The sequence below is a fragment of the Dysidea avara genome, chromosome 4, assembly GCF_963678975.1.
Source record: "Dysidea avara chromosome 4, odDysAvar1.4, whole genome shotgun sequence".
NCBI classification, from domain to species: Eukaryota; Metazoa; Porifera; class Demospongiae; order Dictyoceratida; family Dysideidae; genus Dysidea; species Dysidea avara.
In genome coordinates this window covers 3,528,012-3,996,526 of record NC_089275.1, presented here as the reverse complement: position 1 = coordinate 3,996,526, position 468,515 = coordinate 3,528,012, and the positions used below count along the sequence as shown (strand labels likewise).

At 37.6% G+C, this 468,515-nt stretch overlaps 30 protein-coding genes and 5 long non-coding RNA genes across 41 annotated transcripts; 12 read left to right on the top strand and 23 right to left on the bottom strand.

Moving 5' to 3' along the window:
* Nucleotides 1–6,932: 6,932 nt before the first annotated feature.
* LOC136253221 (uncharacterized) lies at nucleotides 6,933–26,954 on the bottom strand. 2 transcript variants are annotated; one of them, XM_066045846.1, is made up of 6 exons: nucleotides 26,836–26,954; nucleotides 21,770–21,874; nucleotides 12,399–12,480; nucleotides 9,862–10,081; nucleotides 9,578–9,651; nucleotides 6,933–9,033 (listed from the first exon to the last, which is right to left on the bottom strand). In XM_066045846.1, the coding sequence occupies exons 2-6, from the start codon at nucleotides 21,872–21,874 to the stop codon at nucleotides 7,151–7,153; spliced, it is 2,364 nt and encodes a 787-aa protein (XP_065901918.1). In that variant the 5' UTR covers nucleotides 26,836–26,954; the 3' UTR covers nucleotides 6,933–7,150. The 2 variants fall into 2 exon arrangements, with proteins under 2 accessions (XP_065901918.1, XP_065901919.1); XM_066045847.1 differs by lacking the exons at nucleotides 12,399–12,480; nucleotides 26,836–26,954.
* Nucleotides 26,955–41,127: 14,173 nt separating this feature from the next.
* LOC136253220 (uncharacterized) lies at nucleotides 41,128–60,476 on the bottom strand. Its single transcript, XR_010700009.1, has 4 exons — nucleotides 60,375–60,476; nucleotides 43,471–43,527; nucleotides 42,160–42,261; nucleotides 41,128–41,352 (listed from the first exon to the last, which is right to left on the bottom strand). It is a non-coding gene; the product is annotated as an uncharacterized lncRNA (long non-coding RNA).
* Nucleotides 60,477–63,221: 2,745 nt separating this feature from the next.
* LOC136252752 (uncharacterized) lies at nucleotides 63,222–295,846 on the top strand. The gene is made up of 3 exons (XR_010699780.1): nucleotides 63,222–63,269; nucleotides 294,644–294,887; nucleotides 295,742–295,846. It is a non-coding gene; the product is annotated as an uncharacterized lncRNA (long non-coding RNA).
* LOC136254724 (putative autophagy-related protein 11) lies at nucleotides 75,579–77,644 on the bottom strand. Its single transcript, XM_066047457.1, has 11 exons — nucleotides 77,574–77,644; nucleotides 77,466–77,526; nucleotides 77,048–77,191; nucleotides 76,907–76,985; nucleotides 76,534–76,637; nucleotides 76,416–76,478; nucleotides 76,259–76,348; nucleotides 76,166–76,207; nucleotides 76,050–76,117; nucleotides 75,788–75,878; nucleotides 75,579–75,731 (listed from the first exon to the last, which is right to left on the bottom strand). Exons 1-11 carry the CDS (start codon nucleotides 77,636–77,638, stop codon nucleotides 75,621–75,623), a joined length of 918 nt encoding a protein of 305 aa, XP_065903529.1. The 5' UTR covers nucleotides 77,639–77,644; the 3' UTR covers nucleotides 75,579–75,620.
* Nucleotides 90,212–96,477, top strand: LOC136254209 (trans-L-3-hydroxyproline dehydratase-like). Its single transcript, XM_066046880.1, has 4 exons — nucleotides 90,212–90,572; nucleotides 93,863–94,081; nucleotides 94,908–95,173; nucleotides 96,057–96,477. Exons 1-4 carry the CDS (start codon nucleotides 90,299–90,301, stop codon nucleotides 96,315–96,317), a joined length of 1,020 nt encoding a protein of 339 aa, XP_065902952.1. The 5' UTR covers nucleotides 90,212–90,298; the 3' UTR covers nucleotides 96,318–96,477.
* LOC136252892 (histone H2B-like) lies at nucleotides 106,160–106,829 on the bottom strand. The gene has a single exon (XM_066045475.1). It carries the CDS (start codon nucleotides 106,758–106,760, stop codon nucleotides 106,383–106,385), a length of 378 nt encoding a protein of 125 aa, XP_065901547.1. The 5' UTR covers nucleotides 106,761–106,829; the 3' UTR covers nucleotides 106,160–106,382.
* Nucleotides 106,975–107,557, top strand: LOC136253325 (histone H2A-like). Its single transcript, XM_066045970.1, has one exon. It carries the CDS (start codon nucleotides 107,058–107,060, stop codon nucleotides 107,463–107,465), a length of 408 nt encoding a protein of 135 aa, XP_065902042.1. The 5' UTR covers nucleotides 106,975–107,057; the 3' UTR covers nucleotides 107,466–107,557.
* On the bottom strand, nucleotides 137,430–182,991 carry LOC136253082 (uncharacterized). The gene is made up of 5 exons (XM_066045684.1): nucleotides 182,784–182,991; nucleotides 162,652–162,699; nucleotides 162,320–162,595; nucleotides 162,108–162,155; nucleotides 137,430–144,948 (listed from the first exon to the last, which is right to left on the bottom strand). Exons 1-5 carry the CDS (start codon nucleotides 182,800–182,802, stop codon nucleotides 138,704–138,706), a joined length of 6,636 nt encoding a protein of 2,211 aa, XP_065901756.1. The 5' UTR covers nucleotides 182,803–182,991; the 3' UTR covers nucleotides 137,430–138,703.
* Nucleotides 185,378–193,426, bottom strand: LOC136254058 (opioid growth factor receptor-like protein 1). The gene is made up of 7 exons (XM_066046720.1): nucleotides 193,355–193,426; nucleotides 192,166–192,905; nucleotides 191,666–191,749; nucleotides 191,537–191,609; nucleotides 190,008–190,153; nucleotides 185,936–186,247; nucleotides 185,378–185,600 (listed from the first exon to the last, which is right to left on the bottom strand). The coding sequence occupies exons 2-7, from the start codon at nucleotides 192,877–192,879 to the stop codon at nucleotides 185,388–185,390; spliced, it is 1,542 nt and encodes a 513-aa protein (XP_065902792.1). The 5' UTR covers nucleotides 192,880–192,905; nucleotides 193,355–193,426; the 3' UTR covers nucleotides 185,378–185,387.
* On the bottom strand, nucleotides 196,064–201,598 carry LOC136254057 (uncharacterized). The gene is made up of 4 exons (XM_066046719.1): nucleotides 201,493–201,598; nucleotides 199,194–199,241; nucleotides 198,379–198,480; nucleotides 196,064–196,375 (listed from the first exon to the last, which is right to left on the bottom strand). The coding sequence occupies exons 1-4, from the start codon at nucleotides 201,542–201,544 to the stop codon at nucleotides 196,170–196,172; spliced, it is 408 nt and encodes a 135-aa protein (XP_065902791.1). The 5' UTR covers nucleotides 201,545–201,598; the 3' UTR covers nucleotides 196,064–196,169.
* Nucleotides 207,286–209,211, bottom strand: LOC136254011 (TNF receptor-associated factor 4-like). Its single transcript, XM_066046651.1, has 2 exons — nucleotides 209,128–209,211; nucleotides 207,286–209,069 (listed from the first exon to the last, which is right to left on the bottom strand). The coding sequence occupies exon 2, from the start codon at nucleotides 209,000–209,002 to the stop codon at nucleotides 207,380–207,382; it is 1,623 nt and encodes a 540-aa protein (XP_065902723.1). The 5' UTR covers nucleotides 209,003–209,069; nucleotides 209,128–209,211; the 3' UTR covers nucleotides 207,286–207,379.
* Nucleotides 209,794–211,029, top strand: LOC136253324 (uncharacterized). Of its 3 annotated transcripts, XR_010700078.1 has the most exons (6): nucleotides 209,794–210,111; nucleotides 210,262–210,305; nucleotides 210,356–210,533; nucleotides 210,583–210,639; nucleotides 210,693–210,855; nucleotides 210,906–211,029. It is a non-coding gene; the product is annotated as an uncharacterized lncRNA (long non-coding RNA). The 3 variants fall into 3 exon arrangements; XR_010700079.1 differs by lacking the exon at nucleotides 209,794–210,111 and having other exon boundaries at nucleotides 210,130–210,305; nucleotides 210,895–210,936; XR_010700077.1 differs by lacking the exon at nucleotides 209,794–210,111 and having other exon boundaries at nucleotides 210,131–210,305.
* Nucleotides 211,068–211,427, top strand: LOC136253323 (uncharacterized). Its single transcript, XR_010700076.1, has 3 exons — nucleotides 211,068–211,166; nucleotides 211,218–211,305; nucleotides 211,359–211,427. It is a non-coding gene; the product is annotated as an uncharacterized lncRNA (long non-coding RNA).
* Nucleotides 216,447–218,175, bottom strand: LOC136253991 (TNF receptor-associated factor 4-like). The gene is made up of 2 exons (XM_066046635.1): nucleotides 218,076–218,175; nucleotides 216,447–218,024 (listed from the first exon to the last, which is right to left on the bottom strand). The coding sequence occupies exon 2, from the start codon at nucleotides 217,962–217,964 to the stop codon at nucleotides 216,621–216,623; it is 1,344 nt and encodes a 447-aa protein (XP_065902707.1). The 5' UTR covers nucleotides 217,965–218,024; nucleotides 218,076–218,175; the 3' UTR covers nucleotides 216,447–216,620.
* Nucleotides 226,664–228,465, bottom strand: LOC136253984 (TNF receptor-associated factor 4-like). Its single transcript, XM_066046630.1, has 2 exons — nucleotides 228,375–228,465; nucleotides 226,664–228,229 (listed from the first exon to the last, which is right to left on the bottom strand). The coding sequence occupies exon 2, from the start codon at nucleotides 228,226–228,228 to the stop codon at nucleotides 226,759–226,761; it is 1,470 nt and encodes a 489-aa protein (XP_065902702.1). The 5' UTR covers nucleotide 228,229; nucleotides 228,375–228,465; the 3' UTR covers nucleotides 226,664–226,758.
* On the bottom strand, nucleotides 234,586–236,256 carry LOC136253216 (TNF receptor-associated factor 4-like). The gene is made up of 2 exons (XM_066045842.1): nucleotides 236,142–236,256; nucleotides 234,586–236,062 (listed from the first exon to the last, which is right to left on the bottom strand). Exon 2 carries the CDS (start codon nucleotides 236,030–236,032, stop codon nucleotides 234,695–234,697), a length of 1,338 nt encoding a protein of 445 aa, XP_065901914.1. The 5' UTR covers nucleotides 236,033–236,062; nucleotides 236,142–236,256; the 3' UTR covers nucleotides 234,586–234,694.
* LOC136252823 (TNF receptor-associated factor 4-like) lies at nucleotides 240,244–242,049 on the bottom strand. The gene is made up of 2 exons (XM_066045399.1): nucleotides 241,920–242,049; nucleotides 240,244–241,870 (listed from the first exon to the last, which is right to left on the bottom strand). Exon 2 carries the CDS (start codon nucleotides 241,837–241,839, stop codon nucleotides 240,466–240,468), a length of 1,374 nt encoding a protein of 457 aa, XP_065901471.1. The 5' UTR covers nucleotides 241,840–241,870; nucleotides 241,920–242,049; the 3' UTR covers nucleotides 240,244–240,465.
* LOC136253232 (TNF receptor-associated factor 4-like) lies at nucleotides 246,245–247,964 on the bottom strand. The gene is made up of 2 exons (XM_066045860.1): nucleotides 247,863–247,964; nucleotides 246,245–247,806 (listed from the first exon to the last, which is right to left on the bottom strand). The coding sequence occupies exon 2, from the start codon at nucleotides 247,741–247,743 to the stop codon at nucleotides 246,418–246,420; it is 1,326 nt and encodes a 441-aa protein (XP_065901932.1). The 5' UTR covers nucleotides 247,744–247,806; nucleotides 247,863–247,964; the 3' UTR covers nucleotides 246,245–246,417.
* Nucleotides 259,053–277,581, bottom strand: LOC136252750 (uncharacterized). Its single transcript, XM_066045315.1, has 3 exons — nucleotides 277,389–277,581; nucleotides 259,997–263,355; nucleotides 259,053–259,281 (listed from the first exon to the last, which is right to left on the bottom strand). The coding sequence occupies exon 2, from the start codon at nucleotides 263,352–263,354 to the stop codon at nucleotides 259,998–260,000; it is 3,357 nt and encodes a 1,118-aa protein (XP_065901387.1). The 5' UTR covers nucleotide 263,355; nucleotides 277,389–277,581; the 3' UTR covers nucleotides 259,053–259,281; nucleotide 259,997.
* LOC136252693 (uncharacterized) lies at nucleotides 281,895–284,336 on the top strand. The gene has a single exon (XM_066045263.1). The coding sequence runs from the start codon at nucleotides 281,895–281,897 to the stop codon at nucleotides 283,830–283,832; it is 1,938 nt and encodes a 645-aa protein (XP_065901335.1). The 3' UTR covers nucleotides 283,833–284,336.
* Nucleotides 295,847–308,520: 12,674 nt separating the features above from the next.
* LOC136252751 (uncharacterized) lies at nucleotides 308,521–329,983 on the bottom strand. Its single transcript, XM_066045316.1, has 3 exons — nucleotides 329,719–329,983; nucleotides 309,886–313,199; nucleotides 308,521–308,765 (listed from the first exon to the last, which is right to left on the bottom strand). Exon 2 carries the CDS (start codon nucleotides 313,196–313,198, stop codon nucleotides 309,887–309,889), a length of 3,312 nt encoding a protein of 1,103 aa, XP_065901388.1. The 5' UTR covers nucleotide 313,199; nucleotides 329,719–329,983; the 3' UTR covers nucleotides 308,521–308,765; nucleotide 309,886.
* An 11,165-nt stretch (nucleotides 329,984–341,148) lies between these two features.
* On the top strand, nucleotides 341,149–343,155 carry LOC136254356 (TNF receptor-associated factor 4-like). Its single transcript, XM_066047036.1, has 2 exons — nucleotides 341,149–341,278; nucleotides 341,341–343,155. Exon 2 carries the CDS (start codon nucleotides 341,376–341,378, stop codon nucleotides 343,044–343,046), a length of 1,671 nt encoding a protein of 556 aa, XP_065903108.1. The 5' UTR covers nucleotides 341,149–341,278; nucleotides 341,341–341,375; the 3' UTR covers nucleotides 343,047–343,155.
* A 10,654-nt stretch (nucleotides 343,156–353,809) lies between these two features.
* LOC136254774 (uncharacterized) lies at nucleotides 353,810–395,206 on the bottom strand. Of its 2 annotated transcripts, none has more exons than XM_066047519.1 (3): nucleotides 394,924–395,206; nucleotides 354,791–358,143; nucleotides 353,810–354,050 (listed from the first exon to the last, which is right to left on the bottom strand). In XM_066047519.1, exon 2 carries the CDS (start codon nucleotides 358,140–358,142, stop codon nucleotides 354,792–354,794), a length of 3,351 nt encoding a protein of 1,116 aa, XP_065903591.1. In that variant the 5' UTR covers nucleotide 358,143; nucleotides 394,924–395,206; the 3' UTR covers nucleotides 353,810–354,050; nucleotide 354,791. The 2 variants fall into 2 exon arrangements, with proteins under 2 accessions (XP_065903591.1, XP_065903590.1); XM_066047518.1 differs by lacking the exon at nucleotides 394,924–395,206 and adding an exon at nucleotides 364,232–365,420.
* LOC136254775 (uncharacterized) lies at nucleotides 365,559–371,013 on the bottom strand. Its single transcript, XM_066047520.1, has 6 exons — nucleotides 370,543–371,013; nucleotides 368,994–370,484; nucleotides 367,946–368,146; nucleotides 367,674–367,862; nucleotides 367,523–367,624; nucleotides 365,559–367,464 (listed from the first exon to the last, which is right to left on the bottom strand). Exons 2-6 carry the CDS (start codon nucleotides 369,603–369,605, stop codon nucleotides 366,754–366,756), a joined length of 1,815 nt encoding a protein of 604 aa, XP_065903592.1. The 5' UTR covers nucleotides 369,606–370,484; nucleotides 370,543–371,013; the 3' UTR covers nucleotides 365,559–366,753.
* LOC136254776 (uncharacterized) lies at nucleotides 365,689–370,455 on the top strand. Its single transcript, XR_010700741.1, has 13 exons — nucleotides 365,689–365,914; nucleotides 366,765–366,931; nucleotides 366,978–367,279; nucleotides 367,340–367,455; nucleotides 367,511–367,639; nucleotides 367,724–367,873; nucleotides 367,920–368,845; nucleotides 369,007–369,122; nucleotides 369,176–369,252; nucleotides 369,305–369,498; nucleotides 369,608–369,754; nucleotides 369,819–370,096; nucleotides 370,148–370,455. It is a non-coding gene; the product is annotated as an uncharacterized lncRNA (long non-coding RNA).
* Nucleotides 395,207–406,351: 11,145 nt separating the features above from the next.
* Nucleotides 406,352–408,358, top strand: LOC136254348 (TNF receptor-associated factor 4-like). Its single transcript, XM_066047028.1, has 2 exons — nucleotides 406,352–406,481; nucleotides 406,544–408,358. The coding sequence occupies exon 2, from the start codon at nucleotides 406,579–406,581 to the stop codon at nucleotides 408,247–408,249; it is 1,671 nt and encodes a 556-aa protein (XP_065903100.1). The 5' UTR covers nucleotides 406,352–406,481; nucleotides 406,544–406,578; the 3' UTR covers nucleotides 408,250–408,358.
* Nucleotides 408,359–410,956: 2,598 nt separating this feature from the next.
* On the bottom strand, nucleotides 410,957–411,724 carry LOC136252811 (TNF receptor-associated factor 2-like). Its single transcript, XM_066045384.1, has one exon. The coding sequence runs from the start codon at nucleotides 411,722–411,724 to the stop codon at nucleotides 410,957–410,959; it is 768 nt and encodes a 255-aa protein (XP_065901456.1).
* Nucleotides 411,725–420,475: 8,751 nt separating this feature from the next.
* LOC136254244 (TNF receptor-associated factor 4-like) lies at nucleotides 420,476–422,216 on the bottom strand. Of its 2 annotated transcripts, none has more exons than XM_066046908.1 (2): nucleotides 422,122–422,216; nucleotides 420,476–422,067 (listed from the first exon to the last, which is right to left on the bottom strand). In XM_066046908.1, the coding sequence occupies exon 2, from the start codon at nucleotides 421,971–421,973 to the stop codon at nucleotides 420,621–420,623; it is 1,353 nt and encodes a 450-aa protein (XP_065902980.1). In that variant the 5' UTR covers nucleotides 421,974–422,067; nucleotides 422,122–422,216; the 3' UTR covers nucleotides 420,476–420,620. The 2 variants fall into 2 exon arrangements, with proteins under 2 accessions (XP_065902980.1, XP_065902979.1); XM_066046907.1 differs by having other exon boundaries at nucleotides 420,476–422,070; nucleotides 422,122–422,207.
* LOC136254245 (TNF receptor-associated factor 4-like) lies at nucleotides 422,188–424,565 on the top strand. The gene is made up of 3 exons (XM_066046909.1): nucleotides 422,188–422,307; nucleotides 422,371–422,917; nucleotides 422,970–424,565. The coding sequence occupies exon 3, from the start codon at nucleotides 423,188–423,190 to the stop codon at nucleotides 424,493–424,495; it is 1,308 nt and encodes a 435-aa protein (XP_065902981.1). The 5' UTR covers nucleotides 422,188–422,307; nucleotides 422,371–422,917; nucleotides 422,970–423,187; the 3' UTR covers nucleotides 424,496–424,565.
* A 3,833-nt stretch (nucleotides 424,566–428,398) lies between these two features.
* Nucleotides 428,399–430,121, bottom strand: LOC136253039 (TNF receptor-associated factor 4-like). Its single transcript, XM_066045622.1, has 2 exons — nucleotides 430,033–430,121; nucleotides 428,399–429,969 (listed from the first exon to the last, which is right to left on the bottom strand). The coding sequence occupies exon 2, from the start codon at nucleotides 429,886–429,888 to the stop codon at nucleotides 428,545–428,547; it is 1,344 nt and encodes a 447-aa protein (XP_065901694.1). The 5' UTR covers nucleotides 429,889–429,969; nucleotides 430,033–430,121; the 3' UTR covers nucleotides 428,399–428,544.
* Nucleotides 430,122–438,735: 8,614 nt separating this feature from the next.
* Nucleotides 438,736–440,031, bottom strand: LOC136252810 (TNF receptor-associated factor 4-like). The gene has a single exon (XM_066045382.1). It carries the CDS (start codon nucleotides 440,029–440,031, stop codon nucleotides 438,736–438,738), a length of 1,296 nt encoding a protein of 431 aa, XP_065901454.1.
* A 4,346-nt stretch (nucleotides 440,032–444,377) lies between these two features.
* LOC136252808 (uncharacterized) lies at nucleotides 444,378–449,706 on the bottom strand. Its single transcript, XM_066045380.1, has 3 exons — nucleotides 449,671–449,706; nucleotides 445,284–445,551; nucleotides 444,378–445,045 (listed from the first exon to the last, which is right to left on the bottom strand). Exons 1-3 carry the CDS (start codon nucleotides 449,704–449,706, stop codon nucleotides 444,378–444,380), a joined length of 972 nt encoding a protein of 323 aa, XP_065901452.1.
* An 876-nt stretch (nucleotides 449,707–450,582) lies between these two features.
* LOC136254162 (TNF receptor-associated factor 4-like) lies at nucleotides 450,583–451,757 on the top strand. The gene has a single exon (XM_066046838.1). The coding sequence runs from the start codon at nucleotides 450,812–450,814 to the stop codon at nucleotides 451,637–451,639; it is 828 nt and encodes a 275-aa protein (XP_065902910.1). The 5' UTR covers nucleotides 450,583–450,811; the 3' UTR covers nucleotides 451,640–451,757.
* An 8,725-nt stretch (nucleotides 451,758–460,482) lies between these two features.
* LOC136253390 (TNF receptor-associated factor 4-like) lies at nucleotides 460,483–462,430 on the bottom strand. Of its 2 annotated transcripts, none has more exons than XM_066046042.1 (2): nucleotides 462,273–462,430; nucleotides 460,483–462,220 (listed from the first exon to the last, which is right to left on the bottom strand). In XM_066046042.1, exon 2 carries the CDS (start codon nucleotides 462,167–462,169, stop codon nucleotides 460,559–460,561), a length of 1,611 nt encoding a protein of 536 aa, XP_065902114.1. In that variant the 5' UTR covers nucleotides 462,170–462,220; nucleotides 462,273–462,430; the 3' UTR covers nucleotides 460,483–460,558. The 2 variants fall into 2 exon arrangements, with proteins under 2 accessions (XP_065902114.1, XP_065902115.1); XM_066046043.1 differs by having other exon boundaries at nucleotides 462,280–462,403.
* A 3,832-nt stretch (nucleotides 462,431–466,262) lies between these two features.
* Nucleotides 466,263–467,502, top strand: LOC136252804 (TNF receptor-associated factor 4-like). Its single transcript, XM_066045377.1, has one exon. It carries the CDS (start codon nucleotides 466,279–466,281, stop codon nucleotides 467,317–467,319), a length of 1,041 nt encoding a protein of 346 aa, XP_065901449.1. The 5' UTR covers nucleotides 466,263–466,278; the 3' UTR covers nucleotides 467,320–467,502.
* The last annotated feature ends 1,013 nt before the right edge of the window (nucleotides 467,503–468,515 follow it).

Genomic DNA, 468,515 nt, shown 5'->3' with positions numbered 1-468,515 from the left:
TCGGTTATCGGCTTCTTTTGGTTGCATCTATATCGGTATACCTCTACCAGATTGTGTCATGCAATGAATTGCTTCCAAACCATACCAAAATTCCCCCATCAAGCTCTCCAAATCCTTCTTTACACTTGATCCAGTTCTTGTATACTAATTTTGTCCTTTGATTCTATCAAGTGAATTAAGGATGATGGGATAAATTAATAGTAGCACGACACAAGTCTTTGTGTTCATCCAAAAGATAATAAATCTGCTTCCAAGAATAACTTTGTGCAGTTGTGCTGGGAGTACAATGATGATAAGACATTTCCCTTGGTAATGTTCTGTAGCACACTGAAATTAATCTATTATGATAGAAGTTTAATTATCCCTAGTAAAATCTAAAGATTATGCATGCATACCTGGTAGCTATGTACAGGTAAGACATGCAGTGCCAGTGGATAAACAACCCTGAAGGAATGATGTAATAATCACTGAGGCAGAGCTGAGATGATTATTATAGCATTCCTGAATGGTATCTAACCACTGAAGAATCCTGTTAATACATGTCTTAATTAGTTACTGGTATATAGACAATGGCCCCCTCCCTGTAACTAGTAACCCACAAAGCATGCAGCTTGTTTGTCAAAATTTTGTGGCTATCTATAGGTGTCTTACCCAGAATAAAAAAAATATAAAGCTTTCTCCAAAAGCCATTGTCTAGTAATTTTAGTATGTTAATAATTTGTTGTATATAGTAATGAATGAAGTGTGTGTCAGTCTCTTAGCAAAATATTTGAATTTTTTTACTAAAGTATAGCTTATATACAAGTGAGTTATTCACTGTCTATTAAGGTTTTTTTAATATAAAGCCCTAGTTAGTGTACTCATAGATATGGCAAACAGTTTCTGTCATCAGGAAGGATTTCAGTTTTAAGAATGATCTCAGCCACATATACATATATATTTAAAAGAAGAAAATTACTGCTGAGTCTGCAGCAATGGCATAACTATAGTACTATTTTCCAAATAATAACAACACGTGCATGGCAGTGATTGATAGTTATGGCATTGGTGGCAGTGATAGGAACTTCACTAAAGTGCCTCCTTTTGGATATTGTTGTTATGTAAACTCTAAACATTGCTGCTGTAGTATAACATGTACATATATGTCTAAACTATAGCTTTGCTGTAGTTCAAATATACCTTTATCATCTAGGCTTACACCTTGTATTGAGAAGGGCCATGCCATCTAACTAATGGTTACTTGTTGGCAGAATGTAAAGGCATCATTTTGGGGCATAGCATAAAACTTTTAACTGATCATGAGGGGTCTAAACAAGGTGGTTACTGGTTCATAGAATCAAATTTGTACAGTGTGCAAAAGTAATACTCAACATGTAAAGCATATTGCATCTAGGTCGTCGGTTATCCTTCCACAGGAAATGTCTTTGAAGTTATCTTTATCAAACTAAGTAATTATAAGGCAACTTTTGGCTGAGTTATATTTAAAATTGCATCAGAATGCCTTATTTGAGTGAATGACAGTTTTATTGAGTAGCTGACTGATCTAGATCTATTAGAGAGTCTTCATCTTGCAAAGTGGAGTGGTTCAACTTCCTTTGAACCCCTGTTGCTACACCTCACCTATAGGAAACATTCAGGTACTAATGGGATTAAGATAACAAGAGATGTCTACATGAACATTGAAGACCTGACTTCTGGAAAATTTAATTGCCACTACAAGAATGGGACTGTAATTTCAGTCCAGGTTATAGTTTGTACTGTAAGTGTGTACCAATGTATAGCTAACTGTGTGGAGAGGATATTTTATAGAGTATAGGTATATACATGCTTATGTTGACAAATATTTATTCTGAATGAAAGAAAATACCTTAATACATGCACTCCTGCATTCATAATTACATACTATGTAACCATCACAGACAAGTGCAGATTTTTAACCGATGGTATACCTATGGCAATGCTTTTGGTTAACATTTCATGGGGTGCTAACCATAGAATATATTTTATGTGCACATATTAACTTTGTGGACTGTGGTAGACCTCACATCAGTGGTAATGTGATCAGGCCTGTGAGAATAGGGCAAGTGGGCATGTCTACTGTATCATATTTTCATGTCTCATAACTTTAGTAAGTATTGGCCACACGATTTGCAGTGTTTACTACTAAACATTAAATAGCAAGTTACAGAATACAAATAGTCTCTCCCAGTATGATTGCAAAATGATGGGTGCAGTTTGTGCACATGCTCCTTTTCAAGGCCTGGTCAAACATTATGTACATTTGTGATTGTGATGACTGTACTTCATTTATTCTAATGTTAGCTATCTGATTCTTTGATGTGCTTTTGATCTTGATTGCAAAGGATGTTTAATCATCAAGTGCACTTAAGAAGTGGCTTTTGATCATACAAATTTCTGTAAATTACATGTTTTATTTGTTCTCATGTGTTATTTATAACTAGAACTAAGCAACAAAAACATTCTTACTGGGTAATAAGGTTTTGACACTATAATGTAGTTTAGTTCAACATTGGTCCACCATATAAAATAAATGGGTTACTGTTTTCTTACTTCATTCTATGAAAGAGATTGTGGTTGCTTTTAACTTGGCTGATTGGATTTGTATGCTCCAAAGAGGACTCGTTCTAACTCCTTATGAAACAGTCATCTACACTCCAGCTCAGCTCCATCTACAAGTCAAGCTGGAAGAACACAACTGACCACCACCAAGCCACACTACAAGTAGTAAGTCACTGAATTTATTATGTAATTAGTGTCAATTGATATGTTTACATATGCAGGGTTATGTATCCATTAAGAAAATGAGGTCAGCGTTGTATAATTTTTATATAATGTGACCTGATTTGCGAAAAAGAGTCTTCCACACACATCCAGTTTATCAACTTTGACAACTCATAACTTCAGATTGCAAATACCACTATATTGATTTGAAATTTGATCAGTATCGTAAACCAACATAGCTTAGTAGTTAAAAAAAGTTCAGGTTAATATTTTTCTTGAATTCTGAGTTATGGTCTTCTGAGTTCATAGAATTGGATGTGTGTGGAAGACCGCTTTTCACAAATCCGGTCACATATATATATATATATATATATATATATATATATAATTTGCATAGGAAGTATGGTATTGAATATGAGTGTAATGCTTCTCCTAATGCTGAGGTAAGCTAAGCTTTATACTTAGCTATCTGCACAAATACTGTATATAAAGTGTCGAATTAAATGTATGCATATATATACGTATGTATGCATTTGTGTATGTATGAAACAGTACACTGTGAATGGATGAGGATATACACTTTCACAAGACACAACAACACGTTTACAGTGGAAATCAACTCTGATGTTTTCTTTGATGACAAACTAATGCCACTAAAAGTTTTTCCTAATCGTGGTGTGGAAATGAAGATGGCAAAATCACTACCCATCACAGAGAATCGTCAAAAGCAAAGGTCAGACTTGATGTCACCATCTCTTTATATGCACAATTGATATAAACTTTTATAGGTTTCACCTGTGTTTTACAGTACACAAGTACAAGAAAAGAAAAGTTACATCCGTCTTTGAGTGAGGCAATTGTCAAGTTGGAAGAGCAAAAGCAAAAGCATGAACAACAGGCAGAAGAGAAGAAGGTACACATTATGTAATGCTATACATGAAAACCTATCTTGCGTACCATAGATACTAGAACTACACAAAGCAAATATTAAAGAATTGTTAAAAGTTCATGAAAAAGACAAGAAGTGAGGCACACACAACAAACTTAAGTGATCATAATTGACCATTTCTGTATAGAGAGTTAACTGCATTGCATAAAGAGAAAATTGCTGAACTTGTAACTCACGACAGTATGCTAGTAATGTAATGACTTGCTGAATATTAACTGCTTTTACTGTAATGTACTGTAGCCATACTTGCTGTCAGACCTTCAGTGCTCTTGGTTATACTGATAGCAAATTATCAGTAACTTAAAGTATATGGAACATATTGTTTTACTAAGTTTTAAACTCTCAACATCAGTGAATGAGGGTTGCTGAAAAGCTACTAAAATAACAAACAATTAACTGTTCCATATACTGGTGATATACCACTTTAGTAAACTAAGAAACTTTAAGCATTGTGAAAATGTTTCATAATCACGTATAACACTCTATTATTATAACCATACTGTTATACATACCCATTGCAAATATATACTTAGGTGCTACAATTTAATCTGATCTTATTACAAGCAATGTCAACAACTCTAGGCTTGTGTCAATTATGGCAGCATACTTTTTGGCATAATAGGGGATGGAAACTTGAGCATACAGCATAATGCTAGCATAATGGAGCATAATCAGGAGCATAACAGGCAAATTTCCCACACCACCATAAGTATAACTTCTGCTGTAACAATCACAAAGTCAAGGGCTAACCTGTTTTGAATGGTGAAACGATTCCTGACAGCGAGTAGTAAATGCACTAGCTACAGTCTTCTCACTGACAAGCGTACACTAGATGGAACCAGTTAGTGCTTTTCATTGTGGGTTTGAGTTTTGTAGGACACATGCAGTTAGGGACCCGCCGATTATGCTGGCATAATTATGAGCATAATAGGTGCCTGAAAGCATTGAGCATAATGCTAGCATAATAGGTAGAATATTTGTGAATTCTAGCTTATTAAAATAGTTATCACAGAAAGATCGATATACTCTAATAGAACAATCAGTAACTCTAATAGAACAATCACATAGCTGACTGTTCTATTAGAGTATATCGATCTTTTCTGTGATATGCATTTTGACAAGTAAGTTAGTGCTTCAGCCACTTATCATTTATCCATAAACTGGAAATTATTAGCAGAGCATGAGAACTGAGGCATAGCATAATTTGAGCATAATAGGTAAGTATTGAGCATAACTTTGAGCATAATAGGTAAATTTTTGAGCAGTGCAGCATAGCATAATAGGTAAAATTGTGAGCATAATCGGCGGGTCCCTACATGCAGTCATGTGTCAATTAGTACCAAGGCATGGCAAAGCAGTTTATAGCTATATCTAATGTGTCTCATCGTCTGATTTTAAATAAAATGTGATATGATGATTATGATTATTGAAAGTTCGATTGGAAGACAATAGCTACAAGAGAAGCTCCGATAATAATAAGGTTAGTGATGAGTCAGTATAGCTAGTGAATGTCTGGAAATTGAAAATAGTCAAGAATCTGCAGGTCTGCAGTGAGGCAGAGGTTCATATCAAACCAGGAAAATATTTCAAAAAAATCGAGATTCTAAAATAGAGCAGTCAAAGCATGCAACAGAGAGAATGAGAACCATTATTTTAGTGTTTACTCCAGGAGGCTAATAAGTTCTTGGCATGGTGGTGCAAATGCAAGTTGCATAATATTATACTGAGCAGTTGCTGTCCTTTGAATACCAATTGCTAAAGCTCAGAATATCTATCATAATATTATTTTTATCAATAATTATTTGCATAAAAATTACAAAGATATTAGACAATAAAAATTAATGTCTACAGTTTCTAAGGGACTATAGATTTGCCCTCAGATCCCTTGCTCTAAAATGCTTACAAACTCTGGAGCACATCCCAATTTCAAGCTATTGCTAATTTTTGTATGTTGAAGTTGAAGTGACACTTTTCATTCATGTTCTATCATATGAAGAACTTCTCTTATTTAGAAAAAAACACAAATAAAAGCATTATGCATTTCTGAAAAGCATAAAAACAAGCATAATAGGCAGAAAATTGGAGAAATGACAAACAACATAATAGGCAAATTTTGAAGCATAATAGACTCAAGCCTAAACAACTCTATATGTTACAATGAAGTGTTATATTAAACTTAAGACTAACATAAGGATAAGGTCACAGCTTGAGTGTGTGGCTATTAGGTTTGTGCCAATTATGCCGGCATGCTTTTGAGCATAATAGGCTAGCACAAACATCAAGCATTATGTCAGCATAATAGGACAATTTTCAAGACGTTTAATTAAAATACACAATGTGTGTGCCAAAAATACTGCACAACATGAACACACTGCACATTCATACCAGAAACCTTGCAGTGTTATTATTTTACCATTTCTTGACTGATTATTTACACTTTATGGAAATAAGATCGAGATACTCTAATAGAACAGTCACTTACTCTATTACGGCAGTAGGAAATACACTGTAATAAAACAGTCAGCTCTTGAGCATAATCTTAATTTTGAGAACATAATTTTGAGCATAATAGGCTGGATTTTTGAGCACTGCTCAAAAGCATAATAGGCAATTTTCAAAGCATAATTGACTCAAGCCTAGTGGCTATGGTCTGGTCACCAATCACCATGCAGTGCTACTGACTTCACTGTTGGTGGTTTGCTAATACCTTAGTAGTAGGCATGAACCAGTGCACGGTGTATTGAATCTGTTGATGGCTGATTCAGCCTAGTGATTGTATTGTTTCCCATTCAGAGCATAGCTAGGTGTTTCACATATTCATTCCTGAGTAATACAGCGATAAAAATCTTATATAGTCTTTAGCTTAATGCATATCATGCAGGTTCAGCTATTGTACTGCTTCCTATTTAAACTTTGAGCATTCATTACTGAGTAATATAGCACTGTAGGAGTCTTGGGAGTATAAAGTACTATTATTGATAGATTGCAATTGTACGTATTATTGTGGCATGGTGTATGGTTTCTATGTAATCCATGGCCAGACTGTGTGGCCTAAGGTGGTGCTCAGTAAGGGTACAACCATTGTTATGTCGGTACAATTATATGTACAGTTGGTTTGTATCATTGCCGGTGGCAGCCTTTGATCTGCCCACATAACAAACGCACAACAGAAGATGGTTGAACAGTAATGAACACTAACCCTAACAAAACTGGAATTATTGTACAACTTGTAAGTCCAGGACTTCACTTCTTTTATCGCTTGCATTGTATATCCACCAGTTTAGGTGATTACAAGATGTCATGACACCTTTTAGGTGCAAACAATCCCATAACAAACACCTACAATTAAACCATAAACCAAAAAAAGATCAAAAAACTACTCAGTACAAACAATATCGAACTTTTTAACTTGCTAGAAATCAAATAAACTAAACCAGTTAGCTAAACAAGTTGTTCAGTTCAGATAGTAATGGTATTCAGTGTATCAATCACTTTTGTCATAGTTGGTCTCCTTGATGGCTCATTGGTAGTACACTGTCTTATCAGTGAAACATAACTCGACCACTTTGGTTGGATAGTAGCAATCAGGTCCTCAACATCACCAATAGGCATCTTCCTTATGAGGACCTCTATTAATAACACACCATAACTGTAGACATCCATCTTTGTGGTCTGATTACGAGCAGAACTTTCATGACGAACTTCAGGAGCAGCATACACCACACATCCAGGGGCAAGGGTCTGTGCAATGTTAGCGAACTGTGCTGAGCCAAGATCAGACAACTTGGCTACCCACCCTGAATCACTAGACTTCAGCAGAACATTGGGGGCACTGACATCACGATGGATTAGGGGGTGGGGCTGAATGCCATGCAGATATGATAGTGCCTGAGCTATGTCCATGCAGATGGGATAAACATGACTTGGAGTGGCTCTTCCATTAGTCAATGCTTCTCTGAGGTTGGTATCCATCAGCTCTGTGACTATGATAGCTGGGTGATCAGGAACAGCTCCAATAAACTGTAACAGATTGCGATGTCTGCAACGAGCAAAGATCTTCATCTCTTTAACAAACAGTTGCTGGTTATGTGAAGATGTGATGGCTGTATGAAGACATTTAGCTGCCACTTTTCTTCCTCTGTAATTAGCTTCAGTGACATATCCCCATCCTCCTGTGCCAATAATCTTGTTAGTGAAGCTGAGCTCATCCTTTGAAATTGACCACAATCGTTCAACTGTATCCTCTACTTCTTTGAGCCTCTCCTCATGATTCTGATACCTTGTCTGGGACTTCTGCTGTTCAGTGGCCAAATTAGATTCCAAAGTTTGACATCTTCTCTCTAGTGACTGCAACTTTTCCTGTTCAGCAGCTGAAGTAGATCCAGGCAACTCGCAACTCTTCTGCAGTGACTGTGACTTTTCCTGTTCGGCACCTAAAGTAGATTCAAGCAATTCGCATCTCTTCTGCAGTGACTGTAAATTTTCCTGCTCAGCAGCTGAAGTAGATTCAAGCAACTCACATCTCTTCCGCAGTGACTGTGACTTTTTCTGTTCAGCTGCTGAAGTAAACTCAAGCAACTCGCATCTATTTCGTAGTGACTGTGACTTTTCCTGTTCAGCAGCTGAAGTAGACTCAAGCAACTCACATCTCTTCCGCAGTGACTGTGACTTTTCCTGTTCAGCAGCTAAAGTAGACTCAAGCAACTCATATCTCTTCTGCAGTGACCGTGACTTTTCCTGTTCAGCAGCTGAAGTAGATTCAAGCAACTTGCATCTCTTTCGTAGTGACTGTGACTTTTCCTGTTCAGCAACTGAAGTAGATTCAAGCAACTCGCATCTCTTCTGCAGTGACTGTGACTTTCCCTGTTCAGCAGCTGAAGTAGATTCAAGCAACTCACATCTTTTTCGCAGTGATTCTAACTTTTCCTGTTCAGCAGCTGAAGCAGATTCAAGCAATTCAGATCTCTTCTGTAGTGACTGTGACTTTTCCTGTTCAGCAGCTGAAGTAGATTCAAGCAACTCGCATCTCTTCCACAGTGACTGTGACTTTTCTTGTTCCGTTATGATGGTGGCTTGCACTTGCTGTAACTGTTTCATTAAATTTTTTATCTGTTGTTGGGTTTGATTTATTTGGTGTTGTCCTTGTGGTTGATTCTGCGGAAGTTGGCTCCCTTGCTGTGGTTCTTGCTGCTGGTTATTTAGGTGACGGTGTAGTTGCTGGCTCCTTCGCTGTTGTACTAGATTCTGGTCTTGTGGTTCATGTTGAAACTGGCTCTTGTGCTGTCGAATGATATCCACCACTTTAGACTGATGAACACCAGCCATCACATTTTGTGGTGTGGCTATATGGTACAAATAATACAATTGTTTCCAAAATTAAACATTAATGTGTGTTGTTGATATAATATGTATCCAAGCTGTGAAAAAGGGTATGGCTTTCCAAAACAGACAGGGTGAACAAGATATGTATCCAACTGCAAAGTGATGGCCAAGAAATGGTTTCGATTGTAAGGTAACACTTAACAGCAAAAAATATTTAAGAACAACAATTCATTTAAAATTTGGTGCCAACTCTTCTACATATATAGTGAAAGTTGAAGGAGAAAACACACATGCAGTACATTAGAATCGTCATAATTAAACTTTTTATCATTAGCTCACTATGACAGCTGTTTCTTGGCTGCCGTTTTTCTTAATTCTGGCTTTTCAGGAGACCTCACCCTTTTATCACAGCTTCCCTGTTTTTGTAGATAATGCGTTATACATTTAAAATGTTAGCTGTATCTTCAGTTAACCAAAAAGCTTTTACCTTTAGAGAAGGCCATAAATAATGGATAATGGTATGTATCGTGAAATGTAGTTTCTGGAATTGTATTATGTACTTACATGATGCTGGGGTTCTCACAGAAGCTTCAGCAAAGTTACTTTGCCCTGCACAGTTCACAGCAGCAAGTTGAATCCTAAATAATGCAAACACCAGATAACATCAGTACAGACATTCTCACTGTGGCTTAAGTCAATATTGGAAGATCATGAAAATAAGCATCACGCATATACTGTACTAAAATGCAAGAAACAATCACAATGGTGCGTGATAGCAAAAAAAGTATAAACTATGTAAGTCAAGCTAGTGTTCATTAGCCATTAATTTTATCATCTAACAGACTCACCGATAATTAGTGTTACTCTTAAGACCATCAATTGTATTTTCCATTTGATTTCCTTGAAGCTGTCTATCATTATTAGCCAGTGCTCCAGTATCCATTTCAGTAACTTTCAACTCAAAGTTGCTCACATCAGCACCACCACTGTCAGCAACTGATCTCCATGCGATCTTGATCTGATCATGTGACAGTGCCTTTGCAATCAGGTCAGTAGGTGCAGATGGAACTGTAGAATAAGAATGACATCACTTTGCACATCTACTGCATATGTTCCAAGACAAATATTATAGTACACTATTTTATAAGAGAAGTCTTTACTAGGTAGGCAGTCTACATGCCAAATGGGATAATTCAATATTTGTGACCTGGTCTGCGAAAAGGGCTCTTATCGCCTTTTCAATTATGTAAACATGGTAACCAATAACTTAGCTTGTGAATAAGATACAAGCCTACAATTTGGTCACTGTACACTCCTAACATAGCACTAGCTGAGGGTGTAATTACAAGATGATAGATTTAGCTGATCAGGAGTTATGATTTGCCAAACTTGGACAATTGGAAAGGCTATAAGAGCCCTTTTCGCAGACCGGGTCACATTTTATGAATTAGTATAATTTTTCATTAGTAATTGTTCTGAATTTGTATTCTATATGCAGTGTAGATCTAGAGTCTCTTAATAATAGCTTGAAGTTAGATTATTGGTGACTTCAGTAGCTGTTAATGCATGCTTGCTTGTTCTTAGATAAACTCGATTGCTTATTATAGTATCTATGTGACTGCTCCATTACAGTATTAATGATATTCCAAACAGCTGCCCACATATATATAGCTACCTGTGCACTAAGCTTAATACCTTTCTCCATCACCTACATGCATCATTTTCCAGCCTGCTACAAGAATTTTCCAGTAAGCTTTCATAATTATCACTGCTAACCCTAATGGTAGAGCAGCTAAGCAACACATTTTGATTTGTTTACTTTGTGATAAATAGGGACCCATCAATTATGCTCATTATTATAACTATTATGCTATGCTGCACTGCACAAAATTTTGCCTATTATGCTTAAATTAATGCTCAATATTTACCTATTACGCTCAATATTTATACCTAAGTTCCTATGTTTTCTAGTAAAATTTGCTCTTTATGGGAAAACAGTAAGTTGCAGAAGCACAAACTCTAAATCTTTGCTTGTCAAAATGCATGTTACAGAAAAGATCGGTATACTCTAATAGAACAGTCAGCTGTCTGATTATTCTGACTGTTCTATTAGAGTATATCAATGTTTCTCTGTGATATGTATTTTGATAAGCAAGAATTTATGGTAATGCACAGGTGTTCTGCCTATTATTCTAGCATTATGCTCAATGCTTTCAGGCACCTATATTATGCTCATTATTATTCCAGCATAATCGGCGGGTCCCTAGTGATAAAAGCACCAATTTTCTGTGGAAGCTGAGTAAGGCATACTAAATAATTTGAAATATGGTGCCACATCAAAATCATTGTCTAAGGGAATTTTTGGAAGCTATTTTAAAACTAGGTTATAAGCCCATATTTTCTAGCTCGTCAGGAAATCATACATTTTGCTTAAATAGCATGAATGTATTTCAAATTTACAAGTGCAATTAGGTCTGTTTTTAAAGACTTCTAATGGAGCCAATAATATTATTTCAGTGCAAAAGCACAGGGACAACCCAATAGAAATAATATATCACATATATATGGCTTCATATACATTGAACCTCCATGCCTTTCAAAATTGCTGTTAATGACCTGGATTCACACCTCCCTTGATCAGTTTCTGGATATGACCACCCCTTGCTTGTCTATGCAGATGCAAAGTTTATTATGCAACCAGGCCTGCGAAAATAGGTCATGTGTGCACAAACTACACCCCATCTCATAATGAATCATATATCAATACTATTGGTAACTTGTACTATAATGCCAATTAAATATGAAATAAGTGATGGAAATTGAATGGTTATAACATACCAACTTGCAAAGTTATGAATCAGTAAAGTTTGAAAAAGTTAGCTAATGTTATGTACCCACATGCCTTATTTTCACAGGCCTGGTTACATAATTATTTACTGTTGAGCATTTTATGGCTTCCCAAATACATTTTCTGTTGGTTTTGATCGTCAGGTTCTTTGAGTGTGACACAATTGGTAATTCTAATGGCACCATCACAATATGAAATAGCATGAATCTAACAAAATTTGTACTAATATAAGTTTGGTGCTTTTATCAAAAAGTGAACAATTTTCTTAGCCACTACTATAAGGTTCTTCATTCATTTGCATCCATAACAATACACCAAATCATTGGGTAACTATATCATAACCTAACCGGTTCCTACTAATAGTTCATTGTTGCTGTTTTCTGTTGATAATGCTTTGCAACACTATTAATTTGAACAATAATAACAGTTTTATGTAGCTCAGCCCTTTTCAATGTGCTATAACTACGTAGATGAACAAATGTAATGAAATATGCAAACAGATTGGATATTCAAACTTGATCACATAATATAATATACCTTTTGATGAAGACACCAATTTTGGATTAGAACTTTCATAATCTTGAATCATAGTTGTAATCTTTGATTGGTAATGGTAACCCTAGATGACAAGAAAACATTGTAATGGTGGTAGAGCATACTTACGTAGCTACCTATATATAAACACAAATTTAAGTTATCTACATTAATAGGAGCTATATACCACATAGCGGGAAGGTTTGGGGGGAATAAAGTTTGGCGAATCTCTCCATCAAATGTAAATGGCGAAAAAAAAGTTTGGTGAATTATTGAACCAATTGGCGCCGCTTCACTAATTTATTTCATTTCTTGAACTGCATATCAGCATTCTTCATTATAGTGACACCACTACATGCATGGACTTGCATGCTGTGAGGATGAGCTATGTTGTACAGATGACGTGATCCGTGGATTCCATATATACAAGGCAATTATTGCTCTTGGTGAAGAGTTGGGCACTGAGAGAGCTAGAAACTGGAAACGGACATGACCCACTAGCAGTAACTGTAGCCAAATCCCTCCATGGAGAAAGAAAATATGGCAGACACTTGCAGCACTGACCTTTTCATTGAACTTTTCATTTACCTCAGCAATGGTGGGTGACGGTAACTATCACCTTACATAATGGTCCATTAATTTGGGATCCAGTATCTCTTGATGGAGTTGACTGCTCGGTTTTCTTAACAACTCGAAAATACTTCAAGATTCCCAAGATGTGTGTGTATTCCAATTCACATGATATTAAAAGTGGACAAGTCGGAAAGTTTGGTTGGTTTTAGTTTGGCAAATGGCTGGTCATTCGCCAAATTTGCCAAACTTTATCCCTGCCAAACTTTCCTGCTATACAGTAAATGTATAGACTGCATATTTATAACCACTCAAAAACAGCCAAGCTGTAAAAAAAGAGTGCGGCCCTCAAAAGCCTGGGTGAAAAAAGTTGTGAAATCAAAGGTGGCAGCCAAGAAATGGCTGCAATGATGTTAAAGCTAATAAATTTTAACAATGCACACAGCCATTATTAAAAATTTTTAGCACTAACATCATTGCAGCCATTTCTTGGCTGCCACCTTTGATTTCACAACTTTTTTCACCCAGGATTTTGAGGGCTGCACTCTTTTTTTTTACAGCTTGGTTGTTTTTGAGTGGATTTCACTTCTTTTTGTATTTTCAAAACCAAGGAAGGTTTTGACGTTTGTTATTTCTCTTTATCTATGGATCATAGCTAACTGCTACAGGAACAATGATAACCATACAAGTGATACAGAAAATTATAAATTACCTACTTATCCAAGACAGTTACCAACACAGCGAGAAAACCATTACTGATGAAAAACAAACAATTTAGACACAGGTGTCCTTGGACACATGGTACCACAAACATTGTTGCTAGTTCATGCATGCATGATGGCTATACTTGAATATAAAGTTGTATTAGGTCTATATGTATTCATTTCCACTACAGTGATTTTTATGAAGTGAATTGGTATGCATGATCGTAGGATATTCATATTGAAAACTTTTGCATGTTTTTGAAACAATTAAAGTTTCCCTAAAATGAGCTGAGTGCATGTTCCTGTAATTTATGTGGACTCCGCTTGTATATATTGTGTGTTATCACAGGTGATGAAACGAGGATCATCCAAAGTAGAATAGCCTGTTGTAACAAAGAACTGTAGATAACCAAGCAATGCTTCGCTCCTATATTTCTAGAAGAAGCCAAAGGATGCTACTTTAAGCCATAGCATTGACTAGAGCAAGTGGATTTCTACCTGGCTCACCTCCAGAGCACAAAGAGTATTAGTTGAAGGTTACACATCTAGTACAAAGAAAGTATTGTTTGGTGTCCCCCAGGGCACCCCTAATGTTCTTACTATACATTAATGACATAGACCTTAGAGACCATCCGAGATTGGAACAAATTACCCCACTGAATTATTGAATCTGATTCACTCAATGAATTTTCTGATTATTTTCACTGACACCCAAAGCTGGACCTAGCTACTTATTATTTTATGTATATTAATTATAATTGTCTTATTTGTGTAGTTACCTATTTAGTTACTGTACATTGTTGTGCTGGAGCTGTGATGTTCCAGCTCCCTGGGATACTATCAGGAAACAAGCTGCCTATCCCAGTCACAGATAAATCAATCAGAGCATTCAATCATAGTTTTGCAGTGACTGTTCTATTAGAGTATCACGATTTTTCATGCAAACATGAAAAGATGCAGTTGCTCAACTTTAAACAAAGCAAATCCTGTACCTTTTTACATGGATATGATTTCCAGGCTGTTGTATCACAAGTTTTGCTAGCATAGCACTTATTGTGATGATTATGATGATTGGCGCGAGTCGGTCATACTAGTCTGCTCGCAGACTGCCTGGGGGCGAAACTAAGGTAATACTACAAATATACCACTGATCGATATGAAAATGGCTCTGATTTGATGAAATAGCTACTAGACTGATCCTCAAAGTGTTGCAACAATAGTATGGTGCTAATGCTCTAATAGAGCGCACGTTTTTGCTTTTGCTGAAATCATCTAATAGAACACACATAGAATGTTCTAGGCCAATCTAGATTTTCTATTGGTAGATCAGTTTTACTTAATAAGCTAGAATGTTCATTTATAAGGTAGAAAGTAAGTGAAGTGATCAGTGATAACAGTGGTAAGGATGCAGGTATTAGGTATGGAGGTCCTTGGTTCGAACTCTGGTCATGATCAGTTGATTTTTTTATGCACCTTCCCCCCAGTGACTGCTCTATTAGAGTATCTCGATCCCGTAATTTTACACTTGCTTGGTTTTTGCTTTATAACTTTGTAGCTGTAAGTCTGTTGCTGTTCTAACCACCAAAAGGCACTCCTACGATGATCAGCATATGTACGCACGAAGTTTCAAGGTATTCCTCTACTCGGTTTACCCTGTAGCCGTGACAAAGTTTCATATTTTTACGTGAATAAACGCTTATAACTCCTTGGATATATCTATCAGATTAATAGCAAACTTGGTAAGCGAATGCACCTTTATACGCTCTTTATTTGTGCCAAGTATCGATACAATGGAGTCAAACGTTTGTGTTTTATAGCAAGTTTTGCAAAGTGTGCAGAAAGAAATTGAAACCCCTGTAGCCCCCCTATGGCAAAGAAAAAAAACAAAGAAATTAAAACAAAATTTTGGCCACTCATATCTCAGAAGAAATGGCTGGGGCGATTTCCTTCACATTTGGTATGTGGCGTGGCCTACTTGGTGGGCACCTCTGTAGTGAAAGTAATTCGAATCGGATAAGGGATCATGGAGCTACATAGGTGTGAAAATCGCATTTTCTTTCTTCTTTTAAATATACCCACAGTGTGGCATGCCGGCTTCTTGGGCCGCACGACACACTACTGTGTGTCTTGATAATTATATGACTGTTTATAATCTAAAATTTTGTAATTAGTGCAACTTTAATATGTTTAGCCCTTGATAGGGCTTGCACCAATTATGCTGGCATAATTTCAAACATATTAGGCTGGCAAAAGCATCAAACACTACACCATCATAATCTTCAAATTTTATTTAAATGCTCAATGTGTGTGCCAAAAATATGGCAAAACATGCACACACTACACAGTATTACTGCATTAAAAACATGATATTATTTTTACTGTTCGCTGGCTGTCTGCACACACTTTGTTTAGTAAGATTGAGATACTCTTTCATTTTAAAGCATCATTTGAGCATAATAGGCTTAATTTTGGAGCACTGTTCAAAAGTATAATAGGCTATTTTCAAAATATAATTGGCTGAAGCCTACTCTTAAGGTTGTGGTATACCGGAAACATGGAATTCAATTCATATGACTTAAAAACCTAAGATTGCATCATGCATTATTTAGTCAAAGGTAATCAATGGGTAGTGATTGCATGAAAAGTGCACTACTTTTCAGCCCATTCATTTGGTTCTCTATTTGGTAACTTCCTGTGAAGGATCAGGTTATGAACAAAGGTGACAGATGGAAAACCAGTGGTAAACTGTTTCTCTAAGGTGTGTGTTAGTAAGAGAAGATTAAAAAAGGGAAGAATAAGGTTTGTTATATGTATGTAAAGCACGGTGTTTTAAGTAAGCTGTGTTTTAAACAATTGTCATTCAACTATGCTGGTGTAGGTAGCTATAAAAGGTACATTAATTTTACAATGTTACGTATGTGTTTAAGAAGTTCTACAATCAGTTGTTATGGCTCCTTTGTACATACATGCTTGATACTGCATACGTCTGGGGGATAAAGTCATCGCTTGGGTATACATAGGATTTTTTCTGTATTCAACAAGATTATGTGTAGTTTCTAACTCAGCATTTATGCACCTATCAATGTCATGCTCCACTTACCTCAAGTCAGACAGAGGTAAAGATTGGTGGTGTTTGCAAACAATAGATCACAAATTTCCACCCCTGAGGACAACTTTGAGTTACAAATCCCACTAGTTCATGCTATTTATCTTGGAATTCATTGATAATGGCTATAAATTGAAAATTCATCTACCCTCACAGTTACAATTCCACTACAACTTCCCACCCACTACCCAACCTGGGTTATGTGGAGCATGACATTATGGGACAATAGTAGAACAGTTATTTTAATTTACTTAAGACTTAACAGCACAAGTGCTGAAGGTTTGTAGGACTCCTAGTCCTACAGCCTGTTTAAAGCTGTTACAGAAAGTATGTTTGAAAAGGTGCAGAAAGAAGAAAAATCCATCATTGGACTTGGGCAGCCTTGAACCTGCAGCCATTCGATTAATGCTTAAACATTTACAACAGTCTGCCAGGCGGTCAGGATGTCTTCTTGTTAATTTAAAGTATATGTATCCTAGGAATCTAATAATAGTATACATACAATAATATAGTAAATATACTAGTTCCTGTCCAATTGTAAATATGTTTCTGTCCATTCATCTGTTAACCACTGGTCTGGTTCACGTATTACACCCAGCTCAGGTGCCAACTTCATCAAAATTGATGTGAAGTAGAATTCAGGTAGCTTAGGAAAAAATTTTTCACAAACGTTTAAGTCAAAATAAATCCTTTCTATCATTATGTAGATCCATAGTCATTACAACCAGATCATGGTTTGTACAAAACATTGCACATTGTATTTGTTAGTAGCTAGTAATCATGGTTAGGTTTTAAAATAAGTTTGCCTTTTTTATCAATTTGAAGACAAAAGGTCTTAGAGCTTGCTGCTTGTACTAATGTATTGTCCTTAGCAGAGTAACAATTTTTGAATTCAACTAAGTTCTCTGGTGAGTTGTTTGTGGAATCATAAACAAAACCATCTGGTCTAGCTGCAAGCCAGGGATGTTTACTAATTCACACTGTACAGCTGAGTAGTCAGCTGAAGTAGTCAGCTTTGGCTCCTTGTACTTTTCTCTGCATTCAGTTTTGCAGTAATCATTTGTGATGACTGTCAAAGCAGTGTAATGTAGTTCAAATGTGTGGCAGTGGTTGCATAATCACTTTTCTTTTCTGCTACATCTTTGCTCTTCATTATGATTGCACATCTAGCTGATGAAGCCAGTCATTTTCGCATGCCTTTCATAAGCTTGTGTCTACCCTTGTAATGAGGGATTGGTTTTCACTAAATGTGACCGGATTTCACATAACAAGGCTTCCACACACACAAAATCAAACTTACGATTTTACCAGAAATGGATTGCTGGTCTAATACACTATCATATTTCACACTGTACTTCCTTCAGCACTGACAAGTCTGGTTTCTGTAGCAGCTTTCTTCCGACCCTGTCAAAGCCACGAGTGTGAGATTGGCACCATTAAATGGCCATGGGGTTGTGATAATGGTGTGTAGTGAGCTGTGACTTCACAGAGAGCTCGCCAATAGTGTTCTCAGTCAATTTGGAGTAATTTGAGGGCCATGGAGAGCCCAAACTTGGCCTCTGGATTCCAATCGTCTTCTTACTCCATTTTATACCCGTATATTAAGACCACCGTCCACCCCCACCCTCCCACCCTATTACTACCATCTGTGATATTATTACCCGCTCGAAAAAAGCTGCTCAAAACAGGGCAAATTTTGGGTATCAGAAATGTATACACCCACTCAGTGATAGCTAGTGAACAGATGAACAATTGGGTCAAATTTTGTTTGCACAGTTGTAGGCACTGGGAAGTTATTACACAATGATTCCTTAAAATCGCCATATCTCCTAACAAAGCTTTGTGCGTCGAAGCCTTGTTTTGTCAAATTCAGTCACATATGAATACATTATAGCCCATATAAAGTGTAACTTACCAATTGACGCTTGAAAACAGGGCCACACTTTAATACCAACCCATGGAACACAGGGAATAGCAAGAGGCAGCCAAACAAGCAATCTGTATTGTTGTTAGATCACGTGATCTCACATGATGCCTCTCATAATATTAAATGTGACCGGATTTCACATAACAAGGCTTCCACACACACAAAATCAAACTTACGATTTTACCAGAAATGGATTGCTGGTCTAATACACTATCATATTTCACACTGTTGGGTATCAGAAATGTATACACCCACTCAGTGATAGCTAGTGAACAGATGAACAATTGGTGCAAATTTTGTTTGCACAGCTGTAGGCACTGGGAAGTTATTACACAATGATTCCTTAAAATCGCCATATCTCCTAACAAAGCTTTGTGCGTCGAAGCCTTGTTTTGTCAAATTCAGTCACAAATTCTCTAAGGAAGAACTGAAATACTTTACAGCATGGTTTACACATTCTTGCTTGGTCAAGTCACGTCCCCATTCATGGACATTGTCTCTAAATGTGGACTGGACTGAACTGTCTCCATCACCAATGAAGTTGGTGTAGTGTAAACCATGCTGTTTTTCAGCCATGCGAAACCCTTCCAATATAATGTCTGACTCCATGGAGGATGATGATTCAGTTAAAGTATTCATGTTCCTTGACACCACCCTTAGCACATACTGCACAAAACTTGTTTTCGTACACCAACATACAAAAGCTTCTTTGCCAAAAATGACACCAACTCCAGACAAAGCATTGTATGAATGTTTGTGTGTGCATTTGCACCATCCCTCATCAACGATGGCTGTTATAGCTGTTTTTTTTTGTTTTGTATTGCAACTTGCAATTGTTCTGTGTGGATGAATGTGATTTCATCATTACAGGAACACCAAGAACATTCATTGATTCTTCCAATGAATTGAAGCCACCACCTATTGCCATTTGTCCCCAAACAGTTGCTAAGTTATTGGTCCAGTGTGCTCTGCCAGTTATACCAGTTGTTTTGGTTGATGTTAAAAAAAGTGATCTGCTGACCACAGCCATTAAATTTGTAGCTCATGACCGAAGCTAGTCTATCGAGGTCTTTCTCTTCAGTGATGGTAACTACATCAATGGAGTCTGCCATCCCCTGGCAAGGTAAAATTGTAGTGCAACTAGGCGGCAGTATTGCAGCATACTCATTGCTTTGCTATAAACTTGGATTTATAATAAGAGTAACTATTGTACAGTACAGTGACTATCATGTTTTAATACATTGGTCAATTATAAGTTGATTAGTTCTGGTATACTGTAACCTTAATACCGATATGTTTAGTTAAAAACTTTATTGCAAACACTTTATAATTGGACTCATTTACAATAATATTTGAAATTGAGCATGTAATTAATTCATTATAATCACAGAGAAATTAGTTGGCTTAATCTTTCACACATCAGAATCATATTCATAATGTCAATAAAACATAACAAAGGGTTATTTCACATTGCACAAACTTTTTACTAATTGTGAGAAAGCATGAAGAAACATATAATCAAACGTGTGGGAGAGTAAGGAAAGAGCTACTAGGTGTTTGTGAATTTGAATATGTATGTAACTCTCTCTATAAAATCAGTCTTACAGTTGAAATCAATGCATTAACTTTTGAACAATGGTAGTTTGGTAAGACCAAATTCACAGAGAAAACTAACAATATGAGAAAAACTGAAAATAATCGATTATGCTTGATTAGGTATTTACTTGAATCTCCATCAGTAGAGAAGTTTGAGTTAACTGACCGTTTCAAGGTATGTAATATTTGCGGAATAACAGATTTCAGGAATTTCATGCATATGGTTGTATTTTCTAGGACTAGTAACTTTTTGCTCAGGTTACCTGTCACATAGCATATAGGGCCAGGATTAAAATTTTGTGGATAGCTAAGTGATAGCTCTAACAAAATTAAAAGATTGATCCCTAGATACATCATCTTAATTCAAGCTTGGCTAAAGTTATAAAGGAACAATGAGTAGTCACACAGAAATATTACGCACATGCTACAAATATTCAAGATGATTTGTTTATAACTGAACTCTCTGAAAAATGACTTTTTGTAGCTGAGGATGACTTATTTGTCATTGAACTCTGTACAGGGCAAGGATTATTATTGTATAAGTATAATAGGATGGGTGGCTGTGGTATTCAGGATTAATAGTGCAAGTATTATAAGCAGGAAGGAGTAAAATAGTGCAAGGCGAAGTTGAGCGCTATTTCCTTCCTGTTTACAATGTGAGAACTATTAATCCCAAATACCACAGCCATCCGTCCTATTGCAAATTAATCTAACAACCATAGCAATCGCTACTTGGCAGCAGAATTCCAAAAATAACCACTACAAAAGAACAATCACACTTAGTAACTGTTGCCTAGCAACTATTGCTATGGTCTCTAAATGATGTTTACTTTAGCTACGGTTACTCAGCAACTGCTGCTAAGCAACCATATTGTTGCTATGCCATAGGCATCTATCACTATGGTAACACTAGTTGTCAAGTCGGACATTTACTTATAATAGAAACACACCACACTATTTTAGCCAATCAAAGTAGTTTTAATACTAATTATTGGCTAATCGTTTGACTAATATCATACCTGTTTCACTGCCCATACAAAAGTCTCAATAGTAGCAGTGAAATTTATCCCATATTTCACTGACAGCAGTGAAAAAGTCGTAATTGTAATTTCATTGGCTAGAATTTATGTTAACAGTGTAGCGCCAATTAGTGTCGACGCATGTTTAGTACATAGTGACAAATTGTGTACATAGCAACGCTAATACACAGCATGCGTATATGCAGCAAGTATGGTATTAACTGGGAATAGCATGGGTAGCAGTGAAATTTGGGATAAATACCACTCTTGTTGTATTGGAAATGGGGATAAATTTCACTCGGCTTCGCATGTTGTGCCTTAGCGTTGCTATGTACGCAATTTGTCACTATATTACTAGTACGTAATTATTTCAAATAATAATTATGTCAAGGTGCCTATTGAGAGTATTATTGTAACACATTTTTTCACTTGTTGGATTATAATAATAATACCTGATCAACATCTTTATTGAATTCTTTGATCATACAATACACGATGTCCAACTTGTTGTCATCAGCTGCTCTTTGCAGTGGTGTCTTTCTACTACCATCAGACATCTACATACAATAGTATATAGAATGAAACAGACACTACTATAATTATGGAGCAATCACATTACAATTAAAGATGTATATTACAGATGAAGACACATAATAATTGTTTTTTATTTTGTGGTCAAAGTTGTAATAAATGAACATGTCATTAACTGTAACAATAAGTATTCATTTCACTACTACAAGTCATGTACTGTTAAATAGTACCTTTAAAGAATAATTTTACTTGGGTCAACTAAGTATGCTTTGGGGTGAAATAAAGGTTAACCATTTTGCATAGCTTTTATCACACAAAACTGGTTATTTGGCATTTGAACATGGTGTATTTCAAAAAAACTAGTACTGCCACGATATATCCGATATAATTATTGACAGCAGGGGTGGAGGAAGTAGTTGATAGGAGGGGAACTGGGCTGACCCAGACTTAGTCTCTGGTTTGGTATGGTGAGACCAAAAAAAAAAAAAAAAGTCACAACCAGCTGACAATAGCTGCCCACCTCACCAGCTACGCATTCATAGCTGATAAACTACATAAAAACCCTTACATATATAGCTTGCTACACACTGTTCTAATACTGTGACTGCTTTATTAGAGTGACTGCTCTATTAGAGTATCTCAATCTTTATTGCAGTTTTCAGCCCCACTCCAAGAAGGATAACTTCGGCGTGGTATGCCCCCCCCTTTCCGCTGCCTATGATTGATAGTATTGATATAACAAGGTAGTGGTATAGCCAATCAGTTATATCGATGTATCATGATGTGTGACTGGATTTGACAAAATCTGGCTTTGACGCACAAAGCTTCGTTAGGAGATATGGCAATTTTAAATACTCATTGTGCAGTAACTTCCCAGTGCCTACAGCTGTGCAAACAAAATTTGCACAAATTATTCATCTATTTACTAGCTAACACTGTGTGGGTGTATAAGTTTCTGATACACAAAATATTCCGTTTTGGGAACCTTTCTCCGAGCAGGTAGTAATATCACAGGTGGTAGTAATAGGGGCGGTGGGTGGTGGTTGTGGGTGGGATTAATATAGGAGTATAAAATGGAGCAAGAAGATAAATGGAACCCAGAGGCCAGGCTTGGGCCCTCCATGGCACTCAAATCACTCCAGATTGATTGGCGAGTTCTCTGTGAAGTCCGAACTCACTACACACCATTACAACAAAGCCATGGCCATTTAATAGTGCCAATCTTCCACTTGTAGCTTTGACAGGGTCAGAAGAAAGCTGCTGCAGAAACCAGACTTGCCAGACCTGAAGGAAATACAGAGTGGAATATAATAGTGTATTAGACCAGCAATCCATTTCTGGTAAAATGTAAGTTTGATTTTGTGTGCGTGTGTGAAGCCAGGTTATATGAAATTTGGTCACATTATAATGATGTTGGGGAGGCCAAACATATGGTATTTGGCATTTATGTGTTGATGGTTTAGTGATGGACATATGCCAACAATAAAGTAAACTGTGAGGTTTTAAGGTTTGAATGACATGTCAGCCACTTGTCTCAATAGTATATAGTAAATGTATTTATTACCTTGTAAACATGAGTAGCTTTTACTTGTGGTATACGTCCACCTTAAATTTTAACTTACAATGAGCAGTACATTGCCTTGCAAATGTTACAGTTAGTTCAATCTGTATCATGATATACGGTCATGTGACATAAATCTTGGCGACATATGATTATAGAGTTTTTCTATATTGTGGCAACACTATAAAGAACTTTATCAAGAAGAATATCTACAGACATGGCAGGCTGTTAAGGTCCAGTTTCAAAAAAATATACTATCATTGGTCATTGAGTGAAGTCACTGAAGTGCTCATACATGGCTAATCCTCACAAATGGTTAAAAACTAGCAATCTGCAGCTGTGGCGGAGGAAGTAGTTGATATGAGGGTGACCTACGGAGTATAGAGTCTCTGGCAGCAGGAGGTCTGCGGGGCTGTGCCCCCAGAAGCTGTAGCCATTTTAGCTTTCACAATGACTCATCAAAGTTCATGAAAATTAATTTATAGCAATTTTATAGGTATACAATTTAAAGCATTTTAATTAAAACACCAACTTTAGTCAGAACTATATATTTAAAACAGGCAGTTTGTCAGTTAGAAACTTTTTTAGCAAAGCATTTAGCTGTTGACTACAGGGTTAATGAACATAATAGCATTTATTAGCAGTACAAAATAGCCTATATTGACCTGGAAACACTTGATACAGTGGTAATACACCAACTCTTAAAATAAAAAGTACCTGGTTCGATTCCCACTGTAGGCAAAATTTTAATTTTTTAAAAAGCTACGTTTAGGAACACATTTTTATGAAGGCCTTGACTGCTCTATTAGGGTATTTGAGCATTCTATTAGAGTACATTGATCTATATCATGGTTTGCAGCATAAAGGGCAAATTTACTAGAAAAACATGGGAACTGAGGTATAAATACTGGAGTAAGTATTATACGTTTGTGCCTTTGTTCATAGGCAAATCTATCCCTAGTTAGTGCATGTCTCTAGGCCTCATAGTTTTTGAGAATATTAATTATTATTATTTATTCATTATTATTTATTTATAACATAAATTTAACTGCATTTCTTATTATTCTTAGTATTTGGTTGTATAATTATTAAGCTTTACTTATTTAGGGAACATACATTATTTTTGGGATCGCTACTATACAGTACTACCATTCTACTTTTGTAGCACAAACCACTGCTTGTGTACTTTGTATTAATTACCAGCTAGCTACAGTTTGTGTGTAATTTGTATAATTATGTGACCATCTCAGCGAAAACCCATCTAGTTTGCACTACCTCCAATTTTTCTTTTAATTTCTCAAAATTATCTATATTGTCCGAGGAATGGTTCACCAAACTTTCAGTCAATTATGGTGAGTAGGTATGGAATTATAGCTGCTCTACAAAGTAGGTAGAACAAGAAAATCAATTTGTACAGTGACTATACTAAAAATAAACCACAGGTGCTTACATTTGCAGCCATAAGTTCTGTTTGGATTAGTCTAGAATGTTAGAATTTGGCTTATAATATTCACCATGGATTGGCAGATCAACCAAGGTATAGTTTTAGCCCTGCAGTCACTTGTGTATAGGCGTATGAAGGTAGTTTTGTTGAAGAAACAGCAACGATTTGTTTACATCTACCGCATCATAAACAAACTCATTTGAGATGCAAACCATTGTGGTTACAGAAATGAAACAAAGATATTCGAACTCCCCATGAGTAGGCGAATAAGATGGTGTATAGGTTTAATTGATTGAAGACTTTCTTTCCTGAGTAATGGCTTGATTAAACCTAGCATATTTTTTATATAACATTCGTAATTTCACCATTTTTAATTTTGTTTTACTCAAAATGCATGCTTGAGCAAACTAGACGGGTTTAACTGAGACAGTCACATATTGCATATGGGTGAAAATCACACTACACAATATTACCGTAAATTCCCTAAAAATTCGGCAGAAATAAATTAATTCTGTTCGTGTCTGGCCGAACAATTAGGAAAAAAATGTACCAACCCGGTGCTATTGTCGAATTTTTAGGGATCTATTCCTAATACAGTCAGCTCGCTTCATGGCTATGTTATTTGCGATCCGTTTACTGCTTACTTTCTGGATTTATTTCTACAGGTACCAACAGGAACGCCTTGAGGCGGAGATGACGATACCACTACACTCACTTTGCCGCAGCGCTATATACTATTATTGTCTACATTATCCGGGAGGATGGTCAATTCATTACATCACTTTTGAATACAATCACCCAGGCATAATATTAAGGATTTCAACAAGTAATAAAAAATAGAAACCACAATCAATAGCTAATATTATGAACTATCTCGTGACAAATCTCGCTACCAGATGCTGCATGAAGTGTTTCATGGCTTAACAAAGCGTTATCTGAGGGTGTATCATGTTACAAGGAGATGTGAGGCCAGGAGAGTTATGAAACGAAGATCGTTTTGTGGTACTAAGCCCCGCCGTGATGTCACATGATGATATTGTTGGGTACGTTCCCTGAACAATTTCACACTTGGTGCTTCATCCAGCATCGAGGTAGCATATTGTGTGAGATCACTGGGAATCCTCAGGACTCAAGAGACCTTCGTCAACTAGTAATCCGAGTGCTGAAAAATGAGCGCGCTTATAATCAGAAATTTTCCTGTGCTTGCCGAAATTTAGAGCACATTGCGTTCAAAGCACGGGAAGTGCCGAATATTTAGAGATGCCAAAATTTTAGGGAATCTACGGTACGTAGTTAGCATTTTTCTAGATAGAACTTTTCTGTTGTTGCTAATTTGTAGGGCTGTAGCTCCAATAGGCTATTGTCATATAAGGCGGAAACTTTTACCAGAGCATGCACATGGCTAAGTATATTATTAAAAAAATTTTATGATTGTGTCAGGTTTTCAGAGATCCAGTCACATATAACCACAATAGTCATGACGTACAACATGTCGTGATATAAAGCTCCATGATATGTTAATAATTATGACATAGCCTTCTTTGTGTAGTAATATAAATACCTCCTAATAAAGCACACTTTTCTATTCATTTTGATCAAATTTGATGCAATAAATAAGTATGAGCAATGTTGGTTGTTGCTGTCATGGTTACTGTTGTTGATGTCATGGTTACTGTTGCTGATGTTTAAGTTGACATTTTTGCATGTTTGAATCAAAATAGCTATACAGTTTCATAAGTAACAGCTTCAGTTGCGAAATTTTAAAAATTGTTTATGCCGTGACACACAACATTAATTTTCATGACATAAACCTCTATGACATGTGACATAAAATTTTCTATGTCGTAGCATCCCTAAAACACAATAATAATTATAATAAAGTTTGTATTAGCCAATACCAGAGTGGTACATATAAGGCTCTTGAATATGTACATAAAAGTTTAGTGTATTCAGTAACATTTAAATTTACAACAGTTACTCACTCGATCCTTTATAGTAATATCAGCTCCTAGGTTCAAATATAACCTGACACAGTTAATCTTGTTCTGCTGCACTGAATAGTGCAGCCCAGTATACTCCTATATACATAACATGAGATAGAGAATGACTCAATACCACCATTTATTGACTATAAAAGACAAATTCTTATCAATTTATCTAATTGTTGCTGTTTGTTTATATTTCATAGCAAGATACTTGCCATTTTGGAACACACAAGCAGTTAGGGGTTGACAATTTAGCATAAAAGTAGCCATTTATGTACTTAAAACTGTTGTTTTACAGCTAGGTGTATAGAAATCCAATAACTTTATACCTAATTATAGGTAGTAGTAATCAGTGTTAATTTTCGTCAGCTTGTTTATAGGGACAGCCTATGTTTTTGCCAATATCCTAATAGAACACTCACAGAAAGCTTCCCCAACCACTAAAGAAGCTTTAGAAGTTAATTTGGGAGATGTTGGATTACTAGTATAATATGGAGTGAAAAGGAACTTATAAAGGTGCTTTATTAAAGGACTGAAATATGTCAGTCTGTTTTATTTTTTCATACACTGATCTGTAGACAAATCTATTCACTTTTTGAAAATCTGTTAAATTTTTGGGGATAAAAACTGTATGGCCTTCCTTTCTATGTAGTTCTTCAGGCACACACACTTGGAACAATTTTCTGGCCTATGCGGGTTTAAGGGTTAAACTGTTCCGGGAAAATAATTTTCAAATTGCAAAATATTTCTATGAACATTTTTAAGATGACATTTTTGTGGAAAGAATCCCTCCTATACACGACTCAATTACATTTCAAAGTGGTACAAAGAACATGTCACATGTAACCATCATCAATACACATGTCATGTACATACAATAACAACATTATTAAATGAATTTGGAATTACTACATTATGATAACTTACTCCCTATGCAATTACCAAGTTTGATGAATCAACATGAAATGAAATCAACATGAAATAATAATCAGCATGAAATAAATAGTTATGTGAATGTCTCAGCAAAACCCTGCCTAGTAAGCACAGCTTCTGAATTTCTTTTTATTTACTCAGCATTTTCTACTGTGTACAAAGAATAGATCACCTAAGTTTCAGCTTTTTTTGGTAAATCGTCTTGAAATTACGTATGGTGCTAGAAAGTAGGAAGAGCAGGGAAATCGATTTGTACAGCAATTATGATGAAAACAAACTACAGGTACTCACATTCAAGACTGCCAGATCCGTTTGCATTATAGTGTACAGTATTTGGATTTAGCTTAAAATGTTCACCATGCATGGATAAGCAAATCAACCAAGTTTTAGCCCTGTAGATAGACAACAATCTTGCTTACGTCCACCATAACATATCATTGGGCTACAGAAACAAAAAAAAACATTTTTACACTCTCTGTGAGCAGGCAAATAAGATGATGTATTGGTTTAATTGATTTGAGACTGACTTACTTGAGTAACGGATTGATTAAAACTTCCACAATTATTTTTTCATTGTAGTATGCGCAATTTCACTATTTTTTAAATTTCGTTTTCCTCAAAATGCATGCTTGTGTGAACTAGGTGGGTGTTTGCTGAGATTGTCACATATAATTCTGACTGGATTTGCAAAAACCCCACATGTTAATACATTTTTGGATTAACCAAAGTATCAAAGTTTCAGCTATAGAATCCTTGAACTTTCGACTAAACTTTCGACTATAAATTGGCAACAACAGAAAAATTGATTTGTACAATGACAATGCAGAAATAAACTGCAGGCACTTAATGAAACAGCCATAACTTACAAATGCTATGCTCTCCTGAGATGCAACTTATACCATCGGATTTTCCATGACAAGGCAAATCCATTGCTGGGAATATTTTGTCTTCCAGACCCATCGTATGACCAGGGCAAAGGCAAAAACATGAGAAATAATTGATAGTGAACTGCTTGTCTAATGCAAGGCAGACTAATGCTTATATCTTCCATCGCTCATATCTTCCATCTCGTTGGGAGTACTGATATAAAACAACAATTTCCAAATTCCTCTTGCTTTTGGGATCACGATGCTACCAAGGTGTTTGCTGTTATCACCTTTCCTCACTGTGAAACAAGTGCTCAAACATTTAGGGAATCTTTTCGATTTCACACATTGCATTGCATTCTACTGTAAAATTAGGCTTGCGCTAACACATGGGATTCTTGCAGATCTGGTTACAATAATAGATCAAACATTTGAAAGTAGCAAAACAAACACATCACATCTGTGACCCGCCGAGCAAAAACTGTTTATTTTTGCACATTCATTGAATTTCATTTTATCACTTCTCTGTAACAAAGAAGCAGATAGCCTAAGTTTCAGCCTTTTGCGATGAATAGTCTTGGTGTTATAGTGCTAGACAGTTGGAACAGGAATAAATTCAATTTGTTCAGCAACAATATGGCAAAAAATTACAAATGTTTATTTAATCGATCATAACTCATGACTGAAACAAGCTACAAAGATGGGGTTTGACACAGTCTGTTCACCATGAACTGGCAAGGTATGCTGTTTTCCCTGTACATTTCTGTGTAACAAAGAAGAAGGCCATCGCATTAATGAAATGGCGACAGTAAACTTTATTTCTACCACATCGTAAATAAGCAACAATAACTTACGTACATGCCATACGTTGTACAAACACAAAACATAGACTTTCGTGAACAGGCAAATCTGATGGTGTGCAGGTTTTATTGATTTGAGCTTTGTTTCAGTACAAACCAAAGCAATTAAAACATGCATATTTTATGTAACTAGCACAAGTATTTCCCCCCAATTTATTTCAATAGGTTTTTATTGCAAAAACGGCTGGTTTTTGCTCAGCAGATAACATTTAGTCATCATCAATGTACATTATGACAACTTACATACTATGGAATCCATAAGATTTGATGAAACCAACATGAAATAAGAAATACAAATACATGTCATAATTATATTAAAGTACATGCATACAGCATCAACGTGCATACACATGACATGTACATACATTAACAATGTCTATGTCATCACCATGACAAAAATAACGTTCATGCAGTTTCTGATACCAACCTGACACGAAGTACAAATTTAATACTAATTAAGTGATAGTATACATATATACGTGTTTCTCAAAGTATTAATAAGACTTAATTGTTAATGCGCAATAATTGCTATGATTATAACAATGGGATAATATGACACAAGGTAAAGGAATACTAGTACAGAGTGTAAGGTAAGAGTGTAATATAATGTGGGAAAGTGGTCTTACAGTTTTTTAGCAGGTATAAAGAAAGATGGTTTAACCCTTAAACCTGCAGCTGTTTTATAAAATGTAAGCACTGAAAATGCATAATCCAGTAAACTAGATCTCCTGTGGAGCTCTCCATAAAGTGTCTTGTTTGTATGAACTCTCCTACGGGTGACTTATAATGTATGCAGCTGAACGCTTTACAGGGAGACTAGTATGTGGCTAAACACTCTACAAGGATACTTGCATTGTAACTTGACTCTCCCTATCGGATGACATGTAATGTGGCTGAACTCTGAACTCTCTATACACGGTGACTTGTTATAATTATAGCTGAACTCTCTGATACAATAAGATAACTTTATACATAGGGTGACTGTATTATTAGAGTATATCGATTGTGCACTGATTACACATGGTTGGATTTTGCATTATAGCTCAGTAGTTTTTGATCTGATTTCTTATTTACTACTAAAAGGGTCTTCTACTGTGATGAATCCACTTACATTCAAATTTTCAACTCATTCCCTTCAGTTGTTTGTCTGGTAGGAGTGACAACAAAATTGTTTTTCTTTTATCCAAACTAGATCAAACTGTGATCAGATTTCACAAAACCAATACAAATTGCACATTAGGCAAATCAAACTACCAACTGATACAATTGAAATTGCAGATACTGATCTATTTATGACTAAACTCCAATCATATTATTGTACCTAATGTATTGTGCTTATGTGATTCCTGAGCTCACCAGCAGGGCTGATTGCTCAGTAAACAATAATTATACAACCAAGTAGTAAAGATAATACGAAATGCGGTTAAAATTACATCATAAATAAATAAATAAATAATAATTAATAAATAATGTTCTCGAAAACTACGAGGTCTAAAGACATGAACTAACCGGGGATAGATTCGCCTGTGAATGAAGGCACAAATGTATAATCGTAGCTCTTGTTCATGCTGATGACTTGAGCATACATCTAATTCTATATAACGCCCAGTACCACACCCTTGCTCAATTATTTACAGATTGCGCGAAGGAGAAGATCAGCGATGCCCGTGCAGGAGAGCCAGAGGCCACTTTACGTGTAAAGAAGAAGATTACAAGTAAGTTTTTATGTTTGTAACACCTCAAGTCTCCATGCCAGCTGCCAGTGGATTCATTCACGTAAATAAACAATACAAGAAAACATTAAAACATAGGCCACGCTCTTTACAATACAGATACATATAATATACAAGTAAACATTTTGTCTTGTGCAGCTGGCATGGCTGGCATGGCGAACTTCCTTTGTGTTGGTGTCAGGCAATTCAATACGTGCTTAATCTTTTTTGCCTTCAACTGGCGTAGCTACTAGGCTCTGGATGGCTTGGCTGGCTTCCTTTATCTGGTTCATATGGCTTGCATACTCCTACAGTATTGTGTAGCTATCTCCTGCAAGTTGTGTATGCATAATTGTGACCCAGTCTGACAAAACCGGGCTTATCACCTATTTAAAAGTATTGAGAAATGCCGGTTTTAAGTATTTAGTGTGTTGTAGCTCGCCAATGGTTGAAGCTATGTATACCAAATTTTCACACATTTTACACCAATTCCTTACTTTCCAGAGCACCCACTGTGCAAGTAGCCAACAACTAAGTTTCCTGCCATTTTAGATAGTTTTTAAACCGAGGTTGACTGTATCAGGCAAGCTGCAAATTGGGTGGGAGGTGGGGGCCTGGAAGGCGGGAAAGATGGTGTTCAAAAATTGAAAAGGAAGGCCAAGGGATGAATTAGGCCAAGTTTTGAGCCATTGAGGTCTCAAAACTGGCTAAAATGAAAGGAAATTCACAGCAGAGGTACTTATTCAATACCACAGAGCTGTACAGCCACATACTGTCATTCCCAGGCTGACCAGAGCTCCATTAAGGCCCCACACCACACGTATGGATCGCCACTGGGCTTGGGAAAATCAGCCAGCAAAACCAGACCACTCAAGTCTAGCTGATTTTAAATGTGGAATTAGATAGTTTATTCATGTAGCTTTGTGTCCTGGGTGAAAAATCGAATCTGCTGACATGGGCGATAAGACCGGTTCTCTCAGACTGGGTCACAATTATAGTATGTCACCCATCACTGTGCCATTGCTACACCACTGATGAACCCTATGTAGCTCTAGTTGATGTTGATATACTGTGCTGTATATTGGCTAATAATTTTTATCTGGTGATGTTGCCTATAATGTATTGCTGCATACAATACTGCAATAATGTATAGTTCTCTCCTGTATATGCATATACCTTGTACACGAGAAGATGAGAAAAAGTCAAACACACAGCACCAATAGTTGTGGTGTTTGAATAGAAGTTTGAAGAAAATTTTTAGAGACTTGCCGACGGAGGAAAAACATCTACACTGTGGGTGCAATACCACTACATGGTTGATATCATCAAAATCTTCATCAGAACTGAAAGGCTTGTAGACTACAATGGGCACATTCCCTACATTGTTACCAAGATGCTGGACATCTTTTCAGCTGCAGGCCAACACCAGTATGCCAAGGGTGCACAACTGTATTGCCAGCTGATGAAGCAACTTGAAATTTCACCTAAATACAAGGAAATCTTTGAAAGTTTTACAGCCCATGAGAACCATGTTGTCTGTTACTCTTATCATGAATGGTCCAGTACCTGGTGTGACATCTGTATTGAGCAGAGACTGATGAAGACAGCAAAATCAGAAGGTGGGTTGAGCAGAGGGAGGATGAGGAATTGTGATTCTGGCCACAAGTGTTGGATACAAACCCTCAACCACTTTTGCTATATCAATGACTGCATGAAAGAGGGTATCAAGAAACATGGTCCACTCCACAAAGACCTTGCAAAAACATGGATGAAGCAAGACACTGAAGCAATTGGACTTGTCCTCAAATGGCTAGAGGAAAAAAAACCTTTGACCTTGATTGTGACAAACAGTTGCTTGTATACTTCTCAACAGGATTCACAAGCACTGTAGATGATGTGGTCAATGCTGAGAGAGCAGCTGAAGTAGGGAGGAAGATGCAGATAAACTTTGATGAAAAGTCAGTGCATCTATCATGCAGGTAAAGTTCAAGGTACAGGCCTTTTCATCGCTCAGAAAGATCTCCAAGGTCACTGAAAAGAAGCTTCACATAAACTCACTTAAGTTGTTCAACCGACCGATAATTATTTCTCAAAGGGATATGACAGTCGAGAAAAGCTTAGAGTATGGGCTGACTCCCTTCCCATTGTCCTTGTCTAGCAACAAAGACCAGAAAGTGAACAAAGCAAACAAGGCCGGCTTTTCCAACACTAGCCTGAAGGGGTTGACTGATCCACTTAACCTCACTGACCAACTCTGCTCCAGCCTGGTGGTTGATGGTGGATGGCTGCTTCATATGGTGAAGTGGGAGCAAGGTCAGACTTGGCAGGAGATTGCTGACAGCTACTTCAGCTATGTTCGGTATCTTGGTAGACACTCTCAAAAGACGACTGTTGTTTTCGATGGCTATAGCACCTCACCAAAAGATCACAACCACATCCGACGTACCAAGAACTCCTGCTATAATCTACAGATTGTACCAAATATAGACACCAATGGAAAAGTTCATGGACAACACTCACAACAAAAGTGAGCTCATCTATCTCCTCTCTTTAACATCCCGGAAATATCAGATCACCGTGGTGCAGTGTGACAATGATGCTGACACTTCAATTGTGATAGTAGCATCGACTGATGCTACAGATGACTCTGAAGAGGTCAGTACATCTTTTTACTTGCACCTTTTTGCACGGATGTTGATTTTACAGGTGTGGGCAGAAGATGCAGATTTGCTGATAATGCTGGTGCTGCTCAAATACCAACCATCCACATTTTTTCACCACGTCTAAGGGCTCTTACAATGTGAAGATGATCTGAGAAGCACTCTCTGAAAGACAGAGGCGCTACTTGCTCTTTTGCCATGCATTCGCTGGTTGTGATACCGTTTCTTCAATTGCAGGCCAAGGGAAAAGTACCTTATTTGACAAATTTCATGCAGGGGATATTGATGAGCACATGGACATCTTCCTTGACATACAGAGTACTAAAGACACAGTGATTAGGGGTGGTATTGCCATTTTCAAGTACATTTACAATTCACCAGGTACTACTTTTGGAGAAATTCAATACAACATGTTTGCCCATAAGGCAGCAGCTGGACTGATCAAGCCAGATACTCTACCTCCAACAGAAGGGGCAGCTGCACAGCATTCTCTTCATGCCTATCTCAAAACCCAGGACTGGATGCAGTTGCGAAGCATGTCTTTGAACCCCAATGAGTATGGATGGACTGTAGGGGTTCATGGTTATGAAGCCAGTTCCCCCATGACTCCTGAGGAGCTACTCCGGTTCACAAGCTGTAATTGTCATGGGGATTGCAGCACCCAACAGTGCAGTTACAAGAAGAACGGCGTCCAGTGTATCTCCACATGTGGAATTTGCAAAGGCATTACATGCAAGAATACATCAATGATGGCATAGAGGTTAGAGAAGACTCAGACATTTAGGTGTTTGACAATCGGAGCCATGTTAAATTGAAGTGTCTATTCAAACAAATACATATACTTACAGTAGTAAAGGGGAGGGGGAGGGTTGTAAATAGCGGAAAGTAGGTGCGTTCTTTTTCCACCAAGGAGTGGTTTTGGTACAAAACAAATGCTTTTATTTAATTCAGAATCATGACAAACCTCTATTTTGACTCCACGCAAGGCAAAATTAAACTTTTTAATTTTCATGATACAGTTTCGGGTACCTAACATTCCAGCAGCTGTCACGGGCTCCCCCACAGGAGTTGAGTGTAAATTTTTTGAAATATGTCAACAGGCACCTTTACAAATACATTGGTGAAAAAATTTCTTGGTAAGCAATTTATTCCCATTTTAACAATATTCTCTGACTAAGTGTTGCGCCAACAGATACAGTTGGCCAAATATTTTCCTTGTTGATTCTTCTACATATCAGGAACTAAGGAGCTGATACATCTCTGAAATCTCATGTATGAACTTCAATTGTGGTCCTCCAATTTGAAGTATATCTCTCCCCTACACCAAGCACTTGTGATATTGTAGTCAGGTTTTCTAACATGGTTGACAAAAAACTGCACATGCAGCAATCCAAGCCATTATATCTTTTGCACAAGTATGAAATTTGTTATACATTTAAGAATATTCCAAAATTTTGTAGCTTCCCCATTTATCTCAAAAACTACGGATGTGCTAGATGGATTGATTTTCCAAAATCCAGTCACAAGTATAAGTCTTTAATATAAAATAGTAGTGCCAGAAATAAGAATTCACCATTGACTGGTCAAATGTCCTATATAGCAAGATTAAATTTGGTAGGCCATTTCCAGATTTGATTGGTCATCTTGTCTCCTGGGAACAGCAAGTGATATGTAACTGATGTGCTTCAGAGGACAGGATCACAGGATATATACTATTGGACACCATGAGCAATCCTTTACAGGTCACCAGCACATGGAACACCTAGAAACACTTCTGACTCCACCACATACATTTTAGGAGCCCATTTTCATATAGACTCCTATTAAATTTTGCTAATCAAAAATGTGTGCATTAACCAACCACTCTAATGTGTATGAATAGCTACCTTACAGCATGATGACTATGATAAAGCACGTGAGCTACGAATATTTACCAGGTTAAATGCCACAGCTTTGGTAATAGCCACACCTCATCTAAGAAACTTGCTCCAGTACATAGATTAAACATACTAACCACCAACAGCAACAACCACTACCATCCTTTAAGTTATTCATGTCGAGCCAGTTTACCAGTTATCGTGTGATATTGCTAGTTTCCACTGTTTTACTGGTTTCCACTGTTTTAATTCGAGAATAATCGCTAAGTTCTTTTACTTCAAGATTAATCATTAAGTATATTCATGTCAGTAACACCAAAGGCGCATCACTCGAGGCATCACTCCTGGCCAATCTGCATCAACTGGATCCCGCCAAAATCTAAACACAAGTCATCATTTGCTCAGTAGACTCGAATATCCTGAAATGTAGATAGTCTAAAATCCTTCTACTCTTCCAAAGTCTTCACAAAACAACTTAAGTTTAAATCCACCAATGTGTGCACCAAACTATTAGAATAAGTCTCCTGTCATCTGTAATCACGTGGTAACATCCTATGAGTCGCATCATCGCTGGGACATTGAGCAGTTGTGAGGTACCCTATAAACTTGATGTGACATCCCCTGGTGCATGACATCCGCTTTAGCTTGATTGATTTTTAATTGAGTGAGGTTTTACCGACTGTGTCTTGCTGCTTGTCAGACGTTTGACCGAACAAACCTCCAAATATTCAGTCAAAACGTGATATTGATCGGAAAATGGCTGATGGCCATTTGTTATTTCTGGCACTGAAATAGATTCTATATAAACTCTAAAACAACCCAAAAGTATAATGACTGATAATAGTTATCACAGTGAAATTTTGTAAAACTTACATGTGTTCAATCACAATATTATCAATTGAAATTGAGATTACTACACTACATTATAACTCACCGGCTATTCATCAATCAGAATTGATCAAATCAACATAAAATAAAAAGAACAGAACACATTTCAAAGTATACCTAGTACAAATAACACATCACGTGTAGCCATCATAATACATGTATCATGTAAATATTCCAGTGACATTTTTGTGAGAATGCATACTTTTGTTGGGATCACGATCAAGCTTGACTCACACATAATTGAACTTGGTGAATTTTATCATAACACATGCAAAGGAACTAGACATACATACGAATGTACGAGTAAGACTCATTAATAAGTTCTGTAGAAGATGCATAATATACTCCCTATGAATACGCAATTAACCATATGTACACATATGTTTCCACAGAGGGCAGCTGAGTTATTCAACTGAAAATTATATTGGTACATCTGCAAGGATGCTTTAATGCAAGACTTGGCACAAGTATACTTGTACTCTTACATAAAACTATGGTATATAATTCTAATGGATAAAATGCTTCTATGAAGATTATTAAACCAAGCGCATGCCCATAGCCAGTTGAAGGCTGGTGCTATGAAGGTTGGCACTATGAAGGCTGGCACTATGAAGGCTGGTGCTATGAAGGCTGGCACTATGAAGGCTGGCGCTATGAAGGCTGGCTGTGGGCTGTGGGCACACACCTCGTTTACTGAAATTGTTTTCCATTGTCTTTCTGCACCCATGAGAGCAAAACTTTGTACAATAAAAGCAGCCTGTATGTGAGAAATGAAGGCATAGAGCCTGTATTAAACTTCCAGGAATGTGGGTAAGCTTTGGTTTAGAGCTGTCAAGTCTTGCCAGTTTAAAATACCAATGAAACGAGTTTATAAGGACATTGTGAAAGCTTTTCTCAATGGGTTGTATGGGCACCAAACATCCAAAAATAATGTAGTTGGCCTCCTAAGCTACCAGATATAATGAAATTAGGCTTGAGTATATTGCAAAGCCATTTCGAGAAATGTTTACACTCTTTTAAAAGAAAAGGCTAAGCAGATAGCAAGGTAGCTTGGGTATACTGATGGGGTCATTTAGTGTGTCAAATGGTTGACTGGAGTCCTGGAAGAAAAGACACAACACTAAGCAAGATGTTGTTAGTGGAGAGTCAGGTGATGTGAGTGGTGAGATTGTTTCCTCCTGGAAAGAAGGGCTCCCAGAAATTTTAGTTGGATATCAAGCAAAAGATGTGTAATGATACTGTGTTGAATGATGTAATAATAAGGGAGCAGACAGAAAACAGCTGTTCTGTGCAGGAGCTGATCTCTGGTGAAGATAATATCCTGGTGTGTAGAGAGCTGGAAAACGATGAATGGGTTTTCATCATCAATATAATCCACAAAAAAGATCAAACTGTATAAAAGGGTGTGGCCTTTCAAAAAGCCTGGATGCAAAAGGTTGTGAAATCAAATGTGGCAGCCATAAAATGGATGCAATGACGTTGATGATAATAAAAGTTATTATAATTCATATCATTGCAGCCATTTCATTGCCACCACCTTTGAATTCACAACTTTTTTTACACAGTTTTTTGAAGGCTGCACCTTTTATACAACTTACGTGGATTGCGTGGATTTCACTTATTTTTGTATTTTAAATAGTATATACCCCAAAGCCAACCATAAAGTTTGCCTTTATACAAATTACTGTTCTTCTTATCCACAAATGCAATGAAGATTATATAAGACAAGCTAGCTGCTTTACCAATTCAGAACAAAATACACCGATATGATACCAAAGCTTGTGCTGATACATAATTATTTTTGTGCTTGCTTATATAAAGTTGTAGTGCCTGCATTTAGTGTTTTGTAACAAAGTAAACAAGTTGTAACGTAGGTACACATGATTACATGATTGTGCTATTTGTCAATTAAGATTTTGCAGAGACTGTTCTATTAGAGTATCCTTTATACAAAGTAAATCCAGCACTTTTTTATGCTAGACTACAATTTACAGCCTATTGTCGCAAGTTATAATAGCATACATAGCACTTATTATGATGATTATGGTAATGACAATTGGCGTGAGTAGGTCTCAATAAATCCTTTTGTTACCTAAATTATAAGACAACAAAAACCGCAAAAGACAAAACAATAATGGCTTGTGGGAACTTTGTGTGAAACGTGTGAGGGCCATCTTTTAATTAACACTAAACAAAAAGTACCATTTAAAACACTTCTTTTACCCTATTTATACCTATAAAAAGTTTCTAAGTAACAAACAGAACTCATGCGCTGTGAAGCAAAAGGAGTAGGCTGTTTCTTCTTTGTCATGTGAAAATAAAAATTGCACCACCATCTTGTAAAGTGTGATGAAATTATACTGTACCAATCAAATCACCATCACATGAGAAATTGTTTAATCTATATTAAAATAGTATACCACTACCAAGACAAAAGTTATGGCCCATTTTTCACAGGTATGTAAACATCATGTATTTTTATACTTCTTGTGTGTATTCTAAGTGATGTTTGTTTCCCTGGCTGGTTTTCTTAACTTCACATGATACTCCGTTTCAAACACTTGGCCCCCTGAATAAAATGACAATAGTTTTAGCCCTGTAGCCCATGGCCCTGCATGCATTCACATTTTCAGTAACAATAGTTAATAGTAGTCTACCTCACCAATCTGTACCAAAATGGCTATAATATCAGATTTGATTTGATGGATCACTAGAGAAGTTGCAATAGTATTGTATTGCAGAGTTTATTTGATTACTTTTGTAATGTCATAATAGAACACACATTTTTTTGATGATTTCTAATAGAACAAACATATTATTATGTTTTTTCAACATTTTATGTACCTTTTAATCCCACAGAAACTGTTCTATTAGAATATTTCAACCCCACGATTTACAGTTGATTGGTTCTTGCCTTGTAGCTCTGTATGTTATGTCAATGCAATTGCTTTTTAACCAGAAAGGGCTACGTATGTATGAAAATTGTATTTTGTTTCTTCCTGTGAATATACCCACGGTGTGGCATGCCAGCATTCTTGGCTGCATGACACACTACCATGTGTCTGGTTATCATCAACAATAAAAATTTACAATAGCTGTAAAAACAAAATATTTTGTCAATTGCTGCTATATAAATAAAACCTGGAAAATTGGTACACCTCTATAATCAGGACAACTACGTATAGTTGATCCCAATGTGTCCATACTGTAAAGGTTCTGCTGTACATGTGACTGGATCTACAAGAATCCCACATGTTAGCACAAGCCTAATTTTACAGCAGAATGCAATAAACGAAATGGGTGAATATTTATGAAATCAAAGAAAATTCTGTAAAAAATTTTAGCGCTTGTTGAAGTAGAGTGATAACAGCAAAACCCTTGGTAGCATTGTGTTCCCAAAAGCAAGAGGAGTTGGAACATCTTTGCTTCGTGTCAGTACTTTCAAGGGGACAGAAGATATGAGCGTTAGTCTGCTTCACACTGGATGAGCAATTCACTATAATTTTTTCTTCTCACATTTTCACCTTCACCGTGGTCATAGAAAGGGCCTGGAAGACAAAACTTACTGGGTAATGGATGTGCCAGTACATGGAGAAGCCAACGGTGTAAATTGCATCACAGTGGGGCACTGCACTTGTAAATTATGACCATTTAATTAAATACTTGTAGTACATTTTCCATATTGTCACCATACAAATCAATTTTTCTGCTGTTGCCACTTTGTAGCACTGTATCTTTGAAAGTTTAAAGGCTTCTAGAGCTGAAACTTTGGTTGGCCATTCCTTTAGATAAAGAAAATTAAATGCACTAGCATGTGGGATTCTTGCAGATCTCATATTGTATGGTATGTATAATATTATGTGCAACTAATACGATTACAAGTCACACATTTTAAAGAACACAGCACATTTAAGGTTACGGAATAGTTTAAAATGCATGGGCGGAACAAATTACAAAACCTGCTTTAAACTAAGCAGGGATAAATAATTTCAACAACTGTATTGTGTTAGCAATACAACCAATTGTGCTTGTTTGTTTTTACTGTAGAACAACGACTGTTCTTGGGTGTGTGGTCCACAATAGAGCGATGTTTTATAAAAACGCGCCGCCAGAAACCAGACTAACAGATTACTAAATCCTTATAATTTCAACACAAGTGACTAAACAACTAAAATATCTAGGTCCTGTGGAAGCGTTTTTTAAAGTTACTGGTTGTATAGACGTTTTATTGAACTTTTAGTAGTTTTTTCGAGTGAAACAAGCTCTTTGAAGGCTTGTATCTGAGTCACTGGGAAGAAACACGCCAAAAACGCTTCCACAAGACCTAATAAATTTAATATACAGTATCACTATGCCCCAGAAATGCCAGTAGAGCCAACAGCTTTTGCTGTATTTGGCGGCGGAAAAACATGGTAGTGACAGCTGGAGCTGAGCGATGTGCGGACTGGCTTACCTGTGTTACTACAACAAACTGTAGTGTTACACCTGCCTCAAACTACACTGTAGCTACATAAAAACATTAAATATGAAGGGCTTCACCTTCATTTAAAACTTTTCACGCTGCTAGACTGGTTTTATGGGCTTCTCAAAAAGTATCGATAGGCATTCAAAATTTTGAATGATTGCCCGTGACTATACTGTAACCTTAACTATTATCAATGCGTACACATGTTATGTACACACAGTAACAACTGAATTCTCTACGTTATAATAACTTACTTGCTATGCATCCATCAGATTTGATGAAATCAACATGAAATAAAGAAAGTCAATTTCAAGTCACACATTTGAAAGTAGTACAAAGAACACATCACATAGAGCCATCATCAAAGTGTCCATATTATGTTATGCACATACAGTAACAATACATGTATACGTCTCCCCTTGTATGTTAACACAATGAAATAACATTCATATGAGCAAAGAATCAACTCTGTAGGCCATTGTATCAGTACATTATGATGGTTTATGTAAGTAATTGCCTGTAGATTATTTTCCAATGGCTTTTGAGTTATTTGCTTGTCCGTCTGTCAAATGCTGTATTTCCCACAGTGCTTAACTTATGAAGCTGAAACTTAGCCAGTCCATTCCTCTGTCCTTAAAGACAACAAAGAACCAACACAAAGCAGGTTTTAAAAATGTTCAGATATCAATGGTTTTCTAAAATTAGGTCACATATGTAACACTGCTGTACCATAAGCAGTATGTGAAATGAAGGTTGGATAATTACCAGACAATTGCATTATTTGTCTGTTCATAAGTATCTGGAATGTAGCAGAGTCTAATCCCGGAAAAGCACTAGCCAATTTCAATTGTTGCAGGGTTCTCAGGAATCAAAGGACTTTATGAAAAGTTGTGAAAGAGGGTAAAGATTCTTTCCATACTCAAGGGAGCTCTGGTTCTTTGAACAATCAGGTCCATTGGTGACCATGTTAGGATGGGTATTGCCTAAGTGACGAGATTTTAACTGCAACCATTATATCACATTGACTGTAATTGTGAATGTTAACCAGAACTAGACTTACATGCATCCAAGAATTAACAGTAATGCATCCCTCCTCTATTATGGTCTTGATAGTGTTCACATCATCATTACGTATAGCTTGTTCAAGTCTCCCCCGCTGCTCCTAATGTATGACATGTTATTTATGCAACACCTAATACACACATTAACCATAACAAAATCATTAATGCCACAACACAATATGGCCATTACTAGACTACTAGTCCTCAAGTGGATATCACAGTCTATACACTGCATTTTATACATATGTACAATTTGAAATAATTGCGTTTATGTTTATTTTATATACTGTACAAACACTGCATGGAATTTCATCAAAATGAAATGTACAGATATCAGTTGGGTTAAAATGTTGGGTTGAAGTGATTCCATAAGTTATTGATGTACGATGCCAAAATACGGAACACAGTGAGCATGCTACACATTATTACTGCATTAAATATAATTAATGATCGAGATACTCTAATAGAGTAGTCACTTACTCCAATACAACAGTCAGTAAAACTACTACCAAATATACTGTAATAAAACAGTCAGCTCTCACGCATAATGGTGATTTTGGAAGCATACTTTTGCATAATAGGCGTACTGCTCAAAAGCATAATAGGCTATTTACAAAGCACATTTATTTATGTATAATTGTTACTGTGTAAAACTCTATACAGAGTATATGGCACACAGATATAATATATGGCATTCACTAGATTCGCAGTCTAAAATAAGCATAACTGACTTGACACAGCCAGTCATGTTTTTCCATGCCATTTAGTTCCCTTATTCTCTGCTAGCTTCCCACCCACTGTAGCAAACCAAAATTCCAATATCTCACAAAGTACATACCTATAAAAACTCATCAATCAGCACTGTGAGCAGAATAAGGCTTGTTAATACAAACCTTAAATCCACTAATATTTAAATCAGGAATAGGGAATCATTTATTTCACCTATTTTTCTTTCTAGCGACTCTTATTTTCCACCTATCGTGCTCCATATTTTGCTCAAAAGTTATCCATTTTGCTCAGCATTAATCTTTTTTTAATCGGAAATTTTAACTGTGTAGCAATAACATGCATGATCTGTTCTATTACAGTGTCTCGATTGCTACTTGCTTACATAATAGTTAGCTATGTATTTCTAATATGTTATCTCGTGTGACTGTTTTACTAGCGAATTAACCTTTTGTGTGAATTTTATGTAAGTGTTTGTCTTCATTTTAATACAGCATTTGATGTTTGTAAGTGGCACATGCAACAAGACATCACAAATACACGATGCAATATACAATTCAGGTATAATATCAGTGTATACTCACTAAAAATGATAACTTCACTAAAGGTGGAATCTTCTTCTTTCCAGACATATCACTATCCTTTGTGCACAACATACATGATTACTATATCATTACAATTAAACTACCTTAGTTAACTATTGTGACATCACAGCAACACCAGAATTGGATTTCAAAAACTAGTAGGGATCACTAAAAAAAGCATTACAATGAATTCACACAACGAAGCTATTTACACAGGCCTAATGTATTTTGTGGACTGGATTCACATACTAGACTCACAGACTGGACCCGTAGACTGGACTGACAGAAACAGCTTCTTAACAATAATCAGGGCATTTTCTATCTCTTGTAACAATGAAGACACCATTATCAAGCTTAAAATGCTGGTACTGCTCTTCCTTACAAGTCAAAAAGGTTTCATGTGCTGTCAGGAAATAATTATTTAGACCCCAAATTATTAAGGTCCAGATTTCACTGACATACTTGAAATATTTTCTCACCCTTATAGCCATTGCTGCATAGGGCTATAATGAAAACGGCTAAAATATATTATTTTTTATCACTACACTTAATACCTTCTTTGCTCTGTATACAGCAAGTTCGCTGCAATACAAGCACATTGGGTGTACACTGGCTTCACTAACAATTCACTTGTTTCTGGTGTACTTGTCGGGTCACAAGAATTACACTGGAAGAATACTAAAATTTCCTGGATCAGGAAATATGCAGTACAGGACAGAATTTCCTATAGACTTTCCTGGTTTTTCAGGAAATTCTATAGGAAATTCTGCCCTGTACTGCATGTTTCCTGATCCCAGGAAATTTTAGTATTCTTCCAGTGTTAGTAGTCACATTGCTGAGATTTTATCCAATGTACAGCATCCGTAGGGAACTAAAGGCAATCATTGGAGCAGCAGAATTTGGACGCATAACAGAAGTCCTACTTTATTCATCTATGCCCCTTTGTGTATAAATATACACAGTGACACTTTGTCCATGGATACTTTACCACTTCTTTTGTAGGGTTAGTATCATAGGATAATTTTACTTCAAAAATGTTTATTAAATGGCAAGGCATTACTTTTCATCATTTCTTATTGGTGTAAAACAACGGTAATTGAAATATTAATAGCCTTGTTTTCATCACACAGCACTTTCGCCATGGATATCAAGCCACTGGCATTCAAAATGAACAAACCACACAACATAATTATGAGATTGAATTTTGGAAAATAAAATCCCAATCGCACATTAGAAGTTTCAAGATAAATGGTTGTAAAGAATTCAAGTCAGCATAACTTGCCAAGGATAGCAAGCACGTGTATGAAATTTACACAAAAGATGCATCAATCTATATTACCTTTTAGATCACTTCCAGTACTTGTAGCTGCTTGCAGAATTTCCCACCAAATAAGATAGAAAATCTGAACAGTTTGATGAGCGAAGTAGTATCACGAGTGCTCACAAAGGGGTGGAGGCTGGGGGGTGGCGGGGAGGGCAAAAGATAGACTTCAAAATGGAGGCAGACTATGATTGGAGTCCAGACACAAGATTACAGGGCTGTACTGGCTCCGTAGTGGCTGATATGTAGCAAAATGAACAGAAAATATGTCTGGCCAACATTATCAGGCCATCCATCAGTGTACCACTGATTCTTGCCAAGCCAGACCCTTCTCACAAGACCAGATGCTGCCATTTGAGATCTCTACACCACCCAGAAAAGACATCTGTTAAAACCAGCCTCAAGCAGTTTGAGTAGCACTGAGTGTCAATATAATAGTGTGGTTATCCATGCACTGGTGGTGTTAGCTAGTTTGATTTTTCCTGATGTGCGATTTGGATTGGTTTTGTAAAATCTGGTCACATACTGTTTACAACGTGTACATGGAAGAAACTCACTGAAATGATGACACAGCCATTTGGGAGTCTTTAAAGTGGCAAGCAATAAGGGTCTCGCTTCACTACACAATGCCATGTAGAATATTTTATTGTGGGATTAGAACTCAAATCATGTGCGCATCGTGTTCTAGGTGAATCATGCTTCCCAAGCTCAATCCAACAAATGATAGGTATTAGCGAATGTTTGATACATTAGCTTTTCAGAGGGCAGCTAGCTGATTTACCCACAGAAAAACAACCAAAAAAAAACAAAAACAGGAGAACTGCAATAAACGTACACTGCATTGTATAACAGCCCACATATATTATTGGTGCAACCATGCATAGCAACATGTCCAAACCACTGGGAAAAAAGGCCTGTCATGGTGACTGCCTTTGATCCAATTAAATTCTATAGGCACTATCCCACTAAAATCAGTATGTGTGATCTAATTATTATCGTTATATGTGACCGGATTTCACATAACAAGGCTTCCACACACACAAAATCAAACTTATGATTTTACCAGAAATGGATTGCTGGTCTAATACACCATCATATTTCACACTGTACTTCCTTCAGCACTGACAAGTCTGGCTTCTGTAGCAGCTTTCTTCCGACCCTGTCAAAGCCACGAGTGTGAGATTGGCACCATTAAATGGCCATGGCTTTGTGATAATGGTGGGAAGTGAGCTGGAACTTCACAGAGAGCTCGCCAATAGTGTTCTCAGTCAATTTGGAGTAATTTGAGGGCCATGGAGGGCCATGGAGAGCCCAAACTTGGCCTCTGGATTCCAATCGTCTTCTTACCTCATTTTATACCCGTATATTAAGACCACCGTCCACCCCCACCCTCCCACCCTATTACTACCACCGTCCACCCCCACCCTCCCACCCTATTACTACCACCGTCCACCCCCACCCTCCCACCCTATTACTACCACCGTCCACCCCCACCCTCCCACCCTATTACTACCACCGTCCACCCCCACCCTCCCACCCTATTACTACCACCGTCCACCCCCACCCTCCCACCCTATTACTACCACCGTCCACCCCCACCCTCCCACCCTATTACTACCACCGTCCACCCCCACCCTCCCACCCTATTACTACCACCGTCCACCCCCACCCTCCCACCCTATTACTACCACCTGTGATATTATTACCCGCTCGAAAAAAGCTGCTCAAAACAGGGCAAATTTTGGGTATCAGAAATGTATACACCCACTCAGTGATAGCTAGTGAACAGATGAACAATTGGTGCAAATTTTGTTTGCACAGCTGTAGGCACTGGGAAGTTATTACACAATGATTCCTTAAAATCGCCATATCTCCTAACAAAGCTTTGTGCGTCGAAGCCTTGTTTTGTCAAATTCAGTCACATATGCACAAAGATGCTTTGTGGCAGCTCAAAGGTCAGTGTGTTGCTATTTTTACACAACATACAGATCACATGACCAGGATAGAGTCTCTGCCCACAAACTAGATTAAACACTTACCACTTCAGTTCAAATACAACATATTGTATAAAAAACAACAACATGAATCCTGATGAATCAGTCTCTTAAACGTCTTTAGAACATCGTATTCTCCAGAACAACTTAGGCAAAAATAAATCGCATTCTTACTACTGTTGTTGAATAAAGTAGAATGCGCTTACAAAAGCACATGTATTTATGACCACACTTACACATGCACAAACACTACACAAGCCACTCACGCATACACACACATACTACTCACTAACTCACTCACTCATTCACTCACTAACCATACTCAGTCAATGAGTCACTGACTCACACACATGTATATACACATGCACACACGCATGCACACACACATGCACACACACATGCACACACACACACACGCACACACACACAACACCATTCAACCAGTACATTCCACAGGTATGAAGCCAATAAAAGAGACCACTAAAAATAATTTAACATTACAAATCTATCAGGGAAAGCTGCCGTAACATTGGTGAACTGCTGAGAAATTGGTGATATACTTGTCAACATTATGAATAAAATATAAAGAGGTTGACTGTTATATTAGAGATGCATGCAAGTTCTTGGATGTGGCTTTGGTGCATGCTTTCAGACACCGCGATGTGTCACATTTGCTGCAAATTTTCCATGAAGGAGAAGTCAGGATCATAGCGGTCTAGAACTCCCAGCTGGGGATGATGGACTTCTTGTTGTAGTGACAAAACGGGAGAATATTCATTATGCTCATGGCCTTTCTCAAGGTGCCGGTGCCAGAGTGGGCCTGCTTCAACACCTTAGCTAAATGGAGTAGCTCTCTTCCTCCTCTTTGGCATTGCTGCTAGTATTCTTGGCTTATCCACCAGCTTTCGTCTCTCCTTTCTTGCTTGCAACTTGCTTTCCAGGCATGATGTTGGGGGCCTTCCTCCTAAAATCTCAGACATATATCCCTAAAATTGTGAGTGACAACTACACAGTGTATACTGATTGAAAAATGGAGCAAAAAATTCATAAAAATGCCCTCAGGCTCAGGTGTAATGCGTAAAATCTAGGCTAAAATTACAAAAATGCACATGCAGCATTAAGGTGTTCTCAGGATGATCTAATTTTAAAATTTATCATATCTAGGGTACATATACTGTACGACTATCAAAAAAATCCTACATAGTGATGGTCATTCAATATTGCAAGAGCCTAAGATTACCCACTTTCGTAGAATAAATTGAATTTGGGGCCCAAATATTTCAGTACAGCTATTAGCTAACTAGCTATGTATAGGTATCTCTGTATAAAATATCAGTTTCCCTCATGGTTTAGAAGGAGACCAAATATTTCTGACTCTGAAAGAGCTAAAAGAAGAATGAATGAATCCAAACATAATTTCAGAAAAAATTGACTGGTAGTCCAAATATTTCAATATAGCTACTGTAATTCTCTGAAGTATCAGTCATCTATGTCAGGGGTCCAAATAGTTCAGTATAGCCAATCCTCTGAAACATATATCAGTTACCCCTCAGTTCCTCCATAATTCAGAAGGGGTCCAAGATAATTTATCTGCTGTTCCAAATACTGAAATAGTTGGAATAGGGGGAACATAAAAGGCAGTCCAGTTTTTGCATGACAGTGCACTAAATTTTTCAAAACTGTACAGCAGTACTTGATCTATATAATCTTGCAGGGTGGCATGGCTATTCCTACACATGGTTTAGCCATAATACACACCTGCAGATTGGCATAAAACCTATTATTTGATATTGAGTAGGAAGACAGCGTAAGAGTGTGTAGCCATCCAACTACTGGCTCATCACTAGCTAAGTGCTAAATACTGGAGCAGCAAAATACATAATAAATCTGTGCTACAACAATAGCCTCTATCGCTGCTACTACTATGCACAAGTACACACAAGATTACATAAGTTTTGTAAATATTCTAATAAATTAGTGCATGCGTGACCTTAGTGACTTGTAAGGAAGAGCAGTACCAGCAGTTGATGCTCAATAATGGCATTTTCAGCATTAAAGGGGATAGATATTGCGTAAAGAAGCGGTTTCCAGCTCAGTTCATGAGTCAACTCTGTGAGTCCAGTCCATGAGTCTAGTCATAGATAGTATACTACGGTACATAGTATACTATCTATGATCTAGTTCCCCAAATACTACATTAGGCCTTTTACAAGCTTCTGTATAAGTAATTATAAAATAATGCTGGCATGATAGATGCAATCTTGAACACTAAGAATTTTGTATACTTTCGTGAAAGTGGTTGAAGAATAACTACTACTCTAATAGAGCCATCACTAATTTGTGAAATATACATATTACTACCATACTTTAATTGGAAGATTTGGGGTACTTAAATATTATGTATTTATGTAACAATCTTAATAACACTCACAACAAAGGAACACTACAGTCAAGTAGCATGTGTACAATCTAGAATGTTCATACATATATTTTTCTAATTATTAGGCCTGCACTGATTAAATTGGGGCATAATGGGTAGCCAAAGCATTGAGCATAGTGCCAGCATAACAAATGCAATTTTTGTACTTTGGTTATCACAGAATCTGAAACTCTGCTTATTTTGCATAATGCAGTATTGGATAGTGTGCAAACACAGTAGAAAAGTTACATACTCGTGAAAGAAAGATTAGTTAAAGAACAGTCACCGCATGTGGAAATATCCTAATAGAACATTCACAGATGCATTAGATACTCTAATAGAGCAGTCATGACACAATTTCGTATGAGCATATTTGGAGCATAATGGGACACTATTGGGCATAATTGGAGCATAATAGGGGACATTTTGGAGCATAGTTCAAAAGCATAATAGGCTCAGGCCTACTAATTATCAGTACGAACTATTACATCTATTTGAGAAGTGTATGCATGTAGTCAGTTCTACTTATGTCTCTCCCTTAATAGAAGCTTGTTCTCAAGCTTTACTTAAGTTGACTCTTCCATGTACCATTACCGTTCCTTACAGGATACCTCTAGAGACTGATTCTGGATAATTTTCTGTGTAGTGGTCTACTTCAGGAGGGTTCCAGGCAGTGCTGGGAGGTGTACCAGTATTTAATATACTGCGGTATGCTTATTAAACCAGAGCAAACTTTGATCATACCGGTACACCAGATATGGCAGGATATGCCCGGATAGTAAGTTAGCTTGTTAATCCAGTTTAAAAAGGTAAAATAGCGTGGCATGTAGAAATGTCTATTATCTTGGTAAAAGAAAGCCTTTCTAAATAACTAAGGTGGTGAAAGTTTTGTTGTTCATGTGGAGGTTCGTGGTTGCTTATGGTGTGGCTTCCAGGTGTGCCTTCTTTTGACATGCATACCAGGTGGCAAAAGCCTTAAAACAGCAGCTGTCAACACAATGGCTTCATCACCATTACTCTCTGACACAATGTCTCAACCAGTACAGTTACAACTGGTGTCAAAGCCAAGCAAGTTATAACTGGTGTCAAAACCAAGCAAGTTACAACTGGTGTCGAAGCCAAATACCACCTCACCTGTGTGGAAATATTTTGCACCTGAGTGTGATGAGCAAGGACATTGTAAGAGCCATTATACTGTCATTTGTCGGCTGTGTAGTAATGAAGTGATAGCAAAAGGAAGCAATACAGGTAACTTGAAATCTCGCCTTTGTATGCATCACCCATTACGTTATGCTGAACTACAAAAGAGGATTCAAGATGAAAAGGCTAAGAAAGACAAGGCTAGCAAACTTACTGATAAAGGGTAACCAACTATAACAAGAAACTCAAGAAATTATGATCATTCATCAAAGAAGTGGAAACAACTAACTGACTTGGTAACATACTGTCTTGCAAAAGATATGCTTCCCATGTATATAATTGAAAAGAAAGGTTTTCAAAACCTCTGACATTTGATTCCCAATACCAATTACCAAATAAAAACTATTTTTCCAACACTGCTATACCTGCTCTTTATGTTTCAACTAGAGAGAAAGTGTCTGATAGTATATCAGTTACTAAGCACTATGCTGCCACTACAGATCTGCATGTGGTCCAGTGTAATATCTGCCCCTTACATGTCATATATTGTGCATTTCATAGATCAGGAATGAAATCTTCAGGGTGTCTGTAAACCCTTTTTGTTCCATAGGATCATGATGCTAACAACCTTGCTGATGTTATGGTGGAAACCCTTGACAATTGGAGCATTGATCCATGTAATCAAGTGTGCTTAACAACAGACAATGAAAGTAACATAGTTTTGCTACTTCAGAACATCTTAATTGGAATCGTTTAAGTTGTTTTGGGCATAATCTGCACTTGGCAGTGACCAACTTGATGAAGATGACAGACAAGTAGCAAGAGTTTGTCACAAATTAGTGGAGCTGTTTGCCCATTGTTGGAAGAAACCTGAATTGTGTGAAGCACAGATACAGTTGAAGTTTCCAAATCACTCATTGGTGTCTGACTGTGCTACTCGGTGGGTGTCTAAAGAAAAAATGGTTGCAAGAGGTTTAGAGCAAGAAAAGGCTATTTGACAAGTAGTAGGTACAGATCACAAAACATCTCATTTCACACCTAACATGGATGTGTTGTAGTCTGTACATTCTGCAATTAAAGATTTGGCTGAATTTACTGACACATTATCAGGAGAGGATCGGACCACTTTGTCTGCTCTTAATTCAGTACTTCACATCCTTAAAAATCAAGTCCTCATTGAATCTTCCACAGATACTACACTAACCAAAGATATCAAAAAGCAAATACTTACCTACTTAGAAGCAAAGTTTTCTAAAAGTGGAACACTTGAGTTTCTTTGATCCACGGTTTATCGCTGATTACATATATGAAGATTCAGAATTGCCTGGTGTACTAGATAGGCTGATAGATGAAAGTGGTGATGCTGAAGACCAAAAAAACAGTATTGAAAGCACAGACACCACAGAGTTTACAGGAAACAATGATACAGTAAATACAAATACTTCCGAACTTACTACTTCTGGTACCTCCAATAAACAAAGGAAGTTATCAAGCTGGTTTAAGTCTACTAAACAAGCAAGTTTACCTAAAGCAGGAAGTTTTACAGAAAAGGTGAAGAAAAATTGAAAAATTTCAAAGATTACCTCGTTTAGATGAAAAAGCTAATCCGCTGAAGTGGTGGTCTGTGCATGCGTCATCTTACTCAATGTTGGCAGCACTAGCTAAGAAATATTTGTGTATTCCAGCATCTAGTTCTGCTTCTGAAAGTGTGTTTAGTACCTCAGGTAACATTGTTTCAAAAATGAGAAGTTGTCTAAAGCCTCTCAAAGTTGATGAATTAGTGTTCTTGGCACACAATCTATAGTGTACTTACACTACTGTTCTAAAAGTACTATTGTTGTGATTACAACAAACATTTGTAATAACTCTTTATTTTACCTTTTATGCAATATAAATTTAGAAGTTTACAATGGCTACTAAATTTACTATGCGCATGACATTAATTTGATGTTTAATGTGAACTGTTAATGATATTGAAGAATGCACTATATACCGCCACACCGTGGTATTATCCATATACCGGATACCGTCTGTAAACTTTTAATACCGCCTAGCACTAGTCCCAGGTTCTAGGTTAATCATCATGCAGTACTGCACACCAAAGCTATAGCAGTATAAGGTCATGCTCAGTTTTGTATTTAATGATAGAATGTCTGAATTCCTTAACATATATATGGATATGGAGATTCACATGCATGTTCTATTAGAGTATACCTGACTGCTCTATTAGCACTAGTAATAGCATGGGTAGCAGTGAAATTTGGGATAAATACCACGAGTGTTGTATTGGAAATGGGAATAAATTTCATGAGGCGAAGCCGAGTGAAATTTACCATTTCCAATACAACAAGAGTGGTATTTATCCCAAATTTCACTGTAATACCCATGCTATTCCCAGTTAATACCATACTCGCTGCATATACGCATGCTGTGCATTAGCGTTGCTATGTACGCAATTTGTCACTATGTACTAAACACATGTCAACACTAATTGGTGCTACATAGTTAACATAAATTCTAGCCAATGAAATTGCAATTACAACTTTTTCACTGCTACCAGTGAAATACGGGATAAATTTCACTGCTACTATTGAGACTTTTGTATGGGCAGTGAAACAGGTATGGTATTAGAGTATATACCAGACTGCTCTATTAGAGTATATTGATCTTTTTAACAAGTTTTGAAGAGGACTCATGTTACCTCTCCTTCCCTGAGAGATGAATGCAAGCTTTATCAATTATTGTGCTGTGCCATACACTATATTACTCACTCATTTTGTCCTGCCACACTAAATGGTGTGTTAGGGTCCTGCTGTAAGTTCAGAAGTCTAAATTTTCAGAGGGGTCCTGAATCCCTTGGAACCCCCCTCCCTAAGCCCCTGGCATGTTTTAATTGCTTTGGTGTGCCATGTCCTAAGTCAATTAGGAACCGTGCCCTTAGTTCTTCATAATTTTAGAACTTTTTGCTTCACCTTGGATTCAAAAACCATGAAGAATCTTGGGCTAGTATACTAAGGTAAAAAAGATAAGTGATTTTGTATGCATAATACTCAGTAAAGTGGTTGTGATATACAGTAAACCCGATTAAAATTGGTGACATATAATTCTCAAAATTATGGTGGGATAATAAGCGCAAGCATAAAGAAATAATTATTTTAAGGAAGGTTTGAATCTTTCAAGTCACATGCAACTATTAATAAATGAAAATCACACCATATAAAGCATAACATTGTTTACCGATATGTGTGAAGCAATAGGAACTGCAGACACATAACATCATAACAAGTGATCAATGAGCTATTATTGTCACAATGACTATTCATACTTGTCCAAGTAGCCCAATAAACCAAGTTTCTATTGACTATGGCTTCAGTTAATAACAATAGACAAGCTTGTCTAAGCTGAGAGTTAATAAACCATTCTTTAAGCATGCATTACTTGTAGTAATCATGCATTTTACATACTTTAAAAGGGCTAATGCATAAGCCTATGCTATTATAGGGGTTAAGGGGAGTGGTAAGTTATTGGCTACCACTGTGCAGGTGAAATATGCCATTTGAAAGAACATTCCTCATCTGGGTGTAGTAATATTACAGGTTAAATAATAATAGGTGTGGTGAATTGGGGAATTGGGTTCTTATAGAGTATAAAATTGAGTAGAAGGGCATGTATAATACAGAGGTCCAATTTGGGCTTTACATGGGCCCTCCCTGCTCTAAAATCACTCCCAAGTACAGAAGAATGCTGGCCAGTCAGTCAGTCAGTCCTGCTCAATGATTGACTGATGGGCTTACTGATGGACTCATTCCTCAGACAAGCGTAACTCAATAATGGCTACGGGCTTGATATTTTCACTGTTAGAGCTCAACAGATGTAAAAATGGTGACAAGTATCCGAGCCCTGACATTCAGAATGAATTGATTCAACTGATGTCATCAAGTATGTTAGAGTCAATTGCTTCAGATATACAGAGTGCCAAGAACTTTTCAATCATGGCAGACAGATGTGTTGATGTGTCAAATTGCGAGCAGCTTACTATCTGTCTTTGCTAGGTCGATGATTCTTTGGAAGTCCATGAGGATTCCTTGTGTTTGTATAAAATACCAGACACAACAGCAGATACCATAACAACCGGCATTAAAGATGTGTTGAGTGATATGAAGTTTCAAATTCAGAGGTATAGGGTACAGTGCTGTGATGGTGCTTCTAGCACGGCTGGTTCTAGACAGGGAGTTGCTCATCAAATTTTAGATGAGGAAAGCAGAGCATTATTTACACATTACTATGGACACTCTCTGAATTTGGCTATGTGTGATACATTGAAAAACTGTAAATTAGCTCATGATGCATTAGACACAACCAATGAGATTAGCAAGCTGATTAAGTTTTCACCCAAATGCAACCACATATTTGAACACAGCTTACTCCTGAGACTCCAGGATTTCATGTGTAGGGGCCCGTAGATTTTGCCGGCAAAATGTTTGGCATAATGGGTGGGTAAAAGCAATGAGCAAAATGCTGGCATAATAGGTGCAATTTTTGTGAAGTGGATAAAAATTGCACAAAAGATCGAGATACTCTAATAGAACAGTCAGACACGCTAAAATATCGACAATGCATAGCTAATTGTTACAGGAACAACAAGTGACAATCGAGATACCCTAATAAAACAGTCATACATGTTCAGCAATATTAGCTAGCTTCTTGCTTTACATTATAGAAGTAATTGCTGTTCGAAATACTCTAATAGAACAGTCACTTTAGGCGAAACTATAGCTTTGCACTTGGAAATATTCAATTAACAAAGATCAGTTCTGAGCAAAATTTATAGTTCTTGAGCAAAATATGGAGCATAATAGGTGAAAAATAAAAGAATTGCTGGAAAGAAAAATAGGTGGAAAAAAAAGCAAAAATAGACTGGTCTCTATTCATGTGTTGTGTCCCACCAGGTGGACAGTAAGAGCAGCGAGTTTAAAGAGTATACTGATGCAGGAGCTTTGGGATGCTGCACTGGAAACTGGGTTGGATGCAGAGGTGAGATCACGTATTACTGGTGTGAAAGCTCAGATGGAAAATTTCAATTTCTTTTTTGAAGTTTACATTGGAGAGCTTGTGCTTAGCCATGGTGATAATCTGTCCAAGACACTTCAGAGCAAGACTATATCGGCAGCTGAGGCACAGAAGGTAGCCAAGTTGACTGTTACCACTCTAAATAGAATCTGAAGCTCTGAACAATTCAAATTATTTTGGAAGCTTGTTGTCCAGAGGTCTTCAACTTTTGATGTTTCTGAACCAACTTTGCCAAGGAAAAGAAGTGCTCCTAGCAGATATGAAACTAGCACAGGGGATTCCTATTTTCCAAGTGAAGTTGAGGACCACTTCCATCTGATGTATTTTGAAATCTTGGACTTGGCAATTAGCTGTATACAAGCAAGGTTTGGTTTCAGAACATACCAAATGACAGAAAGCCTACTAATGAAAGCTGTACAGGGTGAGAGTTACAGTGAAGACCTTGCATCTGTTACCTCATTACGGTGATGACTTTTCACCATCCACACTTCAAGTTCAACTGCAGATATTGACAACACAGATTGAAGGTAAAGGTTCTGTCACATTACCAGACATTATGACGCATCTCAAATCGTTCACTGGAGCTGAACTATCTATTATTCCGAAGTTGTATCACTGCTTAAGTTGATCTTGGTCAACCCAGCAACTAATTCTACAAGTGTAAGGGCCTTTTCTGCTTGAGGAGGATAAAGACGTATTTGCATTCCATAATGGTACAAGCTCGATTAATGGTGTTACATGTTCACAAGAAGAAAACTGCTCAAATTTTTTTATTGAAAATAGCACACGCTTTTGTAAATAGTGAATATAGAAAATCAGTGTTTGGGACATTTTCCACTGCTGACATGTAGCTAGGCATTTTGTTAGCCGTAAAGGTTTGAACTGCATTTGTATAGTAAATCATTGTTGGCTTCAGAACAATTAATGAAGGTTGATTTATATGATCTCTGCATGCGCAGTCTTGCATGCATTGGGTTATATTGCCGTAAAAAGTAGCTATGATGCAGATATATATCAATGAAATTAATACAAATTGTCCAAAAATACTCTAATTTTGCTATTTGGCAACGAAAAAATGTTTAAATTTTTCTAACCCCCTGATTTATGGGGGGCTGTATCCCCAAGATCTCCTCTGTCTAGGTCAGTAATCTGACCAGTTCAAATCTTACTGCTACACCCCTGATCAAAGCCACATAACACCTGATAACAACTCGTTTCTTTTGGCCCAGAATGAATTCAGACATACAAAATTGGACCCATTACTGTATCCAGTGCCAAAAAGCCAAGATTCATCACCACACTGTCACACCACTTGCTACCTTTAACACCCCAGATGTCCGCTTGACCAAGTACATATTGATCTAGTAGGACCACTACCAACATCACAGGGATTCACTTATTTACTTACTTGTGTAGACCGATTTACCAGATGGCCAGAAGCAGTACCAATTACAGATATCTCAGCTGAAACAGTAGCGCAAGCCTTTGTCAGTAGCTGGATTGCTAGATTTGGTGTACCTTCCACTATTACTACTGACAGAGGGTCTCAATTTGAATCATTCTTATGGACACAGTTGATGAGACCCCTAGGCACACAAGGAATACGAACTACATTATACCACCCAATGGTTTAGTAGAATGATTCTATCGCCAGTTGAAGAGTGTACTGAAGTGTTTAACTGACACCATTCATTGGACTAGAGCACTACCACTTGTGCTTTTGGGCATCCGTACCACCCTTAAGCAAGACTTGAAGTGTACCCCTGCTGAATTAGTTTATGGAACTACCCTACGTCTTCCAGGTGAATTCCTCACAAGTGATACTTCCAATGACATTTTAGTTCCTACATCTTATGCTACACACCTCAAATCTTCATGCAACAGATCCAACCAAGTCTCGTGCGACAACAAAAAAATTATATGTAAGTACAGATTTGTCTACATATCCATGTTTTTGTGAGGTATGATGGAGTAAAAAGATCACTACAAGTTCCTTACGATGGACCATTCCGGGTTTTGAAGAGACATCACAAACACTACACCCTGGACATTTCTGGATAGTCTAAAGATATTTCATTTGACAGACTTAAACCAGCCTATATAAATGACAACAGTTGTTCTGATACAGCTATTGACTCTAACATTTCATCTTCACCAATCATTCTTACCACCCTACAGTCATCAAGGCCTGCTACTCAGTGGCGAAGCCAGATCTTTTTGCCATGAAGCCCTTCCAACCATGCAACACATATACACATGCCCATTTTCATATGGACATCAATACAGCATTAAAAAAATATGTATACATCTATACTTTACCTACACTACTGCATGCATGACTAACGTACTTTAATTTTGAACGTTAGCTAGCTATTGGCCTTATTCCATATACACATCTGTGTCTTAATACTAGACTAGGATGAAATCTTAATTAAAGCACGAGGCACTTTCAGTGTTGTATCACATGATGACTATGCTCTGCCAGTGCCACAGCCTAGAAATAACAAAAAGAAAACAATTGCTGACTGAATAAGCATTCCATACCGTTTGAACTATCACTTAGTAGTATCTACGTGGCTAGGCGGGTGCTAATGCCTCAAACATCTCGCCTCTATGCTCTGATTCGAGTTTTGACTGCACCGATAGTCAATAGCACAAGTTAATCCAATTGTTAACTGTCCATCCTACTATCATCCCGCTATACTGGAAGAGCTAATAGTAATCCTTGTCCTTCACTCCTTGTCACAATGCTGCGCATTTCTTTTTTGTAATCACATGATCTCGCTTCTATTTATTGCCTCCTATTATTTGTACACAAGTTGCTCATAGGGAAAATCCCTTGGATAATCCCATCTCTGGCCATCTACTGGTCGGAAAGAAAGAGGTTAGTATTGTGTAAGTTATACTATCTACTGGCATTCTTGTACAATAATAGAGTAGCTAGCTAACTCCCACGTCTTTAATTGCTCTGGGTGGCTAATGGTGGTGCAAAATAGTCTGATGCCAGGGCAATGCCCTGGCTTGCCCGGGTTTGGCTACGCTACTGCTGCTACTCCCCTATCATCCCAGTCAACATCACAACAAACATTCAGAACTCGATATGGTCGCCATGTACATTGGCCTAAACCGTGACGGTTGGCAGACTACAGACTGCTCGCATAGCAGTTCACTGGAACGGAGGAGAGTATTGTAGCAGTTGCATTGAAGCCATCTGACTGCAAACTCTATTGCACAAACAAGTGACTTCATCACGCACACACTCAGTTTTAATTATCATGTATCTATTGTTAGTAGTTAACCTTTACGTTTTGTAATTCATTTAGCTCATTGTATTCATGTACTTGTAATTGCCTTGTAACCATATTCTTTTTACTGGTCTTTTGTTCTTTTGTATTTCTTGTGTATATGTGTATTGTACTTCCTTATTATGATGAGTGTTGTTATCAATCTACTTGCGAGTTGGAGCAAAGTATCTTAGCTTTAGTTTGGCGACCTTACATCTTGTTCTGCTAGCTAGTGTGAACATTTTAACATGTCAGACAGAATCCCTTTCACTTACTCAGAATTATTTGTAGAGACCCTATACTACTAAGTATGGAATTAAAGAATCCCAACCAAACAGTTCACGAGCCACTAGACTAAAACATGACATGGAAGCCATGCAAAATGTGCTTACTAATATTGATCCTGCTCTCTCTAAGTCATCTATTAGGGATTTCCATCGACTAGGAAAATACAATACCTCCAATCCAAAACCCAGACCTATATTAATTAAATTTCTTCACACTTTTGATGCAACATCTGTCTTATCTAAAAGATCCTCAGTACCAAGACCATGCAATTCTAATCAAACCTGTCATGACCAGAGAAGAAAGAGCAATCGAAGCAGTCTATCTGAGAACAAGGTGGCAATTAGCTCAGAATGGCACTGACAAGAATTTTGTCAAGCTAAGAGGAAACAACATTTATGTCAACAAGAGTCTCTTTGGGACAATTGAAAGGTCCAGCAGCACCGAATCATATGTAATGACTCCTATTACTACCAATGATCATTAAGTTATTAACTTTGACGATAAGAGCAACTGTACATGTCACTTAACTTCTTTCTCAAGAATTTATCAGTTACAGCCACCCACCTTCAATCTAAACTCTCCTTAGCAACTGTACGTATGTATGTATGTATGTAAATAAATATGTAAATAAGTAACATAGGGTAATGTACAAGGCTGTTGGTGCATGTTACCTTCAGGCCTTTGGTGTGTTTACACCAAAAAGTTTTAAATTAAATAAATAAATAATAAAATAAGTCATAGATTATTATATATATATATATATATATATATATATATATATATATATATATATATATTTGTTAATGTACAAACTCAATCATGAGTATATTCGTACATATGTAGTTAGCTACTTATTTACAAATTTATATAATTGTTAAATAAATCAAGAGATGGAGCTTGGATAATATGATAATCTAGTTGGTTCCATAATTTTATTGTAAAAGGAAAGAAGGAGTTCATATAAGCATCTACCCTTGTTGTCAACTGCAGAAATCTTTGATGGTGACCTCTAGTTGTGGTGTTGCTTGGTCTAAACTGTTGGTGCACATTTATATCTACCATGTCATTAATTATTTTATACATTAGTGAGGCTCTCAAATTATTTCTTCGCTTCTCCAATTAGTAATCGAAGACTAAGCATACCACTCACCCGTTTATCTTGTGAATGATCAAGATAATCACCCGTTTATCTTGTGATTAAGATTATGATTTTGTGAATGATCAAGATAATCACCCGTTTATCTTGTGATTAGCTATGATTATGATTCTGTGAATGATCAACGGGTGATTTTATTTCTATAGAAGCCGCTCCGTTTGAAAGCCAACACGAACCGTATTATTGTTCGGTTATTGCCTACACACAATACATATAAAACAGTTACACGCACCTCCTAGACGATTGTCCTAGATGATTAGCCCAATTTCACTAACGGCGGGGACATCCTCTGTCAAGGGAAAATTACGATATTGTTCTAGACAATTTATAATATGTGACCCGGTCTGCGAAAAGGGCTCTTATAGCCTTTCCAATTATCCATGTTTGGCTAATCATAACTCCTAATCTACTAAAGCTATCACCATGTAATTACACCCACAGCTACTGCCAGGTTAGGGTTGTTGAGTGACCAAATTGTAGACTTGTACCATATTCACCAGTCAAGTTATGGGTTACCATATATATGCAATTGGAAAGGCTATAAGAGCCCTTTTCGCAGACCGGGTCACATATGTCGTACTGCAGCCCGTGATCTAGACAATAGACAACCGGAAGGCAAGGGGGTGTCACGCCGGCACACGCTGCAGGTCAGGGAATTTCTATTTTACGGACCGGACCGGACAGTCGGACCGGAAGTTCCTGTTTGGCAAGCTAAGTGTTTAATACATTCAAGTCTATTTTACGGACCAGACTAGAAATAGTCTGTGTGCCAGCCAACGAGCATTTTGCCAGCTCTGTCGTGTCCGGATGACTGTAGCTTCGCATTGGTCTGATCACTCCAGGGGCGGATCTAGGATTTATAAAAGGGGGGGCTAACTCTAGGTACTAATCTGTTGGGTAGAGGTGTGCAAATCACACTTCCCAGCATGCGAAGCATGCTGTAACTAGGGGGGTCTGGGGGCATGCCCCCCAGGAAATTTTTGAAAAATAGATGCTAAAATACTGCAATTTGGAACATTTCCACATAAAATTCATAATATTTTCTGCCTGTAGATATTTCATATACTGCCTTTAGATTATAGGTATGGCTTTCTAAAGCATTTTGCTAAATCAAAATGTTTGGGTACAGACAACCAAGTACACGATGCACCTCTCTCACAATTGCACAACACCGAATACGTGCATGTTAGAATAATATAATGTTGAACGTGGAAAATTAGATTGAATCTGAAAGCATTTTCAATGAAAATTGTGTAGCTACCTGAATTAAGTATTGCCATATATATTAACTACACAAGTGGATGAATGAAGCCCTTTAAACAAACCAATGCACTTCATTGTATATATTATGTATAGGTGCAGGCAGATTTGGAAAAATTCCATAACAGAACCAACTACATGTTTCCAGTGAATGTTCTATTAGAGTAGTTAGCTGACTGCTCTATTAGAGTATCTCGATCTTGTACACCTCCAATGCTGATCCGGGTCCTTGTTACATAAACTTTAGCATAAATCCACTGATAATACCTTGGAAAGATGTTTATAAGGTGGTTTTATGAGTATTTGTATTATTAGTGATCATATAATTATGCTAAGACAAAATTTCATTATAATACTCAGCATATTGATCAAGTAAAGCCTAAATATGAAGGGGGGCCCCCAAAGCCCCCCCCCCCCCCCCCTCCCCCGTATCCGCCCCTGCACTCTCGTGCTGGGCGTACGTATCTACTAGCTAGCTACGTAGCTATAACCATAGATCCTGTAAGGATCTATGCTATAACCCTGCAAAATCCATTTTAACTACAGTAACTGTAGCTTACAGTGCAACCTCGAAAGCAACTGTTCACGGGTGAAGCTTGCTCGTTCATATCAGAGACGACAATTATCTTAGCAATCTTGTTAGCTAATACCCTTAGCTACCTGGCAGCATAGATAATGTATGAGTTCCTACTGGATTAGAAACGCCAGTTAAATTATTTTCCTATCCTAGTTACGGTGCGCCAATACATTGGGAAACTTGTTGAGTGACTGTTTGGCTTTCTCTGGCTTGTTTGAAGGCCGGTTCGTAGGCGTGGACATTCCTTTTACATTGTTTATTGCGTTGCGTTGTGTACTGAACAAGAACACAGCGTGTCTGTGGATACTGGGAGAAATATTGTTTGCGACAGGTGACAATGGCAGGTACGCACTAGCTAATAATTCAACAGCAGTACTATTTGCCAACTTCTCGTCACCGCATTTACACAACCAAAGAAATGTATGATACATTGAAATAAATTTTAAGCTACAGTACTGCTCAGCTTGAGCTAAACAATAGCACAAAGTAGTGCCTGTTTTCTGAAGTTTTATCGAAGTAGTGGAAATATACAGCGAAGCAGTGAATATCTAGCTAGCCTATTACACTCTGCCTGCTACAAGTGGTGTAAACAGCAACAAAGAAACAATGCTACACTTTCTGTTTCTTCAAGAAATTTGCACAATTGTTTTGAAACCCCATATTTCACCTTTGAACCTGAATTTTCTTACGCTATTGTTTACTGCTCTCCAGCGTCCCTACCCAGTCCAGCCTCCAATTAGTGTAGGTGGTAACTAACCCAGCTGTAAACAACAAACACTAATTTGCTGGTTACAGGTACAACTCCTGTCGAGGCCATAAAGTTTACGTGCAGCGAAACAAGGATAGCCCATGACGTCACTATGTAAATAATACGGGCGTTTCCAATCCATGTAACATACATTATCTATGCTGGCAGCAGTAAACGTTTAGCTAGTATAGTGTCGAGCATACTGTTCAGGTGATAGAACAAATCAAATGATTGCAAAAAAATGGCTACTCAACAACATATCAGTCTGTACATGTAGCAGCTTGAAAGCTCCAAATAATCATTGTCAAGCATGTGTAAAGATAATGATTTGAAGCACAGCCTGAATTTGTAAGCAATACTGACCAAGGTACATATCTGTTCCAAGCATCTTTATTGCCATAGTAGCTACCACCGAGGCCCAAGGGTACCACTTTTCATCAGACCACTGATATCTGGTTGCCTTGGAATGTACTGTTTTGCTGTCAGACTTTATGATTATGATTATGATTACTGAAAACACAGTTACAAACTGATATGTTCAGGTAAGGAAAACATTACAAATCACATAGATAAGAGTCAGTTATAATTTATCTAAAAATATATGCCCTCTTCTTATAGAAGTTTCCTTTACTAGCTATATAGCTAGGAAACATTGAAAATTATAGTGATGTTTTTGAAGACATTTCAATAAATTTCCACAGCTGGTCATAAAGTAAAGATCTAGGTTGTCAACCAAGTCACAAAGCAATGGAATAAGTATATATTGCTAATAATTTATATGTCACAGTCATCAAGATTCTCGTGTATGGTTGTATGTCTGCAAAATTTAGAATATGCATAGACTCTCTATCTGTAGCAAACAAGCCATTTGAGCTGAAACATGAGAGCTAGCTACATACTTTTATAACATAAACACATGTAATTCCTGATCAGGTTACTGACAGTTAGCCAGTGATGTCTGTCACCATCATGTAGCATTAAATATTTGGATATAACTAGCACTGACTGTTGAGTACGTATAGTTCATTGTGAGTCCATTAAAAACATCTTGGCTGATTGCACAGGGTAAACTGGCTGGCATTGATAGTACTGCAGCTCCTGTGGTGATCACTGCATGCTTTATCAGAAACCCTGAGTATAGTGACTTGTATAATAATGCACGCACTCTATTATTATTAATTGTAATTACACCCAATCATGAGTGGCCCATTGTCAATTAAAGTTTGCTTGTTAGATGGGGACCTGATATGGAGGAGACATCAAGACCATTTAAGATGACATCAAGAAGCCACTGTCACTGAGCCATTTGGATTACCTGAGGAAGACCCAATATCAGAGACTGTTCCCTCCCTTCTACCACTCCATAACCCAAGACGTAATTGTACTAAACCTATAAAAGGTATCTACTATTTAATTATAATTGCTCCGTCAATTAAAGGAGGAAGAGATGTAGCTAATGACTTGTAATAATTCATGCATACTATTAATTTTAATTACACCAAATCACATGCACCTTGATGTAATACAACTTAGTTTCAGTTATGTAAGAATTGCTGCAGTTTCATGCTGCTGTGTCCCATTCGAAGTGGGGATGTACCTGAGTGTGTTTTTTGTAACCATTGCGTGATTTGAAATTTTTCGAGTGAGTGCATGCATGGGCATGGTCAAATTTCCAGTCCTCTGTTGTATAATTATACGAACCAATATCACATGAAAATGTTACAGTATAGCTTACTGTGCAGTTTTTAGTCTAGCATGCTATAGTTATGTACATAAAACACGATTGTAAGTATTATAAAAAGGCCATAAGCCATAGCAATTATTTTTTACTGGCCATTTTCCTTGATCTGTATCAAAAGAAAGTGTTAGTTAATTTGATCAGTCTGCCGTTGGTTACACACTGAAACAATGTTTTGGCTCCAGCATGCAGCAATAGCTAACTATCCTTCCAAAAAATTTCTTGCTCAGATTAGCAGCTCAGTGACACCTAGCAACAACTGGCAACAGACTAGCAACAAATACTGTAGCTACAGTGTCAGTTTACTTTCGTGGAGGCTATATTCTTATAGGCTTAAAAATAGCCGGCCTCCCCAGAGAAGTCACACATGGCCTTGCACATGGCTCATCAGGTGTTCTTTTGAAGGCATGCGCACTGCCACCTTTTCACAGCAATCTGCTACACATTTTATTTCATCTTGCAGTGTATCCAAGACACCTTGTGACCATTTTTCATTTTTTGACATATCGGCCCATCTTATACTTAAAAATGTAACTCAGCGGATGAGTCAGATAATGGTTGTGTATGACATATAGTGGAAATACTCGGCTTCTTTTGTCTCAGGTATCACTGTGGTCTGCCCTTGGCAACTCCTGCCTATCCATCATCCTCATTTAAACAACTGGTATCACATGAGGAGGACACAAATTGTGTACAGATACATAAATTAATATCCCAGACTTAATTAAGTGTTTGTTGGTCAGTATGAATTCTGAGGGCCTGCTATATATAATTATATTAGAGTGCATGTAACTGTTGTCTTGATTACCCAATCTGATTATAATTGCATTTATGTGCCAATCAGTTCCTCTAAAATTGCATCTTTCCCACCCACCCACCCACCACCCACACACCCACACACAAACACACACACACACGCACACACACACACACACACACGCACACACACGCACACACACACATACACACACACGAACTGTTAACCTGACAACAAATTCAAAACTGGTTAACTGGTAACCACTAACTGGCAGTTAACTGGTTAACTGGTTTTTGTGTAATACAGGGGTATTGGCAGACATAATGGTACTTGACATGCCTGCTGGGAGTTTTAGGGTGGTACCAAAGTGACCATCAACATCCTGTCTTAATTACAATAATAGTTATTACAATCACATAATACACATTCTTTGAGGTTATGTTATGATGTTAACACTTGTATTTATGGTTTACCAGGTGGGTGGGCAAAACCCGTTTAAAGGTTTCTTAACCAGTTACTGACCAACCTAGTACAATACCAGTTGTTAACCAATTTTTGTCAAACTGGTTCACAACACTAACAGTCTAACACACACACACACACAAACACACACACTGTAATATTCATGCACTGCCTTATTATCGGTAGGTTGTCCTGTGGTGGTTGTATGTGCCCCGGGCCTAATCATACAGGTAAAAAAGGCAAATGCCTGTGAGTCCTGCTCTTTACACAAAATTACCTAATTACAATAAAAGTCATACAATACTAATAATAAACAAATAATAGTTATTAATTATTGTAGTCAAGTGATTGGGGGTAGTATAGTGATTATCTATGTTCTTGAAATCATTAACAGAAGGTGAGTTGACAGCAGCCCAGGGTAAATTGTTCCAGTACTAGTGATTTACTACTCTGATGGCAAAAAAGTGATTTCTGATGTTCCTAGCAGTATGAAATTTGGGATTTTATAGTTGTGTCCATGTGTAGAACTAGATGTACAAAGTTGGAATAAATTGCTGGGATTAATGTCAAGGTTATGGCACAGGATGTTATAAGTCATGATCATATCATGGTCTATGGTACGCTAATGCTGGGAGATTTAAACGCTGAAGACTTGTATGGTATGATAACTTAGTCCTGGAATCCATCTAGTTGCTTTCCTTCGCACAGATTCCACATTAACATAACTAGGTATTAAACAGGAAGTAGCCATCTATTCATATGAAAATTAATGGATAGGAAACTGAAAAATTCCCTATGGAGTAGTTACTATGGTATCTCTATGAAAACAATTACCACTGTGAATAACATTTTATAGCATAATTTTATTTTTCTGAAATTTATTTTTCATCAGTTACCACTGTGAATAACAATTTTATAGCATATTAATTTTTCTTAAATTAATTTTTCATAGCCATATTACAGAAGTATACCATATGTAGGTATTTATGGGTGGTAGTGGGCCATGCATGAATGAATTTTAGTGATTATGTATTTTTTATTTTCTGTATGGAACTGATCCTCACTTGCCAACTACATTGGAGTGAGGAGTCATCATTATGAAGAAATTGATGTGGGCAGCTACAAGAAGGAGATGTCAACCAAACAAAGGGACTGGCTAAGAATACTACCAAGAGGACACAGAATAATCAGAGAGCTATTACGCAGATCATCAAACAAAACTATGTGTCATAATAAGCTAAGGGATAGCATTTGCCATGCAGTTGCCAAGGCATGTAAGTTTTCTGATATGTGAACAATTTGCCAGCCCATTACAGTGTCATCCTTATCAAATTATAAAACAGAATGAAATTGGGAGTAGCTGCACAAACCCCACTAGTTGCATTATGATTAATTGATGGAAGGATTGTCTGCAAGTGACCAAGGCAGGAAGGGACTGGAGAGTCGGGAAATGTAATTATACAAAACTGTTAATTAAGTTAACCTGTAATATCAACCTATTGCGCTATCCCATTAACCTTTATGATTGCTAGTATAAACAAGCAGATATGTTGTACCCTTTTTTTTCTTACTCTGTGTTATGATACCGACAGCAGATTTTGATTGAGTAGAGTATCACATAGTTACCAAATTTAAGCTGTGAGATATAGATGGCAGTGTGCATGAGAAAGGATTGCCACAGTGAATCAAAAGTGATTTTAACAATAGCTTTATGTGGCCTTCGGTTTTCATATGTGACTCAGACTGAGAAAACTTCAAAGTATCGAGAAATGCTGGTTTTACAGGGGATTTATTACTTCTTGAAGGAAAATTTCAAAAAGTGTAGAACATCACATGGCTTCTTTAATTCTAGAGCCATATTAGGAATAGTAACAGTGTAAACAGGGAGTGTGCATGCTTGTGGCTAGTTAACATGTAAGAAGCCATGCATACCAAGCTCCATGCTTTCCAATGTTGCAAGAAATAGTAAATTCCCTGTAAGTATTTGCCAATGGTTGAAGCTAACTATTGTAAGTGTACCAAACTTTCACATGTTTTACACAACTATTTCTGACCAGTGCATCCACTGTACAACTAGCCATCGCTTAGCTAAGTTTCCCAGCATTTCAGATAGTTTTTAAAACGAAGTTAACTAATATCAGGAGTATAATTATAGTCTCGCATAGCCAGACCAATACCTATTCTTCCCACCTACACACAAAAGAAAACGTAGTGGTCTGGCTATGTGAGATGTGAGACTATATCAGATGAGCTCCAAAAGGGGTGAGAGGGAGGGAGTCCGGAGGAGGGCAAGAAACTGTTTAAAATTCTTAAAGACTGAAAGTGTAAGGATGAATTAAGCCAATAGTTATGGTATCAAAACTGGCAAAAATGAAAGCACTTTTAGGTCTTTTTTCTGTACAGCCACATACTATACAATACAGTCATCCTCAGGCTGGCCAGAGTGCCATTAGGGTCCCTGACCACTCACACAGGTCGCCACTGACTGTAGTTGGGAAAAGCACCCAGCAAAAGCAGACCACTCAAGTCTAGCTGATTTTGACTGCTAATAAAATATGATAGATCCATGAATAGCTTTATGGTTTTTGCTCCTGACTGTGGGCTTGCTATTATATGCGAAATACAGTAGTTGTACATACATAGCTACTATGTATTATTTTAATTCTGTAACATATCAAAAGAAAAAAATGTTCTGTTTGAAGTCAAAGCTACAGTTACATGATGTCAAACAGAACTATGTAAAGAACTATTGGTGCATGTTCAGTTGGGCTTAGCTACTTTAATCAAATGTCAGGGTCGTATGCAGGAATTTTGAAAAGAGATTTATAGTAATTCCATTACAGCTAAGCGACTGTTATATTAGAGTACCTGACTTTATTAGAGTATCTCGATCTGTTCATCAACATCATTATTGGTCAGAACACTGCTACAAGTGTTGCTATCATGTGAGAAACTATTACTTAAAGTTAAGGTTTAAAATGTGTCCTGTTTCATGATACAATACAGATTATGGAAAATTGAAGTTTCAGTTTCTCAGTTGTTCGGTAGATTAGATTAGATTACTAATTTATATCAAAACTCAAAAGACAAGGGTTACACAAAAGGCAAAGCCTGGCAAATGCATGTGCTTACCTTACAGAGACATACATGCAGGTACAAGTAGATAAACAATTCAACAACCACAAATAAACTTACAACAGAAACATGATGTAGTGTGTGTAAACTCCAAAGGGTTTCCTGAACACCCCTGAAGTCGCTGAATCCGATGATAAGGGTTTCTTTCATTGTGAATATTTCTGTGGGACACAAATAATAACCATACTATATTTGATGTATCACTTACCCCACAGGATTCCAGGGACTGATTTAGAGGGGGTGGATGGGTAGCTAGTTACCCACCACGCATGCATGGTCTATAGTGGGCAGCCACTCAGACATCCAATATTTACTAAAATGATACTACAATCATAATGCTAATCATGAACACGTTTTGGTAATTTATTTTTACATGTCAATATGAACTATTGCAAATCAGATTCCAATGCTACCCGGTCTATCACCTTATAGTGGATGGTAGTAGTATGCATTAATGAATTTATCTAAGATAATGGGCAGTATTAGCTACCACCAGACATAGGAGTTCTTGAAGGAAAGTATGGGGTCTGTCTTAGGGCTGAGTCAATTTTACTTTGATATAATATATATATATATATATTTGCCAACACGTCACCTAGGCTAGGGCTATGGCATAATGTGACTGCACTAAAATTTTAAATTAACTAAATGGCTAAGTATAGTGAAAAACATACATGCAGGGAATATTATAGCTATAACCTTTAAGGTAATGTTTATTTCTGTGGGGACATGTGATTATATGCCCAGGAGATGATAGTTCACATTTACTTATTCAACGACAAACCTAAGCTGTCATCTCCTACGTATCATACACAACAGAGAGGAATGTGTAGTAAGTGCACAGGTGTTACAAGTGTAGTATATACTTGTGATTTATTTGACTGGTGATAACTCATGTACTGGGATTGCAAAATACATGATATGTGCACAAGAGCTTAATTGCTACTGTGTGCTTCACTGTACAAGCTAAATGATAACATTGTCAGCTCTTTCCCATATATATACTTACCAAGACATTCAAGACTCTCAACTTAAAATCTGGGCCAGCCATGGCCACCCACTATGGTTTATTATGGATCAGTTCCTGGATCCTGATTATCACATTCCTCATTGATGGTACATATTAATGCCTCCTAAACTGAATGCATAGCCTTCTTCACACTAGGCCTGCGTCAAATATTTCAGCATAATAGGCTGGAGTGCTATGCCAACATGATAGCATATTACTAGGTGAATATTTGAAGCTATGGAGCTTAATTCCATGAAAATAAATCGATACTCTCTAATAGAGCAGGCAGTGGAAACTACAAACTGCAATAGAGCACTCAAATTCATTGTACAATGTACTTAGGCGTTCGAGCGTTAATCGGATGGCTGCGGGTTCGGTCCAGTCATGGATTTTTTCTTCTTTCTCTAACTTTTCAAACATACTTAGTGCAGGTAATATAAACATCTTAGGCCTTTATAAGGCCTTCTGGTATACAGGCTCTGCCTTTACCAGGTACTTTAATCATAACAAATCATAGGCTCCTTAGATCGATACTCTCTAATAGAACAGTCACTTTGTAGTGAAATACTCTTCACTGATCAAGATAACTGTAAGAAATATTGCTAACCTAGGATAACCTAGGAGCGTATTGCAAGCATAATGGGAACACCTGAAGAGCATAATAGGTGAAAATTTTAGGAGATTCTTGAAAGCATTTTGGGCAAAATTGTTAGCTTATTTGACTCAGGCCTACTTCGCACTACCAGCAATAAGTAGCATGATTAACAGGATGATAATCAGGACTACTACCACTGAAGTTGCAGTTGATTGCATGAGTACATGTTAGGAGATGAGTACATGTCCAAAATAATCATGTCACATGTATACTGTCAATGTTTGGATAAACGGAGTTCCTTAGTTTTATCATGCAATTTCAATAGTTACATCATCTCCATCTAACGGGCCCATTCAATGAACACACAGAAAAGTTAGTATATTATAGGGCACTTGGATATTCACTCAGCAGTGTTAGTATTGGTATTCAAATACAAAGAAAGCAAACTTTTAGCAGTAATTACAGTGTAATTACGTACAGTTGTAAGTAAGTATATTTCCATATATATTTCATTTTAACTGCCACCATGGAAATTTAAAAATAATAGAAAATTACAAGTCAAATTACATAAATTCAAGCAAAAATAATATCATATTATTTGAACAATTCAAATTATTTGCTCATTGTACTATTCTACTATCCAAATGCTAAAAAATAGTTTTATGTTCATTCCAGCTCTAGTTTGGAAGTGCTCAAACATTTGTTAAAACAATTATGGCTGCTATAATGATCAAGCTGGCATCACTGCTTTGATTCAGAAGTGTTGGTAACTCATCAGTATTACTATGATATTACTGTCTTATTGCTAGCAGTATCTGTTACAGTATAGGACTAATTGTCTCTAGTGTAGCGGGAGTCAGTGGGAAGGGGGGGTTCCAGAAACTCCTCTGAAATTTTAACTTGTGAGCTTGCAGCAGAAACACCAAATTATCTAATTTGGCAGCACAAATGTACAGAGGTTACAGGCAGATCAAGATACTCTCACAGAGCAGTCAGATGTGCCATAATAATTATGACTACCTAGTCTAATAGAACATTCATCAGAAAATACATTTAAATTGGTATTAAAGAGTGATTTCACCAACTTTTCAAACACATCTTCTGTAGCTAAAGTCTTTGAGCAGGCTGTAGGACCAGGTGTCCTACAGGCCTTCAGCACTTGTGCTGTAAAGCATTAATAAATTTAAAAAATAATAGATTGGTTTAAAAGTTAATATTGAATAAGTTAGATGAAGTTTTTTATTTAAATTGGTATGTACACATGGGACACTACAATATAATTGACATTTATGACTTAAAGGGAACAAAACATGAATTGAAAATAGGTTATACTACCCATGAAAGTAAATTTTGAAGCATGTTCAAATATCTGTTGTGTCACCATCCAGCAAGATGCATAGTTTACAAAATATGTAGTTGATTTTATATTTTTTTGCTGGCTGGTTACCTCTTGTGAAATAATCACCAGTGTATTAAATTTAATCACCAGTGCTACCCACCTTGTAATTGCAGTATAAGTAAGAAGAGGAGCCATCTTCTTTTGTAAAATCCACTCTCATCTCTCATTGGCCAGATTGTACAGTTGCGTTAAGCAATGATTGCCTTCTAACCATACCAAAAATCCCTCCAAATCCTTCTACATTCTTGATCCAGCTCTTGTTGAAGTCTACAGCGCTATCCTTCCTGTTTGTTTATATCATGCACAGTCCATCCTCCTTATAGCACACCAGAAAGTGCTTTATTGTCACAGCAACTATCGACAGTAATCATCTTTAATTTGGACTACTGATGTTGTGAGGTTAACAGTATTGATCAGCATTGCAGATATCATATTCTGTAAAGCAAGTTGAGTGATGACACTCATAGTTGCTAGCTACCGTATACTATGAACCAGTGAATGAGCCAAGATGATCAAACACTTGAGACTATAATAAGATTGCTGATTTTCTTAACTCTTTTGCTAATGCCTGGGTAGTATGTACATACCATTGTTTTTCCCATGCTCTCTATTAATTGTATGACATGCACAGGAAACACTAGGGGAAGATATGCACACATAAACACATGCACTGATGCACAGCTGTCTGGTAGGTATATTATAATGATGAGCCAATATTGGTAATCTTGTGTTTTCTTGTGTCCCTTAACCGAGGAGTTGAGGTGTGGTATTATACAGTCACTGTATATATCTTAGAACATGCATGGCTGTCTGCTTGCAAAATTATTATACTGAGAATATATTGTATAAACAACATAGAACTCAGTGTTTTCTTGTGTCCCTTAACTGAGGAGCTGAGGTGTGGTATTATATAGTCACTGTATATATCTTAGAACATGGCTGTCTGCTTGCGAAATTATTATGCTGAGAATATTAATTAATTGAGGCAGTGAATGGACAATCCTTGGCTTATCCATATATGATACAGCAGCTACTGTATTTGTAGTCTACATAGTGTAAAGAAAATTATCAATTTTGTATAACTGCCTTTGGGTTCAGAAAAGTTTAGATTTCTGCAAACTCTTTCTTTCTCTGTCTCTCTCTTTCTCCACACGCACGCACGCACGCACGCACGCACGCACGCACGCACGCACGCACGCACGCACGCACGCACGCACGCACGCACGCACACACAAACACACACATACATACACGCAAGCATGCTTGCACACATGCACACACGCACAAGCGCATTAAGTGATACATATTTTAGTACATACTGCAAATGCAAGGCCTGATTTTGAGGAATCTATTTGAAGTGACAGAAGTGTATATTTCATGAGGCCACACAATGCTTACATGTGTACACATAGAATGAGCAAAATGCTTCACTACATTGGCACTATCATCTCTGCATTTCAGAGGGATAGCCATGATCATCGTGTTCATATCTGAACTCATTGTATTCACCACTAAACTATAACTACATCATGAGCAGTAATGGAGAATGTTTACAACTTTTAAGTTAATACAGCCATATTATTGTAAGCTCTTACACTGAGAAGCCCTTTAATCTTAGCAACTGTGCCATAAACTTTCACTTCACTTGGCATGTCTCAAACACATCAAAACAGCTAGATGTACATGCATGTACTTCATGTGCACATGCGCATTGATAGGTGACCTCATTAATATCATGGTATGGACATTATTCTTCTGACCTCATTCATCTTCGTCTTTATGAACATGACTTGGCAAGCTTATATTATAGTGTGTTGTTTAATAAAAGAAAAATTGTATGTAGCATATATAGCTACATAGCTACACAACCAATTATGTATGTAATAAACCAATACCATTTTTTCAGGGTTCATGCAACTCTTTCTCTAAGAGCATAAACTCTTAAACAAACAAAAGCTAGACAGCAGACATACAGAACTTCATACATATGCATTTTCAAGTATGTTTTCACAAGAAAGGGAATCATGGCAATTGTTTATGAGTGACAATGTTGCTAATAGAGGATTAATAATTATATGTATAGAAACTACGTAAATTCCACTGCATACATGCAACAGTTACTCTCAAAGTATAGACAAAATTAATGAGTTTGAATTGTGTGCAATTCTTACATGAAAATGTACACCTTGAAATTGACTTTACTTGCAATATGTTTCAAGTCTTTACATAAGCCATCTCCATTCTTGTATCCTGCTCACACGACTAGGGACCCGCCGATTATGCTGGCATAATAATGAGTATAATAGGTGCTTGAAAGCATTGAGCATAATGCTAGCATAATAGGCAAAACATTTGTTTATCTAAATACATATCACCGAAAAAATCGATATACTCTAATAGAACAGTCAGAATATAATCAGATAGCTGACTGTTCTATTAGAGTATATCGATTTTTCTGTGACATGCATTTTGACAAGCAAGGATGAGTCTGTGCTTCAGTAACTTACTGTTTTCCCATAAATTGCAAATTTATTAGAAAAGTATGGGAACTGAGATATAATAATGAGCATAATTTAAGCATAATAGGCAAAATTTTGAGCAGTGCAGCATAGCATAATAGGTAAAATAATGAGCATAATCGGCGGGTCCCTACACACGACTCACATATTATGTTTGAGATCAAAGTATTGTGAGTATTAGCTGTTTCCTGCAAAGTTACATATGTGACTGAATTTGACAAAACCAGGCTTCTACACACATCTGATTCTTTGATTTTGACCAACTGTAACATGACCTTCCAGTATGAAATTTTCACAAAATACTTTCATGACATCACAAAAGTACAGGTCAAAATGTGAAGCTGATGGCATACTCCTATACTGAGTTATCATCTCTCAAAGTTATAATGTGTGTGGAAGCCTGGTTTTGTCAAATTCGGTCACATATGATAAAATGTACACTATACAGTGTGTCTGAGACTACATAAAACCACCCTCTGGACATTCATCAGCATTGGGAAAATTGGGATATTAACTCAGTCAAATCAGATAAATTGAAATGCTAACCCATTCTTTCCAAATTTCTTCAAACTTTGACACAAAGATGGTCTATGATAGACAATACATACATCTTATTTCATTTGACTCCTCCATTACACTGTGTTGTATACAGTATACTTTTTCTGTATTTGCTACTGATTCTGCATAAACCAGTCTTATAAGCCTTTTCTGTCCAGTTGATTACTCTATAACATTACAGCATAACTTTGCATTACTTTTTATATGCAATGTGTTATGTTATATGTTTAACCTAGCCAAGTATCAGTTAAATAGACTGCAGAAACATGAGCTGTAAAAAAAACCAACTTTGAAAGACTAAACTCTGTTTTTTTGCAGAGCCAGTTATATTTGTGATTGCACAATAATTTTGCCAACTATAGCAACTGACATTGCATTATATGCAAAAACATCATATAGTAATTAGTTGTGAAGCACACGTATTTGCAAAACATCTGCTGCAGCAGTAGCAGCAGCAAAGCAGCAACAGCAACATGCAGGCAGCAACATGCAGTTACAGCAACATGCAGTTACAGCAACAGCAGTGATGAGAGCTTGCAAATGAAGGAAGTTTGTAACTATATTTCATGAATAATGATTATAATTATGTACATACATGCAAGACATCCACAATTGATAAGAATTAATCATTTTACAGATATGTCCATGAATGAAAAATGATTGTTATCATGACCTCATAATCAAGTTACAGTAGCTGGCTTTTATTTGGATCATCTACTTGTTATTTATTATCTTCATTAAATGAAGCACTTTCTTGACTTATTTTCTGCTTCACTTTTGACTGAGATCGTTGACAGCAGGATCCAGTGCTGAAACGAGCTTGAAGAATGGACTGAATATGTATCACAAAGTTAACTTCCTTTTAAGCATTTGAAAACCTGTATATACCTTCTGAACTCTAAATAAGCTTTCTCTTGACTTTATTTCTTCTTTGGTTTTCATTTCAGTTATTTCATCTGCTTTTCTACTTATTATTTGCCTACAAATGAAGATGTAGCTTGCCAATTATATACACAGATTAACTTAAAAGCCCAAGCACAATAATGCAGTGTCTGGTCTTCGTAACAAACAAAAGGTTGTCTTTTTATAACTGGTAGTGACAAAGCAGCGTATAGCTATCATATACATGTACTGTATGTTCTTCACGTACTTCAGTTGGGTGGCTTCAATGTTAAGTTCACTTATTGTACTGCAATACCTTCTCCTGACTTTGTCAACCTAGTCCAGGAAACAGTGTAGCATGGAATGCAACACAAAAATTACCACCTCAGTTTGAAGCTTCTTTATGTAATCATTCAGTTCATCTGTCTGGAAAGAAATTTGATTGTCATGGAAGTCAGACGGGTTCACCTTACATACCACTTCCCATGTAGTTATTTTGAATTTTTCTTGCTGGTTTGTTATATTTGATTTTTCAAGTTTCAGTTGTTCAGTGTCCATCTCTGCATCCTAATACAATATGCGTTACATTGAATACATGTATACATACTTAATACATTTTGATACAGGTATGTACCTTCAGTAATTGTGTGATTTTTGCAAGTTCCTTTTCTTTTATTGAGCTATTTTCAAGTAATTTCTATTAAGTACTTGACATGTTAGTTCTTGATCACAAATCTGAATATATACAGTACCTCAAATTCCTGTTGACGTTTAACTCCCTTGTCAGCCAATATACATTCGTACTTCTTCTCAGTTTCCCTCATGTGTGTTAACTGCCTCTGATTACTTTTGTTAGCTATTCAGCAGCAATAAGAGTAAAGCAGTGCTAGAACTACACACACACATGCACACTCTCTCTCTCTCTCACACACACACACACACACACACACACTCACACACACACACACACACACACACACACACACACACACACACACACACACACACACACACACACACACACACACACACACACACACACACACACACACACACACACACACTGTAATCATACATACACACATAATGCAAACATGCACACACATTACACACACATGCACACACCACAAAACACACTACTAGACTCATTCTGTTCCATTATTTGGTGATCAAGAGCTGTCTCACGGAGTAAGTTTAGTTCTCCCTATAACAGTAATGACAACTGTCAGTGAATGGTAATTCAGTGACATGTGCCACTAAGTTTACCTCATTCTTTATCAAATGCTTTATTGTATTAAGGTTTGCTTTTTCATTGTTTTCTTTTACAATCCTTTTTCTTTGTGCTATTTCATCTTTCAGCAGGAATTTCCCTTGAACTGCTTCGGTTTTGTAATCAAACCCAGATGACACCTAATAATACGCAACTGAAGGATCACAGATTATAAATATTGTGTTCATGTAGGATTGATGCTAACTATACCTTTATGCCTAATTGCACACGCACACACACACACACACACAGAGTATACATGCATAAATAATTAAATGTAGCTGTTATTAGTTGGTGTAGGAAGGTTATTCTCCTGTACTCATAGGCTCTGAGTATTACACAGTTTAAGGCTTTGAACTGGCTGATTATGTAGATATATAAAGCAATCTCTTAATTAAACTAGGTTCACTATACCTTAGCAGTATGTTGAGTGTTGGGTTTCATTATTTCTTCATTGTAAGCTGTTCTCAGTTCTCTAAAGAATTAACTCAGAACTATACATATCTAGAATTTCTCTTATACTTTATTCTCTCTTGTTTCTGCTTTTCTATCATTTCTTTAATTTTATAGTTATGTTGTTCAATCATCTGCACTTGTACATACATAGTTGAATGATGTAATCACTTAATTGCATGATGTAATCACATAGTTGCATGATGTAATCACATAGTTGCATGGTGTAATCACTTAATTGCTATACAAAGAAAACATACTTTCATCTCCTGAATTTGTTGTTTATACTTTTCCTCCTCCAATTTCACTGTTACCCTGATCAAATCATGATGCATTGTTTCTTGTAATTGTATGCTGTTGACAAGTATTAATCTTCCTAAACCATCACAAGGTGCTTTTGTTACCTTTCTTCAAGCCTATGTTGGAGTGCAGCATGCGAAAGTCCCCTGCTGAAGAATTAAGTAATACTTGCACAGTTCGCTATTGAAAGAGAGTACAGAAACAGTGATAAGAATTCTTACTATTGTTCTTTAGGTTTCTTAATTGGAGGCAGCTGAGCTTGTCTCTTTTTTGCACCACGGTTAGGAAAAACTTGAATGATTGGTAGTGGTTTATCATCCAAGAAGACATCAGTTTCGATATTTGTTGCAACGTTGTTGTTGTTGTGCCTTGTTAAGTTGTATCCTTGTCCAGTCACTATGTACTGAAATGAGCTAGTTACTATTGGCAACACAGAATTAGTTTTGCTAACAGTACCTCAGGATTAGGAGCCACATTGCAATCACTTCCCCTAGTCTTCCTATGGAACACATCATCATCATACACACTCTAAATAGTTGTACACTTTCTGCTCTCCAGTGGGTATATGATCCTGCACTACTATAATATTAACTTACGTAAATTGTAGCTTACTTGCAGTTATAATTAGACTTATCTTGCTGTTTGGTAGGCAATGGTCTCCTTCCAACTAAAGGACTTGAAGTAGATCTATGGTTCAAAGGAATATTCGGTAATGAAAAATGGTGAATTTTGATTTGCTTTCTTGTCCTATCCATCTTGCATCGCAGTGGTTATCTTCAAAATATAAGAAACACGGTTTATACTGGACTGAGTGTAAAGCACATAGCCATCTATTCTCTCTCCATTACAGGTGTTATTTATGCAGTCAATTGTATTGCTTCAATCCATACAGCTTCATCTACGGTGTGACTCACACAGATGTGTACACTTGCAGATATACAGTAAGTAATGTATCTTTTAAGTGATTGCACAAATACAAGAGGTAATTTTGAGGAATTTATTTCAACACTGCTTAAAGTTTCTTAGTTCACTAGAGTGGTATGTTCCTAGTATATGGAACAGTTAATAATTTACTCTTTTAGTATAGCTTTTCAGTAAAGCCGCATTCATTGATGTTTTACTGAGAGTTTAAAACTTAGCAAAACAACATGTTTCATATACTAAGAGTTATTGATATCACTATCAGTATAACTGGGTACAACTACAGTAAAGCAGCTTAACAAATTAGTAATCTAAGAACCTTTAAACAGTGCAAGTATTCAATGAAGGCCACTTTCTACAATGACCTATTGTACTTGTGCTTCCTACTGTATCTTCCTGTATATATTTCACTTATATAATGTGAGCAAATCATGTGAGCACATCAGTTGTGTTACATTATACATGAATGCCTGTGTATAATGCTCATGTGTATGTATGTATGTATGTATGTATGTATGTACGTATGTATGTATGTATGTATGTATGTATGTATGTATAGATGCTTTTATGTTCTGAGATAGTTTAATAGTGCCGTCAGAAGTCATGCTACCATATCTTCTAATAGAGCAGTCACAAGTGCCTAATCGTTTAAGATTACTTCCTGTATACACAATAATAATAATTACCAACAACTGATTATGTTTACTGTGATAAATAAAATATGTACACATATACATACAGTACACAAGGGTTCGCTGGAAGTGGTACTACACTGTAAATTCAGAAGTGAGAAGTTCATACTGATGGTATGACTCCTGTGGTCGCTTAGTGTGATCATCAGACTTCAGAAGTATCAGCATCACTTTAAAGTATGATCATCATAATAAGTGACTGCAGGAGTCATATACCATTAATTTACAGTATATGCTTGCATTTGTACTCTTTTCCTAATCATTTCTGAGGGGAAATGTTTTAATACACAACACAAGTACTATTTAACTGAACCATGATCACATTAGCTAACTACTGTACATATGTTCACTTGTACTCATTAGCATATAACTAAAAAGTGGTGGTGGAACTGTTCTGCTTGAGTAGCGGTTGTTTTTTTTATTCTGTTTCGATTTTCTTATTCCAATAGTTGCTGTTGCTGGTTGTTTCTTTCAACTGTGATTGATAAAGCACCTGCAACTTGTCTTTCTTCTGACTTCAAGAGTATGGGGTTTTATTGGAGGTTTAAAGCGTTAAGGAAGCATCATCTGAACAAGTAGCATAATTGCAAGTTGATAAATACAGACCATCAATTTTTATTAATACCTTTTGAAGACTCTTTCTTTGTCTCCTTTCTTCTTCAATTTTCATGTTGTGTCTGTAAGTTGTTGTGTTTTCTTCATTAACATTTTTCTTTGAAAGCGATAATTACAATTGCAATAATTTGAAATTTAGGATACACTCACCTCAAGTCAGTGACTTCAATTGTCAATTGATTTATTCTATTACCATGCTGATCTGTGACCTCATCAACCTGTTGTACAAACCCACAATACTTACAAAGAAACCAAATTATCAGTCACAAGACTACTTTAGCTTGGAACCTTCTTTTGTATTGACTCAGCTCTTCATCCTATATTGGGAGACACTCACAGATACTGTACCAATAATAAACTATATTGCCAAATCTTTTCAATAATTAATTATTCAGCTATACACCATGTGAGGAACATTAAAACTCAACTTACATACCTTCCCCTGTAATTCTATTTGACAACCTTTGAGTTCTTTAATTAAATCTTCCTTCTCAGCTTTATGCTCTTCAATCTCAATCTCTGCATTCTAAGTGTTTAAATTTAAACAATCACAATACTGCATAGCCAGATACCTTTACCTGCAATAGCTTGTTTGATTTCGTTACATCTTCTTCTATTTGTGCACTATCTTGAAATCTTGAGAATAAGCCGTGCAGTGAGTTTATAATTATCACCTGTACATACTATTAAAAAACACATCAATTTCGTTTTGGTATTTAGTTGCCTTGTCTAAAATAATTCATACTCCCTCTCAATTGCTCTGATACACGCTAACTGCTGTAGCTTCATATCATTGACTGCATGAATAAGCACATAATGTTAATATACATGTACAGTGGATGGTCAATGTACATACACAACTCACTTAATTCTGTTGTCAATGTGTCAACAGCTTTCTCATGCAGTTCATTTAATTCTTGCTATTATGTATTATGAGTTTACAATTTGTCATCGCATTGGTCTCACCTCATTTGCTTCACAGCATTGATGATATATATTTTATACTTTTGTTTATTTTGATTTATTGTCTTTTCTTTCTGTAAAAGCTACTCTTTCAGTAACGTCTCCTTATTATTAACAGTGGCCAGGTGATCCGCTAGCTGTGCATGTATATACACACATACAGTATGTATACGTACATACGTAGGCATACAGTACATTACAGTAAAACATCTAATTTTTCATCAATTCATTACCTCACAAGTATACTGAGTTTCAAGTTCAGCAATGTTCTCTTTATGCAATGCAATTAACTCTCTATACAGAATATGATCAGTTAATATTTGTTGTGTTTGCCTCACTTCTTCTCTTTTTCATGAACTTTTAAACTTTTGCTTCGTGTAGTTTACGTATCTATGGTACACAAAATAGGTTTTCATTTATAGCATTACATTATGTGTACCTTCTTTTCTTGTGCCTGTTGTTCATGCTTTTGCTCTTCCAATTTGACAGTTGCCTCAATCAAGGACTGATGTAATTTTTCTTGTACTTGTGTACTGTTTAGTAGTCTTAAAGTGCTTAGATGATATATACCTATACAAAATACCCACATTTCTTCTAGCTTTCTTTTGCAGTTCTGCGTATGAAATTTTTACACTAAACGTTTATATCAGTTGTGCGTACAAAGGAATGGTGACATAAAGTCTGACCTCTGCTTTTGATGATTCTCTGTGATGGGTAGTAATTCTTCCATCCTCATTTCAACACCACAATTAGGATAAGCTTTTAGTGGCACTGGTTTGTTATCAAAGAAAACATCAGAGTTGATTTTCACTGTAAACTTATTGTTGTGTCTTGTGAAGTGTATCTTCTTCCATTCACAGTGTACTGTTTCATACATACATACACAAATACTAACACATTCAGTTCAATGATTTACTATACAGTATTTGAATGTGCAGATAAGTATCACTACTAAAGTTTAACATATGTACCTCAGCATTAGGGGAAACAATGCAGTCATCTCCAATACCATACTTCCAATGCAAATTATACATATATAAAAGATTTACAATGCTGACCTCATTTACGTTTTGTCTCTTAAAGTATACATAACCCTGCATATCTAAACATTAGCAATTGACACTAATTACATAATAATTTCAGCGACTTATTACGTGTAGTATGGCTTGCTGATGGTCTGTTGTGTTCTTCCAGCTTGACTTGTAGATGGAGCTGAGATGGAGTGTAGATGAATGTTTGGTAAGGAGTTAGAACGAGTCCTCTTTGGAGCATACATATCCAATCAGCCAAGTTAAACACAACCACAATCTCTTTCAGAGAATGAGGTAAGAAAACAGCTAGTAAGCTATTCACTTTGTATGATGGACCAATGTGAACTAAACTACATTAGCGTCAAAACCTTATTACCCGGTAAGAATGTCTTTGTTGCTTTAGTTCTAGTTATAAATAACACATGAGAACAAATAAAACATGTAATTTACAGAAATTTGTATGATCAAATTCCACTTCTTAAATGCACTTGATGATAAACATTGTTTGCAATCAAGATCAAAAGCACATCAAAGAGTCAGATAGCTACCATTAGATTAAATGAAGTACAGTCATCACAATCACAAATGTGCATAATTTTTGACCAGGTCTTGAAAATGGAGCGTGCGCACAAACTGCACCCATCATATAACAATCATATATTAATACTGGGAGAGACTATTTGCATTCTGTAACTTGCTATTTAATACTTAGCAAGTGCTGCAAATTGTGTGGCCAATATATACTTACTAAATTAAAGTTATGAGACATGAAAATATGATACAGTAGGCATGCCCACATGCCCTATTTTCACAGGCCTGATCACATTACCACTGATGTGAAGTCTACCACAGTCCACAAAGTTAACATGTGCACATAAAAATACATTCTATGGTTAACACCCCACAAAATGTTAACCCAAAGCATTGCCATAGGTATACCATCGGTTAAAAATTTGCACTCATCCATGATGGTTACATAGATTGGAACTATGAATGTAAGAATTTCTATACGATGTATTAATGTATTTTCTTTCATTCAGAACAAATATTTGTCAACATAAGCATATACATATCTATACTCTATAAATATCCTATCCACAGTTAGCTATATACTGACTGGTACATACTTACAAACTATAGCCTACGTTGAAATTACTGTCCCATCCTTGTAGTGGCAATTAAATTTTCCAACAGTCAGGTCTTCAATGTTCATGTAGACATCTCTTGTTATCTTAATCCCATTAGTACCTGAATGTTTCCTATAGGTGAGGTGTAGCAACAGGGAGTCTTTCATTCGACAGGAAGTTGAACCCCTCTACTTTGTAAGATCAAGACTCTCTAATAAAGCAGTCAGCTACTCTAATAAAGTTGTCATGCACTCAAATAAGGCATTCAGATGCAATTATAAATAAAACTCAGCCAAAAGTTACCTACCTTATAGTTACAGAAAGATAACTTTGAAAAACTTTCCTTGGAACGATTACCCTAGACCTTCTAATGCAACATGCTTTACATGTTGAGTATAACTTTTGCACACTGTGTAAATTTGATTCTATGAACCAGTAACCACCTTGCTTAGACCCCTCATGATCAGTTAAAAGTTTGTTGCTATGCCCCAGAATGATGCCTTTACATCCTGCCAACAGGTAACCATTAATTAGATGGTGTGGCCTTTCTCAATACAAGGCGTATGCCTAGATGATAAAGGGTTAATTGAACTACAGCAAAGCTACAGTTTAGACATACATGTACATGTAATATATTATTCTTGTTCTACAGCAGCAATGTTTAGAGTTTCCGTAACAACAGTAACCACAAGGAGGCACTTTAGTGAAGTTCCTGTCACTGCCACCAATGCCATAACCATTTATTACTGCCACATGTTGTTACTATTTGGACAATGGTACTACAGGTATTCCAGTGCTACAGACTCAGCAGTAATTTCTACTTATGTGGCTGAGATCATTCTTAAAACTGAAATCATTCCTGATGACAGAAACTATTTGCCATATCTATGAGTACACTAACAAGGGTTTTACACCACTAACCCTTGATGTGTAGGTGTTTTGGCTGGACTGTAACTGCAGTGCCAAATTAAAACTAAGTATACATTTCAGGTCAACAACCACTCTATGTTGGTTTCCACACATCCTATTTTTTGAATAAAATTTAGTTTTGCTAAATTAAGGTTGCAAAGTAACAATTAGTGATAGCTATACATGTAAGCATGACAAATTACACTACACCTGTACATGTCCAATCTTCATAATGTAAGAATCATTTCAGTAGTATTATGCATATTTCTAAGGAGATAGCTATATACTGCTATGAAATAATATAGTTACTGTATGCCACCTAAATAACTATGGAGTGCACCATTATGGTCAGCAATGTAAGAAAGCTACTAGGGTTAGCAAGAAAAAAAAGTGACTGATCCCATGCAACTGAGCTCTTGAGAATCTACCAGCAGCCTATCAAATATGATCCATCAACTAGGGTGGTAAGAACTAGAAACCCGCAAACGTAGCTCTGGTTTATGTTTCCTCTTTAAGATTATTCATAACTTGACATGTGTCTCACTTAGTGGTATAACACCATCCAATACCACAGCAACAGTATCCACCAACATGACAAGATCCCATGTAACCAATTTACCAGTCCATTTGCAAAACCATGCAGTACTCTTTTGGACCAAACACCTGTAACACTACCACACCAAATCAAAGAAATTACTTCCTATAAGAACCAACTTAATTAACATTCAAAATTGTACTGATTTTCCCCCCTCCCCCTGTGTAAAGCCTGCTTGTGAAGTTGACACAGTAATAATAAGGAATAGATAAGCTGGATATCCCCTCTATGCATGGTTATTCATTAATTGTGTCCTTATTATGTACAGCCTCATCACTCTGGAACTACTCCACATTGGTAAGCATACACTGCTGCATATATACCCCATCATGTGACTTCTTATCTTGACACTGCATTTGCAAATTAGTTAGCTACTTCAACACTTTTAAGCTGTGTTTATTGACGTCTAGCAGGTTCATATACGTACATGATTCACCCATCCTTAATTGAGTACTGCAATATTGTATGATAACCATACAATGTATAATATTAATAAACTTGGCCAGGTTTGTTTTCAGTGATTTCACATTTTCAGTATAGTCCAACAGCAATTCTACACACATGAAAGTAGTCATCCCTAGAGCAGAAACAACAAATTTCCATCAATCACTCATAATTTGATTCAGATTATTGATGCTGGAATATTTATACTTAACTTGACACTTATAGGGGGAACCAAGACCTGTGGAATTAACTTATTGCCACATATTATCAATGAGGAACAAAATTAAACATTATAGTCAAATGCTTGCATATGTATAATTCACAATCTTGTGCATCGTACCTTGTAGAGGTTTGCAAAAATTATATTAAAAAGCCAGACATTGCAGGCGCTGTCAGCTAATTAAATTATTAGAATGCTGTATATGAATCTTTTCATCTTTAACAGATAGCTAAATCACAAATTACGTAAAGTGATTGAGCGATTTTTTGTTTAACTTCACAGTAGTTGGCAAAAAGCCATTCTTCCCTACCAGAGCACACACACACACGCACAACAATAAACACAATACAAAAAAAAACAGCCACTACACAACCATGCTACACATACATGTACAAAATAGCTGTACTTCACTAGTTTATTGAAGTGAACCCTAGTCCTAGCTTAACAGAAGATATAAATTCATTACAAGGAACACATTTGGCAACAGTGAGAGAATTTCACCAAGAAGTTGAAGATAAATGGCTGTGGAAGAACTTTTTGGTAGATGAGAGATGATAAGTTTGCATGCAGGTTATATAGGCAAAGCTGTTCTTGCAACAAGTGTGATAACTATGTTGTGGATTGGGGAATTGAGAACCATGCTAGCATGGCTTACTGTTATTGTTAAATGTTTATTTTGTCTATAGTCTGGCTGAGTATCCAGTCTACTATAATCTCTGCTGGCTGGTAATATTGACCTATAACTATGATGAACATTGATCAATTGGAGTACTGCATGTAGTGCGGAACGACTGCCAGAGTGACTGAGGGTATTTTAGTGCTGAGTGATTGCTTTATTAGGGTATTTTCAAGCGGAGTGCATGACTGTTCTATTAGAGTATACCTTAGTGTGAATGCTTTATTAGAGTGTTTCGATCGTTTTAGGGGAAGGGATCTGAGTAATGCTGCAAAGATGCAAGATGACTTTTGCCAGTTGGTCGTTTCCGTTCAGGGCCCTAGATTTCGTACTTACCCTGTTTGTAATTGTATTATCGTCTGAAAAATTACGTAATTTTCTGTACTGCGGTTTTCTTTAAAAAAATTAAAAAACCTTTTGAGATCACGTGATGAAACGATATCACGCCCAACACTAATAAAACGACCGCCCAGAAAATACTCTCGAAAATACCCTCGTAGAAGACCAGATGATTCGCTTTCTTGCTAACGTTTCAAGGTGTCAAAGAAACATCCTAATTCCATGGAAGTCATTGGAAGTAACTGGTGGATATTCCGCTAGTAGTGTTCGTGTGAAGTCAACGACACAGTCTGAGACGCCTGGGCCGGTCTGCCTCGTACCAGAATCGTTGATTCCGTTTGGTCAAGATGATTACTTCAAGATTGTACGATGTGCCAATGAACAGTTGAGCAAAGCTTTGGGTAGTCCAACCAGGTTTCAATCAATTGACGAAAGGGAAGACCGTACAGATATACAGAACCCTTCAACATCAGTCGTGAATGAGTCCTATGGAAAATACATATCAAAATACCGTGGCGCTTTTTTGATGAAGAACCCCTATGATCTGACCATCTACTGCCAGCTATTTCATCACGTACAACCTAAGACAGTAATTGAAATTGGCTCATACACTGGAGCTTCAGCAGTGTGGTTTTCTGACACAGCTAAATCACTAGGGTATGACTGCTTCGTTTATTCCATCGACTTTGAACACTGCTTGTTAGATGAACAGATTAAGCAGATAAAACCAGACACAGTAAAATTTATTCAAGGTGATGCTACCAAGCTTGAACATGTATTACAGCCATCAGCACTAAAGTCCCTTCCTCATCCGTGGCTGGTTATAGAGGACTGTCATGGGAGTACAGCTACAACAATATCATACTTAAATCAATTTATGATAACAGGTGACTACCTGGTCATGGAGGATACTAGCCCGTACATGTTGAGAACTGGAGGGTCAGACGTTTGGACTAGAGATAAACTAAATTTTGTAAAGGAATTCTTAAGAGGGTCGGATGGTAAGCAATACAAAATTGACTCTTTCTTTACTGATTATTTTGGCTACAACTGTACATGGCATTGGCATGGGTTTTTACGAAAATGTGATGAATGAATAACATCAACTAGCAACTGCTAGCTATAGCTACTGTTAGATATTACATCATAATGTATTCCTATGATGTAGTTTTGTATTTTGGTGTATGTATGTGCAGTATCTGCACCAATATTTCTGACAAAAAATCGAAATAGCATTTTTTACATGAAATACTGTGGCATTCAGCTATCACCTAATTTTAAAAAGTTGAGATGGCAACTATACAAATTCAAGCACTGCTGGAAGCTTGACAATGATGTTTAAGCCCTATTTCAAAATTGATTGTGAAATGCAGCTACTATTGAAGGTGCGGCATTTACACTAATGATTTCTACTGTTATTCTTCTGCCACTCATCTAGGTCTGCTTTCTGTGTTTGTATTCCTGGAGCCCTGTATAATCTGCAAGCGATAATCTGAGACTCTAATATCAGTATGATTTTGTTTGAACAGCTTGTATGGAATCAGCCAGACAGCAGCAGTAGCTAAATGCTTTGTTTTCATAAACTAGGTCACATGCACACAAATAATTATGCTCTTATGTGTATAGCTAGGTACAGCAAGTAAATATCTCACATGCAACAAAATTTTGATTGTAGAAATTTAATACCTTTGCCTCTAGCAATATAATCATTACAGGCAACCTACAGCAGACTGATGCACGTGCAAGTTTTAAATGTGCTTATTGCAAGGTGGAATATGTACATGGCTACCATAAACTAAAGTTCAGAAACATTTCTTCAATATAGTGTGGGCTGTATTATTTTTTCTGGAGCACTGTAAATGTGGGTATTATGAGACATATTCGGCCAGGGTAGCTATTATGCTTGTATACATTGGCTAGATTATGACAAAAGTTAGGGTAGTAAGGACACTAGACACTGCGACCTAGCTGTATTACCTATACTGCTGATTTATAATATAGTACAACTAAGAGCTTTATTTGGTTCAGCTAGGTATATAATTATGAATAGTTAGTTTAGGTACGTAGCTCCTGTAATTTCTCTGGAGGAACTCTGCCTCATTCAAAATTCCTGCAGCTTGCTAGAAGAGGAGATTGTGCCCCGGCACTTTGTCATAGAGAAGGTTCTGAGGGGAACATCATGCACCACATAACTTGTAACATCACAAGGACTGTCACAGGACAGCCTGTTATCTTTAATAGTTGTGGTTTGAAGTCTTAAAAGAGCTCCATACTGTGCGTTGTACAAACAATTATAATGTAGATCTGGTTGTATTAGGGTCCCCGTATGTATGGCTGGAGTTCCTTGTCCCTGGAGCTTGCTACCATAGGGTTGTGAGTAAGAATCCATTATATGGTCTACAGTATATAACAGTTATTTTGCATAGCATGGATCAAAACATTGTGGTATTATACACCAGTAACATCCCCGGTACCATTATTTGTGGTTATGATTACCATGTAGAGATCAATGAGCTGATTGCTACAATAACTGCAATTGGTTACTAGGAAATAAGAGTTAGCTAACCATAAAGAATAAATACACTGTGGGTAGTTATGAACATACTCTAAGAGGCTGTGAATATGCCATAGGAATTTCCCTTACTTTATACAATTCTCAGTTGTTTACAATGCAATACTTGACAATCATCCTGCCAGGAAAATAAAAGCTTCATAGTATGCTGACATTTTCAGACCTTCAGTGCTGGCCACTGTACAGTGGCCAGCACTGAAGGTCTGATCTGATTGTTGCAACTCTTACCTTACCTATCCTAACAATAGTGTTTACGACTGCTGGTACTGCATGTGGTATGTAAGACATATTGGAAGCTCTTCAACAAATTACTCAAAATTTGTTGACAGCGCAGTGTGTTATTAGCAATATCTTATATCCATTAAGTGGCAACAGCAGAACGTTAATTGTTGTGTCACAAAGGCTTGGAAAAGGGCACAGGAAAATATTGTATCAGTCTCAACGTTTGTGCTAAAATTATTGCCATGCATGCAAGCACCACTATTACTATAACCACACAGAACTATAAAGCTGTATAGCTGCAACAGTTTGTTACTGTGACAAATCAACTCAGCTTAACTCAAAGAACATTTTGGCATGCAAATTGTGGTAGCATGTACTGAGTGTGTTTGTGCGTGCGTGTGTGTCGTGCATGCGTGGATGTGTGGTTGTACAAATGTTTACAGCAGTACAAATGTTTACAGCATCGGACTGCTAATCAAAAAGTTCCAAGCTTGATGCTCAGTTGCTGTTGTTGGTTCTCAAAACTCCTGTCTACTAGTGTCTAGTGAGCTGTTAAGTAGGGACATGGTATCAACTGCGGATCAGAAGCAACCCACCCAGCTGTATTGAACACCAATGGGTATGCATGGTATTAACTCGGGTGTGTGTTGTATTATGTTGTGTCTGTGTGTGTGCACAGGCCCAAAGTTGATAGGAATGCATGCAAGTACATGATCTTGGGACAATCTAATCATGTAGCTGCAGGCAGCTGCATCATGCAAATCCCAAATCAGTTTTGTGATCATGAGAAACAAGTACTAGTTAGCTACTTAGCTACCTTGTCTTGTAGTGTAACCGTTGATTGCTCCATTGAATCCCTACATGTGACGTATCGACATACCGTATGCGTCTTTTCGGGTTGTCCTTGCGGCAAACCAAAGGTCAAGCCTATGATCATGGACACGCCCCCTTCACCAACCGTTATAAAAAGTTGAAACATGTCGGTCTAATTGCATGTTCGCGTGATTTATCGTTTCATCAGCACCAATGCATGTCAGTAGCTAGTCTTAGTCTCACTGGTGTCACGGACTAGGCACGCGACTAATTTCTTAGCGCTTAGCAATAAGCGCTCATAATACAATTCTAGGGCAATACATCTACAAGGGTCTGGTTGGCGAGACTAGCTAATATGAGTCGACAAACTGAGTTCACAAAGTCTATAAATGTCGTGACCACAGAGATGCATACAGCTGGGGATCCGGTACGTATTGCTGTCTCAGGATATCCTGATATTATCGGGGACACAATACTTGACAAAAGACGATATGTCAGAGAGCACCTTGACCACTTACGAAGGCTATTAATACAGGAGCCTCGTGGTCACAAGGACATGTATGGTGTTATACCAGTAAAGAGTGATATCAAAGAAGCTGACATGGCTGTACTATTCATGGATAGTGAAGGTGAATGTTACGGCTTCAGTGTAAACTGCATAAACACATAGTAACACTTATAATAATAACATTGGCCTTTGCTTGCTAGAAGTTACAAGTTCTTGACCCCAGCTGTTGTGGCTCTTTAGCTCATGTATGCATGTTGGTAACAGCCCCGTCTGGAATAGACCATAATTCAGTATGCACGATCAGCCTCGTCTTTTTTTCCACTTCATTTTATCCACCCAAGCAAACACTGCAGCATATTGAAACGGCTACTTCCCAACAACTATCATTGAGTGGAGCTCATTATCGACCTCATTAATTGAAATGACTGATAAGAAATTATTTCTAGGAAACATTTGTAGCTACAGTAACCAATCATTTGTAAATAGCTATTATATGTTCCCCTCCTCCTCCCCCTTGTAAATCTCCCTCCCCTCCCATTGTATTTTCCCCCTGGGCATAATCAGTAAACACTGCCTGCCCATACAGTAATAATAATTAAATAAATAAATAATACAGGCAGAGGAATCTATCAGTTTAGAAGGAGTACTCATAGCTGGTCTATTTCCTGAGAGTCATTGCATGCAATTTGATTTTTTGTATGTATGGCACAAGGTATTCACTCACCGTCATGTTGTGTTAAACTGTCATATGTTATTGGAATATTTTCTGCAGTGCTTTTTGTCCAGATCGACTTTTAAAACTACATGTATTCAAGACTCAAGGGTTCTCTTACAAATAGCCTTTCATCAGGTCTATTTCCATTGGGATTCTGTAAAACTGATGTTATGTATAATTATAACACATTACATCTAGAGTAAACTATCAATTATTAGACCATTATCAAAACTTTTGTCAAATTTTACAAGGCACAAGAAACTGAAAATATTACCATCTTCTGAACAAGTTGCCATAACATCCTAATACTTTGGTTTACGGAAATAGGGTTGAATTTATTAGAATCCTTGATGACGAGCGATTCTAGTCATACATAAAACTTTAATTGCTCTGTGCCTATGGGAAAGGTTAGAAAGAGTGCTGAAAGGTTAAATTACGTACATGTTCAGGTATGTAATACTGTATTATGAAGTAAAAAAACAAGTTTTTTGGATGTTTTAAAAATATCTCTGTAAAATAGCCATTTAGGCTTTCAGTTTGCACAGGTTCTTAAGCAGCAAGCTTCAACACATGTAATGACACTATACATTTAGCGAATTTAGTTGAGGAGAACAGGTTGTACTTTTATGGTTTGTATGGCAAGGCGTTAAATTCTCCCATAGAGTTTTGTATGGAGCTTGTATTATGTTGTAATCAACTGTGAATAAGTGTTAGTATGGTAATGTTACAACAAACGTTCAGGTGGGATTATATAGAGCAGTTCAAGGGCTTTTTTTGTTGTATAGTATGCTGTAGAGATTATGGGTGCCAGTGCCTGTACTTTTGAATTTTTCGATATAGTGTAAAATACATGTATTTTGCATTGGGAAGAAAACAATGGCCACAAATGTGGCTTTTCAACTAACTGGCTCAACCCAGCTAAAGCTATGAATAGGACATAAAGTACATTTTAGGTTATTGTAATGTATAATTTCTAAGAACTAATGGTAAAAATCAGTGTTTTGTGAAATTTTATTTTTAAGGTTTCATTTGACAAATCTCAATAGCAAGTTTTGATATGCATTATGATTTTCAGACATCTGCCACTCACTTCCTGGAAACCCAACAACTTGCAAAAAAGACTACACGGAGCAGCAATTGTCCTCCAATAATCAACTAATACGTAGCATGAGAGTTGCAGCTAATAGTATATTTGGTCTGACCTATGTTTGGAAATCGGTTTTCAGACATTGATTCTTGCTACTAATACCTATTTTATTAACATATAATGTTGCAATCTCGACAGCATTTACCCTTGTTCTAGTCTTTCATAGTTATCTACTCTTCTTATCTGTTGCCAACATATTATATTTAACCTCTTATTCTTCTTTCTCTACTTCTGCAAAACACTACCTGCCTTTTATACTGCCCTATGTTTACAAACATTTTTCTAGAAGTTCCTACCAAGCAAATAACTATTGTTACTATATATTGTTCTGCAGAGTCACTGCTGACATGTGCAAGGCATGTTATGGTGACTGTTGGACCTGATTATTCTTGCTGGTTTGGCATGATCTTTTGTGCATATTCATGACATGCAATAATATATCCGTAAAAGATAGAGAATAAACATTTAGTTTGGGTGGTCAGGAGGTAACGTTGTTTCTTATTAGTTCATTTTTTCACCACCACCTGCATTTTCATGTAGGGCCTAATATGGTGTGCCAACAGAAATATCAACTTTAACGCAGATGCACAGTTCTTGAGTACACATTGAAAGCATTTGTTTACCAGTTTTAGCACTGGTGTGTTTGTTTCAAAACCATAAAATTTATAGGTATGGATGAACTCTCTACTGAGTGACTTGCAGTGTAGCTGAAATCTGGAATTTTAATGTAACTAAACTGTAATGTGACTGAACTCCCTACAAGGTGACCTGAACACTATACAGGGTGATATGTTTGTAGCTAAACTACATATCTTCAGGGTGGCTTAAACATATGTGAGGTGACTTGAAACGTAGTTTAACTGTCTACAAGATGACTGACAGTAAATTGCTTCTTGTTCATGAAAATAGGTAGCGCACCTAATACATATGGTTAATGGTTATTCTCCCTGTATAGCTATGACAAAAATTGCTTTTCAATTTTAAAAATTGTGCAGTTATTTACTGTATTTGATCTGTACAAAAATTGAACTGTAAATGTTCTTTATACTGTAAGTTACATGCATAAAACACTTTTACTTCTCTCCAAATTTGAAGTAAATGGACTGAAGGAAGTGCGAGTTCTAGCAATTTTTCTAAATGTTGTAAAAAAGAGAAATATATGAAGAAAATAAGTTGAATTTTGAAGGCACATTTCTCAGATTCACCTCAAATTTGGAATAGAAGGTGACCCACCCCGAGAAATTTTCCACAAATTTCAATAGCAAATATCAAGTGTGAATACGGCATTTTGTTGGTATGTCTGTCGCGTGGTGCTACTTGGCCACACGACACAATATCATATGTATCTCAATTACTATAAGTTATGGTCTCCTAAGTTCATAGAATTGGATGTGTATGGAAGCTCCTTTTTCACAAATATGATATTTTGTTAATATAGCAATATGTGTGAAGACTGCTGAGTGCAGTTTATACGTTGATTTATTTTGCAAATTGACATGACATTAGGGCCATACAGCTAGGAATTATTCCAAATTATGTTCTCATTCAGATTATGCTTTTATGTGTGGACACTGCACTATTGCTCTGGGCAAATATGCTGTGGATCATGGCATTGTGAAGGGAGTGTCACCAGAGACTACTGTGAAGATACAGTGTCCATGTGGTCTGGTTACTGCACATGTGGAGTATCAGGATGGGAAGAGTGGAACTGTTAGATTTGAGAGTGTTCCCTGCTTTTCGTTTGCTGCAGATTTGATTGTTAATCTAGGTATGGGTGTATGTCTGTGTTGTGTACACACAACATGAGTTATCCCATTTTCTTAAAAGTTGTAACAGTAGTTTATTATTTTGAGGTGAATTGTGATAATAAGGTTTAGGGTGAAATAGCACAGCTTCCTGATATCTATAACAATGGTCAGGTAGGTGGGTACGGACACAGACTATTTTGAAATACACTTTTACATATATACAACAGTTATTTTTTATACCTAACGTTGTACTATACAGTAGTCTTCGCTTCCAGACACATGCAGAGATCGGCTTCAAGTAGCGCTTATATATTTATAAGCGCATGTGTGGACGATAGGCTAGCATGCAACAGAATACCATATATTTTACTGTTGTACACATGTTATAGAAATCTAATGCATACTCACAGAGATTCGGCTGAGATGTCCCAAGCAAGCTAGCCAGGACCTTAGTATGTATAAGCACCTAGAGCAGTGCATCATCTATTTTATATAATACTAGCATGCTAGCACGCTTATAACTGAATAAGCTCTATGTGAAGACCATGTCTGGGCTTAGAAGCGAAGACTGCTGTACAGAACAATATATATATATTAGGTATGAAAATTAGCTGTTGTATAGATGTCATAGTGTATTTTGAAAACTTCCGTGTCTGTGTCTGTATCCAAGTCCGCCCATATCTGCCTTTTCCAACTACCCACAGTGGTCAGCCTGTTTTGCTTCCACTAACCACACAGCCCCGAAAATTGCTTGAATAATATGAAGGGCACCACAGTCTTAGCTACTGTTCCTGATACACATCTTGCCAGCATGCCGATAGCTGTTCTTACATGCTTTCATTTCAGAGGGATATGGAGACATACATTATGACATAAGCTTCGGTGGCTGCTTCTATGCGTACACAGATATAACACAATTTGGATTGGACATTAAATCATCCCCTATTGCTGATATTATTACAGCAGCCATGAAGTTGAAGAGAGCCATAACTGAGACCGTCACTTTAGCACATCCTGAGAACAATGAATTAGCCTTCCTGTTTGGAGTAATGTTCTACTCTGGATCTTTAGGCAACTGTAGTGAGGAAGTGTGTGTCTATGCTGATGGACAGGTATGTATGGTGCTGTAGTGAAGGTCTGGATTATATTAGTGACACTGTAACCACTGACGTTTATATAATTTGACACATCATTAAACAACATGGAATGCATGTAGGTCACTGGGTTGGTGTATGTGCCCTTGCAATTTTATTGTTGCATAAAAATAGGGTGAATTTTTTGGTTTCAAGAACTTTGTGTTTCAAGGTCAACTAGACCTATGTAGCTACCGGGGGGTGATAAATTATGTAACATAATTTGTGTACATGTAAATACAAGTATAAGTGTGCAATAGGAATAATGCTTTTTGTATTTTTGGCCATACCAAAATGAAGGTCTCCAGTTCCCCATAAAGCTATTTTGTAGAAACTCTCTGTATACTTACAGAGCTATCATGTATATACACACACATGCTACACACATACACTACACACACACATGCTACACACACACATACGCACACACATGCTACACACACACATACGCACACACATGCTACACACACACATACGCACACACATGCTACACGCACACATATGCACACACACACACACACACACACACACACACCCACACACGCGCGCGCGCACACACACACACACACACAACACACACACACACACAGGCACACACACAAAAAATACTTGTATGAGTACACACAGAGTAAGATTGTTTCAACTAATGGCTAATGGATGAGAGATGTGTTTATTATACAACTTTAAATTTACATTTAGCAACTGAAGAGTAGAATAATCACTTTTATAGCTTTTCCAAGAGTATTATGTATATATAGCATTAAATTAATATTCTACTTGGGTATTGGCTAAAATATAGAGACAATTTTTTGAATATAATGAAAGCAGCCTTAATATTGCTATGCTGTGTTTTATACTGTAGGTCTGTCGTAATCCTTGTGGATCAGGTTGTTGTGGCCTACTAGCTGTTCTCTACCACAAAGGGCTCATCAAAGAGGGAGAAGTGAAGACTTTTGTTAACAGCAAGACCCAGTCTTCCTTCAATGGGAAGATAGTGAAGCAGATAAAACTAAAGAATACTCTAGCTGTGATCGCAGAGATATCAGGAAAAGCCTACTATACTGGAGAGTGTACATTCTTCTGTGAACAAGATGACCCTCAACCTTCTTTTCTAGTTCAGTGAACAATGTGTAAATGAACATTTCATTGTATTGTATTTTATAGCTACTTATTTATTATTGGAATGCAGTACTGATAACATACCAGCAGCCATAGAGTTCAATAATGTATTATACTTGCATAAATTGTGCATGCATTCTATAATTTTCTAGTAATGGCTAACAGTGGAACAAGTTAAAAATGGGGAATGGCCCACATTACACTGTTAAACTATAAATGCCATTCTTGGGAACTGAGAAAAATAAAAAATGTAACTGTTTTATTAGAGTGGTTGGCTGCTCTATTATAGAGCATACAAGGATTGACTGATAAAAGTAGGGGGATTATGTCCCCTCATTTCCACTGCCTATGATTCTAATTTTTAGGGGTAAGAAAGATTTTAATAATTATGACACCTACAGAATGTGACCGAATTTGACAAAACCAGGCTTCCACACAGATCCAATTTCCTTGCTTAACTTGACCTCTAGCTAGGAGCGCTATTGACCCAATCTTTCATCCAGCTCTTACACAGTATAATAAAACTGCTGGTCAAACTTTGTAATGAAATATTCTTCTGTTGAGTTATGGTCCTTCAAAGTATTTGTACTGGGTGCATGTGGAAGCTTGGTTTTGTCAAATTCGGTCACAAATATATACATTGTACACATGCAGGGTGTATATGTTATACTTTAAAACTAAGCATACACTATGTGTCATGTACAGAGATATTAATTTTCTGCATTGTTGCATAATTACATTCAAGTGGAAAGTTCTATAGTTTAATATGTGGTACAATAAGGTGTCCACTATCATGACATGTCGAGTGGAAAGATTAAGAGGGATGCTCATGAACATAATGACAAGGTGGAATATAGTGTGAGTTTGTTTGTAGTGCATCCAATCGACCATGATACCTTTGCAAGATTCATATAATGCACTTTCAGATAAGCATTACTTTGTGGGCTACTAGTTACAGGGGGCATTGTCTACGTATATACGTGTACCTGTTACTTAGACGTCTATTGCTAGGATTCTTCAGTGGATAAATACCACTCAGGAATGATGTAATAATCATCTCAGCTACTCTAGTTACATCATTTCTTCATGGTTGCATCATTATTGTACTCCCAACACAACTACACAAAGTTATTCTTGGAAACATATATTAGCTATCTGTATAAAGGCTGTGAAAATGTCATCTTTTATTGTACTGTCAGTTTATCCCATCATCCTTAGCTCACTGGATAGAATGAAAGGACATAATTAGCTAGTATAATTATGCATGTAGCTTGTATGTATAACTTATTACTCACTCACCAACTTAACTCACTCACTTGATATTGCTTAAGACCAAAAAAATTAACACCTATAGCCTTTCATATCTACGTATCAGCATCTGGTGATGAACAAAAGTTACACAACACAATTGCAACATGCTATAAAACTGCAGCTGTGTGTTGCAATGTGCATAGTTTGAGTACAGTTTGTGATGAGCACAGTTTGAGCAAAAACATCCTATGAGCACAGTTTCAGTTGAGCATTGCTGAATGCTGATTGGATTAAAATTTACTGCGAGCGATATTAGTTACTGTACAAGCTGCTTTTGCTCTGATTCCTGCAAGTTTAGTGTGGCAGTGAGGTGACAGTATGAAGAAGGCATGTGCAGTTACTCAACTGGTTATACTGAAATTGTTTCTGACACTAGTCAATGCTGATCAATACTGTGATAATCTCCTCAAACAGTACAATAACTTCAAGACCCAATGCAGTCCAGACTTGATAACCATGAATGCTTGCTGTGATCTCACTAGCTTAACACTCAACAAAGCACCTTCTGGTGTCTACCAGATGATGACAAATCATACTTGCCTCCTTTCAATAAAGTAACTGTCAATGTCTACTGTGACATGAACACTACTGATAGAGGATGGACTGTGATAGTATACACCCTGCATACACTGGAGTTATACTGGTGTAAATATTATAGAGAAACAGGAAGGATAGTGTGCGCTGTAGACTTCAACAAGAACTGGATAAAGTATGAAGAAACCTTAATGGGAATTTTGGTACGATTCGGAAGCAATTCATTGCATGACACAATTTGGCCAATGGGAGATGAGAGTAGACTTAACAAAAGAAGATGGCTCCTCTTCATGTGTCCACTACGATCAGTTCAAGGTGGGAAGTGCCAGTTAAGAGTATAAATAATACAGTTGGAGGATACACTGGACTGGAGTAGATGGTGATTAATTTACAGGAGGTAGCCAGCCAGCAAACAATTTAAACTTTACAACTTTAGATAATGATAATGATTTACAAGCTTCTTTAAACTGTGCAACTGTGTATGGAGGTGGATGCAATGCTATGACATCAATCCCAACTTGCAATTGCAACCACTGAAGTATATGATCACCCATACAATGCACTCCAAATTGAGATGATGATACGTCCTAAGGACTGTATTGTAGCACATGCAGCTATATATGGCATTTCCAATTGTATGTACTGTACATAATACATACAAGAGTGGATGTAGGATTTCCCGAGGGGGGTGCTAATTACAAGCTATAGTGCAGGCTAAAAATGTGGCAACTGGTTTATACAACTATAGTAGTGTAGTGTGAGAGGTACACTTAGCATGAGGAGCATGCTTTATCTAGCTAGGGGTCCGGGAACATGCTCTCACAGGAAAATTTGCAAACTTAGCTTTCTGATATTGAATAAGTGTTGTACCTAAGCCACTGTAACCAAGAGTAAAGAACCAAGTGCCATTATTTTCTAGCAGTGGTAACCAGTTTTCATAAAAGGGCACAGCATAATTTCAGAAGTAGCTATGGTTTGAGTTCAGAGTTGAAGTTCAAGGCATCTAGAAGTTGGTCTTGTTCTTTTCAATTTAAAGAATTTTAATGATGAATGCATGCTCTATTAGAGTAGTTGACTGTTCTATTAGACTATTGTGATGTTTGGCAGCTTTATTAGCAGTTTACCCCTACAATAAAAATTTGATCCCCTCTTGTTGATTCCTAGAAGAGCTCTTCTCTTCTCACTCCTTCCATGTTTGCATTGCCCACGTGTGCTTTAGATACAATTTGCACCTGTACTGTAGCTTCTGCTATCTGTAGCTGAAATTTTGGAGGTCACCCTAATCCGCCCTTGCCATTTACCTATTTTTTTGTATTACATATTATATGAAGCTGACCATGGCCATTGGGATAATCACACCAAGTTGTCATAATCTCAGTATACACTATGTAGTACGTATATAGATAGGATACAGATTTCATGTCCAGTGAAGTGGTGTACAAAACACAATGGAATGGAGATGCCTAGAAAGTTCCTGCCTACAGTGCAATACAATTATAATTTTACTCCCATTAAAACTCCCATTAAAAGTATGCAAGGTTTAATGAACTACATAATTATAGATATTAATTTTCTTTGTGCAATTCTCGGTGCTTGATAGATGTATTAGCTAGGTTGGCAAAACTGTCTTTACAGTGTGTGTTGTGGACCAAATATGATGGGTGGATTAAAAAATAAATCATATGTTGAAGACACCACACTAGGATTACAGTTCAAAGGTGTTGATCACTGTATTTATCTTTTAGTACAGAGAATTTGTGGAAGGTGTTCATGACTCCTCATTTCTTTACTGTTATCAGCCATTTATTGACTTTAGCATTAGTGTGCAGTGCAGGCACTGATCTGGGAGGAGGTGAGGGTGGATGGAGTAGCTAACCACCAACCATGTATGGCCTGGCATGCAGCCAGTTATACATGCAATATTCACTAAATTAATGTTTTTAATCTTGATTATTATCATTTTTCACTACTATATATTATTTTTTATATTTTATTAATAATGAACTATGCAAACCCCTGCATTGCATGCTAATCAGATTCTAATTCTAGCTACCCAGCAGTCTATCACCTTGTAACAGCTGGTAGCACTAACGAATTTAACGAAGATAATGGGCAGTACTACCACCAAACAGGCAGAGGAGTGCTTGAATGAAAATATGCATGGAATCTGCTTTAGGGTAAAATCAATTTTTATATATCATTATTCTTTTGTAATTACCAGCAAATCACCTTAGGGCTACATGTGGCATAATGCGACTGCATAAAAATAAACTTTTATTTAAGTTGGCTTTTTAAATAGCAAGTAGTGAAAAACAAGCTCTTTAAGGTCATGTTTCTTACTGTGGTTAGTAGGAAATGATAGATCACATTTACTTGTTCAATAGAGCAAACCTATAACACCACTTACTGTTAATTAACTTTTATGTTTCAGATCATCCTAAACTAATGTGGGCGGGCAGTTCATTATTTATAATCTTACATTCACCTGACTGTTTTATTATAGAGTGCTCTATTATATAATATTTTTTTAATTGTACCATCCTGCTGATCTTAGAAGTGAAGGGTTAAAACCTCTTCCCCTAACATTAGGGTTAGTCTTCAGCCCAACTAGTCTCCCTTCTTCTATGCCTAGTGATGTAAGCAAGTTAGTTTATACCTCATAGGCTCTGTATCATAATAATGACCAAATTACATAACAATGTGATCTGAAACATATAATATACAATTAACAATATAAGTTACCTAAGCTATCATCTCCTACACATCATGCACATTCAACAGCAGAGAAATGTGCAGTATGTGCACATGCAGGTGCACATGTGATTTGTTTTAGCCCACTCATGATCAGAGTTACTAAATATATACATGGTATGTTCCATAATAGCTATATCATGCTGCTGTGAGCTTCACTGTATGAGCTAAACAATAATTACCATTGTCAGCTCTTTCCCTGATGTAAACACTAGGACTGTCAACTTAAAAATCTGGGCCAGCCACCCATCTTGATTTATTTCTGGATCATGTGCATGACTGCAGTGGCAACCAGTACAGTTAGCGTAAAACTGTGTCACATTTTATCAATCATCTCATAAACAGCACAATAATATAGAATTGATATTGTGTTACCGCGTGACAAATATTTATGGTTTATTTATTAATTATCCGCTATATATCCCACTATATGATACATATCATAGTAAAAGATAGAAGTGCCGTAGATAGTCAGTCTGATGCTGAAAGAATGCAAGATAACATGAACACTATCCAGTTTGTATTTCTTTGTGTTTTTAGAAGTAATTTACTGAAGGAAAACATTGGGAGCATGTGCATGCATTCACTTTTGGAGTAATAGCTCCTTCAGTACTATTAATAGCTCCTTAAGTGCTATTAATTGCTCCTTCAGTACTATTAATAGCTCCTTCAGTACTATTATAGTCTACACATAACTAGTATACAGTATGATATAGCGGGCCAGCAGTGAAACAAACAATTAATTAAAATTGTGCACTTGTTTCATAAAACCATAAACTTTCCTACCTTGTAATTATGGTACTCCTCTTGTGACATGCATTATTATAGAGTGCCATCACAGATTTGACCTTTTGTGACCTTAATAGCCATGTTTGCAAAGAAAATTGATTATATATCTCTTTAACTCCCTGAGACACTAAGTTTCTAATTATTATACAATTATTTAATTACCTGTGCACAGGTAAATTGGCACCTCCCCTTCCAAAATTTTATCTTGTGCTAGCTAGAAGACTAGTATAGAAATTATACTGTTTACACAACTAGTAGAAGTTACATGCTGTACAGGTGCAATTGCATGTTCTTAAGTACACATGGGAAATGAAAGATAGAAAGGTGTCTTCTATAGGAATCAGCAAGAGGGCAAAATTTAAAACTGCATGCTAAAATTTGAAATACTCTAATAAAACAGTCAACTATACTAGGACATCCATCATTTAAAATAATTAACTATAAGGAACAAAGACTGTGAATGCTAAATCGAAATTGAACCTCTTCTTCTTCACCTGAAAATGAGTGCATGTTTTGTCGCTAAAAGTGTTTGAAATCAGTATTTCTTTGAATGATAGGCTGCATGAATATGGCTTACTGGGTTTAAAAGAATGCTGGGTTTAATAAAAAACTTGCGAGTAGCTCATCAAGTAATTCAAGGCTTTACTTATGGAACGCTTTGTACCCCTGCTCACGGTCCACCCCTGCAAAAGTAGTATAAGGATCGATCGCCATGCATCACCTTAAATTCTAGCTTTTCAAAAGGGAAGAGGATTACTCCAACATGATGGTGCAACAACAGCTGATGCATGATAGCTATATATCATTGAAGTGTCTTACTGCCATTCTTCTATATCTCAGTGAAACCTCTGTATTCCTAAAGTGTCCTGATTGCCAAGGTGTTTCCAGGTCAGTTTACATGCTAAGGGATACTTTGGGACTATTATCAAGTGTCCAGATTATACAGGTACATGTCCTCATTTTCAGGTGTCCTGATTAGCATTTTCCACTCCGCCTCGGACTTGTGTAATAACAATGATATCACCCTTGTAAAGGGATATAACTATAACGTACATCCTACAGGATAAACTTACAGTGGAAAATGCTAATCAGGACACCTGAAAATGAGGACATGTACCTGCATAATCTGGACACTTGATAATAGTCCCAAAGTATCTCATTCAAGTAGAGTCAAGACTCCCATTAAGCAGTAACTCTTATTGCATTTTTTTTCTCTCCTTTCTTTGTATGTTTAATTTGTTTCTAGGATATGTCCGTTTATCATATGTATAAGATATCAGTGACCAAAAACAAAAAGGGACTATTATTATATACCAGTGCGCGGGGGTGCGCAGAAGTTTACGGATAGTAAATTTAAGTTCCAGTTCGAGTTCGAGTTCCAGTCACTGTGCTCAAGATTTCGTCCGAATTGTGTGGAGATTCTACTTCGTAGCTACAAGAGAGACCTTACATACTACCTACAAACTGTAGCGAAGACGAAGCAGCGGTTCCAGGTACGATTCGCCTTCGTTAGAAGTTGGTATCATGGTGGTGTCGCGTGGTGTGCAAGAGAAAAATAAAGACCAACAAGTGGCTACCGTAGTCCGAGATAGAACTGACGATGAAGCTAGAGGAAGCGAGCTAGAGGGAAAATTGTCACGGACTATTCTTGACACTGATTTGTTAAACTGTAGTGTTACTGTGTAAAGGATTAACAGTTTTCTTGTAAGATTTAGTGTTGTATTGGTGTGTTTTGTATCAATATTTCCTTATTTGGCTCTTTGTTCCATTTGTAAACAATGCCATTCGCGGTTTATTATGATGTCACGAACGAGACTGAGTGGCTCCGCAACAGGGTGATAATTGTTCCTCATGTCCCATTCAAGTGAGGTCTATAATAATGATTGAAGACAATGGTGAAACGCTATGTAATAGCTACAGAGCCTCTCAACAGCGGTGTGCCTCCAAGTAGGATCGCAGTACTAGTCAGTCATGCGTTAATTATGGCATGATTACATACAGCCACATTATTGGCTTATAAATAATGTTGTGGTGTCTCGGATCTCTATCTCCTGTAACAGATACTGGTAGCAGCAGTAAGGCTATAAATGTAGTTTAGTTACTGATGAGTTAACAACACTTCCGAATCAAAGAAGTGACCTGAATACTTGAGCATCTCCAAACAGTTGAGTGCCCTAGAATACTATTTTCTCTGTGTGTAATTCGTTCACAACAGCTGCAGATTCACTGTTCATTATGACTTTGATCAGGGATAGAACACATCTTAGCACTGTACCTCACTGAAAATGCAAAATGGGCCCCCAGATTAAGGGGGCAAGCAACTATATGTCCTATGGCTTCCATGAATAAAATTGTGCATGTGTTTTATATGAAGCTGTAAAACCAACAGATACTGTTCTCCACCCAATGAATAAAACATGATTTAGTTGAGACATTGAACTTCTGTTTAGTGCAAATCTGAGTGAAGTCCTCTGAAGTATGTACAAATTATAGCACAGTTACAAAACACTGTAATTTTAGCACTAAAATTGATTCTCCTCCTACAGCTAATTGTGAAATTCCCCAAAAATTCTTGTAGTTGCTTGTAGTAACATTATCTTTAAAAGTATGTATGTAAACAAATTTTTAGAAATGACTTCTATGGCTTCAAAAGAAGAGATTACTATTTTTCATAGAAAATTTAGAGAGTTCAATAGCTCATTTGATAAAATACTTCAAAAAATTACTTCCATCCTTTTGTTACAAACATATACTTAGGTAGCAGATGACAAAGTTTAAGAAGCATAGAACTAAAACTGTGAGACTAGATCCAAAATTTATAGAATTTTCATTCTTCAGGTAGGCATTCCAGTATCTGAGATTTTTTAATTTAAAAATTCTCCGTATATTCCCCAATAGAACCCTGGCACAAAATAACAACTTGTGTTTAACTTGGGATTGCTCTGTCGTCCGAGCTCCAATGAGGATGAAAACCGCTGTGGAGTTTGTCCACACGCTGATCATCATGAAAATCTCAAGTTTTATCGTGCGCGTTTCATATAATTAAGTTTTGTGTTGTTTTGTAATCTTTTCAAGCCTTGTAATGTATGTAGAATACTTTAAAAACATACTGTCGGGTGGAAGGTAGTCACTGGTGCTTACTTTAAAGTACGTAGTTACTTCGCTCTGGTTAACGATTTTCAGCTCCAGAGCAATTTTCTGATGGCTGTGTCATCAGCTCAAAAGTATAAACCACTTCAAAGTCGACATAACAATGCCATAATTGAAACCACAACTCCACCTTAGGTATTGTTGCATCATTGTGGCACCTCCACTTTAGTTGTTTACCTTTATAAGTTGTTAACTTGATGTTTTTGCTTACTTGACATAGCCTCTTGCCTATAGGCATACACCATTGTATTGAGAAGTGTGCAGTAGGTGAAACATATTTGTTCACCACAAAGCATACAAAAATCGCTGAGATCTTATACAATCTGAAGTTACTCTCATTACATGTACAAACTTGCAGCTAGAAGCAACTGCAGTTTCAAGATAGTCCAGATTGCTAGATGGCTTCCTGATTCAATTGTGCCATTTTTCCCTTTAAAATGTATGGGGAGCCCCGGAGAAAAAATGTACCTTTTTCAATTTTTAAGCACTGTGCATGCCAAAGTAGCTAATTCCAGCCCAACACAAACTATATATTTCTGAGATCGGCAATCATTACTCTATATCTATTGAGCATATAAAAAGCCCATTTTTCCAAAATTTAAAAATTGGGCTGGAATGCCTACTTTAGGTCTAAAATACTAAATTTAGTCTTAAAGTCAGTACTTCTAACCAGAGGTGGTGATTTTTAATTACCACAAACACGTCTGATGCAAAGGGGGATAGAAAGCAAGCACAGATCAATGAAAACCAAAGATTTTGTATGTGAAGCCATAGGAATTAGTAGCATGCCCCCTTAACATGCATGCAGACACTTATTAGCCATTATCTGTCAAGAAGTACAGGTGTAGAGTCTCACTTGATTTTTGTTATTTGTACATTTACAATAGGACATTAATGTTGATGGATAATACTCTTGGTTTCCAACCTTTATACAACAGCACAAACGGCAGATGAAAACGTTTTGTAAGCATTTATTGAAAGTGACGAGAGAACAAAACATGCATGCCATTCATATTATTTTTCCCGGGCCAGATGAACTGCCCTTGCCACCACCCCCAGTATACTAGGTGTTAAAGTGCTGGACAGCTGGAAATACCAGCAATCATACAGGGCCGCCAGACTCGAGTAGGCCAGATCAATATTAGTGGTTGATAGACAGCCAACTGAAGAGTGATGACCCCTCAAACACATCACTGCAGATCTTAACCCAACATTGAAGCAAACTTCCTGAAAACTGTTGTAGCAGTGGGCCATGCCACCAGCATCTGCAAACACAAACGGTGAAAAGCAAGCTCTCTAACATGCTCATCATATGCCCGTCTTTTCTCACGTTCATGAATGCCATTCAGATTAAGTTTACAGTGACCAGGAGATAAATGAATGTGGTTGGTCATGAACATTTAATAAGGAGAATCTACTGCTACTGTAGATGTTACTAGCTTATAACACTAGCTATTGTAGTCTTTGTGAGAATAATTTTTTTAAAAGTGGTGGCTTTTATAAAAGCCGTTTGGGTGTACACCACACTAGCAATTTACTTGCTGCTGGTGTACTTGGTGACAGCCTTGGTGCCCTCAGACACGGCGTGCTTGGCGAGTTCTCCAGGAAGGAGAAGTCTCACAGCTGTCTGGATCTCGCGACTGGTGATGGTGGACTTCTTGTTGTAGTGAGCAAGGCGGGAAGATTCAACGGCAATCCTCTCGAAGATGTCATTGACGAAAGAATTCATGATGCTCATGGCCTTGCTAGAGATACCAGTATCAGGGTGGACCTGTTTCAACACCTTGTAGATGTAGATGGAGTAGGTCTCCTTCCTGGTCTTCCTCCTTTTCTTGGTATCGCTGCTGGCCATCTTGGCCTTTCCCCCAGCTTTCTTCTCTCCTTTCTTGCTTGCAACTTGCTTTCCAGGCATGACTCTTGCTTCGCACTCTGTCGAAATAAGTGCTGTTCAATTGCAACTCTATTTATACCAAACTGGGTAGGATCATTGAGAACGGCTCAATGATTTGGCGCGCGTAAAATTTCGGATGATGTAGTACACAACTCTAAAAAATCCGTACATCTGATTGGCTAGTTTTGGGAATTCGATTGATCCGTTGAAACCTTACAATGGGAGTATAAATCATCAAGAGCTGTCACTTCCAACACTTCATTTCATACCTAATTTTCATTGAATCGCTGATAGAATTTGAAATCGACGCATACAATCATGTCTGGACGTGGAAAAGGAGGAAAGGCCCGTAGCAAGGCTAAGAGCCGTTCCAGCCGTGCTGGACTTCAGTTTCCTGTTGGCAGAATTCATCGTTTGCTGAAGGGAGGCAACTACGCTGAGAGAATTGGTGCTGGTGCTCCTGTCTACCTCGCCGCAGTCATGGAATACCTTGCTGCTGAGATCCTCGAACTGGCCGGGAACGCTGCCCGTGATAATAAGAAGCAGAGGATCAATCCTCGTCACCTTCAGTTGGCTATAAGGAATGATGAAGAACTGAACAAACTTTTAGCTGGAGTCACCATCGCTCAAGGAGGTGTTCTTCCTAACATCCAAGCAACACTCCTTCCCAAGAAAGCTACTACTCCCGCTGGTGGCAAGAAGAGCTCCCAAAGCCAGGAGTACTAGATTACTTCTATCCTCAAAGACTTTTGTACAAGTCACTAAAAAATGTCACCTTGTATATATTTTTAATGCATCAAATAAATTTTCTAAATAAATGCTGCAATCGAGTATGATGTGTCTGGTACATGCATGGCAAAGGTCATACAGGGATTAGCTAGTGTGCATGTATGGTATTTGGATTAGCATTATCATGCATACCCCTTTCCAAGTTGTACACACTTCTAGAGTAGACAGCATTGTACATAAATTACAGCTGTTTTTAGAGCATTACATTATGTCATTGTTTAATTAATATGCAGTCTGATAAGTTTTAGAACATTCTTCTCATCTTCCTCCCCTTTTCTGACAGTCTTTTGCTTTCTCAGTTTAGTTTTACTATGTCCTAGCCACACATGATCAGTTGGAATGCTTTCTTTATACATCTGGAAACCTGTAGGGTGACACATCTTGCTTCGCTGTCTGGTTCAGTCACTGGTTTAACTTTGACAATGGTATCAGTTACTTTATATACTCGATATGGTCTATGGTAGTAGCTTGAACTTAGGTTGCTCATTGATTAATACAGTATTACCAACCTGAATTGTTACGGGATGAGTAGACTTATACTATTTTTTCTGAGATAATTGAGCCTGTTGAATATTATTCCTAGCAATTTCATGAATACACTTTAATTCCTTAAAGAGAACTGTGCCATATAGTCTGAGTAAATAACAGGAGTCTTTGGACAGGGGGAATGGAAATCCGATGGTGACGGTAGCTTAGCATCTCTACCATTATAGTATAGGAAAAAAGGCGTTTCTCCTGTGGAGGAATGTTGTTTGATAAGCAAACAACAATGGACAAATGTCCCAGTCACGCCCTTTGTTAGTTACTACCTTTGTTAGCATAGCTTTCAGCATGCAGTTGAAACATTCAATTAAGCCATCACACTGTGGGTGCCACTGGGTGGGATGGTGGGGAACTGCTTGATACCCATGGCAGAATAAAAACTGTATCTTGCAAAACATTGATATCTGCAAGGAATTCTGGAGCACAATCATGAATCAAACAGGTATGTCTGTAGATTAAATCTGTTAGGCTGCCACAGCATATACCTCTGGCCATTTTGTAATTAAGTATAGCCAGTGTTGAGCAAGTTACTTTGTAAAAGTAACTAGTTACATATTACATATTGCTTACAACTGAACTATTTAGTTACAGTTACAAAATGCTCATAAAATAAAGTAACTATAATAATATTACATATTATATTACTTTGTGTCCACAGCCTTAAGCTGTCACGTGTGAAACTACCACTTTATCACGTGACATGATTGCGTTGTTGGACAATGTGCAAATCTTGGTTATAAGTAAGAAGCTGGTGAATAAGCTTCATTTAGTAGGCTTCATTGTGGATAGGCGTTACTCAGAGGATAGCTAACGAGATTAGTAACTTCGTTACTTGTAGTAATAATATTATGTAATATTAGACTCGTTACAGTAACTATATTACTTAGATAATGCATTACATTTGTAAGTAAAGTAACTTGAGTTATATTACCCGTTTTTATAGTGTAATTCATTATATTAATTAGTTACCACAAAAGTAATAATATTATGTAACGCGTTATTTATGTAACACGTTACTCCCAACACTGAGTATAACTACTTGAAAGACTAAAGCATAGCAAATTTCTTTAAAGTCCATGTCAACAACGACAAAAGGTTCACCTACTGGGATGTTATGCAATGCAGGGTTCTGTTGTCCTCCTGGCACTGTTGCACAGGTAACATGACTCACACTTCTTAAAAACTGAAGAACTCATATATACCGGGCCAATAAAAATACAATTTCAATTTCTGTAGGGTCTTCTTTACTGAAAAGCATCCAACAAGTAACTCATCATGGTGTTCTGCTACTATACTTGATCTCTGAGCATCTCTGGAACTACAAGACGTCGTCTCCGCCCTGGCACATCACTGCTTTTCATAATACAGCACACCATCTAAAACAAAGTACCCTTTCTTTGCTACACTTAAAATTCTTTGTGCCACTTTCTGGTCTTCTGGTAACTTCTTTTTTCCTAAATAATTAATGATATCAACTATCTTCTGATCCTTTGACTGCTGGTCACGAATTTGTTGAATTAACTGCTCTTCAGCGCTAAATGAAACTATCAGTACTCTACCATCAAGGTGCTCTTCATTCAGCATTGGCATGCAGTCTCATTTAACTACCCTGGCTTATGTTCAAGCATGAGGTCCAGTAGGAATTGAGCAATTTTCAGGTACCATCTTGACAATAATCCTTTTGATTGACCTTTTAGATAGGGATATACAAGGGCTTGGTGGTCTGTATAAACTGTTATTTTATGTCCAAGTAAATATACTTCAAAGTGATTCAAAGCAAACACAATTGCTGCCATCTCTAACTCTGTAGAAGGATATTTCTTCTCAGGGTTGTACTAGTAAAAGCTACTGGATGTCACTCATTGTCATCACCAGCTTGTTCTAATACAGCTCCAAAACCATTCTCACAAGCATCAACCCAAAGAAAAAACTCCTTGTCAAGATCTGGTGACATGCATTAAAACTGGTGCAGATACTTACTTTATACTCAGTACTTGCATGCTTTATAGTCTGGAAGACTTCCTCACAATGCTCGTTCCATTCAAACGGTACAGGTTGACCAATGACCAGATTGTTTGTCAAAACTGTTGAAGATTTACTGATCATTCTCATGTTTCTGACATGTCTCCGGTGTAGAAATTGGCTAACCCTAGAAATCATTTGACTTCCTTTACCGTGACTGGTCTAGAAAAAGTTTGATGGCATCAATATTCAACCTTGTCCTCAGCAATAGCACACTTTGAGGGCTTTACTTTGAATCCTGCTTGCTGAAGCCTCTGCATTACTTTCTTCAAATTAGTGATGTGTTCAGAAAAGGTTTTAGATAAATAAATGAATTCAAAATCTCACCCAGCAAGCAATTTATCCATAATCTTTGAACCTATCCATTAATCTTTGAAACATTGCTGGTGCATTTGTAAGGCCAAATGGCATTCTACAGTATTGAAATAAGCCACGATGACAAATGAATTCTGTCTTTGCCTTAAACCTATCTTCCATTTTGACCTAGTGGTACCCATGCATTAGATCAAGGGTTGAAAAATACTTTGCCTTCTGGTTCCCAGTCTGTATGTAGACTTCACAGCAAGTCGTGAATGTGCTGGCACAAGCTCAGTACACTCTTCAGGCATTGTAGCCTTATCTGTATACAGAAGACCTTGTACTCTGAGGTCACAGCCACTTGTTTCTATGATATTGGCCTTCCACATCTATCCACACAGTGTGTCCAGGCATTAATTGCACAGTATATTTTAAAACCATTGAAAGAACTTTGTAGATCTGTTTGCCTGCTGTGTTTAGTTACTAACTCGAAGAAGCCACTGGTTAAGCTAAAGACTCTGTTGTGTCACCTGTAAATGGTAAATTAAAGGTGAGGATGGTACTTCTGATAATGAAACAGGCAAGATGACTGACTCTTGACTAACTAACGATTCAGTTGTAGGTACTTCAGACAACTTTTGTGATTCCAGCAACATTCCTGCCTGAGTTAATTGCTGTAGCAAACTTTCCCTAATCACCTGGATTCCATTAGAATGAGTTAATTCTTCTAAAATCAAAGCCAACAAGGGCATTTGTACCCATAATCTTTCCACAGTTCCAAACTTCTCCTTGCCAAATAGGCTTGGAAGAATCCATCATATAGCAGGGAATTTGTATGCTTAACCCTGTGATTTCAATGACAACATGTAACTTTACCAAAGCCTTGAGTGGGGACTCCTCTGCTCCAATGGGCGGAGTATCAAAAGCTACATGTTGGGCCAAACAAGACACTCAATTTTGTGTTTCTTTAATGTAGGGAAGCTATTGTTTCCTGACAATACAGACTTGTGAGCCTGAATCTATAAAATAATGCTCTTGTTGGAATGGCTCCAACTGTTACATCAATCTTGTAAGCTGAACCAACCACATTAGTATTACAGCATGTAGTTGATTTACTGTACTTTACTTACAGATAACATACGTATCCATACCTCTGACACTGCATGACTGGCTTTCACTGTTTTCAACAGCTGGTTGATTCACAATCTGGTTGAATGTTTGCTCACTGTCAGTTGACTGGTCACGTGATTGTTGACTGCTCTGCTGTTTAATATCAGCTGCATGACTCATCGTGTAACAGTTTACTGTTACGATGAACTGACTGACCTTCTGTTACAAGTTTAACTACACAACATGACCTTGCAAGATGACCCTTTTCACCACACTTAAAACACTTAACTGTTGACATACTGGTACTGGCAGACTCTTGGCGAGACTGTGGGTAATTTGTTTTTCCATCATAACTGTAATTTTTAGCTGTGCTACTACTGAGACCTCTTAAACTTGCTTTGAAACTCTCTCCCTCCTGAACCTTTGTAATTAAATTTTCTCGCTCTCTCTCTAACTGTTTCTTCAGCCTTCAACAACTTTTGAAACAATTCTCGCAAGGAACCTTCACTCATCTGGCCAATTTCTTTCTGTAGCATAACAGGAACCTTGTTCCACAACATGCCACATTAATTTTTGTATAATAGGTATAGCTATATATATGTAGTATTATTGTTCACAAACGTCAGCTTATGGATGCTGGTTGACTTACTGTATACTACAGTATAAGAAACTCAGTCACTACATACTTATTTATGTGACCGGATTTGCGAAAAGGGGTCTTCCACACACACATATGCATCCAATTTAAATTGACGTTAAAGATTGGGAAAAGCTATTGACTTGAGATTTGGTCAGTATAGTGAGTACGTACTAACATAGCAGTAAATTAAAAAAATTATGTTAGCTGAAAGACTCCTTTTTGCAAATTAATCCAGTCACATGATATATGCAGTGAGAGTATTAATTTTGATGTTCTATCACTTACTGCAGACCTAGCTATAGGTGCATAGAAACCACTGAAAATAGTAGCTAAACACTCTAATATTTAGAGCAGTTACCACACACTGTCAACACTTCCACAAATGGTTAATGTTGCAACATTAGGAATAAACAAATGCCTTAAGGAGTAAGTGGGTGCTTTTGGAGTATACCCTCCAATCATCAATGAATAACATTGCTCGGCAGTTACCACTTTAAACATTGTAGTGGAGAAAAACTTTCTCTTAAAGTCTGGGGAATATACATAGTTACACTTGTAGTTCAGAAGCAAACATAAAACACTTGGGTAAAGTGCACAAGCACATCTTAAGCACTTGCAAAAGGGCATTAAGTACAAGCATTAGCACAAATGCTTCAATTATAGTATCAATGCTTCAATTACACTATAAAGTGCTTGATATCAGCAGAACCATGAGCTTGTATTTATTAATAAAGAACAAACATTAATATCAAATGCTTCATCTACACCCTTGAACCTGAAGTGAAGACTATAAACAATCCTGTTGAGCGAAGATTTCTGCATCATCACTCCTGTAGAGCGAAGATTTCTGCATCATCGCTCTACAGGAGCTGATGATGCAGAAATCTTACTAACAATTATACATAGGCTTTACTTAGGATTTTTACTTAGATTTTTGCTTCAATATTCTTTGACTAATGAACAAGTTTTCTTTTTTTTTCCCCATAAGTCTGATGTGGTAACTATACTGCGCAGCTGTTTCTCAGTGTTGATTGTTTGTTTCTGCAGTTCTGGTTGATCTAGATACCTATTATCATTTGGGGCAGTGTTTACATGTGACCTTTAAAAAGCAATCCACACAATAAGGAAGATAAAATTGACTTATGTAGTACAGAAGGTGACATTTTCTTTGCCTTTATATCTCTGTCTTCAGCACAATTGAAAATAGTTCTTAGTGAAATGATTCCAACTTGTATAATGCAAGAAGCCAGAACATCAAAAGAAATAAAAATGATTTGTCTGCTATAGCACATTTTGGATGTCAACTGTTTAATCAGCTTTTTTGCTTAAATTTTAAAAGAAAGTTTTTAATAAAGTGCTTAACAAGTACTGGTATAGGCACAAATGCTTCAAAACAGCAAATACTTGGAGCAGTCTCAAGAGTTTTAAAATAAGTGCTTGACCTATATGTCTGGCTTCAGCAACTGCATGTCTATACTTATTATTTTACTGTTACCAGCTATGAGCATCTTACATCTTGTCATACTGACATTGCCACTTGCACCGGTCAATGTTTACACCATGCACCAAGTGTTATCATTGTGCCAATATAATATTATCAAAAACTGCTGTAATCTTAAGATGTTCCCTCACCAGCTGGCAGCGGCGGAGGAAGTAGTTGATATGAGGGGGGGCTGGGCTGACCCAGACGTATTTCTATAGTTTGGTAAGGTGAGACCAAAAAAAAAAAAAAGAAAAGAAAAAAAAAAAAAGGTCGCAACCAACTGACAAGAGCTTTCCACCTCACCAGCTACCATTTCTAGCTGATAAACTACATAAAAATCCTTTTATAGCTCGCTACACACTGACTACTTTATTAGAGTGACTGCTCTATTAGAGTATCTCGATCTTTATCACGGTTTTCAGCCCCACTCCAAGAAAGATAATTTCGGTGTGATATCATTCTGAGGGGGGGGGGGGGGGGGGGGGGGGGGCCAAGCCCCCCCTCAACAGACCGAGGGGGGGCTTTAGCCCCCTAGCCCCCCCCCCCTTTCCGCCGCCTATGCCAGCTGGAGTGTACTCAATAAAATTTGAACAAGACCATGCAGAGTTTCAATATGAATGGGATAGTTGTGGGTGCAGTGAGACACCTAATTTTAATCCTACTGAGAAGCTCATCTCATTTTCAGACTCTATATTTAAAGTTCTACTAGTGCCTATAGCCTCAGGGGGTGCAGAGGGAATGTGTGCATCTCTTCAAGCCAGAAACTACTAAACTATAGCTGAGGTACTCTTTCCTCCACCCAGTAATTCTTTTGATATAGTGTATCTGTATGGTAGATTGCCACCATTGTTTCATCACCTGTACTGCTTTTGTCATCACTCCAATAGAGCAGTCAACAAATGCCTCTGATTCACTTTACAGGAACAAACTGCAAACACTGTAAACAATAAAGTGTGCCTGACAGACCAAAAAATGTCACAATAGACCATGGTGTGCATATTGCAACATTTTTGATGTGTCAGACACTTTATTTTTTACTGTGAAAGGCTAAAATGTGGGTGGAATAATGAACCTTACAAATGTACTTCATACAAAGAAAGGTAATGTGGGTGCTAAATGCAGGGGAGTCCATCTCACAAACTGTATAATACATAATATACTCTCACAGTTGTCACCTAACATAGAAAACACAGCATTTCATCCAGCTTGTGACCGGGCTTGTGAAAATAGGGGACGTGGGCACATAAAATTTATCTACTTTTACAAAGTTTCATGACTTATAATATTTTATGTGATTGCATCATGGAATTACTTATTAAACCTTCAAGTTACAGTATGCAAATATTCTATTCCAGCATTGAGACATGAGCTGTAATGGGGTGTAGTTTTTGCCCACATGTCCTATTTTGGAGGTCCAGTCACATAGAGTCTTGCAGTACAATAAAAACTGGATGGATTTAACCTACCTATAGCAGTTAAGGCATTATTTACTACCTAAATTTTTGAAATGATTTGCAATTCTTGCATAATTGAAGTGTAAAGAAGTCAACATGAAGAAAGCAGTAGGACTAAAGTTAGTAGTAAATACTCTACAATTGGATGCACAAATCAACGACCAGATTTATCTCATTGTGAATTAGCTGTTGTGCCATCAGTACATTTCCCGCCCTTCAAATTTCCATTCCCACTGGTAGGCTCCAGCCTATCATGCCCAAAATTTTACCTATTATGCTTTTGAGCATTGCTAAAAAATTAAGCCTATTATGCTCAAAATTATGCTTTCAAAATCAAGATTATGCTCTAGAACTGACTGTTTTATTAGAGTATATCAACCTTTCCTGACTGCTGTATTAGAGTATCTCAATCTTATTCCTGCAAAGTGTGAATAACCAACAAAGAAATGGTTTAATAAGTTATATTACATGTTTTTATATATGAAATACACTAATAATACTATTGGCAGTGAATATTTGCTTTCTTTCTGGCGCACCTATTGCGCATTATTAAATTTTTGAATATCGTCCTAACATGCTGGCGTTATGCTTGATGCTTTTGGTCACCTATTATGCTTTAAATTATGCCGGCATAATCGGGCGGTGCCTACCCACTGGCAATGACAAAGATTAAATAACCATACATGGCACCAGATACTAACAACAACACTTAGAGTAGTTTAGTTTGCCAACATGCATGCACTATACAAAAGAGTGATATAGTGACCATTAATATGAATCAAACATCTTCAAACAGATGAGGCTAGCACTGTGCATAGATAATTTTTGGCTTTTCTACACTGTAATTCAGAAGTGTGTATATATACATTATCATTCACAAAGGCTGCAGACTGACTGTTCACATTATGGGCCAATCAATGCGGGCAATACGGCTAGAACAGTGTCAGGGATGGGGTTTTTCAGAAGCTGGTCAATTATATTCAGTTAATTAGAATCCACACAAAAACAGCCAAGCTGTGAAAAAATGGTGCGGCCTTAAAAAGCCTGGGTGAAAAAAGTTGTGAAATTAAAGGTGGCGGCCAAGAAATGGCTGCAATGATGTTAATGCTAATAAATTTTAACAATGCACACAGCCATTATTAAAATTTTTAGCATTAACATCATTGCAGTCATTTCTTGGCCGCCACCTTTGATTTCACAACTTTTTTCACCCAGGCTTTTTAAGGCCGCACCATTTTTTCACAGCTTGGCTGTTTTTGTGTGGATTTCACTCCTTTTTGTACTTTACAAGGCCCCAAAACCAGCCTATGGCTGACTTTGAGGTTTGTTTTTACTCACATTTCTTCTTTTCTATGTAGATACAATGATGATTATTGAAGACAGACTTATAAATGTATTTCATTGCATGATTTAATTCAATATTTGATAATATTATTGTAATACTCTAATAGAGTGCACATTTTTTTTGAGGACTTCTAATAGAACATACATAGAATGTTCTAGAACAGTCTAGAACTTCTATTGGTAGATCTATGAAATTACAAACGTTTGACTATAATATAAGCAGATTTCTACTAGAAATTTCATTTATAAAGCAGAAATTAAGTAAGGTGATCAGTCAAGGTAGCAGTGGTTCAGTGGTTAAGGATGCAGGTGTTAGGTATGGAGGTCCCTGGTTCGAACTATGGTAAGTTTTTTTTTTCGACATTTTTTGCACACCTTTTTTACCCCGTGGTGACTGCTCTATTAGAGTATCTCGATCCCGCGATTTTACACTTGCTTAGTTTTTGCTTTATAACTTTGTCGCTGTAACTCTATTGCTATTCAAACTATTAAAAGGCACTGCTACGATGATCAGCCTATCTACACACCAATTTTCAAGTTATTTCTATACTTGGTTTACCCTGTAGCCGTGACAGAAGTTTGATCTGTTTTTACGTGAATAAACGTCCATAACTCCTTGAATACTACTCAGACTTACAACAAACTTGGTACGTGAATCCACCGTTACACGTTCTTAAATTGTGCCAAAGATCGAGGCAATCGAGTTACACGTTTGCATTTTATAGCAATTTTTGCAAAGTGTGCGAAAAGAAATCGAAGCCCCCGTACGGCATAAAAAGAAGAAAAAAACGAAGAAATTAAAACGAAATTTTGGACGCCCATATCTCGCAAATGGCTGTTGCGAATTTAATCTAATTTGCTGTGTGGCGTACCCTACCTGGGGGACAGCTATAATGCAAAAATAGTGTGCTTTGGAGAAGGGGCCATGGAGCTATGCATGCGTGAAAAAGCTGTTTTCTTTCTTCCTGTAAATATAACTCACGGTGTGGTCGCCGGCTTTCTTGGCCGCACGACACACTACCGTGTGTCTTGATTAAACTTAATGGAGACTGAAGAGACTTCATAAATGTGTAAATTGAGGTGTTGATAACGTGTTATGATATGCCTTCTATCCCACACTTTGAAGCATTAATTTATTTCATAAGAACTACAATGAGGCTAACGAAGTTGTGTATGGTTTCAATCTTGCAGATTTATGGCTTCATGCTAAAATGCATGCTACCAAAATAATCTTGTGTATGGTTTAACAGTAAACAGCACAATTGATATAGCTAACTGGTAGTTATTATATTAGGGAAAGTAAGAGTGTCTTTGTTTATTTCTGTGCTATCAAGCATATGTTAAGCTTGAACAGCCTTCTTGCTTGTAAGCATGGTTGAAAACGGGGAAGTTTTATGGAGTGAAAATTTTTTGTGTAGCCACAGTAAAACTTTAACAATGAAGTTTAAAATTGTGAACAACACATTGATGGATTTGTCAGTTCATGGTGAACATATTAAGCCAAGTCACAACTATACTGTTGCACTCATAAATATTATAATTGGTTAAGTACTGTATGTACTTGATATAGTCACCACATGCAGTTTTCCTGTTCCTACTCTCTACTCCAAGTGTTTCAACAGGTAAGGCTGAAACTTTAATAACCCACTGGTTTTCCCCTAAGCAACAAGAAAGTTTTTAAAAGGAAACTCGTTGGGTTTTTGCTCAGATCAGCTGGTCATTATAAGTATCACACATTAAAGCAGTAAACACTAAACCAAGTCAGTGCAGTTATAAGTAATGGAATTGAATCAGTACTTACTAAATTGGCCAAAACCGAACAGCAAAGTAAACAGCAACAAATCTAGCCTGCTATATAAGTAGGCCTGCTATGTAATAATCATATCTACATGCATTTTGAATTTTATTGCAGGATATAAGATGATTGAACCTTGAAGCTCCTCTTCTCACATCTTACTCCTCAGGAAATTATCTTCAAATTCATGGTGGAACAAAGTTGTGAGTTCACCCATGCTGGGCTCTAAATATCGGTCTCTACTAACGGGAATGATTTACATAGGTCAGGTGGCTCTTTACCAACTCAGCTAGACCAACTATTACATGTGTATACATAATCAGTGTATGCATTAAATTACTGTACATTGCCATATATCCCCTGTTTGTAATATACAATATTATAGGTGAAGCAAAGCTTTTCATCAGTTCTATCAAGTAACGATAACTGGTTTGGTGTACTAGTAAATAAGTAAAACTGCATGGTTATTAGTTGCATTACTCTGTACTGCTGTGCTTGCTGTCAACTTTATTGCATGAGTTCTGATAGCAATTAATAATATCATTAGGTAATGCTTGGATGAATAAAGGAAATGAATGGACTGTAGTATATCCTGTAGTGACTATGGCCTGTAGCCCTTGGTTATCATGTTTCCAAAGCAGTTTCAAAAATCATGGGTACGTCATTACTTTGATATTGCATAGTATACAGTTTGTACAAACACCAACACTTTTGTAGCATTACGAATATATCCACTTTTTGATTTGAACACTTAATGGGATTAAAAATTGGAAGTCAAGTTATCGCGTGATAATGTGTGCATGTGCATAACATTGAGGAAGGTACAAAGCACTAACTTTAATTCACAAAGTCTTTTGTTGCACTGTTATCATGCATGCGAATATTTAGTGATGGTGAAACAGATCCTTCATGAATATTATGTATATACGTGTACAATTCAAGTACACTGAATGCTGAGGATATGACTTGGTTCATAATCACCTCTTAGTACTGTTTTAACAGCTAGAATGTCTTAGTACTGTATAGCCTAAATATTTCGAGGGGGGGGGGGGGGGGGGGGGATTTTTTCTGATTTCGTGGCTTTGGGGTTTATCAGCAAAAATTTATCCTTGAAATATTTAGACCTCCATATAGTCTATTACATTTTGGGAGTGTTTGCAAATCCGCGAAATTTTTATTTTTAGCAACATTGCTCAACCTCGAAATATTTGCCCCTCAAAATCTTTAGGCTATACAGTACCAGCAACATGATAATTATTTTAGAAGTGCTTAGTACGCATGAAGGTGGTGGGTTGACAGCTGCTTTGACTTTTGTTTTAGGTGAATATGGGAGTATTATATGCATATTTTTATAAGTTGTATAATTGATTATGGCCTGACAAGGTTTATTATTTCAATCAAAAAGAAGTATGGCTCCTCCACAGGGGATAGGCATTAGCTTCAAATGTCCCACCTGGATCCGCCATTGGTAATGCATGGAGTGCACATACAAATTTTGCTCCGACAACTTTATACCATGTCAGAATGCTTGAAACAGTTTTATATCAAATTGTCACGTAATGGGCTATAGATGGCACCGGTTTCTGTCATGACATTGGAGAGCTATGGATAGATTTGTGTACTTCTCTAGAATTTTATGATTGACTGTCCATTTATTGAAAGTATTAACATGGAATGTTTTATTAGAAGTGTACGCATGTGTAGCACAACTGTTGTGCTTCTAGAAAATTAAAATATGTACAAAATTTCATGTTGCACCTTAAGCTTGATAAAAAATGCATCATCAAAATATGTACAAAACGCATTATTTACATGAACACACAGAATCCAAAGCTGGCTAAAATCACCATACTCTTAAACCCCAGAATGGCATGTATACCATCAGTTAACCTGCATACTTCAAGAAGCCACTGTGTTTGTTAAATTGTCACTGCATGTACATACTTGCAACCTCTGCTGTAACTGTAAAGTAGGGGTGGAGTGATGCCTGGTTCTCAATACTCACTGTGAGAACTTTAAATAGATTAGCAAAGATTGCTAAACCAAGTGGTTGAAAATAATGCATGCCAAGCAGTGCTTTTATACCCAATAGTAGAGTTTTCAAATGTTTTGGCTGCCTTTCAGATACACTGAGTAGCTAAAAATGCAAGTATCATTCCCCACCTAGAGTACAATAGTATCAGGACACCATACGCCCACAACCTCAGTAATATAAAGTAAGTCAACTCACTATTCGATACTGAGAGCCAGGTGGGTGGCGTGAGACTATGTGGCTTTCAAGAATATAGTACCTACCGGCCCATCATGAAGACTCTTATATTCACACAAACATTTGGGCACAGCCACACCAGTCTACTGCTACCACCAACAAATATTGGGTGAGATGATCTGTTATAGAAGTGGAATGGGGAACATACTAGTGTTGTAGAAGCTTTTCAACATCATGTACTAATTAAAAGAAGCCTTCAGTATAACCCTTAGCGTGTGCAGTATGAATGTGCACATGACAACTGAAGAGAAGTATTCTTCACTATATCGAAGTAGGTTGGAAAATGGAAGTTTTGGTGAATTTATTATTGAGCTAATATAAAATGGCTAATTGACGAATAAAGTTTGGTGAATTTCTTTACTTATCCAGCCAAAATTCAGCTATCACACTGAATTTTCTTCATTAACCTGGGTGGTATGTTATGCTCTAATGTTCACATGAAAGGTCAGGCGTTGCCAGACTATTAGTGCAGCAAAACCTATCATCCATACTCTCCCTTACCATGCAGTGTTGAATACCCTTAGGACAATCCTTACCCACATGTCAGTAGAACGAACTCATGCCAAAGTAATAAACTATCATTAAACGTGGACACATTTCTACAGGTACATACCTCTAGATACAGAAATTCAATGTCAATCACCTTAAATGAACATACAAACACAACATGTGCACACCAATCCAAGTACCATACTCACTATACATTTCAAAGTACACAAAACACTTAGCTACATTTTGTTGGGCAGGGCTGGTAGCTACCAGTTGTTGCTTGGCTCTTCACTATGTCCCGAAGATATGAACATCACCTATTTAGATAAATATTGTGGCGACCACAAGAGTACGGTGACTCATCAGTTGGTGCAATATCTGGAACAAGAGGATATACCCATCTGTGCATGACATCACCACTACAGGGGTGTATATCCGTCACACTAGTCTTAAACAACTCAGTTTTCCATGAACAGGAATACTTTACAAGGCACATATTTCAACTTTTCTTTACAAGTCTTGGTGTTGTCTACTCCTGCAGTCTCTCATGTAGCTGTACACCGCATTTTATGCAAGCCTGACTTTACTGATCAATGGCCAGCCTTCTTGGCTAGTGAAGTCTCAACTTTCATACTAGTTTTCAACTTTGTAATCCGTTACCATCCGTGGTTCCACCATTCTTCAACATAAAATTGTAGACGGATTTCCTGAAGAGTACTACTGCACGGGTGGAGAACCTCACAAGTCATGTATCCCACAATTAAATCCACGGAGCTTTAAAGTACGTGGCTCACGTGATCATTAAAGCAGACTAAATTCATGTAATCGACCATTCTAATGTTTAGTTTGTTGTTTGGAATTAGTTGTAGTCCATAAAAGTCCATTTCGTACGTGTCACGTGACGTGACAGCAGTTTCAGCACGTGATCAACATACGTAAACCTTACCGAGACGCCATTTTGGTGCACCACCTGCGAATGTAGAGATTGTCAAGCTAGACTGAAGGCCTTCTTGACGAAACAAAGAGCGATACAAGAGTAAATTATGAACTACAGGTGGGATCGACCAGTTTCTCAACGATTTGCGAATTTAGCTGACGGTTTTTCCGAACTTTCCTCAGTCCTGCCTGTCCTGTGGAATCCATTGATACCGTTTGTACCCGGTTTGTTACTTTGTTTTAAGGACTAGTTTTGTCACGTACAGCTGAGCAGCTTATAGCGTAGAAAGCCTTGAAGCCTACAACCAGTTTGTATGTTAGTGGTTGGGGAAGGATGTTTATATCGTACTGAACTGAAAAGTCACTGGCTGGGTAGCTAAGAATGCAGCTAAGTGAATGTTGATAAGAAGTCAGAATGTGATGGTTCTGGAACTGTGCAGGATCAGCTTACTGATTGTCAGACAGTTATTCATGGATTAACTGAGCAAGCAACTGAACCTCTATACCTAGTTATTATTGTATCCTTATTCCAATAGGCAAAGCAATGTAATTTTATTAAACGATCAACACTGATTAATTTATATTGGTATATATATATTACTATTGACTGGATTATCACAGCACTAGTATATATATGGTTCCAAAACCATTATGTGGGAATAATGCACAGTTATGCACTGCAGTATATAAAGTAAAAAAAGCAACAATTTATTTAGAAGTGATGGTGACTTATAAAACTACTTTGGGTATACTGGTGTACCATGTATTATACTTAGTCACAGCCTTGGTGTGGCATGCATGACTAGCTCTCCACTGAGAAGAAGCTTCATAGAGGTCCAGATCTTCCTATATAGCCATGCAAAGAAGGCTACTGAAAGACGGTGGACTTCTTGTTGTATATAGTGAATGAGGTGGGAAGCTTCAACAAGGAACAAACACACTCAGACCACTATTGTTCTTCATATAATATTACATGCCATCACAAAGTAAACATGGCAAATTATTATGCTGTGGACACTGCCTTGATTTTGTACTGGTGCTGTCTATTCTGAAGTTAATGCATAGACTCCTTGCAATTATCATTGTCATAATATAGTTCATTTTGTTGAACTGCATAAACAAGTAGCTATCAGGGGCAAATCCAGGATTTTTTGATTTTTTAGGGACACAGGTAGAAGTCACTCCCTTTGCATCCTCTGAAAAATGCAAAGCATGATCTTTCTAGGGGATCTGGGGGCGTGTCCCCCTCCTCCCCAGAAAAGTTCAAAAATTTAACATACTGAGATTGAATTTGGTGGCAATTTTGACTGAAATTTGTTGATAGTTCAGTACTGGAAATATGAATGCTAACAGTATAGCTAGTATGTACTGAGCTAGAAAGAATTAGCTAGTGTAGTATTAGGTTTCCACAATGAAATTTTGAAAAATCAACTCTCTGATATAGAATTTGGTGGCAATTTTGACTAAAATTTGTAAATGTTTATGAAGATTCAATGCTGGAAGCATGAATGCTACTGAGCTGGTAGTCACTATAAAGTATTTAAGGAAATTTTGAAAAAAATGACTTTGAGAATGATTTTGGTATAATCAGCTTTTTGCATTATTATACTGCAGATACTGGGTGGATCCAGGGAGAAGGGGGGCCAGTGCCCCTCTTTCAGAATTTTTTTGTAGTGTTGCTCTTTAACATAGCTAGGAACCTTAGACATAATTCAAACATTTTTGATACAGTTTATGACTGTGCATAATTATAAATCTATCTATAGCAAATTGTTACCGTTATATTTGAGCTGTTGACTGCTCTATTAGTGTACCTCAATCTTTAACACAAAAAATATTTGTATTTCTAAATCTTAATAATTACCAATGTAGTAGGTAAAGTGGCATGCCAGTGGGTGATGGGAAACAAGGAATTCATAAATGTTGGCCTTACTGTGATACTCTACCATTTGATCTAAAGTTGGGGAGTAAAATTGCATTCTGTGTAGTGATATATAACAGATAACAATGACCAAATATTGAAGGTATAGATCTCTAAAGACTATAAAATATCACACTTAAAATCAAGAGACCAACACAATATTTACACTTTTATACCATATGAGCACATCAACAAATGGGCTTGTTTTTAAAGGGTAATGTGTAAAGTCATACAAAATTATACTGCATTGATAACTTATAAGATAAGACATAAGAGATTGTCAGCCATAATGAGTGATAACCACCCATCTGCATCATTTCAGAAACTAATCAACTTGATGATGCACATAGCTATAACAGTGTAGATGACTCAATTTGATAAAACCAGGTTTCCACACACATCCAGTTTTATACCAGTCGGAGCTCTGAAGCCATAATATGCAATGTAGAAGCATTCCATTAGTTTCAAATGTTGACCTATCATTTCATATTACCATAAAAGGATTGTGTGAAAATTCTAAGGTAATAGGAAATTGCAATCAAGTTCAACTTGGCTTGGCCTTATGCTACTTAAAACCTAATTCTGAAAAAATGTGCTAATATAGTCAGAGACAAATATAACGGTCAGTCACTGGACATTTGCAGTCCAAATATTCTGCATGTCTGACCATAAATTAATCAGTTTGCCCAAACATAATGTCCTAGCTATGGGATGGAGCCTAAGGAATACAGTTTATCTGTTTGGTTTATGGCTTGTACTGCTAATCATAACTACCACTTGCACAGCATAATTCATACACAAATACTAACTGTATTATTTTATTCCGTCTATGTTTAGGTGTTGGAACTAATGGTCCAAATATTCTACCTTGGCTCAAACAAAAACAGACCACAGCCCCCAATAGTGAATAACATTAGAGTCATTTATAGATTTGAGGTTCGTTTTGCCTCATTATAGGGAGTTTTTAAAAAATAGTTGTTCCAATATTGAATAAAGTCGGGGTTAGAATAGGTAGTATTGGAACACTATTTTTGCTGTGTTGGTTGCTAGGAGACATTACATTCTTACAACCCAAGGGATGTACTAGGCCTACTCCCTTTCAATTAGCAACAGGTGCTAGCTAACCCACACCAATGCTGTGTACAGTTTATACAAGCGTTAATGACTAGTTACTTGTACATTCGGACTCTAATTGATTGAAATGTCCTACCTTGTCCTACCATGACCGATCAAGCCTGCACATGATAGGAAATTATGGTGGGTTTATTGCCAAACATTATATTTGTCTCTGATTATAGTAATATCTACATACAGTGGAACCTTATGCAGTTGTCAGAAACCTTATGCAATTATCAGAAATCACTAGAACCTTGCACCTGGTGCATGCTTAGATATATATATATATATATATATATAATATTATTACTGAAAAGTCCATAATTATGAAATTGTGTGCAGAATTGTCTTAGAACAGTGCATGAAAATTTCGATTATTCTTATAGAACATTTGCTACACTTAGTAGGACCATCATTTTTGGTGTTTGGTTAACTGAAAATCAGATAACTGATGTTCCACTGTATAGCTACGTCTGTACTTGTAATACTAAGTAAGTATTCAACAATTATGAGAAACGGCTTCATCAATTTTGCATGTGGCTTTAGAGTTTAAATTCCTAGACTAATTTAATATATTTAATTAACTTTTTTGTCAGTTTTTTCCCCAAATCATAATTTAAAGTTTGTTAAGGTATGGCACTAAGCCTTGGGTGCTTTTTGACATGATGCCAGCCACACAGTTAATGATATTATAATGTTTCTAATTCTGCCAACTCACCAAAAGGGTACATCTAATAAATATAGTGACATTGTGGACTATACACAGTAAAAAAATAAAAATAAAGTAGTGAATACTTTGGCAAATAGTGAACGTCACTGGAAATTCTTAGTGATGGTCACTAAAATGTACAGTGATGCTCACTATTTGTCACAGTATTCACTACTTATTTTTTACTGTGTACCCCTTCTATATATGCATTATAAACAAAGTTGATGTGGTATCTTGACATATATAAATATGTATCACTCTGCGTGGGCAGTTCAAAGGCACCGCCAGTGCCATAATTTGTTTATTGCACTGCTGCAGACCGCAGCGACTGCATTATAACTTATAACGCACTGGTTGCGGTTTTTTAGACCACAACGAGTGCATTATACGTTATAATGCACCAACCTCAGTGCAATATACAGATATTGCACTGGCTGCGGTTTTGTGCAGCATAGCACAAGTGCCGGTGGCGAAGACCACTACGACACCTCACCTAATAGGTGGAAAGACACTTCGAAGCTATGAATAAAGTTTTTTATAGTATATATATTTGGTAAAGGACAGCTATTATTGCTGTGACTGTTTTTTTGCTCTTTAACTTTGGCAAAGTGCACCCTTGTTTCCAAACTCTGGATCCACCCCTGATCCATACCATTTTTTAATGAACCGATATCATATACACAACTGATACTTCAAAGTCGAACTGATAGCTATGCATTACAACATAAAAGAGTATGTAGCATGATCACTGTGGCCATGTTAAAGTATACTACAATTCACTTACTTTTTCAACTATGTAATCCCTTTAGTTGTTGGTACTTATGTCTGTTCACAAAAGGCTTTTATCAAAACTTGTCTGTTTTTGCCAATGCAGTGCAAATCACAGAACACAAAACTAACCATTAAAAAAAGTGATGCAAAAAACCCCTCAGAAAACAAAACTTGACCAACTTCGGACTCGAACTCACACCAACTCACCTTGGTCAGTGAGGTGCTTTCCATTGTACTTATACTACTTTTAATAGTGCATATAGTATATATAACTGGAGTGAAATATCTGTATTGTATAGACTTGCAATTGACCAATACCAATACTTGTAATATCGGTATCGATACCAATATAATATCGGTATCGGTACTGCCCTACTAACTTCTGATCCCCCTCCTCTTAATGTCTCACTATGAAAACAATTTGTTGACACCAAACTAATATTATAAAAACAGTAGAACAGTTAATACTTCTCTCCAGTGAGGCACACTGGTGATAAACGTCTAGTATTTATCAGCCGGGTTTTCATAGCATAGTACTAAAACTTGTCCAAATTGTGTGGTTTGGCATTACTTTTTCCCTTGTAACTCCACTATTATCATCCTAGGCTTGCGTGCACAGACTAAAGTAATAACGTCACAGACTGAAACCCTCTTAACATCATTATAATGTTAAGCATACCAAAATCAGTTTGAAGACACCCCTCATCTCAGAGCACTCAAGTGTACATACAGTAATGTATTGTGTGATGAATAAAATGGTTTCTGTAATCATAGAAGTTATGAGTCTCAGCTAATCAACACAGTTCATGACTTTGTAAGCTTCCTTAATGATGGAGGGGGATAATGTGATGTCCTCTTCCTGGACTTCAAGAAAGCATTTGATAAGATGCCTCACTCACAGTTACTCAAAAGCTCCATCATTATGGTATTAGAGGTATCCACAAGGCATTGTTTTGGCACTTTTACTGTTTTTATTTTATGTGAATGATCTCCCTGACTGACAGAATAAAATTACATGGTGGTGATGTCTAATTGTATTCAGCTATCCATTCCATAGCAGACTGTGTTCATCTACAAAAGGATCTAAATCTATTTCACCAATGGTCTGTCGCATGACTTATTGACTTTAACCTTGTCAAGTGTAAATTTTATGTTTCACAAATAAGAAGAATCCTATTTACTACCACTACTACATTGGAAACTCTATCAATAAGCAAGTAACTCACAGTAAGCAGCAAGAATGACTATTGATGAAAGGCTGACATGGAATGAACGTATCCCTGCCATTACTAACAAAGCTAGACAAGTTAATGCCTTCTAACATTGAAACTTAAGGTAAATCATGATGGAACTGCTGGTAATGAAGGTCCTTGATGATTGAATGAAAGTAGATGGCATAGCATTCCACTAATGGGAAGCTCTAGCATGGAAGTATTTTTGAGAGAAAGTGAGGTGATATCTTTCAGGGTTAGCAAAATAACCTTTTACTCTGATGTCATTATTGAGAATGACAATGACCAAATTTAATAATGGGGAGGTGACAATGGAATGCATTTAGAGTGGTGATATTGAAGATGTATTAAGCAAGTAGCCTGAACTTGAATAAGCTTCTTAAACGGCAACAAAGTTCAGAAAAATACTGTGACACGTGATCAAACTTTGGTTTTTTGCGTATACATACAGCCCTGTTATGCATACATTCCAGCCATTATAATGATTGCTGAGATAGTGGAGGTCTCCAGGCATATTGCACATGGAAAAGATCTAAGTTTAACAGTAGGTTTAAATGATGCAATTTCTACCATAATACATAAAAGATATTTCTGACAGTTGAATGATATTTTTCTGCAATTAAATGACATGTATCATTGTCTCAAGACTTAGTTTAACCGTTACATGCAGCACCTGAACAAATCAGTTAATTGATGTCCCACACGTTGTGATATTACTACATGGTCTGATGAAGTCATCCATATGTCCTAGCTAAAAAAGCTATTGGTAGTTTTATAGTTGCTTTAAATGACCCAAATGTGTAAATTATTGATTTTAAAAATTGTTTAAGAATAGGGTCTATACTACATGTACACATTCACCAATCCTTTACCTTTACGGTCCAGGTGTATAATAAGATATGTAACACTTTCACACCTCAGATAAAAGGAACTGCCTAGGCTACATTTTGTATGTAGCCCAGCTAGCCGGGCTACATATGAAATGTAGCAGGGCTACAACTAGGCTGTTTTTACAGCTAGACTATTTTGACATAAATTAATATGGAAGATCAGGGGTGAATGTGGTAATTACAATTATTATGCAATACTATGAAGAAGTTGTATTTAAAGCCTTAAAAATATTAAATCAATCAGTTTAAAGCCTTTGAAGTTACTTCATGTATTTGAGTACTTTTGATGTACTTGAAAGTGCTTTTGATGTGGTTTGGTATAGTTTCAAAAAAGTTTCAACTATAGCACTAGCACTTACTATATGAAGTTTTCAAAATGTGTAAGAAACCTATATCACCAAGAGATAGTTTTATTGTTGGATTCAATTGAGAGCCACAGTAGACTCAATTGTAAGCCACGTGAAACCCACAATGTAGAGTGCATCTTGTCTATATAGGTTTTATATACATTTAAGTAGTTTTTAAAAGAAACACTTAACAACACAAATAGGAAGATCAAAGGAATTATTCCTTTGATCTGCCCAGATCAAAGGTATTATTTCTTTGATCTACCCATGCAAAGTGTTACATATTAGCTGTAACACAGGGCATTTGGGCTTTGTCTGATATGTATGCCCTCTTCCCTCGGGCCTGCGGCCCTCGGGCAGTTGGGCATATATATCAGGCAAAGCCCTCATGCCCGTGTTACAACTATTACATAAACTTTAGTAGTGAATCATGAATGACATACAGCATGGGGTATGATGATGGCATCCAAAAGACCACATGCCTCAATCTGAGTTTGAATCTGTCATACTTACCAATTATATATTGAGTCAAGCCATGCTACAGATGAGCCAAATTTTGTCACTGGGGACAGTAAATGTGGTTATAAGACCACACATGTCAGGTGATTATTACTTACCACACTCACAGCATTCATAGGTTTGACCTTCCCGAATGTATTATATAGTGTATGACAATTTTATATATGAATAATCATTTCTGCTGTTTTGTTTTAATTGTACATCTTATATTTATTAAATAATTTGTGACTGGTCAAATTTGTGAATGAATGTGTATTAAATTATATGCCTATAGCTGTATACTAAATTATGAAAATCCATTCAAAAAGAGTTACACAGTTTACAATCAAATAGTGTCCGATAAAAGTTGCTTAGGCCAGGCAATTCTTTTGACGAATCTTCATCTCAGTAATCATAACGTTATCTCCAATATATGGTGGCAAACTGTTAATGTTCAGATAGTTTGTTGGACAGTTGAAAGCATACCACCAACCACTATTGTATCTAATAGCACAGTTTCCTGCACTATTGTCATTGTCATTATCTTTAGTTGAAAACTTTACGCCACTGTGTAAAATAAGATGATCCTCTCCTGTCCCTACTTCAACAGTCACTGTATATTCACTGCTAGCATTACCCACACTGAAGTGGTTGTAGTACATAAAGGAGTAAGTATTGGAGCTAGTTTGGTAGTCAATTCTCATTTCCCATTGGCCACTTTGTGTCAAACAATGTAACTTGCTTAGACCATACCAGAATTCTGTGTCCAAGTCTCCAAATCCTTCTTCATAATCTGTCCAGTTCCTATCAAACTCTACTCCTCTATCTTTTCTATTTCTTTGTACAACAATCCATCCTCCACCAGTAGTGTTCATGTCACAGTAGACATCGGTAGTAACTGAGGTGAAAGGTGCTGATGCTCCACAACCCGCAGCACATTTCCTCATATGGTAGACAGCAGAAGGTGCTTGGAATCCAGTCATGTCACAGCAAGTGTTGACAGTGGTAGATGTTGGACTGCATCTCTCCTTGAACAAGTTACATTGTTTGAGATAATTATCACATTGTTTATCTGCACTGATCAGTAGCAGTGACAGAGCTAAGATGAATAGCTGAACTATAACTTCCATTGCTAGCCACTAGTATAGCTCTATTGGTGCTTGCTCTCAGTTTCAAGCTAGCTATTTATAGTAGATGATAGCACTTATAAGTTTTGTCTGTTGTGTATATGCCAGGATTCCAGGAAATGATATGGATCAAGTTGTACTGTCATTTATGAGCTCATAAGCTTTGTCAAAATGTCTTTCTTGTTGTTCAGGAACACTGCATGTATGAATATGTATAACTTTATTACGTACGTATGTTATTATTTATGTTTGTTTGTTTGTTAAATGTGTAAAGAATGTAACAATACACGCAATTTATTTCAAATTATTTTTTTACGGTACAAGTGCTGAAGGCCTGTAGGACATCTTGTCTTACAGCCTGTTTAAAGATGTTATGTTAAGTATGTCTAATTCGAAAAGCTGCAGAAAGGAGAACAATCCATGACTGGACTAAGCAGCCTTGGTCCTGCAGCCTTCCGATTTATGCTCTAACACTTACAGAAGTTTGCTAGGCAGTCGGGATGGTTCCTCTGTGTTAATTTCATTAGTTTCTACCCTTAGGAACCCTACAGAGTGACTCATTATTTCAATACTCCATATTGAAATTAATGAAATGTAACACAGTAATATTATTTTGTTCTCCACTGCTGTCTATGCACATCATACAGGCATAGTCAACTGATTGTATAACTATCCACTTGGTCAGCAAAATGTTCAGTACTATGATAATTATACAGCTAAGCTTTGACACTAGCACTTTTCACTTTGTCAAAACTCATGTAGTTTTATTTCACATGTTCCAAAGTCCATCATACAAATTTATCATACACAGGCTACTGCTCATGATGGTATACATACAAGTAGATTGCTGTAAAAGTTGCCTAATATCTGATTTGGTGTGCATGGTATAATATTTCAGTGAAGAATTTCAATTTGTGAAGCTGTGCAATATACACTTCCGGCTCTGACTCTTGACTGTCTGAGCAATACCGAGGCTTTCAAACGATGGCTTCTATGTAAATGCACATGTTCCCAAATAATAATTATTGATGTTTCCACACACATTACATGATTTCAGTTTAATTTCCTTCCAAATGAGTCTATGCACTACTAACAGCACTTTTAACTTTTCAGTCACTCTGCTGCTGTGAAGCAAAGTAAAAAACCTACTTGTTAAATTGTATAGTATTGCTGACTGCATGCATTTTTAGTAATAACTACTTGATGATTATTATCTACTGTAGCTATGTCTGTATATGCTCTCTACAATATACAACCAATATATTAATACTTAAAACATGCACAGGGGTGGATCCAGGACCTGGCAAAGGGAGGGGCACAAACAGGCAAGTTGTATAGGTGGTTAGGGAGAGCCAGATCCTGTTGTTAGTTGCTGCATTTTTGAAGCAGCAAATAATACACCTCTTAGTAGTATCTCACTGTTGATTTTTACCATTTTGGTCTTTGCAGATAGTTGTGAAGTCTTTGAAGCTTTTTAAAAGCTCCGAATATCTTAAACAGCAACACGATAATTATTTTTAGAGGCGCTTAATACGCACGAAGATGATGGGTGATAATGTCATAGTAGTTTGTCTTTGGTTTGAGCTGAATTCGTAATAACTGCTAGTAAAATGTGCATGCATATTTTCGTGAGTGTTTTATAAGCTGATCTTGGCCTGGCATAAAGTTTGTAAATAATTTTAATCAGAAGTATGGCTCCTCCACAGTTGGGGGGGGGGGGGGGGGGGGGGCATTTGCCCCAAATGCCCCATCCTGGATCCGCCATTGATGCATAACTTATAGAATTCATTCTACTGGGAAAGTTGCCATACTGCACTTGGTATAGTAGTGTACTAGATTATATACACATTACATGTTCAGTCAGTCCATATAGCTAATTATAGATATGCTCAAAAAAGGTAAAATTTCAAACAGGTGGCTACAAGTTATACATTTAGCTGGTAAATTTGCACTGTATTCTGAAGTTGGCTACATGGTTCAGTGACCTTGTAGTATACTGTATGCTGTCTTCCTATAAATACTGGTGCAAACATGTGGCTATACAGGTAATGAACTTTTGAAGAGCAAATGATTCAGCAATAATTTGGAGTGTACACAAGCATCAGTTGCTATACCTTTTATAATGAGAAGAGAAACCAGCAGCCTCTGCACTGTAGCAATACACAGCTTTCTACCCAACTGAGATTTTGAGGTCTTCATGGTATCAAGGATAATGACATCACTGGACATCTCATCAGATTGTACACCTGACACTGGGTGGGAAGAAAACATGATTATGGGTTAAAATTCATGTTTGTAGCTGTAGTATAATCAGGGTTTTTGATACGTATTTTGACACTGAGCCAAACTAGCCCAACCCAGATATCTACTGCTCCACCAGTAGTACGTATAACACTGAGCCAATTAGCTTAAGTGTGAAGTGCATTATCCACAAAGCTGAGGTAAATGGAGCAGAAGCTATGGGATGTGTGGGTCATTTTGTGTTCACACTGAGCCAATGGAGCACCATATTGCCTAAGGGTATAATGCACAGATTGCTAAATGAAACTATATAAATGTAAAAGTTACTTATCTGATTTCGTGTGGTATATATATTTCATTGATGGGTTTCAATTTTATGCAGCCATGCAATGTATACCTTCTCTGACCCTCAACTGTCTGAGCAATACCACATGACAGAGGTATCCAAAAGATGGCTTCTATACATATGCCCAAATTGATGTACGTATATTCACACATCACATGATGTCAGTTCTATTTCCTTCCAATTATGACAGTACTTTAAATGTTTCAGTGACTCTGTCACTATTCATGATAACAGACACACACGGTACTTTTAATAATCAATACATATGGTACATAATGGAATCTCAATCATTTTCTACTACATGTCTGACTGATGCTCATTGCAATTATGCAGTCAATATAGTACTATTATTAATAGTAGTGTACTAAATTATAGTATGTTCAAACAGTCCAAAAATTGATATGCTCATGAAACTTCTCTATTCTGGTCATCCTTTGTTTTATTTTTTAAACATGTGGCTACATTTGGCTAGTCACTTTGTATTATGCATGCTTCAGATATTCTACAATTCTGAAGCTATAACTGGTTAAACTGGATATAATGCAGTCACCTTATAGTATACCGTATGGTGTCTTTCTATTAATAGTAGTGAGCAAGTATGTGGCTATACATAAGCAGCGAACTTTGAGAGCCATCAATTCAAAACAGTAAAATGATTTCTGTAGATAGGGGTAGCAGTTGCTACCTTGATAACTCCTCCTGTATAACATCCTTAAAGAGCACAAGCATGCATAGTTATCTTCTGCAATGTACTTGCCAGTGATATGGTTTATTCTCAGAAAATGTGTTGTTTCAGTTGTATAATTTGGTTACTAGCAACCAATTCTATAGAATAGTGTATTATGGACATCTGCAATTTCACAACTTCAAATGAACATTTATCATGCATGTACTATAAAAGATACCATGTGTTCTACAAAGTTGATGGATTGTCAGTACACACACAATGTATTTGAATTATGCATTGCTCAACTTGGAGCAAAGTATTAATCAATCTATCAATCACTACCCCCACATTACTTACAGACAGTAATACAAGGAAGCTGAGGTCAGTCTATGCAGGATATGTCATTGTAGGAGTAGTGCATACAGAAGTCATATGATATAACTGCATCACATGACAACCCACACAATAATAATTCTGCAAGAGGAAACGTGTATAGGATATTAACTTCCTATTCAATGATTACTAAAAAATATAGTTTGATTTAAGGCAATGCCATGTTGCTGTATATGACTGTACAATGCAAGCAGTGTATAGATTGTGCATTATATTATAGTATGGCAATAATGACTGTTCTATTACACATGCACGCAAAGTTCAACTATCAGTTACATAGCACAAATAAATACACGCAAACATTTCCTATGAGAATAATGTTTCCTTTGTGTATTTTGTAAAGTGATCATAAGATACACTATGAGTATATGATAGCTACTGTACATGATAAGCACATGTGATAGTAACATCCAAAGAACTTATAATTACTAATCAGAAATGTTACAGTTACGTTACTACTAGTATAGATTATCAAACGTACTATAAGTATGTTGTTACATTTTTAGTTTATACATATGTGAGTGACTGTCTTTACAAGCCCCAGTAATTTTGATGCTGTCTAAAAATATTTGTTAATGCATCAAGCTTCTACCCACTAAATTGGAAGCTAAATTACAATTACAATTTGATCTCAGTATTGCAGTACTAATGATGCTGTTTCAAATGATAAGTCAAATTGAAGTATTGACAAATGGTTGTTCAAACTTAAGATCATAAAGAGACTGAAAGACCAGCTTCACAGACTGATGGTACCATTGTTGAGTTACAGTACATTTGTTAAAGGACTGGGATTTTGAAAACAGGACACATGTGGGCACAAACTATAATAGTATACTTCATCACATAATAGCTAGGTATATCTCAGTACCAGAACTAAATCTGTGGGCAAATTTATGCTTTCAAATGGTTTTCATGTCCCAGCACATTATTATATTAGGTATGTGTACTGCAATAAATGGTCAGCAACATCAATTGTTAAGAAAATGTTTATACACATGAAAATTCAGTACAATACATAACATGGCCTAGGAAAGTATGTATACTGGTATCACTACAATCAATATTGTGTATGCAGTTCCTGGGATGGATCATTTCAACAGCAAGTACAAGTTTAGAATTATCATACTCTGGTGGTTGTTTGTTGATGTTAACATCATGACAGGCACAATACCACCATCCTCAATTGTAAAAGACAGCACAATTTCTACTCCACTAAGTCCACTTATCATTATCCTTGTCTTTACTCTTTAGTGGAGAACGTCATGTTGCCAGATGGCTGATCACCTGCCAGGTAAAAATTTCCAGCTATTCCAGGGTATCCTCCAATAGTAAGTGGATATCCCTTACTGGCACTTCCCACACTAAAGTTGTGATAATGAATGAAAGTCCAGCAAGAAGATGTTTGGTAGTCAACTCTCATCCCCCAATGGCCTTGCTCTGTTAAACAATGCAACTGCTTTAAGCCATACCAGAATTCTGTTGTAAGGTCACCAAATCAGAGTCCCTCTTCAAAATCTATCCAGCTTCTGTCACAGTTCACTTCACTATATCTCTTGTTCCTCTGTACCACCGACCATCCTCCATCACTAGTGTTCATGTCACAGTAGACCTTCACACTGTCAAATGCTCCCTTCTTCAGCTTGTATATACACAGTGCAGATGGTGAAGGAAATATCATGAGGTCACAACAATAATAATATTATTGTTAATAGGTAGTTGTGTTCAAAAAGGACATTTTGAATTGAAGTTCAAGCATTGGCCAGTAGTGGCGATAGTGTCAGCATGATTGCATGAAAAGTTGAGTAATGATGTTCATATAGCTGCTGCTATAGGTGATATATCTGCTAAAGTCACTGGCTATAGAGAATAAATCACTGATATTTCAGTAGGCACTAGAGTACTTAGCAAAATACAGAGGTGTAAGGGACATATTTACATATTATAGGTGTCTGGTTAACAAATTACATCATGAACTTTATCACTGTTGTGAGAGCTATCAGTCTGCAATTAGTTTACTTGTAAGTTACAGGTATGGTAAGTTACGTCTGTCTATGCGATTTCACATAGCACATAATCATGCCTTACAGGGAAAATTTCAGATATAAAGTGTAGGTGTCATTATAATTATATTTAATATCTCTCTTGATAGCTAGGCTTTTCTTGTCACATTTTGTATTCATCAATAGTGAAACTAAATATATTCAGCACACCACATCAAGTGTAGCACATACTATCATTAATTGTATAACTTTAATAGTCATGGCAATGCCTGCGATTATGCAATGTTCAGTCTTCAAACAATTAATTGGCTTATTTCATCCTAGTACTGAGATATGACTTGTTTTGTGGTTTGTGTTCACATGATCGCTTTTTGCTGACCATGCAGGTCACAGATTGATAGTGATGAATTACCTCCTTATGCATGGACAGACTGTAGTAGGGTATTCCAATTATACACTGTATATGCGTTGTAAAGCTTGTAATGTAAAATTCTTTCTTGTTATCCACTGTTAGTTAAGTGATGCAAGTAATGATAGTTACTTATTAGACAAAGTGTAATAATATTTCACTAATATGGCAGCTATAGGATGACATGATGTGAACAGTTGTACTAGAATATTTCACAGGTGAACTAATTAAATTTTATGACTAAATTTTGGAAAACTACCCATATTGCCACGCATGAATAATTAGAATTTTAAGGTTTACGGTGATACTGTTTAAGGCAGGATCCAGTTTTAAGAAAATTAATTTTTCTTGTAATTCAAGGAATTGAGAATTGATTGAAACCATTAAAAAGTGAATTTATACCAAGAAGCTTATTACTCAATTGTTAAATATTTTACTTGTCAAATGCATCCACATGGGTGATTTTCCAAAATTTGCTCATATTTCATGTCTACACTTTATGATTGTAAGGGTGGAGATCAAAGTAGAGATGGAGTTTTGCACGTATTTGGTTATGTACAGTAAGATGGATAATGTAGGTCGTGCTCTTGCATATCCATCATTGCATGCATAGTATACACACCTTTGTGTGTCATAGCCATGCACCTATACAAGCTTAGCAATATCATAGTATGCTCAAATTAAGATCAGAATTGTTACCAAACTCTTGCAAAATAGATAGAACAATGCAGTTGAAAAGGAGCAGCTGCAGGTTAGCTTATCATGAACATATATATGTACATATTGTATAGTATAATATAATATATTTATTTAAATACTTAAGTGTAAAAGCAGTTACAAACAAAAGATTGTACAATGAAATATGCTAGCTATATTTATGTAAAAATTACACTGATGGAATACTGGCATCCTGTACCAGTATCCAAAAACTACATTACTTGTAATTACTTTACCTAAAAAGTAAAAATTATGACTACTTAACTTGAAAGTTACAGTAATATAATAACATAACTTACAATAAATTATATAGAATAGTTAAGAAATAAATTAATGTGATAAGTTGATGAATTGTGATCGGGACAGGACTAGATATGATCGAAGCTCATGGAAAAGTGGACTACATGGACAGAGGTAGTGGAATTTATGAGAGTCAGTCAGATTGAAATTAGCAATACAATGTTTCCAGAAGAATGATTTAATTAGATTTTTGATGGTAACTGTAGATAAGTCCATGTTGATAATTGGTAGAAAATTCCAAAGTCTATATATTTGGTTAAAATAGAAGTGATGTTGTTTGTTATTGAAAGATGGATTATGGCTCAGCTTTAGTCTGTTAGATCTGGTGCAACTGTTAGAGAATGAGACATATGAGTTGATGTTAATACTTGAGGTAGGGTTCTTAGTGCTGGTAATGAAAAACATAATATTTTCAGATAATTCCAGAATATACAATAAAGGAAGGAGTTGAAGTATAGGCGTGTTTTGCAGTTGGATGTATAGTCATTCAGGATGTATTTGGTGGATTTCTAGATCTGTTACACTGCCGAGTCCATTACAACGGAGTACTTGTAGTTACTGCACTGAATAACTGCACATGACATGGGCACATGACAGATACTGTATCTGCCATAAGCATGTTAATGACTGTGCGTACAATTATCATAAAATTATAAACTTTCTTTGCAGTGTGTTGGCTACAATATTATATCAGCAACATGTACAGCAACAACTATGAACATCATTACACTGTTACACCATGACAGAACCCATCACTGTACAATACTGACTCTTCCATGATACATTATAGTTGGAATCATTACAATATTAAAAAAAGTATGTCTCGGTTGTTGCTGTATTATAATTACGTATTATTATAACTGTGTTCTGGTGGGGAAATCAAACCTACTATCCTGGGTGCATGGCTTTCCCACAAAGAATGTATATCAACTACATATATTACCTAATAATTATAGTAAATTCTTGATGAATACTGAAATACTTAATACAATATTATGCATGCAAATGTATGTGAACTATGTTTAATACAATAAAAATTAATGAATATGGACTATGTAAACTGTAGACGTTTCCTCACATCTTAATAGTGACTATATTCTAACTCTTATTTACACTGAACTGTAATTGAATTTGTCAATTTGAAGCCTCTTTAGTGATGAATTTAAGTTAACAGCATGAAAAACAGTATATATTGCGTTTTGGCTGATATCATTACCCAACATGTAAAGCTCCTCCAGTGTGTTGTTATTAGTGAGACAACAAATAATAGCTAGCACACCATCTTCGCTAATGTTATTGTAGGAAATGTTAAGCTGTTTTACACATGTGTTGTAGTGTAAGAGATTTGATGCTATTAGTACTCCAGTATTGCCAATATTCTTATTGGATAAGTCCCAAAATTGATCTGTTGTATTAACAGTAACTTCATCATTTTTCCAAGATATTATGAGTTCTTGTAGTGTTGTGTTGTGTTTATAAGACTCACTGATGACTACTGCTCCATCATCAGGAATGCCACAATAAGAAACATCAAATTTTCGCAGTGTCATATTAGACTGAATGACTTCAGCAATCTTGTAAGCTCCCTCAACACTAATCTTGTTATGTGAAATATTAATTTCTAGTAAAATAGTATTGTTCATTAAACAGTTAGTGATGGCAATTGTCCCATCATCCATTACTTGATTGCCTGACACATCAAGCTTTACAACATTAGTATTGCTGTATAACAATGCTGATACAATCTGTGCTCCACTGTCTCCCATGTTTTTATTAGCCATGTTACATGTTGGACCCTCTCCATTGATTTTAATGACATCTTTATTTTCTGGTAAAGATACTGTCAGTGTTAGTAGTGAGGTATTACTTTTAATAGAATCACAGAGTGATAATATTCCAGATTTAGAAACACAGTTTTGTGAAATGTCCAGTATTCGTAGTGTTGTATTAACTTCTATGCTCTTTGCAATGTATAGTATACCTGCATCTGTAATTGTGTTATGCGACAACATTAGTTCACACAAAGAGCAATTAACATTATCAATAATAGCAACTGCTCCACTAGCAGATATTTTGTTTAGTGAAAAATTTAGTTTCTTTAGTGAACAATTTGCTTGAATGGCCTTTGCAATTGCTATAGCTCCTATATCACCAATACTATTTCTGAAAAGGTACAGTTCTTCTAATGTGTTGTTATTCTGCAGACTGCAACTGATAGCTATAGCTCCAACATCAGTTATGTTATTCCATGAAATGTTAAGTTTTATTATATTGATATTTTTATATAACATTGTTGACAGTAGTACTGCTCCAGCATCACCAATCGTTTTACCAGACAGATCACACAATGTGTCTTCTCTGGAGAGTGCAGTTATGTAATCTATTGTTTTTTGAGATAACGAATGGTACAGATACAAATATTTGCTCTTACTCTCGAGATAATCACACATGCCTTCAACCTCCTTATCAGATATATTATAGCAAGAAATGTCATTTTTCATCGCTGTGAAATAATTGCATAAACCAAATACCATTAATGATAGGGCATCACAACTGATAAACTTGCTAAATGTTTTGTATGCATGCTCATCATATATTATGTTAATGTCTTTTAACCTATCACTGTTGCTCAATATTGCTTTACAGTGTACTGCAACTGGTGGTGTTGTGCTATATGCAAAAATATTCTTGTTGTTATTTATTTCTTCATTACTGATTTTTGTCCATAACAGGTTCACTTCACCCAAAGTTGAGTTGCTTACTAAAATGTCTTGAATTATGCATAAATCAGTTCTTCTAATACGACACAAAGATAGTGAAACAAGTTTCCAATTTGCTTCTAGACATTCTGTTATCTCCTTAACATATTTTTCCATTCCACGATCTCCACAAAGTGTTAAACTATAAACACGACAATGTCTAATGATAGCACAATACACACTCCATGGGGATGAGGCATTTCCACTGAGATCAATAAAATTCAGTGATCTTACATTATTGACAGAGTATAGCAGATGCTTCATTCCACTACCAGTTATCTTATTATTTGACAAATCAATTACCATCAGTGTGTTATTTCTTGTCAAACAATCACAAATTACCACAGCGTCATCATCAGATATGTTATTATATGAAAGGTCAAGCTTCCACACCATTGTGTTATGGTACAAACCAAGTGCTACAAATGGAAGCATACTACGAGTAGTAGCAATATTTTTGGATAATTCTATTTCTTTAGGTATAGATTCATAATAATAATCATCATCCAATATTTTGATATCCACCATGCTGCTATTGTCATTCGCTGCAAGTTCTGCTGTTTTATTAAATGTGTTTGTTGGACATTTTGTATGTAACAAAATATTTCTTTGATTATCTTTTCCTTCATTTCTGTATTTCTTTTGAGACAAACTCACTTCCCTTATTGTTGTGTTCTTAACCAAAACATTCTTAATTGTGTCTATTCCAGTCCTTCCAATACTATGCAAAGTTAATGTATCCAGTCCTCTATTAGCTTCTAGACTATGAGTTATCTCCGTAACATACTGTTCCATTCCATGATCTCCACAAAGTGTTAAACCATTAACACGACAATGTCTAATGATAGCACAATACACACTCCATGGGGATGAGGTATTTCCACTGAGATCAATATAATTCAGTGATGTTACATTTATGACAGAGTATAGCAGATGCTTCATTCCACTACCAGTTATCTTATTATTTGACAAATCAATCACCATCAATGTGTTATTTCTTTTCAAACAATCACTAATTACCACAGCACCATCATCAGATATGTCATTATATGAAAGATCAAGTTTCCACACCATTGTGTTATGGTACAAACCAAGTGCTACAAATAAAATCATACTATTACCAGTAGTAGCAATATTTTTGGATAATTCTATTTCTGGTATAGGTCCATAATAATAATCATCATCCAATATTTTGATATCCACCATGCTGCTATTGTCATTCGCCGCAAGTTCTGCTGTTTTATTAAATGTGTTTGTTGGACATTTTGTATGTAACAAAATATTTCTTTGATTATCTTTTCCTTCATTTCTGTATTTCTTTTGAGACAAACTCACTTCCCTTATTGTTGTGTTCTTAACCAAAACATTCTTAATTGTGTCTATTCCAGTCCTTCCAATACTATGCAAAGTTAATGTATCCAGTCCTCTATTAGCTTCTAGACTATGAGTTATCTCCGTAACATACTGTTCCATTCCATGATCTCCACAAAGTGTTAAACCATTAACACGACAATGTCTAATGATAGCACAATACACACTCCATGGAGATGAGTGATTTCCACTGAGATCAACATATTCCAGATTTAACATGTTGTTCTTAACAACTTCTGTCAAAAGTTTCATTCCAAAACTAGTTATCTTATTATGTGACACATCAAATATTTTGACTGTATTACTTCTCTCAACAACAGTTTCTTTTTGGGGATCACACACTGCAGTATGTGAGATACCTAATTTATAAACGTTTGTGTTATTAGACAAACCAAATGCTAGTAAAGCTATTTCATTATCACTAATACCTTTGTCAGAAAGCTTAATTGTATCAGGTGGACATTGGTATTCATCATATAGTATATTTATATCCACTATTCGATCTTTTATTGGGAGCACAGGGCCTAGGCCTGCTCTAATTTTTGTTTGAAATAAAATGTATTTGTTCTTTATTTGCTTCCATGAAAAGTTGATTGTATTTAATGTTTCATTGTCAACCAAAACTCTTTTAATTGATTCTAATCCAATTTTTCCAATACTATACAATGTCAGTGATTCAAGTCCTTTGTTTGCATTTAAGCTTCCTGTTATTTCCTCAACATGTTTTTCCATTCCATCATCTCCACAAAGTGTTAAACTATTAACACGACAATGTCTAATGATAGCACAATACACACTCCATGGGGATGAGTGATTTCCACTGAGATCAACATATTCCAGAGTTAACATGTTGTTCTTAACAACTTCTGTCAAAAGTTTCATTCCAATACTAGTTATCTTATTATGTGACACATTAAATATTTTGACTGTATTACTTCTCTCAACAACAGTTTCTTTTATGGGATCACACACTGCAGCAAGTGAGACACCAAATTTATAAACTTTTGTATTATCAGATGAACCAAATGCTAATACTGCTATTGCATCATCACTAATATCTTTATTAGACAGCTCAATTGTATCAGGTGAACATTTGTGGTCATCACATAATATGTTGATATCCACTATTCGATTATTCATTGGGAGCACAGGACATGCCATTTTTCTATTAAGTAAAATGTATTTGTTCTTTACTTTCTTCCATGACAAGTTGATCATATTTAATGTTTTATTGCCAACTAAAACTTTTCCAATTGATTGTACTCCAATTTTTCCAATACTATTCAATGACAGTGATACAATTCCTTTGTTTGCATTTAAGTTACTTGTTATTTCCTCAATATAATTTTCCATTCCATCATCTCCACAAAGTGTTAAACTATTAACACAACAATGTCTAACGATAGCACAATACACACTCCATGGGGATGAATGATTTCCACTGAGGTCAACATATTCTAATGTTGACATGTTCTTTTCATTCTTGATAACATTGTCCAATACTGCATTCATCCCAATGCTTCTAAGGTTACAGTCTCCTAAATCTAGAATTCTCCATTGTTGGTTAGAAGCAGACATAAAAAATGACAGTGATGAAATATTAGGTGGAAGCAATGTTACACCACTGAGCTTGATATCACCACTACTAAAGATAGAGGAAATTTCTACTGGTATTTGATCACTTTTGGCTTCCATGTAGCATTGGAACAAATGCAAACACTTTCTTTTGTCACTTTGAATATCACGAGAAAGACTGTATAGTTGATTATTTGCACCCTTGCTTGTTTGTAGTGCTTCATTTGAAATATCAGGTGATAGAGCAATTTTTACATGCTTCGGATATGTCGACAGAAAGTGCACTAATACATTTGACTTTGTTCCAACAATACCTACATACATCATCCACATAAAATTATACTGACCTTCCCAAAATGATAACTTCATTGCCAGCAACTGTCCTTCAATAGGAAGATTAGACACATGTAGGGCAGCAAGGTATTCTTGCATTGTGAAATGAAGGAAGTTAAAAGAGGTAGTTTTTCCAGCTCCCCTCTGAACATAATGTTGTACAGCTTGTAACAAACCAAATCCATTAATGGTTCCTGGAGTGTCATCAATCTCAGGACACATTTTCTTGATTTTATCATATGAAAACACTAGTTGATTCCTTTTTAATCCTTTATAGGCTAGTTTGGCCAATTTAAGAACAAAAACATATATATCTTCAGGTAAATCTGACAATTTTGTAACTACACGTTGATCAAATGGAGCTGTTTTCCTTAAATATCGATATAACGTGTGAACAATAAAAAATTCATTCATTTCAGTCAATGTTTCAGGTGAGCTATCCATGTGGAAAAGAAATAGAAGAATTGCTAAATGAAGAGGAATAAAACAAAGTCCATTTATAACAGGGTGTAGTTTCAGGTACTTCTCCAGTTCCTGCCTTTCATTGGGTGAATCTTTGAGTGATAGTGATATATATTTATCACGTTCTTCCTTTGCAAATCCAAGAATTTCAATTCTCCTGTCAACTACACCATGTAGAAATAATGAAGCAGTCGGTCGTGAAGTAATTACTACAACAGACCGATGCAATAATTTCCCATCTCTAATACCTTTAATAATACTTGTAATTAATGAGTCTCGCTGTAGATGTGCAGGATATTCATCAAACCCATCAAATACAAATGCTACATTTTCCCCTCTAGATTGAGTTATGAATTTTTCCAACTCTTGAGGTGATTCTTCAACAGTAAACAAACTCAACAAATCACTTATTGTTCTTACTTCATGTACCCTTGGATCTCTAAGGTATACCAAGAAAACTAATTTACATTTTTTTAATAATTCTCCTTTTGACCATTGAAATACAATTTCTTTAGCTAGGACAGTCTTCCCTATTCCCGGAGCACCTTCTATTAGAATACATTTTGGCTGTTCATTACTAATTATTGCTTGGTCAGTAGGATCTGCTGCAAAGATTCTGCAGATGTCTTTAGTGACTCGGGAATGTGATGATGCTAATTTGTCCACAGCAGGGGCACCTTCTTTAAATCGATTAGATATTTCAATCAGCTCTTGTTGTGTTCGCCTGCTGCTACTATAATGTATTAGTGCAACACTAACAATTGATGTAGGTTGATCTGGAGGCCATTCTTCTTCTGGAAGTTTTCGCCTAGCTGTTCTATAGTCTGCATGAAGATCATTAGCCAGTCTGTTAACTACAATAAAAAGAGTATTTCCAAAACATTAAAAAATAGCAACACTCCACAAGATAATAGTCCACATACACTGTGCAATACTGTAAATAAGGAATATCAAAAAGATCAAATTACAGTAACTAATTGCTACCGTCACCCATGAGGAGATTTGGTTAGTGCATGATGTTATGGTATTAATAAAAATAGGAATTCGCAACAGTGACATTACAGAAAATCCTTGTTGTGGGTAGTGGTTACTAGGGTATATATGTAGTAGTTGTAACATGGGCATGAGTGATTTTCCTGAAATATACGTACAAGCACGAGGGCGCAGCCCAAGTGCGGGTGCATATATTTCAGGCAAATCACAAGTGCCTATGTTACAACTAATATATTCCACTTGAGTGATTCACCTGCAAGTGTGGGGAAACTGCAGGAATGCTTTGCGAGTGTATTTATATGGGACCATATGAATTTCGATTGTGGATAATGTCGTAAGAGCAACAACAAGGTGCTGCTGAGAGGCCCAACGTAAGTGTATCGACATGAGCATGCAGATCGCTTCGGTTGTGGATACGCAATTAAACACAGGAAATCCAAATGCGAGCTGAGCAGCTAATAATAAAGCTATAAAGTACTTACTATACTAGCCATGAATAAATGAAAGAAGTGAATATGTTTACAGCGCTATAAAGCCAATTAAGCGCCACGCCCAGTTACTACGCGCATGTGACATCACGCCAGGTGTCAAAACAGCAATATAAAGATGATGCAAGTGCACTAAAGTACTTACTTTACTAGTCATGAATAAACTAAACTAGTGAATACTATTAACACTAATGGCCAAATCAATTAAGCGCTATGCCTATCTTCTGGACATCGCCACGTGACATTAAAGGTACAATTTCTGGATGCAATATATGTTGGCGTAAGCAACCAATGTACAATGACGTCACAAGCACAAGATAACCACATTATTGGAGGACTAATGTACAGGTGCCCATGGAAAAATTGTTTTGATTGATCATATTTCAGCCAGGGAAGGAGATATCTAGCTCTAAGAAACAGGTACAGTTACATACAAGACAACACAAAAAATGAATTGTATCACAAGCTGGATAATTTTCAAGATAACGCTTGTTCACAATGGTTTTTGTCACTTTTTACCCATAACTGTTCGCTACTGGTCGATATCTTGTTTCATGTGACCATCTTTTACTTATGACATCATTGCAGATAAAGTCCATTGAAGGATGTCTTGCCATCAAAGGTAAGCCAAAGTGAACATATAAGTAAAGGAGCTTCTGTGGCGATTCACCATTCGCCAAGGAAGAAGAGGAAGCAATACACACCTCAGCAGATGGAGAAGGCACTAGAGGCTGTGGCATCTGGGTGGAGTAGTGTTCGTGATGCAACACTGTTGCATGATGGCCCTGTTTCCACACTTCATAACAGAGCTAGTGGTCGTGTTATTTGTGGTGTGAAGACAGGGCCAGTGAAAAAATGGCTCTTAGAACACTTTTAAAGGAATGTTCCTCAGTGTCTTATGGGAAGACCAGGTAGCAGGTATTGGCCATTGCTGAGAGAGTTGCTTGTGATAAGGAAGTGTTAAGGAAAGACAAAATCAGTAAAGATTGGTGAAGAGAATTTTTGGAAAGACAGAATGATCTCACACTGAGAAAAGGACAGATGCTGCGAACTCAGAAACAATGGGAAATTATTTCAGGTTGCTCAAGGAGACCCTGACCAAGAATGACTTGTTGAATTCACCACATCAAATTTACAACATTGATGAAAGCAGTTACCACTTGATCCGAAGGTACTAAATGCGGTGACTGCAAGGGGCAGTAAGAAGGTGAATACAAGATCGACAGGGAGGAAGGACAGGTGTCGACAGCCTGTGGTAGTTAATGGTGCTGGCCAAGTCATTTCACCTACAGATTATAACTATTCTTCATTGATATTGCATGTGCAAAGCAGCAGCAGCATGCGTCAGCATGCCAAGCTAGGGAGATCTGGGCAGAAACGTTCGGATTTTATATGGTTGGAGATTGCAAATGATGAGTATATTGACACCCAAAACTCCTTCATCAGCCATGCACTGCATCATTGTTAAGCCACATATACAACTATAATAATAAATTATGATAAATTATGATATTATCCGACGCAATGTTTTGTGCTGCCCAGTTTCAGTCATGGATTTTTTTCCTCTCTCCACCTTTTCAAACACACTTTATGTAACAACTTTAAACAGGTTGTAGGACCAGGTGTTCTACAGACCTTCAGCACTTGTGCTGTAAAGCCTTAATAAATAAATATGTTGATTCCCAATCTATAGCAATTATCAAACGGTATGGTAGTACCGTTTAAGTAGGGATCAGGCCGAAACTTTTGCGTTCCACCCAAAATTCCACCTTTGAAAACCACCCTAGAAACATCTTACACGATGAAAATCACCTTTACAGAATAGTACTAGTTCATATGATATATATAATACAGCATCAAATATAACAAAACGCTAACAGGTGGCTGGATATTGAATTTTTTTTAAATCGCCAAAACTTAAATTTTAGACTCACTGCCTGACTGCCTGATCACAGTCACAAGGCTATAGGCCAAACGAAGCAGCGCATGGTCACCATTTTACGCCACAATAACAAACTCACCAGTGTGATGTGCCTTTTGGGGCTCCGAGGAGTGTAGGCCCTCTGCACCTTGTCTTTTCTTTTACCTTCAATCAGGCTGCCTGTCTTCTTCTTCATCCAATGAAACCATATCAAAGCATTAATTTTCTGTATCAACACTTTCTTTTAGTAGCACATTTAGACGGCACAGAATTATTTCATAGTTGGATTTTTGAGCACTTCAGTCCTGGTGCTACTATCAAGAGGTACACAAGCTAGATATCTGCAACTTCACTATTGGGATATGCGCCATGCAAAAGAGTGGGTGCCGCCAGACTAATCCGCGATAGGTTTGCAACTACACCCATCTAGGTTGACTAATAGTGATAGAGTACGGAGACCACACCTCTTCACAACCTACCTAATTGCTAAACAGAAAACAAAGACCTTATTGGTGTAGCTAGCTGTACACCACCTGTCTGAATCAAGATACTCTAATACAACAGTCACGCACTCATGCATTTATGATATCCTAATAGAACAGTCCCTGAGCTACAACAAAAAATTAGTATTTTTTTAAATTGTCAATTTTAAAAATGAAGTAGGGAACTATGCAGTATAAAGTAATGATCAGGAGATGAATGATGGTATTACATCATAACTTGGTGGGAAAGTCCCTACTTTGGCACAAAATAAAATAATTGTCCCTACTTTGGCACTGAATAAAATAATTGTTACAGCTAATGTGCCAAAGTAGGGACTGGGTTATACTGTAATCCCATCATTCATCTCTTGTTTCATTACTTTTTATTGCATAGATCCCTACTTCATTTTAAATTGACAATTTTTTAAATACTAGTGATCATATAGACTACTACAGAACATTTAAAATCTCTTAGAAGCCACTGAAATGGTGTGTGAATAAGTGGTAGAATTTTGCAGATTACACTACGTTAAAGATGCAAGTTCGATTCCCTAAGTCAGATGACTTTTTTAAACCAGGCGCGTGCCCACAGCTGACCAAAGACCAGTTGTGGGCACATGCCTGGTTTACTATAATTGTTTTCGTAAAAGTGTGTGTGTGTACATATCTACCTACCTATCTACCTATGTTTGTCCGTACGTACCCACGTGAGCAAAATCATTAAATGGAAAAGCAGCTTTTGCATAAGAAGTAAAAGTTAAATGATGTCTGTATGAAACTTCCGCACAGGTAAACTTTGCTCTGAAGTGGTTTCTTTTCGGCGGTCTGAAAAACGGGTGTGGCAACTCTCCTCAGACTTTGTAAATTATCTTCCCTTCAAGTATACAGACATTTAACAACTGAAAAACAACTGTGCAGGCCTCGTAGACTACCAGGAATAGCCTATCCCTTCAAGTTGGAAAGGGGGTATATCCCTACATACGCAAAAGAAAATGAAGAGTAGCTTTAAGGCTTTGTCGAGAGAATTTGTGGAAAAAACATGATAGTCAAACTATAAAACAGTTTAGAAGATATTTCTACATGTAATGTGTTGATAAAAGTGTTGATAAAAGTGGCTTGCTTAACAAGCTTCCTTAACAGTGCATAGCAACGAGCTACAAAAATTTCATGAATTGTGAAATATGAGAATTACAATAAATTAATTATGTATTATTTCACAACCAAAAACATATATTATACATAGAGTTGGTTAATTTCAGATGAGTTAGCTAGCTGCATGGCGCCTGGTTTTTAGAAGTAGCACACCATCAACTTGTTTCTCATTATTTTTAGAACTTTTAGGTACACATTAATTTTTTAGAACTTTTAGGATAGCTGACTGCTCTATTAGACTATATCAATCTTTATAGTGGAAAGTGGGTAGCCATCCTTGACTGATTCAGTAGGTAATTAGGTGGTCTTCAAGCTAATTGGTCAGTAAATGTCCAATGGCCAACCATTATAATCTGCTCTGCCAATGGTAATATTTGATGCAAAGATGTTGTACCATTCATGGACAAGAGGTAAAGTCCCTGGAACCAGTTATGGACTCAGTGACAAGATGTGGATTACAACAGAGCCAGTTGACAGAGCATTTTTGGAACAGCATGTCCTTTGCTTCTTTCGGGCATAGTACTCACTACAACCATCAGCTTGTTCAAATTGCTTGTGAGAAGGGTGTCATACATTAATGCTGTGCACTGGTGTGCATGCAAATAACCGGTTATTAACTGGTATTGTATAGGTCAGTCAATAACTGGTTAAGAAACCTTTAAACCGGTTTATTTCCCACCCACTTGGTAAACCATAAATTACCCCTGCTGACAAGTGCTAACATCATTACATAACCTCAAAGCATGTGTAAATACAGTGTATGTGATTGTAATAACTTATTGCAAGACAAGATGTTGATGGTCACTTTGGTACCACCCTAAACCTTCCAGCAGGCTTGTTGAGTACATATTATGTCTGCCAATATCACTTTACTGCACACAACCAATTAACCAGTTATTGCCAAATATTGGTAGGCAATTAACCGGTGACAAACATTTTGTAGGTATATAGCACTAGTCATAGTGCCATGCCTTCCCCCTCATACCACCCATCACACCCAACCCCCTTGATTGTTGTGTTTTTCTCCAGTGAATTTGCAGTGGAGGATTGTTTGCCATAACTTTATCCAGGATCAGTAATAACCAAATTAAATTTCAACAGTCTTGCATGGCTCAATGCTATGTCGCCAATTAGACAAGTGACAGTTTTGTTTGGCTCAATTAGAGAAAAAGAAGATGGAGAAAAGGCAAACAGCTGAGGAGAAGGAAAGGAAAAAAGAGCTAGAGAAGAGAATTCACAACTTAAGCAGTTAGAACAGAAGAAAAAAACAAAGAGAAGAAACTTAGAAGAGGGAGACTGAAGAAAAGCAGAGGAAAGCAGAAGAAAGGCTAAAAAAAGCTTGGGGATTGTGTAACTATGGTAAGGGATGACCACCACTAGCTTAGGAGCTATATACCTTTAGCAAACGTGCCACTGTAACAGATGAACCATCAGTCAGCAATGAGAAGGACATGAGTAAAGTTGACAGGAGAACATGTTCATCAAAACAAACCAGATTGTGATGAAGGGGATATAACGCAAGTGGATAATGGAAGATTAATTAATGACTATGAAGAAATTGACCCAAACACTTGCTGCATGTGTTTTGTTTCCTTTGAAGAAGACCTATTGGATGGGTGTGGAGCTGAATGGATATCTTGTCCATGTCGTAGGTGGCTACATGAGGACTATGCTGAAGGCTATGTAGTAGACAAGAATAGAAAGGAGCACTACTGTCTAATTGTATTGATATTTTATCAGCACATATACGAATTTTGGTTATAACTACTGATTACATGCTGGCATCATTAAAATACAAGTACAAGGAAAAAATAATTAGGAATTTTAAATTCGATTAGGGATCATAGTAAAAGAAAGTAGGGAAACAAGGGAGGTCGCCCACAAATGCAAATATACTAGTGAACATTTAATCCTTAATTTTGTCTTTACCCATGACCGAATTAGGTGTAAATGTTCACTATTATATACTATGCAGGTGTAGGCAACCTCCCTTGTTTCCCTAACTTATTTTTTCTATGATCCCAAATAGAAATTAAAATTTCTAAATTTTCCTTATGCTTGTTTGTTTGCCTTTTTATAACATTATTATGACTGTTGAACCCACAAATACTGCATCAAAGAAAAGTTTGGCACAAGAGTGAATGTTTTCAAATGAAGGCATGCCCCAGCTATGACTCAAAAGTGAAGTGGTCATTATGCTTCACTTTCAGCTATGTTCAACCCATTACACAGTACTACAAATGAAGAACAGCAGGAAAAGCACCTCTGCAATCAATCCAGTCACTACGAAAAATACAGATGATTCATGTGCACCAACTATCATTAATTACTGACTTGAAAGTGAAGTGTCCAATATGCTTCACTTTCACCTATTCCAGCCCGTTACGCAGCATTACAGACAAAGAACAGTATCAGAAGTGCCTCTGCAATCAATCCAGTCACCACGGAAAATACGGACGATTCCCATTTACAAATGTAGGGAAGCCATGCGTCACACTACTGCCAATCAACACCTGGGGTTGTCAGCAACAATAAATGGGACACAAAGGAGGACACAGGTAAGTCCATGATGCAGTATGCCAAAAGGCACATCTCAGGATGAAGCGATGTTGAATAATGAAAAACCAAGCCTGTAGCCTTAGCCATTATCCACACTTGCCTGAAGGCACCAGGCAGGCAAGCAAGCAGTTAGTCAGTATAGAAAATTCCACTGAATAATTTTTTTAAATTCCTTAACAATCTATTGGAAGCATTTAGAGCTGTACTGAAGGCTGGTTATACCTAACCAATACTGTCAAGGCACCAGGATGTCATCATGAAGCTGGTTTTTGGGTGATTTGTTTGGCCAAAACATCCAAGCTTCTGTGATCCCTAACACCGTACTGTATGTTCCAAATCAGTAGTCGACGGGTAGAAATCCTTTCACGATCGGATACGAATGGCGATAATAACTAGCTATATATAGCCCGGCCAATTATCGCTCCAACTACGACTAACTCTCTTCAAAAGTGTCAATCTATTGTTCTACTTTACACACATGATATTACATCATTATTACTACAAAAAAGAAAGTTAACATCACAGAAAACATACAACTACAATATAAGAATACATAAAAGTACAATAAGTTCAAAATTATGTCACACTCCCCGTGGTTGATTCACCAAGGGTGATCAAACAATGTTAGTGTTCACTTCATTCTTCATATAACTTCTCCCAGCACAGCTGCTTGACATCGTGGATGACCTCTTGTATTCAACTCATTAGTCTCTGGGATTGGCGATGAACTTTTATTTGTGTTGGGCGCTTGAATCAATTCAGTCTTCACTTCAATAGGAAATAAGTGTTTAATACTTCTACATGAGAGTTGTGGTCTACCATCTGAACTAGCCACCTTAACAATAGCTGCTCTGACCTTCCCATCATTGCCTAAAAGAATTTCCTCAACAGTAGCAAGTTTCCATAAATTTCTTTTAGTGAAGTCATTTTTAAGCACTACAACATCTCCTACTGCAATTGGACAGGAAGTACTCTGTGATCGGATTCTAGCATGCGACTCTCTCAATCCAAGCAAATAATCTTTCCTCCACTGGTTGGTAAACTGACTTAGTAGATGTTTGTGATTCTTTGCCCTTCTAATCAATGTCTTGTAGGTGCTGGACACTTCAAAACACATGTCATTAGGCATGCTAGTAATACGTCAACCGTAAATCAAATGAGAAGGCAAAAGAGTGTATGTTGCTCCATCCAAATCATCTTGTACCTATGTCAAGGGACGGGCATTTAAGATGGCTTCTATCTCCACCAATAGAGTGCTGAGCTGATCCAAGTTAAGATTACTGTGTCCAATAGTTCTCCTCAAACATCGCTTTACTCCTTGAACCATCCGCTCCCAAAAGCCACCCCACCATGGAGCCCTTTCCACAATAAATCTCCAAGTAATTCGGTTATTTGTCAAATACTTGTTTACTTCAAACGATCTGCTTATTTGCCTCACTTCCTTGGAGGAAGAACGAAATGTCTTTGCATTGTCAGACATGAAAGTAACAGGTAGGCCTCGTCTACTAGTAAATCGCCTCACAGCCAATACAAATGTATCAACTCCCATGTCACGAACTAACTCCAAGTGTACAGCTCGAGTAGATGCACAAGTGAAAAGGCAGATATAAAACTTGTCTAAGATATCATCCTTGTTAGAGGTGAACAAGGGACCCACAAAATCTACTCCGGTGTGAGCGAATGGTGGATCTTCAGAGACTCTAGCAGGTGGGAGATCAGGGGAAGGCACAGTAGGGTAACACGCTCTCCTTGCAACCTTTTGCAGGTAACACATGACTTACATACTTTCCTTACAGTTTGCCTTCCCTTCAATATCCAATACCGTTCCCTAAGTAACACTAGAGTATCATTGACCCGACTATGTTGTGCCTTGCTGTGAGATTGTAAAATTAGGAGTTCTGTAAACCTGTGGCTTGAAGGGAGAAGGATAGGATTTCTGCTCTGCAATGATGAGGTGGAATTGTTTATTCTCCCCTTGCACTTCATAATGCCATCATCCACATATAAGCCGAATTGCTCCACACGCAATGGTGGGGAAGATGTACTCTCCTTAAGGTAACGAAATTCAATGTAAAATGATTTATGTTGCACAGCCTTAATCCACAACGCTTCCACCTCATTCATTTCTGTGGTTGTCACTACCAAAGTGGGAGGAGTGTTACCCCGTGATCTACACAGATTGATTAAACGTACTACATAGGAAGTTACTCTTAACAAGCGGTTTAAATTGCTGTATCGATTGATATCAATTATTTCTTCAATACTCAGCTGGGAATTTCCTGATGTGTTCACAAGTGATGATGTAATCTGGAGTTGATTTTTACCAACTCAGTCTGCACCTCGTCGTTCATTTCCTGTACAGGATTCATTGGCCATTGGGTATCTAAAGATTGGAGAAACGGTGGGCCTTTCCACCACAAAGATTGTACTAACAGCTCTTGTGCATCAACTCCCCTGGATGGCAAATCTGCTGGATTAATTGAACCTGGACAATGTCTCCAACTCTCACGACATGTAAGTTGGCGGATTTCTTCAACTCGGTGTTGTACGTATTGCTTCCAAATCTTGTTGTTGCGAACCCAATACAAAACAGTCGTAGAGTCTACCCACAAATAAAGTTCCTTTGGATTAGGGAGATGCAGTAGCACCATATTGCTGAGTCTGGCTAATGTCAGTGCACCAAGTAGCTCTAGTCGACGTATAGATTACTTCTTCAAGGGAGTTACCTTGGTCTTGGCTGCAATGACTCTCACTTCCACACTTCCAATCATCATAAATTGACCTCATGTACAGAACAGCAGCATATGCTAGATCAGAGGAATCACTGAATCCATGAATTTGAACCTTAACAAGCTTTAGCTTGGCCTTGAAAAGACATCTAGGCATCATAACTTGTTTAAGATGCTCAAGCTCCCCGAGTATGGATTTCCATTTGTGTAACAATTTACCTTGACGATTATCATCCCACTGTAGTTGGTCTTGACAAAGTTGCTGAAATAACATCTTTAACTTTATGATAAAGGGTGCCAAGAGCCCTAAGGGATCAAAAATACTGGCAGTAATGCGTAAAACAGATCGTTTTGTCACAGGAAAACATGTAGCATACTGTACTAGCTCACTTAAGCAGAACCTGAGCGCATCACTGTGGGTATTCCAAGCCACCCCGAGTATCTTAGATTCAGGTTCAGTACCTGTTGGTAATGTTGGTGCCGTTGGGGAATCTCTTTCATTACCTTGTTCAAACTGACTAATCTTCTCCATTAATTGAGGTGAGTTTGAATGCCATTTTCGAAGGTTAAAGCTGCCTTCAGCCATCAGTCCTTTAACTGCATGATATATAGACAAACCAGATTCTACAGTATCAGCACCTGTAACCAGGTCATCCACGTACAATGATTGATTCAAAGAGTGAACGAGCTTAGGATATCGAGCATGATATTTCTGAACATGGTTTGCAATTACAGTCCCCAATATGGCTGGTGAGGGCCGTAATCCAAATACCAGACGAATGAATCTATAATGAATAATCACACTATCTACGTTGAAGGGATCTGTAAACCAAAGAAATCAGAGAGAATCACGGTCATGCTCAGATATTCTGACCATCAAAAAGGCCTTCTCTATATCAGCTGTCACAGCTATGGAATAGCTCCACCAGTACATTGAACAGTTTTGGAATGAGATTTGGCCCAGTCTGCAAACAATCATTTAATGAAAAACCACCATCTTTAGACTTGGCTGAACCATCATAGTCTATTTGTACCTTAGTTGTAGCTCGATCTTGTCTGATGATGGATGATGAGGCATGTAATGGACAGAATCATGTTGGTTAGGATGGCTTAAGGTGTCACTCGGATTACAAACTTCTCTAATACCCTTTTCCAACTGGCCATCAATCACCTGTTGATATTCTTTCATCACTTCAGGTTTCTTCAATAGTTTTCGTTGTAGCTGCTTCAAACGGTCCTTACATAACAAAAAATGATTGGGTACATCACGAGGTTCTCTTGTCCATGGCACGATTACTTCGTAATGATCCTCCTTAAATGCAAGATTCTGCAAGAAGGGCGCACTACTGTCATGATCACTAATCTTAGCCTGTTCACATGTTCCTACTGACTCTACCTCCCAAAACCTCTTAACTGCAGTGAGTAACCTGTCCTCTTCAGGTTCGGAGAAAGGGGAATCAATGTTCTGAACAATCGACAATTGAGTATGAGTGATGGCATCCTTGACAGTATGATCTGACGGTCCAGAGAGTAGCCAACCCAATTTACTGCTGATGGCAACTGGTCCATTGTACGTTTTTATGATTTCTCCTGTAACGAGGGCCCAATAAACGTCAGAACCCACGAGAACATCAATGGTGTTGAGGGACGGTTCCCTGGAATAGTCGGCCAGATCAAGTTCACTTAAACATGGATATGGCTCAAATCAACTTTATTTGATATCGGTGTGCAAAGAGTAGGAAAGCTTAGCACGTCTCTACACACAGATTCTGAACTTCCAGACCTTTGCAAATAAACCTTAATGACGTCACATCTCTGTGATTTAAACCCACTGTTCCCAAATGTGTTCAGATTAAGTTTTTCCTGTTTCAGTGGCTTGAGATTCAGTTTAGTCCTAGTTATGTAGGACCTCTGGCTACCGTTATCAAAGAGAAGTCGAACCTTCTCTGATTTGGTTCCTGTTTCATCAGTAGCAATGGCTCTGGCAGTCTGCAAAAGAACAATCCTTTTAGTTGTATCAGCATTAGCAACAGTTGTGGTTGTAACTGGAGATGAGGTATCAGTTGTAGTGGTCACAACATTGGACACAGTCATGTTTGCAGAAGTTGTGTCATTGTTAGTAGTATACTGTTTCGCATCGGCAGTTCACACAGTGATTGATGATGCCTTCGATTGCAGTGGCGACGATTGCGTGCACGATCACAGTCTTTGGCTCGGTGATTATGCTTGAGACAATTAAAACAGCGGCCTGATCGAGTCAACAATTCCTTTCGTTTATTAATACTCCTCACAGCAGTGCAGGAAGCAGAGTAATGGCTGCCACGGCAATATACACACTGTACTGCTTGAGCTCCAGCCACCAAAGAACTAGCGGTTGAATGTGAATTGGGAGTACTCTGGTAAGAAGGTGGTTTTGAAGAAGTCACCTTAGTGGATTCACTGGCTTCTCGAGCTTCCATTTCTGCTAATAAGGTTGTCATGAGTTTGTCCAGGTCCTCAGACTCCTCCCCGATTTTCACGAGCCATTCTTAATCTAATGTCATTAGGAACCTTGGACATAATGACCGGTAAAAGAAGACTGCCATATTGTTTGGAGTCAATCCCCAATGCACGTAAACCTCGAACATGAGCAGTAATTTTATCATAAATAAGCCTTAATGACGAAGCCTTATCACCTACGCAGTTAGGCAATTTCAGTAATTCGTCCATGTGTGTGGTGATAATTTGCTGTGGATTCCCAAATCTCGTTTGTAACAATTCAACAGCGGAGTCATAGTTAGCTTCCGTTAAGCTCAAACCTTGTATGGTACAACTGGCTGGTCCCTTCAACAGTGAATTCAAGTAGTTAAACTTATCAATTTTTTTGAGATCTTATTATTTTCGTGCACAGCTGAATTAAATGACTCCCAGAACGACGTCCAGTTCGTAACGTTGCCTTGAAACGTGGAGAGAGTAATCTTGGGTAAACCAGCCTTGGTGCTTGAGGTTGAAGCCAATGGCGTCGGTTCGACAATCATTATGGTATGGCTTCGTCTTGACATGACTACTGATAGGGCTTCTTCAACCTTTCTCTTGTAATCTAAAACCTTTGCGGTCATTATCTCACTCTCCTCCATCTCACGCTCGATCTCTTTGAGCTTGCATACAGTTATAATATCGTGATCAATGTCTTGTAACTTATCAAATTTATTATTCAATTGTTGCAGCAACACATTAAGTTTAGAAATGCACTCACCCACCAGTTCGACAGCCAGCAACTCATCTATTTGTTTGGTCAAGCAAGTGACAACTCCCCGGTGTCCACCACGTATAGCTCTTAGTCGTTCCACTCCAATTCCTTGAGGCGTAGTACGCTCGTCGGGATCGGTCATCGTCGATGAGTCAGGGATGCACTTGGTAGCTATTCACCTATCAGAGCAAACAGCCCGAAACAATGCCTAGTAGTACGATATTCACCTTTACAGGTGCCGTTAATGCCCGGCACCAAGGATTCTGAGTTTGTGGTTAAGAATCAGGTATGATCAGATCTAGCTTCATGCCCCACGTTGGGCACCACTTGTTCCAAATCAGTAGTCGATGGGTAGAAATCCTTCACGATCGGATACGAATGGCAATAATAACTAGCTATAACCTGGCCAATTATCGCTCCAACTACGACTAACTCTCTTCAAAAGTGTTAATCTATTGTTCTACTTTACACACATGATATTACATCATTATTACTACAAAAAAGGAAGTTAACTTCACAGAAAACATACAACTACAATATAAGAATACATAAAAGTACAATAAGTTCAAAATTATGTCACACTGTAGGGTATATTAATACATTTAAAATTTTTAAAATGAAGTGGGGATCCAAGCAATAAAAAGTAGTGAAAAAAGGAGCTGAGATAAATGATGGTATTACTGTGGGAAAATCACTACATTGGCATGCTACAACAATTGTTTTGTTCAATGCCAAAGTAGTCCCACAGAGCTATGTATGTCATTCATCTCTTGTTTCACTAATTTTTATCGCTTGGATCCCTACTTCATTTTTACTTTTTAATGTACTCTAGTTTGCTTAGTTTTTATGTTATAGCTACAGCTATGATATGCACATGTTACTGTTGTATTAGAATATTGAACACAATTATTATTGTTGTATTAGAGTGACTGCTTTATTAGAGTATCTTGAGTGGGCCTCAGCCAACTGGGCTATAAGCAATATTTAAGGGGCATGGTCATGACATTCCTTATTTTTTACCATGATACAAATAAAAAGTGTGCATTTAATAGTCAATCACTATAAGTACAACTAGATCATTAAGAGGAGTGTCACTCAATTGTTATTGGTCCAGCCAGTTTGTAAAAGGTCCTATTGTGGAGGCACAGTGTCTAGTAACTGTCTACTGGTAATGCATCAGCGTGAGTGCTTTAAATAACTTTGTGGTGTCTAAGTGTTTATACGAAAAATTAATGCCTCAATATGATTTCTTAGCATGAAGAAGACTACAAGCAGATTTAAGATATAGTAAAAGGAAACACAAGGCGCAGAGAGCAAACACTCGTTGGAACCCCAAAAGGCACATTCCAGTGGTGAGTTTGCTATTGTGACAAAAAAATAGTGGTTATATAATGCACCATTTAGCCTCTAGCCTTGCAACCATAGCCAGGCTGGAACAGGCAGACCAAAAAAACCGAATTTGGGTGGAATTCAACATTAGAGTAAATATATGTGACCGGATCTGTGAAAACCCGACGAAATGGTGCAAGCTTAAATTTTCAGTATAGGCTATTGATTGCAATGCATAAAATATTTGTGTAAATGAAAAAAAAAATTGTAAACTTTTTTAACACTTTGTTCTTTATGAATAAAAGGTGCAATGATAACAACATGGACACCATCTTATTCGCTTACTCAAGAGGAGTTCCAAAATCTTTGTTTCGTAGTAGTAGCCTAAAGGATACGTGAGTTGTGAGCGTTTGTTTACATCATGTCGAGCAGTCGTATGCGATTGATTTTTCTTCATTGATTTCATCTCTGTATGTAGTGAAGAAGGGTGGTAGGAAAAAACTCACCATGTCATGGACTTTCCTATTCATGGCAAACACGATGGTACAAGTTGCAACTCTGTACTGCATTGCGTTTGTAAGTTACAGTTGTTTTTGTAAGATCTTTCTGTTGCTTCTACGTTATAGAGCTGTAACTCCAAAAGTAGTTGGCATACAAGGCAGAAACTTGGCCTTCGGCTAAGTAGATTATAAATATTCAATAATAAAGAATTTGAAAATGTGCGATTATGTCAGGTTTTTGCAGATCCGGTCACATATGATTTTTTGTAGGTTTAATGCTTTATTCAAATTTAGATACAATATATAGCTCTTCCATAAAGGTACTTTTCCCTCAAGATGTTTCTATATAAGGTGGTTTTCATTTTGGCAGGCACTGCTCAATATTGGAGCAGTCCCTACTTAAACAGTATATAGTGTTGCACCGATAATTGGTTGAACTATTAGTAACAGTTGATATTAGCTAATTTTACAAGTATCAGTATCGGTTATGAAGCAGAAATAATTTGCTGATTAACTGAAACCCACAATCAATCATTAATGATGGCAAAGAACAGACAAAAGTAAAGAAAGCGGTGAATGCAGCAGTAAGAGGTACAACATCTATTTGCTGTAACTGTTTTATAACTGTTTAGGCTTGGTTGCAAGGCTATAGCAGGCTGTTTATATTTATCGACTGCCCATGCAATTAGATGATCATTCTTCACAAAAGTTTGGAATCCCAATAAAATCACTGTTTGATAAGCTAACTTAACTATTTGGTTTCTTTTCCCATGAAAGGGGTTGGTGAAAAACTTTAGCAAACATTGTTAAAATTGGCTGCCCACACAATTGATTACATTATCATTACAATTTCAATTAGACTTTAGATGATTTTCTGCTCTTCCTCCCCTGTTCTGAAAAATTGAAGCATATCGGTTATATCAGCATATCAGTTACAGGTAGGCTTGCACCAATTATGCTGGCATAATTTCGAGCATAATAGCTAGCAAAAGCATCAAGCATTATACCAGCATAATAGGACGATTTTTGAGAATTTTAATTAAAATGCGTAATGCGTGTACCAAAATTACTGCACAACATGAACACACTGCACATTATTACTGCATTCATATCAAAAAACCTTGATGTGCTATTAATTTTACTATCTCTTGACTGATTATTCACACTTATGGTAATAAGATCAACATACTCTAACAGAGCAGTCACTTACTCTAATACAGCAGTCAGGAAATGCAGATATACTCTAATAAAACAGTCAAATAACTCTCGAGGATAATCTTGATTTTGAAAGCATAATTTTGAGCATAATAGGCTGGATTTTTTAGCACTGTCCAACAGCATAATAGGCTATTTTCAAAGCATAATTGGCTCAAGCCTAGATACAGGAATTGACAAATAATCGGTATCAATAAATGTGAAAAAATGCATATCGGTGCAACACTATTAAGCAGTACTAACGTACAGCTTGGTTTGAACTGTGGTATTTTGATAATTCAATTATTACATGGGTTAAATTTGATTGTTGTAAAGATTGCGCTGTGAGTGCTCCACTAGAAGTAGGGTTGCTGTTCGATAATTAGCGAACTGAAAATGTATACATGTTCAATAATACATATCGGTGTTCGATAATTGATTGTTTATCACATTCAAGTTTGTCACACGAAAGCAAACCAGGATCTGTAGCACAATTTTTCATGACTACGTGTTGTGAAAATTCAACGTCACTGTGACATTCGTAGCAAGATAACAGGTTTAAAAACCCTTTCGATAATTGGTCTATTACACTATATGTGACCTAATTTTAGAAAACCGTCGATATCCGCACAATTTTCAAAATGTATTTTATTTGTTCTTTGTTTTCTACAGGGACAGAGGAATGGACTAGCCAAGTTTCAACTTCATAAATTAAGCAGCGTTGGAAATACAGCACTAAACAGCCGGACAAGCAAATAAATTGATATGTACAAAAGCTATTGAGAAAAGAATCTACCGGCGCTTACATAAACCATCATAACTTACTGATACAATGGAGTACGGATTTGAATATTCACTCATTGTGTTCGCCATGAATTTGTGCATCCACCAGGGTATAGTTTTTTCCCCAGGCATGCTTGTGTGTTCGAGAAGGAAGGCAAATTCACTCAAAAACGATTGTCGGTAAATTCTTTCATCACTGCAACATAAACAAACGTCTGTAACTTTGATATTCTTTCGTGTATGGAGATGAAACAAAGAGTTTTATACTCCCTATGAACAGGCGAACACGATGATGCCTACGATTTATCCATTGGAGGCTTAATTCGCCCACTAGTGCGGCAATAAAAACTTGCGTAAATTTTTTTCTGGAGCTTGCGTTTTTTACCCATAATTTTTAAATGCGTTTTATTACAAAAGTACTATTGTGAGTATATCGACGGTTTTCCAAAATTCGGTCACATATACATGAAATTACATGTTACTGTGTCATGTAATGCATTACATTATTACTCGTTACTGCAAAACAATATTATTACATAACACACTACACCCAACTCTGTAAGTGAGCAATAAAGTTATCTAACATTACTATAATTGCAATTCTATCATGTATATACAAACTTGGAATAACACCACACTACTGCATTCACTCACATGGAAAGTGGCCACTGGAGACACTGTCATCACTGATCACTGCTGAAACTATAGAAGGAAAAAGAACATGTACATGAGTCACCTGGTGCAATTGAGGAAATGTGAGATTCTTTCATATGCAGTAACAATTGGATATTGTGTAGCTTCACATAATCATATACAGTACAGCACTATATTCTTCTGAAAATCACATCATTAAAACAATTCCTTACCATATAAATCATCAACTGGATTAAGACCAAGTTGTTGTCTTCTGACATTTGTAAGAGCAACCTCCAATGCTTTCCATGTAGCCCCAGTAGGAGTTAACTTCAACCACTTGTTTAGTACTTCTTGAAAACAATCTTCAACTTGCTGAGGATGATTCTTTTTAATAATGTTAAGTACATCAAGTTCTAATCCCAACTCAAGGCCAATATCCTTCCAGTCAGCAGCGTATTTCTTAGTAACATGTCTGTTAAGATCTTTCATTGTTGGAATGTTATCCTCTACAGGTCACACATGATACAAGTAATGGTAATAATAAACAATACAAGTCACTTACTATTTTTAATCTGGTCGATGACCACTGCACCATCCACTATTGTTAGATCTGTACAACATAGTTAAATGTCAGTTACTACACTGCACATTATGTAATTGCCTCAGGGGTAAGAACCAGTCTATCATGCCTCAAATTTTCCTAATTCAGTCAAAGCATTTTCGTTTATTTCTGCTAGCAAATTTGTTTTAATGATTATTCTTTATAAAGATATTATTGCCCACATGAACAAAAAATGTAATTTTAAAGCAATGTGTGATCGGATCTGTGAAAACCTGGTATAATGACGCATTTTTAAAAATTCTCGATTATTTATCAAGACACACGGTAGTGTGTTGTGTGGCCAAGAAAGCCGGTGCGCTACACTGTGAGTATATTAACAGGAAAAAAGAAAACAGCTTTTTCATGCCTGCATAGCTCCATGGCCCCTTCTCCAAAGCACACCTTTTTGCATTATAGCTGTCCGCCAGGTAGGGTACACCACACAGCAAATTTGATTAAATGCACACCAGCCATTTGGGAGATATGGGTATTCAATGTTTCACTTTAATTTCTTCATTATTTTCTTCTTCTTAAGGTTACGGAATAGTTTAAAATGCGTGGGCGGAACAAATTACAAAACCTGCTTTAAACCAAGCAGGGATAAATAATTTCAACAACTGTGTTGTGTTAGCAATACAACTAATTGTGCTTGTTTGTTTTTACTACAGAACAACGACTGTTCTTGGGTGTGTGGTCTACAATAGAGCGATGTTTTATAAAAACGCGCCGCCAAAAACCAGACTAACAGATTACTGAATCCTTATAATTTCAACACAAGTGGCTAAACAACTAAAATATCTAGGTCCTGTGGAAGCGATTTTTTAAGTTACTGGTAGTATAGACGTTTTATTGAACTTTTAGTAGTCTTTTCGGGTGAAACAAGCTCTTTGAAGGCTTGTATCCGAGTCACTTGGGAGAAACACGCCAAAAACGCTTCCACAGGACCTAACAAATTTAATATACAGTATCACTATGCCCCAGAAAAGCCAATAGAGCCTACAGCTTTTGCTGTATTTGGCGGCGGAAAAACATGGTAGTGACAGCTGGAGCTGAGCGATGTACGGGCTGGCTTACTTGTGTTACTACAACAAATTGTAGTGATCCACCTGCCTCAAACTACACTGTAGCTACATAAAAACATTAAATATGAAGGGCTTCATCTTCATTTAAAACTTTTCACGCTACTAGACTGGTTTTATGGGCTTCTCAAAAAGTATCGATAGGCATTCAAAATTTTGAATGATTGCCCGTGACTATACCGTAACCTTAAGTAGTGGGGGTTCAATTTATTTTTGCACACTTTGCAATAATTGCTATAAAATGCAAACGTTTAACTCAATTGCCTCAATCTTTGGCACAAATCAAGATTGTATAAAGGTGAATTCACGTACCAAGTTTGCTGTGCATCTGATGAATATTCAAGGTGACATGAGTGTTTATTCACGTAAAACTTCTGTCATGGCTACAGGGTAAACCGAATATGGGAATAACTTGAAAATTGGTGTGTACATAGGTTGATCATCATAGCAGTACCTTTTGATAGTTTGAATAGCAATAAAATTACAGCTAAAAGGTTATAAAGCAAAAACCAAACAATTGTAAAATGGCAGGATTGAGATACTCTAATAGAGCAGTCAGAATGGGACAAAAAAGGTGCACAAAAATGCCAAAAAAAACTTACCATGCATAGTTTGAAACAGGGACCTCCATTCCTAACACCCACATCCTTAACCATTGAACCACTGCTATCTTGGCTGATCACTTCACTTATTTTCTGCATTACAAATGAAAAATCTGTTTACAGTAATTTTCATAGATCTACCAATTGAAGTACTAGATTTTTCTATGTATGTTCTTTTAGAAATCCTCAAAAATGTTCACTCTATTAGAGTAGTACAATAATGTGATCTACCAATACTAGATTGTTCTATGCATTAGAAGTCCTTAAAAGATGTGCACTCTATACTAGAGCATTACAATAATATTACCAAATATTGAAGTAAAGTATGCAATAGATCTACCAAAAGAAGTTCTAGGTTGTTCTAGAACAAGAGCACGCATAACAGCTACAATGATTGCAACCAATCTCTTATCCCTTGCACCTCCCACACTCGCCATCATCGACTCTGCTATCAGCTCCCTTACTCAAGAATTAACACTCACTTCTATTCCTTTTTCCCGTCAGCCATCAGATTGTGGAACAGCTTTAGCCAGCAAACCATTAACTCTCCAACTCTAGATCACTTCAAAAGAACACTTATAATAACATGACTGTATGTACGAACTGTTTTGTAATATGTCACACCCCCCTTCCCCACAACTCACCCACTTGTAATGTTGTGCCACACACTCTTTTTGAGGTTCTGCACATTATAATATATAATAATAATAATAACATTCTATATAATTATGTTCTTTTAGAAGTCCTCAAAAAATGTGCACTCTATTAGAGTATAATATTGCTAAAATGTTGAACTAAAGCATGCATGCATTTGTAAGTCTGTCTTCAGTAATCATCATTGTGTCTGTATAGGTAAGAAGAAAATGTGAGTAAAAATAAACCCTAAAGTCAGCCATAGGCTGATTTTGGGACCTTATATGTACAACAAAAAAAAAGCACAAAACAGCCAAGCTATGAAAAAATGGTGCGGCCTTAAAAAGCCTTGGTGAAAAAAGTTGAGAAATCAGAAGAAATGGCTGCAATGATGTTAATGCTAATAAATTTTAATAATGCACACACTTTTAAGGTTGCACTATTTTTTCACAGCTTGGCTGTTTTGTGTGGATAGTCTACTTAGCCAAGTGTTCGTTAGCTTTGACCACATTTCAGCCTTGCATGCCAACAACTTTTGAAGTTACAGCCCTACAAAGTAGCAACAACAGAAAGATTGATATGTACAAGTATTGGAAAATAAAGTACAGGCTCTTACAAAAACGGTTGTAACTTATGAACACAATCAAGTACAGACTTGCAACTTGCATCATCATGTTTGCAATGGTTATAGGGAGTCCATTATTGGGTATGTTTTCCTTTCACCACCTTTCTTCACTACAAACAGAGACGAAATCAATGAAGAAAGATTGATTGCATACGATCGCTTTGATGTGACATATGTGACCGTCTCAGCAAATACCCGACTTGTTCGCACAAGCATGCATATTGAGAAAAACGAAATTTAAAAATAATTCATAAAATTACGCATGCTACAAAGAAACATATGCCAGTTTTTATCTGGCCAGTATTTGAAGAAGGAAGACTCAAATCGATTAAAACTATATACCATCTTATTCGCCTGCTCATGGAGAGTTCGAAAATCTTTGTTTCGTTTCTGTAGCTTCAACGGTATGTATGTCACGTGCGTTTGTTTATGATGCGGTAAACTTAAACAAGATCGGCATCGTTTCTTCTACTAAACCGCTTTCATATCCATATGCGCAAGTGTCTACAGGGCTAACACTATACCTTGGCTGATGTGCTGCAGGGGTGTAGCCAGACGTTTGGTGATGCCAGGGCCCTAGCCAAACCTACTGACAATATCTCCAAAAGCGTAACCAGGATTTTCTTGAAGGGGTTTCGGATTTCAAGTGGAATGTTCTTGGGGGAAGGCCTGGGTGCTTCCCCCTAGACCACGTCTGAACGAAATGATGCAAACACAAAATGTGCCCTTAGGCTGTAACATTAAAAGGTGCTGTTTGTGCATCTAGCTAGCTAAAACCTACACACTGCTGTTTAAGCAGCTTATAGAAACTAATTCAAATTATAAATCTATTGTAGCAAATATTTCACTTCCAGACAGCCACCTTCAAATTTTCTAGCACACGGGAACCCTCCACACTCGAGTCCCTTAGTTGGCAATACTTCCTTCCGGGTATACATTGTTCTCGGTCGGTCCTCCTGTTGATGGTCAGTAACTTTAGACTTGCTTGTGCTCCAATGTATTTGAGACATCACGTGCCCGCAACATGTGACAAATAAACAAACCATTCATCAGATAAATATACATCAACTATTCACAGTTTGTGCTCACCTGACACATGAATAACACGACCACTCAAGTTTATCGCAGCTGCTGCCTGGTAATATGTGTGCCTCAACACTTTCGCCATTTCCACCATGCATCACATGCACTACTGATCACGTGATGCAATGATCTCGATGATGTGCAGTAGTTCGCCCTTGATCTCCCCTCCACCAACTACACGACCTCCTTATTTATAACTACACACGTAGCTTGCTACACTGCTTCTCTGAATACTGAGACCGATTTATCTCGATTTGACTGTCTATTAGAGTATCTCGAATTATTGATTCCCGGGCCTGGGCCCGGGTGGCCCGGGTTCTGGCTACGCCCCTGATGTGCTGATCCATGGTGAACATTTTAAGCCAAATTGCAACGTTGTAGACTAATCCAAACAGAAGTTATGACTGCGAATGTAAGCGCCTGTAGTTTATTTTCAGTATAGTCGCTGTACAAATCGATCATCTTACTCTTCCTACTGTCTAGTGCTATAATTTCAAAACTACACTCCACAGAAAGCTGAAACTTTGGTGATCCATTCCTTGGACACTGCCAATAATGCTGAGTGAATAAAAAAAATTTAATTGTGCGAACAAGTCGGATTTTTGCTGAGACGGTCACATATACAAATACCCATAACTCACAAACCCTTTAGTCTACTGCAACAAAACAAAGAGTATAGAACTCCTCTTGAGTAGGTGAATACGATGATATCTAGGTTTTTATCATTATACCCTATCTCCACAAAGAACAAAGCGTTTAAAAATTTTACAGATTTTTTATAATTACCAAATGTTTTACCCATTGCAATCAATGGCTTATACTGAAAATTTAGGCTTGCACCATTATGCACAGATCCAGTCACATATATGCACTAATAATGCAGTTATGTTAAACTGGCTGCTTCATTAGTTAGCATTGGTTTTGCTAGATACTCCAGGCTCCCTATTATGCTCAAAAGTATGCCGGTCTGATTGGTGGGGAGTACCCATGGATATAGATATGCTCAGCTCTGACTCAACAAAACTCTAATGCAACAGTTACATAGATGCGGTTTGTAAAACTGACGCTAATAATTTTATTTAAAATGGTTAATGAAATCAATCCTATCCATTCATTGAGTACTTTGTTAGTGCAGCTTTGTGCTATGCATTCGTACCATGATAGTGTACATGTGGTGTTAGTAATAAAGTAGCAATGCACAGATGTAACAACATCGCAACACAGCAACACTGAAACAATGCAACAACTCAACAACGCATTAAAACTACAGTGCTACACTAGTATACACTTGCAGTATTGTGCTGTTGTATTGTTGCGGTGTTACATTGTTGCGGTGTTGCGGTATTGCATTGCTGCGGTGTTGCATTGTTGTGTTGTTGCATTGTTAACATGCTGATTGGGCAGTGTGCACTCGGCATATTCGAGCACTGCACACCTACGGGATGCCATAACCACTTACCATGTATTTAATATATGTGCATACAAATACTCACGACTATATAGTACTTTCCTAGCTATATGCATCACCCTTCCACCGCATCTAGATCTATTACCTACTTTTGTTGTAATTCCAACCACAATAACATTTTCCACAAAGCCATAAAGTGTATGCGACAACACCAAACAAGTAAACACTCATGCAAATATGTACCACATAACATTGTACAATTGCCATAAAGTGTACATAACAGCTCAAAACACAAATAAACATTCATACAGATATTTATACACAAGTACTTTGGGGAAAGGGTAACTGAGAAAATTGTTGGAGCAGGGTATAATAACTTTCGCACAAGCCATGCAGATAAGCATTGTGGATATGGCATAATACGTAACTGGATTTACAGTTGACCAAGAGGCAAATATGTCTTCCAATTAATATAAGATTGCAGCAACGCACCATATATGCATAGCAACACAACATGATAGCAGCAACCACTGAATAATCACATCAGTTAATTTTAGAGTAATTCATTTGGTTTGGCTATGCGTAGATAATTAGCACTTCATCCGCCCAAATTCTCCCCAAACTTCCTCAGTTCCCTATCACCCCATTTAGCCGCAGTACCATATTAGTTGGTATAGCACACACACGGAAAGGGGAAAATGTGTATATCCAATGGGTAAATACCTGTAAATTTTAACCTTAACAACCAAAAGGAGGGTACATGTATGTAGAGCTGGGAAATATACCGGTATTGTTAGTAATCTGTGATATTTAAGTCATGGCCAGCAACTGTGTTTCTGGGTTAGACGGACAAGTTGACTTTCGTTGCTGATTAGCTACTGCTATTTGTGGCCTTTGCAATACACTATTTACTAGTGCTGGGAAAAAATAGCAAACGGTATACCTTCCATAAAAAGTATCACGGTATTACTAAATACCATTGGTATTAAAGTAACTGACATTTACCTCACCAAATACCCATGGTAGCTCAGCAAAACTTCACGTACAAATTACCACAAATTACCACAAACAAACTTGTTTACATAGTTTGGTTAGCTGACTACATCAGCACCTGCCTACAAACATGTCTGGTTACATTCTAAATATGGGATGAAATAAACCCACAGGGAGGCCATAGTGCCCAGATGGTATGGTGGTATTATAAAAAACAGGTGGTATCAAAACCAGTATATCCATGCAATACATAGGTAGATGGAAATATATTCATATGTGAGCACAAACTGCAGCGAATGTATCGCTATTGAAACAATTGACAAAATACCATGAGACTACATTGCATGGTAGGATGTAGCAAAATACGAGTAAACAGCTGGATATCCCTGCAAGCAGGATCAAATATTAATGTCCTAATAATGTAATTCGTAGTATGTATGTGTGCAAGTGAACAGATCACACTCATACTGCTAAAAGCAGAACATCACACATGGCAACACAAATGCAACAACTGCCATGCCAACACAAGTGCAACAGCACACATGCAACAATACGCATGCAATACATGCATGCTTTTCTGTCTGCAAATACACCATGCATTATGGCATGATCTTGTGAACTTAAACCTGTCAAGCCAGTTTAATATACAATGAATCATCATGTTTCATGTATCCTACAAGATTGGTTCACACTTTAACTTGAAACAAGTGTATTGATTTCAGTTCATGATGCTAGCACTGGGCTACTTTGCTAATGTACAATCCTCTAATGGACCTTGCAATCATCTCACAGAGTCTGTGTTGCTGAATTTAATTTAAATTACCCAAAAGGCTAGTTTATCACTAAAGGATGTTGGCTTCATTTACTGTGGTATGGTACGTAGGTTTGCACTGTATTTATTCTACGCCCACACCAAGGCATGTTAACTTCAATTTATTGCATTGCAATAAATTACATTTGCAGCGTTGTGTTGTTGCATTCTTGTGGTGTTGCATTATTGCGGTGTTGCATTATTGCGGTGTTGCATTATTGCGGTGTTGCAGAGTTGCGGTGTTACATTGTTGCAGTGTTATGGTGTTGTGTTGTTGCATTGTTGCTGTGTTGCGGTGTTGTATTGTTGCATTGTTGCCATGTTGCGGCGTTGTATTGTTGTGTTGTTGCATTGTTGCCATGTTGCATTGTTGCGGTGTTGTGGTGCAGTGTTGTGCTGTTGCATTGTTGTGATGTTGCGGTGTTCATTAAAAGCCACTGTGCAGAGACTGTAGAGAATTCAGCTACAATCAAGTCACCCTTTAGAGAATTTAGTTACATTACAAATCATGAAGACAGTTCATCTACAATTAAGTCACCCAGTAGAGAGTTCAGTTACAATCAAGTCACTCTGTAGAAAGTTCAGCTACAATCAAGTCGCTCTTTAGAGAGTTCACTTACATTACAAAGCATGAAGACGGTTCAGTTTTACAAACAAGTCACCCTGTAGAGAGTTCATCTACAATCAAAACCCTGTAGAGAGTTCAGTTACATTACAAATCATGAAGACAGTTCAGCTACCCTGTTGAGAGTTCAGCTACAATCAAGTCACTCTTAGAAAGCCATTCTGTATGATGAATGATCACTAATCACTTGGGTGATATGTGAATGAATGTTTCTATGCCATCACGTGTTAGCGATTGAGCAGACCACGGAACAAGATTGCTACATGTTTTTAAACTGAAAATAGATTAGTAACTTAATAGTCCTAAGTACTTTAAACTTATCAAACAGCACGGTAGTACCGTTTAAGTAGGCCCACTGCCTAAAATGCTACCTTCAAAAATCACCCTAGATACATCTTACGCAATAATTGAAATTCAAATTTTCGTCTGCCTGACTGCCTGCCTTGCCTGCCTAACCACAGTTGCAAGGCTGGAAGCCAAACAAAGCAGTGCACAGCTACCATTTTATGCTACAATAACAAACTTACCAGTGGGATTAGCCTTTTAGGTTTCCAACAAATGTGTGTCCTCTACATCCTTTCTTTCCTTTATCTTCAATCAGGCTTGTCTTCATCCTTCTTCATGCAATGAAACCATATTGAGGTATTAATTTCCCCTATCAACACTTTCCTTGAGCAGCATATTTAGACACCAGAAACTTATTTAAATGCCCAACTTATTTAACATGTCTCTTGTGAGAAACATTCCCATCCAGGTGATGTGTACGACCATGATTTATTTGATTCACTACTTCACAGCATTACCCAGCTCTGTCACATTTCTTACTCTTCTAGTGCTAAGGTTGTTGCTACAGCTGGGGAGTTAGCTAAAGATCGGAGACATCAAGATGCTGTAGAGAAGGCAGGGTGTGAATTTATCCCTCTTGTAGTAGAAACCTTTGGTGTTTGGTCCATATCATCGCTGATCGCACGACTGGCAGAAGTGGTGCTTCAACTAAACAAGCCCGGAAAAATTTGTTGCAACAACTTTCAGTTTTTTAATGGACAAATAATGCACATATGATACTAAGATACTGAGCTTTTCAAAGTGAAGACACTGACTTCCCATTCTTCAAGCCCTCCCCCCCCCCAGTAATTACACTTGTAATTAAGTTGTATTAGGGTAATTTTTATTTTATTTGTAGTTATGTTATATTTGTTCTAGCTAATTATATATATTGGTGCTAGTTTTGTTTTACTCTCATTAAAAATATAAGCACTTACACTTGGTAGATACCTGTAACTTCATGATAGGTTCAATACCATGCCTATTAATAGTCTCATGCCCAGCCAGGTTCGTGCCAATGTCTGGTGACAATGCTCAAACTTCTTGAGCCTGGAAGTGCGATCCAGCCAAAATATTGGCTGGCCAATCAGAATCGAGGAGTTGCATAAACGTTTAAACAGTAAAAAACCATTTGAAAATGGCTAGGAATATAGTAAAACTCAGAATAGGGTGTTTACTCTTCTATTACTAGGGCATTTCATTTCTGGTGAAACATCGAGTCATGATTCTTCAGTCTTAACACTGTTTATTGATACAACGGCATACAGAATAGAATTTTGGCTCATTGGGCTCATCATGAATTTGTGAATCCACCAAGGTATAGTTTTTTTCCCAAGGTATGCTTTGTGTGTTTGAGAAGGCAGGAAAATCCACTGAAGAAAGATCATTGGTAAATTCTTTCATCACTACAATATAAACAAACGTCTGTAACACAGAAACCCTCTCGTGTATGGAGATAAAACAAGGATTTTTAAAATGCCTAAGAACAGGTGGACACATTTATTCCCAGCTAGGATACATCCATTGGAGTGTTACGTAATTTGCAAACCAGTGAGGCAATAAACACTTACATAAGTTTTTTTCTGGAACTTAATTGTATGTTTTACGCATTGTTTTTAAATATATTTTATTACAAAAGTACTATTGTGTGTAGATCTATGATTTTAGACGCCAAGGATGGCATCCATATCAGTTATATGCATCAAGCTTCACACAGCTCCACTTCCTAACTCATTAGTCTGCTCCTGACATGTCAACACCCACGTACACTGCATCAAAAGAAAGAAATGACGCTGCGCACCCCAGCTATATCAATTATCATCTGAAAAGTTAAGTATCCATTACGCTTCGTTGTCAGGTATGTTCAACCTGTTACACAGCATTATGAATCAAAAAAACTGTTCAAAAGCACCTCTGCAATCCACGCATACTGCATCAAAAGAAAGAAATGGCACCACGCGCCCTAGCTATCAATTATCATCTGAAAAGTGAAGTATCCATTAGGCTTTGTTGTCAGCTATGTTCAACCCGTTACACAGCAGTATGAATCAAGAACTGTTCGAATAGCACTTCTGCCATAAACATAGCCACTATCAAAAATACAGACAATTTCCATTACGAAGGGAAGCCATCATGCGCTACAGCCAAATCAACACCTTTCGCTGTCAGCAAAGATAAATGGGACACAAAGGAGGACACTGGTAAGTCCATGAAGAATGAATGCATTGTATGTACTGCGGTATGTCAAAAGACACGTGTCCGGCTGAAGCAACATCAAACAGTGAAAAAATCAAGTCTACAGCCTTAGCCATTATCGAGTTACGCTTGTCTGAAAGCATCAGTCAGTCAGTTAGTCACTAGAAAACTCTGTTAAATATAATTCCGTAGCAACCTGTTGAAAGCATTTTGGAAGGCTTGTTTGGGCTTAGTTTTACCTAACCAATACTGCCTCATCGTCGTCTTGGAAAAGTGAGACTAGGTTCTGAGTGATGTTTTTCATGGGACACGCCCATACCCTACTATATAGTACTACTGTACTGTATGATAACTTAAAACAATAGTGTGTAGTGCTACTATACTGTTCAAGAGAATAAAACACACATGATACCAGCTGAGCAAAAACCTGCATTTTCCTCAAACTTCATTTTATGACTTTTTTGTTTTTGTTGTGTACAGGGAAAAACCAATGGGCTCCTAAACAGGTAAGAGCTTTCAGAATTATATCAAAGGACAACAATTAGAAAACAATCAATTTGCACAGTACCTATACGGAAAAAATACAGGCAGTCATTTAATTGATCATAAGTCTCAAGTGCAATGGACTACAGAATTGAGACTTGTGTCATTCTATTCACCATGAACTGGGATATTTATCAACGTAAACAAACCCATGTACAGAAATAAAACAAAACTATCTATCCATGAAGAGGTGAATCCATTGGCATATTATGTACAGGTGTAGTTCAATTGATTAAAAATATATAATGTAGGACGCATTTTTTACCAAATGTATTTCAATGACATTTATTTCAAAAACAGAATTATGCAAAACAAGTCGGGTTTTCGCTCAGCAAGTCATATGTAACAATATTCTTATTATACTTGGTATGAAACTGACTGTTATATTAAGGTAAATTAGAGTATATCGGGTTTGCAAGCTGGACAAACAGAGCATAGCTTTAGTAAACAGTATAGGACTAATATTAGAATGGAGAACCAGACTATTATCAGCAATTAAGTGTGTGTGTTCTATTACACAGTTAAGTGACTGCTCCATCAGAGTATCTCGATTGCACAGTACTAAACATAGTACAACAGCCTTACTTCCACCCTTCTTTTAACATTATCTAGCTAATGCCCTCTCTCGAACCCTTGACAAGCAGGCGAAACACTGGTTGTATTAAGGGTTGGTCAACTGCCAAACAAATAGCTCTGAAGCACATATCAGTGAAACTAATAACACTAAATTTTTCATGGAAGACAGTTCATCACTTCAACTCTCTAGATTATAACACCTGTTCCAAAAATGCCTCAGGAATGGAATGTTACTCACGTGCTATGCTGGTTTGATTAGCATTTATTAGAATCATTATATATTTCAATCACTAGTACAAAAGCTCCCGATAATTACTTTCATGCCTTTGTTTGAATAATGTACGATCATATAGGCCTTGCACTTTTCTCAAAGTTACTATACAGCAGGAAAGTTTAGCAGGAGGAAGGTTTAGTGAATTAAGTGAGTGAGCGGTATTTCGCCAAACTAAAATCTGCCAAATCATTTGCCCAATACAAATCTCTATGAAATTTGCCAACCTTTTTCACACCAAAATCTTATCGTGGCAAATTCACCACCAAAGTCCAAACTTTCTTGCTATATGGTACTTTGTTATTAACTATTTTATTTACAACGTAATCTTGACCACATTACTTATTGTTCTTAGTACTTTGTTGTATTAATTGCTGTACAGCAATCAGTACAGATTATAATGCACAGGTGTATTACATTAATTGTATGTAGCTATTCAAATTATTACTAAAGTGATCAAGGGATGGGGATCGGAGTTAAGGAGTAAAGTGTTCCAGATTGATTTTAATTACAGTGGGAACATTTGTAGTGGGGTATGACAATATAGCCGACGTACCTGTCACAGCACCAAAAATGTGTTGGTAGAATTGTAGTACGCCGAGGTTCCACTAACGATTGGCGGAATAGGGGAGGATTCAAGACTGGTCATGAAGCCAAGCACCTCGTGTTAATGCCACAATCGAACCTGATTCTTATCACGTGAACCGCATACGTGCGACATACTAATAGTGTTACATAATAGGTGTATGATGTTCTACAGTTCCTCCTCCACGACATCCTCCGGGGGGGCAGAAAGAAGTCTGACCCATTCCTTCACTTGATCTGTGGCCTTCCTTGCAGAAGCTCGCTGTGGGCGACTGTGCTCACTCCCAGAGTTGTCTGGATCAGGAGTCATGTTATCTGAATTGGTAGTAGCAGTAAGACTCTTCTCCACCCCTAGTTCCTTCTCTTCTGTTGCATTGAGTTCTAATGGGTACAGCTTAGTTATTGGTCTGGTCGTGTTCCCATTAGCAGTGCGTATTACAGCAGCTCGTATCAGCCCATCTCTTCCAGCAATCAAATCCGTCACTACAGCCATTCTCCAAGTTGCTCGAGGGGTGTCATCATGAACAACGACTACATCACCTTCTCTTATACTCTGTTTGTTGTTCCCAGATGCCCTGTGGTACTCCCTTAATGCTGTTAAGTACTCATGACACCACCTCTTGCGAAAATCTCTCAGTATGGCTGCCTGGACCTTGGCTTTCTTCTGAAGTTGACTAGTCTCTCTGTAGCTTGGGTCTATAAGTTCATCCATCTCCACCAACTGATGTGGTAGGCAAGTGATTCTGCGGCCGTGTAGAAGGTGAGCAGGTGTCAAGGGTTCTGGATCACCTAATTCAGAAGAGACGAACGTGAGTGGCCTGTCATTGAGTGTAGCCTCTACTTCTACAGTAATAGTCTCTAAGGTTAGCAGTGAGACGTGCCTCCTTCCTAGAACCTTCTTTATTGCAGACTTGGATAGGCCAATCAATCGTTCCCAGAACCCCCCAAACCAGGGGGCCCTCTTCGGTATGAATCACCATGAAACACTTCTTCTACCAAGTTCCTCCTTGACTGTTGGTGACTCCATTAGGGAACGTAGCTCTGATGCCGCTGATAGGTAGGTTGAACCATTGTCTGACATCATGATTGTTGGTAGTGATCTTCTTCCTGCAAACTTACGAAAAGCCATCAAGAACGTATCAGCTGTCAAGTCCTGGACTATCTTCAGGTGGACGGCACGTGTAGTGGCACAAGTGAAGAGACATAGATATACCTTGACCTCCTCCTTGCCTTGTTGTACATACAGGGCCCCAGTGAAATCCACTCCTGTAAATGTGAATGGGTGGACGTCCTGTGTTCTCAGTTGAGGCAAAGGAGGAGGGTCAGGTGCAGCATATGGTCTTCCATTCACCTTGTGGCATGTGACACAGTGATGTAGGATGGACTTGACATACTGGCGTGCAGCAGGAATCCAGAAGGATTGACGTAAACCAGTTAGGGTTGCATTGGTGCCTGAGTGACATAGCTTGATGTGTATGTCTAGGATGATCAGCCTTGACAATGGATGTTTCGGGGGTAACAGGAAAGGAAACTTGGCAGTCTCACTAACGGGAGCATTGTGGATGCGTCCACCACAGCGTAGCAGTCCATCTGAGTCTAGGAACAGCCGTAGTTGTCAAACAAGTGACAGTCTAGCTGTTTTAGGCTGCTTTGTTGTCATCTGGAGGTTGTTGATCTCCTTCCAGTAGATGGACTGTTGTGCATCCTTAATCCACCTGAGGCTCACCCGTTGAAGTTCCTCTGCATTGACTGGTCCACTCAACCTCTGCTGCGGTTGTGTTCTGAGATTATCGATAAAACGGTACACATACGCAGTGACTGACAGTAACTTGGTAAGAGAACTATGGCAATCAATAGAGATGGCACAGTGTAGCCCAAGATCTGGTGGTGCCTGCTTCATGGGCACAAACTCTGTTGCCACTGCTGCTGCCAAAACCATTGGTGGCAAATGTGGTGGTTGAAGAGATGGCCAATAGTCTGGTGTTGTGAGCCACTTGGGGCCATGTTGCCATAGGTGTGATGACATAAGCAGTTTGGTAGTGGTACCCCTTGAGAGAAGATCAGCCGGGTTATCGGCAGTAGGGCAGTAATTCCAATTGGCACTTGGTAATAAGGAATTAATTTCTGTGGTACGGTTCCGTATGAACACCGGAAGAGGCTTCTGGCTCTTGATCCAGTGGAGCACAATCTGACTATCGGACCACATAAAAACTAATGAATTAGAGACAGGAATTGCCTCAATCACAAAGTGTGTCAGACGAGTGCCAACCAGAGCTGCCATGAGCTCTAAGCGTGGGATGGTGAGTGTTTTCAAGGGTGCCACACGGGTCTTTGCTGCTACAAATGACACTTCATTGCCCTGGGTGAGGAATACTACTGCACCATATGCATGTTTGCTTGCATCAACAAAACAGTGCACAACTGGACATGTCATGCGTGCAATAAAGTAACATCTACTTACTGAGAAAGCTGTTGCAGTCTTAAGATCACCAGCAACGTCCTTCCATTGGGCTTGGATGTTCTCTTGTAGTGGCTCATCCCATGTGACCTTAAGTTGCCACAGTGTCTGCATCAGCATCTTGGCACGAATTACTACTGGTGCCACAAATCCCAAGGGGTAGAATACTTTAGAGAGATCTTGTAAAACTTCCCGCTTGGTCACAAGGTGGTCATTAGTCAGAATGGATGGTTTAGCAGCCAGGTGGAGCTTGTCTGACCCAGGGATCCAACGAAGTCCCAAGATATTAACTGATACGGCTTTCTCGACAGTGTTATCCTTGGTGGCTATTGTGGTCAGTGCAACACTATTGGAGGACCAGCTGCGGAGATTCAGTCTGGCATCACACATGATGGCTCTTGCTTCTCGGTAATAGTTCACTACATCTTGCTCCACATCACAGCCAGTAATGATGTTGTCGACGTAAAGGTTGGAGCACATATCAAGTGATACAGGTGTGCTGTATTGTCTGAGGTGATACTGAAGCACTGCATTGAGCATGAATGGCGAGCTGGTGGCTCCAAAGGGCACTACCTTGAAACGGTACACACAAAATTGACTTGAGGGATCTGTTGGATCAGATAACCAAAAAAAGCGGGTATAGTTCCTATCATCAGGATGTAGCCGTATGTGAAGGAAGGCCTTCTCAATATCAGTAGATATTCCGAAACAATGTGATCTAAAACGAATCAGAATTGCACATAAATCATTATCACATGTTGAACCTATTATCAGACAATCATTAAGACAGGGGCTGTTGGCAGATTCACGGCAACTGCAGTCAAAGACAATTCGTATCGGTGTTGTTGTAGAATCCTTTTCTACATCATGGTGTGGGATGTAGTGTACTCCAGAGTGTGATGTGGAGTGGTTGTCCACACGTTCAATGAAGCCCCTAGTCTCCTGCTCACTTATGATTTGGTGATACGTCATCAGTAGATCAGGATTTTTGGATAGACGCTTGACTAGCTGGCGGGTTCTCTGCTTGGCTACAGTTACATTGGTTGGAAGTGCAGGGTGGTCTGGTTTCCAGGGGAATCTGGCAACATATGCTCCGCCCTGATCTCGTTGAACACACGAAGTTAAATAGTGGTTCAGCACATTGTCTCCTAGACTGTCATCAGTGGGGATTACTCCCACAGATTCTAGATCCCAAAACCGCTCCAAGTTGAACTCACTTGGGGGGGTGGTCAACATCATGACGCTGTTGATACTGGTGAAAAATTGTCCGGTTGTTAATGGAGCCGGTCCAGATAGCAGGTAACCCAGCTTTGATTCAACTGCAGTTGGTCCATCACCTCTTATAACACGGTCTCCGACAATGTCCCAGTAGTGGTCAGCCCCTACTAAAATAGAGATGTCAAATTCCTTGTCAGTGGTCAGTGGGTGGGCCAGAGGGAGATTCCGGAGGTGTGGAAGTCGAGTAACACTGGAGGTCACTGTGTTCTGTATAGGTGTTGCAATACGAGGTACTACAAGTACAGTGAGTGGTATGGCTTGGCCGGACATGGTAAGCAAACTGATAACAGCAACATTCACCTCACGATTCACATGACACTGTGCGCCAAATGACGAAACTGTGATGTCTTCTTTACAGAATGGTTGTAGAGCAAGGGTCTTAGCTAGCTCTTGAGTGATGAATGACCGCTGAGAACCTTCATCAAACAGCAGGTTAGCCTTGGTCAGGTTGCTTCCATTTGTGACAGTTGCCACAGCTGTTTTCAGAAGGCATACACTGTTTTGTGGTGATGGGATAGTCATTGACAGGGAGGCAGTGTCCGTTGAGTGTGTAATGGTAGCAACGGCAGACTGACTAGGTAGGGTGGTGTTCTGCTGTGCGGTGCTTGTAGAGTGGCCAGATTGGTCTGCAGGGTTGTCTTGCCTAGAAGTACATAGGCTGGTATGATGTTTACGCTGGCAGTTGTGGCAGCGATGTCTAGAGTTACACTGAGACACCCTATGGTGTCCTAGGCAATTAAAACAAAGTTTGTTCTGTCGTACTATATCGCAGCATTGCTTTGGATCCTTGAATGACACACAAAGTGAAGGAATGTGTGACCCTGCACAGAATGGGCACCGCGGTTTGCCTTTAGTAGTTGTGGACTTCTTAGTACCTGCAAGAAATGAAGCAGTAGGTGGGGGTGGGGAACTGCGTGGTTCTGCTGATCCCATCTCAAGAATGTACAGTTCATTGAGAATAGCTGCTTGTAATTCTGTAATGGACCACTCCTTCCTGCCATGTGATCTGATTAAATTCTTCTTGGTTTGGGACGGCAGTTTTCCCAAGAGAATAGGTATGAGTAAAGTACCATACGAGTCCTCTGGTTTCCCAAGTGTTGCCAGGCTACGGATGTGTGCCTCAGTAGAATCATAGAATTCTCGCAAGCTGGAGATTGTGTTGCTTGGGGTAGGAGTGTCAATCAAAGCTTGCATGTGGGCGTCAACTTGTGTGTAGGTCTGACCAAACCGTTCCTTCAACAAGGTAACTGAATCAGTGTAGCTATCGTTTGTCAACTGGAAGCCAGCGATGACACGGGCAGCATCTCCACGAAGCTGTGCGCGAAGGTAACTAAGTTTCTGCACCCCGGTCAAGGAAGTGTTGTTGTGGATTGCCGCCTCGAAGCAGTCCCAGAAGGAGTGCCAATGAAGGGGGTTGCCAGCAAACTGTGGTAGCTCTAATTTGGGTAATCGAGTTACTTGTGGTACCGCAGCAGGAGGAGGTGATGTATGGTCAGGGGATGTGTGCCCTTCTGTAGTTGTGGATACTGACCTAAGGCGTTCAGTGATTTTCACCTTAGCTGAGGATATGGAGGAATTTACTTCTTCAGTCTGTAGTACTTCTGCTTCTATCTCCTCATCGTTTGTGGTGGCTTCCAGTATCTTGGCGTCTAGCCCTGAAATCAATTCTTGTTTCCGCTGGAGTTGTTTGTGGAGGTCCTTCAAACTGGCGATGTTATCCTCAGTGAGCGGTTGTGACGCATTAGTTAGAGTCTCAGTCAAACTCTGTAGCAACTTCGTAAGATGCGCTCGGAATCCTCGTCTAGACGAGATCAGTCTCTTTAATTCCGCCATTGGTTACCACAGCACCATAAATGTAGCAGGGTATGACAATATAGCCGACGTACCTGTCACAGCACCATAAATGTAGCGGGGTATGACAATATAGCCGACGTACCTGTCACAGCACCAAAAATGTGTTGGTAGAATTGTAGTACGCCGAGGTTCCACTAACGATTGGCGGAATAGGGGAGGATTCAAGACTGGTCGTGAAGCCAAGCACCTCGTGTTAATGCCACAATCGAACCTGATTCTTATCACGTGAACCACATACGTGCGACATACTAATAGTGTTACATAATAGGTGTATGTAAATGTTCTACAGTTCCTCCTCCACGACAAACTTAAAGCGTGGTAGTTGGATAAAATATCTTCTCCATGAATGGCAGTTGGGTATGAAGTAGGTAACAAGTGGCTTCGTTGTTTCTGTGAATGGTTTGTAAGGCAAATTACAACGTAGGCGCATTTTTGTGTTTATGGTATAAATACATGTATTTTCCATAGGACTAGAAATAATACAGCTTTCTAACAACTGTCAAGATTTTTTTAATGACTAAGCTACAGTACATAAAACTACAAAATTGGACATTGATCGAGCTTTTAATGTATACTTCATAACAGTTGTTGTTACAATTCACTGCTGTGTATAGACAATTTCAAATAGACTTGTACATTACACCTGTTAAAGTGCATGGTGAATTTGGTGATGGATATAGAGCGGTAACACACAACATCACAGGAGTTACATAATCATTTCCATGTGGCAGAAAATGTTAGCATGCTACTAGAGCACGAGTTTACTTCACCTCAAGTCTTGAAAATGTCTTTCTAATATGCCCATGTCATCAAGAGCAAGGAACAGAGTAGTATAACAGATACTTAGGCCACACAAAGTCAATTATATGTTTCTGGTCCCCGTGCGGGTCATTTTTAAACCAGTTGCGCGCCCAGCCGGCTGTGTGCGCGCGCCTGTTTACTGAATTTGTTTTTTGTAAAAACGTGTGTCTGTACCTAGGCAACTCTTCTTAAGCGGTTTTCCCTTTCTGTTTATAGATATTTACCACCTTTAAAAACAACGGTGAAGGCCTCATAAGCTTCCAGAGATAGCGTCTCCTTCGAGGAAAGAGGGGGGCATTGCCCTCTCTCTTACGTGAACAAAAATGCAGGGCGTCCTCGAGGCTTTCTCTAAGAAGTTTGTGTAAAATAATACGATAGAAAGGCTATAAAACAGTTAAGAAGATAGCTCTGTACGTTATTTGTGGTTCAAAGCGTTTTTTTTTCTGGTTAGGCTTTCCAAGATGCTTCCTTAGCATAACGCGATCGATCGGTTGTAAATGGGCGTGTTTGCTGCTATATCCTTAGTTTATTTTTTCATAGAGTTTATCAGCTTGTACCTTCTTTTGTGATTCCTGAAATTTAAACTTTTTACATCATTAATACTAAACATTACAGTGCAGTTGGTAGCTATGTATGCATTAATCATTTGTAAAAAAAAAATTTAAAAAAAAAAAGCCTGGTCACCTGGTCAATTTTTGCATCTGAGCTGGACCAAAAACATATAATTAACTTTGTGTGGCCTTAAGTAGTGCAGGTTAGTTTGATCTGTGCCAGGTGAGTTACGACTAATAATTGGAAAATTAATGCATGGGCACAAGGATTTTGATACTCAGTTGAAAAGTACAATAGAAGAGTCCCACAACATTTATATCGACAAATTAAAGTACAATAGTTTATTATTAATCTTTTTGCTCTTACTGAAGTGATTATTGCTCTTTCTTGACTCGAGTTGAGCCCAACAGTTGTTTTATCCCCGTAACCTGGGTAAAATCAACCTGATGTTTAAGTAATGTTTTTCATTGTCTTTCCCAACTTCTGTTGTAAGTTTCATACAGAATGAATCACCAGAAGCTGAGTTGCAGCCTCTTAATTAAAAGAGTCCCGCTATTGAATTTGCCTCACTTCTTGCACCGCGGAAGTTGCGGTTGCAATTACGTGTTTTAATGTAATTTTATGACGTAAAAGTTATTTATTAATGAAACCACAGAGTTCACATAAAAAAGGAATCCACAAAATTATAGATGGGCGCCGAGGGTCCCAATCTACGCCACTATCACCTAACTGGTAAAGCAACAACCACACGCCTCGAGGCCACACCCTCAAACACGAATACAGTTTTAATACTTACCTCGACGCTTATTAGCCATGCAGATCAACCGCTCGCCAAAATAGTGTCACTTCTTCCTCACCGAGACGCTGTATAGCAAACCGTAACTTTAGTTGTAATTTAACCACCAACTTCTACTCAGAAGTTTCTTCCGACTCAGTTTCTTCGCTTTTGGGTTGGCTATTTTTACTCAGAAGTTCAGAAATTTCTTTACAGAGGGCGTTCACCAATCACGTGCGAATAACATTTAGTCTGGCGCCGCCCGCCCATTCGCAAAACTAATTTTTAATACCAAATACAGTGGCTACTTGACATATTGCTTGCTAAAGTCATGTTGAATAATCATTAAATACTATCACACAAGTACAGTTGAGCCAAGTCGAACACTGCATGGCATTTACAATGTCCAGCCAGCTTTTCTACTAGAACATCTGTACCATCATTATATGTGACTGGGCCTGCAAAAATAGGGCATGTGGGCACATGATTTTTGCCTACTTTTTCAAACTTTCATCATTCATAACATTTTGTACCATTATGCTATGGAAATGCAATTTTCAGTGCTCAGAAGGCATTTAATTGGCTTTATGATGCAAGTTACAGAATGCAAATATTCTGTTCCATGCAGTAGTGAGATATGACCTGTAGAGTGATGGGATGTAGTTTGTGCCCACGTGCCCTGTTTTTGCAGGCCCGGTCACATTATATCTATTCTAGTCATTGCATCTGTACTTTACCATATAATTTGGTACAAACTTGGCAGCTACAGGTAAAGTGTTTCAAACAGGAGTCCACACATTTTGTTCTCATCAAGATACCCCAACTTTCTGAAGAGGTTCATTTTGTTCACTGATGCAAAACATTTCAGCTTAGTGTATATAACTCATTTCTTATGTTCCTGTACTGAGTACAACTTTGTTTACACACTGAAACACACTTCTTATTATTATAGTAAAGCGTTCATGAAGTGGGGAATTTCAAAATCTCTGTTAGAACCAAAGGATGAAGAGCCATGTAAATGCTATATTAGTAGTAGCTACGTATATCACTATAGCAGTCCTATGCAGATTTTGCACTCTCCCCAAAAGAATTCAACTCAAAATCACAGCCTATATAAAGCAATAAACCTCTCTTTACCAAGCTCTTGAATGGAATTGATGTTATAAAGCATAAAGCATTAATTTTGTCTCCATCAGGTGCTGGCCAAGCAGTCTTGGCACAGGGATACCAAGTGGGGAAACCCACAGATTAAAATTATTGTGTCTGAGCATATCATCTGTGTCAAAAGTAGATCAATAGTAAAGAGTTCTATTCAATAGTTCTAGTCAACCTTGTTCTGGTAAGATGTGAAAATCCAAAGAAATTGACTGATGTAAACAAACTTCAGAACAAAGTTAAGGGTTCATGAGGACATGTGTGTACAGTTAAACTGAACATCATAATCAAACCTGAATTTTACTTTATCACTTAATGTATGGTGTTGCCCACATTTGGGTCTATTCTATTAGTTTTGTTGCTAAATTGGACATACCCATTTTCGCAAATCAAAACCACATTTGTCAATCTAGATACTTTCTTGTTAGAGTTGGTGACTTTGATTATCTGTTAGAGTATCTAAAATTGCATCTAAATGCTGGAACAATTATCAATTCTTTTATCCCCTCATTATCCTCAAAATTATTCAGGCAAAAATTCATACATACAGTTCTTGAAACCATTATCTGTGATATTTTGCTTCACACAAGTGAGATCCCCACGGCCAGTCATTATCATAAACAAAAAGATACCCCAGCCCAGCAATAATAGTAGTCACCACAATGTGTGTTGAGCTGCTACATCAACTCTGTAAACACATCGTCCTTTTCTCGATAGGTCTTATGATAATTATCTCGATAATTGGATACACCTGCACAGTTCCAATTAAGACCTCTCATGATCAGGTGCAAAAATATAACAAAATCTTATCACTGTACATCACACACTACCTCTCTGATGATTGATCAACCACTGTAAGTGTGTACTTTCCCTCATAAGCTACTGGGTATTCCCATAACACTATCAACTTAATGTGATATGCTCAAAGTGCTCTGTGTCTACAATTCAGTTTGAGGTAAGGATTTAATAAATTTTGGAACAGATGATTCTTGTTATACCTTCCACATTTATTGCATTCCACAATTAAATTCCAGGTACTGAGCAGCTATAATAGAAGCTGCTCTGTTACAGTATTGCTGACTGTTCTATTAGAGTAATGACATCTTTATAAAGTGACCTAGCTAATTTCCTGTAGCAATGCTTGCACATACTCTACTATGTGCGTGCCACTTCTATCACAGAAGTATTCAGATAAGCATACTTGTTTTGTTCAGACAAATAAATTTATACCAAAAAGCTCCATTCAATGAAAAACTCTAATAGAACAATCTTTTCCACCAACTAAATAATCAAGGCTTTGGTTAATCGAAATTCAGGTCCTACTTTGAATAGTTGTATATATTATGGCATCCTCTGACTAAATATATGTTTGTATATTTTATGTACATACGGCACATTATACAACATAATAATAATTAGGTTGCTTACATTCTAGCAAACAATATATTATATTCTCTGCATTCATGTATACTATTTTTTCTTTGTCTTTTTAGTCTGTGTCTGTTTACTAGCTCCTGCTTGTGTAGACCTTGTTGTTTTCTTAGGTTGCGTGTCTTTTCCTGGTTGTGTCTCCTTTCCTGGTTGCGTCTCTTTCTTGGACTCCTTTTTCTCAGGTTGTGTTGTTTTAGCTAACTCCTCTGCAAGTTCTAAAAGCCTTTTTCTTTCATCATCATCCCTGATTACCTAATATAAAGCATAGAGTAGTATACACACTACATATATAAGTGCATGCATATCATTTAAAATACTATGTCTGTGTACTGTTTGAATAACTGAAATGCATTAGAAATGCTGCCCTACATGGGATCCATAACAGAACGTTGAAGTGGTAAAAGGTTAAGTTCATAGTAGATAGGAAACAGTAAAAAAGAAGCCAATATCATTGTGTGCACAACACACACACACAGACACACACACAGACACACACAGACAGACACACACACACACACACAGACACCACACATGTACACGCATGCACCTGTACGCACAACACACATACTACATACTCACACACATACCGGTAGCCAGTAATTGATACAACTTTGAAGACAATTGTACAGTGTTTGCTCAACAATAATCTCATTCAGCACAAATTGTATAAAAGGAGACTTCAAGTGCTCATACTCCATCTCACCAAGACATTTTAGTATCCTTGTAATACGTAAGTAGTTGTGCATGGAGTGATTTAAATGACTATAACGTTCCTTATAATTATCAGCTCTTTCTATTTCACCAGTCTTAACATCCTTTAACCTCATCCCATAGAAATCCAACATCATCTCGTAGGACTTTAGTATCCTACCATGAGCAACTTTGTCTTTGCAGATTTCCTGAAAGTGACACAGGGAGATATCTCTATCATACAATGTTGTAGTTATTGGAAGGATAACACATAAGACATTTGATGACATACTTACAACTTTTGATAATATTAGAAATAAATTTTAAAATTGAATAATTGGATATACACCATGAAGCCACCCAACTCTTCAAAGGCAAATTTCAGAGTACATATCTTATAAACAGGCGTTACTATTCAGAGGACTGGACTACTGGACTGGAACACTGGGCTAACATACTTTTGGTTTTTGCGCATTCTATGGTTGGATTTGTGGAGTCTTGCTAGTAAACACCCTTAGGGCACCTGCAGCCCACTTTTAAATGCTGAAGACAAACAGTGGAATATGCGAAAACTGTCTCTTAATAATTTTGCTACTGTTCATGCCACTATACAACATTTATTCCTTACCCTGGTGAGTAGTGACAGCATAAGTTAACCAGTGATCAACTAGCAAGTAGACAGTATCCTTCGAGTTATATCCTTACAGCAAACTTGAGGAGCAAGCAAGCTAGTTTTGCTGCCAGACTTTTGTTTCAGCGCAGGCCGGGCTTATCAGTGCTTATTAATTATTAAAGATTATAAGCGCCCATACTGAAAAACCTCTAATTGGTAAGCCCCTGCACTGAACTAGAGGTCTGGCCATGCTGGCGAGACTAGCTTGCTCTTCAAGCTTTCTCTAAGGATATCTCGATAGATATTGTCTACAGGCTAGTTGATCACTGGTTAACTAATGCTGTCACTACACACCAGGGTAAGGAATAAGTACTGTATAGTGGCATGAACAGTAGCGAAATTATTAAGAGACAGTTTTTGCATATTCCACTGCTCGTCTTCAGCATTTAGAAGTGGGCTGCAGGTGCCCTAAGGGTGTTTACTAGCAAGACTCCACAAATCCAACCATAGAATGTGCAAAAACCAACAGTCCAATAGTCAAGTCCAGTTTTCCAGTCCAGTAGTCCAGTCCACTGAATAGTAACGCCCTCTTATAAACCCTGGCTGGCCATGTTAAACCATGGCTGGCTATAGTACACTTTACATGTACCATAGCCTTAGCAATACTGACAATTTCTTTTCATAATAACTTAAGTCTGTGGGAATTTATTACTGGTCATGTGATGAAAGCCATGCGTCTGTAAAACAATGGGGTAGCTTTAAAATACTTGTAAAACTGCTTAATGGAACTTTTCATGTTACCCTTAGGAATTTTCCATTCATGTTAACGTAGTCACATCAGTTGCTGCTGACTAGTGCTGGGCGGTATTGAAAAATAACAAACGGTATACCTTCCATAAAAAGTGTCACGGTATTACTAAATATCACAGTATTAATATAAAAGCCATTCAAAGTAACTGCCATTTACCTCAACAAAAGCACATGGTAGCTCAGCAAGGGGTAGGTATAAACAGTGGACCCAGGAATCAGGGGATCCGGGGACCCGTGGAAATCCAACTCTTCTTGGAATTTTATACACTTCACAGTATTCTATACTTGTACTAGGTACCTCTGCAAGTAGTTTTGTATGGCCAATCCACGTTTTCCCCCCTTGTGGAGTCTCGCATGATGTTTACACCAATTAGAAATTATGAGCACCTCTGAAAAAGTGTCTGAAGCTGACTGCATTAATTATAGGTCACTCACTCTTTTCCCAGAATATTTGTTTGCACAATGTTTCTAATCTTTAGTAGCTAGGTGACATAATAGACTAGCATGCTCATTGTGCAGCAGGCGAGCAATTACTAGCCAAGCTAAGCAAGTTCCAGTAGCTCTTCATACATCATGGTGCATTTGCACAATGTTCCTAAACTACTCTAGTGGCTAGGCAGCATAATAGACTAGTATGCTTAATGTGCAGCAGGCAGTGGCCTATAAATGCAGCTTCAGACACTTTTTCAGAGGTGTTTATAATTTCTAATTGGTATAAACATCGTGCGAGACGCCACAAGGAGGAAAAAAGTGGATTGGCCATACAAGACTACTTGCAGAGGTACCTAGTACAAGTATAGAATATTGTGAAGTGTAGAAAATTCCAAGCAGATTTGAATTTCAGTGGGTCCTCTGGTCCCAGGTCCTTGGTCCCCGGGTCCACTGTTTTTACTTACCCCTCAGCAAGCCTCAGGTACAAATTACCACAAACAAACTTGTTTACATAGTTGTTAGCTGACCACATCAGCACCTGCCATGTATATAAATCAGCTAGATAATTAGAATTGTAAATACTGTAATTTAGCGTATTTCATAATTCATGAATTATTTTGCTTAATTTAGATAAATAGAATTGTAAATACTGTAATTTAGCATATTTCGTAATTCATGAATTATTTTTCAATTAAATACGTTGCTATACACTACTAAGGAAGTGTAACTATAACAAACCATTTTTAACCACAAATTACGCACAGAAGTATCTTTTCAACTGTTTTATAGTGTGTCTATCGTGTTTTTTCATGCGAATTGTATAGAGAAAGCAATGAGGCTGCCCTTCATTTTCATATGTACGGGTAACGCCCCCCTTTCAACCCGAAGGATACGCTACCTCTGGTAGCCTAAGAGGCCTTCAGTGTTGTTTTATTAAAGTTGTTAAACATCTATAAAACCTAAAGGGAATACTGCTCAAGAAGTATATGAAAAGTCACCATACCCGTATTTCAGACCACCAAGTAGAACCACCTCAGAGCAAAGTTTGTGAGTGGAAGTTTAATATAGACTTAATTTAGTTTTCAATTCTTACATGCTGGCTGCTTTTTATCATTTTTAACGTTTTTGCTCACGTGGGTGCGTACGGACAAACAAACATGAGTAGGTAGGTACACACACAAACGTTTTTACGAAAACAATTTCAGTAAACCAGGCGCACACCCACAGCCAGCCGAAATGTGGGCACGCCTAGTTAAAAAACAGGCGGTATCAAAAAAACAGGTGGCATCAAAACCAGTATGACTTAAATATCACAGATTACTAACAATACTGGTATATCGCCCAGCTCTAATGCTGACCCATTATCTAATTTTACAAGTCGGTCTACATAATAAATTTAGTGGTTGGTCTCATATTGACTTGGGTGATTAATCAAACACAGGCTATTAGCCTGCAATTGGCATGTACACTTCAGGTAAATCACTCGCCAATAATACAACTACTGCTACCCAAAATAATTACACGCAGGATGCATTGTTAAACATAAATTGTATTTCATAGAACAAAGCTTGCTAGACTGTAGTCACAACCTAAACCATAAACTGAATTATTACTGAACACAGCTATGAACTCAAGCAATCATGACACTCATATGGAAACATGACTGTTCAATTAGAGTATATGTCACCAAGTGTGTGTGTTCTATTACAGTAGTGTATGTTGTATTAGAGAATGGGCAGACTACAACTGAATTGTAGAATTATAATAATGTCCAGCCAGAAATAGTCTGGACAAATGCAAGTGGGACCATAATGAAATCTGTCAGACACAGTATCCCATCAGACCACATGGAAGGGCTGAGCTGGCAAGACGTCTATCAGTACTATCAATAATAACTGCCACACTTGGTTACTATTAAGGTAACATGTTCTTGCAACCAAAGGGAGTGACCACAAAGATGTGTTTGAAGCGACTAGGCCTTCAAATATTTGAACATTGTTTAGCAGGTTTAAAGTTATTATTACAGCTACACAATTATCAGTCTATCATAACTCTCTGGGTTCTAAGTTTCAATGACCCTACCAAGAATCAAACGAAGCATTTCTCCTACTCACCTTAGCCTCATGGAGTTGCAACTCTTGAGCGTGCATGTTTAATCCTCTCTCTCTGATGGGGAACAACCACTGAATGTAACTGTGGTTCCACTCCAAATGATTGTAGTCACCCCACCACACATCATGTATGTTATCAATGAAATCACCTGTTGAAACAGTCACATCACCTGACATGTACAATGATACCACAATGTGCACTACCCACGTTCACCTTAGCAAAAGTTTCTCCTTAACAATTTTCATTAACCAGGGCATCTAATAAAATATTGTGACCAGGCCTGCAAAAACAGGGCATGTGGGCACAAACTACACTCTGTCATACTACAGGTCACATCTCAGTATTGAAACAGAATATTTACCTGTAGCTTGCATCATAAGACCAATTAGATGCTTACTTACTAAGAGCTGAAAATATTGTGCCATAACATAACATAATGGTATACAAGTTATGAGTGATGAAGTTTGAAAAAGTAGGCAAAAATCATGCGCCCACATGCCCTATTTTTGTAGGCCCAGTCACATTTACAGTGCAGGGGCAGGGTGTTTGTATAATTGTAAAGTGGGCACAGTCAAAAGATCCATTCATTGATATACAGAACATTGGGTCCAATAAAGCAAACACTTATTGACAAAAAAAATCTAACGAAACAGTTGTTCAATGTTCAAACATTCCATTTGGATAACTGACTTGATTCTACCGTACATGCGTACTAGTTCTGTGAAGTATTTGAAAGTGAAGTAACATTTGAATATAATACCTGACCAAAATTAAAGAAAACCAATGCATCTACGCAATTTTTGAAATTCATTTTATAATTCTTTCATTTATAGCTGGGAAAGAGGAATAGACTGGCATAGTCTCAACCTCAATAGTTGAGTGGTGTGGGAGATACAGTACTGGATAACCAGTCAAGCAAATAAATCAATTTGTTATTGAGAAATAACCTAAATAAAAATTATAAATTGCTGATGCAACATCGATACCAACGATTTATTGATTGGCGTGATAATTCACTGGCTAGTAAGGCAATAAAAGTTTGCATAAGTTTTTTTGTGGAACTTAATTACATATTGTTTTAAAACACAAAAGTACTATTGTATGTACAACAATGGTTTTCCAAAATATGGTCACATATTACACATTAGCCAGAACAAGTGAATTTTGACACCATAAAATATTTCATACTTTTAATAGCATGTTCGCATGCATGTATACACCACACACACACACACACACACACACACACACACACACACACACACACACACACACACACACACACACACACACACAACACACACAACACACACAAACTGCACTGCACACAAACTACACTGCACAACACACATATGCTACGCTACACACACTATACTACATTAATCACACACACGCACACACAAACTGCACTGCACAACACACATATGCTACACTACATATACTACACACACTACACTACATTAACCACACACACACGCACGCATGTACACTCACACAGAAGAACACAATTGTGATCAGTTAAACTACTTACCCTGTGGAACTGATGAAATTTTGTTTTGATAAAACTTCAAATTATCTTTCAGTCGTGGATTGTCTTTCTTTCCCTACCAGCGGAAGAACCCAGTAATACCATAGCAACAACACACACATGTACTCTTACAGGATAACCTCTCCTATATGCCACTGTATCTTGCGCACTCCAAACTGATGGCCTCCGAGGGATTGTGATCTTCCTTTTCTTCCCCTACAAATGAATACAAAATAAACCAATTCATGTACACAGCAAATACATATGTCAGTTATACATAGTGAACAACTGAGATAAAGGTTTGCAAAAACATAGCCACAATTTCAGACCTCAACTTTAGTATTGTATTAGAGTAATCCAACAAGGCACACAATGTGTGCACCAAAATCTGGCAGCTAGACTGAAATTTTATAACATTACTAAGCATGATAGCATCAATAGTAGTGTCCTAACACACATACATATTATGTCCCACAACCACAGTCACAGTTGTTTTGAGGCTTTGCAATGAGTTACAATATTTAACACAGTAGACAATGAAGTAACAAATCTGTAGTGTAACACTATACTGTATATAACATGTAACACCATTATCAGTTAGCATTCAGAACACTTAGCCATAGGACACACACCGGTTCATCAGATTGCCAAAATTGGTACCATGGTCTAGGAACACTCCTCTCGTCATCATCACTGTCCATGTCTTTGTCACTATCATTATCACTGACTATGTCAGTATCTGCTGATTGATATTCTTCACTGTCCGCTGTAGCACCATCAGCCACTTCTGTATCTTGACTGTCTAATATCTCTGTAGCTTGACTATCAGTATTAACTTGACTGTCAGTAGTACCTTGACTGTCTCCTGTGGCTTGACTATCAGCTGTGGCATTAGTGTTTCCTTCTTGAGGACTGTCTTGTTTATTGCCTGATGATGGACTGTTGACTTGATCTTGATCTGTTGATGATGGGACTGGTTTCTCTGAGGGGACATCTGCATCAACCTGATTTGCAGTTGAAGAAGCTCCTTGATCACTTTGATTCGATGGTTTACTTTCCTGACCACCTGATCTACATTGGTCAACTTGGCCTCCTTGATTCAACATTTCATTTCCTTGATTTAGTGATGTACCTAATGTGGTTCCATTATCTTGATTCGAGTTTTCACTTTGAGCACTACTTGGGTTGACTATATTTGGTGGTGGTTGTTTTTCATCTTGTGACATATCCTGATCACCATCGGTTTGATTTCCTTCCTGTTGATTTTCTTTCTTATTCGTGTCATCCTGATTATTAGTAATTTCATCACTTACAGGTGGCTCAGATGACTTCTCATCAGTTTCCATTTTCTGCTCTGACTGCTCATCACTCCCTAGGCATTTAATAAACAGCAAAAGACTTGATGTACTTTGCAATGAAAAGATATTACAATGAGAACCTTGAGTAGCATACTTTAGACCTACTTGACATGGTCACTATATAACGAGGTCACGAAGTATACCTTAGGTACATTTGGGGCCTATGGTTACTATAATGAGGTGGTCTTACTAATGAGGTCATGAAGTACAACATCATGCATACGTACTTCTCACTTCTCGTAAACACGACAAAACGACAATGCCAAATCCGAACACCATCAGTAACATGCAGCAATACATCATATTGCTATAGTGAGTGACCAATCTATGGACCTAGTATAATCAGGTGGTCTTATTACAAAGGTACCAGTTAAGCAAATTTTTACTATCTATAAGTACAGTACTACTACTGAGTATTTGAATAAATACAACATCGTTGGAGTCTTACACATCACATACTTACCAGAGGCACCTCCCTTGTTTTGTGTATTAACATCTGTCACAGTGGCACTGTTTGCTGGCGTCTCAGTTGTAGTCTCAGGGGATGTCCCACTATTACCTAATAGTTGGTATGCAAATAAGCATTAAAGAATATCACCTCCCACAGTCTATCCTTACACTCACTAAATGTAGTTACCACACAATATGCACATCTGGACTTACATGCCACCACTGAACAGTTATAGTACCTATTATTGATCATTCATCCAACTGCCACAGCAGCAAAACAATATGTGACCAGATTTCATATAACAAGGCTTCCACACACACAAAATCAAACTTACGTTTTTACCAGAAATGGATTGCTGGTCTAATACACTATCATATTCCACAATGTACTTCCTTCAGGACTGGCAAGTCTGGTTTCTGTAGCAGCTTTCTTCTGACCCTGTCAAAGCCACGAGTGGGAGATTGGCACCATTAAATGGCCATGGCTTTGTAATAATGGTGTGTAGTGAGCTGGGACTTCACAGAGAGCTCGCCAATAGTGTTCTCAGTCAATTTGGTGTGATTTAAGGGCCATGGAGGGCTATGGAGAGCCCAAACTTGGCCTCTGGATTCTAACCGTCTTCTTACTTCATTTTATACCCCTATATTAAGCCCACCCACCACCCCCCAACCCTATTACTGCCACCTGTGATATTATTACCCACTCAAAAAAAGCTGCCCAAAACAGGGCTAATTTTGGGTATCAGAAATGTATACACCCACTCAGTGATAGCTAGTAAATAAATGAATAATTGCCATTAATTGGTGCAAATTTTGTTTGCAGAGCTGTAGGCACTGGGAAGTTATTACACAATGATTCCTTAAAATCGCCATATCTCCTAACGAGGCTTTGTGCGTCAAAGCCTTGTTTTGTCAAATTCAGTCACATATATACAACTACACACCATACAACTACACACCATACAACTACACACCATACACCTTCACCTGTAAGATGACGGACAAAGCGCTGTAACTGTCAAAGTGCCTGTCCTATGCCCTGTCCTATGGCTATGCAATTTGTATCATTCTACTCGTGATAAACAAAGATTAAAATGATACCAAGGGTTTTACCCTAATGCTAAATGGTGAGGCCGAAACTAGCTTATTGGTAGGGAAATCGCAAACCCTTTAAAACCCTTTACATACCTTTATAAAATTATCCATAACTTGATGGTGGCTGCTTCTACCACCTTGCAACAAGTTCTGTTCAATTTTCAGGTTATATACCTGTAAAGATGTATGACAGTGCTTGTGTTGCAGTGCACTAGTGCTTTATAACAAAGTAATTCCTTCCAAGTTAGGTATACATGATTGTACTATTAGGATATTTTGACTACTCTATTGTAGACAATGACTGTTTATTTATTAGAGTATTTCAAATTTTTCATGCAAATTTGACAAGTTGCAGTTGCTCACTTTAACAAATGCATCTTTTATGCTAGAATACTATTTTAGCTTGTTGTATAACAAGTTTTGCTAGCATAGCATTTACTATGATGATTATGATGACGACAATTGGCACAAGTGAGTCTTAATCATAGTGTACTACAGTACCAATACCCATTGATACCAAAATGGCTATATTGGCTCCAATGGTGGAATACTAGAAGTCACAATACTGTACTGCAAAGTTAGAGTTTTCATTTATCATGAACCACGATAGTGGTATATTGAAAAGCGTACTTGGCCTCCTAGGGTGTTGAAATACCTTTCTATTGATCAATTGATGAAATATTGACAAGTACATGGCATTGGCACAGTAAGCCCCGTCTCTCGCCCAGCAGACTTATAAATTGTACCTCATACACAGAATATACTACTTTTGTCAAAGTCAATAGTCAATCCTATTTTGGGAGCAAAGGACTGGCATTTGTTTATGAGGATGGTAGACATATTTTGTCAACATGTGGAAAGTATTGACTAAGAGTATTATAGGCTGTCAAAGCCTTTCAAATCCCCTCTTTTGGGCAACCTGTACAAGAAACTAGTAGTTACCCTCAACCAGTGGGTAAAGACCCCTCATTTCAAAATGAGATCTGCTGAAGCAGGTAGTGAAGACAGACCTGAAGGATGCTTACATCATGGTCCTGGTACATTCAGACCATCAATGCATGGAGTAAGATTACCAGTTCACCTGTGGGCTAGCACATTCCCCATGGCCTTCTTCATCAAGACTGGCAACCTTGCATACGTCATGCGGGACCAAAATAATCATTTACATCCATGACATCTTAATCATGTCAGAGTCTGCAGTCCTAGAGCACATCACCTACAATCCTCCAATGCCTGGGGTTCATCAACAATATCAAGAATTACCCTAACTCAAGAGATAGAATTCCTACTGTAAGCATGATGGTGTTCCAATACTCTGTCAGTCCCCCAGCAGACAAGGTGAAGCAGATTCGGGCAGAGGCAGTCAACATGACCTTCTTGTCAGCCTGTCTCTTGTCTTGTTTTCTGGGGACAGGTCAGACTGGCCACAAATCTCCCAAGCCATGAAGGAACTATTTGTTTCACTGGATGTGGAGCCGTTTGCCTCCAGACTGAAATACCAGTTACCTCGCTGGAGACCAGACCTTCTGATGGATGTAGTAGATGCATTCCAACAGGACTATGACCCACTGAAGTAATTTGCCAACCCACCATGTTGCTTAGTAAGGTACTGAGCCAAGTATGTCACCAGCAAGCTCAGTTGGTGCTAATGGCACCAGGCTACCCAGTACTTTTGGCCTCTGTTTTGGGACCTACACCCCTGAAACTGACATGGACACTACAATAAAGTGGTCTTATTCATGAGGTACAATACCTGTTAAGCAATGTTTACTATTGTCTAAATACATGTACATTAACAAATACAATATCATTGTACTTTTACAGGTCACATACTTACCAGTGGCACCTCCCTTGATGTAGTCTTTTTTCTTAACATCCTTCACTTCAGCACTGTCTGCTGAGGTGCTAGTTGTAGCCTCAGGGAGTGTCCCATTATTATCTAATAGTTGGTATGAAAGGTACAGTAACATACGGCTAACAAATATATACATAATTCACTCATGAAGAGATATAACAATTCTCACAACCTTCCCTTACACTCACTGTACGCAGTTACCACACAACACATCTGGGTTCATGTACTATGTACTACCACTGAAAAGCTAACCAATTGTCACAGCAGTAGAAAAACAGTACACTTTGCCGTACCACCAGCTACCCAGAATAATTAAAGATGTGAGCTAAATTCCCTTCACGTTGTACAAGAGTAAGTACACTAGCACAACTTAACCATTTCATTTTTGCCAATGCTCTAGTCAATGGATGGAGACATACAAATAACTCTCAAAACAACTCAATTGTGGTGCAAGGCAATAAATAGAAGTAATATCATGTGGCTACAAAAATGCATGGCACAGGACAATAGATTGGCATTACTGAAACTATTCCAGTAGTGGGGTGGGCAGTTATGTATCAGTGTGGTGAAAACCTGGATCAGAGAATAGAGGTAAGGCAGCCTACAGTAGAAGCATTGGAGACACAGCACCCATCTAGCCATGTGGTACTGCTTAGCAATAATTCAACAGTATAGAGTAGTTGTTTAGCCAGCAATTGATTTCTTTTGCAGGCTAACAAGTGCACAGTCATTCTTGTGGTCCAACCAGAGGCCTGACCACCTTTTGTGGTCTAGGAAGAGAATTCCTGAAGTGTCTCTCGTGTGCGAAAATTAACTGCAGGTACATGTGAGGTCAAAAGTACATATACACTACAGAATGTTCAGGATTATTTGCCTGGCATTTAACAATTGCGTATTTATCCATCGTGTGATAAAGTACTACAAGTATCTTGTGCTTTAAGTCAAGTTTCTTCATAGTCAGGATAGATGGAGTAAGACTACCACTTCACCTGCAGGCTAGCATGATTCCCGTGGCCCTTCTTCACCAAGATACTGAAGGAAGTAGCGCCCTATAATCATATATCTCAATAATCATGTCAGAGTCTGCACACACTTGGATGTCTTGACTCATATCCTCCAATGTTCAAGGTACATCATCAATATCAAGAATGACCCAAACTCAGGAGGCAGAATTCCTAATAGAGTTGCAATGATACAGTGTGTAGACGTATCGATATATTGCCTCTGGTGTATCACGATACAGCGATATATTGTGCGATACAAAGTGGAGTCCAAGCGATGGTCTATGTTGTTTTTTGGTTTTTACAAGAAATAAGTGAGGTAATTTTTCTTTGAGAAGCATTACATACTACTCAGTTTAACCACAATGTACAATAATTTGATTGTCAGCCATGTTAACAAGCCACGATATGTTGATATATTACGATATGCGATATATCAATACGGTTTGACTTTGTATCGATACAGCGATATTGTCTTAATATGATACGATACGTGATATATCAATATATTGTTGCATCTCTAATTCCTAAGCGTGATGGTGTTCCAATAGTCTACTAAGCAGACAAGGTGAAGCAGGTTCAGGCAGAGCTCAGGCAGTCACAATATCCAACATGAGCTCCCTGTCAGCCTGTCTTTTGTCTCGTTTTCTGGGGACAGATCAGACTGGATGCTCAGATCACACATCTTTCAAGCCAACAAGGAAGCATTTTGTCCACTAGATGAGGACCTATCTAACATACCAGCTACGTAGCTCGCTGGAGATCAGACCATCTGGAGGAGGCAGTAGATGTATTCCAGCAGGACTGGGACCCAATAAAATGATTCGCCAACCCATATGGTGCTTAGTCAGGAAGGTACTGAGCCAAGCATGCCGCCAGCAAGCTTAGTTGGTGCTAATGACACCAGTGTGGAAGAGCTACCCATTACTTCTGTCCTCTGTTTTGGGACTTACACCCCTGTACCTGACATGGGCACTACAATCAGGTGGTCTTATTAATGAGGTACAATACCAGTTAACCAATGTTTACAATCACTGAACATTTAAGCAAACACAATAATTATAATTTTACAGGTCAAATACTTACCAGTGACTCCTTCCTTGATGTAGTCTTGTTTCCTAACATTCTGTATTTCAGTACTGTCTGCTGAGGTGCCAGTTGTAGCCTCAGGGAGTGTCTCACTATTATCTAATAGTTGGTATAAAAGTTACAGTAATAAACGGCTAACAAATATATGCACATAATTCACTCATGAAGAGATATAACAACTCCCACAACCTTCCCTTACACTCACTGTACGCAGTTACCACACAACACATCTGGCTTCATGTGCTACCAATGAAAAGCTAACCAATTGTCACAGCAGTAGTAAAACAGTACATATAACTACATGCAGTACACCTACATAAGCTGTATAGACATTATAGTGAACTCTCTTGTTAAAGGTTCAACTATAAAATCAATTATGTAGATTCTCATGTGACAGGGGCCAGTGTATCTAGCACACAAAAGTTAATACATACGTGTGTACATAAACAAGTTAGATACCAACCAACTTCTAATTTGTGAGATCTAGTACATGGAACATCCCTGTACTATTTACATAGCAGAGCAAAATGTGCAAGCTTCTTACTAGCCACAAACATTCATAGTTCACTCCAGTATGGAAGTTGTTTATTAATATGGTCAATCAATGAAGCCATATGATGCTTTACAGTTTTTTGGTTTTTGCCTTCTGTCCTGCAAAGTAGTAAAACCCTGTAATCTTCACCCGTAGTTTTTAGTGTAGCAAATGAAATAAAATAATGAGTGGGCACAAGGCTTTGTTATAATAACTACATGAGTGTGTTGTAGTTGTTCAAATACTACTTGTACATACAGTATGGCACATATTATTTTACCTGCTTCCCCATCTCCCTTTGGATTCAGGTGGTCTCCAGTTTGCTCAACTAGATCAAGTAAAATAAATGAGACAAGCCACAATGCAACAAGTGTAAGCCAATGGTCAAGCTATGGAGTGCCAAATATATATATTGAGTCATTTCAAAGTTGTCTTACATGTTTACAATCTACTACGGTAAACATTAACAACACAAAAAAAATGTACCAGTAAGGTGTTGGCAAAGTAGATAAGCTTAAATAGAGTATACATACCTTTCATTACTATATACAAGACTATTACAAGTACAATGACTACATTCACTGTTGGTAAACAATTTGTCCAATCCTATGAACAAGTTAAAACAAGGAATATCAATAACTGTCCTGATTTTTATGACTGACTTGTTTCCAACAACAACTAGATACTTAACAGTACTTCTCAAGTAGAACTTATAGTACTTGAGTAAACATAAGTACAAGTGCTCATGTACTTGGCCCAATGCCTACAACCAATAGTAAACAGGTACCACTAACTGCATGTAAAACAAGAACCAATTAATCAGCCTATTACTCATCCCAGGGATATTTACGCTGCTTCTCGACAGCTATGCTGCTTTTCCACATACAAATAATCTGTTGCTCCGAAATAAACACTTGTAAATGTATGCAATTTTTACTTCCAGCATAGGATACAATACTTAAAATTCACTCACATCATGACATGTCAAAGCATCACGGGTTTGTTAGAATACGGGGTGTGGGTGTCACACAGGCGTTTGCTATAGGTAGATCTGCGAGCACAGTCAAACTAAAAGTCAATGGTCAAGGACACAAAAACTGGGTCAAGATAAGATGAAGAGTTCAAAACCCACACTCAAAATCTAGACATATTTAAAGGCAAGTTTATGGAACTCACTAGACGTAAGAATTTCCAACAAGGTGTTACAAAGTTCCAGCAGACATTTCGTTGTAATTGTAAAGATGTTTCTTCCACAGTTGTTGGTAGCACACACCAAGAAATTGTTATACTGAGTTACAAGTGTAAGTGTGCATTGGAATAATAAAACAGCGGTCAAAACAAACACACTAAATATTGATAATAGTTCAAGTCACAGGATAAAGTGACATTTTGGCCAATCAAGACTTTGACCGTAGTCGCAGGTCATCCTACAACATGAGCCTAGGTGACACTTCCACGTATTTGGTCATATAATATATCGTACATACTAGATTTCATAGACGGTAAGATATTGTTACTTGATATTGCAGTGTAACCATATTATCAGTATGCCTTGTCTTGTGTCATATTATAATGCGGTGTAACCATATTATCAGTATGCCTATGCCTTGTATGTCATATTATCAGTATATTATCAGTATATTATCAGTATCACTAAACCTCTACTTAACTAGACCCAGATATAAAAGTAGTTTCTCAAAGTTTTACTGAAGACAAAAATTGTATGGACAACATCTGCAATGACATTTTCTGACATTACAAAACAAAATGGCCGTGCTAGTGTGAGAACTTGAGGTATTGGGCAAGATAGTGTTTCCCTATGACAGTGTTTATATAAATTTGAAAAAGGCAAAGGTGAGGCATATAATGAATACAAACAAGTCTATTTCTAAAAATTTCAGTCTGCTTTCCTTGTTGGAGTGCATTTTGCATCATCACAGTATGTGTATCACTTCTTACCTTATCATCTCCTAGTTCCATGTGTAAAAAACTACAGATAATAATCATTTCAAATACTGTGTGCCAAAGTTTCTGAAGCCCCCCGAAATAACATGGCCATTTTGAAAATCATGACAGCAAATTCATCACTGTGGATATTATCTCGGACATCATCCATTGGCAAGCTATTCACAGTATATTATTGTACACCAGTCCATATCCTTTCATACCTACACTTTTGAAATCAAAACCAATACCACGGTTAAACTAAATTATCCGTATATTGCTCAGCACTAGTACAAGAAGGTAGCACCTTGAAGAATAAGTAATTTCAGTTGGGATTTAAGGGACCATGGAAGAACGATAAGAGCACCCTGCAATTAGTAGTAAGTAGTTCACAGCGAAAGGGACACTCTTCAAGAACTACAAATCATACTGAAGTGTTAAAAAAAAAGAAGCAACCGAGGCGCAGTCAACCATCTCTTTTACAATCGCCTTTTATCTTGCACTACGTGCGTTCAAAACCTCGTTCAAAACACTCTTTCCTAGTCTGCGAGTAATATTGCCCACGTGCGCATTGTACAGCCACAGTTACAACACGAGTATGTAAAGAACATAAAAGAAAATGTTACAATATGTACCTTCCATTGGCTCGGTCTGGTCGGGTTGTTGCTCTTCCTGGAAATGCGCCATCACCGCGTGGAAAGTCCCTCAGGAAAACAATGACGTAGACTTTTAAGATTGCTCTATATAAAGCGCACCCCAAACTTTTTTTTTTCCGTAGATATGTAAATCAGATGACACTACAAAAACGGTGGCAGTGTGTAGCTAGAAATTAGTGCAGAACTATTATCATGAACCATATATAGTCTACCAGCTAGCTACAGCGGCTAGCAGCTACACACTAGGCACTCAGTAGCTTAACATGTTCAACAATTACAAACAAGACAATAAATTAACAATCAGTACATAATAATCAATAGAGAGAGGCAGTTGGAATGGCATCTGGTAATAGACTAATAGTATCATGGAGAGAGGCTGGTGTTACTGATGCTGGCGCCAGACTGTACGGCTAGGCGGACTTGACTCAAAGTACCTAGTAGCCAGTTGCTGTGCTGTCAGTAGTAGACTGGATTATCACATGCATCAAGAGTTCATAATGTTACGTAGTAGTTATAAGAGAGAAAAGAGAGTCCATTGAAAGTACTGAGTCAAGTCAGTACTGTAAATATCTCCAGTTCAGTGCTGGCTGAACTACAATGAATTGACCACCTATAATCCCTATAATTGCTTGAGATAACAGTGCTGAGCCACTACCAGCTTTCTACAACCTAGAATCTACTTAATTTATAAAATTTTGTATATCCCAAGTTGAAGTCTTCCATCAAGAAATGTCTAGACGATGCTGCCTCTGCCAGTATATTGGCTTCTAGAAAGATTTTAAGATTTTTCTGGCAAAGGATTGTAAGGAATGGAACACCAATTAGGTTAAGTAGTTACTTATATTACATAGTATCATAATTATTTTATTTTTGTATTTCCTTACCTTGCCATGCCCACATTGGTTCCATTCATGGTCTATTTGTGGTCACATGTTGTCCGAGGACTCACATGCTTACATTATTTTATTGTTGTTGTTTTGTTATATTGTACATATTTTTATCATTCATGATGGCTTTTCTCTCTGGAATATTTGACGAAAGGAAAATTTGAAAAATCCATAGTACTAGTATTGCTGAATTAAATATTGATGAAAATCATTAAATAATTATAATATTATCATGTACTTTGGGGAGAGGCTTATGGACATTTGATAGATTAAAATATGACAAATTTAACTGATTTGAGCTGAGCCATAACACTGGTACCTGAGCTGTGGTCTGTTTAAAGAATAAAAGCTATGTATATACCTAGCCTATTTAGCACCACACAATCAACACCAATTTATTACAGTCCTCTGCAGTAGTGCATGTAGTGAAGGTAGAGCTTTGATCAAAGAGGAAGTTGACTCAGTGTGTTTGTTCAGGCCAGCAGCACACACTCTCTCACTTCTATTATAATGAACTCTTGCATGCAAGGGGTGGATCCAGATTGTTTAAAGGAGGGGGGTTCCACTCTGAAACTAGTCTAACTATAACTACTTATAGAAATGGTATTATTATTTCATATAGAAAATAATACTCTCCAGCATCTTATCACCATTAAGCCTTTAGAAATGTGACTAATTAATCTTTAAAAGCCGTAAACACAATAGTGAGATTAATAGAGGGGCATATATTGTGTATGAAGCAGATTAGTTTTGCAGTAAAGAGATGGACATAAGGACATATAAATTAGCGTATAAGTGTTTGCAAGCATGTGGCTGATAAACTGGCTCATCATTGAGGCCCTTCCAAATGGGTGTGGTGGGGTAGGTTCAATGGAACCCTTTGACACCCTGATCAACGATGCTCCCATGAGCTACCAGCCATGCACTTCAGCGAAGACCCAGGTGTGCACTCAGGCAGTACATGTGGTCAGGGAGAAAATATTAGTGTTCTCTATGCAATGGCTTCTAAAAAACTATTTTTGTATGACTAGCCAAACCTGACACCAGGGGGAAGGGTATTTAGTTACGCATGATCATATGTAACCAAAATTTGCATTTATGTTCAAGTGCATAAGTGTATACTTGCATGTGCTCCATATTGTAATGTTGTCCAAACAGTTGAAGTGAAGAAAAGACTTGTGCAGCAAAAGGTCAGTGAATGGGAAGACTGAAGAGTTGATCAGGTGGTCTGGGAGCATACACTTCCACAGGAAATTTTTTGATATAATTATAGCTGTGACTGTGAGAGTGAAGAATTGACTGATTGCTCTATTTGAGTAATCAGTACAATAATGTTTTGTATAGCACTATGTAAACATAGCACCTAAATTGCTTCACTTTACAGTGGAGGGGAGTCATGTACCTTCCCTAAATGTCCTATATGCAATGACCTTACATGGTGTGCAGCCCTACACACATGTACAATGGTGGATGATCAGCAGCTGCAGGTAGTGTACATATGTGACTGAATTTGACAAAATCTGGCTTCCACACACATCCAGTTTTACCACTTTGAGAGATGATAACTCAGTGTAGGAGTACGTCATCAGCTTCAAATTTTGACCTGTAATTTTGTAATGGTAAGAAGCATTGTGTGAAAATTTCAGGTCAATAGCGTCATGTAACAGTTGGTCAAAGTCAGAGAATTGGATGTGTGTGGAAGCCTGGTTTTTAGCTAGCTAAAAAACCATATCAGTTCAGAAAGATTTTTAAAGTAAAAGATATAGTACACCCTGTTAATTGCACCATGCTCCAGTGCATGAAATGGAAATACATTCCCTTGGCCTTGTAATATTTGTGAGGGACTGTGTACTCATTACTCGGTGGGTTCAATGATGAGAAAATTCAGTTGTGATGATATAGCAGTTGCTACCTATTGCCAGCTATCATAGATATAAGACTCCTATCACTATTTAACACCAGCATGATCAGTATCTCTTGGCTGGAAGAAACCTTAAAAATACACAGGCTATGCAATAATTATAGCAGCAGTGCAGGTTCCTGATAAGTTGAACATGTTATCAATGGATACATCTTCAATATTTGCATTGTAACTGTCACATACAGCTACCAATTGAGTTTCTGTGCCTTTTTCTGACCAGCAATGACATTGTGGAACATTTTACAATCGTGACTATATTGGCTACATAATAATATGCCAAATATATAGTAAAAGCAGGAGTTCATAAGCATCGCAAGGCACAAGGGGCACTTACGGGCTCCTGGTAAAAGCTATATACATTGCAGAAGCAATCATTGTTACATAGTACAATTATTCCATGAAAAATGTAGGATAATTGCTTTAAATCATTAACATACAATGAACTTCAATGGTCCGTCTATTTCTGGCCATCAATTAACCGAGAATTCTGTTATCCAAGCAGTATACAGGAATGACTGTTCTATTAGAGTACTTGGTCTATGATATAATAGTGCTGTATGTAGTTGAGATGCACAATAACAGATTTAGACATATCTCAATAATTTTTAAATTAATTATCTAGATAATTGAAATATGTTAAACCAGTGGCGTAGCCAGGAAAATTTTTTTACTGAGGTAAAGTTTATACATTGACCTAATTAAGAGGGTCTGCCTCAACTGATTCACAAATATTTTCAAGTTTGGCATTTGCAGGTTGACTGGTTGGATGAAAGAAACTGTTTCAGAAGACTCTGAGCGTTTTCTACATGTCATAAGTAATGCTCCAGCTTAGTTAATGCTACAGTATACCATGCTTCAATTATTAGACTAGTTCATTTTCACTCAGCACAAAAAGCTGACTTACTCCGGAGATATTTAGAGGTCAGGCCATCCATGGACTGCAACAGAGGTCATATATAGTCATGCACACTAAATTTTTTATTGATCTGATGTGATATTTAAGCTAGGGATTATCTGATATTCAGCTGCATGTCAAGCTAGGAGTATGAGGGCATGCTTCCTCAAGGAAAATTTTGAAAATATATGCTTTGAAATTGCATGTGGAAGCTATTTTTTGACTGTAACTGATAATGCATGATGTGATCAATTCAGTAGCTCAATGCACTGCCATGCAGTTGACTCTTTAAAAGAAATTTAAAGACAATTAACACAAAAAGTAAATGATTTAGACCAAGCAGTGTAATTAGAACAGTGGATATAATCTGTACTGAATGCTCTATTAGAGTACATTATGATGACTGCTCTATTAGAGTATCTCGATTTTTTTTGATACAAGCTGAAAAGTGATCCAGCCAATGCCGGACTTTGACCATGGGCTCCGGCCCTGCTTAGTACTACAGCCATATAGATTCTATTATATGTGTGGTACAGTAATGCTGTCTTAGTAGTAAACGTTTGAGTAGAAAATTAGGGGTGCCACTGAAAACTCAGGCTGCTCAGCCTGAATTGTTGAGCATTTTTTTTGCCGAGGCAGCTGCCTGGTTGCCCCAATGGTAGCTACGCCACTGTAAACTGTTAGTTAACTGCCACAAAAACATGAAAATTGTTTGTTTTAATACTGTACCCAAGAATTGGAGGTGTCTACACCATTATATATATTTTTGGCAAAGTAGACCCTTAGTTATCTGAACCCCAATGTGTCTCAGGTAATGAAAAATGTTCAGATAAGTGAAGCCCGTACATTTATATACAGAGCTCTGTTGAAATAATTTATTCTAATAGAACATACACTTGTACTCATCATACATTGTACTCATCATACACTAATAGAACAGTCATTTCCAATTTTGAATAAACAAGGTCAGATAACTGAGGGTCTACTGTGTACTTTTCTACATAAATAAACCAACTATAGTGGAACCTCAGAGTCAGTTATCTGAACTCCCGGTGGTCCATAAGTTTGAAAAGTTTGTATCTCTGAAACTGTGCATAAATAACCATAAAGACCATTAAAAATTTTCAGTATTATCAGCTGCCCTAATAGAACAGTTACTACTCTAATAGAGCAGTCATTTCTGTAGTTTGGTTAATTGAGAATCCGGAGAAGTGGGGTCAGGATAAATGAGGTTCCACTGTATCCTTATCTCAATAAGTGATAATCCTGTGCCCAATTTGCAACCTTGGTTTTTGGCTTAGTTTGTATTTGGACTAGTAGATGTAGTACCAATACCGATGTAGTACCAATACCGATGTAAATGCACATAGTAATGTATTCTACAGTGAAACCTCACTGGCCACCTCATTAATAAAGCCACCTCGTTATATAGTGGCGGGTCCAGTAAGTCTAAATGTCTATTACATTGATTTAATTTTCATTAATAAGGCCTGTGGCTACATACTGCTGGACCAAACTGGTGAAACTAACACAATATTACCTCACTAAAGAGGCCAGCTGAATAGGAAGTTAGATGAAAACCAAGGTATCACTGCTACAGTTGAGTGCTTAATTTGGCTACCAATAGCTAGATCTATTATTCTGGCAATATACAGCTTTTACCAGCTATTATTGTTACCAATAAATAGCTGTTGCAGTAACTATCCTGTTGTTGGTTTGTTGCAACCTTGATAATAAGGCCACTTTGTTTTATGGTCGCATTAATGAGGTTTTCAGTAAAAGGGCCACTTCACTAATAGGACCACTCATAGTGGGTCCCATAGGTGACCCTATTAATGAGGTTTCACTGTAGAAACATGTCATGCTATGCAATTGGTCTGCACTCTGGCTGCTTAGCTATTTCTGAATGATAAATCTGTGCAAAAAACACCAGTCATGCATGGCTAGAGTTGTTGTAATCACACACAGCCTATCCCAATGTGTCAACCCAATGATAACCACAGTTGAAGAAATATGCAGCTATAGCTAGCCCAACACTGTTGACATCACATGTAGCTATATATACTGCATACATAAATATGCATGCTGCTGCATCTGTTCAACACATATAGCTTGCTATAGACTAAGTAGATAGGAGTTTAGTTTAAAACGTACTAGAACTGCCTACAGTTTGCTAATTTGGAGGAAGATACAATCATCTTTGAGATATTGACATGTGGGAGTGACCTTGTGGAGGTCTTTATTTGAAATGAACTTCACACTTCCATAACCAAATGCAGCTCTGCTTCCAACAGTAACTCTACTAGCAGAATTATCTGGCATGTGAATACCATAAAACAGCAAATGTGAATGATGCTCACAGTCACTTATCTGGTTCAACAACTTGAACTCATATAATCCCCTCAGAGGCCATGTTAGGTCATCATCATGTGGACCCTTCATGAGGAACAGGAGCACAGACAAGTGAGTACCTTTACCATCGCTAACACCAGCTGGAAATACATTTAAGGAAAATTTGTACCCTTTGTTGTGAGACAAAAATGGTTCACCCTGCCAGCAAAATTCCTGTTCCAATCTCTCTCTAAAATTTGAGATCTTCACTACAACAGGACATATTTTAATTACTCCAGTAATCTTTTTAGCCATGGTGGTTAAATGGATAGGCCAATCTATTAGCATATTAGAAGGTTCAGTGCTGCTGATCAAATGATGCAGCATCACTTCAACATTACGAAGTCTAGTTTCTGTAAAGGCTAGTTTAGATTCATTGGATGCGAGTTTGTCTTCAGTTTTTATAAGCCTGCCTTCATTTTCAGCTAATTTCAGTTTAGTCATCAATAAGTGATCCTCCATTTTCTCCTCCTCGTGATCCTTCCTCCTCTTACGCATCATCCTCTCCTCACACCCCATATTGTGATACTCACACTGGACCATCTCAAGAGGACACTCCTTCCTGTGTGCTTCCATGTCTTCACGAGCAATCTTCTTTCCCCTACATTTGTTTGGACAGAAGATAGGAAGCCTGGAACATTGCTTTTTGTGTTCTCCCTCAATAAATTGATTCTCTCCTGTAATATGGCAGTACTGACAGTCAACCTTACGACGTGGACATTTAGTCTCAACATGACTGGTAAAGTAACGACGTTGTACACTCTTTCCACATTGATTGGCGCAATGCATTGTCTCAAGAGGACACTCCTTCCTGTGTGCTTCAATGTTGTTGCGAGGGACACTCCCTACTTGACACTTGTTGGGACAGGGTAGGGGGAGCTTTGGACACTGTTCCTTATGTACTCCCTCAATAAACTGACGTTCACCTGTAATGTAGCAGTATAAACAGTCAACCTTACGACATGGACATTCAGTCTCAACATGACTGGTCAAATATTGTCGTTGTAACATCTTCCCACAATCGTTGGAACACTTCACATCCTCAAACTGACAACCATCACTGTTTCCAAGGTGATTGTTGATGTTATTCAGTTCACCCTGCCACTCACAACCTTTCTCCTTGTTAGTACACATCACGTGAAGACTCATAATCTCTCGATCAGCTTGTTTGTTAGGTAATGTAGTAAACTCTTCATTGTGACAAAATGGACAAGTGGTAGAATACCTTTTAGCCTCGCTTTGAGCATTGCCACGAAGACAAGACTTACAAAAGTTGTGACCACAACATCCACTCAGGTAAGCATGTTGGCAGGGATGGAGGCATATTTTACAGATGTATCGCTCGTGCAGCGTCTCCACAAACTGTTGCTCATACCGTCCAATTTCAATTGACATCCCTATTGAATTTGGAAGTTTGGCGGGTGTCAGTCACGGTCTGCGGCTGCGTATATGAATCCGGTGACTGTCAATTGAATGGCATACTGAATTATATCTGCAGCTATATTTTATTAATCCCATACCTGTTTTTACACAGATCTCGGGTGAGATTGAACACAGAAATGCGGATCACTTCAATTACATGAGTTACGACGTGTTGGATCACGTGAACTCATGAGAATTCCTCTGACGTGGCATGACACTTTTTCAGTCTGGCTCCGTCCGCCCCTTCGCAAAAGTAATGGGGGGCGGCGCCATATTAATCTTGGGGGTTCTGATCATGAGGCACTATGAAAAAAGAAGAATATAAAATGGTATATCTAATGGCTTAAACTATACAAATAATCTCAGTATAGTCTTGCATTATACTAACTATCTTATACTTTAGTATCAACCCCATCTTATATTATGGGAAACAGATTATACTTTAGTTTAATACACATTCTTTGTATGGCTTTGTTTACTTAACTAAATGTGACAACTTTTTAGAATCACCATCAGATCTCATTATTGTCTCATTTTTAGCTTCACCATCTCATGTACATGTGACTTAAGATTTTTTCTACTGTACCAAACAAAAAGTCATGATGATTTTACAATAAGTAGCTACACTTCTGTTAATCACAATAGCTACCTAACTAGCTTCAGTTTGTTGTGATAATTTCATACGCACACATTTTCATACGGTAATGCATATAATACCAGAAAAAAAAATTATTCAATTTAAGAGTCATACAAATCTAGATTTTCTTGCACAGTTAGCACACCTGCAAAAGTTCGTAGTAATGCTTGTTTAAAATTGAAGGGGTCAGTGGTGTGCGCATGCGTATTAGATGCAATTAAGTCGCCATCTTTGTCGCTATTGTTGTACAGCAGTTGTAAATGTGAGTGATATGACGGTGTTATCTCGCGGAAAGAGTGTGCGCGATCGGCGCCATCGTCCAATGAGCCACGATGATAGTTATGGACCACAATTGTACATCCCTGCTGGCTGTAGTGGTGAAGTGGCGCGGCCAAGTGGCCCGACAATTCCTTCGATGGCAGCAATCAAAAACAGCTCTAGATGAGTAAGTATTAGACTAAAATGATAGCTTGTACGATAGGTTTAGCCGTATTAAATTGTTTATTGTGTATTGTATGACAATGGCTTGCAAATGCCGGATTCAACTTTGGTGTTGCTGTGTACGTATTACATGTTTTATATCCTGTTATCTCAGCTTATGGCGGATGACGAGTGGACACAGTTCATCAGCCATCAATGGTAAGAGTATGCATGCTCCGCTGTTATGATTTTGTATATTATCTCTTCAGAGGTACAGTTTCTTGTCGAACCTCTTAGTTCTACAGGATGTCAGTGTACAACATCTGCAGTGTTAGTTTCCTTCAATGGCAGCTGCTTCCTTTAAAGAATCTGGTAGCGACCATATGTGGACAGTTTTGTTCTTTTTTCATGGAGTTGTTCAACGTCATCTTCTAATTACTTACAGCTGTAAGTGCATTAAGCCTGATTGTGTTTTTATTCATTTTCTTTTCAATAGGGTAGGAATTATAGACTTTGTCTCAGTTCTAGGAGATTCTTCTTATTGCTAACATCTGTAAGTAAGTACACTGAGAGTGTCCAGTATACAATTTATATTTACCCGTTTAGGTTTGTGGAAACCGGTCTCATTTCTTCATGTTTTTCACTACTTTTTATCAACAGCTGACGGCTACTACCTTGTCTGGCACTGTAAATGAGTTGAGTGCTTTCAAGAACCTGTTCCGTCTTGTTTGTCCTTATTTCACTGACCATGCTCGTATTGCAAACAAAAGTAAGTTCACTGAGAGTATGCAAATTATATTATATTTAGTCTTGTTTCAGTTGTACTTAGTGATTACAAGATTCTTGGACTTGGCTATCAGTGTATCAGATGTTTCTTGTAAGCTTACGTAACACGTTAGCCCAACAAGTCACATACTAAGTGGCTGTTTTATGTCTGGTTAGACTCACTGATAACACGTGTAAGTACACCAAATAATCCCCATTTAGGGTTGTGAGACCTGGTCTTATCAGACTTGTCTTAGTTGTACATGGATTGTCGGTCTCAGACTCGGTTTCAGTTTTAAAAGATTGTTACAAACTGTAAGTACAATGATTGTTCAGTATACGCATTATATTTACCATCTTTAATAGAGTTGTGGGACCTAGCCGCCGTTCTACGTGGTAATACTAGGTTTCCAGGCAAGGTCTCGGTTTTATGAGATTCATATTGTTACAAACTGTAAGTCCAACGATTGTCCAGAATACACATTATATTTACCATCTTTGTATTAGAGCTGTGGGACAGTTCTACCAGACGACTAACAGATTGTCACAGAGTTCTACATGGTGATGATAATACAGGTAATTTGTAATGGAACTTGTGAATTGTATTTACTGTCTTACCTGCTGCAGTTGGATAAAGACTGATAATGATAAATGACGAAATTGATTTGATACTGTCATGGCCAAGGAGACATTGATTTACTAGCTGTACCTATTGTGGTTTTAACATATTTACAGAATTAAATTCATTACAAATATAATTATAGAAAATATTTAATTAAGGTTATGGAAAGTAAAAAAGTACAGTAGTGTAGTAGCCAATATATGGTTGAAATAGGCTTAGTATAGTCTGATAATACACCGCACTACACTAGTGATTTAATCTCTAATATATGACTGTTTTAAATGTATTCAATAAGCTTGTTATAGTAAAGTCCTAATCTATTAATATATGCTGTACTATTTCATTCCAGTACTAACATAATAAGACTGTTATAGACCTTATTATTCTGAGCTTTTTTCACAGTGAGGTTTCCAGAAACTGGTCAAGTATATTCAGACAATTAAAGTTAGCTACATGATTTGCCAACAGTATCTGGCAAAAACACAGCTCAAAATGCTTAAACAGAGCTAGAAGTCAACAAGTTGATTATTATTTGTTTACGCATTATCAACTTACCAGTTGAGCATGATTTATCCCAAATGATGAACAGCCTGGATGGTATTATGTACCATGTTATGTAAGGTGATATAGAATATTAAATGAGGGACCTGTGAGAAGGCTATAAAGCCTGTGAATACAGGGAGTCAGAAACATGTAACTAAAACGTTGAAGAATGCAGAAAAAAAAATATCCCAGACCCAGTGGTGACTTGATCCCCAGCAATATTTTGGTGATGGCTCCTGTACAGTTCCACTTGACTCCACAGTAACAGAAGTTAATCGCCTCTCAGATGTAAAATGAGTTCCGTGTTATCAGCAGTCTGTTATACAAATTCAGACCAATTCTACTTGTCAACTTGGTAATTCTGTTTGAACAATGTGCACATGTTTTGAATGACTGCATGTCCCATTGCAGTTCAGCAAGCCTACCAGCATGACAAAGTCTTGTTTTGTTTACTGATGGATATCCAGAAATACTGTGCATGGTGATACTATACTGATATCAATGGTTACAGAGTAAGTGATGCACCTTTAGCAACCATTCCACCATCTATCTTGATGTACTTCATATCACCCTAATATTGTAATTGTTTAGTGATCAAAGGCATGTAACTAACATGTCCATTTAATTCTGTAGAAAACCTCAAGTTCAGCAAGATTGAATACCAATTACTATCAATCTCAGAGTTAGATCGCTTATCGGCTATATCTCTCACTATTGAAATCGGTTGTTTGGATCATTATCTCTCAGACTCCATAAGACCCTACAATGCAGTAATTCAACAGTCTGCGGATACTTATATGCTGCTCATAAAGTAATCAGTTATTCTCAACAAACCTTTTTGGCATGTAATTGTGCTGACTGAGACATTTAATTTGTGTTTTTCTTATTTGTTTGTTTGTTTGTGTATTGTACTGTAACTTCATTTTATTTTTATAGCTTGCTTACTTGCCATGTGACTATATACTGTGCTTTTTGCATATCAGTATATAGTCACATGTGTCCAAGGCATATGTAATTTTAATTGTATGTTTTTTACATCTTACTGATGGTTTACTGTCTCTCACAGTAGTTGGCAGAGCTGCAAGCAGAATTTTTCTTCCTACTCGAGCCACACATAATTAATTTTACAACAACAAAAACAATACAGTACAAAAATATAGCTACATAACTAACCATACAACAGCACACAAAAACAACTGAAAATAGATATAGCTAATTAACAAAGTTATACAGTAATGACTTAAAAGAGGATACAAAAGAATTATAGTTGCAAATTACAATTAACTAAAACAGTAATCACCCTAATAGAGCACTCACATTTTGCATTCTTTAAACTTTTATTATGTACTGTATAGTTTACCAACAGACTAAAATCATACCTCATGCAGAGTGTATAGACTTTAAGTCCTCCTGGGGGAATGCCTCCAGACCTCCACAATGGCATCTGTGTCCTTATCTCCACCTCTTTACTCTTTGTCCTACTCCTGATGTATACTGTGACAGCAGAAGCAAGCACAAGCAATAAATTACTAACATGCTATGTTTAAATATGCTTAATTTGAAGGTTTTGTGGTGAAAATTGTTACAGATCAGTTTATTTCAAAATAATTCTGGGGGAGCATGTCCCCAGACTCCACTAGATTTCAGTATGCATGCAAAATTCCCAGAACTGTCCTAACTTGGTCTAGTCTGTTGTCATTTCCCGAACACTCCAAATGACTTTAAGTATCATTCTATTCTATAGCAGGGGTGGTCCAAAGGGTTCCATGAACCCCCCTTTTGAAAGAGTCTTACTCGAGATACTCTAATAAAGCAGTTACAGTATTCTTAAGAGGAGCAGTGTAGCAGGCTATGTGTGGAGTTATAAATAAGGAAATATAGTTGGTGATGGTATCTATGGTGAGGGGCAGCTATTGTCTTTTTTTTTTGGTCTTCGACTTACAGCTAGGCTGAAGTTACAATTCCAGAGTGGAACCCCCCCCCCCCCCCTTTAAAAAAGTCTGCATGGATCCGCCCCTGTATAGAATTGTTTGATTCACAACTTTGCACCCAAAATCTCTCGCCCTATAGTGACTGACCTCATTCCTATCAGCTCATCCATGCACAGTTTGTGCCATCTCATCCCTACTTTACTTTTCCATGCTAATCTGGCTTGCGTGGGAGTTCACACAAAGTGGAGAAGCAGATCTAGAATGGCTATATGGATGACGGAGTCCAACTTTGCACTAAGCATATGCCTTTAGGCTCTTTTCTGTAAGTGTATTTGTTTAACTTGGGGTAGTTTTTCAGAGATGTGAGGGAGGTAGTGCATTTATATTCAGTAAAGTAGACTAGCTAGTTGCATTATATATCTAAAATATAGCATAAATATTGATTATATATTCTGGTTTTTCAGGATTGCACAGTGCGCAATGTATACACCTTTTTGTTGTAATTTTCTGTATAACTTTAGATTTTGTTTTGTACAGAATTAAGCACCACTTTCACTGGTCTACCTTGTGACCAAAAGAATCATGCAGTCTATGTTTTGTTTCTTTTATTAGCATGCACGGTGACCATGTACTATTCAATGCTACTCGAATATCAAACTAGCAGTGATTTTGTTGCCAGTCACCATAATTGAATCATTGATAAAATACTCACAACAGCAACTCCTGTAGTGTAGAGTATGTATAGTTTTAGCTATGCAGTTCAGGGTGTTAGCCACACAATAACACTTTTAGAGCTTTTGCGTCTATATAATTGTACTAGCAAATTATGCTTTACGAGTGCCGTTTTCCAGTAAGACCCTAAATTATTTGTATAATAGAGGTATAAAGGCAGCCAATGATGTTCAGGATAAAAACTTGCTTTTGCAGTATCATGTCATGGGCACACTAAGCCATGGCATTCTAGGGAAGTTTTGCAAATGGAGGATTTCCCTGTGATGACTGTTCTATTAGAGTATTTTAATCTTGCTATGACTTGCTGCCATGTATTGCAAGTGACTGTAACAGTAAATACAATTATTACAGTATAGCAGCGTTGCCCTCAAAATTAGCCAAATCATGCACTATTTCATAAAATCATGAATACTTTCCACATAAATAGTATTCCTCTGGACATGTATTTAGTGCCTTCGTAGATTTGACTTTTGGTGACATTTGTGGCCACTTTTGCACAGAAATTTGACCTTTTCTGTCTTTATTTCCCTGAGGCATTAATTGACATGTTAAACCATGGTACCAAAGTAAAGGTTTTGTTGAACGAAACTTGGTATATATTTGAAGTTAATAGGTAATTCCGTTTTGAAGTTACGATCGCTTTTTATTAGCTGCAAAATTCTTTGGGTTTACCTGCCCTTGGGATGTAAATTACCCATGGGGAGGTAAACATCTCAGGTAATAACCAAATTGTTTCGTTCAACAAGATCTTTATTTTGGTACCATGTTTTAACAAGTTAATTAATGCCTCAGGGAGATAAAGGGAATGATCAAATTTCTGGGCAAAAATGGCCATAAAGGTCACATCTGTATTTACATTCTCATAAAGAATGCTATCAATCTGATTGAGTGTCATTGATGAAGTCACAAAATAGAGCACAGCCTATTAATTTTTGTAGAAGATCAAAGTCCCGAAGTGTACTCTTTTTTCCATACTGTACCAATTAGTTACCTAACTGTACTGTACAAGTCATACAGTACGAGTCATACAGTACAAGTCATACAGTACAAGTCATACAGTACAAGTCATACTGTACAAGTCATACAGTACAAGTCATACAGTACAAGTCATACAGTACAAGTCATACTGTACAAGTCATACAGTACAAGTCATACAGTACAAGTCATACAGTACAAGTCATACTGTACAAGTCATACAGTACAAGTCATACAGTACAAGTCATACTGTACAAGTCATACTGTACAAGTCATACTGTACAAGTCATACAGTACAAGTCATACTGTACAAGTCATACAGTACAAGTCATACAGTACAAGTCATACTGTACAAGTCACACAGTACAGTTATGTAAGGAACGTTACAAACAACTAGACTAATAAATAGATTACTTTAATACTAATCACCAAAACTTGAAGTGGTTTTTCAAGGTGAAAGCTCCGAGCAAGACATCCAATTAAGAAGTACTTAAAACACCATCTATGCTTCTGTGTGTGAAAAATATAGCACTTCGGTGGGGGGAAGGAGGAGGAGGAGGGCTGGAGGGTCGGTGTACTCCTTTAATTTTAGTGCACAAAATGGGCAGTCAGTCATATTCCTTAGGGACCAAGTCACAGTTGAACACATATTTTGTATATAAGAGCCATCTCCTTCTTTTTCTTTGTATGTGCAAGTACATACCCTCAATATGTCTGGGCCCAATTTGGGTGGCTTTATGTATTAATACAACCTAGGCCCTAGCACAGGTGTTGTCTCATTTGAAATGCATATATAGCTAATATTATAATGATCTTTCAGAAATAATCACAGAATATTATATATGCCTACTCACAACTGTGTCAACTAGGTATCTATGCTCTAACCACATTTTGCAAAATTACATGAGATACACACAGTAACACTAAATTGCTTGCAATCCTTTGCCTAAAATAGAACAACTATATCTATAATTTGCTAACTTGAATAAAGATACAATCATCTTTGAGATACTGGCATGTGGGAGTAATCTTGTGAAGGTCTTGATTAAAAATGAATTTTGCCCTTCCCCAACCTTCACCTCTATCATCATCAGTCACTTTGCCAGCATATTTATCAGGAGTGTGATTACCATAAGTTACTGTTACTGAATAATGTTCATAGTCACTGATCTGGTTCAACAGTGTCACTTCAAACTTTCCCCTCAGTGGCCAAGTTAGCTCATCATCATGTGGACCCTTCATGAGGTACAGGAACAATGATAGGTGAGTACCTTTACCAGCACCATCACCATTAACATCAATTCGCAAATTCAACTTATGTCCTCTGTTGTGGGAGTAAAATGGTTCACTATACCAGGCAACATCCCGCTGTTTGCACTCAGCAAACTCTGGCATCTTCATTACCACTGGGCACGTCTGAGTGATTGCTGCTACATCTGTTGTCAAGTTAGTCAAATAGCTGGACCACTGTTCTGATTCGATGAATCTACTTGACGACCCAGTTGTGTGAATCAGTTGATGCATCATTACTTCAAGCCTACTAAGTCTAGTTTCTGTGGAAGTTAGTTTGGCTTCAGCGTAAGTTAGTTTGTCTTCTGTTTTAGCTAGTTTAAATTTAGTCATCAGTAAATGTTCCTCCATTTTCTCCTCCTCATGATTTCTCTTCCTCTTACGCAACATCCTCTCCTCACACCCCATACTGTGGTACTCACACTGGACCATCTCAAGAGGACACTCCTTCCTGTGTGCTTCCATGTCTTCGCGAGTAATCCCCATTGCTTTACACTTGTTTGGACAGGAGATAGTAAGCTTGGGGCACTCCTCTTCATGTTCTCCTTCAATAAATTTGCGTGGCCCTGTTATGTAACACAAATGACACAATACAAAACGACCAGGGCACTCAGTTTCAACATGACTGGTCAGATATCGCCGTTGTAATGTCTTCCCACAGCCATTAGAACATAACACATCCTCAAACAGACAACCATCACTGTTTTCAAGATGATAGTTAATGTCATTCAGTTCACCCTGCCATTCACAACCACTCTCCTTATTAGTACACATCACAGAAAAGCTTCTAATCTCTCTATCAGCTTGAACATTGGGAAAGGTGGAGAACGTTTTACCTTGGCAAAACGGACAAGTGGTAGTTCTCTTGGTGTTGTCCAAACAAGACTTACAAAAGTTGTGACCGCAACATCCACTCAGGTAAGCATCTTGGCAAGGATGAATACAAATTTTACAGATATACCGCTCGTGAGGTGTTTCTACAAACTGGTACTCATATCCACCAGGTGAACTAACCGACATCAGTTCCGCGCAGGGTAGCACGAACTACTGTACTGTGACGATCAGGCGTGGCCGGCCGGCCTGAAACCATAATCAATTTTAGAATACTTCCTATAGCTGATACAAACTTACTTGTACAGTTCAAAAGGCAGAAGCTTAGGGAGTAGACTACTTTCTGTTCGCTTCACCAGTCCCAGCGTTTTAGCGCAGGCGCTTATAATCTTTAAGCGCTTACAATCTTTTTTTTTTCCCCAAGAAATGTGCCGCCTAAGTTTGAGGATTAACGCACATATGAACATGCATACAAAATGTTTTACAATATGATTGATTATGGGATTACTGATTGGTAGGGGAAAGTAATAATAATTTCAGTTGGTACTTAAAAATTTGTCACAGTAATGATTGTTGTTTGATTAGGTCAGGCGCATGGGAGTGAATTCCACAGTCTTATTGATCTAAGGAAGAATGAATTACTGTACTGATTGGTCCTTGCATAGATATAGATGTGATGAAATCTTTGGTCATGTCCTCTGGTGTTGTCGGAAGTGACAGGGATTAAATCAACAGGAGATAATTATATCAATGAGATTATGAACAATTTTGTAGAGGAGGGTGATACTGGATACTTGTCTGCAGTGTTCTAACTGGGAATGTTAAGATCAATGGGCATGTTGGATATGCTGCTGAAACGTGAGAAGTCAGCCATAATGAATCTGGCAGATTGCCTCTGTACTCGTTCAAGCTTATCAATATCTCCTCTGATGTGAGGGGACCAGACAGGATTGGCGTATTCTAAAATTGGTCTTATCATGGCATTATAACATTTCAATTTAATTTGTGCTGGGCAGGACTTAAGATTTCTCTGTAGGAATGCTTTGACTGATAGAGCTTAGGATGTGATGTGTGGACCAAGACAAGTCATTGGTGATTGTAACTCCTAAATATTTGGTAGATGAAACTTCTTTGATAGAGATGTCATTAATGGTGTAGTTGTAGGTGATTGGATTGCAATCTACCGGTACTCTACTCCTGTATGGACACTTGATCCTGACTGCATGTTTTAGTAACAAAACATAAGATGTAGCAGCATTTCCAAATTTGCAGCTTTTAAATTCATCTAAATTGAAACTGAGGGGTATAGCTAGTATCAACTGAGGGGTATAGCTAGTATCAACCGAGGGGTATAGCTAGTATCAACTGAGGGATATAGCTAGTATCAACTGAGGGGTATAGCTAGTATCAACTGAGGGATATAGCTAGTATCAACGGAGGGGTATAGCTAGTATCAACCGAGGGGTATAGCTAGTATCAACTGAGGGATATAGCTAGTATCAACGGAGGGGTATAGCTAGTATCAACCGAGGGGTATAGCTAGTATCAACTGAGGGGTATAGCTAGTATCAACTGAGGGGTATAGCTAGTATCAACTGAGGGATATAGCTAGTATCAACTGAGGGGTATAGCTAGTATCAACTGAGGGGTATAGCTAGTATCAACTGAGGGGTATAGCTAGTATCAACTGAGGGATATAGCTAGTATCAACTGAGGGGTATAGCTAGTATCAACTGAGGGGTATAGCTAGTATCAACTGAGGGATATAGCTAGTATCAACTGAGGGGTATAGCTAGTATCAACTGAGGGGTATAGCTAGTATCAACTGAGGGGTATAGCTTGTATCAACTGAGGGGTATAGCTAGTATCAACTGAGGGATATAGCTTGTATCAACTGAGGGGTATAGCTAGTATCAACTGAGGGATATAGCTAGTATCAACTGAGGGGTATAGCTAGTATCAACTGAGGGGTATAGCTAGTATCAACTGAGGGGTATAGCTAGTATCAACTGAGGGGTATAGCTAGCTAGTATCAACTGAGGGGTATAGCTAGCTAGTATCAACTGAGGGGTATAGCTAGTATCAACTGAGGGGTATAGCTAGTATCAACTGAGGGGTATAGCTAGTATCAACTGAGGGATATAGCTAGTATCAACTGAGGGGTATAGCTAGTATCAACTGAGGGGTATAGCTAGTATCAACTGAGGGATATAGCTAGTATCAACTGAGGGGTATAGCTTGTATCAACTGAGGGGTATAGCTAGTATCAACTGAGGGATATAGCTAGTATCAACTGAGGGGTATAGCTAGTATCAACTGAGGGGTATAGCTAGTATCAACTGAGGGGTATAGCTAGTATCAACTGAGGGGTATAGCTAGTATCAACTGAGGGGTATAGCTAGTATCAACTGAGGGGTATAGCTAGTATCAACTGAGGGGTATAGCTAGTATCAACTGAGGGGTATAGCTAGTATCAACTGAGGGGTATAGCTAGTATCAACGGAGGGGTATAGCTAGTATCAACTGAGGGGTATAGCTAGTATCAACTGAGGGGTATAGCTAGTATCAACTGAGGGGTATAGCTAGTATCAACTGAGGGGTATAGCTAGTATCAACTGAGGGGTATAGCTAGTATCAACTGAGGGGTATAGCTAGCTAGTATCAACTGAGGGGTATAGCTAGTATCAACTGAGGGGTATAGCTAGTATCAACTGAGGGGTATAGCTAGTATCAACTGAGGGATATAGCTAGTATCAACTGAGGGATATAGCTAGTATCAACTGAGGGGTATAGCTAGTATCAACTGAGGGGTATAGCTAGTATCAACTGAGGGATATAGCTAGTATCAACTGAGGGGTATAGCTAGTATCAACTGAGGGGTATAGCTAGTATCAACTGAGGGGTATAGCTTGTATCAAAAGGTTACGGCCGGCCTTGCTTCCCCAAAATACTACATAAGGCACAATACTAACTTACAAACAAAAAGTTTAAAAAGTACACACCACACATACAAAACGATAATAACAGAGAGGTTACACAGTACCAAGAAAGTAACAGGAAAGCCGGCATACCGTTGAGCTATGATTTTGTAAATTGAATCTTTCCAATATAGCTATATATACAAAATTTAATGCTGTATTTATTAATTGCTGAATATTAACAGCACCTAATACAAAATGCTTAAGATAAACTAGCAGGACTAAATCAAAATTAGTGTTTACTATGCAGGTTTTTATATTTCACATGAGGTTTTACACAGTAATAAATATAACAATAACATATAATGAGATAGAGATGCCGCCAACATATTATAGCTAGCCACCCATGCATGTTACACCATCTACTTTTCATCCTCTCAACAAGGACCTCCATTGCCAGCAATTCCATCATGGGTTATTCTTCATAATTTTACCTACATGATTTTTGTATTCAATTGTTTACAGTTTTGCATACCTGTCACTGGTTTTGTGTTTTTGTGGCTTTTGTATTTTGTGACTGTTTGTGTCCACTCGAATGACTTAGTGGATATTGTGCAGTTGATTTGATTTTTACTAATTTGTGGAAATTCATAGGGGAGGGTAGAAGGCTTAAGGTGCCTATTAAAACACCCCAATTAAAACAATAAATCTTTATACCATATCAGTGTCATGCGCACGACATAGTTATGTAGCTGTAGCTGTAGCTAACAAACTCTTATTTTATGTTTCAACAAGTATATATATATATTAGTGCTGAAACAAACAGCAATTTTTACTATTCAAAGCGTTGTGAACAAAACGATCAATTATTCAATTCATGAATAAAGTACTGATATCATTGTTGGGTAGTAGACCCTGAGAGCTATTTCTAAAATGAAAAGTTTTAGTACTTTTTTCACAATCTCTAGCTTCTAGGTTGGCTTTATAAATTCATCTGATCACAGCGTACTACTTTGCTAAAGAATATTTGAATAGCATGTGAACGAATGGAATGTCATGCTGGCCAAATAGTCGAATATCCAAATAATCGTTTCGGCATTAAATTATACTGTATGAAATAATGCAATAATGCATATATGGCTTGCTTTGATTTTACATGTAGCACACTTGGTGTTTCTTACCAAAGTATAAACTTTTTTGTCTCTTATGTTCAATTTTAGACCATGCTAGCTGGAGTATAATTCATATGCAATACAATTTCTACATACATAATGTCTCAACTCTGTGTCGTATATACACTGTACGTTACTGCACTGACTATATAACAATATCACTTGAGTTTCACATCACAGCATGTCATAATTCAGTATCATCATACAACATCATTAAGAAGAAAACTACTATACTGCTGCACCGACCACATAAGCAGTTTTGCATCTGAAAAACCTCTTGCATGCCTTCTTGGACAAGAGTGGTTGTAAGTTGTAGCTACGATACGTGCCATATGCAATTTGGGCAAGGACACAAATGGCAGTCATATGACTGCACATAAAGAATATCAGAAGAGCTAGCTACTACATTGAGGTGGCATGTGCTCTGTGAATTGAGTGGTAGGATATAGTGGAGCAATATAAATGCAAATATGGCAACAATGCATGGTACATGGTAACAGGCTACGTAACACTTTAATAGTAAATGAAGGCCAGTTATAAACCCACTGACTAGCACTAACAATAAAGACTACATCATTGGCAGAATAAAATAACCTGTTGATTACTGGTAACCAAGTCATAACAAGGTACGTCATTTTGTTGTTTTGCAATCACTTCAGAAGTTCAGCCATTTGTTGGGTTAGTAACAAACAATGAGACTATCTGTAGTGTAGACAATGTCCAGTTTCTCTCCAGTATCGATTATCATGATGGTGCAGTCATCAACCAGGCAGTATTGTAGGGTGGAGACTTGTTGGAGGTCATCATCACCACTAGCTGGTAGTTGTTGATCTGAACATAGCAGTGAAGCCACCTTACTGACAGTAAGGATAAACAGTAAACAGAAGAGCAACTTAAGCATCATGATCAAATCCTCCTGTTCACCAGACTGTATAATATTACAAATAGCTGTGATTGTAAAAATTAATATTCATATGGTACAGAGCATAGGACCAAATAGTTAAAATGCACCAGTGAAATGCTCACATGTCACATGCATTTACAATCACAACTATTTGTAATGTTATGTACAGTCTGAAAAAATCAGGGACAACCTCTGGTTCATGATGTTAACTACAGTAAGTGTATATAGTGTTTGATAGTTAGTACTGTACACACATGTACAGTAGCTACTAACTATCAAACACTATATTATATTTTGTAGCTAACATCATGAACCATGGTAGTAGTTCATAATAGAGGTTGCCCCTGTTTTTTCTTTCCAAAATCCTAATAGAACACTCAAATAAACACCACCTTAGTAATCTTTTCTAACCTGAAAAGAAGTCTAGAAGTTAATGAAGATGTTTAGGTCCACTGGCAAAGGTGAATTCTAATTTTTAAATGAACTAAAATCTACATTTTCTTTCTTTTTTTTTTTTTCCACTGGACTAGAGCAAAACATGAGTACTTTTTGGCTATATCCCTTTAGGGACTTGCGAGGAGACTAACAGTAAGCCTGTGAAGCAGGGAGTCAGAAACCTGTAGCTGAAAACTATCAGAAAAATATCCCAGGCTAGGTGGTGACTCGATCCACAGACAGATTGCAGTCCTGGAAAATGCCTGAGGAGCCACACAGCCTGGGATCTGGGATTCCCTTTGCATTCAGCCAGTACTTAATCAGGCATCATAAATAAACTACATAACACCTTCCTATGTTTTTCTTCGTGTCCTAAATGCATATTTCAATGCTAACATCTACTTTCAAGCAAATTTGTTTCTTGCAGGTTAATTTTGCCATTGATCTTCTGACTTAGTCTCTGTCCGATGCATTAATAAGTATCCAGTCTATTCGCATTAGCATGTTCATTCTTATTTCATTACCCACAGTATATCAAGTTCATACCAGAGCAGCAATTTTGTTGCATGTGTACCGCTGGGTACTTGACTTATTGTGATCACTTAGTTGAAGCCGTACTACTGTTGACCACAGTGTGCTATACGTTGTCTATTGGGCAGACTTACAGAAAGAATATTTTACAAAAACTACTTCACTACCACTTAAAAAGTAAACAAACTAGCATAAAAGTAATTTTAAGAAATTAAAACATGGCAATTAGAGGTCACTGAAAAAAAGTAAAGAAACAAGAGCCAAACAAGCTAGCAAGTTAAGCACACAGAGATCTCTATTTGGACTCAATGGATATGGTAGCTAGAGAATAAGGGAAAATCAGTAGTTAGGGGAAGATAAGTACTGAGAATACTCTTATATAAATGTTTATTTGAGTCCAAATAGATATCTCTGTGTTTAACATGCTGGCTTGTTTGATTACTTTTTCAGTGACGTCTATTCCCATGTTTTAATTACATTTTTAAAAAGAAATTTTGAATTGATACAAAACTTTTAACATAATTTGCAATTAACCATGAAGCATTCAAACTTAGGATACCTGAGAGTAGGCTATAGGTCTGTCACAGTACTGCATAATGTTAGACATAATCATGTATGCATTGTGCTTGCATATTGAAGCATAATGTCCAGCAAACAGAACACTTTTATGTGTAATTTAGCTATAACAAAAATGCATTAGCCTAAATGGAAGGAATTACAAACTTGAGCCAATTATGAGACTCTGTAACTTGCTCTTACAGCTGTGGTATCAAAATGCAGCCACATACTGTAATTATGCTCATGGATAATTTCAGGCAATTATATACAATGATAAAAAAGTTATGAAGGTTCAAAGTTCAGTAATTTTGGGTGTGAAAAAGGTATACCTTTTGCAAATCTGGTCACATAGATGTGAATGTGTAATTATTGCATAGCCAGCCAAACAGGGGCAGTTCTAAAAGTTTTGCAAACTAAATATTTTGCAAACTATATATGTAATTTCCAGTTCTAAGCAGAGGACCAGTTTTGCTGCACCAGAAGTATAGCTAGCATCATATGTGATGACAGGTTCAGAAAGTGCTTCAAGGGTGCCATGTTCCATGTTGCTGCATGTAGCAGCATGTAGCAGCAGAAAATATTAAATCAAATTGCAATTGCGGAATGTGGAAGGAGGATGATTAAGCATAGAAAGAATAAAATTGAGCATTATAGAGATTTTGAAAGAATAAAATAATGAAGAGCATTATTCCCACACTGAAGCCTTCGCATGCAAATAACAGTTATTCTCTTCCTTGCTAGCCATCCCCAAATGGTTGATTATTCCATCATTATTCCATCAACAACCTTGATGTGGATTTTAGCACAGCTGCACAGCATGCATGCAGTCACAGTAGTCGTGCATCACAGCACATGCAGCAATAATGTTCATACATCAAAATAAAAACTACAACCCACTGAACCCAGCTGTCTTCCATATTCTCGGCTGATGTCTGTACATGTGGCATTATTATAAACAGACAATACTAACTAGTACTGAAACTGCTGTTATTCAAAAACGATAATGGTTATATGTGACCTGATCTTGGAAAACCTACCTTTTTGGCACATTGGTCAATTTTCTGTTTTATAGCTTAAATGAAGTACTGGGTACTCATCTATCTTGTGTTAAAATTTCAGCTTAATATCTTCAAGCATTCCTGAGATATTGTCAATTTTCTGTCCTGTACATTACAAACTAACTTTTATGGTAATGTATTGAGTTCTGTGAGTGATTAAGGGTGACAAATGGTGACAAATCATTTTGTTTACTAATAATTCCATTCTTACCATCTAAAATACTTTAAAAGACATTTCTGATAGTTTAATGAAGTATTCTTAGAACTTTTCTGCAATTAAATGGCAAGTATCATTGTCTAAGACTAAGTTTTAGCCATTCCAGCAGCTGAACAAATCACCCAATTTGTAAGTTAATTGTTATCCCACACATGTGAAATTACTACATGGTCTTATATAATCATCCATATCTCCTAGGAAAAAGAAGCTATGGGTGTGAAACTTCACAAAAAGAAGGTTTAATAGTTGCTTTATCCAAATGTGCAAAAAACATTAATTTAAAAAAAAACTGTTGAAATTTTCATTTGAGTTTTCCCAAAAAGTTTGCTTGTGCCGAAAAGGTAGGTTTTCCAATATCCGGTCACATATTCATGGCATCTCAATACTTAGAAAGAACAAGCAAACTTTCTGACACAGTACAACTATCTGTGAACAGAGCATACCCAGTGATGGGCAAGTTACTTTTTAAAGTAACTAGTTACATATTACATATTACTTGTAACAGAACTATTTAGTTACAGTTACATATTATACCCAAAAAATAAAGTAACATGTGAAACAACCACTTTATCATGTGACATGGTTGCATTGTTGGGCAATGTGCAAATCTTGGTTACAAGTAAGAAGCTGGTAAATAAGCTTCATTCAGTAGGCTTCATAACTTTGCTGTGGCTATAGGCATTACTCTGTGGATTACTATTGAGACTAGTAACTTCATTACTTGTAACAATAATATTATGTAATATTAGATTTGTTACAGTAACTATATTACTTAGGTAACGCGTTACATTTGTAAGTAAAGTAACTTGAGTTATATTACCTGTTTTTATAGCATACTTTGTAGTTATCTCAAAAGTAATAATTATTACGTAACGCGTTATCCCCAACACTGCCTCTCTTATAGTATTATTTTAGTGAGTACAAAAGCCATAAACTGAGTTTGAAATTCTCAGACTATTAGAAGTAAAAGTGTCTTATTACAAGAGTTTTTAAAATTAGCCCTGGTCATTTTCCTCAAGAACATTATAAGGAAAATTGTTGAGTCTGCAAAACAAACTTAACAAATCACATTTTAAACACACAAAAAGCCATAACTTTCTTTTTTTAAAACAAGATTTCAGTATTATTGCGTACACAATGCAGTCCTATTCATTTTACAATCATACACAGTGTAATATTATCCACATAGTCTATGGTAGTTTGCTAATTTGGAGGAAGACACAATCATCTTTGAGATACTGACATGTGGAAGTTACTTTTTGGAGGGCTTCATTTGAGATGAACTTTGGCTTTCCCCAACCTACACCATTGTCACCATCAATGACTCTACTAGCAGCAATATGTGGAATACCATCACTGAAGAGCACTATCCCAGAATAATGCTCACAGTCACTGATTTGGTTCAGCAGCTTGACCTCAAACTTTCCCCACAGTGGCCATGTCAGTCCACCATCGTATGCATGGTCCTTCATGAGGCACAGGTACACTGACATGTGAGTACCTTTCCCATCACCATTACCAGCAGGTAACACACTTAGAGACATTTTGTATCCACCATTCGGCTGAGAAAAAAACGGCTCACCCTGCCAACAGACTTCCTCTTCCTTTATTGATGCAACATTTGCCATTTTCATTATTACTGGACACATCTTAACAACTCCAGTATTATTAGTTGCCATGGTGGTTAAATAGATAGGCCATTGTGGTGGGTAAATTACCATCCTGGAATGTCCAGAACTTTTGATCAAATGGTGCAGCATTACCTCGGTGTTACAATGTGGATTTGTGAGAGATAATTTAGCTTCAGCTGATGCTAATGTAGCCTCGGCTAATGCTAGTTTAGCTTCTGTGGATGCTAGTTTAGCTTCATAGACTTCTTTATACCACTTAAGTTTCATCATCAATAGATGCTCCTTCATCTTGTCCCGTTCGTGCTTCTTCTTCCTCTTACGCATCATCCTCTCCTCACACCCCATATTGTGATACCCACACTGGACTATCTCAAGAGGACACTCCTTCCTGTGTGCTTGCATGATCTCACGAGTAATCTTCCTAACTTTACACTTGTTGGGACAGGGTAATGGATGTTTGGGACACTGCTCCTTGTGCTCTCCCTCAATATACTGATGTTCTCCTATAATGTGGCAGTACCGACAGTCAACCTTACGATGTAGACACTCAGTCTCAACATGACTGATCAGATGTTGTCGTTGTAACATTTTTCCACACTCATTGGAACACTTCACTTCCTCAAACTGACAGCCATTACTGTTTTCAAGGTGGTTAGTGATATCAGTCAGTTCACCTTGCCATTCACAACCAACCTCCTTGTTAATACACATTGCATAAAAGCCCTCAATCTCTTGGTCAGCTTGAGCATTAGGGAAAGTGGTGAGCTCTTCATTTTGACATACTGGACATGTGGAAGAGGCATTATTCAAACAAGACTTGCAAAAGTTGTGACCACAGCAACCACATATGTAAGCATCTTGGCAGGGATGGATGCATATTTTACAGATATACCACAGTGAGTCATGCGGTGTGTCCATAAATTGCTGCTCGTATCCACCAATTTCACTGCGGGACCTGAGGGTTACTACACGAACAGTTGTAGTGCGTCGGCGAAAGACTATCATGCCAGTTCTTGGATGACTCTGCATGCTGTCAATTCAAACATGAAAAATAAATTGTAATTGTAATATTTTAACAGGGGTCCACTCAGTAATTTTCAATGGAACCCTGTGCACAAACAACACATACAACACAAGAGCAAAATACAGGATAAATTTACACCAACTCGTCTCACCTGTACCCAAATACCAGTATGGCTACGCTAGAGGCAACTGGTAACACCACGTGGACTATCACGTGCGCAGTGCACGGCTGTCTAAGGTAGCTAAATGGGTAACCAGGGATCGGTGGAATCAAGAATGAGTTGCTGACTTTACTATATACTTCCCTTCTGTTAGGCCACCGCCACTCCAGACTGCAGTGTCTCCATGATGTTTTAGCTGAAGATTTCAAGTGCTATAGGACGATCAATTTGCAATCCCAATGAGCTGGAACCCCCTGATCCACGGATCTAGTGGAAGTGACAGCCCTAGATGTGATCTAGCTCCTCTCAAGCACGCTACTCTACTGCAGTATTTCAATCTGAGAGGACTGTCATGAATTATATAGCTAGTCCCCTTATGAACCATGCTGCAGGCGGGCATGCAGTGTGAGCAGGGCCGCCCAGAGAAAGTAAGGGGCCCAGGGCAAAGAGTTAAAGTGGGGCCCCAGGGGCAGGGAGGTTTCCATTCTGAATCACAACTTCACCCAAGCTGTAAGTTGAAGACCAAAAAAAATAAAAAAATAAGGGTCATGACCTGCTAACAATGACAATAACCACGCCTCACCAACCATATCAAGACACACGGTAGTGTGTCGTGCGGCCCAAGAAGCCGGCGCGTAACACCCGTGAGTATATTGACAGAAAGAAAGAAAACGCAATTTTCGCACCTCCGTAGCTCTGTGCTTCCTTGATGAAACAAGACGATTTTTGCTGTGGACATGCCCCCCAACTGCAGCACTCTACATTCCAAATTTGAGCGAAATCGCTTCGCGCGTTCCCGAGATATGCGACTTCAAAAATTGGCTGAGTTTCTTCGTTTTTTTTTTTCTTCTTATTTTTCTTTTTCTTGTCGCACACTTACAAAAACTGCTATAAAACTCGAACGCGTTATCCGATTGCCTTGAAATTTGGCACACAGAAGGGGGGTATAAAGGCGCATCTCGGTACCAACTTTGGCTGGAATACCATAAACAGACAAAGAGTTATGAGCGATTATGCACGAAAAATAACACCAATAATTTATGTTGTCACGCCTACAGGGTAAACCGCGTATGGGAAGAAGCTGAAAATCGGTGGGTGAATAGGTTAACTATTGAACCTCAAACCTTTTGTGGTTTGAAAGAAATCGAGCTAAAAACCAGGAAGATACAGCGAAAAAATCAACAGTGTGTAACAATTACGCAATCGAGATTAGCTAATTTTTAATATTTTTATTTTATTATTATAATAATTATTATTATTATGCTTGCCACGCCTACCAGGTAAACCGCTTGGGGTAATGCTTTCAAAATCGCTGTACAGATGGAGTTATCATCTTAGAAAGGCTCTTCAATGGTGTAGAAGAATCAGACTTAAATCCACGGAGTTATAACACGAAATCCAACTTGGTGTAGCAAGTGCGAGATCGAGATACTCTAATAGAGCAGTCATCCTAATAGAGCAGTCACCCTGAACAGAATTAAAGAGATCAGTTAGAAATAAGTAACCTGTATAGAGATCAGCTACAAACAAATCACCCTGTAGAGAGTTCAGCTACAAACAATTCACCCTGTTAAAACATCAGTTAGAAGAAGATTTCTTGTAGAGAGTTCAGATACAAACAAATCACCCTGTTGAAAGATCAGCTAGAAGATGTCACCTTGTAGATAGTTCAGTTACAAAGAAACCACCATGTAGAGAATTCAGCTACAAACTAGTGACCCTGTAGATACATCAGCTAGAAGAAGTTACCTTGTAGAGAGTTCAGCTACAAAGAAACCATTCTGTAAAGAGCTCAGCTGCAAACAAATCACCTATACAGAATTCAGCTACAAACAAATCACCCTGTAGAGAGATCAGCTAGAAGAAGTTACCTTGTAGATAGTTCAGCTACAAACAAATCATCAAGGTATTCAAGGGGGCCTCATGGGGCCCCTTTCAGGCTGGGGCCCGGGGCAAAATGCCCCAGCTGCCCCCCCCCCCCCCCCCTCCCCCCCGTGGGCGGCCCTGAGTGTGAGCTACAACATGTAATTCCCAACTATCTCCCCAGCATAATAACTATGGGGGAATTATATATTTAACACACCTGAATGAGTAAAAATGTCAAATGTCTCATAATAGGGCATGTCAAATCCCCACCATAAACCTCATGCAGGTCTAGGCCAATACAGGGATTTGATGTACGTATGCATGTCCATGGAAGAAACATAGCTACTTGGGTGCTTGTCAAATACCATGGTGGGCAACAGTTAATTACCCCTGTAAAGCCCCATCTATGCCTGAGAGTGGGGTAACTAGTGAAGAAATATATCGATAGAAGCATCACATGTACAATATAGATCTGAGTATAATAAGTGCTGAAAGTAAATTCCTTCAATGTGCACGTGGCAGCACAGGAAGTGTTTTGTTCAAGAATAATGATCATGACCATGTGGGTATTCAGCTGGCATGACATGCGTGGAGAGATCAGCCTCAGGGGTGATGGAGCAGGCAAATGGAGGAAATGTCACAGTGCCAAGGGTCAATGGGGGTGCATGGGGAGTGAAGCACCCCCTTCAAACTGTTACATGTGCATGCTAGTAAGCTATACTAATAGATGTAGTAAAGGTGTAGTTTCATTGCAATGAAAGCATGGAAAAAGTGAGAAAAGAAGAGCTAATTTCTTAGAGGATTAAATGGTAAACCTGCTAAACATTGAAATACCCTAATAGAACAGCCAACTCCATCATTAAAATTCAAACTATAAAGAACAAAAAGATTAGCTCCTAGATCATACTGCAGCATTTATGCAGTATCCTTTATATGAAAGCTAGTTATTATCAGTGGCAGATCTGGGGGGCACAGGGGACACATGCCCCTCCCCCTTCCTTTAAAAAAAATTGCATACAAGATCGAGATGCTCTAGTAAAACAGTCATGATCAATCATTCTAATAAAGCAGTCACAGTGTTCATGAGGCAGTGTAGCTTAACTATGAAACTATGAATAAGAATCTGAATACTATACATATATACATTTGGTAAAGGACAACCATTGTTGCTGTGACTTTTTTTTTTTTTTGCTGTTCAACTATTCAGCAAAGTACTCCCCCTTCCAAACTCTGGATTCGCCCTTGACCATCACTAGACAATAATAACTATTTCACTGGCTCACCATTCGTTTTAATCCAACAAGTGAATGTGTTGCAATATAATACTCTCAATAGCAGCTTGACATTACGTGACCAAATTTAACAAAACCAGGCTTCCACACACATCCAATTCTTTAACTTTAGCTGCCTGTAACTTGCTCAATCAGCATGCTATTGATCTACAATTTTCAGGCTAATTTCTCAATGTATTGTGTAATAACAGGTCAAAATTTGAAAGTGATAGCCTATTCCTACATTGAGTTATGGCCCTTTAAAATCGCAAACCTGGATGTGTGTGGAAGCCTGGTTTTGTCAAATCCAGTTATATATTATAATGAAATGTGTCAAGCGATTAGCCAATAGCTATAGTATTACACTTGTTTGTCAAGATCCCTTGACAAAAATCTATAATACTAATTTGATTGGCTAAAATAATGTGGTATGTTGTAAATGTCTGACTTGGCACTAATGTTACCATAGTGATGGATGCCCCACGGCATAGCAACAATATGGTTGTTAGCAATGGTTGCTAGGTAACTATTATTAAGATAAACATTATTTTGAGACTATGGCAATGGTTGCTAGTTGATTGGTCTTTTTCAGTGGTTATTTTTGAATTTCTGTTGTCTAGCAACAGTTACTATGGTTGTCAGATTAATTTGCAATAGGACGGATGGCTGTGGTATTCGGGATTAATAGTTCTTTCAGGAAGGATATAGTGCTCAGCTTCGCCTCGTACTATTTTACTTCCTGTTTACAACGCTCGCACTATTAATCTCGAATACCACAGTCATCCATCATATTACATAATTATATATCCATCCTATTACATATACAAATCATTGCCAAATTCAATCTCAGAAAGCTCAGTAAATTTGCACAATTTTCCTGTGAGGGCATGACCCCAGATCTGCTAGATAAAGCTGAGTGTGCTTCTCACACTGCACTACTATAGTTGTACAATCAGTTACCACATTTTTAGCCCCCACACTATATAGATAACCTATGGTTTAGCATCCCTCCCACCTTGGGAAACTCTAGATCGGTTCCTGCTGTGTAAAATACGATCATTCAAGATGTATAAGATTTTTGGGCATAGTATGAAGTGAAGGCCAGTTGGGATCTTGCAAACAAGAGAAGAATCCATCTTCTACTTAAATACGTATGCTGCCAATCAGCTTTAAGCAGAAGTCATACAAGGCAATCGAAAGCAGTAGCCTTAATTACTAAAGTATTAGTACTATGGTTATTTTTGTTACCAAAGCATGTGTCTCAACATATTATGTGTGTGCATGTGTGTTTCAATAAACAAGCATGTGGATACTCTAATAGAGCAGTCAGTAGTCACAGTATTCAGAGCAGCAAGTTATGTAGCCATAAAATTAGTATAAATTATAGTTATAGGTGTAGTATGCATGGAGAGAAGTTAGGCTATTTTCAGCAGGCAGCTACCTTGTATTTTTTATTTTTTTTGGTCTTCACTAAAAATCTAGCTATGCTCTTGATCAGAAACCAGTCACCAAAAATCCTGGAGGCACCTATTGGTTCTATATACCCCAAAATTCATGTTTCCACAAATACCTGACATGGTATACCTCCCCAGTGTACTGTGTACTCTAATAATGCAACATAGATGCTATGAATATAGATGCAAAAACTGCATGGTCTCTCTAAAAACATTTTAAAAGCTTACTAATGCAGTTGGCATAGCTTCTAGAAATTCAGTATGTGTCAGCTATCAGAATGAATTATGACGCAGTTGATTATGGAAGTTCACTTGTAGAGTTGCAATCAAGTGAAGCTAAACTATAATAAGTATAATAATTGTATTATTTGTGAAGAACTATCCAGGAGGACATCTCAAGAATCTATTTTGTGTAGGCTTCAAAAACCAATGGCAGTTTTACTTAGGGATGTCAAATGGGAAAATGTACAAGAAGAAGGATTGTAAATATAGCTACAGCTCTTGGAAGTCTGCAAAATAGTATTCACATGCAGTTTTGTAAATTATGACACTGCATGCTGCTCTGTTAGAGTGTTTGGCTGTTCTATTAGACTATATAAAACCATACAAAGTATGTAAGACCATTGCAGTGTGGGGTAAGTGGTGGCAATCAAAGATTTGAAGTAAAACTCAACATATCAGTATGATTCACATGTCCCAGCAAATACTGTAGTATCCAAACTTACGACATTTCTAATAAAGAGTATCTGCCTAGTCAGCAACCAGTTGAAGATATGTCCAATTGCAATATGCACCGCCATACTTAACACTTTGGCTCAAACTGCCTGCCTGTAATGCTTGTACTGAAATTTAAGGTTGCATTATAAGTTGTACTACTGACAATGTCTGGTTGAAAATATGGTAGTAAGTTATCCAACCATCATTTTATTTGGGGTTGAAAAAGTTGGCCTGAATTAGAGCATTTTGAGTGTGGTTTGCTCTTTTGCATGGAATAGGCATATGTTCTATTAAACAAGTGTTCTGTAGCTACATGACTATCAATTCATATACAGTCTGTGGATTTTCCCCTTGCATGCAAGCATGTAAACATGCAAATCGCAGTCATTATTGATTATGAGTTATATACTTGACTGCTCTAATAGAGTATCTTGATCTTGGAAGGTGCAAAGACTAAGCTCCTTGTTGAACAAGTACTAGTCAAGTGAAGGGACTTTAACCTACTTTTCTGCAGCATTTACCTTAACACTTGGTCACAATGGTCATTCTGTGCCTTGTTCTATAATGAAACAGTGCAATCTATCATCAAATAATTTGCAATCGGTGCAGGTACCTAAATCTCATACCTAATATCAAGAGTTAATAATAGCCTCCCTACTATTATTAACTCTTGCTAATATCAATCGCTTGTTCACATGTAATGATTTTGGTCCCAACAGGTCTAACTGGTCCCAACGGATCAAACTGTTGATGCAAGTGGTGATGGGAAACAAGGAATAAAATAATGATGGCCTAATAAACAGAATTGATGCAAGCAGTGACAGGAAACAAAGAAAGAATAATGATGGCCTTATAGTGAAGTAAGATAGATCTGACTACTTGCTGCTTTTTGGATATAAACTGATTGGTCAAAATAATATTTGGTATACACTACACAGCTCTATATGTTAGACTCAGTTACGTTATCACATACTGCACCAAAATGTGCTACTATTAATTTTGTCTACAGTTTGCTAACGCGAAGAAAGATACAGTCATCACTAAGATACTGGCATGTGGAAGTAACCTTGTTCAAGTCTTCGTTGGAAATGAACTTCGCTTTTCCCCAACCTTTGCCACTGCCATCATCAATGACTCTACCAATAGTACTCCTATCATTACAATTACTATAGGGTATTATCCCTGTGAAATGCTCTTGGTCGCTGATTTGATTCAACAGTGTAACTCCAAATGTTTCCTTTAGTGGCCATGTTAGCTCATCATCATGTGGACCCTTCATGAGGTACAGGGCCATTGACAGGTGAGTACCTTTACCAACATCATTCCCAGCAGCATATACTATCAGGTACATTTTGTATCCCCTGATGTGAGAGAAGAATGGCTCACTCTGCCAGCAGACCTTTTCTTCCTTATGCGAAGTAAACTTTGTCATCTTTATTACCACTGGACATGTTTTAGCTACTCCTGTAACCTTTGTTGTCATGGTTGTCAAACGAATAGGCCAGTGTGTTGAGTCAATTAGTGTCCTAGAGTGTCCAGAATTTTTGATCAAATGGTGTAGCATAACCTCAGCATTGCAAAGTCTAGTTTCTGTAGAGGCTAGTTTATTATCTGCTTTGTGTAGCTGAAATTTAGTCATCAATAAGTGATCTTCCATTCTGTTCCACTCGTGTTTCCTTTTCTTTGCACGAATCATTGTCTCCTCACACCCCACATTGTGATACTCGCACTGGACCACCTCAAGAGAACACTCCTTCCTGTGTGCTTCCATGTCTTCACGAGCAATTTTTGTAGCCCTACACTTGTTGGGGCAGGGTAGGGGGAGTTTTGGACATTGCTCTTTGTGCACTCCCTTGATAAACTGATGTTCTCCTGTAATGTGGCAGTACTGACAGTCAACAATACGACATGGACATCCAGTCACAATATGACTGGTCAGGTACTGTCGTTGCAACATCTTCCCACACTCATTAAAACACTTCACATCCTCAAACTGACAACCACTGCTGTTTCCAAGGTGACTGTTGAGGTCATTCAGTTTCCCCTGCCACTCACAACCTCTCTCCTCGTTAGTACACATCACACCGAAGCCTATAATCTCTCGATCTGCTTGAATGTTCGGAAAGCTGGCAAGCTCTTTATTTTGGCACAGAGGACAGGAGTTATTGATCTTCTTAGCATTATCCAAACAAGACTTGCAAAAGTTGTGACCACAACATCCACTCAGGTATGGATCTTTGCAGGGATACAGGCATATTTTACAAATATACCGCTCGTGAAGTGTGTTCACAAATCTGCACTCATGTCCACTGGTTTCACTAGGAGCGGACACGGTTGACATGGCTAGCTAGTTTACTTGCTGTCGCGACACCTGTGGTTACACGTGTCAAGTAAAACATGAATGTACTAGGATAGTGTCAACGACACTATAATATCACAGCTATTCTTACCCGTATAAGAGATATAGTAATGCAACAATCGGGGCAACTACAACGATGGGCTACGCTGACGACTCAAAACCAAGCTCAAAACACCGGGCGTAAAACCGGCGTACGACACCTGTTGATCACGTGAGTACAAACAATTTAGTCTCACATGGCATGATAAGCTGTTTAGTGAAGAGAAAATTGCAGATGGATAGAAACATTGAGCAAAGATCGCAGAGAGATAATTATTCTAATAGAGCAGTCACACAAAACTATTGTTTTATAAGTTTGCCCGGCATTTATTAAAACTATGAAATCTGCAGGGGCGGTTCCAGGCAAGGGGAGGGGCACAAACAGACTAGTATTAGTATTATTAATTACCGGTAAAGCCACTGCCTGTATACCGGGTCAACACAAAATTTGTACAATCATAAGATGGCTATACAAAAATAAATCTAGAATTAGCTAAGTGAGAATCTAACAATGATTTAAAACAATTAATTGAACTAGCATTTACAACATAATCAGGTAAGCCATTCCAGTCATTGAGAATCCTATTAAAAAAAATAATCAGATCTACATTTCAATCTTGAAAATGATTTAAATAACTTAAATTGATGTCCCCTTGTGATGGTATTAGTGTAAGTAAAGAAGTTGTGAAAGTCTGAACTAAAATAATTGTTTAGAATTTTGTACAACAAAATAAAATCACCTCTTAGTCGTCTATGAGCTAAGGATGGCAATTGTAGTAAAGATAATCTTTCAGAGTAGGATTTATCAGCCAATGTTGGTATCAAACGGGTAGCTCTTCATTGGACTTTTTCACTCTTTCTCTGATCCAAAGTAAAAGGTGGCCCCCATACAGAGTTACTATATTCCAGTGTGGGCCGTACTATTGACACAAACAGTTTCACCAACATATCTGGCTCCAAATATTCAAAGGACTTCCTAATAATCCCCAAGAGACGATTAGCTTTAGCAGTAACCTCAATTGTATGATCATGGAACTTTAGGTGGTTATCGAATACAATACCAAGATCCTTATGAGATGTCACACTGTCGACCAGAGTACCATTAAGGTAAAAAGAACCATAACTGCGTGCTGTTCCAAAGTGAAGGTGTTTACACTTAGCGACATTAAAATTCAACTGCCACTGAAGTGACCATTCGTGTAGTAAGTTTAAATCCTTATGGAGAGCTAAGTGGTCTTCCTCATTTTGTATAACTCGAAATATCTTAGTGTCATCAGCAAACATAAATGTAGGGCTTGATACTATTGAGGGCAGGTCATTAATAAATATTGAGAACAGCAAGGGCCCCAAAACTGATCCCTGAGGGACACCACTAGTAACTGGTACAGTGCTGGATTTTCTCCCATTCAGTACTACCTGTTGTGTCCTGTTGGTGAGGAAACTCTTTATCCACTTGAGTATATTTCCCTGTAGGTCAATTGATGACAATTTATGTATTAAACGTTGATGTGGCACCAAGTCAAATGCTTTCCTAAAATCAAGGTAAATCATTTCAATTGAGTAACCATTATCTAAGTGTTTTGTAAGATAATCTAATATGTGTAGTAATTGGGTAGTACATGATCTACCTGGTGTAAAACCAAATTGATAAGGTGAGATTAGATTATACCTGGTTAAAATTGATAAGGTGAGATTAGATTATACTAAGTTGTAGGTGGTTGGGGAGAGCAGATTCTTTTGTTAGTTGTTGTATTTTTGAAGCTGCAAATGTTCACCTCTCAGTAGTGTTCCACTGTTGATTTTGACTTTGCAGAGTCTTACAAAGCTGTTTAAATGGCTCTGAATGTCTTAAACCACAGCAACACTATAATAATTTTTAGAGGCGCTTAGTACTCAAGAAGGTGCTGGATGACAATTTCACAACTAGTGATTCGCTTTGAACTCAGGTAAATTTGTAATACATGTTAGTAAAGTGCATATTCTAATGAGTTTTATAAAGCACTGATCTTGGCCTGACATAAAGTTTAGTATTTGAATCAGAAGTATAGCTGGCTCCTCCTGATCCTCCACAAGGTGAGGGGCCCCAAATACCCCATCCTGGATCTGCCATTATATTGATCTGCTGATTGTTTCCAACTTTCCTGAGTTTAGCTATTCGGTGGTATATTTTCTCATGCTCATTGAAATCATGAGTGACACCAACACTGTACTAATTAGCTAACTTGACGATTTTATTATAAGCACTAATAAAAGCATCAGAACAGGTGATGGAAGAGAGTCAACAAAATAATGAGTATAACACCACTTCTATCTTAATTCAATCTCAGAAGGTTTAATTTTATTAAATTTTAGTGCTAAAAGGCCGGCCTTGTTCGCCTTAATTAGGTATAACTGGATTTACAGCTCCCATGCAGGATTACAGCTATAACCCGAATATTCTAACACTTGGAGGCAAGAATCATGCATTTCATAATTATAATATATGTGACTGGGCCTGCGGCATGTGGGTACATAATTTTTGACTACTTTTTCACAATTTCATCACTCATACCTTTTTGCACCATTATGCTATGGTATTGCGATTTTCAGCTATTAATAAGCATTTAATTGGCATCATGATGCAAGTTACAGAATGGAAATATACTTTTCCAGTACTGAGATATGACCTGTAGAGTGATGGGATATAGTTTGTGCCCACATGCCCTGTTTTCGCAGGCCCGGTCACATATGTCATGATGAAAAGCGTTATGCAGTATTATACATGTCTCCTTATAACTCTCTACTGCTCACGATCAGATCATGCAGTTGCTGCTTTGCTATGCAACATCCTGGGAAGTATTTTAGTGTGTGCAGCTTATGTATAATTATCAGCATAATGACAGCATGTACATGCTGAGCAACAATTGTTTTTTATTGTAATATTCCTTGCCAGCTGTGCTGCTACTAATAAATAACCTTAATGTGGTGCTTAGTATATAAGCATGCAGGGCATGATATGTGCCTAACTCGCCTGTCACACCAATAGCAAACCTATACCAAATCAAAACTCCAATACTGGCCAGTTGTGGCCTTCCTAGTTCTACCTCAAATTTATACAGAACAACAAGGCTTAAAAATTCTCAAGAGAAGCCAATTAAAAACATTTTTGACATCTCACAAGTGATTGTTCTGTTAAGTAGTTAATTGTTTATAAAAATTAACTATGCATACAGCTACCACAATCTGTTATTAGCTGCCTGAGTCATCATAGCATGCTCAAAATTTTGCCCAAAATACTTTCAGGAATCTCCCAAAATGTTTGCCTATCATGCTCTTCAGTGCATGCCCCTAGGTTAGCCAACGATTAGAACATTTTAATCGGTGAATGTTCTATTAGATTATTTTCAGTATAAAGTGACCGTTCTATTAGGCCACTCTCCAAGAAAATTCATTATTTCCCATTTCCCACCCACATGCAGATTCTCTTCCTGCATGGTCATTCACCGTCAACTGAACATTTTATGCATTATTTATCCTGTGATTGCATAGCAGTAACTAGTAGTTTAGCATTCAGAAAACCAATTCAGCTAGCTTTTCACTGTTCAGGTTCTTAGTTTAATTATTTCTACTGTATTCTTACCTGTATGAATAATAGTGGAAATATCTATAATGAATGATGAATAATGGACCGCCCGCATGTATTTTTGAGGTCAATAAAATGGTATTTTCTTGGAGTGGCTATCGATCTAAGGAGTTATGTGCAATGCACTTTATTGACTACTCTATTGGGAAGTATCAAACTATTTTCATGGAATTAAGCTCCATAATTTGAAATATCCACCTAATATCCTATTATTTGCTAGCATAGCACTCTAGCCTAATTTTTATGTTGGCATAAATTTTGACGCAGGCCTATGTACCTAAAGTACAGTTTAATTTGCTCTGGGGATGGCATCTTAAAGCCCTGGAAATTATGGGTGGCTCTCTGTAGAACTATGCCAACTGAAGACATGCAAGTTTGACATGAAAATGTGTTCTCTTAATCCTTAAAAACATACAGTGCATATGCATGCTCACTATTTGGTTTGGGATTTCCCCTCTAGGTTATAATTAGTGCTATATAATGTTTATGACTCCCTGCTTGCCCCCTTCCCCAATAAATTTCATGGCTAGATGATATGTGATCAATGGAAAATAGTAAAATGACATACATAAATAGAGTTGTACATCTTTACTATACTACCACAATGTGATCAGTTCTGTGAACCAATTGTTAAATTAAATGCATCTTAGTCTTACAGTACGATAATTGATCATCAAAAATCCAAACCAAAAATAATTGAGTTGCAAACACACTTGTACAGTATAGCACGGCAAAAGTAACTATGTGAATAAGTCTATAGAAGCTTGCTAACTTGGAGGAAGATACAATCATCTTTGAGATACTGACATGTGGGAGTGACCTTGTGGAGGTTTTCACTGGAAATGAACTTTGATTTTTCCCTTCTTAAAGCTTTACCACTATCAATGACTTTACCAGCAGCACCGCATGGGATATTACTACAAAAGTTAACAGTTACACAATGATGCTCACAGTCACTGATCTGGTTCAACAATCTGACCTCAAACTTTCCCCTCATTGGCCATGTTAACTCATCATCATGTGGACCCTTCATGAGGTTCAGATACACTGACATATGAGTACCTTTACCATCACCAACACCTGGAGGCAACACACTTAAGGACATCTTGTATCCTATGTTGTGAGAGAAGAATGGCTCACTATCCCAATAAACTTTCTCTGCAAAACTCGACATCTTCATTATCACTGGACATATCTTAGTTACTGTTGTTGCCGTGGAGGGTAAATGGAAAGGCCATTGTGTCGAATCAGTTTGCACCGCAGAATATCCTGGACCATTGATCAAACGATGCAGAATGACCTCAACGTTACAAAGTCTAGTTTCTGTGGCAGCTAATTTAGCTTCGCTGGATGCTAGTTTAACTCTGGAAAATTCTGCTTCTTCAGCTAGCTTATGTTTTGTCATCAATAAATGTTCCTCCATTTTCTCCTTCTCATGTTCTCTCTTCCTCTTACGCGTCACTTTCTCCTCACACCCCACATTGTGATACTCGCACTGGACCACCTCAAGAGGACACTCCTTCCTGTGTGCTTCCATCTCGTCACGAGCAATCTTCCTTGCCTGACATTTGTTTGGGCAAAGGATGGGAAGCTTGAGGCAATCTTTCTTATGCTCTCCCTCCACAAACCGGCGCCCTCCTACATTGTCGCAAAACCGACATTTAACAGTACGATGCGGACACCCAGTCTCAACATGATTGGTCAGATATCGTCGTTGTAACACCTTCCCACACTCATTGGAACACTTCACATTTTCAAAGTGACAACCATCACTGTTTCCAAGGTGACTGTTGATGTCATTTAGTTCACCCTGCCACTCACAACCTCTCCCCTTGTTAGTACACATCACGTGAAGACTTCTAAACTCTCGATCAGCTTGTTTGTTGGCAAAAGCAGTGAAGTTTTCATTTTGACAAACCGGGCAAGTGGTGGAAGTCTTCTTGACATCATCCAAACAAGATTTACAAAAGTTGTGGCCACAACATCCACTTAGGTAAGGGTCTTGACAAGGATGGATACATACTTTACAAATATACCGCTCGTGCGGCGCGTCTACAAACTGGTATCCGCGAGGGGATGACACAATAACATCCTTGCGAAGGGTGGGGCGACCCCGGCACTTGGACATGTCAGTCACGACGAAGGATGTCTTTGCAGTACTATTAATTGAAACATATTCAACAGTCAACACCAACTCTTCTGTCTTACCTGTACAACGAATACTGGTGTAGTTACACAAGACCGTACAGTACAAGCCGAGGTACAAGCGGAAAGAAGACATGCACAACGTGTTTGATCACGTGGGGTCAATCGTTCAATCCGTAATTGAACGTTTACGGGTGCGTGGAATCATGAGGGGAGGGTGTAGTTTCATACAGATTACAATTCACTTGATTGATTGATTGATTATTTGTACTTGGCAGTCGTTCTTCCATGCTGGAGTTAGCTACATCTAGTAGCTAACACTCCAGCATGCATGGAAAAACGTTGTATAGCTAGCTGCGTAGCTACCTATGTGTTACTGATGAGTTAATGGTAATGAATTGTGTAATTGTAATGTTTCAACAGGGATTCCACTCAGTGAGACACTGATTTTCAGTGGAGCCCTGCATACAAGCAACAAATACATACATAGCTACTTACAGATAAAAAGGGTACAATCAAAATACATTACACACATTATCACAGTACAATTTCCTAAATGACAAAAGATTGGTTGCCTCAGTCACAGCTGACTGATCATGAACTACATTTAAAAAGTAATTTCCCGTACACTGCTCATAATTATGCTCAATTTAATTTTTTTGTCATATATATACAACATACGCAACTATAACAATGACTACATGTACATACACACAATGTAATTCATGATTAATTCATGATACAAGAGAAGAAACAATGCAATAATGAATTAGCAAAAAACATGTCACAGTCTGCAAGGAAGAAACTATACAAAAATTATTAATCAGTAATCAAAAAAAAACAAACTGTTCATATTATTTATTCATAAAAGGTAAGGTAAGTGCAGAAGCAGGAGCATATCCAGGCTGTTTTTTCCCTCGGTTTTTCCAAGGGGTTTTTAAACATGTTTGATAGGTATGCAAGTGTATCGGAAATGACTAGCATACTTGGATAGCCCACTTTAGAAAGTAGACGCAACACCCTGAGAACTCTTATGATGTATAAAATTATGAACAACTTGGTAGATATGCCTACTGATACAATTCTGTTACCATCAACGTTACAGCTGAGAGGACATACTGGCTGAGAAACTTCAACAGCTACACCTGAATGCATACGCCTATTCCTTTTTTCCACAAGTGATCAAATAATGGAATACTTTAACCCAGTACCTGATAAGTTCACTGGATTTACAAACTTTCAAAGAGAGATTATACACTGATTATACTACTTACTTATCACACTTACATATTCATGGACGACAATACTCATATCTGAGTTTGTACATTAATGGAAATAAATAAATATTATTAAGCATTTTATTTATTAATTTATTGCTATAAATTATCCTCTTCAAACATTTATGTTCATTGGTTGTAGTAACAAAACAGCTTACTGTAATATTAGATTGTTTGACTGCTTCACCAGCGTATCACTATGGCCTATCACATAATTATAGTGAATAATGCATCTATTGTGGAACTCAAATAACTGATTTTCCCCAAATTATTATGCAGTGGCATATCCAGGCAGGAGGAACGTCGATACCCCCCTCTCCCCGCAAAGAAAAGCTAACACAGTAGAGGTACTCCAATAGAACAGTCAGTCGAATACTCTATAATAGAACAGTCACTGTATATGTAACACATTGTTGAGTATAATTATAATTATGAAAACTGGTATCTGCAGCACTGGACCAGCAAATAGACATTATTTAGTGGCCTAGTCCTTTGTATGTCATTCTACTGCATGACTATTGGCTCATAACTGAGCTATACTCATGACTGATAGAAAATAATATATAATTATTGTATAATTATGTTTGTGCATGATCTTCATCAACAAATTCAGTTCTGAATCATATAAGTACCTTTCAGACCCCTGCTCCATAACATCCTGGTGCGCCCCTTTTCCTCCTCCCCCCATATGCACACCACTAATTGTGACTATAGCTATCACAATTAAAAGCTTCACATTACTGTACACATTGTGAAGGGCAATTGGAAACAGTGGAAATGGAAAGTGGAAATGGTCAAATCATCACATAAATGTACCGAGTGAAACCCTTGTTTAATGGCCACCTTTTAAAGACCACCTTCTTACAAAGACCACATTGTAGCAGGACTAATTGGATTTCAAAGATGGCTAAGGCATACTGACCTTACTTCATGGTCACCTTTTATAAAGACCACTCTCTTTACAAAGACCGCCTTTTCACATTGTAACAATAGCTAGGTTTCAAACATCTATATATTATTTCATGACTTTATCAAACAACTAGGCCAGCTAAAATAAGCTATATAGGCTCTTAAGGTCATCATCTCCTTATGAGACCTCTTTTTTCGTTGATACAGTAGGTTGTAGCGATATTTCCACATTTTACTTGCATGGACTATTTTTGTTGTTACACATTCTGGAACAAACTAAGCGATGATGGTAGATCACTTGAGTGAAGTGTGGACCAAAAATCATGGGTGACCCCTTTCTATGAGTCACAAATACATGTTTGAATATTACCATGTAAAGAGGTGGTCTTTATAAAAGGTGACCATGAAGTAGTCTAATCAAGTAGATATCAAAAATATATGCCTTAACTATCTTTAAACCTAATTACAATGTGGTCTTTGTACAGAGGTGGTCTTTAAGAGGTGGCCACTAAATGAAAAGATTTACTCTAGAATACACATAAATAATGATTTGACCATTTCCGTTTTCCATTTCCACTGTTTCCAATTGCGTCATTGTGAATTCATTCACAAACTATTAGACAAGTGACTCCACAATCTAAAGTATTGTGCAGAAGAGATATCTTTTGCAAATTATCAAATACTTTATATTATAACTGCCAATGTATTGTCCAATTCACAAAGAAGGAACTCCATGTCTCTAACTACCCACCAATTTCTATAACCTCAGGTAATTGAACGCAAATATATGATATATCTTACCATATATAGAACATCTTAATGCTAATAACACACTGATAATCTATATATATATATATATATATATATATATATACCAGCATTATTGTGTAATGGCCCATGCCAGTTAATTGCCTTGAATTGATGAAGACCTCTATTTTGGACCACCAGAAACAAATTACTAGACTTCTTTAAAGAATTTGACAGTGTGCCACATCAAAGATGTCTTAAGAAACTTCAATATTATGGGGAAAATTACGGAGAAAAAACATTTATAATTGGATAGAAACATGGTTTACTCGAAGATCTCAATGTGTGGTCTTACATGATTTTTCTTCCAGTTCATTCCGGTATCCCCCAGGTGGCCCTTTACTGTTCCTCTTCCCCTTGTATGTACGTGATGTTGTTTCCAAGAATATCAATTCATTGTTATGTCTTTTTGCTGATAAATGTCTTCTATACAGCCCAGGTTATAAATACCAAACAAGATACCATTCTGTTATCTGTATGGACAGAAATTATATGGCAATTCAGTGAAATTGAGGTTCACTAGGTCTGCATCACCACCCACATTCAATTATCAGGTCAATTAACCAAACTCTATCCACTTCAGGCCAACATTTGTATCTTGGTGTGGAGAAGAAATTACCATGGTCATCACATATTTCCCATACTACAGGTAAAGCCACACAAGCATTAAGCCTTCTAGTTAAAAATGTAATCACAGATTCGTGAAGTAAAAGCTGCAGCATACCTTATGCATCCTTCTATGGAATATGCAGCAGCTGTCTGGGATCATCACAAAGTCGGGTATCTATATAGAAAAATATTAATGCAGAGTTGCAAGATGGGCAATAATTATTATGGGAGATCTAATTCTGTTATATCTACTACTAGTAGCTATGTTAGGCTAGGGCACTTAGATTGGAATACTCTTCAAAGAGACATACACTAACAAGACTATATACAAGAACTACTAAAAATCCTATGCACTTGACATCCCATATTACAATCTCCCCTCAACAAGAAATATCATCCTTTATTATACTTAACATTGTTTACCTGTTGCACTAGGGCACATCCTTTGGTGCCTTTAATTTAATATCTATAATTATGTTAACCACCACTGTCTGCCAGCTTATGAAATTCATTGTGCTGCAAAAATACTATGTCTTCTGCACAAAGACAAAAGGTTGTGTTTAAACCAAAGTGTGGTTAAGATACCAACTACAACATGGGGTAAAATTTTTAACATCTTCTGTGTTTATCACAAGTGTTCAGATACCTCTTCAGTTTTCCAACATACACCACAGTATCAGTATGCATCCATGCAGCCTATAGCAAACAGCTACTATATAGCTATTACATGAGATTGACTGTCCCGTCAGTAGGGCTGTATATGCAAAAGAAACTTATAACCTTGTTTACATACTTCATGCGTAACTCTTAATTTCTATTTAGCTATTGTGTACAAACAGCATCTATCATTGTCCTTTCGACATACTATGAATACTGTAGTACAATAATGTGATGGCATACACACATACACATTAAATGTACTCCTGGATACTAACTAACATAACTAAATATGACCATGTCTACAGTTTGCTAACTTGGAGGAAGATACAATCATCTTTGAGATACTGACATGTCGAAGTGACACTATGAAGGTCTTCATTGGAAATGAACTGTGGACACCCCCAACCTTTGCCTCTGTCACCATCAGTGACTCTATCAGTAAGCTTACCACCGTCAGTATTCTCATCATACATCCATGCCACTGAATAATGCTCACAGTCACTGATTTGGTTCAATAGCTTCACTTCAAATTTTCCCCTCAATGGCCATGTGAGTTCATCATCATGTGGACACTTCATTACACATATGAATACTGACAAGTGATCACCTTTACCAACACCACTCCCATCAGCGTTAACATCTAAGGACAACTTGTAGCCATTGTTGTCAGAAAAGAATGGCTCTCCCTGCCAACAAACTCCTTCTTCCTTATGTGCTTGAAAATTTGCCATCTTAAATATGACTGGACACATCTTTGTCATTCCAGTAATCCTTGTGGCCATGGTGGTTAAATGAATACACCACGGTATCGAGTCAACTAACACATCAGAACATCCAGAACTATTAATCAAGCGGTGCAGCATCACCTCAACATTACTAAGTCTACTTTCTGTGGATACTAGTTTGTCTTCCGTTTTAGCAAGCTGAAACTTGGTCATTAGTAAATGATCCTCCATTTTTTGCCACTCGTGTTTCTTTCTCTTTTTACGCATCATCCTCTCCTCACACCCATAGCCTTGGTACTCACATGGGACAATCTCATGAGGACACTCTGTCCTGTGTGCTTCCATGTCTTCACGAGCAATCCCTTTTACCTTACACTTGTTTAGACAAGGGACAGGAAGCCTAACACACTCCTCCTTGTGTCCTCCCTCAACAAACTGACATTCCCCTGTAATGTAGCAGTACCGGCAGTCAACATTCCGACGTGGGCATTCAGTCTCAACATGACTGGTCAGGTATTGTCGTTGTAACATTTTCCCACACTCATTGGAACACTTCACATCCTCAAACTGACAACCATCACTGTTTCCAAGGTGATTGTTGATGTCATTCAGTTCACCCTGCCACTCACAACCTCTCTCCTTGTTAGTACACATCACATGAAGACACTTAATCTCTCGATCAGCCTGTTTGTTGATGACAGTAAAGAACTCTTCATTGTGGCAACATGGGCAGGTGTTGCCTGCTTTCTTGAGATCATCTAGACAAGACTTACAAAAGTTGTAACCGCAGCACACACTCAGGTGAGCATCTTGGCAGGGATGCACGCATATTTTACAGATGTAACGCTCGTGTAGAGTATCCACAAACTGGTATTCAAATTTTCGCTGGAATGTCGACATGTCAGCCAGCTCCGCGACACTTTGATGACCACAGAGACAGTGGCTCCGCCTCTCAGTGCAGTGCTGTTAATTGAAACACATTATGCTGACAATCAACTCTAACACTTAGCTAATCGTACCTGGATAACCGGTGTTTAGACTAAATCGTGCAAACAACATAACCTAACACTACTTCACCGACGCGCAGTGACAACTTGGTTTATCACGTGCGCACGGCTTCAAATAGCCGGAATGGAACGGAACCAATGTAGTTAAGGTAGCTAGTTTTGTAGTTAAAGTACTTAGTTTGGTAGTTAAGCTAGTTAGAATTTTGAACCAATGGAATGACCAAACCTTTTTTCAATCGGTCCCTACAGCGTTTCGGTCCTTCAGCAGTTACTATCATTTGTGCAAGTTTGAAGATAGAATTTGTAGAAGGCAGTCAGTTGCAGCCTCTGGACTGCATTCTCCAGTCTTTATTTCTCCTATCTCAGGGGTGGTGGAAGAGGCCAAAGAGTGAGGGGTCCAGGCCAGCTATAGGCCACTCCAAATAAATTCTCTGTTTCCCCTCCACCGCCCGCATCTGGTTACTGTCAGCTCTAAAACTTCCATTATTCCGTATTCTTCCATTATTTTCCGGTTATTCTTGCATACTGACAGGCTCAGTAAAGCCATCTCGAAACGGTGTCAGCAGTAGCCCACACTTCACGCTTGTGTTAGTTTTGCAACTTTAAAAGGAAGGATCAAGCTTAAGCATGCTTTTATGCAGCTTTTTATGGTTGTGCCAGGAAAATAATGGCTTGAAAAGCTGCCATTCTTATAATGGAAATGGACCCCCCGCCGCCCGCATGCAAATATGCTTGAGTCCAGGACGGGAAACAGAGAATTTATTTGGAGTGGCCATAAGTTGAAGACCAAAAAAAAAAAAAAGGTCACAACTTGCTGACAATAGCTGCTCTCCACCAATTACATCTCCTTATTTATAACTACATATACGTAGCTATAAAGTAATTTGCTACACTGCTTCTCTGAATACTGTGACTGCTCTATTAGAGTATCCAGATCCAGATCCTGACTGTTCTATTAGAGTATCTCGATCTTTTCTTGCAAACATTATCCCAAAAAAGTGGGGAGTGGGGGGGGGGGGGGGGGGGGGGGGGGGGCATGGCCCCTGGCCCCCTCGTCTCCACCGCCTATGTCCTATCTAGCTATATGTTCACACACCTAAAACTTATTAGTTGTGAAGAATACTTGGGTTGGTGTTCTTTGGTATATCTAGCCATAGCTACTGTGTGAACACTGCAGTGTAACGAAGACTGTTATTTTAAAATCAATTTTGCAAATGTCTTTTGTATCTACAGTGTTGTACTCATAATACCAAACAAAAGTGCCAAGCAAACATCTGGTATATTTTCTCCAGATGATTACTGTGGCGGGCCAAGGGAGGGGGAAACTTTAAATAAGATCGAATTGACTCAATTGAGAAATACTCTAATACAACAGTCACCGCATGTAACCCCATCATTTTAAAAATAATTATTTTCAAAAATGTGCAGCCTAAGTTTGAGGATTAACACACATGTGTAACATACACATGATATGATTTACAATATGATTGATTATGGGGTTACTGATTGGTAGGGAAAAGTACTAATAGTTTCAGTTGGTGCTTAAAAGATTGTAATAATTGTTGTTGGATTAGGTGGGGTTAGAGTGAATTCCACAATCTTATTAATGATCAGGGAAATAATTACTGTCCTTGCATAGATAATATGATAATATCTTTGGTCGTGGCCTCTGGTGTTAGACGTGACAGGGATTGAGTCAACAGGAGATATATCAATGAGATTATGAACAATTTTGTAGAGGAGAGTGACACTGGATACTTGTCTGTGGTGCTCTAGACTATAATATTAAGGTCATTGAGCATCGAGCTGAGCATGTTGGTGAAATGCGAGAAGTCAGCCAATACTAGTAACAATATTAACAGTGGAGTTGTGAGCTCTGGCAGTACATTTTTAGGTATTCCTTGCATGCTTTTCTCTTACTATATAATTATGTCCAACAAAGCTGGAAACATCACAGCCTGAATTTTAATAGCTGGGCAATGGATAATGCACGCTACAGTGTTCATGTCTTCTCTTAATATTAGACCTTCAAAGTATCATGTTTACTAAGGTAGCAGAGGCTCGTAAACAGGATTTATAGTAGGACCTTTTTCTGTTCAGAGGTATCTGAAACACATTTTGCATGCTTCCCTTGGGGGTGTGGAAACATGCTCTCTAGCAAAATGTTGCTCTTGAATGGCCAAATACTTTAATTTGGTGATATTTCAGCACGGTTTAATTAAGTTGATAGTAACTAACTATTATATCAAATATTTGATTGCTGTTATAGTCAAAGGCAGATTTAGGGGGGTGCTTGGTGTGTTGAAGTCCCCCCCACCAAAATTTTAGTATTTGTAAGCTAGGAAGCTTCTAGAAGTTGCAGTACAGATGCAATTGCATCTTATATGTACATATGGGCAATGAAAAGATGGAAAGAGAAAGGTGAATGGCCAATAATTACTAAGATGGATTCAAATTATACTTTTGGTGTAAGACTTACCCTAAAAGCTGTTAAAAATCGAAATACACTAATAAAACAGTCAATTACTCTAATAGAATATCCATCATGATTTTTTTCAAGAAGTTACCAGTATGTCACAGTAGTCATACACTGCTAACTTCTTGAAAAACACTGTTGACCTGTACACACTGCTATCTTACCTATGCTCCAAGCATCCTGCCATATACTAATCACTTTCTGAGAGCAACTGTCAAATGTCATAGTGGGTATTTTCAGTTATTGCTACAAACCTGATAATTCGGATGACAAATATACGTGCTTAACTTTAAGTAAAACATTAGTATATGTATACAGTTAACTAGGATGTAGCATCTGAGAACTGTTTGTCTTTGCTTTATCAGTACCAAAGCTCTATGCTGCATTTATCTGAATCTCCCTATTTTAGCATCAATTGAAGCTAATAAAACTTAATACCATACAGAGTTTACACTCCCAAACCCCTTGATGCTTAACTTGATAAACTCAAATGATGCTGCAGCATTTATGCTGTCAGTGTGCCACTGCAGCAGCTGGAGCATATCTCTCAATTCTCACGAATTGGTCGTGAGACACACAATTTCAGCCTTATGCTTTACTTGTATAGTTACTGCATGTTGTGCTTTTATATTGCTTTGTTTTGTACTTTTATGTGTATACTCTGGAATGGAAGAGCAGCCTTGGCTGAATTCCAGAGTTTAAACCTTGATATCACAACCACTTGCTGATCTCACGATTTCTCATGATTTTCTTCCTAAGGCACGCTAATTTAAAATCTCCTTGATTTAAGCCCCAAAAAAGTCTTTGTAGTGTATATACTAAAGAGGATATATCCTCAGTACCTTCATTTCATTTGGATCACATAGTACCAGCTTTTAATGATGTCGATATAACACGATCGATTGTACTTGACAGGTTAAAGAAGATCAATATGAACAAATCATCAGGACCTGACAGTTGGCCTCTACTCTCATTAAAGGAAACTGCTTTACAACTTAGTGTTCCATTGTGTACACTGTTTAAAAAGTCACTTAGTAGTAGCTGTCTCCCTAGTAGCTAGTTGGAAACATGTCATGTCACACTGATTCACAAGAAGGGAAATCGTTCTGCTGCTGATAACTACCATCCAATAAATCAACATCGCGCATAGTACAAATTTTGAAGTCAATCATCAAAGACCATTCTCACACACCACATGCTCACTAACAATTTATTTTCTCCAAGCCAACATGGTTTTATTGCTGGCAGGTCGTACAAAAACAACTTCTTACAGCAATAGACTACTGGACTCAATTGCTCAATGATGGCTATCCAGTTGACATTATATATTTAGATTTCCGAAAGGCGTTTGATTCTGGCCCTCAAAAGCATATGGCATAAGCGGGTCTCTACTAAGTTGGGTACAGAATTTTCCTTCTGGTAAAAGACAACGAGTTGTCCTTAAAAATGAACACTCTAGTTGGTCCAATCTCTAGCGGGGTTCCCCAAGGTTCAGTCCTTAGCCCCCTGCTCTTTTTGTTATATTATGTTAATGATATTCCGTTATCTGTGGACAGCCAAATTTAACTATTTGCTGATGATGCCAAGATCTTTCGATCAATTAGATGTGAAACCGATTACTTACAATTTCAACGGGATATTGATATATTGTTTGAATGGTCGAAAACCTGGTTGCTTAATTTTAATATTAGCAAGTATTATGTTTTGCATTTAGCCACTCCTATGGAAATTATTGTATTGATGGTAATGTTATAACATCTACTGAATATATCAAAGATTTGTAAATCGTCATTGACTCTTCAAGTTTCATAATCATACTGCTATAGTAACTGCAAGAGCTAATCGTATACTAGTTGTGCATGATTAATAAATCCTTTGAGTATTTGAACACCAACGCATTACTCCAACTGTACAAATCTTTTGTCCGTCCCATATTAGAATATGGAATGGGGTACACAGTTCATACGTGATCAACAGTCAATTTTAAAAAATTCAAAGAAGAGCTACCAAGTTAGTGAGTGAAACTAAAGACTTACAGTGTGTTGACAGATTAAACCACCTAAACTTACTATCTCTGAGATATTGACGTCGTAGAGGGGACTTAATTTACACATACAGACTATTTCATAACATGCTGGACATGGATAGCTCATCTTTATTTACCCTTCGATCATCCTCTATAACAAGAGGTCATAATTAAAGATCTACAAACCACATGTTACCTGCTTGCCTCTCCATCACTTTTTTTCAGTAAAAATTATAAATGATTAGAATGGACTCGCATGATCAGTTAATGTTAATTCAACCAATTTGTTAGCACACACCTAGATAGATTTTATTATGATTATCAATATAATTATTTTTTGTAGTAGTTTGATTATGTTTAGATCAGGTTTTTACAGGCATTGCCTTCTTACCTGTACCCCAATAATTGTAGTAGGTATCATGTGATCAGTTAATTAGTATAGTGGGGTGCCTCCTGTGTTTTGAACAAATTTTGGCAGTTTCCCGTATTTTTGACTGTGTCACGAGTCAATATGCTGTCAAACTCAATGGATTGAGTATTATATAATTTACAGAATTGTGGTACACATACAGAAAAACTTTGGCTTGCAAGGGACATACAATTCTGAGGGTCTACCAGGCACCAGCTCTCGTAGCCTATGTAGTTAACTAATTTATCTAATTACAACTACGTATCTATTAAGTTACAAGTAACTATAATTTCTTAGTAGAGGAGTCTTGGAGGATCGAGAACAAGGGCACAGGTAATGAAATCTACATGGAGTGTTGTCAAAGTTGGCTAGAAAATGATTCCATAGAAATTTCTTCAGCTTTACTTTGATTAATTCTAAAGATTGAGACAAGTCAATGATTGGTAGGTAATTCCACAATCTGGGTAGGCGATAAAAATGCAAATTCATAATAGAGTTGGTGTGGGCTGTCTACGGGCAGAGCTTGGTGCCAGCAGATCTTGTAGTACCAGTAGTAAAATTAACATAATTTAGTATGTCGATTTTATCAGATGGACGTTGATGGATTTGATAAAGAATAAGATGTCAGCAATCGCATAAGTGTACATTAACAGCACTATACTACACTGGATTAACCTAGATGTGTAGTCTGAATGCCAGATAATTGGATAAAATAAATTTGATGACTCTTCGCTGTATTTTTTCAAGTGATTCGATATCCTTTAAATTAGATATGGTCTTCACAGTGTTGAACATTACAATAATTTTAATCTAACTAGATTGATGTACAATGATTTACGGGCATGGATACATTCAATTCGGAGTCATTATTTGAAGGTGAAATCCTAGAAAAGACTAGCTCAACACACATGGAAGGTGAAGATTAAGGTGAAATCCTACCAGTTGTGTTATTACAAAATTAATGTTTATTACTTAATTTCAGTTGTTGTGAGGTGTACTTGTGTGGAAAATCTGTGCTGAACACTGAATCCACTGCTGGATAATGATTACTCAAGAAATGAGAGGTGATTTTGACAATACAGCAACTGAGTTGAAAGACTGATATCATGTGATTCGATGATGGAGCAAAGATAGGTTCTTGCCATGTAGTAGGTTACACTGTAGCATAGAGATATTATAAGCTGCGGTAAACAGCAGTATTGCACCCACATAGCTATATAGCTAGTTGTGCCTTTGAACATTTTTTTTTGTTAAAACCTAGTTGTATATGTATGTAAGTGACTTTGGCCTCTAGTTGTAAAATATGGTGATGGGGCCCAGGGGCGGATCTAGGGGGGGTTTCTGAGGTTTCAGGAAACTGGTCAAGTGTATTCAGGTAATCAAAATTATATTTTACAGTGATTTGCAATGGTACAAAGTTTAGATCAAAATACTCTAATAGAGCAGTCAACCACTCTAATAGAACAGCCACATTTTGTGTTTCTCTTAAGAACTGTAAGTAGGGACCCGCCGATTATGCTGGCATAATTTTGAGCATAATAGGTACCTAAAAGCATTGAGCATAATGCTAGCATAATAGGTTAAATATTTGTACGATAGTATAAATTCTTGCTGGAAAAATGACAATTGCAAAATAAGATCGATATACTCTAATAGAGCAGTCAGTAACTCTAATAGAACAATCATCAAACTATTAGAGTATATCGATCTTTTCTCTTACATGCAGCAAGAATTTATTATTTGTGTTCCAGCCACTCATTTTTTCTTTCTATACAGTGTTAAACTAGTACTAGTAGTAGCAAAGCATATGAACTAAGGCATGAACATTGAGCATAATCAAGCATAATAGGTAAATATTGAGCATTAATTTAGGCATAATAGGTGAATTTTTGAGCAGTGCAGCATAGCATAATAGGTAAAATTATGAGCATAATTGGCGGGTCCCTAACTGTAAGTAGCTAGCTAGCTACTTTATTTACCTGTACCAACACAGTAAAAAATAGTCCAAAATCTTATAACAGAGTGTTAAAATCTGAAAATCTTCCTGGGGGCATACCCCAAGACTCCCAAAACAACATCTATGTCTGTTGTTTGTTTCAAATGTCAAATTTGCTCTGTCCATTAACTCTTTAGTCTGCACCTGATACTGTACTAGAAGCAAGCACAATTACATTATACTTAACATAATTATATTTTTAAAACTGTCAATACTGCTACCAGGTGTAGGGAGGGGGGTTCCCAGGGGTTCAGCACCCCTCTGTTTGGACTTCTGAGTTTACAGCAAGACCCTAACACATCATTTAGTGTGGCAGGACCAAATGAGTGAGTAATAGTGTATGGCACAGCACAACCATTGATAAAGCTTGCATTCATCTCTCAGGAAAGGATTTGCAGAGATAACATGAGCCCTCTAGAAAGCTTGTAAAAAATCGATATACTCTAATAGAGCAGTCAGGTAAATACTCTAATAGAGCAGTCACGTATACTCTAATAGAACATGCATGTAAATATCCATTATGTTAAGGAACTTCATTGGTGGATTTCTTCAGACATTCTAACATTTAATAAATGCAAAACTGAGCATGACCTTATACTGCTATAGCTTTGGTATGCAGTGTTTAAAGACATAGAATGCCAGTACTTTATCACTTGGGCATGCAGAATGAATCCATGCTATGCATATTTTGTAGTTATAATGTTTTGATTTTAAGTCGTTCCAATTGTACAGTGGATTCGTGGTCCCTATACCAGTGAGATAACTATCACTTACAGATGTCTATAATTGTCTCTAGGTGTTATGCTGTCTGTTTCCAATAGGTATATAGTGTATGAGTACAAGCTTCATCTCAGGGGCACTTATATAGCTATGCATTATAATTAATGTAGTATTTTTTGCATAAAATATGGAGTTTTGATTCATTAAAATATTGAAAGTCTCTCGGCAGCTGGGGGCTGTGCCCCCAGACCCCTGCTTCTGGTAACTCAGTACTGCTGTTGGAACTGATCTCCCTTCAAAAAATCCTGGCTATGCCTGAGATTGCACAATTTTCTGGACAATCTTGCTCCCATACCCCCCCTAGATTTAAATTTGCATATAGTAAAAGTTTGGAAACCAGTCACCAAAATTCCTGGGGCCGCCCTTGGGGCCATAGATGTAAAAAGTTAAATTGAAATAGCAACAGAACAGTCTGCTATAATACAAAGTTGAAGTTATTTTTGTCTACCATAAAACAGGAAAATTTTAGTGTAGAAAATTTTCATCTACTAAAATTTGATACAACATTTTCATCACTAGCATAATCAATGAAATATGTATGTGCACGTTATTTGTATAGGTAAAAATACTTTGTTGTTTAAATTTTTGTTTATATTATAGTGATGAAAAAATTTTTGACAGCAAATTTTTCCTGATTTAAGGTATATTTTAAATCTCTACATGTTACCAAGAGTACATAATATATATATTTAGGTATATATTATGAACTCTTGATGTTACTAAAATTAATGACCTCAATTGTCTTTAACAATACACTATTATGTATTGCCTTATAATCCAATAACATTAATTTTAAAAGTGTAGTTCTGTTTTTCAACTGAAATTGTTTACAACTGAACTCATCCATCTTGTACCCATAATCTTTCAGTACAATATAGTATTTGGTTAAAAATAGCTTCCAGATTCAATCTTGTGATAGCTATATTCCAAAAATTTCCAGAGGGAGTATCACCACAGACCCCTTTGCTGTAAAATTCTATATGTTGTGTACTCTACACTCTGGTGAGTCTATACTTGCCCTCTCATTACTGCTATTGTTTGGACATTACAGTTTTAGCCATGAGACTGTAAAGCACACTAGCTTACCTTTTAGACCTCAGTCAAATATGCTCAAAAAAAATTGCCCAAAATAGTTTTGGGAATTTCCTAAATTTTCACCCATTATGCTTTTTCTCAGTGTTCCTATTATGCTTGTGTTATGCTCCTAAGTTAGCAACATTTGTGACAATTATCATGGAACATTTTAATCATTGAATGCTCTATTAGAGTATTTCACTACAAAGTGACTGTTCTATTAGAGAGTATCGATCTAAGGAGCTATGTGCAATGCATTTGAGTACTCTATTACAGTTTCCACTGACTTTTCTATTAGGAAGTATCGATATATTTTCATGGAATTAATCTCCATAGTTTGAAATATTCACTACTATAATGCTGGCATAGCACTCCAGCCTATTATACTTTTTTCATGCTGGCATATTTGACGGAGGCCTATTACCTTATAATTAAGCTGAGCAATACACTAAATTTAGCAATCTTGTATATTGATGAATTTAGCAATTTTTAAAATTCGTGTAATCGATTAGCAAAAAATTAAACCAAAACTCTAAAATTGATAAATTTAATCAAGAGTACATAATCATATAATATTTATATGAACATATCAATACTAACCTAACCCCGACCCCCACATAAATATAATGTACTCTTGATTTAATGTACTGCTAAATTAAAGTATTTCAAGCACAAAATTAATGGTCATGTAGTCATACCCATTTGACATGTTTTATACTGACTTTAAGCAGTTTACAGCTTTTTCAAATTAATAACAATAATGATGTATTAAAGTACGGATGTCAGTATTCCAGCAAGAAATTACAGTGTGCCAATAAAGCTCCATTGCTTTCATTGTGTCACTCCCTGATGGAAATACATCATGTGAGCTGGGTCATGTGATCTTAATGAGCACTTGAGTACCAATTTTACTATCCGAGTACCAAAATTCTAAATGTGTACTCAAGTATTTTTGCAGTATTTGTTTCAGTTCTATTTTTCATGCAATGTAAGTATATTGGACCAGGAAAACTAATAAAACTGTTGCACATAAAATTAATGATGCCTGAATCACGAGTATTAACAATGAAACTTAAAAGCCAATTTTAGGAAATCTAATTCTAAAAAGTGGTATAATTCTCATAGTATTTGAATTTCTGGAATTATCAATGAATTGAAACTCTAGGAAAAACCTTTTTGTACAGTGAAATGAGATCATGTATCAGTAGCTAGCTATAGTACTGGAGTGAGAGATGAGGATGATAAGTTGCAATGGTTATACATACTGATGATATGGTATACATATATATAGTATGAAGCCAGTTTTGACTTATGCTCTAAGTCTGTATTGCTGTATGGCCATGATTGTAGAAACATTATTATCTTGTTACTGTATTGTAGAGTGACTAAGCAAAAAAAATCATTCACTCTTTGATAAAAGCGCCAAACTTGTGCACAATTCATGCTAGATATGGTGCTATTAAAATTATCAATAATATTGCACTCAAAGAACCTGACAAGTAAAATCAATAGAGAATGTATTAGGGTAGCCATTAAAGTATTCTATTATTATATGAAACTCTGCATGTGCAGACAAGCAACGGATTGTCATATCCAAAAGCTGATCAAGGGAGGGTTCATCAGGTCATTAACTTGCCAAGTTAAAAAGCATGGAGAGCCATGGTATGTGAAGCCATAGATGCACAATTTTTCAATTGGATTTTACCTGAACTTTTACCACTGAAATGTTGCTTATGTCACTCCATTAGAGTGTTTAAAATGCATTTCGATTTTTTGATTGTACTTGTAAAAGTGAAACTTTCATACAATTTAAGCAAAACACAAAGATCCTTAATGCACTTGTATGGTTTCCTGACCACCTAGAAATGGGTTTATAAGCCAGTTTAAGTTTCCAAACATGCCCCAAGACTATGATTTTGATGTGGCACCATATCTCAAATGATTTAGTCAACTTCCACAGAAGTTGGTGCTTTTATCACAAAGTGAACAATTTTATCAAACTTTGTTGATAAGGCACTCTACTACTACCATTCTTATATTCATGGTACAACCATCAAGTTTACACTATGATCTACATCACACCTTTAAAAGTAAAGTTTTACAGGTTAAACCAATCCAAACTCTGACAATTTGAAGAAAACATTTGTATATGAAAATCCAAGCCAGCTAACAGTTGATAAAATTATTCTCTGGATCAAGATTTGTGTCTCTTCCATAATAATTAAATTTTATATTTCTGCATACCTCTCATGCTGATTTCTGTGTATATCATTATACATACTGTGTGTAGTTATTGACCTACCAACTTTATACGTGAGTTCTCTACAATACGATGTCATGTCTAGCTAACTGTGGCAAACCACTAAAACAGTTTCACTACTGTATAAGGTAAGGATAACTTCTTATGTATCATAGATCGTACATTGTAGTTTTACGATATGGATGATTCAAAGAGTTAACATAGCAAATAATACAATCTTATACAACAAAAAGAACTACATTATAGCTACTATGGGGTAACAATTAGCATAAATCACATTACACACAAAACCTACAGAGTTTCAAACTACAGTATGGCTAGCATATATGTATCAAAAAAAGAAGAAAGCAGTATAGTTGTATGTGTTTACAAAACAGGCAGATCCAGGTTAACAATACATGACTGCAGATCTGTAATCAAGTACAAAATATGAATTATGACAGTCTTGTGTAATACATATATACACCCCACACAGTATATACAAATTTAGAATTCTGCATCTAGGAAAATATTATAACATTAATATACATCAGTAGAGCACTTTTACGTTTTAATGGTAAATTATTCAGTTATTAGCATACTGAAACTCATACACTTAAGATTATATTAATACATTTTCATCGTGAGCTGACACTGATATCAGTGGGTCTGATGTTCAAACATTACTTATTTTTCCATTCAGGACCTAACAGACATAAAGGTGATTGGTAAAAAATGCTTGTCACAATGTGAAGGTCAGAGATGGACACATAGACTTTCCATTACTCAAATCACTACCAACTAATACTGTAATTTTACAAGCACATGTATCCATCTTGATCATTGGCATTGTTGAGTTCTTGAGTGCATGGCAGCCAGGCATTTTAAATGTAGTCACAAATATCGTAACAGTGTATTTACAGTTCCACAATATAAAAACTTGCAATAATATTGCAAATTCCACAATGTATTAGATTCTATAAACATGAGTGCATTAGTTAGCACTACAATAGCGATTTGTGCTCTTAAATGTATAGCATAAAATCAGCAACATGGAACATTGTTTGCTATTATGTCTACTAATTAGTTATTATATATATATAATACCCTCCCAAACCATGCTACATATCACACATCACACACTACCTTATGGTTCATCTGAATTGTCATTTTCGCGGTCTTCATTGATATCAAAGAGTTGTTCATCAATCATGACATATTTTACTTTTCTTTCTCTTATCTTCACACAGATACATTTCAGCACAAATATTATATAAGCTAAAAATATAATGCTATTTAAGATAAACAAGAAGAATTTAAAAAAACTGTCAATTATAAAGAATAATAATACTATCATACCACCACAACTGAAGGGTATCAAGATGTACTTCAATTTACTGGAGAGTGCCAAGTAATTGACAAGACAAATTATTGGAAGAATTGAAAACGTCATCACAATTCCTGTACAGAGTCCACTTCTAAAAAATCCACTGAATGCAACAAGAATTAATATCAACAAAATGATAGAATCAAAAAAGTTTAAACTTCTTCTTTTGTATGGCTGGAACCAGAGGTGAATTGCAAACATTAAAATACATACCATGAGGATAGTGACGGATGGATTTACAGATAAAAACTGAGTTACAATATCGGTACCATAAATCACTTGTCGACATATCAAATAGTATGCAACAAACCAGCGATACTCTTCTTTGTAACATCCTTGTAGTTGATCTATTACTGGCTTGATGCTTATTAACTTGAGGTTAAAATAACGAATCAAATAACGTTGCATTAGTATAACAAGAGGTAGACCAATTCCAATAATCAGTTCACATAATATTGCTATGATACCATACAATATGTGACGACCATGAAAATATTTTACACCTGGAGATAAATATGTTTGCCATGCAAAAGCAGTATTAGCAAAGAAAACATCATCATTCAAACCATAATAGACTGCTAATGGTTTCAGTAGCTGTATTGATGTATAACATACAGAGCTATACGACAACAGCAGTAACAAACAGATGGATTTACTATTAACATATCTGCCAATGTATCGAGCCACTGTAACATACCTTCTTGCTGTAACAAAAACTAAAGTAATTAGAGTAGTAACAATCAAAGAATGAAGGTAAGTTAAGTATACATGATCTATTATCTCAGTTTTATGTAAACACAACCCTAAGTATCTGAGAAATGGTGGCTTTAGATTTCCTATATTTGAAAAAAATGATAAGGCTTGCACAGTACCATCAATGTTGAAAGGATCAACCCAACAATAATCAGAATGTGAATAAGTATAAAACATGTTAGCAAGTGCTTCCAGTATGCTGTAGTAGAAGATGACACTATAAGCATATCCGGCAGTGACATCAAACTGGAAGTGTAACAGGACAAATACAAATAATATTACCACACACCAGTAGAACAAAGAAACACACAAAAGCAGTAAAAAATTGGATGCAAAATCGCATTTATTCAAGTGGACACAGTGTTTTGTATCATACAGGATGGAGTAAATAGAACTGTCACATTCTCCACATGCTAAGCCTGTCCAATAGTGATTACATTGAGAGTTGCTGTCTGGGAGTATTTTCTGATGTTCAATCACATAACTTAAATCAAAATTATGGTAACACAAACCAGCAGGACAACCATACACATATATTGTAAAGCCATTATCATACCAGTAACCTGGTGAAATATGGTAAGCATCTGGATCATACACACTATGTACTGAGCAGTCCAATCCTACTGGTACCTTATGAAAATAGCGGAGGAGAGCACATGACAGAGCCAGACAACCATGACCTGGAGAAGCAACATGTGCAATATCATTACTACAGTCTCCCAAATGCTTGTTCCAATGTGCTGCTACCTTCATTAGATATGATCCACTATGGCCATCATCATCACTAACATTGAATGCAATATTTATGGTATCCCAAATATCAAGAGAGCACTTGACAATACTAGTGTCATCAGTGGCAATCATAAAATTGCCTTTACTATCAATAAAGCAATAATAATAAGATGATGATGAACAATTCATTGAGCAATTATAATTAGTGGGAGAAATTTCACTACCAAAATAATCAACAAAATCAATTTCAATATGAACATCACTTGACTGAAATTCAACTTGGCACTTACTCTTTCCTTCGTCAATAGTGCAAGTAAAGTTTGAGCTATCCACAGTTACATTTGACTGGGAGTTGGGATTCATGAAGCACACTGATGATGAAAATGTGTTTTCATTGAAATAAGCATATTTGTAGCACTTTGTACCTTCCATGTTAAAATAAGCATTACTTTCTATCCTGTTAGCACTATTACCTACAAAATCATTTGGAGCATTTAACAATGGCAAATAATACTTATCAATAGTGTTGAATGCTTCTTCCTCTCCTGTAGATACATCAACATATAGTGCTCCTCCATTTGAAGTGGCAGTGTTATTTCTAAACTGTAGTATTGCTGTGGCAGCATAAAAGTTAGACTCTCTACCAACGTATACAGCTCCCCCATTACTCGCACTGTTATTATAAAATATAACAATTCCTTCAGTTGTAGTGATATTAGAATATAAAAAATAAACAGCTCCTCCATTATTACCAGCTTTGTTGTTACAAAACATTACTGTTCCATTGACACATACTGTACTATTATACACCCTAATAGCTGCACCATCCTCACTAAGTTTACCACTTGTATCAACAACAACATTATTGTAGAATGTTACATTGTGTAGCAAGGTAATATCAGTATTATCACCAACCACACTAGAGTTGGTGTTGTTAGTAAAGTTGCAAGAACTGATTAGTAAATTTGGAGTAAACCTATTTCCGACAATATTCACACCATAACCAGAATTGTTAGTAAAACTACAATCAATGATAGTGAGGTTTACATTAGTTGTGGTGTTAACATACAATGCTTCATACTTGATGGTATCATTAAAATTTGAATTGTACACAATAATAGATGGTGCTAAAGCATCAACACCACCGTTGTTGTGGGAGAAGCTAGTTCCATTAATGTGTATTGAACCAAACCCATTAAGTGTAAGAGCAAAGTTGGTGGAACATTGAAAACCACAATCAGTTATATAAGTATCTGTAAAGCCATACATTATAATTCCATTACACTTGTCCCATGTAATGTTCTGAATTGTAATTTGTTTGATATAATTACCCACCAAACCAACTTGATGATCACACATAATAGTGGGATTATTGTAACCTATGATGATGACAGATGAGATATTTCCAAACTCTACATCATGATGTAATGGTATATCAGATGTTATTCTGATCTCAGTGTTATCTTGTATGTGGGTAAGAGCTAGGGAAAGGTTAGAACAGGAGCAGTTTCCATCAACACAACACTCTAGTATATTAGAACCACTCTGATCAATGGTTATCACATTTTCAGTAGCTAGAACATTGTGTGTGAGCAACATGACCCAGAATGTGAATATCATTTTGGATAACATTCTAAAGTGTACAAACATATGTATCAGAAGAAGTTATATGTATGAATAATTAATGTGACAATAGATGAACTAAGACTCTTCAGTAGCTGTGCTGGAGAACTTTTGTTACGTAAGATATTTCTATAATGATTACAAAAAGAACATTTTTAGGAATTTTGGAGGCATCAACATCTTTGGTCCTACTATATACAGTACATATAGAAGGAAATTTCTAAAAGGTTAAATTATTGAAAAAATCAAAAAAATAACAATATTAATTATTGCGTAGAAATAGCTCTAGCTACTAGCTTCAAGGACAAAATTATTACATCTTAGAAGTATAACAAAGTTTGAGTGTTTGTTTTCTACTAATATCAGTTAGCTAGCTATAACTAGACTAGGCTTGTGTCAATTATGCCGGCATAATTTTTGGCACAATAGGGGATGAAAAGCATAATGCTGGCATAATGGAGCATAATTAGGAGCATAATGGGCAAGTCTCCACCACAATAAGTATAACAACAGTCACAAATGTACTAACCTGTTTTGGATGATGAAATGATTCCTAACAATAAGTAGAAAGATGCTTACTACAGGTTTACATTCAATGGAATAGATGCTTTACATTGTGGGTTTGAGTTTTATAGGACATATGTAGTCACATTCCAACTAGCACCAAGCCATGGAGAAGTAGTTTAGCTGAGCTCGAATTTGGTATTACATAATGTGTCTCATTGTCTGATTTTGAATAAAATGTGATATGATGATTTGGATTATTGGAAGCTCAATAAAAGCTCTGGTGATAATAAAGTTAGTGTTGAGTCAGTATAGCTAGGACATCAAAACTATAGTGAAGTCTCTGCGGGTCTACTGGGGTTAATATCAAACCAGGAAGATATGTCAAAAAGATCGAAACTCTCTAATAAAACAGTCAAACATTCTAATAGAACAGTCATTGCATGCAACAACCAGAGAGAATGAGAACCATTTAGCTAAGTGTTTATCCCCAATGCAGGAGGCTAATATGTTCTTTGCAAATGCAGTCACATATTATACTGAGCAGTTGCTGTCCTTTGAATACCAATTGCTAGAACTCAGAAGATCAATCAGAAACCATGCATAATATTTTATCCACTCAAAAACAGCCAAGCTGTAAAAAAGAGTGTGGCCCTCAAAAGCCTGGGTGAAAAAAGTTGTGAAATCAAAGGTGGCAGCCAAGAAATGGCTGCAATGATGTTAATGCTTATAAATTTTAACAATGCACACAGCCATTATTAAAATTTTTTAGCATTGCAGCCATTTCTTGGCTGCCACCTTTGATTTTGCAACTTTTTTCACCCAGGCTTTTGAGGGCTGCACTCTTTTTTTACAGCTTGGCTGTTTTTGAGTTCTTTTTGTATTTTCAAAAACCAAATCCTGCACCTTTTTTACTGGGATATGATTTCCAGGCTGTTGTATCACAAGTTTAGCTAGCATAATATCACTTATTATGATGATTATGATGATGATGATGATTGACGCGAGTCGGTCATATTAGTCTGCTCGCAGACCACCTGGGGGCAAAACTAAGTCAATACTGCAAACATATATACCCCTGATTGATACGAAAATGGCTCTGATTTGATGAAATAACTACTAAGTTGAGCCTCAAAGTGTTGCAACAATAGTATGGTACTAATGTTCTAATAGAGCACACATTTTTTTGCTTTCGCTGAAATCATCTAATAGAACACACATAGAATGTTCTAGAACAATCTAGAGATTTTCTATTGGTAGATCAGTTTTACTTATTAAGCTAGAATTTTCATTTATAAGGTAGAAACTAAGTGAAGCGATCAGCCGAGATAGCAGTGGTTCAGTGGTTAAGGATGCAGGAATTAGGTATGGAGGTCCTTGGTTCAAACTCTGGTCATTATGAGTTCATTTTTTTCCGACATTTTTTATGCACCTTTTTTTGCCCCAGTGACTGCTCTATTAGAGTATCTCGATCTCGCAATTTTACACTTGCTTGGTTTTTGCTTTATAACTTTGTAGCTGTAAGTCTGTTGCTGTTCTAACCACCAAAAGGCACTCCTACAATGATCAGCCTATGTACACACGAATTTTCAAGTTATTCCTCTACTCTGTTTACCCTGTAGCCGTGACAAAAGTTTCATCTTTTTTTATGTATATAAATAAATGCTCATAGCTCCTTGGATATTTATCAGATTCATAGCAAACTTGGTACGCGAATGTACCTTTATACGCTCTTTACTTGTGCTGAACATCGATACAATGGAGTTACAAGTTTGTGTGTTTATAGCAATTTTTGCAAAGTGTGCGAAAAGAAATCAAAGCCCCTGTAGCCCCCCTACGGCGAAGAAAAAAAACAAAGAAATTAAAACAAACTTTGGCCACTCATATCTCAGAACAGCTAACAAGATTCCCTTCAGACTTGGTATGTGGTGTGGCCTACCTGGCAGGCACCTCTGTAGTGAAACTAGTTTCAATCGGATAAGGGACCATGGAGCTACAAAGGTGTGAAAATCACATTTTCTTTCTTCCTGTAAATATACACACAGTGTGGCGCGCCGGCTTCCTGGGCCGCCGACACACTACCGTGTGTCTTGATACAAAATTATTTGCACACAAAACTATACAAAGATAATACTAGACAATAAAATGTCATGTCTATAGCTTCTGACAGGCTACCTCCTGCTCTAATATGCCTAACTATGGAGCACATCCCCTTTTCAAGCTAGAGTCATAGCTGAGCCCATTTTATCCACGCTGAAATCTCTGGAAAATCTTCACATACACAAGCAAAAAGAGCAGGATGACTGCATTCATTGAAAGCATTCTTCATGTCTACCTTTAGCAGTACTAGGGAATCATCGGCACCATGAAGAGATAGAAAACAATGAGTAACATTCTAGACCTGCAGGAATACAACTGTCCATAGAGTAGGAAAGTATCAGGGAGGGAAGGGCAAATGATAAGACAGCAATGGCGACTAGCTAACTGACACAAAACCTCTCCAACAGCAATTAGGTGAACACCACCACCTTTCTTAAGCAGCACAGTAAAAGGAGCACCACACAACCAAGGAGCTAAACAGGAGGGACCTTTAACAGACAGAAGATGGTTCATAAAGAAAGTAAGAGAGCATATAAACACCCGACAGCAGCTGGGGCAGTGCTACCCAAAACTGTGTCAAATATATGTTTGGCACAAAGTTTGGAGGCCCCAGGACTTGTGCCCTTTGGAAATTGCCGCAAACAGGACAGAACCACAGAATCATCCACCGTAACAGATGGAGAAGAGTAATCATTATTCAGGATGTGGAGAAGTAGGGTGACGCTTAAGCAGATCCTGATAGGAATAATCATCATCATATCCTGTGACTCCAGTAGAGGTAAAAGCTTCAAGAGCATTGCTATATCTACTCTCATGTGCCTAATACAAAGCATGAGCTTTACTGAAATCATTGCAGGTGGTACTTTGGCAATTTTTAGTGCCTTTGAGATCATCTCACATGGATGACCGTAGAGTTCCCATCAGAGAGAGACCAAGTGTGCACTAGAAGAATGGAACTAAGAACATTGCACTGGCGGTGATGACTCACTGGAATTTTCAGAACAGCTTTAGCAAACATTAGCAATCTAACAAAGCACCAAGTTGACGAACAAGCCCTTCTAAGTTCCACACTTAGGACATGAGCCAAGAGGGGACGAACACTGCGAGGGATGTGAGATACCGTACAAACCATTACATGATCAAGTAACACATTAATCACTTCAGATTCCATAGCAGGAGGTCCTTGGAAAGAGCCAGCAGAAGCAGAAAGCAGTTTGTTCACCGGCGAGTCGAACCCCGGTTAGTGCAAGTTCACAGGCCTTGTAGTTTTCCCAAATATTAATTATTTATTTCATTCATTGTTATTATTTATGACGTAATTTTAACCGCATTTCGTATTATTCTTAGTACTTGGTTGTATAATTATTAGCACTTTACAGTAACCAGCACTGAAGGTCTGACAGCAACATGTGCTGCAGCCTTAGGATTACCTAACCTAACTTAAAGGACTTAGACCTAATGACTTGACTTAGTGGCTGATAAGGTGTAACAGAAAAGGGGCCAAAGTAAGGAAAAAAACCCTCCAACCCCAGGATTCGAACAGCAGGTCACCCAATATCTGGTCGGGGCCACACTCAATCTTCCTCCAGGAGGGATGGATTTTCTTCCTTAAATCTAAAGTATTTATTAGGCCAGGCCAAGTTAATTCACAGTTTATCGTCACCTCCCACATGGGTTTTTACGAATAGAGCAATAATTTCATAATTCATTATTTCTCACGTGATAATCATTGCATACGCTTCTGGACTCGTTTTTGTATATTAAAACATGGTGTGTGCAACAAACATGATGATTATCCCCAGTCTGAGACTTGTTAGAACCTTCAATAATGGATTTCTAAAGAGAGATTGCATAAACGAGTAGCTAAGTATTAACAGTGACGTAACCACATAAGCTTGCAATTATTGTAAAGTAGCTAGTAACTGTGTGAAGCTAATTTTTAAATGTTTTTCCATGTTAAAAAATTATGAAATATGAAAAATGACCTCCCACCCACATGACTTTTTCAAATATCCCGGACGATAAACTGTGAATCAACTTGGCCTGGCCTTATTAGCACCTTTCAGTGACCAGCACTGAAGGTCTGACAGCAACATGTACTGCAGCCTTAGGATTACCTAACCTAATTTAGACCTAATGACTTGAATTAGTGACTGATAAGGTGTAACAGAAAAGGGGCCAAAGTATGGAAAAAAAATCCCTCCAACCCCAGGATTCGAACTGCAGGTCACCCAATGTCTAATCAGGGCCACACTCAGTCTTCCTCCAGAAGGGATGGATTTTCTTCCTTAAACCTAAAGTATTTATTATTTAGGTGCCTTTATCAAGACACACGATAGTGTATCGTGTGGCCCAAGAAGCTGGTGCACCATACCATGGGTATATTGACAGGAAGAAAACGTCATTTTCACACCTTTGTATCTCGGTGATACCTTATCCGATTGAAACCAAATTTGCTACAGAGTTGCCCACTAGCCAGGGGAGTCTACATACCGACGTTGAAGGAAATGGCTCCAGCCATTTCCGAGATACGAGCTGCCAAAGTTTCGATGTTTTTTCTTTTTTCTTCTTCTTCGTGTTTTCGCACACTTAGCAAAAATTGCTATAAAGCGCAAACTTGTACTCCACTTGCCTTGAAATGTAGCACACAGAAAGGGAGTCCAAAGGCAAATCCTAGCATCAAATTTGGTGTAAATCCAATGAATGGTTCAGGAGTTATGACCGATTATTCACGTAAAACAAGATCGATTTGTTGTCACGCCTACAGGTTAAACCGCTTCATGGAATGAGTTGAAAATTGCTATGGGGATGGAGTAACCATTGTAGGAGTGCCTTTTGGTGGTTTGAAAGGAATCAAGATAAAGACCATGGAGATATGACACAAAACCCAACCTGTGTCACAATTACGCGATCGATTTTTATGAATAAAAATGTATTAGTTTTTACGCCTACTAGGTAGGGTCCGCAATGCGAAAAATCGACATCCTCCAATCGACTACCTAACTATTGTCTTGTGTTAGGCTAAGTGTAACTTGAATAACACCAGTGTGGCAGCCAAGTTTGTCACTTTCTTCCGGTAGAAAACGATACAAATGTCTTGAAATCACGTGATTTTTCGTTGCAGCGGTTTGTAGGGTTCTTTATATGTCACGATATTCACTCTCAACATTGTTCAAGCAGTCTATCACCAACTCAAAGTATTGGGGGTTTGATTTCATTGGTCAGTTTCTGGTGGCAGCACGATCTGTGCGCCTTTTTGGCAACAAACAAAATGTTTCTTCCTCTGGAGCACAGAACAAGCAGAGCAGCAACTATGCCGTGGGTCAGCAATGATCAGCACTAGGTAAAGTACCTGCATGCGGAGTATGGTTATAATTGAAGCTTATTAGCCATCTGGCTGAGCCATCTATATCTTGAAATTCGGCCAAAACGATGCAATTTTTGCAAACAAATACCAGAATTGTTGATAAAGCGGTGTAACAGTACAAACTTGGCTGCCACGCTGACGTTATTCAAGTTACACTTAGTCTAACACATGACAATAGTTAGGTAGTTGATTGGAGGATATAGATTTGTCGCGTTGCTAGGCAAACCGCTTAGAGCAATGAGCTGAAAATCAGTGTATAGCTGGAATAATCTTCATAGAAAGTCCTTGCAGTAGTACAGAAGAATCGGATTACAAACCACTGAGTTATGATTCGAAAGCCAAATCCGTGTAGCAAATGCAAGATCGAGATACGCTAATAGAACAGTCACCCTAATAGAGCATTCAGCTAATTTATTTACTCCATTATAGAATTCTATTACATTGCAGATTATTCTGTAGGGAGTTCAGCTGCAAACAGTTAGTCTTAGACAGTTCAGCAAGAAGCAAGTCACCCTATAGAGAGTTCAGCTACAAATATATTGCTGTAGTGATTCAGAACATTACTATTCACACTGAAGAGGGTTCAGCTATAAACAAGTCATGCACCCTGTAGAGAGTTCAGCTACAAACAATTCACTGTGAAAAAATTCTGATACAAACAAGTCTTCATGCAGAGAGTTTAACAATCAAAATCCACCATGTAAAGACTTCAGCTTTACTAACAAGTTACTCTGTAGAGAGATCAACTATATATGGTTAGAAACAAGATATATGTGACTGGATCTACGAAAACCGTTCTTATCGCCCAAGACAGGAAGTTTGATTTTTTCACACAAACACAAAGCTTAATGAATGCACTATCAAGTTTCACTGCCACAGTCGACCAGAGTGAAGTGGTCTGCTTTTGCTGGCTGCTTTTTCAGAGCACAGTGGCGAGCCGTACGAGTGGTCTGGGGTCTTGATGGAACCCTGGCCAACCAGGTGATGGCTGTGTGTGGCTGTACAGCTCCGTGGTGTTGGACAATGACCTGTGCTGTAAATTTCCTTTCATTTTAGCTAGTTCTGAGCCCTGAATGGCCTATAACTTGGCCCAGTTCATCCCAGCACGTTTCTTTTCAATTTTTGAACACCATCTTGCCCGCCTTCCAGGGCCCCCACCTCCCACCCTTCTGGAGCTCGCCTCCCACCCTTCTGGAGCTCGCCTGATACAGACAACCTCAGTTTAAAAACTATCTAAAATGGCGGGAAACTTAGCTGCTGACTACTTCTTCAGTGGATGATCAGGAAGGTAAGAAATTGCTGTGAAACGTGTGAAAATTTGGTATGCGTACCTACCACCATTGGCCAGCTACAACACACTGAATGTTTAAAACCGACGTTTCTCGATACTTTTAAATGGGCGATAAGACCGGTTTTCCCAGAGACAGTCACATATAGCTCAGCTAGAAAACGTCACCTTGTAGAGAGTTCAGCTACAAACAGATCACACTGTAGAGAGATCAGATAGAAGAAGCCAGAAGAAGCTACCTTGTAGAGGGTTCAGCTGTGAAGTGATCACCTAGAGAGAGTTCAGCTAGAAAAAAATCACCCAGTAGAAAGTTCAACTACAAACAAACCATCCTGTAGAGAGATCAGCTAGAAACAAGCCACCTGTAGAGATATCAGCTACAAAGAAATCAACTTGTAGAGTGTACAACTAGACACAAGTCACCTGTAGAGAGATTAGCTAGGAGAAGTTACATTGTAGAGAGATCAGCTAGAAGAAATCACCTTGCAGAGAGTTCAGCTACAAAGAAACCATCCTGTAGAGAGTTCAGCTACAAACAAATCACCCTGTAGAGAGTTCAGCTACAACCACATCACCCTGCATAGAGTTCGGCTACAAAGAAACCATCATGTAGAGAGTTCAGCTGCAAACAAATCACCCTGTAGAGAATTCAGCTACAAACAAATCGCCCTGTAGAGAGATCAGCTAGAAGAAGTCACCTTGTAGAGAGTTCAGCTACAAAAAACCACCCTGTAGAGAGTTCAGTTGCAAACAAATCACCTTGTAGAGAGTTCAACTATAAACAAGTCACCCTGTAGAGAGATCAGCTACAAAGAAAGCACTGATCTTGTAGAGAGTTCAGCTACGAAAAGATCACTGTGTAGATAGTTTAGCTATACGAAGTCACCTTTAGGTGAGATGCTGAATTAAAACAGCAGTCACCCTAATAGAACAGTCACATGTGCATAGCTGTATATATGCCATAACAAAAAACTAAAAAAAATATTAATTTAAAAATGAAGTAGGGATCCAAGCAATACATGTAGTGAAACAAGAAATATTACAGCATAGCTCAGTGAGAAAATACCTACTTTGGCATTGAACAAAATAATTGTTGAAACATGCCAATGTTTCTCACAGAGCTATGCTGTTACCATCATCCATCACTCGTTTTACTACTTTTTAACGGTTGGAGCCCTACTTCAATTTTAAATTAATTAATTGATGACTTTTCATGGTGATTTAAGTCATGATAATGACAGCTTTGACAATGACTGGGTATCATGACTATTTAGAGCAATTGAGTTTCTGTGAAAATTGGATATGTGCCTCTGTTGAGGGTTCTGTGGTCCCATCATCTACTGTCCCATTTCATGCACAAGTATATAGTAGTAAAAATATCTCAGTAAAAACTATTGTCTTTACAAGTTCGATTCCTGGGGTTGGAGGGATTTTTTTCCTTACTTTGGCCCCTTTTCTGTTACACCTTTTCAGCTATAAGTCACTAAGTCTAAGTCGTTGAAATTAGGTTAGGTAATCCTAAGGCTGCAGCACATGTTGCTGCAGACCTTCAGTGCTGGTCACTGTAAAGCATTAATACAATACAATACAATAATACAATTGAAATACTAATTAAATAAATACTGAAGCATTTTCAAAATACAGTTTATTGGAAGTCTCATGCATCATTTTAAGTATTTTGGGGGTCACAGGAGATGCCTCAGGGTTTTTATGAAACACCTATGTAAGACCCCATGCATAACAATGTTGATGGATAAAATGAGATAAATAATCAGTTGTTTAGGTTACACACCACATATGTCACTTGTAGCTACAGTACAGTACTTACAGGTGAATAGTATACTGTCAGTGTGTTAATACAAGGGAATAAAAAGTGGATACTGAGTTCAAGGTTTCGTTAACAGTGATAGAAACATACTTAAATATTTCTACCCACAATAAAGGTGAGTTGATCTACGTAGCATCATGTGGCTACATAGCTAGGCACTTAATATAATATATAATAGACAAGCAACCTGTGGAGAGTAGAATCTGGCCACACAAGAATATGATTGGTTAGAAATGCACATGAAACAAATTAGATATCTGTACAAATGCATTATAAATATTTTCTGATACAATATTAGCAACAAAAACGCAGTTGGAAACACAAACACTCAGTCAGTCAGTCAGTTACTTAAAGGCTGACCTTGCTAACTGCCAGGGAAATAGCATGCACCAGTAGCCAGCTATGGTTTGCCAGACGAAGAACGTGCACCCCTCAACTACATGATCAAGGATCGCAATAGGGAAAACTTAAAACTGCACTAAAGCCAATGATGAATTGTTTGATTACTAGACTGATGCAACTTTTCTGATAGCACAGAAGCCAATCATTGACAAAAAGTTATGGTGGTGGGTTCCACGTCACCTCAGCAACTGAAAAAACACAAAACAACGGGTGTTATACACGTACCATGGTCAACATTTCAAATGAATTTCTTCATTTCTTCTCATTCTTTTGGTAACACCTTAAGTAGCTAAAGTCTTTGAGCAGGCTGTAGGACCAGGTGTCCTACAGACCTTCAGCACTTGTGCTGTAAAGCATTAATAAAAAATAAACAACTAAATAATGACTTAATAAGGTGACTCTTATAGCCAGGGGATTGAATACCTCATATCTGGTTTCTTATGAGAAGTATTCCAAAAACCTCTGGCAGATAAGACTTATACACAATCTGGCATGATCAATTCATCAATATTGGAAGTACAAATGTTTCATAAAGTGTTTGGTTTAACCGACCTTAGTTTACATTTGAGCACAGTTGAGACATAAGATCAGGAGCAATATCATGAAGCTCATTTTGTTGGATAGTGGGGAAACAGCCAACAGAGAAACTTGGGAAATGCTCAACAGTAAAAAAGGTTTCCAGTAAACACAGTTATTGGGAGATGAGCCATAAGGCCACTCCAAATAAATTCTCTGTTTCCTGTCCACCACCCACAACTGGTTACCGTCAGCTCTAAATATTCTGTTATTCCGTATTCTTCCATTATTTTCTTGCACACTGTACAGGCTCAGTAAAAGCCATCTTGAAACAGTGTCAGGTCACATGTCAGCAGTGCTAACAAGTTGGCAGTTTGTGTGATATTTGCAATTTAAAAAGTACAAGCTTAATTAAGGTTACGGGAGCGACTGTCAAACAAAAAATTTATTACGTAATTAAGGCGGGCTTGGTGTTGTTGTGTTTTGTATCAGCTGGTAACAGGCTTAAATTGTTGGGAGAATAATAGCGTGCTGACTGGACAGTTACAAGGTACAAGAAAACACACGTAACAGTACAAGATAACATAGATACAACACACTTAGCAACTGGCGCACCTGTAAGCGCATGCGTAGTTTTGCTGACTAATGGTGATATTTTCCTGAACCAAAAATCAGGACTGTCAAACTAGTTATTAACATTTTGTATAAACAGACTACTAGTCTGGCTTCTTGTCTAGGTCCTGACGGAGCCATTTGTTAGAAATAATGTTTCTAGTGTTTGTGATATCAATTTAAAAATTAATTTTGTGACCACAGTGTCTTGCTTTAGGCCATATTGTAGTCATATTTCAGCAACTATACACATTATTCACAAATCCTCTTGTCAGTCCCTCACAAGTGATGTTCTTCAAACCTTAGAATTGTTAGTAAGTTCTCATGGTTCTTCATTGGTCTGATTTTTGGTTCACAGTTTTCACTGTTTGGCATGGGGACAACTCATGTTTCCATAACAACATTTGAATTCCATGTCGATTTATAGAATGCATAAATATTTGATAACAATGCATTAAGAAAAATCAAACCCCTAATCATGAAAAATGATCGATAGTGTACATGTGGGGTTTACAGTATCCCGTAACCTTAAGCATGCTTTTATGCAGCTTTTTATGGTTGTGCCAGACAAATAATGGATTGAATATCTGTCAATCTTATAATGGTAATGGACTAGTGTTTTCTAGTACAGGTATAATGTTCTAGTAAAGTTCTAGTTCTAGTTCAGTTTCCAGAATTATTTAAAGTTAGTATTAGTTCTAGTATTCATGCTTTAAAACAATATTTTAGATAGTATTAGTTCTAGTATACCTTGTTAGAAACATTAATAGTTTGTATTAGCTCTAGTAGCGTAAGTCATCAATTATCGACCACTACCTATTATTGACCACTAGGCTACACCAATCATCGACCAGTAGTATCCAAATAATTACGTGATTTTACGAACACACAAGTTAAGAGACTGTTGAACTTGTTCTCCCTTCGGACTATTCAGCGCTCTTACGATGTCATAAAGACTAGAAATCAAACATGGAAAGGCACCAAGCATAGTGGCATTGAACTAGTACTACAAGCTGATGAATCGCCTGGTAATACTGAAAGGTGATGAGCTTCGCAATGAACGTGGTTTTGTTGAATGAGACGTGGTGAATGAAGCAGAAGAACTACATGGTGTTGTACTAAATACATAATTCTCGGTGGCTGAAGCACAGACAAAACCTGAATGGCCCTCATTCACGATAAAACTAGCCCTGGAGAAGATAAATCTTGAGGCTCTGATGATAAATTGGCAAGATTGCCATGGGACTGAGAAAACAGGTAGAGAAGTAGCTATAACAATCCATGACAGTTAAGAAAAATCAAAAAGGGGGTAATAAATGATCTTGTGAGAAGATTAGTAGTGCATATTGTCTGAATGTCTCGCTAGCTAGCGGCTACATTTCTGTACAATGTGATCTATTTTTGTTGTTGTGATCATTCTGCATATACATCATGAATATTTTATATGTTTTAGTGGTAATTTTAGAAGGTGAAGAAGAAGAGAAGAGGAAAAAGAAGCTAAGAAATAATCAGGAGAGGTGCGAGACAAAAGAACGCAAAGTAAAAAGGAGGGAAGTAGCTAAAGCGAAAGGAAAGGAAATTTCAGAGATCTGCAAAATAAACTGAAGACACCAGTGGTGTCTGAGCCATACTTAACTCAGAAATGGTGAATATGATGACATTGACAGTGATTACAATTGCTAAACGGGCAGATATCCAAGTTGAGACATGGTGTCTCATCTACGTATTGCATTCGGTGGAAAGTTGATGAGGGAATGGGTGGACTGTATAGTGGATGGACCACTAGCTAGTGTTTACAAGTTGATTATGGCCTACATGTACATGTGTGAAGTATTATGTGAATGTATGTAAAAACTATCTAACTCACTGTGTGAATATCTCTTGAACAGAATGTTCAATTTGATTCATTTTTTAGGTGTAGACCCTTGTCATGTTAGTGGTTAAGTTGTTGGCATAGTTTTATGACTTGATTAAATTCATAGCAAGTTATCATCCATTTCCTGGAATTGGTGGATAATCGGTAATTGAAATTTACATGTAAGTCGATAATTGATAGATGCATGCCATTCACTATAATTGCCACTATTCTTGTATACTTTTGATTGTGGGATAGATTTTTAGTGTGTGTTGGGAGATGACAGATGCAGCTCCATCGAAAATTTCACTGCTCTACGATGTTGGATGCCAGAGTTATGGCGCATTAAATCTTAGGTGGTAGATAATTGATGACTTACACTATCTATGGCTGAAACAATTTTAGTTAGTACTATAGTACCTGAAATTTAGTAAGTATTAGTTATAGGACAGTACTGATGCTAAGAATATAAATACTTTGTCATACTTATTCATTGCTTTTACAAAAAAATTGATCACTAACTAGGTGTATTAGAATTATAGTTTAGTTCTAGTTCCTAGAACTAAAAAGAAAAGGCTGTACTAAAACTAATTTTAGTTCTTGTTTTAGTATACTAGAAAAACACTAAAATGGACCACCTGTATGTCTGAGTCTAGGACTGGAAACAGAATTTATTTGGAGTGGTATATTGGAAGCAGATTGTATCAAAAAATACCAATCAAGAATTAAGGTGGCACTCAAGTAATAATGTAAAGCATAAAAAAGTTAATTGAACAAGTGGTCATGGTGAACAAACCAGAAAACCATAAATGTTCCAAAGCTGATTAAGGAACTAACTCCATCAGACTGCTGGGCTACTACTGTTGTCATATGTAACTTATTCATGTCTATAAGGCTTCAGTTTGTCAAAACTTAGCATATTCACTAACAAACGGCAAAACTTAGCGTATTGTGATTACTGCTATACAATGTGCACTCTGGCCAGCTTAATGGTCTCAGTATTCAGCTTATTTCTTCAAAATTACGTGCCACAGACCATCAAAATTTGGTACAGGCATCAGGAAAGCGTGTAAAAAGGCTACAAACAAAATTTTCAAGATCTTTGTTTCCAGGGCATGTTGTCCTGTGCAAATATGAACTGTTTTGTACCCATGCATAAAAGGACTCTGTCACATTGTTCTACAAAGTAAGACATGTTGTAACTAAAGCGGTCAGTAAGCTAGACTTCTCAATTCTCACAATTTGGTCATGAGATAATTGAAACAGTGCCGTGGTACCAGGAAATTGGCTTAGCTAACAAGCCACCATAAAAGGTAGCGACCGCTATACGAAGGAGAAAGTTATGTATAGCTACAGTGATTCATAGGCAAATTGTTGGTTGGCCGTTATACGCGTTAGAGAGGTGACCGCTTAATGCAGACCACAATGCATACATTTGTATGGGAAAATATTTGGGACCTCGTGACCATGGCCGTTATGCAGAGGTGACCGCTTAATCCAGGTGACCGTAACACAGGTTCCACTGTATATTCAAGTGCATGAACAAAATGCGACTAGACACTATAACGAACCTTTTTCCTTGCCTTTTTCGAATACCGGATGTTATTGGACTCAGTGTTACTCTAGTTCTTCGATAGTCTCTGTCCTTACCGCTTTCTAACACACGGCCGTATTGTTGTACAGAAACGCTGGCTCTAAATGTAATGGGTAATCCACGATGGCAAATCGTCACGGGGTCAACGATATTTTGAAAATGACTTTCACATCGTTTGATGCCCTATAAAAGTAAAATTTACGTAGCTAACAACACTGATTAGTTAGCTATGCTGATAAATAAGCACAGCAACATTAATTTTATTATATTACGCATATAAAAATGTATTACGAACTCGATTACGAAAGGTATACAGTCCTTGTAATACAATCACGGTCACAATGTTTTAAGGAATTGGTAGTAGAAACTAGTGTAGAATAACGCGATTCTCTCACACGTGCAGGACGTTTTGAAAAGTATAGGGCCTTGTTGTCAAGTAGTGCTGGTGTCTTTTGTTGTTGGGCGCTGCATGTTAATCACAAATTTTTAGTAGCAAAAGCCTATAGCTAGCTAGCTACAGTTAGGCCATACCTATTGGATTTTATGTTGCACGGGCCCGACAGACTGTCTTTTTCATGACCTGAAATGATAATGATAATCACGTTATATAGGATCACGTGTGCCAAGATGGTCAATCTCGTATGTGCTAGTGAAAATCAGCTATTGGGATAACCAGGCTCCTCTAGGGATTAAACTCTTCAAAAGGTTGAGCTTTAATGGTGAAGATACTCCAAACGAAATAGTTCTTATATTCAAGAGGTTTGATTCATTGTACAGCAATACATTATGGTGCTGCAGAACATCCTAGCTATATGTTTCATTAACGTTTTTTGTAGTTGTTACTCTTTTTGTATGGTTCATAATTCTATTATGTACTATAATTATTATTATCATTATCAAATCGACCTACCTACCCAAATTTTCTGAGGTTTTGCCCGCGCAACATAAGATCTGTCACGGAAATATCGGTCCGGGTAAATTCGGTCCGGCCGGACCGATTTTGGAAACCAAAACTGGTCCGGCCGGACCAAATTTGGTTGACCAAGTTTAGTCCAGCCGGGCCATTTTTGGCATCCAAAATTGGTCCGGCCTGACTAAAATTGGTCCGGCCCAAACTAGGTTGGCCACATGCACTGGACCCCCGACCGCTTGGACCAACTATAGTTTTGGTTAGTCCGCGGGTGTACCCGGCATTGTGTGGACAGGTCTGTGAAACGGCTACTCTAGGAAACACTACCACTCGTGTTACATCTCACTATTAATCTCCCATTACATGCAAGTACATGAAACCTTACAACCACAATCATTACCTATATGTGTCAATTACAGGAGATCATGTGTAGTGCATGCATAAGTCTGTGTGTACTATCAGTGTTACAGGTCGGTCCATGCTAAGTTTTGTTGTGAAGGATCAGTGCAGCCGACTTAGCCTGGAAACTATATAATGAGTAGCGTAGTTTCGTTTCCCGACTTGATTTAGCTACGGAAAATGCATATTACAGTAGTACAGAAACTATTCTATGTCGTAGCTATATATGCAGCGATGAACACACACTACATAGTCGCAAAATTAATGCTGTTTTAATTTAAAGCAGTGTGAGATGATAAAAGTCCTGCATTCTTCTTCTCCATGTCAATAGCTAGCTGTCCGAGTGGGAAGTAGAGGTTTTCTTCCGGCATACATCAACTCAAATGTATGGTCAATACTGCATGGACTCATGGTGTGCAATGTTGCATGCAAAAACACAGGTATCAAGATATTCTTTTATGACTATATATTCATAGCTAATTTTTGTTTATTGCATCTAATTTATGTATGTATATGTATGTGGTTGGGTGGGTGGGTGTACAGGCTTCTAAGCCTCAACCCAATCACATCATAAGCACATCATAATCATAATCACATCATTCTTCCCAAGTATGTTTTTATATGCTCAATAAACTTCACAAGCATCATCGGCTCTGCAGTGTTTGATTGAATCTTTCATCCAGCCTGTTAGTGTTGATTATGACAAACAACTATAGCAACATGGCGGAAATCACTGATGGTGGACAATATATAAAATCTATCAGTCATTAAAACATGTCTTATCTTCAACTTCTGCAAATAGCTCAGAATTTAATTTGTTAATTCTGACCCTTGGTCAGTTCTTTATTAATCTGGGAATAGCCATGTGCACATTGTCATAAACAGCTACACATATCATCAGTGATGAATGTTATAGGTGACTGCTCTATTAGAGTATCTTGATCTTAAGCACCTCCAATGCAGCTAGCTGATCCCATGCATGCAATGATCCGTGCCCTTGTTGGATAACCTTTTAAGCACAAATCCATGTAGTGATAATGCCTGCAATGCTCATTATTCGCGTTCGATAAATGAGAATAGCTATAGCTAAGGCCACTGCAATGAGATAACTTGTTTCTCATCAACCGCCCGCATCAAATTTTTAGTTATGCACATGCGCACCCATTATCGCACGTGATAAGGTTGGTATTAACAGCATGGCTCTCTTGTGTGTGACGGTAGTGGATTTATCTCGTAGAAAATCGCTGCTTCCTTGGGAAATCGTTCAATCCCATTCGGATACAGCTACCTTTCGTGAATTTTTCAATTCTGTGTTGGTTCCGAAGCTGTCTAGCTCATCAACCACCACTGAAGCACCACAGGTGAGTTCTAGCTAGCTAGCTATATTGTTTTAAAAATATGAGCGTATTTTGGAATTGAAATGATCATATGCATGGTCGCCACTGTTGAAGTTTAATAATTGACTGCATGCAATCATTATAAAGAGCCTATAAAAACTTCAGTAGCCGTATTGTCTATAGGTGGCCCTTTTATACAGTGTCGATCTATGGTTGCTTCTAGCTTCTTCTTACTTCTTATCTACTTTACCAGTTAGGCACTGGAGGGTGGACACAGAAGGCAGAGCCTGTTCGAGGTGTTTACCCATAGCCAAGGAGCCTAAAGGCTATATTGTATGATATTAAAGGACACCATAGGCGGCGGAAAGGGGGGGGGGGGGGGGGGGGGCTAGGGGGCTTAGCCCCCCCTTAGAATGATATCACACCGAAATTATCTTTCTTGGAGTGGGGCTGAAAACCGTGCCAGATCGAGATACTCTAATAGAGCAGTCACTCTAATAAAGTAGTTAGTGTGTAGCGAGCTATGAAAGGATTTTTATGTAGTTTATCAGCTAGAAATGGTAGGTGAAAAGCTCTTGTCAGTTGGTTGCGACCTTTTTTTTTTTTTTTTTTTTTTGGTCTCACCTTACCAAACTATAGAAATAAGTCTGGGTCAGCTCAGCGGAGCCCCCCCTCATATCAACTACTTCCTCCGCCGCTGAAGGACACTGGAGCTAAGATGGAGAATATGGTATAGGGAAAGTATACAGTGTATATTGTATTAGGTTACAAATATGGTCTTTGTAGCTATTCTCAAAGCCACAAAATCCAGGTGAGGTTTAGTTTATGGGATATTGAAATCACTTGAATACATGGCATTTTATTGATCCACCCAGCCATGTCTAGCCAACCCAGTGGCCTCAAAAGAACCCAAAACATGCCAGGGGCGCTTATACTGAAAAGGGCATACATTATGGCTGCCATGATGCATAAGCAGACTTGATTATTTGATGCGTTTTATACTATAATGGCCATATAGAACGAAAATCTTTTACTGCATGGCATTAATAAAACTTTTTGCTCTGGTTAGGTGGATTTTGTTGAATATGGGCATAAATATATATTGCAAATTAGCTACTTTTTTATTAAGATTTTCAATTCACAGATTGCAGAAGTATTTGTTGGCAACAGCAAGGAATCCTTATCTTTAAAGGCTAACCCTGATTTAGCAGTAAATTCAGTAGCAAAAGAGTTTGGAAATTTTATAAAGTTTTTTGTTGATACTTCAGAAGATGTATGTGTGGTGGAAGTTCAACGTCCAAATGCATTTGACATTTTGAAACAATCTCAGTTAGAAATATCAAGGAAAAAGGTTCCATCATGTATTCAAGAGAGAAACAAAAAGGATAAGTTATATAATGAAATCATATATTACCTAGAATTGAAAAAACTTCATTGGAATTCTAATGAGGTAAATTCATCAGGAACCAATTTTGTAAAATCACTGTGTGAGGTTTTATGGTACATAGACGGGCATCAAAGTACCATTTCTGCTCATGGATATCAAATTCCTGCTTGTTTTAAAGATTTTCAGGGATTCAATGCTCCTGAATTATCAAAACATCGCAAACGCTCAGCAGGTAATATGTCTGCTGATATCATTCAAAGCTTGAGTACAAAATTATTTAGATTATTGCAAGCTAATTATTTTTCAAGAGAAAATTGGGCGTCTATGAGGCAAAGTTGTGAACTGCTGGCAAACACCTTGCATCTTTATGCATGTGAAATTCAAGATAAAAGCAAAGTCATGAAAACTATTCATTCATCTGGTACACCCTGGAGATCCATTGACAAAAGTATGGATATTTTGTATTTAAAGCCAATTGGGAGTGTTTGCACTGAGCTTCAAGATATCTGTGAACAGCTCTCAAAGGCAGGCCCTTATTCCCTAATTGATTTGCATTCTTATCTACCCTCTGATAACCAGAAAAAGTATTACATGGTTAAGAAGCTTAAAGCTGGCTTATCTGTTTCTGCATTATTACTCATCTACTCAAGTGGTAATAATTGTGGAAATGCATATTTTGTTTGGCATGTACCAGACAATTGTCTTGATCAAGCACTCAAAAACAGCCAAGTGGTCATTGAAGAAATTAAAAAACATATTCCAGTTTATCACACAAGGATGATGATTCAAGAATTTATTAAAAAGTTTGGGTGGGTAACACATACAGTTAAGCCAGCAGTTTTAAGATATTTTTATAAAGATCTTACAGGTGACTGCTCCAGTAGTGACACAACTGATCAGGCCGAAATTGACGAACGAGTGAAGCAATCAATTGAAATGGAAGATCCATCTATAGTAATGGACCTCCGGCATAATAATTCTGGCATGAAGTCTCAATATGACGTGTTTTGGGATGAATGTAGTAAGTTACTTGAAGAATCAGTTGGTACAGCTGTGGATGATCGTCGTCATACAAATATTACACACATTGCAAGTGCAATATCAATCCGTGACTTTAGAGATCAAGTAGCAGCAAGATGTCCAGCAGACACTAAAATTCCAAGTGTAGAATGGGTTAGATTACAGTTTTGGCCCAAAGCACCCAATTCTCTAAGAGCCCTCCACCACACAGGCCGTTTTAAAGTACGCTTCAAAGTTCAACAGCGTCAGTTCAGAAAAGATCACCCAGATTGTCATTACGTAGCTGGTGTTTTTCGATATTTAAGAGAATATGCAGTTCTTTTTAGGGAACACTGCTTATTTTATTGCCTCGATGACAAACATAGGATAAAAATTGGCGAGCCCAATGTCCCAGTAGCAGCAGCTGAGCGAGGGCGTCGTGTATTCACAGCACCTGGCTCAGAGTTTTTGGTGGCTGATCATGACTTTACAAAGCTCAGCTTTATACCATCAGTCTTTTTTAAAGTTGCTATCCCAGATGATATTTCTGGCTCTTGGTATTCAGGTAAAGTCCATATTAGTTTAAAAGAAGGTACTTTTGAGCCATCCAGCCCAATAAGGCATGCTTCTGAACTTATTTCTTTGATCGAAACAGATGTTCAGTCAAAGCCTATTTTGTTTTTATATACTGATGGGGGTCCTGACTACCGGCTTACTTTTATTGCAGTTCAGTTATCTCTGATTTCATTATTTCTACAATTAGATCTAGATTATCTTTGTGCAGCCAGGACAGCCCCTTACCATTCATGGAGAAATCCAGTGGAGCGCATTATGTCAGTCATCAACCTGGGACTGCAATGTGTTGGACTCGCACGGAATGGAATGGATGATGACAGCGAACAGTTATTGGGAAAAGCTGGAAATATGAAGGAAATTAGAGCTGCAGCTGCTAAGCATCCCACACTGAGAGAGGCCATAATTTATTCAGTTGCTGGTCCAAAAATCTGTCTTGCACAAGTCCTATCAAGACTTCAACTAAAACAAGAAAGTTTTAATGTTTTTAATGCTGCTACTGCAGAAGCTATGGACCAGTCTTTGACTGTGCTAAAGCAAATTGATGACACAATGATAAATACATCTATTAACAAAAAATCCCTGCCTGATCACCCAAACTTGAAAGAGTTCATGCAACATTGCTGCAGGAAGCGGCATTACTTTTTTGAGATCCGTAAATGTGGCTCTTTAGAATGTAATATATGTAAGCCACCTCGATTATCTGAAGAAATATTTAAACAACTTAATTCATTGCCAGATCCTACACCTGGAAGTGACAACCATTATTTAAGTTTCAGCCAGATATTTGGTCAAGTTACCACTGAAGAACATTGACCATCTCTCCATGTCAAGACACCTAAAAAAACACTACCATTTTCTGCAAGTGTGCAACATGTAAAGAATGTTGACATGATGATGTTGTGTGAGGAATGTGATATGTGGCGTCTGTTGTACTGTAAAACAAAGTTAAAGAAAACACAACGCACATCACTGGAGTCATTGCTTGACAACTATTCTTATACATGTGGCTCTTCATTACAGGATATGGAACTTCCAGAGCCCTTTTCAGAAGTATATGTGCGCAATATCAATTGCTATGACCCTATTGAGAAGCTGTACTATTCAGCAGGCTATACTCCAATATGTATTTACTGTGCTGAAGAAGTTGAAGTTGATGTGGACCCAGCGTTTTACCCTCAATGTGCACACTGCCAAAAACCTAAAATAAAAAAATAGATCATACTGCTTTTGTAATAGTGTATTATACAATTTTTCTTTATGTGTCAGCTACTGTATGAAGTTTTTATGTGACTTACAAATAATGAGATAATGAGATAACCCGCCCGCCCGCATCTGTTATTCTATGAGAAGCTGATGAGAAACAAGTTATCTCATTGCAGTGGCCTAAGTCGGCTGCAGTATTCCGTCACAAACAACTTATAGCTATGCATCATTGGCTGCATGCGTTAGTGGTCCACCCGGACCCATTTTGGTCGACCAATATTGGTCTCAGTGGCCAGAAGTACATGTGGCCAACTAGGTTTGGGCCGGACCAATTTTGGTCAGGTCGGACCAATTTCGGATGCTAAAAATGGTCCAGGCAGACTAAATTTGGTCGACTGAAAATGGTCCGGCCGGACCGATTTTTGCCCCGGACCAAAATTTTCGTTACAGATCCAGTAGGTATGGCCTTACTAAATACCACTATTGTGAAGCTAAATTAAAAGCTCATTCAATGCTTGCAGTGGCGTAGCTATCATTGAGGCAACCGAGGCAGCTAAAAATGCTCAACAATTCAGCTGAGCAGGCCTGAGTTTTGGCCCCCCGATTTTTCTACTCAAACGTTATTATAGACAGTATTTAACACTGTACCACACACTAGAATCTATGGCTGTAGTACTAAGCAGGGCTGGAGCCCACAGTGACACGTTGGCTGGACCACTTTTCAGCTACTTGAATTTGTATGAAAAAGATCGAGATACTCTAATAGAGCAGTCATCGTAATCTAATCCAAAACAGCCAAGCTGTAAAAAAAGAGCGAGGGGTCCGTAACGCAGTACTTAGATTTGAGATTTGAGAAATCTTAAGAAAGATTCAAGATTGTGACCGAGATTTGAAAAGATTTTACAAGATTTTAAGATTTCAGTTAAGATTTGAAATACTTTTAAATACTATGTTGTAGTGCTGTGGAGCCGTGTTCTGTGCCTGGTATGAGTCGAGGTACGAGTCTACTGAAGAGGCTACTCTTTAGCTATTGCAATACTGCATACTACCAGCAATAGAGCTTAGTATATGTGGCTAATTTGCCTAGTTAAATTGGCGGCTTTGCCCGCTGACACGTAGCAAGTTAGCCTATAGCTAATGGAACTGTTCCTATACAGTTAGCTCACATAGTAAGTAATCATGACTAAGAGCTAGCTCTCCTTGTAGTGATCTCAGTAGTGATGAGAAAATGCCTAGATCTTGAGTTGTACATACTTCATTTGTACTGAGCAACCAAGATAGTGACATAGCAAACTACTTCAGTACTGGTCACCATAGCTAAAGCATTCAATCAAATCAAATAGCCCTGCATGCGCACATAAGCTCAGTAAATCGCACACTAGAGTTGGCAAAGCTTAATTATACTATTATTAACTACTACTTTGCCCTAGCCTTTCATGCCGCACATGTATAGCTGTATTATAATACTGTATGCATCAAATAATATGTCTAAAATCATCATGTTTTGCCATGTCCATGCAAGTTGTGTACATTTTAGCTATATCATTATTTAGACATCTCTTGCAACTGCTGACAGTTTGACTACACAATTGTCTTGATAATTGTGTACAGGAACTTCAGCATATCAATGGTGTAGTTGACTTCAGCAAATGTGGAATAATATGATATCAAAGATACCACACAATTAGATTTTACACATAGATTCCACACTTATATACAATATAACTTATAGTGCAACTGTCTTTGAGATTGTCTACCTGAGTTAGCGAAGTGATATGGACATTGACCCATTGAGATATAAATTATTAGCTAGCATGCTTGTTAAAGTTTGTGCGTGTATTGTAAATTGTATGTATATAGAGTAGAGGCTGGTATTGTGGGACAGGGGGTAATATGGGTCGCATAGCTTAAAACCAGTTGAGCAGATTAAATCCTGCAGATTTAGGAGTAAAGAGATAGTACCTATTCAGATCATCACAGATAGTGATTAGAAGTCAACCACAAAGCTAATTATGGGATGATATAGCTCCTTAAATTTACTACATCATATTGGCATACTGTTGATGATTCTCTTTGTACCACTCACTATGTAGTTAAGATTACAAAGGTGTAAAGTAGACATATGAAGTCAACTAATCTTTTCTGACTGCCTGCAGTGTCCCTGCTACCCTTTACATATGAAATCTACCGTAATTAAATATGAACTATTCAACTTTCAAGCACAGCGTCTCATAATACCCCCATATGTCTCATAATACACACATCTACAGTGTTCCAGAAAAATTATCATACAGACCACCACAAAGCAGGAAATTTTTTGAATTTTTAGGTTAATGTAGTTTATGGGTACACTTTTCCATAGTAATAGTGTGAAATACCAGAGTTACAGTTTTAGGTAACTTTAATGCTTTGAAGTTATGTGTCTCATAACTACCACCACTACTCTACATACGTACATAAACTCAGCTAAGCGAAGGTATCAGATGCATTTATGCATTTCAAGGTATCAGATGGTATCAGATGCGTTCATGCGTTCAGCGCAAGTATATCAACTTCCAAACTGGTAGTGGATAGTTCCTGAGGTTGCTGCTCCATCTCCTGTTATCTTTCACTAAACAATAATAGATGAGAGTAATTTAATCTGCTCGAAGCTATTCAGCTAAGAGTGTGATATCATTTGGACACATTACTTGCTGGCATGGTAGAGTTAAGCTTACACATTACATAGTGCATGTTGCTACATAGCTAATTATAATTGGACTAAGCTTTCATACCTGAGCTTAATGTTGTGGGATGCTGGCACAAGATACCAGTGCAGGAATACTCAAAAGCATGCAAATTCTTTGTAACCAAAACCTTAAGATTTCAGAGACTCCAGCCAGCCGTGTTGTGACTTGATCCACAGCCACATACAATCAAGATATGTGCCTATGGTTATGGAGCCATAGCAGGGATTATTAGTCTTCTCTGTATTCTTCTTGCCAGCATGTCTCTGACTCCCTATACTGACAAAGGCTTTCAGTAGCCTTCACAGCTGAGGTCCCATATGAGTGGGATAACAAATTAAACTACATAGCAAATATCACTACTCGTAGACAATACCACCATCTTCACTATATTTTACCTACCTCATCCACCACGGCATACCAAAACAGCTATTTCTCAAGAACAATAAACGAGTGGAACATACTACCAACTGACACAATTGAAATTGCAGATACTGATCTATTTACAGCTAGACTCCAATCATATTATTGTACCTAATGTATTTGTTTATGTGATTCCTGAGCACACCAGCAGGGCTGACTGCTCAGTAAACAATAATAATAATAATAATAATAATAATCACTAAAAGCAGGGGTCCCACATGTGTAGCTAAACTTTTCATTTGCTGCATGAATGTTGGCTAGTCTATATCGAGGTCTATACTATATCTAGAATATAGAGATTGAGATGTGTTGATTATGATTACTGCATGATGATTTTCAAGAATGTGAATATTGACGAGACGTGCTATAGCTACTCCTGATTTAGCTATAGAGCTCACTAAAGAGATGTAGCTGTTAGCTATTGGAGTTTTATCTTGGCTATTATGTCAGGAGCAATATGAATCCGTAATGCACCATGCTCACTCTTTTCACAGGTGTGAATTCAGTATGTAGACTCACCTAACAAAGATCCGAGTCAGGGTCACTAACTAGCTTGTCCCAACGAGTTCGTCAAGTAGCTAAACTGCGGGCGTTGCGAAGAAGAAACAGCCTCGGGAACAACTGGCTATATCTCTGGCAATATACGTAGACTGCAAGAACCCAATAATCGCACAGTACACGTGGACGAACAGGCCTAGGTGCAAGACAGCCGCAAGAATACGTGTTAACAAGCAAGAGCTTGAGTAAAATATCCAAACGCTTACTGAAATTTACTAACAAGAAGATTAAGATTTGATTGTGGTAGTCTCAGATTCAAAGATTTCAGCGAGATTTTAAAGATTGCAAAAGATTGTCACGAAGATTAGGAAGATTTTAAAGATTCCATGGATTTTAATGGATTTTGCAGATTTCACAGAGATTCAGAGATTTGAGAAGATTCTTGTAGATTGCATGGGATTCCAAGAGATTTGAATCTCGGATAAGTTAGATTTAAAGCGTGGCGGACCCCTCGAAAAAGAGTGCGGCCCTCAGAAAAGCTATGGTGAAAAAAGATGTGAAATCCAAGGTGGTGGCCAAGAAATGGTAGGTTAATGGTAAAAATTTTAATAACGACAATTCAGGTGAATTTGGTGCCGCTTGGTCTTGGCACTATTAAAATTCACCTGAATTGTCGTTATTAAAATTTTTTACCATTAATCTACCATCACAGCCATTTCTTGGCCGCCACCTTGGATTTCACATCTTTTTACACCATAGGTCTAGCTTTTCTGAGGGCCGCACTCTATTTTTACAGCTTGGCTGTTTTGGATTAGATTTCACTTCTTTTTGTATTTGTATATCACAAAGCCAGCCTTTGGCCGGCTTTGGGGCTTTATTAACCTATCGTTTTTTTCTTTACCACCGGAAAAAGAAAAAGATGAAGCAGATTTTATCAGTAAATGTACAAATTATATCAAGACACACGGTAGTGTGTCGTGTGGCCCAAGAAGCCGGCGCGCCACACCATGAGTATATTAACAGGAAGAAAGAAAATGCAATTTTCACACCTATGTAGCTCTGTTATTCCTAACCCGATTGGAACCAAAATTTCTAGAGAAGTGTCGGCCAGTTAGCGGAGTCTACATACCAAATGTGAAGAAAATCACTCCAGCCATTTCCGAGATACGAGCGAACAAAATTTCGTTTTAATTTCTTCGTTTTTTTTCTTCATCTTCATTTCGCACACTTCGCAAAATCCGCTGTCACAGTGATATGTGTTTCCCCGAATTTCGTGTTTCCCCGCACACATATCACTAGGGATCCGTGTTTCCCCACACACATATCACTAGGGATGCGTGTTTCCCCGACAAAGGCGCTAGTGATATATGTTTCCCTTCCAGTTTATCAGTTTTTATAGCTACCACGCCTAACACCCGCGTTTAAATTCTGCTGCTGATATACTACGAGTCGACTAGCTAGCTACTGCTGCTCTATAGCACGCGTCACAGTACTATAACTACTGCTGTTAGTACTATACTATAGCTGCATGCTACTGCTACTAAACTGTTACTAAACTGCAGTCACTGCTTAGTACTGCCTCTACTGCTACTAGCTGTAGCTATAGATCTATTATATACACTCATGCTATTTTTATAGCTACTACCTACTGCTTATACTGCTAGATCAAGACACACGATAGTGTGTCGTGCGGCCCAAGAAGCCGGCGCGCCACACCGTGAGTATATTGACAGGAAGAACGAAAACGTCATTTTCACACCTTTGTATCTCGGTGATCACTTATCTGATTGGAACCAAATTTTCTACACAGTTGCCCACCAGCCAAGGGAGTCTACATTCCAAATTTGAAGGAAATCGCTCCAGTCATTTCCGAGATACGAGCTGCCAAAGTTTCGTTTTTTTTTCTTCTTCGTCTTTTCGCACACTTGCAAAAATTGCTATAACAAGCAAACGCGTATTCCGATCGCCTTGAAATTTGGCACACACATAGGGAGTCCTAAGGCGAATCCTAGCACCAAATGTGGTACAAATCCGATGAATGGTTCAGGAGTTATGACCGATTATTCGCGTAAAACAAGATCGATTTGTTGTCACGCCTACAGGGTAAACCGCTTCATGGAATGAGTTGAAAATTGCTATGTGGATGGAGTAACCATCGTAGGAGTGCCTTTTGGTGGTTTGAAAGGAATCGAGATAAAGACCACGGAGATATGACACAAAACCCAACCTGTGTCACAATTACGCGATCGATTTTTATGAATAAAAAAGTATTAGTTTTCACGCCTACTAGGCAAACCGCTTAGAGCAATGAGCTGAAAATCGGTGTATAGCTGGAATAATCTTCATAGAAAGTCCTCGCAGTAGTACAGAAGAATCGGATTACAAACCACTGAGTTATGATTCGAAAGCCAACTCCGTGTAGCAAATGCGAGATCGAGATACTCTAATAGAACAGTCACCCTAATAGAGCATTCGGCTAATTTATTTACTCCATTATAGAATTTTATTACATCACAAGTTATTCTGTAGGGAGTTCAGCTGCAAACAGTTAATCTTATAGACAGTTCAGCAAGAAGACAGTCACCATGTGGAGAGTTAAGCAAATATATCACTATAGAGATTCAGAACATTACAAGTCACACCGAAGAAAGTTCAGCTATAAACAAGTTATGCATTGTGTAGAGAATTCAGCTACAGTTAAATCACTCTCTAGAGAATTCAGTTACACAGAATTCAGCTACACACAAGTCACTGTGGAGAGAGTTCAGCTACAAACAAATTACCCTTTAGAGTGATCAGCTACAAACAAAACATTTTGCAGGGTGTTCAGCTGCAACAAATCAACCTTTAGAGTGATCAGCAATGAACAAATCAACACAAATCTACCTGTAGAGAGATCAGCTAGAAACAAATCACCCTGAAGAGAGTTCAGCTACAAAAAATCACCCTGTAGAGACATCAGCTAGAAACTAGACACAATGTAAGGAGTTCAGCTACAAGCAATCACCCTGTAGAGAGTTCAGCTAAAACAAATCAACCTGCAGAGAGATCAGCTACAAACAAATCACCTTATAGAGAGTTCAGCTACAAACAGATTACCTGTAGAGAGATCGGCTACAAACAAATCAACCTGCAGAGAGATCAGCTACACACAAATCAACTTGTAGAGAGATCAGCTACAAACAAATCACCCTGTAGAGAGATCAGCTAGAAACTACACACAATGTAAGGAGTTCAGCTACAAACAAATCACCCTGTAGAGAGATCAGCTACAAACTAGACACAAAGTAAGGAGTTCAGCTACAAGTAAATTACCCTGTAGAGAGTTCATCTACAAACAAATCAACCTGTAGAGCAATCAGCTAGAAACAAATCACCCTGAAGAGAGGTCAGCTACAAAAAATCACCCTGTAGAGAGATCAGCTAGAAACAAATCACCCTGAAGAGAGGTCAGCTACAAAAAATCACCCTGTAGAGAGATCAGCTACAAACAAATTGCCCTGTAGAGAGATCAGCTACAAGCAAAACACCCTGTAGAGAGTTCAGCAACAAAGAAACCACCATGTAGAGAGTTCAGCTACAAACAAATTACCCTGTAGAGAGATCGGCTACAAACAAATCAGCCTGTAGAGAGTTCAGCTAAAACAAATCAACCTGCAGAGAGATCAACTACAAACAAATCACCTTATAGAGAGTTCAGCTACAAACAAATCACCCTATAGAGAGATCGGCTACAAACAAATCAACCTGCAGAGAGATCAGCTACACACAAATCAACTTGTAGAGAGATCAACTACAAACAAATCACCCTGTAGAGAGATCAGCTAGAAACTACACACAATGTAAGGAGTTAAGCTACAAATAAATCATCCTGTAGAGAGTTCAGCTAAAACAAATCAACCTGCAGAGAGATCAGCTACAAACAAATCACCTTTTAGACAGTTCAGCTACAAATAAATTACCTTGTAGAGAGATCGGCTACAAACAAATCAACCTGCAGAGAGATCAGCTACACACAATTCAACTTGTAGAGAGATCAGCTACAAACAAATCACCCTGTAGAGAGATCAGCTACAAACTAGACACAATGTAAGGAGTTCAGCTACAAGCAAATCACCGTGTAGAGAGTTCAGCTACAAACAAACTAACCTGTAGAGCGATCAGCTAGAAACAAATCACCCTGAAGAGAGGTCAGCTACAAAAAAAATCACCCTGTAGAGAGATCAGCTAGAAACAAATCACCCTGAAGAGAGGTCAGCTACAAACAAAACACTTTGCAGAGAATTCAGCTACAAACAAATCAGCTTGTAGAGAGATCAGTTACACACATATCAACCTGTAGAGAGATAAGCTAGAAACAAATCACCCTGTAGAGAGTAGCTACAAGCAAAACACCCTGTAGAGAGTTCAGCAACAAAGAAACCACCATGTAGAGAGTTCAGCTGCAAACAAATCACCTTATAGAGAGTTCAGCTACAAACAAATCACCTTGTAGAGAGATCAGCTAGAAACTAGACACAATGTAAGGAGTTCAGCTACAAGCAAATCACCCTTTAGTGAGTTCAGCTACAAACAAATCAACCTGCAGTGAGATCACCTACAAAAAAGCACCTTGTACAGAGTTCAGCTACAAACAAATTACCCTGTAGAGAGATCGGCTGCAAACAAATCAACCAGTAGAAAGATCAGCTACACACAAATCATTGACAACTTGTAGAGAGATCAGCTACAAACAAATCACCCTGTAGAGAGATCAGGTAGAAACTAGACACAATGTAAGGAGTTCAGCTACAAGTAAATCACCCTGTAGAGAGTTCAGCTAAAACAAATCAACCTGCAGAGAGATCAGCTACAAATAAATCACTTTACAGACAGTTCAGCTACACACAAATCAACTTGTAGAGAGATCAGCTACAAGCAAATCACCCTGTAGAGAGATCAGCTAGAAACTAGATACAATGCAAGGAGTTCAGCTACAAGCAAAATCACCCTTTAGTGAGTTCAGCTACAAACAAATCAACCTGCAGTGAGATCACCCGCAAAAAGCACTTGTACAGAGTTCAGTTACAAACAAATCACCCTGTAGAGAGATCAGGTAGAAGAATTCACCTTGTAGAGAGTTCAGCAACAAAGAAACCACCATGTAGAGAGTTCAGCTGCAAACAAATCACCCAGTAGAAAGATCAGCTAGAAGAAGTTACCTTGTAGAGAGTTCAGTTACAAAGAAACCATCATATAGAGAGTTCAGCTACAAAGAAATTACCCCGTAGAGAGTTCAGCTAGAAGAAGTCACCTTGTAGAGAATTCAACTACAAACAAATTACCCTGTATAGAGATCAGCTAGAAGAAGTTACCTTGTAGATAGTTCAGCTACAACAATTCACCCTGTAGAAAGATCAGCTAGAAGAAGTCACCTTGTAGAGTGTTCAGTTACAAAGAAACCATCATGTAGAGAGTTCAGCTGCAAACAAATCACTCTGTAGAGAGTTCAGCTACAAAGAAACTGCCATGTAGAGAGTTCAGCCTCATACAAACCACCTTGTAGAGAATTCAACTACAACAAATCACCCTGTAGAGAAGAAGTTACCTTGTAGAGAGTTCAGCTACAAAGAAACCATCATGTAGGGAGTTCAGCTACAAAGAAACCACCATGTAGAGAGTTTAGCTGCAAACAAATCACCTGTAGAGAGTTCAGCTAGAAACAAATCACCCCGTAGAGAGATCAGCTGGACGAAGTCACCTTGTAGAGAGTTCAGCTACAAAGAAACCATCATGTAGAGAGTTCAGCTACAAAAAAATCACCCTGTAGAGAGTTCAGCTAAACGAAGTCACCTTATAGAGAGTTCAGCTACAAAGAAACCATCATGTAGAGAGTTCGGCTACAAAGACACCACCATGTAGAGAGTTTAGCTGCAAACAAATCACCTGTAGAGAGTTCAGCTAGAAACATAATACCCTGTAGAGAGACCAGCTAGAAGAGGTTACCTTGTAGAGAGTTCAGCTACAAAGAAACCATCCTGTATATAGTTCAGCTACATTTCAAGTCACCTAGTAGAGAGATCAGCTGCAAAAAATATCCTGTGGGGAATAATGGGCATGTAATAAATATATGTATATATTTTGTATAATTACTAATAAAATCAAAAATAATTGAAGTACTAAAATGCTTCTTGAAGTTCTTTTCTTCTTCCTGTAGTAAAGAAAAAACACATGGGTTAAAAAAAAGCCCCAAAGCCAGCCATAGGCCGGCTTTGCAGTATACAAATACAAAAAGAAGTGATATCTAATCAAAAACAGCCAAGCTGTAAAAAAAGGTGCGGCCCCCAATAAGGCCATGGTGAAAAAAGATGTGAAATCCAAGGTGGCGGCCAAGAAATGGCTGTGATGGTAGGTTAATGGTTAGATTTTAATAACGACAATTCAGGTGAATTTTGTGCCGCTTGGTCTTGGCACCAAATTCACCTGAATTGTTGTTATTAAAATGTAACCATTAACCTACCATCACAGCCATTTCTTGGCCGCCACCTTGGATTTCACATCTTTTTCACCATGGCCTTATTGGGGGCCGCACTTTTTTTTACAGCTTGGCTGTTTTTGATTAGATGCTAATATTGCTAGTATTACACTAGCTATACATGCTAGCTGTTACTGCAGTTGCTACTGTTGCTATACTGCTTGCTACTACTGGTATTTTGTGTATAGCTGAAACCAAATTTAAATTGTACATTTTGCATTCTTGATGAAGCAATTTAACTTTTTACTTTTACTTTACAGTGTCCAGCATGAAGATCTGATAGCAACTAGTGTGGCTGCAGTCTTTGAGCTAAAACATGTAGACTTTGACATACTTATAACACAGATGAACAGAAAATGGGCCAAAGAAAGGAAAATCCCTCCTACCCCAGGATTCAAACTGCAGGCTACCCAATGTCTAGCCAAGCACCAAACTCAGTCTCCTCCATATTTGGTTAATTCTCTGTTTCTTGGCACACAAAATAGGATTCATCTACCCTGCATGGTACATGTTATATGCTGCATGTCTGCGAATCTATAAGTTACAATAGAATGCATTGTGCTACCAATAAAGACAAGCAGTTGGTCTTAATTCAGTACAATTCTAAGAGCTGCACTGCATATTATATCTCTTGTATGCATCAATTGTGTATATACAATTGAGCTAATACTTGTGTGCACGCATGCATGCTAAGTTCATATATTCAAGTAGGTTTTAGCTATATACTTGAGAGATTTTCACTGGACACGCAGGGTTTGCACTACTATAGAGTGCTTAAGTTGAGTTTTCTTGAGAGGTTTTGGACAACTCGAGATATTTTACTTTCAACTGATAGTGAGACTTTCAAGTTCTTAAGAGACTTTAGTTACTCAAACTGCTTGTGAGAGCTTAGAGATTTTTGACTACTTAAGAGATTTTACTTTAGTGACTTGATTAATTTAGGTATTTGAGAGATTTTAGACTATATGCTTGAGAGCTTTTCACTTGAGAGACTTTTGACTATACTTGAGAAAATCTACTTTTTATAGAGATATTTCAGTACTTGAGAATTTTTACTTAAAAGTTATGTGACTACCCAAGAGACTTTCACCTGAGAACTTTAGACTACTTGAGAGATTTTATATTTGAGAGATCTCAGATTTTTGCTTTACAGATTTTCCAGTCAGTTATGTACTTCCAAAGTCACTTTAATGTACAGGTATTAATCTATTGCAAGATATCTGCATGGACAAGAAAATATTATGTGCAGAGCATGCAGGAGATGAAAGTTCAAGCCATCCATATACTATTATGATTGGGTATGCCAGCATAATGTGAGTGTTGGATTTAGCTATGTTGTTCTTGTTTTCTCTTCACAGGTGAAATATGACAAATGGACACACATGCTATTTGGAAGTGGCTGAAGCCAAATTCTATACACTGTTTATAGAATTCCATCAAACTATTTGCAGAAAACATTATACACAGTATAGTAGCTGACTTAATTTTTATTATTGTATGTGTGTTATCTAATCCATTCTCATACATATTTGTCTTCACTTCAGTACTAGTAGCAACAAGTAGTAGCAAGTATAGTATAGTTGTACTAGCAAGTGTTAGCTATAGTAGCACCAAGCAAAGTATAGCAGCGAATAGTAGCTGGTAGTATAGTGGCAAGTATAGTATAGCTATAGTGGTAGCAGCAAGTATAGGAGCAGTATAGCTATAGCAGTAGCAGCAAAAAGCAGTAGTCTAAGTAAAGCAGCAAAAGGAGCTCAGATCCTACATACAGTAGCTGGCGCAGCTAGTAGAAAAGTAGTATAGCAGCAGGAAAAGGTGCAGCAGTGGCTAGTAGCAGTAGTAGAAGCAGCAAAGTAAAAACAGTATATGTACATGCACTTCGAAACCAGAGATGTTGTTTATTATCTCTGTCGAAACTGAGCGTCAGGGAAACACGCATCCCTAGAGATATGTGTGCGGGGAACATAATACCCGGGGAAACATATATCACTGTGACTTGTAGATTACTAGCCAGTTAGTGATATGTGTGCGGGGAAACACGGATCCCTAGTGATATGTGTGCGGGGAACACAATTAAACGCGGGGAAACACATATCACTGTGACACCGCCATAAAACACGAATGCGTGCTTGGATCGGACTGAAAGTTGGCACACGTAAAGGGCTCATTAAGGCGGATTCTAGTACCAACTTTGGTAGGAATCCGATGAACATTCACGGAGTTATGGCCGATTATTTGCGTAAAATAAGGTCGAAGGTCTGTCACGCCTACAGGGTACACTCCTAGGAGGAATATGTTGAAAATTGATATGTAGATGGAGCAACCATCGTAGGAGTGCCTTTTTGTGGTTTGAAAAGAATCGGTATAAAGACCATGGAGATATGACACAAAACCCAACCTGTGTCAAAATTACGCGATCCGATTTCTATGAATAAAAAACTATTAGTTTTCGTGTCTACCAGGCAAACCGCTTAGAGCAACGAGCTGAAAATCAGTGTATAGCTGGAATAATCATCATAGAAAGTCCTTGCAGTAGTACAGAAGAATCGGATTACAAACCACTGAGTTATGATTCGAAAGGCAACTACGTGTAGCAAATGCGAGATCGAGATACTCTAATAAAACAGTCACCCTAATAGAGCATTCAGCTGCGTTTATAATTTACTTAATTATATTACATTGCAAGTTATTCTGTAGGGAATTCAGCTACAAACAAGTCACCCTGTAGTCAGATCAGCTAGAAGAAGGTACCTAATAGAGAGTTCAGCTACAAAGAAACCATCATGTAGAGAGTTCAGCTGTGCAAACAAATCACCCAGTAGAAAGTTCAGCTATGAACAGATCACCCTGTAGAGAGTTCAGTTAGAAATAAGTCATCCTGTAGAGAGATCAGCTAGAAGAAGTCACCTTGTAGAAAGTTCAGCTACAAAGAAACCACCATGTAAGAGAGTTCAGCTGCAAAAAAATCACCTGTAGCTAGTTCAGCTAGAAACAAGTCACCCTGTAGAGAGATCAGCTAGAAACAAGTCACCCTGTAGAGAGTTCAGCTAGAAGAAGTTATATTGTAGAGAGTTCAGTTACAAAGAAACTACCATGTAGAGAGTTCAGCTGCAAACAAATCACCCTGTAGAGAATTCAGCTACAAACAAATCGCCCTGTAGAAAGATCAGCTAGAAGAAGTTGACTTGTAGAGAGTTTGGCTACAAACAAATCACCCTGTAGAGAGTTCAGCTACAAACAAGTCATCTGGTAGGGAGATCAGCTAGAAGGATCACCTTGTAGAGAGTTCAGCTACACATAAATCACCTTTTCTTCTTCCTGTTGTAAAGAAAAAATTATAGGTTAAAAAGCCCTAAAGGCCCTATAGGCCGGCTTTGGGGTATACAAATACAAAATGAAGTGAAACCTAATCCAAAACAGCCAAGCTGTAAAAAAAAGAGTGCGGCCCTCAGAAAGGCTATGGTGAAAAAAGATGTGAAATCCAAGATGGCAGCAAAGAAATGGCTGTGATGGTAGGTTAATGGTAAAAATTTTAATAACGACAATTCAGGTGAATTTTGTGCCAAGACCAAGCGGCCTGAATTGTTGTTATTAAAATTTTTTACCATTAACCTACCATCACAGCCATTTCTTGGCCGCCACCTTAGATTTCACATCTTTTTTCACCATAGCCTATCTGAGGACCGCACTCTTTTTTTACAGCTTGGCTGTTTTGGATTAGATATATATAATAAATACAGTTATTTTCTGCGCGGGCGCTTATAATCTCTAATCGATAAGCCCCTGCGCTGAAACAGCGGTCTGGCCACGCGAGACTAATTATTCCCTACGGATAACTTGTTTGCAGCTGATCTCTCTACTGGGTAACTTGAAATGTAGCTGAGCTCTATACAGGGCGATTTGCTTGTAGATGAACTCTCTACAGGATTCTCTCTACAAGGTGACTTCTTCTAGCTGATCTCTCTACAGGGTGATTTGTTTCAAGATGAACTCTCTACAGGGTGACTTGCCTGTAGCTGAATTGTCTATCAGATTAACTGTTTGTAGCTGAATTCCCCACAGAATAACTTGTAATGTAATATAATTCTATAATGGAGTAAGTTATAAACGTAGGTGAATGCTTTATTAGGGTGACTGTTTTATTAGAGCATCTCGATCTCGTATTTGCTATACGTAGTTGCCTTTCGAATCATAACTCAGTGATTTGTAATCCGATTCTTCTGTACTACTGCAAGGACTTTTTATGATGATTATTCCAGCTACATACTGATTTTCAGCTCATTGCTCTAAGCGGTTTGCCTGGTAGACGTGAAAACTAATAGTTTTTTTATTCATAAAAATCGATCGCGTAATTTTGACACAGGTTGGGTTTTGTGTCATATTTCCATGGTCTTTATTTCGATTCCTTTCAAACCACAAAAAGGCACTCCTACAATGGCTACTCCATCTACATATCAATTTTCAACTCATTCCTCCAAGGGGTTTACCCTGTAGGCGTGACAGACCTTCGACTTTATTTTACGCAAATAATCGGTCATAACTCCGTGAATGTTCATCGGATTCCTACCAAAGTTGGTAAGGAGATCCTCCCTTTAAGTGTGCCAAATTTTATCCCGATTGGAGCACGCATTCGTGTTTTATGACGGATTTTGCGAAATGTGCGAAATGAAGAAGAAAAAAAGACAAAGAAATTAAAACGAAACTTTGTTCGCTCGTATCTCAGAAATGGCTCGAGCAATTTTCTTCAAATGTGGCATGTAGACTCTCCTAACTGGCCGGCACTTCTGTAGCAACTTTGGTTCCAATCGAATTTGTGATCACAGAGCTACATAGGTGTGAAAATTGCGTTTTCTTTCTTCCTGTTACTATACTCACGGTGTGGCGCGCCGGATTCTTGGGCCGTACGACACACTACCGTGTGTGCATGACAATGACCTCTGTTGCAGTCCATGGATCACTCACAATATCTCCCGAGTAAGACATTTTTTGTGTTGAGTACAATTAAACTAGTATGGTATACATATATAACATTAACTATGCTGGAGCACTGCATACATGCTTATGACATGTAGAAATTGCTTAGAGTCTTCTAAAACAGTTTCTTCCATCTATCCCTGTAAATGCTGTACCACCCATGCTTGAAAGTGTTTGTGATCAGTTGAGTCAAACCCTATCAATGTATAAACTTTGCCTCTGTAAAATTTTTTTCCTGGCTACGCCACTGGCTTGTATTAAATGCGAGATACTTTAATAGAGCAGTCAAACACTCTAATAGAGTCACAATTACATTTTCTTTTAAAAGCTGTATATAACTAGCTACTTAATTTATTTATTTATTGAGATTGTCTAAACCTGAGCTTTCATTAAAATTATATAAAAATTTTGGTAGACAAGCCCCTCCTTGCAGAGCCCATGAATAGCATCCATGCTTCAACTACATGCAATGTGTAAATTTCATTGTTTAAGACTTCTGCTGTTGATCATGACAAAGAGCTCAATCTTTCCCATTCTTATTCACTGTAACATTCCAATATATGCATTATATTTAGACACATGCATGTGCAGTCAGTATAATTATAGTAGCAGTAGAGATATTGTCCCAGATGTCATCCACATAGCTGGTCTTGAGCTTACCTAAAATTATGTTGTTTTTTTTTGCCACTAAATTCAACCGTTTAGTATCTTTTTTCAAAAAAAATTCCTTGGGGGGAAGGGGGGGAGGTGGGAGGGGGCATGCCCCCAGACTTCCCTAGTTTGTTGGATGCACACACCATAATATAACCTTGGCACACATGAAAGAGCAGTCACCGTGTATCTGTTCTGTTTCTTTAGCAACACAACATGGTGAGTTGGCATCATATGAAGCTACACCACAGTGAAACATTCAGACAACTATATGCATCTGGCAACAGAAAGTACTGATACACACTCACAGAAACTCAAGTGGGGGACTCTTCATTCCATTGCTATTCACTAGAAGAATAAATCAGTTTCATATAATGATTGTTGTTATAATTTGATTAGCAGAGCCCACCTGGGGCATTTATTCAGTAAACTTCTGAAACTGTCTAATTGATCAGCATGAACAATAACTGAAGGCAATCGGTTCCATTCAGGAATGGTGCGTGGAAAAAGGAGTACTTAGGAACTTCATGTCATTTTTTGTTTTGGTGGTAGTAATCGGTGATGGAGTTGGGAGATAATTTGTTAGAATTGGAATTTCTTGTTTTTTATAAAGTAAAATTAGACAAGTGCTCTCTCTTCTAAGTTGTAAGGTTGGCCACTTAAGTGATGACAACAATGTACTTAACATTTCTTCTCCAAGGTTGGTTCAATACAAAGTGAGCTGCTCTATGCTGAATCATTTCAAGTTTATAAATTTGATTTTAGTGGTAATGATCCCAAAAAGATGAAGCATAATCTAGTACTGGTAACACAAACTGCTTGTAGCTTAATTCTTTCAATGCTTTTGAGCAAGTGTGCAATTAAGTTATGATTCAAAAATCCAATTAATTTCATTGCTTTGCTACATACATAGACAACATGCAGTTGCCAAGAAAGTTTATGATCAATGATAACTCAAAGATAGTTCAATGATGTTAAGAACTTGATGGTCTTGACCTGACATAGAGTATAAGAATTTACTTTTGTGGTGGTGTTTGGACAATTGCATGACACAGCATTTATATTGATATTAAATTCCATTTTCCACTTGTCTACCCAGGCAGAAAACCTTTGTAGATCTTCCTGAAGTATTTGGTGGTCAGTGGTAGTTGATATTGGACAATAAATCAAACAATGATCCTAAAATAATTTAACTGTGCTCTGAATTTCTGTGGCCAGGTTATTTATATATATTATCAGAAACAAGCAAGAACTGAGCTCTGGGGGACATCTGATGTGACTTTGCATGGGTAGAATATGAGCCTTTGACTACAACTTGCTGTGTTCTTTTGCCCAACTACTGGGCAAAAATGAATTTATCCATTGCAGTGGCTTCCCTCTTATTCCATAGAATTCTAACTTTTGTACAAGCCTTGAATGTACAACCTTATCAAAGGCTTTAGAGAAATCTAAAATGCCAATGTCAACCTGAGTTCTATTGTTCATTAAGTTGGAGAAGTCAAGTAAAAAGGTGAGAAGTAATTGCAATTCACATGAGTGCTTTGTTCTAAATACAAACTGGTTGGGACATGATATTTGGTGAGTTCCCAAGTGTTTCATTATCTGATTAACTAGAATATACTCGAATGTTTTACACAAGATAGAAGTCAAAGAAATGGGTCGATAATTTGATAGATCAGATCTCTTATCTTTCTTGAATACTTGTTTAACATAAGCAGATTTACATTCTGGTGGTAGTTCACTAGTGTCGAAGCACTGTTTGAAAAGATGAGTGATTATTGGAGTCAATTCCTGTGCCAACTCATGCAGAATCTTAGCTGGGATGTTATAAAACATTGTCTTCCTCTGAGTAACTGGCTCCATGAATTAAGTTTGTCCCTTAAACTTTATTATTATAAGGAATATCTCACCATTTCATGCAATTTATGGAGTTGTTTCCAATCCATGTGCAACATAATTATATTTGGTATATTATCCCTGGTTTGCACAGGAGGCTGCAGGCGGAAGGCTGTGTCCCTTCTAAAGTTACTATCATCAACTACTGTTACAGTTTGTCAGATAGGTTGAAAGTTATATATTTATCTGTAGCAAGAACGTTTCCCTGTTGTCATCATAAGGCATATATACCATGGAATATGGACCATGTCACATGTCCAAGTGTGAAATAATTTATCTGTTTCACCATCTCTACATTGATTGATTGATTTTTAATCTAACCTCACGGAAATATCGGCATAGCCTTTCTTCCTTATTGGAGCATTACACACATGCAGGGTTACACATAAAGGTACATGGCAAGCAGATAAGGTGACACATACACAACAACCATATTACACAAAAATAAAAATACAATTAACTATTCACTACACAACAAGAAGTCAAAAACAGCGGCCGGAAGGTTTGATGATAAAAAGATGTCATCGGGTAATCCATTCCACCATTGTACAGCAGCATGTCAAAAAAGTTTTTTGGTGGAAGTTAAATGACATACTGTAATATTGGTGGAACAGATCGTGATGAGCATCTAGTATTATAGTCTGCACTAGTCCAGCAACACATCGTGATAATACCGAGTGGTTTTTTGATACTTCATAGACAATGTGGTATTGTCACTTCATATTACATGTGATATAACTCAGTAGCTATAATAATATTATTGGTATGCCATAGTTTGGTGCCATTTTAGACTTCTACTCTATACAGATACAAAAGTACAGTTTCTAAACAGTTATACTCAATAGAATAATATTGTGCTGGTAAGCAGTTATTGTAAAACAGTCCATATCCTTACATATAAACACTTAATACAAATATAATGAAGCTTTAAAGACTGTTTTTAAAATTCTTATGGTGTTAAGAAATTAATATATGGTATATTACAAATGGATCATCATGCCATTACCTGAAATGGGGTGATTGTTCTTAGACTAATAGAGAGATTTTTATATTTCTATTTGTTTCTCCAAAATAATTTCAGTTGGAAACACACTTGGCCCATAAGCAATAATTGCTTGCAACTGTCATGGTTAATGAAATCCTTACAAATGCAAATAGAATTCATATGGCTTTTGAGAAATGCGTTATAACTTTCCAAGCCACAATTTATAGCATCAATGAGTTTAGCACTTAACATGCTGCCAATTGCATTATTTTTATGGACCATGTGATAGTAAAATCTAATAGTTATGGATGGATCAGATAATTCCAAGAAATAAATTTAAAACACTCTATTTAAAGTATTCAAAAAGTAACCTCCATCTTGTTTTAACTAAAAAATTGGTATAATGCTCAGTACTGCAATATGACCCATTAACCTTCACTAAAGGCTTAAAACATGCTACATACAAGGATCACAAAATGTTGCTCCTACAGCTGTAACTTTGCTGTATATCTATTAGGCTGAAGTGTTGTTTAAAGCCACTGCATGGTTTTCATTCATATCATGTAGAGCTCAGCATGTTTTGTACTGTGCAGGAACATATCTCTCCAAATAAGTGGGGACACCAAGTAGGCTTCAGTTGAAGTGGTCCAAATTCACCCAGGATTAACTACCAAACACAAAATATTAATGTGTTTCTTTGTACACCAGAGTTTGTTGGAGGGTAAACTATGGAAAGGTCGTGAGCAGCAGAATATAATTATGTTGTTTGGCTCCAAGTCCAGAAATGGAGTGTACCAGATGGAGTGATTTCAAGTGAAGTTGTTGTAAAATCACCTTGAAGCATTGATCTCAAAGTAGAAAACTTATATAGGCAAAATCCAACAATTTGCACTCTGATGATACATAACCATAGCTGGAAAGATGTTTTGGTGGGAAAAACTTGACAAATTAAAGGACAATTCAACAATGTTTTACACAGGTCATTGACAAGTAGTAATACAACTAGACGCCTTCCATTCATGATTTATTATAGAGCTATCATCTGAACATAATAGAGGTAACATACATGTTTCGATTATTACAGAAAGAAGTTACAATAATATCTGATTATTGGTAATTGAAAAGATGTTATATTTATACACTTTCAGACAATTATAATCAGATACACAGGGGCATAGCCAGGATTAAGTTGAAGGGGGTTCGGATTTAAAGTGGCCGGAATGTCTTAAGGGGAAGGCCTGAGTGCTTCCCCTAGACCATGTTTGAACAAAAATGATGCATACACAAAATGTGCCCTTAGGCAGTAACATTAAAAGGTGTTTGTGCATCTAACTAGCTAAAACCTACACATTGCTGTTTATGCAGCTTATAGAAACTATAAACCTATTGTAAAACTAACTAATCTTCACTTCCAAACAGCATACTGACAGCCAACTTCAATTTCCTAGCACACGGAAGCCCTCCACACTCGAGTCCCTTATATAGTTGGCAATACTTCTTTCCAGCTATATACATTATTCTCGGCCGGTCCTCCTGTTGATGGCCAATAACTTTAGACTTGGCTTGTACTCCAATATGTTCGAGACATCACGTGACCACAACATGTAATAAATAAACAATCAGGTAAATATACATCAACAATTCACAGTTCGTGCTAACCTGACACATGAATTCATTCATTATCAGTGAATTGAAAATCCAGCAAACAGTAAAATTAGATCACGTGCAGTAGCTAATTAGTTATTACTACATGTATGTAGTTACTGACCTATCGACCTAATACTCGTTACGTTTTCACCCATGAAACAACTAGTAAGCAAAAGTTGTAGTGGCCTACACAGTTAAATTGTTATTAAAGATCCTTTGAACAAAGACAACTTTATTGTGTTCTCTACAGTACGATAGCATACCTGTGACCTCTACTGACATGATCAAACCAATACAGTTTCATTGCTGTATAAACCTCTTTCTTAGTACCACATTATTCAGTGATTTTTCATAACTGTGTATAATATGTCATACAAGGAGCCAACATGTATACTTGTGATCAATTAGCATCAAGTACATGTAGTAACAAAATACACAACATAAATCACACATTCAAAAGCCACAAATTTTCAAACAGTGGTTAGCAGTTGTGTAAGTGTATCTCAAAAACAGCATAGTTGTATTATATGTGTTTACACAAAACAGGTAGATCCAGGTTAACAATACATGACTGTCACATCTCAGTAGACCTGTAATTAGTATAAAATATAATAATTATTAACATCTATAACAACCCCACAATACAAGATTTTATACATTATACAAATTTACGATTCTCCATCTAGGAAAGCACATACACCTGTACAGCACTTTTACACTTCAATGATAAATGGTAAGCCACTTTATGAATCAGCATCAACATTTAGGCAAAACCTACACTGTATCCCCAAAATTACCTTTTTTCTTGCTGGGTGACTGCATTTTACAAAACCCAGCCTGCACTTTTAAATCACCAGTATAGTTATAGAACTATGATAGTATAATGAAACTTTCATATGCCCAAGATTATAATATACATACATAACAAATATTTTCACCAAAAATCCATCAATACATAAGCCAACACTCATGATCAGTGGGTACCTGAAGATTCTGATGTTCAAACCTTACTATTTTAATCAGGACATAAGGGTGGTGGGTTAAAATGGAGAAAATTCCTGTGAAGGTCAGAGGTCATGAATGTGAGATCTCCATGTACTCACCTCTACTCAAATCACTATACCATGTATAATGCTGTAATTTTACAAGCACATGAATCCATAATAGCTACTGTGGCACCAAAACTGCACTTACTGTAGAGTACCTCAACTGCATGTGGTTATTTATAGTGCAGAGTGCAAGTAATAATTAATTCCTTTGCTGAGTTTTGTGTGCATGGCATCCAGGCATTTTAAATGTAGCAGTGTATTCGCAGCTCCACAATAATAAAACTTGCAAAAATAATTTATTGTAAATTCGACAACAAAAAATATATATATATATGCCATTAGTTTCTATAAAACGTGAGCACATTAGCACTATACAACAGTGTTGTATTTACATGTACAGCACTAAAATCAACAGGATGGAACATTGCTTGCCATTATATCTGCTGGGGCAAGAACAATAATGAAGATAACTGTATGTATAGTACCCTCCCAAACCATGCTACATATCACACATCACACACTACCTTACGGTTCATCTGAATTGTCATCTTCACTGTCTTCATTGATATCAAAGTGTTGTTCATCAATCATGACATATTTTACTTTTCTTTCTCTTATCTTCACACAGATACATTTCAGGCCAAATATTAGTACATAAGCTAAAAATGTGATACCACACAAGGCGATTAACAAGACGTATAAATTATGATCTGATGCAGTGATAAAAAGTTATGCACATCACACCCCCACAACTAATGGGTATTAAGATGTGCTTTAGTTTTCATCAGAAAAAGCATCATTTGAAGCATAATGGTTTCGGTAGCTGTATTGATGTATAACATACAGAGATACGTATACGTATGACAGTAGCAGTAACAAACAGATGGATTTACTATTAATGTATCTGCCAATGTATCGAGCCACTGTAACATACCTTCTTGCTGTAACAAAAATTAAAGCTATTAGAACAGTAACAACCAAAGAATGAAGGTAAGTTAAGTACACATGATCTATTATCTCAGTTTTAGGTAAGCACAACCCTAAGTACCTGAGAAAGGGTGGCCTTAGATTTACTATATTTGAAAAAAATGATAAAACTTGCATCATTCCATTGATGTTGTTAGAAAGATCAGCCCAACAATTATCAGAGTGTGAAAGAGCATAAAACATATTAGCAAATATTTCCAGTATGCTGTAGTAGAAAATGACACTATAAGCATATCCAGTAGTGACATCAAACTGGAAGTGTAACAGGACAAATACAAGAAATATTACCAGCCACCAGTAGAACAAAGAAACACACAAAAGCAGTAAAAAATTGGATGCAAAAGAGTATAAATGACATTTATTCAAGTGCACACATTCTTTTGTATCATACAGGATAGAGTATTTAAAACTGTCACATTCTCCACATGCTAAGCCTGTCCAATAGTGATTACACTGATAATTGCTGTCTGGGAGTATTTTCTGAAAATCAATAGCATCACTTAAATCAAAATAACGGTTGTACAGATTAGAAGGACAACTACGCACATACATTTTAAAGCCATTATCATACCAGTAACCTGGAATGATGTTATAAGCAAACAAATCATACTCATGTAGACAATCCAATCCTTCTGGTACAGCATTAACAAGGGTTCATAACATAGTAGTGGGGGAGAGTGTCTAACTGAAACACTTCCATGGAACACACTGTGTTAAGTAACACCTGAGTCTGTTCAAAAATCAAGCCTATTATGCTCAAGATTACGGATTCAAAATCAAGATTATGCTTGAGAAATGACTACTTCATTAAAGTACATTAGTGTTTCCTGACTGCTGTATTATAATTAGAGCAAGTGACTGCTCTATTACAGCAACTCAATCTTATTACTGCAAAGTATGAATAACCAAGAAATGGTTTAGCTACTTTATGTTTTTCTATTCATATTTGCAGTGATCATTTGCTTTCTTTCAGGCATGTGCATTGTGCATTTTAAATAAATTTTCAAATATCACCCCTATTATGCTAGTACTAAGCTAAATGCTTTTGGATACCTATTATGCTTTAAATTATGCTAGCATAACCGGCTGGGGCCTAGCTAATCCTATTAAATAGCTTAATTGGATGTACCTATATATGATACAAAACATACCACCTGATGTTTTATACCTGACTTCTCTATTAATGTTTTACAAAAAATGGGCTGAAGTCTTTGCTGCAGATCCTATTCTGAGAGATGAATGTAAGTTATGTGTTTTCTTTAACTGTGCTTTAAATTGTGTTGTCAAACTTACTGTACACTTGAAAATTTTAAGGACGTTTCCCTATAACCTGTGGAAATTAACCCCCTTCCTTTGCTCCTGATTATAATTGATTCAATTTATGAAATTCTACAGCTTTAGGGATTGCAGCCCAACACTCTTGAGATTTAATTTTAGGCTAAAACTCTACTAAAATTGGGGTATAATTATAACACTTTTATGGGGTGCCTATTCAAATGTTTAACACCCTGTGGTGTTAAAATAGAGTGCCAGTATAACACAATGCTCCACAACACTGAAACACTTATGGAGTGCTCAATAATTGCATGTTAAAGCACCTCATGGTGTTGAAATAAAATGCTGGTATGACATCTCACAGTGTCCAATTGCATCCTTTTTGACTTCTGCTATACAGCACCTCTATAGTGATTATGCAACACATATTATGGAGTGCTCAAGTGTATGTATTTTTTAAAATAGCTCCCTGCGGTGTTACTGTGAAGGTGCTGTGATGACACTTTTAACAATTAAACTCTTTTGGACACTTTCTGCATATCTCTACAATACAACAGCATACCTAACTGTGACCCCTAGCTAATGACACAATACAGTTCGCTACTGTATAAAGAAAGGAAAACCTCTTTATGTACCGTAGATGGTACATTGTTTTTCATAACTGAATATAATATTTCCTTTGAAATTACAACCTGAATAATTCAAAGAACTAACAGGAAAATTATACAATCTTATGCAACAAAAAAGAACTACGTACATGTACTATATTAGCATAAATCACATTACATCAAAACTACAGATTTTTCAAACTGTAGATAGCATGTACATACGTAAGTGCATCTCACAAAACAGCATAGTTGCATGTGTTTACACAAAACAGGTAGATCCAGGTTAATACGTGACTCACATCTCAGTAGACTATAATCAAGTATAAAATACAGGTATTGTAATAACATATGTGGAAATCTCGCATAAACTATACTTACAACCAAGTACATATTTAAATAATATATAAAACAAAATTTATGATACACCATCTAGGAAAGTACACAATATGTGACCGGAAAACAGGGAATATGGGCACATAAAATTTGCCTACTTTTTATAACCTCCATGTGTCATAATTTTTTATGACATTACACTATAACCATGCAATTTTCAGCCATTATTCAATGGCTTTATAATGCAAGTTAAAGAAAGTAAATGGAGTATGGAAGTACTGAGATATGACCTGGTATGTGATGGGGTATGGTTTGTGCCCACATTCCCTGTTTACACAGGCCTGGTCACATATACATCTGCGCACAGCACTTTTACACTTTAATGATAATACAGTAAGTTATTTCAAACTTTCGTACACCTAAGGTTATAAATGTACATTTTTATCATAAGCTATTACTCATATCAGTCGGTAGCTGAATATTCTGATGCAAAAACCTTACTCAGGACCTAATGGACATAAGGATGGTTGGTAAAAATGGAGTCATAATGCTTGTGATCGAGGTCAGGGGTTGAAATTGGGGTCCCAACGGACTCTCCATGCATGTACTCAAACCACATAGTGAATACAGCTCTCTGTAATTTTACAAGCACATGTAACCATCATCACCGTGTAGCCATATTGTGGCACAAAAACTACACTTAAAGCATTAGTGTCTCCAACCTTGGCTCTATTATTACTTTAAATAAAGTGCAAAGGTGGTAGTGTATCAAAGCATTCCCATTGTGGGTGACCTTATTGTTTGTGTATATGGTCACAAATACAGAGTTTTTGTTATAGTTCCTCAATATAAGCTTATAAACTAATTAAAAGTTCTACAACATATTAGATTTGATAAAGCAGGGGTACATTTATGTAGCACAACAACAGTGCTTGTGTACTCTTGTATTAATAAATGTATAGCACTAAAATCAAACATGAAGTTAAAAATATGTCTGCTGGGGCCAGAACAGTGATAAAGATCATTATTCTTATTAGTAACTGTATAATACAGTACCTCCCAAAGTCACGCTACATATCACACATCACACACTGCACCTTATAATTCATTTGAATTGTCATCTTCACTGTCTTCATTGATATCAAAGTGTTGTCCATCAATCATGACATATTTTACTTTTCTTTCTCTTATCTTCACACAGATACATTTGAGCACAAATATTACATAAGCTAATAATACAACACTACACAAGACAAGTAAAAATGATGCCAAATAGGAACTTCCTGGAATGAAATTCATTGTATAAATCATACCACCACAACTGATGGGTATTAAGATGTACTTCAGTTTGCTGGAAAGTGCCAAGTAATTGACAAGACAAATTATTGGGAGAACTAAACATATCATCACAGCTCCTGTACAGAGTCCACTTCTAAAATATTCAATGAATGCAGTAAGAATTAATACCAATAAAATGATAGAATCAAATAAGTTTAAACTTCTTCTTTTGTACGGCTGGAACCAGAGGTGAATTGCAAACATTAAAATGGATACTATGAGGATGATAATGGATGGATTTACAGATAAAAACTGAGTTATAATATCGGTAGCATAAATCACTTGTCGACATATCAAATAATACGCAGCAAACCAGCGATACTCTTCTTTGTAACATCCTTGTAGTTGATCTATTACTGGCTTGATGCTTATTAACTTGAGGTTAAAATAACGAATCAAATAACGTTGTGTTAGGATAACAAGGGGTAGACCAATTCCAATAATCAGTTCACACAATATTGCTATGATGCCATACAATATGTGACGACCATGAAAATATTTTACACCTGGAGATAAATATGTTTGCCACATCAAAACATCCTTAAAAGCATAATGGACTGTTAATGGTTTCAGTAGCTGTATTGATGTATAACATACAGAGCTATATGACAGTAGCAGTAACAAACAGATGGATTTACTATTAATGTATCTGCCAATGTATCGAGCCACTGTAACATACCTTCTTGCTGTAACAAAAATTAAAGCTATTAGAACAGTAACAATCAATGAATGAAGGTAAGTTAAGTACACATGATCTATTATCTCAGTTTTAGGTAAGCACAACCCTAAGTACCTGAGAAAGGGTGGCTTTAGATTTCCTATATTTGAAAGAAAAGATGTAACTTCAACCCAACAATCATTAACGCCATACAACATATTAGCATGTACTTCCAGTATGCTGTAGTAGAAAATGACACTATAAGCATATCCAGCAGTGACATCAAACTGGAAGTGGAACAAGACAAATACGAGAAATAATATCAGACACCAGTAGGCAAAAGAAACACACAAAAGCAGTAAAAAATTGGATGCAAAAGAGTGTAAATGGCACTTATACAAGTGCACACAATTTTTTGTGTCGTACAAAATAGAGTATTTAGAACTGTCACATTCTCCACATGCTAAGCCTGTCCAATACTGATTACATTGAGAGTTGCTGTCTGGGAGTATTTCATGAAATTCAATAGCATAACTCAAATCAAAAGTGTTACATAAACCAGCAGGACAACCATACACATATGTTGTAAAGCCATTATCATACCAGTAACCTGGTGAAATATGGTAAGCGTATGGATCATACACACTATGTACTGAGCAGTCCAATCCTACTGGTACCTTATCAAAATAGCGGAGAAGAACACATGATAGAGGCAGACAACCATGACCTGGAGATGCAACATGTGCAATATCATTACTACAGTCTCCCAAATGTTTGTTCCAATGTGCTGCTACCTCCATTAGATATGAACCAATATGACCATCATCATCACTGACATTGAATGCAATATTTATGTAATCCCTATTATCAAGAGAGCACTTGACAACATTAGTGTCATCAGTGGCAATCATAAAATTACCATTACTATCAATAAAGCAATCATGATAAGATGATGAACAATTAATTGAACAATTATAATTAGTTGGAGAAATTTTATTGCCAAAATGATCATCAAACTCAATTTCAATGTGAACATCATTTGACCAAAATTCAACTTGGCATTTACTCTTTCCTTCATCAGTAGTGCAAGTAAAATTTGAACTATCTACCGTTACGTATGACTGGAAGTTGGAACTCATGTCACATACTGATGAGGAAAATGCATATTCATTATCATCGAAATAGTAATATTCAAAACACGGTGTATGGTCCATGTTAAAATAAGCATTACTTTCCATCCCATTAGCTGTATTACCTACAAAATCATTTGGAGCATTTAACAATGATAAGTAATATAGAGATATGTTAACTATTTCATATCCATCTTCTGTAAATATGTCAACATAAAAAGCTCCTCCATTTGAAGCGACAGCATTGTTTTTAAACTGCAGTAGAGTTCTGGTGGTATAAAAGTTAGACTTCCTACCAACATATACAGCTCCACCATTACTGGCACTGTTATTATAAAATATAACAATTCCTTCAGTTGTAGTGATATTAGAATATAACAAATAAACAGCTCCTCCATTATTACCAGCTTTGTTTTTACAAAACATTACTGTTCCATTGACACTTACTGTACTACTATATACCCTAATAGCTGCACCGTTCCCACTAAGTTTACCACTTGTATCAACAACAACATTATTGTAGAATGTTACTTTGTGTAGCAAGGTAATATCAGTATTATCACCAACCACACTAGAGTTGGTGTTGTTAGTAAAGTTACAAGAACTGATTAGTAAATTTGGAGTAAACATATTTCCGATAATATTTACACCATAACCAGAATTGGTTGTAAAACTACAACCGATGATGGTGACACTAACGTCAGTTGTAGTATTAACATACAATGCTTCATACTTGGTGGTATCATAGAAATTTGAATTATACACAATAACAGATGTTGCTAAAGCATAAACACCACCATTGCTGTGGGAGAAACTAGTTCCATTAATGTGTATTGAACCAAACCCATTAAGTGTAAGAGCAAAGTTGGTGGAATATTGAAAACCACAATCAGTTATATAAACATCTGTAAAGCCATACATTATAATTCCATTACACTTGTCCCATGTGATGTTTTGAATTGTAATTTGTTTGATATAATTACCCTCTAAACCACCTTGATGATCACACATAATAGTGGGATTATTGTAACCTGTGATGATGATAGATGAGACATTTCCAAACTCTACATCATGATGTAATGGTATATTAGATGTTATTCTGATCTCAGTGTTATCCTCAATGTGGTTAAGAGCTAGGGAAAGGTTAGAACAAGGACATGTTCCATTAAGACAACACTCCAGTGTATCAGAACCACTCTGATCAATGGTTATCACATTTTCAGTAGCTAGAACATTGTGTGTGAGCAAAAGTATCCAGAATGTGAATATCATTTTGGATAACATCCTAAAGTGTTCAACCACACATTATATTATCGAAAGCAGTTATACTTATTTCAGTATTTTCAACTACCCTAGTAGAACAGCCACTACTCTAATAGAGCAGTTAATTCCGTAGTTCGGTTAACCGAGAATTTGGATAAGTGGGGTTCCACTCTACTATGTGCTATACAGTGGTGACACTGCTATTTTCATAGCCGTGGTGGCTCAAGCATCAACCCTTTAGAAAATCTTTTACAAGTGGACAAAGGCCAAACTTTAATTTTAGAGAATTCATGCAGTGCGTTTGTTTAAAACTCTTACAAGAAGTGATACACAACAGGAGAATCCATTTCAGAATGAGTTGGACATTGTAGAACTTGACCGTGTTCTTTTATGTTTAATGGCTGTATTGACTATATTATTACAGTAGGATCTCCATTATCCAAACACCTGTGTGTCAGTTTATTCATAAAAGTGTTCAGATTAAGTGAATTTATTTAGCCCATTCATTTATTTACAGGTTTCTATTTAACCACAGTGGAACCCCTCTAAGACGGACACCATTGGGGAAATTAAATATGGAGGTGTCCTTATTTAAGGGGTTTTCTAAACTTTTAAAATAATCAGTTTTAATGCATGAGACTCTCTTTAATGCTTCGAATATTACATGGTATTTAACTACATAATTATACTCCTCAAAGAGAAAAGTCAATGCTAAAATTAACACTTTCGTATCACATGAAGAAGAAAAACAACTATGTGATTGAAAATAAAAGGAACAATGAGGCACAGAAGGCAGACACTTTTTGGAACCAGAAAAGCACGTGCTATCGGTGAATTTAAATTATTAGAAACGGTAGCTGTGCACTGCTTTGTTTGGCCTCTCAAGCCTCGCAACTGTGGGCAGGCAGGTGGGTGTGCGAGCAGGCAGACAGGCAGGCTATATTTAGGATCAGCAACGCTTTTAAACTTCAATATCTGACTGATTTCTTGTATCTAATGCTGATGTTCGATAGACTAATAAACCTTTTGTTGCATATATAGTATTTCTATGATGGTTTTTAGAAGCAGCATTTTTTTGCTGTACCAAGCAACTCTACTTAAGCAGTACACTGTTTGATATTGAACGGCAAATTAAAGTTTACATTTAAAACCATTCAGTTATGGATTATTTTATGTGATAGCGTAGCTAAAGAGCAGGAGTCTAGGGCTGATACCAAAGCAAAAAGATTCAATTTGTGACAAAGCTTTATGCACACATCAACTTTCCCAAGGAATCGAGAGCCAAAACAATGCACTATACAAAATAAAACCATTATACACTACAGAAATCTCTCTAACAGAATATTCCTTGTGCATCTAACTTCAAATCCAGTATCAAAAAACTCACATACGGCTGTATATAACTTTAAAAAAATCACCAAAATCTCAATTATAATTATAGTCAGCCCACCTGTACCTACCTATAGTCACAAGGCTAGAGGCCAAGCGAAGTGACACACAATCACCGCTTCACACCACAATAACAAACTCACACTGGTAGCATGTGCCCTGACAAGTGTCTGTCTTTGTGCTTTGCCTTTTCTCAATTGCATGGTTTAGTAGAGCGGATAAGCAAAAAAATCATTCACTTTTGATAAAAGCACCCAACTTGGTACAATGTTTGCTTGATTCATACTAGATATGGTGCCATTAAAATTACCAATCATATCACTCTCAAAGAAACTGGCAAGCAGATGCTACACAGATGCAAAGTTTCATATCATACTAAAACTTTGTATCTGCATAGACAAGCAAGGGATGGTCATATCTAAAAACTTATATCAAGGGAGGTGTCCATCCAGGTCATTAGCTTGCAATGTTAAGAAGCACGAAGAGTCAAGGTATATGAAGTCATAAATACGCAATATATTAGTTTTATTGGATTGAGCATGTACTTTTACACTGAAATGATTGGCTTAGTGTTTAAAAGCAGTTTATTTTACCACATTTTGAAAGATTTTCTAAATGCACCTGTAAATTTGAAATGCACTCTTCCTATTTATGTAAAAACAAATATTTATAATGCACTTGTATGGTTCTTGACCAGCTAGAAATGGGATTGTAACCTAGTTTTAAAATATCCGAACATGCCCTAAGGCAATGATGTAGACGTGGCACCATATCTCAAAGTACACCTTACTCAACTTCCACAGAAAAGTTGGTGCTTTTATCACAAAGTGAACAATTTCATCAAAATTTGCTGCTTAGCCGCTCCACTATTTGTCTTACTCTTCTTTATTTTCCACATCGAGGCAACACTTTCCTTAGAAGAACATAATACAAGCCACATAACCATTTGAAGTCTTTTGCAACTGTAAGTGGAGTAACTACATGTCATGTAGGTGCACTTATAAAATGATCACATGGACCAACCGCATTCCTAAATGAACAGAACATGCCGCCTTGTTCTTAACAATCAGAGCATGTCGTGACCACATGGCAAACTGCACCCCTTAATATCAATAAACTAGCACATTTAAATTTTTTATAGCTAAAGGGATAAAAAAGATTACATGAGTGATGTATAGCTACGTGGGAAATCCCTACTTTAGCATTGAACTGATGGTAGTAAAATGCCAATGTAGGGATTTTCTTACATACGTAGCTATGTTGTACATTCATACCATAATTAGTTTTTTGTTGTTGTAAAATTATTTTCGTATGCAAAACCTGTACGAAAATTTCTTGCACAAAATTTTTTAAACAAGATCAAACTACTCTAATAGAGCAGTCATTTATGTAAATCATATGAAAATATTTACATTAAAATTTTTTATCATGAAATTTTTTTTACATGAAAATAAAGCAAATTATGGTACATCTTGTTTCATTACTTTTTATCACTGGAGTCCTATGTTTTAAATTGTAGCTAGTAGTTATATTCAAACAGTACGGTAGTACTGATTAAGCAGAAATTGCCCCTAAAATGATGTGTGCCACCTAAAATGCCATCTTTTAACATCACCCTAGAGACGTCTAACTTACACACCTTTATGCTAGTCCATCTAACATCAAATATGTGACAGAATTTTGGAAAAGCCTCAATCTTTGCACAATAGTACTTTTGTAATAAAATACATTTAAAAACAGTGCGTTAAAAAATGCAAGTTCCAGAAAAAAAAATTACGCTAGTTTTTATTGCCTCACTGGTCAGTGAATTAACACTCCAATGCATAAATTTTGAGCATCATTGTGTTCACCTGTTCATAGGGAGTACAACAATCCTTGCATACACGAAAGGCTTTCTAAGTTACAGATGTCTGTTTACGTTGCGGTGACAAAAGAATTTACTGATGAACATTCTTCAGTGATTTCACCTTCCTTTTCAAACACGGAATTGGACAAAAACTATACCACCAATTTATGGCGAACACAATGAGCCAAGATTCAATTCCGTACACCATTGTATCAGTAATATCAGTAATACTAAGGTTTTATATGTAAGCGCCTGTAGATTATCTTCTCAATAGTTTCTGTACATATCAATTTATTTGCTTGTCCTTATGAAGCTGAAACTTGGCAAGTCCATTCCTCTGTCCCTATAGACAACAAAGGACAAATAAAATGAATTTTTGAAAAATGTGTGGATATCGATGGTTTTTTAAATTAGGTCACAATAACAAATACACAAAAAAATGACCATAACACATCGATAAAAGTACTGAAACAAGCTGGAGTAGTGCATGACATTAAATCACAGTAAAACAATAAGAAATATTATATTCCCACTGTAACTGTGCATTTCCATTATGGTATCTTGAGCACAGTAGGGATATAAAACTTCTTATTGTTTTACTGTGATTTAATATCATGGACTACTCCGGACCAGCTTGTGTCAATACTTTTTATTGATGTGCTATGGTCCCTACTCTAGCTTAAAATTCTGAATTCTTCGTGTAGTTGTTTGTTAACTCTTTTTGTAAAATAAAATTATTCTGACTGGTGAACCCACGTAGTCCAGTGGAATAAGTGGCTTTTTTGGCTGAACCTTGCAATATGGTCTATAGTTTATTTTATGTCACAAAACATTTCTCCATACTATGGACTACTCAAAACCACCTGCTGGACCTCTGTCAGCATTGGGAAAATTGGGATATTAACTCAGGAAATTCTAGTATTTTGGTTATTCCATGCTAAATTATCAAAGAAATTAAAAAAAGTTAACCCACTCTTTTTAAATTTCTTCAAAATTGGCAAAAAGACAGTGCATCATGAGTCAAAGTCATACACCAAGTTTAATTTGATTCCTTTGATCACATTCTGTGTTATGCCTGTTTGCTTTACTGGTATTTTATGGCCTTTGTGATTGCACAATACTTCTAATATTCAACTATACAATGAAACCTATCCAATTGGATCTCAGTATAATAAGGTCATCTAATTTAAACTGACTATTGTAACAGTCTTCTAATTGTGTCATTTGTGTACACAGTGACTTTAACATGTTTAATGCAACCCCCTCCTTAATAAGGCAGGCCTAGCAGAGGTGACCGGAAGGAACAAGTTCACTATTACTTTTATGCTGAGTGATTTAGTAAATTTATACTAGTTAAATTAATGTAATCTCATTAACTAAATGGTTTTAGATATAAGTAAATTGTCTAAGTTCTGTTTCCAACATCAGCTTGACTTTTTGCCTTGAATAGAGCACATGTAAAGTAGTAAATGATGGGATCCATGCCAAAATAGCCAAGCTGCAGACAGAATAGCCAATTTGTACCGCATATGTGTGTGTATACGACAGGCTGTTGCTGACCCCAATATATGCTGTTGATAATGTCAATAGAGGAAATCATTAGTGGAGCAAATAGGTGGCAGCAGGAAAGACTTTTAAGTGTAATTTTGTTTATGCAATATAATGTGATGGATGCTCTTAAAGGCTGGATTTGTGTCTTCCACACGCAATTCCCAATTGTATGGATAACTTTGTTTCTGAAATTTTTCTTTCTCCAGTGTTCTATGTTATGGCTCACAGCTGACAAAATTTCAATCAATAACTTATTTCAAATCTAAATTAAGTTATGACTCATTAAAGTGGTAAAATTTGGTGTACATGTGTGGAAGGCTTTTCTTGCAAATTTGGTCACAAAATGACTGGTACGTTGAGCACTTTATATCATTGAAAGTTCTCTCTTGCATGCCAAATTGTAAGGTTACCAAATTCTCATGCAAGAGGAGCAGCATTAAAGTGTAGGAGAATAGCACACCTTAAAACACACACACCCGTATGTATGACTGTGTGCTACCACTTAATCAATTTTTTTTATGTACAGTAAATAGATCATTACATGCCCATTCACCCACTTCTGCTCAATCGCTTTTGTCTGTATCTTTTGTTACTTTCACTGAAATGGCCATCAAATCATATTCTTTTATACAGCTAGAGGCTCTCACAACACTATTCTTGACACCTTAACACTCCACCAGCATTGAAACCGGGTCGGGTCATCCGGGTCAACCGGGTCACATTTTCTCCGGGTCATCCGGGTCTGACCCGGATTGGATCACATGAGAAACGAAATTGATCGTTTGACGACGTGGAACCTATAAACGCTAGTCACGTAGCTCTTTCGTGAGCCACGCCCACTTATCGCGTTACAAACATATGCTCAGCTACGCCCATTTATTAGTAAGTGCAGTCTGTAGCATGAAACTGTGTCCGTTTCTGTCTGCAAGCTTACGTGGGGCCACGCCCACTAATCGATTAATGTATGAGTTGTATATAGTCTAGATCTAGCCTTGCAGCAGGATAAGTACTTTTGTGAGCCACACCCATTTTAATATATTGGGAAATTGCAATACTAAGTATGTACGAAGCCACACCCAATTACTGTCTGTAAACTCACAGTAGTTACGTGGAACCAAACCCACTGACTGATTAAACTTACCGGCTTAGTTATCACATAACTACTCGTTTACTCAACACGAATCGAACGCTCAAAACGTAGTGTCGCTCGCTCAAGAATACCCGAAACATAGCTCTTATCGCGCGCCTCGGCTTAATTTAATCCGGGTCACATCCGGGTCAAATCCGGGTCAAATCCGGGTCTGACCGGGATTGCTATCCGGGTCAGTGGGTCATTCGGGTCAGCAGTAATGACCCGGTTTCAACGCTTGACTCCACTATACCGTTCTTATTGGAAAGTTGTCCTGATCTTAGAGGCTTCAGAATAGTATTGTGAGATCTTCTAGCCATATAAATTTAATATAGCTAGAGGTTCTCACAATTCTATTCTGAGACCCCACTATGCTGTTTTTATTGGAAAGTTGTCCTGATCTCAGAGGCTTAATTGTATGCGTATTTTATGCAAATGGGACCTTAGACAAAATAATATTCTGGTTATCACAGTGTCCACATTTCAGGGTATATAGGGGGTACAAGAGGCAGCTACTGTACTGCATGGATACCACATATGATGTCCCAAATAAGGCATAACTTTCATTGTTTTTGAAAATAAGCTAAGTGAGCTAGATGAAAGTGGAACAGGTGTGAATAATCTAAACACCAGACAGATATTAAGCACAGATGAAGAACACACATATGCTATTCACAGTATAGCGAGTGCTTTGTGACATACTCTTCAAGTACATAATATATAGCAAATACCAGTTATTGAGCTTACATTTGATGATCTACCTACTTGTACATTTAACTTCTTCACATATAAAACTCAAATTCTATCATTAGCACCAATGTTATTTAACATTTTGTAATACTGCACCTGATAAATTGTTTACACTTCATGGACTTTAGCTGGAGAAAGGGTGTATTAACTGATCTTTTTCCACACCAGCAAAACCAAAAAGAGGCAAATCATTATCACCAAGACACTTGATTCTATCATAATGATTTAGAAGCATTCAACAGGAAAAGGCCAGAATTAAATTTCCTACCACAAAACTGTGTTTGTTCTCTCAAGTCTAAAAGTGATGGTAACCATTATAGTATAGTTTAAGCTGAAACAAACATTTTTTTAAATAAGCAGACTAAAGAAAGTCAAGAGAGTAAATGTGACTGGGCCTGTAAATATAGGGCATGTGAGCACATAAAATGTGTCTACTTTTTGAACTTTAATCACCCATACCTTTATGTACCAATGCGCTATAGCTTTGAACATTTAAGCAGGTATTAAGCAATTGATTGGCTTTATAATACAAGTAGCAGAATGCAACTATTTTACTCCAATATTGAGATACGTCCTGCTGTGTTACAGGGTGTAGTTTGTGCCCGCAGGGCCTATGACAGTTATTGAGACATACGTAACTACAGTATGCATAATGATACTTTTAGGGGTTTATGGGACTATTTAATTATTCAGTTTTTTTCTGAAATAAATTGTAATACCTCAGATTTGTTAAATAGTCAGGTTATCAAACAATTTTGGGTAAAACTGAAACCCACAGAAGCTATTTTGTGAAATTTGTATGGTTGCTATGCAGCTAATTAAACTTTGGTTGCTATGGCAAAATGCCCAAGGCTGACACCTGTCCAGCAGGTGGAATATTGTTTTAGGTATACAGGACCATCCAAAAGTGCATTAAAATAAACTATAGACCATTTTGCAAGCTGTCTACCAGACTAATGCATACCGTATCAAAAGAAAGAAATGGTGCAAAAGAAAGAAATGGTGCAAAAGAAAGAAATGGTGCCGCATTCAATTATTGTCTGAAAAGTTAAGTATCCATTATGCTTCATTATCAGCTATGTTCAACCCATTACACAGCAATACAGTTCAAGAACTGTTTGAAAAGCATCAAAGTGGCCACTATGAAAAGTATGGATGATTTCTGTTAGAAAGGGAAGCCACCAGACATGGGGCCAAGTACATCAGTACTTATACTTAAGTACACTTAAGTACAAATTTGAAAGTACTTGTACTTTACTTAAATACTTTCTTAATTTCCCCCATGTACTTGTACTTATACTCAAGTACTTCGCTATGTACTTGAGTACTTAAAGTACTTTTACGTACTTGTAAGTACTGCAAACATTGTACGTAGTTTGTACGCAGTGGGTGTACAATGAGAATAACAAAATTGTATGAAGGTGCAATTTACAACTACTTGCGATTCTTCTACTGCCTTCCCCAACCATACTATGTATCGCGGTGCCACGATTAATGATGTCATAGCTTTCTAGCAAACAAAAACAATGCTGCTTTTCAAGGAAGTGCATTTTATGAGTTTAAGAGAGAGAATGGTTGACAAAAACCTGAAAGTATTAACCCCTCTAGGCACACTTACATACTACAATACACTGAATACAGTGTATATTTTACTACAGCAAAATGTACTTGTACTTTACTTAAGTACTTCCAGCATGTACTTGTACTTTACTTAAGTACTCTCTTGATTTCTACAGGAGTACTTGTACTTGTACTTGGAAAATTCAAAAGTACTTGTACCTTACTTAAGTACTTTTAAATATACTTGGCCCCATGTCTGGAAGCCACCATGTGCTACTGCCAATCAACACCTTTCACTGTCAGCAAAGATGAATGGGACACAAAGGAGGACACTGGTAAGTCCATGAAGAATGCATTGTATGTATAGCGGTATGCCAAAACGGACGGGTCTGGCTGAAGCAACATCGAACAGTGAAAAATCAAGCCGGTAGCCTTAGCTGTTATTGTGTTACACTTGTTTGAAGACATCAGTCAGTCAGTCATTAGAAAATCCTATTTGTTTAAAGTTCCATTGAAAGTGTTTCAGGTAGGGATGAGTCTATTTTGCTTTTTTTCTCACCTATTTTTCTTTCCAGCAATTCTTTTTTTACCTACCTATTTTGCTCAATATTTTGCTTGTCAACAATCTATTTTGCTCCATAGTTGGTGTACAATGTAATAATAATAATTACATGTAATAATCAATAAGCACTGTTTACATACACTATGGTGTTTAGATATTAGTGATTGTATCTTAGCATGATTGATGCCTCCATATAATCCTTTAGTGAATTTCCTTGTAGGTCACCAAATCCTGAATTCAATAGTGAGAACACCCTTTCTGCAGCAGCCGAGGAGGGCTGTATGGTCAAGACCTTCTTTACAGCATTTGACCATAAAGGCAAATCAGTTGCATTGAGCTTCCACCATTCCAGAGCAGCAAGTTCATCACTAATACCATCCGCCTTAGCTACATAAGAAGGAAGTTCAGCCTTCAAATTTTCAAGCTCGTCATCCTTAAAGAAGGGAACAACCTGCAATGCATTTCAATAATGCTCTTCAATAATGCTCTCTTCCTGCCAGCTGGTGGATTTTTGGCAATTTTTCTCTTACGAGAGAAGTCAGATGCACTTGGTGCCTTTAGCACACTAAGCAAGGACACTCCACTAGACGTTGGCGTCGTTGAGTTGCTGGCACTTCCGGTAGAACGAGTCCTCGAAGTTGTACTAGTCGAAGTTGTTGTAACATCTGACTCGCGAGACGATTCACGGTCATCATCATTACTAACAATGCTAAGACTGTCATCTACTTCACTAACATCGCTTTCAGCACTTGAACTGTAGTCAATGCGTTCTATCACATCCATTGTAGACACTATTTCACACGTGATTATTCGCTAACATGTATTGTGGGTTCGCCTTCGGGTCAAAGTTCAGCTAGAGCCATACTCATTTAACGTACGAGTGTTAAACGTAGCTATGGTAAGTTGTTACTTGTGTTAGTTATGCAGTTACATTCACACTGTCTGAAACAGATCTGAGATTAACAAATTTTGCTTATTTTGCGCCTATTTTGCTCGATTTTGCTCCTATTTTGCTCGATTTTGCTCCTATTTTGCCAGCATTTTGCTTGTTGCTCTTGTATTCCTATTATTCCAATAATTTTGCTGGCGAAATCGACGCATCCCTAGTTTCAGGTCAATCTGAAGGCTTGTTTGGGCTAACCAATATTGCCTCATCATCACCAGGGAAAACTGATGTGGTTTTTGGGTGATGTTTTTTATGTGCCACGCCCAAACCTTTGTGATCCTACTATCGTACTGTATGATTATGAGGCTTATACAGAATCAAAAACAAGAAACACTTACAAATGGCTGGTATTAAAAATTATTGAAACTCAAATTTTCATCTGCCTACCTGCCTGCCTGCCTGCCTGCCAGCCTACCTGATCATAGTCACAAGACTGGAGGCCGAACAAAGCAGCGTACACAGCCACCAGTCTTTTTAATTTACACCACAATAACAAACTCACCAGTGGCATGTTCCTTTTGGGGTTCCAATGAGTGTGTCCTCTGTACCTGGGGGTCTTTCCTTTTATCTTCAATCAGGCTGATCATTGTCTTCTTCATGCAACAAAACCATATGGTATTAATTTTCTGTAGTACACTTTCCTGGAGCAGCATAATTTAGATTTATTTAAAACGCGCTATTGTAAAAGAAACTGGACACCCATTGGTTACGTGTAATTTCACAATACACGTGACTGGGCCTGTGAAAATAGGGCATGAGGGCACATGAAATTTGCCTACTTTTTCAAACTTTCATGACTTGTAACTTATTATGACATCATGCTATTGCTATGTAATTTTCAACCCTTATTAAACATTTAATTAACTACGTATCCACACAAAAACAGCCAAGCTGTAAAAAAATGGTGCGGCCTTAAAAAGTTTGGGTGGAAAAAGTTGTGAAATCAAAGGTGGCAGCCAAGAAATGGCTGCAATGATGTTAATGCTAATAAATTTAAAAAATGCACACAGCCATTATTAAAAATTTTTAGCATTAACATCATTGCAGCCATTGGCTTCCACCTTTGATTTCACAACTTTTTTCACCCAGGCTTTTTAAGGCTGCACCTTTTTTCACAGCTTGACTGTTTTTGTGTGGATTTTACTTCTTTTTGTACTTTATAAGGCCCCAATACCAGCCTATGGCTGACTTTGAGGTTTGTCTTTACTCACATTTCTTCTTTTCTATGTAGATACAATGATGATTATTGAAGACAGACTTATAAATGTATTTCATTGCATGGTTTAATTCAATATTTATTGTAATACTCTAACAGAATGCACATTTTTTTTGAGGACTTCCAATAGAACATACATAGAATGTTCTCGAGCAATCTAGTGCTTCTATTACAAACGTTTGATTATAAGCAGATTTTAACTAGAAATTTCATTTATAAAGCAGAAATTAAGTGAAGTGATCAGCCAAGGTAGCAATGGTTCAGTGGTTAAGGATGCAGGTGTTAGGTATGGAGGTCCCTGGTTCGAACTCTGGTGAGTTTTTTTTTTTCCCTGACATTTTTTGCACACTTTTTTACCCCATGGTGACTGCTCTATTAGAGTATCTTGATCCCACGATTTTATACTTGCTTGGTTTTTGCTTTATAACTTTGTCACTGTAACTCTATTGCTATTCAAACTATCAAAAGGCACTGCTACGATGATCAGCCTATCTACACACCAATTTTCAAGTTATTTCAATACTTGGTTTACCCAAGTGTTTTAACTGGGCACAGCTCACTGTTGTGTGGAAAAGCAGGAAAGAAGAATTCCACCAATTGCTTACTTTGTCTTGACTGTTTTGACAAAGCTGTTGGAAAAACTACCACTCCTTCTGGCTTGTGCTGTCTTCTATCTAAGCAAAGTGAAGCTAAATCAGCTGAACGTGATGGCCTTATCAGAGCAAGTAGCATGCAGCATATACAGCATTGTGAATTTAACTATATAATGTGCGTATGTAGGTGTGTGTTGTGTGTGTGTGTGTGCTACAAAGGTCAGCATTGTAGCCTTAATTCTCTGCATAAGAGATTATACACAATTCTTTATTTTCACAGCATATGTGTAGTCTTGTTAACACAAACTGTATTTGTCATTTGGTTGTGAAAAAAACTTTTTTCCTGACCAAATGACAAGAAAAAACAGGCTGTGTTGACGAGACTATTATATTATGTGTAATTGGATTTGATTTACATACTTCAATGCTTATAGGTACAATTAGTATCATCATCTGAGGAACTTCAGTCATTGATGCTAACACCTGAATTTGGATTCTGCTACCAGTGTGGGTACACCAAGCCAGCAACCTTGATGACCCCTGAAGACAAAGATTGCATCATTCGTGTTGTTTGGCTGCATCATATTCTGTATCATCCCCATGCTGAACTAGAGCAACTACGCAAAGGATTTTATTCTACACTGCAGATGCAGCATTTGATCCAGCTTCATGCTAAGGAAATGTGGGGATTACTAATAGCCACCAGTGAATTTAATGTTACTCCAAAGTTCCTTTGTGATGCATTTGCCATACAATATTCTCCTAACGGAAGTATATAATAGCTGTACAAAGGATTAGGCTTATACTTACATGCATGTATTACTGAATAGAGACAAGCTTGGTGGTCCAATCTCCTGAAGGGAAGGAGTAATGTAACAGAGTTCTGAACTAGCGTATGCTTGTATGCATGCATGTAGTGTATTTGGGTTGTGTTAACAAGAATAGCTGAAGAAACACATGGCCAGAGAGTCCAATTCTTGCACTGTGATGTACATGATGCCCCAACCCAATACACTTTTTATTTTGAAGAGCCAATTTTTTTGTTACCTGCTAAAAATTGACTTGGTTTTTGTAACTTTTCAAAAATCAACTCATGTTTACAACATGCACAAACAATGGATCACCAGTTTTAGCTACTCTAATAATCAATTCAGCGTGATAATGTGCATTAAAATTGATTTGGAATTTTGTAGTGGCTTATTATAATGGAAACACTTTAATATTCATGGTTCCAAACGTTGATGTATCCAAACACAAGTCCATATAGGGTAGTCACCCTATATATCCACCAGCATTGAAACCGGGTCGGGTCATCCGGGTCATCCGGGTCACATTTTCTCCGGGTCATCCGGGTCTGACCCGGTTTACAATTTATCCGGGTCTGACCCGGATTGGATCACGTGAGAAACGAAATTGTTCGTTTGACGACGTGGAACTTATAAACGCTATCGTGTAGCTCTTTCGTGAGCCACACCCACTTATCGCATTACCAACATATGCTCAGCCACGCCTATTTGTTAGTAAGTGCAGTATGTAGCACGAAACTGAGGGTATCTATGGTGAGGGGTAGCTATTGTCAGTAGATAAAGACCTTTTTTTTTTTGGTCTTCAACCTACAGCTAGGCTGAAGTTGCAATATTTACTCAACACGAATCGAACGCTCAAAATGTAGACTCGTTCGCTCGCCCGAGACTAGCCGAAACACGTCTCGGCTTTAATTAATCCGGGTCACATCCGGGTCTGACCCGGATTGCTATCCGGGTCTGACCCGGATTGCTATCCGGGTCAGTGGGTCATCCGGGTCAGCAGTAGTGACCCGGTTTCAACGTTGATATCCACTGCTTCTCAGTGATTTGTTCAGGATGTTAGAGATACTGGTTTATAAAGAAAAGTGCCTTGACAGTATTGGTTAGGAATAACCAAGCCTAAAAGTGCCTCAGTACATACTACGATATTTAAAACAATGGAATTTTTTACTGCTGTACTGACTGAATGCCTGACTCCTTTAGACAAGCACAACAACTTGACAATGGCTAAGGCTACAGGCTTGATTTTTCACCGTTTGACATCACTTCGGCCCAAATTACCTGTTTCCTTCTTTGTGTCCCATTTAAATTATCTTTCAAATTGCTGGCAGTGCAAGGTGTTGATTTGCAGTAGCACTGTGTGATGGCTCCCAAGGGAATCATCTTACTTTCCCGTTGTGACTTAAGCGGGGTGCATGTGGATACAGAAGGGTGCATGTGGATACAGAAGGGTGCATGTGTATGTACTTATAAAATAAAATAAAAACCACATTGTACCACACCCTTAAATGATCATATCATGCTATCACACCTGACTATAAGCTCAATATGACTTTACTGCAATCAATAGTAAGCAAGACATGGCATTGAACCATGTCCTTTTAATCTGTTGTGCATGGCTCAGCAGCAAGATTGAGATACTCTAATAAAGCAGTCACGGCCACACATGTATATCATAGTTATGCTATAACAATTAGTACAACTTTTCAAACACATCTTAAGTAGCTAAAGTCTTTGAGCAGGCTGTAGGACCAGGTGTCCTACAGACCTTCAGCACTTGTGCTGTAAAGCATTAATAAATAAATAAATTATTAATTAATTAGGATTCCAGCAATTAAACAATACGAATGATAGTAGCTAGTCTATGCAGGAAGATCCCTACTTCAGCCATTGAACAGGTGGTGGTAACATGCCAATGTAGGGTTTTTTCCACATAGACTAGATGGCATCATTCATTTTTTTTTTGTTTCTCTACTTTTCATTGCTGGAACCCTGTTAGTTTGATAGGGATCAAAGCGCTCGGATCAGAGTAATAATATTCACATCTAGAAGGCTTCAGTTTGTCAGAACTTAGCATATTCACAGCAAGCAAACTTTAAGCGGTTGATGTATCGTAATTACTTTACAGAGTGTGCCCTTTCCAGCCTAATCGTTAGCACTCTCAGCATTCAGCTTAATTCTTCAAAATTACGAGCCACATACCATCAAAATTTGGTACAGGCATCAGGAATAGTCCAACATGTAACAGCAGTTAGCAAATTATATATTGTACAGACACTTTACAACAACTTGCAATTCAAATCCGTAAAGCATAATTCGTGAAAACCATTTCGCTAGCTGGATTATCCACGAATTCATTTAATAGCACAATGCTACAAATACTTTGTATTCTTGCCTCTTGTACTCGTCCTGTACAGTACAACAGTGATTACGACCTTAGCGCTCAGCAGGTTCTAGCTAACAATTATTTAATGGTCACGTGAGCTCGCTTTTCGCTTTGGAAAATTGCAAGTATTTTTTTAATTTATTTATCTAATTTGTCAAAATGACAGGGTGGCACCAAAAGGCATAGCCTGTACAAGGGTAGGGTCCGCAATCCGAAAAATCAACTTTTACAAATCGATCCCCCTATCATTGTGGGATGTTCATTGTGGTATCCCATTGCTAGATCCACCATGAAACCGGAGGCACGATTGTTGTCTTCACAGAAATATCGATTTTAGTATTTCGTGAGATGCAAAAATTATTTTTTAAATTTCGTGCTCCACACAAAGAACAAGATAGAACTTGCTGCTTAGCTAGATATTATCTAGAGTTAATGTAGTTAAAAAGTACGTACAGTAATAAGCAAATGATTCACTGGGTTACCGGAACAGGGTTGCTTTCTCTCAAAAAGCAGAAAATGAAACACAAATTTTCGAATTCAAACTGCCCTACCAGCCAAGACAAGAAAAGCCAACTCTTCCTCATAGTGATGTGATAAGGTTGGATGTATAGTCTGTCTATGCTGTTAGTCTGGAAAGGATCTGAGACTTCTCACCATCTGGGTGAAGAATGTCAAAATTTTCGTGCGTCATTTCAAGGGATTCTCTCAATGGTACCAAAGTGCTTTCCAGTACTTCTGATGCCACACTGGTCACTTAATTTTGTTTAGAATGATGATAAATGATGGATCAAAACGTTTGGTAGTAGTAGTAGTTGGTGTTTCTGTGATTTCATATGATGCAGTATATACCAGCAGCTCACCAGGAGCTCCACCCAGCTCGAATCAAAAATGAAAGATTTTGTGCTTTTTTCGGTTTGTTTTTGGATGTTTTGCAGCATAATGGTGATGTAGGGTGATCTAGTGAAGATTTGAAGCTGCTGTGGAGCGTGAGAGGTGAAGTCAAATTTGGACGATTTGCTGCCTCCCTTGATGAGAGCGAGGCGTGGAAGTCGTGGATAAAATAATTGATAACCGCTGCTACCAAACGTTCAGGGACATCTTTTGCCATAGTTTTAGTTTATAATTGATGATTGTTGTGGCTGCAGAAGCGCTGGAAATGGCTAGAAAGCGCAACACAATTCTTTGATGCTGCAGAAAATTTTGACGCTCGTCACCCAGATGGTGAGAAGTCTCAGATCTTTTCCAAACTAACAGCATAGACAGACTATGCACCCAACCGTATCAAAACACTATGAGGAAGAGTTGGCTTCTCTTGCCCTGGGTGGTAGGGCAGTTTGAATTCGAAACTTCGTATCTCTTTGTCTGTTTTTTCAAAGAAAGCAACCTTGTGCCAAGCACCCAGCAAATCATTTACTTATTTCTGTGCGTACTTTTCAACTACAACAACTCTGGATACGATTTGGCTAAGTAGCAAGTTTCATCCGGTCCTTTGTGTGGAGCACGAAATTTTAAAAATAAATTTTGCATCTTGCGTGATACTGAAAACAATATTTCTGTGAAAACAACAATCGTGCCTCCGGTTTCATGGCGGATCAAGCAATGGGATACTACAATGAACATCCCACAATGGTAGAGGGATTGATTTGTAGAAGTTGATTTTTCGGATTGCGGACCCTAACAAGGGTGCAGGAAAGTGTGGGCCAAGTGCAGCCTGAAGTGCTGGACAACGAGGATACCAGCAACTGTCATCAACAGTATTGTATACTCAAGTGCATAACAAACTAAAGTGACTCTGACTATAACGAACCTTTCTCGGATACAGGATTTTATTGGACTCAGTAGTGTTGCTCTGACATCTATGGTTGCTCGGTTGCTTCTTCACCGGATGATCTCCGCTATTCTTTTACTTCTACCACACGGCCGTATCGTTGTATCTCGCGTTGTACACAAATGCTCCGGCCGGCTGTGATGCCGAGTGATCCACGGTAGGAAATCGTCACGGATCTGGAGTCAACGATATTCGTGAAATTGATGTGTCTCTCTAGGTAAAACTAGTAGTACGTAAAAATATTAATAGTGGTTACGCCAAAGCGCTTTGATACTGAAAATAATATCATAGATTATAATCCATGATAGCTAGCTAATAGTAATATTATTAAGCACAACAACATTAGCTAATCTGTGTGCCTTCAAAATAATATTATCGCCAACTACCGTAATCACGGGTTGAAAGTTGTCCATCTGTAGCAATAACTTTGCCCTGTGTCATCATTAGACATAATTTATTTCATTTTAATTAATTTTAGCTTTTTATACTTTTTATTGGTTTAACCATAAGGTAAGGCCAGGCAAACTTGATTACTTGTTTCTCATCCACAATAATTCAGATTCAGTTTCCATGCATGGGGGGAGGTCATTTTTCATTGTTCATTATTAAAGAAAATACCAAATCAAACAGTCTGTTACCTAAAGAACTAGTACTTACATTTTCCGAATGTTCTGAGGTCAAATTTGGCTGTGCTTGAAAATGATAACCAGCCTTCTTAGCATCAAAATAGTGTGCACGCTGGTGATTGACAATAGCAGTAGTGAAACTAGAGGTGGTGGGGTAAGAAGGGATGTGGACGGGGATGACAAACAATCAGGTTTGTCTGGCTAAGGTGGGTAAGGGAGGCAACAAAACTTATAGGGGATGTACCACCTACAAAAACAACAATATAAAACAAGAAACACGGTAGCTAGCAAAACATTACAAAAACAAATTCAATACATAGCTAAGTTAGTAATCTACTCTACATAGCTACAAGAAAAAAGTTAAGAAAATTATACAAAAGCCGTTTAAAAGTGGCACAGCGGGAGATGGACAAAATGTTTAATGGAATATTCCACATAAAGATGCAATTTACAAAAAAAAGGATTATACTTATATGAGTTTAGTGTATTGAACATGTCAGCAAGTTCAAGTGTGAAATAATTTAGTACCTGGTTTCACCATCTCTGTACTACATTGACTAGCAAAATTCAGCATGTACACTAATCTCCTGTTACATATCAGGAGCAGTTTTGATACTTCATAGACAGTAGCTATATGATATTGTTACTTGTAATGACGTGATATATAACTATATCCTTAGTTTTAGACCTCTAGTAGAGCAGCATAGTGTGAATGTTGTGAGAAAATCATGAAATCCACATTATTGTATATACTCCTAATGACATTCATTTTTTGGTATAGTGCCATCATAGATTTGACCTATGATGATCTTTGGAGCCATTTCTGTATTTAAAATTTGACATTTTTATCCTGAGGTATTGTACATGTTAAATATGGTTCCAAATTTAAGATGTCAACCTAAGAAAGAACTTGACTTTTATTTGAAGTCAATAGCTCCGAGTCATTCAGTCATTCCACTCCAAAGTTATGATTTTTTTATTAGTCATAAATTCTTTGAGTTTATCTGCCTTTGGAGTGTAAATTACCAATAGGAAAGTAACTTTATAAAATTTTACAGCTAAATAATCATATCTACGGAATGAATTAGTGAGTTTCAAATAAAAGCCAAGTTGTTTCTTTCAACCAGACCCTTAATTTGAAACCATGCTATAATGGTGTATAACAATGCCTGAAGGAGATTAAGACAAAAATGATGAATTTCAATGTTAAAGTGGCCATAAAGGTCACCAAAGGTTAAATATGGAGTGGCACTATATCCAAAACAAATGCCACTGGAAGTACAAACTTTGTGCTAAGTTTGATGCTTTTCTCACAAAGTGCACAAAATCTTCATATTTATGTGCTATGCTACTCTACTACTATACTATAATATACAAATACAATAGTACAGTTTCTAAACAGTTATACTCAATAGAATATTGTGCTGGTAAGTTGATAGCTATTATTGTACAAGAGTCCATATCCTTACATATATGAACACTTCATACAAATATTGTGAAGCTTTAAAGACTGTTTTAAGTCCATGCACGGCATTGAGGTGTTAAGAAAGTAGTAGATAATATTAAAAACAGATAGCACAGTTAAACTAACTAATCGACATATTGCTCAGTACTGAATCATGTCCTCACTAAAGGCTTGAAACACACAATAAATTATACTATAGCTACAAGGATCAAAAACATTTGCTCCTACAGTTGTAACTTTACTGTATCTATTAGGCTGAAATGTTGTTATAAATCTACTGCATGGTCTTTATTCATATCATGCAGAGCTCAGCATGTTTTGCACCATGCAAGGAGAATTCTTCCAAAATAGGTGGGGACACCAAATTGGCTTCAGTTGAAGTGCTCCAATTTCATGTGTAGTAACCCAGAGCCAGGACAGGATTACCAAACACATGCAATGGTGATTCTATGTACAGTAACTATACATGGAAAGGTCGTGAACAGAAGATATATAATTATGTGGTTTGGCTCCAACAAAAGGAGTGTACCAGATGGAGTGTTCCCTAGTAGTAAGTGAAGTTGTTGGACCATAATAAATATGTGCCATATAGTAGAAAATTTTGGTCAGTGTTGCCATGTTGTTAATAACGTTCATAGATTTATGAACCTTTTGTCTTGTTTGTGAACCCAATATAATCTATGAATTTTTTTGTCTTGTTTGCATGTGAACCCGAAATAATCTACAAACTTTCTGTATATAAACTTTTGGCAATCTCAGGCTGTGACTTTTTTTTTTTTTGCTTTACTATCCCAGAGATCCACCTATTTATAATGTGTGGGCTTGTTACATGCTGTTTTCAGAGGGTGACCATTGGTGAACTTCTTATGAACAAATTAATTTTTTCACATGAACATTTGGAGCAATCCATCTGGCAACACTGATTTGGATAGTGTATTGAATTGTCTTTTAATTCATCAATTTTTTCTCACCAAAGCATCTTTCCAAGTATAGTTATCTATGCAATGTGTATCATCGGAGTGCAATTTTGTGTAAGTTTTCTACTATATGGTAGCTTACACATTTTAAATCAAAGCTTCAAGGTGTTTTTAACAGGTCAAGCATGCAGTATCACAAATAAGCCACATTTCATTCAGGAGTTATTAGAGCTGAAAACAATAAAGGTAACAGACATGTTTCGTTACAGAAAGAAATTGCAACAATAGCTGATTCACTCTAAAGGTTATTTGTAATTGAAAAAATGTAATATTTATACATTTTCAGACAGTTATGATCAGATACAACAAATACAAAGTTGGAGTGGTATATGATATTAGTAAATATCATTGTATTGATTAATGGTGACAGTCAGACCACTCCCACAGCAGGTGCAATTGATCATCTCTTCATATAGTACATAGAACACTATCCTGCTTGCTACTTGCTACTATCCTGCTTGCTACTTCACTTAATATCTTTTCATTCCATTACTATAGTATTTGTTGAACTAGTCACCAGACTGTATTATTAGACACATGTGGCTGGATGAATTACTCTGTGAAATAAGTAATGTATACCCCACTTGGGCATGCTAACCTAAAACTGCTTAATTTATTTTTACTTTAAACATTTTAAAGGATGCTTTCCTTAACATGCAATGCACAAAACAAAAAGCAGACACAGCGCAAGATAAAGATTACATAAGGTATAAAACAAAACCCAATAGTACAACTAATAATCACACACTAAATAGCTATATACGTACATACAAATCAAATATGATGAAAGAATTAACAGATTTGATATTGCGTATACCCATGATACATTGTTCCATAAAACAGAACAGTATTCACAAAACAGAAAAGGGGTGCACATGGCTATTGATAGATGACAGTAGAGAACAACTATTGTAGTTCATGATCTTCTTTTATTGAGGTGTCAAATATGCCAGTATAATAAAAGCATAACAGGCTGGAGTGCTATTCCAGCATATTAGGTGGATACTGCAAGCTATATATAAAATTTATGTAGATTAATTCCATTAATACTCTCAAATTCCTAATAGAGTAGTCAGTGGAAGCAACTGAGTACTCAGATACATTGTACTTAGATCAATTCTCACTAAAAGAACAGTCACTTTGTAGTGAAATACTCTAATAGAGCATTCACTGATCAAGATAGTTTTAAGAAATGTTACTATCGTAGGAGCATAATGAGAATACTGAAGGGCATAAAATAGTATGTATAGACAATTTAACAGGAATGTTGCTTAATCATTAGAAACTTTGGAATAACATACATCATGAATTGTAAAGCTTTACTTTTGAGACTCCCTACACAACAGACAACATTGCTACTAATTATAACTCTTCTCTACATTGGCCCATTTCAAGATGATAATTAATGGTTTTCACATGTTTTGGTGACAGAGTCTGTGTAGTCATATCCTAGCTTATGAGTGTTGTAGTAACAGATAGATTTAGACTGTGACATATTGCCCACTTGGTTTGCAGTGTATGGAAGATAACAGAGGGATAGTTTTGTTGATAGAACAGCGTACCACTTTATCGGGTGGTTTTCAGTCAGCACAAGATGTAACTTGAACACCTGTATTAGCTTCCTGCACAATTAATAATACAAAGTGACCTATGCATCTGTTTTGCACCATGGCCTTCAGTGGTGCTCAACAGAGAAGTCTGGAGAACTGCCTATTTGGTTATTTACCAATTACTGGCTATTACACAAGCAAATGCAGCAAACCTATTACTACATTAATCTGCAGCATTTTTAAAGCTCTACATGACGCTGCGGCTAAACATGCATTTTTACAATTCATTTGACTTTCCTATTAATACTGTGATTATATAGACAAAGTTGACATGAAGCTATTCTAAGTGAAAGACAGGTTACATAAGTGTTGTTTCTGTCAATTGTTGGAATTAAATCTAAATATTGCACCTTCACTATTAATTTTAGTTATGGCTTCATCAAGTCTGTACGTTTCTTTTTTATTTTAGCCGAGGCCACATGGTCACACCTACTCTGACACACTTGTGTAGTGGCCTTAGCTTGCTACACAGTTAAACTCTTTTGGAGACTTATTGAGTGTCTCTACAATACAACAGCATGCCTAATTGTGGCCTCTAGCTGCTGACAAGCCAATACGGTTCACTACTGTATAAAGAAAGGATGACCTCTTTATGTACCTTAGATTTCTTTTTTTATTACTGTGCATAATATTTCATTTGGAGTTACATCCTGAATGATCCAAAAAGCTAACATAGCAAATAAATGATGGGTTGGCATATTTGAGAATAGGAAATTATTAGATGTGGTCTGTTAGGCCTTTCTCACATCAGCATTTTCCATAACCATAATTAAAAGTATGGATATTCATCATATGACTTTTCCTGTCAAGTGCACGACTATAATAGACTGGGGCATAATTATAATTATGCACCTGTAAATGTACTCAATGTTTCACAAGGGGTGCTCCAGTACATGTATATAGGATAGGCTTCTCTTAAGTAACATTCACCTTGATCTGCAGTGTTAATTGACTACATGATGAGAGTAATTTGGTCATGCCTCCTAACCTCATGACCTATGAACATTACTATTCAGCGGTGGATCTAGGAATTTTAGAAAGTGGAGATATACACTGACATGAGATACACAAAAGTTTGCACTACATTGTCTGGTTTGGTAAGGTGAGACCAAAAAAAAAAGGTCACAGCCTATTGATAGTACATAAAATACCTTAAATAACTTGCTACACGCTGCTTTAATAACTACTGTGACTGCTCTATTAGAGTATCTCGATCGAGGCACACACCGTAATAATTAAAACATTTAATTGTTATGTAATCATTTTTCAAAGGGGGTTTCCATGGAAACCTTGAAACCCTCCTAAATCCACCACTGCTACTGTTACTGTAACATTTATACATTAATACTCTAATTCAGTAATCATCGTATACCATTACAGTGACCTAGTGTGGAGTCATCCTTTTTATATTCCAAGAGTGACACATCAGTTTTATAACCAGAGAGGCCAATAAGTACCATAGTCATACGCATTCACCTGAGTCACCACCAAACATACATGTCACTCCAATGGTTTTTACTGGAACAAGCATGTTTTCGTGTTGTAAACAATGTTTCCACATCTGAATCATCCATACTAAATGCATGGGATATTTTTAGCCTCATAACTCACTGTATCAAAGCGCTTTTTTGATAAACAGTTCTGGCATTTAAAGGACTTCACAGTGCTATTAAATGTTTGGGCAGTTGGCCCATGTAACAAGAGATATTAGCATGAAACGACAGCTCAGGTGAACGCAAACAGACTATATAATCCATGCAGAAATAAGGTGCATGATATGATCAGCTCCTGGAGGATAACATGTTTGATATGGATGCCTCCAGCCTCTTCTTCACTCCATCAATACAATTCCTTTGGATTATGTATTTAAAAAAACACTACAGTGACCTTTTGCAAGTCAACTTAGTTGACTGCATAATAACAACCCTCCAGAATACAGTAATGGTATAGTGAGTGCAAGTATCTTTCCACAACCTAGTGTAGGAATTCGGACCATAAACACAATCAATTTTCAGGCTGTACATGACTTTACAAAAAACTTCAGTTATGTTTATTTTGTTCCTTTTCAGAAAAAAGTAGAGAGTAGTTCTTCCTACTACCCATAGTACACACCTACTGTAGGTGCGCTCAAAATACAGTGGTGTAGTCGCTAGACATGATCTCAATGTAGCTCCCTTAAAAATACTGGCATTACATTAATCCGACTGATTTAGTGTGCACAGATGTATAGCTATTTAGACAACAATCAAGGAAAGTTACACTGTGTTTTATACAACATATTTAGTTGTGGGTTTTAATGTGGGCTGGTCATTGGGAGTTGTGGGAGTATGGCATTTATATGATGCACCTCTTAGCTGACTCGAGATATACTCTAATACAACAGTCACTCTAATACAACAGTCATGTATGATATTCTAATAGAACAGTCACAAGTTACACTGTAGCTAGCTGTGCTACAACATAAAACTAAACAAACTAGTATTGTTAATTTAAAAATGAAGTAGCCTAGTAGGAATCTATGCAACAAAAAGTAGTGAACCAAAGTATCAAGATTGAGACACCCTAATAGAGCAGTCACCTATACTATACAACTATTACAGAGTCAATTATTACTGCCTGACATAGGCCATTTGTCAGGCAAATATCATGCATGACCGACTATAGTGGAATCTGCCTGACAAAATGTCAGATCAAAATAGAAGAAAGTTAGAGAGTTTTATAGTGATTCAGCATTGTCAATCAATTAGACAACAAAGATTGTATTATTATAGGTTGAGTCACTTTATTTTATCCATGTATCATAAGGATTTCCAACGAATTGTGTAAAATAGTAGCATATCAATGTCAGGTAATGCTTTAGGTTGCCTGACATTTTCACTGGGATTTGAAAAAAATTATAATTGTCTCTGAACTATTACACCTGTAATATTCCTTTAGTTCTTGTTCAAAGCTTAAAAACAACACTTTCCTGGTATTGTTTTTAAAATAGATTGTAATGGAGTTACAGTTTAGTTCTGCAGTTTAGTTTCAGTTCCTAGAGCTAAAAATAAAAGGCTGTACTAAAACTAATTTTAGTTCGAGTAACTCATGTCTCAGGTTCCATCTCAGAGGGTCAAAATTCCTGGGGGTTCACATGCTAGTGTACTAAGGTGTCTTACCTGTAGTGCACAGTAAAAACAAACTAGTGAAGGTCACTACTAATTTCTGTCACAACACTCACTATTTTTGTGTAGTGACGTTCACTACTTTTGTAGAGACCCTCACTGTGTAGTAGTGAACATCTCTACAAAATTAGTAGTGAACGTAAATAGTGAGTACTGTGGCAGACATTAGTAGTGACCTTGATTCACTAGTTTGTTTTTACTGTGTGAGGACAAGTATCAACAACATTAAGGATCCTACTTAAATCAGATCACCCCACCAGTGCTAAATAATCAACTAGCATGCTAAAGGCTTCTAGAGTTCAAAGCCATACAATACAAGCTTGGAAAAACCTCTCTACACAAGTCTTGCATGGAGTGTACATAATCACTGGTGGACTGGACTCATGCATTTTCCCTTTTTACTAAATATGTGGGCACCTGTATGCTAGTCTCGTGTAGTTGGACCACTCCCCGTACATAAGGAACACACACACACACACACACACACACACACACACACACACACACACACACACACACACACACACACACACACACACACACACACACACACACACACAGAGAGAGAGAGAAAGGTATGATTATCCCAGACTTGTCAACATTGCCCACTTGTAGCTCTGTGGAATAGGAAACAGTTAAGGGTCACCTCTTAATTTAACTGCCTCAATAAATATGAACTTGCAGTTATTATGTAGACATGGATACATGGTTACTATAACACTACATACACATGTACTATATGGTTTGTACTTCATGATAAGATGAATGGTAAGTCATACAATGGAGATTATTCTAAGAGAGAATTGCTATCATAATCCTAAGATGAACAAGTAGTACCAAGTAGACAGCTTCACCTGCATATTTTACATTCACTGTAGCAGTAACTACAGTACAACCAGTTGCCTAAAAATATGATTTAACAAAGAAAAAACCTTAGCCCAGTAGTCTAGTACACCAGTCCAGTGATTTTATATAACCTTTTACATGTAAATCTAGCCTCACTGACATAATTATGCTTATCATTAATAATTATATTGTTTCAAAGTGCTGCACTCATTGATAGCCATCAACACCTTCTTTGAATATGATTTCTATCTGGCTTCTATTAGTAATGGGGTTTGGCTATAAATATTCAAGTGAAGCAGCTAATGATCCTTGTGGTAAAAAGTGGTGTAAGCATTGTGTGGAAAAATGTACTTTGGCTTTTTAAATGTGAGAATATTCTCAATGCTATAGTAGAGAGTTCACATATATACTATGATGTAGCATCATCTGACTTACTTGGGACCAAGACATGTTCAGATAGTTAAAAAGTTCGGATAATCAAAGCCCATTCATTTACATATACAGAGCCCTGTTCAGATACTCTAATAGAACATACATTTGAGACAAAATACTCTAATAGAGCAGTCATTCCTACTGTTTGGATAACCAAGTGTTCGAATAATCGAGGGAGCACTACACAGAAAATCACATGTTTCTTCTGCAACTGTAGAGGTAAGTACGTACCAGCTGCAGCAAGCATAAAAATAGCTTAAATGATCAAGATACTCTTATAGACATGCAATCACATTACACTTGAGTGATGACTGCTTTATTAGAGTAGGTGAATGTACTATCGATCTTTGCTTGAGAGATGTCTCCATGAAAGCAAGTAAAATTTTTGACAAAAATTCCTATTATGCATGATTCTTTTAAAAACTAGTAAACCCAAAAATTATTCTACAGACTCATGAGCTTTAATGATAAAGTACATTGTAATTATGTTGTAGGTGATTCAAGATAGGTTTCATCACCCCCTCACAAGGTCAACCAAAGACCATCAATTCAAAAGACCAAACAAATGTATCACACATTCATAAATGTAAACTGTTATAAACAATGAGCTCCAAGCTATTTCACATACATACACCCCTGTAATACACACTACACGCTTAAATAAAATGTATAAGAAGCACGTTGTATTGTGGTTACAAAACGTCACGTCACTACATCTACAGTTTGCTAACTTCAATGAAAATACAATCATCTTTGAGATACTGGCATGTAGGACTGACCTCACTGAGGTCTTCATTGTGAACAAACTGTTGCTCTCCCCATCCAACCTCAGATATACCACAATCATTAACTCAATTTTCAGCAACACCTGGTGTACGATGATCATAGATTACAGTCTGCGAGTAATGTTCACGATCATCGATTTGATTGAGTAACTTAATCTCAAACCTTCCTCTTAGTGGCCACGCAAGCTTATCATCATGTGGACCCTTCATGAGGTGCAGGAACACTGACAGGTGAGTACCTTTACAATCACCATTACCAGCAGCATAAACTAGCAGGGTCATCTTGTACCCTCTGTTGTGTGAGAAGAATGGCTCACTGCACCAAACATTATCTGTCTCTTTGTTTTCAGCAAAGCTTGACATCTTTAAAATCACTGGAGTTATTTGAGTAACAGCTACAACCCTTGTTGCCAAGGTGGTTAAATGACTGTACCACTGTGACGATTCAATGAGCTTATTGCAAGAACCAGTTGTATTGATCAGATGATGAACCATTACCTCAAGACTACCAAGTCTAGTTTCTGTGGACACTAGTTTGTCTTCTGTATTAGCCAGTTTAAATACCGTCATCAGTAAATGTTCCTCCATGTTTTCTTCCTCGTGATTCTTCTTCCTCTTACGTAACATCCTCTCCTCACACACCCACATTGTGATAATCACACTGGACCATCTCAAGAAGACACTCCTTCCTGTGTGCTTCCATGTCTTCACGAGCAATCTTCTTAGTCATACACTTGTTTGGACAAGACAAGGGAAGCTTGGGACACTGCTTCTTGTGTTCTCCAACAATAAACCGGTGCCCTCCTGAAATCTGACACAGTGGACATTTAACAATACGACCGGGACACTCAGTTTCAACATGACTAGGCAAATATCGTCGTTGTAGCATCTTCCCACACTTATTGGAACACTGCACGTCCTCAAACTGACAACCATCACTGTTTCCAAGGTGATTGTTGATGTTATTCAGTTCACCCTGCCACTCACAACCTCTCCCCTTGTTTGTACACATCACATGAAGACTCCTAACCTCTCGATCAGCTTGAATGTTGGGAAAGGTGGTTGCCTTTTTATTGTGGCAAATTGGACAAGAACTTGTTGAAGACTTCTTGGTCTTGTCTAAACAAGACTTGCAAAAGTTGTGACCACAACACACACTCAGGTAAGTATCTTGGCAGGGATGGATACATATTTTACAGATGTACCGCTCGTGAGGAGTGTTAACAAACTGGTATTCATATCCGCCAATTTTATTGGATGTAACCTTAGATTTCCTCGTCTTCGACATAGCTATAAACTTGTTTATCGTTCCGCGTGCCGGTAGAGTTGATTCAAAGGCGGGAGATGCCACGTCTCCTCATTAACACTACAACAGTGTCACCATACATAATTTCTCATTGTTCAAAGTCTTAAAACCTTACTTGTACAAACTGACAACTATACGATTCCAGCAATCAAGTACGCCTTACAGGTTCCGCAACGTGGTTGATCACGTGTACGTAACCAAGCTGATTGCGCAGACACGTGATCGAACACGTTTTTGCTGTGTGCAGGGACTGTTAGATAGGGAAGGTTGCGAGCTCGGAAGGTTGTGTTTCGCGTCTGCGATTAATGTATAGATTGTTGCTTTACAAGTAAGGTTTAACTATGGTGTGCTGAAATCATATGCATGAATTTAACACATTTCAATCCTCAGCCGGAGAAAGCCTGACCGTGCAGAACTGGTAAAGTATGTCGACAATCTCGCCCAGTGAAATTGGTGGATATGAGCAAATATTCATAGACACACCGCACGAGCGGTATATGTGTAAAATATGTATCCACCCCTGCCAAGATGCGTACTTGAGTGGATGTTGTGGTCATAACTTTTGTAAGTCTTGTTTGGACACTCTGAAGAAGACTGCAAAGACATGTCCATGTTGCCGCAATGAAGATTTTGTTACTGTTATAAACAAGCAAGCTGACCGAGAGATTAGGAGTCTTCATGTGATATGTACTAATAAGGAGAGAGGTTGTGAGTGGCAGGGTGAACTGAATTACATCAACAATCACCTTCAAAACATTGATGGCTGTCAGTTTGAAGATGTGAAGTGTTCAAATGAGTGTGGAAAGATGTTACAACGACAATATCTGGCCAGTCATGTTGAGACTGAGTGTCCAAACCGTCAGGTTGAGTGTCAGGACTGTCACATTTCAGGAGGCAATCAATTTATTGAGGGAGAGCACAAGGAGCAGTGTCCCAAACTTCCCTTACCCTGTCCCAATAGTTGCAAAGTTTCTTGTCCTCCATTATCGCGTCGTAAATGTGGGAAACGTCGTGCACGCAGTGTTACAAATGCAATTCAATATTTTCCTCGGGATGAGATTGACGCACACAGGAAGGAGTGTCCTCTTGAGATGGTACAGTGCCTAAATGAATGTGAAGAAGTGTTGCAGCGACGATATTTGACTAGGCACCTTCAGAATTTATGTTCACGTCGTAAGGTTGACTGTCAGCACTGTCATATTACTGGAGAGTACAAGTTTATTAAAGATGATCATGAGGAGAAGTGTCCCAAACGTCCACTACCATGTCCCAATAATTGTGAAGTTGAGACCATCCTTCATGAAGACATGGAAGCACACAGGAAGGAGTGTCCTCTTGAGATGGTCCAGTGTGAGTATCACAATGTGGGGTGTGAGGAGAGGATGATGCGTGAGAGGAAAAGAGATCACGAGGAGGAAAAAATGGAGGAACATTTACTGATGACTAAACTTAAGCTGTTTAAAACTGAGGACAAACTGGTTAAAAATGAAGGTATATTAGTGACCACTGAAGCTAGACTTAACAGTCTTGAGGTAATGGTACATCGTTTGATCAATAATACTGGCTCCTCTATTAGGCTGATCAAATCAGCACAATGGTCTAATCATTTATCCACCTTGTCAACTAAAGTTACAGGTGTTACTCAGATATGTACAGTGACAATAAAGATGTCAAAATTTGCTGATCACAAAGAAAGAGATCTTGGTTGGTTTTCTGAGCCATTCTACTCCCACAATAGAGGATATAAAATGAATTTGCAGATTTATGCTGGTGGTCATAGTGATGGTAAAGGTACTCATCTGTCAGTGTTCCTGTACCTTATGAAGGGTCCATATGATGATGAGCTAACATGGCCACTGAGGGGAACATTTGAAGTCAAGTTGCTGAATCAAATGAATGATTGTGACCATTATCTCATGACGCTACGATATGGTGATAATACTCCAGATCCGTGTGCTAGTAGACTTAATAATTGTGAAAGACAGAGCGGTTGGGGTAATCGACAATTCATTTCCAATGAAGTCCTTTGCAAGGTCACCCCCACATGTCAATTCCTCAAAGAAGATTGCATCTTCATCAAGGTTATCAAGCTGTAGATGTAGTAACTATTGGAACTGGTTCATCCTGTAGGTTTAGTTTTAGGAATACATAGTACCCAGAGCTGTGTTGTACCATTAAATTATTTTAAGTCATTTTCAGCTATTTAAAAACCAAAATATGATGTTTTTCTAGCTGTTTCACTTCAAATATTTATAGCTAAATAAATCCCATCAACTTAAGCCAGCAGGAAGTCTGTTGATAGCTGTCTATGCATGATTGGACACTTTCAAGTTCATAAACATGTGTCAATAAGGCTTGATGTACATGTAACACTTAAGTACAGTTTTTTGTGCTTATGTTGTATGGCTTTGAACTCCAGAAACCTTTAACATGGCAGGTAATTATTAAACCCTGGTCTGAATAAAGTACCCACAAGCCTTTATTTGCTTGTATATATCACAGCAGCTAGGAGTAGGAATGTTTTGATCCTTGGATATAGTTGTTGATACTTGTCCTCAGACTAATAGTAATGACTAAGGCAGGCAAAAATTGATTCACAGTTTATCGTATATCATAGTCTTATCACGTGATGCTCTGATTATTCATTCATGTGACATACACATTTCAGTACATGGCTACTTACTGTAACATCCTTGTACATATACAAGCTCTGGATAGATCTAGAACACTTGTTCCTTATGGTCTGTAATAGCAGTGGAGCTAACAGTGACTTTTGTGGACTACTATTTATAAAGTTTGCAATGTTTTCAAATATTACTACATTGTCATTGTTAACTTTAGAGACTGTGTAGGTAACAAATGTCGTGGCCTTGAGGATTAGTGGTGGTAGCTTGTTCTTATGATGACTTGAAAAACCACTGATGAAAATGTCTACATGTAAAAAAATTATGCAAAATTGAATACAATGAACCTGTGTTGTGTTTACTTATGGCATGGTAAGGCCACGAATAGTTAATTATATGTTTCTGGTTCCCTTCCTGGTCATTTTATTTTTCTAAATGAATTGTGCAATCACCATACAATATTTCAGATCTTTTGAAAGGGTTTCATGTCATGTCCTGTAAACACTCATTTCTTATAAAGATACACTAAATTTATACATTGACTTTGTTTTTCCCCCATGTACTGCTATGTCAAATGTAGTATAGTGCACCACATCAAAAAGTTGTTGTGTAAAAAAAAATAATCAAGCCTGGTCACTTGGTCAATTTTGGGGTAGGACTAGAAACATTATTAACTTTGCACAGCCTAAGATATGTGCAATTAATAGTCTATTGTCACTTGAAGCATGGCTTCATGTTGTCTACTGATGGCAGCTGCTGCAGTGCTCCCCTTCCAGTTAACAGCTTGTTAAATGATAAGATTCCTTGTGGCACAATGCACAGCAATGACTTTTAGCCAGCTGCTACAGCATTATTATATTGGACAAGACATGATGTAACTCGGTTAATGTTGTTCATTGTTTGGGTGGAACGTCAAATTTTGTGTACGTGCAGGACTGATTATACCACATTTTAGTATAGTTATGCATGTAACTTACTGCTCAGTAGACTAAAGATCTAAATGGGATCAAGTTTATAACAAAATGTTTGTCATGCTGGCTATTTGGACACATGCAGCAAAATAATAATTATGATATAATACATTATAATAATTATGATATAATAATAGTTATGATATATACATTATAACTACTGTCAGGAGCTCATAAGGCCCACAAGGTGCTACTATCCATGTAGTAAAAAAGTGATATGACTGTCAGCTCCTGGAGGGATAACTTGACGCCTTCAGCCTTTTTTTCACTCCATCAAAGATATAAAGAGGTGCATAAATGTCCCTATATGTGTGACTCCATCAACACATCTCCTTGGATTATGTATTAGCAAGTGACTATCCATGCAACCTTTTGTGAGTCAACTTAGTTAGTTGGCTTGACTACACACTTGTCTGTGACCAACCCTACAGAATAGCTATGTAGGAATATCTTTCCACAAACTAGCGTATGGAATTCGGAACTACCCTAGTATATCTGCAGGTGCAGCCGACCTCCCTTGTTTCCCTACTTTTTCTATGATCCCTAATCAAATTTAAAAATCCTTAATATACTTAAGTATCACATGAAATAATCTCAGGTAAAATCTGATGTATAAAGTTGAAACGTATATATACTGTATGTGTGCATAAATTTGAAAGAAAAAAAATGCCATTATGTGCACAATTAGGGATTGGTTTTTTCTTTCACCATTTGTGGACTATCACGCTACCAGAAAATTCACATTCAAATTTGTTTGCTTAGAATTTACTAACATAGAGCACATGCTGGTATATTGTTCATGTTTGTGGTGACTGTTGTACAGTGCTCCATTGATTATCTGACTCCCTTGGGACCAAGACATATTCAGATAATCAAAAGTCCATTCACATATTTACAGAGCCCTGTTCAAATACTCTCTAATAGAACATACATCTTAGACAAAATACTCTAATAGAGCAGTCACCTCTATACTGTGAAGTGTTCAGATAATAGAGGGAGAACTGTGATAATGTACTCTAAGGTGGCAAGAAATTATTCACTCCTTAAAATTTATTCATTCATTTGGTGATTGATTGTTATTTGCAAACACTTTTCTCAAGTAAGATACATTATCAACTCATTACTCGTTATTACAAAACACCACATTCTTACATCTCAACTACAATGTATATGTCTATTACATAATTAATCAAAAAGTTTTATCTGCCATCATCCTAAAATGTAATTATTATGCATATGTTGTATAGCTAACTTGGAGGAAGATACAATTATCCTTTAGATATTGACATGTTGGAGTTACCTTTTCGATGACTTCAGTGGAAAAAAGCGTTGCCGTTCGCCAACCAACAGCTCTGTTTTCATCAGTAATTCTGCTAGTAGTAGTTTTCTGAGCATGACTGTTATAGGTAACAGTCACAGAATGATGCTCACGATCATCAATCTGGTTCAACAACTTCACTTCAAGTTTTCCATTGATTGGCCATCTTAGCTCACCATCATGTGATCCCTTCACAAGATAAAAGTATCCTGACATATAAGTACCTGCAGTACTACTGCGGCTACCAGCAGCCCAAATACACAACACCAACTTATATCCTCTGTTATGTGTGTAGAATTCCTCACTAAACCAACAAAGGTTCCTCTCTTTGTGTTCGGCAAAGTGTGACATCTTCAAAGTCACTGGACATATCTGAGTGACTGACACAACCTTTGTTGTTAAGGCAATTAAATGACAGGACCATTGTGTTGATTCAATCAGTATATTAGAAGATCCAGTGGTATTGATCAATCGATGCAATATCACTTCAAGACTGCCAAGTCTAGTTTCTGTAGACACAAGTTTTTCTTCTGTTTTAGCTAGTTTAAGTTTATTTGGTCATCAATAAATGTTCCTCCATTTTCTCCTCCTCGTGATTCCTTTTCCTCTTACGCATCATCCTCTCCTCACACCCAACATTGTGATACTCACACTGGACCATCTCACGAGGACACTCCTTCCTGTGTGCTTCTGTGTCTTCACGAGGGACATTCCCTACCTCACATTTGTTGGGACAGCATTGTAAAACCTTGGGACACTTTTCTTTGTGTTTTCCCTCAATAAACTGATGCCCTCCTGTGATGTGGCAGAACCGACATTTAATAATGCGGCGTGGACATTCATTTTCAACATGACTGGTCAGATATCGTCGTTGTAACATCTTCCCACACTCATTGAAACATATCTCATTCTCAAACTGACAACCATCACTGTTGCCAAGGTGATTGTTGATGTCATTCAGTTTACCCTGCCACTTACAACTTCTCTCCCTGTTAGTACACATAATGTGAAGACTTCTAATCTCGCAATCAGCTTGTCTGTTGGGCAATGTAGTAAATGCTACATTTCGGCAAATTGGACATCTGGTGGCTGTCATTTTCATACTATTCAGACAAGACTTACAAAAGTTGTGACCACAACATCCACTCAAATAAGCATCTTGGCAAGGATAGATGCATATTTTACATATGTACCGCTCGTGTGGTGTGTCCACCAATTATGCTATCTCTGATCGTTGACATGTCAGGTCCTCATTCACATACGCGTACAGTAGGCTCGCTGTGCACCGTGGCTGAATGGCGGCCAGGCACTCCTGTAAATTCAAATGCCATAATTCGCCGCGACATTCAGTGTACAAAATATGGCTATGTCTTACTTGTACAACTATGAGCCTACCGACAGAGTACACTCTTGACAGGACGACACTAAACGTGTTCGATCACGTGAGCAAGAAGTGGAGAAGACACGTGCACGACTGTGTAAATAGGATGCTCTAAGTCTTGTTTTTGCTCTCTTCCTGCTGGGCCAGTGAGCCGGAGGGAGGCGCATGCCCTCCCCCTCCCTCCCCAAACCAAAACAAGAAAAAACAAAACGAGCCAATTAGTAAAATACTCTAATAGAACAGTCACCACTTAACATCCTTCACTGAGTATGAAAACCGCCTTGCATCTCTACCCACGGGCACACTCCTGCTAGAGATATTTTGTAAATTCCTTTGTCATGCTTATAATTTACTTTAGGTTTATAGCTAGCTGAACCCATGACTGTCACTACCACATAGAAAGTATGATTAGTACTATGATTTACTATACATTAAAAGATCAGTCCTGATCGAAATATGTAAAATATCTGTAGGGTCTGCCAGGGCCCAGGGGGCTGCCAGATCCCCTGATATCACTACCTATTATATTACCCTGGCCATGGTGCATCTCATGCATCTTTCACCCTACCGCCACATTATTGCTGTTGATAGTCACACACAAGTACAGTACAACGTTGAAACCGGGTCACTACTGCTGATCCGGATGACCCACTGACCCGGATTAATTAAAGCCGAGGCGTGCGATAAGAGCTATGTTTCGGCATAGATATTAGTGTACTCTAATATCTATGGTTTCGGCTAGTCTCGAGCGAGACTACGTTTTGAGTGTTCGATTCGTGTTGAGTAAATATTACAACTTCAGCCTAGCTGTAGGTTGAAGACCAAAAAAAAAAAAAAGGGTCATCACCTACTGAAATAGCTACCCCTCACCATAGATACCCTCAGTTTCGTGCTACATACTGCACTTACTAATAAATGGGCGTAGCTGAGCGTATGTTGGTAACGCGATAAGTGGGCGTGGCTCACGAAAGAGCTACGCGATATCGTTTATAAGTTTCCATGTCGTCAAACGAACAATTTCGTTTCTCACGTGATCCAATCCGGGTCAGACCCGGATAATTTGTAAACCGGGTCGGACCCGGAGAAAATGTGACCCGGTTGACCCGATCCGGTTTCAACGCTGGTACAGTATTTTCATGCTAAGAGGGTTGACTTATTTTATAGCATGAGATATGTTTCGAGAATCAAATGTAGGAAAATGTAATCACTATAGCTTTTGAATTTAGCTGACCTTTATAGCTTACTTTGTTACATAGGCGGCGGAAAGGGGGCTAGGGGGCTAAAGCCCCCCCCTCGGCCTGCTGAGAGGGGGCTTAGCCCCCCCTCAGAATGGATATCACAACGAAATTATCTTTCTTGAAGTGGGGCTGAAAACCGTGATAAAGATCGAGATACTCTAATAGAGTAGTCACTCTAATAAAGTAGTCAGTGTGTAGCGAGCTTTGTAAGGATTTTTATGTAGTTTATCAGCTAGAAATGGTAGCTGGTGAGGTGGAAAGCTCTTGTCAGTTGGTTGTGACCTTTTTTATATATATATATTTTTTATTTTATTTATTTATTTATTTTTTTGGTCTCACCTTACCAAACTATAGAAATAAGTGTGGGTTAGCCCAGCCCCCCGTGATATCAACTACTTCCTCCCCCGCTGCTTTGTTATTGTTACCAATTAGGCACTGGAGGGTGTACACAGAAGGCAGAGCCTGTTCAAGGTGTTTACCCATAGCATAGGAGCCTAAGCGAAAATCTTTGAGCTAAATATCCTAAAGTGAAACAGGACAAATACCTAGAAGGGCTGAAAAAAAGTCAACCCCATCCGGTGACTTGGTCCGCAGACCACCCAGATTCCGGCCAAGCGCCACGCTCGGAGCCAACTTTGGGGAGGCCACCTAAGTAGGGAAATGTTGTTGTTATTATCTGCTTTACCAATTAGGCACTTTTATCAAGAATTTATAAACTCTTGCTTTTATCAATAATATTTATACACACAAGCACGCACGCACGCACGCACGCACGCACCCACAGACACACACACACAATGAACTGCCAGCATGATAAAAGGCGATAAGGCTGGAGTGCTATGCCCTGCAGCATAATGCTATATAGCATAATTATTAGGTGGATATATGTGGAGCTCAATTCCATGAAAATAGATTGATACTGCCTAATAGAGAAGTAGGGACCCGCCGATTATGCTGGCATAATTATGAGCATAATAGGTGTCTGAAAGCATTGAGCATAATGCTAGCATAATAGGTAGAGTATTTGTATAATAGTATGAATATTCTTGCTTATCAAAATAGCTATCACGGAAAGATCGATATACTCTAATAGAACAGTCAGTAACTCTAATAGAACAATCACATAGCTGACTGTTCTATTAGAGTATATCGATATTTTCTGTGATATGGATTTTGACAAGTAAGTTTGTGCTTCAGCCATTTATTATTTATCCATAAACTGGAAATTATTAGCAGAGCATGAGAACTGAGGGATAAATAATTAGGCATACTTTGAGCATAATAGGTAAGTATTGAGCATGAATTTAAGCATAATAGGTAAATATTTGAGCAGTGAAGCATAGCATAATAGGTAAAATTATGAGCATAATCGGTGGGTCACCATAGAGAAGTCAGTGGAAACTACAAACTGCAATAGAGTATTCAAATGCATTGTGCACAGCTCCTTAGATCAATACCCTCTTCACTTTGCAGTGAAAAACTCTAATAGAGCATTCACTGATTAAAATGTTCTAAGATAATTCAATCATATAATGGGAACACTGAAGAGCATAATTGGTGAAAAATTTCTGAAAGCACTTTTGAGAAAAAAAAATGAGAATACACGTATTTGACTCAGACCTAATAGTTACTTCCTGCCTGTTGTATTGTGCGGATGACAAACTAGTAATCATGGACAGCTCACCACACAAATCTTCCAAATTAACAATATCTCTAACTGGCACTTTTAGAATGAATGCATTGTGCATGCATGAGGTGGCTGCTGTGCAAATCGTATTGATATTAGGCCCCGGCCTACTATGCATTAAGCAATACTCAAAAATTAAGCCTATATATATTATGCATGCACAGAGTTATGCTTTCAAACTCAAAATTATGCTCAAGAAGACAAGAACTGACAGTTTTATTACTGTACATCAGTATTATTTTCTTACTGTTGTATTAGAGTAAGTGACTGCTCTATTAGAGTATATCTTGATTTTATTTGTAACCGCGGGCCTGCAAAACTAGGTATGTGGGTGCAAACTACACTTCATCACATAAAAGAACATATCTGAGTGCTGGAATAGAGTATCTGCACTCTGTAACTATTATTATAAAGCCAATACAAAGTGCTGAAAGTGCAATGGCATAGTAAGTTATGCTTAAAGTTTGAAAAGGTAGGCAAATTTTAAGTGCCCACATGCCCTATTTTCACAGGCCCGGTCACATTTGATGTTAATAGCCAGCCAAGAATCATGTAGTACATTGTTTTAGTGTTTTTCACCCATTGCACATTTTAATTGAATTTTTGAAAATCTTTTGTATTATGCTGACATAATACTTGATGCCTAACTAAACAAATATTTAAAATTGTACAGGTATAATTGGGGGAATAATTGTGGCAGTGGAAATAAATGCAAATGCTGTGAAAAAAAAACAGAAAATCACCTAATGGTATTCACTACATTGCATTGGCCGGTCAAGCAAACTTTGTTAACTGTTTCTGCTATACTATCAGATAATGTAAAGGGTGCCTCTACTCTAATAAAGCAGTCAAGAATGCTATACTCCCTTATAAACAAGGGTGGATTTAGGGGGGTGCTTGCGGCGCTGAAGCACCCCCCTCCAAAATTTTACAATGAGCAAGCTAGGAAGCTTTTAGAAGCTGTACTACAGGTGCAGCTGCATTTTATACACATGTATGGGCAATTAAAAGATGGAAAGAGCAAGGGAAATAGCTAATCTTATCCAAGAATTACTAAAAGGGGTTCAAAATTATACTTTTGAAGTATAAGTTTTACCTTAGAAGTTGCGAAATCCGAAATACTCTAATAGAACAGTCAACTACTCTAATAGAACATCCAACATTAAAACTATAATTTTCAAGAAGTTACCAAAGTGTAAGCTGAAATTAAACCTATTCTTCTAGACCTGTGCACTGCTACCCTCACCATTGTACCAAAAGCATCCTGCCATAATATACCAATCACTTCAGGTAAAGGATTTATACCTTTAATGTACTATAAATTGTATAAATCATCATTAATTGAAAATCTATTCTTAAAATAACCTTTTCTGTCAAATAGTTAAAGTTTTTTAGGCTATGCATGTGCTACAAACTTGATTCTTGGTTTGAAATGCTTCTCTTGCAAGTAAAACAGTAGTCTTATATAATAGTGAATTTCTTAAGTTCACAAGGCTGCAACATCTGAGAACTGTTCGTTTTTGTTTCCCTAGCTTGATCAAATCCCATGCTACATTTGTATAAATCTAGCAGCTTTGGAGTTTGCACTATCAAATCCCTTGAAGCTCAACTTTAAGCTTAAATGATACTGCAACATTTAAGTTGTCATGATCATTGTGTGCTAAAAAAGTGGCCAAAAACTATATTGTATTTGTTGACTATAGTTGTAAAACAATTATAATGATGGATGGATCCATAATTTTAAAAGTTAGATTGAAATAGCAACTTGCACTTCAGAACAGTGGCTACATATGAAGTAGATCCAATCCTGTGTTTTAAATATTTTCCTTGACCTTATACGTTAAATTAACTATACTTTCCATACACTCTTTATTCTCTTTGACAAGCCACTATTATACATTTTCAAATCCAATAACAAGAAACAGTGTATAGTTTTTAATTAAAATTACTTCCAACTGAACTCATTCAAGTTAAAATTACTTCAACCTGAATTCATTTACCTTGTACCCACATTTGGTTAAAAATAGCTCCTAGATTCAATCTTGTGATAGCCATTTTCCAAAAATTTCCAGGGGGTCCAGGAGTATATATGCTACCAGATCTAGAGTCCCTCTAGCTGGAGAATTATATAAGCTGAGTGCACATGCACTCCATACACTGGTGAGTCAGTCTACTTGCCCTCTCACTGCTTGAAGGTTCTTAGTTTACTAATTTGTTAAGTTACTTTACTGTAGTTGTACCCAGTTATACTGATAGTAAAATATCAGTAACTTTAAGTATATGGAACATGATTATTTTACTAAGTTTTAAACTCTCAGTAAACATCAGTGAATGCAGGTTTACTGAAAAACTACTAAAATAACAAACAATTAACTGTTCCTTATACTGGGGATATACCACTCTAGTAAACTAAGAAACTTCAAGCAGTGTCTCCACTCCCACTTACCCTTTCTACTGTTTGGACGGCTAGTGTAGCCTTGAGCCATGAGACTGTAAATTATACTACACTTCAAAACACTAAATTTGATCATTTGCAGCTGCCGATATCCATATGTTTCCACTACTAGTCCTTTAAGATGTTATGTTAGCTACATGGCTGCACCCTTTAGTTATATTGACAAGCTGTAGGGGAATAATGGTATCACATAAACAAAGTGACATCATTTTTCACTCAAAATTACTACCAGATTTAATCTCAATAGGCCAAATTTTCCTGTGGGGGCATGGCCCCAGATCCCCTAAATAGAGCATACTCCACATGCTGAGTGTGCTTCTCACACTAGTTGTATCAATTATCTTGCTACACATATAAATGCCCATTTTAGCACCCCCCTTCTGAGATCCTAGATCCGCCCCTGATTAGAGTATTTTGGATTTTTTGATTGTACTTGTAAAATTGAAATACTTAGGCAAACAAAGATCCTTAATGCACTGGTATGGTTTCCTGACCAGCTAGAAATGGGTTTAAAAGCCAGTTTAAAAGTTTCCAATCATGCCCTAAGGCTATGATTTTGATGTGGTACCATATCTCAAATGATTTAGTACACCTTACACAGAAAAGTTGGTACTTTTATCCCAAAATGAACAATTTTATCAAACTTTGTTGCTTAAGCACTCTACTACTATACTACCATTCTTATATTCATGGTACAACCATCAAGTTTACACTATGATCTACACCACACCTTTAAAAATAAAGTTTCACAGGATAAACCAATCCACACTCTGACAATTTGAAGAAAACATTTGTAAATGAAAATTCAAGCCAGCTAACAGTTTATAAAATTATTCTCTGGATCAATATTAATTTTGTGTCTCTTCCATAATAATTACATTTTATATTTCTGCATACCTTTCATGCTGACTTATGTGTATATTATTTTACATACTGTATGTAGCTATTGACCTACCGACCTAGTACTCTTGATGTTTTCACCCATGAGCAAAACTTTTAGTGGCCTTAGCTTGGCAAAAGTGCCATACAGTTGAACTCTGTTTAAAGTGTCCTTTAAACAAAGGACACTTTATACATGTGTTCTCTACAATACGTTGACATGTCTAGCTAACTGTGACAAACCACTAAAACAGTTTCACTACTGTATAAGGTAAGGATAACTTCTTATGTATCATAGATGGTATATTGTAGTTTTACAATATGGGTGATCCAAAGAGTTAACATAGCAAATAATACAATCTTACGCAACAAAAAGAACTACATCATAGCTACTATGGGGTAACAATTAGCATAAATCACATTATACATAAAAACTACAGTGCTTCAAACTATGGCTAGCATATATGTATCAAAAAAGAAGAAAGCAGCATAGTTGTATGTGTTCACAAAACAGGCAGATCCAGGGTAACAATACATGACTGCAGATCTGTAATCAAGTACAAAATATGAATTATGACAGTCTTGTGTAATACATATATACACCCCACACAGTATATACAAATTTAGAATCTGCCTCTAGGAAAATATTATAATATTATTATACATCAGTAGAGCACTTTTACGCTTTAATGGTAAATTATTCAGTTATTAGCATACTAAAACTTTCATACACTTAAGATTATATTTATACATTTTCATCATGAGCTGACACTGATATCAATGGGTCTGATGTTCAAACGTTACTTATTTTTCCATTCAGGACCTAACAGACATAAAGGTGATTGGTAAAAAAATGCTTGTCACAATGTGAAGGTCAGAGATGGACACATAGACTTTCCATTACTCAAATCACTACCAACTAATACTGTAATTTTACGAGCACATGTATCCATCTTGATCATTGGCATTGTTGAGTTCTTGAGTGCATGGCAGCCAGGCATTTTAAATGTAGTCACAAATATCGTAATAGTGTATTTACAGTTCCACAATATAAAAACTTACAACAATAATATTGCAAATTCCACAACGTATTAGATTCCATAAACATGAGTGCATTAATTAGCACTACAACAGCACTTTGTGCTCTTAAATGTATACCATAAAGTCAGCAACATCAGAACATTGTGTGCTATTATGTCTGCTTTAGGGCCAGAACAATAACTATTCTAATTAGTTTTTATATAGTACCTCACAAAATCATGCTACATATCACACATCACACACTACCTTATGGTTCATCTGAACTGTCATCTTCACTGTCTTCATTGATATCAAAGAGCTGTTCACCAATCATGACATATTTTACTTTTCTTTCTTGTATCTTTACATAGATACATTTCAACACAAGTATGATATAAGCCAAAAATATAATACAACACAAGGTAAACAAGAAGAGCAATAAACCTATGTCCAATGCAAATAAATATAATATAACTATCATACCACCACAACTGATGGGTATTGATATATGTTTCAGTTTGCTGGAAAGTGCCAAGTAATTGACAAGACAAATTATTGGAAGAATTGAAAATATCAGCACAGTATATGTACAGAGTCCACCACGAAAAAATCCACTAAACACAACAACAATTAATATCAACAAAATGATAGAATCAAAAAAGTTTAAACTTCTTTTTTTGTATGGCTGGAACCAGAGGTGAATTGCAAACATTAAAATACATACCATGAGGATGGTGACGGATGGATTTACAGATAAAAACTGAGTTACAATATCAGTACCATAAATCACTTGTCGACATACCAAATAGTATGCAGCAAACCAGCGATACTCTTCTTTGTAACATCCTTGTAGTTGATCTATTACTGGCTTGATGCTTATTAACTTGAGGTTAAAATAACGAATCAAATAACGTTGCATTAGTATAACAAGAGGTAGACCAATTCCAATAATCAGTTCACACAATATTGCTATAATACCATACAATATGTGACGACCATGAAAATATTTTACACCTGGAGATAAATATGTTTGCCATGCAAAAGCAGTATAACCAAAGAAAACACCATCATTCAAACCATAATAGACTGCTAATGGTTTCAGCAGCTGCACTGATGTATAACAAACAGAGCTATACGACAACAGCAGTAACAAACAGATGGATTTACTATTAACATATCTGCCAATGTATCGAGCCACTGTAACATACCTTCTTGCTGTAACAAAAACTAAAGTAATTAGAGTAGTAACAATCAAAGAATGAAGGTAAGTTAAGTATACATGATCTATTATCTCAGTTTTATGTAAACACAACCCTAAGTATCTGAGAAATGGTGGCTTTAGATTTCCTATATTTGAAAAAAATGATAAGACTTGCATCATTCCATTAATGTTGAAAGCATCAACCCAACAATAATCAGAATGTGAATAAGTATAAAACATATTAGCAAGTGCTTCCAGTATACTGTAGTAGAAGATGACACTATAAGCATATCCGGCAGTGACATCAAACTGGAAGTGTAACAGGACAAATACAAATAATATTACCACACACCAGTAGAACAAAGAAACACACAAAAGCAGTAAAAAATTGGATGTAAAATTGCATTTATTCAAGTGCACACATTCTTTTGTATCATACAGGATGGAGTATTTAGAACTGTCACATTCTCCGCATGCTAAGCCTGTCCAATTTGGATTACACTGATAATTGCTGTCTGGGAGTATTTCCTGATATTCAATAGCAAAATTTAAATCAAAGTTATGATTACACAAACTAGCAGGACAGCTATGCACATACTTTCTAAATCCATTACCAATCCAGTAACCTGGTATGATGTTATAAGCATATGGATCATACTGACCATGTAAACAATCTAATCCTTCTGGTACTACGTCAATATAGTGGAGTAGAACACATGATAGAGGCAGACAACCATGACCTGGATAAGCAAAATGTGCAATATCATTACTACAGTCTCCCAAATGTTTGTTCCAATGTGCTGCTACCTCCATTAGATATGAACCAATATGACCATCATCATCACTGACATTGAATGCAATATTTATGTAATCCCTATTATCAAGAGAGCACTTGACAACACTAGTGTCATCAGTGGCAATCATAAAATTACCATTACTATCAATAAAGCAATCATGATAAGATGATGAACAATTAATTGAGCAATAATAATTAGTTGGAGAAATTCTGTTATTAAAATAATCAACAAATTGGATTTCAATATGAACATCATGAGACTGAAATTCAACTTGGCACTTATCTTCATCATCAATAGTGCAAGTAAAGTTTGAGCTATCTACCGTTACGTATGACTGGAAGTTGGGATTCATGAAGCACACCGATGATGAAAATGTGTTTTCATTGAAATAAGCATATCCGTAACAATTTGTACCTTCCATGTTAAAATAAGCATTACTTTCTATCCTATTAGCACTATTACCTACAAACTCATTTGGAGCATTTAACAATGACAAATAATAATTATCAATAGTGTTGAATGCTTCTTTCTCTCCTGTAGATACATCAACATATAGTGCTCCTCCATTGGAAGTGGCAGTGTTATTTCTAAACTGTAGTATTGCTGTGGCAGCATAAAAGTTAGACTCTCTACCAACGTATACAGCTCCCCCATTACTCGCACTGTTATTATAAAATATAACAATTCCTTCAGTTGTAGTGATATTAGAATATAAAAAATAAACAGCTCCTCCATTATTACCAGCTTTGTTGTTACAAAACATTACTGTTCCATTGACACATACTGTACTATTATACACCCTAATAGCTGCACCATCCTCACTAAGTTTACCACTTGTATCAACGACAACATTATTGTAGAATGTTACATTGTGTAGCAAGGTAATATCAGTATTATCACCAACCACACTAGAGTTGGTGTTGTTAGTAAAGTTGCAAGAACTGATTAGTAAATTCGGAGTAAACCTATTTCCAATAATATTCACACCATAACCAGAATTGTTAGTAAAACTACAATCAATGATTGTGACGTTAACATCAGTTGTGGTGTTAACATACAATGCTTCATACTTGATTGTATCATAGAAATTTGAATTATACACAATAACAGATGTTGCTAAAGCATAAACACCACCATTGTTGTGGGAGAAACTAGTTCCATTAATGTGTATTGAACCAAACCCATTAAGTGTTAGAGCAAAGTTGGTGGAATATTGAAAACCACAATCAGTTATATAAGCATCAGTAAAGCCATATATTATAATTCCATTACACTTGTCCCATGTGATGTTCTGAATTGTAATTTGTTTGATATAATTACCCACTAAACCACCTTGATGATCACACATAATAGTGGGATTATTGTAACCTGTGATGATGATAGATGAGACATTTCCAAACTCTACATCATGATGTAATGGTATATCAGATGTTATTCTGATCTCAGTGTTATCTTGTATGTGGGTAAGAGCTAGGGAAAGGTTAGAACAGGAGCAGTTTCCATCAACACAACACTCTAGTATATTAGAACCACTCTGATCAATGGTTATCACATTTTCAGTAGCTAGAACATTGTGTGTGAGCAACATGACCCAGAAAATGAATATCATTTTGGATAACATTCTAAAGTGTACAAACATACGTATCAGAAGAAGTTATATGTATGAATAATTAATGTGACATTAGATGAACTAAGACTCTTCAGTAACTGTGCTGGAGAACTTTTGTTACGTATGATATTTCTATAATGATTACAAAAGAACATTTTTAGCAATTTTGGAGGCATCAACATCTTTGGTCCTACTATATACAGTACATATAGAAGGAAATTTCTAAAAGGTTAAATTATTGAAAAAATCAAAAAAATAACAATATTAATTATTGCGTAGAAATAGCTCTAGCTACTAGCTTCAAGGACAAAATTATTACATCTTAGAAGTATAACAAAGTTTGAGTGTTTGTTTTCTACTAATATCAGTTAGCTAGCTATAACTAGACTAGGCTTGTGTCAATTATGCCGGCATAATTTTTGGCACAATAGGGGATGAAAAGCATAATGCTGGCATAATGGAGCATAATTAGGAGCATAATGGGCAAGTCTCCACCACAATAAGTATAACAACAGTCACAAATGTACTAACCTGTTTTGGATGATGAAATGATTCCTAACAATGAGTAGAAAGATGCTTACTACAGGTTTACATTCAATGGAATAGATGCTTTACATTGTGGGTTTGAGTTTTATAGGACATATGTAGTCACATTCCAACTAGCACCAAGTCATGGAGAAGTAGTTTAGCTGAGCTCGAATTTGGTATTACATAATGTGTCTCATTGTCTGATTTTGAATAAAATGTGATATGATGATTTGGATTATTGGAAGCTCAATAAAAGCTCTGGTGATAATAAAGTTAGTGTTGAGTCAGTATAGCTAGGACATCAAAACTATAGTGAAGTCTCTGCGGGTCTACTGGGGTTAATATCAAACCAGGAAGATATGTCAAAAAGATCGAAACTCTCTAATAAAACAGTCAAACATTCTAATAGAACAGTCATTGCATGCAACAACCAGAGAGAATGAGAACCATTTAGCTAAGTGTTTATCCTCATGCAGGAGGCTAATATGTTCTTTGCAAATGCAGTCACATATTATACTGAGCAGTTGCTGTCCTTTGAATACCAATTGCTAGAACTCAGAAGATCAATCAGAAACCATGCATAATATTTTATCCACTCAAAAACAGCCAAGCTGTAAAAAAGAGTGTGGCCCTCAAAAGCCTGGGTGAAAAAAGTTGTGAAATCAAAGGTGGCAGCCAAGAAATGGCTGCAATGATGTTAATGCTTATAAATTTTAACAATGCACACAGCCATTATTAAAATTTTTTAGCATTGCAGCCATTTCTTGGCTGCCACCTTTGATTTTGCAACTTTTTTCACCCAGGCTTTTGAGGGCTGCACTCTTTTTTTACAGCTTGGCTGTTTTTGAGTTCTTTTTGTATTTTCAAAAACCAAATCCTGCACCTTTTTTACTGGGATATGATTTCCAGGCTGTTGTATCACAAGTTTAGCTAGCATAATATCACTTATTATGATGATTATGATGATGATGATTGACGCGAGTCGGTCATATTAGTCTGCTCGCAGACCACCTGGGGGCAAAACTAAGTCAATACTGCAAACATATATACCACTGATTGATACGAAAATGGCTCTGATTTGATGAAATAACTACTAAGTTGAGCCTCAAAGTGTTGCAACAATAGTATGGTGCTAATGTTCTAATAGAGCACACATTTTTTTGCTTTCGCTGAAATCATCTAATAGAACACACATAGAATGTTCTAGAACAATCTAGAGATTTTCTATTGGTAGATCAGTTTTACTTATTAAGCTAGAATTTTCATTTATAAGGTAGAAACTAAGTGAAGCGATCAGCCGAGATAGCAGTGGTTCAGTGGTTAAGGATGCAGGAATTAGGTATGGAGGTCCTTGGTTCAAACTCTGGTCATTATGAGTTCATTTTTTTCCGACATTTTTTATGCACCTTTTTTTGCCCCAGTGACTGCTCTATTAGAGTATCTCGATCTCGCAATTTTACACTTGCTTGGTTTTTGCTTTATAACTTTGTAGCTGTAAGTCTGTTGCTGTTCTAACCACCAAAAGGCACTCCTACAATGATCAGCCTATGTACACACGAATTTTCAAGTTATTCCTCTACTCTGTTTACCCTGTAGCCGTGACAAAAGTTTCATCTTTTTTTATGTATATAAATAAATGCTCATAGCTCCTTGGATATTTATCAGATTCATAGCAAACTTGGTACGCGAATGTACCTTTATACGCTCTTTACTTGTGCTGAACATCGATACAATGGAGTTACAAGTTTGTGTGTTTATAGCAATTTTTGCAAAGTGTGCGAAAAGAAATCAAAGCCCCTGTAGCCCCCCTACGGCGAAGAAAAAAAACAAAGAAATTAAAACAAACTTTGGCCACTCATATCTCAGAACAGCTAACAAGATTCCCTTCAGACTTGGTATGTGGCGTGGCCTACCTGGCAGGCACCTCTGTAGTGAAACTAGTTTCAATCGGATAAGGGATCATGGAGCTACAAAGGTGTGAAAATCACATTTTCTTTCTTCCTGTAAATATACACACAGTGTGGCGCGCCGGCTTCCTGGGCCGCCGACACACTACCGTGTGTCTTGATACAAAATTATTTGCACACAAAACTATACAAAGATAATACTAGACAATAAAATGTCATGTCTATAGCTTCTGACAGGCTACCTCCTGCTCTAATATGCCTAACTATGGAGCACATCCCCTTTTCAAGCTAGAGTCATAGCTGAGCCCATTTTATCCACGCTGAAATCTCTGGAAAATCTTCACATACACAAGCAAAAAGAGCAGGATGACTGCATTCATTGAAAGCATTCTTCATGTCTACCTTTAGCAGTACTAGGGAATCATCGGCACCATGAAGAGATAGAAAACAATGAGTAACATTCTAGACCTGCAGGAATACAACTGTCCATAGAGTAGGAAAGTATCAGGGAGGGAAGGGCAAATGATAAGACAGCAATGGCGACTAGCTAACTGACACAAAACCTCTCCAACAGCAATTAGGTGAACACCACCACCTTTCTTAAGCAGCACAGTAAAAGGAGCACCACACAACCAAGGAGCTAAACAGGAGGGACCTTTAACAGACAGAAGATGGTTCATAAAGAAAGTAAGAGAGCATATAAACACCCGACAGCAGCTGGGGCAGTGCTACCCAAAACTGTGTCAAATATATGTTTGGCACAAAGTTTGGAGGCCCCAGGACTTGTGCCCTTTGGAAATTGCCGCAAACAGGACAGAACCACAGAATCATCCACCGTAACAGATGGAGAAGAGTAATCATTATTCAGGATGTGGAGAAGTAGGGTGACGCTTAAGCAGATCCTGATAGGAATAATCATCATCATATCCTGTGACTCCAGTAGAGGTAAAAGCTTCAAGAGCATTGCTATATCTACTCTCATGTGCCTAATACAAAGCATGAGCTTTACTGAAATCATTGCAGGTGGTACTGTGGCAATTTTTAGTGCCTTTGAGATCATCTCACATGGATGACCGTAGAGTTCCCATCAGAGAGAGACCAAGTGTGCACTAGAAGAATGGAACTAAGAACATTGCACTGGCGGTGATGACTCACTGGAATTTTCAGAACAGCTTTAGCAAACATTAGCAATCTAACAAAGCACCAAGTTGACGAACAAGCCCTTCTAAGTTCCACACTTAGGACATGAGCCAAGAGGGGACGAACACTGTGAGGGATGTGAGATACCGTACAAACCATTACATGATCAAGTAACACATTAATCACTTCAGATTCCATAGCAGGAGGTCCTTGGAAAGAGCCAGCAGAAGCAGAAAGCAGCCCAATGTCTAGAGGGTAAAGTGAAGAAAAGGAATTAGTGTTAGGAAGAGAAACAGTAGGAGTTAATCTTGAAGCAGAATGAGAAACTCTAGGCACCTCCACAACCTCACTAGCTGGTACAAGTGGAGCACTACAGCGTACACCAGGACTACGTAAACGACGACAGCGAGAATTGTGAAAACGTGAGTGGGAAGCCCACTGACAAGAAGAAAGAGAACAGACTTAGCGACTATATGACTCAAAAATTTGTTTATAGTTTTGGCGGGAGACAAATGATGTACATAATTTTCAGCGATAGTCCGGTTAAGTTTATGGAGCAGCAGAACTGTGTGGTAACTGGTTTGTATACTTCTGCAGCAATTCTGGACAAACAACAGACTTAATATGTTATTCATAAGGTACATTATATGATGGTGTTAAAATATTTAAGTTGCCAGAGGAGTGCTACCTGCTTAAAAATAAAGCGCATTTAGAAGTTTGCCACCCCGGTTATAATATGATTCTTAATTTAATTTAATTTGTTTAATGCACATACCTCATAATTGAGTGCTATGTGCATGTGAAAAGATGTGAACTTAAAATTACTGATCTCTGATCTATGTACCACCACTACTAATGCAATTGAAATTTACCATATACAGTATAGTACTTTACATCATAGGGATCATGGAGGTTTGTATTTTCTCACAAAAATAAACCAGCCTCACAATATACCTACATGTTGTTGCTTCAGCCTGACAAGAGTCTTTTGGCATACCGCAATGCATACAACGCATGCTTCATGGAGTTACCTGTGTCCTCCTTGTATCCAATTACCTTTGATAGCAGTACAAGGTGTCAAGTACTGCATGATGGGTTCCACAGTAATAATCTGCATTTTCCATTGTGACTGGATTGACTGCAGACTAAAGTCCTTCTCTTAGTGTTCTTTATTTGTAATGTTGTGTACTGGGCTGAGCATTACTGAAAGCAAAACATTATGGCCACCTTGCTACTTCAATAACTGTCAGGGGTGTGCATTCAGGCGAAAACAATAAGCCTGGTGCCATTCTTTTTTCTAATGCGGTATAAACCTAGAATTTTTTACTAGGGGTCAAAAGAGTGAAACAGGGGAGTTTGCCTACACCCTAAGACATACTAGTGGATATTTAATCCCTAATTCTGTCTACCCATGACTGAATTAGGGATTAAATGTCCACTAGTAATCTTCAGGTATAGGCAACCTCCCTAGTTTCATTTTTTGGTTCCTAATAAAAATTTCTAGGTTTTTCTTGTACTTAAGTGTTTCAGCAATCATAAGCAGTGAAACAATGATGATAGCTAGTCTATTGGTGCGGTACAGGGGAACTCAAACTCTTTGGGACCAGGGGTGGTCCATAAGTCTGAAAAGTCTATATCTCTGAAACTGTGTATAAATAGACAACTTTAAAATAACACAAAGAATATTTTTTTAAATTTCAGTATTTCAACTACCCTAATAGAGCAGTCATTTCCGTAGTTCAGTTAACTGAAGTCCAGATAAGTGGGGTCCTTATAACTGAGGTTCCACTGTACCCACTGCTGAATTAGGGATTTTCTTGCATAGGCTACTTACTATCATTTATATTTCTTGTTTCATTGCAGAAACCCTACTTCATTTTAATTGCACTATATAGTTTATTGTTATAGCGTAGCTATGATAAGGTATTCAGCTGAATTTTAGTGGCTATGACTGTTATAATAGGTAATTATCATTAAGAGGTTTGCACTAACAGTAAAAATTATCCTCTTTGCTAATAATTATCAGTACAGAAATGGCAAGGTGAGCTTTTGGGAATGCTGCTAATGGCCATTGAATACTTTTACACAATGAAGCCAGACAGATTATATAGTATTCATTGAACAAGTGGAACAAAAAATTAGGAATTTTCAATATGAGTAGGGATCAAAGTAATAAAAAGTACTGAAACAAGAGAGATTATCTACCACCTGAAGTCATGCTAGTACACACGTAATCGCTACTTCAGTTGCCAAGATTTAAGATATAATGGCACTGAAGTAGGGATTACGTGTGTACTAGCATGACTTCAGGTGGTAGATAATCTCTCTTGTTTCAGTACTTTTTATTACTTTGATCCCTACTCATATTGAAAATTCCTAATTTTTTGTTCCACTTGTTTGTGTACTTTTTACAAACATTGCATGAATCTTATCTTTTATGTGCATGCAGTTTCTATTACACAGGACACTAAAGTTACTATTTCTTCAATGTCCATGGTTTGCTAGCTATGTTATAGACAACATTACCTGTGTTTAGATTCTTTGCACAGTTTCTCAATATTAGAAAAGTAGTACTTGCTGGTTGAGGATCTAGTAGCAGCACGGGATTTGGCAACATCCTTGCGGTAATGTTCTTTAGTGCTCTCTGCAGAATCCACACGAGACTTTTCCAAGTCTTGATGGTAGTGTTCCCTTTTCTTTTTTGCAACTTCAGTGCGAGACTTTTCCAAGTCTTGATGGTAGTATTCCCTTTGCCTTTCCGCTGACTCAATGCGAGACTTTGCCAAATCTTTGTTAAATGATGTTTTGGTGGCTTCAGCTGATTTCTCACGCAACGCTGTTACATTTTTGTAGTACTCATTAGCATGACGCTGTGATCGGCATTCACTGCTGTACTTGTCCTTTCTCTCTGAGAGTATAGCCTCTCTATGAGCTTCATAGTACGCCCTGTTATTCTCCTTCTTTCTACTCTTCCGTGCCGCTTCCTTCGAAGGCATTGCCGCACCCAATATTGCCTCAGAGAAAACACACAAAGCAATAATAACCACAATACCCTTAGCTAACGCTATTTTGCTACGAATTATTTCTAATATCGCTCAAATACTTGAGGTAGATACGTTGTTTACAGCAAAGAAATGCATTTACAAACGCAAGCAATATTAATTTTGCCGGTTAACTTTGCCAGAAACAAAAGATATAAGTCGCTAAATATATTCACTTACACGTACAAAGCTTCCTGATTGTAAACAGCTTGCTCTTCCTGCTCAAAATCAACTTCGAACTTTCAACCACGTGTATTCGAATATTTTACCGTGAAGATTATGATTACTCTATTTAGCGAGCACTCTTATTGAAACAGACGGCGCCGTACATTGAAGCCATTTTGTGGAGTTATTAACACTACCTGTAGTGAATCCAGGACAATGGCGACATTAAAGAACGATGAAAGGTAAGACCCTAGCGCAAGGATTGTATTTCTATCGGTGTAGGAAAGGTTTAATCTATAGGCAAAGCGAGCCGTTTTCATGCAAAAAGTAGGACTGTAGCTGTTGCCATCTTCCCGCTAGGCCTGGCTGAAGGCATCAGTTAGGGAGTCAGTCACTAGAAAATTCGACCAGATAGAATTTTTTAAAAAATTCGTGGAAACTCATAGGATGCATTTCGTGCCGTTTTGAAGGCAAAATTGTGACCTGATTTTGGAAAACCTACCTTTTCGGCACACTGGTCAAAAATGCTTTTTATAGCTTAAATAAGGCGAAATATTGTTGTGCACACTGTGTGAAAATTTCAGAGCGATTCATACAAGCGTTATAAAGTTATGGTCAATTTACTCTCCAATACATTACAAACTAACTTTTCATTATTGGTTGAGTTGTGCTGTAGTATGTTTCCGTAAACTGTCCGTAAGTGATTAAAGTCGACAGATGGGAACAAATCACTTCTTGATCAACTCCATTCGCTTTAAACGATTAGAAGCGATAAAATACGGATTCGTTGTAATAATATCACGTGTCCTTGCTTAATTAAATCACGTGATGTTTGAAGAGAGAGCACATGTGTCACGGCACCACTGATTTTGTGCTTCTTTCTTGCCTTACGCAGCGTTCTTTTACAACTTTTGTTGAGCGCACGGATAATAGATGAACACGAAGGGGATAGAAGACAACAATACTAAGGAGAGGAAAATTGCTCCGTTTGTTCATGGATCAAGTAAGTCTTTTTTGAATATTTGTAAGGCCGGCGCTGTAGATTCTGTGTAATATTACTCACTGGTAGAGTTTTTGTGTAATTTGATAGCGATGTTCAGCACGACAATCGATTTTTAGCTTTAGGAGTTTTCTAGAGCCACTGTTCTGTTTTTCCCAGTGCTTATAATAGGGAGCTAAAGTTATAATAGAAAGTCACGTACACCGCAACAATAGGGTTCATAATTATTTTGCTGGCAAATGTTAAAAGTTGAATTAAGCTGTCTGATTGCATACCTGTGGGTGTAAACAAGTTTTTGACTTAGCCAGGTGTCTAGGCTACTAAAGGTTTACATTGTTTATACACAGTGTGCTAGCTAAAGCCACTAGTAGTGGCCTGGATTAAAGTTAGCACTGTTGATACCCTTGTAAGTAAGTACCAAGTGAGTAAGGAGCTTTGAATTGAGTTGCAAGTAATAATCGGCAGGAATTGTTTTAGTCTGTTTTTGCTTTTACTGTGGTTATGTGCTAGCATATGCAAGCAGCGTAGCGTAAAATGATACCCACTTCTTCAACTGTACTATAGCATGGAACTAAGTGTGTATGTTTTTAACAGCAGTTGGCAGAAGCTTGCATTCAGAGAACATATTGGCAGAGTGCAAAAAAATTCATGAAATCAGTGGCTTTTCAGGGTAGACATTGTATACATTTTTTGTTAAGCCTCAAGAGAAGTGTGCAATGTGGCATACGCTTCAATGTACTAGAAATACTTACATGTCGTTTTTGAAATAATGGTCTCCAGAATGAATAACTAAGAATATTTACACATATCAGCTACATATCTAAATAATAATGTTACTATTCTCATGGTTTAGGGACAGTGGGTTTAGGGCAGACCAAGTCCTGTGCCTCTTCAGGAACAAACTCTCTAATTTTCTCGTACAAATACCACTGACGTTCTGCTGACAGTCCTGCTGGAACAATTACATTAGGCAGTTCACCAGGTTCTGGACGCCATGATGATGATTTCAGCAGACTGATCGTACGTTCTGGGTCATCGTGAGTGTTTTTTACCATCACTTTTCCAGGGCGGCTGCTCAGAAACCTAAAATGATGCATCTGAGTGATGCCTTTTAACGCGGTTTTCACTGTTTTCTCCTCGAAGTAATCGCTCCAATTGTACATTGGAACGATGGTTGTTCCATCTTGACTGCCAACTAACTGGGCAAAATTAGGAGCAGCTGACTGGTTGACTGCAGCAACAATGTCATCAAGACAACCTATCTTCGTCTTGCGATAACGTCGCTTGAAAAGACCAAAACACCAGTCAGGCGAGAATTTAGTGTGCCCGACTGGTAGAAATGAAATCTTCACTTCAGTATGGAGACCAGTGAGTATCCTCCACATCAAATAACACATTAAATATCGATTTTTGTTTTGCCCAGTACAGTTGTCTGCATGGAAGTGTACAGATGTTTCACCAAGGCTATGGTGTGCAAGAAAATGGTGCAACATTGAGATGATTATGTTGCCACCTTTTCCAACATTAGATGCCTCGTCAATCAGGTAGTTGATCTATAAGAAAACAATGTGTAGCACTGATCAAACAGTATTTTCATAGATAATGTCTTACTTGCCGAGGAATCGCCTCACAGCAAACGCCAAAAATGGCACACTTACGTGGTGTGAGAAAGTATATTGGACCTGGCTGAAAGGGATCACACGGGTAATGCACCTATAAGCAGACAAGGTACATCTACAAAACTTTAAGTATATTCAAATACCTGCTGTGCCATATCAAAACTGTAGTGTATCGTCCCTTTATGACTCTTAGGTGGTACACAGGCATCTGGAGGTGGGGGTCCAGCAGAGAAGAGTTTCTCCAGAGTTGTTGCACTTTTCTCACAAGCGCCCCGATATTTTGCCCTTTCTTCCTTAACCAGTTTGAGGTGTCTTTCGGCTTGCTTGATGGTCTGATAAAATGGTAATAAAAGATCTAAGTTCATTGTTATTCGTACTTATTTATTTAGGACTCATTAAGAAACAAGCACAATACCTGGGATTTTTCCTCATCTGATCGATTGATGGCTTTCATAATCAAGGTGCTGTTTGTTTGGCAAGTCCAGCACAAATCACTCCTTGGTTTAGTGATCACAATGTGAGGTGCGAGCTGACACCAGTACTTGCGAAATGTTGTAAGTTCAGCATAGCGAATTCCAGTAGTGATGCATGAAGTCTTGTAACATTCCCATACACACTGTAATAAAAATCACTCATGATCAGTATGTGTACAGGTGCATAATTTAGTAATCAATCAATCACTTAACTATTATGTTGTATGTGGGGAATATGATAACCTGGACCGGACCAGACAAAAGGTCAATTCTCCAGGCATGCAAGATTAACCATATTTTACTATGATTTGTATCCCTATAGGTTTTATACACTACTCACCTTGAAGGAACTATGCCAAGAACGAGATCACAATATTGAACAGCACGCGCAATCCACTGTGGAACAATCCAACTAAGTTAAACGCTTTATAATGCGTTTCACCACATGGTCGCTACAAAGCTATGTGTTCTTCCTGCTGTACTTGTGTAGAACAACAGTCACACACACGAGTGGCTGTCTGAATTTATTAGAGTCGCGCTGAGCAGTCATTTATCCCCAGGACATTCTACAATAATTTGGTGATAGATAACACATTGAATTAAGCAAGGTAGGCAATCCTGAATATAAATATCTTGTGTAAAGTTCATGACTCTAATAAATCCAGGCAGCCACTCTTGTGTGCCTGTTGTTCTATGCAAGTACAGCAGGAAGAACACGTAGCTTTGTAGTGATTGTGTAGTGAAATGCGTTAGAAAGCGTTTTAGCTCAGTTGGATTGTTCCAAAGTGGATTGTGCGTCTTGTTCAATATGGCGATCGCCTTCTTGGCATAGTTCCTTTAAGGTGAGTAGTGTATAGAACCTACAGGAATACAAATAATAGTAAAATATGCCTAATCTTGTATTCCTGGAGAATTGATCTTTGGTCTGGTCCGGGTTATCATATTCCCAATTGTATGTTACTATATTCCTATTTTTATTAAAAGTAATACCTTCTTATTGCAGCTGGATGGCAACAGCTTCAAATCGTCTCGTTTGTACCCAGGTATCCTACCAGGCAGCAGGATGGCATTATCCTCAGCATAGTTTTGCAAAAACTGTACAAGTGCTGTCTGATCTTGGTACGTGAGTGCTTTAGGTGGTAAGCGTCGTTTATTTTTATGCTCTCTTATAGTCAACCCATTTTCAGCATAATGCTTCTTGAGAGCTTGCAGCTTGTACTTTGGTCCGACTCCAAGAAGGAAAGCAAAGGTAGCCGCACAAACTTGATGTCCATTGTGCATGTGCTCCGTTCTGTACCTAGATCGCTTCTCAATTTTGTGACGACCATGAACGATGTCTTCATCAGTGCTTATGGTGGACATAATTGAGCCTAGGATTACCATGTCAAGTTGTTCATGAGAAAGCAAAGCAGCCTGTGCTCGAATGTCACGATAATACTCAGCTGTAAACAAAGTGCTACATGGCCTATCACCTACTGCCAGTTTACAACCACAGGTATCATTCACAAATTTTGCACATTTTTCCTCATTTGATTGTTGTGGATCATCGTCATCGTGGTCGTGATGGGGTTGTCTCCTAGTACTTGTGTTGTTTTCTCTCATAGGAGTATCATCATCGTTAGTATGGAGTCTGGCAGCTCTGCTGTTGGCAACTTCATTGCTATTGATGGAGAAAGACGGCTGACTATTACTGGTCTGTGCTTCACGAGAGTCACAAACTGGGGAACTACCTAACAACTGGCTTGTAACTGGTAAGTGCTGACCACTACTGATTAAACTGTAACCTTCATTATTATGTGATTGATCACCAACTAGGTACTGGCTGTGATGTGGTTGGTTGTCAGCATTGGCAGCAAACCAGGTACTATTCCTTGGTATCTGTTGACCAGTGAAATCAAGTTGCAATTCACCAGGACCAAGAGTAGGAAGCCAGTTGGTGGTGCTATTCCAATTTTGGACGGGAAATGGTTGTGAAGTGTACAGATGACCATGCTGACTGGTAAGCTGACTACCATAGCCAGACCACTGCTCAGTAATGGAACTACACCAGGACGAATGGTTATAGCTGTTACCAACCCAGTTATGATTAGCAGGTAGCTGTTCACTGACATATAATTGGTGGTTATTTGTGTGCTCACTACTAGGCTGGCTGTGACTAATAGCGCTGTCTTCACAAGAAGCATCCTCCCAGTTTGTATCAATGTGGTTACGTGGTGTGCTACTAGTGACTGAACCAGGAGACGGCAGAGAATTGGTTGTATCTAGATGAGCGGTGTCTGTTGGCACAGTGGTAGCAATAGGAGAAACTCTTATTTCAGCATCAAAAATATCTACATGTATTCAAAATTGTTTCAAGTTAATGTATGTAACTTATGTGTATTAGTATGGTATTACCTTGCTGTATGTCATCACATTCATCAATATTGCTTGTGTCTGCCACAACAGACCTCGATTTCTTTCGTTTGCGCCGCCTGGTTGTCTCTGTGGGTAATGTAAGCGGTTAAAAGGATTGCTGCGGTGGTTTCATCGCATTCCTTACCTTCTTGGTCACTGATTTCGTCATCACTGCTGTCGTCACTTTTATCAAAATAATCCTGTACAAGCGCCTCAAACTGTGCGTAGTCATTAGAGCTTAGTCGCACAATTCCATCATTCGCTAAGGAGTTAATAGCCGACAAAACCCCGCTTCTTCTCGATGAAGTAGCCATAGAGAGTTGGCGCGTAAAGAATGAAGGTTGGCGCGGAAAAGAAGTTACGGCTGGAACAAATGGGATGATTTGTAAGTTCCCGTGTTACGCATACAGTGAAATGGCTACACAGTGCGACATTTTTGGGAATATCTCATGATAGAAAATACCTACGCGTGTAATATTTTATACCGACAAAGAAAGATAATCTCTCTATGTATTCATGTAAAAATATTGCCATGCGATTCTTTTTGAAAATTTTATTATCGCTGCTTTCTGAAATTTCTATTTGTGCCGAAAAGGTAGGTTTTCCAAGATCGGGTCACAATTGTGCTTCACTTTTGTAATACAATACTGCTGAATCGCCGAGATGGTTTTGCAAGTCTGCTTTTGGTGCATAATTTTTTGGCGGAAAATCATGAACCTTGACGATCCCTACCATTAAGTACTACCGTACTTAATGATAACAGGGAATGTGATAATTGTGAGTTTATTTTAATGATGCCAATTGTGTGATGGCAGATTATTGGGTGAACAAGCCACCAAATGTTCCTTATAAGGTAGCAACTGCTATATGAGAGTTGAATTTACTGTATGTATATACAGTGATTCATAGTTGTATGCATTAGACCACAATGCATTAGACCACAATAGTTGTATGCATTAGACCACAATGCATTAGACCACAATGCATTAGACCACAATAGTTGTATGCATTAGACCACAATGCATTAGACCACAATGCATTAGACCACAATGCATTAGACCACAATGCATTAGACCACAATGCATTAGACCACAATAGTTGTATGCATTAGACCACAATGCATTAGACCACAATGCATTAGACCACAATGCATTAGACCACAATGCATTAGACCACAATGCATTAGACCACAATGCATTAGACCACAATGCATACCATGCATCTTGTTGCACTTTCGGGCTCCTGTGCATACATTTGTATTGGAAAGTATTTGAGACCTTGTGACAGTGGTCATTACAAAGAGGTGACCGCTCAATTCAGGCAACCGTTAACACAGGTTCCACATTACTGTTAAAGACACCACTCACTAAAGTAAGCAGAGTGCAGCATCGATTAAAACCTCAAGGGTATTTAGGTTGCTTAATTTGTGGTTTAGTGTATATGTGACCCGCTGAGTGAAATTTACACACAATTAATATGAGCACGCTTTAATCACTTCAGTACGCAGTGAAGCAAAGCTCAAACCAATTAAACCTATACGCCGTAATGATGACATTGGATTTGCTTGTTCATGGAGAGTAAGAATTAAAATCATTGTTTTGCAATCATAGAGTGTAAGGCACGTGAGTGATGGACACTTATTTGTAGAAATAAAGTTTATTGCATCATTTCTTTGTTGGAATAGCCTTCTTTATTGTCCGCATGGATAGGCGGCTGGATATAGAAGTTTTAGAACTTGCAATTAAATCTTTGTCTGCCCTATCTGATCACAGTCGCAAGGCTAGAGGCTAACCAAAGCAACATATGGCCACCCTTTTATGTCACAATAACAAACTAAAAGTATGTGTCCTCTGTGCCTTGTACTTCCATTTATCTTCACTCAGGCTGGTCATCATCTTTTCCATGCAACAAAATCATAGTTCAGGTTTTACTTTTCTGCATTAATGCTTTCTTTGAGCAGCATATTTAGATGCCACAAAATTATTTAAAGTAGCTACTCACACTACTTCAAAAGATACCAGACACCAGGAACGCATTGAATCCTACAGGCAAGGGAGCATGTACAGCAAATCAAACATGGCTAACATATGCTTTAATTTGCAACATTTAAAATTTTCTAATTAGTATATTATGTTGAGGAGCATGCTCGAGTATACCCTGTTTCCGCTGCAATGAAGCGAAGCTATGTAAATGAAGTTCAATGGCCCGGCAGAGGAATAGTAACACAGGCTAAGCAGGACAGTCTTTCTACAGTCGCTAATCATGCAAAATTGCTCCGCTTGACTATTTCAAGCTTTAATTTTGACTAGACAACCTTCCTATCGAAGCAGCTTTGCTACCTTCACACAAGAAAATGGCTATTCAGTGTATATACCCCTGTTGTGCAATATAACCAATCATATACATAGTAACACTGGACACCATGTTTGAATTTTGCCTGTAATATTGGTAGTGCATGGAGTTACATGTTCCTTTGTCCATAGGACTCGATGAGCTCCTGTGGACAACCAGTAGACACCTGTAACTTTGCAATAGATTTGAGATCACGTTCATTAATGATCTTGATTGATTAATAACAATCAAACACAAAGACCACACCGCTTATCAATCTATTTACTCAAACACAATGACTAAACACCCTTATTGGTTTATTATTATTATTGTTACTAGGCCCGGGGCAAATACAACCAAGTACAATCACCAACAGGACAACCTACCAATAAGGCAGTGCATGACCAGTACAGTCTCTGTGCGTGTGTGCGCGCGCGCGTGTGTGTGTGTGTGTGTGTTGGCACATAAATTGCAATTATAATCAGATGCTTATGTTTTATTGGGTATAATCAAGACAACAGCCACATGCACTCTAATCTAATTATATACATATATAGCAGTCCCTCAGAATTCATACTTAATTAAGTCTAGGATATTAATTTGTGTACTTGTACACAATTTATGTCCTCCTCATGTGATATCAGTTGTTTAAATGAGGATGGATCAGGGTGATGGATTGAGACATGGCTGGAGTTGCCAAGGGCAGACCACAGTGATATCCAAGACAAAAGAAGCCGAGTATTTCCACTATGTGTCACACACAACCGCTATCTGACTCAGTCTGCTGAGTTACATTTTTAAGTATGAGATTGGCCAATATGTCAAAAAATGGTCAGATGGTGTCTTGGATACACTGCAAGATGAAATAAAATGTGTAGCAGATCGCAGTGAAAGGTGGCAGTGTCTTCAAAGGAATACTCATGGATATGGCACATCAGTGGTATGCAGGCACTGAATGGTAACTACAGTACAGATTGGCACTTCACCGCACGTAGCAAAAGGAGATAATATTTTATTTATTGTTACTGGGTAGTTAAATACAAACACAGTGCAAACAAACAATGCAAACAGTATTACAACATGAAAACATAGTACACCTCTGTTAATAATCCATTGACTTGAATGCTCGCCTGAACACATGTACTGGCAGCTGGCATGGCGACTTGGGATGGCTTACAGCGGCACCTGGCACTTGTCTGAACAAAGGTCTGGACACAAACGATTAATAGACAGGTTAGTAGTAGACCTGCTGATGGTCGCTCATGGTCGCTAATCTTCTCTGGGCCTTTAGAATCATGGGCGTGGTGCCGGGCGTTATATAGAATTACATGTTCGTTCAAGTCACCAGCACGAACAGGCGTAATTATTATACGTCTGTGCCTTTGTTCACCGGCGAGTCGAACCCCGGTTAGTGCAAGTTCACAGGCCTTGTAGTTTTCCCAAATATTAATTATTTATTTCATTCATTGTTATTATTTATGACGTAATTTTAACCGCATTTCGTATTATTCTTAGTACTTGGTTGTATAATTATTAGCACTTTACAGTAACCAGCACTGAAGGTCTGACAGCAACATGTGCTGCAGCCTTAGGATTACCTAACCTAACTTAAAGGACTTAGACCTAATGACTTGACTTAGTGGCTGATAAGGTGTAACAGAAAAGGGGCCAAAGTAAGGAAAAAAACCCTCCAACCCCAGGATTCGAACAGCAGGTCACCCAATATCTGGTCGGGGCCACACTCAATCTTCCTCCAGGAGGGATGGATTTTCTTCCTTAAATCTAAAGTATTTATTAGGCCAGGCCAAGTTAATTCACAGTTTATCGTCACCTCCCACATGGGTTTTTACGAATAGAGCAATAATTTCATAATTCATTATTTCTCACGTGATAATTATTGCATACGTTTCTGGACTCGTTTTTGTATATTAAAACATGGTGTGTGCAACAAACATGATGATTATCCCCAGTCTGAGACTTGTTAGAACCTTCAATAATGGATTTCTAAAGAGAGATTGCATAAACGAGTAGCTAAGTATTAACAGTGACGTAACCACATAAGCTTGCAATTATTGTAAAGTAGCTAGTAACTGTGTGAAGCTAACTTTTAAATGTTTTTCCATGTTAAAAAATTATGAAATATGAAAAATGACCTCCCACCCACATGACTTTTTCAAATATCCCGGACGATAAACTGTGAATCAACTTGGCCTGGCCTTATTAGCACCTTTCAGTGACCAGCACTGAAGGTCTGACAGCAACATGTACTGCAGCCTTAGGATTACCTAACCTAATTTAGACCTAATGACTTGAATTAGTGACTGATAAGGTGTAACAGAAAAGGGGCCAAAGTATGGAAAAAAAATCCCTCCAACCCCAGGATTCGAACTGCAGGTCACCCAATGTCTAATCAGGGCCACACTCAGTCTTCCTCCAGAAGGGATGGATTTTCTTCCTTAAACCTAAAGTATTTATTATTTAGGTGCCTTTATCAAGACACACGATAGTGTATCGTGTGGCCCAAGAAGCTGGTGCACCATACCATGGGTATATTGACAGGAAGAAAACGTCATTTTCACACCTTTGTATCTCGGTGATACCTTATTCGATTGAAACCAAATTTGCTACAGAGTTGCCCACTAGCCAGGGGAGTCTACATACCGACGTTGAAGGAAATGGCTCCAGCCATTTCCGAGATACGAGCTACCAAAGTTTCGATGTTTTTTCTTTTTTTTTCTTCTTCGTGTTTTCGCACACTTAGCAAAAATTGCTATAAAGCGCAAACTTGTACTCCACTTGCCTTGAAATGTAGCACACAGAAAGGGAGTCCAAAGGCAAATCCTAGCATCAAATTTGGTGTAAATCCAATGAATGGTTCAGGAGTTATGACCGATTATTCACGTAAAACAAGATCGATTTGTTGTCACGCCTACAGGTTAAACCGCTTCATGGAATGAGTTGAAAATTGCTATGGGGATGGAGTAACCATTGTAGGAGTGCCTTTTGGTGGTTTGAAAGGAATCGAGATAAAGACCATGGAGATATGACACAAAACCCAACCTGTGTCACAATTACGCGATCGATTTTTATGAATAAAAATGTATTAGTTTTTACGCCTACTAGGTAGGGTCCGCAATGCGAAAAATCGACATCCTCCAATCGACTACCTAACTATTGTCTTGTGTTAGGCTAAGTGTAACTTGAATAACACCAGTGTGGCAGCCAAGTTTGTCACTTTCTTCCGGTAGAAAACGATACAAATGTCTTGAAATCACGTGATTTTTCGTTGCAGCGGTTTGTAGGGTTCTTTATATGCCACGATATTCACTCTCAACATTGTTCAAGCAGTCTATCACCAACTCAAAGTATTGGGGGTTTGATTTCATTGGTCAGTTTCTGGTGGCAGCACGATCTGTGCGCCTTTTTGGCAACAAACAAAATGTTTCTTCCTCTGGAGCACAGAACAAGCAGAGCAGCAACTATGCCGTGGGTCAGCAATGATCAGCACTAGGTAAAGTACCTGCATGCGGAGTATGGTTATAATTGAAGCTTATTAGCCATCTGGCTGAGCCATCTATATCTTGAAATTCGGCCAAAACGATGCAATTTTTGCAAACAAATACCAGAATTGTTGATAAAGCGGCGTAACAGTACAAACTTGGCTGCCACGCTGACGTTATTCAAGTTACACTTAGTCTAACACATGACAATAGTTAGGTAGTTGATTGGAGGATATAGATTTGTCGCGTTGCTAGGCAAACCGCTTAGAGCAATGAGCTGAAAATCAGTGTATAGCTGGAATAATCTTCATAGAAAGTCCTTGCAGTAGTACAGAAGAATCGGATTACAAACCACTGAGTTATGATTCGAAAGCCAAATCCGTGTAGCAAATGCAAGATCGAGATACGCTAATAGAACAGTCACCCTAATAGAGCATTCAGCTAATTTATTTACTCCATTATAGAATTCTATTACATTGCAGATTATTCTGTAGGGAGTTCAGCTGCAAACAGTTAGTCTTAGACAGTTCAGCAAGAAGCAAGTCACCCTATAGAGAGTTCAGCTACAAATATATTGCTGTAGTGATTCAGAACATTACTATTCACACTGAAGAGGGTTCAGCTATAAACAAGTCATGCACCCTGTAGAGAGTTCAGCTACAAACAATTCACTGTGAAAAAATTCTGATACAAACAAGTCTTCATGCAGAGAGTTTAACAATCAAAATCCACCATGTAAAGACTTCAGCTTTACTAACAAGTTACTCTGTAGAGAGATCAACTATATATGGTTAGAAACAAGATATATGTGACTGGATCTACGAAAACCGTTCTTATCGCCCAAGACAGGAAGTTTGATTTTTTCACACAAACACAAAGCTTAATGAATGCACTATCAAGTTTCACTGCCACAGTCGACCAGAGTGAAGTGGTCTGCTTTTGCTGGCTGCTTTTTCAGAGCACAGTGGCGAGCCGTACGAGTGGTCTGGGGTCTTGATGGAACCCTGGCCAACCAGGTGATGGCTGTGTGTGGCTGTACAGCTCCGTGGTGTTGGACAATGACCTGTGCTGTAAATTTCCTTTCATTTTAGCTAGTTCTGAGCCCTGAATGGCCTATAACTTGGCCCAGTTCATCCCAGCACGTTTCTTTTCAATTTTTGAACACCATCTTGCCCGCCTTCCAGGGCCCCCACCTCCCACCCTTCTGGAGCTCGCCTCCCACCCTTCTGGAGCTCGCCTGATACAGACAACCTCAGTTTAAAAACTATCTAAAATGGCGGGAAACTTAGCTGCTGACTACTTCTTCAGTGGATGATCAGGAAGGTAAGAAATTGCTGTGAAACGTGTAAAAATTTGGTATGCGTACCTACCACCATTGGCCAGCTACAACACACTGAATGTTTAAAACCGACGTTTCTCGATACTTTTAAATGGGCGATAAGACCGGTTTTCCCAGAGACAGTCACATATAGCTCAGCTAGAAAACGTCACCTTGTAGAGAGTTCAGCTACAAACAGATCACACTGTAGAGAGATCAGATAGAAGAAGCCAGAAGAAGCTACCTTGTAGAGGGTTCAGCTGTGAAGTGATCACCTAGAGAGAGTTCAGCTAGAAAAAAATCACCCAGTAGAAAGTTCAACTACAAACAAACCATCCTGTAGAGAGATCAGCTAGAAACAAGCCACCTGTAGAGATATCAGCTACAAAGAAATCAACTTGTAGAGTGTACAACTAGACACAAGTCACCTGTAGAGAGATTAGCTAGGAGAAGTTACATTGTAGAGAGATCAGCTAGAAGAAATCACCTTGCAGAGAGTTCAGCTACAAAGAAACCATCCTGTAGAGAGTTCAGCTACAAACAAATCACCCTGTAGAGAGTTCAGCTACAACCACATCACCCTGCATAGAGTTCGGCTACAAAGAAACCATCATGTAGAGAGTTCAGCTGCAAACAAATCACCCTGTAGAGAATTCAGCTACAAACAAATCGCCCTGTAGAGAGATCAGCTAGAAGAAGTCACCTTGTAGAGAGTTCAGCTACAAAAAACCACCCTGTAGAGAGTTCAGTTGCAAACAAATCACCTTGTAGAGAGTTCAACTATAAACAAGTCACCCTGTAGAGAGATCAGCTACAAAGAAAGCACTGATCTTGTAGAGAGTTCAGCTACGAAAAGATCACTGTGTAGATAGTTTAGCTATACGAAGTCACCTTTAGGTGAGATGCTGAATTAAAACAGCAGTCACCCTAATAGAACAGTCACATGTGCATAGCTGTATATATGCCATAACAAAAAACTAAAAAAATATTAATTTAAAAATGAAGTAGGGATCCAAGCAATACATGTAGTGAAACAAGAAATATTACAGCATAGCTCAGTGAGAAAATACCTACTTTGGCATTGAACAAAATAATTGTTGAAACATGCCAATGTTTCTCACAGAGCTATGCTGTTACCATCATCCATCACTCGTTTTACTACTTTTTAACGGTTGGAGCCCTACTTCAATTTTAAATTAATTAATTGATGACTTTTCATGGTGATTTAAGTCATGATAATGACAGCTTTGACAATGACTGGGTATCATGACTATTTAGAGCAATTGAGTTTCTGTGAAAATTGGATATGTGCCTCTGTTGAGGGTCCTGTGGTCCCATCATCTACTGTCCCATTTCATGCACAAGTATATAGTAGTAAAAATATCTCAGTAAAAACTATTGTCTTTACAAGTTCGATTCCTGGGGTTGGAGGGATTTTTTTCCTTACTTTGGCCCCTTTTCTGTTACACCTTTTCAGCTATAAGTCACTAAGTCTAAGTCGTTGAAATTAGGTTAGGTAATCCTAAGGCTGCAGCACATGTTGCTGCAGACCTTCAGTGCTGGTCACTGTAAAGCATTAATACAATACAATACAATAATACAATTGAAATACTAATTAAATAAATACTGAAGCATTTTCAAAATACAGTTTATTGGAAGTCTCATGCATCATTTTAAGTATTTTGGGGGTCACAGGAGATGCCTCAGGGTTTTTATGAAACACCTATGTAAGACCCCATGCATAACAATGTTGATGGATAAAATGAGATAAATAATCAGTTGTTTAGGTTACACACCACATATGTCACTTGTAGCTACAGTACAGTACTTACAGGTGAATAGTATACTGTCAGTGTGTTAATACAAGGGAATAAAAAGTGGATACTGAGTTCAAGGTTTCGTTAACAGTGATAGAAACATACTTAAATATTTCTACCCACAATAAAGGTGAGTTGATCTACGTAGCATCATGTGGCTACATAGCTAGGCACTTAATATAATATATAATAGACAAGCAACCTGTGGAGAGTAGAATCTGGCCACACAAGAATATGATTGGTTAGAAATGCACATGAAACAAATTAGATATCTGTACAAATGCATTATAAATATTTTCTGATACAATATTAGCAACAAAAACGCAGTTGGAAACACAAACACTCAGTCAGTCAGTCAGTTACTTAAAGGCTGACCTTGCTAACTGCCAGGGAAATAGCATGCACCAGTAGCCAGCTATGGTTTGCCAGACGAAGAACGTGCACCCCTCAACTACATGATCAAGGATCGCAATAGGGAAAACTTAAAACTGCACTAAAGCCAATGATGAATTGTTTGATTACTAGACTGATGCAACTTTTCTGATAGCACAGAAGCCAATCATTGACAAAAAGTTATGGTGGTGGGTTCCACGTCACCTCAGCAACTGAAAAAACACAAAACAACGGGTGTTATACACGTACCATGGTCAACATTTCAAATGAATTTCTTCATTTCTTCTCATTCTTTTGGTAACACCTTAAGTAGCTAAAGTCTTTGAGCAGGCTGTAGGACCAGGTGTCCTACAGACCTTCAGCACTTGTGCTGTAAAGCATTAATAAAAAATAAACAACTAAATAATGACTTAATAAGGTGACTCTTATAGCCAGGGGATTGAATACCTCATATCTGGTTTCTTATGAGAAGTATTCCAAAAACCTCTGGTAGATAAGACTTATACACAATCTGGCATGATCAATTCATCAATATTGGAAGTACAAATGTTTCATAAAGTGTTTGGTTTAACCGACCTTAGTTTACATTTGAGCACAGTTGAGACATAAGATCAGGAGCAATATCATGAAGCTCATTTTGTTGGATAGTGGGGAAACAGCCAACAGAGAAACTTGGGAAATGCTCAACAGTAAAAAAGGTTTCCAGTAAACACAGTTATTGGGAGATGAGCCATAAGGCCACTCCAAATAAATTCTCTGTTTCCTGTCCACCACCCACAACTGGTTACCGTCAGCTCTAAATATTCTGTTATTCCGTATTCTTCCATTATTTTCTTGCACACTGTACAGGCTCAGTAAAAGCCATCTTGAAACAGTGTCAGGTCACATGTCAGCAGTGCTAACAAGTTGGCAGTTTGTGTGATATTTGCAATTTAAAAAGTACAAGCTTAATTAAGGTTACGGGAGCGACTGTCAAACAAAAAATTTATTACGTAATTAAGGCGGGCTTGGTGTTGTTGTGTTTTGTATCAGCTGGTAACAGGCTTAAATTGTTGGGAGAATAATAGCGTGCTGACTGGACAGTTACAAGGTACAAGAAAACACACGTAACAGTACAAGATAACATAGATACAACACACTTAGCAACTGGTGCACCTGTAAGCGCATGCGTAGTTTTGCTGACTAATGGCGATATTTTCCTGAACCAAAAATCAGGACTGTCAAACTAGTTATTAACATTTTGTATAAACAGACTACTAGTCTGGCTTCTTGTCTAGGTCCTGACGGAGCCATTTGTTAGAAATAATGTTTCTAGTGTTTGTGATATCAATTTAAAAATTAATTTTGTGACCACAGTGTCTTGCTTTAGGCCATATTGTAGTCATATTTCAGCAACTATACACATTATTCACAAATCCTCTTGTCAGTCCCTCACAAGTGATGTTCTTCAAACCTTAGAATTGTTAGTAAGTTCTCATGGTTCTTCATTGGTCTGATTTTTGGTTCACAGTTTTCACTGTTTGGCATGGGGACAACTCATGTTTCCATAACAACATTTGAATTCCATGTCGATTTATAGAATGCATAAATATTTGATAACAATGCATTAAGAAAAATCAAACCCCTAATCATGAAAAATGATCGATAGTGTACATGTGGGGTTTACAGTATCCCGTAACCTTAAGCATGCTTTTATGCAGCTTTTTATGGTTGTGCCAGACAAATAATGGATTGAATATCTGTCAATCTTATAATGGTAATGGACTAGTGTTTTCTAGTACAGGTATAATGTTCTAGTAAAGTTCTAGTTCTAGTTCAGTTTCCAGAATTATTTAAAGTTAGTATTAGTTCTAGTATTCATGCTTTAAAACAATATTTTAGATAGTATTAGTTCTAGTATACCTTGTTAGAAACATTAATAGTTCGTATTAGCTCTAGTAGCGTAAGTCATCAATTATCGACCACTACCTATTATTGACCACTAGGCTACACCAATCATCGACCAGTAGTATCCAAATAATTACGTGATTTTACGAACACACAAGTTAAGAGACTGTTGAACTTGTTCTCCCTTCGGACTATTCAGCGCTCTTACGATGTCATAAAGACTAGAAATCAAACATGGAAAGGCACCAAGCATAGTGGCATTGAACTAGCACTACAAGCTGATGAATCGCCTGGTAATACTGAAAGGTGATGAGCTTCGCAATGAACGTGGTTTTGTTGAATGAGACGTGGTGAATGAAGCAGAAGAACTACATGGTGTTGTACTAAATACATAATTCTCGGTGGCTGAAGCACAGACAAAACCTGAATGGCCCTCATTCACGATAAAACTAGCCCTGGAGAAGATAAATCTTGAGGCTCTGATGATAAATTGGCAAGATTGCCATGGGACTGAGAAAACAGGTAGAGAAGTAGCTATAACAATCCATGACAGTTAAGAAAAATCAAAAAGGGGGTAATAAATGATCTTGTGAGAAGATTAGTAGTGCATATTGTCTGAATGTCTCGCTAGCTAGCGGCTACATTTCTGTACAATGTGATCTATTTTTGTTGTTGTGATCATTCTGCATATACATCATGAATATTTTATATGTTTTAGTGGTAATTTTAGAAGGTGAAAAAGAAGAGAAGAGGAAAAAGAAGCTAAGAAATAATCAGGAGAGGTGCGAGACAAAAGAAGGCAAAGTAAAAAGGAGGGAAGTAGCTAAAGCGAAAGGAAAGGAAATTTCAGAGATCTGCAAAATAAGCTGAAGACACCACTGGTGTCTGAGCCATACTTAACTCAGAAATGGTGAATATGATGACATTGACAGTGATTACAATTGCTAAACGGGCAGATATCCAAGTTGAGACATGGTGTCTCATCTACGTATTGCATTCAATAGAAAGTTGATGAGGGAATGGGTGGACTGTATGCAAACTAGTGGATGGACCACTAGCTAGTGTTTACAAGTTGATTATGGCCTACATGTACATGTGTGAAGTATTATGTGAATGTACGTAAAAACTATCTAACTTACTGTGTGAATATCTCTTGAACAGAATGTTCAATTTGATTCATTTTTTAGGTGTAGACCCTTGTCATGTTAGTGGTTAAGTTGTTAACATAGTTGTATGACTTGATTAAATTCATAGCAAGTTATCATCCATTTCCTGGAATTGGTCGATATAATTGACGTAAGTCGATAATTGATAGGTCGATAATTGATAGATGCACGCCATTCACTATAATTGACACTATTCTTGTATACTTTAGATTGTGGGGTAGATTTTCATAGTGTGTGTTGGGAGATAACAGATGCAGCTCCATCGAAAATTTCACTGCTCTACGATGTTGGATGCCAGAGTTATGGCGCATTAAATCTTAGGTGGTCGATAATCGATGACTTACACTATCTATGGCTGAAACAATTGTAGTTAGTACTATAGTACCTGAAGTTTAGTAAGTATTAGTTATAGGACAGTACTGATGCTAAGAATATAAATACTTTGTCATACTTATTCATTGCTTTTACAAAAAAAATTGATCACTAACTAGGTGTATTAGAATTATAGTTTAGTTCTAGTTCGTAGAACTAAAAAGAAAAGGCTGTACTAAAACTAATTTTAGTTCTTGTTTTAGTATACTAGAAAAACACTAAAATGGACCACCTGTATGTCTGAGTCTAGGACTGGAAACAGAATTTATTTGGAGTGGTATAATGGAAGCAGATTGTATCAAAAAATACCCATTAAGAATTAAGGTGGCACTCAAGTAATAATAAAAAAAGTTAATTGAACAAGTGGTCATGGTGAACAAACCAGAAAACCATAAATGTTCCAAAACTGATTAAGGAACTAACTCCATCAGACTGCTGGGCTACTACTGTTGTCATATGTAACTTATTCATGTCTATAAGGCTTCAGTTTGTCAAAACTTAGCATATTCACTAACAAACAGCAAAACTTAGCGTATTGTGATTACTGCTATACAATGTGCACTCTGGCCAGCTTAATAGTCTCAGTATTCAGCTTATTTCTTCAAAATTACGTGCCACAGGCCATCAAAATTTGGTACAGGCATCAGGAAAGCGTGTAAAAAGGCTACAAACAAAATTTTCAAGATCTTTGTTTCCAGGGCATGTTGTCCTGTGCAAATATGTAACTGTTTTGTACCTATGCATAAAAGGACTCTGTCACATTGTTCTACAAAGTAAGACATGTTGTAACTAAAGCAGTTAAGCTAGACTTCTCAATTCTCACAATTTGGTCATGAGACACACGATTTCAGCCTTGATGTCACAACCGCTTGCTGATCTTATGATTTTCAACAAACTTTCCCAAGGCATGCTAAAACTCCTGGATTTAAGTCCCAAAACATCTTGTACCAGGTATCACATGATCCTTTGATTAGAGCAGTGAGGCACCTCCGTATTTTGGGCTGGAATTTTTGGCGGTTTTCCATATTTTTGACTGCATCACGAGTGAATAATGATGTTAAACATTACTAAATTCAATGAACTGAGCATTGTTTTGAAGGTGAAATCCTTTGGGAAAGGATTCAGCACGCATTTAAGGTAAAATCCTACCAGTGACGTTATTACAAATGTCTATTGCTTAATTTCATTTGTTGTGAGGTACACTGTGCGGAGAATCTGTGCTGAACATTGAATTCACTGCTGGATACTGAAGAAATGAGAGATGATTTTGCCAATGAGTGAATTACTGCTGAACTAGTGCCTCATAAGTTGAAAGACTGATATCACGTGATCCAACAATGGAGAGCTAGATTCTTATCATAGATTAGGCTACGCTATAGCATAGAGATATTATAAACAGCAGTATTGCACTCACATAGCTGGCTAGCTGAGCCTTCTAACAATTTTTTTGTAACAAATGGTTGTGCATGAACCCCATCACAAAGATGGTAGGCTTCACAGCTGCATGGGGGATAGGTGGCTGACTTTCTCGCGACCACGTCTGCTTCCAGGTTGAGAGGTCTGGCTAAGCGCTCCATTGTAGAGAAATAAGACAGGCATACATCCTTGAAAGGAAGTCATGCTAGCCCACAGAATTTGTCTGGTAATCTAGGTAGTGTTAGGTTGCTTCAGCCATTTTTATGTCTGTGACGTAAGTTTGGGATACAAACTCCTGTAGAATTTCCGCCACTAGAACAGAAGTTATTAGTGATAAAATTAAATTAAGCCGGTGTGTGACAACATGCATCTGCTTGATGGAAATCGTATGGCCTCACCATAATTACTTAATTGTGGGCCACCTTATTAAGTTCCTGTTACATCCTGTAGTAGAAAAAGGCCCAACTGTGGGAAAGATTCATGATTACTCAGGTAAACTAACCCTTTACCCAACTTAGAGTAGGCATTATTTATTTTCCCCAGCTAGATTGGAAGCGCCCTTTCTATAGCGCATATATCATCTATGATTCCACACACCGATGCATGCCAAGTGCTGCAAGGGGGTGCCACCATAGATTATATTACGTCACGTAGGTACGTGCTGTAGGGAGATCTTCGACTGCAGTCAAAGTCTTGACCAGCCGAAATTTCACTTTGACCTGGTCCTAAGAGTACCCCTTTCAATTTTTGACCGGTGAGTCATTATTTGATATTGCGGGTCTGAAATTTTTTAACCTTAACCGTTGACTTGGCACGAATTTGGTGGCCTTGACCTTTGACCGCGGTCGCAGATCTACCTACAGTGAGTGCCTGTATGTCACCCTGCCCTTGTGCTGCACAACAAGGGTGTAGGAACCAGGGGGGCCAGGCCCCCACACTATTTTCAAAAGCATGTTTTGGCCCCCTCACTTTTTGGGCCAAGTAGCCAAAGCTACACACACACACACACACACACACACACACACACACACACACACACACACACACACACACACACGCACGCACGCACACACACACACACACACAGAAATACATACCTCCATACGAGAAGCCATACAAACATCATGCAAAATTACTCTCTGGGGTGTGGCATCACTAGTCCACCACAACTGTCAAGCCATTCATTGTACAGTATTAAACACAAAAAGCGCCTGTAACTTTATTTCTGTTATGCTTGCACGTGATATCTGCTGTTCAAATATTTCCTGGATCCCGTGCAGTGAGAAGTTTAAACAGTAGAAAGAGTGCCACATCCGTGGCATTATATGATGTAGAAAATATTTAACTCGAATTGAACTTGGTAACAGATCTAAGGGCAGCCTCACTGTAGTGCACAAATGTATAGGAGTTGCTGACTACCGACGATTTATAACCAGAAGACTTTGGTGAAGTAGATTTATTAAGTAGTCTAAAGAGAAACATACAAGGATGCTGAAAATGAAAGTGGCCAACTGTGAATGCAGTATGGTATTCACATGATCTACACTCAGTTTGGGAGCTCCTGCTAGAGCAGATATCCCAGTTTGTAAGGTAACAATGTTTCACTTTTCGGATAGCAACTATTAATGTTGTAATCCTTGTAGTGTGAAATAGCATAAAGAGAAGACCTTCATGTGAACATGATTTCTCACGTGATATACATGCATCGAACACATGCAGTAGGCATAGAGGAGCATAACAGCCATTTGCAGGATAGGGAGTGAAGAGATAGCTATGCAGTATAGGTGTAGGGCTATTAGCTAGTGATAACACACCCCACAGCACCTTTATATAAACGCACGTATGAACTAGGTACAGAGGAGCTGTAACAATGGGACCTCTGTGTGTGTCTGCATGGGTGTGGATCAGTTTATGGTTAACTGGTTATGGCTATATTTGGCCCCACACTTTGAAAATCGTTCCTATGCCTTTGCTGCACAACGAGGATACCAGCAACTGTCAATCTGTCATCAATAGTATTGTACAGTGGAACCTGTCTATAATGGTCACCTTGGGACTAGATATATCTGGCCTTTATATACAGGTGGCTGTTATAGAGAAAATCTGCATAAGGTGGTCAGCAGCATTTTAGTGGCTATGACCATATAAATGAGTAATTATTATTAAGAGGCTCGCGCCAACCGCAATACAGTCTGAATATTTAGTACAGAAAGGGTAAGGTGAGTCTATGAATGTTGGTTATAGCTATTGAATACGCTTAAGCAATAATTCCTGATTGATTATATAGTATTCATTGAAAGGTAGGAAGTGTGATAATTGCGCATTAATTGAAACAGTGCCGTGGTACCAGGAAATTGGCTTAACAAGCCACCATAAAAGGTAGCGACTGCTATACGAAGGAGAAAGTTATGTATACAGTGATTCATAGGCAAATTGTTGGTTGGCCGTTATACGCGTTAGACAGGTGACCGCTTAATGCAGACCACAATGCATACATTTGTATGGGAAAATATTTGGAACCTCGTGACCATGCAAGGGGGTGACACACAGGCACTCACTGTAGGTAGATCTGCGACCGCGGTCAAAGTCTAAGTCAAAGGTCAAGGCCACCAAAATCGTGCCAATTCTACGGTCAAGGGTAAAAGCTTCCAACCCACAATCGAAAAATGCTGAAATATCGTTGCTAAGTCACCGGTCAAAGGTCGAAAAAGGCTCTTAGTCACAGGTCAAAGCAAAATTTTGGCCGGTCAAAACTTTGACCGCGGTCGCAGATCTACCTACAGCGCGTACCTACGTGACACCCCCTTGCCGTTATGCAGAGGTGACCGCTTAACCCAGGTGACCGTAACACAGGTTCCACTGTATATTCAAGTGCATGAACAAAATGCGACTAGACACTATAACGAACCTTTTTCCTTGCCTTTTTCGAATACCGGATGTTATTAGACTGTTACTCTAGTTCTTCAATAGTCTCTGTTCTTACCGCTTTCTAACACACGGCCGTATTGTTGTACAGAAACGCTGGCTCTAAATGTAATGGGTAATCCACGATGGCAAATCGTCACGGGGTCAATGATATTTTGAAAAATGACTTTCACATCGTTTGATGCCCTATAAAAGGTTTTTTTTTGTTTTTTTTTAGGGTGTTAATACAGTTACAATACAAATTACTCTACAACTAAACTACAAACACAATTAATTACAACAGGGGTTTGGGGAAAGGAAAATCAGAGTCCTCACACTGCAAAGCCCAGTACCGTAAAATCATACGGGCATTGTTTGTCCATAAAGAAACTGAAAGTTGTTGTAACAAATGTTTACAAGCCTGTTTGGTTGATGCACCACTTCTGGCTGTGGTGCGTTCAGCGATGGTACGAAGGGTTTGAAGCGCAAATGGTGACCAAAAACCAAAAGTTTCTACAACAAGTGGGACAAAGTCACACCCCGCCTCCTCTACAGCATCTTGATGTCTCTGGTCCTTGGCTAACTCACCAGCTGCAGCAGCTACCCCAGCACAAGTAGAAGAAAAAGAAATGTGAGAAGGCTGGGTAGTGCTACGAACAGACACATCAAAATAAGCTGGACGACCATGCTGAAAATCAGGGTGGTACACATCACCTGGGCGAGAATTATCTTCATAAGAAACACGTTGTTCCTTCAAAACTCCTGAGTGACTCTGGGACAAAGCATGACAAACAATGTCAACTAGAGCATCATGGCGACGAATTCTCATAGGACCATGAGAACATTCTAGAAGATGGTCACCAAATTGGTCAATGGAAGTAAGACACACACATAATGGGGAAAGTGGAAATAGAGGTATTCCGAGCCACAAACGAAGGCCAACAACAAACTCAGGACCAGGAATAGCCAGAGCAAGGGAGACTTGAGGAATAGCTTTGAGCCATCCACTGCTAGTACCAGATGAGTGAGAGAGAGCAGTAAGTCGAGCACGGTTTTGGATGTTGAAAGAAGCAAATAGTTAGTCATACTGATTTTGATCTAACAGAGCCTGTAAGTCCTGCTGGGTAGCAGAGGGAATAAAGATATCAGATGTAAACCTTTCAAAGGTAGCAACAGCATGTTCTTCATTTGGAAATACTAGATCATGAAAGTCCTGGGATAGAAGATGAGAAGCCAGGAGACGAACACTATTACATGAACCCAAAAAGGCCGCAGCAGTGGAAGAAAAGGATGAGCGCAAGCCCAGACCCCCCAAGCGAAATGGTAAAGTGGCTTGGCACCAAGAATCATTAGGAAGACTACATTGTATTATGCGACTTAAGGGTGCTCGCTGATATTTGAAGCCGTTTAAGTGCCAGCCCAGAAACCACATGCGGCTATTACATCATAATTGGCATTACTACGCATACTTGTAGTATCCGTGTTAAGTGGACATGTTTTGCACCAGAGAACAGCAACAAGTGTGAACGCACTTTTCGCTTGTAGGCAACATACGTTCGTGCCTTGTTTTCTCGAGTGATAGGGTATGCTGGTAGTTAGTATTGTAATTGTAAGCTGCTTATGTAGGGGACAATGTTACCAGCTGGAATCACAAGGCGTTACAAGCTGATGATGATGGCGTGCCTAGCGTAACCTATCCAAGAGCGACTTGGAGACTCCAGGCGGAGCAAGAAGCTGTTCCTGTGTGTGAAGAAGAGAAAACAGAGCTTTTTGTGTTTAGAACAGCGTTTATGACATGTTATTTTGAAAAGTTGGTGATTGCGGTCAATAGGAATTTGTGTGGTTATTGTATCAATAATGTTGGGCGCACGCAATCTTTACACATGTTTACTAAAAATAAAACTAGTTTTTGAGTGATACCCGTGAAGGCTTCAAAGTTTGTAGGGAGATTCGCTGATAAATTCTCCAGAGGTCTATGTTTAGATTTTGTCCGTAGCGTTATGGCTTCATGAGTTACGGCACCGAGAACATGAGGTTTTGAATGGTGTAGCACACTTTTAGTACTAACTTAAGTTCTATGTACGCTGTGTACTAATACTAAACATAGAGTTGTGAGTTATAAGCTGAAGTTTGTTCAACGTGGTTTCCAGTGCGCTACTGCGAAAAATGGAGGACTAGTTTCGATTTAAGCGCTTCATAAAGAACTACGCATAGTTATAAAATGGTATAGGCTAGAAGAATTCTGTTTGGTTTGTGTTGAAGAGAAAGAGAAGCACTTCCAACGCAAGTAGCATATGGATTCATTTTATACATTATGTGAGTATTAGCAACAATACAAAAAATGCATGTTGTATGGCTTCAAATAGCCGCGAGCACCCTTAAGCAAGATTTAAGATTAGAATCAAACTGTTCTAAAAAGGAGTGCAATATACAGAATGGCACTGTGCGCAAAAGATGAATGATCTTGCAGCTTCCAAGGCAGCTGCGTAGTAAATGAAGCTCGACTTGAGGGTCTTCTAAAATTGCAATGCTGTCTTGAGCAGCTGTAACCTTGGCTAAACGAGAGAACAAGAACTGATCGAAAAAGTTGTCAGTTCCCCAAATAGGAGATCCCAAAAGCCCCAAACCTTCACCAGCTCGGTTGATACTGGTGGGAAATTCAGGGAAAGAGTCTCCAGAAGGCCAGAATAGTTCGCACTTGGACGGATTTAAATGGAGACCAAATCGGGGACCATGAATTGAGAAAGAATCTAAAAGCTTCAGTAAGGAAGATTTCGAACCAATAAATGTCCCATCACAGATGGTTCATGGTGTAAAGCTTCAGTAAGGAAGATTTCGAACCAATAAATACAGTGTACCACAGATGTAATTTGGCTAAATCATGAAGCTTGACAAAATCAATAAACTGCAACAGAACTAAAGAAAAAAGCAAAGGGCCCAAAGGATCACCTTGTTGTACACCAGATGAGGCCATGATACGTCTAGAACCAAAATGAAGCTCAGCAGGTTGTGAGTAGCACCACTTAACCCAAGCAGAAATCTCTGGGAAATCTTCAGCAACTCGTTCGAAAAATGCAGTACGACTACATTCATTGAAAGCATTCTTCATGTCTATTTTTAACAGAGCTAAGGAAGAGTCAGAAGCATGTTGGTAAATGTAATGACGAGTAACGTGGATAGCAGTCTCCAACCCCCCAGGAATTCCAACGCCCACTTGACCGTAGGGGATAAAAACACTAGGGAGAGAAGGACGAACAGCAAGACAACATAATCGATTTGCTAGGCACCTAATTACTTCACCCACAGCAATTGGGCGGACCCCTCCACCTTTCTTTAGCAAAGCAGTCAAAGGAGCTCCACACAACCAAGGAGAAATACAAGAAGGAGCTTTTCCAGAAAGCAAATGGTTCATCAGACAGGTTAGAGAAAGAAGACAATCACGAGCGGCAGGAGCAGTGGACCCAGCAATCACATCCAACAAATGTTGAGCACGGAGTTTGGAAGCTCCAGGGCTGGTGCCCTTTGGAAATGCTCGCAAGCAAGACAAAACTATTTGAGTCATCAACTGTCAATGCAGGCTTAGAAGGCAACACACTTACATCTGGACATGGCGAAGAAGGGTGACGGTGGAGCAAATCTTCGTATGCAGAATCATCATCATGACCAACAACACCCTGAGATGAAAGGGACTGAAGAGCATTACTATATCTTCCCTCCCTAGCCCAAAACAAAGCACGAGGCTTACAATACAAACCGTGAGAAACCCCTCCACGAGGCTTAGAAACTTTGAGATCATCTAGCAAAGAATTCCAAAGGCTATGAATGCCCCCAGACTGATTCCAAATATGTAAACGGTCGAGTAAAACTCACGTTTCTTCTTTTCTATGTAGACACAATGATGATTATTGAAGACAGACTTATAAATGTATTTCATTGCATGATTTAATTCAATATTTGATAATATTATTGTAATACTCTAACAGAATGTACATTTTTTTTGAGGACTTCCAATAGAACATACATAGAATGTTCTCGAGCAATCTAGTGCTTCTATTGGTAGATCTATGAAATTACAAACGTTTGATTATAAGCAGATTTCAACTAGAAATTTCATTTATAAAGCAGAAATTAAGTGAAGTGATCAACCAAGGTAGCAATGGTTCAGTGGTTAAGGATGCAGGTGTTAGGTATGGAGGTCCCTGGTTCGAACTCTGGTGAGTTGTTTTTTTTTCCGACATTTTTTGCACACTTTTTACCCCATGGTGACTGCTCTATTAGAGTATCTTGATCCCACGATTTTATACTTGCTTGGTTTTTGCTTTATAACTTTGTCACTGTAACTCTATTGCTATTCAAACTATCAAAAGGCACTGCTACGATGATCAGCCTATCTACACACCAATTTTCAAGTTATTTCAATACTTGGCTTACCCAAGTGTTTTAACTGGGCACAGCTCACTGTTGTGTGGAAAAGCAGGAAAGAAGAATTCCACCAATTGCTTACTTTGTCTTGACTGTTTTAACAAAGCTGTTGGAAAAACTACCACTTCTTCTGGCTTGTGCTGTCTTCTATCTAAGCAAAGTGAAGCTAAATCAGCTGAACGTGATGGCCTTATCAGAGCAAGTAGCATGCAGCATATACAGCATTGTGAATTTAACTATATAATGTGCGTATGTAGGTGTGGGTGTGTGTGTTGTGTGTGTGTGCTACAAAGGTCAGCATTGTAGCCTTAATTCTCTGCATAAGAGATTATACACAATTCTTTATTTTCACAGCATATGTGTAGTCTTGTTAACACAAACTGTATTTGTCATTTGGTTGTGAAAAAAACTTTTTTCCTGACCAAATGACAAAAGAAAAAACAGGCTGTGTTGACGAGACTATTATATTATGTGTAAATGGATTTGATTTACATACTTCAATGCTTATAGGTACAATTAGTATCATCATCTGAGGAACTTCAGTCATTGATGCTACACCTGAATTTGGATTCCGCTACCAGTGTGGGTACACCAAGCCAGCAACCTTGATGACCCCTGAAGACAAAGATTGCATCATTCGTGCTGTTTGGCTGCATCATATTCTGTATCATCCCCATGCTGAACTAGAGCAACTACGCAAAGGATTTTATTCTACACTGCAGATGTAACATTTGATCCAGCTTCATGCTAAGGAAATGTGGGGATTACTAATAGCCACCAGTGAATTTAATGTTACTCCAAAGTTCCTTTGTGATGCATTTGCCATACAATATTCTCCTAACGGAAGTATATAATAGCTGTACAAAGGATTAGGCTTATACTTACATGCATGTATTACTGAATAGAGACAAGCTTAGTGGTCCAATCTCCTGAAGGGGAGGAGTAATGTAACAGAGTTCTGAACTAGCGTATGCTTGTATGCATGCATGTAGTGTATTTGGGTTGTGTTAACAAGAATAGCTGAAGAAACACATGGCCAGAGAGTCCAATTCTTGCACTGTGATGTACATGATGCCCCAACCCATTACACTTTTTATTTTGAACAGCTAATTTTTTTTGTTACCTGCTAAAAATTGACTTGGTTTTTGTAACTTTTCAAAAATCAACTCGTGTTTACAACATGCACAAACAATGGATCACCAGTTTTAGCTACTCTAATAATCAATTCAGCTTGATAATGTGCATTAAAATTGATTTGGAATTTTGTAGTGGCTTATTATAATGTTGAAGACATGAAACACTTTAATATTCATGGTTCCAAACGTTGATGTATTCAAACACAAGTCCATATAGGGTAGTCATCCTATATATCCACTGCTTCTCAGTGATTTGTTCAGGATGTTAGAGATACTGGTTTATAAAGAAAAGTGCCTTGACAGTATTGGTTAGGAATAATCAAGCCTAAAAGTGCCTCAGTACATACTACGAAATTTAAAACAATGGAATTTTTTACTGCCGTACTGACTGAATGCCTGACTCCTTTAGACAAGCACAACAACTTGACAATGGCTACGGCTACAGGCTTGATTTTTCACCGTTTGACATCACTTCGGCCCAAATTACCTGTTTCCTTCTTTGTGTCCCATTTAAATTATCTTTCAAATTGCTGGCAGTGCAAGGTGTTGATTTGCAGTAGCACTGTGTGATGGCTCCCAAGGGAATCATCTTACTTTCCCGTTGTGACTTAAGCGGGGTGCATGTGGATACAGAAGGGTGCATGTGTATGTACTTATAAAATAAAAACCACATTGTACTTATAAAATAAAAACCACATTGTACCACACCCTTAAATGATCATATCATGCTATCACATCTGACTATAAGCTCAATATGACTTTACTGCAACCAATAGTAAGCAAGACATGGCATTGAACCATGTCCTTTTAATCTGTTGTGCATGGCTCAGCAGCAAGATTGAGATACTCTAATAAAGCAGTCACGGCCACACATGTATATCATAGTTATGCTATAACAATTAGTACAACTTTTCAAACACATCTTAAGTAGCTAAAGTCTTTGAGCAGGCTGTAGGACCAGGTGTCCTACAGACCTTCAGCACTTGTACTGTAAAGCATTAATAAATAAATAAATTATAAATTATTAATTAATTAGGATTCCAGCAATTAAACAATATGAATGATAGTAGCTAGTCTATGCAGGAAGATCCCTACTTCAGCCATTGAACAGGTGGTGGTAACATGCCAATGTAGGGTTTTTTCCACATAGACTAGATGGCATCATTCATATTTTTTTGTTTCTCTACTTTTCATTGCTGGAACCCTGTTAGTTTGATAGGGATCAAAGCGCTCGGATCAGAGTAATAATATTCACATCTAGAAGGCTTCAGTTTGTCAGAACTTAGCATATTCACAGCGAGCAAACTTTAAGTGGTTGATGTATCGTAACTTTACAGAGTGTGCCCTTTCCAGCCTAATCGTTAGCACTCTCAGCATTCAGCTTAATTCTTCAAAATTACGAGCCAGTCATACCATCAAAATTTGGTACAGGCATCAGGAATAGTCCAACATGTAACAGCAGTTAGCAAATTATATATTGTACAGACACTTTACAACAACTTGCAATTCAAATCCGTAAAGCATAATTCGTGAAAACCATCTCGCTAGCTGGATTATCCACGAATTCATTTAATAGCACAATGCTACAAATACTTTGTATTCTTACCTCTTGTACTCGTCCTGTACAGTACAACAGTGATTACGACCTTAGCGCTCAGCAGGTTCTAGCTAACAATTATTTAATGGTCACATGAGCTCGCTTTTCGCTTTGGAAAATTGCAAGGAGTAGGAACGTGTCTGTACCTACTCAACCGATGGGCCAAGTGCAGTGAAGTGCTGGACAACGAGGATACCAGCAACTGTCATCAACAGCATTGTATACTCAAGTGCATAACAAATTAAAGTGACTCTGACTATAACGAACCTTTCTCGGATACAGGATTTTATTGGACTCAGTAGTGTTGCTCTGACATCTATGGTTGCTCGGTTGCTTCTTCGCCGGATGATCTCCGCTATTCTTTTACTTCTACCACACGGCCGTATCGTTGTATCTCGCGTTGTACAGAAATGCTCCGGCCGGCTGTGATGCCGAGTGATCCACGGTAGGAAATCGTCACGGATCTGGAGTCAACGATATTCGTGAAATTGATGTGTCTCTCTAGGTAAAACTACGTAAAATATTAATAGTGGTTACGCCAAAGCGCTTTGATACTGAAAATAATATCATAGATTTTAATCCATGATAGCTAGCTAATAGTAATATTATTAAGCACAACAACATTAGCTAATCTGTGTGCCTTCAAAATAATATTATCGCCAACTACCGTAATCACGGGTTGAAAGTTGTCCATCTGTAGCAATAACTTTGCCCTGATGTCATCATTAGACATAATAATTTATTTATTTCATTTTAATTAATTTTAGCTTTTTATACTTTTTATTGGTTTAACCATAAGGTAAGGCCAGGCAAACTTGATTACTTGTTTCTCATCCACAAAAATCCAGATTCAGTTTCCATGCTTGGGGGGAGGTCACTTTTCATTGTTCATTATTAAAGAAAATACCAAATCAAACAGTCTGTTACCTAAAGAACTAGTACTTACATTTTCCGAATGTTCTGAGGTCAAATTTGGCTGTGCTTGAAAATGATAACCAGCCTTCTTAGCATCAAAATAGTGTGCACGCTGGTGATTGACAAGAGCAGTAGTGAAACTAGAGGTGGCGGGGTAAGAAGGGATGTGGACGGGGATGACAAACAATCAGGTTTGTCTGGCTAAGGTGGGTAAGGGAGGCAACAAAACTTATAGGGGATGTACCACCTACAAAAACAACAATACAAAACAAGAAACACGGTAGCTAGCAAAACATTACAAAAACAAATTCAATACATAGCTAAGTTAGTAGCTAATCTACTCTACATAGCTACAAGAAAAAAAGTTAAGAAAATTATACAAAAGCTGTTTAAAAGTGGCACAGCGGGAGATGGACAAAATGTTTAATGGAATGTTCCACATAAAGATGCAATTTACAAAAAAAGGATTATACTTATATGAGTTTAGTGTATTGAACATGTCAGCAAGTTCAAGTGTGAAATAATTTAGTACCTGGTTTCACCATCTCTGTACTACATTGACTAGCAAAATTCAGCATGTACACTAATCTCCTGTTACATATCAGGAGCAGTTTAGATACTTCATAGACAGTAGCTATATGATATTGTTACTTGTAATGACGTGATATATAACTATATCCTTAGTTTTAGACCTCTAGTAGAGCAGCATAGTGTGAATGTTGTGAGAAAATCATGAAATCCACATTATTGTATATACTCCTAATGACATTCATTTTTTGATATAGTGCCATCATAGATTTGACCTATGATGATCTTTGGAGCCATTTCTGTATTTAAAATTTGACATTTTTATCCTGAGGTATTGTACATGTTAAATATGGTTCCAAATTTAAGATGTCAACCTAAGAAAGAACTTGACTTTTATTTGAAGTCAATAGCTCCGAGTCATTCAGTCATTCCACTCCAAAGTTATGATTTTTTATTAGTCATAAATTCTTTGAATTTATCTGCCTTTGGAGTGTAAATTACCAATAGGAAAGTAACTTTATAAAATTTTACAGCTAAATAATCATATCTACGGAATGAATTAGTGAGTTTCAAATAAAAGCCAAGTTGTTTCTTTCAACCAGACCCTTAATTTGAAACCATGCTATAATGGTGTATAACAATGCCTGAAGGAGATTAAGACACACACAAAATTTGACCCATTTTTGGAACTTTAAAGCTTCATAACTTTTTGATCATGGCATATAATTGCTCAAACTTTTCACTGAATGTAGCCACAGTATCTGGCTACATTTTGATACTAAGAGCAAGTTAATCAGCACAAGGAGGCAAGTGTTACATCATTTTGTTTGTTGGTATGTCAAATGTGTGGAAAAGGTACCTTTTCGCAAATCCAGTCACATATTGTGCTGGTAAGTTGATAGCTATTATTGTACAAGAGTCCATATCCTTACATATATGAACGCTTCATACAAATATTGTGAAGCTTTAAAGACTGTTTTAAGTCCATGCACGGCATTGAGGTGTTAAGAAAGTAGTAGATAATATTAAAAACAGATAGCACAGTTAAACTAACTAATCGACATATTGCTCAGTACTGAATCATGTCCTCACTAAAGGCTTGAAACACACAATAAATTATACTATAGCTACAAGGATCAAAAACATTTGCTCCTACAGTTGTAACTTTACTGTATCTATTAGGCTGAAATGTTGTTATAAATCTACTGCATGGTCTTTATTCATATCATGCAGAGCTCAGCATGTTTTGCACCATGCAAGGAGAATTCTTCCAAAATAGGTGGGGACACCAAATTGGCTTCAGTTGAAGTGCTCCAATTTCGTGTGTAGTAACCCAGGGCCAGTACAGGATTACCAAACACATGCAATAGTGATTCTATGTACAGTAACTATACATGGAAAGGTCGTGAACAGAAGATATATAATTATGTGGTTTGGCTCCAACAAAAGGAGTGTACCAGATGGAGTGTTCCCTAGTAGTAAGTGAAGTTGTTGGACCATAATAAATATGTGCCATATAGTAGAAATTTTGGTCAGTGTTGCCATGTTGTTAATAACGTTCATAGATTTATGAACCTTTTGTCTTGTTTGTGAACCCAATATAATCTATGAATTTTTTTGTCTTGTTCACATGTGAACCCGAAATAATCTACAAACTTTCTGTATATAAACTTTTGGCAATCTCAGGCTGTGACTTTTTTTTTTTTTTGCTTTACTATCCCAGAGATCCACCTATTTATAATGTGTGGGCTTGTTACATGCTGTTTTCAGAGGGTGACCATTGGTGAACTTCTTATGAACAAATTAATTTTTTCACATGAACATTTGGAGCAATCCATCTGGCAACACTGATTTGGATAGTGTATTGAATTGTCTTTTAATTCGTCAATTTTTTCTCACCAAAGCATCTTTCCAAGTATAGTTATCTATGCAATGTGTATCATCGGAGTGCAATTTTGTGTAAGTTTTCTACTATATGGTAGCTTACACATTTTAAATCAAAGCTTCAAGGTGTTTTTAACAGGTCAAGCATGCAGTATCACAAATAAGCCACATTTCATTCAGGAGTTATTAGAGCTGAAAACAATAAAGGTAACAGACATGTTTCGTTACAGAAAGAAATTGCAACAATAGCTGATTCACTCTAAAGGTTATTTGTAATTGAAAAAATGTAATATTTATACATTTTCAGACAGTTATGATCAGATACAACAAATACAAAGTTGGAGTGGTATATGATATTAGTAAATATCATTGTATTGATTAATGGTGACAGTCTGACCACTCCCACAGCAGGTGCAATTGATCATCTCTTCATATAGTACATAGAACACTATCCTGCTTGCTACTTGCTACTATCCTGCTTGCTACGTATACTTCACTTAATATCTTTTCATTCCATTACTATAGTATTTGTTGAACTAGTCACCAGACTGTATTATTAGACACATGTGGCTGGATGAATTACTCTGTGAAATAAGTAATGTATACCCCATTGGGCATGCTAACCTAAAACTGCTTAATTTATTTTTACTTTAAACATTTTAAAAGTGGGCTATAGTACTCACAAATCATTTTACATATTATGCCAAACTGATAACTGATTGTGGATGTCATTGGTACTGTGTACTAGTAGCTCTATTACTTACCATTTAACCCCATCATAGCCTGCTAACATTATAATTAGATTTGGATGAGATTATTGTTCTAAACAGACATGTATCATAGAAACAACCATCCTTTTAATATTGCACCACATGGTAGCAGTACAAAAGAGTGTTATGAAATAATGTTTTGGTTACTACAACTTATGAGTCAACTGGCATAAACCACTCCTCATTTCCTTTAAATTGTATTTTAGACATACCCTGTAGAAGGATACTTTCCTTAACATGCAATGCACAAAACAAAAAGCAGACACAGCGCAAGATAAAGATTACATAAGGTATAAAACAAAACCCAATAGTACAACTAAACAACAACACACACTAAATAGCTATATACGTACATACAAATCAAATATGATGAAAGAATTAACAGATTTGATACTGTGTATACCTATGATACATTGTTCCATAAAACAGAACAGTATTCACAAAACAGAAAAGGGGTGCACATGGCTATTGATAGATGACAGTAGAGAACAACTATTGTAGTTCATGATCTTCTCTTATTGAGGTGTCAAATATGCCAGTATAATAAAAGCATAACAGGCTGGAGTGCTATTCCAGCATATTAGGTGGATACTGCAAGCTATATATAAAATTTATGTAGATTAATTCCATTAATACTCTCAAATTCCTAATAGAGTAGTCAGTGGAAGCAACTGAGCACTCAGATACATTGTACTTAGATCAATTCTCACTAAAAGAACAGTCACTTTGTAGTGAAATACTCTAATAGAGCATTCACTGATCAAGATAGTTTTAAGAAATGTTACTATCGTAGGAGCATAATGAGAATACTGAAGAGCATAAAATAGTATGTATAGACAATTTAACAGAAATGTTGCTTAATCATTAGAAACTTTGGAATAACATACATCATGAATTGTAAAGCTTTAGTTTTGAGACTCCCTACACAACAGACAACATTGCTACTAATTATAACTCTTCTCTACATTGGCCCATTTCAAGATGATAATTAAAGGTTTTCACATGTTTTGGTGACAGAGTCTGTGTAGTCATATCCTAGCTTATGAGTGTTGTAGTAACAGATAGATTTAGACTGTGACATATTGCCCACTTGGTTTGCAGTGTATGGAAGATAACAGAGGGATAGTTTTGTTGATAGAACAGCGTACCACTTTATCGGGTGGTTTTCAGTCAGCACAAGATGTAACTTGAACACCTGTATTAGCTTCCTGCACAATTAATAATACAAAGTGACCTATGCATCTGTTTTGCACCATGGCCTTCAGTGGTGCTCAACAGAGAAGTCTGGAGAACTGCCTATTTGGTTATTTACCAATTACAGGCTATTACACAAGCAAATGCAGCAAACCTATTACTACATTACTCTGCAGCATTTTTAGAGCTCTACATGACGCTGTGGCTAAACATGCATTTTTACAATTCATTTGACTTTCCTATTAATACTGTGATTATATAGACTAAGTTGACATGAAGCTATTCTAAGTGAAAGACAGGTTACATAAGTGTTGTTTCTGTCAATTGTTGCGATTAAATCTAAATATTGCACCTTCACTATTAATTTTAGTTATGGCTTCATCAAGTCTGTACGTTTCTTTTTTATTTTAGCCGAGGCCACATGGTCACACCTACTCTGACACACTTGTGTAGTGGCCTTAGCTTGCTACACAGTTAAACTCTTTTGGAGACTTATTGAGTGTCTCTACAATACAACAGCATGCCTAATTGTGGCCTCTAGCTGCTGAAAAGCCAATACGGTTCACTACTGTATAAAGAAAGGATGACCTCTTTATGTACCTTAGATTTCTTTTTTATTACTGTGCATAATATTTCATTTGGAGTTACATCCTGAATGATCCAAAAAGCTAACATAGCAAATAAATGATGGGTTGGCATATTTGAGAATAGGAAATTATTAGATGTGGTCTGTTAGGCCTTTCTCACATCAGCATTTTCCATAACCATAATTAAAAGTATGGATATTCATCATATGACTTTTCCTGTCAAGTGCACGACTATAATAGACTGGGGCATAATTATAATTATGCACCTGTAAATGTACTCAATGTTTCACAAGGGGTGCTACAGTACATGTATATAGGATAGGCTTCTCTTAAGTAACATTCACCTTGATCTGCAGTGTTAATTGACTACATGATGAGAGTAATTTGGTCATGCCTCCTAACCTCATGACCTATGAACATTACTATTCAGCGGTGGATCTAGGAATTTTAGAAAGTGGAGATATACACTGACATGAGATACACAAAAGTTTGCACTACATTGTCTGGTTTGGTAAGGTGAGACCAAAGAAAAAAAGGTCACAGCCTATTGATAGTACATAAAATACCTTAAATAACTTGCTACACTCTGCTTTAATAACTACTGTGACTGCTCTATTAGAGTATCTCGATCAAGGCACACACCGTAATAATTAAAACATTTAATTGTTATGTAATTATTTTTCAAAGGGGGTTTCCGGGGAAACCTTGAAACCCTCCTAAATCCACCACTGCTATTGTTACTGTAACATTTATACATTAATACTCTAATTCAGTAATCATCATATACCATTACAGTGACCTAGTGTGGAGTCATCCTTTTCATATTCCAAGAGTGACACATCAGTTTTATAACCAGAGAGGCCAATAAGTACCATAGTCATACGCATTCACCTGAGTCACCACCAAACATACATGTCACTCCAATGGTTTTTACTGGAACAAGCATGTTTTCGTGTTGTAAACAATGTTTCCACATCTGAATCATCCATACTAAATGCATGGGATATTTTTAAAGCCTCATAACTCACTGTATCAAAGCGCTTTTTTGATAAACAGTTCTGGCATTTAAAGGACTTCACAGTGCTATTAAATGTTTGGGCAGTTGGCCCATGTAACAAGAGTTATTAGCAGTTATTAGGTGAACGCAAACAGACTATATAATCCATGCAGAAATAAGGTGCATGATATGATCAGCTCCTGGAGGATAACATGTTTGATATGGATGCCTCCAGCCTCTTCTTCACTCCATCAATACAATTCCTTTGGATTATATATTTAAAAAAAACACTACAGTGACCTTTTTTTTGCAAGTCAACTTAGTTGACTGCGTAATAACAACCCTCCAGAATACAGTAATGGTATAGTGAGTGCAAGTATCTTTCCACAACCTAGTGTAGGAATTCGGACCATAAACACAATCAATTTTCAGGCTGTACATGACTTTACAAAAAACTTCAGTTATGTTTATTTTGTTCCTTTTCAGAACAAAGTAGAGAGTAGTTCTTCCTACTACCCATAGTACACACCTACTGTAGGTGGGCTCAAAATACAGTGGTGTAGTCGCTAGACATGATCTCAATGTAGCTCCCTTAAAAATACTGGCATTACATTAATCCGACTGATTTAGTGTGCACAGATGTATAGCTATTTAGACAACAATCAAGGAAAGTTACACTGTGTTTTATACAACATATTTAGTTGTGGGTTTTAATTAGCATGTGGGCTGGTCGTTGGGAGTTGTGGGAGTATGGCATTTATATGATGCACCTCTTAGCTGACTCGAGATATACACTAATACAACAGTCACTCTAATACAACAGTCATGTATGATATTCTAATAGAACAGTCACAAGTTACACTGTAGCTAGCTGTGCTACAACATAAAACTAAACAAACTAGTATTGTTAATTTAAAAATGAAGTAGCCTAGTAGGAATCTATGCAACAAAAAGTAGTGAATCAAAGTATCAAGATTGAGACACCCTAATAGAGCAGTCACCTATACTATACAACTATTACACCTGTAATATTCCTTTAGTTCTTGTTCAAAGCTTAAAAACAACACTTTCCTGGTACTGTTTTTAAAATAGATTGTAATGGAGTTACAGTTTAGTTCTGCAGTTTAGTTTCAGTTCCTAGAGCTAAAAATAAAAGGCTGTACTAAAACTACTTTTAGTTCGAGTAACTCATGTCTCAGGTTCCATCTCAGAGGGTCAAAATTCCTGGGGGTTCACATGCTAGTGTACTAAGGTGTCTTACCTGTAGTGCACAGTAAAAACGAACTAGTGAAGGTCACTACTAATTTCTGTCACAACACTCACTATTTTTGTGTAGTGACGTTCACTACTTTTGTAGAGACCCTCACTGTGTAGTAGTGAACATCTCTACAAAATTAGTAGTGAACGTAAATAGTGAGTACTGTGGCAGACATTAGTAGTGACCTTGATTCACTAGTTTGTTTTTACTGTGTGAGGACAAGTATCAACAACATTAAGGATCCTACTTAAATCAGATCACCCCACCAGTGCTAAATAATCAACTAGCATGCTAAAGGCTTCTAGAGTTCAAAGCCATACAATACAAGCTTGGAAAAACCTCTCTACACAAGTCTTGCATGGAGTGTACATAATCACTGGTGGACTGGACTCATGCATTTTCCCTTTTTACTAAATATGTGGGCACCTGTATGCTAGTCTCGTGTAGTTGGACCACTCCCCGTACATAAGGAAACACACACACACACACACACACACACACACACACACACACACACACACACACACACACACACACACACACACACACACACACACACACAAAAGAAAGGTATGATTATCCCAGACTTGTCAACATTGCCCACTTGTAGCTCTGTGGAATAGGAAACAGTTAAGGGTCACCTCTTAATTTAACTGCCTCAATAAATATGAACTTGCAGTTATTATGTAGACATGGATACATGGTTACTATAACACTACATACACATGTACTATATGGTTTGTACTTCATGATAAGATGAATGGTAAGTCATACAATGGAGATTATTCTAAGAGAGAATTGCTATCATAATCCTAAGATGAACAAGTAGTACCAAGTAGACAGCTTCACCTGCATATTTTACATTCACTGTAGCAGTAACTACAGTACAACCAGTTGCCTAAAAATTTGATTTAACAAAGAAAAAACCTTAGCCCAGTAGTCTAGTACACCAGTCCAGTGATTTTATATAACCTTTTACATGTAAATCTAGCCTCACTGACATAATTATGCTTATCATTAATAATTATATTGTTTTAAAGTGCTGCACTCATTGATAGCCATCAACACCTTCTTTGAATATGATTTCTATCTGGCTTCTATTAGTAATGGGGTTTGGCTATAAATATTCAAGTGAAGCAGCTAATGATCCTTGTGGTAAAAAGTGGTGTAAGCATTGTGTGGAAAAATGTACTTTGGATTTTTAAATGTGAGAATATTCTCAATGCTATAGTAGAGAGTTCACATATATACTATAATGTAGCATCATCTGACTTACTTGGGACCAAGACATGTTCAGATAGTTAAAAAGTTCGGATAATCAAAGCCCATTCATTTACATATACAGAGCCCTGTTCAGATACTCTAATAGAACATACATTTGAGACAAAATACTCTAATAGAGCAGTCATTCCTACTGTTTGGATAACCAAGTGTTCGAATAATCGAGGGAGCACTACACAGAAAATCACATGTTTCTTCTGCAACTGTAGAGGTAAGTACGTACCAGCTGCAGCAAGCATAAAAATAGCTTAAATGATCAAGATACTCTTATAGACATGCAATCACATTACACTTGAGTGATGACTGCTTTATTAGAGTAGGTGAATGTACTATCGATCTTTGCTTGAGAGATGTCTCCATGAAAGCAAGTAAAATTTTTGACAAAAATTCCTATTATGCATGATTCTTTTAAAAACTAGTAAACCCAAAAATTATTCTACAGACTCATGAGCTTTAATGATAAAGTACATTGTAATTATGTTGTAGGTGATTCAAGATAGGTTTCATCACCCCCTCACAAGGTCAACCAAAGACCATCAATTCAAAAGACCAAACAAATGTATCACACATTCATAAATGTAAACTGTTATAAACAATGAGCTCCAAGCTATTTCACATACATACACCCCTGTAATACACACTACACGCTTAAATAAAATGTATAAGAAGCACGTTGTATTGTGGTTACAAAACGTCACGTCACTACATCTACAGTTTGCTAACTTCAATGAAAATACAATCATCTTTGAGATACTGGCATGTAGGACTGACCTCACTGAGGTCTTCATTGTGAACAAACTGTTGCTCTCCCCATCCAACCTCAGATATACCACAATCATTAACTCAATTTTCAGCAACACCTGGTGTACGATGATCATAGATTACAGTCTGTGAGTAATGTTCACGATCATCGATTTGATTGAGTAACTTAATCTCAAACCTTCCTCTTAGTGGCCACGCAAGCTTATCATCATGTGGACCCTTCATGAGGTGCAGGAACACTGACAGGTGAGTACCTTTACAATCACCATTACCAGCAGCATAAACTAGCAGGGTCATCTTGTACCCTCTGTTGTGTGAGAAGAATGGCTCACTGCACCAAACATTATCTGTCTCTTTGTTTTCAGCAAAGCTTGACATCTTTAAAATCACTGGAGTTATTTGAGTAACAGCTACAACCCTTGTTGCCAAGGTGGTTAAATGACTGTACCACTGTGACGATTCAATGAGCTTATTGCAAGAACCAGTTGTATTGATCAGATGATGAACCATTACCTCAAGACTACCAAGTCTAGTTTCTGTGGACACTAGTTTGTCTTCTGTATTAGCCAGTTTAAATACCGTCATCAGTAAATGTTCCTCCATGTTTTCTTCCTCGTGATTCTTCTTCCTCTTACGTAACATCCTCTCCTCACACACCCACATTGTGATAATCACACTGGACCATCTCAAGAAGACACTCCTTCCTGTGTGCTTCCATGTCTTCACGAGCAATCTTCTTAGTCATACACTTGTTTGGACAAGACAAGGGAAGCTTGGGACACTGCTTCTTGTGTTCTCCAACAATAAACCGGTGCCCTCCTGAAATCTGACACAGTGGACATTTAACAATACGACCGGGACACTCAGTTTCAACATGACTAGGCAAATATCGTCGTTGTAGCATCTTCCCACACTTATTGGAACACTGCACGTCCTCAAACTGACAACCATCACTGTTTCCAAGGTGATTGTTGATGTTATTCAGTTCACCCTGCCACTCACAACCTCTCCCCTTGTTTGTACACATCACATGAAGACTCCTAACCTCTCGATCAGCTTGAATGTTGGGAAAGGTGGTTGCCTTTTTATTGTGGCAAATTGGACAAGAACTTGTTGAAGACTTCTTGGTCTTGTCTAAACAAGACTTGCAAAAGTTGTGACCACAACACACACTCAGGTAAGTATCTTGGCAGGGATGGATACATATTTTACAGATGTACCGCTCGTGAGGAGTGTTAACAAACTGGTATTCATATCCGCCAATTTTATTGGATGTAACCTTAGATTTCCTCGTCTTCGACATAGCTATAAACTTGTTTATCGTTCCGCGTGCCGGTAGAGTTGATTCAAAGGCGGGAGATGCCACGTCTCCTCATTAACACTACAACAGTGTCACCATACATAATTTCTCATTGTTCAAAGTCTTAAAACCTTACTTGTACAAACTGACAACTATACGATTCCAGCAATCAAGTACGCCTTACAGGTTCCGCAACGTGGTTGATCACGTGTACGTAACCAAGCTGATTGCGCAGACACGTGATCGAACACGTTTTTGCTGTGTGCAGGGACTGTTAGATAGGGAAGGTTGCGAGCTCGGAAGGTTGTGTTTCGCGTCTGCGATTAATGTATAGATTGTTGCTTTACAAGTAAGGTTTAACTATGGTGTGCTGAAATCATATGCATGAATTTAACACATTTCAATCCTCAGCCGGAGAAAGCCTGACCGTGCAGAACTGGTAAAGTATGTCGACAATCTCGCCCAGTGAAATTGGTGGATATGAGCAAATATTCATAGACACACCGCACGAGCGGTATATGTGTAAAATATGTATCCACCCCTGCCAAGATGCGTACTTGAGTGGATGTTGTGGTCATAACTTTTGTAAGTCTTGTTTGGACACTCTGAAGAAGACTGCAAAGACATGTCCATGTTGCCGCAATGAAGATTTTGTTACTGTTATAAACAAGCAAGCTGACCGAGAGATTAGGAGTCTTCATGTGATATGTACTAATAAGGAGAGAGGTTGTGAGTGGCAGGGTGAACTGAATTACATCAACAATCACCTTCAAAACATTGATGGCTGTCAGTTTGAAGATGTGAAGTGTTCAAATGAGTGTGGAAAGATGTTACAACGACAATATCTGGCCAGTCATGTTGAGACTGAGTGTCCAAACCGTCAGGTTGAGTGTCAGGACTGTCACATTTCAGGAGGCAATCAATTTATTGAGGGAGAGCACAAGGAGCAGTGTCCCAAACTTCCCTTACCCTGTCCCAATAGTTGCAAAGTTTCTTGTCCTCCATTATCGCGTCGTAAATGTGGGAAACGTCGTGCACGCAGTGTTACAAATGCAATTCAATATTTTCCTCGGGATGAGATTGACGCACACAGGAAGGAGTGTCCTCTTGAGATGGTACAGTGCCTAAATGAATGTGAAGAAGTGTTGCAGCGACGATATTTGACTAGGCACCTTCAGAATTTATGTTCACGTCGTAAGGTTGACTGTCAGCACTGTCATATTACTGGAGAGTACAAGTTTATTAAAGATGATCATGAGGAGAAGTGTCCCAAACGTCCACTACCATGTCCCAATAATTGTGAAGTTGAGACCATCCTTCATGAAGACATGGAAGCACACAGGAAGGAGTGTCCTCTTGAGATGGTCCAGTGTGAGTATCACAATGTGGGGTGTGAGGAGAGGATGATGCGTGAGAGGAAATGGAATCACGAGGAGGAAAAAATGGAGGAACATTTACTGATGACTAAACTTAAGCTGTTTAAAACTGAGGACAAACTGGTTAAAAATGAAGGTATATTAGTGACCACCGAAGCTAGACTTAACAGTCTTGAGGTAATGGTACATCGTTTGATCAATAATACTGGCTCCTCTATTAGGCTGATCAAATCAGCACAATGGTCTAATCATTTATCCACCTTGTCAACTAAAGTTACAGGTGTTACTCAGATATGTACAGTGACAGTAAAGATGTCAAAATTTGCTGATCACAAAGAAAGAGATCTTGGTTGGTTTTCTGAGCCATTCTACTCCCACAATAGAGGATATAAAATGAATTTGCAGATTTATGCTGGTGGTCATAGTGATGGTAAAGGTACTCATCTGTCAGTGTTCCTGTACCTTATGAAGGGTCCATATGATGATGAGCTAACATGGCCACTGAGGGGAACATTTGAAGTCAAGTTGCTGAATCAAATGAATGATTGTGACCATTATCTCATGACGCTACGATATGGTGATAATACTCCAGATCCGTGTGCTAGTAGACTTAATAATTGTGAAAGACAGAGCGGTTGGGGTAATCGACAATTCATTTCCAATGAAGTCCTTTGCAAGGTCACCCCCACATGTCAATTCCTCAAAGAAGATTGCATCTTCATCAAGGTTATCAAGCTGTAGATGTAGTAACTATTGGAACTGGTTCATCCTGTAGGTTTAGTTTTAGGAATACATAGTACCCAGAGCTGTGTTGTACCATTAAATTATTTTAAGTCATTTTCAGCTATTTAAAAACCAAAATATGATGTTTTTCTAGCTGTTTCACTTCAAATATTTATAGCTAAATAAATCCCATCAATTTAAGCCAGCAGGAAGTCTGTTGATAGCTGTCTATGCATGATTGGACACTTTCAAGTTCATAAACATGTGTCAATAAGGCTTGATGTACATGTAACACTTAAGTACAGTTTTTTGTGCTTATGTTGTATGGCTTTGAACTCCAGAAACCTTTAACATGGCAGGTAATTATTAAACCCTGGTCTGAATAAAGTACCCACAAGCCTTTATTTGCTTGTATATATCACAGCAGCTAGGAGTAGGAATGTTTTGATCCTTGGATATAGTTGTTGATACTTGTCCTCAGACTAATAGTAATGACTAAGGCAGGCAAAAATTGATTCACAGTTTATCGTATATCATAGTCTTATCACGTGATGCTCTGATTATTCATTCATGTGACATACACATTTCAGTACATGGCTACTTACTGTAACATCCTTGTACATATACAAGCTCTGGATAGATCTAGAACACTTGTTCCTTATGGTCTGTAATAGCAGTGGAGCTAACAGTGACTTTTGTGGACTACTATTTATAAAGTTTGCAATGTTTTCAAATATTACTACATCGTCATTGTTAACTTTAGAGACTGTAGGTAACAAGTGTTGTGGCCTTGAGGATTAGTGGTGGTAGCTTGTTCTTATGATGACTTGAAAAACCACTGATGAAAATGTCAACATGTAAAAAAATTATACAAAATTGAAGACAATGAACCTGTATTGTTTACTTATGACATGGTAAGGCCACGGAAAGTTAATTATATGTTTCTGGTTCCCTTCCTGGTCATTTTATTTTTCTAAATGAATTGTGCAATCACCATACAATATTTCAGATCTTTTGAAAGGGTTTCATGTCATGTCCTGTAAACACTCATTTCTTATAAAGATACACTAAATTTATACATTGACTTTGTTTTTCCCCCATGTACTGCTATGTCAAATGTAGTATAGTGCACCACATCAAAAAGTTGTTGTGTAAAAAAAAATAATCAAGCCTGGTCACTTGGTCAATTTTGGGGTAGGACTAGAAACATTATTAACTTTGCACAGCCTAAGATATGTGCAATTAATAGTCTATTGTCACTTGAAGCATGGCTTCATGTTGTCTACTGATGGCAGCTGCTGCAGTGCTCCCCTTCCAGTTAACAGCTTGTTAAATGATAAGATTCCTTGTGGCACAATGCACAGCAATGACTTTTAGCTAGCTGCTACAGCATTATTATATTGGACAAGACATGATGTAACTCGGTTAATGTTGTTCATTGTTTGGGTGGAACGTCAAATTTTGTGTACGTGCAGGACTGATTATACCACATTTTAGTATAGTTATGCATGTAACTTACTGCTCAGTAGACTAAAGATCTAAATGGGATCAAGTTTATAACAAAATGTTTGTCATGCTGGCTATTTGGACACATGCAGCAAAATAATAATTATGATATAATACATTATAATAATTATGATATAATAATAGTTATGATATATACATTATAACTACTGTCAGGAGCTCATAAGGCCCACAAGGTGCTACTATCCATGTAGTAAAAAAGTGATATGACTGTCAGCTCCTGGAGGGATAACTTGACGCCTTCAGCCTTTTTTTCACTCCATCAAAGATATAAAGAGGTGCATAAATGTCCCTATATGTGTGACTCCATCAACACATCTCCTTGGATTATGTATTAGCAAGTGACTATCCATGCAACCTTTTGTGAGTCAACTTAGTTAGTTGGCTTGACTACACACTTGTCTGTGACCAACCCTACAGAATAGCTATGTAGGAATATCTTTCCACAAACTAACGTATGGAATTCAGAACTACCCTAGTATATCTGCAGGTGCAGCCGACCTCCCTTGTTTCCCTACTTTTTCTATGATCCCTAATCAAATATACTTAAGTATCACATGAAATAATCACAGGTAAAATCTGGTATATAAAGTTGGAACGTATATATACTGTATGTGTGTGCATAAATTTGAAAGAAAAAATACCATTATGTGCACAATTAGGGATTGGTTTTTTCTTTCACCATTTTTGGACTATCATGCTACTAGAAAATTCACATTAAAATTTGTTTGCTTAGAATTTACTAACATATAGCACATGCTGGTATATTGTTCATGTTTGTGGTGACTGTTGTACAGTGCTCCATTGATTATCTGACTCCCTTGGGACCAAGACATATTCAGATAATCAAAAGTCCATTCACATATTTACAGAGCTCTGTTCAAATACTCTCTAATAGAACATCCATCTTAGTCAAAATACTCTAATAGAGCAGTCACCTCTATACTGTTTGAAAAACCAAGTGTTTAGATAATAGAGGGAGAACTGTGATAATGTACTTTAAGGTGGCAAGAAATTATTCACTCGTTCATTCATTTGGTGATTGATTGTTATTTGCAAACACTTTTCTCAAGTAAGATACATTATCAACTCATTACTCGTTATTACAAAACACCACATTCTTACATCTCAACTACAATGTATATGTCTATTACATAATTAATCAAAAAGTTTTATCTGCCATCATCCTAAAATGTAATTATTATGCATATGTATAGCTAACTTGGAGGAAGATACAATTATCCTTTAGATATTGACATGTTGGAGTTACCTTTTCGATGACTTCAGTGGAAAAAAGCGTTGCCGTTCCCCAACCAACAGCTCTGTTTACATCAGTAATTCTGCTAGTAGTAGTTTCCTGAGCATGACTGTTATAGGTAACAGTCACAGAATGATGCTCACGATCATCAATCTGGTTCAACAACTTCACTTCAAGTTTTCCCTTGATTGGCCATCTTAGCTCACCATCATGTGATCCCTTCGCAAGATAAAAGTATCCTGACATATAAGTACCTGCAGTACTACTGCGGCTACCAGCAGCCCAAATACACAACACCAACTTATATCCTCTGTTATGGGAGTAGAATTCCTCACTGAACCAACAAAGGTTCCTCTCTCTGTGTTCGGCAAAGTGTGACATCTTCATAGTCACTGGACATATCTGAGTGACTGACACAACCTTTGTTGCCAAGGTGATAAAATGACTGGACCATTGTGTTGATTCAATCAGTATATTAGAAGATCCAGTGGTATTGATCAAACGATGCATCATCACTTCAAGACTACCAAGTCTAGTTTCTGTGGATACAAGTTTGTCTTTTGTTTTAGCTTTGGTCATCAATAAATGTTCCTCCATTTTCTCCTCCTCGTGATTCCTTTTCCTCTTACGCATCATCCTCTCCTCACACCCAACATTGTGATACTCACACTGAACCATCTCACGAGGACACTCCTTCCTGTGTGCTTCCATGTCTTCACGAGGGACATTCCCTACCTCACATTTGTTGGGACAATATTGCAAAACCTTGGGACACTGTTCCTTGTGTTTTCCTCAATAAACTGATGCCCTCCTGTGATGTGGCAGAACTGACATTTAATGATGCGACGTGGACACTCATTTTCAACATGACTGGTCAGATATCGTCGTTGTAACATCTTCCCACACTCATTGGAACATATCTCATTCTCAAACTGACAACCATCACTGTTTCCAAAGCGATTGTTGATGCCATTCAGTTTACCCTGCCACTCACAACCTCTCTTCCTGTTAGTACACGTAACGTGAAGACTTCTAATCTCGCGATCAGCTTGTCTGTTGGACCATAGATATTATATACTATCTATGGTTGGACAATGTAGTAAATGCTACGTTTCGGCAAATTGGACATCTGGTGGCTGTCATATTCAGACAAGACTTACAAAAGTTGTAACCACAGCATCCACTCAAATAAGCATCTTGGCAGGGATGGATGCATATTTTACATATGTACCGCTCATGTGGTGTGTCCAAAAACTGGTTTTAATATCCACCAATTACGCTGTCTCTGATCGTTGACATGTCAGGTCCTCATTCGCGTACCGGCGTACAGCAGGCTCACTGTGCACCGTGGCTGACTGGCGGCAGCTGTAGGATATTGACTAATCGCACATTCCTACCTATTAATTACATCATGTGACTGTACTTGTATGGTAGCTATTACCACCTGTCTGTACAAATAGCGTGTCAATATACATCATGATCAGTTATCTAGGCTAACCAACTACCACCTGGGTCGTCACCGGCCCAGGTTCCTACAGCAGCCACTCCTGTAAATTGAAATGCCATAATTCGCCGCGACACTCAGTGTACAAAATATGGCTATATCTTACTTGTATAACTACGGGTATAACTATGAGCCGACCGATAGAGCACACTCAGTCTCTTGGTGACACTAAAACGTGTGCGATCACGTGAGCAAGAGGTAGAGACAACACGTGCATGACCGTGTAAATCGGAAGTTCTACGTTTTGTTTTTGTCTTCTAGCTTCCTACTGGGTCAGTGGGAGAGGCACGTGCCCTCCCCTCCCTCCCAAAAACAAAAGAGGAAGCCAATTAGTAAAATACTCTAATAGAACAGTCACCACATAACATCCTTCACTGAGTATGAAAACTTGCATCCCTACCCAGGGGCACACTCCTGCTAGGACTATTCATTTGGTCCTTTGTCATGCTTATAATTTACTTTAGGTCTATAGCTAGCTAAACTCATGACTGTCACTGATCCGTACATACAGCTCTTTATCAATGTAGGCCACATAGAAAGTATGATTATTACTATGATTTACCATACGTTAAAAGATCAATCCTGATCGAAATATGTAAAATACCTGTAGCGTCTGCCAGGGGGCTGCCAGATCCCCTGATATCACTACCTATTACCCTGGCCATGGTGCACCTCATGCATCTTTCACCCTACCACATTTTAATTTCATTATTGCCATTTGTTAGTCACACACAAGTACAGTATTTTCATGCTAAGATGGTTGACTTATTTTACAGCATGAGAAATGTCTCGAGAACCAACACTGCTTGAAGGTTCTTAATTTACTAATTGTTAAGATGCCTTACTGCAGTTATACTGATAGTAAAGTGTCAGTAAACTTAAGTATATGGAACATAATTATTTTACTAAGTTTTAAACTCTCAGTAAAACATCAGTGAATGCGGGTTTACTGAAAAACTACTAAAATAACAAACAATTAACTGTTCCATATACTGGGGATATACCACTGTAGTAAACTAAGATACTTCAAGCAGTACAAATGAAGGAAAAATGTAATCACTATAGATTATACTAATGAGCATAATAAAAGGCATAATAGGCTGGAGTGCTATGCCTACAACATAATGCTATATCTGTATAATAATATGTGACTTATTAGGTGGATTATGTGGAGCTCAATTCCATGAAAATAGATTGATACTCCCTAACAGAGAGGTCAGTGGAAACTGCAATAGAGTACTCAAATGCATTGTACAGCGCATAGCTCCTTAGATCGATACTCTCATCACTTTGCAGTGATAAACTCTAATAGAACATTCACTGATTAAAATGTTCCAAGATAATTCAATCACATAATGGGAACACTGAAGAGCATAAATGGCAAAAATTTTGGGAAAATTCTGAAAGCATTTTGACAAAAAAAATTATGAGAATATTTGACTCAGACCTAATAGTTACTTCCTGCCTGCCATATTGGTAGATGACAAACTAGTAATCATGCAACTTTGTTGGAGAGCTCACCACACAAATCTTCCAATTTAACAATATCTCCAACTGGCACTTTAGAATGAATGTATGTTTGAGGTGGCTGCTGTCTATAAGTGCAAATCGTATTGATATTTGTATTAGGCCTCGGCCTATTATGCATTAAGCAGTACTCAAATATCAAGACTATTATGCATGCCCAGAGTTATGCTTTCAAACTCAAGATTATGCTCAAGAAGACAAGAACTGACAGTTTTATTACGGTAGCTACATCAGTATTATTTTCTTACTGTTGTATTAGTGTTATAGTGACTGCTCTACTAGAGTATATCTTGATCTTAGTTGTGACTGGGCCTGCGAAACTAGGCACAGACTACACCCCATCACATAACAGAAGATATCTCAGTGCTGGAATAGAGTGTCTGCACTCTGTAACTATTATTATATAAAGTGCTGAAAATTATATGGCTATAGTACAATGGCATACTAAGTTATGCAACGCATACAGTTTGAAATAGTAGGCAAATTTTATGTGCCCACATGCCCTATTTTTGCAGGCCTGTTCACATTTGATGTTAATAACCAGCCAAAAATCAGTACATTATTTTAGTGTTTTTCAGTATAATTGTTTTCATTATTTGCTTTCTATCTGGCACACTCATAATTGAATTTTTGAAATCTTTTGTATTACACTGACATAACACTTGATGCTTTTAATTATCTATTATATTTTAAATTATGTTGGAATAATCACTGCTTAAAGTTTACTAGAGTGGTATATCCCCAGTATATGGAACAGTTAATTGTTTGTTATTTTAGTAGTTTTTCAGTAAACCCACATTCACTGATGTTTTACTGAGAGTTTAAAACTCAGTAAAACAATTATGTTCCATATACTAAAAGTTACTGATATTTTACTATCAGTATAACTGGGTACAACTACAGTAAAGCAGCTTAACAAATTAGTAAACTAAGAACCTTCGAGTAGTGAATCAGCTGGAGCCTAACTAAACAAATAATTTTTTTATTAATATAATTGTACAGGCACAATTGGGGGAATAATTGTGGCAGTGGAAACAGATGTGCACCCTGTGAAAAACAGAAAATCACCTAATAGTATTAACTATACATGTACATTGCTTGCATGGGCCTACCAAGCAAACCTTGTTAACTGTTTCTGCTATACTATCAGAGAATGTAAAGAGTGCCTCTGAATATTGCAACCATTTGCAAATCTTGTAAGGAATATTACAACTTTAGGTGGAACAAGCTGCTCATGACATTGCATGATGTGACTACTTTGTGATTATTTTGGATCTCTATACCGAAACAAATCCCTTAAGGATAATAGAAGCTGGTTGTAAACTTTATTGTGGTTATACAAGTATCGGATATTTTGGCGTTACTTATCTATTAGCTAATTATTGGATTGGATGATGTTGCTGACATAAACCAATTAGATCATAATTATTTTATCACAGGTTGAATTGTTTACTCTTCATTAAAATCCTGCCATGCACTGAACTGTATACACTTCATTGTTCACAACATGACAATTCAGCAACATTGTGCTATGCTACCTGTAATTAACATAATGAAAGATTCTCGTATATCACTGGACCATGTCTATAGGGATCTCATATACACCTGTAATCAAGAAAACAGGGAGGGTGGGAGAGTGGTTACATACAAACTACATAAAACCATCTGATAGTAGCAACAGAAGATATAATTCTGACTGCAAATTGATGAAAAATTATACTACTAATTGAAATTAACACAAAATTTAACATTGAATGTTTATCTTTCTGCTGTGTTCTATAGACTCACTGGTGCTGCATCCTAATTATTGATTTCTTTTAACTCTAATTGGCTGGTAATTTGGCTATTATATAGAGCAATTACCAGCCAATTATATTAGAGTTAAAAGAAATCAATTTAGGGTGCAGCAAGAGTGAATGTATAGAACACAGCTGGAATAAAGGCTCAATGTTAAACCTGCATATACCCGTAGCCTTAACTATAGTTGAGTTATGCTTGGCTGTAGGCATCAAGACAATTTGGTAAAGAATTAAAACTCCATGCAAGGACGTGAATTTGTTGGAAGCATTTGAGTGATCTCCTCTTGGTTGAATAAACACTGTTTTACCTTAACATTACTTGCCTCCCCATACCCCCTCAGCCCCCTGACAGTATCTCCTAGATCTGCCTATGGCATAATAGCATCACAACACAAGTACACTATTATGTCTCATGCAATTTTACCATCCAAGTTTGTTTAATCATTAATCGCCGGAATTAGTTGCTCTGTGTTGCACTGACTCTAGATCATGTTAATATTCTTAATAGTATAGAGGTCCACGTAACATTACAATGTTTATTATTATTTATTAAGGTTTTACAGCACAAGTGCTGAAGGTCTGTCCTACAGCCTGTTTAAAGTTGTTACAGAAAGTATGTTTGAAAAGGTGGAGAAAGGAGAAAAAAATCCTTGACTGCAGCCATCTGATTAACACTCGAATGCTTACAGGAGTCTGTGAGGTGGTCAGGATGTTTTCTCCTTGTCAATTTCATGTGTATGTATCCAAGGAACTCTAGAGAGTGACTTATTATCTCAAAGTACCCCATGTGGAACCAAATGGATATTAGTTTATTTATTAAGGCTTTACAGCACAAGTGCTGAATATTCAAGACAAGAGCTGTTGCTTTAGTCCTGTCATTACATACGTATCCAATTAAGTCTGCAATTGATCAGTTCAGGGATTGAGTTGCCCCGCATACAATATGCTGACAGTGATCATTCCATTTCAAAATTAATCTGAAGTAATGGTCACACTGAGATAGGCAACTGGCAACTGTATAAATTAGTTAAACAAGAATGTTTGTTTGCTAGTACTGGGAATGTTAAAACAGGGTATATGGGCACATAAAATTTGCCTAGTTTAAAGTTTCACATTCAATTATGCTATGGGTTCACCCCCTTGTGAAATGTTAAATTGGCTTTGTAACACAAGTTATAGATTCCAGACAGCACTGAGATATGGGCGTCTGGATTCAGTGGAATGGAATGGTGGACTGGAATGGCGGAATGGTGGACTGTACTTTGGTAATTTCAATTGGTGGTCACCTCTTTATAAAGACCACCTTCTAACAAAGACCACCTCTTTATAAAGACCGTTTTACTTTACTGTTTAAATTGCTGCTATCTTGTTGTTTTAGAGTGTATCCCCATAGAATGGTCTTATTGATCAGTTGTGCGCCACATGCCTAGAAAAGTCAGAGTGATATCTGATTTGTAATACCCCATGCAAAAACAGTTTGGCTGTACAAAAATGACGTCCCCATCAAACTAAAAGTAACTGACAACTAAAGGAGCTAATATCTGGGTGAAGCCAAGAAATACTGGCAAATAACTCGCTATAATTTATAAAAATTTGGTCCTTTATCATTGACTTGTACAGTCTTGTTGCATTCCTAATTAATTCCCTGTAACTCTAATTGGCTAGTAATTTAGCCGCCTTTTTTCTCCTCTACAATGCTGGACTATTGAGAAAGGTACCAATTTACTAGCCTATTAGATTTACAGGGAATTAATTAGGAATACAGTCAGACTGCACAAGTCAATGATAAAGGACCAAAATTATACCAGTATATATTAACATTCATTTCTTGGCCTCACCAGATATTAGCTCCTTTAGTTGCCAGTTGCTTTTAGTTTCATGGAGACATCTTTTTTTGTATAGCCAAGCTGTTTTTGTATGGGTATATAGCTATTACTGTACTGTATCATAAATCAGATATCACTGGCTTTTCTAGACATAACATGTGGCACGCAATTCATCAATAAGACTGTCTTATAGGGCTAAAACAATAATTCAGATATTAAAGTAAAACAATCTTTGTAAAGAGGTGGTCTTTGTTAGAAGGTGGTCCTTTTAAAGAGGTGACCACTAATTGAAATTACCTAAGTACCATTCCATTCCACTGAATCCAGACGCCTGTGAGATATGGCCAGTCATGGGATGTAGACTATGCCCACATTACCAGTGTTCACAGGCCTGGTAACACATTAGACTGAGGGTCAATTGCCACATGGTAGACCGAGCTATATAAACATGCACAGGCCAAATCATCCTGCAACTTAATACAAACTTCATGGGAGGAAACCACAACATACAAAGCAACATCATCATCTTATATTTCAAAGAGGATGACTTTATTATTCTTTTTTTTTTCAGTATGTGTTTACCTGTGTTGGAATGGCTGATTGTTACATTAGAGTAATTTGATCATTTTGTGATAATTTTGGTTGGGATCTATTCCACCACCGCTGAAGTTTAGTCGACATCCATTATAGCCTCAGCAACACTTTTCACCTCCCACCATCTCTATTGTAATACTCTAATAGAGCAGTCAAGTACTAATGGAAAAAAAACTTTAGTCCAGTAGTCCAGTCCAGTGATTGTATACAACCTGTGCAGCTTTGTCCCCAACAACAGTAGCCTTGTCCCCAACAACAGTAGCCTTGTCCCCAATATGTATAATATTATGGCTGATGAACATAGATCTGTACAAAAGTGATTTACAATATAATTTCAAGCATCTGGATGACTGAAAGCTTTAACAAAGTCATTGCTATGCAAGTTAGGAAGAGCAATCACACAATTTCATGAACCACACAAACATGCAAATGTTCATTGGCTTGAGTCTTTCATGCTTTTAAATTTAACCATTATACTTATTTGCATGTATTCTAAATTTTAAATCAGCTTATTACAGTGGAAATGTTAATCAGGACACTTAAGAATGACACATGTGTAATCTGGACACTCATATGATCTGGACAGTCACTCGGCTATGGTCCCAAGTATCTCGTAGCACACAAGCTGACAAAAATCAAGACACCTTGATAATAAGAACACTTTTGGTTGGTCCCAAGGTGTCCTTAATACACAGGTTTAACTGTATTCATATACAACACATAAAATTATGGACAGCACTTCTGGTGCTATAATTATGCATAACTTAATAAGTGCAACTACATGGTTACCTATACATTCCAGTTACAAACATCACCTACAAGCTACATTTACAATTTGCTAACTTGGAGGAAGATACAATCGTCTTTGAGATACTGACATGTGGGAATGACTTTGTAAAGATTTTCATTGGAAATGAACCTTGGATGTCCCCAACTACTAGCATTACTATCAGTAACTCTACCAGCAACATCATCAGGGATATAATCATCAAAGGTCAAAAAATGTAATAAATGTTCCTTCTTTTTCTCTTTTGGCACCTGTATGCTAGTCTCATGTAGTTAGACCACTCCCGCACATAAAGAAATCCACACACACACACAAAAGAAAGGTATGATTATACCAGACTTGTCAACATTGCCCACCTGTAGCTCTGTGGAATAGGAGACAGTTAAGGATCACCACTTAATTTAGCTGCCTCAATAAAATTTAATATGAACTTGCAGTTATTACGTAGACATGGATACATGGTTACTACAACACTACATACACATGTACTATATGGTTTGTACTTCATGATAAGATGAATGGTAAGTCATACAATGGAGATTATTCTAAGAGGGAATTGCTTTGTAAATTGTGCATAATCCTAAGATGAGTAGTACCAAGTAGACAGCTTCACCTGCATATTTTACATTCACTGTAGCAGTAGCTACAGTACAACCAGTTGCCTACAAATGTGATAAAAAAGAGAAGACTAAACCTGAGTCCAGTAGTCTAGTCTACCAGTCCAGTGATTGTATATAACCTCTTACATGTAAATCTAGCCTCACTGACATAATTATGCTTATCATTAATAGTTTTATTGTTTCAAAGTGCTGCACTCATTGATAGCCATCAACACCTTCTTTGCATATGATTTCTATCTGGCTTCTATTAGTAATGGGGATTGGCTATAAATATTCAAGTTAAGCAGCAAATGATCCTTGTGGTAAAAAGTGGTGTAGCATTGTGCGGAAAAAAATGTACTTTGGCTTTTTAAATGCCTGAGAATATTCTCAATGCTAGAGTAGAGAGTTCACATATATAGTATAATGTAGCATCATCTGACCTACTTGGGACCAAGACATGTTCATATAGTTAAAAAGTTTGGATAATCAAAGCCCATTCATTTACATATGAATACAGAGCCCTGTTCAAATACTCTAATAGAACATACATTTGAGACAAAATACTCTAATAGAGCAGTCATTCCTACTGTTTGGATAACCAAGTGTTCGAATAATCGAGGGAGCACTGCACAGCAAATCACATGTTTCTTCTGCAACTGTAGAGGTAAGTACGTACCAGCTGCAGCAAGCATAAAAATAATTATTGTAGCTTAAATTATTGATACTCTTATAGACATGCAATCACATTACACTTGAGTGATGACTGCTTTATTAGAGTATGTGAATGTACTATCAATCTTTGCTTGAGAGGTGTCTCCATGAAAGCAAGTAAAAAGTTTGAATAAATGTAAAATGTTAAAAACAATGAGCTCCAGGTTATTTCACATACATACACCCCTGTAGCACACACTACAGACTTAAATGAAATGTATAAGAAGCACGTTTATATTGTAGTTACAAAATGTCATCTACAGTTTGTTAACTTCAATGAAGATACAATCATTTTTGAGATACTGGCATGTAGGACTGACCTCACTGAGGTCTTCATTGTGAACAAACTGTTGCTTCCCCCATCCTTCAGATATACCACAACTGATAACTCGATTTTCAGCAACACCTGGCATACGATGATCATAGATTACGGTCTGTGAGTAATGTTCACAGTCACTGATTTGATTGAGTAACTTAATCTCAAACCTTCCTCTTAGTGGCCACGCAAGCTTATCATCATGTGGACCCTTCATGAGGTGTAGGAACACTGACAAGTGAGTACCTTCACCATCACCATCACCAGCAGGATAAACTAGCAGGGTCATCTTGTACCCTCTGTTGTGTGAGAAGAATGGCTCACTGCTCCAAACATTATACGTCTCTTTGTTTTCAGCAAAATTTGACATCTTTAAAATCACTGGAGTTATTTGAGTAACAGCTACAACCCTTGTTGCCAAGGTAGTTAAATGACTGTACCACTGTGATGATTCAATGAGCTTATTACAAGAACCAGTGGTATTGATCAGACGATGAACCATTACCTCAAGACTACCAAGTCTAGTTTCTGTGGACACTAGTTTGTCTTCTGTATTAGCCAGTTTAAGTGTCGTCATCAGTAAATGCTCCTCCATTTTTTCTTCCTCGTGATTCTTCTTCCTCTTACGTAACATCCTCTCCTCACACCCCACATTGTGATAATCACACTGGACCATCTCAAGAGGACACTCCTTCCTGTGTGCTTCCATGTCTTCACGAGCAATCTTCTTAGCCATACACTTGTTTGGACAAGACATGGGAAGCTTGGGACACTGCTCCTTGTGTTCTCCAACAATAAACCGGTGCCCCCCTGAAATCTGACACAGTGGACATTTAACAATACGACTGGGACACTCAGTTTCAACATGACTAGGCAAATATCGTCGTTGTAGCATCTTCCCACACTTATTGGAACACTGCACGTCCTCAAACTGACAACCATCACTGTTTCCAAGGTGATTATTGATGTTATTCAGTTCACCCTGCCACTCACAACCTCTCCCCTTGTTTGTACACATCACATGAAGACTCCTAATCTCTCGATCAGCTTGAATGTTGGGAAAGGTGGTTGCCTTTTCATTGCGGCAAATTGGACAAAAACTTGTTGAAGACTTCTTGACCTTGTCTAAACAAGATTTGCAAAAGTTGTGACCACAACACACACTCAGGTAAGTATCTTGGCAGGGATGGATACATATTTTACAGATGTACCGCTCGTGAGGAGTGTTAACAAACTGGTATTCATATCCGCCAATTTTATTGGATGTGACCTTAGATTTCCTCGTCTTCGACATAGCTATAAACTTGTTTGATCGGTCCGCGTGTCGGTAGAGTTGATTCAAAGGCGGGCGATGCCGCGTCTCCTCATTAACACTACAACAGTGTCACCTGCTACATTATAGTCTACATAATTTCTCATTGTTCAAAGTCTTAAAACCTTACTTGACAACCATACGATTCCAACAATCAAGGACCTGAGGACGCCATATATACAGGTTCCGTAACGTGGTTGATCACGTTAATTTCGCAGACACGTGATCGAACACGTTTTTGCTGTATGCAGAACTGTCAGATAGAGAAGGTTGCGTTTCGCGTCTACGATTATAGGCACAGATCGTTGCTTTACAAGTAAGGTTTAGCTATAGTATGCTGAAATCATGAACTTAATATTTGGCACGTTTCAATCCTCAGCCGGAGAACACCTGACTGTGCAGAACTGGTAGAGTATGTCGAGAATCTCGCCCAGTGAAATTGGTGGATATGAGCAAGTATTCGTAGACACACCGCACGAGCGGTATATGTGTAAAATATGTATCCATCCCTGTCAAGATGCGTACTTGAGTGGATGTTGTGGTCATAACATTTGTAAGTCTTGTTTGGGCAATCTGAACAAAGATTTGTCCATGTTGCCACAATGAAGATTTTGTTACTGTTTAATGTCAGTTGTTTACATGTGCAGGCTATTTGACTAGTGATTGGAGGAATGAGTGAAAGTATATGGCATGAGGTCCCGGAACAGCTGATGGAACTCACATACAACAAATATTTGCACAGATATAGCTAGTATATTTACAGGTTACCTGATTTGAAGACACGACTACTGACTCTAACATCTGTCTCTGTTTGGGGTTGAATGGGAGTCGGGACTGACTCCATGGCCCGGGACCAGGTCACACCTCTCCAGGTGGACAGGGTATGAGGTGGGTGGGTTCAACACTGACAGTCAATCCACGGTGAGGTAAGCACTCAAAATTGCCCGCCAAAATTCTAATATTGCGCATGCACTGCAGGGCTTAGATTACGGGTATATGTAAATGCTGTTCCGTGACCTCTCTCCATTAACTCCGGTTAACTCTAGTTAACCTTCATTATAAACAAACAAGCTGACCGAGAGATTAGGAGTCTTCATGTGGTATGTACTAACAAGGAGAAAGGTTGTGAATGGCAGGGTGAACTGAATGACATCAACAATCACCTTCAAAACATTGATGGTTGTCAGTTTGAAGATATGAAGTGTTCCAATGAGTGTGGAAAGATGTTACAGCGACAATATCTGACCAGTCATGTTGAGACTGAGTGTCCAAACCGTCAGGTTGAGTGTCAGTACTGTCACATTTCAGGAGGCAATCAATTTATTGAGGAAGAGCACAAGGAGCAGTGTCCCAAACTTCCCTTACCTTGTCCCAATAGGTACAAAGTTTCTTGTCCTCCATTATCGCATCGTAAATGTGGGAAACGTCGTGCACGTAGTGTTACAAATGCAATTCAATATTTTCCTCGGGATGAGATTGACGCACACAGGAAGGAGTGTCCTCTTGAGATGGTACAGTGCCTAAATGAATGTGAAGAAATGTTGCAGCGAAGATATTTGACTAGGCACCTTCAGAATCTATGTTCACGTCGTAAGGTTGACTGTCAGCACTATCATATTACTGGAGAGCACAAGTTTATTAAAGATGATCATGAGGAGAAGTGTCCCAAACGTCCACTACCGTGTCCCAATAATTGTGAAGTTGAGACCATCCTTCATGAAGACATGGAAGCACACAGGAAGGAGTGTCCTCTTGAGATGGTCCAGTGTGAGTATCACAATGTGGGGTGTGAGGAGAGGATGATGCGTGAGAGGAAGAAGGAACATGAGAAGGAAAAAATGGAGGAACATTTACTGATGACTAAACTTAAGCTGTTTAAAACTGAGGACAAACTGGTTAAAAATGAAGGTATATTAGTGACCACTGAAGCTAAACTTAACAGTCTTGAGGTAATGGTACATCGTTTGATCAATAATACTGGCTCCTCTATTAGGCTGATCGAATCAGCACAATGGTCTAATCATTTATCCACCTTGTCAACTAAAGTTACAGGTGTTACTCAGATATGTACAGTGACAATTAAGATGTCAAAATTTGCTGATCACAAAGAAAGAGATCTTGGTTGGTTTTCTGAGCCATTCTACTCCCACAATAGAGGATATAAAATGAATTTGCAGATTTATGCTGGTGGTCATAGTGATGGTAAAGGTACTCATCTGTCAGTGTTCCTGTACCTTATGAAGGGTCCATATGATGATGAGCTAACATGGCCACTGAGGGGAACATTTGAAGTCAAGTCGCTGAATCAAATGAATGATTGTGACCATTATCTCATGACGCTACGATATGGTGATAATACCCCAGATTCATGTGCTAGTAGACTTAATGATCATGAAAGACAAAGTGGTTGGGGTAGTCGAAAATTCATTTCCAATGAAGTCCTTTGCAAGGTCACCCCCACATGTCAATTCCTCAAAGAAGATTGTATCTTCATCAAGCTGTAGATGTAGTAACTATTGGAACTGGTTCATTGTGTAGGTTTAGTTTTAGGAATACATAGTACCCAGAGCTGTGTTGTACCATTAATTTTTATAGAATTATTTTAAAAGTTGATTTTTAGCTATTTAAAAAGCCAAAATATGATGTTTTTCTAGCTGTTTCACTTCAAATATTTATAGCTAAATAAACCCCATTAATTTAAGCCAGCAGGAAATCTGTTGATAGCTGTCTATGATTGGACACTTTGAAACATTAAGTTCATAAACATGTGTCAATAAGGCTTGATGTACATGTAACACTTATGTACTGTAACAGTTTTTTGTGCTTATGTTGTATGGCTTTGAACTCCAGAAACCTTTAACATGGCAGGTAATTATTAAACCCTGGTCTGAATAAAGTACCTACAAGCCTTTATTTGCTTGTATATATCACAGCAGCTAGGAGTAGGAATGTTTTGATCCTTGGATATAGTTGTTGATACTTGTCCTCAGACTAATAGTAATGACTAAGGCAAGCAAAAGTTGATTCACAGTTTATCGTATATCATAGTCTTATCATGTGATGCTCTGATTATTCACTCATGTGACATACACATTTCAGTACATGACTACTTACTGTAACATCCTTGTATATACAAGCTCTGGATAGATCTAGAACACTTGTTCCTTATGGTCTGTAATAGCAGTGGAGCCAACAGTGACTTTTGTGGACTACTATTTATAAAGTTTGCAATGTTTTCAAATATTACTACATCGTCATTGTTAACTTTAGAGACTGTAGGTAACAAGTGTTGTGGCCTTGAGGATTAGTGGTGGTAGCTTGTTCTTATGATGACTTGAAAAAACACTGATGAAAATGTCAACATGTAAAAAAATTATACAAAATTGAAGACAATGAACCTGTATTGTTTACTTATGACATGGTAAGGCCACGGAAAGTTAATTATATGTTTCTGGTTCCCTTCCTGGTCATTTTATTTTTCTAAATGAATTGTGCAATCACCATACAATATTTTAGATCTTTTGAAAGGGTTTCATGTCATGTCCTGTAAATACTCTTTTCTTATAAAGATGCACTAAATTTACACATTGACTTTGTTTTTCCCCCATGTACTGCTATGTCAAATGTAGTATAGTGCACCACATCAAAAAGTTGTTGTGTAAAAAAAAATAATCAAACCTGGTCACTTGGTCAATTTTGGGGAATTGGTAGGACTAGAAACATTATTAACTTTGCACAGCCTAAGATATGTGCGATTAATAGTCTATTGTCACTTGAAGCATGGCTTCATGTCGTCTATTAATGGCAGCTGCTACAGTGCTCCCCTTCCAGTTAACAGCTTGGTAAATGATAAGATTCCTTGTGGCACAATGCACAGCAGTGACTTTTCGCCAGCTGCTACAATATTATTATATTGTACAAGACACACTGTAAGTAGAATGTTAATTCCAATGTGGATGTAACTGTTAATGTTGTTCATTGTTTGGGTGGAATGTCAAATTTTGTTGTACATGCAGGACTGTATTGCCCTGATTACACCACTTTCAGTACCGTTATAACTTACTGCTCAGTGGACTAAAGAACTAAATGGGATCAAATTTGAAACAATGTTTGTCGTGCTGGCTATTTGGACACGTGCAGTAAAATATACTTGTATTATGAACTCTTGATAATAATTTTGATGTATCCAATGCAACCCAAAGTTGTGTAATTGACCGTAAACACCCCTACAACAGTTACCCTGTATGTGTTGGATTTCATTGCCCCATATTTATACTAGAAGGATATAAGTATATTGCTTAAACAAAGTCTATAGCCTTGCCCTATAGATGCAGGAGTTTATTGCCCTGCATGACAACACTATGCTTCAGTACACGTATACACATATAGTGTAACTTAATTAGTGCTGGAAAACAAATGTTAGCTAATACTCATTCATATTATTTGTCACACTAGCTATTTGTATAATAACCCAAGCAAACACATCCATCTGAATGTTGTGTATACGCCTACACTCCAGCAGTACCTATCAGTTAATTAGGCCTGCGCTATATGTGCAGGATTTCATTGCCTTATATTTACATTATATGTTACTATCAAGAGTAAATAATGGAAGAGAGAGTATCCAACTGCCATATACTGCATCAAAAATGAGCATGTCAAGTAGAGAAGCCATCCTGTAGTGCTTTCAAAGGCAGTGTTGAATGATGTAATAAACACCTTCTAGCTCAGACTGTTTGACTTCAAATCATGCCTGGACACTTCAAACAGTCTGAGCTAGCAGGTGTTTATTACTTCATTCAACACTGCCTTTGAAAGCACTACAGGATGGCTTCTCTACTTGACATGCTCATTTTTGATGCAGTATATGGCAGTTGGATACTCTCTCTTCCATTATTTACTCTTGGTATTATTAATGGTAACAATACTCATTCAATACTGAAACAAAGTCTACTCTATGGACGTATAGTCTCATCTATTTCCAGCACTAGCTCATTACATTATTCTTATTTCTATACAAAGTATTAAAAGTTGGTGTCGAAGAGTTTACACTGCATGAGTGATAAAATAAAATGGCCTACATTCAGAAAAGAAAGTTGCACCAGAGAAAAAAATTACATGAAAAGCATCTTGTAACAGAAAAAAATGATTGTACAAAAAATGTAGCCAGAGTAAAAAGAAAGAAAACATAGCTTGTGTTTATGAACTCCGTACCTTAACCACTAAGGCAATTGTCTAACATTGGAATGCAGACAGACAGCTTTGAAGCTTAATATAGTAGTTTCTGCTTGATCTTGTGTTAAATGACATGATGAGAGTAAGCTGGTCATGTCGCCTAATCTTATGACTTGTGAATTTTGCTAGCCTAGCATCAGGTTAAAATACAGCAATAAAATTTTAATATTGTTACCAATTAATGTGGCATCATCCTTTTTGGAGTGACTTGTCAGTCCGTATAGTATCATAACCAAAAGGCTGATAACTACTGTCAGGAGCTCATAAGGCCCACAAGGTACTACTATCCATGTAGTAAAAAAGTGATATGACTGTCAGCTCCTGGAGGGATAACTTGACACCTTCAGCCTTTTCTTCACTCCATCAAAGATATTAAAGAGGTGCATAAATGTCCCTTTATGTGTGACTCCATCAATACATCTACTTTGGATTATGTATTAGCAAGTGGCTATCCATGCAACCTTTTGTGAGTCAACTTAGTTAGTTTGCTTGACTACACACTTGTCTGTGACCAACCCTACAGAATACAGTATAGCTATGTAGGAATATCTTTCCACAAACTAGCGTATGGAATTCGGAACTACCCTAGTACATCTGCAGGTACAGCCGACCTCCCTTGTTTCCCTACTTTTTCTATGATCCCTAATCAAATTTAAAATTCCTTAATATACTTAAGTATCACATGAAATAACCTCAGGTCAAATTTGATGTATAAAGTTGGAACGTATATATACTGTATGTGTGTGCATAATTTGAAAGAAAAAAAAATACCATTATGTGCACAATTAGGGATTGGTTTTTTCTTTCATCATTTTTGGACTATCACGCTACCAGAAAATTCACATTCAAATTTGTTTGCTTAGAATTTACTAACATAGAGCACATGCTGGTATATTGTTCATGTTTGTGGTGACTGTTGTACAGTGCTCCATTGATTATCTGACTCCCTTGGGACCAAGACATATTCAGATAATCAAAAGTCCATTCACATATTTACAGAGCCCTGTTCAAATACTCTCTAATAGAACATACATCTTAGACAAAATACTCTAATAGAGCAGTCACCTCTATACTGTGAAGTGTTCAGATAATAGAGGGAGAACTGTGATAATGTACTCTAAGGTGGCAAGAAATTATTCACTCCTTAAAATTTATTCATTCATTTGGTGATTGATTGTTATTTGCAAACACTTTTCTCAAGTAAGATACATTACCAACTCATTACTTGCTATTACAAAACACCACATTCTTACAATGTATATGTCTATTACATAATTAATCAAAAAGTTTTGTCTGTCATCATCCTAAAATGTAATTACTATGCATATGTATAGCTAACTTGGAGGAAGATACAATTATCCTTTAGATATTGACATGTTGGAGTTACCTTTTTGATGACCTCAGTGGAAAAAAGCGTTGCCGTTCCCCAACCAACAGCTCTGTTTTCATCAGTAATTCTGCTAGTAGTAGTTTCCTGAGCATGACTGTTATAGGTAACAGTCACAGAATGATGCTCACGATCATCAATCTGGTTCAACAACTTCACTTCAAGTTTTCCCTTGATTGGCCATCTTAGCTCACCATCGTGTGATCCCTTCACAAGATAAAAGTATCCTGACATATAAGTACCTGCAGTACTACTGCGGCTACCAGCAGCCCAAATACACAACACCAACTTATATCCTCTGTTATGGGAGTAGAATTCCTCACTGAACCAACAAAGGTTCCTCTCTCTGTGTTCGGCAAAGTGTGACATCTTCATAGTCACTGGACATATCTGAGTGACTGACACAACCTTTGTTGCCAAGGTGATTAAATGACTGGACCATTGTGTTGATTCAATCAGTATATTAGAAGATCCAGTGGTATTGATCAATCGATGCATCATCACTTCAAGACTGCCAAGTCTAGTTTCTGTAGACACAAGTTTTTCTTCTGCTTTAGCTAGTTTAAGTTTGGTCATCAATAAATGTTCCTCCATTTTCTCTTCCTCGTGATTCCTTTTCCTCTTACGCATCATCCTCTCCTCACACCCCACATTGTGATACTCACACTGGACCATTTCACGAGAACACTCCTTCCTGTGTGCTTCTGTGTCTTCACGAGGGACATTCCCTACTTCACATTTGTTGGGACAGCATTGCAAAACCTTGGGACACTGTTCTTTGTGTTTTCCCTCAATAAACTGATGTCCTCCTGTGATGTGGCAGAACTGACATTTAATAATGCGGAGTGGACACTCATTTTCAACATGACTGGTCAGATATCGTCGTTGTAAAATCTTCCCACACTCATTGAAACATATCTCTTTCTCAAACTGACAACCATCACTGTTGCCAAGGTGATTGTTGATGTCATTCAGTTTACCCTGCCACTCACAACCTCTCTCCCTGTTAGTACACATAATGTGAAGACTTCTAATCTCGTGATCAGCTTGTCTGTTGGGCAATGTAGTGAATGCTACATTTCGGCAAATTGGACATCTGGTGGCTGTCATTTTCATACTGTTCAGACAAGACTTACAAAAGTTGTGACCACAACATCCACTCAAATAAGCATCTTGGCAAGGATGGATGCATATTTTACATATGTACCGCTCGTGTGGTGTGTCCAAAAACTGGTGTTTATATCCACCAATTATGCTATCTCTAATCGTTGACATGTCAGGTCCTCGTTCACATACGCGTAGGGTAGGCTCGCTCAGTGTGCACCGTAGCTGATCATGAATGGCGGCCAGACACTCCTGTAAATTTAAATGCCATAATTCGCCGCGACACTCAGTGTACAAAATATGGCTATATCTTACTTGTACAACTATGAGCCGACCGACAGAGTACACTCTTGACGGGACGACACTAAACGTGTTCGGTCACGTGAGCAAGAAGTGGAGACGACACGTGCACGACTGTGTAAATCGGATGCTCTAGGTCTTGTTTTTGCCCTCTTCCTGCAGGGCCAGTGAGCCGAAGGGAGGCGCATGCCCTCCCCCTCCCTCCCCAAACCAAAAGAAGAAAAACAGAACGAGCCAATTAGTAAATACTCTAATAGAACAGTCACCACGTAACGAAATATGTACAATATCTGTAGGGTCTGCCATGGGACTGCCAGATCCCCTGATATCACTACCTAATACCCTAGCTGGCCATGGTGCACCTCACCCTACCGCCAGATTTAATTTCATTGTTGCTGTTGATACACTGTAGTCACACACGAGTACAGTATTTTCATGCTAAGAGGGTTGACTTATTTTATAGCATGAGATATGTTTCGAGAATCAAATGTAGGAAAATGTAATCACTATAGCTTTTGAAAGCTTTTAGCTGACCTTTATAGCTTACTTTTATTAAGAATTTATAAACTCATGCTTTTATCAATAATGTTTATACTAATGAACTGCTTCATATGCTACTAATGAACTGTTTCAAATATGCCAGCATGATAAAAGGCGATAAGGCTGGAGTGCTATGCCCTGCAGCATAATGCTATATAGCATAATTATTAGGTGGATATATGTGGAGCTCAATTCCATGAAAATAGATTGATACTCCCTAATAGAGAAGTCAGTGGAAACTGCAAACTGCAATAGAGTATTCAAATGCATTGTGCATAGCTCCTTAGATCAATACCCTCTTCACTTTGCAGTGAAGAACTCTAATAAAGCATTCACTGATTGTTCTAAGATAATTCAATCATATAATGAGAACACTGAAGAGCATAATTAGTGAAAAATTTCTGAAAGTACTTTTGAGAAAAAAAAAGAGAATATATACACATATTTGACTGAAACCTAATAGTTACTTCCTGCCTGCTGTGTTGAGTGGATGACAAACTAGTAATCATGCAACTTTGTTGGACAGCTCACCACACAAATCTTCCAAATTAACAATATCTCTAACTGGCACTTTACAATGAATGCATTATGCATGCATGAGGTGGCTGCTGTCTGTAAGTGCAAATCGTATTGATATTAGGCCCCGGCCTACTATGCATTAAGCAATACTCAAAAATTAGGCCTATATATATTATGCATGCACTGAGTTATGCTTTCAAACTCAAAATTATGCTCAAGAAGACAAGAACTGACAGTTTTATTACAGTACATCAGTACTATTTTCTTACTGTTGTACTAGAGTAAGTGACTGCTCTATTAGAGTATATCTTGATTTTATTTGTAACTGCGGGCCTGAAAAACTAGGCATGTGGGCGCAAACTACACTTCATCACATAAAAGAACATGTCTGAGTGCTGGAATAGAGTATCTGCACTCTGTAACTATTATTATAAAGCCAATACCAAGTGCTGAAAGTGCAATGGCATAGTAAGTTTTGTATAAAGTTTGAAAAAGTAGGCAAATTTTAAGTGCCCACATGCCCTATTTTCACAGGCCCGGTCACATTTGATGTTAATAGCCAGTCAAGAATCATGTAGTACATTGTTTTAGTGTTTTTTACTCATTGCACATTTTAATTGAATTTTTGAAAATCTTTTGTATTATGCTGACATAATACTTGATGCCTGACTAAAAAAATATTTAAAATTGTACAAGTATAATTGGGGAATAATTGTGGCAGTGGAAATAAATGCAAATGCTGTGAAAAAAAAACAGAAAATCACCTAATGGTATTCACTACATTGCATTGGCCGGTCATGCAAACTTTGTTAACTGTTTCTGCTATACTATCAGATAATGTAAAGGGTGCCTCTGAATATTGCAACCATTTGCAAATCTTGAAAGGAATATTACAACTTTTAGGTGCCCATGACATTGCATGATGTGACTACTTTGTGATTATTTCAGGATCTCTATGCTGAAACACAACATGACAATTGACAATTCGTCATTGACAATTCGTCATTGACAATTCGTCATTGACAATTCGTCATTGACAATTCGTCATTGACAATTCGTCATTGACAATTGACAATTCTTCATTGTTCACAACATGACAATTCGTCTACGTTGTGCTATGCTACCTGTAATTAATTATAACATAATGAAAGATTCTTGTATCACTGGACCATGACTAGGGATCTCCAGTAAGACAGTATTGGAGACCAAATTTAAAAAATATGTTCCAGAGGGTTGATATTTTACAGGGAAGGTGGGAGAGTGGTTACATACGAACTATATAAAACTATGAGATTGTGATAGTAGCAGCAGAAGAATAATTTAACTGCACATTGATTACATTACAAAATTGAATGATACTTGATTCACTAGTAATGTTGATATACAACTAATTGAAATTAACACAAAGTTTAACATCGAGTGTTTATCTTTCAGCTGTGTTCTATACACTCACTGTTGCTGAATCCTAATTTGATTTCTTTTAACCCTAATTGGCTGGTAATTTGGCTATTATATAGGGGAATTAACAGCCAATTGTATTAGAGTTAAAGAAATCAATTTAGGGTGCAAGGGCATGCAGCAAGAGTGAGTGTATAGAACGCAGCTGAAAGATAAAGGTTCAATGTTAAACTTTTTTTTGTTAATTTCAATTAGTTGTATTTCAACATTCATTCTTGGCTGCTTCAGATATCAGCTATTTCAGTTGCCAGTTACTTTCATAGGGGCACTTGTTTTACAGCCAATGTGTTCTAGCTTAAGTCTATTATGCTCCAAAATCTTCCTATTATTCTTTCTGGCACTTCTTTTTTTATTCTCCTATTATGCTCAAATTTATTCCTGAGTCTACCTATTATTCTCAAATTATTCTCAAATATGTGTGCCAAATTAGTATTTTTGTTAGGGTTTTTAAACAAGTGACTGCTCTATTAGAATTATAGACTCGACGTTGACTGCTCTATTAGAGTAAGTGACTGCTCTATTAGAGTATCTCGATCGTTTTTACCGTTTTTATGCTTGCACTGTTTTGGTGGTAAATCTAAAAGATTTTTACACTACACCACAACAAAACCTTATAATTTTGTACCAATTATTCTTAGAATTCATCCGATTATTCCGGAATATTCCCCAATGCTTTTCAGTACCTATTATTCCCGAAATTATGCCGGCATAATAGACGCATGCGTAATGTGTTCTTAAATGGATCAAAGGTAATTATGCAATAATATAGTTAGTTGTTATATAGTTAGAATTGCCACTGCAGATTATATATCAGCTTTAAGTTACCATTTAACTTTCATGAAGGCCTTTCTCTACAACTGAGCTGTTTCACATTGGGTTACAGATAACTGCATGAAAGCACCTTAATGGCGAAGCTGTTTTTGGAGTGAATTAGTATACACACACCTATGTACTATACATGGAGGCCACAACAAAAAAGTTTACAAAATAGTTAACAAGTAATGTCTATAAAAAGAGGGAAAACTACCTTTTGCTCTAAAACCAGTTGTAGGAGCAGAGTTGGACAGACTAGAAAAACAACAAGTGTTAGAGAAAGTCTCTCACTCAGACTGGGCTACCCCCCCCCCCTTGTGGTTGTCAGGAAGCCAGGTGGCAAAGTTAGATTATGTGGTGACTTCAAAGTCACCCTAAATCCAGCCCTGAAGAATGATGTCTACCCATTCCCACTTCCAGAGGAACTCTTTCAAAAACTGAATGGTGGGCACAAGTTTTCTAAATTAGACCTGGCTGAAGCTTATCTGCAAGTACCATTGGAGGAGGCATCATCAGAACTGACAGTTATTAATACTCACCAAAGCTTATACAGATACAAACGCCTTCCCTTTGGTCTCAGTTGTGCACCTGCCCTGTTCCAGAAACTAATTGAGCAACTTGTGGGTGACATACCAGGTGTGGCTTGCTATTTGGATGACATAGTAGTGACAGGATGTTCTGAACAGGATCATCTGAGCCACCTTAGGCTAGTAATGGAGAAGCTGAACACTGCTGGTCTCCGCCTGAAACTAGAGAAGTGTCATTTCTTTCAAGAGAGTGTAACTTACTTGGGCCATGTCTTAGACAAAGCAGGCATTCAACCACACCCAGATAAGATCAATGCAATTACTGCCATGCCATGTCCACAGAACCAAGGAGAACTCCGATCTTTTCTAGGCATGGTGAACTACTATGATCGATTCATACCAGGGTTAGCAACCAATTGTGCTTGTCTTAATGATCTTTTACAGAAACACAAAAAGTGGCAGTGGTCCAGTGAGCATACCAAGGCAATGGAATCAATTAAGAAATTGTTGACATCAGCTGATGCACTGGCACATTACGACCCATCACTACCTCTCAGTCTTGCGTGTGATGCCAGCCCAGTGGGCATAGGAGCAGTGATTTTTCATACTTACCCTGATGGTAAAGAGAAGCCTGTGGCATATGCGTCACGTAAACTGACATCAGCTGAACAAAACTATTCACAAATCCAAAAGGAAGCCTTGGGAATAGTATTTGGAGTCCAGAAGTTCAGACAGTACTTGCTCGGTCGTAAGTTCCAATTGATTACCGATCATAAACCACTTGTCACTATTTTTCATCCTCAGAAAGGTATCCCAGAGATGACAGCCAGCCGTTTACAGAGATGGGCCATTATCCTCTCAGCCTATGACTACGAAGTTAGGTACCAACCATCTGCCCAGCATGGCAATGCTGATGGGTTGTCTCGCCTGCCATTACAAGAGGTACAGCCTCCACAAGATGACGAAGCAGAAATTGTTTGTGCTCTGGAAGAACAACAGTTTCAGGCACTTCCAATTTGTGAGACTGACGTTAAGGCAGTCACAGCGAGGGACCCAGTGCTATCACAAGTCTACAGTTTTTGTGCTAGAGGATGGCCAACCACTTCACACTCTTTGGACAAAAAGCTAATTCCATTTTTCAACAAACGTTTACAGCTCACAACTCACAATGGTTGTCTACTTTGGGGCCTTCGAGTGGTAATTCCTTCACGATATCAGAGGTCAATCCTAGAATTGTTACATGAGGGCCATCCAGGGATGTCTAGAATGAAGTCACTTGCTCGACTACATGTTTGGTGGCCATCCTTGGACACTGATATTGAGTCCCATGTCAAGTCTTGTGTGAATTGTGCTGAGACAGCTAAAGATCCCACAAAAGTACCATTACACCAATGGGATTTTCCAGCCAAACCATGGCAACGTCTACACATTGATTTTGCGGGGCCATATAGAAACAAGATGTGGATGTTACTGATTGACCCTTACAGTAAGTGGCCAGAAGTACATGTGATGGAATCCACTACGACAGAAACCGTTACTAAACACTTACAGCAGATCTTTGCCACACATGGAATTCCTCACCAGATTGTGTCAGATAATGGTCCCCAGTTCACGGCAGAAAAATTTAAGCAGTTTTGTTTGTCTCGTGGAATTCACCACACAACGACAGCTCCATATCACCCCCGCTCGAATGGCGAGGCTGAAAGACTGGTACAGACTTTTAAACAGAGTCTAGATAAGGCAAATCCGCAAACCACTTCGGAACTGCTGGATTGTGTGACCAACTTCTTAGCTTACTACAGAGCCACCCCACATTCTGTGACAGATCAAACTCCTTCTGAAATGTTAAATAACAGACGGATGCGTACAAGGTTGGATTTGTTACACCCATGCCAGTTGAAGGTTCAGAAATCTCTAGAACTTCAGAAGCAGTCATATGATGCCCATACTCATACTAGACACTTCCTGATTGGTGATCCAGTGTGAATTCGTAATTTCAGACCTGGCAAACGGTGGCTCCCAGGCACAGTCAAAGATAGGAGGGGGAAAGTAATGTATAAAGTTTTGATTGATGGCCAAACAGCAGTTCACTGCCGTCATGCAAATCAACTTCGTACACGACTTGTTTCTTTACCTACAAATGACAGTTCCATATCATCTGACATTCCTAATCATACCTCCCCGACACAGAACAGTGATAATCCTCCTGTGTTGAGACGTTCTTCAAGAATTCGAAAGATCAGAAGGCCATGGAGTCCTTCGAACTAAAAGGGAGGAACTGTAGTATCTGGACACGTGCACGCACCATGATGTAATACATTATGCTGTAATGTATGCGTGCATGTACATATGTAGTTGTAGAGCCTCTGTGTGCTTCAGTTGTTATTGTAGTTGCTAGATTGTAGTTGTGTGTTGTAGTGCTATTATTATTGATTCTAATGATTTAATAATCCCGACACTACAATAACCATCAATATTTCTAATCCTGCTGCTGTTTCTCATATACAAACTTTACTGCTGATCATCATTTTAAAGGTTATCATTAGCACCACCTAGTGTGATTGTTCCATTAGATAGTCTTGATCAATTTAGCGAAAATTCCAGCTATGCTAAACAGATAATTATGTTGATGTAAAATTCAACTTAATTATGATGAACTTTTCCATTGGTTGTTATTTTTTCCGTGTTTGGCTGGTCTTTATTAAGAAGGAATTTTGCATTATTGAAATAATTATAAAAGTCATATATACTTTGATATAATTACATGCACATGCCACTTGGCAATCATCCACTAGCTCACTGTGGAAATTATGGATGTTTCTCATGATTCAGTACTGTATAGATTCTATAGAAGCCATTATGTACTTTCTGTGAATCACATGCACCTATGCGAAGTGGAGAAAGAAATGAAACACAAAGGAAGATAAAGGTAAGTCCATGATGCATGTACTGTAGCTGCTATGGTTGACCAAAAGGCACATCTGGAGCTAAAATGGTGTTAAAGAAATCAAACCTGCATAACTGTAGCCTTAATTAACCATAGTTGAGTTATGCTTGGCTGGAGGCATCAAGAAATAAAACTCCATGCAAGCACATGAATTTGTTGAATGCTCTCCTCGTGATGAAATAAACACTGTTTTACCTTTACATTATTTGCCCCCCCAATACCCCCTCAGCCCCTTGACAGTGTCTCCTAGATCCGTATATGGCATAATAGCATTACAACTCAAGTACAATAATATTATCTCATGCAGTTTTACCATCCAATCATTAATCACCCGAATTACTTAGTTGTTCTGTGTTGCATTGACTCTAGATCATGTTAATATTCTTAATAGTATAGAAAGGTCCACATAACATTACAATATTCAAGACAAGAGCTGTTGCTTAGTCCTGTCAGTACGTATCCAATTAAGTCTGCAATCGATCAGTTCAGGGATTGAGTTGCCCTGTATACAAATGCTGACAGCGATCATTCCATTTCAAAATTAATCTAAAGTAATTGTCATACTGAGATAGGCAAATGGAACAGATCCAGCTGTATAAATTAGTTAAACAGGAAACAGGAGATTGCTAGTACAGGGCATGTTAAAACAGGGTTTATGGACACGTAAAATTTGCCTAGTTTAAAGTTTCACATTCAGTCATGCTATGGTTCTATGGTCATGAAATGATCACCTCCTTGTGAAATATTAAATTGGCACAAGTTATACGGATAGTTTATTCCAGCAGTGAGATATGACCAGTCATGGGATGTAGACTGACTATGCCCACATTCCCAGTGTTCACAGGCCTGGCAACACATTAGGCTGAGGGTCAATTGCCAGATGGTAGACCGAGCTATATAAGCATGCACAGGCCAAATCATCCTGCAACTTAATACAAACTTCATGGGAGCATACAAAGCAACATCATCATCTTATATTTCATAGAGGATGACTTTATTATGCTCTCAGTATGTGTTTACCTGTGTTGGAATGGCTGATTGTTACATTAGAGTAATTTGATCATTTTGTGATATAAAATTTGGTTGGGATCTATTCCACCACCGCTGAAGTTTAGTCAACATCCATTATAGCCTCAGCAACACTTTTCACTTCCCACCATCTCCATTGTAATACTCTAATAGAGCAGTCAAGTACTAATGGAAAAAAAAGCTGTCCAGTAGTCCAGTCCAGTGATTGTATACAACCCGTGCAGCCTTGTCCCCAACAACTGTAGCCTAGCCTTGTCCCCAACAACTGTAGCCTTGTCCCCAACAACTGTAGCCTTGTCCCCAACAACAGCAGCCTAGCCTTGTCCCCAATATGTATAATGGTATGGCTAATGAACATAGATCTGTACAAAAGTGATTTACAATTTAATTTCAAGCATCTGGATGACCAAAAGCTTTAACAACCTCATTGCTATGCAAGTTAAGAAGAGCAATCACACAATTTCATGAACCACACAAACATGCAAATGTTCATTGGCTTGAATCTTTCATGCTTTTAAATTTAACCATTATACTTATTTGCATGTAAATTAAAATCAGCTTATTACAGTGGAAATGTTAATCAGGACACTTAAGAATGATGACTCCTGTGTAATCTGGACACTCATATGATCTGGACACTCATATGATCTGGACAGTCACTCGGCTATGGTCCCAAGTATCTCTTAGCATACAAGCTGACCTGAAAACTCAGATAATAAGGACACTTTTGGTTTGTCCCAAGGTGTCCTTAATACACAGGTTTAACTGTATTCATATATAACACGTTAAATTATGGACAGCACTTCTGGTGCTATAATTATGCATAACTTAATAAGTACAACTACATGGTTACTTATACATTCCAGTTTCAAACATCACCTACATTTACAATTTGCTAACTTGGAGGAAGATACAATCGTCTTTGAGATACTGACATGTGGGAGTAACTTTGTAAAGATTTTCATTGGAAATGAACCTTGGATGTCCCCAACTACTAGCATTACTATCAGTAACTCTACCAGCAACATCATCAGGGATATAATCATCAAAGGTCACAATCTTAGAATAATGCTCACAGTCACTGATTTGGTTCAATAACTTAACCTCGAACCTTCCTCTTAGTGGCCACGCAAGCTTGTCATCATTTGGACCCTTCATGAGATAGAGGAACACTGACAGGTGAGTACCTTCACCATCACCATCACCAGCTGCATCAAACCACATGTCCATCTTGTACCCTCTACTGTGCGAGTAGAATGCCCCAGCAATATCCCTTCTTTTATATTCAGCAAAGTTTGACATCTTCATTATTACTGGACATACCTGAGTGACACCTACAACTGTCATTGCCAAGGTGTTTAAATGACTGGACCATTGTGCTGATTCAATAAGCTTATTGGAGGATCCAGTGGTATTTATCAAATGACAAACCATAACCTCAAGACTACTTAGCCTAGTTTCTGTTTTAGCTAGTTTAAGTTTTGTCATCAATAAATGTTCCTCTATTTTCTCCTCCTCGTGTTTTCTCTTCCTCTTACGCGTCATCCTCTCCTCACACCCCACACTGTGATACTCACACAGGACCATCTCAAGAGGACACTCCTTCCTGTGTGCATCCATGTCTTCACGAGCAATCTTCTTTGTCTTACACTTGTTGGGGCAGGAGATAAGAAGCTTGAGACAGCGCTCCTTGTGTTCTCCTTTGATAAACTGATGCCTACCTGTTACGTGGCATAACTCACATTCAACATTACGACATGGACACTCAGTCTCAACATGACTGGTCAGATATTGTCGTTGTAACATCTTCCCACACTCATTGGAACACTTCACATCCTCAAGCTGACAACCATCACTGCTTCCAAGGTGATTGTTGATGTTATTTAGTTCACCCTGCCACTCACAACCTCTCTTCTTGTTAGTACACATCACGTGAAGACTTCTGATTTCTCGATCAGCTTGTACGTTGGGAAAGGTGGAAAACTTTTCGTTGCGACACACCGGACAAGTGTTAGTCCCGTCTAGACAAGACTTACAAAAGTTGTGACCGCAACATACACTCAGCCTCAGGTAAGCAGCTTGGCAAGGATGGATGCATATATTACAGATATACCTTTCGTGAGGAGTATTGACAAACTGGTGCTCATATCCGCCGATTCCATTGCGTGTGGCCTTCAACATAACTTCAGTGCGCGCGGAAAGCACTGCTGTGACACGTACAACTGACGTATACGTACTGACTGAGAATCCGAGAACGGGACGGGAACGGATAATGAGAACGGGAATGACCAACAGGAAATGCCGCCGGCCTGAAACAGATTGTATTTTACAGCACAATGCTTTTGTTGCAGCACTGCCACAAAAGTTATATGGTCAAAACACTCTAATAGAGCAGTCATGCACTTGCCTGCACTACTCTAATAAAGCAGTCAAGAATGTTATACTACCTTATAAACACACTGTCCTTAACTCTTTATCTGCTGCTAAGACCTCAGTTATCAATGTTCACTCTGCTACATTCAAGAACCATGCATGTCAAGATTTACATCATGCTCATGTTAATCATTGGGAATCAAAATTCGAGACATTAATTGTTTAATTGTTCAAAAATAATTTTTTAGACATTGTCACTCTGGAGCAAGCTTGTCCTTTATGGATGTATGGCCTCCCTGAGAAACAGTTGTCTTTCTTGCTACATGCTGGACCGCTGGTTGTGATACTCTACCAACTCCTATGAACCTGGTTAGATGGAACATCATTACTAGCCCTGAATGTGCTCTTAGGCAAGCTCCCCAGCCCATTATCTTGACTGGATGTCCTGTTGCTTTTGATCAAAGCAGGTATACCTGTAGACACATGGACTCCATCAGAACTTACATGACATTTTAAAACTCTAGCTGACCTTCCAGGATATCTTGCTCCTCCTAGCACTATACATTATAGTCCGTTAAACTGTAAACCAACACAAACATTATTGTATGACTGCTCTATTAGAACATTAAATATAACAAGACTGCTCTATTAAAGTGTCTCCTTTTGTGATCCAACAAAAATGATGTGGTAAAGAAGACCTTAAGAAGCTTAATCTATATGATACTTGACCTTTTTCCATTCCAAAGCTATACATATATATTTACCACTGTAAAAATGTCTCTAAATTAATTCAATTGGGCAGCTAGTCCTTGTCAATAAAAACTGTATGCAAATATGGCTGTAGCCTGTAGGGATGATATACCTTGGCTTGACCTGAAGGGGTAGCATGGACTGGGGTAGTTACTTTAAGTAGATAGTATAGATATACTCAATAAGTAGCTTTAATTTGTTGCTGTGTATATTAGTTTACTGCACTTTTTGCTTGCAAACTTGTCATGTGATGTAGTTATGATAATACTTAATATACTAATTATTATACGCACACCTATATGGAGGCCACAAATGAAAAGGTTTACAGAAATGTAGTTAGCATGTGATATCTATAAAAGGTGGCCCATAATACCATGCCTGTCAACATTTCATTTAATTTGCTGTCTTAATATACTAGTACTGCTGACTTTAAAAGTCATCATATTCAATGATAACTGACTCTACTATAATATTATTCAGATTTAATGCTGGCTAGCTGAGTAGCCTCATCTTGACTGATCATTAGCATCACCTAGTGTAACTGTTCCATTAAAGTATCTTGATCAATTCACTAGTACTGCAGCAAAACTAAAGAGATTTTGGTGTAAAAATTATTGATGGACTTTTTTCATTGGCTCCTTTTTTTTCCATGGCATTTTCCCTTTTATGATCTAACTGGCCATTATTGAAGTTCGCATTCAACACTGAATAATTTTATTAGTCAATATACTTTGATATAATTATATAGCTATATGCACATGCCTCTAGTCAATTCATGCCCCGTGGAAATTATGGATGATTCTCATGGTTCAGCACTGTAGAAGCCATAATGTGCTTCCCGAGAATCAACACCTATTTTATTATTATTATTATTGTTTACTGTGCAAAACCTCTTACAAAGAGTATATACAAGCACAGATAATAAATCAGCAAAATTAATTATGTGGTTAATTGATGTTCAGCTAGCCTTGCTTTAAATTGGTCTAAACTTGAACAGGTGATGAGGTCGTTGGGTAAGTTATTCCAAATCTTTATACTTGAAGGGAAGAATGAGTTAAGGTATGAGTTTACTCTTGTGTTTGGCTGTAACAGCCTCATTGAATGACCTCGTAGAGAGTAGTTAGATGGAGCTGGTATCAGCTGGTATATCTATTAATTGGTGCATGATCTTAAACATTGTGATCGCTTTCAGCTGGTTTCTGCAGTGAGCCAGAGGTGGCCAATTCAAATTTTGCATTATTTGAAGTGAAGAAAGAAATGGAAGAAGCATTTGAGATCACTCTGCAGACATTTTTAACACATACATACCAATAGAAATAGAATTACACAATTAAGAAAAAAAAATCAAACATTCCAGTAATTGTTTTTAAAGTACAATAGTGGACGCAGACAGCACAAGCATAGGCACAAGTAACACCATTAGCAAAAAAAATTTTTTAAAAGCATTAATGGAGGAGGGAGTGTAGTGAAAAAGTGTTAAAAGAATTGAGACTGGGTTAATCAGAAACTTCGGATAGCATAACAACACAAGCATAACAATTACCGTAATTCGCTTTATTTTCGTGCAAAAAAAATTTCGTGATAAACATTTTCGTGTAAAAATATTTTCGTATAATTTACCTGAATGACTGCTCTATTAGGGTAGTTCGATCTTACACAAAAATTTTCGTGTAAGAAATTTTCGTACAAGGTTCGGCATACGAAAATTATTTTACAACGAAAAAAAAGCAAATTACGGTATGCCTCAGTTTGACTATCCAAGGTCGTTTAAACATTATAATTGTGACCAGGCCTGCGAAAACAGGGCATGTGGGCACAAACTACACCTCATCACACTACAGGTCATATCTCAGTAGCTACTGGAACACAATGTTTGCATTCTGTAACTTGCATCATAAAGCCAATTGAATTGCATACTAAGAGGAGAAAATTGCATTGTCATAGGCTCATAGCATATTATTACAAAAATGTATGAGTGGTGAAAGTTTAAAAAAGTACTGAGGCAAAAATCATGTGCTTACGTAATTACATGCCCTATTTTCACAGGTACAGTCACAATTGGAATTAGTTGCATGCTCTGTGTTGCACTGACTGTTATCATGTTAATATTCTTAGTAGTATAGAGGTCCACATAACATTCAAGATAAGAGCTGTTGCTTTATAATCCTGTCAGTATACATCCAAGTCTGCAATCAATCGGTTCACTGATTGCCGAGTTGCCCTGTGTATGTACAGTAAACACGGCTTTGTCATAGTAACAAAATTCTAAATTTATAATGCAAAAACCAAGCATGAACAAGTGCAGTTTAAAAATAGCTCAGATAATACAAAAAGTGTTACAACTGTTTTTACTTGTGTGTACAAATATTACTCTGACCAGCAGTGATCATTCCATTTCAAATCTAAAGTAATGGTCACATTGAGATACTGAGGGGTCACCAACTGGTTCGAAATCTCGTACACCTTCAGTGAAATCCTGCCTGAAATACGAAATCTTATGTTGTTATCGTGATTCTGATTCTATACTCGTTCTGGTACCATAGCTTACACTCAACTGCTCCTTCACCTCGTCAAGCACAGTAAGAATGAAATCCGATGTTCCGCTCCGCTTCGGATTTGTATTAATCAAGTAGTGGAAGCCGAACAAAACCAGGAGCTGTGGGAAAGAAGCCATACAAAACCAGGAGATCTATAGAATCCATGCAAACTGTTCAAAAGTAAGAATGAAATCCGATGTTCCGCTCTGTCTCGGATTTGTATTAAGCAACTTGTGGAAGCCAAATAAAACCAGGAGTTGTGAGAAGAAGCCATACAAAACCAGGAGAGAATCCATGCTAACTGTTCAGAAGTAAGAATAAAATCCGATGTTCCGCTCCGTTTCGGATTTGTATTAAGCGAGTTGTGGAAGCCAAACAAAACCAGGAGCTGTGGGAAAGAAGCCACAAAAAACTAACTGTTCAAAAGTAAGAATGAAATCCGATGTTCCGTTCCGCTTTGGATCTGTATTAAGTGAGTTGTGGAAGCCGCACAAAACCAGGAGCTGTAGGAAAGAAGCCGCACAAAACCATGCAGGATAGAATCCATGCAAACTGCTCAAAAGTAAGAATTAAATCTACTGTTCCGCTTCGCTTCGGATTTGTATTAAGCGAGTTGTGGAAGCCAAATAAAACCAGGAGCTGTGTGAAAGAAGCCAAGCAAACTGCTCCTGCACAAAAGTAAGAATGAAATCCGATGATCCACTCCGCTTCAGATTTACTTAGTAAACTACAAACTTACTTACTATTAGTATTAGCATTATAGGCAAAGAAGGCTCAAGGAGCCTGTAAAGCCTGATCTGTACAAAAAGAATTTTAACAAATTTGCAACTACATAGCAAAAACTTATATACAATAACAGCTAACTAATTAATAATCATACAATAAAATAGACCAGCCACTGTCAAGAAAATTTTTAAAATCATTAAGTGTGGGAGCATTGACTATGTGATTGGGTAAACTGTTCCAGTCATTGATGGCTCGTACAGTGAAAAAAGTAGATCTCACTCTTGATGTTGCTTGAGGTTTAAATAACTTGTAATTGTGACCCCTAGTTGTTGATGAAGTTGCAGTAGTAAACAAATCTGATGTATCTAGACTGAAATGGCTGTGTAATAGCTGATAGAACATTATCATATCTCCGTGCAGTCTGCGGTATTTAAGTGATGGCAAGTTTAGAGCAGTGAGGCGATCACTATATGTGCAGTTTTGAAGATCCTGGACCAATTTTGTGGCTCTTCTCTGTATCTTCTCTATTTGTTCTTGTTCTAGAATGTATTGTGGTCCCCAGATGATGTTACCATACTCTAACACTGGGCGGATATATGATTTATACAAGTTGATGAATGTAGCATGGTCGAAATTCTGAAAAGTCTTGTGAATAACTGCTAGTAGTCTGTTAGCTTTCTTGGCGACTGTGGTGGTATGATCGTGAAACTTTAACTGATTGTCAATCATTATTCCCAAGTTCCTTACAACATCACAAGATGTAATAGTAGTGCCATCAATTACATATTCACCAAATCCGTGAGGTTTACCTAAGTGTAACCAATTACACTTACTAATGTTGAACTTCAGTTGCCATTTCTTAGACCATGCAAAAAGCAAATTTATATCTTGTTGAAGTTGGCAAGTCGTCCACAGTCCTGATAGTTCTGAACATCTTCACGTCATCTGCAAATTGAAAAATGGGACTATTAACTATTAAGGGCATGTCGCTGACATATATATTAAACAAAATAGGGCCCAAAACAGAGCCTTGAAGCACTCCACTACTGGCACTTGACCAATCTGATGCATGACTGTTCAGTACAACTTTCTGCTTCCTTCCCACAAGAAAATTCTTCACCCACGCTAGCAGCTTGCCAGATATCCCACACCCTTGCAACTTGGAAATTAAACGGTTGTGTGGGACGGAATCAAATGCCTTAGCAAAATCAAAATACAAGATGTCAACAGAATGGTCATCGTCAAGCGCTTTGGTCCAATCGTTCATGGCCAATAACAGTTGAGTTGAACAGGATCTTCCAGGAGTAAATCCATGCTGATGAGGAAGTATCACATTATTAGTTATCAAATGATCTTGGATGTTGTCTTTAATGATGGATTCCAAGATTCTACAAATAGGTGAGGTCAAACTAATAGTACTTAGCAACACAAACTTCATAAACTTAGCAACACACCAACTACAAAAGCAACTTAAGCATACAGATGCTCCTGGTTTTGTGGGGTTTCACACCACATAGAACTTTGACAGTTGCTCCTGGTTTTGAGGGGTTTTGCACGGGATTTACCCTGAATGATTGGCCTTGTTTCCTGGTTTATAGGGCTTCAACTGCAACTGGTTTTGTAGGGTTTCATTTAATAGTTATGCCTTGGCTTTACTCCTGGTTGTATATGGCTTTGCAATTCCTTTCAATTTCGTGAGGCTTTGCTCCTGCATGCCTGCTGAACTTCTATTTCTTTCTCCCACTATTTTTTGGTGATTTCAGAACTTATCACTCTACACCAACCTGTAATTTGGAATCAAATTTTGCAGCTCTCGTTCGATTTTGTGAAATCTTTTGAAATCTTGAGAAATTTGTTCAAGATTTTGAAATCCGTACCCCTTTTTCGTGAGTTAGTGACCCCTCGGTATACATCCAAGTCTGCAATCAATCGGTTCACTGATTGCCAAGTTGCCCTGTGTATGTACAGTAAACACGACTTTGTCATAGTAACAAAATTTATAATGCAAAAACCAAGCATGAACAAGTGCAGTTTAAAAATAGCTCAGATAATACAAAAAGTGTTACAGCTGTTTTTACTTGTGTGTACAAATATTACTCTGACCAGCAGTGATTATTCCATTTCAAATCTAAAGTAATGGTCACATTGAGATACTTTACCTCTCCAGGCAACTGGAATGGTATAAATAAGTTGAACAGGAAAACATTTGTTAGTACCGAGTGTGTAAAAACAGGACATAATACATTGTATACATGGGCACATAAAATTTGCCTAAAGTTTCACAACTCATATATCTGTATATTTGCACCATAGTTAGCACTATGGCCATAAAATGCTCACCACTTGTGAAATAAATTGACATGGCTTTGTAACACAAGCAAGAGTACATAATAATTAAGAGGTGAGGGAGAGTGTCTTGAACTGGACTACAGTTAGGAAACACTCTAAGTTAAGTAACACCTGAGTATGCAAAAAGAATAAAAGGCTTGACCTTATATCAATGCTCAATTAACGGTTCTCTATCACTAGTAGATGTGTTAATTTGATTGCAATGGAACACAACTTAATGTGTTTGTACAAGCTATACTGACAGTTGGATACTCTCTCCCATACAAACATTATTATGAACTTTCGATACAAGTTACAGAATCCAAGATTCCAAATAGTTTAATCCTCAGTGAGTAATAGGATGGGCTGTAGATTGTGCCCACATTCCCAGTATTCACAAGCTGGGTCCAGTCACATTTAGGGCCTTAATTAGAGGGAGGGTCAATTGCAACTTTAGAAACTGAGCATAAACACAAACTAAATCATCATACAAACTATACACAATCTTCAGGGGCATAGCTAGCATAGGATTTTTTGAAGGGGGTTCCAACAGCAGTATTGAGTTACCAGAAGCAGCCGCTGAGAGACATTCAACATTTTGATGAATCAAAAATTCAGCAAATTTCTATATTATTTTATGCAAAAAAAGTATAGTAATTATAATGCATAATTATAGGTGCCCCTGGGACAAAGCTAGTGCTAAAGCTAGCGACAGCACAACACATAGTGACACACATGTATAGTAATCTGTATGTGATAGTTATCTCACTGGTATCAAGAGTACATAATATATATATTTAGGAAATATATATATTATGTACTCTTGCTGGTATAGAAACCATGAATCTCCACTGATACAATGACTTACAATTAAAACATTGTAACTACATTAATATGCATAGCATGGATTCATTTTGCATAATGCAAGTGATCAATTAGTGGAGTTTTATATCTTTAAACACTGCACACCAAAGCTATAGCGGTAGATAAGGTCGTGCTCTGTTTTGTATTTAATGTTAGAATGTCAGTTACGTCACTAATGAAGCTCGTCGATATAATTATGGATATTTACATGCATGTTCTATTAGAGTATACATCACTGCTCAGTGTGTTAGGATCCTGCTGTAAACTCAGAAGTCTAAATTTTACAAGGGGGTTCCTGAACACCTATGCCCCTGCTTCATAGGAGCATACAAATGTGCAACATCATCATATATTTCAAAGAGGATGATTTTACTACGAACAATTATGTTCCATGATGTTTTCATTAAATAGTTTTGACAAGCATTTATAATACAAGGAAGAGTGTCAAACTGCCAATATAGCCTGTACAAACACACTGAGTAACTTGATATTAGCCTTTTGAAAGCTTTGATCCAATTGACGCATTTACTGGTAGAAAGCAAGTGTTGATATGTGATGAGATGGTGAAACCTTTGTACAAACCAAGGTGTTGATATTGTATCTTACTTAGTGTATTTGCTGGAATGTACTCCTGTTGGACATCTCTCTCTTATTACTACTTTGTATTATGAACTCTTGGTTTTGAGTAGCTATGCATTAGAATGGCTGACTGTTATATTAGAGTAATTCTATCTTCTTGTAATAATTTTGATTTGACATTTGCCGGATCTGTTCTACCACCCCTGAATTTACATTCAATAATAGCCATTAAATTTACCCCATTAAGATACTCTAATAGAGCAGTCGAAATATCTATAATGTACTTTTGTCAGTAACTACTGTACTATTGTCCAACAGTTATATAAAATAGTGTATAATAGTTGTAAAGTGTCATCTTAGAACTTCTATATAAATCCAAATTTTTCTGGTGGAAGTGATACAGAACTACATTTCACTGTGTTCATATACAACGCATAAAATCATAGACAGTATATTAGGCCTGAGCCTAATATGCTCAAAATTTTACCTATTATCCAGAATTTCCCAAAATTTTCTCCTATTATTCTTTTATCTAGCCTATTATTCCATAATAATGCTCACTTAGTTCTGTAGCTATAGAGTATAGTCACTTAATTCTCAAATACTGATATCAGTAGTTTTGTCAGAATTAATAATAGCTAACCATAAAAAGCATTCCACCTTACACATAATGGTTATAGCCATTACAACAGACATGAAATAGCTATCAGGAGTATATAAACAGAAGAGTTTTCAATTATCAGTGTATTAAAACTGTAGCTATAACTACATGCTAAGTTTAGTGGATAATGATATCAATATGTTTGCCGCAAGACCTAAAAAAGAAGATACACTGATATAAGATGTACAAATTTCAGAATTGCAGATAATCATGCAGTTAAATCCCTGATGCTGTCTGTAGATTGTTAACATGAAACGATCTGACTGCTCTATTAGAGTATTTGAGCGTTCTATTAGAGTATATCGATCTTTTAGAGGTTTCTGAGCACCTTCCAGCCAGCACTTGTATAATAATGCCAGCTATCTATCATTCTTAGTAGTTTAGTACTTTCTTCTAGCTAATCAAGAATAGGCACGCCCCTTAATTCCACTGATTATTCCCGTGGACGTCCGATAATTCTAAAATTATTCCTGTAACCATCCTATTATTTCGGAATTATTCTCACGAAATTGGTAACCTATTATTCTCAAAATTATGCCGGCATATTAGGCGCAGGCCTACAGTATATATAGTACTTCTGGCTATTTCAGGTGCTATATAGTTATATGTACAGCTACATGGTTATATACCTATATACACTCCAGTTACAAACATCACCATGTTTATAGTTTGTTAACTTGGAGGAAGATACAATCATCTTTGAGATACTGATATGTGGGAGTGACTTTGTGGAGATTTTCATTGGAAATAAACTTTGGATGTCCCCAACCACCATCACTTACTCTACAATATCATCTGTGATCATCACTGATCACAGTCTTAGCATAATGCTTGCAGGCTGAGCCAACAAATTAAGCTTAAATGTTCCTCTAAGTGGCCATGTTAGCTCATCATGTGGACCTTTCATGAGGTACAGGAACATCGACAAGAATCTTCACCAGCTGCATCAAACCAGAGGTCCATCTTGTACCCTCTATTGCGTGAGTAGAATGGTTCACCTACCCAAGCAACATCCCTTCGATCAGCAAAGTTCGGCATCTTTATTATCACTGGACATAGCTGAGTGACACCTACAACTGTCATTTCCAAGGTGGATAAATGACTGGATCATTGTGTTGATTCAATAAGCTTATTGGAGGATCCAGTGATGATGAACCATCTAGTTTCTGCTTTAAATTTTTGTCAAAAATAAAAGTAATCCTCCACTTTCTTCTCAGTCCTTATGTTTCTTCCATTTTTGGCATCTTTTTCAATAGTCATTGCATGTGGCTAAATTACTAGTCAATTAGAGTTACAGGGAATTAAGTAGGAATGCATTAGTCAAAGATAAAGGACCAGCTTTTTGTAAACTATAGTTATAGTTGTAGTAAATATTCATTTCTTGGCTTCACCACAGATAACTATCGGTTCCTTTAGCCGTCATGGTTACTTTTAGTTTAGTGGACACATCTTTCTTTGTACAGCCAAGATGCATGCATGGGGGTGTATCACAAATCAGATATCACTCTGACTTTTCTAGTGGCAGGTGGCAGACAACTAATCAATACTGAAGACCATGACTATATGGGGATAGCTATACTCTAAAACAATGAGATAGCAGCCGTTTAGGCATTATATAATTAAAGTAAAGCTTCGAGTAAAACGATCTTTATAAAGAGGTGGTCTTTGTTAGAGAGGTGGTCTTTGTTAGAAAGTGGTCTTATAGGTGAGCACTGGGTGAAATTATCTAAGCACGTAGGTATCATTCCATTCCAGTCAATTCACCATTCTAGTCCATTCCACCATTCCATCCAGACGCCTGCACAAGTTGCCCACAGGCCTAAGTGTTCTCTCGAAGAAGTCAATTAGCTAGTTTGGCGCCCGTTCATTTTTGGCGCCATGATCAGTATTGCTCATTAAATAGAATTGCCGCTGCATTTTTTGATCAGTTAGACGTGACTCCAGGAAACTAGCTAGGGGGCGTTCGACATCATGCCAACAGGAGGTTACGACTACGCTTTCATTACTGACGTACCTGATCGTCTCGTCTGTCAAAATATGTCAACTACCTAGTCGAGATCCTCACCTCAGTGTGTGCTGTGGACACATTTTCTGTAAGACCTGTGTTGATCAGGCGAAAAGGTCTTACCATGCTGCTTGTCCCATGTGTCGTAATGAAGAGTTTTCCAGTGTCCTTAACAAACAAATAGATCGTGAAGTGAAAGAACTTACAGTTCACTGTACAAACAGCAGGGCAGGGTGTGCGTGGAGAGGAGAATTGCGAGCTTTGTCAACACATAGGAGAATATGTAATTATGAAGTTATTCAATGTGATTATTATGGTATTGGCTGTATACAAAAGGGATATCGTATGGTTATGCAGGACCACAACAAGGAGAAGGCTGAAGAGCACTTAGCACTAGGCATGCTGAAGTTGAGGAGTATGGAGCGTTTCATCTACCAGACAATGATGGGAAGTGTGGTCAAAAACTGGTCCATGCAGTTAGGTTCATTATCAGAAATGTCAGCCAGATCATGTGACCTGGTGTGTCCTGTGATAGTGAAGGTGTCTGCTTTCATCAGTAAGAAGAGAGACGATGAACGATGGAATAGCAACTCTTTCTACTCTCATGATAAGGGATACAAAATGCGTTTGAGGGTTTATCCTGCTGGCATTGAAGGTGGTAGAGGTACTCACCTCTCTGTGTTCCTGTTTCTCTTGAAGGGTCCACATGATGATGAGCTAACATGGCCACTGAGGGGAGAATTTGAATTTAAGTTGTTAAACCAAATCAGGGATCGTGAGCATTATTCAGGAACGATGGTATATGGTGATCTTACCTCAAATAGTAATGCTGAAAGAGTTGATGATGGTGGCAGAGTTTATGGTCATGGATTTCAGTTGATTTCCAATGAGGACCTGCTTGATGACACTCGCACATGTCAGTACCTCAAAGATGATTGTATCTTCCTCCAAGTTAGCAAACTGTAGACATATGTAGTTATGTTTTAGAACTACAACATGCATTGTAGCTTTAGTATCTATGACCAGCTTTAGTATCTAGGACCACTTTTAAAGTTTAATGCAATGTTTGTATACCATTGGTATAGAATGATAAAGTTGTATAATGATACCTTTTCAAAGGGGATGGTATATTTAGCAGAATGGCGGGAAGCAGCAAAATCATCATTTACAGATTATGAGTTGTTAAATGTTTTAATGGTCCAGCTCAACGCGTACATACATACTACAGCAATTTTTCTAGAACTGACTATATGTATATTATGGGGGTTAGCACGTTTTCACAAAAAAATATTGGCCAGAAATCAGTGCTGGGTACCAAACAGCATTCTAGAATGTTCTTTAACTTATGTGACTGATTACCACATTTTGAATTGCAGAACAATTGGTGTTGAATAGTCAGGCTTAATCTCGGGTGGCCATACTCTGTTTTCTCAGGATGGAGTTTACAGTTTTTCAATTATAAGTGTTCCCCTTGAAGGCACTTGTAGTAACATGTGCTTCAAACTATGGAGTGTGAGGGTTGAGGTATGACTACACTATAAGAATTGATTGCCACAGATAATGTTAAGCTGCAAGAAGATAGAAAATTGGTGCTACAAATACCATGCGTCTTAATCGTGGTGAGTTCTATGTAGCTGTATTTATATATGTAACAGTAAGCAGCTAACTGGCGGTAGGTGTTCTAAGGCTGTCCATAATCTGTAATGATGTTTCTGCCATTCTGCTAAATATACCATCCCATTTCAAAGGGAAAGTTTAGTGTTTTCAATGCAGACTAATGCTTGTGGTTTACAGGATAGTATATTTAGCGGAATGGCGGAAACAGCAGAATCATCATTAATTTTACAGATTATGGACAGCCTTAGAACACCCACTCTACTCACTGTAACATATACAAATAGAGCTACATATAACTCACCACAGGCTTTACAGGCTCACAGTGACTGATTACCACATTTTGGTGTTGAATGGTCAGGCTTAGTCTCAGGTGGCCATACTCTATTTTCTCAGGGTGGCGTTTACAGATTTTCAATTATAAGTGCCCACCTTGAAGGCGCTTCTAGTAACATGTGCTTCCAAATATGTGGTGTGAGTATGACTACACTCTAAGAGTGCCACAGATGATGTTGAGCTGCAAGAAGACAGAATATCAGTGCTACAAAGACCATGAGCTTCAATTATGGTGAGTTCTATGTAGCTGTATTATATATGTTACAGTGAGTAGCTAACTGGTAGTGGGTGTCCATAATCTGTTAATGATGATTCTGCTGTTTCCGCCAATTCTGCCATTTCCGCCATTCCGCTAAATATACCATCCCGTGGTTTACAGATAAAATGTTAAAGCACAAAAGGATTGACTGGAATTCACTGAATGCTTGTAAGGATTGTAGCACTGGTGAAACCCCCACTGCCTGGTTCAAAATTAGTAATTAATTCCCACTAATTCCCCACTGAGGTTGTGGTACTTCATGCATTAATAATCAAGATATACACATTGAAATCATATTATCATTGTTTGTTTGTCTTGACGTCAGTCCTAAACCTTGCTGTGTGACCACAGTAAATGGTAACTGGTTATATATGGTGATGCAAAAAGCTGGTCTACTGAACATATAGGTGTATTCCAATGCTTGTATGTCCTGTACAAATCTGGTGATGACTCTGAGTGGCAAAACCCTAATAGCTTGGCTCAACCTGGGGTATAGGAGGGATGCAATAATGGTACAGCATGCTGATAACCATGTGTTTATAAGTTATCAGGATGAAAGCTGTGGCATGGATCAACAACATGCAACACCTTACTATACTATTAATAATATGTATCATGCCAAAAAAAATATTATGTAACCAAATTAAACCATTAAGACTAGTGCACAATAATTAATAATTGTATGACAGCGGACTCCTCAATCTGCAAAGCATCTTATTCATGAAAGCTTAAGAGAAAAAGGTCAGCCATTGCTTGCGTGCTTTCTAATGCATGCTATCTGTAGAGTATGCGTGTCCTTCAGGAATAGATTACCATATGCCTAATGTAGCTGAGCCTATATTCAGGTTGATTTGGTTTATACAGGTTATGCAACCAACACCAAAATTACCAAGTGACCATAATTTTGCAAACTTTACCACACCAAAATTTTTGTACATAACTAAAAACGAACTGAATCATAGGCGGTGGAGACAGGGGGCCATGCCCCCCCCCCCCCCCCCACTTTTATGGGACACTGCAAGAAAAGATCGAGATACTCTAATAGAACAGTCAAGATCTGGAAATTCAAATAGAGCAGTCACAGTATTCAGAGAAGCAGTGTAGCAAGCTACTTAACTACGTATATGTAGTTATAAATAAGGAGATATAATTGGTGGAGAGCAGCTATTGTCAAGAGGCTGTGACTTTTTTTTTTCTTTTTGGTCTTCAACGTACAGCTGGCCTGGCCCCCTCACTCTTTGGCCTGCTCCACCGCCCCTGAACTGAATGTTTCAATGTGGACATAACGGCCACTGTCATAGTATGTTAGAAAGTAGGCATAGCACCAAACCACCGTAGTGTGATGTTGTTTGGTTTTCGGTGTACTTACTGTATGGATTTGACTAATGATGAGTGATGATGATGCGTGATGATTTCATGTGATGCAACTGTTATGGTTTGTGGTTTAATGCATGTAGCTTTTGTGCTATAAATAGTTGCCCTATATATACTACAGTAAAGTTAATGTGTCAGTATAAGCTTACATATGTAGTGAAAGATGCTACCATAAGAACAATAGCAGCTATTCAGTCAACTTGCAGTGGCAAACCACAGCAAAACAGACAGGGATATCTGCTCGTTATACAAACTGGGATTCCATCAGCACAATCATAGAACTGTCAAAAGAGGTTCAAGCAATCAATGCAATTCTTCCAACTGTACTACAGTGAAGTGTACTCCCAGTCGATTACTATTGTTAATTGAGGATATAATATTGCCAAATGCCTCTGATGGTTCTGTTATTGCCATAACAACTGAATCTGAATTGTCTTCAATTGTAACACCCAAACAGATTGATAATGTTCTAAAAACTGGGATACACCTTAACCTTCAGAAGTCAGAATAGACTGAAACAATCATTGGATCCATAGAGTGTTCAATGTTCAATTGCCAAAATGATATATATGACAGTTTTGCTGAGTTCTGGAAGTGTGGTAAATAACATATAGCAGATGCATGGATGGAAAACAGTTCCAAGCATACAATTGCAAGGGAGATTCAGCCATCGATATTGTTTTACAAACTTTAACAACAAAGATTGAAAGTTTGTATAGTGCATCCTAACTGGCTGATGACCATGTCTCACACTGAGTCTGAGCCTGGAAATGTCTTAGCTATACTGTAGTTACTTGTATGTCATTTGTTGTCATTGGAATGTTTTTGGTTCCCGTTACTGAAGCTTTGAACTAAATCACTCTTCCTCTCTCATCAGTAATCTTTCTATCACAGTGTGGGTTACTTCAACCTTCTATGGAGACTCAAGAGGATATGGAATAGGGCAGTATGTCTTTGTAGCAATATACACAAGTATGTGATCACATCTCAATCGGAGTACTATGCTAGTGTTTTCTGTTAGAGTCTTTATACAGTATCATTCTCTACTCCTGATCCCAGCATCATCAGTTTCATGAATTGTAGTGTATACAACTACAACCACCTATTCTGTTTGGTAGACATCACCATCATTACTATAACATCTCCTTTCTTATGCTTTCTGCCATGGTAATATTTCATATGTCTCCACTATGCTCATTTGACTCACAGCTTCAAAAGCTATAGGATTACATGATAAGATCAACTCAGTCTCTATGTACATACGAGATTCAATAATACACAGTAACTGTATTGACTGCATGACAGTTACGTAATATTGTGATTAATGAATAGGAAACTACTATGTCAAAAAAGAAGGTTAAAGCACAGTGAGGAAGTGACTGCATTTCAAAGCTAATTTTCTCCATGAACCTGGCCAGAATCAGTAGCACTGTAGCAGCAATAAACTTGTTAGGAAAATTTTAATCTTGTATACCTGCAACCTAGCTTTTTAGTAACATCTAAGATATAAGCTTTCCTTGGTCTCACCTTTACATGGATCTAGTGAGCTACAAATACCCTTGCTGAGAAAAATTATCTTGAAGTCATTCAATTGATAAGAACACATTTAGCTGACTCAATCGGCAGCTTTTCAATCACAACAGTGAAACCTCAGTTATCTGAACCCCTTGGGAACAGGGGTGGTCTGTAAGTCTGAAAAGTCCATATCTCTGAAACTGTGTATATATAAGCTTAAAATAGCATAAAGAACATTGGTAGATATTTTGCATTTCATCTATCCTAATAGAACAGTCACTACTTTAGAGCAGTCATTTCTGTAGTTTGGTTAACTGAGAATCCAGATAAGTGGGGTTCCACTGTATAAGGTGTGGGCATCAAAATTAGTGTAATATTATATGCTTTTAAAAACTTTTGAATGCTCAAAAAAACTTTTGTTAACTGATCCCTACCAGCAGCTTCCTCAAGCAGCTAGTGACAGCTACATGCAGAGCCAAGCTCAATTTAATTTGTTAAGCTATATATTGACCCTGATCAAATCAAAGTACTTGTATAGAACACTCAACTACTCTAATAGAACATACAAAATACTTGAAAATGTTTCTTTTTCTAGTGTATTCTTGGCTTCTGTCTGTACTATTATCTCACTACTGCACAGTATATTAGGGATACAACCTAAAATAATTATTGATATAGCAATAGAGCACTCATGATCAACTGATAAAAATTAATGTACCGGATCATGAGGGCTTGAAATAAAGGATGGTCCAAAGCTACCACATGTACGTACAGGCTAAATTCCTTGACCTATTTGGGGTAAAAGCTTCTATTCACAACCACAAAGTTTTTATCAGTTGTGTGGTGTAGCGGCGCATGGGATAATAGTACATCAAATAGAATCGAAAGAGAAACAATTTTGCATTAGTGTTTAAAATATCTACTGTATGTTCTATTAATTGTACCTAAATCTTTTAAGAGTATTTTGATTTAACAGATTAATATTAAAGTTAGCAAGTACATATGGCCAGTAGACAGCTCACAGGTTGAGTTCTTATCTCTGTGTAACAACTTGAGGAAGCAAGGGGAGTCTATCAGTCGAACCTAACTCATAGGGGAATGCTTAAAAATGGGTTTTAGGTTGTGTGATAATGTGATAGATCAGTCATGGGTGTAGCTAGAAATTTTAAATAGGTGAGGCAGACTTTGCAAAGCTTATTAATGATACACACACTCTAGTGTGTAGGTCTAAGTATACCCAGTATGCATAGCATGCTCCAGCTAGGGAGGTCTGGTGGCATGCCCCACCCTAAGAAATTTTTGAAAATTATCTGAAGATAATTTTAGTTGTACTTTATGGTAATTGCAAAGAATGCACATATTATGGTATTTTATGCATGTGGCTCAGACCTTGACTCAGAAGTGTGAGCACTGGTATATTATGGCATGCAAACATGTCAATCCAGTGAGTCTGGGGTATATATGCTCCCCAGAGAAAGTTATACCATCTAAGGTTGATTGTGAGAGCACTTTAAAAACTATTGTATTAAAATAATTTTTTGCTTGACTATTGTATTAGGGTGAGTGCTCCACTAGTCTATTAGAGTATATCGATCTTGCATGACCAGTTTCTGAAAATCTTAGTAACCCCTGCCCCTGGATGGGCTACTAAAGTATACAGTAAATTTAAGTAAACAGCAGTTTAAACTGATTTTAGTGCAAGCTTTCAATGCATCTAAAAGGTGCAATGGAGCTCCCACTATTTGGTGGGGCAATTGTCTCACTTGCCTACTTTGTAGCTATGACCTTAGTCTCATATGGGACTTATAGATGTGAAATAATAAACAATTAGTAAACTAGGTCACATTGTAATTAGACTATGAAAATACATGAATTGTGTGAATCTCTTATTACTAAGTTCAGTTGTTGTGATGCGGCGATTATGCCAGCATAATTTCGGGCATAATTAATATGTATGAGTGGGAATCAGGAATTATACTAGCATTTTGAGGTGATTATAAAACTTTAACAGTAGGAAAATCTGCAGATTGCACAATTCCATTTAAGACTATTGGAAGCTCACACATCAATGAAAATGGTGTGATACAGCAATAAACTGGCATTATTAGCCAATTATGGTGGCATAATTTTGGGAATAATGGGAAATTCTCAAAGCATAATAGGTGATTTTTTGAGCACTGCTCAAAAGCATAATGCTCAATTTTTGGAGCATAATAGCCTCATGCCTAGTTGTTGTCACTATTGTACCTGCCAATAGCTATAGGGTTCTGTTTGCTGGGAAGAATTGCTGTCTGGGTTGACTGGAATGGTACAGTGGAGCAAGATTTTACCAGAAAATAAAGATATTGATACTGCCCTTGAGCTACAAGGAGGAAGATAGACTATAAGAAGAGGTTGAACTGTTAGTAGAAAGCTAACTTGTAAGGAAAAAGCTATATGAGCAACAGTACTATAGTACTTTAGAGAACAGTTTAATGGAGGAACAAGCTGGGAAAAAATGGAAAGAAAGTTTTGACCTTTCCCCTTAACTCATTGAGGAGACTCCTGCTATAAACCATAAACATGCAGCTTATTGCAAATAATTTACACTTGCCAATACTGAATCTTTTGCCTCAGGGTTTATCAACAGTAAACTTCATAATGATTTGCAGGGAAGAGAATTGAGATCCTTCCAATGTTCTGGTTACAGTAACTGAGTCAGAGGAAGGTGAAGAACTGCACATGTGTTTCAAAGATGTGGATGGGCCAAGGTCCCAGCAAGTACATCACCAGCTCCCAGTAGTGAGACATCTGTTAAACCAACAGTATAATGTGTATATACATGATAATAAAAAAATTATAATGTACTCTTGGTTGACCATGAGATGCTGATTTTTGCCTTGCAGGAAACTAATGGTTTTTCTGTTGAAGAGAACTGTTTAGTCATCACTTCAATGTGGTAGAGAATAAACATTGTTATGGAATGTCAAACCCGATGGACACCATTACTAGTGCTCCAAGGATGTGTTCCACAGTTCAACCTGGAGAGTAGTATATTAATGCAAGAACTACTCATTTAGTACAAGCAGGCCTGTCAGCACCAACTGCTCCAACAAGTGACAACCAAGCACATGTTACTGTAGCTTTAAGGCACTCTCCCAATTGATGAGTTTACTGGTGAAGATAGCCAAGTTACTTTTGATAATTATTTTCTTGTAAGACCAGCCACATAGTGTACTGTAGTCGCATAATTACCGTACACATATCCAGGCTGTGGGTAGTTTGTTAATGCAAACTTACTCCATTAAAAATAAATACCCAGATAAAATCTAAGCTATGTATGATAGTGTACATGTAAATTGTAAATTTCAATTCCCAGCTTAGCACTTTTAACTTTACAATGTGAGATGCAGTATAGCTAGCTATCTGTCTGGCATTCCTGCATTTGACAGCATATTAAGTGGCAGATTAAATGTATAATATTTATTGCATTTGTATAATTATTTTGCTATCTTTAGTGTTCTATCTTCTGCATACTTTTGTTATGTTTGTTCCATAGCTGCTTGTGAAGATATATGAATATCTTGGTGTAGAGCAGTACAGTATTCCATTACACTATATGCAAACCACAAACATTTCAAGTAATAGAGTACACCTGTCTTGCATGCATGGTTTGGTCACAGTTCAACACCTGCTTGTGATGGTGTTTTTTTTTTTTTAATTTGGTGCTTATAATTACTTGGGTTTTTTTTTTTTTTTTGCTCAAAGCCATAACTAAATATTGTCAATGGAGAAACCTAAATATTTCTAGGGGAATATTTTCAAGGCTCAGGCAGCAATGTTGTAATAAAGTTTTGTGGATTTGCAAACAATCTTAAATGTCACATTTGGCAGTCTAAATGTTATTGTTTTCACTGTTAGTACCAAAAACCTTGGAAATGTTCTCCCTTAAAACATTTAGTCTAATAGACAGCATAACAGGCCTTCCACCTTAGAATGATATCTCGCAGAAATTATTCTTCTCGGAGTGGGGTTGAAAACTGTGAGAAAACCTTCTAATAGAAAAGTCAAACCATTTCATATACTAAAAAAGATCTAAAATCGAATAAAAAAATTTTATCCTATCAAACCACTGACCTCTTACTTTGATAAACTATAGGTGTCTAAAGTCTGTTTAATTTGTACTGCTTATAAATGCTGTATGTTTATTAACCATGTAGCCAACAGCTAAAAACTTTGTCAAAAGAGGTCTGCAAATAGCCTGTTTGTGACTTTAAAAGTTATTGTTTTAGTCAAATGCTTTAAAATTAATTCTGGTGAACTTTGAGACATCATGAAAGCTACACTGGCTACAACATCTGTGACCCTACTGCCAGAGATTCTATACTGTGGTTAGTACCTCCTCACATCAACTACTTCCTCCGCCGCTGTGGTATACAGGTTGTTCGATAGATGCAATAGTCAAAGCTTAAGAGATGATCTAATCGTTATTAATGATGATTGATATGTATGGTGTATACATCTGATACTCTCTGCATTGATCAAAATTCCAAACAATTTATATACCTCACACATATTGTTTCTTGTAGGAGTGTATGATACTTCACCAGTTTTAATACATAACCCCCTTGCCCAATTGTAGTGTACATACTAATTCATGTGAGGTTATACAGGACTAAACCCAATGTATTTCATTGTGATCTATCTCAAAAAAATGCAAACTATACTCACATTTTCACTTCGCAGATCACATAACAATAGTAAAAATGGAAGTATATTGTGATCTAATAATTCTAACTATTGTACATCTACAGTTTGTTAACTTGTAGGAAGATACAATCATCTTTAAGGTACTGACATGTGGGGGTCACCCTGTGGAGATCCTCATGAGAAATGAATTTGCGTATTCCCAAACCATTAGCCATGATCCCATCAGTTACTCTAAAGTGCTTCTCTGGAATACAATACCTATATGCTATCAATCTTACACGATGCTCACAGTCACTGATCTGGTTCAGCAATTTCACGTTAAAATTTCCCCTCATTGGCCAAGTTAGCTCATCATCACGTGGACCCTTCATGAGACACAGGAACACTGACAGGTGGGTACCTTTATGATCACCACATCCGTCTGGGTACACCTTCAAGATCATCTTGTATCCTTTATCATGTGTGTAGAAAGGGTCACTGCACCAAATGCTATTACCTTGAAGTTTCTGGGTGAATTCAGTAATATTCATAGTTACTGGACACACCTGATCACCAGATTTGATCAATGCTGACTTAGCTGTTAACCTGACTGAATGTTGAGCTGCTGAAATTACAGTTGTTACGTCATGAACAACATTGATTAGTTCTTGTGCGGTAATCGTCTGATCAAGTGCAATCATCAATGTATCAATATGTTTTAATGCAGTATCAAGCTTTTGATTGGTAACAGCTAGTGAAATTTTAGTCAATGACAAATGTTCCTCCATTTTTTCTTCCTCGTGATTCTTTTTCCTCTTACGCATCATCCTCTCCTCACACCCCACATTGTGATACTCACACTGGACCATCTCAAGAGGACACTCCTTCCTGTGTGCTTCCATTTCTTCACGAGAGACACTTCCTACTTCACAGTTATTGGGACAGGATAGGGGAAGTTTGGGACACTCCTCTACATGTTTTTCATTAATAAACCAATGTTCTGCTGTAATTTGACAGTGGGGACAGTCAGTCTCACGACGTGGACACTCAGTCTCAACATGACTGGCTAGGTACTGTCGTTGCAATACCATACCACATTCAATTAAGCACTCAACTTCTTCAAGAGGACACTCTTTCCTGTGAGCTTCTATGTCTTCACGAAGGACAGACCCCACCTCACATTGGTTGGGACAGGATAAATGAACCTTGGGACACTGCTCCTTGTGCTCTCCCTCAATGAAATGATGTTCTCCTGTAATGTGGCAGTACTGACAATCAATCTTACGATTTGGACACTCAGTCTCAATGTGACTAGTCAGATATTGTCGTTGTAACATCTTCCCACACTCATTTGAACACTTCACATCCTCAAACTGACAACCATCAATGTTTCCAAGGTGATTGTTTAATTCATTTAGCTCACCCTGCCACTCACAACCTCTCTCCTTGTTAGTACACATCACGTGAAGACTCTTTATCTCTCGATCAGCTTGCTTGTTTACAACAGTAACAAAATCTTCGTTGCGGCAACATGGGCATGGGTTTTCGGTTTTCTTAACATCATCCAAACAAGACTTGCAAAAGTTGTGTCCACAACATCCAGTCAGGTAAGGATCTCGACAAGGATGGATACATATATTACACACATATCGATGATGAGGTGTTTCAGTGAATGTATACTCGTATCCCCCAACTTCGCTACTTGATGAGCTCGTTCTTACTACCGCCATCTAGTCGTTCAGTAGTGGCGCGTAATCTTCTCTCATCAGAATCCCTTTCACCTAGTTGAGTAACAACGTTGCGCATTACAACATCGTATCTTATTTGTCTTACCGAGTACTTTTTGACTGTCGGTAATCGACGAGGTAATCCAGAGGTACAGGGGATTTATTACTTCTTGCAACACAGAAGGCAAAATTCAAAAAGCGTAAAGCGTCATATGGCTTCTTTAATTGACCAAAGAATGTTGTTCTATAATCCATATTAGGAATGATAACAGTAAACAACCACCATAATGGGAGTGAACTATACATGTTTGTGGCTAGTTAACATGTAAGAAGCCATATCACGATTTACAATTTTCACTCTCCAATGTTGCAAGAAGTAATAAATCCCCTGTAAAAGTCGGCATGAACAAAGCGGGAACAAAGCGTCCCTAAAAATAAGTCAATGCGCTTAGCTATAACTAATTTTTTAAAGTGACAATTTGTGACCGGATTTGCGAAAAGGAGTCTTCTACCACCTCCAATTCTATGAGCTTGGAAGACCTAATTCAGTGATGAAGGAATACTGAAATAAGCCTCCATCTGTTAAGTTGTGTCGGTATGGCTGAGTAGCTACCAACCAAATATTCTGAATTTCAAGTCAATAACTATACACTAATCTGAAGTTATGAATTGTCAAAGCCAGTATATTGCATGTGTGTGGAAGACCCCCTTTTTGCAAATCCGGTCACATTTATTTAGCCATGAATTAGATCTACAGAAACAATAACAGTTACCACAAGTAACACAACTGGTGGCAATCTGGATGAGATTGACCATTGCCTTATGAGAGTGATGGGCCAAATGTTCTTAAAGGTAATGTACATCCTCTTAGCTAATTAATGCTCAGTGATCCATTAGGAGTGAAAAGATAAGCAGACATCGTACCAATCCCATTACATGCAGCTACTTAATTTGAGTCCAACTTATCAAATAGCAGGGAGGCAAGGTGCTAGTGAAAAACTGTTGCTTCATTAGCCATAGATACCCCTGTGGTTGAGAAAATTCAATAAAACGACTGAGTAAATTAAACAGACTTGGATTTCACATATGCGAGCTACATACAATCACTTTTTATGCAATTCAGGTGGTACAATTACTATGAATAAGTGGCATGTGACTCATATATACAGTTGTGGCCACACCACCCAAATTTTATAGAACCATCAACCATGCATGCACTGTTTAATTAGCTATCATGCATGCTTAATCTGTGCAGAGAAGAAACTGTTAGTTATAAAGCTAATATGATAACTAGCTATAGAAAGCAGACTCTTACATTGAACGGTTGAACTCCCATACATGTAGCCAGTATGGCTATACACTACATGCCCTTTAGGAATTTAGCTTGCAAGTTATAATATAGCTAAGGTAAATGTCAAATGTTTACAAATGCCCTCTATATATAGTGAGGCAGAATTTCAGAGCAAATAAAGCCAAAATCCAACCCTATCCCCAAACTAAGTCATGCACGAGGCTTGGCTACTATTACCTGTTCTCATGCCCTGCCATGGATACTACTTTATGCATGTAGCTTTGTTTTGTTTTTTCACTCTACTATAAAATCACTGAATCAACTTGTTACCGGTAATTAGTTAATTCTCTTGATGATTTTTGTAATGGTTTAAGTAACCTCCATGTCCCCCATGATTTCATACTAAGTTGAGTAACCATAATCACAACTGTGCATTGCAATCATTTGATTTCTATGCACAATATAAATTAAATACTTATATACCAAGTCTGTATTCTATATTCTATCCCTAAAACTGGGAGTGTATGATAATGGTGCATGGTTAGACCCTGGGAAACATAAAAAACAACATGCATATGATATTAGATTCAAAGCCATATTAGTACGTATAATGCAGCAAAAATTGAAAATTATACCAAACTTAGCTAGCTACTTGTTAGATGTCTAACCTCATTGTCACAGTGTTTATGAAGTTTACAAAATGCATACATGCGAACTGCATGTGTGGGATAGAAGGCATGTTACAACAAATCAGAGTTATCAACACCTTAATTTATAACAACTGACACATTGTTAGTCCAGTACTTCAAAGTGTGGGATAGAAGCTAGTTAAACCCCACCTGTACATGCACTCATATGGGATATCTTAATTGTTGCGAGTTACATACTCATCATGGTGAGATTTAAACGTAGCTTGCTTGTGCTTGAACTCAGTGACCATGTTGACTGGCCATATGCCTTTGGACTTGTAGATCACAAACAGGACAAGAACTTGAAGTAAAAATAATTATTAAATTTGTCCGAATTGGACATACACAATTGGTTCTGCATGTATACCTATAACCTGTTATATTAATTGAATGGAAGTTCCTGCATGGTGAGTCCTATCCAGCCAGCTACTACAGTACAATTAATGTAAGTATAATCTGTTACTATGTATCGGTCAGTTATGAGTATAGCATGTGACTTAACTCTGTTTTGATAGTGTTAACAGTAAGATTGCATGGTGTTGATTAATGGAAGTGCATTCCACAACCATGCAGTAGATCCTGAAGAAGTAGCTAGACGTATATCATTGTCTGTTGGTTGTGCAATGTAATTTGAAGCCACCTTGTGGCACTATAGAAAAGGAGGTAAAATTGTTAATATTGAAAATTGTTGGTTGAATTTTTGATATATAGGTTAGAAGCAGATATTAGCTAGTTTGATAATGACACAGCCTCAAAGATTATGTATAATAATGCTATTTTTCACAACTAAAGAAATAAAGAATTATATCTCCATTAATGACACTAAAATGTGTTATGAAAATGTATGGCTAAAAGATGCGATCATGGTTGTTGACACATCACCAGGTACATAAATCCTTATAAGTTTCAATTATCAGAACTTCAGTGGAAGCATTCTGCCAGATCAGTTAATTCTGCTATTTCTCTACTGTAGACCGTCATGCTCAAAGTACATATTAAGTGTATTGTGATAGCCATGCTACAACTTGTTATTGTTATTGTTATTATCTACTTTACCAGTTAGGCACTGGAAGGTGTACACAGAAGGCAGAGCCTGTTCGAGGTGTTTACCCATAGCCTAGGAGCCAACTCTTCAGTTCCACAACAGCTACATGGCTGCATGTGTATATAATGTGACTAGATCTGCAAAAGGGGTATTATACAGTAGCCTGAAAGCTTTCCAAGTTTGACGAGTCATAACTCATCATGTATTTAATCCATTGCCTTAAAAGTACACCCAGGAATAGTGCTATGTTAGGAGTGTAAGGTGACCAAATTGCAGGCTGGTACCATACTCACAAGTCAAGTTATGAATTGCCAAGTACATGCAATCTATAAGACCCCTTTTGCAGATCTGTTCACAAATGGAATATAGTGAAATATAAAATTCTTGTACGTTTCATAAAGTATGTAACAGTTAACAGACTTTATGCGCCTTGCTACCATTGTATATATTTAGTTGACACAAAGTCTAAACTAAACAAAAAAAAAAGCTGTTAAAGGATATTACAATTATTATTTTTGAAACACCAATATTGGTAAATTACTGCATAATTATATCAGATTGTTGAGACAAGCTTGTTCATTAAGGTATGCTGGAATAATTCTAGCTAGTACATTCCAGTCATAGCATAGCCTATATTTTTGAGGATTTTGTATCTTTAGCTACATCACTCTAATTTTGGAAAGTCTAGCATGGGATTTTTTCTGCACTGATTCACTGATAGTTAGATATACATTGATAGTTAGCTAATAGCTATGTCTCTCTGACTATACTCCCGCTCCATAGGCTTTAGGCCTTTCCTCTATAGTTGGATACTGAATAATAATAGTCTAATAATTGCTGTACCTGCAGTTTAGCTGAGTGTGTATGGTAACCATGATTCAATTAAATTCCATTCTTCCCAAGCATTCCACTAGACCTATACTGTAGCCATTCCCTGCTCACTGATGTACTCTTTGAAGGGCCCATAATTATTTTTATAAACTTCATCGGCCAGGAACCGTCGACTCTGGTGATCTATGGTGACAGGAGTATTAAATAAGCCCCACCCCTTTCAGTACAAATAAGCGTCTGCGCTAATCATCGAAACATGGCGACAGGAGGATACGAATTTAAGTTCTCTACTGAAGTACCTGATCGTCTCGTTTGTAAAATATGTCAACTAGCTAGTCGAGATCCACACCTCAGTGTGTGCTGTGGACACATTTTCTGTAAGACGTGTATTGACAACACTAAGAAATCCGACCATCCCGCTTGTCCTATGTGCCGTGATCAAGAGTTTTCCAGTGTCCTTAACAAACAAATAGATCGTGAAGTAAAGGGTCTTTCCGTTTACTGCGCCAATAATGGGGAAGGATGCTCTTGGAAAGGAGAAGTGCGAGAGTTATTTGTGCACGCAGCCACATGTGGATTCGAAATGATCCGGTGTGACTACCACAACATTGGTTGTATGGAGAAGGTATGCCGTAAGGATATGAAGGCACACAACAAAGAAAGTGCTGAAGAGCATTTGGCATTGAGTGTCACAAAGTTGAGGAATTTAGAACAGTTTGTTTATCAACTTAGTGTGAGTGGTATGATTCAAGGAAACGTGCAGGGAAACTCCATCGGTGGTGATTGGTCTATGCAGCTGAGCAGATTGTCAATAATGACGGGAACATCAGGTGATCAAGTGTGTCCTGTCATTGTGAAGGTGCCAGAGTATACCAGAAAGAAAAGAGACAATGAATTATGGTACAGCAATTCTTTCTACTCTCATGATAAGGGATATAAGATGTGTTGGAAGATTTATCCTGCTGGTGCAGGTGCTGGAAGAGGTACTCACATATCAGTTTCTCTGTGCCTCATGAAGGGTCCACATGACGATGAGTTAACCTGGCCACTGAGGGGGAAATTTGAGTTCAAGTTGTTGAACCAAATCAGTGACTGTGAGCATCATATTTCCAAGACACTGAACTACAGTGGTGAGCAGATTTCAAACAGTGCTGCAGAACGAGTTATTGATGGTGACAGAGCTGCCACTGGGTGGGGTTTTCAGCAATTCATTTCCCATGAAGACCTTGACAAGGTCACTCCAGTATGTCAGTATCTCAAAACTGATTGTATCTTCCTCCAAGTCAACAAAGTATAGACATAGAGCTACTTCAGTGTACAGTGGAGTAGTAAGAGTGCGTGCTTACATGCATGTACAATATATTGTTTGGAATTTTATGGGTCAAACATTTTACTACATTAGATAGCTACTAGTATATGTAAGATCTATGCATTGTTTAAGAATGATTATCTACTTGCTGGTCATAGATCTTTCCTGAAAGACTGTTCTGTTGTAATATATAACACAATTAATATGATGAATGGCTAATAATTGATCAATTTGAGTTTGTACATCAGGCTGGGTCACCGGCATTGGTGGACTATGATCATTGGCCATCATTGCTAGAGTCAGTAGAATACATTTGTCCAAAACACTTGCAGAGCTGTCACTTAGTCTCAAGCTAGGAAGAGTTGACCTTTATATTTTTTATAGGGACTCTGTTTAACATCTTTTTCATGTTTAAAAGTGACTCATCCACATTATAAACACCTTGTATGCTTATTGTATTTCAATGGAAAAAAAGCAATGCAAAGTTGATATGTGAACCAAATTCTTGGAATTATAATTTAAAGTTGCTATGGTTCTCTGCCACAACATCCTGGTTATCTTCTAAATATGGATCAAACCTACCCATAAGTATCATTGAGGAAAACAATAACAACTACCATCAGCAAGTTGTTTACATAACATAGGTACATCCTGGTTATTGTCCAAATATGTCCATGAGAAAGTCTTATGATAATAGCATGCACCTGGCACTGAACCATACATACTATCACATATATAAGCAGGCCCATGGGAATTGATAACAGTGGAAATTGAAACTGAGTTGCCAACATGACCTAGCTTTAGGAAATTTTGAAGGGTTATAAATTGTACTGTGCAGAACTCAACTAAATGTACACAAAAGTGTGGTATGTGTGCAAATAATTTTAACTATAGATTAAATCTTTTTATAATGTTGTGCAATTAGTTATAGTCGCTGGTAATTTGTTCCGCAATCTGGGTAAAAGCAAGAGTCCATATAAGATGAATAAGCCAACTGTTGTAAATGATTGCTTAAATCTATTTCAGTGCACGTGAGCCCTGAAGATTATATTACTGGTTTTCATGTATTTTTAGTAGATCTCCTGGGCTGACAGCTCCAGATGCAAGTAGTGAGAGAATTTAAACATGACAAAACCTGAAATTTAATCTCTGGAATGATGTCATAAACAATAGGTAGGGATAAT

Coding starts and splice junctions, on each gene's coding strand:
- LOC136253221 (XM_066045846.1), bottom strand. CDS start 21,874: ATGTCTGATGGTAGTAGAAAGACACCACTGCAAAGAGCAGCTGATGAC. Junction 12,481..21,769: donor TCAATAAAGATGTTGATCAG/GTATTATTATTA, acceptor CTTGTCATCTAG/GGTTACCATTACCAATCAAA. Junction 10,082..12,398: donor ATTGGTGTCTTCATCAAAAG/GTATATTATATT, acceptor CTTATTCTACAG/TTCCATCTGCACCTACTGAC.
- LOC136254724 (XM_066047457.1), bottom strand. CDS start 77,638: ATGATTGAACAACATAACTATAAAATTAAAGAAATGATAGAAAAGCAG. Junction 77,527..77,573: donor CAGAAACAAGAGAGAATAAA/GTATAAGAGAAA, acceptor TTAATTCTTTAG/AGAACTGAGAACAGCTTACA. Junction 76,118..76,165: donor TAAAGAAGCTTCAAACTGAG/GTGGTAATTTTT, acceptor TTCCTGGACTAG/GTTGACAAAGTCAGGAGAAG.
- LOC136254209 (XM_066046880.1), top strand. CDS start 90,299: ATGAGTCGACAAACTGAGTTCACAAAGTCTATAAATGTCGTGACCACA. Junction 90,573..93,862: donor ACTATTCATGGATAGTGAAG/GTGAATGTTACG, acceptor GTTCTCATTCAG/ATTATGCTTTTATGTGTGGA. Junction 95,174..96,056: donor GTGTCTATGCTGATGGACAG/GTATGTATGGTG, acceptor TTTATACTGTAG/GTCTGTCGTAATCCTTGTGG.
- LOC136252892 (XM_066045475.1), bottom strand. CDS start 106,760: ATGCCTGGAAAGCAAGTTGCAAGCAAGAAAGGAGAGAAGAAAGCTGGG.
- LOC136253325 (XM_066045970.1), top strand. CDS start 107,058: ATGTCTGGACGTGGAAAAGGAGGAAAGGCCCGTAGCAAGGCTAAGAGC.
- LOC136253082 (XM_066045684.1), bottom strand. Junction 162,596..162,651: donor CATCGACCAGATTAAAAATA/GTAAGTGACTTG, acceptor TGTGACCTGTAG/AGGATAACATTCCAACAATG. Junction 144,949..162,107: donor CTCCAGTGGCCACTTTCCAT/GTGAGTGAATGC, acceptor TTTTTATTGTAG/TTAACAGACTGGCTAATGAT.
- LOC136254058 (XM_066046720.1), bottom strand. CDS start 192,879: ATGGAAACTGATGAGAAGTCATCTGAGCCACCTGTAAGTGATGAAATT. Junction 191,750..192,165: donor TTTGGCAATCTGATGAACCG/GTGTGTGTCCTA, acceptor ATTCATTTGTAG/GGGAAGAAAAGGAAGATCAC. Junction 185,601..185,935: donor GTATCAATTACTGGCTACCG/GTATGTGTGTGA, acceptor GCTTTATATTAG/GTAATCAGGGATGATGATGA.
- LOC136254057 (XM_066046719.1), bottom strand. CDS start 201,544: ATGGCGCATTTCCAGGAAGAGCAACAACCCGACCAGACCGAGCCAATG. Junction 199,242..201,492: donor CCAGACCGAGCCAATGGAAG/GTACATATTGTA, acceptor TACTTGATCTAG/TTGAGCAAACTGGAGACCAC. Junction 196,376..198,378: donor CATCAAGGAAGGAGTCACTG/GTAAGTATTTGA, acceptor ACCAACTATTAG/ATAATAATGGGACACTCCCT.
- LOC136254011 (XM_066046651.1), bottom strand. CDS start 209,002: ATGTCAATTGAAATTGGACGGTATGAGCAACAGTTTGTGGAGACGCTG.
- LOC136253991 (XM_066046635.1), bottom strand. CDS start 217,964: ATGTCGGTTAGTTCACCTGGTGGATATGAGTACCAGTTTGTAGAAACA.
- LOC136253984 (XM_066046630.1), bottom strand. CDS start 228,228: ATGCAGAGTCATCCAAGAACTGGCATGATAGTCTTTCGCCGACGCACT.
- LOC136253216 (XM_066045842.1), bottom strand. CDS start 236,032: ATGTCAACCGTGTCCGCTCCTAGTGAAACCAGTGGACATGAGTGCAGA.
- LOC136252823 (XM_066045399.1), bottom strand. CDS start 241,839: ATGTCCAAGTGCCGGGGTCGCCCCACCCTTCGCAAGGATGTTATTGTG.
- LOC136253232 (XM_066045860.1), bottom strand. CDS start 247,743: ATGTCGACATTCCAGCGAAAATTTGAATACCAGTTTGTGGATACTCTA.
- LOC136252750 (XM_066045315.1), bottom strand. CDS start 263,354: ATGTTATCCAAAATGATATTCACATTCTGGGTCATGTTGCTCACACAC.
- LOC136252693 (XM_066045263.1), top strand. CDS start 281,895: ATGGATATTTTGTATTTAAAGCCAATTGGGAGTGTTTGCACTGAGCTT.
- LOC136252751 (XM_066045316.1), bottom strand. CDS start 313,198: ATGTTATCCAAAATGATATTCACATTCTGGATACTTTTGCTCACACAC.
- LOC136254356 (XM_066047036.1), top strand. CDS start 341,376: ATGTCGACAATCTCGCCCAGTGAAATTGGTGGATATGAGCAAATATTC.
- LOC136254774 (XM_066047518.1), bottom strand. CDS start 364,701: ATGCCTTCGAAGGAAGCGGCACGGAAGAGTAGAAAGAAGGAGAATAAC. Junction 358,144..364,231: donor TGCAAAGAATCTAAACACAG/GTAATGTTGTCT, acceptor TGTACACTTTAG/AATGTTATCCAAAATGATAT.
- LOC136254775 (XM_066047520.1), bottom strand. CDS start 369,605: ATGAGAGAAAACAACACAAGTACTAGGAGACAACCCCATCACGACCAC. Junction 367,625..367,673: donor GTTTTGATATGGCACAGCAG/GTATTTGAATAT, acceptor GTCTGCTTATAG/GTGCATTACCCGTGTGATCC. Junction 367,465..367,522: donor GTGAGGCGATTCCTCGGCAA/GTAAGACATTAT, acceptor GTTTTCTTATAG/ATCAACTACCTGATTGACGA.
- LOC136254348 (XM_066047028.1), top strand. CDS start 406,579: ATGTCGACAATCTCGCCCAGTGAAATTGGTGGATATGAGCAAATATTC.
- LOC136252811 (XM_066045384.1), bottom strand. CDS start 411,724: ATGGAAGCACACAGGAAGGAGTGTCCTCGTGAGATGGTTCAGTGTGAG.
- LOC136254244 (XM_066046908.1), bottom strand. CDS start 421,973: ATGTCGAAGACGAGGAAATCTAAGGTCACATCCAATAAAATTGGCGGA.
- LOC136254245 (XM_066046909.1), top strand. CDS start 423,188: ATGAAGTGTTCCAATGAGTGTGGAAAGATGTTACAGCGACAATATCTG.
- LOC136253039 (XM_066045622.1), bottom strand. CDS start 429,888: ATGTCAACGATTAGAGATAGCATAATTGGTGGATATAAACACCAGTTT.
- LOC136252810 (XM_066045382.1), bottom strand. CDS start 440,031: ATGTTGAAGGCCACACGCAATGGAATCGGCGGATATGAGCACCAGTTT.
- LOC136252808 (XM_066045380.1), bottom strand. CDS start 449,706: ATGCCGAACTTTGCTGATCGAAGGGATGTTGCTTGG. Junction 445,552..449,670: donor ATCGAAGGGATGTTGCTTGG/GTAGGTGAACCA, acceptor CTTCCTCATCAG/CATGGATTTACTCCTGGAAG. Junction 445,046..445,283: donor ATCAGATTGGTCAAGTGCCA/GTAGTGGAGTGC, acceptor GGTTACACTTAG/GTAAACCTCACGGATTTGGT.
- LOC136254162 (XM_066046838.1), top strand. CDS start 450,812: ATGTGTCGTAATGAAGAGTTTTCCAGTGTCCTTAACAAACAAATAGAT.
- LOC136253390 (XM_066046042.1), bottom strand. CDS start 462,169: ATGGCGGTAGTAAGAACGAGCTCATCAAGTAGCGAAGTTGGGGGATAC.
- LOC136252804 (XM_066045377.1), top strand. CDS start 466,279: ATGGCGACAGGAGGATACGAATTTAAGTTCTCTACTGAAGTACCTGAT.